This window comes from Aulonocara sp. 'chitande type north' Nkhata Bay, linkage group LG5, assembly GCF_057382095.1.
Source record: "Aulonocara sp. 'chitande type north' Nkhata Bay isolate Kocher_YH1m ecotype deep benthic linkage group LG5, A_spYH_male_GT1.1, whole genome shotgun sequence".
Lineage (NCBI taxonomy): Eukaryota > Metazoa > Chordata > Actinopteri > Cichliformes > Cichlidae > Aulonocara > Aulonocara sp. 'chitande type north' Nkhata Bay.
Window position 1 is genome coordinate 13,038,196 of NC_141348.1, and position 542,817 is coordinate 13,581,012.

Here is a 542,817-nt window from a genome sequence, read left to right on the forward strand (position 1 = left end):
AGCATTTGCTAACAATAAAAGGCTCCAGTCTCACTTTTAGCTCCAAAACTCATAACGGCAGATCTTAAAATGCTGACATTGATGTTTCAAACTGTCAACAACCAATGGGTTACATGACGGTGGTTATTCCAACATTTATATACAGTCTATGAGAATAACATATGCACTAAAGAGTAGTTATGAAAACCACAAAACCTATGAAAACTGCCATCTTCCTCTGTGGACAGCACCTGCCATTCATGAATCTCGGGTCAGATTAAAAATCATCTTGGGTCAAAGCTGTGTTTAATATTCCTCCGGATCTGGCATTTGTCTCCCTGGAGACTAGTCTTCAAAGCCCACCGTTTAATCAGAGCTGCACAGATTAATGCAGTCCGCTCTTTATTTCCTCTGTGAGCCTGGGTAAATTTCAGCAGTGAAGGCAGCGGCAAAAGATGATAATATGGACATACAGGCAGAAGCATCTCTTATTCTTATGGGTTTACCGAAGAAAGAGAGGTGAAAGGTCATCTTTATTTAAAAGTCAAAGGTTTACTCCTTTTTATATTTCCATTGTAGCCATAGGCCCAGAAATGCTTGTGAGCTTTAACAGAAAACATGTCTTTAATATCTCCAAAGTCAAACAGATCATGTTTTTTTCCTCTTTTATGTAAAATGAAAAATTCCATCCATTTTTTAACATCATTATCCAATTCAGCGTTACAGTGGGGGCAGGAGTCTGTCCCTGCTCTCACAGGGCAAAGAGGAAGGGTACACCTGTGAACAGAAAACATGATTCTTGTACTTGGCCTATGAGGAACCTAACAGAACTACAAACTACACTTCGTACACCATGTGCGCATGATGGCATCAAAGCTGGACATTAAAGTCGACCGCTGCGCATGTAACGGAGGAATAAACCTAACAAAGCAACTGCTGGAGGAACAGAACAGCTGCATTTCATTACAGGCTGTTGTCATGCAGGCTACGTGGCACGTTTTACCTCGGCTCATAAAAGGATTAGAAGCTCTGTTAAAGTTCTTAGCACCAGCTGTTTTTCATGATCCCAGCATGTTATTGCATGTGCAGCCTGTGTTGAGGCTGAATTGCATCAGTCAACATGCAATAATGGGAACAGAGTTGTGTCACAATGCAGGGTAAACAACAATTTTGATTTTTTTCTTCTCGTTTGTTCTGATGAATTTACATAAGTTATCATTACATGACTATCTTTAATACTAAGTAGTGCTGTGTAATACTTTAGTTAGTATTGATCTGATACAAAGTAAATACAGGGCCAGTATTGCAGCTTATGTAGAGAGAGTGTGCTGTGATTTATGAATTTGACTTTCCTCAATAATTAGTTAACGCAACAAAACACACCTTTCAGCTTTCCACATATTTTGAAAACTGGGTTCTGATCCAAAGCAGTTTGCATCATTGTGTTGTTTAAATGTGATATAGGCTATAAATAAAATAAGAGGACAGAACGAAAGTATCGATCTGATACAAATACCACCGTTGGAACCAACTATCAACATCTGGACTGATCCACCTACCTTTAGTGTTAGAACTATGGTATGCCATTGTGTGTGTGATGCAGAATTAGAGTACAGCAGAACTTTGTATGGCTAGGAAAAACCAGGGTACGAAAATTATTTCCAAATCAGAAACTACTGTAAAACCAGGCATCCATGTGCATCACTCATTTTAGTTCGAGGGCCACACGTCTGATCAAGTGTTTTTATATTATGTATAAAAACAATTGTTTTGTTTTTTGATCTTAAGTATAAACACATTCTGAACAACAATTGCCTCAAGGCACTTTATATTGTAGGGAAAAGACCCTACAGCAGGGGTGGGGGAGCTCCAGGCCTCAAGGGCCGGTGTCCTGCAGAGTTTAGATCTCACCATGGATCAAGACACCGGAATCAGATGATTAGCTCATTACCAGGCTTATGGTGAACTTCAAAACATGTTGAAGAGTTAATTTAGCCATTTAAATCTGCTGTGTTGGATCAGGGACATATCTAAAACCTGCAGGACACCGGCCCTTGAGGCCCGAGTTCCCCCACCCCTGACCTACAGTATTGGAAAGGAAAATCAGCAATCACATGACTACACTTGGTGACAGTGGGAAGGAAAAACTCCCTTTTACCAGGAAGAAATGTCCAGTAAAACTAGGCTTGGGAAAAAAAAAAAAAAAAAAAAAAAACCCAAGTGGAAATGTGCCAGGATTTGCTTAACCAACTTATCACCAACACTCTGTGGCAATCTAAGCCATAGGTAGCAACTTCATTATTAAAAGGGCTGTAAAGCCGACAAGGATTCAGACAGAAATAATATACGGACAGTGTTAAGTCCAAATATTACACAACCATTTAGTGGGCTGGACTTCCTGCTCATTCACAAATGAGCACGCACACACACCCAAACTGGACCCTGGAAAGAACTCGCCCCTAAATTAACTAAAGCCATCAAATATATGCTTGTTGTTCACATCATCTACATATTCCTAAATAATTAATGCACAACATGAATGGTTAAGTGAGCAAGACCACCAACCATAAAAATGTTAACATTTATTGCTGTTTCTGAATACCCCATTGAAAGCAAAAGCATTCAGAGTATACACAGAAATTGTACAATTAGATATGGTTTCACAAAGGCAGTGAACACATACTGTATTACAATCTACAAAAAAATCTACTTTACAGAAATTTAAAATTCTAAATATCAAAAAGTACAGCTGCAGAAACAAGTGTAGAACTGGAACCAGAAAACTGCTCTGGATATCGGTTGGTGAAACAACATGGTGACATCACAATACAAAGAAAGCATCTGATCTTTGTACTTACAGCTGGTATTTGGAAACTACAACTGGCAGACGAAACTAAACAAAAAACAAATATACGTCAAAATAACTCATTGAAATGATCATAAATTATGTTGGTTTTATGCATCCGAAATATCATTTTACAAAGGACGCCTCTACAAGGTAGACCGTCATAGTACTGTTCAGTAGGATTGGTAGTGTATCAATGTGGGGTGGGTTAAACAGGACACGGGGGGGGGGGGGGAAGATCTCACATCTCTGGTGGAACACACGTTGGTTAGTTGGTTGCCATAGTTTAGGTCAGGAACAGATTTGCTGGTTTGTTTAGCTTACATGTGAAATTCTTAAATAATGAAGATCTGATGCAGCTCTGTTCTGACCCTGGCAGTGTGCTACACTACGGTTAAAGACTACCAATCCTGTAATAATGTCAAAATGGCTGGAGTGAGTGGCATTAAACAACCAGACCACCACAGAACTCAAACAACCCCAGTGAAAGAGACAAAAACCAAAACACAGCTGCAGAAACCAACCCCTTTTAGGGGAAACTTAAAAGCAAACTTAAAAACAGAAGAGAGGAAGATCAATAAAATATTCCAGTTAAAAAGAAGGAAAAGAAAAAAAATTTTGGGATGCCCACATCAGTGCCAGGTAGCCATTTTGGAGGAGTGTCCAAAGCGTAACGAGGCGTTCTTCTTGTGTTTGAGGTGCTGTCCTCGTTCCCAGTGACAGTCAAGCTGGAGTCAAGGACAAGCTGGTTTATGGTCACACATGGCTGCAAAGGGAGGGGGAGGCTCTCAGTCTAGTCCTGCTCCATAGGCTCCTCGGTGTTCCCAGTGTTTAAGATGGCACTTCCCATATCGCCCTCTGTAGGAGGTTCACTTGTACTGCTGGAGGGAGTGAGAGCCACATCTTCACTGGCCGCTTCTGCTCTCTCCTCTATGCTACAGCTGCTATCGCTGCTGCTACTGCTGCTGATGACTGGGTCACTGTTGCTCTCCTCACTGTCTCTGCTGGTCTCAGGGCTTTCCAGGTCGCCTGTGGGTGCCTGCTGCTCTGTCTGATCCATGTCACTGCCCTCGTCCTCTGAGCCACACGGCACTTCCCTCTCGGCCTGCTCGGCCTCCTGGCCCGAGTCTGCACATGCATCGGCCGCCGTGCTGCTAGTTGGTTCTGTAAAAAGTGAAAAAGAGCAGAGGAAAAACTAAATCAAAAGTAGCTCCAGAGGGGGAGGGATGCACGCGATCCCAACATTACACTGGCGAGTACAGTATGAAGATATTTACAGAAAGAAAATTATATATTCTTGAGAATTCACTCTCACCTCCAATAATGCTTCTGCATTATAATAAATGAAATGTTACCTTTTGTATCAGTAAATGAACTCTTTATGTGGTTTACATCATTTAAAACTATCCTTTCGTGCCTACAAATAATTCCTTTTTACTTTACTTAACCATCTGTTCAGGTCTTGCTCTACGAGTACACATGCAGAGGTATTTGTAGGCCACTCTGGTCTAAACTACGTAATGCAAGAACCACAGCCACCACATTGTCATTGCAGTAAAAGGTACTGACAGCATCTTCAGGTATCAGCAGACCTGGCCTCTTAAACCTGGATTATATTGTGCTGAGAATACAGCTGGAGACCCAACGGCCAAGTGGTCATTCGTATTATACTCGTTTGATATCTGCTTGAAGTCCGATGCCTGGATTGTAATGCAAGTTCACCACAAAAAAAAACAACAACAACAACAACAACAACAGGCACAGAGACGTCTGCATGAATCCTTTTGCTAACTGCGTAATGACGACATTTACACCAGTGGAACTCGCAGACTTGCGGGTGCAGAGTAATCCCTGCTTCATCGTTAACAAATCCAGCACCACTCGGCCCTCAGCTCGGCTGTCCCTCTCTTCTGCCAGCTGCCCAAATTACACACACTGTGCATCAAATTATATGGTATTAATAGGACATGGGGTCAGTTTTATTTTCAACGCTATTCCTTAGTTAACTAGTTAAACTACAGCTTACATCAATGTAGCGACAATTTGTGAAACTGGACTGGAAACTGGTTACAATCTATATCAATTCCTCAGTCATGATGTTGAATATTGGGCAGTAAAGTCACACTTTACACAGAAAGTACTGCTTGAATTGTTCAACAACCAACAAGAGACACCAAAACATGTGTTTGTGAAAAGTACCCTTGAAAATCTAAAAGCCACAAGTTGTCCCTTTATTGAGATCAAAGAAAAAGTACCAGATGTTCACACCTTACGTGTTATAGTTATATATGTCAGAGTTTAAGCCAACTCTGACTTTGATGCTTCATGTTGCAGTGTAAAGTCAGAGCAAGCATGTCATTTGTAAGAAAGTGAGTAGTCTCGCTTTTCTTTTCTTAAAACATAAAAACAATTACTTTTTAACCAAAATAGTGACAAGCTGTTTTGCCGTACCACGACTTGTTCTCCAGGTTCCCTATGGTAAAGTTCTGAAGCATGTTTTTGAACAAGGTAAACTATCACAAAGCATCTGAGCTGTTTCTGTTTTTAAACTCTGCAATCTGATTGTTAACTGGGGTTGGTTTAGTACGCTAGAAACCTGAACAGCCAATACAGCCAGCACATTTGCACAATCGCTTGTATTTTTCATTATCTACGTTTGTAGAGTCAGCTCGACTTTGTAGCCTCAAACTGCTCAGTACTAAATTTATTGCCTTAACGTCCACAACCAATGAACAAACAGCACTGAAGAACACCTACCTTGGTCTTCAGTGGCAGCAGCACTGCTAGAGGCTTCATCCTCCTTATATGCAACCTTTTCTTCTTCTTCCTCTTCTTGGACCATGGCTTCTGCTTCTTTTGAGTGGCAGGTGGCATCTGAAGGCCTCAATGCATCCACCCCATGCTCCTCCTCTTCATCCTCCTCCTCATCTTCTTCCTCTTCATCCTTGCTGAACTTAAGTCTCTTCACCTCTTGCTGTTCAGCTTCCATGTCCTCTTCTGTTTCATCGTGTTTGTTCTTTACCGAGCTTCCCGGGGATCCGCCTGATGCCGAAACCTCACTAAAAATGAAATAAGAAACCAGAGATACACGTGAGACCAGCAGCTTTGATTGCGCTCCTGGTGTGTTAAGAATTCGGACATACCTGGAATCTTTGTCGCCATCTGGGTCCGTGTCAGTGTCTTTGTTGTCTGTGCTGTCTGGCAGACCATTAGCTGTTAGTGAGCTGGCCAGAGAAACTTTCGGTCTGTTCAGTGGTCGTGGAGTTCCTGGACCATTCACTTTCCTATCACAAAAGCAAACCAAAACAAATAAATAAATGAAAATACATATTTATTTTTTTAAATCAGGTCAATAATCTGTCCTCAACACAACCTCTCTGTAAACGCAGATGTGCTTCCAGGAGCCATTACTCCATTCATTCTATTCACAGCACTGCATCCATTTTTTCTGCAAAAGCATGAAAGAGAAAAAAATATTAATGCATTATTAAAACCCTCTGCATGGACACTGAATGCAGATAAATATTCTATTAAACTCTAAACTTGAACACATCACTTACTCTGAGATTGGATGGACACAGCTTACCACCATTACGTTCTAGAGAAGAAATAAAAATTTCTAAAGTTAATCACAGACATTATTAGTTGAAAAATACCTAACTTTTCTGTTCACGTCTTACCTTCTCCACCCCCCGAAGAAACTTATCTGTTCCTGTATAGTTCCTCTTAGGTTCTGTAAGTAGCTCACACAGGCGCTGGATCGTGAACGGGATTCTACAAATGGAAGCAGAGCAACAGATTCACCATACAGTGACCAGGACAAGTGTCCTTCAGAAGGTCCATGAATCTATTTTATGTGGTTCGTAAGTGGGAAGTCACCAGTTATAAAAATCAACAGGGAAGGACAGATAATATTGAGAAACACTGTTCTGAGCTCTAATAGTCTCCCTTTAAGAAATGAGATTCAACTCGGTGTTGATTGATATACCCCCAAATCACAACAGTCACCTCAAGGTGCTTCATACTGTAGAGTAAAGACCCTACACTAATACAGAGAAAACCCCAGCAATCAGGCAACCCCTTACGAGCAAGTTTTATGGCAACAGCGGGAAGGAAAAGCTCCCTTTAAACAGGAAGAAACCTGTGGCAGAACCAGGCTAAGAGAGGGTCCAGTTGGGCAACCAGTTGAAGAGGAGATGAAGAGAAACAAACTTAGTTGGGTACAGCTCTAGTTGAATCAGGTTTTGAACAATCTTTGTACTCTGCTAATTTAATCTAGTTTTACAGCATGGTTTTTCATCTAGAACTGGTCTTATGTGGTCTAGATGGTGCTGAAGGGTTGGAGGTGGGCTAAATCCCAACTCTGAAAGTAGGTTATAAGTAGTAGCATGGTTCCTTTAACTATAGGTTTAACAGCAAAATTGTGCAAATAACTGAACTAGTTGCTCAGTACACTCATTTATTTAAAGCTGCCAACCACAAATTAACTTGAAATGTATCCAAAATTGATGAATAAAAGTACTGTTGACACACATTATGCAAAATTCTGAAAGAAAGTGCAAACTGACTGGCCTGAAAAGACTTGGGCAATAGGAAATGCTTTCACAACAAGCAAAAAAACACGAAAGAAAGAAAAAGTGTATATGTGCACATATAACACACAGTGTAACCTTGCTTGGCTTCTCTATTGATACCACTTCTGCCTCACGTGTTCCACTTCAGCTCAGTACCCACCCATTGTATCCCTTCACAATCTTTAGAATTCTCTCTTTCATATCTTCAAATGGAACTGACTCCACATTGGGATTTGCAGGACCTCTTTGCTCAGGTGCTGAGGCTCTGAAGTCATCCATCACTTTCTCCAATTTAAACAGGAAGTAGTTCTTAAATTGAGACCATTGAACCCTAAAGGAAATACAGTGAATAATTAGAAACAGGTCAACACACTGGCAGAAGACATGTTAGAAGCTTAAAACAAGTCAAAGTTCAACATTTCCACCACTGTGACAAATGGCAGATAAATTAGAAACTGCAATGTTGTTAAAGTTAACAGACCTATGCTATATGAAAGAAATGGACCCTTCCACTGTATTTTTACAGTCTGAAATCTACCCCACACTTTTGTATTTTTGCGATTATCTAATAAGACCAGGTAATGTCAGATACCACAAATCATTTTGGAAATCAAATGCAATATTAAAAAAAGGGTCATCCATCCATTCGCTTCCGCTTATCCTTTTTCAGGGTCGCGGGGGGCGCTGGAGCCTATCCCAGCTGTCATAGGGCGAAAGGCGGGGTACACCCTGGACAGGTCGCCAGTCTGTCGCAGGGCTAACACATAGGGACAGACAACCATTCACACTCACATTCACTCGCACATTCACACCTAGTGGCAATTTGGATTATCCAATTAACCTATCCCCACAAGCTGCATGTCTTTGGACGGTGGGAGGAAGCCGGAGTACCCGGAGAGAACCCACGCAAACACGGGGAGAACATGCAAACTCCACACAGAAAGACCCCGGCCTGATGGTGGAATTGAACTCAGGACCTTCTTGCTGTGAGGCAACAGTGCTAACCACCGTGCCACCGTGCCGCCCAAAAAAGGCAAAAAAAAGGTCAAAAAAAAAAAAAAAAAAAAAGGGTCAAATAAACAATTTTTAAAAATGTTAAAAAAAAAACAAAACTTTATTGATTACTCTGTGAAAAGAGTAATTTTAACATGGCCTTAAAAACATGTCACCCCTAGACTGAATATGTGTTTATGTGTGTAGTACAATTTTTCCAAGGTTAGGTCTAGCTGCAAAAAAAAAAAAAAAAAAAAAAAAAAAAAAAAAGGCATTAGGCAAACACTGTGGTTGATGTTTATCTGTTGTGTCAAATCAGTTTGTACTAACTATAAATGTATGAAAGTTAGATACTCCAAAACATCTTTAGCTTGACACCAAAACTACAACCACACACACTGACTAGCTGCTTCAAATCCCTGCAGAGGGCCCTGGACATCTGACACCTCCGTTTGAAAAAGCTCTTACAACACTTACAAAAAGAAAGCTAGTGGTCATTTTGTGTACACCTCTTGTCATTTGCCACCGTTTCCTCCTGCTGGCTTGAGGGGCTGCTGTCTGCACCAGCATGTGGAATTTCTGGTAGCAGGTCAATGCTGACCCACCACAAACAAACTCACTTCCTATCCCCAAAATACAGGTGAATTCCCATCATAGGTCTTTGTTAGTACCTTAAACTTTTCTCATTACAATATTTTAATAATTGTTCTGTTTACCATTTCCTTTTTAATCACCCAACCCCACGTGTTTATTTGGCCCATTTTCTTTAATCTTATGCCTTATGTAAGAATAACTCACTTAGATTTCAACAGTACTTACTACAGGATACTGCAGTAAGAAACCCTTATGATTTTAAATGATCCAATTATAAAAACACATGTTAACTAATATAACAGCAAATTGAAATTACTTATAGTCATGAAAGCTTTGAGCCACACATACTTTAGGCTGTTATCTCAAGTCCAAAAAGTCTATAAAATGTCATCATACAGGGCCTATTTAAAATGATAACACGTGTGTATTTGTGTGTGTGTGTGTGTGTGTGTGTGTGTGTGTGTGTGTGTGTGTGTGTGTGTGTGTGTGTGAGAGAGAGAGAGAGAGAGAGAGAGAGAGAGAGAGAGAGAGAGAGAGAGAGAGAGAGAGAGAGAGAGCAAAGGGATACAATAAATAGGTCTGTAGTTTTCACCTACATGGCATCGCCAGTTTTGGCGATATGGCATAGAAACTGTTCCAGTAGAGGAGATGGCTCCTTCTTTCCTTTCTTGTCGAAATCTGTTAAGATGAAAAATAAAATAAAAAACCCTGAGTGGCTTAACATGACCATTTAACTAGTGGAGGTGCACAGGCTTTGATTTACCTCAGCTTTCCCAACAGTTTTGATAACTCTGCCAATAAACCTGGATATTTTGTTTACTTTCAGTTATAATCTACTCTAGCCGACACGTAAAAAGCTGGTACCAGATCCCTGAGGAGTCACCCTATCTCGTTAAAGTTATCTATTTACATAACCAGTGTTGCTAATTCGCTGGCTAGCCTAAGTTTAGCATGTTAAGTTAGCCAGAAGACCATAGCCGGCAAATAACTGTACAAAAAGCCGGTGACAGTCGTCATATACTTAATACATATCTGTGAGAATATTATCAGTTACTGAGGGCAAATACATAAGAACTTTACAGTAAATCCAAAGGAATAAGTTGTATTTTCTCGTCGTTCTTTCATGACTAAACCATTTCCGTGAAACCGCTTATAATGCTAGCCTTAGCTAACGCTAGCCTCGAGTATCAGCTAGCTAGCGCCATTAGCGTGAGAGATACAATCCGATCATTTGTTACAAAAGAGTAATCTGGGCCGGACACAAATATCGTGTGGTCTCGGCCGATGAAAGAACAAGAGGAATAAACTGAGTATAACCTCTGAGAGCTTCTTGAAGCGAATCAATTTCCATCACGTCGTTGCCCTCTGTCAGTCTTGTAGATGTAAAAAAAAAAAGCAGACTGGCGGCTAGCTGCGGCTGCTAAGCTACAACCTCACAGACAGGCAAAGAGGAGGAAGCATTTTAATATGGCGCCGTGAGGTCACTGCCTGTTCGCTGAAACACACGGGGGGAGACAAGCGCTCCACTTATGAATGGAGGTGGATTTACACAAACAGACGGAGAAAATGAGACAATGTTTTAAGGGGCGACATTCTTTTAACACAATATCGACTTAAAACAGAATTTATACCAAAACAAATTCATCTTAAACATAAAAAAGTATATCAGAAAAATGTGAACCAAACTTGTAATTTAAATGTCTTTATCAGCACAAGTTTTGGATTTATGCTATCCAATACAATGCATGTGCATTTCTTTTTATTCGTGAAAAAAGGCATGGTTGGCTGAATGCCAATCTATTTGCGTTATGTAACATTATGATATACACATTTAGACGTGGGAAATTCAAGCTCAGCTGTATAATTTTTTAATAACAAGTGAATCAGAATGATTTCTATAAAAGTACACTGAACATAAAAAGATGCTGCATGTGAAATATCGATACATTAAGATGCTATGCACAGATACAATCTGGGACTGAGAGGCACTCATCACCATTTGCATACAGAGAATATTTACAAAGATATTTTTCTGAATCATTAGTTATGATACCTGACAATTTAAAATGTCGATTCTAAATATAGATTTTGTATCTTAAGTTAAATTTAGACTAAATTTAGGAGGGGTGTCAAATTTAGGTTTACCCACTGTGAAGCTGTGAACACATGGACCAGATGTGTATATGTGAGTTTGACAGCTGACATTCTTTAATTAACACCATCCCTGCCAATGACAATATATTCCAGCAATATGTTTTGCATATTCTGGGAGGTCTTGGATGATTACTGATTCATAAGTCACTGGAAGGTTTGAAACAATACTCTGACTGAGAAAAAGTCCATAATTTAAGAAATCCTTGATAATATTGTTTATTGTCTCATATATTCTTCCTACATCCAATTGGTCTATGCACACAATGGCCTCTGTAAATAATTTTCAACATATTGCTTACCATTATATGATTTATTCAAGAATACCAGTTACCATTTACAAAGTATGGGAGGTAAAGAAATATATCCTCATGTAAAAACAAAATAATCTTTATTTCTTTACATATTTGTTAAGGGCCCAGACATGGCATCTCAACTCTTAAGAGAAACTGCCTTTTAAAAAAGAAAAGAAAAAAGATATTTCATCGTGTAGACGCTTGTTTACATATTCAATATAGCCTTCAAGTGTGAAAAAAGGCACATGATAAGCAACAAATCACAATCTACTTTTTTCAGGTTTCTGGAGCCCTGATAAGTGGGTTAAAAGGTCTCCGGGCCTTGAGTTTGACAGACACGATAGAGAGTTAGGTGAGTGTTAGCTTCACTTTCAAATCGCTAAGATTGGGCTGTATTATCATATTTGGATCAAAATATACTGACATCTGATACTTACTGATCTTGTTGAAACAAATCTTCAGTAACCATCGTCTGTACTCTCTCTGTCACCATTTAAAGAATATAATTCATCCCTGTTTATTGTTTCAAACATATTAAAACACAATTGATTATTATGCAGTCATGGTGAAAACAAACAAACACACACAAAAAAGCAACAACAAACATTTGTATTAGGACATAATTAAAACTATCTGGTCTTTAATAGGTCTTAAAATGAGATGAACAACAACACATGACATATTATTATACCGTGTTATTAACAAAAATAAGGCCAAAATGTAGACGCACTGTATAAAAACTAAGGACACCCTTACTGCTTTCTAGTGGCCAGGTGCTGCTAATGAAATGCATTTGATCATTGATCATCAGCAACCTATATATAAGTTTTGGCAGTTTGCTGGTCTGAGATCAGCAATGTTCTTATAGTAGCAATTGGTGCTCTCCATCAGTCTTGGAAGGGGCCATTTACAAATAATTGTAAGAAAGATTATTTACCAGTGGAAAACATTCATTACAAATACCAGTCTTCCACTGAGTGCACATCCCAAATTCACCCCAAAACAGAATGTGCAATGCTTGGAGGAAGTTAAAAAAACCCAAGCTGTATCTCTACAGGCCTCAGTTAGCATGTTAAATACTAAAGCTCATTGCAGTACAATTAGAAAAAAACACTTTAGTTTTTTTTTCTAATTTTTCTGCAATGAGTTTGTTTGGAATGATTGGCAGGAGAAAGTCTCCTCTCCATAATAAAAACCCCAAAGAAAAACAAGGCAGCACAGCTGATGTTTGGAAGATTGTATCTGAACAAACTATAAGACTTCTGGAACACTGTCTCTTAGACAGATGAGACCAAAGTGGAGGTTTTTGACCACAAGGTACAGCAAACACCAAACAAAGCACCTAATACCAGCTCTCAAGCATGGTGTTGGAGGGGTGATGATTTGGGGTTGTTTTGAAGTCCCAGTCATTGAGCAGACTGTTAACTCCTCTGCATACCAAAGTATTACAGAGTCAAGACCATCTCCAACAACTGAAGCTTAGCCTAAACTGGATCCTGGAACAGGATCAGAGAATGGCTGAAAGAGAAAATAATCAAGGTGTTTTAAATGCCAAGTCAAAGTTCAGACCTGAAACGTACTGAAATTAACAGAAGTGTGCAAACCTCTGAACTGAAGCAACACTAATGAAAACTGGGCCATAAGTCCTCCACAACGATGTCGGAGTCGCACAGGAAGTTATTACTGCTACTCAATTTTTTCCACACACGGCTTCTGCCTTTTGGCTTCATTTTTGTTAAATAAACAACACAGAGTGATATGTCACATGTTCCTGTCCTTACTTTAAGACCTGCTCAGAATTAGATACTTTTTTTTCCTTTTATGATGTTGTGATGTGTAAAAACCTCAGAACTGACAGATGCGGTACGTTCTTTTCACCAAGACTATATGAGCATAAATGAGGCTAAGGTAAACTCAGGACATTGCATTGTTTTATTAAGAAACACACGCTGAGTGTACAGCTATTCAGTTTCCAGGTTGAATGATTTGATACATTTGGCGCTTTATACCCCTTTAAAAGCAACTTTAAAATATACAGCCCATGCGTTCATCATTGATCACATGGTACGTACACCACACATCAGATTACAGGCTCGGAGACTCTCAAACACACAAATCTACAGCACTTATTTTCTTCTGCCAGGAAAGAAAACGTCAGACATGAATATTCATACGGTACATGATCTGCTGTGGTTTGACACCTTTTTTTTTTTCCTTCCTTTTTTCCCAAAATCTAGCACTTTTGGTTTTGATTTCAGTCGAGTCGTGTTGTATCTAATGGAGACATATGTGCAACAACAACAACCTTCCAGTCCTAATGTCAAAGTGCATTGTGACATTCAGTATTCAACACAAAAGTCTACATTTCTTCTGCTGTGCTGTGTGTAATACTGTCAGCGGCATTTGGCAACTGCAAAACAGACCACAAACTCATTTACACAGATTCACACTTCAAGTTATTTGCTGATAAAACATTCACAATTTTAGAGGAGTGGTTTATAAATCTACTACTTCAAGGTAGTAACGCTGTCCAAAGTTGACTCTGTGTAGCACATACACATCTCCCTAATGGTTAGGAGGAGAACTTCAAATGCTTGAGAAGAAAAGTAAAAAAAGACAAGACACCTTTGTACAAATCTTGACAAAAACACGGCTTAAATTTGTCTTACACACTTGAGATGAGCTGATACTTTCTAGTTTTCCAACATTCTTATACGTTACATCACTTGTGATGTCAAAATAAAGACGGTTATAAGGCAAACTTATTCGGCGACGTCACTGACCAGCACTGTATGCATAGGGTGATTACTAATTACCAGAGGCTCATAATGTTCATGAGACCCTTATTCCAGAAAGTGTCATGCGCTGAACACTGCAAATGCAGAGCCACCAGTTTCATCTGAGAATCCACAGGGACACCCACTTTCTCCATCAGTTATTTATGTGGCCTGACGTGGCGGACCACTTTGTCCTCAAACACCTTCCTCATTGTCTTTTCGATCTGCTTGAGGAAGACTTGGGGAATCCGACCACAGAGCGTGTTGACCGTCTCCAGGAACTTGGTCTGGATGGGGTAGAAGAGCGACTGGAACATGTTGTCCTCAAAGGGAAACTGCAGAGACGGAGACATCGGCCCATGTCAGTTCCAAACCCAAAGTTTTGTGCGTTTGCGCAGGTTTTTTTTGTTTGATCTAGAACATATCATAGGCTAAATGATATTTACACATTCGGTTGGCAGGGGTGGGGCGGGCCTCGGTATTAATCATAAATTACGACCCTGCTCGTCTTTAAGAGGCTTATCTCAGCAGAGCAGGGGGGGAACCGACTCTGCTGCCGGAGAAAACAAATTCTAATTTTAAACTGACCCAGATTGTTTCATGAGTGCAAGGGGAGAGAATTTGAAATCACAAAATAAATAGTCATAGCTGTTCTTTTTTTCTGAGCTAAACAATGCTGCTACAGAAACAGGTCTACACACACTTATATGTAGAATTGCTCCTTTAGCAGCTTGTTGGGACACATTTTCATTTGCATGACTTCCATTCTGTATTTTAGCAGCTTTATCAGAGCTAAGCAAGTATTCCTCCGATCATGACGCCAAGCTATGCTACAGCTTTCAGGCCTTATTGCAGCACAATGGAAATTTGTACTGAGCAAGTGCATCTACCTGAATGTGTGTTTTGCTCCAATGAATTTGAGGTATTTTCCAACAACTACCCACATGAGCCTGTGGTGGAAGTGCTATGACCTGTCATTGCTTCAGATCAGATTCAGCAACATTATGTGCCCCAAAAATGAGGTCAGCTGATTGCCTGCACATATTGACGGATCATGTGGTTAGCACCGTTGCCTCACAGCAAGAAGGTCCTGAGTTCAATTCCACCATCAGGCCGGGGTGGAGTTTGCATGGGTTCTTTCCTGGTACTCTGGCTTCCTCCCACAGTCCAAAGACATGTAGTTAGTGGCGATAGGTTAATTGGAAAGTGTAAATTGCCCAAAGGTGTAAATGTGAGTGCGAATGGTTGTCTGTGTCTATGTGTTAGCCCTGCGATTCACTATGTCCAGTTACTACTGGACATAGTGTTCCAACAGAGGGCACTGTGCATCACTGCCATACTGAGTCAGTAAAGCTTGATTTATATGTGTGAAATCAACATCCTAACTAATGTAGGAACTGGAAACTCCTTTTAATCCCCACACCACAACCTTCCATGCTATTCAAACCATTGTGGTATGCTGCAACCTGATGTGTAGCTACATTTCTCAGGAGGTGCACGTCAGGTTCCTTCAAAACACCAACATGTCCCAGTCCTACAAGACTGCTAAAAATTTTTTTTATTAGTTATCAGTTATTTATTAGTTATTAATCATCTCTGGCTCTCTTCCACAGTGTGTCTTTATTCCATTCCTCCCCTCACCCCAACCGGGCGCGGCAGATGGCCGCTCCTTCCTTAGCCAAATTCTGCTGGAGGTGTCTTCCTGTTAAAAGGGAGTTTTTTCTTCCCACTGTTGCTAAAGCTCTTGCTCACAGGGGGTCATTGTTGTTGTTGTTGATTGTTGTTTTTTATTTTTCTGGTTTTCTTTGTATTATTGTAGGGTGTTTACTGTATAATATAAAGCACCTTGAGGCAACTGCTGTTGCGATTTGGCACTATGTAAATAAAACTGAACTGATAACGTTACGTAAGAGGTTGTGGCGTAGGGATAAATGTAATTTAAGATTTCCCTCAGAAGCATAAGTCACACATAACTTTCAGATCCTCCTGGGATACTCACATTATGGATTGCATCATAGACTACTTTAAACGCTGGCTGCTTGTCATCATGATATACGCCACGGTTGCCATGGAGGATGGACACGCCTTCCTCTTCAGCCCCTTTGCAGTTACTACCGTACATACAGTGGTCAGGTCTGTAGTTCCACTGGCATGGAAAGATGAATAGACGCTCTGGAGGGGGGAAACGATGAAATGGTTTATTTCTTAATCAGGTAATTGCATCAATGTGTTTCTTGAAGGGAAAACTAAATATGCATCCAGACATACCAGAAGATTATAGAATAAACAGAGTTGGGAAAATAGATCGTTTTAATGTCAGCACAAAGAACAAAAAAACTGCTTCTGCTGTAATAGAGGAGCTGATCATTGAATTGCATGATAAAAATCAATAGAAAAAGAAACACAAATATTGATTAACTTATTTGTTCTGAACCCTCAATAGTGGTGCATTAGCTTAAAGAACATGAGGTCCTTGATTGGTATGTACGCTACTACCAGGAGAAAAAGTTTCCTCACCAAGAAAAACACAGATCAGAAAAACGCTGATGGACCAACATGAATATATGAATATACTCAGACAGCAGAGAACACAAAGCGCTTAATATACAAAAACAAGACACTCCATTTGGCTCTGAGCAAATGCGAATGATGCCAGCTCTGCTGACGGCTCTGAGCATTTGATGCCTACATCTGGCGGCTGCAGCTGGATCTCAGTCTGCTTTCGCCTGCAGCCACAGCCTTGGTGTTTACACAGCCAGATTCATGAAGCAGACTTTAGCAAAAGTGAAAATAAGATGCAATTTTTGGAAACATGTTGATGGTGAGAAGCTGTTGTTTGGGCTGTCTGCAGACTGGTATTTCAAAGTGCACTCATATGCATGGATAAGCAGTTTGGATTAGGCCTTAAACATAACGTAACATAGTGCAATTAATGCATTTCTTATGTATACAGACAAACACACACACACACTTGAAAAAGGAGCTTGTACCTGGGTTGTAGTGGAAGATGATATTGAGGAGGTCCTGATCTCCCCAGGTGATATGGTTCTTGTATTTCTGGTAGAGTGGATGAAGAAGATCCTCCCAAGACAGGCCAGTAGGGATCATACTGTTCTGAAATACAAGGATTAATAAAAAGAACAGCTTAAGAGGAGCATTAAAAAAAATAAATAAAAAAATCATCAAAGGCGGAGCACATTTACATTCCCGCTTCCATGTGCAATCTGCTGCCAGTATTAGAGCTGTTAAATTGAGTTCTGAGGGCAGAAGTCTGTGATGCTGTCATGGTAATCTGGAAAGCTTTAATCACAGCCCACTCATAGCACTCTGCCTGTCACTTGAGCTCAAGGAAACAGCCCTTCAGAATGCAAATAGGAAATTGCAGCCCACTTTAGCTTTCTACCGATCAGAGTGTGGGGAAATAGTACTGTTTTGACCTTACTTTGAACAGCGTGCTGCGGATCCGTGTGAGATTCATCAGCATGACACCAGAGTTGACGCCCGTGACTCCGTAGAAAGGGTGGCGGGCAAACCGGCTGTACCAGCCAATCTTGGGTACCTCGTGCTCTGGGGCCATCGCTGCCAGCTGCGTCCTGTTGAAGGACTTCAGTAGATTCCAGATATCATCCATAGGGCGCAGAAACAGCACATCAGTGTCCACATAGAGTAAAGAGTCCACGTCCTTCAAGATGACCTGGAAGTACAATTTTAGACGTAAATACAATATTTATGCCAGCGGTCCCCAACCTTTTTTGCACCAACGGACCAGTTTATGTTCGACAATATTTTCACGGACCGGCCTTTAAGGTGTCGCGGATAAATACAACAAAATAAAACCGAAAAAAAGATTTATTCATAACACACGGGAAAAGACCCAGGGAAACCGAGTTAACGATAAAAACGACGGAAAATTACAATAAAAACTGATAAAAACCCTGAAAACCATAAATGTCACACCTGAGCCTCAACTCTCGCGGCCCAGTACCAAACGACTCATGGACCAGTACCAGTCCATGGCCCAGGGGTTGAGGACCGCTGGTTTATGCCACACATTATCAATATGTACTAAAAAAGAATACAGGGAAAATTAACCCCCAAATTCAATTAAATTTTATTTATATAGTACCAAATGCTAACAGCAGTTGCCTCAAAGCACTTTATATTTTAAGTTACAGACCCTACAATAATACAGTTTGTTCGTTTGTCCAGTTGGGCTGGAGGAAAATTACTGTTAGAGCGGTTGCAAAAAGACTTCGGGTCCTTACAGGTACTCCGGTGCAGTGGTTTGTATCATGTATATCTAATAGTCTCCAATTTGTTTATGTAAATGGAGAGTCCTCTTCAAACACTGAAGTTAACTATGGAGTACCACAGGGTTCTGTGCTAGGACCACTTCTGTTTACATTATACAGGCTTCTCTTAGGCAGTATCATCAGACGGCACAGCACATATAAATGAATGTCAGTATTAATGAACCCCAACTATCCCAACCAACACGTGAAGATAGCTATTTCCTTCAAAACATACTGTAGTATCTGCTCTGTAGCAGCAAACCAGACTACTGCTTTATTTTTTCCTGGCTCAGCTGACAGGAAGATGCAGAGGAAGAACGCTAAATAACAAAGTGGAGGATGCAGTGCACAAGTTTTAGTTCTTCAAGAGGAAATCTGGGTTTCATTACACTGCTACAGGAATGTTGCGAAGTCAAGCAACGTTACTTGGAAAAACAATTAAACCAGCACCAATCCAATCTGTACAAACTAGAGTTTACATGGAAGGATAAATGAAACAAAACACAGAACCTGTAAATATTTTTTTTCCTTTAAATACCTCATCCATTTGGATACTGGTAAAGATATGTAGCTGCTTTGACTGACACATGTGCTTAAAGAAGATGCTGTAGTTGTGGTTAGACTTGAACCAGAGCTCTCCACAATGTTTTTTATGTTGCTGCCTTTTGAACCTTTTTGCACGGCGACCCTGAGCGGTCAAACGGACTGCAACTTAAGAAAATGTCCATAAAGAGAAAGATGCTAAAAAACTTCATCTTTTTCTCCCCAACAACATCAGTGAGTCCCCTGCTTATTCTAAGCATGTCACAGTGCCATCCTTCGTATGCCAAAATTGCTTCAATTGTGAGGTTTTTATATTGAACTTCCACTGTGCTTTTGAGTCCTTTTTTGCAGCCTTTTCTATTTGTTTTAATGCATTTGACCTCTCAGGGCCACTGTACATTTGAGCAGAATTAATTGACAAATAGTACAGTTTGCTGTGTGTTCCAGCAAACCCTACTAGAGGATTATACAGTGTTGGTGGGTGAAGTCCAGATATGGCAAGTTACGCCTTAACCCCCCCCAAACCTCCCAAAATACAGGAGACATGATGCGGTTATGTCCATACAGTCTGACTCTAGTAATGAGGGAGTTCTACAGCATTAACTGTAACATATATGGAAATATGTGATAACACTGAATCAAGAGGCATGTTCTATTTAATTCAGATTATTGACGAGGCAATAGAAAGGTGCTCAGTAGGTGTTCCTAATAAAGTGAATAGTGAATGTCTATTGATTGCCTTGCAGCAAGACAAAAAAAAAAAACACCTATTGATCTGCCACATGTTCATTACATGGTAAGAACGCTGACTGTTACTGCAATGAACCGTGTCAGAAAAAGGAAATCAATAGGCGGCATGAGCCTCACTTGATGGAATTACTGGATTTGTTCTCTGGGGAATTCTTATTTGTTACATAATTGCTGCTGAGAAGGTATGAAATCATCAATAAACAAGCCAGTATCTAGCTGTAATCATCCAGTGAAGAGGGTAATAAGATTGTTTAAGTAGAAAAGAGATGGATTAACATTTTTTCTTAACACCGGCTAATGACATTAAGCATGGTGGGGATATTAGGTGAGATAAGTGTGGCAGGCTTACGGGGAGGAAGAGTCTCTGAGCAGCGCAGGGCTTGAAGAGCTTCTTCCACTCGTCAGCGTTTCCCACCGAGAAGGAGATGGAGTAGATTCTGTACTGGAACTTGGCTGCGACAGAGCGAGGCCACTGGTTCAGCTGAAAGTAAAGCAACATGCGGTGTGTTACGCCAAAAAAAGCGTCTAACTGACTTTGAGTAAGGCAGGCTGCGTGAGAAAGAGTCAGGATAAACAACAATTAGACTGAAAGCTAATCTCCCTTTTGCTTTTTTCACAGACTTATCAGCTTGTGCAGGTGGCCATTTCAAACAATGAAGTCACGTCTCCGGCTGCTGATTGGCTCTTTTTGGTACGCGTGCAGCAACCAGCTGCTATTTTATTAAAACGCAATAATCTAAACAAGGGAAGGCACCATCTTAAAGCATGGCGAGGTTTGCTGAAGCTCGCGTTATCTGACCAGTTAGGCGTTAAATCTCTCCATAATCACCAGTTCAACAGTTTGGCCCTGGGAAGAGCGAGCGAGACAGAGAGAGCGCCACAAGCAGGAGGAGCATAAGAGATCAAGGGAGGTGAGACTAACCTTTCCTGTGGCTCCTTTCTGGCATATGTGTCACATTATTACAGGCCTCAGCTACCACGACTCCCCCCTCATGGGAATTTTCAACACATGGCAGTGATTCACCGCACACAGGAACGCTGGCTCACGGGGCTTTTAGGATTAAGATTTAAAGCTGTTTAAAGGTACTTCTGCTGATATTTGTGGCCCATCAATTGAAGCAATGTTAAAAGGCTGTTAGTTACAGTATCAGTGGAACTAATCAAAGTCACGCCAACGCACCTCCGTAAAGGTGACTTTGAGGCGGGGGGAGGCGGAATAACGCAGCGTGTCTCGGTGATATATTACGCCCCGGCCTTGAGATAAAAGGGTACAAGAGTGAGTCTAAGAGAGGCTCCGAGTTACAACTGCTGTGATCTCGGTGTCATCTATTACAAAGAAAGGAGGAGTGTTTAACATGTGCTGTGGTAGCTCAAAAATCAGAGTAAGATCCTGAACAGCAAAGCAGACAGCAAGGTGCATTGAAAATACAGGTTTTTGGCTCAAAACACATTACAGGGTTCTTACCCTTTCTTTAAACTGCAGGGCCAAGGGGTCCTCAGCAAAAATGTGAAACTTGATCTTCTTTAAGCTGAACAGGAGGGCTGACTTTACCATGGTGAGGGTCTCGTTCAGACGGTTCCCACAAGCCACCACGGCCAAATGCATGACGTCCTCCGCCTTGGTGCGCCTGGTTACAGGTCGGGCTACATTACTCCGTGGTTTACTAGAAAAGAGTAAATGTAGAAGATGAAGCACTGGCAGTCTTGTATAAAAGAAAAACAATAACACCTCAGTATAATGAAATTACTATATCGAGATCAAAAGCTGGCAGTAATTGCAACAAAAGATGTGCCGGATGTCGAGTTTTTCCTCCACCTAGCTGTCCGTTTTAGATTTCAATGGGCCAAGGCCACACGTTTGGGCGGGGTGGGGGTGTATGTGCTGACAATCACAAACCTTGTTCCCCTCACTCATCGCCAGCAAATTGGCCTGCAAGCTGCAGAGCCTGTGAAGAGCAATTTGTGCTCAACAGATGGACCACAGCACAGTGGAACCAAAACATACACAGAAAAATGAAATTACTGAAACGGACGCCATAATTTCAGACTTCCACAAGAGCTCCAACCCATATGGTCTTTGGAAAGCTGACACCTATATTTATATTTCTTGTAAGCCAACATAAACTGATGGCTTTTGGTTATAACTACACATATATCCCCATGAACACCATTTATGAAAATACCCCAAAATAATATTATACTTAAGCATGACACTTTTTACTTTTTACTTGGTGGGGAAGCCCATAAGTGAATAAACAGATAATAATTATTAAGATAATTCTACGTTTTTTTAACCTTATAAACCCTACGTAATTGTACTGCTAGAACATAGTTCATCACCAAGACAATTTGATGCTAGGTTTTTGTTCAGCAAGATAATATTCACATTTATGCCTTAAAGCAAACGTTGTTGTGATTTGGTGCTGTATAAATTAAAGTAAAAATGTTAAATTTTCAATGAAATATGCAAATGCCAGAAATAAAATGCTAACCTCGAGCTTTAGCGTCACCTCCACTTAGCTCCAGTGTTTAGCATGAAGGCTGCTTCAGCAGTTTGATTTAGCCACACTGGGCATTTAAAAATGTCCTTTATGTTATAGAAAAAAGCATTTTTTAAAATGTCTAAATATTCAGGGCACAATAGGGTCTGTTAACAACAGAGTGGTTTTCTAATATTTCACAAAGAAGATTTGCAAAACCCGACTTTAAAACAAATTTAAAAAAAACAACAACAACAAAACACTGCATATGTAAAATATCAACCCAATTTGAGATTTTTAGATTCATTCTGTCATTTATTTAGTCAGCAAAAGGTTTTTACTAAAGATATTACCGTTTATTTTCTACCAGACTCAATGGCTACCAAGCTAGCTGCACACAAACCACACCAAAAAAAAACAACTTGAGAGACCCACAGTCAAGTGAAAAACAGCGTTTTCAAAAGATGTACTGTGTAGTCCTGTTATAAAGAAAACTAAGTATACCCTCACTGCTTACATAGGAGTTGTTTACATTTGATTAGCAGGTGCTGCTAATCAAATACATAGCGCGGTGAGCGCCTCTATAAAAGCACAAGTTTTGACAATTTGCTGGGAGCAAACATTCAGATGTGTGTTAAAACAATGGCACAACCTTTCCAGGAGTCCACACTTCAGCAAATTCATCCCAGGCTCAGAGAAAATACAAAAAACCCCAACAAAAAAAACCCAAATTCAGACACTAAAGGCCTTGGTTAACATGTTAGCACATTTATCAAAAGACTGAACAAATCAAGGCAAATGTGAGGCCAACTATCTGACAGCTAAAGCTTGACTGAAATTGGGTCATGCAGTAGGCCGGTGACCCCAAGCACAGCAGCAAATCTACAACTGGCTGAAAAAGAAAAGAATCAAAGTGTTGCAATGTCCCAGTTAAAGTCCAGAGCTCAACCTGACAGACCTAGACTTTAAGAGAGCTGTGCATGAATTAATACCCACAAACTGAACTGAATCAATAATCAAAGCTTTAAAAAAGAAGCTAAGCAATAACATCACACCATATAACGTTTAAGCAAGGTTAGGTTCAGGTGAATGATGCAAGCGTATTGAGTAAAAGGTTGTGATTCCACTTTCCCTTCATTACAGCGTGTTTTGTTTCTATTCCTGCTGTTATCTTTTTAAAGTCGGTGCAAATCGTCTGGGTGATACTGGGAATAATTATATCTGTTAAAAAACAAATGCATTCAGCCTTAAGCTCTTTTTGCCACTTGTATGGATGTCAGTATTAATAGTACCGGCTTCTTACTTCAACAACAAAAACATCATTTGGGATTTATATGGATGACAACAGGAGGAAGTGAAGAATTTAAAAAAAATAACAAGCAGCCATCCTCCTATCGAAATGAAAGGTCAACTATTTTTCTCAGTCATGTTACATGTGCGCCTCAGTATATCATTTAACAAACACCTTCACACACGACTACCTCTGCGACTGGACTTTGCTCTTCCATGTTCAAAGGGAAGGGGGTTCTTTATCGGGTTTAAGCGCTCTCTCTGCAGAGCAGCGCGGCCTAGCCTGCTCTATGATAGGGAAACATTTATGTAATGGGGCAGCCTAAAGTTAAGGTCAACATCATCTATTTTTCTTTTGTGTAAGCACTACATGGGGCCGCTTGTGATAACAATACCTTCAACATGAATGTTGACCTAGCCAAAGAGGAAAAAGTCTGGCACGAATAAAAGAACAAAGAACCTTTTGTTTCAACATATAGCTTTTTTTGCTTGTTTTTTTCTTTGAGGAGGAGAGCTGGGGAAGGCAAAATGGAGAAGACAGTTGTAGAAGACATGCATTTCCTCTGCGTCTGAAACAAGCGGGAGCCTAGCATAAAATGGATAGGAAGGGAGAAGAGTGAAACTCGACAGGTGGGTTGCGGGGCAGTCCTCAAGCGTGACACTTCGTTTTCTGCATGGGTGCGGGACAATGATGAACTGCAGATTAGGATGAACGAGAAGGTGCTGAGAAATCTGTCCGCCACGCTTCAGGGGCTGATGTTCTGTCAAGGTTGTTGAACACACAACCCATTTCCCCACAGAAAAATGCAATCCCTATCCCCTGCAAGGATGCAATCGCGTTGCACTTAGTCATGCAAAATAAATAAAGGCTTTTTTGCATAAACCTGAATGACAAGACAAAAAAAACCCCACATAAAAAATACGTTAATAATGTGTTTGCCACATTAAGCATGGGCTGCTCACATAATGGTTTGTGTCATGGCACCGCTCCTCACATCTGGAAGCAGTCAAAAAGCACAGACGAGGTACAAAAGGACTTGAATTCCTTATCGGCTGCATAGCAGGCACAAGAGGAACCCTTCGCCTACAAAAGCACCACCACCGACCCTTTCAAAGCACGCAAGGAGAGGAAAAAGGCAGCGCCTCTAGAGATAAAAGAAAAATGTACAAGCGATGTCCCAGAGAACACCTTGAAGACATTTAATTAATCCGAATGTAACCCTGTTTGGTGGACTTCTGACCGATGTGTTCGCATTGGTTTGAAGAAGCCCGTCTCAAGTGGTTAAACAGAATTCAGCTGATTAAAGTTGAGACTATACGACAGAGAGTGCCAGAGCTACTTCTCGGGGCTGATCCGCTGGATTCTTTGCTTGAATGTTATTCAGCTGGGGCACAAGAGAAAACAGAAGAAAACCTCAGATCGCATGTGACCACTCATGAACAATCACTGACGCAGCTGCCACAAGAATCTGGTTTTATGTGTTCATTTCAGCTGCCCTCTCAGAACATTTGCATTCATCAGCATGCTGAGCCGAACGTGCTAAAATAAACATGCAACGTGTCAGCGCAGTTCTTAAACGACCAAAACGCGCTGACTCAGGCCGGAGATATTCACTTTCACAAACTCTAAAACCCAGTAAGAGATTCATCAGAGAGGCCGATGCAAAGAAACCCGAACAGAGAGCGGCACGCACGCACTGCTGCCATCATCATATCCTCTTTTCTGTGTCCACCACAAACCTTGACCAAGTTCTCTAAAGTTAAATTGCAAATGCAAATCAAAACTGAAGCCACCTCACAAATGTCTAATAACCAAAATGGCAAGATGGTTGCAAAAGGTGGTTGAAAAAGGACTTGGGATCCTCGGATTGATGTCTGTAAACAGTAAGTTGCTTATTTCATGCCATACTGAATCTTCTTCTTCATATTTTATGAACCACGTGTTTGATATAGCTAAGATTTTATGCCAAATGCACTCCATGACACAACCCTCTCCATTTATCTCTGCTTTGGACTGGTACTAAAAGTACACTGCCATTCTGCCTAATCATGTTTTATATACGCGCCTACATGCAGGTCAAATGCGTAGAACACCAAAGGCGGAAGAGAGCAGAACTTGTAGGCGTTTGTGTGCATGGAGGCAAGTTTTAATGCAAGCCTGCACCTTCAGACTCAAGATACGAAGGATCATACCAATGGTTTATCATCTGAAAATCAAAATGCAAAGGACAGAAACAACATGGCTGGCATCTGGATAAAACGTCACGCGCTTCCTCCTCACCTCAAGCCTCATCTCCTGAACTGAAGTCGGGGCTCACACGAAAACGACAGTTATTGTCAGCAGATTGGACATGTGACCGTTCCATCTCCGAGCAGCTGACGTTAAGTCGGCTAAATAACAAAAACAGCTTGATTACATTCTCATACTGTGTGAGTTCTTGAAGTTTCCAAGTCCAGCAATGTTAGACCCACTAACGCCAGCTAACAGCAGCTAACACTGACAAAAACACCAGCGCTTACTGACAGAAAACGTTGAGGATATCCTCAACATCAGTATATCTGTCAGTGCACAGAAGCGAGCTTCGCTGACTCCTCGACTCCTTTTACCTCCTCCAGACTAAAAGGGCTCACTAAAGAGTAATGGTGATCCTACTGTAGCTACGACTACGCTCTGTAATCTATGGACGTCTAATGGTGAGATTTTCCACACTGCACTAAACGTTGGAAATACACATCTTGTCCCTGGCCTATAGCTTCAGGAGATGAGGTGGTAGTGATAGATATGTCATGGGTATGCTGCTGCTTCCTTCAGCAGAGTGATACGGCTGATGGATGTTAGTGGAGAGTTTAGCAAATGAGTGTTTGGTGAGATCTTTACAGCAGGTATCTCCATCTCATATCAGAACATCCCAGATCTTTAAGCATATATGAAATGTTTATTTAACTTTTACCAGTAAGAGAAACCAGTGGTATATAAGAACCAAAAAAGCACCACGCAAACACCTCTTTTACAGTGATAACAACCATCAAACACCAGCATGGTAAGTTCCTATGCCATGACTGCCTGTGTATCATACACCCCTGCAGCTCAAAGACACTTTGGAAATGAAGTGAAAGTGGGAACTACCACAAAAATCCGTTTTTCTAACTTTGGCATGTGTAAATGCGATTAACAGCGTAGTCAGTCATGAAAATAAATGCAAATGCGGGGTTGACGTTAAAAGATAAAGGACTTTCTGTGAAAGCTGGAATGTGCACACGAAAACTTCCAAAAATGAGTTGAATACACCAATCACCACCTCCCTGAGCCCAAAGTGACATCTTCAAATAGCTTTATTGAGTTGTGTAAAGGTATAAAAGATTTTTCCCTATAATGTCAAGCTGCCAGAAACGAATACAAAGCAAACATCTGGCATCAGAGTCCTACTCATCCCAGTAGATCAAAGTTTTTGCAGCTTGGCTGATCAATGAATCAGCTTAGTGCTCAGTAAATGCTTCTATTATTAATCATTTATTATCTTTATTTTTGTTGTTGCTGTCAAGTTCAAAGCTATGACTTTCAAACCCAGCTCTTTACAGATGAGGGATTTTACCCAGCCCCACGCTATCTTTCTGCCTCAGAATGACTCATTTACTGGCAATTTAAAAGTGAGTTAGCCAAACTAAAAGAGAAGCAAAACTCCCTCCGATGAGGCTCACACAAGCACCCTCTCCAGCCACGTCGGCTGCACAGGCAAGCAGGGAGATTTCAAAAACCACTCCGAGCTGAGTGAGTGCTCAGTCATGCAAGATGACATTTTTATAGCTATGCATAATGCCACCGCGAGGCAGTGACTTCTTTACTGGGAAGAATGCTGCTTAGCTATATCTGAAGTGACAGGGCAGGGGATTTGTTTCGACACAGAGTATCAACACCAGTCTCACCCTGCAGATTCACGCTTTAACGCAGTGCAACAAAGCATCTGGAACACACGCTGACGGTAATGAAGACGTCAGAGTGACGGAACGGGAAAGTTACAGGTAAGGATCGTAAGTCACAGAGCCTGGACCTAAACCCTAATTCTGTTTTTAATTAAGCTGAGGGTGGGGAGCACATTAACCAATCACGCTCTGTTTAAAAAATCGTAAAAAAAAAAAGGGTGTGTGGACCTCGCAAGCGTTGGGCGTTTGAAGTGATAAAGACAACAACGCATTATAGCCTCCAGTACGTGTGGGTTGGGGCGACATAGAGGACGTTCTTCGCTATTTTTGGCCACAGGAAACGGTGTGATGTGTCAAGAGGAAATTATATGATTAGGAAAAAAAAAAGGCATGTTTGTCTAATAAGAAAGCTGCACAGGAAATCTGTTCAGCGGTTCAGACTCGCAAACAAAGGGAGAGATACAAGTTATGAAGCATGGATTGAACAGACAGTTGTAATAAAAGAGAGTGTTAACTTAACTCTCCGTTTGTGTCGTTATGATTCACTATCAGAGCTTTACAGTCTGCAAAGTGTGTCTGCAGACCTGAAAACGACTCCCAATTGTTCCCAGTCCTCTGGTCTGATACTCTCAGCTTGAGCAATGAGACAAAACAAAGTTGTTTTTTTAGAGGTTCTGGCAAAGATGCTCAGTGCTCTTCCCCTAATCGCAGCAGTCAGTCTTGAGCATTTTCCAACCTGTTCGTGTTTGTTTAATGGCCACCGGTGACCCCTTCCACCCCATCTTCCTTATCAGCGTGCAGCACACATGGAGGAGCGTGGTTTCTGCAAAGACGCAAAGGTCCTTTCACGGCGTAACGCCTTGATGGCGTTTATCTGCCGAACAGTGTCCCCAACCTTGAGTACGGCTATGGAGTGGAATACATATTACAGCAGCCTGCCAGCGTGGGTAATCTCCACGGCCACATAGTGGCCATTATGGCACAGCTGGCATGCAAGACAGGAGGAAATGCAAGGCTGAAATTAGAAAGCTGGAAGACAAAATGCCCTCAATCTTAAACACAAATAGCAGCTGCCGATATCTGAGATACTGCCACGGTGCTGATTTATTCAGGTCACCTGTCTTTGTGGCAGCTTCTTTGTAACGAACAAAAATAAAAATCACACCCGATAAGCTTTTCTGTAAATAGTTCTAGCAGACTACTTCCCATAATGTCTGACTCATGTTCAAGTGAAACCAAATGGGAGCCCGAGCTGCTCCGTACACAGTAGCAGCCTTTATGAAGTGCACTTTGTGTCTTTCAAGGTGACCTTTTACCCCCTTTAACACCAACAGAGGACTGAGACCATGCCCTGCTTTCACACATAATAAGGCACAAATGATCGAGATGTTGAGCTCACATGACAATTCATCACCCTGTTGTGCTTTGTGTTTGATCTCCTCTTTGCAAATACTGACAACACTTCCACCTAACCACATCAGTCAAGCTCTCTGGCCATATTTCAGCCACATACTTGAGAAACTCATGTTTGCAACAGCGAAAAGCAGCCCAGCAGATGCATGATGGGGTGTCCCTTAAAAGATCTGGCTTTTGTGAAGCCTGCGTCCTTGAGCACAACGTAGGCAGTTTGATAGATGAGGATAAGGCTCACTCAAAGCACGATTATAACCCGACACCCTCACTTTGAAACTTCCCAGAGGCTAGGAAAGATGGGGATGAGAAAGCGGAGACGTTCATTTAGGGAGAGCCTTGAGGAAATCGGCTCTTAAACGGAAACACCCCCCACCCCCCTCACTCCTCACCTCTTTGCATTCACGCTGGCCCCTCTACTAATTGGTCTCCCCTGTTTTCGTCCCTTAAGAGGCTCTTCCGGACGCACGCCGACTCCTGCGGGCGATTTCCTCCGAAACTTTGCAACAACGTTGTGCTCGAGCTGGGAGGGCGACTGGGAAGAGCTGCTGTCCTCCTCCGGCTCCTCTCCAACTTCTTTCAACAGCGGATCATCCGCGGCGTTGCCCCCCAAAAAGTACAAAAGTAAGAAAACTCCAAAACACACGGCGATCACAACTACTTTGCAGTGGATCCGCATGGTGAGAGCAACTTGTTGCGGTTGGAAGAGGCGGTCGGGACTGCGCTCATGTCTGCGGCGGAGGGAGGGCAGCGCGAGCTGACATTTTCTTACCGCTCCCCGCTCGCATTTTTCCGCAGATGATGATGGAGAGCGGAGTGCTGCTTCTCATCGTCCATAGAGGATTATACGGCGGAGGCGTGGCTTCCCCAGCCTTGCCGTAATGATTGAAGTAATAGCGCCACACGATAGTTCGACCAGACCGAAAGTATCTGAAATGTTTGTCTGTTTTATTACGCCACAGCTTACCTTCCTAAGGCAATGCTAATGTTTATGCTTAAATCTTAATGAATGCAATAGATTAACGATGGTGTCAGACTAGCTGCTGATTTGGCCATGGGAGTAATTTCATTCAGGGGATGCGAATTTTCAGCGAATTTAACTCGCTGTGCTACACTAGAACTGAGGTTTAAATATTCAATTTAAAGATTCGTGCTGCTCTCTTTCTTGTGTATGATCGGCAGAATCCTTGTCTTTGTGTTCGTTATTTATGTATTTATTTTACATAGACATTTAATGTAAAACCATTAATGAAAGTTAAATCAGCTCTGACTTTGGGTTTCACAGATCCTGTATTTAAAACCACGCTTAGCTAAAAGTGCTTCAGATGACTGGGGATAGAAGAGGACAAACAAAAATGATCTGCTAGAATACTTACAAGTTTGCATTGACAAGGGAGTGTTTCTCTTTGTGTCACACCACCTACAGTGGAGGCTTTCATCATGTCCAAAATTAAGGGAATGAAAAATAGATAAACATGTGCGTCACTTAATAATAATGTAACTGCTTATTATTATTATTTATTTTAATATTTGAAATAATAATATAAATTAAAGTATCAAGAGTGGCTAAATGTCCTCATTGTCCCCAATTTCAGCATATATCTACTAATATATAAGTTATAAGTTATAAATGATTTTAAATAAATTGATTATTATGTCATCTTCTGATAAAACCTTAGATTTTTCATTTCAACTGTTGACAGTAATGATTTTTTAAAATCAGCACTTTTTAACTGCCGTTTTCAACTCTGTATTACGGTAAAAGATGGACGCCACATCAAAGAGCTGCCAGCACTGCTTTTTGGGATAAGTCACAGTATTTGGGGTGAGTGTGGCTGCGTGTTAACTTTTTTTCAACATGCGTTGTATCAGCGATTTACTTGAACGTATTCGCAAGTCAATTTTCAATAAATACAGCAGATTAAAAGTCGTGTTGTAGCGGCTAGTACTGCTGCGTGCTACAGCAGCCCCAGACATGTGTTAGCTTGCTATACAGGCTAGTAGCATGCTAACCACGAGCGGAACTTCGTTTAAAAATTTGTCAAAATTGTTTGGCATAAAGATTATCAACACCGCACTCGCCTCTTTGACTACCACTTAATGTCGCGTAATTGTTATGGTGTGAGGTTAAATTCGGGCAGTTAGAAAGCTAATAAACAACAAGTTTTTGAATAAAAAAATGTTTATTGTTTATACACTGTATGTACATACCCAATTCATAATTTCGCTCTTAGACTGCGGTAATGTCACGTTAATGAATTGCTTACAGATGATTAAGAAATGAATTTCAGCTGTCACACCGGCGACAAGTTTTTCATTCCAGCTTCAAGAACATGATAAGGCAAAATGTAGAGATCTCACGTGTTTGCCAAAAAGCAGTACCAGTTTAAATGTCCAGATTTCTTTAACGTAGTTTGGTGTGATACTGCGTCTAGGCGACCGAAAACATGAAGGAGGACTTAAAAGCTAGCATTAAGCCACCATAAAGACCCCTTTTGTAAGTTACTAAAGATACAAGAAGCTGCCCGTTATGTTTGACGTGACCTGTGTTGACAGTTTTCACCGTCAGTGGGACGTACGTGGTCTGGTCACGTGGTCAGCAACATTTAATAGAGTTATCCACCAGGTGGCATGCTATAATCAGCTGCCCCGTGTTAACACGGTCGGGCATGCATTCCTATACAGTGAAATTGACGCTTATGTCATTTCTGTAATTTATGCTGCAGAGCAGTATTACATCATCATTCAAGATGATAACGCCTGCGTTTGACCTGAGCCAAGAGCCTGACCACCTGATCCTCAGCATCCGTGTGCCCTACACCAGAACGTCAGACTTTGACCTTTACATTGATGGAACAGATTTAAAGTTTTTTGCAAAGCCCTACTTTCTGAGGTGAGTTAAGCAATGTACAGTTAATTGTTTCAAATGGCACCACCTACACCGCGCCTAAATTAATATTCAGAGTGTTTGTTTGTTTTTTTTAATCGCAATGTTGAACTTAAAAGGGACGCAATATTTGATTTTCAGGCTAACTCTTCCTGGAAGAATTATAGAGGATGGAAGGGAAAAGGCAAAGTTCGACATAGATAAAGGTAGGTCGCACGGCATTAACAGTATGAGGCAAATCAAAAGCTTGCTTGGGTGTTTTAGCTGCTTTAATTGGGTACCAGAGGACCACCTCCCCCTTTGTAAAGTTCCTGCTTGTGAATGTCTCTCACTCTGCAATGAATAAAATATCAGCACTCGATGAGGCAAGAGGGGGAAAAAGCAACTGTTGTCTTTTCCATTGTTTAAAAAAAAAAAGCTTCTTGTTAAAAAAAAAACATGCAACATTTCTTTTCAGTATCAAACATCTAACCTGCTGATATTAACCACTGAATTATACCATAATTTCCAATAATCCAGAAACTGAATAGGAGCTGCGAGGAGGATTCGTAGACTGAATGACGATTCAGACACAAGACCTCTGGTATGAAACACAGTGTCCCTGTGTGGAGGGATACACAGAGTGTTTCAAGTACTTGGGAGAACCTGTCACTGTCCCGTTGCACATATTCACTTGTTATATGGCCCTGTTTTTCTTTTTGTAGGAGCCTGGCTGTGTGTTTGGGTGCTTTGTCAGGCTGCAGATTTTATTTGTGACCAATTAACTGCTTTCCAAGTTTAGCTGGGATAATGTTAGCTCATAACCAGCTGTTGTTGTTTAGCTGGCTTGTTGTCAGCTGTCTGGAGACAGGAGGGTCGCACGTCTAATCTGCTGACAATAAAAAAAAAAAAAAACTGCAGTAATATTGGGAATACATAAGCACGGTTTTATGTGTTTCAGCCCGACTTCCGTTCAGGACATGAGGCTTGAGGTGAGGAGGAAGAGGCTGTGGTAGAGATGAATGTGAGAGACATGATGAGAAAGAGATGATGAAAATATGCACAGATAGATGTTAAATGGTCATGTATAGCTTGAAATGGATACTTTTCATTTAAAGATCACAAATAACTTCTGAGTCATACTATGATTGTGGCCGGTGTATAGCTACATACATAAAATGCGATTAAATGGAACGGCGGTGTCCATCCTGCCCACTGTATGCGAGATGTTGGGGCTAGAGCAGGGCGATATGGCCAAAAATATTTATCACGATATATATTTGAAAATTTGCGATAACGATATAACCGACGATATAATTGATGCGAGACAAAATACAACTCCACAACATTACTAGTGCAAAAAGACAACCTTCCATTTATTTTCACATAAACAAGAAGCTGGTTTTTATGTACATTAAAGCTTTATAAAAATTTAACAGTGCAAATGCAAATTCCTTGCTGAAAGTTTAACCAAAAGGCATTTCCAGTAGAAATGGGCTGACATATCCTGAGCATAACCATGTATAATATCCATTGAAGTTAAAAAGAGGTGCTTTGCAACATTAAACTGCAGTGTGTGCAGTATGCATTTTTCGGACCATAAGGTGCACGGGATTATAAGGCACATTAAGCGAAACAAAGCAGTCAGATAAATCAAACTTTATTAAACTCATTCTTCTTGCTTCCTCCACTTCTGTACCATTGATTCATTAATGTTGAATTCTCTAGCAGCTGCTCTATTCCCATGTTGTTGCAGTATATTAATGACTAACCTCGTATTGTGGATGGATTATCTCAGTTGTTCTCCTGACTGAAGTTTGGTCCGTTTACAGTATCCTGCCATGCGATTGCATTTGTCTCTAACCATGAAGAACCTTCACGTTAACTTTTATAAGTGGAAAAGTGTTAGTGTTCGTCCTCCAGCTTCACTGTTTATGTTATGCTAACATAGCTGTGTCGCTAGCGATCACGTAGCACATCATTATATACCAACTAGCCCAACTTCAGTAACCCTACAAACGTCACTGCTGTTTAGTTTCCTGTCTTCATTTATGTTGGAAGTGATAGCAGAGCTGTACGTTTGAACTTTTTCAGAAATCTCTCAGTCAGAACATGCTATATCATGCTTAGGTAACTAGCGAAACTAGCGAGCTAACTTCCGCTAGCTTCCTGCTAACTTCTAACTCCGTTAAATGTAATAACTTTTGTTTTCATGGATGCCTGGAAGTTAAACTTTATAGTTACACCTGGTAAAGCAGCAATGCTGATCGTTTTATTAAAGATGAAAGAATTTAGACAGTTTTTAACTCTAAGTGATGCTGCAGTGTTGTTTGACCTGAAGAATACGGAGTTTAGGACCCAGATTACTCCCAGATTTAAGAGCATCTTAGTCCGACAAATATGACAATAACAACGGCCGCTTGCATGTTCTGCAAAAAAATGTGCTTTGTTGTGTATCTGACGGACAAACACCAAACCAGTTCCACATCACGGAAGTTGCACCATTTTTACAAACCAATTCTGGTTCATCTGTTTCACTCAACAATCGGCCATGTGCGTATGAAAACAAAGGCACCGCGCATGCGCGTTTTACTCCCATTCTATCGCGATATTTCATTTTCCTATCGTTGCCTAACATTATACCGGTATTACCGTGAACGGTATAATATGGCCCAGCCCTAGTTGGGGCAGCACGTTAGCTTTATGGATTCTTTCTAAGTTTATTAAAAGGCATCAGTTTGCTGGAAGATGTAATAATGCACGAATCAATGTATAAAAAAAACCAAGAAAAACTTACTGAACCTTTAAGATATTCACCATGGGGAATGAAATATCAAAGCAAAAATGTGGCAGCAGCATGCTATGAAATGTCTGTTTGAGGTGTCTATGTGAACACAACTTACAAGTGGTACTTTTGGTAAATGCTAAGGTTGTAGACTGTATTATGTATGTACATAGTTTACTACAGCCATGCTTTCTTTGCATTTACTGGCCTTACAGAGCCTTAGACCCTAATCAAGACTTGTGGAAATCTGAAATAAATTGAGGTGCACACATCCTGGTTGTCTGTGTGAGTTTTGTTTACCTTTGCAAAGGGGTCAGACAAAAGTACAGACAGCATGACAGCAGTCTGCATGTTTCTGACAAAGAGGGATTGTAGCCGTAGAATATTTGTAGACACAAGCTATCTGTCTGCCATGGTCACAGAATACATTCAGAACGTCGTGTACAAAAGATAACTTTTAGAAAATGTGTGATGTATCTGAAAGATAACATGGAGACAGAATAAGGCAGTATGGAGCTTTTCATTCAGCAAGGTCAGCTTGACACAGAAGTAGTGGTCTTACGATTTTTTTATTGGAGACATAGTTGGTAACACGACGTCTGTAGTTAATTCAGGATGTGATTTCTTTGTTTCTGCTTCAGAATGTGAGCGCACTTAAGGGGTTTTGACACATTGTTTGACCCTTCTGTCATGTATTTGCTTTACCCCTTTAGTGTGATTGTTTTTTAAGGATAACTCAGAAATTTGAGCAGAAGAAGAGGCTGGATTCAACATATAATCACAGACACAGTTCTAATTTAACATGGAAAACGTGGGAGTGATTGTCTTAATGTTCCCAGGAAAATGTTGTTTTGGTTTTATTGCTTGAGCAGTGGTGTTTCATGCATTAGAGCTCAGAAAGCCTCATTTAAACACGTTATGAATATGCAATTTTTCCTGTCAGCTGAGATCTAGATCACTTTTAGAACATGTGATTCTGTGACAATGTGGCACTTCCTGTAGATTTTAAACCGAACCTCTGTGTTCAGCACACGTTACCTTGTTAATCTTTTTAGGTGGAAAAAATGAGATTCACAGTATAAATGTTCTTGCTTTAAACCTGCTGGCTCTCTGGGGACTTTGCTGTGTGGAGTCTTCCTCCCACAGCCCAAAGACATGCATGCTAGTTTAGTCGGTGAGTCTAAAGTGGCTGTAGGTGTGGCCATGAGTCCGCCTCGCTGTGTTAGCCTTGTGATGACTGAGCAGACAGACCTCACATCTTGTGCTGTGACAGCTGGGATAGGCTCTGACCTTCTCCTCTCTGCATCTCCTTTTAATGACTCCAGATTGGGTGAAGAAGGGTGTTAAGTGGATATCAAAAATAACATTTTTTTCATACTTTAGAAAACCAATTTTGTTTATGTTTGATTGTATTTGGACTTCATGGCATATTGTGACAAAATTATTGCTGTGTTTGCTTCACATGATGTTGGTGATGATGTTGCACTGTCACAGTTCCAGTAGCAGTCACCGATTGTACCTCGGGGGCATCTCCCCTTTATGCTTCAGTCATTCGATAAATGGTAAATTAGCCTTAGCTGGTCATGTTATTTTATCCCATTTAAATGGATGCTGGAGCCATGTTTAATGTCATAATGATTACAGAGTGCAGGAAGCTCTGTTGCACTGACTGTGACAGCTCATGTGGGATTTTCTTTAACTCTTTAATGAGCAAATCATAATGCTTATGAGTGTGATGTTGACTACTTCCCATCGCTGTGGTCTGTCTTTGACGTTCCCTTGCCCATAATCAGTCATAATGAAGCCGTCTTTACGCAGACATCTGCCTTATGGACTCTGACACCTCGTTGCCTGTCTGTCAGCATGGCTCCAGTTAACACGCAGCGTCCAAATAAGCCTGTAACATCTGCTAATAAAGCTCCGCTAATGAGTGTCCTTGTTTAGACTTATAATGAGCAATCATTAAGATCCCTCTTCCGGGCTCTCCATTCTGCAAGGCCTGCAACTCGAGCAATTAGTCATCTCCCATTGTAAAGCACTTCAAAGCCCTAACGCTTGGGTGTATTGAAAGTTTATGAGGTCTTTAGGCAACCATCAGATTATCTCTGCGTCGTTGCCAAGCCGTTCAAATCATCAATCATGTGTTGCCTATTTAGTTTTAATAGCGGTTCTGTGAAGCAGCTCCTGGAGTATGAGGCACGGTGCGGACAGATGGCCTGGTTGATCAGCAATGGTTTGTTGTAGAAACATGCATGGAATCATTGACTTCAGTAATCCATGATTTGAGTTGGATTTGATGCTGTATGGTATCAGGTATTTGTCATGTTGTTATGTAGGACTTAAGATCTTCTCTGATATTTATTGTGGTGTCTCTTTTAAAATGTCTGTGATCTAAATTCTCATCTAAAAGTTACCCCAGCGCAGTGTGAAGTCTAAAAGCAGCTTTGTTTGGCTCATCAGCAGTCGCACACACTCAGTCTAAAATGTTATGAAATGCAGGAAAGCAAGTAAATACTCATTTGAGGAATGCTAATTATCTAGCTTTGCGGGTCAGCTAATCATAGCTACAATTTTAATCATTCCTTATTATGATTTATTTTTTTCCCCAAAGGAAACTGCAGGTTTTGAAAAATCTTAAAAAAACATTGAATTAAGGTACAGAACAGTCTCTCTCAGCCTGGGTAGGGAGTAGTGTCGGTTGGAAAACAGTTTTTGTGTCTGGCTGGAGGCTGTTTAGATGTTGTGTACTTCTTGTGATCTAAAGTATGGAGACATTGGACTGTGTGGGCAGTGGCTGCCTTTCCACTGCAGGGTGGGAAAAACAGTCTGCTTGCTGCGACTGTGGAGCCCTACTCAGTGAGTATTTCAGGCATGCTAACAAGTACATACCCCACAGTAGGTGCTTTTTCCTACAGCGGCGGTTCAAGCAGCTGAAACAAGCTACGTATTTCCTACCCCTTTCACACACTCTGCCAGATGCTGGGGGGGGGGTCTCTGCTCGCCAGGAGGGTCGTGAGGTCAATGTATGTGCAGGTGCATCTTTGCGTTTTGGGTATTGGGTGGTTCTTGGGTACCTGGAGCCCTTGGACCCTGATCTCTGTTCACACCAGGGAGGGAGGCCCCTAATGGAGTCGGCTGCACATTGCCTCTGGGACTAACACCTCTTGGCGCCCTTTTAGGTCCTCCCTCCTTCTCCTGGTGGGATGGGTGCACAGATATCGCAGAGATGTGTGGTCTTAGGTCTCCAGTCCTCTTGCATCATGGATGGTGCAGTCCTCTCAGATCTATTTCTGTCTGCCTCTGGCTCCTGGGGGGTGTTATTGCTGCTTCCCGCCTTCATTTTCAAGTACATTTCATGACAAAGACACACACAATACATTAAACATGTGATCTCTTACACGTGCTATGTTGCTATAGGTCTTTTCACTCTTTGGGTCCCTAAGGAGACACCGGGAGAGCACTTCGAAGGTCTTCAGATGCTAACAAGTCTCCTCGCCCCAAAGGGCTCCCGTTCAGCCAAACCATTGGTGGAAGAAGTGAGTACTGGTAAGTCATTTATTCATTTGCTTACCTCGCTTGTCCAGACAGTGTTCAGTTTGTGCACACGGGTGGAAAAGATGGCATACAATCTACAATGTGGTGGCTTTTTATCATTTCTAAAGAGTGCAGTGAAAGGGTGGGAGATAATGAAGACGAAGATGAAGAAGACTTTGATTGGCAAGTTGAGCAGGAGATTTACACGGAGAAGTCTGAGGAAGAGCTGAGAGCCCTGCAGAAATACGGCTTTGGCAATCAGAGGTGTGGAGTATTTGCCCGACTGCAGGTAAGATCCATGGATAGATGAAGGTGCGTTACAGATTTGGACTTTAACTCACCCGTGCTGTAAATGTTCTTCAGAAAGAGCTCAGTGACGTGATCGACATCAAGAACCCAGAAGGAACATCAGCAGCAGAGAGGAGGCAGGCTCGGCTGGAGGCAGAAGCATCAGCCTTCTCTACTGACCATTACCTGTAAGTTTAACAAGGCTAAAAACCTCTCAGGTAAAGCATCTTTAATCCTCTTCTGTTTTTACTCAGTTATAGCTGCGTGTAATTGCAGGGCTGATTGGTTTGAGGATGGTGAGATAAAGGGGCTGCTGAAGTTTAGGCCATGGTGGACAAAGCTGAGCCCTTCTTCAGAGCAAGAGGGCGAATCTGGTGAGTTTATGTCATCATCTAAATCTGTTTAATTACTGTTGTTGAGATAAGTCTCTGCTTTGGCTGTTTCTAAAAAGGAGACCTAAATTAATAAGATAAACGTGCTGTAATAAGAAGCATTGGGTGACAAAGTACTCATGTCAGCAAGTAAATCTCCTGCCTTTGAATCAAACTAAAGTAAAGGAACACGTGCATTACTCACTAAATGCACTTAAAAGTATTAAAGAAAGATGACTTGCTCTTGAGAACATGGCATGATACTGTTATGGAAAATGTTAAAATGTTCTTACTGATACATAAAGATGTGTCAGCAGCGGTTCAGGATTGTAGCTGGATGACACACAGTGTTTTTTGTCTACTGTAGAGAAAGTCCTGCCACACAGATTTGTTTACATTTGTCTTTTTAATGTTAGATTTATTGTAAAATATGACAAAACCAGAGTTTTTAGTTGGATCAGGATCAATAATCCCACTAACAAATCCTGCAGATCTGTTGTGATTGGCCCACATTGGACATTTTTCTGTGATTGGTCCAAAGTCACAAATTTCATTTTTACATGGTGTGAAAGGAAACGAAGTTGGAAAATAAACCAGTAAAAGTCCCAGTTTTGTCACTGTACGGAAGTTTAACTATATATTTAATACTTGAGATATCTTAAGGCAAGGAACAGAGGTGGAGTTTTAACAGTTTCTATCACTCAGCCATACGATGCTGATGGGGTATTGTCATCACCCTGCAGAGCGGGCGGACGCATAAGTTTGTGAATGCGATAACTCAAGAACGAGGAACATAGGAGTTTGAAACTGATACCATAGGTATGTTGACTAAAGGTCACAGACTGGTTTGAATCTCAGTGTGAGACCCCTGCTCTAGGAGATGTAGTAGAGTGGAAAGGTAAAAAAACATTAAACTGAAATACTCTGCATAGTAAAATCTGAGTACTTTAAAACTGAACCTGCATGTGCATTTTAAATAAGTACTGAAAGTATCATGTTAATGTTTTCAGTTACTTTCCATCACTGATCTAGAAACACTCAGACCTGATACCCAATGTTTTGTAGTAGTTTAGTGTGCTTTAATGTGTTTGCAAGGTAATCATGAGCAACTCACATCTGCATTTTTACATATGCAGTGCATGCTTTACCGCCCTCAGTCTGCATCCTTTATGTCCAATTACTTAAAACAATGTCACACACATTCTGTGACCTGAATGCGGATCATTCATCAAGCTATTGGAACAGCAGCAAAGTAATTACTGAATGCTACCAGGAGGTGGCATGACATTTCAAAAATAAAGAGAGCAATCGTGCATTGTTTATTATATAAGTTTAACCTCTCACTGATCATTTTCCCATTCGCTGTATTTTAAATCGTCTCCCCAGTACTTCTGCGGATTGAATCAGGGCGAAAAAGAGTGTTACTGCTGAGCTTGTCAGACACTGACAGTATATGAAATCCTAAAGGACGCACAAGTCTCTGCAGCGGGCCCTTCTAACAGAAGGACAGACCTCAGCTTGTGCTCCCTGCTAAAAGTGCCGCGGGGCACTTGAACAGGAAAGACACTTGTCATTATGAAGGATTGAACTTGGACTTTCCCTAATCTCTCCATCCGTCTGCTGCCTGCTGACTAATTTAAACTATCATTTTTTTTCTCCTTTCTCAACATTTCCCGTCTGCTTACATTAATAGTCTATGAATTTAGTTTGAGAAGAGTTGCTTGTTGTCCGGAGGGGTCCCGGTTTCCTCTCTTTGTTCAGCCACTTCCACGGGAGTGATAGCTTGTGAACCCTAGCACTCTGAGAGACCGTGTAATTGTGCCATCCAGCCTCACTAACAGTCTGCTAATTCCAGACCTTTCACTGCGGCTCACAGCTACAGCCTGTGTGCAGTGAATGGATGTTGTACGCTTAAGGGAGGATTTAGATTAAACAGATAGCAGCGTTGCTGGAGGGAGTGCTGCCGGCCGTGCTTTTACCAGCGCTGACGAGCAGCCATCAGTCAGCGCGGCAAAAGCCATTAGCCTCATCTTGGAGTTTAGCCTCTGACGAACATTACGGTTCACTGTAGCTCCGCCGGCTCCCTCTCCTCATTCTGCATTCTAAGACAGAGTGGCTCAGTCGGGAGCCTGGGCGTAGATAAATGGGCCAAATTAAACTTAATGGCTTGATTGACAGCTCGAATAGCATTAGCCTCAGCCGAGTGTGAAGAATGGCGTCAGTCAGGAGATTTAAGCAGCTTGCCGTCAAATCTTGAAAGCGTGCTCATGATTTTAACTGTTTGCCATATTTTTCAAACGGAGATCTCCAATTCCTCTATCTGGGTTTACTAGACACCCCCCCCCCCCCCCCCCCCCCCTCGCTTCTGCTAAGCCTGATATATATATATGTCACCTGACAGATGGATGTGGACCCAAGTGCTAATGAAGTAGAAAACAAGAAAACCGGCCCCTTTGTGCTCTCCAGTGTCAGGGCCAGCGCGCTGACAGGCCACAGCTGTCCACTGGAGGCCTGTATTAACGCACTGGTCCAGCTTAAATGCTCCTGACAGCTTGGCCTCTCTCTCTACCTGACACTCTTTGTGTCTTTGTTATGGCTAGATGTAGAAACCGGACCTGTGACCAGCTTAGATGGTCTTCTGCTGATTTAGGCCGCAACACTGCTCACGTCTGAACAGACTGATCATTAAATGTCCCTTTGATTCGATCTTTGACATCATCACAGTGTGAGTGCGCAAAATTAACCGACTCTCGTATGCACGGTCAAACTTTGACCTCTAGCATTTGTGTGATTCTGAGCATTTTCCAGCCCTCAGCAGTATTTTGACCAGGCATATTTGCTCCATGCCATCCGGCCATCTGGACCTGTAGAGAGCAGTGACGAGCCAGGCTTCCGTTCCAACAGGAGGATTTAGGTCAGAAATTAATTTGCAATCAGCAGAGGCCCTCATAGGCTGTGTGCTAATACCCACTAGAATCGACTGGCTCCGTAGTGGAGATGAATGAACGTGGCGGTGGGTAAATCGGGTACGCGGAGTTAATAGAAAATATATCAGCAGCATGAAGCTGCTGGGTCTGTGCTGAAGGAGAGAGAGGCTGCTTTGTTTTTCCTCAAGTGCTCACGCATCCTTGCATTTGCACGCACGCATGTGTTTGAGCGACACAGATGCGCATTCACTTAGATAGCTGTTACTTAAGCTAGTGAGTCACTTTGGTGTTTCATATTTATAGCTTCTCCCCTTATCTCGGTGCCTGTACGGTTACGTTAAAAGCGCACATGCACGCAGATCTTTGTGTCTGAGCTCTCCCTCTGCAGCTACACTGACGAGGGACTCGGGTAGTGTCTGCAGGGAGCTGAAACCTGACGTAATGCAGCAGGAATCTCCTTCGCAGCACAGCCAAGTTCCCACTGCAGCCAAGGAGATCACTCTGAAGCGCTGCCTGTGCGTGTGTGTCTGTGTGTGTTTGTGTGTGTCTGTGTATATCAAATGTGTTTGTGTGTGTGCATTTGCTCCAGCCAGCACACACCTTGCACACCAAGGGCTCGGAGCAGGGACTCTCTTTTTCTCATGCAGAGAGAGGGATTGCTTTCAGCTGTTTAATAAGCTGCTTGGTGGGGGGAGTTGGAGTTACAGCATGATGCCGCAGACATTCAGCATGCCTTTCAATACTGAATGATCGCAGATCGCTTAAAATGGGATTGAAGTCTGTTTGTGTCGCCCCATTAGGCTTGCCACAGATCCCCATTAAGCAGATGTCTCTTTCAAAAGACAACAGTTAGCGAATTTGCAGAGAGAAAGGAAGCTGAGGTTTGGAGATATTTTCATGTTACAGAGCTCCAATTTTTCTTAATGCAAAGCCACTTTGAAACACGCACAGTACTAATAACATCAGCTCTGCTAATTTAGCTTATTTAATATGGGGCTATTTGTCCTATTTTGCTTCTGCTTTTCAACACAGAATCTAATCAACAATCACGCCACAGCCATGGACTGGGCAACAGTCAAAATGTGTGTGTGAGAAAACAGCGTGCAAACCTTCAGTCTGGGTTTCATCCGAAGACACCGTCACAGATGACAGATTCTTTTTCTCTTGTATAACCTGTGCACAGTTATTAGGCATGTCGTATTTTGGGGGATTAATTTGATTATCAGCAACTACAGCGCTCGCGATCAATCCAAAACGTTACATAAAGTCAAACCTGATTATTTAAGACAGTAAAAGTTTTGGCTTTTGTAGAGAATATCTGTGTGTACGTGAATGTTGGGCAGTTATTGGTGTTTAGAATTATTGTGCAACTAAATTACATTTTACAACTACATTCCACAAAGAAAGGACATGAGATTTTGGATATGTTGGATGTGAAATTGTCATATAGCATTGCAATTTTGCGAAAAATGTATCCTCAGAAAATGCATGAGAAAAAAATGAAGTCGACATCAAGCCATCGTGAGCTGGTCCTGATGTTTCCGAAGGAAAAAAGGAAGAAATGGAGATTCTGGATTCATTTATTTGTCGCAAGAAAGCAGCAGCATGGAGAATTTCACCGTTTGATCCAGGAGTCGAAGCTTTCGTGCATATTTCAGGATGTCAGTCTGAGCTCTTGCTGGTAGAGTTGGGACCACATTTGTGGAAGTGGAGAAATGCGTTCGGAGAGAAAGAGATCGACCCGGAGCAGCGTCTAGCCATGTGCTTGAGGTAAAATAGTTATTTTACTGTGAAAAACGTGGTTGGTGTGAACGCCCGCGTTGACTCTAAACTCTAAATTTACAAATAAACATTTAAAACAACATCTGTGACCAGTATAGCACCCCTTTTTTTTCTGTTTTTTTCCAGTCATCAGCCTTCCATTCATAAAGCCTGTCAGTTCTCGATAGGATTTTAGGTGAGGTGAGGCAGGGGACTGTGTCATTATTCTTTCATCTTTTTGCGATGGAGCATTGTCCTCCATAAAAACCACTCTCTTCTTGACAGATTCAGATCTTTTCCTGCACCTGCTTGAAGACGGTGTCTTCTAAAAACTGGCAGTAGTTTGTGAGCTGATTTTGAGGCGATCTTTAATCCAAAAGGTCGATTTTAATGACACCAAGATGTACCAGTACCCTACCTCCACCTTGCTGGCATCTGGCGGAGCTCTGTGCCTGTTACTGATACTGATCTGGCCTTTCAAGAATGATTCTCATTTCTTCAGTCCATAAAACCCTTTACAAAAATCTGTCTTCAGATATTTCTTGGCGCAGTCTTGATATTTTAACTTAACTTGGTCAGTGGTGGGAAGGTTTCAGTCTTGGACATGAACTAGAGCTGACCAATTCACACCACGAGCCACTGCTGTTTATATTGTTAGGATTTGGAAGCTACACATTGAAACTGATGATATAGTCAAAATGCTTACTTGCCTTATAATTGTGCGCACAGCGTTTATGCAACGAGACATAACTGTATATCAGTTTGCGGTAGGAAGACTATGACGATCGTGGCTCAAGAGTTGGGAGTTCGCCTTGTAATCGGAAGGTTGCCGGTTCGAGCCCCGGCTTGGACAGTCTTGATCGTTGTGTCCTTGGGCAAGACACTTCACCCGTTGCCTACTGGTGGTGGTCAGAGGGCCCGGTGGCGCCAGTGTCCGGCAGCCTCGCCTCTGTCAGTGCGCCCCAGGGTGGCTGTGGCTACAATGTAGCTGCCATCACCAGTGTGTGAATGTGTGTGTGAATGGGTGGATGACTGGATATGTAGAGCGCTTTGGGGTCCTTAGGGACTAGTAAAGCGCTATATAAATACAGGCCATTTACCATTTACCATGACTTTTCTTGCCCTGACACAGTGGATGTAGTAAGACAGGGAGAGGAAAATCCATTTGATGCAGTCGTTTTGTTGTGTGGATTCTGGGATTTGAGGAGGTGGACAATGGTTCCTGCTTGTTAAGACTATCATTTGCTCTTGCTGTCCGATCTTATTGAGTGGCACACTACACTGTGATTTTTATTTTTATTTTTTTTTTTGGTTAATAAAAATGGAAATCTAATCCAGCATCATCTGAATAAGAATAAATAAGACGGGTGTTTTAGTTTTCATTGACATATTCTCACACACAGCTGGACTGTAATCTCCAGTATTTCGGCGACATGCTATGTCTATCACGGACGTGCGGTAGTGTGTGTATTTTATTTTCTCTTAAAATGCGTCAGGATTGGTCACAAATCTGTCCATATTTAACCCTACCTCACGTCTCATTGTAATTCAAAGGCTCTCTTTTGTGTGTTCAACACGACTACAACACGAGGTTAGCAAAATGGCACGCAGCTCATATTTATCCGGCTTAGTGTGGACATAATCTTAAAGACTTACTGCACTAAACCTATTTTTATTAAGCTGTTTATCCCTGCAGTGAGACTATGTGCCTCACCTCGATGCGTGCTGGTTTCGGTATGTATTTGATGTGAAAAATCGTTAATTTGCGTCTTTGACTTGTGGCCGAGGAGCTTTCTTAAATGATGTGTCTGTTGACTGTTTGTAAAGTCATTTACTGACAGTACGTTGCAGGGAGCTTACCTGTGAGAAGGAGCCTAACCACTGTGACCTCTTCTCACACCCACAGCTGGATTCTTTTTGTCTGCGCATTAAAAACTAGACTGCTTCGTGTGTTTTGACTGTCTAATCTTTGGTCTCGTGCAGCTGTACCGTTCACTGATGATGAGAAAGAGCAGCTGAGGAAATTCACCAACCGCTCCTACCTGCTGGACAAGGCGTCTCGTTACCAAGCGTGGCTAAGCCTCGTGGACATCCTGCTGGCTTACACCTACGAAGTGCGCTCGACGGAGGGGGAACACAATGTGAGTGTGTGTGTAGATATGTGTGAAGAGGAAACTCCTCCTGAGCAGCACTTATCCTTGGATAACAAAGCCCTCTATCCTCACATCCTTTAGACCGCCTTCCATTTTGTTCAGAGCCTTAAGAGATTACCAGCAGATCCTAAAGCTCAGTCCAGGTCTCCCTGTGTCACTTCACTAAAGGTAGCTGCTGCAGCAAGGCGAGAGGAACAAATCTGATTGCCTTGTTAAACCATGTGGTAAATATTTGATACAGCCTTAATGTTGAATTAAATCTCAGCTATGAAAACAAAATCTGTCATAGGTGAATATTTTAATTCCACTCGGTATTATAATGTGGAGCCTCCCCCCACTTTATTTCCAATGGTTCGTAGCCTGCTCTTTACAGAACTCTGAGCATCTGCTTCGCTGTGGTGCTTTCACTTTATTTCAGTGGATGTTCTTGTAGCGTTTCCTGTCTGTTATTGCACCGATGACAAGTTTCTCTCTTCTTCCCTGGAGGTGGAAACACCGTGGACTATCAGAAAACTCAGTGGGACTCTGTGCTGGCTGGAGGTGAGTGAATTATAACGCAGCAAGAAGCACTTCAAGAGCGCAAACCTTCACCAAGACAACTCACTCTCTGGCCTGTATTCATTTTTGAGGGAACAGTATTTATTTTGTATGTATTCATTTTATTTTCTTTGTTTGTTTGTTTTCTTTAAATGCACTTTAAGAAGTTTGCAGTGCAGTAAAAACCAGAGCAGGGCTTTTCTTATTTAGCCTGTTGAAACCCATTTCATATATTTGATGAAGTTGGCAGATGTGAAACGTTGAAAATGAGCTCAAAGGTTAATGTGATATGTAGAATCCCCGTATATCATTCTCTATATGCTCTCAATGCAAACAATGGCAGTAGGAATAGCTTTATATAGCTCTATGTAGCGTTATTATCACTTTGACCTTCAGATCACACCTTGACCTTGAAGGAGAGGTCAGAGGTCACGCTCTATATGTTGACGATACCACACCACACTTCTGATTTATAAGGCCTTTTGTCAATTTCCCACCAATAAATCATGAAGTTGACCTTGGAGACCTCGGTTGCTGTAAGCTAAATTTTGTTGGGTTGCTAACATGACTCCACTCTGCACCCCTACAAAGTTGCATCAGAGTTCATTCAAAACCTTTTGAGCTGTCGTGTTCACAGACAGAACGATTGGTTTTGAGATGTATGCGGTGCAACCTTCAACCGACCGCTGGACTCAACCCCAGTACTTTTTTGTTGTGCTAACCGCTGCGCCTCTATGCTACCCACACCCTCGAGAAGCACCGCATGCATTTGTTACACAACGACTGTCTGTAGCAGTAACAGTTGCTTCAAGGTGCTGTATGTTGTAAGTAAAGACCTGACAATAATACAGAGAAAACCCCAATCATCAGACCACCTAAAATGAGCAAGCACTTGGCGACAGTGGAAAGGAAAAACTCCCTTTTAACAGGAAGACACACTAGCAGAACCAGAAGAGGGGCCTGAAAGCTAAAGGCTCTGACTCCCATTCTACTTTAAAACTCAAGTAAGCCCACAGTCCAAGAACAAAGCGGCAGAAATCATGGCACAACTGTATTTCAGGTTAGGGCTGTTCGATATAACGATATATATTGGATGACGATATAAAAACGTCTATCGTTTCATTTTACGCTATCGTTTGTTTCGTGGTGTCGCAAAATAAACTATTTACAGCAATATTTTTTCATCGTTCTGATGGTCACTGTAGTGGCTATATTAATTTCTTAAAGTTCTTTCTTTCTCTTATATTTAATATAACCACACTACGGACGGACAAGCACCTGTTTTTATGCGTTGTCATTAGCAACAACGACGGTAACGCCATCGCGTGTCCGCTTGTTTATGTTCCATGTAAACCTTTCACAATAAAGCTCAAGATCCTGTTGAGACTTTTCAAAATAAACTGAATCACGTGAAAGAGCAGATTATTTACGGATGAGAATTAAAAAAAGAGCCGCCAGGTGCTAAAAAATAAACCTTAGACTCAAACGCTAGAACAGGCTTTTCCCCGCAGCACGCCGTGTAATAAATACTCACAAAGAAAACGGCGGCCTTTACAACTTATGTCTTAAAATGTATTGTTTCATGCATCTGTTAAAACACTCGACTCCAGGTACATGACGCGCACCTGGAAACACTTCCCGCAAGTCGAGCTGCCCGAGATTCACAGAATTTACAGAAAACGTTACATTTTTGTGATTTATATCGTTATCGGGACGATAGATGTCTTATATCGGGATATGAGATTTTGGTCATATCGCACAGCCCTATTTCAGCTGCTATTTGTAGCTGTGTCTTTGACCAGCGGTCCCCAACCTGCATTGGGCCATGGACCGGTTTAATGTCAGACAATATTTTCACAGACCGGTCCTTTAAGGTGTCGTGGATAAATACAGCAAAATAAAATGATACGACCAAGACAAAAACTGTGGTATTTGTAAATATAATAATAAACGTGAATTCACTGTGTAACCGGTCCATGGCACAATAAAGGTTGGGGACCGCTGGTAACTTTTATCAGCAGAGTCCTCCTGAAATGCACCAACCACATCCTCCTCTCTGCCCCATAATGCTCTCTGGTCGCTATGGTAACGCTATGGTAAGTTAATAATGGCATTGAAGTTTTCTTGCAAACCCTCCTCCTGGAAAGTCAAGTGTTAAGAAAAAAGAAGTGACAGGCCAACCTTGTCTGGCATTTTCTGCAGTCTTTGTAAAACGATTAAATAAATAAATAAAATGCTGTGCCTGTATTGAACCACAGGCTGTTGTTGAAACAACACAATTTGGATATAACTAAGAACGCCATAAATAAATATAAAAGTTTAGCTCCTCTTGTTATCCTCTCAGGCTTGTAGCTCCGCAGCAGCTACTGTCTGGCGGGTAGGCTGGATGTGGTAAAAAGTAATTAGACTCTTGAGGGGAATGTCAAATGCATCTGCGAGTCTGTTGCATATAAAGTTTCACTTTGTGTAAATATATTGATACCCTGGCTGATTTTTCTTTTCTTCTTCTTCTTTTTTTTTGCCTTTTCCGTTACTGATATTTGCACTGAAGTAAACAGAGCGGGCCCAGGCTCCATCTATCTGTCAAACCAGAGGCATTTACTACAGCAGCAACAGGCGCTCCCAGCTGAAATTCTGAGTGTGTGTGATCTGTCTTCTACTGTCTGCTCTCACAACCTGCCATGAGACCATCGCTTTAGTGTACAGAGGGTGTTTGAACAGCATCAGACACAGGAGTCTAAGTTGTCTAAATTGAAAATCTCCATCCAGTCTGTTGTTTTCTGACAAGTTTGCTCTTCACATTGACACCGCAAAACAGCAGTGAGTGCATGGCAGGGTTTTAATAGCTTTGCAATTTTCATTAGTTTTTATTTTTATTTAGTTTTGACTTCAGATTTTCAATTTTATATCAGTTTTAATTAGTTTTTACCAATTGTTTGCTAGTTTAGTTTGTATTTTTTTTGAAAATCCTTAGTTTCAGTTTAGTTTTGATTAGTTTCAGTTATAGTTTTAGTTGTTTGCAATAATTAAGTGTAACAAAATCCCAGTTTCATCATATCAGTCATTCTCTTCTGCTTATCCTTGGTATGTTGCTATTCCAGCTACCATACCCTGCACCCTGCACAGGTCGCCTGTCTGTCGCAGGGCTAACACGCAGAGACAGACAACTCACATTCCCACCTATGGGTTCTTTAAACAAATAAATAAATAAAGGCAGATGAACAACCATTGATACCAGGCAACTATAAAATGTATATCTTGGCCCCAATGAGACTATTAACTCTTGCAGCACCAGGTGTTTGTAATTTTGGTTCAAGTGAATTGATAAACTTTTTGAAGGCAATTGACTCACACAGTTATGTAGATATCCCCATCCTGTTGTCTCGGGATGCATCACGCTGCCTTGTTAGCGTCTGTTTCTGGGGATGAGGGTTGAGTGTGCTCCCTTACCTTCTCAAGGTAAGCTAGGTTAGCCTTCTTGTGCGAGCTTTTCAAGTGCACTTTAAGGTTTGTGGGATTTTTTTCCCTTTAGAAATGTCCCTCATAATTTGTCTCTTTCCACTACAAGACACTTGCTTTATCCAAAACACAGTCATATTCAAAGTAATCCCAAATTGGACTCTGGCGCTTTCTCCCGACTTTTCCTGACATGATTCTGCGCGTGGTCGGAGCAGCGACACAGACGACTCGACTAACGTACTGCCACCTGCTGGCATAATGAGACACGGCAAGAAAAAAAATCTGGAAACTAAACTTCATTTTCACTCTATTGTATGACACGCACACATCAATGAAAACTAAACACATTTTTGCTATAAATTCAGTTAATTTTAGTTAGTTTTGTGAACACTCATTACAGTTTTTGTTAGTTTTGCTTTTTTTATTTTATTTTTATTTCCGTTAACGAAAATGTTTTTTCACTTCTAGTTTTCGGTATTTCGTTAGTTTTCGTTAACGATAATAACCTTGGTGCATGGTCCCTGACAACCCAGCTCGGCCATGTTTGGGCAGAAATTCCATTTGCTGTATTTTGCGTCATGCAGTTACACCACAGTTAATTATGTTGCTTTCTGGGCTACATTATCATATAAAGTATTTCTGTGAAATTGTGCAAATTCTAGATGTCTTTGTCTGTGTGCAGTTTAGACTTCACAAGTATGATATAGTACAATACTCTGTTAACCACTGATTCTTGATCAGACTGATAAAGTCATTAGAGAAATGCAAAATGGTTTTGACTCATTTGGCTTGTTTAAAGGAACCGGTTCACTGAGAAGTGTGCATAGATTTGCTGAGTAAATCCTGACCTGAAACAGATATGCTTGCTTCAGAGCTTTCACATTTTACTCAGCACTGTTATCCAGATTACACATTAACGCCGCTTCTTGGAACAAGATCAAGTATTTTGTTGTGCAATATATTGTCAAATGGGAAGAGGTGGAAGTGACCAAAAAGCCTCTTCTGTGAGGAGTCATTTTGAAGGTATAGTTATGGGTGCACACAAGTTAGTGTACTCCTAGTGCCTGGATAAATAAGGGAGGTTGTTTCAGGAACGGCATTTGGTGTGAGATCTTTGCTGAATCAAGCATGTGGATCATCTGAAACGAGATTTCAATACCGGATTGGTTGAGGCTTGGTAGGTGCTGCTGGAAACTGTGCTACTGGATGTGGCTGAAGGCAGCCAAGAGGAAGAGGAAATGGGGAAGGCACAGCTAGTTTGGCTTTGACACCTTTTCATAAGTGACCCGCTTTTTCGAAATTTTAAGAAATGAAAGTCAAAAAGCATTTCAGGTCATATTAATAAACTGCTAGTACATACGCCTCCCATGATTATAGGACCAGTTTCTTGTCTGTGTGTTGAACTAGCTTTAGATTAGACACCAGTGCCACGTGAAGGAAGGCGCTTAACAATGACACAGAGAGACTGTGGACATACTTATATTGCTGCATGCAGCTACCTTGTTTCACCTCATCTCATTACTCAACGTGAGACTATTCCTTTGCAGTTTCAGTGATAGGTTTATTCATTCACTGAAATGCAAAGAAACCATTGTGCTGAGATGGCAGAGATCATTCCACGGAAAAGGGAAGTCTACTTACTCTTTTTTTCAGCGCACTTAACATTAGTGTGACTGCAAACAGGCGGCAAATCGTGGTTGTTTGGCTTAGATGTGGGCCGTGCTGAAGTTCATTTGTTTATTACAACATTATTACAACATCGCTAACACAAACCTTGAACTGGCTTCTTATTAACAACCAGCAACTATTTTACTAGTAGAGCCCGTTCAAGGAGACACTAACCAGTGTCTTTGCAGCTGCAGATATGCTTTAAATGCAGATACTCATAACATTACTGTGTTCCAAAGGGGACGTCTAGAAGGATGCACTGCTGTTTCTGAGACTGTTCCTGTTTAAAACATGGCTGTTGTGCATAACGAGAAGATTGCGGGTTGCAGCTTTCTTGCAACAGTTCTTCCAAATAACAGTGACTGAAGTCACTCGCCACAGGAAACTAGAGACAAAAAAAAAAGTAAAATGGAAACCTGTTCCGTTGACTTTACAAGAACCAGTTTGAATTTTTAGATCATCACAGCGATCAAGTTTTTGGAAAAAGTTGGAATTTTTTTTTTTTTTTTGCATCCGTTTAGGTGTGTTGTTTCAAACTTTGTATGGCTCAAAGTAGGGTTGGGTTTAAACGTTGTTATATGGGGGCGAGAGCTTCATCAGTCAGTGCCCTCAGAAAGACACTCTAGGGGAAATGCCCACTCTCACTCAGCAACACATGAGCCAAGTTTGAAGTAGATTGAATAAATGTTTGTCGAGACTGGTAAATTATTAGTTAGATTACCAACAGTTGTTATTGTGTTAGCTTTGTTTGGCATTTTGGTTTGAATAAAGCGATATCCATCCATCCATTCACTTCCATTTGTCCTTTTCAGGGTCGCGGGGGGGTGCTGGAGCCTATCCCAGCTGTCATAGAGCGAGAGGCGGGGGCACACCCACATTCACACCTATGGGCAATTTAGATTTTTCAATTAACCTATCCCCCGTAAAGTGATATCGATTCAGTAAATCCTGAATCGATTTTTTTTACAAATGTATTTTGCCAGAAACACCAGAATCTCAGGTTAAACTCACAAAAAGACATAAAAATGGACACAAAAAGCCCCACGGCATGTACATGGACATGCCGTCAGGGCTGAAAGGTTGTCTCTCTCCAACCAAAATTGACTGAACCAGCAGCAAAAGAAAATCAAAACTGCGCTTCACATTCGAGAAACATCTTCATTAGTTCCCTCTTACTTTTGCTGTTTTGTTTCCACCATGATAAAATCACACTTCCTGCACAGCTCTCTCGCTCTCTCTGTACGTCAAGAGCAGTTTCTAATCAAAAATCTGTTTTCTGCATTATTTGCTTATTACGCACCAGTCTACCGTTGTGTGCAGCTATGTTGGCCGCACCATTTTGTTTTTTTACAAAATTACTCCTTAAAAGAGAACTATTTCTGCTGTTCAATACTGAAGAAATTTAAACTTTTTAAAATTCTGCCAAATTACAAAACACTTGGCTGTGTCTCTAATAAACCTTTGTAACTTTGCTCTGCTCCATTTCAGCAGCATCAGGTAATGTTGATTCATGGTTTTTGATCTACTGCAGAATATTTTTAAGGTGGTTATCTGCTATAAAAAGCCAGGCCAGGAAAATCTCCTTCATGTTTTATCCTCAGTTACTTTGACACAAAGACATCTGCTGTGATGCTCACACCTCTGATGAAGTCTCACAGTGTCAGCTTTGTTTTTATACATAGATATAAAAATATGGATATGTAGTGAGAAATGATCAGAATTATTATATTTCTGACTGTCTGAGTCAAAACTGAAACGAATCAAATCGGGACCTTGTGAATCAGAATTGAGTTTTAGAAATCGGTGGTAATATCCAGCCTTACTAAATACCCACAAGCCACTTCTTATTGTTGCCACAGAGAGTAAATTTAAAAGTTTGTCATTACATTTGAGAACAAAACAACAACACCAAAGAGGTATATAATATAAGTTCTACACAGCCAGGTTTTCTTTGCATTAGCTGGTTTGACAAATCCTAAAACCCCAGGTGGAGATAAATGGTACCACAACAGTGGCTATCAATGTTAAGTCTGGCTCCTTGGTTCTGGCTCTGTGTGCACTCACATAAAAAAATAACTCTTCCTCTATATAAAAATGGTCCCTATAATTGCAGCCCACTCAGACAAGTTATGATGATGTATGATCATATGACAATGATAAGAAAATGGTGATTGAAAATCTCTAAAGAATGTAAAAAGTATAATGGAAAAATACACTGCAGTTCCAGCAGATTAGAGTACGTTTATGCTGTCCCACAACAATGTGACACTTCACTCAGTATTTTTTAGTAAGATATGGCTTAACAGCTTGCACATATAAAACACATTCCCCCTGCAGATAATCTGTAACACACTTAAAACCTGCTGTAAATAAAAGAATCAGTGACAACGGGATACTTTTAAGACGGTTTTAACTAAAACTCAGAACATAACCTGGTCCCGACCTGGTTATATCCTCACCGTGGTGATTTAACCAGATGAATAGAGAGCCATTCTATTAAAAGACTCAGCGTAGCTCACAAAAAACTTAATCTGACCTCACAGTACACCCCTCAGGGCAAAGTGAATAGCATATTTTAGTTTCTGTCCACCATTAACAGGACACATGACTAGATTTAAAGACGGGACTCTGTTTCTTGCTGAAACGTTGTTGAAGTCCACACTAAATTGTAGTTGGTTTGTACTTTGGATTAGAGGTGGGCGATATATCAAAAATACTCGATGTATCACAGGTTCTACCACATATGATGGTCAAAATGGCTTTACCGTAACCATCGAGTATAAATTGCCATGGCAGTATTAAGTAGAGATGGACCGATCCGATATTACGTATCGGTATCGGTCCGATACTGACCTAAATTACTGGATCGGATATCGGAGAAAAATAAAAAATGTAATCCGATCCATTAAATATCACGAAAGCACCTCACAAAACTTGCAACACGCCGTAACTCACCTCAGAACGTTAGCACGTCGGAGCAGTATGCATCACGTGATAGAGCGGCTGTGGCATGCGGGACCTGTCGGTGGTCTGGATAGCATTTGGAGCTTCGCTAGCAACCCGGCATTTCATCTCCGACAAAGTTATCCCGAGAGAAGTAAAGCAAGTGTGTAAGTCCATCTCTGAATGTTTGTAAAGCATTCCTGCGTTAAGCTTACCAAACGATATATGGAGCGACTGCCTCTTCTGGCTGCTACTTCAATCATGAAACTGCTTAATGATCAGCTGATCGGCTTTTCTGTCGCGAGTCCGTGTCTCTGGTTTGTTTTTGGCCCACTTTGCACCAGAAAGAGGAAACCAGCGGCTGAACAACAGCAGCACGTTTAAGCTTGATCAGCTGTTGTTAGAATTTATTTAATATAACTTTCTACTCGAGGATCTTTTTCTACGTAGCTGACGGCTGGTAACTGTGCAGGGGCGGATCTAGCAAAGTTTAGCCAGGGGGGCCGATAGGGCATGAACAGGGAAAAGGGGGCACAAAGACATACTTTTCTTTCTTATTCTCATTTAAAATATCTAGCTTTTAATAAATAATTATATATAGTAACTATTAAGTCTAATATACCCTAGTAAGCTATAGTACTTTTTCCTTTGGAAAGGTACCATCTGTGCAGTCTGCAATTTTGTTGAAGAAAGATGTTGAATCTATTTAATATTTCTTGAAAAATAATTGATTTCTGTGCATTTTTTTTTTTTCACACTGCATCAAATTAAGGTTGATTACGTTGATTAAGCATCATGAGGTGGAGCGTGAGGGGTGGTTCCCTATTTTTTATTTATTTATTTTTGTTGTTGCTGGGAGTTGGAACCCTATTAGTTAGGTTGCTTAATATTTATGCTAAGTACTCTTTAAAATACCAGAATAGGGAGGATGGTGTAGGTCTAAGTTTATTAGATTGATCAGTATTGCTGAACTATGAAATTTTTTTTTTTTGCATACAGGTATAACAGAATAGCTTTAGTGTAGTTGTTGTTTTAAACTTGAGTATGAACTTATACAAAATGCAGCAAGATATTTAAAAAACAGTTTTGTTGATTAAAAAAAACACTATATCGGATTCATATCGGTATCGGCAGATATCCAAATTTATGGTATCGGTATCGGACATAAAAAAAAGTGGTATCTGCCATCTCTAGTATTAAGCTGTCTCCATGTAATTCACTGTGAGGTTTTATTTTCTCCCACATTAATGCATCATTAATCACCCCCTCCCAACTGGAAAATTTCTACCTGGCACACTGCGCTGAGCATCTGTGTGTGTGTGTGTGTGTGTGTGTGTGTGTGTGTGTGTGTGTGTGTGTGTGTGTGTGTGTGTATACACACACACACACACACACACACACACACACACACACACACACACACACACACACACACACACACATTCATTGAAACTCTCCACTGCTGAGTGAGCTGAAGGAGCTGGAGCTTTTTTTTTTTTTTTGTCACACTCTCATTCTCTCCTCTACACACACACACACACACACACACACACACACACACACACACACACACACACACACACACACACACACACACACACACGACCAGATTGGGAGGTTATTTAAACATATTGTGATATATTTCGTGTATCGCGATATAGCCAAAAAAATATCATCATATTAGATTTTCCTCATATCGTCCAGCTGCTCTTTGGATTATTTTCTTTTGAGCTCTTAAAATTTTTCCACCACTAATCAACAATCAGAACTCCTAAATTGTCACTTACATTGCCAATGGAGGGAAGAAAAATGCAACTTTATTTTAAAGTTACAGAGTGGAAGGATGTTATCTCAGTTGTCCAACACTACAGAGATAAAGTCACATTTTTGAGGAGGTGCACATCTGCTCCACTGTTATCCCTTCACACACAGCTATAAATCAAGCTTAAACCTCGACTGACAGTTGCTGCTACACACCCCGAGAGCTGCTCAGTCATTGTTATTGCGCATAGGGCCTGTGGGTTGTTCTTGCCAGTTGTCTCGCACTTAGGGCAACATGCTTCTATCCTACATCTGCCAAAACAGATGATGCACTTGAATATACGATCCTTCATTAACGCTAGGGACACACGACACTGCACATGTGGTTAAAGGGTCCCAGAGGGCATTTGACTGTTTAGTGAGTGACGGGATCCCAGAGCGTCCTCATTAGGCTTCAGGCACGCACACATGATTACCACTTGTGATCAAAATGCAGTTCTAAACAAGTCTTGTGGGGGTTCTTGGAGGCGTTTGGGAGCCTAGACCTAGACCATGGTTTGAGAGGAAGTAGTTTCCCTGTTGTGCTGACAGGGAAGCACAGAACAGTCTTCACCTGCACGACAGCCCTTTGCTGCTCGTCAGTCAGTCAGTAGAGCTGTCAGCTCCCATTGAGGGGCCACCTCACTCAGTCTCCCCCTCCTCCACCACTTCCTCGCTCTGTTCTGCTCTACAATGGATTCCTCTCCGTCTCTGACTGCCTGTCTATCTGTGTGTCACTGCTGATACAGCTCTGCTGCCTCACTCCATTCTGCTGTCTGCTATCTTTTTTTAATGCTCTGACTTGACTCGCTCTCTCTTTCCTCGCTTATGCCAAACATTCCTCTTTCCCTGCCACCTTATCCCACCTCCCCACCCCCCATCTGCTGCCTGTTTATTTGTCCTCAGTCGACTGTGCTGGTGTGACTGTGAGTCCCCCCCCCCCCGCGGCTGCAGCAGACCTTATTTACACTCTTGCTAAACAAGCCCAAGGGAAAGCATGATCCCCAATGACATGCACTTGCAAGCTTGCAATACATCCTTAACAAGCCACAAAGAAAAAAACGAGGGAATTTGAGGGGGGGGGGGGTGATAAAAAATCTCTCGTTCTGTCTCCAGGCCATGTCCATTAGTGCAGAGAACATCAGAGAGTGATAGCAGTGATTAAAGAGAGGCAGCAATTAACAGTCCAGGGCTGTGGAGGTGTTTAAGAGTTGCAAGCCTCTATTTTGCCAGCTCTATAAATGAGTAGTTGTTAGGAGTAATTACAGAACCATCAACTGCAGTTCTCACCAACAAGGGCCAGTGTTCAGTCTAAGAATAAGAGGGGATGGAAAAACCTCAAGCCCTTTCAGCCAATTGCATCTTTGTTTCCCTTTCTGTGCTCTGGCTCTGTGCAGGATACTCTTACAAATGTCTTGTTCTCTTTCCTGCAGACTTACAGCTCCCTGCAAGAGGTCCTGGTGTCATTTGGACGGAGGGTTTTGTGCTACCCGCTCTACAGACACTTTTCGTTGGTCTCTCTTGCGATTCATGACACGGCTAAAATTCTGCATTCAGGTGAGACACGCTTACCAGACCTACACCGGCAACACGCACACATATGCACAAAAGCTCATAAAGACCATTATTACCTCTGCAGACTGGTAGTGACCCTTTGACATCTGCCACATGATCTGCAGTGTTCTTTGTGGGTTTTGTGGTTTTGAGTTAAAACTAGAAGCTAAATCAACTCTAATTTCTTTCCACTGTGAACACGGGATCTTGGATAATTAGTGTTAATTGATTCTGCCCACCCCGTGGTTTCTGCAGAGCAGCGCTTTCATATGTAAATGAGTTTTGGCGTGTGCAGTCAGAGTCTGCTGCGCGTCCGTAGCCTGTAGGATGCTGCTCGATCGAGAGTGCGTGCTGCTGAAAAGGCAGCCTGATAGCCAGCGTGCTTTGCATGGAGTATTGTTTAGCAGAAGCAGCCTGCCACTGATGGAAAGTAGCCCATGAGAAGACAGCAGCGAGTGTTTGAAAATGATATTCCTCCAGCTACGCGAGAGAGCGAGAGTGGCCGGGCTCCCACCCCCTCAGGGAGCGAAATGTGGATTAGAGGAAAACGGACTGTTGACTTTGATATCTCAAAGCTGCACGTAATCTTTAAATCAAAAGCCCCCGCAGACAGCTGAGAGTCAGCAGTGTAAACATACTCAGGATGTGTGAGGGCTAAGATTATCCAGCTTGTGATGATTTTAACACTAGCAAACGACAGAAAATTAAAGGCCTTTTAAGCCCCAGATTAGCATTTCCTCGCCTCATTAAGTAGGAAGATGAGTTGATCAGGAGAGCCAGGGAAACAGCAGTTAGACTCGCTCTTTCCTTTCTGTCTTTTACCTCAGGGCAGAGATTTCTCTTGTTGAGCCCAAACCTGGAAATTGTTCCATCTCCTTACACCTGAAAGAACATCTTATTCCAACTCCACTCTGTGCATAATAAGAAGCCAAAGCGTCTGTTTATTTGTTTAAATTTAGAGGGGGGAGGGATGGGACTTAATTTTTTAATATGCAATAATGTTCCCTCCCGGCTCATAACCTTCATTATTTACAAGAATTATGAAGAATAAGTAAAAGGGCTTCTCCTTAATCAACTGTAACACTACAGTAATTCGTTCTGTTGCATGTGTGAGGCTGCCTTTCCTCCCAGCATTACTTTAGACACTAATTAATTTGTCAGGATAAGGCGAATGGAAATGCACGTTCCATTTTCGAGGTACTTCATTTAACTGTCTGTACAAGCAAACATTCATATTAGCAAAACAAACCCATTAATGGCAGCGAGCAGATTAAGGCCTCAGAGGAAGTGTTATCCAGGGGTAAATATTTAAACAGCCTTCTGGCAGTTTGGTGAGCATTCTCAAGGAGCTCCTCCACCTGCTTCCTAAGAGGCTGTAGCTAAAGAGCCACCGGGCAGGTATAGAAGAGCAGAAAGCCAGTCGGAGTTAGGAAGTGTCGAGGTGGGCACCACTGTCGTGCTGCTGTCGTGATCAAACAGAAAGGGCGGTACAGGAAATGTCAGATGTGTCCGTCGATAAAGGTCCGCCATGTTCCTGTGTTGTTCATTCACAACAGCACCTTTACAGCCAACGTTTCTTTGGAATTTCTTGGGAAAGTTTTACATTTGTGGAAGTCAAGTTTTAGGTCGAGTAAGGCGCTCTGGTCTGAGTAATGAAATTTTACATTCAGGCCAGGGTGATATTTTATTGGATGAGATTCAGGCTATGTCCACACCAACGCATTGTTTTCTCTCCGTTTTGGCCTCCCGTCCACACTGAGACGGCGTTTTCCCCAAGGAAACACGCAGCGTTTTGAAAACGCTCTCAAAAACGAATACATTTCAAAACGGAGCTGTTCCATTGCAGTGCGGACACTCGAAAACGCAGACTTGCTAAAACGATGACGCATTTTAGTCATGTGATGCAGTCATGTGACCAAATAAACAAAGATAGCGGAGTGCATTATACAGCAGTTGTTTTGATTGCTCTCAATTTTGATGAATATCCGTTTGTACATGCTCCAGATAGCTTTTCTTCAAATTCTTTAATTCTCACTCGCTTTTGCGCACGGATGTTTCAATGTGGACGCACAACTCTGTAAAACCGACTGAAAACGCCAGTGTGGACACGGAGCGTAGTGTGGACGTAGCCACAAGAAGTGGATATCCACATGTGTCTGTGGGGGTGGGAGGAAAAGTGCCATCAGGGATGAATTGTCCCAGCACATTAGACCTGCCACAGGATGAAGCCTTTCAAGCATATCATCATTAGTGGTAAATCTGACAAAGGCAGAATGCTTCCGGCTGCTTTTGCTGCTTTTCCTGTTGCCTCTGCTCTTACTCTGAAAAGTTAAAAGCAAAAAAGATATAATTTAAATGTTATTGATATGAGCTAAAGAACCTTTAGTAGATTTCCTTTTCCCCCAAGTTATTCATGATGGCAGGTCTGTCAAACAGAGAAAGTATTTACCCCCTTCCTCATCATTATTATTATTATTTATTTATTTATCTTGTCACACTTGCATTTTTCATATAATTAAACAAATTTTCATATTTGACAAAGATTCCCTGAGTAATTACAAATGCAGTGTTTAAATGTTGACTTGATTCAGGGAAAAATTATTTGAACCCCTGCTGATTCTGTAAGTTTGCCCACTGACAAAGAAATGGTCATTCTATCATTTTAATGGTTGGTTTATTTGAACATTGAGAGACAGAACAATAACAAAAAAATCCAGAAAAATGCATTTCAGAAAGTTATAAATGAATTTGCATTTTCATCAATCAGACCTGGGGGCTAGAAGTCCTACTATCTTATACAGGCAACGAGCTGCGATTGGGAGCCTTCACAACTTGTTATGCGTATAAAAGAATGCTGCCCATTGGAGCAATTAATTTCTCCACCATGGCCAAGACCAAAGAGTTTTCCAAGGATATGAGGGACAAGATTGTGGACCTACACAAGGCTGGAATGGGCTACAAGACCATCACCAAGCAGCTGGGTGAGAAGGTGACAACAGTTGGTGCAATTTCTTTCATGAAAATGTGACTTAATTTATAACTTTCTGAAATGCGTTTTTCAGGATTTTTTTGTTATTGTTCTGTCTCTCACTGTTCAAACCCAAAAAACTTAAGCAAGTGTTAAAATGATTTTTTTCCTCTGACTGTATAAAGGGAAACCTATGTCCAAATCTACCTGGCTCTATTTAGGGAGCAAGTAATTACCTCCCTTGTTAAGTCATTTTACTTTTTCACAGCACAGTAAAATATCCACCTGCATAAGGGACCACTGGATGGCTTTTTAGTGTGAAAATTGCTGAGAAGGAGGGAATACTTGTTGGACTTTCCCAGCGGAAAATACACTGGGAACCATTGTGTTGCAAAGTTAAAATGTTTAATGTAATGAGTGTTTGTTCCAAGCCACAGGTCTGAGTCTTTCGACACAGTCTAGTTTTTCAACTTTCGTACTGGCTATGACATCCTCTGTAGCTGCCATACGACACCAGAGTAAGGTGGTTAAGCTAAGGTGCTGCACCAATTTGCCACTGACTTTTGACATTAGTGCTTCTTTATAATGCAAAAAAACAAAACAAAACTGAGACATGGTGCTGAAATTGCACTCATTTTCCTTTAGATATGAAGCTGCTTTGTTTTTAGTTGAAGACAAGGTGGCGAGGACCATTTTTAGGTTATCATGCAGTGGTTTTACTGGTCTTTGTGAAGTTTTACTCAACATGTTTTAAGCAATAAATTAAAAAAAAATGCTGTGGGCTGTCAGTGTCCTTCAAGATATTTGAAAATAAGAATACTTTAAATTCCTCATCAGAAAAGGCTGTGACAAAGATGGCTGAGGTTGTGTTTCTCACATACATCATTAAGTGTTTATGTAAAAAACTAAAAACTGTTTAAAAAAAAAAAGATTACTTTGCTGCTGCAGTGTCTAGAAAACACAGCAGGCTTTTGTTTTTGGTCCACTTCACACCCACCACCACACTGCATGCCTGCCCAGTCTGCAGCCATGAAGGAATTACTGCTCTACGTTTTGAATGCGTCCCCCTCCCCACTCATTGGATAACCCAATGATACCTAATTGAAATGCCTCGCTCACTTGTGCTAAACCCTTCACCAACAATCAGTATGTTAAACTCAACCTTTGCTCCAGTTTTCTCCAAACAACTTAGAAAGCTTCTCTCTGGAAAAAAAAAAATCAAATCTTGGAAGCAAGACCTTTTTTTTTTTTTTTTGCTTCACACAATCCAAGCCTTGATTGGAGCAAAGAAAAAAAAAAATTTATTTTATGTTTTTTCCTTAGGCCACAGTTCCCTGTATACAATGCCATGCTTTAAATGAGGACCAAATGTTTGTTCAAGGTTTTCCTCGCTGTGAGTACGCTGTTTATTTTGATTGGTCTGGAATGTCTCTGGACAACGCCAACAAGCTCTCTGGAGGTGGAGAGGAGCATTTTCTCTTGCCCTCAGCGGATTGTTGGCCACATCATATGGCTATTTATATGCCTGATTGAAGGATAAGTGCTGCAGCACTAGCTATGTGCTTCAGGAGAAAATTCCTTTCAGAATAACACACGTATTCAGTGTATCGTCTTGATGCATGCTCAATCATGCAGGTAATTAAATCCAAAAATTTGGTTCTGTTCATCTGGACGTTTTCAGTGGGAGAAACATTTCGTCACTCGTCCGTGCAACTTCTTCAGTCTCAGCTGACTGCAGGTTTCCCCAACCTTATAAACAGTATCTTTGCACAATGACTGAAACCAGTCCACTGAATAAACAATAGGCTGTGAGGTCAGGATCCAGGAGAGAAGGACAACTGCTGCCTAAGCGAAAACCCTTAGTGATTCCCTATGTGTCAGGAGTATCAGAACAGTTGAGACGCATTTTCTCCAAAGACTGCGTGGCTTTCAAACGCCAAAACACACTCCGCCAAAAATGGTCCATGCCAATGATCCCTTGACACAAACAGAGCAATGTAGGTACTGTTAAGTGCCAGGAGGATTGCCATGACTTATACATTGGGGAAACCAAACAACGTCTGGACACATCCTGGACAGGGAGGAACGCTGGTTTGAGCGGGGAGTCAAGGAGGCCATTTACGTGAAAAGGGAAAGACCGTCTCTGAATCGAGGAGGGGGCCTAAAGGTACGTCTTTTTCTATCAGCTCACTGTGGATGGTACTCATGGTCTTTGATCAGTGGTTGTTAATCAACGGCCATGGCAATTTGCAAAATAAGGAAGGAATCAAGGAACTGACCTCACATCCCATTGTTCCTTCAGTGGTGCTAGTTTCAGTCATTATGCAATGGACTGTTTGTAAGGTTGGGGAAACCTGCAGTCAGCTGAGACTGAAGAAGTCACTTGTTAGAGTGACGAAACGTTTCTCCCACTGAAAACTCTACGTCCAGATGAACCACTGTGGTTCTGTGTGTGATGCAGTTGGGGTGTTGAAAGAGGAAACGGTTTTTCTAAAACAATTTCAAAACACACTGTCAAAAATGTCAATAAGGACTGAACGTACAGATTCTTTAGTAGATAGTTTGACAGTAGACATTTTCTGTCACCATCTGTATGTTTTATCATTTGCATTAAATAAAGCACATGGTATCCTATTGGCTTAACATTAACAAATGAACACTTAAAAAGTTTATATTAAATTTAAATAACACGTTTAATGTGTTGTGGCAATAGTTATACAGTTAAGTGTATGAAGGCAAATAAAGAGCTATGAGGTGCTGCTATTCTTAGACATCAACTGCATATTGGGACTTTGCAGCTTACACAGCTCTGGTGGCTTCCTGGTGGATATTTCTGGTGGCTGTAAACATACATCTTCTGTGCTCTTGCTTTGATAGATGAGAGCAAACATTTTTCCAAAGCAGCCTCTTGGGATGAACTCTGCAGTCATAATGACACACAGTCCTTCTCTCCAACATTAAATCAATCACTTAAATCTCTCTCCTTGTTGCTGATTGGCTTATTGTTTGTGGGTACCTCAATCCAGTCACCTCCTCTTCTGTCTCCTCCCAAAATAAACCAAGAATATAAAAATCAGTATATTTACGCACAGAGAACAGCCACAATATTAAACTTTTTTACTGTGTGTTGCGGTGTCTGACCACATTAAACCATTAAAAATGCAGAGTTTGTGAAGCCGGCATGTTGCCCTGGATTCATGAACAGTGACCAAGATGGACTTTTATATATGTGGCTAGAGACCGGTCACATCCGTAATACATCAAAGGTGGAAAAGAAGAAAGTTAGGAGCCATTCACATGCTGTGGAGACGTGTTTTAATTTGTCTCTTCACCTTTAGACTGAAAACATGCCTTTTGTTATATCATCTGATTAGGGCTCCCCTTCACAAAGGCAAAAGGGCCAACACGACCGGCATCTGGATAAAACATCATGCTCTTCCTCACATCGAGCTTCATCTCCTAAACTGAAGTCAGAGCTCTAACTGTACAAAAACATACATAAACATTGTTGTTTATTAACAGTATTGTGACAGTTATTGTCAGCAGACTGGACGTGCGACCCTCCATCTCCGGACAGTTGACAGTGGCCAAATAACAATAACAGCTGGTTATAAGCTAACATTATGGCAGCTGATGAGATTTTTTTTTCCCCCCCTCAAATAACGAGAACATATGAGAGCTTATTAGCACTAAGCATCAGAGTCCAACAATATTAGGTCCACTTTTAAGACAGTTCTGCTTACAGCGGCTAACACGGGCAAAAACAACAGTTCATTCATTCTCACCAACTCACCTTTCATCAGACAGGAGCGAGCTTCACTGATTTATCGATGCATATTGGACTCCTTTTACAGAGTAAATAAACGTGGACACCAGCTGAGATAAACAGCACACTGGCAGCCTACACTCATTACAGATGAACGGCGTTTAGAGTTGTTTGTGCAACAACGACCACCATAGCTGGGATTACGGACTTGCATCTGGAATCTACTGGCATCACTGCAACTTTAATGTTGTTGCCGCTCAGTGTTAATGAAAGCACCACAAGTCATTAGTGCAAATAAATTATTTTTGTGCCTAATTTTAAAATCTAATTAAGCATAAGCTTTAGTGTCATATCTGTTTTTCAGTGACATTTCTAAAGTTTTGCAAAGACAGATTTTTATGAAAGAAATTAGGAGAGAAAAATAAGAAACAAACAGGATTAGAAGGAAATGAACGACCACATCTGCTGTGTGCATGAAGAGCTGCATAGACGCGACTCCAGTGTCTCCCCCTGCAACCCCGCCTCCCCCCAGGCCCTCGGGCTTGTTGTAGTTTTCAGTATGAGAAATGTCAGTTTTGGAAGTTATAGCATTTCTAAGGTTAGAAATGTAAATTAAACCAAATGTACTGCCAACTGCCAAAGAAAGACTTTGAGAAAGTGATCCTCCTCCTTTAGGACCAGGCAGGATTTCTTGGAAAGAAATAGTTTTTCGAGCGCTGTGGAGGAAAAAAGGGGGGAAAAATCAACACGATGCAGATTTCTAAAAAATTCAGCTTTTACATGCTACGTCTAATTAATTGATGTAACATCAAATCAGAAGCAAAATGGATACAGATAAGGATGCAGCGCAGTAGCAGAACAGGCAGGCTTAAGATTTATGTCAAGTGGAAAATCATCAGAAACATTCAGAGCTATTTTTGATAAATCAAGGCAAAGCAGTGTTTGACAGAGTTTGAGCAGAAACACTATTAATTTGACAGACTCCAGAAATAGAGTTGTCATCTTTGTCTCAGATGAACCACTTCTTTTTCCTAAAAAACAAAAAACCCATATGGATGAAATTACTCTGCTGCTCGCTGGGATTTCCCTCTGATCCTGTATCTTGGCTTTTATGTATGGAACAATAACTGCAAGCCTTAAGACACATGCTGCATCTGCCAGCAGCTGGAGTGCATTGTCATCCTTAATAGTGAGCACGAATAACACTGTTTTTCCATTTGCCTACCCCGGCTGTGTTGCCGTGCCCAGGGAAAGCCTGCGTCCTCAAATGCCTGCTGGATATTCACAGAGTCTTCAGAGAGAACGAGCCGGCATACATATTGAACGATCTGTACATCACAGACTACTGCATCTGGATCCAGAGAGTCAAGTAAGTCCACCAGCACACACAAATCCATTCACACACACATGCAGACACCTCAGAGGCCTCAATCTAGATAGAATTGCCTTCAGAGCCATGCACTGTGCCATTCAGACTGCCCCCTCCCGCGATGCTTCAGTGTCATTTTGTCACAGCAGGGCCAATTGCACGACCAAGCCTGCGAAAGATGCAGTTTATGTGGTCAAAGTACCATCAGTGGGTGTTAAAAGAGCCAGCTGCACTCAGCGGATTCACTCTGTACGAAACCTTTAGGAGCTCATGCGCGTCTGCGTGGGCTTCTCCAATCTATGGCGGATGCGACCTTTTCCTAGAACTGCAAGCCCAAAGATGCCAGATCTGCACTTTCTTCCCAAATGCCACAGGTCTGATGGCTCTCTCCTCCTCCTCCCCTCCCCCCGCCTAGTTCATATTTAACAATTAGTCACATTTTAAATGCGAGCCTGCGAGCACATTACAGAGTAATGAGCTCAGTTTTACTCCTGGCCAAGGTTCAGCAAAGTGGTGTGCTCGTCTGGAAAAAGCCCAGTTGAAAAATGCGCGCCTGATGTTGTAGGCTCAGTGCCCAGATGCAGACACGATAAAAGGTCTGCAGGGATTTAGCGGTCTCTACCTCCCTTCCTCGCATTCTCATTTCTGCATTTTTCCAGCACAAGTCTTGAATGCTGCTCTTTTAAAGAAATAGAAAATGCAGCGGATGCTGCGTTCGTAAAGGGTGGGAGGAATAAGGAGTCAGGTTCAGGGCTGTTTGAGACACAGAGCAGAGAGAAGACGCGCACTCGATCTTAGTCTGTAAGCGCACGGAGCTTCTGAAGCTCTTGTCAACTCACAGAGAAAGTCGATCAGTCTCTTCCGAGGCACACCGGAGCACTGCTCCTCCTCCCTTCCCTCCCTGCTCTACTTTGGAACTAAATGTCAGCTTGGCCAAACGTGCTGGCTGCCACTGCACCCTTCATCGATCATTAAACGGATTGGCCCCGTGATCTCTTAGCACTGACCTGTGATTGAATCATTACATTTCTCTTGTCTAAATAAAAGTGTACAGTATTTATTTTTTTTGTCATGATGTGAAAAAGACAGTAGAAGCACTTCTATCACCTCCTGCCACTTGAGAGAGCAACCAAGCGTGAACAGATTTTTGTTGTTGTCGTTCTTTATGTATGAGCGCGCTGGCTCACACTCAATAGAAACCTCATACAGTCTTCTCTCGCGGTTTATGAAACTATGTTCCCATGTTTGCAGTGTAATATTAAAAGGAGCCTGCAGTCAGAATGCAAAGCAGCAGCGCAGGAGAGCGAGGCGGCAGCGGTGATTTCCACAGACCAACCTCCTCTATCATACATGCGGTTTGTTGTGGCGGCCCCCTTTGTATCATCTGACAGGTTTGATGACAGATCGTGTAGGCATTGTTTTCCCACAGTGCGAGATATTCCCCCGCGCAGGATTTGTCATCCTCCGCTAAGTGAGTCGTCTCTGGGAGCCCAGGCGGTTAGATGAGATGCAATCTATATACCCCCCACCCCCCGGTGCAATCCCCGTATCCTGTCGCTCCCTCTCCGCTGCTGCTGCCGGGGCATATGCGATCAGCTATACGTGATGGACACGGCGATTAATGGATGTTTGCTGGCTGCAGGGGGGGTGGTTGATTTATTTAATCTCCTCACTGTGTCCCACATGCGTTTCTACTCCTAAAGTTCATCTGACTGCTGAGACATCGGTCTCAGATTTACAACCTCGTAAAGACTTCATCATGATTTAAGCCACGGGGCAGGCGCTCTCCTCTACGCTCTCAGACACTCGGAGCAGAACCCCTTTGCGCTGAGATCAAGCGTGCAACCTCAAAGCAAATTGCGCTTCCCGTTGTTTCATTAATGAGGAACTTTTTTTGTTTTGTTTTGGGCTATATTTTTTTTCCCCTCACTGGAGCGGTCACCATTTCACACAAACACACACAAACATCCTTTTGTTGGGTATGGTTTTTAATCCGCCCTCACACATCCGTCCAATCCTAATTATCTCTGAATTGTTAGCAGACAGTATTATTTCAAATGGAGCAGCAGCCTCTCCAGTCCATTAGTTTCACTGTATGCTTTTGAAGGTCTTCAGCTGCCAAAACCCCCGCAGAGTTGCTGGACTGCACAGGAAAAAAAAGAGGGGGGAAATAAGCGAGTCGCCTCACTTTCTTTCTCTTTGTTTTGCCTGCCTTTATCAAAAAGCTTGGAGACAGGCCAACACAGATCCACGGCAGCCAGCGCACACGAAGCTTTATAAGCCTGTTGTTGTGTTACAGTACCTCAGAGAATCAGAAGGGCCGCAGCTTCCTTTTACCACACAGGTTTCTCTCGCAGCCACCCACCCACCCTTATTAATTGGGTCAATTATAGTCTATAGCAGGACAAAAAAAAAGAAAAACGCGGAGAATACAGAATACAAGCGCTTCAGGGTTAGTCTGAGGAGAGGATGAAGTGATTAGCAAGAAAATTTAGTCTTTTTCTTTTGTGGAGCAAATGTGTGAATTGCCTCTGAGATGTGTGAAATGGACATTGACACATTGCTGCAAAAACTGGAAAATTGACAAGAAGCGGCTTAAGGATGGGCCGAGCCTCGCACCACAGCAGCTGAATGGACAGACTCAAATAATTGTGAATGGTAGGTGTGAAGTGAGCAGTCCTCAGAGACACAATGGGTGTTGTTTTCAACTGTAGAAAAGAGAGTGCATCACAGAAAAGCATGAAAAGCAACAACGGGCAACTGTCGAAAAATAAAGTTGTAGGCATTCTCTTTCCTCAGACCAGTCTTTTGTTTTTAGACAGCGGAGCAGCCCCTCGCTGGCTCTACGCGCTCGCAATGCCTCCCTCGCCCTGCCTCCCTCACCTTGTTCAACCTCAGCGTTGTGTCCTCGGCGGCGGCCGTCGGGGAGATTTGTCAGCAGCTCTGACAAAAGCTCCCCCGCGGGTGGGGTGGGGGAGTTTCTGGAGCTCTAACAACTGCAAGTGTCTCAGGGCAAGGAGGTCAAGCGTGGGGTCAGTGTGTCAGCTGAGGCGTGTGGGTCAAACACCTTGAAAGTGCCCTTGTGCTCAGTGTCAACACTTTCTCCCCACGCTGCCTAGGACGACTGGTGGTTTTTACCTCAGCGTAACTCTGTGTTATTGTAACACACAAGTCAAATACTACCCAGGTTTCCCCTTCAGCCTTTGGCCCTTACAGATGTTTTTGTTTCACTTGTGCTCAAAGCTTTTCTGTTCACATTAACACAGCTCACGTGTCAATCTCCCAGCTGATCTGACACCCAAATGTTTGTTGGGAAGGGACTTCCAGCAGACAGCACCACACAACTGTCAAACAGCTGTCCTGAAAGCTTTGAAACAGATAATGGAGCTGCTCTATCTGCCGTTAGCCGCATCACTGAACGAGATCCTTAGAGGCCCCACCGGGCAGAACAAAGACACCAATGTCTCCCAGCTAACAGGGATAAGTAGTACAGATTTCCTCTCAGCAGGAGTCCACTCCAGATTTTTGTCTTGAACACACAGCTCATCATAAACACAGAGTACTGTGTTTGCATAATTTCCTAAACCCTCGTGTGGAGTGTTCACTCCAGTTAATTCAATTGATTATTGTATTTTTTTTTTTCTACAGGCGTATCAGAAAAGGATGTCTAACACTGAATTGTGTCACATTGTGAGATACTAGAAAGAGATGTTAGCAGTGGGATATGAAGCAGACAGGCTGGAGAAGTAGAGGACTTGAACGTTTTTTGTGATTACACAAGTCAGATGGTAAGTGAGGAGACAGTAAAAGCAGAGAAAAAGTAAAGAGCTGAGCATTTGTAGTAAAGATCCCATAATCCCAAAAGTAGAGAGTAAATCCAACTGGAACATTCTGACAAAAAGTTTCAAAGTCAATCCTGAGGTCTTTAACTTCTTTGAGCTCAGACCAAACTAAAGCCTGCAATACTTGGAGCTTTTTTAAAAAATCCTCCTTTTAAACCTAAGTGATGATGTAGGAATAGAAACTTGTCACTTGAGACGCTTCTTTTTATCTGCCACCAAATCCACAAAGGACTAAGAAAGAGTAAGAGAATGCTTTTTCTAAATCTGCATCTTGTGATAGATTAATTCTTGAGATTTGGGAACATGACAACCCAGTGAGAATCCTTATGGATTCTAACTGGTTCCACTTTAAGAGTCACCACCATCTCTAAGCAGTAGATCACAGACAAATTAATTACATCCTGTGCGGTCTAATGTTTGTGCATGTTGATGCTATTTAACCTTTTCGTTGTGATCAGTTTTGGTGTCATTACTCAAAAAAAGTAATATTTAACACCATTTAACATGAGGCTACAGTCCGACACACCAACACAAATCCCTACCCAAGTGAGGACACACGATCTTTCCTTTAGTATTCCTGGACACAAAGCCAACAGTACAAGCAAAGATGCAAACCAGCACAAAGACTATTTAAAGTGATCGTCAGGGCGATTTCGACTTTAGAAACATGAACAGGCAGAAATGGAGGCTGCAGCCTGACTGTTACTCAGTTTGTTACCTGTTGAAGTTCAGGCTCTGGCTGCTGGATTTGGTCAGCATTCAGTCCACTTTGATGTCACTCTTGGGTCTTGGCTAGCTTAGCGTTAGCACGCTGTCCATCCAGGTGCTTGCAAAGAGCTGAAGTTTCTTTAGTAGTGTATTGTTTCTGCATCCTGTTCCTGGATGCAGTTTCTACTTTACCATTGTGCTGTCATCTTCTTGTGGAATAAAAATAGATGTAATGTCCATATCAGATGAAATCAGCTGATAGTAGTACAAGTGGAGCCAATAAGCTGGATTGATAGGTTAGCAGGCCAACAACTCCAAGGAATTCAACTACTGGGAACTGGTTCTCGATTGCCATCCCTAATGACAACCCCCAAAACCTTCACAAAATAGTTTCATCATTGGCTGATCTCCCTTTCAAGATGGAGTCTTTGTGCAGTACTACACCACTCCCAACGATCCTGCGTTTTTTGTTTTTTCGTTTTTTCGTTTTTTTTAAATCCCTTCCTGTGCTCTTGACCAAGTGGTCAGAACAGGAAATAATTTTCCAGCTGGATTTAGAACAGGATAGAATCTTTCCCACCTATCACGAATGTGTCAAACCAATGATTTTCCAATATGAATTTCAGTTTTGGGAACATGATGTAAATGGATTATTTGCACAGAATCTTCATTGATGTTGGAAAAGAAACTACAAGCATGCTTCTGATCACACTCGTGACCTGAGGGATGTGATGCACCACCTTCGGGCTCGGACGCTGGGGGCTCTCCCACTAATCGACTGATGTTTGGTCTCAGACTGTGACATGGAGACCAACCCTCGCAACCACGGTCGGTTAGAGGAAAAATGCGTATACCCTGACCAGCTGTTGAGTGGTTGCTGACTCACACTTGGTGAAATTGCCTCCTCTGTGACACCAACCATCAATACTTTCACATTCCTGGCAAGCATTCCTATTGTCCTCCTTGTGATTGCTTTAGTTGTTAGCAGATTGCTACAGTTGGCTGTAATTTGCATGGAAGATGCCAGCATGACTCTTGATGAGTAACATCTGAAAGACACAAACCAGAAACGGAGACCGCAAGTCAAAGTTCTGTCTTACCACTGACACCAACATGTTTCAGAAGGTGCAACTTTTACTTTGAAGGCAAACAGTCTCTTTTTCTGGTTTTTGCAGAAACGTTGGTGACTTTCCTACCAACTATGGGCAACTGTGGCAATCACAAAAGGGTTTTCAGGGCAGCAACTTATACCTGTTTGCAAGCAATTTGACATAGCAACCACAAGCAAGCAACCACTCGCCAACCAGCCATGAAATGCAGTGGAATAGTTACCAGGCAGTTGCAACCAGTGTTTAGGGTTGAAATTTTCTGTTCCCAGTTGATACAATTCGGTGGAACCTTTTTATGATGTCAGCATCTGTTGCTCTGCTCTTCTCACATCCTTGCAGTAAATATGTTGTCTTCATAAGCATTTTAAGCCATTATATGACCAAAGAGAAAGAAAAAGGCAAAAATAAAAATTAGAAAAAGTTCCTCCACACCTGTCTCAATTGTGTGAACCATCTACCAGTGTTTCAAGGGTCCTCAGGCAGCTGTAATTGGGGTCTCAAACACTGGTTCCCCGGATAAATACATCTGTGTTTCTCGTTTCTGGAACGGGAGAGGCTACAGCGCCTCGGACCGTTTCAGCATTCAGTCACACTGACGGATCGCGTCTCCCAGCGTCGGCTTTTATCCCCCCCTTCAGCCGGTGAATGATGCGTTTGCGAGTTACTCTGAGGAAATCTGGTGCTTATATTACCGTACACAGATTTCTGCGTCTGAGGACAAGCTTTATCTGAGATGTTTTCAGGAGCACAGACACGCTGAATGAGCTGCTCTTTCACTGAACACAAGCCTGATGAAAGAAATGTCAGATTGTAATTTAGCTCGGCTCTTTCACAGACAACGCACAGACACACACACACTCTCTCTCCCTTCACGTTCTCATCTAAAGACTTTGGCAGATGGAGGCGTCTTTGTCTCGCCAGAAGTTTTCCAACCTTGAAAAAAGGCACCCCTCCTCAGTTTAATGAAGGCAAGCCACAACAGCAGTATAGTAATGACTGGATTGTGTACAACATTATCCCTCCCCCCTCCTGGACAGGGCCTTTGTGTTCACTGCAGGCCGAGCTTCTCCCACCACAGAGCAAGGGAGGGGAGAGAAAACAAGCGCGCCTCTCCAACGCTAACGCAATAATGACTTCCCACGGGGGAAAGAGAATACAGGGCAGTCTTTGAAGTGGCTGTGCTGCAGGAGGCTTCTCTGCCACAGTCTCACTACAGGAAGCGCTCACGTGGGTTTTGCAGAACCTGGGACCCTGAACAGGCTCCATCATCATCATCATCATCATCATAATTATATGAGGTTACATTAAGTTATTTGTGATTGTTTAAAACAAAAACAGTGACTTTTAAACTCGGCTTTCCAAAGAATGCAGTGGTTGTCTGTGTTCACACATAAGCGACAGCTTCAGACAGCGTATACTTAGAGTGAGCAGTGCCCACAACAAACAGTTTCTGGTGCTCGTCTTGATTTTTTTTTCAATTTTCTAAACGCTTGCATGTATTTAGAAGCTCTTCTCGTGTGATGCGTTTATGTGCTACTGCCCAAACTGGAAAATCATCTTCAATTGCATTAACCAGACTTCAGTCAGACGCTTCACATTTGAAGTAATTTATTAGTTACAGCAGAAGAATACAGTTAAAGTTTGGCATGTTGGCTCCTAGCTCGTCACTTTTCTACGTGTCTGTGTCTGTAGATGGCAGCTTTAGTGAGTTAGACCCAATCAGCCTTGAAAGTTTGTTAAAATGGGTACTGAAGCATTTAATATGTTACAGGTGACATTTGTTTAGTAGGATCACTTCCTAGCTGGGGTTTTCTTTTCATGCAGCTTTCTTGACAGTGAAGATCATCACGCAGCTGTCTTGCGCTCGAGTTGCAATATCCGCATCCACAAGTGTTTTAGGTCTGAGTGACGGATTTCATCATCATCGGAGGGTGAACGCGAGGCTGTGTGTGGATGTCTGTAAACTCCAACTACACATGCTAACTCCAAGACGACAGGTGGTCATCCATGGTTTCCTTAAGCGATTTTTTTTTTAATTGCACCTGGATCTTGAAATTCCGGGGACTTTTATTAATGAACTAAAAAGACCCTTCTGATAGTTTGCCTGCGGCTCCTCGGTGCTGTGAAGATGAGGCGAGTTGAGACTACACAAAAACAAAACGATGGCATTACATCTGCCGTCTTGTCTCTCTGCTCTCTGTGGCAGAGCTGTGGGTCCGTGTGTCTGTCTGGTGGGTGGAGCTGAGACACATCTGGCAATGTGGTGCCTTCTCACAGAGATGTGGGGTGGTGTGGCTGTGTTTATTTGTGATTTGTGGATCTGAAATGACACTTATTGCCAACACCACTTCTATTCTTAAGCAGCCAAGTTCTGTTTATGAGAAGAGTCTCTCAGCATACGTTGGCAAACTGATTTTTGCGAGGTATTGCAGAGATGACCGTGAGACGAGCTGAAATGTTCAACCAGACTGTCACCTGGCGAAAGCCCCACTTGAATGTTCCTGAACTTTGACATTTGCTAACATGCTGGCACCAGCTGGGCATAATTGCTGGGCTCAAAGTTGGAGCCACTGACATTAATGACTCTGGGATGGGCTTCTGCAAGAAATCCACCAATGATCACAGCCCTCAGAGTCTGTCCACCATGATTTTCACTCCATTGAAATTAGAACAACTTCTGTTTTTAAACAATCAGTTTAAACGTTACCTAAGTGTGGACTGGGAAGGTGCAGCTGAGAACAAGTGGATCACTTATCCCACCAATCTGCAGTTGATTCTCTTCTGGCTGTCGTGGTGCCGAGAACGGGTGTCCTCATGCTACAGCACAACTATGAGATCTGTTAACATAGTTCCACCTGAGGTCCTAAATGAATGCAAAGCCCCTACATGCTTCCATAAACACTTTACTCACCAGAATGGGGAGCTCATTAGGAGTGCACGGTAATGAGGAGCCATCCTGGTGCTCAGCAGTGGGTTAATTGGGCCAGAGAGAGCAACAGCAGCCGTGTGTGAGAAAAAGAGTAGCCCCTCTAAACATACACACACACACGGTTTCTCCCACCCTGAATGGACATAGTCTGAATCGCAGTAACCCGCAGAGGTCAGCTCGTAATCACCATGGCAATGAGAGGAGGGACAGGGGATGGGGGCACACACGCCCTAACTGCACCGGGGAGCCCAATGGCAACCACTTAAGTTTTTGGCAGCATGGCATGCTTTCCCAGCGTGAATAATGTGCAGGCTGGGGCCTCCACACAATCGTATGCCTTTACACAAACGGGGCCTTGTAGGAGGACATTCATCAGCAATAAAAACGCGTCTTTCTTCAAGCAGTCGCAACTATAAAACTAAAGCGGCGGGATGGGAACTCTGTTAAATGTACTGCTTTATGAGGGCATTCTCTTCATCTTAATCTTTGGCGACATTTAGCTGTTTGGGCCTCAGCCTGCGCGCTCTCTCTATCCACGCTTTTATTGACTGTATTGCAGTGTGACTGGGAGCACAACTCCACCGTCTTTAGCCTCTTAGGGCTGATTTGCTTCCGCACAATGCACAAAGCGCTCGTGTTTATTCTGGTTTGTTCCAGCTGCAGCATTATTATTGGATGTTTCGGGGGGTTTTTTGTTGTTGTTTTTTCCTTTTCCTCTCCAGCATCGAAACACTCAGGATATATTGACCTCATCTCGACTAATCGTGCCATACGCAGCGGTTGACTTAGCCATTTCATATTTATAGGTGGAAGTGTGCATGTGATTTTTTTTGCATGCACGGACTGAGGTAGAGAAGGAGGAATAGGAGGGGTCTGCCTCCCTCTGTAATCCCTCTCGGTCTCTTATCACCTCTTGCAGAGAGCGCAGCAGTTGGGGGAGGGAGGAGAAGATCCCAAGGCTCGTGTATCAGCAGCGCTCATCTTCCTACATTATTAAACATCCATATTTCCATATTTCATTGAGCCCCCGTCGCCTCTGCAAATCGCGGTCTACTTAGCATTCATATGAGAATGGGCTTTGGTTAATGGGTATTAGATTTGTAGATGGTTATCCTGTGGCTATGTCTTTAGTACGCAGAGCCAGTCGATCAGTCAGTTGTCATGCCGCTCTCTCTCCCAGGTACCACTGATGAAGTGGTAGTTGGATCTCTCTCTTTTTTCCGTTCCCTTCCCTGTGTGTAAGTGTCGTATTGAGTTGAAACTTTCTGCCTTCCTAATTACTTTTTTTCCTCATCTTCACAGGTCCAAGAAGGTGGCAGACTTGGCAGCAACGTTGGAAAAAGCAACCCTGCAAAAAACCGACTTGGAGCTGGAAATCGACGAGTTAGAGGACGCTGCGAGGATCGTGGCGGTCGAAGAGGAGCAGCAAGCTTCCAAGAGGGCTCCCGTATCCAGCGACGACAGCAGCAGCTCTTCTGACAGCAGCAGCACTTCCAGTGACAGCAGCAGCGAGTCGTCTAGTGAGAGCGAGGAATCTGAGGCTGAAGAAGACTGCACCGAATCCAAGGAGGGAGGAGGAGGAGAGATGTTCAAGGACAACCCTCCAGAACCCCAACCCTCCGCCTCCGTCTCTCCCACCCCCCAGGCACCCACGAGCTTTTCAGCAGAAAAAAGGAGAGAGGATGCCCTTCCCTCAGCCTCAGAAGGCTTCAGACAGCTGATTCAGGTGCTGGGAGAACGGGTGGCGGAGGAGCTGAGAATCTCTCCAGACTCCAGCCACAAAGGAGCGAGACAGCCGAGCAGCGCTGCGACAGAGACTGAAGGCACGTCTGGGAGGAGCAGCGGCGGGACTTTGTTAGAGCCGAGTCCTTGTAGAAACCCTCTGCTCATTGTCCAAACACAGCAAGATCCCGATGATCTTGAAGGGGACTCTATCAGCTGATGGAAAGGAATTTGAAAGTTCCAGGATTTCATTTTAAACTCCTTGTCAGATGATTTCAGGAAGTGTTTTTGCTTTTAAGGATTTCTTTTCTGTTTTTGAAATTACTGCGTGTTGTTTTTGTCGTGTAATTTTAGGGTCTTAACCCTCTTAAAGGAATATTTTTGTACAGTGTTTGTTTTTTGTTAATGATAAAACTGCAAAGTCTCAATTCTTCTTTAACGCTGCAAACGTGCAAAATAATCTTGTTTTATTAGGATAGTTGCAGGCAGCCGAACCTACTTTTTATTTTGTTTGTTTTTTTGTTTTTGGCCTGTTATCTGTCTACTATCCAAGCGGCACACTTGCTATACAAATACATTCGTGCTCTCTGAACATAGTGTGTGATTTTTATATGAATAATTTCTGCTTCTTTTTAATTATTCATGGAATTTAACAGCGTCTGCGAGCTCAATTCAGTGCGCTGACATCTGCTAACAGTGGTCTCTATTAACCATGTATATTTACATATTTACACAGTCAATCTGCATATTCCTGTCGGGCTTGAATAAACAAAACACTGCAGGAAACTGACAAACTTTGTGTGTGTGTGTGTGTGTGTGTGTGTGTGTGTGTGTGTCAGTCAGCCAGAGCTGCTTTTTGAGATCTTTTCTTTTCCTAACAAATAGCAGGAAAAGCGCTAACCTCTTCCTAAACCCTCGGCATTGATTGAAGTGGAAAAGACTCTGCCTGCACTAAACAGGGCAGCGGAGCACGCCGGAGTGATTGATTCATCTGGTGTGAACGGAAGAGTGCCGTCGACACAGCTCAATATCATCGGCCGCGTCTAACAGGCGAGACAAAACAAACAGGGAAGCACATGTCATGCAGATAGATGAGGTCTGCGAGCGGGGCTGCGGCACAGGAGCTGTTTGTTTGAGAGATAACAGCACCCTGGGGCCAGAGGGAGCTGCAAGATAGAGGGGCAGAGGGCCAGCGGAGACTAACTGACGCTCCGGACTCTTAGCCCTGAAGATGTCCGCATGCGGTGTCCTCTCTGCTTTAGCGCTCTTTGTGTGGAAATAAATTTCCCTCGAGTGGGACTTGATTAGTTTAATTGCGGAAGAAAAAATGCAGGAATGACCCACGTTAGCAGAATTCATCAGGCTTTGTGATCCTTTCGGATTATAACTGAGCAGAGTGACTGATGTGGCACAGCTGCAGCGTTGCCCGAGGCGATTTCATGAGGAATCTCATCCAGTGTGATTGGAGGCAACTCTAGAGCCACCGGTGCTGGTGGCTCCTTTGGTTGGAGCTGTCTGTAGTATTATGTTACAGAGATGGATGCTGTTGTTAAGCACCTCCCAAGACGGCATCGCCTCCCTCGCAACCACCCCCTTGGGGACGAGCGCCATCATCACTGCGACTGAGATGAGTTACGGTGTGAAATTGGGCCCATTTTAAACACCCCATATCATTCTGGGGACATGAGACCTGGGACCGCGTGGCCCCTGCAGGCGGTGGTTTCCTTCTCCCCACTGGCTTTTTCATATTGATTAAGTGACACGGGGCTCTGTTGCCATTTTTCATCTTAAAGTGGCCTCCGTATTCCTCCATTAGTGCCGCCGTTCTGGAGCCTGACTGAGAGACCTGCGGCTGAGCTCGCAACTTCAGTTGGTTCTTTTTGCAATTAATACTCTCGGCCGACAGACATTTTTCAAGAGGCTAGGCCGCGGTTAAGTGAACGGATCTGATTAATTAAACAAGGCAATAATTAATGTGACACGTGTGCTTTATTTTGACTTGAATTTGATGAATCAGCCACTTACCAGTGTAGTAAGTGTGGCCCTTTGACTTGCAGGGCTCTAAAAAAACCTGCAAGACTAATTAGGATGGTCTGTGTAGAGCCAATTAGTAACATCCGATGACTAATAGTGAAGGTAACTCTATTAAAGCTAGTAGTATAAGTTTAAGTAAGAGGATCTTGCACAAGCACCATTTCTCATGCCCTTATCACTCGACTTATCTTTTTAAGTAAAAAAAAAAATCATCTGTTCACAGTCCAGACCTGCTAGGCTTTAAATTATTATCCCAACATGAACATGAGCAGTAAATGGGAGTGGGAGCTGATTCTAACACACAGATGTAGTCTTGAAGGAAGAGGTTGCTATTTCTGTTTATTCACTCTGTTTCTGAGCTTTAGAGGGTCACACTGACCTGTCCAGTGCTTCCCATCCAGTGATTGCGTTCATTGAGCCATCAATGAAAAGATTGAATGTCTTACTCGAGTACACCCTTCCTGTGCAATCATTGGGAATGACTCGTCCTTCACGTAGTCTAAGACGGATGGCAGATAACATCACGTTCCAGATACCTCAGGTGTTGGAACTTGGGAATAACAACACTCTGGTGTTAAATCCATCATCTTCTGGAGCCGGCTGCCTGGATTCACTTAGCTGGAGGTGTCAGGGGTGAGGCCTAGACTAGGAAGTATTTTCTGATTGCAAAACTCATGTAGCAGGGGCAAATATCAGTGTCTTCTTGCTGCAGCCTTCAGCAGGGGCAGGTACAGATGGAGCTTCCCAAAACCTCCATCTGATCTCCTGTTCCCAAGCTCATGGACTTTCTTCCCAGTAATCAAGTGCCTGTCTTAACTTGAACTTAAAAACATGCCTGCCTTTTTGACACACTCATCAGCTTAGTAGTTGTTCTCCCTGCTTCTAGTCTTTATGCTTAACCATCTCCTGGCGTTATATTTGGGGTAGCGTTATATTTAGTGGGCAGATATGATGTTGGACTGATCTTTCCAAGAGCAAGAAAGGAAATTGAAAGTTCTTCTCCAGAATACCCCTTAAGGATGAAGTCGCAAAGGTAGGTTTGGAGCTTAACTCCGATATATGTGGAACTTAAATGCACCATCGTGTACCTTAGTTCCTGCTCACATTGACATCATGCCTTGACATTTCATGAAAAGTGACGCAAAGGCTAACAGTAAGTGTGAGAACCCTAGGTGCCCTCTGTAGAAGACTAGAGCTAACACGTGAATTAATTTGCAGTTTAATCTGTGAAGATTAAACTAACCATGTGGCATTTTATATAAAGAAGCTCTAGAGCAGCTGGTCGTCAGTGACCCTGCTTGGCCTTACTGTGAATACAGATATAAAAATAATCTCACTAATGTGGTAGGGATTCCTTCCCTGCTTTTTGTTTTATGTGGGAAAGGCAGCGCCAAGGACAGTGTTGTCACTGGCCCCCCTCTCCCCGTGACACACTGCCTCTGGTTGATTGTAATAGAAAACTCAATCTCCACTCCTGCTCCTGAGAGGCAAAGCGATTCTGGTGCTTGAAAAGATTAATAGCCCTCTAGAAGAAATGAATCAGGTGCTCCTCAGGGTATGACTCCTCCAGTGGGCGTGCAAATAGAAACCCCTTTTGTGTACCGTCTCCTTTCTGTCTCGCCCGGCCCACCGCAGCTCTCCCGTTTGTGGCCTTCCATACTGACTGGTGTCGCTCCGAGGCTTGGCAGGCGACGAGAACGGGAACGGCGGTCGGACACTACCGCAAGAGAAGCATTTCCCCTTCGGCTGAGTCTTCCGGCTTTGTGCTCGGTCCTCTTAAAATGACTGGCGTATGGTAATGAGGGAATGAGTGCATGGGATGTGTCTCTCAGGCTGACAGTGCTGACAGGGAGGGATTATCTAAATGGGCTATTTTCATGCTCTTAATCACAAAAGAAACATTGAAACACCCCCCTTTCCGCAGTGTGTGGGAGCGTACGTGTGTGTGTGGCTGTGTGTTGACAGCGCCGGCATCCACTTGTCGTCAGTAGCGTTGCCTGGCTGATTCACTCTAATTGGTGTGAGCAATGTCCGTTAAATCACTCCCTAACTCTCAGTGGACATGTGCTATCAGGCAGCTTAATGCTGCAAATTGCCTCTACCACGCCAGAGCCGTGTTTGTGTATGTGTGTGTGTGAGAGAGAGCGAGAAAGCCTCTCATCGTTGTACCACCTTGTTAAGTGCGTTGGGGTTGCAGGGATGTTGTTAAGGTGTTAAGGTAGAGGAGAGTTATCTGGAAGAGTAGCCAGGCACGAGGCTCGACTCCGACCCGCTGATACACGAACATAAACGCTCGACTCCTCCGCTTATTGCATTACAATGCTCCCCCCAAGGACATGACAGCTGAGAGACAGTACAGCTTGTCATAATTTCACACTTGTAAACAACAGCACATTCCTAATGAGGCTGCTTCCACATTGTGCTGTCTCGAGCCTGCTCCTTCTTTTGTCCACAACAGTTGTTCCTTATCTGAGCCAGTCCACGCTCGTGCATATGTCTCTGCGCTTTCCAAAAAAAACAAGCTTCGGTCTTGTGTTTGTTTTCGGAGCTAAAACAGCTGTCAAACACGATTAATATTTCAGCGAGAGACTGTGCCTGAGGGAAAGTCTAAGTGCTAGGGGAGCTGGAAACAACAAACCAACACTGTTGCTTTCTGGTCTTCTCCCGCTTTGTCTGCTGTATGCGTTCGCCTTCGACCCCCTCCTCGGTTCGGCTTTCATGGAGTTGAGCAAGTCTTTCGTGACTCCCCGAAACGAAGAAGTGATGTGAAATCAGAATAAGCCAGGTGTATCACTTCATACGCTGTCGATTGAACGATCACAGGTGGAGGGTCTTTGATATTTCCTTCCAGAGATGAGGTAAAAAGAACTTCTGAGCTGAACCCCACCCCCACCGTCGAAACCCCTTCCACAAGACGGTGTTTGCTCTGTTCACAGGACGTGCCCTTTGGCCTCTCTGTGATGTCCGTGTTTCTTCCCCGTCCCGCTTTAGAGCGGAGCGAGCTAACAATGCCTCACGGATATAAGAACGCTGACAAACAGACGAGGAACAAAGATTTCTCATGATTGTACTCCGAGACAAGCTCCCCTGCTATTGCCTGCAACAACATCTTGACACAGATAAAAGCTTCTGCTTACATGTAAACACAGAAACACACTCAGGTACTTTTTTTTAAAAAGAAATTCCCCGTTGGTTCCAGTGCCTCTGCTAGCATGCACCAAGCGAACACGTGCATAGACTGTTTGGCCTGAAAAATGAATGATTCACAGTTCAGAATAATTGAATATTTAATATTGATCAAAATCTGATTTTTTTTGTTCACTCTACAAATAAAATGTGACAGCAAACGCACTCTAGTGTGAACCCTCAAAGCGGCCTGCATGCGCAAAAGAAGACGTCACACACAACGCGCTCTGTTTAGATCCAGACCAAACACTATTGTTTGACTGATGGCCCTTAATATAAAGACTTGTTTCAGACTTCACGTTTCCCAATTTTGCTTTAAGTTATAAAGTTATTTTGTTCTTTGCATATGGCCTAATAATGATCCTTATTGCTGTTTTAGAGGAGCGGTGCTTCAAAGGATAGTTACAGATTTCTGTCACAATCTGCAGATTATACAGTACAAATAAAATGTTCACATTCCTCCAACGTTGTCTTCCCAACAGTTTCACTAAAATCTACACTGGATGGCCAGGAAGCGTTCGCAATGTCTTCTCGGGCGCTGATAATTGGCGTCTGTCTTGTGTCAGTGACGTAAAAGACGGATTTAATGCGACATGATCGTTCAAACAGCAGTCGCTTTCTAAAACATCAGATATGTATCAGATTCGGTACCACATACGAAAGTGACCCGGGTCGGATTTGAAAATACCAGATTTGCGCTGTTCACACTGTCATAGCATGATCGGATATAGGTCGCACAGGGTCAAAAAAGTCGAATTTGATGCGCTTTCGCCTGCAGTGTGAAGCTGCTTTGACTTCTCTTTAAGTCCCTCCCACTGCGCGGTGGACGGGGCTTAAATTAGGAGTTCTCTCTCTAAACCCATCCCACTTCGTGGTGGGAGGGGCTTCTGGACTGACAGTTCACGTTGTGTAATCACTGCGTTAAGGACAGCGCCTCCTATTGACATCACACAGATGCAAGACAAGAAAAAAAAACTCGCTAAAGCCAAGTGACATTACCCGCACATGAATTTGACCCAAACTGTGACGTGTGACAAATGATCCATTTGAGCAGGAATAAAATAGCAAACAGGAATGAGCTGGCCGACCTCCCAGAATCCACACAGCAAGCACGATACACTGTCAGCTTTTGCCATAGGCTCCATGGCAGGTGGGTGTGGATGTCAGCAGAGACTCTCAAGTCAAGTCATATGACATCTACTTGCTTCACTGCTGAAAGTTACACAGTGAAATGGACCGTCACAGAAAAAGAGGCCATAGCGAAAGAGAGACTAAGGGTGTTTTCACGCCGGCTATGTTTAGTCCGTTTAAATCAAACTCATTTTCCACTCTGGTACGCATTGCAAGTTCGAGATAAACACCTTCCTGGTTTAAACACATATGCTTTGTATTCTGGGATGCTGCAGGGTACCGTAGATGTGCAAAGGTCAGTACAGACTAGCAACGAGCCGTGAAATAAGCGTAAATGTTCTCCATGTTCTTCAGTAGTCCAGAACACAGTGCCTTCTTCCTATTTATATTTTTTGCTCCATCCCAAGACTGGCCAATGAGCGGACTGGGCATTCTCACATGGTTTGTAGTGACGCACTTTGGTTTGCTTGGTGTTCACTTGGATTTTTCTCTTTGTGAAAAGCAACCAAACCACAGGATAAAACTCCAGACTTACAAAGCCTGAGTCAGTAACGGTAGTTAAAACAAGATGCTTATCTCCACTGCAATGATGTAGCATATGTTCGCTTTAATTAAAATGTTTTTGTGAAGTTGCTTTTTCTTTAGGCTTCTGCTTCATGCTCAGTCATGCTCATTTAAGCTTTGTGTGTCTTGTAGGCTATCCATGTTAGTCTAATAACTAATAAACAAAGTTTTTTTCCAGGTTCAACTACGGACTGGCGACCTTTCCAGCGTGTACCCTGGATGGATCAATAGCTAAAGCATACCTTGAAAATTCAGCATTCGTATAGGTTTCTTGGTCAGTCAAATTATTGTTTTATCATCAGGATAAGTTTCTTCTTACAAAACATTGCAGACAAAAGTATAGGTAGTCTTGCATCAACCTCAAGATTTTTTATATAACTACACATAACCATTGTTAGAGAAATGTGTTAAATCACTAAACATCTGTAACAGCCTTACAAATCTTATATTAGCCATGCTCTATTAACTAGTGAAGATTAGTGATTGATATTTCACAGTATAATACAGCTGTTTCCTATGGCGACATTAATTGTGTGGTAAAATCAATGCATAGATTTAGTTCTACTGAATTACCAGTCAGACTGGCTTTGCGTGGACTGCTTGAATTCCTGTTGCAGGTCCCTTCCCAGAGGGTTAACATTACCGTTTCCAATTTTTAATTATCATGAACACTGTGTTCAATTATTGCGCTTTTTAATAACTTGCGGTAAACACTACCCTAAGAGCTTGTCAGTAATATAAACTGAAGCCTTCATTGTTCCCGGCTCATAAAAACAGAACATCTCGGTCTGCTGCTGTATGCCTTAGCTGTCTGCAGGCTCTGCTCCCCCGTTAGCGCATCATAACACATTACGTAGTTTAGTCATTCTAACAGTATATTTTGTTCATTAAAAACTGGCGGTCTCAATTCAATTGGTTGCAAAAGTGTTTCACGCAGATAAACACGGCAGACTCCGGAACAAGACCCCTGTTAATATTGATTATATTAAATGTGCAGGGGATTATTTCATGTACTTAAATCCAGCCCATTAGGAGAAACAGAAAAGACTTGTAGTATATGTTTGTTTTCTATGATTGTCTCAAAACACTCATGTATCTAATACCACGATTCACTCATAAAAGTAGGCCCTCTTGCATTTTTCTCACTATAGCTGAAATGTGATGGACTTCATCTCTGCCTATGGCCTCCTTACTTATCCTCTCCCATCTTAAATTCGCTCTCGTTCCAAATATCTGTAACACTGATGTCAGGCGAAGCATGTGCAGTCCCACCCAGTTGTGCAGCACCTCTTCCTTTCACCGCTATCGCAATGACTTGGCCTCCCCCGGGATGTGTCGCATGAAAGCAGATACCCACATGTGCTGCTGTGCCGATCCTGTCAGCATGTCACGGATCGGCAGCCCGCCGCGTTTCTCTGGCACGGAGAGGTGTAGATTACATCGTCGTGGTATCGAGCCGTGCCTCCCAGTTGACACGCGGCATCAACGTAGGAAAAAAAGTGGGGGCTTAGGTGGGGGGGAAATCACTGTCGGGGTTGCACGCTTTAAAAAAGACATTCTTGCCTGCACTTTTCTTGGAGAGAAATTTTGCTGCTTCTCACAAACGATTTGATTTGAGGCTAAAACATTTCAGAAAGCATGTTAACAAAGAGCAGAGCATCACTAAAGTGTCATTAGGTTTGCAGACTGTGGCGCTTTGGCCCTGACGAGATTTCTACACTTGTGTGAGTGGCAGCTTGCTGGACTGTCCTGCGGTTGAGCTACAGAATATGCGTGTTGCACGTTAATGCTGTGTCAACTCTGGGAACAGCGTCTGATCAGATAAGAAATGATAATGTGGTTAAAATGACCTACAGGCTGAGTGATTCAGCACTTAAAAAAAGATAAAGGCTCCATTTACTTGGATCCATTTACTTGTACACTAGGAGGCTGTTGACCTTTGCACCCCGGCAGAGTGTCTGCTGTAAATGACCTTTAGCTAGTCCAAATGGCGTGGGATGATTATAGAGTACCTGTGTGTGTGCTGAGTGGGGACTTTGATCTCTCTGAAAGTGTGCTGAAAGATTTGATCTGATAGCAGCTGAGTGTTTTGCATTGGTTTTGTGGGAGTTTGAAATGAAGAATTATCTCCGTCTTTATTTTAAGAATTTCTAACAAAGAATATAAAAGCTAAGGTGATAGTATAAAACAATCGCTATCATGTTGGAAATCTTTAACTACATGCTCCAGCTGAAATTGCCCTCATTTCTTTCCAACGTTGGAATTAATGTTGAGATTGTGTGCGCCTGTTGAAGTGAAAAAGTAACCAGTAGTTGAGCTTCTCTGAAAAGCTCGTGTGTTTGATTCTTCACATTTTGTCACCTTTCGCCTGCACCCCCGAGGAGCAGCAGCACGAGGAATGGCTGAAAGTGTTCGAATGACTGCTTTGCCTCCATGGACGTATTAAAGAGAAGCAGAAACCAATTATGCTGTAATTTCTAATTCATTCAAATGGCTTGCTCGTGGGCACATACCCTAGAGTTTACAAAGCTTCCTACACGAGGCGCCTAGATGTTCAACACGCTTTGCAAATTTGGGCCGTAAAGCTCAAGCCCATGCATGACCAAGTCTGGCTGACTTCCCATTGGCTTCTTGCACACATGGATGGACTGGTATCAAATATCCATAAACGGTGTCATCATAAGGTTCTGAAAGACTCAAAACCTCCCTGATTTCAACTTGTCCAATGTTGCTCGGTGTTTCCCTTTTAAGATCATCTTCTCTCGCACCTCTAGACTGTTCCCAGTGCTGCTTGAAGACTGTTCTTTACTCTTCTTCATCACTGCAGACCTTAAACCTGTGAAGAAAACCGGTTTTGTGTCACACTGACCTGGTTTCCAGTTTCCAAGTTTCCAGTTGAATGTTCCAGATGTTTGTGGGGGCAGAGTTTACGGTTGTACCTCCGATGGCTCGTCTTCACTTCTCATTAAACTGTGGGGTTTACAGAGCTCAGAGAAATGCTCAGAGAAATGGATTCACCAGCTACACCTTCTTCTTCTATAAGTAATGAATGCAGATATAGATATAGTAACATGTTTTGGCCCATATGTTAATGCTACCACACAACCCTGCACTTTTTCTAATACCTCTATATACTGTTTGTTTTTTATTCTCATCTTTCTGCCTTTCCCACCATTTTTTCTTTTCTTTTTTTATTAGTCAGTCAGTATTTTCAGTTTATTTGCCTTTTACTGTTCATTATGTATCTCTGTCAGTTGTCTCTGGAAATCAAACTTGTTGCAATCAAGTTATCCAGTCACTAACTCAGTTTGAGTCCTTGTTATTTTCCTAGTTTATACCCTCAGTTTGTTCCTCACTCTCTTCTGACGATAACTTTTTGATGCGTTTTGCTAATCTGGACTTTTGGACAGTTTCTGGTTTTTGCCTCTTTGGCTGCCACGTTTGCCTCGCCGACTGTGTTTGATTGTGCCTTTGGCCAATAAAGTTTTTGATTTTGTATTTAATCTCCCTCTGGTGTGTTGTGTTTGGGGTCTCCTCTTTGAACCACTGCACACCTATCTGTGATGTTGAGCTCTTTGCACCACGTTCAAATGTGGGCATGTGGAGCAGCTACAAAACACGCATGTCTTTGATGAGACTACATACAAACGTACGCTTTTGAAGCATAATGAATGTCATACAGATGCACTGCCTCACATGCCAGAATTCTGCTTCAAAAGCAACATCATATTTTGTGTAAACCAAATTCTAACTGAAATTTCCACAGCAGCTGCACAATCTAGTTTACCCCCTTGTTTTTACTCCATTTTTATTATCATGGCAAAAGAGTGAATGAGAAAGCAAATGCAGCGAACATTAGTTTTCAGTAAGAACCAGACCAAAAGTTTCATGTCCCATTTGAAAACAGTCTTCCAGGTTAACAGTGGGGTTCATTGAGATGGTGCAAGTGGCTTTGCGTTACCCAGTCATCCATAACATCTATAGAAACCATGGCATATTAACAGGGCATTGACGACCAGGAAGCGCAAGCTGTTTAGATTCAACATGCGAAGCGTGTTAAACACACCACCATTCCTGTTTAGAAAAAAACTACTTACTAGGGCTCAGCGTAGGTCTAGTAAGGAAGAACTCCACGACCTAATTATTCACAACCACCATAAAGCAACATCCATGCAAGACAGAGTTAGAACTTTTCCCCATATATGATTTTACTGGCTGGTGCTCATCGGCTTTTCAATGACCATTTGCTAAATGAAGGTCATAAAATGAAAGGTCTGAACACTGCTAAGTAAAAGTGTAGTGTCCTAAGTAGCTGTGATAATATCTGTTTTGCACCCAAACAGGATGCGACTTGTTCAGCCAGCTTGCTACTTGTATCCAAATGTTATCACTTGAGAGTTCAAAAAACACCATGGCCATGTCAGTAACAATGAAAGTCCAGAAACCAGTGGGTGACATGACAACCAGCACTGGGGTTATTACCCAAAATAAGTATTTATTGCCTATATACTCCATGGGAAAGTAATTTATTACACTACTTGTCATATTACTTTATTGCCTAATATGACCTGAAATGCACTGTGACATAATTACCAATTGGCAATATAAACCCTGAGCTTCATAGTTTAAAAATAAGTTAAATTTTTTTATCATAATGAGGACACACAGATTTTTCTGTAAGTGTTTCAGTTTGAACACAAAGCCAACAACAACAACAACAACAACAACAACACAAAGTAAACAAATCAGCCCAAGGAAACAATCAACAGTACGATTCTACTGGAGAAACATTTACAGAAGAAATGGAGGCAACAGTGTTGCAAACCTGACTGCCTTTGTTACCTGTTGAAGTTCAGGCTCTGGCTGCCGTGCTGCGGTCAGCATACACTCTGCTTTATCTTCACTCAAAGCTGCTTTGTGTTAGCATGCTGTCTGTGCAGATGTTTGCAATTAACCAGTATTGTGTTAGCAGTATAATGCTGTTATCTCTTTCCTGGACAAAGTTGACACTTGACATGTTTAAAGTTTTTTCCCCTTTTTAATTGTCTAATTTCTCATTTCTTTCATAGTTGTAACCATAATGTGGCAACTGAATTGATTATTTGTTTACTTACTTGGATTAGAAAAAATGTAATGTGGTTAAGGGAATGTATTATTTTATGCAGTGTTACATCCAACACATATATATATATATACATACAACATATACAGTGGATGAGATCATGTCTATGTTTGTTTAACCTATTTTGTTACATTTACTCTTTGCAAAGGCCAGAGAGAACGCATCATGCCCAAAGGATCTCATTTTAAATGAGACACATGAGAATTCAACCCACATTTTCTAACATTAGCATTCACTATTTGATCAAAAGACTTCAAAAGTATATTTTTGGTAATCCATCTACTTGCAGCCTGGTCCAACCAGCCTCTGATGTCAGTGAACAGAGAGGAAGGCTGATGGGCGTGCAGGATTCAAACTAAAAGTATATGCCTTTTTTAATGCACCCCAGCCCTCGTGTGTAACGCTAACCTGCACTAATCTTACCAACAGAAAAATCAATGAGGCACCCGCCCACCATTCATCCCCGCTGTCAGCTCAGGAGACTCCAGCCTTCACGTATTGTGGGATGTTAGCGTCACTCGTGGATTTACTAGGATGCCAACAAACCATGCACTTTCATTCACACACCTCTCCCGAGCCTGGGGGTAATATCAGGACACACTGCATACTCTGCTGTGAATCTTATCAGAAGACAACAGGACCTCCCTCAAGAGCCCACAAATATGAGATAATATGTCACTTCCCCAAGTGGAACTAACGACAAATGCTGATTATTTAGAGCAAACCGCTGCTCTCTCTCATCCATGCAAATGCGTAGTGCGGCAGGGCGACCTTTTCTGCTATTGAGCAGAAGTAAAGGCACCGTGCGCTGCCAACTCCATGGCAGTAAAAACCAGCAAAATCACCACAACATAATGACTTATGCAAATGAAATCATTAAGCTGATGAATGACCTACTGATGAGCTAATATTACCTTGTCAACATACTTATCCTCATTTAATGGGTGAGGAATGGTTTGACACACGCTTGTTTTTATTGCTTTTCAGCGTTAGAGCCAGGAGGACTGGAACAGCTAGCCTGGCTTGCTTGCACCAAAGGTGTTTCTCAGAGGACGATACCCTTTAAGTGTTACTAAAACCGAAATTTCTCCCATCCACACCATTTTGGATCTTAAGACCTGTGTGACGTTCCTCTCTGTACATGCGGGGGAGTTCGATAAGTGCTCAGCGTTGAACTCGACCAGAAGCATTCCTTCACTCTGAAGGGTCAAGAGGCTGCGGTGAATAAACACGGGAGTGGATGATTCTCAGTATTTATCTGAGGGAAGGAAGGAGAAAGGTGGAGAACAACATATAGTGGGGAATCTACTGCTAGCACGATCGTTCTTGGAAACGTACGTCTTGACAAATTTATCCAGTATGCTGGAGGTTTCAGGATTGTGACAGAAGGCATCGTGACAGCCTCTAACTGAGAACAGACCCTGATTTTGGACAGTTTTGAGTGGAAAAAGAAAAAACGTCTTTTTGTCATTCAAACTGTGAGATTTCTATTTAGAGGCTGTTGGAGAAAGTGCGCTGTACTCGTGTCAGCTTGTTAGTGTTTGTTCAGCACGATTATTATCACAAAGCAGGTAGGCTGCTTGGCTTGTGGGCACTTCTTTATGAGCATATCGTGTGGCCACTGTGTTGGAGGTTCATTTCTCCTGACAGCATCACTTAGCAACAATATCGAGAAAAGCTGTTTCCTTTATGACTTGGCCATTTTAAAATTATGACTCAACCGTGTCAGCAGCGTGCAGTAAAACATAACACTCTCTGCAGACTTTGAACGGATGGTTTCTTCACCCATCCATCACTTTGATTTTATGTTTAGATGAAGTTGTTTAGCTGAAACTTGGTACATGATTAAAGGATTTCAGGGCACCAACAGGAGCTTGTCAGAGGCAACCAAGTACAGCAAAGGACATGTTTAAACAAGCCAATAGCCATCTAGAGCGGTTTGTAGGCACTGCGATACACTGAGCATGCCACAGTGTCACTGCAGTGTGTTCACCACCTGTTTGTTTGCTAACTTGCACTAAACACAATGCAAAGCTGATCTTACGTGTGGCAAACCATCAACCAGAACAACACATTCTCACTTATCTGTGAGAACGCTTCATAACCCCCTTTTTTCATGTTTTATTATACTTATTTCTTTCAGGTTAGTAAACCTTTAGCGTCACTTTTTGAAGATGTCAAATACCAACAGAGATGTCAGTGCAGATAGAACAACAACATGAACTCCCGCTGCTATTTTTACGCGTCCATTCTACTTCCATTTTTACTTTTGACTTGTCTGTTACTGTTTAGGCATCAGAAGCACACGGTTAGGCTCAACAAGTACTTGTTTTAGGCTCGGGCAAAAACAAAAAAGAGCACTACCTCACACCTTTAACCACGTGTTATAAGTTGAACATCTCTCATCTGCGACAAGCATCTTTGCCATTTCCTTGATTGTCAAAATTCTGTGACAGTGACAACAGCAGCAGTGCACTTTAGCTTACACTGTTAACATTGTATTATTGTATTACATTGTGAATCCTAACCAGGCATCAGTGTGTGACAGGTTTGTAGTGAGAACAGGCTGACCGTAGCTCAGTAGATCAAGTGAAAGTTAAGTTAAGTGAAAGCTTTGACCCATTTGTAACACTGGAGTAAAAGTCAAAGGATCAACATGTACATTTTATTTCATCCTCTGGACAGGAAGGATGTCAGAAGCACAGAATCTAAAACCTCATCCCAGTTGCATCATTCAGTTTTAGAAAGTGGGAGCATAGTGTCCGTACCTCTCTTTCTGTGCTGTAACACATGCAGCTCTCCTATTTGACAGAGCTTACAATGGATTTGTTGATAAGAAAGTCATCCTGCCAGATCGTAATCTTCACCCTAATGAACTCTAACCTGACATAAAGCCCTACTGGTGGATGCCTTCAGAGTAGTTGCTAGGAGATGTCTGATTTAACTTACATCAGTAAGGCAGTATATATATCTGTGCTTTCAAATGATCAAATGATTTTTCCTCATGTCATTGCATACTTTGCATCCAAATGACGATTGTGTCGTCTGCGGGACGAGCCACGCTTCGTGTGCTCGGCACAAGCTTCGCGGCGATAACGCAGAGATCTCGTTCCACCGTGAGACTGCGATTACATCTCAGCCACATGAGCCTCCACGCTTTACACTTACTCACAGGGCAGAAAAGTAGAAGCACCGTGGAGGATTTTATGTGTTACAGTCACATGGATGAGTGGAGCACACGCAGCATGCCCTGGGCCTGTTTCCACTGTGCTAACACTCGCTTCAGTGGACAAGGACAAGCTGCAACCTTCTCGTACACGAAAGCAGCGGGCAGCGTAAAAGTCTGATCTGACACAGCTGCTTGAATCTTAATGGTGCATTTCACATCGCGACAGCCCTTCACACAATGTTATGACCACAAATTGTTCGTGTTATGTGAGACCATTAGAGGGATGCACACATACTGTATGTGGAATTACCACAATGACCTCTCTGGTGATAAGCTATATGTTTTGTGCTATGTACAGAAATGTGCAAAAAGCTTATGGATGTCTTTCCCCTTGAAAAAAAACTCGAGAATCTATTCTGTGTGGGAATCCTTGTAGTCCAGTCTTTGATCTGGATGATGGAGGTTTTCTAGACTGTGAAGGTCCCATAAGATAGATTCTATCGCCTTATCTCTATCATCAATATGAGGCTGGCATTGATTGTGTTTGATTGTTGAGTGGAAAACCACTGAAATTCATCACTGGCTTTTTGTCCGTAGCCAAATGTTAAGCTACGATTAAGACACAGAAGGTTTAAAAGAAGGTATAAAAAGAAAAAAGTGGGAACTACTTTGAAACAGAGGACACCTCTTGTGACTGATGCTAGTCGTCAGCAATAAGCATACTCTGAATAACTCTCCTCTCTGACTCTACCAAGGACCATAATTTACAAAATGTATGTCATTTTTTCTTCATTATGACCTGGAGCAAGCAGTCAAAGCCATAAACTTATTAGGAAAATGTCTACAGCGGTCACAGTACAAGGGCGCCAAGGGCTGTTTTCCCAAAGGCTTCCATATAACCAGAAGTCTTGTTGCAATGTGGTGGTACTGGTTAGCTAGCTTGCTACTCTGAGCCTGTAAATTTAACATTTCTCATTTTCTTCCCCCCAAAATGAACTTCTCTAATAAAAACAAAACAAACAGAAGAAGAACAGAAGAAAAGTTATTTAGGTTTGACATAAATCTGTGACAAAGCCAATAACGCAAAGCTTCCTCTCACCGAGTCATTTCTTGTGTGATTTCAGGAGTCAAAATGTCAAGAAGCTGCCTCAGAAACCGAGTTACCAGTTTTGGTTTTTGGCCTTACAGTTTAGCTTTTTTAAAGGGTGTTCAGACTTCTCAAGTCTACTGCAAGTTGTCAACACTGGACGTTGACAACATGAAGCAATAACTCGAGAAAGAACAGCGAATCGAAGCTGAGCTGCCCAGTTCTTCAGTGAGGCTTCATCCAGTCATAACTTCCTTGGTCACAGGAGGTTTATGCCAACGGGAGACGTGTAGGCATGTGGATCCCACAGAGTAACTGAACAATGAGCCTTACTTGTTTAGAACGTAGTGAACACATGCTACATGGACAAATATACTGGTAAACACCACACCTTGTTATCTTTTAATTCAGTTTCTCTCAGTCCCATAGCCACAAGTGTAGAAAATCAAGCACCTAGCCATGAAATGTGACTTTATGAACATTTGTGAAAGATTGAATCGATCTTTAGAGCTTTGAATTCGAGCGTGGAAGTGTAATAGGATGAAATTTGTTGTAAAAAGTCAGTTATTCGACAATCCGCTGGAAGTTGTATTATTACAAAGTAGAAACATTTAGGAACTCAGATAAGAAGGCAGACCACGTAAAGTTACAGACTGTAAAAGAAGCCAATGCTCTGCTGACTCAAGTTTGTTCCAAACTGCCTCATTAAAATCAGCACATAAAACTGTGGACCAGAGACTTCACAGCACGGGTATCCACGGCTGAGAAGATCTTGTAGACGTCACGTGTAGGTGGCCCAGTATTTCTGTCTTGATCAGTTCTCTGAAACTGATTTAAAGTGCTTCTACTGTTGTTGTCAAAGAGATTGTTGAGCTAAAACTCCTAAAATGTGTATTATCTTGTAGTTTTTTATTAGTATTACCAATAAATACACCGGCAAGCGATTCAGAATAGCTTATAGTAGGCAAACAATTGAGTCGTTGAAGTAGTTGAAGAGGTCTGCTGCACGGCAGTGAACAGGTTTGTTTTAGCCTGGATTTGGTAAAATCGTATCATTTATTTAATGAGTGTGCACACATAAAGAAACGTGTATCAGTTCACATCAAACATTACTGTAAGATAGTTATTAGTTATTTTAATCTACAGCTAATATTAGTCTGACAAGGCAGAGCCAATTCCTAAAGGGCGGATAAGAACTCCGATGGGGATTGAAGCACTACAATCTTCTCTATATTGATTTGTTTTTGCCACTTGGCTTGTTAATGCCGTTAGTTTTATTTACATGCACAATTAACTCAAGCGCAGAGTGTTATCAGCAGCCTTTTAATTGAATCAAATCCACAGTAGCCACGTGGTGCACTCTCGACTACCTCTCCCCCCTGGCAGACAGCAAAGGGCAAACTGTCACCCTGGGCAAGGAAATCAGGTGTATTAACAAGTCAATGAGAAATTCATGTGTGTATAATTTCACAGTGAGCACATCTGACCTTTGTTAATGATGCCACTCAAAGCTGCAGGTGGTGTTTTTCAAATGAAGTCTCAGGGGAGCGGCGTGCACGGCTGCCGCACTAAAGCGGCTCATTGCTCCTGACTGGTAGGAAGGGATGGAGGAACACGCAGTCAATCAAAGGACAAAAAGTGAAACTATAGGGAAAGCACGGTCCAAATCATTTTACATCAAAACTCAGCGGGTGCTCCCTATTGATTTTTTTTGTTTGCGCCATCAAAATGGAGACCATGTCACCGAATTCCTGCGTGGCATGATAACATGTTTTCATTGGAGAGCGCTCATCTGTGCATATACCCCCACCAGCAGCACCACCTCCCACCAGCAGTAAAGACAGCTGAGAGGGGGAGGGGTGTGACTATACTTACCCTTTCATAGGCTGGCTTTCTTCTCCACCAGCTAGTGCGGAAACAGAGAAAGAGAGCGCCGGGCTTTTACACTCACAGTTGAAATCACTCATGTGCTTCCACTGTGATGTATCACTCTTGAGATCCCCCCCCCCTCCCCCTCTGAAAATTACCCTTATATTGTGTCTACTCCACGTGGAGTACTGTTGGTTTTTGAGGTAGCGCTCTTATTCAGGGGGGTTAGAAAGTCCTTGAAAAGCAATTTATCCTCCTCCGTTCACAGCCACCTTCCTACCTGCTCGCTCTCGCAGCTATTTTCAACCATCTCCTCCTCTCATCTCCTGGAGTCCTGTTACTCCATCTTAATTTTCTGCTCCTTTCATCACCTGCTGACTCACCCTTTCCACCTTACAATCCTTACCCTCCCCACCTTCTGTGCCTCCTATATTGCTCTTTCTCTCTTTCGCTGCATCGCACACTTATCACATCCAGTATCATAAGAATCAAATGTGAAGGCCGGCCACGCTTTTCCTGCTTAAATCTCCCCATAATGGAGCCCAAGGGTATCTGAAATTGAGTGTGAAGACTGCATCAAGGTCATTTACTCCACCCTATAACATAGTGATGGATGTCTTGTCTCATTGCTCGATTTGGCTGCCCTACTTGACGAAGGGGGAGCGTATCCCATTGCACTCTGGAGAGAGTGTTGCTTTTGCGTGGAAAAGTGGCTGAAAAGTCGTTCCAAAGAGGTGAGGAAAGAAAATCAAAGATGAAAAAAGGTGAGAGAGATGGAAGAGGTGTAACAGGAGGATGCAGGTACTGTAAACATCCAATAGGAGGCTGATGAGACAGATGTTCAGTGTCCAGATTCTTGAGAAAACAATTGAAGGGATTAAAATAAAACATATTGATTGCTGGATGGATGGCTCACCATCTGTCAATACACTAATCTGCCAAATTGACTTCACCTCCCAGAGCACTGTGCGCTTCCAAACAGCTGGAGTCAGTCATAGAAAACCATAAACACCAGCCATAGTCAGCTGAAACCTTTCCCAGGCGCCTGTGATTTATAATCCCTTGGATCATGCGTATGTGCACACTTGTGGGAATTACCATAGCCCGTGGTTGAACATGTAGGGCTCAACCCATGTGCTTGTATTGTAGGGGTATAAAGGGTCGTACACTCTGATAAGCTTGGTCAGAGAGTGGACTCAGTCATGTCTCTGCAATTTTTCTTGCTCCATCTACTTTCTCAAAGGCTGCACAGCAAAGCTAGAAGAAATGACCCATGAAGACCTTTTTATCCGATCAGTCATTTGTCAATTGTCGCCATCTTTTTGCATGACAATTATGAAGTCTTTTTCATTTGATTTACTTTTAATAGACTGCTGAATGGCATTTGGCTTTCAATCCTGAGTGTGTGGTGGCACATTTCAGGTTTAAAGTCTGTATTTTTTTTTACGGGCATATAAACAGTTTGTGAGGCAGCGCGGTGGAGCAGTGATTGGCGCCGTCGCCTCACAGCAGGAAACTTCCTGGTTCAAATCTGCCGGCCAGCTTGGTTGTTTCTGTGTAGAGTTTGCATGTTCTCCCAAAGACGTGCATGTGAGGTTAACTGGTAATTCTAAATTGGCCACAGTGAGCTTGCTGTGCTGCAGGCATCAGTGATTGTCTGAATCTCTGTAATTAACTGGTGACCTGCCCAGGGAGTTCCTAGCCTCTTGCCCAAAGCTCAAAAACTTCTTTGACTCTGAATTTGATTGGAATTTGGATGAATGGATGGATGGATGGACATATGGATGGATGGATGGATGGATGGATGGATGGATGAATGAAAATTCCTCAGATATCTAGCTCCTGCTTCTAGGTACTTCACCAGCTCCTGTGCTGATTCAGGTTTATATACAAAATACAAAGAATCAATAAAGCAAGACGTGTTATTATTGTTTAAGACTGGATTCACCAGGGAAAATTACAGAAAGTAATTAAAATTGTCCCCAAAGGCAGCTGCAGCATTAACGCTCATCCTTCCAACATATTTAACATGCAAGGACTGCAGTCCCCGGGGACACTAAGAATTAGCTACTGAAAAAAACACACAGCAAATAAAACTATATGCACACAGTAATAATCTGTTATTCTAAATACTTAAAATATCTTTAAAATAACAAAACACAGACTGCGAGTTAACATGTCACTTGTCAAATAAATACATTAGTAAAACAGAATAATAATATTTAATATATACCTTTATTTTCTTGCAGAAGCCCAATACATTACTAATTTTTAAGTTTATATTCAGTATTTTTTCTTTCAATCTAATTTGAAAAACAAATGTGAGGAGAAGGTTAAAATAGTGTAATAATTTAGAAGCTTTATCCTCAATGATAATTTCCATGTTGCTTTTACACATTTAGAAAAGCATTTCTTTAACCAAAAACTAGCACACAGGCAAGCAAGATGAAGTTACAGCAGACACGTCAAGGCAAAAGGACGGGGGGCATAGTTATTCTTTAATAGATAACTTCTTTATGAAAGATAATGTCTGCAAGTTAAGCACAAATCTTTTTCAGCCTTTAGTTATCAGAAGACTGAGACATGAACGCAATGCTGTAAAACTCATAAAAAGCTTTCAAGGGGATGCAGCGCAGCCGCCAGACGCCGTGTCCTCCAGTCTGAGGTGTTGAGCTGTCAGATTTTTAATCAACAGGCAGGTAATTGACAAGTGAGGTGTGACTGTCTTAGTCTTTATTCAGTGTTATGTTTGAGAGTTAACAAAGCGTGAGATTGGGCCGTGCCTCCACGCTGCACATTCTCAGCTTGCAGGCCTTTTGTTCTGCAGCCCTTTGTGGAGACTGCCCCGGATTCATTGAAACTCTCCACTGCTGAGTGAGCTGAAGGAGCTGGAGCTTTTTTTTTTGTCACACTCTCATTCTCTCCTCTACACACACACACACACACACACACACACACACACACACACACACACACACACACACACACACACACAAAGGCTGAAGCTCTGCCAGCATTTCGTGGGATAATCTACCTTCCTGAACGTTTGCTAAAGCACCCCTGCTTCCCTCCCTCCCTTCCCATCACAACCCCACTTCTTCTCTTCCTCCCCTCTTCTCTCCTTCTCCTCCTCCTCCTCCTCCTCCTCCTTATCGGCCCCAGTGTAAGCAGCATGTGGTTTCCTGCCAACTTCTGGGAGCTGTGAGCAGCCTCTCCAAACAGGAACATGAAGACATTCCACCACTGAGGGAAACAGTGTCCTCAACCGCAGCTCCCCTCTCACTCCCCTTTTTCCCCAGCCCCTCCCAACCAAGAGTCTTCCACACAACCCACACAGCCCCGCCGGGGCTTGACCATCTGACAATCAGCACACATAAACACACACAAACAAGCACAAAAACCACAAGAGCGGGCACAGACTACAACCATTCAGCACAGGCATGGAGATGGAAATGAAGAGGGCTGCAAGTCTGGGTGTGTGCATGCATCTGTGTGTGTGTGTGTGTGTGAGAGAGATAAACAGAAATTGTGGGAGACAGAGTATGTGCATAACTATGCATGAGAGGGGTGGGAGAGAGTATGTGCATGGGAATGTATGAGAAAGAGAGAGCATTAACCAGAAGGATTGAAGATTAATGTTGTAAAGAAATCTGTGATAAGCTTATTCCACATGATTTATCACCATGTGCTCACACATCAATTTTTTGGCTTGAGAGCAGGAGTCTCAACTTTTCTTTAGTGTGCTCATTCACCCCACTTGCGTGTAAGATGTTGGAGAGGTTCTTCCACTGTATGTGTTTTTCAAAATTTATTTCTTTTTTATTAGTAGTCCATGAAAGCGCTCGCAGAAAAGCAAGCATTACACTGAAGAGCGCTGAGAGAGCTGTTGGAGGGCTGTTATGCACCTGTTACAAGAGTAAATTTGTTTAACATCGCACGAGCGCTCTTTAAAACCAGACGGCAGATCTGGGTAAAAGCAGTAATAACAACGGCCGTGCTGCCGGTAATTTTGATAAATGGGGCGAGTTAAAGAGAGAACAATACAGAAGCAGAAACAAGACTCACCTGGGAACTGCCTGCAGGTGATGGGTCAACTACATGCAATCGTGGTAACATAGTGGAAATGGAACAGACACAACAGGAGTCCAAAAGCTGTTATGGCAAAGTGGGAAGAGGACTTGTGGTGATATCCATTAAGGAATCTGCACTAAAGGGAGGTGGGGAGCAGAAAGAAGGCTTTAAATCACTTAAATGATTATGTACTAGTGCAGAGCCTGTTTGGAGAGTTTACGTCTGCTTAATTTAGTATAGCCACAATTTACAGGTGCGCCCTAAACGCATCACGTGCAAAAAACGTGAAGTTAGTTTTTTGAAAAGAATACCGCCAGAAGCATACACTCACTGCATGCATGTTTGTACTTTTTCTAAGTGCGATCGTGCAGGAGATTGTGAACTGCAGGTTTCTCAAGAGCCTCTCGTCCAAACTTCATGACTGAACTAGAAAGTTGATTCTGGTCATCTGGATGTTCACAGGGAGCAAAGTTTCGTCACTCAGCTAAGTGGTTTCTTCAGTGTCGGACTGAGACTGGACTTTTTTCTTCTTCAGTTGCTTTGAAACGCTACGTCCAGATTACCAGAATCAATTTCCTGGGATTTCCTTCTCTTGAGCATGCATCGAGACTTTTAGCAGAGGAAACCAAGGATAAAAACAATTAAGCACAATCTAATAAAAACCTATATGTATTTTCTAAACCTATATTTTCACACCTCTTCAAAGACCCGTTTAAATGCTAAAACTGGCCACTCACTCTTTGCACCCTTGGCTCAATTTCCTCTTTTAAAAGGCTTAACGCAGCTTAAAAGTCATCCCGGTCAGACGGGTATAATTTTTATGTTTTGTGTCATTTGGCTCAGTTTGTGTGGTTCCACTCTGCTTTTTGGCATTGGCTGGTATTTGTTGTAAAACACTTTGTGACTTCCTTCCCCTTCAGAAGTGCTATGTAAAGAACCTCATTACTAAAGCTTGTATTGGATGTTATGAAATTAGAATTAGGTTTAGTTTAGGTTTAAAGAAAAGACAAAAGGCTTGAACTTCATTTAAGTGAACATCCTGCGATAGCTGAACACGTATGTGTGTATGTGGGCCCCTCCCCCACACAGAGAGTGGATCAGGCAGCAGTCACTGGTAACAGAGAACAACTTTTAGATAAGATTTCTTGAATTATGAGTAAAATAAAGTTCTCTTCAGGGATGCAAGGTGTGGATGACTGAAGGAATGTTAGTAGGGAATTCTGTGATAGATGATCATTAGTCACTTTTCTCCTTTATGTGAATGGAACAGTGCCAAAGCGAGAAAGAGAAGAGGTGTCCTTAATCTGCAGTCCCATGGCCTTTTTTTTTTATCAGCCATTTCTCCCACTTTGTCCCTCTATCTCAATCTTATCTTTTCTCCCACTTTCAAAATGTTCTCAAGGAATGAGTAAACAGAGTGAAATGGCCCATACAGAGATTTTCAGAAACTGATTTCTGGTGTGTTTTCCTGTGTGGCTGTGCTCACCAGCGTGCACGTCTTTCTGTGTGCCCACACATAAACGGTTCAGTGGCATATTGAAATTGCACAGTGGGCTCCTGTGGTGAAATTGCAGAGGAGTTTCTGATCCTCGATGCAAACCGAAGTGCTTGAGACAAAAGAAGGTTTATTTTTCACTAAGTGCAATTGCAGTTGTTGTGCGATGGTGTTTTACTGCTACTCAAGCTTTGGGCAGGTTTCCTGGAGACATCTGATTTGTTTTTGTCCTGTTAATAAAGGTGTAATCTTTCAGCTTAAATACACCGTGACATGCAGGATAGTCTAAGGATTCAGTGAACAGGACTTCATCTCCAATATTTCTTTTACAAGTGAGAACTTGTTCTGTTTTTCTCTCGTGCACTGATATCTTGTCCAGCCTTGAATTGACATGCAGAGCTCCAACCATTACATCATAGTACACATTCACCTTCACCCTAACGGTACCACTAACACACTTTGCAAAGCTGTGGATTACATTCGATTTCAACATGTTTTACTGCAGCCATGCCAGTTTGTTTTTTTATTCTCTCTATATGCAGTATCTGGCCACAGCAGCTACTATTTGGTGTCCCGTAGGCTTTCCTCTTGTGTTTGTTGGATAGCGGAACATCTGAGATCCCTGACCCCCGTTTTGGTGTTTGAACTGAAGCGTTTTTCACTTTTCAAATATCCAAATGGGCAGAATATTGTGAATGCCTATGAGGAGAAAAACCTTCTGACAGTTTATGCTTTTATCCCCGTTTAAATGCATATCATGTCTCACCACTCTCTCTGACAGCAGGGTTTTCACCCTGTTTTTGACTGTGAGCCATTTGGAACAGCTATAAACATCTTTTTCTTAAGATGCGGTCGGATGACACACTGTACAAAGTAGTTCACTTCAAACATGGAGAGACCTTTAGGGTTAAAGGAAAACTGTTGCATGATGATTAGATTAGAGCTAGGCAATCACAACACCGGGTTAAGGTCCGACTGTGGCGAGGGGGAAAAAAAGGACAAACGAGAACAGCAGGTTTGTGCAAACTAGAGTTTTCTGGATGAGTGTGTTTGGCAGTATGCTTCACGTGAGTGATGGCTGGTTGGACGAATAGCTTCTAAACCACACTCAAATCCACATTTTCAACAAGTCGGTTGGCTGCTATCTGATAGGTGAGAAAAGAGCCAGGATTCAGAGCTTTTTCCTTTTTTTTTGGTCATAATTGACACAACTGTTTCTTTCTTTTTCCATTTTTACAACCTCTTACACTGCTGTGAACAGCACAAGAGACATCTACTAAACAGAAGGTTGGTGGTTTGCTCCCTGGCTGCTCCAGTCTGCATGCCAAAGCATCCTTGAAGATACTGAACCCCAAGTTGCTCTCCGATGCTTTTGCTGGAGTGTGAATGCGTGTGAATGTTAGAAAGAAAGCACTTAGGTGTAGATAAAAGTGCTTGGGTGAATGAGGTGAATGAGTGAGTTGTATAAAATACTCTTGAGTGCTCAGGTGGAAAAGTGCTATATAAGAACCAGTCCATTTGCCCTTTGGATGGTCCAAAAATGTGCCCATTATCCATCCATCCGTTTTCTTAACCATTTATCCAGTTTAGGATCCTAGCAGGGCTCAAGCCTATCCAAGCTGTTATAGTGTAAAAGAGCGGGTACACCGTGGACAGGTCACTGCACTGTTAACCCTCTATCCCATGTCCTCATCTTTCTATCGTGGCTATTCAGTCCACTTTAAGGATGAGTATTTGCATCAAAAAAGTAGAACATCAAATCTTACAAGTGACTTTTTCATAACCTATCATTCCACCTTTTTACATAGAGAATACATTGATTTCAGCCATGGCATGAACTCTTAGTGTTAGAGGTAAACAAAGAGGTGTGGAATTCTTCAATATGGACATCGTTGTTTGGGGGTTTGGGCGTGTATGTGTCTTTGTGTATTGTGTCACAGAGCAATGATTTTTGATGAGCATGTTGGCTGCTGCAGAGACTGAACCCGTGATTCCTCCAAACACCCGACATTACTCAGATTTTACACATTCATGCCTAGAAGCAGTACAACCCCAATCTTTTACTCTCAGACGCTCTGCAGCTCTCTGGAGTTATTGGAATTCAAGGCTGCTTCACGCTTCAAACAAAGTGCTTGTTTGAGATGAGGGATGCAGTCAGATCGAGTCTCAACAGTTCTGAGTTGCAGGTAAACCAACAATCTGACAGCGATTCGCACTTTCTTCGAGCCTGGTGGAATTAGATTTCTTGCAGTTTTGCACCGGCGTGATTGGCATGACTGTCATCCTCCTCGGCATCATAAAATGCCTTCAAAGTTCTTTCTGCGTAGCTCACCCCTGATTTGTTTCACCACCTTAATGCCATGCTGTTCAAACTCGGCTCCTCACCTCTCATAAATAATGGATGAGGGCTAACTGTTTGTTTTGTGAAATCGTCTGCGAGTAATGCAAGCGCCTTGCTTAAGGTTGCAGTTGATGAGGGAAATTCAAATTCAAATTCAAATTCAAATTTTATTTGTCACGTACACAGTCATACACAGTACGATATGTAGTGAAATGCTTGGACAACTGCTCATGACCTAAAGAAAACAAAAAAAGGAAAGGCTATGAATAAGATAGGAAATAAATATGCAAAATTAAAAAGGGTAAATTTAACTAGGAAGGAATAAAATATAAATTAAGGTTAAAAATGAAATAACTGTACAACACAAATTAGAATGAAGGGTAAATTTAACTGGGAGAATAAGATAAAATATATAAATTAAAGTTGAAAATAAAATAACTGTACAACAAAATACACAATACACAATATAGAACTATATAAGAATGTATGAAGAAATCTAAATATAAATAAATATATACACAATAACAGCAGCTGTACAAGTATTAACTGGAAATGAAGAATATAGTGACCAGTGTTGTGCAAAAACAATGTCCAGAATGTCCAGTGTGTGTGTAAGAACCATATGTGTGGGTCAGTACTGTGTGGTGGTGTGATTGAGAGACCGTATCGCCTGCGGGAAGAAGCTCCATCTCAGTCTCTCTGTGTTGGTCTTCAGGGAGCGGAATCGCTTTCCTGACCTCAACAGAGAGAACAGTCTGTTGTTGGGATGGCTGAGGTCCTTCACGATCTTCCTGGCCTTGGTCCAGCACCGCCTGCTGTAGATTGAGTGCAGGTCAGGGAGCTCGGAGCGGATGGTGCGCTCAGCTGACCGCACAACCCTCTGTAGAGCTCGTCTGTCCTGCATGGTGCTGTTCCCGAACCAGGTTAAGATGTTTCCCGCCAGGATGCTCTCTATGGTGCACGAGTAAAAGTTCCTGAGCACCTTGGAGGGCAGTTGGAAGTCTCTCAAGCGTCTGAGGTGGTAGAGACGCTGTCGGGCCTTTTTCACCACGGTGTTGATGTGACAGGACCATGACAGGTCCTGCGTGATGTGAACTCCGAGGTATTTGAAGCTGTCCACTCTCTCCACTGGGCACTCGTTGATGACGGGGGTCTGGTAGTTCCTCTCCTGCTTAGTGCTGAAGTCCACTATCAGCTCCTTTGTCTTACTGACGTTTAGAAGGAGGTTGTTCCTCTGGCACCAGTTCTCCAGATTCCTAATCTCCTTCAGGTAGGGAGGGAAGAATCTGCATCATAAGAGCACTTCTCTCACCTTCAGGCCAGATGTTCTGTTCCTAAACACCTCCTTTAATATGCTCTTCATCTGTGTTGTATCAATAAATTAGCTGGGCCTGCACAAATGTTGTGGTCTTTCCCCCCCCCAAAAAAGAAAAACGTTGCTCCAAGGAATCATACAGTGAATACAAATGAACTCGACTCACTACACTCTGTGCGAGTGAGCGGTGTATAACTTGCAAGTTAAAACAAACAAACAAAAAAAACCCAGTTTTTTTCCAGGAACTCATTACAGAAGCAGCGAGGCAATGCGTAATGTTGTTTTGACTGAATTGTAGTTATCAGTAGGCCACCGTGATGAAGCTCAATTAGAGCAGCATGCTATGAGCTAAGCAGAGGTAATCACTGGGCGGAGGGCAAACTAACGTGGAGGAATGGATATTCACTCCAAACAGAAAAGGCGAGGGATTCACAATAGGACCTGGAGTCGTGGAGAGCAGCTAATGAGCCTACATGATTCACGCTTGGCCTCCCCCACAGAGAGCCTTGTCCTGGGCAGAGTGGAGGCGCGCAAGAGGTGCACTGCTTGCTCCAGCACATTCCAGGATGCAGCCTGTTAGAGCCGGGAGGGTACAGTGGATAAAAGTTTCTCTTGTATAAGGATTCTGTGTCTTTGTATAGTTTAGAATCAGTCAGGAGACCCAGAGAGTTACTTGTGCCTGCATGAGTAAACAGTAACTTTCCCACTTAGGCATTTTCTGATGAGGAGTAATACGGTCCATGAGACTGAATGATCAAATGTGGCTATTCACAGTGGATGTATTTTAAATGCAAGAGCATTGCTTTTTGTGACAAACAGTGCATATTTAAGTGGACATAATGTATGTGAAAACACTTTTTATAGAGTTTAAGTGTAGGGCTTAATTACGTGATGATGTTTGCGTGCCCATGGAGATTCACCTGCACGTACCTGGGCTTCTTCATTCAGATAACAGCAAGCAGTCCTGGTGAAGGTGAAAACTGATTGAAATGGAGCAAATATCAAATTGTTGACATGATTAAAGAAAAGAAAAAAGAAAAAACACACATTTGTCTATTTGGCAAACCTATGTCGTGTATATATATGTTTTTTTCTGTGAATAGCTTCAGTGTAACGTTTCTTTATTGTTTCCCTGTATTGTTTCTTTCCTCATTTAACTTCTGAAGCGCTTTTAATGCGCTTTACAAGTTCTGTGTATGTTTGTTTAATCACAAGAGTTGCAAAGCTGTATCAGCGCTGCAACGCTGCAATCTGTAGATATGTATGTGTGTGGGTAAAGGAGCGGTCTGTCAAATATCTGTAGTAGTTATTAAAATAGCTACTAAATATCCAAGCCAGACTTTTAAACCCATGGAAGATGTGATTGGCTGTTTGCTGGTCACGTGCTGAAGTGCAGTCAGTCGCTGTGCCGTGCCTCGAGCCAGCACTGAGTGGAGCCTGTCTGCCAACAGCTTCAACAGCGGCTCTACCAGGACCATACTACACTCACTGACAATTAAAGGAGGCCCTTTTTCTTCTTATTTTCGAGGACTGTTCTTCACCATGGGTGACAAAAAGAGCCCTACCAGGTAATGCGACCGCTCGCTGTCGATTTCGACTTGTTTTGCGCGTTTTGAGCTCGATATTTGGATGCGTTTCTCTCACACAGGGATCGTTTCTCCCTTTTTCAGTTGGTATGCCACAGCTAGCTAGAATAGTGCAGTCACTATGGCGGCTACTCGCTGCTTTACAGCCCAGTCAGTTAACAGACAAAGGGAATTTTTTCCGAGGATACGCCTGGCATTCCCTGAAACGCTCTTGCGTCTCGACGAAGCCTTTTGCAGGGTCAATGTCGAAATGGGCATTATTTGATATTGGTTTTGTTAGCCGACATGCTAAGCTTCGATGCCGAAATTTTTAGCAGTGCTTGCCTGCCCGCTAGCCTAGCTGGCGATTCAATCGGACGTTGTGGATAGTCGCTCGCTCCGCCGCTGTGGAGATTTATGAACCAAGGAGCTCTAACTGCCGGGACTCGAACCCAATATTAATGACAACACCACCATGCCCCGGGCTTTGCTGAGGAGCTCGTTTATTACACAACGCGCTCTGTTTGTCACAATCCCCTTTCTTGTTTATTCGTGAATTATATCTGTGGTATTTCAGAAACTAACTTGACCTTAACATTTGTGTCGTTTGTAAGGCCAAAAAGACAAGCCAAACAAACCGCTGATGACGGCTACTGGGACTGTAGCGTCTGTACCTTCAGGAACACCGCCGAGGCTTTCAAATGCAGCATCTGCGATGTGAGGAAGGGCACATCCACAAGGTAACGTAGCTCTCGTTCTCCCTCGCTCTCCCACTCGTCTGAGCGTCTCGTCTCCCCCTCCTCCCCCCCTTGCCTTGCCTTGCCTGGCTGCAGCAGCATTGCATCGCAATTTATGGGAATGACAACTTTGATCGACAGCCTATTTGTCCGTGAGTGAATGGGGACTTGTTGATGGACAGTCTTTGCAAACACATCCCGCTGCTGTCTGGATTATCTGTAGTTTCTCGTCTTATGCGTGCTAAACATTGTATTTCGCGTTTTTTTTAATGCATCCGTCTAGGTAGGCTGCGTGCTTCACTAGCCAAAGGAGGTGGGGTGGGGAAGAGGGACCGTCCTTGATGATAGCTGTACAGCTACGATGCATCCACAACATCGAAGGAGCTGTATTTTGTTTTTTTTCCCTTGTTAACCCCCCATCGAGTCAAACAAGGTGAATGTGTCTGCGCGCCTTTCACCTACCTGTAGGATTGCAGATTGTCATTTAACACTCATACAGTCGGATTTATTGAGCCTGAGACTGATGGGAAGTTTATTTTTGTGGTTATGATTGGCGTTTGGATGCAAACTAAACATGAATTTTTGGCATTTCAAAAGCCTTAACAGACTTTTTTTTACTGCCTGTGCCAAGTAGTTTAAGGCACTCTGATTTCAAAGCATGGCCTTGTGTCTTGAAAATCATATTTGTCAGTCTAAAACATGTAAATTATTAACCAGAAGTCAAACTTGTTTTATTTCTCCTTAATCTGCTCTCAGATATTGCTCTAGATGAATGTCAACATTTATAGTAACGGGTTTGTGTGACTGTTCCAGACATTTCCCCTAAGTTTAACTCAGAATAAAATCTGTGATGTCAGCAGAAGGCATTGTTTTATGGGAAACTGAGATGAAATCATTGTGTAACTTGAATTTCTTGACGGGATTCCCTTTCGTTTTTGTGTATACTCACGCCTACTCTTTCTGTTCTGGGGAATGTTTTTGGTGATAAGTTGCGTGTGCCGTGACCTGTGTTTGTGTGCTAATGTCACCAGTCGCATGGTGGTAATGGAGAGACAGATGAGTCATTTGTGGGTTTGTTGACAAGTTCCCTCGCATTCTAACCTTTACAGCTGTGGTTTACCATAAGCGGCTTGTCTGACACTCCTGGCACATATGGGGAGAAAACACTAGACTGGTTTGCTGAGAATCCAAAAGATTGAGCCCGATCTTAATTGTAAGTCTCCCCTCCCCCCTGATCTTTTTTTTCCCAGCAGCGTGTCGTTTAAGACCACAGCTGATGATGTAGGCTGAGCACGCTGTATGAAAGCAGGAAGCGGAGACGAGTGTGTCATAGCCTTCCTGTTCCATCCCCATTTACCAAGCTTTGGCAACAGTCCAGTTTTCTCTATTTGGTAAAGCGCATGACATCATCGGTGTGGTTGTCACACATTCCTGTTTGATCTGAATAGTTAACCTTTGATTAATGCAGCTGTGTAGTTGTGGGGCTGCCTCTTATTCTAATGAGTACTAATTAGCCATCTTTTTCTTCACTGTTTGATGTATTCCGGCAAAGCTCGGGACGAAGCAAAATGCTCTCAGCTAAATGATTTACACTTAAGGCTGTGTGTGGATGTTTGTCTTGCTGCTTTTATCTGGGGCTCTACTTTGGATGTGTGTTTATGCATGAGGACACACGTGTTTGCTAATTAGAGCTCCTCGCTGCTGAAGTTTGATTTGGATCGCCGGTTTGTGTTTGCTACAAGATGAGCGAAGCTGGGTATTGATTTATTCAGTCAGTGTGACATGATTGTGTTTTAAAGCAAGTTTGAAAAAGCTTGTTCTGCGCAGGGTGATTGTGCATAAGCTGGTTCTTTTCACTCCTTCCACGATATAGAGTTCCTTTTCTGTGTCCTGGCCATCAACATCTGGTCAGTCACAAAACTCTCTGTTATTGAATATGTTTGGGTACAACAGGTAGTAACCAGCTAACAAAGTATCTATTTCCTAGTTACGTATTGAGTCTGGGGGGTCTGGGAATCCAGTATCAGAAAAATTCATTCTGTTGAATTTGATGCATCCTATCCTCACAGTGTGCACGAAGCCAGACACCAGAGGGCTGTACTACAAAGCAGTATCGATGTTGGGAGTTTTCAGTGTCATGCACGTGTTTCTCCTTTTGCCTGCTTAGATCACCATAGCAACTTATGCTGAGCATGCAACCTGGTCCAATGCAGGTTATATTCAGAGTTTCAGTGTAAAATTCAGAGATAATATATGTGTTTACGTAGATTTTTAATTTGCTGCCAAGTCCATTTTACACTGCAGGAATTACAGCTCATAAAACACAGATTAGAAATGAATCAGTTTGTTTATAGGCTATTTATCAGCAGGATTTATAAATCACTTTAAATTATTTAGCTACGATCTGGCAAAAAAAAAAACCTTAGTGATTTCTACATCTCTTAACATTCAGCTATAAGACCGTGTTAGAGCTGAATGCACTGATGTTTAAATGTGTCAGTTTGAAAGTGTCAGAGCTCTAATGTGCAGCTGTCAAATCACAAATTAAAATCCAGCACTGACAGTGCACTGAGTGAAGATATAAATATATTTACGTATTAATATTTTTTTCTGCTCTGTTGCCTTCTTTCCTTACTTGCAGTACCAGTGTTGGCTTGGCTTTTGCCATTTTTTTGGGGGGGGGGGGGTGTAGGCTATTCATTATAAATCTGTTCAATACGCATAGTTGATCCATTTTGTGTTACTTCTGTGGACGAGTAAATGACGCATAAGACAGCCCCATTAATGTGAGCACCCACAGACAGTGAAGAAGAGTGCCTGGGTTAACAAAGTTATTAGTCACTGTTGTGATACATGTTATTGCACATGTGGTTTTACGGTTTCGTTGAACCGGCTAATACAAAAAATCCTGGCCGTGTCAATCATGTTTCGTTATACACCCCTCTGGTGTTGATGGGAGACACACAAGTGACATGGGTCTTGCAGATTTGGAGATGCTAATGGAGACAAAAATGTGCATTAACAAGAGCAAGACTGTGGCATCAGCATGCAGGAAGAGGCCCCGTCTTCCCCAGTCGAGTACTCGAACCTGTTGACCCAGTTCAGCTCAGTGTTGAAACATGATACCCAAGTAGGCTAAATGTACCCTCTGCCACTCTTGACTCTTAAACAAAAAGCACCCCTGCTTTTGCACCTGACCTTCTGCTAATCTACAAGTCCAAACAGCCCGGGTGTTCAGCCTCTGCATTCAGTGCCCGCTCCTTTGGTAATTGGAGTAGGTCTTGCATTAGCATCCCTTGTGGTGGCCGCTATCATATTTAAATGTTTCTGGCATCTGAACCTGATCACTGTGTGAATGTGACACTGTGTTGCTGTGCATCAGTTTGCTTTGTGGTTGTGTTTGGTATGAACCTCTGGCAGCCCCGGGGCCTAGAGAGAAACCATTAGGAGCCCTCTAAAGTTGATTGATGGTGGAGATCACAGGAAGTCTTGAGGTACCTCAGTCTCTGACTGCTGCGCTGTTATCTCCACTCTGTAGTCAACCATTTCAAGCAGCTTTCATCTCTGCTTTGTATAAAACAGGATAAATGGGTGTCTCTGACACGTAAGCAAAATGCAGTACTGCGTTTTGGTTTAAAAAAGCTTAAATGCAAATGTGCAGCTTATTTGATGCGTAGACTCAAGCAAGGCGGCAGAACCTGAACCTTTAAAAGTAGTTTTCAAAGGTCTTACAAGTTAATTCTCAAACTCTAATGAATCATTTTAAAAGAAAATATTCAACTTGGGTTAAGTCTAGTTAAAACGCAGCGACTGCAGATGGACAAGTTAAAGCATGAAAGTAAAGAAAGTATAGCACTGTAATTAAAAATTTCATCCTTTGTGATGCGTTCCAAGTAAAACATATCTTTGAGTCTAGTAGCCAGGTATTTAGCCTAAAATGTAAACTCTTTTGAACACTCCTGTTTTCTTTTAATTTGATTTAGCTAAAAATATGACACACCCCCACACACACATTTACAAGTGAGGCTCTAAGTGAAAACAAGCTAATTCTCTCCAGTCAGCTGCATTTCATGTTACCTCGTCTTGTGTCTTATGACTGCATGCTGCATTTAAGTCAAATGTTCTCAGTTATTGTCCTCAAGGAGATTCAGAGTGGCTGGAATATAAATGATATCTAGCTCTAAAATCTTAATATAGGGTTAAAAAATGAGGAAAGTCCATCAGTGTTTGTATATGTATATGTTATACACACATAGTATAATTATGTCAGTGCGTTTGCATGTGTCTCTGTGTGTGTTTTGTCTGTCTTATGCTATGACGAAATGGTTATTATAAAGCGTGGATTTTCGCACTGTCACATTAAGGCAGATTGTCTGGAATAATGGAATTACATAAGAGGGCGCTCAATTTATATCCGCACTCCCTCGCACAAGCCCCCACTGCAGCCCCCACTCAGAGGAAACTGCTTTTGCTTATCCAGCATTATCAGCATCTGCACCAAAGCCCTGAGCATGAGCGGGTAGCCCTAATCTTTACATGTTAATTGCCGGATTTAAAAGTTCTTAATTACTTCATGGGATTTGGCAGTGTGAGTGATTAAATACAATAGCCAATTTGGCAATCTGACAAAACGGAGAAATGTTGAGAGAGCTGTTGAATCCAGGGGCTCCTCCCATTCAGGAAAAAGACGAGGCACGCAAATGACTGTGACAGTGAGGGAGCGAGGAGTCCTCTGAAAATACAGGAATGAAAGCATGTGAGGACAAAGAGAGGGGGAGTTGTTAAGTGTAAGTAAGGAGAGGACAGGAGAGAAATGGACCAGTAAAGGGACAGAAGGGGAGCGTTATGTCTGGACATTTATGTGTGTGTATTAAGAGAGAGGGGGTTTGGCTGTAAGGGGGATGTGCTCACTGAGCCAAGAGTCTCCGGGGGATAAAGTAGAGTGAAGCGCATCATTTCCCATGGAGGGAAAGACTGGACAGCCTATTCCATTTCCACTAGCACCACTATTCATCCATGGGAAGAGAACAGCAAAATTTTACGAGTTTGAGAGCGAATTAGGAATCGACTGCCTTACTAGTGGTTTGATCTTGTTGATTGTTTGGTCTTGCCAAGCCACGGGTTATAGTGCATAATAAATCCTGCAGAAAGAGTCCTGGCTGCCGTGCTTGGCAGAACCTTTGCCCTCTTGATGTCGGGTTTCCCTCACATCTTGTTTTTGTTTGCTTGATAACTGTTGTTCCCTTTGTAGAACACAAGGAGAACACAAGCCTGCTGTGAAGGTGTTGTGTCCCCTTTGGCAGCGCAGTGATTTTTTTTTTCCTCAGGAAATTCCAAACCAGGCTGTGTTTTCTCTAAAGTGAATGGGTAAGAATATGATAGGACAGCAGTAATGATACAGTGATCCAGTTGACGGGTAACAGTCGTGGCAAAGCAACAGAAGAGAGGTGAGGTGAGGAAGAGACGTAGTTAAAGGCTGCAGGATTTATAGAGGATGGGAGGGGGATAATGGACGAGGAGAAAGTGACGAGGAAGTGGGGAAAAGAGCAAAGAGAGAATGATTGAGAGGTGGTGGAGAGGAAAACAAATGAGTGATACAGGGTAATGTGACAGTGCTGCTGATGGAGGAAGCTCATATGTGCTCAGTGCTTTTGTAATGTCTTGCTGTCAGTCTGCTTGATGCCTCGCTGTTCATAGCCTGAAAGGTCAGTCATGGAAAGGCTAGTTAAAGTGAAGATAAAGCATTATTTGCACATATTAGACTTCTGTGCTTTAAATTTGTCCATTATATTATCTTTTAAAACACACATAAAGGTATACAGACTCTCTTTGGGCTGTTGGGAGAAGCAGAAATGCCATGCCCACAGCAGTCAGCATGGTGCAAAACACTTGTTGGAGAAAAGTTGAGACATCTTGGAGTGATTTCAGTGAATTCTTCTCAGAATGTCATTTCTTGTTGTTCTATTGTTGTATGAGGATGAAGGTGTCAGTGCTTTCAAGAAACCCAATGTCTATATAGAACACCTAATAAAATTTGATAGAAACACAGTGGCAAATCCACAGAGGACCATGAGTAGATTATTTTTTTAATTCATAGAAACTAGGGGGGTAATGTCTGTGGTTCTGAAACTGAGACCAGACCCACAATAAAAGCATTCTTTGTTTCACTGTGTGTACACATATATATGTGTGTATATACACAGAAAACAGCAAATCTTCAGGTATTTATAGCAAAAGAAAATACAGGACACTTTTAAAGTTTTCAGTAAGGTGAGAAATCTGATTTTAATTTAAGCTATAGATTAAATTTAAAAGAAACTAGAAAAAAAACGCTGATCTGTTGCTCTGATTTTCCAAGTAACAGATTTTCTTCTTCTGCAAAGCTCTTTTGATTTTTTCCTTGTTATAAATCAAGTGCATGCCTTTCCTTCACAGAGGTGTACTTTGCCCCCTACTTAAAAGCCTAAACGTACTCTATTTACAGCTTGAGTCAGGCTGACTGAAAGTTAACAAGATGAGTCTAGAGGAAGTAAAACTCTCAGGGTTTCGTAGCTGAACCCGAGGAAGGATTTGTAGCTGCCTGCAGCTGTCTTTGTGTCTGGATCGCTCAGGGTCTCTCATGCAGTCCAGTTTAAGCGGTGCGCAGCAGTTGGCTGCCGGCTCATCTCTTTCTCTTGCCCCATGGCTACAGTGCAGGTCTCCTGAGGAACACAAGCCTTTTGTAGCCTGGGATTCTCATCATTCCTGTCTTTACCCTCAAGACTCCCCATAACAGAAGCAGATTGGGTGGGATAGGCAGTTGCCCTTAGGAGATGCTCTTTACTGTCAAAAAGACCTGCTAATCCAGGACTAAAGCTCTCTGCAACCATAATCCATTCATTTACTTTTCATTTTAATTATATTTAGAGAATTGTTTAAACATCAGTAACTGCCTGAATTTTAAGTTTATGAAAAATTGTGCTATATCATACCATTTATGTTTTTTTGCCAAAAACAGGCAGCCTTATTCTTAATGCATGTCTAATTGGGCTTTTGTGCTAATTTATCTCCTAGTTGTGAATCAGAGGCTTTTAAAATTTAGATTAATGGGTTGTGTAGAATTTGTTTGCAAAGTCTGTATGTTCCAGTTTAACTATCAATAATTAACATTTCATATCTACTGCTCTTCGTGTAATTTCAGATTGTAGCTGCAGGCTGTAAAATATCATTGCACTAGCTAAATAATGTTGGGCAGTTCTTTGTGTGTTCATGTTATTAACAGTTATCACAGTGTTCTGCAGGAACGTTTTATTCCTCCCTTTTTATTGTCTTCTCTGTGTTTATTTTTCTAATATAATCAAACAAAACTAGTTATGCTTTATGTGCCAACACAAAGTGTGAAATTTAAAAGTAGTTGAACTGAAAAGTAGTTTTAAGTAAACTGAATAAAAACAGGTATTCACTGTATTCAGTCATGTTCAAATCTGAACACTTGCTTGTGTACACACACACAAGCTAGAGTCAAGTCAAAGCTGACTGAAAAACAGGTGGGTTGTTGAATCAGAGTTCCTTGTGATTGTTTGCAGCCTGTAGTTTAACTGACATGATATGGCATTATATGGTAGCTACCACTGGGAAAAATACTATTTCTGGCTGCTTGCTTTTTCTTAAGATGTTTGTGGTAGAGACAAGAAGTGAAGAAGTGATTCGAACATTAAGCCCTCAAAATCCTGAGTGGAAGGAGCAGATGAAGGGCTGAATGCTTAATGCTTCTGGTGGGCAGTGAGAATGATTTGAGAAGTGCTATAGCCCCAGGCTCTTCTTGAGGTGCTTCGGCCTCTGCAGCACACTCACTTACACACATTACTTTACCCATGGATGGCTGGAGGTGACAGCACTGCTCCAGTCTCTTCAGGTGCAAAATTTCATCACTGGGAGCCTAAGCTCTGCACTTCAGTGGAATTTGTATATGTAATTTCTCAATTTAAATTCACATTAAATAAGGTACGTACTGTATTTGGGTCAGTTAAGGCCAGTGTTTCTCACACATTCTTTACCATGGTGGGCTATGAAGCTATATTAAAAGGAATCAAATTATATTCAGTGTCCCACTTTCACATATTTATGCAAGAGTGTCGTGAGCCGAAGGCATTATTTTTCAGGTTGCTGATCATTCTTGTCAATGCAATATCTCAGAAACGCCTTGAGAGAGGTGTTCTTGGCACCAAGGTTCACTTGTACTCGCAGGCAGGGAGGTGCCGCCCACTTCCAGTTTCTGCTGATAAATGATACTGTCATGTTTTTGATAAATCTGTAAGGTCAAAAGTCACGTTCTTTGTGAAACTTCACTGGAATAGCCTTCCAGGGATGCGTGATCCAACAGTTGGATTTACTACAGCAACTAAGGAAAACTACATATTTTGCAATTGGTGACAGATCTTGTGATTATTTAGACTGAAAATGCCATTTTTAGTGATTGCATAGATTTTCTGATCAGTGTTTAGTCAGCTGCCTCTTCAGTCGGTCTCCGTCTGGTTACTGAAAACTTCACTGCTTCAGAACCTCTGAAAGATTTGCTGTGAGTTGCAGTTCCCGTCTTAACCTGTAGCAGGTTGGGTTCTGGTTCATGTGGTACCATGCAGTGCTCAATGGGGGCAGCTGTGCGGAACAAGAACACTATAAAGCATGAGGTGACTTTAATAAGTGCTAAGCAGTGAACGTCTTTGGGTTTTGTTCTGACATCTGAAGCTGTCGCCCTGTACTTTTACTTATTTATTACACATTTTTGTAAATGTTTTTTTTTTTCTTTTTTGCCTGAAGGAATTATTTGCTAGTTAAAGTAAATTCTTTCCAGCCAAACAAAGTGACAGTTCATTAAAATAAAAAAAATCTTGCTGATAGATTTTATGTTTGAATTTGCTTTAACTTTCCTTAAATATAATGGTGGGATGTGCTATAGATGAATAACATGCAATCCACAGGAATTATGACTTTTTTTCACCTTATCACCTTAGACATGAAGATACCACTTTACGCATCATTTCAGAGAAAATCTTATTAGCAGTTAGACCAAACAGTTTAGTAGGCAGGTCCCATGAGCTGCTTGTCATAGAAAGTCTAGAGAGACTGACGAGCATTAAACAACAGACTGAGAAACTGTGCAGACAAATCACCATCTTATAGTAACCACATTCATGGCAGCACTGTCACCTCTTGGCCTGTGCTTACTCTAGTCAGGGGTGGCAAACACTGAGTCTACAGAAAGATCCAAGCATAAAGGAACTGCTGAGAAATATGTGTGCATGTAGAGCATCAGTAGGGCTATAATTTCCAGGTCTTGGGGTTGATTACTTGGCAGTATGCTGTCATAAGCTGTTATTAGTCAGACAGTTGTCCTTCTCATTTTCACAAGAATAAAATGGATGGAGCCTTGCAGGATGATTGTGTTACTTTTCATTTTGGGAGGAGCACAAGATTTTTTTTTTTCTCCTGTCAGTGTGGCTGCATTTTGTTAAAAGGGGTTGTCTAAAAAAAAAAAAAAAACTAATGAATAAAACTTTGCAAGCAATTTGCATGCTACAGTCATATCATCAGAAACCTGTATACTAACTCATCTACTTTGAGTGTGAACATCCTGTAATTTGCATATTTGAATATGCTTTGGCTGCAGCAGCTATCCTCAAACCATACTAGTTCGAAGCCTCCTCTCCCATCAAAACGCGAAGGTGATGTCACAGGATGATTATTGGAATTTGTTGCTCAGGACATGAAGCCTGTTGGTTATTACTCTGTGGTTATAGTGCTGGGATAACCAGTTGATGTAGTTTTTATTTTTATAAAAGCACATAAAGATGTGCATTCGACATCTTGTTAGTTCTGGGTGTATTATCATTTATGTATAAAATAACTAGAATAATATGATTTAACGTGTAGCAAATATCAGCCTCTTAATTGTGTTTGTGAATCATTTAGAATAATGAGGTTAACAGAGTGGGACAATCGATTACTTAAAAATAAGGTGTGATTTCCATTGATCGAGATGTTAAAAGCCCGTGACATTCTCAGATGCAGGATCTGAAACATGTGCTCCAGGCTGAGGCTCTCTAGTCTTTCAGCTGTGAGTGGAGAAACTCAGGTTGGCCATGAATGTATGCAGGATTCAAGTTGCAGAACAACTTTGTAGATCACTGAAGAAAAGGAAGCCCCCATTGTTGCTGCGCTGATATCTGAATGAGGGAGTGGGTGACGTTTAATAGCCTGGCTCTTTAGCGGGCTGGCCTTGGCCAAAGAACTCTGTTGTCTCTTAGTTGTCTCACTCTCTCTCTCCTCTTCGCTCAGCTGTCTGCCGCTGCTTTCACTCAGTTTGGCAGGAAATAATTGCTTGTCCTCCACAGCACTTCAAATAAAAGAGCTGTGTTAATGAGGGCTTTCCTCCTTCTCTCTCTCACTCTCTGTGTCCGTCTGTATATCGCACTCTCCATCGCTCATTCCCTCTCTTCATTAGTCTCTCTCTGTGAAGTGCTCAGGCTCACTGTTTTTAGTTTCTGTAGAAAGAGTTGCCTCTGAAATAGCAGCCTCAGCTTTTGCTCCTGGCTGGCAAGTATCGGCTGCTTCTGACCAGTGAGAGCACCAGCTGAGCAGAGGTGTGTCTGCCTCTGTGACAGTTCAGGCTGAGTGGAGCAGTCTAACTATGGGTGTCAGTCTGACTGAATTAGGAGCTTTTAAGCATGATGATAGTTATTTCAGGGCATCCCGTAGAGGGAGGCTCCCCATTCCTCCCTCCCCCCCGGTCTGTGGAATTTGGAGACAAGCATGGGAGGAGCTGTCAATCACAGCCTATTGTTGTGTGAAGGGGAGGTAATATGCTGTAAGCCCTCACAGTGGGAAATGATTCAACAGCAGGCTTTACACACTTGACACCTACGCACACACACACACACACACACACACACACACACACACACACACACACACACACACACACACACTTTACCAGGAATATATTGGCAGCAGTGGGAGGTTGGAGCAATTTCTGCAATTGGACCCTGGGGTTTACTTTTGGTCCTACTCCCAGTATCCATTTTCCTTTGTGCTATATAGATGCTTCTTATTTGATTTGGATATTCACTTGTAAAAGTAATTTTAGCGGTGTTGTAGTTTAATTAGTACACTCCCATGTTCAACAATGTGGAATAATTCAGTAATGAACCGTAATGGTTTTTAAGCAGGAGACTTTTTCAGGGCCTCTATTATTTCATGAAATCCAGTAGCACACACCGTAGTGTCATGCAGAGCGGCGTGTTAATGAGCCACAGAGCAGCAGTGTGCAAAGTCACGATGTATGGTCAGTGAATAAATAATGGGGTAAAGAGAGCAGTGGCTCTGTCATGCCAGCAACAGCTCATGGCTGACTTACAGCTGGCACTGAATCACCGGCTAACCAGCAGGACGGCTTCTGCTGCCACCAGTGCTGTCGACACAAATCTCAAGCTCTGACCAGGGCATCAATTCTGCAATGGGCTTATCAGTCACTCACTCATTCACCACCTCCTTGACTCACAGCACTGGCTGCCACAAAGAATGATCTCTGGTCCTGTTGGATCCTGTCTGTTTACTCGTGGCGGTGGGTTAAAGAAGTAGATTTAAAACCTTCAATACGTTCTCATATTTTGTTAGCTGTGCATATTTCCAGCATGATGATGATACTGAATGAGGTCCAGAGATCTGTTGAATTCCCATAGAGAGAACCATCGAGACAGGACAAGGAAAATCCTATGTCAGGAATTCATGTTAATGTCATCGAACATTACGCTTTATCTCCTTGGAGATGTGACACACAACATCCAGTCCATTACTGTAGTTACTAAATTCATCACTTTGTATTTAAAAGCTTTGCTGAGTTTAGTTTGGCTTTTCCAATTAGGACCTCTCATACTCAGCACAGGAAGTAATTACTCCAAATTAAAGTGGAATTGGGATCTCTTTGATGGGAATAGGATAGGGTTGGCAATTATAAAGATGAGATTTCTCCCAGCTTTAATTTTCACCCACAGAACACTCCCAAAACGAGGCCACACACAGGGGCAGCAGGTAGGAGGGGAAAGAAAACGGGCTCCAGAGAACCACAGCAGCTAATGGATCCTGGATCAACAGCCCAGGGCTCATCAGCATTCAGCACAGCTGCTGTATTGATTGAAATGTAGTGCAAGCATTACAACATGATGCTCTATTATACCCCAATTGATTGTCTTCTGATCAGCTGCGGGTCCCCACCCTCTCCTTCTCACTCTGTAATAGTTCACAGCAGGAGGAGAATAAACGAGCTTGATGGAGCAGTTGAGGATTGGGAGCGAATCAGCAGAAAAAAAACAGAAAAGATGGACACAGCTCTGAGTTTATAAGCAGCAGGCCACTAAAAGGTTGGGAGACTTGGAGAGCGGAGATTCAATTGTGAAAGATGTGCGAGGATTTAAGTGCAGAAACAAGAGTAACAGGAGTGGCAATATGATGTTGCTAAATTGAAACACTGAGGCCTGCCACTTAAGCTGCTGTCTGAAAACCACTCTCTACTGCAAGCCACTTAAAACAGTCTGACACACTACAGCTTCATTTTCCAGCAGTAACCCTTGTTTGTCTGGACTGATACTTGGACCAGCAGAGTTTCTACAACTTTCAAGCCTCACTCCGTGACCACAGGTTTACTAAAGCAGTCAGAGGTCAAGGGATGAGGGCTGCCTTCTGCTCTGCTGGAGTACTGTTGCAAAAAAAGAAGAAAGAAAGAAAGAAACTTCCTGCCAAGATTAGAAATGGTTTTGGAAAGGTTGGGTATACACATCTAACTAGTAGAACTTGTTCCTGTTGAAAGGGCCCCTGAGCAGCCATTAAGCTGTGCCCGGCTGTTTGTTTGCACGCTAAGCTTTTCGAGTGCATGTTTGTGTGTGTGTGATCGTACTTGTGGTTTACTCCTCACCACGCTTGCCCAGTGCTGGCTTGTGATTATCCATGTTGCTGGCTGCGGTTTGGTCTCTGCTGAGTCTCTGGAAGACTACAGGCATCTTTCCCTCTCCCCCGAGTGCCCCCCCCCCCCCCCTCCCCCAGATGCTGTCAGCTGATGTTCATCATGCAGCAGGTGTGTGTTTTGGCTCAGTCCCTCCGACTTTGGGTTACCTCACAACTTCCCTATTCAGCAGTTCTGTGGCGTGAGACCACAGAAAAGATGTTTTCAGGAACAAATTGTTTTATGTGAACCTCCCTCTCTGGTTAATTAGAAGTTGCTTGTGACATTTATCTTCCTTGCGTTTATTGTCTCTGCTGAATAAGAATGCTCAGTCAGATTGCGGTTTGTGATTATTTGTGTTTTCAAATGAGTTATAAAAAAAGGGCTCTGTGGTTGCTGGTGAGCTCACTGAGAGGGAGCAGCAATACCACGTCCAGCTGAATCTCAATCTGTGACAAATTGGGCCAACCCTACAGTAATCAGATTAGAGGACCTAAGTGACGTGCTGCAAATGTCCCACCTTGTGATCCTGTGCATTCATTTTATTATGACCGTGAGCTAATGAGATTAGTCCTAAAATAGAGCTGCTCCGCCAGGAAGCGGCTGCACAAACCTGCCTGTGCAGCAGCTGGGAGCAACAAGCCTTCCCCCCCGCTGACCTCCACGTTCAGTCGCTTCTCTTCGTCAGCTGTAGCATGACCACGTTGGTCTGTGGCCAAAGTCAGTTCACAGCTCTACTACAAGGCTAATCCATGTTTGTGCCTTGGATCTCCTCCACAGGAAACCCCGGATCAACTCCCAGCTGGTTGCCCAGCAGGTGGCTCAGCAATACCCGATGCCTCCCCCACCCAAGAAGGAGCGGAGAGAGAGGAGCGAGCGCATAGACAAGGAGCGCCCGGAGGGTGAAGGAGAGCGAGCCAACGGAGAAGGACGCCCACAGGTCGAACGTCCAGAGAGAGTGAGGCCAGAGGGAGACACTCCTGAGAAGGAAAAGAGCGACAAGGAGCAGCCAATCAAAGACAAACCCGACAGAGAGAAGGAGATCAGCCCAGCTCTGACGAAGAAGCCCAGCAGCAAAAAGACCAGGTCAGCGTACGAATCACAGCGCATGTTTCTGCATGCCTGCAGTGGTGCTGATATCAATCCTCACTTGTGTGCGTTTGTTTTCCTCCAGACCCAAATCTGACAGCCATCAGAGTTCACCCAGTGACAAACACAGCATACAGTCTGGCAAATCAGCAACCAAGACCAACAAGAACTCTCACATTTCCAGGTGCGTAGCCCACTCCCCTGCTCTGCATGTGTTTCACAGAGCACGTGGTTTAACTTGTATGACTATGCAGTAGTTCTGGTCAGAGAAACTCATCTAGCACAAGGTTAGTGGGAAAGCTCAGCTGATTCACAAATGATCTTTTACACTAAACGCCCACTCTTACTTTTGATGCACTTGTTCTGACTGTGCATGTGTCACCCGATGAATTGAGCAATTTAGTGTAACCACCCCCACAGTGCTGGAAGCCTCCCATTGTTGTTGCTGAGATGCACATGTTGTAGTTGGCAATTGTGACTACTAATATTTAGTTTTTCTCCTTCTCTTCTCCTCAGGCCCAAACTGAAGAACATTGACCGGAGTACTGCCCAGCAGTTGGCTATCACCGTAGGGAACGTCACGGTGATCATAACAGACTTTAAGGAGAAGACCCGCTCCTCCTCCACATCTTCATCCACCGTCACATCCAGCGCGGGCTCCGAACAGCAGCACCAGAGCTCCGGTTCCGAGAGCATGGACAAGGGCTCGTCACGCGCCTCCACCCCAAAAGGGGATCTCTCTGTGGGGCATGACGAATCGTTCTGAGGTCCCGCTGCCATCCTCCACCACCTATGACCCACCCTTGCACCGCTCCCCCCTTTCCCCATGTTTCTGGACACTATGGATCCCACAGGGGGAGGGATTTCACCTTTTCCCATTGCCGACCCGCCTTCATTCCACGATCTCCCCTGGATGCTAAGAGGAACAGTGAGGTGCCATCTTTTACGGAAAACAAGCGCCCCCCGCTTGGCGAATATCCCTCGTGGTTACACCTGTGGCACAGGCGAGGAGAGGTGGCCTACACGGAATAACACCCTCATTCCTTCCCCTCAGCCCCCTCCCCAGTAGCATCCAGACACTTGTATGTATTGTTTTATATTTGTACGTGGATGTGAGGCCAAGTCAACTTTTTTTTGTTTGTTTGTTTTGTTTTGTTTTTGTAAAGAAGAATTCTCCGCTGGGCACAATAACCACCACTTTTTTTAATAACTTTAAAACTATTATTACCTTTATTTATTACCTGTTGCACCTGTATACTTTGATATTCTCCTTTTTATGTTGAAGCTTTGCTGTGTAGCTCTGCAGATCGATCGTTCCTTCAGTGTTTTTACTACAGTCTGAAAACAATAGGACAACACACACACACGTCAGATACAACACACATATACACTCACACACATACACACACTGGTGCTAGATACACTGTGAAGCGGTTTTGCAGATCTGGGATTGCCCATTCGCTCAATGTGACAAAGTGCTGATGAATCAAATTCTCATTCACTTTTCTCAACAACACTGTCTCGCTGAACACTGTCGGGACCTCCAGGTCCGTCTACTTTTTCTGTACAGGTCATTGTGCATCAGAAGAAGGTCACCTAAAGTTCAGACACCTGACTTTTTCAACTAGATTGTCTATGATTTAGTATGCTATAGCAGATCTCTTATACAGTATCTTATGTCTTTAACTGTACAGTGTAGGCTGTTGTGTAAAACACTAAAAGCTGTCAATATTTTTCTGCATTTGGTACTTAAATATTGAGTTTTCTGGCTGCAGGCAGAGCTGTCCTCTCAGCTGGTGAGGAGCCAGAGCATTTTCTGTTGTGACTGAATGATGGTTAAAAGCAGTTCCACTTGGTAAAAACCATATCGAGCTGTAAAAATAGACCTGTTGTGTCAAGCTGTTGTGAGTCGATTTTATTTTATTTTTCCTCCTCCACCTTCTTTCTTTTCTTTTTTTGTGGTCCTGAAGTCCACCCAGAAAACAGAGTGCAGAGACGAGAACAATTTACAAAGACTGACAATTCAATTGACTTGTTTTTATTTGTATTAATTTAAGACTCCTGTCATTGAAGGCAAAACAATATTGCAGTAGTTAAATAGAAGACAATTGTTCTTTCAATTTTAATGCAGCAAGGCTTATTTAAGGGTTTTAATTCACGTTCACCTTAGCTGATACTAGACCAACATAATTTCCTTTTAACTGTATGAAATTGTATAAAGAATAAATGTGTATATGATATCTTAGTTTTATTTATTGAAGGACCAAAGGAATTTCATAATGACATGATACATAGACAGATGAATAACAATTTGAAATGCAATTATCTAATGTGTGAGATGAATAACAGTTTAAATAAAGACTAATATAATCCATGTAAATGGTGTTCTTATTGTCCACTCATCTTTGTGCGTGGCTAAATTGGGGCAGAGGTCATCATGCTGTGAGCGGAGTCGAGGGAAAACCACAGCTCCACACGCAGTGGTGGATGTTGCCTCGTCGTGCACACAGTGAGAAGCAGTGTGGGCGTGGGAAGAGCTCTGGGTCTTAAGACTTTGGCCTTAGCGAGCCCCTCTTCGCTCTGCTGGACTACCATTGTACATGCAGCTCCCCTAACGGAGGCCCCAGCTCACAAACTGAGCCGCTCCCAGAGCAACTAAAAGCCAGGTTACGAGAGGTAACCGTCCCCTCCTTTACCCCCCCCTCCACCCCAAAACTAAAAAACCCTCCTAGGAAGTGAGGGGCAGGATTTGATCTGTGTACACTCAAACGCTTTCCAGAGTCACACGTAGGGATGATAATCATGTGTGTTGTCAGTCCAGGAGATGTGTTTATTTTTTTCTGCTTCTGAGCGATGGTTAATATGTAATTATGTACTTTATTGCATTCAAATATGGAATCAGTGTTCAAAGTGAGGAAAAGCAATGTGAATAGAACTTTAAAAAAAAGTGGGACTGCTGGTCAGAGGGGAAATGTTTTGTCCAATTTTTACAGAGAATGAAACCCTGCTTTGTAATGCAATCGGTTAGAAATGGGCCTAAAAAGCCATCTTTTCACCTGCCTTATCTGCAACCACATTCACTTTGACTGAGTACTCCCAACAGAAAGGATTCATGGTTAAATTATTGACAAATGGGCCATTTGCTGAGTATATGAATTATTGCTTGTATATAGAATTTTAAAAAGGTGCAAAAGCAAACACTATGAATACTGGCATTGGAGCTGAAGTCTTTTTTTTGTTTCCTGTTTCCTTCCCGCGCAAGCAGTTCTGTTCTTGTGTGCGACCAGTAACCTTAATTTACTGTGTAAAGATGGTTACATTTTTTAGCTTTGTTTGTCAGACCCAAATATAGAATGCTTGTTTACTGACTGTATAAGCTTAACCGTGAATTCCACTTACGTGTATTATACAAACTCATTTCTTCCTATAACGATGTCTTGTACAATGCTTTTAAAGTTATTGCTCTGTTTAAAAGAAAAATTTTAAAAAAAAAAGTAGGGAGAGAACAATAATCCATTCTTTGTTTAATCCAGTTTTAGTTTTTTCTTTCTTCTTTTCTTTCTTTCTTTTCTTTTTTTTTAAACTTATAGCTGATGTGTCATTGTTTTCCCTTGTGAAATGGTCACATTATGTTCCTGGTGTGGAAATGTACTCAGCATTTTCAGCAGATCACAGCTCCTTGTCTAGCTTATAATGTTGAACTAATACATGTTTCTGGCATGTGCACGACTTTGCGCTTATAGGCTAACCCGATCATTTTCCTCTGCTTCAAATAGAAATGTCTATTTATGAATTTTGCTTGTAGTTTTTCACAAATAAAATTGTTAAAGTTATCTATTTTCTGGCTGTTCTGTGTCCTTTGTATAGTGTTCGGGGTTACAAAGCATTGTAGTCACGTTGCAGTGCTTATGTTACAGCAAATGCACGACATTGCTTTTCCTTAAGTCAGTAATCAGATTTCATTACATTACTTACTGATCTAGTGATTATTCAGTTTTTTTACTTACTGGACATTAAAAAAAAAACCTTTCATGCACGTTTGAGCAAACGTCAGCAGATCTTAGTTTGTTCACGTGACGGGAACAAAGCACTCTACAAACTCTGAAGAGTGGCAATATCGAGTTGATTGGAATTTCTTGAGAAAGGACAAAAAAACCATGTTGGCTCTTTGAACACATTTTTAAATGTGAGAAAAGCCTAAAAGTCATTAACCATACCAAACTTAAACATTGGCCAGTCTGCCATTAAAGATCATCGTTTTCAGTGCTGGTGCTATCTTTAGATGTGCCTGTGGAAAGCCAGCGTCTTCCTTGTTAACTTGTTCCTCTGCACTGTGTCGCCTCCGTTGCCTCAGAATCCTCCAGCTTCCTTTTATCTTCAAGAAGCAGACAAAGTTGCAGGGAGGCAAATCTGGCAAGTCCAGCAGGAGGAGAGCGAACGTAGCAGTGGTGTGGCCAAGAAACTCCAATGCACTCACACACTGCCTCAATGACGCGCACCCCATGTTCTTCCTTAAATGCTTCAGGACATTACAGCAGAAATCTGCTTGATAGTCTTGGCCTGAGGGATGATTTCATACAACACATACACGCAAATATTCTCCTGGTCTCCATCCTCACGTGATGGTGCTGCCTTCTGGCTTGGAAACTGAAAACTGCTCATGCGTAACTGGAGACCAGCGCTTCCATGAACTCCACATGAAACTCGAGTGGGTTTTAAGCACACACCTTATATTCCCTCTCTGTACAAGTTTGCAGTTTGTGGTGGTAAAACGGTTCTTCCAGGAAAAGACCTAAAAATAGCAGCGGTGCTGGAATTCGACTGGACGTGCCCATGAAGGTGACCCTGACTGTGAGACCGGGCCGATATATTTCAGTCTAGGTTCTTGATTTTTATGAAGATGATCCTAAAACGTTTTGATCGCACCTACTGCTTTGTCAAAAACATCAAATGATGTGATATTTGAAAAATAAAATACACCCTTGGCTTCAGAAGCTTGTAACTCTGCCCCAGTTCACAGCAGTAACTTGTAGGTGCCTCCCTACCAGTTGCGATATGTCTGACGATTTTCAAGCATGCACCGCTGTTTTCACTTCAAATCTGTTTTTTTTCTCAGTTTCTTTTCTGTGTTTTCTTTTTTAAGCGCACCTCTCATGTGGTTGAACTCTGTAAAAATATCTTTGTGACTGTAGATGAATCACCACCAAGATCAGCTGTAGGAGTTATCTGCAGATGCTCTAATGAGATTCTGGGATTGTTGCAGACTTCTTTTTATAGTCTGCGATTGGGCTAAATTTGTTGCGGCAACCAACCAGTCCTGAAAACGGTCACGCTTGTGAAATCTTGACCTCTAGTAGTTCCTTAAAGTTATTTATTTCAAAATATTCTGAGATCTTATAAAATCTCATGGGCATTTGCAGCCTTTTCTGAGGGCCTTAGAGAGCTCTTTGGATCTTGGCATGATCAGTATCTGCAGTGGATGTGAGAAGAATCCCGCTGAGTGTGAATATGAGCAAACCTGCTGGGCATGAAAACATCTCTGGCTGTGTACTAAAAACATGTGCCGATCAGCTAGCTGATGCTATTGCCGGCATCTCACCTGCCTCCAGGCAGTCACCATTATCCCTATACCTGGAAAGTCTGCAGTGTCTTGTCTAAATGAATACTGCACTGTGGCAATCACCTCAATTCGGATGAGTTGTTTTGACTGGCATCCCAGCCAGCCTGGACCCTCATCGCTTTGCATTTATAAACAATCGATCCGCAGAGGATCCAACTCCCGCTGCCCTCAAATCTATAGTCCTGCGCTTTGAAAATAACACCTATTTCTGAATACAGTGATTTGAGCCCAACATTCAATAGAATCTCCCTGAAGAAACTAATTGGCAAACTGAGTGCCACACTTCCTGGTGTGACAGTTGGCAGTCACACCTCCCCCACTGTGGTGCTCAAAACTGGAGCTCCCCAGTGTTGTGTGCTCAGTCCCCTCCTGTTCATGCTGCACACCAATCACCGCATCCACAGACATAGAGAGAACATCACAGTGATTTTTGCAACTGGATTGCAAACAGCGGTGAGAGCTCCCGGGAAAGAACAGTCTTGCTGAGGAAAACTTGCTGCTAAACGTGGAGAAAAGATAAGGAGCTGGTGGCTGATTTTGAGCAGGTGTACAACAAATTCCAAGCAGTCAGTATGACACAGAACATCTCATGGTTGTCACACTTCTTCGTAACGGCACAGCCACATGGCATTTCCACTTGATTGATCTAAACAGCCAAAAAGTCTTTCAAAAACAGCGTAGACATTTGTGCAGCTGTCTCGGGATCTCCTGGGAGCGTTACTATCAGTTATAGCCTACAGAACAATTTCAGGATCTGGCAACAGGGGACTATGGGCATCCAGCCTGGTCATCTTCTCTAAGCACCGTTTTTTAAGGCCTAACCTTAAACAGAGACTTTAGAAACTAACTCCAACCTGACAGCTTATCCTAACCACTAACCACAGGATCTCAACGCCTAATCTTAACGGTGGACATTTGGAGGACTACACCTGAGCATGTGGGTTCATTTGTTGACCCTCCCAGCATGACCTGTGGGCCTGCCCCAGGACAGTTATTATCCAGTGCTGAGGTTCGACCAGACAAATGCATTTAAACTGAAACGAGGATGAGTTTTAGTTATTTTACTTTACCAGGACAGCTTAGTTTAGACCGAGTTGAAGAGGAACGTTCATGCCTTTATCTCTCATGCAGGCCATGATTGACACGTGCTGGTCTGTGAATTATCTTTGGCCCTCTACTCGAAACCAATATCAGTTGATGAACTGGATTGCAGAGGGTCTTCCTGACAGTCTAAGCCTAAACTCTGTTATTTTTGGAAACTACAGCTCAGTTATGATGCTGCCAAATGTGGGTTTTATGGCAAATGCTACATAGGCCTGATATCACCCTAAATGCCATAACACCCCTGACATCTGGCCTACATTATGTAGATCTGTGGCAGAGTTGAGGCATCCAGCCTCTGAGCCAGCGCTGACAGTCATGGCCAGATGTGACCCATAGATAACTGCAGATGTCAGCCTCGTTCGCTGCCAATGTTGCTATCTGGTCTGATTCTAATTTCAGAGGTTTGGAGATGTTATTCGGGGATATTGCTGCTTCTTTTTTCGTGACGTACATCAGCTCTGTTTTATGTATTGAGAATTTGACTACTCTGTATTGTTTGTTTGACTATATCAATATTTATATGTAGACACTGTTCAGAGATGTCAAACAGTTTCTATGGGATGTACTTACCTGCTCACATGACTGCATTGTTTCATTGTTTGGACAGGGATTTCTGCTGACGTGTGGGTACCTGCATGTCGCAAATGCAGGGCAGAGTGTGCTAACAGAATACTGCATAAAGTAATACACACCTTTTTAAAAAAAAAAAAAAACTGCCCTGTGTTTACAGGTGCTTCTTAGTCCACGTCTTTAGTTGCGCTCTCTGCCAGATAATGGGACGTGTATATGGATCAGAGTTGGCTACTATTGATTGAGATGTCGCAGGGAGCGTGTGTTTGTAAGAGAGGAAGCAGCTCCCACTGTGTAGCGACACATGACTTGAGGGAGCCCTCATACTGACAACAGCTTTCAATCTCCATCTCCCTCCAGGGGCAGGTTAGCAGGCGTCTAATGTAGCATTTAAAAGCTCCAGCCCACAACTGCTTTCCTCTGTCACTGCTGGTGATCTGTACAGATAAGAAAGTCAGCTGAAGTGAATAGCTCACGTTTGTTTTAAGGGTAGATTCACTTTGGTGATGAGATTACCCATGAAGGGAACATGGCTCATTCCCTCTGGGTAATGCAGAGCAATGTTTGTCCAAAATCTCTTATTATTTTGTTATTACAATTTTTTGGGTTCCTTAATATTTCTTTGTTTAAAAAAAAAGTTACATTCAAAAACTTAATTTTCTCTTCATGAAATTTCATTTTTTATTACAATAGTTTGTTTTCATATAATACAAAAAATCTCTAGTGTTTCTACTGCTGTCCTGGGGTCAAATTGAATGTTCTGTTTGAGGGCTTACTGATCTGCATTATGCTGCAGTCACACTGGTGAAAACAATGGTTGGAGACTGCAATATGGAAAAAATGATTGCAACTGTTTCCCGTGAACTTACGATCTCATTGCCTTTGAAATGGTTGCTTCAAAGATGGGGCCCAGGTCTGGAACCATGCAGTCAGTTATCGTCTCCGAACAGTCTTTGGTGTGTGAAGACAGCAGTTAGCCAGAGCCAATCAGCTATCAGCTTACAATTAAATGGGATCACGTTGGCATCTCACATGTAGCGATGTAGTTGCTGAAAAACTGCGATTAACCTGCCACATGACATAAATGCTCTGAAATCGTGATGTTTATGGGAATATAACTAGAACACAACCAGTTGAGCAAAGTGAAGCGTTGCAGATGAGTTGCCCTCGTTAGTGTTGAATGGCTCAGTTTGAGTGCAACATGGTGGCAATCTGTCTGCACTTATAATTCACATGGCAGTTATTTACAGACTCCCTCAGTCTGTGGTTGAAAGTGGTTGTTCAGAGGCTGACGGTTTTGCATGCTCAACCTCGGAGCGATCACTTGGTTGCTACTGCTATTTGCAACAGTTTTGCCTAAAGTGAAAAAATGCAATACAGTCACCAGGCAACCACTGATTTCTTCTGCTCGCTGTCCTGCTATTACTCCAGTGTTATTAGGCAATGTTTAAAATGATTATATAATAAAGTGTTATCTAAGAAATCGTTAAGAACAACATGATGATACTAACACCCTCTCATTCTTTTTTTAAATTTAAATTTTTTACTTTCTTTGTTTTTTAATAATTGGACACCTCATTATAATAGACATGTTTCAGCTGCAGGCAGTTCAAATGAACAATGAAATTAGCAGCTGGTAAGTGTAATGGCACCCACAGACAAATAGAGCCAGTTACTGCATGCAGCAACAAATACCATAAATCATCGAGAGGCATCGTAGAGTAACATGACATTAGCAGATTTGAGAATCACAGTTTTCATGTGCTCCTGTCCCTTTAATCAAGACCACTTAAATTCTGAATATTATAACCTTTGTATGTAAAATCATCCTCGAGCCCCAGTGCCCAGAGGTGGGACCAAGTCATTGTTTTGCAAGTCTCAAGTAAGTCTCAAGTCTTTATCCTCAAGTCTCAAGTCAAGTCTCAAGTAATGTCAGGCAAGTCAGAGTCGAGTCTCAAGTCACTGGTGTAAAAGTCCGAGTCAAGTCACAAGTCTGAAACTTTGAATTTCAAGTCCTTTCGAGTCTTTAAAAAAAAAACGAAAAAATAATGTTGCAGTTATGCTAAATGTAAATATTAGACCATGTAATTTTTTAATCTGTGTTTTTCTCAACACATGACAAAATAGTGAACTTAGAAAATATACACAAATTGTGAAATTGCACCTCTTTAAAATGCAGCTCAATTAAACCTAGCTCCAAGAATAATTTTCACCGACAGTTCTGAGATAAGCTGCATGTTATTCTTGGATGCGGTTGTAGGACCGGCTTTAAAATCGCATGACAAAAATATCATACATATTAAAAAAAACTGCATCACCAACGTAGCCTGGAAAACATTTGCTAGTTAGATGAAGTCAGCTATCTCATCTTAGCATATTTATATGCATATTTATAATCATACGGTTCTTGGAGTGAGTGCATACACTCATGAAGTTTAGTAACTTCCGGTCACTGCAACAAGCCCAGGTACAGTTTACCGACGGATGGGTACAAGACCTTGAAATGCACCGTGTCGAACGAAAGACCATCGTACGTATCATAAGTTTACCAGTCTCACAAATCGTCGTCATAAATACACATTCGTTAACCGTTTATTAATAGGACCTTTGAGCTCAACGGTAATTAATTAGTAGTGGAAATAATTTCTGGTAGCATCACAGAAATGTAGCAGTGACAATAATATTGTATGCTGTAATCGCACTGGACAATTAGTGATACAAAAAACTGTTTTATCCTGTGAATAAAAGTATATGTTTTTGTCAATGTACCATAATAACAGAAGCGAAACGCAATATTGTGTCAGGACAATTCACTATTTATGCACAATAAATAAAGGAGCATAGCGCGACCATTTCTGTTCAGCGCCAGACTTGCTTGTAACCTATATCACCAATTATGTTAAGAAAAATGACGTATTAAGTACTAAAAGACACTGACCTTCGTGTAAATGCTTGGAGCAGACTAACCTGTGAGCTGGAGTGTTCTGGGACGTTATATTTGATCTTTGAATGGCTGCAATCCAGACCATCCGTCGCCTCTTTGTTACTTTGGAAACATGGCTCGAACAATTTCTCTTCAACGACATAATCCGATAACAACCGATCTCTTTACCCGTCGGCTTCCCGTGGCTGTCATGCGACCGGCTATTGCAGTTAATAATACAACAGCTTCTTGACATTTTTGTGTTTCTTTTTATCGCTGTGTGACTGATTTCAATTGAAAGCCTGCGTGCGCTAGTACCGCTTGCCACGAGTTCCCAGAATCCTTTGCGGTTCTACCCGTGAATGACGTCACATTTTCAATCTCTATATAATATGCATGTTAAATTTTATATTTGGGGTAAAATATCAAGTCTTTTCAAGTAAACCGGTTCAAGTCCAATTCAAGTCCCAAGTCATTGGTGTAAAAGTCCAAGTCAAGTCACAAGTCTTAGAACATTTTTTCAAGTCAAGTCTAAAGTCATAAAATTAATGACTCGAGTCTGACTCGAGTCCAAGTCATGTGACTCGAGTCCACACCTCTGCCAGTGCCTAAAGAGAGCTGTTTCTTCCTCACTAGTTTCTATGTTTCCAGTTTGTATGAAAATACTCCATTAGAAAGATTTTCTTAACAGAAAACCTCATTTTTGAAATATGCAGTCTGGACTAACAAGGGTGTTTCTTCTTTTAGGGTTTTTTGGACCTTTTTCCACAGAGCCACAAAAACAACTTCTCTCTTTGATCTTCCCATGAGCTATCATTCATACTGAGCTGTTTTCTCCACCTGTATCTCAGGCATTGTTTATCAGAAATTTGTTTATGCAGTAGTGGCATTTATTACTACACAGAGTGGAGAAGAGCTCAGTTAATGATGGAAGGTCTCCTGGGAGACCATGGCAACATAAATAAGGTGCGTGGTTCAGGATAACCTAATCCAACCGTAACTATAACCCAAAATGTAAAAGTACAGAGGGTGTTTAAGGCCAGACTGGAAGCTGGATGCACCAGGAGAAGTAGCTAGATAGCTTTTTATGACCTGATATTTTTTTAGTACCTCCTTCATGACCTGATTTTTTCAGCCTTTTCATGACAGTAAATTTCATGACATAAAATGTGATTAGAGTGTCAGTTCTTCAGCCAAGGCAGGATAGATTTTTGGTATTCTTTCCAATACCAAAAAGCTATATATACACGAGCTACATGTGCTCATCTATCCTTGAGCCTTGAGTCTTAACCTACCTGCTCCAGCGATGCTTAGGAAACAAGACTCCCTTGAGGGATAAATGGAGTATTTAATAAAAACATTGCTCTGAGGTCACTTCCCAAGCAGCAAGGGCAAAAAGTGAACATGGGATGTGCTTTATTTTGATGTTGCTTCAGAAGATTTTTCCCTCACATATTGCAAAATGTATCCAAACAGAGCAGACAGGATATTAATAATCCATTTGTGTATTCTCTGGAAAGCAAAAGAAGAAATATGAGGTGGAGAAATCTAGGTCTTAATTTTTTGGCTCTTATTTATCCCCCTCTGTCTTTCTTTCTTTCTTTCTTTCTTTCTTTCTTTCTTTCTTTCTTTCTTTCTTTCTTTCTTTCTTTCTTTCTTTCTTTCTTTCTTCTTTGCTTCAGATCAAAGACCTTCTTTCAAACTGTTTCCATTCAGGTCAAGGTCCAAGCAGACTTAAACCGGCTGCCAGCTCAAACTGCCATACTGTGACTAGATCCATATGTTGAGGAAGGGTTAAACATCTGCAGATAAGCAAACCACTTTTATGTGAAAAGGAAATCAAGACGCCTGGTGCAGAACACTGGCAATGTGTGAACCAGAAGGTGAAGCGAGCCATGTTTCCTCTCACACCACAGAATCTGAGATGTTTACAGTGGTTTCTGCGCTCACGCGCCGGAAATACTCAGGAAAATAGACGATGTAAATAACTGTGCAACATCATCGACGACTTCAGTGCACTGCTGTTTATTCTTATTGAGCCGCAGTCGGGAAGAGGAAAATTTGAATGACTCATTCAACCCACTTCTTACTCACTACGCTACTCTAGCTGTACACCACTGAACTGATATTGAAAAATTTCAAGAATCAGGTGTGGTACGGTTCTAGTTGTGCATTACACGGGAAAATTCGAACTACAATATTTCCAGGAAGATGGTAACCAGCACCAACAGCTGTCAAAGCTTGTGCTGGTGCATTTTTGTCAGGCAACACTAAGAAAGAGAAAAACGCGCAGTTCTGATCTTTGCTGCACTTTCATCTTTCAACCAAGCTGAACGAACAAATCAATATTTCCTGTGTTGAACTGTCAAAATCATCTGAGGAACAGCTGACAAAGCACCCATAAACTGTATATAAAAGATGGACATAATCACTCTGGCATGAGCTACTAGATTCAGGACTCCACAATTTAAAGCATCGACAGTGACATGTTGGCATTTCTTAAACCAGAAGTCACACTAGATGTACGGTTATCACATTTAGGCCAACAAGATTAGTAAACACGCTGCATATATAAACTGTATGGATGCCTGTTTTTAGTAAAAACTTACAAGCTAATACAGTACTTGAATTTCACTCACCAAAACTGGAGCAGAGACGCCTTGGATGGTCTGTACTGCACAGAAACTTGTGTTATTTTTCAAGTAATAACACTGTAGCCTAGCAGACAGCGATCAGCTACAGCTGCCTGTGGATGCACGTCCAAAATGTCCTCGCTACATGTGTTACAAATGGATAATTAGCTACAAAGACCCTAAAGATAAACCAGACTCTAAATGCGTTATTTTCATAGCTGAAGTGGAAGTGGGGATTTACGGCATTGTACAGCAGCTGTTTTGTTTACTCTCAATTTTGATGGCGCTATTAAAGATTAATATCCATTTGTAAATGCTCCAGATAGCTCCAAATAAACTCGGCGCTTTTCCTTAACATTTTGCCGCGACGTTTCAAAGAGCCGGAAAGTAAATAAACGGCAGCTGGAAATGACGCAGGTCGAATGGTCTTACGTTTCATGCATGCGCAGTACAGGAACGTGGAGTTTTCAGCGTGGATGAAAACAATTGAAAACGACAGAGCATTTTTAGACATTTTCAGATGTATCCGGATGGCTAACGCAGCAATGCAGAGTCAAATGAGAGCTTTAGCTAAGTTCCTATAAAATGTGCCGCACCTCCTTGTTCTTAGTCTGTGTTCTTTTTCTTCCACTGTATTCTGCGTTCACCTGCCTCTGTCATCATATTCAGTGTTAGTCTACTCGTGTCTGTTATTTCTTGCTGATTTAAATCGAACATTAGTGTTTTTCTATGTATTGTTTTGGTTTTACTCTTAGACTTTCTATCCCGCCCTCACTCTTTCACCTGTGGTTCATTGTTTCCAGCTGAACCAACTGTTTTGAACACTTCAGGGACTTCTCATTTGTGACACTTTGAAAGTTGAGCTTTACTACTGGTTCTAATCTCAGCTCCACTTGTTCACTTCTCCCAGTACTTTAGAAAACGTTAAACAGTCCTCGCACAGGTCCAGTCTGGGTTTGCTGGCAGATTGGCAAGATGTGACATTTATTGACGGAGGCTACGGAAACCTTGGCAACAAGTGGTGGTAAAAATGATGGTCGCTCTGTGGGCAGAGCCCTGTTCATGCAAATTTGCATGCACGTGGATAACCAGTCAGCGTGTGCGTTTTCAACACTGCAGGGTGTACCCTTGTGAAAGGGCAGCACTGACCCCTTTTTGTCAAAGCAAAACTAAACCAAAAAAGAAATAAATAAAAATGATAAAGCAGCTCACCTTGCTGTTTTTAGGCTTTTTTCCGATGCTGAAAGGAAAGGTTCCCTATCATTTACGCCGTCCGCGCCTTCCTTATCAGCGAGGTCCAGCTGTCCAGAAGTGCCACAGCAGATCCACCACTTACAGTCAAACAAAAGAGATCTATGTTAGTGATGAAGAAACGAATGATTCACTGCTGACACAGTGGAGTCTTCAAAAGTTTCAAATCTCCCGGTAAAATTTGTGTAAAGATATTGTGAAGTGGACACCGCTGCCCTGCCTCTGAGGGCGACGCTAACTTCTGAGTGGATGCTTTGGGTGTTGCCACAGCGTGTTTGTCAAGTAACCGCTGTTGTGCCTGATACTGAAGCATCTTAGCTGTATGCTTGCTCGCAGTTATGAAATACAAACACCCCAGGAATACTGTTAGGTAACAAAAACATTTGCAGACTTCTGTTGTGTTCCTTCTGTTGTTGAAATTGATTTTTCTTTCCTTTTTTGGGGGGATATTTCAGCAGGTAGCACCAGCCAGCCTGGCACTTCTCTCCTCTTTAAGTGCAATAAGTGTAGTAGTTTCTAAATAAAGCAGGGATGGGAAATAAACTAGTATTTTAAAAAGCCACATTAAAAGTTGGAGTTTTGTTCTATTTCACATAAACTAAACTTAAAGTTTAAGGACTTTGAATGTGCCATGGTTGTTGGTGCCAGTCAGGTTGGTCTGAGTATTTCAGAAACTACTGATCTACTGAGATTTTCCCCATACAATCATCTCTACAGTATCCGGAGAATGGTTCAAAGAAGTGAAAATTTCCTGTGAGCAGCAGTTCTCTGAGTGAAAGTGCCTTGTTGATGTCAGAGATCAACAGGATAATAGCCATACTGCTTCAAGCTTACAGGAAGGCAACAGTAACTCAAATAACCGCTTTTTACAAGCAGAGTATGCAGAAGAGCATCTCTGAGCACACAACACACGGAACATTGAAGCAGATGTGCTGCAGCAGCGGAAGACCTCACCTGGTGCCAGTGCTGTCAGCTAAGGCAAGGAAACTGAGGCTGCAGTTCACACAGACTAACCAGAATTAGATGATAAAAGACTGAAAAGGCAGAAGTGGACAAAACAACACATCCAGCCTTCTATCAACAGTCCAGGCTGCTCCTGGTGGTATGGGGGATTTAATTGTTACAAACTATCTGAATGTTGTTACATCTCCATCCCTTTATGCCCACCATGCACCATCTTCTAATGGTGGCTGTAGGATAACCTGCTCTGTCACAAAGCTCAAATCATCGGTTAATAATAGTTTTTTTTTTTTGCCTTCACTCCTCAGTGGATGTGGTGGAACGGGAGATTCACAATCTGGATGAAGCTAACAAATCTGCCGCACTGTCTGATGCTGTCGTGTTAATATAGACCAAATTCTCGGGGGAATGTTTACAGCTCCATGTTAGATTTGTGCAATGAAGAGGACCCAAATGCTGTGGAAGTACTAGCAAGGTGAATGTATTCATGTGTTGGGAATCTTTTGCAATTAACGTGAGCATAGATGATGATTCAAATAGGCACCCAAAGGCACTAAAGGGGGGCTTACTTGCAGATGGACTCTGATGCAGGTAAAGAGCAAAAAAGGATGACACTTGGAGATCACATCCATAATCACAGGTTATATATAATGGCTATATAAAATGGCTTTTCAAAAAGTACCTAAATTCATAACAATGATGGTTTGAAAGTGTTGATATCAGCTGGCTACTCCAGAAGCACCAATATCAGCCATTGTGCCCAGAGGAGCATCAGCAGACTTGCAGATGGGTTCCCAGATTAGTTATTCATAAACCCATTACTGAGTTTGTTCATACTACAGCAGACTTTTATTAAACAGGATATTACTTATTAGCAGCTGGGATGTGACCATATTTTCCTCTACCCTCGCAGCATCTGGCAGGTGTAAGTATATACTGAAAGCGAGGAACTCACTTGTGACGTGAAACCCATTTTTATTTGATAACGTGCACTCATTTAGCAGACACTCGGGTACCAGTCTAGGTCTAAACCTATGAAAAACTCAACACTTTGTACACATTAAAACCTGCCCACAGCCAACCCACCCACCTCCATAAGAGGGCCAGACCAAAACAAGCTAAAACATGTACTACTTTCCCCTCTCCCACTGCCAATCTTTTAATGTTTTATGATAAAAATAATAATAATAAAAGGTGGAGGAGCAGTGGATTCTTCATGTGAGGTGGCTATTGTGACCAGCAGCTTGTTAGACAAGCTTTATATGGTACTTAAAGGTCACATCAGTGTGTTTAAACCATTGAAATCAGCCCTTCTTTCTGTCATTGAGGATCAATGTTGTGATAAGCAGATTCCCAATAAAGATAAGCTGTAAAGATCACACATATAATCACTGCCATTGTTACCAGGCTCACACGAACCAGCTGATATAAAAAAGTGCATTGTGAGACATAAACCTCAGCTGTCCCTGTTTAACCTTTACAGCTGTAAACAATAGAGGGAAACACTTATTTGGCGTTCATCAATCAACGTGACATCGACCTTCATTCTGAGGGAACGGATCTCTCATTGCAAACAGCGCTGTGCAATTGTGGCTGAGCAGTGATGATAGCTCATCCCCGAGATGTCTATTTATGGGCAGACGTCTGACTAAAGAGCTCCGTGGTGTAATTCTATTGACGTTGTTATGACAAAGCCCGTGAACATGTCTCAATCAGTGACACACCGTGCCGCGCACCGGAGTCCAGGCGTTAAGTCGTGCGCTCACGGGGGTCCACGGGGAAGCTCCAGCTTCAGCCGTGATTGCTCACCGCATGAGTGAGCATCGCTCAGCCGTGAGTGTTAACCACACCGACACGATCAGAGTGGGCTGCCATGTACGATCGTGCGCCAGTACGCGCGCGAACGACGCAGTAGCAGAACAAAGAGAACAAAGTCAGACTTTTTTTGTCTGCTGAGATCAAATCTCACAATAAAAAGTGGACGATAAAGGATTTATTGAGCGGCAGCCCGATGCTCATAAAGTGGGACAGTAAATCTCCGCTGAAGAACTTTCCCTCTTGTGTTTTCCCCTTCAGCCTGTCCACGGGTGGACATCCCCCCCCCCCTTTTTTTTTTTACAGCTGCTACATATTTTCTTGCTGTTTAATGCCAAGAGCTAAACAGAAATGCTCATTGCAGGCAACTGTGCACATGAGGGAGTATTCAATATACCACCACCACACACACGCACAGGGACACACACCCCGCAAGCTTCACTGTAAACGCTCACAAGAGCGATCGGCCTGTTTGTTATTATCTGCGGTTTGTCAAGATGATACAAGATAATGAGGATCATTTTATAACCTCAGACCGATATTTATATGTGCGTATCCATAAGCGTCTGCGCGCACATATTGAAAGTGTGTGTGTGTGTGTGTGTGTGTGTGTGTGTGTGTGTGTGTGAGAGAGAGAGAGAGAGAGAGAGAGAGAGAGGGGGAGAGAGGGAGAGCACATAATGAGCACGCTTAAGGATAGTGTTAACATGACCGGCGGTGCAGTAAATTATTGATGAACCCCGGAGCTTTGGGAGGCTGGTAGAGACGCTTCACCTGGAGGTCAGAAATTCAGCTTCTGATATGTCACAGCTCGCCCTCAGGGCCTGCTCGCTGCTCTCTGACACCGTTTAGACATGATACTGAGGCGGGAAATACATTAAACATGACCGCTGTGAGTTTTATTTGGATTTGACTGTAGGGTTTGTTTTTCTTCCTAAGATCACATGACAAACTATGTATGCATCTGAGTGGAGTACGCTCAGATTTAAGCAAATAAACCCTTAAGCTGCACGGGCTGTTGTGGGTTCCTGTGCTTTTTTCCCCTTCTCCTGGATGCTCGATCTTCTCTCCCTTAATGGGGCTATATTACTTTATCATTTAGGCTAATTACTGCTGAACAAATGGTTTCTCGCTGCCTGTCAGCCTGCAGTGTGTAATCATTCTTGACCTACTCACTGAACTCTATGTTTTAAGTATGCGAACTGTATAATATTCGCCCTGCTTAATTATTAATAGGATCAAACAGCGTGGGATGCGCCATCCATTTAATCTGTGCTCCTAATAACTGCAGTTGCACAGCCCAGTGAATTCATGGGAGAGAGAGGGGGGGTGAATTGGAGCCAGGATGACGGAGAGCTGATCCAAGCAGGCTTCTGTAATGAAATATGATAGACAGAAACACACGGGCCAATGCAAAACAGTATGGAAAAAGAAACTCATTTCTGGTGGAGCATCTAGGTTTTCCACAAATAAAGGGACATTTTTATTCCTACCTGCAGTAAAAGGTCACATGCGGACAGGTTTCCAAACACCAGAGTGCTCCAGGAGAGCTTATAGGGAGTTCACCCCCACAAGTTTGTTGCCATATGCACGAAGAGTGGGGACGGCCATGTGGAAAATGTTCAGTATCACAAAAATGAAAACTACATGTTAGCTTAAGAGTGCAGAATTTATCTGCAGGAAATTAGGAATGTGGCCAGAAGGAGTTGCTTTAAACTGGGAATATTATCTGAATCAAATGTATGCTAAAAGTGATGCTTAATTGAGGTCTGATCAGAAAGTTCTGGGAGCACATCTCGAAAAACACAGTTTCAAATTTCTCATCTCCAATTCAAGGTAATCTTCTCAGGCATATCCAGGCAAAGTCCAGCATGCTCACTGTTTCTGCGTCACAAGTGTGTTTCTGTTTCAAGCTAGAGAGCTGGGCCTCCAGTTGTTTTAAAGAAGCCACTGGTTCCGAGCCCAAAAGGCAGCACATCAGCTAAGGAGCAGCCAGTGTCTGATTTTTCCAGGCTTCATTTAGCTGTTCACAGAGAATTATTCCCCCCGGGGTGAGACTGATTTCGTGGACTTCTGGGGAGTCCTGAGGAGTCTGGAGAGAACATTGAGCCAAAACAGGGTGAACTGTGGTGTGCAGCAAAGTCCTTTCAGGTGCCAGCTCAGGGGCTTTTGAAAATTCTTTGCTCACCACCTGGACCACATGCCTGATTTGCCTCCCTGCCACTTCTTCCACTTCTTGAAAATGAAATTCAAGTTGAAGGATAAGTGTTTTCCCTCATACAGCAGAGGCACGAGTCCGAAGGGACATAAATGGAATGATACAGAGGGACCTAAAAATAGCAGTGATGCTGAAAACACACCAGAGGCGAACAAGAATATGACCTTGAACTTGAGATCAGCCAAACTCATATCAGCTATGATGTTTGTTGGAAACAATTCCAACATTCAAATAAAAAATAATATATAAACATCAAAATATTGATGAGTATTTCCCTGTAGATCTCATAAATGTGGAACAGCTGCCTGGGCCCTGGACTTACGCTTTCATAGGAATTCTGAACATTTTGTGGGATAAACATTTTTTTCTCTGGGATTTTTCATGATCTTGCAAACAAAACTGTATGTTCTATTTTTGGATTTTTATGTGTTTTGAATATAGTAAAAATACCTCTCTGTAATTATTAGGGACTCACAGAAACAGCACGTTGCTGTGAATGTGCCATTTTGATTTCACGCATTAAATGAGCAGTTGTTGAGAGTTTGTAGCAGCAGCACCCTGGGAGCCACAGCCAGCTGCTGCTTATGCACACGCACGTTTCCACTGTGATTTAAATAGTAGCACTTTACATTGTTAGCTTCTATTAGGTTTTAACATATATAGTTGCTGCAATCAAATTGAGCACAATGAAGTTCATGTCAGAAATCCTTAACGGGCCACTCTTTCTCAACAGACTCTGTAAGAAAAAGAAGTTATTTAATATTGACAAGACTCACTGATGCACATGGGGAGTGAAGGCTGGCCTGTGTGGTCCGACCCATGCCAAAAAAGTTCATGCTGGTTCTGATAGAAAGGTGTCAGTGCATCACAGTTTGTTTTGGACTGTGTCCTCCAATGGGCACATCATCCAAACTTAAACATGGAGCAATGGAAGAAGGTGGCCTGGTTTAATGAATTGTGTTTTCTTTGCATCATGTACTCTGTGTGTGTGTCCGTCACTTACCTTGGGATCACCTGGCTTTAGGATGCACTATGGGGAGAAGGCAACTCAGAGGGGGACAGTGGAAGGCTTTGGGTAATGTTCTGCTGTGAACCCTTAGATCCTGTCATCCATGTGGATCTTACTTTGACGTATAGCACCTACCTAAGCACTGTTGCAGACCACAAGACTCTTACATGGAAACAGTATTCCCTGATGGCTTTGGCCTCTTTGAGCAGGATAATGCTCCCTGCCGCAAAGCAAAAATGGTTCAGGAATGGTTTCAGGAGCACAGCAACGAGGTGTTGACTTTGCCTCCAAATTTCCCAGATCTCAATCCAATTGAGCATCTGTCGGATGTGCTGGACTTCTGCCAGATTCCTGTACAAGATTAATTACCAGTTTATACAACTGCTTTTATCTGGATGGGTCATAATCTGTAGACACATATAAGCATGCCCATAGAAATAACAAAGGTTTGTCCTTGTTAAACTTTAACATCGCCACCCAAAAGTGTTTGTGGTTTACAGACTAATGAGACAACACTTTCATGCGATTCAAGGCAATGTTATGAACCCATTGTTGTCAAGAACCGTAGTTCTAACACGCAAGCTGGACCCAGAAGCAAAACACAATACGCAGGAATGCACGCAAAATAAACTTTATTTTTTAACTAAAGGTAACCTGGAATAACCAAAGAAAACACGCTATTTTAGTGTTACAAGAAGAGACCGGGAGATAAAGGATTCGGGGACGCTGTGATCAGGACCGTGGGAGGCTGCAGCAGAAAAGGGAGAGAATTACCGGGGAGCAGGGAGATAACAGCATACAACGGGGGTAGAGCTATTCTGAGAAACCATCCTACTCTGACAAAACATCCTACCCGTATTATAATTTGACGGTGACTTGCGACTAAACCTAACCCTACCCCCAACCTTACCCCTAACCATAACCCTAACCATAACCTTAAGAAGTATTCCGGATGGGTGAGAGAAAAAGTAGTTAATTTGGCGTTGGTGTTGTGCACATGCGCCGCATCTGCGCAGAAACATTGGGTAGGATGTTTTTCCAGGTAGGATGGATTCCCAGAACACCGGATCGTGGGAACAGGAGGGAGGGGTGAGTGTCCGCGGGAGAGGATTCCAGGGAGACGGAGAGGATGATGACGGGTGGTTTCTCTGAACTCCAGGCGGTAGTGATGTGTCGGTCGCGAACGAATCGGCTCTTAGAGCCGGGTCTTTGACGTGAACGACGCGAGCCGACTCCTCATTGCAAGCTGTGGGTTTGTTTTGTTTTCTTTCGCTCACCCTCTCTCTCTCGCACCTTTTTCCGCTTCACTCTGCATGAGAGCCTTGTGCTTTACGCTGGGATGAGGGGAAAGGGGCGGTAGTTACACTCAGTAGCACAGGAACAGAGCGGGAGGGAGAGACAGAGAAAGAGAGCCAGGGACAACAACGTCACATTAGAAAGGTCTAGTAATCATCCACAACTATTTTCAGTATTTTCAATAGTCCCCCTGATGATCGCCTGGGATGGGATGCAGGTGTGAAGACGACAGCCACACCGAAGGCGTGGGCATCCCAACCGCTCCTCAGACACCGAGCCGCAGACCATGACAGCTGTGATGGTTTTGTTTCCCCTTTTTTGTTCTCCACACAGTTTTTTTCTGCACGTAGCCAGAGCCTGCTACAAGTGGACTAAAAACAGGAATATGAAAGTTTCTGGTACCCAAAGACTGGTTCCTTGCCCAAACTTATCTGCAGCTTTAGTTTCACAGATCTGTTTTCATTGGTTACCCACTCGCTGTGCCTCAAAACCATTAGAATTCTCTCCAATTTTCTTTTTAAAGGGAAAATATATCTTCAATTGGTTCCCACAGATAGATGTGTTAATATCAGGAAATCACTTTTTGACACATCACTGCACACTGAGGTTTCACTTGTGTTTGGTGGTTTGTTTTCATATGTGAGTTAAGACTGCGGCTTCCTTTCTGCATAGTGATGCGCACGAGTGAAGATTTGTGTCTGTAAATGTCTGGATTGCATGATTGGACGATAAGATACATGTTCGGTTTTTGCAAATTAACCCAGACACAAGTATCACCACATGTAACTGGTATGCTCAGCACACCCAAAGCATGCTAGAAAACAAAGAAGCTTTTACACATCTGTGAAAACCTGCTGGAGCTCACACCAGTTGCCTCAATATTTGCTGCTTTGTGCAACTCCTTATTTTCTGGATTGGAGAAGCTCAGAGCAAAGTTAGCATGATCCATAGAACCAATGTTCCCTCTAATTTTTCATGTGTCTGAGCGAACACACAAACTCCCTGAGCGGTCCCTTGGACCACTGTGAGCAACAGCAGACGTGTGCACTGTGGTCACGCCAGCATCGAATCCATCCAAGTTACATGGTTTATTAAAGTAATCAAATTACAGCATTTATGTTAGACTACTTTTAATTAACCGCTTTAGCCCACTTACAATGAAAATTTAAAAAAAATCTTGTTCATGACCTGTGTAGCATGTTAACACTATTGGAAGTAAAAAAATAACTTGAACTCCAATTTTGAAAACACAACTTTATTTATTTATTTATTGCTCTGACTTGTATTATGAGTCTGTGGTCTGTGAGAGAGTCTGTAACTCTCTGTCTGCAAAATACAGTAAATAATGACCAATGTTGGGCAAGTAATCATATAGTTACTTCTTCAAAAAAGTAACTGAGTTTTGCAAACAACAAAGTTTTTTGCAGCTGTTTACCTAAAAATGCAGCCAAGGTGTTTTTTTAAATAAACATTTCAAACTATTTACAGAACAATCAGCTGTTCTGCATCAAATCTGATGCCACACAGATTATTTGTGCCACTCCAAAAATAATTTCTGTCCACTATGAGATAAAGGAGAACACAGCCTGATACCTGCAGGCCTGACAACAGGAGATGCATCACTCCTGTAACACCTGTAACATTCAGCAGTTGCCTCATTGTTCTGACACACACAACAAAACTATTGACTACACTACACACTAACTACACAAGATTTGTGCTAAATGTCGCAAATCTCTCACATCTTAAAACACCGCAGTCACTCCTAAAACTTCCCTCTTCCTAAACAACTAAATGCCATGTTGCCATGTCATTTTTTGATTGCTCCACATAGTACATTTTTCCACCAACAGGAAAGGCTGGGGGGCAGAGGTTTGCTCAGCGGAGAGCACTTTCGAGCGTTTTCCTTACAAAACGCCGTTTTTACCGTTTCTCCTGCAGTAAATATAAACAACGATAGTATTCAGGAAAAAAAAAAAACATTGCAGATATTTTTTATCATAAGTCTGGTTTTACATGGCCTATCAACACAATTTAAAAACTAAATTGTATAAAACTGAATTAAAATTGTATTTTTTATGTAGAAAATTGTATACTTTTTTTATACAATAAAAACTGTATAAAAACTGTTATAGTTTTTAAATTGTGGTATAAAGTCCACACTTTTTCCGTCAATTGTTCCGTCTGTCCTGCTCACATCTCCAGTGGTTGTACACGTTGTCATTAACGTGGCTTCACTCCACATCAGCCACGCCGCTTTGCTCGCTAAAACACCGGTGTCGACACATAAGGACGCTGTCATAGCCTGTCAACGACGTCGATCAGCTGCGTATATACGAATGTGAATCGCATTACTGGCTGGACTATGGGATAAGGTGGCATCGTTCTAATCCCATACTGGAGCAGCCAGTCACTTACTGACTAACACTGCAAAACAGTGTAATGTATTTAACGTATTTATTTTAATTTCAATTCAGGTTAGGTTTTTTTTTGTGCGCAACACAGATTTTCTGTGCGCAGACACCGTGCCAGCAGTGCACAATTGTGCACGCGCGCAGCTTAGAGGGAACTTTGCATAGAACCACAATAACCGCATGAAATAAACCAGAACTGTCCTTTTAAATCTGCCGCAGTTCAGTTTCAACTGCCTGGCTGAAACACACCTGCATCATCTATTATGCACCTGTCAGGAGAATGCTTTAAGTGTGAGGCAGGCATTTAACAAAAATATCTGCAAACTCACTTATGTTCTCCTATTGTGCATTTGTGACACATTTGAATGAGTGTTTGTGTGCGATCGGGCTGCTCTGAGTGATTAGTGCTTTCCTCATTTGAACACAAACTTTGTTCCACAGACAGCCCCCTCAGGGCCGCTCTACCCAAGCAGCCGACCATCATTCACGCTGCTGCTCATGCACCGGGCTGACAGTTTGGCATGACTCCAAACTTGTGTTTCCATTTGGGAGCCATCCAAACAAAACCTTGAGTGCTCAGCCAAGCTCCTAATGAGCGATCCAGGGAACTAGAGTTAGGCTAACATGAACTCATTCACTCGGGGCGTCCCTGGGCTTTGGTAGGTCTTTTTGCTTTTTTTTCCTGCTGGAATTCAAACATCACAGCAGAGGAAAAGAAATTCACTCTGAGGTCAAACTAGTTCCCCCAAAATGCATTCACATCACAGGATTGCTTAGCCCCGAAGAACACAGTTTGACAGCTTTGCCATTTGTGTTTGAGGTAGAGATGGAATAATGAAGCGCTCAACTCTCAAATCCTCCTCCAACTGGGGGAACCCTTTGCTGACAGTCTACATTTGCAACTACGTCTTTGCTGCTACTGCTCTTACACCTGTCAAATTAAATGCTTACAAACACCTAAAGTCTTCCTCCTTTACAGTAGTATCCCAGATTTCCCCAGTCACAATAAGAACAAGCTAACAGTGCAGAAGATTGTACGCTTAATGTGCGGAAAGCTGAGATTGTTTACAGGAGCAGCTATCACAGACTGACACATGAAGAGACCACTTCAAAAAAAAAAGAAAAAACACCACCTGATGTGCTGAAAAGAAGAGCACCCTTATCACCTCACAGATAACATAATCTGCAGCTTTGGCTGGTGGGGTTTACAGGGATTTCACCTGTCAGCGCCTGCAAAGTTGCTTGCGAAACTCTGATGTTTATCTGAGTTCTAGGTAGTGATTTCGGAGACTTGTGATCTTCTGATCTTCGCGACGGCGAACGCAGCAGAGGTGGCAGCAGCAAGCGCCACAGCTGCTGCCTGCGCTGCTGCAGCTGCGCCGACTGATAATGAAGAAGATGCAGGAGAAGAAGAAGAAGGAGAGGAATGAGAAGAGTTGGAGGAGGGGGATTAGAAATCTCGGGGGGGGGGGGGGGGGGCAAAATAAAGGGGCTTCTGCTGAGACATTTAATTCACAAGTGAGAGGTTGTCGTGTTCCGGGGTGATTGAAAAGTGCCTTAGCTGCTGCCTGATTATTTTCCGAGGCTTATGTGTAGCTGTGAAAAGCCCTCTTCTCTGCAGCAGAGAGCATAATGAGATGTTGAGAGGAGATAGAGCACAATATGTATGAGCCCCAGTCTTATTTCAGGCTCCGGTGAGGATGTCGTCTGGATTCAGGAACGGGGTGGAAGAATGAGGGGGGGAGGGGGGGCATATGGGATGCTACAATCCTGTTGAAGATGTCAGTACCTACAAGGGCTGCGAGCGGTGCCAGCCGACGGCTCCCCGTTGCCAACTGGCACGACCAGCGCTGCATATTGAGCGTCTCTCCTGCAGCGCCCACAGAGCATCGTGGGCCCCTCGGAGTCAGCGAGCCAGTGAATCATTTATGTTCTCGCTTCAACTTGCCAACGCTTGTATGACACACTTTTTGGGGGGAGGGGGGAGGATGTACTGTAAAGGGAATTTAGGTGTAAAACAAATATAACAGGAGAGAGGAAAAGCTGTGGCTCAGCTTTGTTTGCAGCAGTCATGAATCGCATTGGTTGTTTACACCCGTCTCGCTGTTCCCTCGCAGCCTCAGTCAGACTGATGTTTTCACAGTCTGATTGAGATGCAGGGGGACTACAGGCAGAAAAAAAAAAAGGAAAAATCAACCCACTCTCTCCACATCACCTCGCTAAACCTCACCACACCACCCCAACCAGCCAAGGCAGAATGAAGTGAAGGAGGTGTCTGTTGGCTTTAAGATAGAAATTGCCTCTGCTCCTCTCATATATTTCATCAGCATTGGAACTCACCTCCATTCTTAGGAATTAATGGCGAGGATTTCTATGAATGTGAAAGCAGGCTGCTGTGCCGTTATGCACCTCTGCTGCTTCATGTGCTGCCGTGGAAACAGGGAGGTAGCCAGCCAGCCACAGCAAATAGACCCTAACCAAAAATCATTAATGCGCTCCGTATTGTCTTAGTGAATCCAGAGTCACTCAATAATGCTTTATGTTGTTTACATTTACGGGTGCTCCTATACAATGAGCGTTCAATAGAGACGTGAAGTCTGTGTAGTGAGTTTTTTCCTCGTCTCCATGCTCCACAGACGCTGTTTATCAAAGCCCAGGGCTCTTTGTGTTAGACACTGGCTAGATGTTTACTTATCAACAGGTACCAGCATCATTTTCTTATCAGGACAAAGTGGGACGCTCTCTCCTGGGTGAACTCCAGCCGCTCAAGATTAGACGTAGTTGAGAATCAACCCGACGACGGCCGCTCTAGAGCTGTGACATTGTGTGTTACAGCTGAGCGGTGGCAGATTTTGATTTAACGTCAGGTTTTGATGAATCCTCTCTCTGCGTAGGAAATAATTACCAGTTAACATTAAAGAAATGAAGTTAATGCTCTGGTTTTGCCAGTCGTCATAGTGATCATGCTGCTGTTATGCTACAGATTCAGTAACTCTGAGGAAGGACCACAAACCGCTGAAGGCAACAAACCAGGATTCATTGATTATTGGTGAGTTAATAACCACTGACAGACAAGTCTAGCTGCACATGTTATGATAGCAGGCAGCATGAAGGATCTGAATCACAGATACTGCCTCAATGCATTAATTCAAACAACCATGTTCATCTGCAGGAACGTGCAGAAAGCACTTGATGATCACAGGCAATGACGATCCAGTGGTTTCTGCAGTATTATACTTTCACTTCATTGTAAAGTCATTAATCATCGATCATTGCGATGACTGCTAGTCATGAAGACATAACCTCATTAAAACTGCATGCACAGAATCACAATCAAAGCAGCATCTCTTTGAGGTCCTCCTGCACCTGCTCCTTCCTGCCGCCACACACGTTAAAGTGTTTTGAGCCTCAAGTGCGCTCTTGCATCAGAGCAACAAGACAATGACACTGATATGCTTCCAGGTTTAGACATTATGAGACAGATTCGTTTTTAGTAAAAGGAAGGGGAAGGATGTCAGTGTCACACAGCTGCTTTATTTCTGTGTTGGGATTTTCCCATAGATTTATACTCAGGAGGGGTTGATATAATAGTGCTAATGACGATGTAGTCATGTCATTACTTATTATACTTACTATATTTATATGTTACTATTATCTCAATAGCCGTACCTAAATTCTCATAGAAATGCGTTCTTCAGCTTTTCCACACTTTCCACAATGTGTCTTTTGTCTTGTTTCCCTGCCCTCAGCCTCCCCTCAACAGGTGGCGGCAGATGGACCCCCCTCCCCGAGACTGGTTTTGCTGGAGGTTTCTTCCTGTTAAAAGGGAGTTTTTCCTTCCCACTGTTGCTAAGCGCTTGCTCATAGGGGGTCATCTGATTGTTGGAGTTTTCTCTGTGTTAATTGTAGGGTCTTTACCTTATAATAAAGCACTTTGAGGTGACTGTGATTTGGTGCCATATGAATAAAACTGAATTGAACTAAATCCTATAGTAAGTGCTAGGATGAAGTTTAAAGAGGCAACCTGGTCATAACCCAGCTGGGAGAGTCAACATTTCTATTGGGATTTTCCTCTCCTGGCAGGTCTTGAAGCAATAACTTCAAAGGGTGACCTCTGAGGTGCCAGAACTCAGCAGCCAGTATAGCTATCCAGTGGCCAGTCCACATAAGCGCCCACATAGGTCTAATGTTATGCCTCTGAATGCGACACCAACAACCAATCACTGTTTTGTCAATACCAAAAGCTTGTGAACATTCAGTATGTCAAGGCAAAAACTAGGTCAAAGGTACCCTACAGTATCAATTATTAATGCCTAACAAGCCATTTTACAGTAACTATCCCCCAATCTCTTACCTAACCTGCACAGTCCCAACTTGTCATACTGTAACTTATATAAAAATTATATGATAATTGGTTTGATCCCAGAAAGCACAACAACACAACAGAACAGAAATGAGTCGATTTCATGGTTCCTTATATCATCAAAAATTATTTTCTTTCCTCTAACTTTCAGATAAAATCTGAAGCTTGGATTTTCTCTATCAGCACTTTGTAATGTTTTTCAAGGAGGCTTCAAGGAGTACAAAAAGTGCTGTCATTAAGGCAAAGAAATGTTCTGAAAATGTTCGTCCTGATTTTTATGTGTAATAATCTTTTAGCATAAGTAGAAAAAAAGCTTCAATTATTCTTGTATTTATATCAGGCTTAAATATAAACTGGGAAAACTGGTTTCAGTTCAGTGATTCACTGGTGCCTGTAAGCGCCTTTGTGTCTGCGATTTGGCCATTATTAAAGAGATGAACGTCTGCACACCCAAATACAATACCTGGCAGATGGTTTTCCTTGAACACGACTTCATTGGCAGGTCTCTTCCCATCAAGCTTCTAAGGAGGAAGCGAGGATGCGAAGAAAGGGCTCAGTCGATTAGATACCTTGTGTCTGTTCCACTGCCAGCTAGTGGAAATCCAGGCTCTTTCTGCACTGCTCAGCAGGAGATCTGGAAAACACACACTTAGGCGTAGTCTGCAATCAGAGCCAGACTGTCTAAGCATCAGTAAACAACACATTTAGATATATTAACAAAATGATTGCAGGTATTGTTTTTTCTAAGCTCTGAGACTGAGCTGATGCATGGATCTGACCTGTACTGCTGATTGCAGTGTAGATCTGCTGATCCTATAAACATCCACGGGTTTTAAAGTGTCATCTCTTCACTCTGCAGAGATTCATGTATGAAGAACTTTACGCTCTGAGATAAAACAAAGGTTACGAAACACCTCTGAAGAAAAGAGTGAGCAGCCTGGTATTTTTTTGAGTAGTCCGACTGTGCCATCTTGTGGTTGACATTGGGTTTTTTCCTTTAAGAAACTCCCCAAAACAAACCAAAAGAAAAAAGAGTTCTGGGGCTTTAAACCATTTCTGACTCTAAGAATAAATCAGCGGCCGACTATTCCCTGAGCGCTGGAACCTGTTGTGACAGCAGCCCTGGTCCCAGTCAATTAGGCCATTGATTGAGTTGTCAGGGGCGGAGGGGGAGCGATGATATGATGTGATCAGCGGTGACACCATGTGGTAATGTGTCGCTCCTGGTGCTTGATGCTCCATCCAGCTCATTTGGCCCCTGCGTCTCCCTCCACTTAATCAGATATGACAAGCTCCCCGGGTCTCCACTTACGCAACGATCACAGGCTACCCTTCTCACCCGAGACCGTCCTCTCGTTCAACGCTGGCCGTTAAGGAGGGGGTGATGCGCGCCTCTTAGCTCATTTGATCTCTCCTCTTCATTGTAAACACATTATTCTCAAGACAGCCTTGGAAACACAGCAGATGTCTAATTGGTGTGTTAATTATCATCATGCGCCACTTATGAGTCTGTCGACAGAACTCTGGCTTTAAACCGGAGCTGCCGTCAGATGGCATGTGAGCTTTTCCAGCACCAATTTCTGAGGCTGCCTAAACTCACTGATTAGATCCATAACTCATCATCAAAATATCATATCAAACAGGGGGCGAATATTCAAGAGTCTCCAGAGGGGAACTAGGGGTCTGTCTGGCTGTCATGGAGCAGCGCGTTAGGAGTCATGTCTCTGCTTTGGCACCAGCTGACCTGAATATTCACTCCACTCTGCAGGGCAGGGATGCAGAGCAGGCGTGTTGGTGGCAGGCCCTTCAGGCTCCTGTCTTTCCTTTCTTCCACCAGTAGAGGAAGTGTCATTTCACCTTCTCGCTCTTTGGGGCTTCTGTGAAATGGGCTTGCAGCAAACAAGCATAGCAGGACCCTCCCTGCTTTAGAAACGTTCCCAGTCTCAATCTTTCCACCCTGCCTTCGTTTACATATGCAGAGCTTCTCATTTTGCTGCGTGGAGCTTTGTTCGCCCACATGATATTCATTTATTTAATCACTTGATGATGGTGGAGGAGAGGACAATCTAACACCTCACCGTTATCACCAGTGAACATTAGCACAGTTCAAACCCTGTCCACTTTATTTTAAAGTTCCTAGAGATTCCAAAGTTTGTGATATCAAGGAGGATTCCTTAAAGCTGACAAAATGGCAAAGCTTTTATTTTAATTGGACCAAAGCAGCCTGTGTTTAAAACTGATCTCGTGCCTCACAATATCAACGAGTTCCTTTGCTTTTTATGTGAGTTCATCAAACGTGACGTCTTTCACATGTCACTGCTGCCATCTTTCAGTTGTCTTGTTTATTGTATAGTGCTGCTTGCTTTTGTCTTTCACTATGTGTCGTGATATTTTTGGCACTTTTTGATCTGTTCTGTGTGACATTCATGTTCTGCTCTGTGTTTAGTCCACCCCCCTAAGTAATCTGCTTTTCACTGTCTTACAAATCATATTGTAAACTTGTTGTTAATAGTGCTATAAACCCATCCATCCATCTTCTTATCCTATTCAGGTTTGCAGTTGGGATAAATTAAGTTTAATAATAACTTCCATCCATCCATCTTTCACTTATCCAATTCAGGGTCACTCTCAAAAGATGAGAAGCAGGGTATATCCTGGACAGGTCGTCAATATGTTGCAGGACTAATAGATGCCATAAAAATGAGGTTTATTAAAATTAATAATGTTAAAAAGTCTTTTCATTGTTCTTCTTGAGGTCTGTAGAGTATTCCCTCAGTAACTGGCTGCAGGCATGACATTTAGTACACACATGGTCCCTTCAGCATGGATTGTGTCGGCATGCTAACACGCTGAGCTGAGCTAACCAGCATGGCAAACATAACCCATAGCTGCTTAACTTCATGAAGTTAGACGCATCAGACTGAGCGTGCCAACATGCCATCGTTAGCTTTGGGCTAACATTCGCTGGTGTATTTATAGAGTGGTGTAAAAGTTGCCTGCTTTTTGTAGCTTTGTAACGCTTTTCATTGCATCGGTCCTCTTTTAAAATTCACTGAATTAATACACTATGGCCTTTCTAAAAATAACAGAGGAAAGCCTCTACTGTTTTAGCCTTAGATTTCCTAACTTAAATGCACTGAATTTTAAATGCAGGCTCTCAAAAAAACATTAGCTCTTGCAACAGATTAAAGACTGTAATTTCTTTCCTCCAACATGAAACAGTGGGTCTCTTCGGTCCGTGCAGCGCTCTTAAGACCCTCTGATGGGTATCTCCCCCTTTTAACAGACTGATATTTATAGGATAGCCATCTGAATAATTCATCTTGAGTTTGAAGGAGCAGGCCTTCGAAACTGCGTCACGAGGGCACAGAAAAAAAGCCCAATAGCGGCTCCGGATGGAGTTAGTGAAGCAGAAGTTTCTGACAAAGACGGACGAGGGAGAGCTGCACCGCTCCACTCTTTGCTCTTGAGCTGACATCTATTTGGAGCTGGTGGTTGGCGCCTTTCACTCTTCATTCTGCTCCTCTGTGTTTGCTAAAGGAAGCCGCTCGCTGTTCTGGAGCCTAATTTCATTTAACTGCATTATAACAAATGTTTTGAACTCTGCCACATCAGTATAAATTTGCATACATTTGCACATATTAAACTGATGCAGGGGGAATTCACACTGTAGAAAATGCAAACATGCAACTGTAGAGCGGGTACAGTATGCTGTGTGCGACGATACAAAAGCGAATCGTCTTCTTGTTTTATGGTAACAGAGTCTCTGGTGTTTGATTACTGCACACCACTGTTACAGCAACTTAACACTAGAGGTGGGCGAATCAATCTAAATATCAATAATATCGAAACCAATGCTGGTATTGGTATTGAATTCATACTAGAGTAGGCCTACAGGCTATAAATGTTGTTTTTTTCCAAAAACTAAAGAATTAATTTAACACAATCAGTGGAATACATACTGAACTCAGAGGACAACAACAACATCCTATTAGGCCTATTACATTTAAACAACAGACGCTGACCCAACGTGCTTTAGAGGCGGACACGTTTATACTTCAGGTCTCTAAAAAACACAGTTTTAAAATACATGAAAAGGTGTGTTTTGGTCTGTTAGCTGATTATTGTGGAAAGTAAAAATCGCAGTGATTTAGTGGTCGTTAAAATGCGTTCAGAATTTGGAAACTGGTGATAATTCATCTCATAAATCATGAAACGCTACTCTCCCCTACATAGGCTGCCTTTAGGATTTGAAAGCACTGGTATCAGTAATATTTATTTGGTATTGGCTTGATACCAAAATTTGAACAGCGCTACACAAGACTGGTGGCAACTTTCAGTTTTGTGCTAATAAGACCTTCCTCACCCCTTCATTTTTAATGAACATAAGCACCAAGGTTGTGTAATTGGTACACAACAGAGCACTTTCATCATATGCAGCAAGAAATTGAAAAATCATAAAAATGTCACATGAATATTCAGACGGCTCCACGCTGCCTGAGACGGACAACAACAGCTGTGCCCTTACATCTTTATCTTCATCCTTCCACATCATCCTAATTATGGGGATATGCTAATTGGGCATCTGTTGCCTGGAGTCAAACTCCTTTTTTTCACTCTCACTGCCTTCCTCCCTACCTCCCTCCTTCTGCTCGTCCCTGTTCTCTGCCTCTCTGACTGGCTGAGCTGCCTCCGAGGTGAAATCAGCTCCTCGGCCCGAGCACCCACCACTACCAGCATTTTAAACGGACACGCATATACATGCACACGTGCATGCATAGAAACTATAAGCAGCAGCCGCACATATATACTCATCTCATGCATGTTAACTCTTGCAGTTGCCAAGATGCCCAAACTCAGCATATGGAGGCAATGGCAATCTGGAACTGGAGCTGTGAGGCAAGCTGTGAAACCAAATCAATTAAGGAAACATTAAATATTTTAGGAAGTAAATATGCAGTGCACTGGTTGCTCTTATAAGGTTGCATGCTGCCATTTGGCAGATGATTTAAACAAAGTGCCTTGCAGTTTTGTGAGTTTCAAGTTCTTTTTTCCTTTTTTTCTGCGTGGAAACGAATCAAATGTTTAATCTGCGGTGGCAGTGCTGGCGCCAGGCGGGGGAACTACACTCTCTAGTAAAGGCCAGTGCAACAGAGGTTGCTTAAGGATCAGTTGGAGAGTAATGTCAGATGAAATTTCACAAAGAAGCTGAGTGCTGGCATGTCACTTTGTCATAAATGTTTAAAAGGCTCTTCAGTTTTCTGTCTTCCCATCATGTCTCGGGGTGGACGTATGGGATGCAGGTGTGTGCGGCAGGCTGAAGAGAGACTTCTCCCTCTCGTCCCCAGGAATGCCACGATGACATCATGAAAGCAAGCAAAAATAAACCTGAGGAATCAGCTAAAAGTAGCGATCACACACTGAAAACACAGAGAATTAGACTTTTTACTCCCCAAATCCCAAAAGCAATGGTATTGATTTACAAATTAGCGATCCAAGCAGTGGTAGAATGAATGAGATGCAATTGCAATGAACTAACCAACCAAAATAGGTTTCCTCAACAGGGTGGAGGGGCTCAGCCGTTGAGAAAAGAGTTAGGAAGTCAGACACTGGGCAGATGTTCAAAGTAGAGTTGATGCATGGATCAATCTGGGCTATCTCAAAATTACATTTCATTTTAATAAAATGCCTTTAAAATCAATAAAAGTGTTGCTAATGTCAGTGTGAGGCCATTTTTAACATAAAAATATATGTACATTAATAGATCAATGCTGATTTTACCTCAGTCACTTTGCCACAAATGATGTCTTAGAAAGAGGAGAACACACAAGGGTTTTAAATTCAAGTATTCGTGTCAACTTGAAAGATCAAATTGGAAGAAAAATACAGTTTCATTCAGAAACAGTGACATGGTTATTCACCTAAGTTTGAGCACAACTTTCAGAGCCATGAACAATTTTCAAACACACTCTTTCGAGCTTTTCACTGCCCGCTCTTCTGTTAGTCTCTATAGCACATGTTGTGCTATGGCCTTTTGCTCACCACACTATATTTGTGTGGTGAGCCAAATATTGACTATATTTGGCTCCCTGTGACTTTTTTGTAAAAATTCCAGTAGAAAAAATGCACCAAAGATCTATGGGGTGTTTTTCTGGATTAGGACAGCCTCCTAGGAAGCTCATACTTGCACAAAATAAACATTAAAGACAAATATATGTGCTTTTATTGCAGCTAGTGCAAGGCCAGCTAAGCTCATCTGCTTGATTCACATTTTCCCTTCAGAGAACCACCTTAGAAACCAATTCTTTTAAAGCATTTCTTTCTATAGTTGAACTACTCAAACTTCTAAATTTTCTTTTCCTCTGTTGCCCCTGGAGGCGGGACAGAGTCCATTTATGGGCAGCATTAGCACTCTCTAACGATACATCCCTGGCTCAATTAGCCGTGCTGACGCCAACGCCTCTCTGAAGATATCTTGGAGGCAGGAAAGATGAAGCGGCACAGGATCCTGGGAAGCCAGAGAACTATTTCGAGTGACTCACAGCTGTAGTCCATTGCCCACGCAGAGGTGTGCTCGAGGTGCAAGATGGAGTATGAGGAAAGAGTGATGCCCTCTTATTTGACAGCTCTGCCAGATAATAGGAGTCCTTGAGAAATCTCAACACACTGTTCACTGTGCTAGCTAACAACACAAAGGCTTTGCAAACATGTCCCTTTGTTCAGAGTCAGCTGGGTTAGAGAGTATTTCAAAGGTATTCTATTGAATATGTATTCAGATCCACTTACTGACCAATTTATGAGATAGATGTGTTCATCTGCTCAGTAGACATGGCAGCATTTTCAGAAAATGCTGATTTACTGGGATTTTGCATATTCATCTCTGGGATTCACAGAGAAAATATCAACTGTGCGGTAGTTGTGCTTCAAGCTGATGTTCTACCAAGGTACGGAAAGAGCAATTGTGTGTTGCACACACACATGCAACACCTTGAAGGGCTACAGCAGCAGAAGACTCGGTGTCAGTGCGGTCAGATACACACAGGAAACTGGCTGCAGTTTGCACAGACTCATCAAAATTGGACAACAGAAGATTGGAGAAACCTCGCCTGGTCTGATGAGTCTTGAGTTTCTTAGTTTGGAAGGTATGGGTGATCAAAATGTGGTATAAATAAGATGAAAACATGGCTCCATCCTGCTTTGTGTCAGTGGTTCAGGCTGATTGAAGAGCAATGGTGAGGAGGAAACACCACAGTCTACATGAGTGTTGTTGGTGACCATCCCTTTATGAACCCCAGTGCACCCATCCTCTGAGAGCTGCGTCCAGCAGAATAGTGTGTCACAAAACTCAGATCCTTTTAAACTGGGGTTTTGAACATGACAACGAGTTCCCTCCAATAAAGCACTTTTGTGATGAGATTCCCATCATGGATGTGCAGCCGACACATCTGCACCAACTGTGTGATGCTGTCATGACAGTTTAGACCAAAACCTCTGAGGAATATTTCCAATCAAGTCAGAGCTGAGGGAAACAGGCGGTTGATCCCAGTACACACAAAACAAAAACAAAAACAAAAAAGATTGAAAGACAATTCCTTACCAGCATTTTAAGGGTTTAAATGTACATTATTGAGCAGGGCTGTCAGTTCTTTGTTTTTTCTCTGTCAGTGCGATAAATCTGTATAAAAGGAAGATGGCAATACTGGAGACAGCTTATGTTTAAGCATTGGGAATGGTAGTCCAGATACATTTGTCTGTTAGCAGCAACTATGCTACATAAACAGACATTCTCTGCAGTAAAAAAAAAAAAAAGAGGAAAAAAACTTGGAAAATCATTTCTTTTGATAAAGTCTTCAGCACGGAAAGGCTGACTACTGATGGACATCAGGTCTCACAGCGAGCTTTTCCTTTATCTTGTGCTGTACTCACCACACACACACTCAAGCCTCCAGAGGATGCAGGGAATCTCTGCTCCACATCACCCCCACCACCACTCCTACCCCCCCATCTCTCTCTCGCAGTGAAATGTCTGGCCTTGATGTTGGATATCACAGTGCGCCGGTTTCTGGCACGGCACCAAACTGCGCGAGGGATCTTAGTTCCGCCTTCTGGTCATTTCTCTCAGTATCAACACCGCTTTGCTTTCCAGGAGGTGGGAATCAGCCAAGAACAATATTATGGAATGCTAAAGCAGGGGCAGCAGGGTGAGCCAATGCAAAGAAAATCATGCAGGAATATCCAAAGAAAAACACAACATTTGACATTAATGTGGAAGCTGTTAAATTAATGCTAATCTCTTTCACTAGAAAAAAAACTGTTTTGTAATATCCTTATATGTCCACTTCTTTCACGTTTGAGTGATTCAGGGAGGACAGGACGGATTAAATCAGAACTGAATTCCACAACAGCAAAGTTTGCTGTCAGCACCTTTTATTAATGACTTTTTCAGTATTACACAGGTATTGCAGTTAACAATCTAAACAGAAATAACTACATCTGCTGTGCTGTGTCACAATGTTGCATCACATCCAAGAGATGTTTTTGTTTATCTGCCCTTTTGTCTTCACGCACTGATTCTTCTGAGACGGTGGTCTTTTTTTTTACAAGTGAGCTCCGTCTATGAATAAATCACTAAAAATGAGTACCGAGACAAAAAAAAGGAACACATCTCCCAACAACAAAGCCAGAACAAACAGGCTGTGAAAAACACTAACAAAGCCCCACTGCAGACATAGAGAATAGCAGAGAGGCTGCAGTGGGGCTGGAAATGAACAGGAGGAAGAGTGGTACACACGGTGGTATACCTTCAAAATTTTGAAGAGCCAAAAACCGCAAAACTGGAATCAGAAGCGACATGATACTCATCTGAAAGGCTTAAATATTCCATCCAATTCAATTTGCAGTTCAAGTCACTTTAAGGCAGCTTGTTTTGTAAAGACCTACAATAATGCACAAACTACACAAAGATCAAAGACTATATGGCACATTACAGAGGGAAGCACTGTGTTTCTGGGCAGCGTGATTACCTGGTTTGGAACAGGTTTAGTAAAACATTAGAAGGAAACTACACAAACACGAGAAGCCATACAAAAATGACAAATAACCAAAGATTTAAAAGTAACAGAAATAAAACACAAAACTATGAAACAGACAGTTCAGTTCACTTTAATTAGGTTTTATTTATGTACAGGGAGTGCAGAATTATTAGGCAAGTTGTATTTTTGAGGAATAATTTTATTATTGAACAACAACCATGTTCTCAGTGAACCCACAAAACTCATTAATATCAAAGCTGAATGTTTTTGGAAGTAGTTTTTAGTTTGTTTTTAGTTTTAGCTATTTTAGGGGGATATCTGTGTGTGCAGGTGACTATTACTGTGCATAATTATTAGGCAACTTAACAAAAACAAATATATACCCATTTCAATTATTTATTTTTACCAGTGACACCAATATAACATCTCCACATTCACAAATATACATTTCTGACATTCAAAAACAAAACAAAAACAAATCAGCGACCAATATAGCCACCTTTCTTTGCAAGGACACTCAAAAGCCTGCCATCCATGGATTCTGTCAGTGTTTTGATCTGTTCACCATCAACATTGCGTGCAGCAGCAACCACAGCCTCCCAGACACTGTTCAGAGAGGTGTACTGTTTTCCCTCCTTGTAAATCTCACATTTGATGATGGACCACAGGTTCTCAATGGGGTTCAGATCAGGTGAACAAGGAGGCCATGTCATTAGTTTTTCTTCTTTTATACCCTTTCTTGCCAGCCACGCTGTGGAGTACTTGGACGCGTGTGATGGAGCATTGTCCTGCATGAAAATCATGTTTTTCTTGAAGGATGCAGACTTCTTCCTGTACCACTGCTTGAAGAAGGTGTCTTCCAGAAACTGGCAGTAGGACTGGGAGTTGAGCTTGACCCGAAAAGGCCCCACAAGCTCATCTTTGATGATACCAGCCCAAACCAGTACTCCACCTCCACCTTGCTGGCGTCTGAGTGGGACTGGAGCTCTCTGCCCTTTACCAATCCAGCCACGGGCCCATCCATCTGGCCCATCAAGACTCACTCTCATTTCATCAGTCCATAAAACCTTAGAAAAACCAGTCTTGAGATATTTCTTGGCCCAGTCTTGACGTTTCTGCTTGTGTGTCTTGTTCAGTGGTGGTCGTCTTTCAGCCTTTCTTACCTTGGCCATGTCTCTGAGTATTGCACACCTTGTGCTTTTGGGCACTCCAGTGATGTTGCAGCTCTGAAATATGGCCAAACTGGTGGCAAGTGGCATCTTGGCAGCTGCACGCTTGACTTTTCTCAGTTCAGCAGTTATTTTGCGCCTTGGTTTTTCCACACGCTTCTTGCGACCCTGTTGACTATTTTGAATGAAACGCTTGATTGTTCGATGATCACGCTTCAGAAGCTTTGCAATTTTGAGACTGCTGCATCCCTCTGCAAGATATCTCACTATTTTTGACTTTTCTGGGCCTGTCAAGTCCTCCTTTTGACCCATTTTACCAAAGGAAAGGACGTTGCCTAATAATTATGCACACCTGATATAGGGTGTTGATGTCATTAGACCACACCCCTTCTCATTACAGAGATGCACATCACCTAATATGCTTAATTGGTAGTAGGCTTTCGAGCCTATACAGCTTGGAGTGAGACAACATACATGAAGAGGATGATGTGGACAAAATACTCATTTGCCTAATAATTCTGCACTCCCTGTAGTGCCAAGACACAATAACAGTCACCACAAGGCGCTTTGTACTGCAAGGAAAATATCCTGCAATAACACGGAGAAACAAACTCCAACAATAAAACAACCCTGTACAGGCAAGGACTTGGTGAAAGTGGGAAGGAAAACTCTCTTTTAACAGGACAAAACCTCCAGCAGAACCAGCGAAGGGCACAAAGGACAAGGAAGAGAGCAAAGTCCACTGGTAAATGTGGCTCTTGTAGATAAAAACTATTTTAAATAAAAACTTTTGTTGGGCTTTTGTGTCATCAGGTCTGAGTATTTCTCTAGACTGTGGAAAAATGAGCTCTTTTGTACACAAAAACCATTTTTCATAAAGTACAACAGCTAAAGTTTAAACAGTGGAGTCTGTGAGTCTGTGCTGTCTCCCGAGGGATGATTCATGCTTTGAGTTGATTGATGCATCCTCAGTGGGCTGGTCCACTGTCATTTTCTCTCTCGCTTAATGCAGTCTCGGGAACACTGCTGCCATTTACCTTTTTCTCCATTAGGATTTCCACATTGATGTTCAAAGTGCTTCTCTAGTCTACGTGTTTGTTTATAGGACACATCCCATCGTAGGATAGTCTGTTTCTTCGATAGCACCCCCACTCCCCCCACCGCGACTCCTTTCAGAAATAAACAGTGATTATTAAATTAGTTGCAGTGTGGAGCCCGGCTCCGCTGTTGAAGTCGTCATTAAGCATTCCTTTGATTCCCATTGAGTCAGAGAGAGAAAAAGATCTCTCTTGCTCTGCGCCGTCTCCCGGCTTTGTAAAATCTCATTTTTGGCAGGAAATTGAAAACTTAAATTACGCTACACCTGCAACATCCCCCCCAGGCAACTCGGTGGGATGCCTCTATCCTTTTAATATGAAGGGTAAGAGGGGATTTTTAGAACAGTTTTTCCTTTCTCCCCACATTTTGCAAATTTGTTTCTCTGTTTAGCTCACTGTTTACATCATCCCTCTTCTAGAGCTTTAGAAGAATCTGTGCTTTCAGTGAAAGCCCATATTTTTATTTATTTATTATTATTTTTTATTTTTCCTGCCATGTGACATATCCCCCAGAGCTCTCGGTTGTGTGCCCTATTTTTAGCGGAGCACTCTGGCAATTTAGCTGAACAATGTGCTGGAGTCGCATCTTTGCTTCCACGTGATCTGGTGGGATGTTGACTACGTGCATCGCATATTTGCATTGTATGTGAATCTATAGTATTTCTTTTATAGACCTAAAAGGCTTCCTTGGATATTATTACATAAAGATACACTGCATTCACTATAGAAAAAATGTAGAAATGAGTCATTAATAATTCTGAAATGCTGCACATTTGAAAAAGTCATTTCTTAAAAAGTAGCTGTGATGATTTTAAGAGTTACCCTGCTGCCACGAATAGATGCATAAATGGATCTAGCTGCATAGGAAGCAACAGCGAGTGTCCTATCTGTCTGTGTTACTATATTAACAGTGCAGCTGGGTTAATTAAATGGAAGCCTTGTCATGTCCTATAATTCAATAGAACAAAGCTCAATTAACCACCAAATTAGAAGCAGAGCTTGCATGAAATATGTGAATTCACCTTGGGCCCAATCCAATTTATTGATTGATGCCCTCTGAAAGAGTCGCACTAAAATCCAATAAATTAACAGAGACACAAAGACGAGGTTATATGCGTGGATCTGAAGGACTAATATTGTGATTGCTTGGTTGAGACAAGTATGTTTGCCTTTGCCTCACATGCTCTTCTTTTTTGCTAGAACTTGTATCTTGTGGTCAATGTGCTCAGTTGTCCTGGAGTCCTGTTAGCAAGAGATGAATTCAGGACTGAGATGTCATCATCAGTGCATCACTTACCCCCGAAGTAATACTTGAAGTGCACCTTCCTGCAGTGAAACGTGAATAAAACTCAGTGGGCTCTTTCTAAAGGAGATGCCAGATATGAGGGTATGCAGGGGGAAACCGTTGGCAGATGGTGTACTCAGAGGAGTAGTACATGGGACGAAGGCAGCCTGACGAATGGGACGAGAGCCATTAAAGTGACATTGACAAAAAGGCAGGATGTCAGATTCTCATCCAGAGGGAAGGAAGTGTAATAAAGGTGATAGCCTTGCCCTGCAGTAGGTGAAATGCAGAGTCTGGGAGGAGTAAATGGCAGGTTGGGTCTTTAATCATCCTGCCTATGTGATCTGCTAGTTCAGAACAGGTGGGGAAAAAAGGAGTCAGGAACACCTCCTGTCTAATACTGGACTGTAAACACAACAATAAAACACAGTCCACTCACAGACATAATAACACTTATGATTAAGTCTGGTGATATTTTATTTTTCTTGGTATCAACAAAAAGAAAATGATTTTACTAAGGATTATTGTGCACATTTGAGTTTGGCTGCAGTTGTAACCATAACCATTCATGCTTGAAGCATGCTTTGCTGCAGTCGACTCCTAAAGGACGGGTACGGTTGCTCGTACAAGTTGAGAAGCTGAAACAACACCAAAGCGTGCCACCAAGTGCCAGGACAAAGCTTAGCATCAGCTGCTCATTGCAGTGCTCCTTTGTTTAAGTCTGTCATTCACATTTTTTAATATGGGCAGTTTTCTTTATTTTTTTAATCCTGGTTACATTTTCTACCAGGACTACACACTGGTGCAAAAACTCAGCAAATGCATTGCCTCCAATGGTAAAATAAAATAAAAAAAGGCTGACAACTAATTACGGTTTGGCCGATCTCCCTCTCAAAGTAGCCTCCTCGAGCTGTAGCGCTTTCAGAGTGGCTGTTTTCACACACATGTGAGAACATTCAAGTGGAGTGGACAATCACAAGGATATCACAATCACAAGTGCCTTGTGGCCTTTTGTGCTGAAAACCTCTGCGTGGTGTCTGCTTGTAGCTGGAAATCTGGATCTCATTAGCAGTCGCAAGGAGTTTTTTCCATTTCCATCCAGAATTTTACAATCTGTGGTGTGGACACACAAGTGCTTATAACAGCACTTTCACTGGTCATACAGGACGTGGTCCAGAGGTGCACAGTGAGGTGACCTTGAAGGGGACATTTTCAAAAATAAATCAGAATAATGGACCATGTTTTGGAACTTTATCTTATTTAAAAAATGAGCCTTTATAAAATAACTAGTAATGGTGATATATTTACAAAAAAAACAAATTATACTTTTAATAAATCTTCTTCTTTTTGTTGCTTCATTTTTATTTTCGACGAATTGGTGCTGCAGCTGCAGTGATCTGACGCTGTACCGGTCTATCGTGGTGAAGAGAGAGAAGAGAGTGTAAAAGCGAAGCAATCATGATGACTCACAATTTACCGGTCGATCTACGCCCCTACCCTCACCTATGGTCACGAGCTGTGGGTAGTGACCAAAAGAACAAGATCGCGGATACAAGCAGCAAAAATGAGCTTCCCCCGAAGGGTGGCTGGCCTCTCCCTTAGAGATAGGGTGAGAGGTTCAGCCATCTAAGAGGGGCTCAGAGTAGAGCCGCTACTCCTCCACATCGAAAGGAGCCAGTTGAGGTGGTTTTGGGCATCTGACAAAGATGCTTCCTGGGCGTCTCCTGGGTGAGGTGTTCCCAGCACATCCTGTCAGGAAGAGGCCCTGGGGCAGGCTGGAGAGATTATATCTCGCAGCTGGCCTGGGAATGCCTCGGTGTTCCCCTGGACAAACTGGAGGAGGTGGCTTCTCTACTTAGGCTGCTGCCCCAGTGATCTGGCCCCGGATAAGCAGAAGAAGATGGATGGATTTTTATTTTCCCAGTCTTTTGTTTGACTTGCATATTCACAGACATAGTTGTTTGAAGTGAGTGGGTAGTCTCCGTGGACTTTCACTTCTTTCTCTGAAAATATCTACATGAGTCTATAATGCTGCCTTTACCTGCGGGATACTGGGGTAAAAATTCTCTGTGGCTTCATAGATGACTCCATCTACAAATATATAAATTAATCTATTAAACATACAGCACGCTTTCTCTGATCACGTTTTAGCTTCTTTCTATTGAACTGCGACCATGCAGAGAACGCCGCCGCTTCCAATGAATGACACTAACGTCAACATTACAGGTGCGGCTGCTTATATTTAGCTTTGTCAAACAACTGTTTGCTTTCTGAGCACATTTTCCACACAATAAGCAGAGTGACAGATTGAAGGCTTTGGTTTGATATGTTTACAAGTGTCACATCACCTTAGCAGCAGACAGAAGTGCGTGTGTGTGCACGTTTGTGTTTGTGTGGGATTGTCATATGCTGCCATGTCAGATCCTGGGACATCTGTCATAAAAGATATAGCGCCGTTCCACTTCGTTCCATTTTAAACCAAAAAATCGTAAAGTGCAATTGTACCTTTAAGCGCAGACACAAAAATATAGAGAACTGTCACAACTTCCTCTTTGTAAAACTTCAGCTGTCTATATTCATATCCTGCCTGCCCGACTGGCACATCTGCCACGGAGGCTGCAGCTTCCGTCGGAGAATCAGGACAGTCAGTCAGCTGTTCCCCTGTAGACATGTACACATTTAGCTGTCTTTGACTTTTTCTGTCAGTGTTACACACAGAGCTGTGTGAGAAACAAGGACGTGCGATCCTTGGCCGATAGCCAGTGTCAATCCTGATGACTCACAACTCACACTGATCTCACAGCTCCTCAGTGGTACTTGGCAGGTACAGTATGAGCCCAGTTATATATACAACGAGAGAGAGAGCTCATCTGCCTTGATTCAATAATGAGATATTTAGGTGATATTTCCAAAAAAAAAAAAAAAATCCCATACTGAAATTAAGAAAATGATCAAAGCAATCAAGTAGGAAATATTCTGGGAATATAATAAAACATTTGGTAGCACATTTGGATGTAATTCCTCTGTAATTAAATGGAATTTTAACGTGTTTGACACCAATGACATGATATTTAGCGACACATTTTACTAGGGAAGATGAATGCACTCTATAATACGGCCTGTGCTCTCAGGAGTATACAGCGCATGTGCGGAGTAAGTAAATATCGTTTGTTTTCTCACTAAATTACCAAGAATTTACACAGTACCTAAAATTGTTTATTTAAAACTACTTACAGTATCATCTCTATCGCCTTTCCTGTAAAACACACAGAAGCTAGGCACTACTTACAATTATTTCTGCTCTGTTTAATTATTTCTTCTTTCTTGTAAAACACATTAAGTTGTGCAATATGTACAAATTATTACAAATTATTCTGTATAAGTAATTTGAAGTACTGTGTGCCTCCATTCCTGTAAAATACCTGAAGTTATGCAATACTTAAAATGACTTAATCGTTACTTAGTTACAGATTAAATTTACTTATATTACAATTATTCCTTTGTTTTTCTGTAAAAAACAAAAAAAAACTTATTCCAGTGTTCACAGCTTTAAGAATTTGTAGGTAAATATAATTGCATCATAATTTCAAAGAAAATGCATTAGAATTTCATTTAAATACAGTGGAATTTAGTTGCAGGCTGTATTTTAAATTCTTACTAAAATATATTTCTTTCTTTCTCTGTATCCACAATCTATCCACTGTGTGAGTGGATAGATTGTGAGGTCCTCTGAGGGTCCTAACCCATTTACCAGCTCTGCTGCATTACCGACTGACACATCTGCTCTTCATCATCTAATCGCTCACCTGCTGTTTTTCAGGACCGGCTCATCCACCCACTCACCAGCAGAACATTACAGCAGTAATAGTGGTAGCACTTTCAGAGGGTTTCATGCTCTGGCTCTCCCTTGTGTTCTGAATCTCTCGTGTCTGTCGGTCGGACCTGTCTCTCCAAGTCAACTCACCTGAAAACAAGGCTCTGTTTACCCTGGAATCTGCTCCTCAGTTAACTCTAAACGCCTGGGCCCTGTGCTTCGTACGTCGCTTACTACATCCAAGATCAAATCATCGCGCTAACTCTGAGCTCGCTATTCCGGTTCCCCGGACACACCTGTTGTTGACGATTAGTATAGCTGGATGAAGTAATGTGAGATCACTGGGTGGCCCAACAGGGGCTACGCATCGATAGTAGAAACATTGATCGGCAACCCTTTGATTGGTCGGCGAAAATGTCGACGGAGCGCGCTCGGCTCGGTATTTTTCGGCAGCAGAGCAAGAACTCTTGAGTGAGGGATTTCAGGAGTTTCAGAGTTTAATCAGAACGCAAGGGAACACTGCAAAGGCTGCAAAAGCAAGGAGAGAGGGCTGGCAGGAAGTTGCTGACAAATTAAACTCGTAAGTAATTTAATAATAACAATAATAATGGAGTGGATTGATATAGCGCTTTTCAAGGCATCCAAAGCGCTTTACAATGCCACTATTCATTCACTCTCACATTCACACACTGGTGGAGGCAGCTACGGTTGTAGCCACAGCTGCCCTGGGGCAGACTGACAGAAGCCAGGCTGCCATATCGCGCCATCGGCCCCTCTGGCCAACACCAGTAGGCGGTAGGGTAAATTTATCATATCACACCATATTATCCAATATTATATTACATTATATTATATTATAATATGTTATATTATATCCCCTTTCACATTAGAGCCACAACAGGACCCACTAGAACATGGGAACAAGTAAAAGTGAAATATAAGAATATTCTACAGAATGGTAATATTTATCACTTATATTGCTTGTCGTCTCTTGGAAAGAGACCCTGGAATACTCTGTTTGTTTGTTCATAACAGCAACCAAGAAAAGGGCAGAGCAAAAAAAAAAGACAGGTGGTGGTCCTGCACCCCCTCGTCAACAAGTTGGTTAAGTAAATAATACCCTCACGGGAAAATCGATATCTCTCTATGAGCACACTGTCGCGCTGAGCTAAAGGATCCTGTCTATCCCGCAATATACGCTGAATTCTGAGGACTCTCCTTATCAATCTTGCACCTTCCGCAATGGGTTGCTCGCGTAAACGGACAGGATATGACTGCGACAGACTTCCCAAATCCACCTTCGCTTTTATAGCCGTGGTCTCTCATCTTGATTACACGAAGTAATTTACAATTACTACTCTGAAATATGAATTACATCTGTAATAATCACATACATGTAATAGAATGTTAATAGTACATTTCCCTTTTTTAGGGAATGACCTGTATGTATCTGTGTGAAATCAATAAAAGGATCAAGTACTGCATTATCTTTGGTTACAGTGATGTTATTTATTTATGGTGAAACAGTGGTGGAATATCGCTGTTGCTTTCGTATGAATGACGCGGGCATACCTGCGTGGCCGCGATCTAATCCTGTTTACATAAAGTAAACCTGCTCCCCAGCAGGTTTACGCTTACGGCTCTGTTGCTATGACAGCAAGTCCCGGATGGGCTTCGGGGAACCGAACGATCCAGGATCACGCGAAATCGTCAACAATCTAATCCAGCTAACTCACTTAGCGCGGTACGAAGCACAGGCCCCTGCTCACTATTTTCACTTCAGGCCACTTGATTTCAAATTCTCTGACTCTGTCCCTTCGAGCTGGTCTTTGCTGTCTGCATCCTGTCTTTTTAAGTCCATGGTTTTCTGTGCTTTTCTGTGCTTACTGTTGGCGACAGCTGTTAAGTTCAAATTACAAACACCATGACTTTTTTAGGGCATTTTTGTGGCATTGTTATGTCATTAGTGCGCAAGAAAATTTGATATTTTCAGATATCTGATATCGGATCAATCCCTTTATGCATTTCATTTTCAAGTCTCTCTTTACACCAGAAAGGTGTGAGATTTTGTGTGCAGAAATACAAATTCATTTATAGTCTGAACTGTCAGCAGCTGGCAGGTTCAAATGATGTGAGAACTCTCAAAGACTTGACACTTCTTGTGGTGCAACTAGAGTGTGAAGGCTGCTCTGGAAAGCTTTCAGTGTTAGATTCCATGATGGAATTACATCATCAGCTTGACCACCTTGAACAAAAATGCATCTCTGTCTGAAGCTCTAATTGAGATACAATCAGTCAGAACAGATGAACAACAACGGTTTGTTTTTTTTCGCACAAAACATTTTCATCAGTGTACACGGTGAAAAGTCTGACTTCCTGGAAAAGAATAAGGTGAATAATCAAATTGGGTTGCAAAGATAAAAGATGAAAGGCAATGTACTATTCTGCGGCATCCTGCATAATATATGTGATGCCCTTCTACAGGGCGGAAATTGTCTTTCTAAAAATATTAACGGAATAAAGGGAAATTTGTTTGAATGGGCAGCTGAAAATGATTGCATGTCCCTAATAACCACAATGCTTTTTTTAATTATAGATTAAATAAAATTGTATATTATATTTATAACTGAACTGTTGTATAACAAACTATTTTAGAACTAACTTTTATAAGTGAGGTTTGAGAAAAATAGAACATAGTGTCTTGGGTTTGGTACATTTTATAATTCAAGGTTTATTCTCATGTATACACTGCAAAAAACGATTTTCAAGAAAGTAAAAAAACCCTTGTTTATGTGAGTGGGTAAGTAGCATTTGCTCAATACCACTCTGTGTTAATCATGAGTGATGTATCTTATCATCTTTTAATTTTTACCGTTTGTACCTGTTAGGAGCATGTTGCTAAAAAGCTAATGAAGAGACTCTCCAATGTCAAAAGTCCAAGGAAGGGCAAAAAACCTCCTGCGAAGAAGCCAAGAAAGGATGGGAATGAAAGCGTTGCAAAAAGTGACAGCAGTGGGGAGTCCAGTGCATCAACTATTATTCTAGATAAATCACCAGTTAGATCGATGGGCACCCCAGTGCACCACCAGGATGGCAGTGATGAAGAATGTAAGTATAATATAATGCACCCTCTTATTACAGCCTGAGTGTAAATGTGGTTTGGACGATACTTTTTGTTTTTTTGTTAAAAATTCTGCTAACAATGGAACACAACTACTTCACTGTTTATCTTGGAATCTTTGTGTTCCATTTAATAGTGACAACTTCACAGGATTAATGAACAATTTTAAGATAGGTGGTTAGTTAATTTGTTGATCTAATTTACAGAAATATTTTGGTATTTTTGTATTATTGTTTTGCACCAATAACAGATATATAAAGCCTTACTGTGGCAATAAATGATTTACACACCTCTGCTCTGTGTGTTTAGCTGGTTCAGCTGACTTCTTTGACAGCCAAAAAACCCAGGCAAGACACTACAAGACACTTCAAGAAATATACAAGACCAAAAAACCGAACAAAGCTGCTGTTACCCAACTGCTGAACCTGGAGTTTGAGTCTAGAAGACAATTCATTAACTCTGATGCTATAAAGGAGCAGGACAGAGCAGTGAAGATACTAGAGGCATATCCTTGTTTCAGAGAACTGGACCATGTAAGCAGCACTTATTTCTTTTAGCCATCCTGTTATTCCTTTGGGGACATTTTGATATGATTTTCAAATTTCTTAAATACTGGCCCTCATGTTTAAATTGTTATCACTTATTGTCAAGACCAGATACAGAGCTAGACAGATCTATCTCAGTTGGGTTTCTGTCTGTATTTTTCAGGTCCTTGATGAGCTGCGGAGAATTATTCAACCATCCAACTTGAAATACATTTCTGAGATGAAGGATAGATGGGAAATCTTCTACTCGAAGGTGCAGTTTTATGGTGTCATGAAGAAAGTTATGAAGCCGCCAAAAACTTTGGATGGAGGTAATGCTACAGTATCTTGATTTGTCTACATTTATGCTTTGCAGATTACATTATTTGCAATGCTTAATGGTGTTGCCCTGTCTTATTTTTCTTTTTTCAAACCAGTGGAACATGCAGCAGCTGTGTTCAGAGCCCTTCCCGTGCTTTTCCCTTCCAGCACAGTACCACCTAAGAAGCTGGGCATCTGTAGTGAGGCTTTTTTCCATGTCCTAAAGGTAAGGCTGCAATATTCTATGTGTATATATTGTTGAATTTTGCAGTTACTCATGTTTTCATTTTATATATTTTACTGTGGAGTCAGTCAAATATTCTTAAAGTTCAGATCCCCATAACATGTTGATGTTAATAAAACCTACAAAAAAAAGTTGATCTATTTTAAACTGTAATGCAACTCAAAAATTGTATTTCTTACGGTCTTGTTCTAATCCTCTTTTTTTCTGTCATGTAGACTTCAGAAGACCCTGAAGGCTACCTGCGTCAGCGACCCCTGGCTTGTCCAGTTCTGCTTGTCTCTGAAGGCAACTGCATGATAGCTGTTGGAACCACACCAGTGAGCACTTTTGACCGGAAGGATCTTAATGAGGGACTGCTCTATCTGATGGCATATTACTATGCCCTCCACCTCACATATCCAAAGTGCATTTCCATGCTGCTGTCTGTCTTGCAAACTGAAATACTCAAAGACTCCATCCATGACCGAGATTCAACCCCCTCTTACAGGAAGGCGCTTGGTGAGTGGAAGTCATTCATTGAGTGAGTCTCTCAGATGACAGACTCCATCTGCCTTGTTTATCAGACTCAGTGTTGGTCAGTGAGGTTGTTTTTTTTCTCTCTAGAAAAGTTGTTCAAATGTAAAACACATGTTTGTTTGTGTGGTCGTTAAACTTGTTCTTCTAAAATGTTATGTAATATAGGATTTGAAATAGTGATTGTTTTAAGCTTCAGCAAAATTTATTTTTGATACCAGCCATGAGTGTGTTATACTGTTATTATTCATGTTAAGAGTATCTGGAATATGCACTTCTTATATTGGCCATGTTACACAGTACCCTGCTGAAATGTATAATTTTAGGCATGATTCTCCTGGAACAGACCTCAGTGAGTTACTGACCCATTGCTGTGTCAATAAAAGCGCAAAATCTAAGAGTGCTTTTGCTGTCTTAATTTAAGATGAATTCCCTTATTTTTAGTAGCTTTTTGAAGAGATGGTGTCTTATTCTCAGGAATTTTTGCTGATTATTGTTCTCAGAGTCGAAACATAATTCTTATAGTTAGCTCAATCAAGAAAGAAACAATTCAGTTTTAAGAAAATTTGTCCTATAGTAAGGTGTTTTTTTTATGTGAAAAATCTAAATTAAGGTGTCGAATCTTAAAGTAAGCAAATAATTCTTGAAAACAGCTTGTTCAAGAAAGCATAATACTCAGTTTAGGTACAGATTTTCTAAATATCAAAGTATCTTTTACTTATAATAAGTCATATTTTCTTCAAATAAGCATACATTTTAGACAATTTTGTCTAGTTAAAAGGCATATGGCAGTTAGATTAATTTGCTAGTTTTAAGAATTCTAGTCAAGCAACTTTTGCTTACCCCATTGGCAGATTTTTTTGCTCAAAACAAGAAAATTTTGTCAGATTTAAGAATATTTGGCTTGTTTCAAGTATAGCTGTTTTTGCAGTGTAATACAGTGTTTTTGTATTGTTCTAAATACCTTTTTTTTTTTTACTCGTACATGTACTGTATGACCACAGTTTATCATTGGGAGATTGGTCATCAAGAAAGGGAGATGGTCAGCAACAATATCCCCCACACCATCACACCACCACCAACAGCGTGAACTGTCTACAAGGCAGGCTGGATCCACGCTTTTATGTTGTTTACACCAAATTCTGCCTACTATCCAACTTTCAACTATTATCAAATCTTGGTGAGCCTTTTATGAACTGTAGCCTTACGAGTGGCACCAGGTGCGGTCTTCTGCTGTTGTAACCCATCTGTTTCAAATGACTGAAAAAGCCAGCAAGTGATTATTTAAGTATTGCTTTCCTGTTAACTCAAAGCAGTCTGGTCATTGTTCTCTGACATCAAGATCTTCACACAGAGAACTGCAGCACAGTGGATATTTATTTTCCAGATTTTCCGTAAGCCCTTGAGATAGTTCCCAGAAAGTTGGTTCCGTTCATCTGGACGTAGCGTTCTCAGTGGGACAAACGTTTTGTCACTGATCCATGTGACTTCTTCAGTCTCAGCTGACTGCAGGTTTCACCAACCTTATAAACAGTACCTTTGCATCATGGCTGAAACTTACCCACCTAATGAACAATGGGCTGTGAGGTCAGTTCCTTGATCATTAATATGCAAATTGACCATTGATCAACAACCTCTGATCAATGGTCATGAGTACCATTCACTGAGAGTTGGGGAATGGCTGTAATCACAGTATTGTAAGATGGTGAAAGACGTACCCTTAGGCCCCCTCCTCGATTCAGAGATGGTCTTTCCATTTTCACGTAAATGGCCTCTTTGACTCCACGCTCAAACCAGCGTTCCTCCCTGCCCAGGATGTGTACATCCTCATCATTGAAAGAGTGTTCGCTGGCCTCTAGGTGTAAACAGAATGAGGAGTCCTGAGAAAAAAATATGCAGATCAGCCATGCTATGTTCAAAATAAACTTAAATCTCCTCTCTGAGATGAGAGGATGCTAGTTGTGGACCTTAGAAGGTAGTCTTGATGTTGTACACATGCTTAAATGTACTGAATTGCAGTTTTGTGATCGACTAATTAGATACTGGTGTTATTGTGCAGCTTAACAAGTGTAGCTAATGAAGTAGCTGGTAAGTATATTTGAAAAAGACATTTAAAAATGATCAGTTCTTTATATGTGTTTGAGATAAAGAGTGTATTTTAACAGAACACACAGACTGTATGTAAAGGAAGGACATAGCTACTGTGACATCCCACACTGGTTTGCAAACTCCTTTTTATTGATTCTTCATTTGAGCTCTGTGAATGTTGCCATGTTGTTTTTGTTGTTTTTAAATTTAGTGTCAGAAGTGACCAAATTAGTATGAGAAAATTATATTGTCAGCTATTGTTATCTAATGTGGCTAGCAGATTTCAAAGATTTAGATATCTTTTACTTAGTGCTAACTAAACACGTGGTCATTCATCTTACCTGTAAAATATTAAAAACACAACGGTGGATGAGTTCCAGTTCAGTGACTTAAATCAGCAAAAGTGAAGCCTAGCAGACAGCTAAAGGCTACAACAACCTGTGTCTGCACCCGTCTGTGGCTTAAACATGGGGACTTCAAGCTTTTATAGAACATAAATGGGTGCATTCGAAGGAAATCATTACCCAATAAAGTTAGTAATAAAGTTAGTAAGGAAAAATAAGTCTGGATACCACAACCTGTTTGGTGCCTCTAAACATATTTATTTCTCTAAAGTTGGGCATGTGAGAGTCTGTGGGGATTTACTCATTTTCACAGTAAGCCTATTGCAGCAATTACAGTTTCTATTATTGTGTGTTGCCTTTTTTTTTTTTTTTTACCAGTCCCAGAGCTGTTTTCAAACTGTTTCATTCGCAGGGAAGTTAAAAAATAAATAAAACTCAGGTGCAATATTGTGCTACAGAATTAACTGTGAGATTAAAACAGTCTCCTTGTTGTGAATTCCCACTCTTTCATTGTGTGATTCATTCAAAGGCACAAAGCCGAACAAATTATTTTCGCAAGCTGAGTTAGCTGGTGTTGTGTAGATTTATCTTTCACAGATACAGTTTCATGACACAATATTATTTGGAAGAACAGAGAAAGGATGTTTACCTTACATAGACTTGACCTCATACTGGCATGCTAAATGTAATGCAAAATCAGAAAGGAAATAGCTAAAGGGCTAAATCGAGGACACAGCAGAGTAACTGGATGATTTAAACCAGCTGGGCCATCGGCCTGGCAATTTCCCTGTGTCAACTCATTCAGAAACCTGAAAATATTAAAACTGTGTTAATGGACTCATGGCTACTGGAGGGCAGAAAATGTTATTACCCAAAATCATCCTTGTTAAAGTTAGCTAAAATTAGCCACCGAGCTACAGATGCTAGCAGCCTACAGCGTATCAGATGGATAAGGCATGTTCTCTGGTTTAAAAGGTTTTCTTTTGATTTGTGAATGCATTCTTCTTCACTGTTGCTGTTCTAAATGTAGTTCAGATGATGTTTCAAACTCTTGGCTATTTATTCAGTGTTTTTGCTTCAGTAATAACAATAATAATGGCGGCTACACTGGTTATTGTTAACCTATCAAAAGGCAAGAGAGACTACATTTACAAGGTGTCTCTTGTGACTTTCTGTGCTGCAGAAACAAATGAATAAATGAACTTCCAGATCCATTTTCCAGCATTTCCTGCTGTTTTTAGAATAATTCATCGTCTGCTGCAACACATGCTGCATTTTCCATGCTACAGTGTTACACGGATCGCTTCACAAACAACTTCAGTGATGTTTGCGTTTTCTTTATAATAAAAAAGCCAGACCTGGCTGCTGTAATTCTGTGCATGAATCATGTTACTCATTAACACCCAGCGGTGCTATCTATGGACAAGTCTGCATATTTATGCACAGTAACTGCTGCTCCAATTCTCCCCACAGACGCGGTGTGTTTACTCACAGAGGATGTTTGACATGCAGCACGACCCTTCAGGATAGAGCTGTGCTTCATGTTTTTATCCCTCCACAAACAAATGTGTTTGAGAAGGGATGAAAACATGTTGTATTAGGGGTCCGATCCCATTACCAGATACAACAGCAAGATAAAAAAAAAAAGTGGCTTCCAGATACCAGAGGAAGAAACACAGAATCACTGAATTATCACCCAGTCACAGCTTTAATGCTCTTTATCAGAGAGGCTGACCCTGTGGATGATAGAGGAGGAGGAGAGGGCTCTATCTTGACATACGAGGGGAGGAGAGAGTTTCCCAGAGGAGCACCTTGTTATCCTGGATTCATGCTGTTCATCTCTTACCCTGGAGCACATGTCTGAGGATGGAAGTGGTGGGGGAATCGGTGGGAAACGGAAAGCTTACAAAGGAAAAACATACACTAAGATTTGTGTGATTACTAAAAGCCCTAAAAAAAACTACAATTATACACAAACAAGGAAAATATCATGTCCCCTCTAATACAGGTGGAATAAATATGAAAACAAATTAAGCTTTGGCAATTCATATGATACAAATACACATGAAAAACATTTAAAAATACTTTTAAAAAACTGTGAAATATGGCTGACAGTTAAATAGCCGAGTGCTTAGTAACTGTAGCTGTTTTCCATCTGCTGTTGTCCAGAACTGAGATATTTGTCTTACATTAAATAATTAAAATTAATCACACCTTATTAAAGCAACCAACCAAAAATAGAAACATTTTTTAATAATAACGGTACATCTTATACACATTTGATCCATTTTCTTTCACTCAGCACTTTTACTTTTTATGATTTATATTTCTCATAGATGTACTAAAATAGCCACCAGTGCTGTACTTTTCTCTTTATTTTCCATGCAGAACTTTATTTTTAATCTGTAGTATTTAGGATGGCAGCAGCACGGTGGTGCAGTAGTAGCACTGTAACCACAAACAGCAGATGGGTTTTGAGTTTGAATCCACCAGGCAGCTGGTGTCCTCCCTGTGTCTGTGTGGGTCCTCTCTAGCTTCCCCCCACAGTCCAAAGACAGGCGTGTTAGGTTAAGTGTTATTCCAAATTGGCTGTAGGCATGTGACAGACTAGCGACCTGTCCAGGGTGTACTAGTGATGTGTCGGTCGCGAACAAAACAGCTCTTAGAGCCGGGTCTTTGACGTGAACGATGCGAGCCAGCTCCTCATCACGAGCCGTGGGTTTGTTTGTTTTTTCTTTCTCTCACCCTCTCTCTCGCACTTTTTTTCTGCTTCACTCCGCATGCGAGCCTTGTGCTTTATGCTGGGATGAGCGGAAAGGGGCGGTAGTTACACTCAGTAGCACAGAAACAGAGCAGGAGGGAGAGACAGAGAAAGAGAGCCAGGGACAACAACGTCACATTAGAAAGGTCTAGTAATCATTCACAACTATTTTCAGTTGCCGATGATAAAGGATTCAGAAAGTTTATTCATGCAGGTCCATATGACAGAGAACATGCATCTTCTTTTTGTTTTCATATTTTAATTTATATTTAATTGTGTTGTGGTTTGCAGTGTTTTGTGTTGTTTCACTTTAAATTTGTTTAAAAGGAAAAAGCTGAAAATTTAAATAGTTAAAAGTTGAAATGGGTTTGAATGAAATTGGTTTTTGTATTATATGATTTATTTATTACATTTTATGTGGAGTGAATAAATAAATGTCTATTTATGGTGGCCCCTAGAGACAAAGGACGTACAAACTTCAAAACACGTACAAACCCTGAAGCACGTAAAAACTCCTAAACATGTAAAAACTCCAAAACAGGTACAAAAGACAACAGAAGTGCTCCAGAATGCTGGGGGCAGTGTTGAGCTTTTGTTACCTAGTGGCTACACAAGCCAGCAAGTACCAACGACCGGATTTGGTGTGTGGTAGTAACAGGTAAATGAACATTTTTTTTAAATTATTTGAATATATATGAGTGCCTGTGTATAAATACACAAACAACAAGATAAGATAAGATAAAACTTTATTAATCCCTCGGGTGGGTTCCTCTGGGAAATTCGGTTTCCAAAAGCACAGCACCGACAGAAGTTACAGAGTTACAGAATATTATATATATATACACACACACACACACACATAAATAAATACAGAGACATATTTAAATAAAATATACAAAGGGGATAAATAGAATCAATAGGAATAAAAATAAAAATACAAGTGAATTGCACATTTCAAGTATTGAGGTCTATTGCATCATTGACTATTAACTATTAAGTATTGCACAAAAGGTATTGCACAGTGAAGTGAGGAGGCACTACAGCTTAGTTGTTCCCCCCTCCTTTGTCCTCCTGTTTCCCCTCCCTCTCCCCTCCAGAGAGGAGTTAAACAGTCTGATGGCGTGTGGGACAAAGGAGTTTTTACGTCTGTTAGTTCTTGTCTTGGAGAGAAGCAACCTGTCACTGAAAAGACTCTTCTGGTTGTTAATGGCCGTGTGCAGAGGATGCCCAGCATTGTTCATAATGTCCAGCAGTTTTTTAGTGTCCTTTTCTCTGCCACTGTCACCAGAGTGTCCAGCTTCATGCCGACCACAGAGCTAGCCTTCCTGATCAGTTTCTCCAGCCTGGATGAGTCCTTCTTTGCTGTGCTGCTCCCCCAGCACACCACAGCATAGAAAAGTACTCCAGCAACCACTGACTGGTAAAACATCCTCAGGAGCTTGCTGCAGATGTTAAAAGACCTCAGCCTCCTGAGGAAGTACAGTCGGCTTTGGGCTTTTTTATACAGGTGCTCTGTGTTGCATGACCAGTCCAGTTTATTGTCCACCCACAGCCCGAGGTACTTGTACTTGTTGACCACCTCCACCTCCTCCCCCTCTATCTGAACCGGCAGTGGACCTTCTCTGGACCTCCCGAAGTCCACAACCAGTTCCTTAGTCTTTGAGGTGTTGAGTTGCAGGTGGTTTGTGTGACTCCATGCGACAAAGTTCCTCACCAGACTTCTGTACTCCTCTTCCTGATCATCCCAGATACACCCCATGATGGCCGTGTCATCTGCAAACTTCTGAATATGGCATAGTTCAGAGTTGTAGCAGAAGTCAGAGGTGTACAGGGTGAAGAGAAGAGGGGACAGCACAGTTCCCTGTGGTGCTCCTGTGCTGCTGACCACTGTGTCAGACATGATGTCCTTCAGCCTGACGTACTGTGGCCTGTCGGTGAGGTAGTCGGAGATCCAAGCCACCAGGCAGGGGTCCACCTCCATCCTGTTCAGTTTTTCCTGAAGCATACAGGGCCGGATGGTATTAAAGGCACTGGAAAAGTCAAGAAACAGGATCCTGACCATGCCTTTTCCCCCATCCAGGTGTGAGTGGGCTCTGTGTAGGAGGTACAGGATGGCATCCTCCACTCCGACACCTGCCTTGTATGCAAACTGTAGTGGGTCCTGGGCATGTTGTACCTGTGGTCGGAGGAGGTTGAGGAAGAGCCGCTCTAGAGTCTTCATAAGATGTGACGTCAGTGCCACCGGTCGGAAGTCATTCAGCTCATTGGGCCGGTTCCTTTTGGGGGCCGGGACGATGCAGGATGTCTTCCAGAGGGCGGGCACTCTCCCCAGTCGCAGACTGAGATTGAAGACTCGTTGTAGCGGCTCCCCAAGTTCAGCAGCACACGCCTTTAGCATCCTAGGACACACCTTGTCTGGGCCTGCTGCCTTTCTGGGGCGAAGCTTCCTCAGTTGTCTCCTGAATACACATATGCTTTCAATTGTGTAATTTAGGTGATCTAGGTAGCTCTGTTTTGGAAGCTCAGTTAATGCTAGAAATGTGTTTTGGAGTTTGTACGCGTTTTGCCTCTAGGGGCCACCGCATATATTTATATATAAACATATATAAGTAAAACCACTTTTTTTTACATTAGTAATTCCTTTTGTGCATAATTTTATATTATTGTTAATAATTAATTAATTAAAGCAACAAAACAACCTGAAGAGCCGGTTCGGAGCCGAAAGAGCCGGTTCTCTAAAAAGAGACGGAAATCCCATCACTAGGGTGTACCCCACCTCTTGCCCTCTGTGATCCTAAACAGGCGGAGCAGTTTAAAAAATCGACGCCTTTAGCAACATAGTCCATTAAAAGAAAATCTTGGTCTACTGAATTTTTTCCATCTCTTTAACCAGGCAGCTGACACACAAACACCAGTGATCTGCTCACCCTAAAACAGGTTTGAATAAAGAGCTGTCTTCACTATGATTACATTGATTAAATCAGAGTTGGAGGTTACTGGAGTCTATACCAGCAGTCATGGGGGTGAGATGAGGGGTACGCCCTGGACGGGTCGACAAACAGGCAACCATTCACACTCACATTCACACATAGGCTAATATAGAATTACCAGTTAATCTTAGAGGAGCATGGACTGTAGGAAGACTCAGAGAGAGCCCGTGCAAGCACAGATGCAAACGCCACACACCTGGATTCAAATACAAATAACCAATACAGTCAACATCTCCCACTGTGATGCTGTTTTTTGTTTTCATGTGAGAGAAGACTTCACATTCAGCCCAGCCTGGGCCTGACTGCTGCTACTGACAAACACTGGAGTCATGAAAAGGTTTGCTGGATGTGGATAATTATAAAATCATTAAGAAACCAAACATATTGGCAGTGTGGTGGGTGTGGGTACAGCAGCTTAGACCTCATGAAAGTCAGAGCAGCAGTTTCCTTGCCATTGAGGATTCTGTGCGTTGAGAGCATATTAGCGAATATTTAAACAGTCAAACCTGAGACAAAAGTCACAGTATTTATACTTTTACTAAAGTAAAGGATCTTAATGCTTGAACCTGTGTGGTCTCCTTACATCGTAAAGGAAATTTACTTAGTAGCTTTGTAGTTGTATAATGAAACTTGGGGCTGTGGGGTTTACTGAAGAGTGCAGTACGGCTGAGTATCAAATAGCCAACAACCCAGGTATCAAACATGCATGTATTTCTATCCTTTAATGAAGTAAGATAAGATAAGATAAGATAAGATAAGATAAGATAAGATAAGATAACCTTTATTAGTCCCACACGTGGGAAATTTGTTTTGTCACAGCAGGAAGTGGACAGTGCAAAAGTTATGACGCAAAAATTAGAATACAATAAGAATAAATACAGTACACAGCTGTACAGAATAGAATAAAATAATATACTATATACAGTAGAATAAAATAGAATAAAAATATACAATAAGATAAAAATAGAATACGAATGCTATATACAACTGAGTAAAAATACAACGATGCCAGAAAAGATTATTGCACTTAGTGTTATTGCACATGTGTGGATGTGTGTGTTTGTTCAGTTAAAGTCTTTGTTGTGGAGTCTGACAGCAGTGGGGAGGAAAGACCTGCGAAATCTCTCCGTCCCACACCGTGGGTGCCGCAGTCTCCCACTGAAGGAGCTGCTCAGTGCTGTCACAGTCTGCTGCATGGGGTGGGAGACGTTGTCCAACAGGGATGACAGCTTAGCCGCCGTTCTCCTGTCACTCACCACCTCCACTGGGTCCAGAGGGCATCCTAGAACAGAGCTGGCCCTTCGGATCACCCTGTTCAGTCTCTTCCTGTCCCCAGCAGAGATGCTGCCGCCCCAGCAGACCACACCATAAAAGATAGCAGAAGCCACCACAGAGTCATAGAAGGTCTTCAGGAGTGGGCCCTCCACCCCAAACGACCTGAGTCTCCGCAGCAGGTACAGCCTGCTCTGCCCTTTCCTGTAGAGGGCGTCTGAGTTATGAGTCCAGTCCAGTCTATTGTTCAGATGAACACCAAGGTACCTGTAGCTGTCCACAGCCTCAATGTCCATACCTTGGATGTTCAGTGGTTGCAGTGGAGAATGCTTGTGCCTGCGGAAGTCTACCACCAGCTCCTTGGTTTTACTGGCGTTGATCTGGAGGTAGTTCAGCTGGCACCAGTCCACAAAGTCTTGAGTCAGTCCTCTGTACTCCTTGTCGTCCCCATCAGTGATGAGGCCGACTATTGCAGAGTCATCAGAGAACTTCTGCAGGAAGCACTGGGTGGAATTGTGGGAGAAGTCTGCAGTGTAGATGGTGAAGAGGAACGGAGCCAGAACCGTTCCCTGTGGGGCCCCCGTACTGCAGACGACCCTGTCCGACACACAGCCCTGAGTCCTCACATACTGTGGTCGGTCGGTGAGGTAGTCCAGGATCCAGGTAGTGAGGTGATGGTCCACTCCAGAGTTCTCCAGCTTGTCCTTCAGAACCGAGGGAAGAATAGTGTTGAAGGCACTGGAGAAATCAAAGAACATGATTCTCACAGTGCTTCCAGCGGTCTCCAGGTGAGCGAGGGAACGATGTAGGAGGTGAATGACGGCATCATCCGCTCCAATGCCAGGCTGGTAGGCAAACTGAAGTGGGTCCAGTGATGAGCTTGTTAGGCGCCGAAGCTGAGCCAGGACCAACCGCTCCAGGGTCTTCATCAGGTGGGATGTCAGAGCCACCGGCCTGTAGCTGTTGAGGTCCTTGCGGCGTGAAGTCTTTGGCACTGGTACAACACAGGAGGTTTTCCAGAGCTGTGGGACTCTTCCCAACCTCAGGCTCAGGTTGAAGAGGTGCTCCATCAGTAAACATCAAAGTAAAACTCCAAAGAGGAATTGAAACAGTTAAAAAGATGAAAGATAAATCAGGAGCTGGACCCCAATGTTCCCGGACATTGACAGGCGTTTAAGACCCTGATTGCCTTCTCTCAAATAAGTGAGTGACCCATATCTGCACTCTCGTTCTGTGTTTCACTGCTGGAGACACGCTGTGTGTGGTCTGCATCCTCAAATACTCTCCGTACTCTCTTTCTGCAGGCAAACTCAACCTCTTGTAATGAGACATTCTGTTTTTGTGTTAGTTTTGCCTCACAGTCTGTACTGAAATATATTTGAGGGTTTTTTGAAAAGATAAAACTTGTTTTTAAATGTTTTTAAATATGCAGGAAATGGAAAGTAATTTCTCTATGGCTTAAATGATGAAAGGAAAAGGATGGTGACGGTATCAGTTATTCCCGAGTTTGCAGAGATCCTGCATGTGCAAATCACAGATGTATCTGTGCTGCTACAGTGTACACCACATCTATAGCTTGCAAGCTATAGATGTGGTGTACTAGTCACTGAATAAGGTCATGAAGCCCCGGGCCATAATTAGTCTTCATTATAAATGCACAGTTCAGCTGTGACATCACTTAAAGCTTCCTTGGGCATTTGAACTCATGCACTTGTGTGTTAAGGGTTATTTCTAGAATGTGCACTGAGCCTAAACATTAGATATTTTTAAGTAAAGTGGAGCATACTGGTGATTAGTAATAGTCTCAACAACAAGTGTGTTTCCCTGAGGCTAAAAAATGTTTTTAATCAGTCACCAGAGAGCCACACTAAGGCCTCTGTGAAACCTGGAATATAGTTAGGACTGATCCACTATCACCACCCACTTACGTGGGCACTCAAATATCGTATCTCATGCAGTGAAGCGTCATCTCCAGAGGCCATTTGAGCTTATGTTAGCATCATAGTGCAGCAACAGAAATGTGTGTTTTTCGAAGAAGCTCCAGTGTGTGCCATGTCTTCACTGGTTTTCACTGGCATGCTTTGAATGAGATTTATGGGATGTAGTGCCATAAACTGGTTGTAGTAGGTTACTTTAAAAGGATGTGTTATAATTTTTCTTGTTTTCTGTTAAGATGACAGATGCTCGTATTAAGGTCAGTGTATATGCAAGTACTGAGCCAATAGCTCCGGCTTCAGATTGCTCTAAATGATTGATTTCGCACGCACAGTTACTTCTGCTCTTGGATTTGTATGATGTCAGTGAGAGCAGATATCCGTGTTTTTAGGAAGGGAGGAAACAGCTGAATGATGGGCTGCACCAGGACTCGGTGTAATATCAAACAGCAGTATTTTGAACTGTAAAACATGCAACGCTAAAAATATGTTTTAGTAGAAATCTGTTCGGTCCTGTGAAAACCTAAGAACACTGCATGATTCAGTAGCTTGTAGAACCACCTTTAGCAGCAATAACGTAAAGTAATCATTTTCTTTATGACTTCCTCAGACTCTCAAATCTGAAGGAAGTTCAGAAATTCCAAATGAAGGAATTTTGGCCCACTCTTCTTTACAACGTGGCTTCAGTTCGAGAGATTTGTGGAAAATGATTTATGCACAGCTCTCTTGAGGTGTCTCCACAGCATTTAGGTTGAGTTAAAGTCTGGACTTTGATTGGACCATTCCAACACCTTGATATTTTTTTCAGCCATTCTGTTGTAGATTTTGTTACCTGTTGGACATATGGCCTCACACCTGACAGTTTCCAGAATACTTTAATATAAAGAGGAGTTTATGGTTGGCTGTGATTGCAACACAAGCCCAAATCATGGGCTTGTGATTAACAGTTGGTATGAGGTGTTTGAGTTGACATGCTGTGATTGGATTTCTCCAAACGTGGTGCTGCACATTATGGCCAAACATCTCCACTTTAGTCTCATATGTTCAAAGGATATTGTTCCCTTCAGTGTTTTTTAAATTCCAATATAAACAGTAAGGAAGGGTTTATGATGACACATTAGGGTCCCTTTGACTGGAGCTAAGGGGCTGAGCCCAACTCCAGGAAAAAAAACACACCAAAATTTACACTTGGCAGTCAAGTAATGTTCTTCTGGCAGCCGCCAAACCCAGACAGCGTGATTCATCACTCCAGAGAACGCGTCTCCGCTGCTCTAGAGTGTGATGGTGCCGTGATTTACACCACTGCATATGATGCTTGTAGTGGTGATGTAAAGTAATTGAAACCATTCCATGAACGCTCTACACATTGTTCTTGAGCCAATCTGAAGGTCACATGAAGTTTGGAGATCTGTAACTATCGACCCTGCAGAAAGTTGACTTCCTCTACACACTGTGTCCCCCAGAATCTGCTGATCCTGCTCTGTGATTTTACATAGCATACCACTTCATGGCTGAGTTGCTTTTGTTCTCATTCGTTTTACACTACATTCAGTCATCCACACATTCACACACTGGTGATGGCAAGCTACAATGTAGCCACAGCCACCCTGGGGCGCACTGACAGTGAGGCTGCCAGACACTGGCGCCACCGGGCCCTCTGACCACCACCAGTAGGCAACGGTGAAGTGTCTCGCCCAAGGACACAACGACCGAGACTGTCGGAGCTGGGGCTCGAACCGGCAACCTTCCGATTACAAGACGAACTGCCAACTCTTGAGCCACGATCGCAGAAGCAGTCTGCATGCCCAGCTGCTTGGCTGTATACACCTGTGGTCCTGGAGGTCATTGGAGCACCTGAATTCAATTATTTGGATGGATGAGTTAATACTTTCAGCAATATAGTGTATGGCTGTAGTTAGAAATGAGAACAATAGATCTCTTTAAGAATTAGAACTCTTACCTTCAGCTTTTCTGAATCGCTTGACAATCCCTTGTCTTACCGTTGCAGCAGAGATGTTGTTCTCCACTGCTGGCGTTGCAGCATTAACACCAGCTGAATTAATGACATGGACTGGCATTACTGCATAATCTCCCACAGCTTTCTCTGTGTGTGAGTTAGCAAGACAAGGACCCTCATTAGAGTCAGTTAGGTTATCTGTCAGTTAAAGAGGACAAAGAGGTTTTTTTGTTGTTTAGTTTTACTGTTTATGAGTGGCTCATTTTTTAGCTGTAAAGTAAGAGCAATGGCTCTAATTAGGTACTCATTTAAAGCATGTCACAGTAACAGCGAATCAAGATATTTTATTTTTCCTTTTGCATTTTTTGACACTTTTGGATGCTTTGAGACTTTGACCCAACGGTCCCCGTGCACGAGATGCAACGAAGCTCGGCACCAACATCACCCCAGAGTCTCCGCTGGCAGCATTTTAAAAACATGTCAATGAAGTTGTTATGATAATGAGCATATATACTCTCTCTGTTTTGTTTTTTTGTTTTTTTAACTTAATGAGACACCTTGGGCTTGTTTACTGAGGATGACAAACACTAACAATCCTTTCATACTTGTGAACGGCATTAAAAACAACCTTTTATGTCCACAAGTTATGAGTCTACAGGGGAAGCGTTAGCATCCACCACAATGGTTGCACTGATCAAGCTCCTTAAGGTATATGCATGTGTGTATATTTAGCAAATGTGCTACCAAAGAGAGTTCATACAAAGAGCTTGACGGCTGGTATTTCCTCCGTGGATAGAGGTGTGTTTAATTTGGCATTATTCCTCGTTTGCTGTAGAGCCAAATCAACTGGTTCACCCAGGCTGCTAAAGTCTCGCTGGAACGTGGCGGCACCATTCACTCCATTTTCCCGCTGCAAAAATACATTAATCAGACAGACAGAGAAGATAATTGCATTCCCAGCAGCTCAAAGTGAATTTTGAATAGCAGCGCCTTTGGTGTAGATGATTCATGCACACTGAAAAGCTGCAAGTCCTTTGTACCGCTTCCCTCTGTTCTATTAGATGTAGACATGCAGACATGTAAATAGACTAGTAATATACACACTTTCTCATTTAATGTTTTTTTCTTTATTTTTACAACTTTCTACATTGTAGCTAGATACTGCTACGATGGTACTGGCTCACATGAGGACTGCCCCAGGAAAGGAGGACCAAGATCACCTCTGCTGCTGAGGATAAATTCATCTGAGTCATCAGGCTCAGAAATCACAAGTTAACCACATCTCAGATTAGAGCCCAGATAAATGCCACACAGAGTTCCAGTAGCAGACACATCACTACATCAACTGTTCTGTGGACACCGCACGATTCAGGCCTTTATGGTCAAATAGCTGCTAAGAAGCCACAACTAAGAAAAAGCACCAAGCAGAAGAGATTTGTTTGGGTCAAGAAACACAAGGAATGGACATTAGACCAGTGAAAATCTGTGCTTTGGTCTGATGAGTCCAAATCTGAGATCTTTGGTTCCACCTGCCGTGTTTTTGTGTGACACAGAAAAGGTGAAAGGATGGTCTCTACATGCATGGTTCCCACTGTGAAGCATGGAGGAGGTGTGATGGTGTGGGGATGCAACATGCATCTCATCCAGTTTGCATTTAGTTGGACCATCATTTAGTTTTCAACAGGACAATGACCCCAAACACACCTCCCGGCTGTTTAAGGGCTATTTAAGGAGAGTGATGGAGTGCTGCACCAAACAGCCTGGCCTCCACAGTCACCTGACCTAAACCCAACCGAGATAGTTTGGGATGAGACGGCTCGCAGAGTGAAGGCAAAAGGGCCAACAAGTGTTCAGCATCTCTGGGAACTCCTTCAAGGCTGTTGGAAAACAATTTCAGGTGACGACCTCATGAAGCTCATCGAGAGAATGCCGAGAGTGTGCAAAGCAGTAACCAAAGCAAAGGGTGGTTATTTTAAAGAATCTAAAATATAAAACATGTTTAGAGTTATTTCACACTTTTTTGTTTACTACATAATTCCATATGTGTTCATTCATAGTTTTGATGCCTTCAGTGAGAATCTACAATGTAAATGTAAAAATAAAAATAAAGAAAAACCATTTGATGGGAAGGTGTGTCCAAACTTTTTACTGGTAGTGTTCATTCATATAAATCATTTCAGAATGTCATTCTCCTAAAACATTACATCCTCTATATTCTGTGGTAAAGGACTTTCCATATATAGGCTGCATATTGTGAACATTTTTTTCCTATTTACTAATATTATATATTTCTCTCACCTTTAAATACATTTATACACTCTGGATGCAAATGAAGCCACATACCAAGACATGTTTTTAGTCACACTGTTGTAGAATATTATATTCTGCCAGCACCTCTTTCCACACTCTGAAAAACGTCTGAACAATACAAATTGAATTCACAAAACAGCAAAGCTGACCTCCAGCTGTCAAAGCTCGGACAGCACTGACTGCTGAGCCTCAGTAGAGTTTAATGTCAAGATATGTAATAATGTACTGTTGGCTGATCTAAAGTTCTAATGTTTTAACTCATTGAATTTCTTTTGAATGGTGTATAACACAGAAAAGCCACAACACTATTCTTTATCAGATAAAAACACGCAAACCCATGTTGTCACCTTTTATAGCACACATATTTGAGTGAAGACAAACATTCAAGAGAAATTTGGCCATTTTATTCAAAAATTGGATTCACAATTTATTCATATCTCTCCAAGTCAAGGAGCATTGATTTTGAATTGAACCATGGAAATACTTTCTTATCTTTTTAAAAAATCTTATTAAGAGTGAAAGCCTGTTATTCACATTACATTTAGCTGTTTCCTGCTGCAGGAATTAGAAGACAGCTTCAGGGCAGCATGCACTTTTCTGTGTGGTCTGAGTCCAAGAACCATCTCAACAGTATCTGCTTGAAGATTGTTGATCGGGACGATTAAAAAAAAAAGGGAAAAAAAGACACAAAACAGGGTTGCAACCATTGGCTGGAGTTTATTACTAAATGCTTACATGCAGAACAAAACTGCAAGAGAAGCAAATACAAAATCTTCTTCAAATGGCAATTTTTCATAAAACACAGCAAACAGCAGCACAGAACATTTTTTATCATCCAGGAGCCATTGTGGTTGTTTACAAAAGGATTTTGTTATCTTTTAAGTGAGGTGGATCCCTCTTGCAATGAATAACATTTCTGAGAGGGGTGGTTACATGTAAAGCATGTAAAGCGAAATATTTCAAGGCCAAGTCAGGAAAAACAAAGGGCCAGTATCAAAAGAATTTGAGTAAATTAGTATTCAATTAATAGAAACATTGTGCATCTCTAGTTCAAACACTGAAAAATAGTCTCATTGGCTGGAAGGGAAGTGTGGTGGAGATAGAGATTATCGAGAAAAGTCAATTTAGGAGCTCTTGAGAGATTCATAAGGAGTGGACTGGTCCTGGTGTCAGTGTATTATAAGCCACTACACACAAATGTCCTCAGGGAAGAGGCTACAGCTGTTGCATTCTTGACATCAAGCCACTCCTGAACTGGAAACAGTGTCAGAAGCGTGTCAGTGGGACTTCTGCTCATTGGTCCAAAGTTCTCTTTTCAGATGAGTCCTGAAGACTAGAGGAAGAGTGGAGAGATATAGAGTCCAATGTCTCTGAAGACCAGTATGAAGTTTCCACAGTCTCTGATAATTTGGGGTGACACTTCCTCTGCTGATGTTGGGCCACTTCTGCTTTACAAAGTCCAAAGTCAGCACAGCCATCTACCAGGAGATTTTAGAGCACATCATGCTTCCATCTGCTGATAGGCTTTAGGGAGACACAGATTTCCTTTTCCACCAGGATGTGCTCACACAAAAACTGCTTTACTGGTTATTACTGTGCTTCATTGGACACCCAACTCACCTGAGCTGAACCTCACAGGAAATCTATGAAGTACTGCCAAGAGAAGAAAGAAAAAAAAACACCAGACCAAAAAATACAGATCAGCTGAATGTCACACGCTGAAGATGTGAAAGTAAACCCAAATATAGCTTCAAGCCTAAGTCGCATGAACAAAAATTAACATTTATTTGGCAAAGGTGTAATCCAGCAACAGGCAAAAACAAAGTCCATACAGAAAGTGTGAAAAAACTCACAGGCAGAGCAGCAGGGAACAAATAGTATAACACACAAAAAACCCAAGTGAAGACTTACATATACATCAGAGGTAATTAGAGAGTGGGAACACAGCTGGGAAAAAGCAAAGCTGAACAGAATCAGACTAACGAGACGGGTGAGTAAAACCAGATACAAGGCACAAAGCAAAATGACTTTCAAAATAACACAGGAGGTAATGTAGCAAGGAACACCTACCACAGACAGGAAGGCTTCACAAAGAACACAAGAAATTGGAAATTATAGCCAAAGCTCTGAAGTCTCTGAACTGAGAGTATAACCCTGGACAGCAAAACTCAAAGCACCATACAAATGCAAAACCAGGAACCGAGAACTCAAAATAATTCAGAGGTTAGATAAAAAGGAAACAATAGCTACAAGTATCTGTAAAGCCACCAGCACAGAGAGTGGCCAGTCATGCGTCGAGCAAATCTTCACCCTCCGCATGATCATTGAACAAACGTTGGAATACCAAAGGAAGATTTCTATTAATTTCATTGACTTCGAGAAGGCTTTTGACAGCGTCCACCGGCCGACTCTATGGGCTATCCTACGCCACTATGGAGTCCCTCAGCAGTTTGTAGATGCCTTTCGTTGTCTCTACTCCAACTCCCGTTGCTGCGTCCGGACGGATGACGGCTGCACAGATTTCTTCAAGATCAATACTGGCGTCCGACAAGGATGCGTGCTATCCCCTTTCCTCTTCCTGTTGGTAATTGACTTCATCATGCGACGATCAGTTGACCAAGCTGGCATCGGTGTGCCCTGGCACGAAGCGCGTAATCTCACTGACTTGGACTTCGCAGGTGACATCGCCCTGCTGGGCTCGACTCAGGAAGACCTCCAAAAGTTGACCGCGGCCCTGCAGAGGGAGGCGACGAAAGTTGGATTAAGAATCAGCGTCAAAAAAAACCAAGGTACTCCGAGTTGGCTATGCACGTGCCCGCATTGCTGTCATGATCAACCAACAACGTGCTGAAGAGGTGGAGAATTTTACATATCTTGGCAGCATCATCTCGAATGACGGGGTCTCTGATCGGGATGTTGACGCCAGAGTAGGGAAGGCAGTTGGTGTCCTGCGACGTCTCCAACCTATTTGGAACTCGACCTCCCTGAATGTAAGGGTCAAGATCAGACTACTGAACTCTATCGTCTTCCCTACTGCACTTTACGCTAGTGAAACCTGGCGCTCAACAAGTGCAATTATTCAACACCTGAAAGTGCTTCAACAACATGGCCTGCGGCGAATCCTGAGAATTTCCTACCGGGACCGAATAACAAATGAGGAGGTCCTACGAAGAGCAGGCACCCGCCCATTAGCCGATGTTGTTGCAGAAAGGCGCTTCCGCTTTGCGGGCCATATTTTACGCCTACCCTCTCATCGCCCAGCTAAGATTGCCATGACATGGCGTCCACACACTGACAAGCGAAAGCAAGGCCGACCAAAGACCACATGGCGTCGAACATTCATGGACGATCTGAGAACTGTCGACATTGCCTGGGACGAAGCTGAAGCAGTCGCTGCTGACCGACATCGATGGAGATCACTAGCTGCCCGATGCGCCGCCCGGCGTAGGAGGAACTAAGTCTAAGTCTAAGACCAGCACAGAGAAATACAAAGAAAACACAACAGGGAAAAACGGTAGGTTCAGTACCCAGGACCACGACACTGATGCTCTATTTTCGCCTGTAAAGCAGGAGTGGGGTAGGCGGAGGTTTGCCCTGGTCAGTGTTGGGAAGGTTACTTTTAAAATGTATTCCATTACAGATTACAGAATACATGCCCCAAAATGTATTCTGTAACGTATTCTGTTACGTTACTCGACGATAGTAACGTATTCTGAATACTTTGGATTACTTAATATATTATCATGCTTTTCACAACTACGTGAATGTACTATTGCTGTGATTTATTACTATTACTGAAGGTCCGTGGCTCCGAACCCGTAGTAAAGGGACTTCTGACTAATACGGCGGGGTCCGTGTCGGGCTCGTAGCTGAAAACTAGCTTTACTTTGTTGTCTGGGTCAACTTTGCTTGCAACAGACAAAGAGAGGCGTTGAAAGGCTGCTCCAACGGAACTTATTGTTTCGGAGGAAAACAGGAACACAGCGTACAGTTGAGTCTTAACAGCTTACTTACAACTGGGCTCATCAGGCACTCTTCTTGGCTGCAGTGGTTATTATTATATTTACATGCTTCCATCTCCCGTTTTTGCTCGATGACAGCTCGTACTTTTCCACTCGCCTTTTTCTCCCTCCTCGCGCTCACAGCCACATAACGAGTATGGCAGTCCATTCTCCCTGCAGCACGGACTACACTGCCCATGAGGCTACATTCTTTAGAGCTGTAGCATTCTGCAGCTTAGCACAACAACAACAACAACAACAAAAAGGCGCTCCCTCACCCAGGAAACTCGCAGAGAGAGAGAGCGTCACCCTGAAACCACGGCAACCGTAACGCTGCCGCCTGGAACAACAGAACGTAGCTGTCAAACAAAACCCAAACAGTCCTGACCCGCCACAATATGAAACAGGAAAGTACCGCAGTGTAATCCATTTATTTCAACAAAGTAACTGTATTCTGAATACCACCTTTTTAAACGGTAACTGTAACGGAATACAGTTACTCATATTTTGTATTTTAAATACGTAACGGCGGTACATGTATTCCGTTACTCCCCAACACTGGCCCTGGTGCAGGTGTGCCGAATTACGTCGTAGCGCACTCCGTGCTTGCTTGGAAGTACGCACACCGGACACTAATGTTTTTGTCACTTTTTATGGAATCAAACTCAAAGTAAGGTCAGTACTTCCACGCTTTAAACGCTGCACGCTCATACTCTCTCCCGCACTCGATATATTATTCATTGTTGATCTGCACACAGCTGTTGTCACAAACGTTGCACTCGCTTACGTCACTGTCATGAGACATTCTCGCAAAAAAAACGCAGCGTTCCTACGGGCAAGTAACGGTAATCTAATTACCGTTTTTGCAATAGTAATCCCTTACTTTACTCGTTACTTGAAAAAAGTAATCAGATTACAGCCCATCTCTGATTACAAGAGTCACACACCATGTGTGCTTCCATGCCACACTGTGGTGATCTAGTACTGAGGGTATAATAAATGTGCTTTTCAGAAGCTCGACATTTCTGACTGTAAATCCAATTTTTGACTTTCATTGGAAACTGTCAACATGAAGTCATTTCTTTGCAACTTCTAAATAAACCTGTGTCATAGCTAACATAAGAAAAAGAAAATGTTAGCTTTCTAGTACATGAGTTGGAGAGTTGGAGAGAAGTATATTAACAACTACTGAACTGTTACACTGTGCTGCCTTATTGATGGTATACCAGGCCAATAGCGAGAATGCAATTGAAGTCAACTATCTCCTGCTACATGTTGCATTCGCCCAAAACTGCTTGAACTTCTATCATATTAGACTGTCACAAAGGTTTGAGGTGTGAGCCGGGTACCTTTTAGTGGGAGGAAAACGCAACCACATCCCTGAGAATAGATTTATTTTAACCTTGAGCGACAATGGAAGGCAACAGTGTTTTATTTATTTATCCTTTTATTTATTTTTTCATGAGAAATGAACATGTTTTTGAATGTATTCTGGACCCATGGACCAGTTACTCAAAAACAAGAAATGAAATCCAACAGAAGGGCTTTGTCTTTTATATGGTGACATTCTTGCCTCACATCTATTTTAATTAGAGAAGGTCAGAAGCAAATGAGGAGGTTCTAAAATGTTTTTCCATCATTTAGTTTAGAAGCGAACAAAGTATAAACTTGAACTTCACTACCTTGATAGAGTGATTCAGAGCAATTTTCCACGACACACTATCTGCAGCTGCGTGCATGCCCTTCAGTTTTTGTATGCTCAATTCTTTGCTGTTATTTTGATGGCCAAGGATAAATTCTACGCTCTGCCAGTTTACTACTGCATGAAAGAATGTGTGGGAACAAGGTGAGCTGCTGAGCTGCTTTGCCCGATTGTGAAATGATGATGACGATAAAAGCGTTAATTTGGTTTATATATATATATATATATATATATATATATATATATATTCACTGACCGAGTGCTCAGTGAATACCTCAGGCAGCAGAAACCCAAGAAAGAGGAGGGAGACGAGGAACCATCATGGAAGGACAGGCCCCTGCACGGTATGTACCACCGGCAGATAGAGGAGGTGGCTGATATCCAGAAATCCTACCAGTGGCTGGACAAAGCTGGACTGAAAGACAGCACAGAGGCACTAATCATGGCAGCACAAGAACAAGCTCTGAGTACAAGATCCATAGAGGCTGGGGTCTATCACACCAGGCAAGACCCCAGGTGCAGGCTGTGTAAAGATGCCCCAGAGACAATCCAGCACATAACAGCAGGGTGCAAGATGCTAGCAGGCAAGGCATACATGGAACGCCATAACCAAGTGGCCGGCATAGTGTACAGGAACATCTGTGCCGAGTATAACCTGGAAGTCCCGAGGTCAAAATGGGAGATGCCCCCAAGGGTGGTGGAGAATGACCGAGCTAAGATCCTGTGGGACTTCCAGATACAGACGGACAAAATGGTGGTGGCTAACCAACCGGACATAGTGGTGGTAGACAAACAGAAGAAGACGGCCGTAGTGATCGATGTAGCGGTTCCGAATGACAGCAATATCAGGAAGAAGGAACACGAGAAGCTGGAGAAATACCAAGGGCTCAGAGAAGAGCTCGAGAGGATGTGGAGGGTGAAGGTAACGGTGGTCCCCGTGGTAATCGGAGCACTAGGTGCGGTGACTCCCAAGCTAGGCGAGTGGCTCCAGCAGATCCCGGGAATAACATCGGAGATCTCTGTCCAGAAGAGCGCAGTCCTGGGAACAGCTAAGATACTGCGCAGGACCCTCAAGCTCCCAGGCCTCTGGTAGAGGACCCGAGCTTGAAGGATAAACTGCCCGCAGGGGCGCGCTGGGTGTTTTTTTTATATATATATATATATATATATATATATATATATATATATATATATATATATATATATATATATATATATATATATATATATATATATATATATATATATATATATATATATATAGTAGTTGACCTGCTTATTAACACTAATATCGAATCATGTATGTCTGGGGGTGAGTTTGATCGCATTATACTCTGCAGTAAATGCTAGTATATTAAAAATATATATATATATTATATTATATATTTAAAAAGTGAAAAGCCCACATGCTTATACTCCTGCCTAATCTGTTCAGTGGGACTGTCCCACTCACATTCGGCCAACATGAATCCCCGAACAAAAGGATCGTGTAATCTGGTGAAAAAATCCCCATCAGATTATGTGTGAATGAGGGATTCTGTCACGTGCGTGTTGTAAAATAAGAGGAGAGGCGTGCTGCGAGCATGGAGAAATAACAGCAGTAACATTATGTCATCCAAAGTACTGATCCTCTGATAGCATGCTCTGGCAGAAGGACTCGGGTGTTCGCATAAACCCCATAATCTTATGGCATGTGTCCTTTCTGCATGTCTATGTATGTAGGGAGATTGGAGATAACAAACAGAGTTAGAGGGTGACAGAAATCAGCAGCAACAACAACGGCTCTAGCTGTTCTGCAGCACGCAATATCCAACATGTCTGTGCATTTCCACTTGAGAACATCACGGTTTTCATGATTTATCCCACAGCTCTCTGCTGTGGGATAGCTGCCAAGGCAACTGTTTTTTATCAAGGATGTAAGCGCTCCGTCATGGCTCTCCTTCTTCATTAGATCATAACCATTAGTGTAAAAACAGACGCCGCAATAAGGAGTGGGGGTTTGGCCCCAACAGTCAATAATCTCTGCTGACACGATGAGAAGCTGAAGATGTCGAGCCTGCCTGTCAGGCTGCCAAATGCTCGTGTCTTGCTACCCTTTTAACCAAAGATACAAGCACTGATTTCATCCAGGACGCCGTCTTTGCATGACGTACTTCAGTGGTGTGAGTTTGCAAAGATATTCAGGAAGGATGTGGTAGCAAGGCAACCTTTATGATTATGGTTATGTTAGTTGCCACTTAAATTGATGCCATTTTAGGGGATCATACTTGAATTACTTGGAATGATCAGAAGCATATGAGACCAAGCAGATTAACAATGAATGAATAAATAAATAAAATTAAAAGAAAGATCAAATCATTCCATAATATCGAGACCAGATAAATGAATTTTATTCCTCTTTTGCCCTTGGCCCCTCTTGTGTATTCAACTTTTCCTTTTCTTTCAGAACAATATGTACGAAAACTGAATGAAGAAAAAAACAACTTTCCAAAGCAGAAAATGCTGCTATTCTGCAGCTATGAGAGCATAAATAGTTGTGACCTTTAACTGCTCTGTTCTTCATGTTCGCACTTTCTGGTATTTTATTTCCTTTTTGAGGAGCAAAAGCCTCCAGCCAGGCATTTATCTATGGAAGCGATCGGAGCAAATAAAGTGTATTTTCAAGGTTTTAAAATATGCACGTCAACTAATGGGTGCATTAAATTGTCATTCGAACTTGAATGTTTAAGAATAACGAACTGTGGAGTTTTGATTTCTCTGAAGAATAAGACTCTATACTTGTGGCTTTCTGTGTAAGTCTGGGGAAAAAAAACAAAAATGCAGATGAATGACAATCCCAGTGCTGTCGGAGATAACAGAAAGCTGTCCTCCTAACTTTGCTGTAACACACTTCACTGAGACGGAGTAGTTTTGGGTATAAAAGACTTTTTAGTCTCCAGTATTTCTTCATATTTATTCATTTTATCCATTTGGGCCCACAGCCTGTCAGCGTGGCTGCATATACCTGTGTTGGTTCTGTCTAACTACTTCTGGTTTCTCCAACAATCTAAAGACTTGTATAAAGATTGATGGGTGTTAGGTATTTTAGTACCATGGTAGCATTTACTGGATATTGTTTTATAGTGACATTATACAGGAAAACTCTGTCATTCAATAAGGCCCCTTTGTTTCAGTGTTTTTCTCTTTGACCCAAGAATTGATGTGTGAGAATCACAGGCTGGTACAAGGTTGAAATACCACAGAGATCACTCCCTCAGCTACATTAGTTTCTTAATCTTTTAGACGCCTGTTGAAGGCCAAATGGTTTGTTTCAGATTTCACTAATGAAAGAACTCTTCGTTTTGTGCCTTGAAAATATGTCGCTGAGATAATCACAATTGTAGCTGAACTAATAAACTACACAAAGGATGCTTCTTCACCCAAGGGCAGGAAGACGCTCCCTTATCTTGGTCTGTACTGGTTTAAACTGATAAATCTGCTGTCTCATGAATTTTACCCTCTATATAAACTGTCGTACTTGTGAATAAAGTTGAGTCACTTTGGGAAGACAATCTAAAGCAGTCTCTGTTTTCTTGTTCTCCCAAGCTGCTCCCGAGCTCGTACTAACACGCTGAATGGCATGCTTGAATATTACTTGAGAATATATTTGACTGTGTTACAGACTAAGGGACATTCTCTGCTGATAGGTGAAGGTACATTCTCTGCTGATAGACGTCCACGCCTCGGAGGAAGCCGATCCACGGAGTAGGCCCTGGAAACCGTTTCCTTCAATGGGTGATGCTAAGTTTGCTGTAAGTCCGGATGTGTGTATGTATGAATGGCTGGACAGATGGGTGGATGGGAACTGTTGTTTTTTATGCTATAAAACTAATCTGACTTAATGGGATTTGAATTGTTCATTGCAATGATTGTAACAGGAACAATAGATTTCTGGCACTTCGTTGCATGTCTACCAGTGTGAGTCAGTCATCAGTGTCAGTCTGCAGAGTTGTGATGAAGACAGATTTAGCTCGCCGAGCGTTGATTGGCCATGTCAGTCGGGTTCCTGTGCTCCGGTGACTTCAGGCGATTGCACACAGTCGTTTCTACCGTACACTAAACCAAGGCCTCCACAGGATGCCTGCCCGGTCCATCTGCACTTGTTTGAAATGCTGCTCCACATCAGCCTTCAAAATTTACTTTAGCCAATAATCAGCTTTTTCAAATGTCTTAACAATACAAACTGATTAAATAATTATGAAGTGAATATAGCTTCCAAAAGATTAAGTGCTATTATGGAGCACTTCAGTCAAAGCGTATTTCAGTTATTTATTAGCTGTCTGAGTGGCTGTTGTGTTGCAGTCTACAAGATCATAAAGTCAGAAGTTAACAGGTTTTCAGAACACAAGGTGTTGTTTTGTCACCATGTGTCTTAATTTGTCCCGAAAACAACACAAAGAATTAAAACTTTTTCAGTATAGACGCAGAGGACTTTTCTCATCACATTTTTTAAATTTCACATTATTTAAACCACACAGACGTTGTGGGATTGGTCAGGTTGATATTCGCATCAAGCTGAACTACTGGAATACAAGTACTTAATACATTTTAATGACACCTGTTATCCTTGTATTACTTCTGTAATAGAAATCGCAGTTTAAAATAATCTGCAAACTGTACAACTCCAGAGATTTTTTATTTCAGTATCTCAAAAATTCTCGTCCATGAACGACGGTGGCTTTTATTGTGAACTGCGTTGCGAGTTGGTTGAAAAGGACATTTTATAACTGTGGCCTTGCAATCTGAAAAGGAAAATTGTGAAGAACGTGACACAAAACTACAACAATGCTACTACGGTTTTGTATTGATTTCTGCCCAGCTTTAGCATGTACGAAGGCAACATAACCTGAGAATGTGAAATAATAATGCAGGCACAGAGCACCGTCAGAACAAATAAAGGAAGGGACATTCTTGGACAATTTATCTTTCTTTCTTTCTTTCTTTCTTTAAAAAAAAAGTCCTCCAAGGCAGTGCTGTGTGAGTGAGTCACGGAGTTTCTGAATGGCGGGCTGGGTTTATAAACCAATGCCAGCCCTCAACACACGGATTTGGAGGCCACTTGGCTTTGCAGTCTGTGACGGATGCACATGCAGGAAGGTCCATCAGCCTCAGCATCCTTACTTGTAACCCTGGCGGGCACAGGAACACAAAGACATCGCTTCATCATGAGGTCTTTCTTCTTACTGCTCTTCTCGCTGTTGTTTGTGTCCCACGGATCTTCAGCCGTAATCACAGGGGTAAGTACAGCCAAACAGGTACATACTTCATGGGTAAATAAAACGATTAGGCAGATGCTTTGTTTTTCTTTGATAGTTTTTCATGGACGCTGCTACAAATTAGCCTTGTAATAATGGGCAATATAGGGTTATCTATACATATCAAACTTCAAACACTTCAAATATCTTTATCTATATCTGTCTATCTACACACACATACACATGCACACAGGTAGATATAAAATACATAGTTCTTCATTGTGACATTTATCATTCACTTGTATTTTTTTTCATCTGACAATTCATCCCCATAGATAGATAGATAAGAAAAATCTGTTAATAGAATATGTAAATGTATGTTATATATACATTAATTTGCATTTTTAATACTGTAATAGAAAAAAAATCAAAGACAAAATATTCCTTGTATCTGACCACCCAGCAAAGCAAAGCATCCATATATAACAATAACAACACCTAAATGACCAATTACACATACTGTGTGTCATTTCAGATTCTGAAGCATGGCGGTTGATGACCAGTTTTTCCATTAATAAACTCATTTCATTTCTAAACTCCAATGCCTCTGCATCCTTTTTGATCATTTTGCTATCCGAGTCAAATCTTACATCCACACCCTTCCAATAAAACAGCCCTGTCTGTCACCACAGCCCTCTCTCTCTGTGTCGCTCATTGTGAATTGAGAGAGGAGCGCGCAGCCATGAAACAGAAAGTGATTTCCATCCGCATCTGTCACATGAAATCACTTCTGTTCCTCTTCATTGTGTTCCCTTCATCTCATCTAAAGCGAGAGCTGTCACTCAGCTTCTCAGCTCTACACTCCAAGCGGTAAAATCACCAGCAGTTCTAAAGCTTTTTTTTTGTTTTGCTGAGGTATGACTGCAAGTGTAATCACACGCTCAAAATACAGCACAATGCACTGCAGTGTGTAATCGCGCCTCAGCTGCTATCACATTTCTCGCCAGCCTTTTCCTGTTAACGCTACCATAATTCTGCTTGACTGCATTTTTTATGTGTGCATGCTATAATTACATAAAGTCAGTACATCTTTCCTTTGATTAGACTGGAGAAAACACTGATGGGTGTTTGCAGAACTTTTACACACCTGACAAAATCGAGCTGTCTTTTTCATACGTAGTACGTGTGTGTGTGTGTGTGTGTGTGTGTGTGTGTGTGTGTGTGTGTGTGTGTGTGTGTGTGTGTGTGTGTGTGTGTGTGTGTGTGTGTTTGTAGGCCTGTGAAAGGGACTCCCAGTGTGGAGGAGGGATGTGCTGTGCAGTGAGTTTGTGGATTCGCAGCCTGCGTATGTGTACGCCCATGGGACAGGAAGGAGAGGACTGTCATCCTCTGAGCCACAAGGTGAGAGTTTCTATAACAGCCTGACTGCTGGTGTCAGTGATGATGCAGGAGGGCATGAGAAGAGGCGGCAGAAATTCACACAGGAGGCCGTAAAACAACGCCTCTGCCTCTGTTTTCCAACCATCCATTATGGCTGACGAACCTGTAACCAGCACCTCATAATTCTCTCCCTCTAGGTTCCCTTCTTTGGCAAAAGGCTTCATCATACCTGCCCCTGTTTGCCGAACCTGTCATGTATTACCATCATGGAAGGCAAATCCAAATGTCTCTCACCCTACAAGTATCCTGACTTCTACCTCTGAGGACCTGCATTTACACTGTAAATATTTTATCTGCCTTTAAAAGCCTTTTTTATTTGGAATAAAGAGATATATTTAACAACGCGTCACCCTATTGGCTCAAATTAAACCATCCATTTAAAGGAAAACCCTCTTGTCCTTTTGGATCTTACGCTACCTAAAATACATTTTGACATTTCACTTTGAGATAAACCAAAAATAATACAAGTATAAATTCAGGGATTGATTTCTTTGATTAGTTTATTTTATTTAACAATATCGTCTATGAATAAAATGCCCAAAGGGACACGCCAGCATTGTTAAGACTCATACTTTAACATCGTTTAAGTTCTTGGTGAGCTTGCAGTTGCCCTTTTGGGAAGCATGAGAAGAAACACGTGTTATTGCAGCAGTAATGAAATGACATGCCTGCTGAGTGATGCTCACTGTGTGTTACAGTTTCATTATCCAGTCATAACTGAAACATAGAAGTGACTTTGTTTTTTTCATGCTTAATCACTTTTCCAACCACAAAATACCAAAACAAGAACCGTGGAGAACATTTTAATTGCTGCTAAAATACAAAGGTGCTTTTTTTAAAATTCACACTCACCACAACAGCAGCGTTTACACCACCAGGAAACACAGAGACTGCTATGAAATTAATCACTGTCAGGCTGTGATTTCTTCAAGGCTTAAGGCTAAAATTAGATTCGCCCAGTGTGTAAAGCAGTGACTCATATCTCCCATTTTTATAACAGATATTGGTCTTCTGTGGCTGTGAAGATCATTCAACCAACTTGAAACGCTCTCTTAGCTGCGCAACAACTTCAAAATATGACTTGACTGTCTAAAGCTTAAAAAAATATTAAAATCAGGGCTTCCAGGAAGTTTAAATGTCAAACATTACCAGGTTCTTGCCTCTTAAATGTGTTGGCTGCATTTCTGTGACTTGCAGTATATCAAAATTAACATCTACAGTTCTGAGGCAGCTGAGCTAACCGAGTCCAGAGATGATGACCAATGATGGAGTGAAAAAGTAAGTATGGAAGTAAGAAAAAACAATAATCACTAGAAGTCTTAAAGGGTTTACACATAAAGCTGAAAAAAGGTAGCAAGTGAAATCATGGTGTTACCTGAGCCAGCCTTAGGTGAAGCTGAAGACCACTCTGAAAATGAAAGATGTTCAAAGGTGGTGACCATACTCAGCCCTCCCTGTTAGCAGTAGCATCTGAATTGTGGGTAATGTAGTCACCAGGTGTTTAACAAGAAGGAGGAACAAGCTAAATCAATGAGGTGCTACAAGAATACTGATCGAATACTTGAATACTCAGTTGAGCGTACCATTTTGAAACAGCTATACCTCCATCTGTCCAAACAGTGTTTTTGTAAAACCCATTAAGGATGACAGAGGTCACTGTGGTTTGCTTAGGGGTTGGCTAGAATGAGAAGGTCACTAGCAAAGCCAGCAGGAAAATCCAGGTAGCAGGAATCATAATTCCCCAGCTTCACAATGCAGCCTGCGTGCCCTGAAGACAACATTGTGTACCTAAAAATACCCACCCTGTATCTGCATCGCATGAGAGCACGTGCAGGTGAGGATCTTCCTGCAGCTGTGGAGCCACAGAAACGATGCTGTGAGACCTCTGCACGCTGTCAGCAGAGCAGAACCAGCTGTCCTGAACAGTCATGCATGATGTGATGTTAATGGTTATAGATGCACTGAAGGCAGACAGTGTGTCGAGGAACCTGGTATACTGCTTTTGATAGAACGAAAAGGACTGAAGCTCAGAAAAAACTTCATAAAGCAAAGAGATGTCTTTATTATTATTATTATTCATCAAGGCCAATGCCAATTAGCAAAACAGCTATTGCTGAATCAATCAGGAGCTTGATTGAGTTTGATTAAAACACGGTTGGAAACTGTTTAACTGTTTAATGAGCAGTTAGTTGACACCGAGTCTGTCAGACTTTTTTAAAGGTTTAAATCAAACCTCTGGCCTTTAAACTAAACAGCTACGAGCAGTTTGTCATGTATACATGGTAACAATTTGCCGACACACTGACATTGTGACGTGAAACTGACGCGAGGTATTCCCGCCGGCTGTAATTAGCTCGACGGGAGATTTCTTCAATGATAGGCAAATTGGTGGTAAATGTCAGGGTCGGTGTCAGACTGTCAGAATCAAAGAGCAAAGGTGTCTCTTTATATTCTCCATTTAAACCTGATGTTCACCCGTGCACAGAGAAGGGAGGTGGGGAGTGTGGTTGTTATGCCGTCGTCTGCAAATGTGTGTGGAAGGAGGCATGCATGCCCTCAGATCTGAGTTATAATTGTACACATGAGTAAAACTCAATGTAATGTCTGTTGTGAAGATTTTACCTCAAATCACAAGCAAAGGCTACAAATTCAGATCAATTTACAGCTTAGAAAGCTAACTAACAGTTTCGACTCATAATTAAAGCACATTAACATTTATTTCTCACATATGCTAATCTTTATACATCCACGGATTTATTTATTTCTCGTTTCTTGTTGTTTCTTGTACGCATTCAAAAATGCACACAGGGACAGAGTTACAATTTTGCAACTCTCCACACACATTTACAGACACTCCTGGGGATTTGAATGGATCAAAAGACACAAGTTTATGTCTTCTCAACACCCCACTAGCCTTATTTTTTGTTTAATACTAGATAACATTAAAGAGATTTCATCAGAGATTCCAGTTGTAAACAGCTGTTTCACAGGCAACAAATTAAATTCAAATAGAGAGAAGCATTAAAGAGCGTTTTAAAATGGTAAAAGAATAAAGTATGAAGTGAGTCTTACTGGCACCCTCCTTCATGGTGTTAAAGCAGTTATATCCAATTGCTATACATAAGTCCAGTGTTGAATTTGGGTTGAGACAGAATAAAGAAAATGTGGTCTTAAATAAGTGGACATTTGGGCAGTGGAGGGATTGTCTAATAGCACTTTCACTCAGTTGCATTATGGTGAATATTGCATCTGAAAATGTGTCCTACAAAGCATCTCACTCTCTGTTGCTTGTAAGAACTCTCTGCATGAAGGTGCAATACCAAGTTGCTCACATGCCCCTTTATGAAACCTTAAAGATCAGAAAGAATTCACAGGGTCATGCATTCACTCAATTAGCAACCAGTTTGCCAAAATATACTATAAATGGTTTTATTCAGCTGGGATATTCTTCCTTTTAAAATCTGTAGCTGACTGCAGCAAGTTCACACCCATCATCGGGGCTGTCAGCAGCTATAAATATATAAACACCAATATGAACACTCAAATTAGCATGCCAATCAAAGTAGTTTACAAAAACTTAATTGAAACAAACATATACTGTTATACTAAACAGTGGGTCTGGTATGTGAGGGCTGATTTCTCTCTTAGGGAACGGCTTACCTTCAAGCCATTCAAGAATGGAGTGATACCGTTAAATGCAGATGACTGAGTCAAACAACTTATCATCCATTTCTTATTTATTTGCTAAGAAATACAAAGAATGACACTGTCCTTTTCAAAGCACCAAATTGTTCACATTTCTTCTCAGTGTTCCATCCATAGAAAACGAATGCTGCTTGTAATGTACTGTATGTTCTTTGGGGGAATGTAAATCGACCTGCTCAACACAGGAGATGATGGAGAAGAAGAATTTGCGAAATGCTTTTAAAGTGAGTTCAAACACCTCGTTCAACACAAAGAGTTCTGAGAGATTATGAACTATACAAGGATATATGGGTGTAAAAAAAAAGCTCGAGGAAGGGGTTAGCAGGGCTTTACAGTATTTACAAATGTGATATTGCCTTCATTAAAAACATACTGTGATCTGTGTCTTAGCTTTAGTATTTAAATGACTGATAAGTAAAGCGGATACAGATGTTGGATGGGGGTGGGGGTCTGATCAAGTGTAGTTCTGCATTGCTTTTTGTAGTTTTCCAGTGGGCCACAACATCAAATTGATTTGTTGGGATAATATTTCTTTCTTTTTTTTAATATCCAAAGAAAATAGGCAAAATGACATTCGTGTAAAATATGGAGATATGGAAAAAGGTCATTCATCAAAGGTAGGATTTAACAGGGCACATGTAAGTTGCATGTGCTACGTCTTACCTCTGGAATGAATAACACCTAAACACATGCAGAGGCAAAAATGAAGAGTGGTTTTCCCATGATACCCAGCTAGAGAGGCAAAAAACCCTCCAATACACTGCAGCCTATTTCTTTTTAATTAAATCATTACATATTATGCTTCATGTGAGTTAAATCAGTCCAGAAAGCAAAATATAGCAGGAATTTACACCATCAGTAAAGTTCTGTCAGATTAAAATAGCGTGTAAACCCTTTGCCACTGATAGAAATGTGGGTAAACTATTCCGTGTACATTCTGAAATCCTACACAAACGTGACTTTGGCAGTATTTGAGGGTCCCGCTGCGGTTCAGATGACACAGTACGGCTCCATGGGTGTCTGCGTTCCCAGGCAACAGGGGAAACACGCTCGGAGCCTCATCCGGAGCTCCTTGTTGAACAGAAAGCTGATGATGGGGTTCGCTCCCGCCTGGGCGAAGCTCATCCACACAGCAGCCGTCAGGTAAAGCTGCGGGACCGGGGCCCCTCGCACAAATATCCTCAGGTAACAGGCGCTTATGTAGGGCGCCCACAAAATGAGGAAGGTCAGCGTAATCATGTAGTACATCTTCCCGATGCGCTTCTCCATCTTAAACTCATCCAGCACCAGCAGTCTCCTGTTGCCCGGGTGCGAAGCCTGTCTGATCCCCACCAGCGTCGGGGGGGTCGGTCCGCGGCCGAAGCCGGCGATCCAGTTGGCGGCGGCTTGCCCGGTGGCCCCGGGGCCGTGGAAAGTCCAGTTCTGGCTGATAGCTGGCACCAGCTGAGCCGGCTTCATCTTGCGGTGGTCGTAAACGAAGCACAGCATCTTTATGTAAACCACATGAGTCGTCCCCACGATGACGGCCAGCATCAGCATGAAGCCCAGGGTGTCGTTCGCCTTCACGTAGCGGTGCTCGAAGATGCACTGCTCCTCCTCACGGATAAACTTATAGGTGCCCACGTCGAAAACCGGAGGAAAAGCCATCGCCACGGAGAGAGTCCACACCATGCAGATCACCGCCACGCACGTACACAGATTCATCCGCTTCGAGTAGAACCTGTGGTGGGCGATCGCCATGTACCGGGTGACGCTGACGCAGAAGAGCAGGAAGGCGACGTGGAAGCAGAAAAGCACCGACATGAAGGCGACGATCTTGCAGCTCAGGGGGCTGTACGGCCAGGCGGAGCCGCCGCCGATCGATGCCATCACGAAGGGGAAGCAGACAGCAGAGCGCACCACGTCCGCCAGGCACAGATCCAGCAGGAAATAGTAGGGCGCCTTATGCAGCGAGCTGTCCTTCAGCAGCAGCAGCGACAGCGACGCGTTGCCCAGCAGACTGATGCCCATGATCAGACCCAGCGAGGCCAGCTTGACCGCAGAGGCCGTGGACGCATAGTTCTGTAAGGACGGGCTGCTCTCTCCTAACTCGCTTGTGTTTGCCATCTATGCAGCCCAGGTAGCGCGTATTCCCACATCAATTCACCGACGAGCAGCAGCGGTATCCTTTCCCCCCTCTCTCTTCCAGGTCTGAATTTAGAACAAAATCAACACGATCCGCCGCCCCCTTCAGCTGAAAACTACTCAGGAATAAATCCCATCTGGACGCGCATTAATCCCCATCATAAACAAAACAGAACCAAACAAAACAAACAAAAAGAAAAATCATTTCACGTCTCTTTTTTTCTTCTTATCCTTCATCTCAAAGCGCGTCAGAAGCAGCCCTCTCTATGCTTCTGATCTCTGCTGGACAGAGGCGACCAGGGTTAGCTTCAGACACCATTTCGGAGAGCATCCGTTCAGACGAGCGGCTCAGAGAACACATCTCAGTTTTCACCGATGGCGGAGGTCTCCCGTTCCCGTCTTGAGGAATTAAAAAAAGCAGCTGTGCGGCAGCATGGCGCAACACTTACGTATCCACAGCCTCGTCAAAAGGACGCCGAATTATAGCTGTCACACGGAGACTGCAAATAGCACACAGCTGAGCGGAGGTCGAAGCTCACCGAGGTGGAAGCATCAGTAGGCTACGGGTCTGTGTCGGTGTGTGCAGCGTCTAGTCTATGCGACGCACGTCCGCCTGCATGTAGTGAGCAGGCCTGGGATCAGTCAGGAGTCTCAGCTCCTGCCAGCTATAGGTAGCACGTGTCTGCGCGCTCATGAGATGCAAATGCTTAGAGACAGATCGCCTTTATGACATTATGCAATGTTTTATATTTAGGATGTGAAGAAAAAAAGAACTTTGATCCTACATCTGCACTTGGAGATAATAAAAAAAAAAGATGATGTTTTACTGCGTGTTATATAATGATTATTATTGAGATCAAGAAATTGCACAGGGGTCAAGAGGTCCACAAGCACACTTGAATGGTCTGTAAAGTCAGTATGCAGGCTACTCATGCACAGGCCATAATGTAACGTTTCTTTGTGGCCATCTCTCTCATGTAAAACCATTTTTAAAATGTATGAAACACAGTAGCCTACACAGTCTACATTGTAACTTTTATTCAACTTTTTGCACCAAAAAGTTCATTAAGTTCATTTAAATGATCATTTCTGCTGCGCTAATCAATCCTGTTTTCATAGCATGGAAGTAAACATGTACAATGGATGTTTATTTCAGCCATGCAAATGCAAAGAATGTCTGTAATTTATATCAGTGCATTTAACCATTTATCCTAGTTTTGATGTTCAGGGAAGTATATTATCTGTACCATCTGCTGCTGTTACCATAAGTTACTATTTGCACATATATTCAGGAGTATGGTTGTAAAACATTTTTCATTTCATATTTTTTTACATGAATGTTTTAAAGTATGAAACACTTTTGCTGATACTTTCTTTTGTATACAAAAGAAAGTATCAGCAAAAGTGTTTCATACTTTATATACCCACCTGACTGGAGCGTGGAAATATTACACTGCAACGCACCAACTAAGTGTCCTTTTGACAAATTATAGATTGACAGGAATGATTATTGCTCTGTGGAGTGTGGAGCTGTCTGTGTTTAGATTTTCATTCTAGTGGATGTCTAATGTGGTTGCCAGTGTGCCTGTGTCCCCGGACATGGTAAAGCATTATAAGGTTGAGACTCTTATAGTAACTAATGGCTTCCTGTCATTGCCTGTGTTCAGGGTTATCATTAAAACCAGTGAAACCAGTGCTCCTGTAATTGTGCAATGTATGGGGCACAAAGATTTAGCAAAAACTGATAATATATTCATATATAATATAATGATTTGTATAATATTAACTTGGTGTTCCATTCATTAGGACATTTTGTGATTTATTTACTTTATGTTACTTGCCAGACATTTGCTTTTAAATTAAAGCTCTTTTACCTTGCTATGCTAAATTAACCGTTCAACCTAATCTCCTAAATCACTGCACAGTTTTTTTTTAACGAGCCAAGTATCACATTGACTAAGATTTCTATTTTTGTATTTTTTGCATCCTTCAAACAAATGTCATTTATTGCTTTTATAAATGACATTGACTTTAAATTGGTTGTATAGTAATCTTTTTAAGGAAATGAAAATGACTGTTTTAAATTCTGATGCGGGGCCAGAGGTTTCCCCGAAGTTGACACACATGCCACAAGTTAGAATGGCAAGTTCACTTACACTCAGTCTGATGAAGTTGGTGCATTTTTAAGCATTTCTAAAGGATGTGGTGGGTTTTTTATCCTGGAAAAAAATTAAAGATAAACACTTTGTTGCAACAGCACCATCTGGTGACCCTTCATGAAAAAGAAAGGCCAGCACAACCCTACTGAATGGCCATACTAAAATACGGGATAGTCAAATCCATCTCAGCAGGGGTTGTGTATTTTTAATTAAAGCTAACATGTGACTAGACTGCACCTGCTGCTCGTGCTGCAGTGATTTTCCAGCATGCCTTGCAACCAACTGGCTTGCATGCTGAGTTCAATGAGCATAAGAGCTCCAGCTTTTAAGCCCTCAAAGCTATCGTAAAGACAAATATTTGGTTTGTTAGGGGATTCATGCATTCAAGTCCAAAGGAATAATTAAAGAGGGATGTTCAGGCAAGCAATACAAATATTATAAATCCCATAAAAACCCCTGGAACATCCACATGGTTCCATCTCAATGGAATAAAGATACAATAAAGGTGGTAAATTTTTGAATTTTGATTAGATGTTATAGGATCATACAGATTGTAAAACAGTGAGAAAGTGCTAAGTTCATATTTGTAGAAGTAATTTTGTCCCTAAAACTGTTATATTTGGTTATTAGATTTGAGATGTCCAGGTTTAGCACTGGTTTGCTTTGGTGGAAAGTTTAAACTTAGCGATCTAGTGGCTGCTCAGCTGAGATCTGCTGAGTAAATGCCCAAAGTGGAAATAGTATAAAACCTTGGCAAAACAAAACAGCCTGTAATTATATATACATCTGTCTTGACCTCGTTTAAGTCTTTGCGCTGACATTTCTGAACTTGAATATTTCCCTAACCAAAGTGTCCTAAAAACAGGCAACAAGAGGTTTTGGACCAAAGATAGTGAAATAAAAAGATGCCTTACTTGAAAAATACAGAACAGATTTCATGGAATCACTGTTTCCTGTTCTAGTAGACACCCTTCATCAGTACTTGGTGCAACAATCCAATGTTTGTTATAAATAGATCCACTGCTCTGCACAATCAGCCTTTTAGACAGATTTATTTTCCTACTCTTGGCTCTGTATGATACCAATGAGTAGTGAAGTCCTTAATATATCTCAAGCACACAGTTTTGACTGTGAGCACTGAAGCCAGATTCAAATGTTCTGTTTGTGAGGGGCAGCCAATCAGAAAAAGAGTTGGCTCAAGGAGAGGGCTGGGTTATAAATGAGTGGAAAGGTTTGTTTTCGATGAAGTGAGAAGCTGTATTTTGGAATGTGAATCATGCAAAGCTATTGTAGAAAAATCCAACAACAAAAATATGGAACTGGAAATGAACATTAGTTGTGTGCAAATTTTGGTATTGAGACGACACCAAGTACATACAGCGCCAGTGTTGTTGATACCAATACTGATACTTTTAACCTATGAATGCAGCCTATGTAAGGAAGAGCAGATTATGATTTATGAGACAAATCATCATCAATTTGCACATTCTTAACATATTTTAATGACCACTAAATTACTGTGTCTTTGTCTTTCTACAATAATTAGCTAATATATAAAAATAAATATAGGTTTTGTTTTTAAACTGTTTTTTTTTTGGAGACCTAGAATGTAAATGTGCCTGTCTCTGAAGCACTTCTGTTGTTTAAATGTGCCGTAGGCTATAAATAAAATAGACGTGACAGTCAACACAAGTTCCGAAAATTTTCATAGTAGGCTACAGCACATGCCACATGATGTGACATTGCAAGGCTAGCATAAAAACACCTTTAGAGAATAGAAACAAAGTATCGATTCTATCGATCCAATACCAATCTGATACTAATACCATCAGTGCCGGATCTAGAAAATCATACATGGGGGAGGAGAAGGAGAGGGGCAAGAGGTCTAGACAGGGTGGCATATACATCTTTAGTGAAGTATGTGTAAAAATCACCTATATGTAAATGGAGCCAACAAAATAATAAAAAAAGAAGCAATCAGCTTTTACAAGTATTCTAAGAACATTAAAGTTGTGTGTTTGTTTTGGGGGGGGGGACGACAAGGGCCAGCGTCCTGCAGGTTTTAGATGTGTCCTTGGTCTAACACAGCTGATTTAAATGGATAAATGACCTCCTCAACATGTCTTGAAGTTCTCCAGAGGCCTGATAATAAAACTAATCATCCGGTGTGGTGACCAGAGATGTTAACAAGTAACGCGTTACTGTAATCCGATTACTTTTTTTGAGTAACGAGTAAAGTAAGGGATTACTATTGCAAAAACGGTAATTAGATTACTGTTACTTTCCCGTAAGCACGCTGCGTTACTAAAACCGTGATTTTCTTGCGAGAGTGTCTCATGACAATGACGTAAGCGAGTGCGACGTTCGTGGCAACAGCTGTGTGCAGATCAACAATGGATAATATGTCGAGTACGGGAAACAGTATGAGCATGCAGCGTTTAAAGCGTGGAAGTACTGACCTTACTTTGAGTTTGATTCCGTAAAAAGTGACAAAAACATTAGCGTCCGCTGCTCACTGCGTGGGAAGAAAACCCCTAAACTTCCGAGCAAGCACCGAGTGCGCTACCACGTAATGTGAAATTCACAGAGAAACTCACGGATTCTTCAACTGACCGCTGCGGCACACCTGCACCAGGGCAAACCTCCGCCTACGCCACTCCTGCTTTACAGGTGAAAATAGAGCAACAGGACCGCTAGTCTTTGATTTTATTTATTTTCTGCTGTGTTTCACTTGCATTTATTTGAAAGAGTGTAAACACAAAAAATATTTTATTTTATGTGCTGGAATGTGCAGAAAATAGGTTTAAATATTAAACAAATTTCTTCCAGTCAGAGAATGTTGCATATAATTTAATTTTTGCTTGATGCATAAAGTTAAAAGATTAAAACTAATAAAACAAGTTTACAAAATGAGACTTTTCCCTTTGATTACATTTTGTATGATGGATTATGCAGAAAAAGTAGAATTGGGCTGAAAGATCTATCACTTTATTACCTATTCAGGTTGTAAATCGTGTTTTTAAAAAGTAACTAAGTAATTAATTACTTTTGAAAATAAGTAATCAGTAAAGTAACGGGATTACCTTTTGGGGGAAGTAATCAGTAATTAGTTACTGATTACTTTTTTCAAGTAACTTGACCAACACTGGTGGTGACCCCCCCACACATGGTTGCACTGAGTAGGAGACTCTGTATGTCATTGTACATTGGTATAGTGACAATAAAGGTATTCTATTCTATTCTATATCTAAAACCATCAGGACACCGGCCCCTGAGGCCTGGAGTTCCCCAGTCCTGCACTACAGAAAGGAGGCAGTAGCCCCCCCGCCCCCCGTAGATCCGCCCCTGAATGCCAGCATCGGTATTTGATTGATCAACCCACTTCAAATGATCATAACAGGTAGGTTTAATACATGTACTGAGCATAGCCATGTCCCCTGTAGACAAAAATTGTAATTGTCCCTGTTCTACAATTATCGCAAAAATATATTTTGCCCCTTGTGATGCAAACTAATATTAGATTATTAATATGTCCCTTGTACTTCCGTGACTGCTATTTAGATATTTGGGCCACCCGAAAATGATGCCGAGTGAGCTCTCATCCTTTTTTCCCCTCATCTCCTGGGTGGACCAACGGCGACGTTTCTGCCCAGTGACGCAGAGACGTCAGCAGTCGGTGGGCGGAAAAGCGGTAGTGTGTTTCTGTAAGTGCAGATAAAGGCGAACCGGGTGTTTTTATCAAGTCCTTTCATACAGGGATAACGTACGACTTTAGTTCCGAGCCTGGTGAAATGGCGGTTCCTGCGGGTCAGACGGACGTCCAGATGGACCGCGGCGCCCTGAGCGGCCAGACGGTTTCCTCCGAAAACAACATAGACATCGACGAGAAAGAGTTGGAAAACATCACAAAGAAACACCGAGAAGAAGACACGGCGACGCTGCCTCTGCACTCGCCTTGGACGTTTTGGCTGGACAGGTAGTGATATTACTGCGTCTCCTTCCGCGTTGTCTTTGAGCTTTGAGCCCGGCACGAGCACAAAGAAAGAAAGAAAAGAGAAAAAAAGATGAAGAGCGGTGGTGGGGAGAGGGGTATCATTGTAAGGCCACAGCTTTCCCGGAGGCCTCCCGCAGCAAAATATAGCGGGAGAAGTGTTCGCATCTAACGCGACCTTGTTGTGTTCCCGGGTCCTGACAGTCACTCACAGTCCGCAGGACAAGTTCGCCTTGACAGGTTTTAGCCATTCAGACGTGCAGCAGAAGTTACTTTGATTAGCTTCTCTCAGCAGGGGGGAGCGCAGAAGGGAGGGTTTGGGGTGAAACTGATAGTTGTTGCACTTTTCTTTAAAACCTCGACGCCTTTAAAGAGCCCAGGCTCATCTCTCGTTGTTTTCACAAACGGCTAAGTGCAGCTAATCTGCGTCTTTTATTGCAAGGCTTTGCTACATAGGAACCCTTGCTCGGTGCAGTTTCGTCCTAAGCCGTCATTAAATGCAGCCCTAAACATCGCATGGCTTCTTTTTTATGAGGTCATGGGAATATCCCATGTTTATCATGGATACTCTGCTGGTTATTGTTGATTTATTTATTTTAATAATAACACTTTTAGCTTATGTATTTGCTGGCAGGAGTTTTATATAAAAAAATGAGGACTGAAAAACACCCAGATTATAGAAACAATACACACATACAATAGTTACCTGCTAAAATATACGTTTGTATGTTATCAACGTATATTTTAGCGGTTTTTGTTTTGGTTTTCATTTATCCTTTTTTTATGTTCTTTTTCTAACAAAGCTCTGTAACATGTTACTCAGTCTTCGTCTGTCTATAAAGTCAAGCAAGTGAAACTTATTCAGCAGTACTTTATAATAACAGCGGCTGCATCAAGCATATCTGGTGTCAGCTTTTTAAATATTACCATTATTTCCCTGTTAAACGCACTGCATTGTTTTTGGTGTGACATTAAGTCGTTTCCTGTGTTCCTGCAGGTCACTGCCCGGCACCACAGCAGCAGAATGTGAGTCCAACTTGAAGAAGATCTACACAGTGCAAACTGTTCAGGTGAGATCTGGCGCCAGCTTAAAGAGTTTTTTCATCTTAGGAGCAAAGAGATCAAGTGCGTGACTCGGCTAAGAGTCAGAGCCATTTGAGAAGAGTTTCTGTGATGTAAGGGAGCGAGCAGGTCAGAGCCACGGTGGGTGCAAAACATTAGAAGTGCAGTGCAAAGTTAACTGACAGCTTTTATGAAGTGCATTTCAGCCGTCTGTGTTATACTAAAGTTTTTTTTTTCTTTTTACTTGTATGTGCAAACTTATTGTTTATTAATATCACTAATGTGACTGACGGTAGCTACTGCTCATGCTCGTGTCGGTTACAGTGCTTTGATATGATGCTCTGAAGGCTTCTTTTGTAAATGAAGAGAAGACGCTGTGTTATTTTTATCAGGAATATCAGCGTGCAACGTGCTCTTAAACTTATTGTATGAGGCTTATTGATGATTTACACTTAAGTAAAGAATCTACGCCTTAAGTCATAACTGCAAACCCATCTGAAACCCTACAGCATAACCTGACATGTACCTCCTTATAGAAGATACACATCAGCGCAGCCCACAGCCACTGTTGGCCTGATCAAGGCTGTGGGTTGCCTTTTTAAATTTCTGGCAACTTTTTTGCTGCAGTTTTTCAGTAAGAGAAGTAACAGTCATTGTCTTAGTATAAAGAATAATAATCATAGTGTCAATATAAGCACTCATAAATGTCTGCAAATTTCCAGAGGGAGGCTGCTGAGACCATTGGAATGGGGCAGCTTGTGTAGATGACATCGAAGGCTCTACAAAGATTCCCCGCAGAAGTCTAAATCAGGCTTTACGATTGTATAGTTCAATGGAGTTTGAATCAAGCAGCTGGAAAAAGCAACAAAGTGTGATACAGCTGGGCTCATTCTGGAGTTTTGTGTGTGGAAATTCAAGCAGCGTGCAGAATGCGTTGCCATTAATTACAGCTGCAGTGGTGTGAAGCTTTGTTCGGGTGAATCAGATTTGTTTCTTAAATTAGATTTTTAGGACGGACTGTTTAGTTTTATTGTTTGAAATCACAGAGACACTCGCGATACACAAAAGCATTACGTTGCTCGTGCTAACGATGATACCACAGAACAGCACTTCTGCAACGCAGTGCAAGGCAATCTGTGACACAATGAGATCTCTGTGTAACTGAAGATGGAAAAGTTGACACATTAAAAAAAAAATTAAACTGAGAGCAAGGATTCTATTTTTACCACATTAGTGTTATCAGTGTCTGCCAGTATTAATATAATTATTATGATTATTGCTGCGCTGTTGTCTCATTTTTCCTATTGAGTTTTGTCTTCACTGCAAGTTTGTTAGCGTGTGCTTGTCCCTCTGTCGTTCACCACGAGGAGTCATGAAGTCGCAACTCAAGTTAGTTTGTTTGGCTTTGTGTCACATGAATCAGTTGTTCACCATCTACAAGCTGTGGCTGGTAACCCTGCAGCTCACTGGACCTCCAGAGCTAAAAAGCTGGTCTTACCGCAGCAACAACCTGGCCAGTAAGCCTCCAAATACATAGCAGATATTAGAATGCCTGGGCAGCCCACCCATTTAAAGAGGAAGAATTATATGAATTGCAATCAGTGTGCCTTTTCCATATTTGCAAGTGATCAGATCAAAATGTAAAGCCAGACGTCACAAACCTGTCTGCATAATTTGCCGTTCCAGTGTTGGCATTGGTGTCCATGTAGCTATGCTGGTGAAACAGCCTGATAAATTGTCTTGTTCCGGTTGGTTCCTCCAGCTTTGCCTCTTTAGAAGCCACTTCCAAAAGTGGCAGCAGATAAATTTATTTCAGTTTCTGTCTGCAGACTGTTGCCCTCTATGTTGTCCTCCACAGGGCTCTGTTGGTAGCAACGTGGATTCTGCTAAATATGTCTGTCACTCTGGATCTGCCGCTGTGCTTTGCATAGTGAGGGACTTGAAAGGCACTTTGAAACCCAATTTGGGCAGGCAGAGCAGGTGGACTGAAACATGTCTGTAGAAATCCAATTGGAATTGCTTGTCAAACTAAGACCTAATTTATTCCTCAAAGTCCCCCCACAAGCTGTGGAAAATGCAAATAAAAGCAGATTGCCATAAACTGTAAATCTCATAAACCCCCATTTTATTCACAAGACACCATAGAAAACATGTCAAATGTTTAAACTGAGAAAATTTACAATTTTATGTGTTGTTGTTTTTGTTTTTGTTTTGTTTTGTTTTTAAAGGTATCTAGGTTTAAGTTGAATGGCTGCCACGTGTCTCAGAATAAGGTGCGACAGTGTCATGTTTACCACTGTGTAGCATCCACTTTTCCTTTAGCAAGTGTTGGGAGAGGGTTTTGTCCCGTTCTACATTTTTCATTTTATTATTTATCAAATATTTTGGGTTGGTGAAAGGACTGGATTAGGACTGCGGCTATTGGTTATTTTAGTAATCAAGTTTTCTATCAATTATTCCATCTGTTAGGAGTAATCAGAAGAAATTTATGTCTTTGTCTTATTAATGAACAATAACAAATATCCACAAGGGAAACAAACAGGTCTTTTAAAATGATTTCATTGGTTTCCATTGTAGAAATCGTAACGTTCTTAATAGTTTAACTGCGTACATCTGCCAAAAATAAACTGTTTCATTGTATCTTCATGTCATATTAAAATCATATTTCTTTTGAAATGCCAAAATAAAGTATCACAAATACAGTAATGTAAATAAAATAAGATGGCTTCTCCTGGATGAGGCAAATTTGGTGCATTCATGTGTTTGTGTATATTTTATCAAATATTAATTAAAGCTGAAAAATAGTGTCACTAAGGCCTTGAAATAATGATGGTCTAGTACACGCTGTCATCTGTAATTGCTTCAGGTATCACTGTGATAGAAGGTGGGGCGGCTGTTGAAGAGTCGTGTCATGTTACTGTTGCAAAATGTTCCTCCAGCTGTTCCTTTTTAGCACCAGTTACTTTGTAATTACTTTTATTACCCTGGTTACATATTCTTTGAGATCTGTTGCTGCCATCAAATTAAAAATGAGCTAATATTTTTCATGAAACTGTAAAATGTCTCATTTTAGGGAGATCTGAGGACTTGGCGTCCCAACTTTTTGGAATTATTTTAGATTTGTTACCAGAATCACATTTTCTGAGCTTTCTTTCTTTTTCTCTTCTGTCCACACATTCAAAACATCAATATTGAAATCATGCAGCTCCATGTATAATGGCTAAAATGATAAACTGTAAATTACAGTGAAGTCATTAAAAAAAGAGAGCAAGAAATTGTTTTTGTAGCACTGCAGAAAGGTATTTTTTAGTTTAAGAAAAAAAATATATAAAGAAAGAAATGGGGATGTCACTATACCAGAAATGTAGTAGTTGATACCAATGTGTTTGTTTATTGAACACAATTTAATACCACACTAAAGAAAAATGGGGGGAAAGTAATGTATGAATGATGATGATGATGATAACAACTGTAATAATGATGGTAGTATTATATTTTATTGACATGACACTAATATGAGGTTTAACTGTTAATGTCATTCCATTAGCTTAAGCATTTATATAACATTAGACATTGCTAGCATTTAACCTTTGGTCTGAAGTTGATTTCACAATAACAGTGTCTGCTGTTTGAAACAAAATGGTAAAGAGTATTTTGGGATGACGCGAGAAGGATGACAATAACACTCTGTATGCTGTTAATATGAGCTGAAACTCCTTCAGCTTGGATTCTTTGAACAGATCTGGATGGCCATGTTTTAGGCTCTTTGCTAAATTGGAAGCGTTCCCAATGTGACTTTTACAAATCCGTTGTCACCCCTTTTTGAACCTTGTCAAGCACAAAGTACCAGCTTACCTGACTCTTATTGTATTTCTTATCAATGACATGCCTATAAAGAAATCAGCTCACCATATTTAAGCATTTACACTTTTCATTTTAATCAAAGGTAGCTAAATTTAAGTTTCCACCACCAGGGGCCAGGGTTTTCTTAGAAACCTTTAGTATATAAAATGCAACCTTTGTTACGATTTTTAGGTGGTGCAGTCCTTTTTTTTAATTAATGAAAAGCTACAACCTTTTTCTGATTTAAGTCGGTCTTATTGGAAAAATAAAAAAGAGAACAAATGGACAATAAAAGCAAACGTAGTTACTTAAAACAGATTTGCTGTTCAGCTGGCAACCGTCCATTTATGTTCACTCCATTTATGCCTGCTAAATCATTTATCCCTGTATGTGAGCACACTTCACTGTGACTCAGCTTTGTGGCTTTTACGCTGAGGTACTTTGTGCTGGGGTCCCTACAGCAGATGGATGTTTGATTTGACACCGGATGTATGTATCCAGGCTTCAGACCAGTTCTAGGAGTACACTAACTTGTGAGCCTCTGAGGCCGGGTTCGTGTCTCCTCTGATTCTTGAACCAGGGATGTTTCAATCGGTGTAGAGCCGGTGCCAGGTGCTGACACTGGTGCTAGCATTTATACCCATGTGTGGTGTGTCTTGGTTGCTCTGCAGCTTTCCCTCCAAAATATTAGTCGTGAGTTGATAATTTGCTTCTAGTTAATCATAAAAATTGTGCCAAAAAACAAAGTAGCTAGAAATGCAAGAGAGAAGTCAGCTGCACCAATCGCAGGCATTGCGCACTGCATTGATGTAGCATGCAGTTACATTTCTATGGAGGTGCATATTAGGCTACACATAAGTTGTGGTAAATGGTTTCAGAAGGGTTTGCAGTTACAACAACCCTACAGCACAGATTTAATATGGAAGTATAATCCCGCTGTAAGCCGCATGTATTAATCACTTGATGCTGAAAGTGGGATCTTTCTTTTTGTTTGCAAAGATGTATCAAGCAGCTACCTACAACTACGCACATATTCTGTATATTTGTACCACACCATTAGCTTAACAGCAAGTGCATAGCCTTACATTAATAAAGCGTAACATGACAGCATTTTATTGTTTTACTCTCCAAGAGCTGTCGCCAGCAGTGGGAGTCTGCTACAACTTTTTTGTTTTGTTTTTTTTCTTCCCCCTCTGGGAGTTTGTACTTGTCATGATATGGGTTGCCTTCCAGGTGCAGACATTGTTTGGTGTCCCACTGACATTTTACCCGTTTCTCGTGTTTCACGTTGGCCTGCGGATGCACTGAAAGCCACACTGACTCACTACACCGTCTTATGATAGAAGTTACTATTGCAATTCACGTCTGTTTCTGAATCCAGCTGATATCTATATAATACAAAACATAGATGCACCATCCATCCAATTCCTTCCACTTATCAAATTCAAAGTTGCACAGGGGGAGGAGCCCATCCCAGCTGTTACACAATGAGCGCACCCTGGACAGGCCACAGACGGACTGAGAAGGATGACAATTCATGCTCACATTAAGTCTAAGGCCAAATTCAAATCACCAACAATATGCATGTGCATAAACTGTGGGGCTACCCGCACTAGCACAGAGAGAACAGGGAGACTCCACAGATCTCAGCGTGCTGGTGGATTTAAACCCAGGATCTTGTTGCTTTGATGCGACACTGCTGACCACCACACAACTGTGCCATCCAGTCATTGGCATGTAGGCACGTGGCTCTCCAAGGCCCTGCCTCCGCTTTCCTCCCAGATCTACACTGGAACCTACTGGACTCACTGGTTTCCCTTTCTGTAACCAGTCCTCTTTTTAGATGCACGAAAATGTAAAATGCTACTAATGCTTTAAATCGACAGAGATGTTTTGGACATTAGGTCATAACAGTTGTTTCATCATTCTGCTGATAGCTGTAGTGAATAAATTTTGTATTAGATACTTTGTTTAAAGCCAGTTTCAATTTAAATACGACTTAGCTTGTCTAGCAGAGAACACTGACATTAAAAAGTCCTTCCATGTATATCATGATCAAATGTCCATTTCTGTGCCAGCCACAAAACTCCAATACAAGAGCAGCCATTATTGAGCTGCTTCTCTCTGTTTGCAGATGTTCTGGAGTGTATACAACAACATCCCTCCAGTCACAGCCCTGCCTTTGAGATGTAGCTATCACTTAATGCGCGGAGAGCGGAGGCCGCTGTGGTGAGTCTGTAACTGTCAATATTCCAGTATTCACGGGTGTGTAGAGATGAGCAAATGAAAAATCTCTCATGCAGCAGCTGCTGTATAATACTCCCTGATCTTGATTTTAAAAAGCCCTGTTATTTAATAGGCTGCACAGTAACGTGTTTTAATCTTTTACACAACAGGGAAGAAGAGAGTAATGCAAAGGGAGGCGTATGGAAGATGAAAATACCAAAAGAAAACACTGTATGTGCCGCCCTCTGATTATCTGCTGCCATCATGTAAACAAATCTGAATCATTCATGAGCTTTTCTGCCTTTTTCCTGTTTCAGTCTGCAGTTTGGAAAGAATTGTTACTCGCTACTATTGGAGAGCAGTTTGCAGATTACTGCGCCTCAGGTTTGTTTAGTTCTTAAAAAAAAAAAAAAAAAAAAGTAAATCGCATAAGTGGATTTACTGTTAACATCGCTTCTCTTTTTGACAGATGATGAGGTGGTTGGCGTCAGCGTTAGCGTCCGGGATCGGGAAGATGTTGTACAGGTGTGGAATAGCGATGCATCTCTCGCTAATGAAGCAAATATCTTGGGGAAAGTTTATGAGCTGCTCCCGTACATATCTTTTAAAGCTGTTTTTTATAAGTGTAAGTATGCCTGTTTTTTGTTTCACTTGTACTTTTGAATTCACGCTAAAGGTTTAAAGAGGGAAGCAGGTACTCTCTTTATGGTATGAGGTAGATGAGAGAATAAGAGTAAACTGTGCATACTTGAAGGACCTAACCAGAACATGTAAGCATGTCACAGAATGATTTAAGAAGGGTGCATGGCTGTAGGCTGATCAGGCAGCAAATTCCCCCCATATGCCTTCTTACTTGCTTCACATAACACATTGAGATGGGCTCTTTTTGTCTCTGCCTGTTACATATTTGTAGCCAAAAATGTAATGAGCTCCACTATTTAAGTGACAGTGTATAAGTTGTAGCTGAGTTCTGTTTCCTGCGTGTGTAGTGATCTAAATTTGTGTGTCTTTCAGCTCACATGGAGCATCATGCCTTTGAGGGAGGACGCTCAAGACATTAGATTCTACTGCCGCCCCACCCCCCTTTTTTTTAATTTTTTAAAATTTTTTTACCTGAACTCTGTTCCTGCCTTGGCGTGAAGGCGCTGTCCACAACCTAATCGAGGATATTATTTTGCTCTCAACAAGGAAATGTTATTAATCTATTTTTATAACTTTTAATGACTGATGCCTTGTTTCATTTAAATGTGGGTCCTAACAGCTCGAAACTCTCGAGAGAATGTTTATCCAGCGTAAATCTCACCCCGAGTTCGTTACTTCACGTCGATTTTTTTGCCTTTCCTGCTACATGAACTGCACTGCCACCATGGTCCCGTCATGTGCACAGACTGTGGACCTCGCAATTTTATTCCTGGTAGAGGTAGCAGCTACTTAACCTAGCTAGTTTCAGCTGTTGTGTATGTTAGACGTATGCATTCATGTCGTGTTTTAATCAAGTCTGCTTTTTCGGTGCCAAAGCACTTTCCTGCCATTTAAGGAGCTTGTATCTTAATGGTGAAGGTGTCGTTTGTATTCAGCTGGACATTTGCCACTTGGATGGAGGTGGATGTCCCAATTGGTTTCTTGAATCTTCATCAAGTGTACATCAAACTGAAATCAGGGTAACATTTCAAAGATATTGCACATAGCTGCCAGTTCCCATTATGATGTTATCTAGTTATAAAGCTGTCATATAGCACAGATGTGACATTCAGAGCCTGCATATTTGGCTTGTGATTTTATCTTTTCTTTTTTTTTTTTTAACAGCGTTATCCTGTAAGGTGCCTCTAACAACGCTCCTCTCCACACCCTGTTGGACATTTCTTTCAATATGCACGTTGAAAGACCCCACCCCCGCCCCGCTCTCTTAAACGGAGACATAGATTGTTTGGGGGAGATACGTGGCACATTTTTGTGCTCGGCTCTTTGGTGTTTGTCTCTACTTGTTTCTCCTACCAATAAATCTAGTAGTTTGCTTACTTGGACTGTGTCCATTAAAACACACACACACACACACAGAGGGAAAGGGGGCTGGATTATTGGCTTAGAAGAATGTTACTGAAGGTCCTGCTTTTCCCAGATTTAGCAATGTTTGTAAAAGGAAAAAATATGATTAAGCAAAAAAACCAGCAGATATGACAAGTTTCAGTTGTCACGACATCGATGAAAAAAAATTACTTATACTGTAGGTCATAATTCTGTCCCAGTCATACATTTTTATTTGTATTTTTAATTTTTTGTCACAAACCTTTTTTTCTGCGTCTCAAATCGGTTTCCTTCACTAACCCTGTTCCCGTGCCGTGGTTTTATTGCAGTGTAGGGCTTCAGTTACTGAAACGCTTCTGGTATGTCAGCACCACTTTTATAGTTCAACTTTGGACGGGTTGATGGTTACGAGAGGAGAATTTGTCCTTTGTAAACATATTGTGCAGCGATCCGGGCAAAGTAAATAAAATTGAGCCGAAAATGAAGTGCTCATCACGGCGTTTCATTTTGCACAATACAAACATCAATAACAGGCCCGTTAAAGGAAATTAATGTTATTTCATGGGGAATGTCTCGGTGTATTAAAAGCTTTTGCATATCCTCAGCCACTTTGTGCTAATTCATTCTGGCAGCGCATTGATTTTGGTCCTCACACACCTTGTAATCGTAAGATCTGATTTTAAATACTGACTGGTGGTGATTATATGACTGATAACCTCAGCTTTTCAGTCATGAATTTTTAGAGCTTCCATGAAGCAAGTTTGCTACTGGTAACATTAATACTGGCGTTAATTAGATGTGAAAGTTTAATCTGAAGAGAACAACTTGCTGTTGCTGTTTGGAAATAAGATGCAGGCCTCAAAATCACAAGAGGCTAAAGGATGCAAAGGATCATTACCACATATAATCTTTGTAATGTACCTCGTGGAGCTTTCAGTAAACTTTCTCAGAGACCAGAAAGGCTCAACCCATCTAAAATGACCTCATTCACAACACAAGTAGTTGCTGCAAAGTTCCTTGTAAGTTCACTGACCCCCTCAGTCTAAATATGTGTATGAAATGTTTTGGCAATAAACACTGCAACATTTCTCCGGTCTTTAGTGAGCACTGTACAACAAGCTGGAGCGAGCGACTGTGAAATTAGGATTTTGGGGCTCTGAACATGTCTAATACCCAAGATATGATGTAAATAGCCCCTGTGCAGCTCCTGGCCGTGCACAGATCCATTCCTAGATTTAGTTAAGTTACATACTGTCTGTTTTCCTACTGATCGTGCCTGTTATGAGCAGCCAGTTGAAATGGTTTATACAGTTGTTTGTAGCTGACCATTGGCCCAGTGTGGACATAAAGGGATGGACATGGTCGGCAACAATGCTCAGTTGGTACTAAGGTGCCCAAAGTGTGCCAAGAAGATATCCCTTTCACCGTTGCACCACCACCACAAACCTAAATTAGTTATACAAGGCAGGATGGATCCATGCTCTCACACCGTTTACATCAAATTGTAAACATGCACATGTCACAGCAGAAGTTTAGACTCATCAGATCATGCAATATTTTTCCAACCTGCTATTGTTCAATTTTATTGAGCTTGTGTAAACTGTAGGCTTCCTGACAGGACTGTCACCTGGTCTGGTCTTCGGCTGCTGCAGCCCATCTGTTTTAGGGTACTGTTTTATATAATCAGAGATTCTTCTGCATACCTTGGTCTATAACAGATTATTTTGCCCTACTGTTGTCTTCCTATCAAAATACCCACAAACTGGAAAACGCCAGTCAATCAGCAATTCTCGGATCAGCCCGTCTGGCACCAACAACCATGCTTTGTTCAAAATCACTCGACTCACCTTTCTTCCCCATTTTGGATCTTGACCGTACCGACATGGTTAAATGTACTGAGTTGACGCCATGTGATTGGCTGATTAGACATTTGCATTAAACGGTTAAACTAGTGTACCTAAGAAAGTGACTGGAGAGTGTATAATAAGTGTTGTTATTTTCCTGCTAAAATGTGAATTACTGACAAGAAGACTGCTTGTTAGCACTTCCTCTGGTAACAGTCACACCAAATGTCTTTGTTATCACACTGGCATTAAAAGAGCTGAAAGGAAGCTTTTGTGGGTTCATGATTGCATGTGTTTGGCAAAGATGTGTGATATGTTTCCAATTAATATGGACTGTAAATGAACAACAGTCCATGCAGCGCCTCTCGCCCTATGACAGCTGGGATAGGCTCCAGCACCCCAGTGACCCTGAAAGAGGACGGCTGTATATTCCAAATGCAACATTGTTTAGGTTAGCTTTAACAGTTTAAATAGAATTTAAATAGAGTTCAAGTACAACATGGCAAGATGTGTCAAGACGATACGTAACTATGAATGGTTAAAACTGAAGCCTGTGCAGTGCCTTAAATCTGCATTCTTTTAAATGACCAGCAGGCGGTGACTTACACTTGCAAAAAGAGGAAGCATTTTAAAGGGAAGTCAGGGGGAAAACAGCATTGGTCTCTCTTAATGTGTGGTTTCAGTAAACAGTTTCCTGATGTGTTTTAGTTTTCAGTCACTTAGTCTTACTTAATATCATTTAATATCACCAACCATTCCCATGTTATTACGGTGTATCCATATAAATGGCCCACCCCGTATATAGTAATGTCATGTGTGTGTATATATATGTCATTTTAACAGAGCATTATCTTACTAACTTTCTGGCTCACAAAATTTGGAAACATATAAGGCCTGTGCAGTCTTGCCATTCATATTTTCAGAGGCAGTCTTTGGTAACCTAACCCCTGCTTCTTCTTCTTCCTTTTATTCATTTAACAGTTCTTTATAGGTCATTATCTGTACACTTCCTCCTCAAGTCCTCTTCCTTTCATCACACTTTCAGTGCTACAGCCCACGGCAGCAAGGGGAAAAACACCATATGAAAGCCATCTGCCCCTCCCGTTTGAAATCAAGAGGAGCTCCTATTCATTTGCTTAATTACCTAATTAACAGAAAGCTAATTACTTTGTTGTGTGCACGCGTATGTGTAGAGAGGCTGTTACGTAACTGATAGTGATCCTCAATTAATTTGTAACTACACTCCATCAAGTCGGGGCCTTAATCCGCACGACACATCGCCAGCATGACACCAACAAAACAGGATAATAAATTCCGACACAGGCACATGGCTGCTGGGCTCTGCTGAGCTCATAGATACAGTATTGACATGCAGATCAAGCCCATGAAGGAATAGAAAGCTGGGATTGTGTGTTAGATTAACGCCATAAGACTTTATAGACATTTGGATTTTTATCTTTAATTACACCAGACAATCATGTTTACAACCTTATGTTAATCAAATGAAAAGCTGCAGAAAATACAACTCAGAGTAAAGTGCAACTCCTATAGGAATTTTGTGGTGATCATGTAGTTGCATCACAACGAGAGTGCAGACACATTCAAAAGCCAGATGTGCGTGTTTTGGGTGTCAAAGTTTGAGTCTGACAGTTTAGTATTTGAACTGAAATGCAGTGTAGGCTCACAGGAGGCTCTTCATTTTAGGGCCCACAGTGACTGATCTGTCTGTGAATGCTTATAGGCTACAACAGGTAGCGCACCACAGAGACGTATGCTCGCTTGTGTGAAATCTTATCTTTGGTTTTGGCCATTTGCCTGCATTTAATTGTTTTTATTTCTTCAGTTGTGAACACTTTGGTTTTAGAGGAAGGTCCCGACATTATAGTTAAACACATAAATCCTGCTAGTTTGGATTCAGGAGACACCCTCTCTGCTTTTAAGATTAGGCTTAAAGCTTTCCTTTTTGATAAATCATGTAGTTAGTCCTGCTTTCTTCCCCTCATCCCCAACCGTCATGGCAGATGGTTGCCCTTCCCTGAGCCTAGTTCTGCTGTTGTTTTTTTCCTGTTTAAAAGAGATTCTTCCAATTGCTTGCTCATAGGGGGTCATCTGATTGTTGGGGTTTTCTCTCTATCATTGTAGTGTCTCTGCCTCCGTGATTTGGTTCTATACCAATGAAACTGAATTAAAATGAATTGAAATAAACTGCTCAAAGGACAGCTGTCTTGTGCTCTGGCCTTCAAGGGCTGTAAATTTATACAACACCCACGAGCTACATGCTATAATACATACACTGTAAACAAAGCATTTTTAGAACATCATCTTTTTTCTATAACTTGCACTTGTACACTTTACTGATACAGTTTATTTAAAAAAAACTAAACACAAAACACAAACAAAATTGGGATCTTATTTTACTCTCTTTAACTCTTTTATTTTAAAAATGAAACCTGTTTGTTTTTCTTTTTTAATGTTTAAAGCCTTTACAGACCTAGTTTATGTGAAGCATTTCAAGAGACAACAGGAAGTAGTTGGTAATGCTGTATTTTACTGTTTGTTACTGTCACTATGAAGTAACAGGGACAATGTCAGCTCACTGTGACTTTTGGTGCACTGCTGATGGTGTCAGAGGTAACTGCAGCAGGGCAGAAGATCGCCTGACAGTCTCTCAGTAACATAAGAAATAAGAAATCTGACATTTAGGTGCAGAACTGTAGACAGCAGCCTCCTGCAGGCAACACAGAAATATTATTAGGATCATGACATAGTGTTTTTATTTGTGTGGAATAATCAGTGTTTGGTGCCAAGTCAGTGAGCAGTATATGTATTACGCTCAGTGACAGACACCAGACTCCAGTTGGTGAATCGCAGGAAAACTTACCAGGCAAAAAACATATATAAAAATCTTTATCATCATTAGTAATGGTATATTAAAGGTTTAAATGCTATATTATTTTAAATACCAGTGCAATGGGATGCTTCAAACTTACAAAGTTTATGCCAAGACTTAAATAACAAAACAAAAAAGCATATATTAATGGATTATGAATATCAGAGAAGCTTGTGGATATGAAATTGTGCATGTTTTGTTAGGGGGATTGATTATATGAAGTCAAATATCAATAACCTCAAAATGCGAGTGTTTGTTCAGTGGAAATATTAGAGTAATTCGTCTCATGACAGTGTGCTACCAGAGGGTGGCGCTCTCTACTAAGAAACAGTCTCTCATCAGAGGTCCATCAGCAGCGCTCAGCTCTGATGCGGCCATGATAAATGCAATGTCCTTTACAGTGAAGTGAGCTGTGCTTCTCCAATATTGATCAAGGCCAAAAAAGAGGAATGAATCAAAGAAATTCAGAGTATTTTCTGAGGGCACATTAATGCTGCCCTCAGCGTTAAGTGTCCAGCGTTAACTGGACACTTAAACCTTCCCAGTCTCTTCTCCAGGGCATTTGAGTTGTGGTTGCATTTGTATAATTGCTTTTGTGTAAGAGTGAGCAAAACTTTTAAACCAGAACAGTTACTCCAAACAGTGAAACAACTTTGCTGAAATGTAGGTGTGCTGACATTCCCTTTAAAACATCCAGAGGAGCTGGCTTACATGTTAGAAAATGATATGCAGCCCATACTGAAAAGAACCTGGACTTTGATTATCTATACTGTCTGTACTGCCCACCACCACCATCAATGCTTAAAATTCCTCAAAGCTGGAGATTAAAACATGTATGATGAGTATGTCAAAGCATTTATCTCTTTTTTATTAAGTGAGGCTTTGGAAGAGTTATGATGAACCATAGATCAGAAAAAATAATAGTAAAATAATAATTTTAAAAAAAGACAGGAGAGTTTTTCTGAAATAATAGAAGTTCATTCAGCCTCAGTTATAATTAGTGAGCTTAGAGATTTTAGCTTTTCTGACAGCCCCCTCTCTCCTGTCACATTTTCAGCTAAAACTAATGCATATCATTACATTTCCCCATAGAAAGGACCTACTAAGTGCTACTAAGTGCTACTGAAATGTACTTGTGACTATGATGTTAGGATCTGCAATGCAATGAACGTTGTTTACCTCAGGTGGATATGACGTCACGGATTTGGAAGATCAAAACAACAACATCCAAATCAGCGATTCTTCCTTTTTTTTTCCTCCTTCTTTTCACAGCGTGTTAAAATCTAATAAGAACATTAAGCAAGGAGCTCGTGCCTTTTCCTGCGAGAAAGACTGGCAGGCAGCGAGTGTGAAACTCCACATTTCGCTTTATTTCGACGCCCTCGGTAAGATTATCTTTTAAGTTACTTAGTTAGTTCCCCCCCTCCACCTCCCGGGCGGAGTAATATTCACTGTTTACTGTGTGATTTGTTGTTGCACGCATTCTCGGTACACAAGCTCGCGTGCACGGCTTCGTTATCTCATACTAGCGAATCGGTACCCTCCGCGTGCGCCCTGTTAGCTGCTGTAAAGCGTTTTTTTCCGTTCTGGTAAGTTTCACTACTATTCTAATGTTAACGTTAGCTTTGCTGTTTCGTGTCTAGATACCTGCTGCGGCTGCTGCAGCTGCACTCGGATACTCGCACCGAGTTTGTCTCGGTTTTGTCTTGCTGTTTGCCGAATTGTTACAAATAGCGAAATAAATATACACCTGTATTATTATAACGTAGGGCGATAGGTAGCGCCGTTTTAATGCAGCTGTACCGAGCGGCTTTTACAAGAATATCTTTACGACTCTATATTTACCCTCTGCTTTTTTGTTCTTTTTCTTTTTTGGGAAAAGTTGGGTTTCTAACTTAGTTGAGGCTACTCGTGAGACCCCGGGGGAAATGCACCTCTCGTCCAAAAAGTATTTTCAAAATGAATGCTACATGTTTATAACGTGCTGCTTAGCAATGGCCGCTAACAGACCGTAATTACTACGCTACATATTAAGGATGCGCTGTAAAAGTTTTTTTTTTTTTGTTAAACTTTACACGGTGAAGGGGAAGTTTTGAGTGCCGTGATTTCTTTGGAGTGAAACCAGGGATGGAGCTTTTCCCCCACGTGTTAGCTGTGCTCCAAACTCAGAAAGACCGGAGGAAGTCAGAAGTGTAGCAAGCCCTCAACTTTGAAAGTTATCATTACTTTTATTTAGCTGTCCATCAGTTGCGTTATTCAAGCGTGTTCTTTCGGTGTGGCTTCCCTGCTCAGCGGTAAGGCTGTGTACCCAACACAAGTAAAAGCGGATATTCATTTCGTAACGTTTCATTAACACAAAGGAATTACGGAGTTAATTCCTAATTATGGCTGTGGTAACGTAAAATAGCGCTTTGAAAGTGTTAAACGTTATATATTTCAACTTTTATAGTGGTTTGCACAGGATGTGAGACAATGGTTGTGTTGAATAAGATGTGCTGTGGGTTACAGTTGAACATTTTCATAAATGTAAATTGGCTGGAGCTGCGATCACTGTACGGAAAATGGAGATTGTTTTGTTTGTTAATTTAATATTTGCAGATCAAGTTGTTGCAATAGTGTAGTTAAACTTTTTTTTAAACTAATAGACAGTAACATTATTATTTGTGCAAAGGAATGTTGTACAGCACAGTAGCATTTAAGCTCACCTATTGCAAACACGTTAAAACATTTTCTTAAAATTATTTTAAAGTGTATTTTTAAAAGGGGTCTTACAGGCAAATAAGCACTATTTACAAATACAGTGGATAACTAATAAACAAATTATCTGATACACTCAGACTGTATTAATTTTTAATATTAGGCAGAATTAAAATAGTGCCAAAAATTATTATAGTTTTTTTTAATAACTAAAGTAAATAAATATAAATAAATAAAGTCTTGCCCTAATGTTTCATACAGTAAGATTGCAGCTGACAACTAAAATCTGAAATTTTACAAAAGGGAAACTGCAGCTTTAACAACTATTGCTGGCAGTGCTCCCTCCTTCTTGGTCTTTGGATTAGTCATTGTCTGAGGGGAAAAAAACACTTTTTTGTAGGAGAAGTAAAGTAAACAGCCTCCAACAAGCGAACCTTGACAACCCAGATTAAGGAAAACATTGGAGATCAAACAGTGCTGCTGCTGGGCTGTTGTCATGAGCTGCCTGAGAGAGAGCTGCAGACTATTTGAACAGGCACTGGGGTTTGTGTGCTCACTTATGCAGAAATGGACCTTCGCAAATGCTGACCCAGGTTTCCCAAAAAAAAGAAGAAAAAAGGAAAAACTCAGGATGAACTTTCTTTGCAACTTTTCCAGGGCCTGCTGTTTGACACGGCTATTACATACAGACGTTCAACCTTCTGCTGTTTCTGATGGGAACGACCTAAGTGTGTCCCCCACGCCTCCGTCTACAAATGAGAAAGACTGTACTTTCCTGCTCCGTACTGAAACTGAATAAATTGAGTTGGCAAGGGGGATTTTAAAAAAATAGCTTGAAATTTGAGGAAGAGCAGCTGTATGCATTGTAATGACGCAAGATGCTTAACACACCAATCTGTGATTTTGTATAATTTAGAAAGCCCTTGTTACTAGTTTGGCCTCTTCAGGCTTGGGTAAGGCTCTTCTTTGTAGAGAGCCGAGGTTCAACTGGTAAGAAAGTAATCAGTCACTCATGCATTCAGTGCGAGGACTCCCATCCCTGAGTGGAGCGGCCCTCTCTTTCATCTGACGGCTCAGTATTTGTGAACACACATTGAAATACCCTGTGCTGGGTACAGAGGGGCTGTAAACTGACTGTGCACCCGAGCTCGCAGCTGAATGATAAGGAGAGTTATTTTCGGGTCCAGTGTGGGAATAAGGTTCTGCTTTCACTATATTGTTTCCTTCAGATTTATTTGCCTGCTTCACCCCTCATTTGATTGCAGATTACAAGACGCCCTCAAAACCAGTTGCTCGAAACCTTTTTTTTTCTTCCACAAACCAAGACAAGTGACAGATGAATAAAAGGGAATTTTCTGGTAAATGAATTTGTCGTGTGATTTTTGCATGTTTGATTCACACGACACAAAAGGGGGAGAAGAGTACCGGCAATATGAATATGAGTGTAGCATGCTCATTAATGCCGTGTTACATGAATGGATAACAAAGGAAAGCAGAACAATATTTCCAGGGTAAAGGTTAGTGTGTCCCGGCCCCTGTGGCGCGGCCCCTGGCAGACTGTTCTCTGTGACAGCAAAGGCGATTGGTCAGAGAGTGGACAGCTTCAGGTGAGCTCTGCGCAGCTCCTCGGTCTCTATGGAGACTGCCAAAACGCTCAGGATGGCTATTAACTTGGGCAGCCATTAATTACTGTCTTCTACTGTCATCTGTCCTTAATAAAGGCAGGGATGCTGACAAAAAAATGTCATCCGCCTGCATGGGAGGAGAGAGAGCATGCAATTACAATCAATTAACTTGAGTTACAAAATGAATTTACTACTGGTGTTGTGTTTTAGGAATACAGTGCAACATTGGAGCACAGCCTGTTTATTGCTGGGAAATAAATTATGCTTGAGCTGTTTAAATATATAAGAATATTTACTTTATCCTCTATGGTGTTTTTACATTGGATTTCAAAATAAAATGTATTTATTTTAATCACATAAGAGAAAGCAAACAGGAACAAACAATTTAAGAGAAGGGACACTGGTGTTTTTAGGAGTGCAGCGGAACCCATCCACATCTATATATTTTTAGTAAATAATCAAAATATTCCAAATTTAGCTAGTTATAAATAAGTGAATAGACAGTGTTATGAATTGTTGCTGGTAGACTTATACGAATATCCAAACAGTTTAATATGATAATTGTGCTCTTATTCCTACGAGTCCATGTTTTTCTCTCGAGCTACAATGCAGTAGCTTAAAAATCAGAATTTCCTCTGTAATACAACACCACAGAAGGTTTGGGGAAGGATGCAGGTAAGCTACAAACATTTTGGTCCAGACATGAGGGGCTCAGGCATATGCTGCAAGCTGTGCTCAGCTGCCAGGCTGAACCTCAGCACCTGTTTCTATCAGCTGTCCAGTCTGTGTGTGTGTTTATGATGTTGCACGGTTGGGCTGATAATATCATTTTTTAGGGATTTTTCTCCAAAATGTATTGATAATCATTCACACAGATTAACTCACATTTTCGGCTGAATTTAATCAGGCTTTTTTTTGTGTCAATGAACCGTATTTCTGCAACATCCCGGTTTGTTTTGCTCACAGATTCACTCACACATTACTCAGAAGCTGTGACCTGAACATCAGTGTAACATTATGATAGAAATATGTTTATTATTAATATTTGCCAGTGTAATAACAACATAATAGCGTATTTGTTTTATACACTACCTAAAGATGTACCACATATGTGTGTGTTTTGAGTGTATATAGGTTGTTTACTGACCCCCTAGATAATAACGTGCTGTTCTGTTTGTCATTCCAGGACAACATGGACAGGAAGTGAAGCCAGCTCTGAGAATAATCTAAAGCCACTTGTGACAGTTTGTGACATCAGAACTGTAAGTGGTTCTCAACTCTGTTAAAACTTCCATAGTTTATGTAGACACTGACTTATGTTTGAAGCCTCTCTCTGTGTGTGATTTGTCTCGCAGATAAGTATTTTTTCCTTACAGTGTGAAGTGATGTAGACACTAACGTTTGTTGCTTTGCTTGTCACTGCAGAAAAAAAGATAAAACCGTAATCACAGATGAACTAATTTAATGTTTGGATAGAATATCAGGAAAATCCTGACGTCAAAACCTGACTCAACCATCAATGACAGCAATATGATCTAAGTTACTATGCCATATATCAGCAGCAGTGAATCAGGTGCAAGCAGAGAGCTAAAGTAGCATCGAAGAAGCTAACAGGAAAATCTCAGCAGTTTGGGGGGTTTTCACGCTAGTTATGTCAATAGATTTCATGGCTATGTTTGCCAAAATTTGAAGATAACCTGCAAACTGTGGTCAACTGAAAAACTGCAGTGATGCTTTCTTTCTCTTGGTCTCTCTCAGTGTTTTTATGTTTTGTGTTTACTGCACTTGTGGTAACATTAAGTGTTGTTGCCAGCTCTTTTAATATTTTTCACTTCATTCGTATCCTCTCTCCACTCCATGTAAACGTGTGTGTGTGTGTGTGTGTGTGAGGAACAGTAAAATAAAGTGCACTCAGACTGAGTGGAGGAAAGGTGAAACTACACTACTATACATGACCGTAAATAACAGCTGCCTACACTGAAGTGAGATTAAACTAGTGCAAATGAATTCGATGATTAAGATGAATACGATTTCTAAACTTTGTATTTGTTTTTTTCTCTTTAAAGTCGGTAAAATTGATGTATTTATTTGTTACTTTTTATTTTACCAGGTTTGGAAAGCAGTGTCTGAGTCAAGACCAATGTTGTCTTATACAGTCCCACTCTGTTTCTCACAGTGAGGAATGCATCTTATTTACACCTAACCACCAACGGTGTTAAATTAGGACATGGTATAATGGAAAAAAAGGTGATTGGGTGCATCCCTAATGGTTACTGTTGAGATAAAAGGGTCAGCTGTGTTGTAATTCCAGAGCTCATATGATGCAGGGTGTTAAAAAGTCAGCCTGTTTCACTGGTGTAGGAATTGTGATATTTATCTAACGTAGACGTGACTCAATACAATGTGAAAAATCATAATCCAAAAATTGTAATAAAAAAAGGCAAAAAAAAATGTTTTCAATATGTCAGTGGCAACTTGTGTGGTTTAGTATCTTTAAGCTGACTTCACTAGAATCCGTTTTCTAGTTGAGCCGTGTGGTTAGATCTGCGATGTAGTTTGTCTGTTCGTGAAGAGTTTGATTCTTGTGTTGCCACGCTGTAATTTTCACTTTTTATCTTTGGTGGCTTTTCATGCTATGGCACAGATTTCTCTGTTCATGCAGAAGAAAAGGAGACTTTACTTGAATCGCACTGTGTAAATCTTAAAACCTATCCAAAGCTGGATCTCTAGCACTTCAAAATAAAAGCTTTCAGGGCTTGCTTGTAGATTAGATCAATACTATGGTATGTGGGAATAAGAGTAGCAAAACTGACATTTATTGATAGGAAAATGTCACAGACTACTATTTAAGCCTCTGTAAGTATAGTAGGGATATGAAAAAATAAAATAATAAAAATATAAAATGAGGTTGCAGGAGAAATTTTTTTAGGGCCTCATCTTTGACTTCTTTGCTGTGTTTTCACTTGCCAGTCCAAGCATAATAAGAAACATAACATGGCAGAGCCTGCTCTTCCATCATCATTGCTGGGTGGAAAGTTGGTGTGCTTTGATCATGTCTTTTGGGCGCATCACTCCGGCTTAGCCTGCTGCTCGCTATGTGATAAGCCATCAGAGTACTCAGATCTGAGCCGGCAGCTCCGTGGGCTTGAGGAGAGACAGGAGAGAGTAATGGAGATGAGGAAAGAGCAGCAATGCAAATTTTGTTGACAGACTGTTGCTGCAGCTGTTCTCCTTGCCTTTGAATTCGACAATGTTACTGTCCCACTTCACTCATCTGTGAAGAAAAGGCCACATTTCATTTTTAAGTCCATTCTCAGTCAACAGCACCATCACAAGCTGTATTTTTTCACCCTGTTTGTAATTAAAAATACCTTTAATTAGAGTCTCATACTAGTTGTAAACACGTGTGATTTAATTATTTCACAAACTGCTATGCTCAGATGTACTGTAAGTGCAGTTAACAGATACAAGTTCACTTTGATGTTGAATGCTACCCCTTTCTCTCTGCTTTCCTCTGTTTCTGCATAAAACATCATTTTGTACCCCCATTATGAAACGGCGCTCCTAATTGACGGGTTGTTGCTTGTTTATTTGATATATATTTACCAGCTGGGAGGTAATTGGGAAGCAGTAATTACCCAAGATGCAGTGCAGCGCTTAAGCAAAGGTGCTACCATGCTGATGAGTCTGGAGCACAGATGAAAGTATGCAGGTTACTATTATCATCCTAGCAAGCTGTTTAAACACTTGACAGCTGAGAGCAGAGATGGCTAATTGGGCCTGTGTCCCTTATACAGCCTCATTGTTTACTATGATGATGTACAGTGTGAGATCAAACACACGATACTTTCATCTTTTTTTGTACAATTGTTAATGGCATACCTTAGGAGATAATAGCGACAATAAAAGGCCAGTGGACATAAGGGCCTTATGGATCCGTAGTCCATCGGGATGATGTAGCTCTCTCACTGATAATGGCCTTGTTAACTGAGATTCATTACTTCTTCATTCAGAGTCCCCTGGATATTGAGGAAGAGTGTTCTCAAACTATTGTTTTTGCTTCGGTGAAGTCATTCTGATGTGGTTTTGTGAGCTATTCATGGAAAGCGGTGACGGTATCTTCCCTGACTCCTGATGATTCAGTTGACCTGAGACTGGGGCGGCGCGGGTGGTATTTGACTTTTCTTTTGCTACTCAATTCCACTTTCACACCGAGTCTCGCTTTCTCTCTCTGTCAAACACACAGACTTTCTTTCAGTCTCCAGTTCACTCCCTCTGACAGTTCGAAACTCTCACCTTGTTTGTGTGCAGGCTGCTGTTGTTTGGTAGCCCGCTCTCCCAGTAGATCCTCAGATGTTGTTGTTGTTTGCCTGTATTGGTTGGAGTGTGTGACTTGCATTTGCCTGGCCTCCTTGGAGGGAGTTTGTTTTTGTTCTCAGTGTTGTAAACAGGGTGGGGCTCCATTCCCAAACCACTCAGTTGGAGATGGTTATTTTCACAGGAGTTATTTCTTTAATCATTTTGGTCAATAGATTAGCCAGGGCTGGAATTATGTGTTGAAGCAGATAATGTGGATAGCCATTTGCTGCATGTGCTGACTAGATAAACACTGTTGTTTTTGTGATTAAAGTAGTTTTGTTGATATCGCTAACTTTGGTAGTACTGGATGATATTTTTTTATGCATCATTCCTTTTTTTTTTTGTAAACAAAGCAAAGTTACACAAAGTTACATTTTACCACAGTATAGTGTCTTCAGATGATACTGTCACAAATGAATTTAGACAAACTGAATGAAGTCTACACCCAGTTTTTTAAAATAATGTTAATTGTAATAAAATAATTTACATTTAAATGACTAACATATGAATAGCAAGATAATAATGAAAAATTTAAAAGGAGATTGTGGGAAAACAGTGTATAATTTCCTATTTAATATTTCCATTGTGTGCGACAGTATTTGCCAGTTTCAAGTAGTTACTCGTTTTTTTTAATGTTTTTTTTAAACCAGAAAAAAGATTTACGTTATTTTCAGCTGTTGTTTCATTGAGGGTTTTTTCAATAATATTTTAAATACCAAAAAGCCACAATGAACTCAAGTCCCAGCCACGTCCACAAAGCAATTATTATTAATTTCATTGTAACCAATTGGCGAAACATGTCTGAGTTTGGCGTTTCTTCAAAATGCAAGTTTGCAATTTACACAAAGTTGCTGAATTGCGGCGGGAAACAAAAAACCAGACGTTGACACTCCTACAGCCACAGTTGTTTTGAAATAATTTTAGTCTCATATTTGACTTGTTCTAGACTCCCAGTCTGTATAATATTTCCGGGTTTGTGTTTATCAGGTGTAAAGTTGAGATCCACAGAGATCCTTGTCAGGTATGATACATTTGTGGCTTTCACAGAGCGGCTCAGCATCAGAGGTTGCAAACGTGTGTAAAGTCCCTTTTCGATGGGAGGCGGCAACCGCAGTGGCTGTCGGTTATCCTGCAAAAAGTAATCAAATGGCAGCAAACAAAGCAGTGCACTAACAACCTGTAATAGCGTTACACACGGCAAGTGGCACAGTAAAATGGAACGGAGGTGAACTTGGTCAAATCTGTACCCTGAAATCTGAATGCAGTGCTTTGTCACCCTGCAGTGTCAATACTGCACAGTTACTATCAGAGTTGTTAATCCTGAGACGAATGCTACAGTACTGTTATATCATCATATAAGTCTAAACATTTCGTTGATTTGTTTAGTATGTGGGGGTGACACTAATAGCGTTTCATGAAATTGGTGTCATGAAATTAGCTGTTGATCTATTCATATGCTTGTTTTATTTCCAGTTTGTTCAGGTATATAATTTATGGAACAGAGCTCTCTTAATAAAATTAAACAAAATATAGTATTGTAGTTTAAATAATGTACTTTTATTGTATCTTCAGTGCTGTCTGAATCGTGTAGAAGGTGCTGTAGCAGCATTTCAACGGCAGTATTTCTCTGTTTCCTAAGACCAGTCGGCTTTCTCTCTTGACAGTAAGCGTGCACGTGCACATTGTGCTCAGGTGACATAACAGCACGCTAGAACAACAGGCACATAGCTTATTTGTAAAACGTGACCTGTGAACAAAATGAGTGTTTACGGTGGCAAGAAAAAGACAGCAGCAAAAAGTAGTTGTAAAAAAAAGGCAGACCTTAGCGATCAGCTTCTGTACAAGATTTACATAAGCTCTTAAATATCTCTCATAAATGTGCAATTGCAGTTGATGTGAATGGGGACTTGGGTAATGCAGCTGGTCTAAAAAAAGATGGAGACAGAACAAGAGAATGAGTGGGTGAGTCACAGAGAGAAACTAAACTAGAACTGAAACCTATTTGTTGCTTATTTTGTTCCAGGTAGTAGAGTTAAAAGCATGAGAAAAAGTCTAATTGTGTACTTAAGGAGTGATGTGAACAGCACGTCACTTTCAGGTCGCAGTCTCTGCAAAAAGTGACGCTGGGAACGCCAAAGGCTGACTTTGTGTTTATAGTGACTTATGTACCGGTCAAGCTTACAACACATTGAAACAGTGTGCATAAAAAAAGCAACCAAATTCTTTTCCCATGCCAGGTTTCCTACCAGACAAACAAACAAAAACAAAACACACACACGTATGTATTATTCATTTCACTGTATATACCTTTAATACTTTTGATAGAATCACATAACGTATTTGGATAATTTCCTTAACTTTGGACTCGAGGCTGTAAATGACTGAATTTTGGAATTCAGAAACCAAAAGTCGAGGCCTCTCGAAACTAATGCCTCGTCATAACTCAAGAAGTCATATGCTGAGAATTTCACACACAGTTTTTAACTTGAATTGATGTCCTTTCAACTTCCCGTTCTGCAAAAACACTTTCTGGCAACTTTTTTTTCAACAGGAATAGAAGGGGGAATTGTAACCATAATTCACATCTGTTGTGCTACTAAAACCACCTACACAAGGTGGGCTTGTGATTGGTTTTGTTTCTCTATTTATTTGTTTTTCTATTTTTAGCGTGATTACTCAAAAGGCTATGGATTAGAGCTGGGCGATAGAACGATAACGATATGTATCGCGATATAACTTTTACTCGATAGAGAAATTAAGCTATCGCGATAGACCTCGCCGCTCTTGTCCTCTTAAAAAAAAAAAAAAAAAAAGATCAGCCAATCCAAATTAAGTAGCGCAGAGCCGAACCAATCACAGCCGCAGCGTCACGTCGCGTGACTTGTAACGTACAGCACAAGTGCCAAGCCGCACGTGTGTTTGTTTGGGAAGCAGCCAGCGGGTAATGGAGGAAATGAGTGTGCCGACTAGAAAAATCAACCGAGCGTGACCGAAGAGAAAACAGATGATGGTTCCAACGCCGGAGAGATTGTCGAACGGAAGAGCCATAGAAGTTCCGTAGTGTGAAGGTATTTCGGCTATTTCAAGTCTGACAAAAAACAGAGTAGCGTGCACTGTAAATTGTGCCGAAAGCAAGTCTGGAAATACAATGAACTGGTGCATGCGTCACACTGTGCGCCACGTTATTGTTTCGGTGAAATGAATTTCTACAATACTGTTACTGTTAATTCTACTCTCTGCAGTGTTTAAATGCTTACATATACACAGTTACTGTCCGTCCACACATACGACTCGGTTCTGCTTCTATGCCCCAGCTTTGTTTACTTTTTCCCACCGAGGCTTCTAGACTTCTGATTGGCCAATATTTCTGCACGGTTAGGAATCTAGCGCCACCTGCTGCTTTGGCATGTTCATAGCAGCGTTTTCCTTGATTTCTCTCTTTATGTGCGGACGGGATTATTTTTCAAAACGAAAACGGAAAATCTCCGATTTCAAAAATACCCGTGTACGTGTGGACGTAGCCTCAGTCTCTGACTGGAAGCGCTAATTCGTCATTCGGCTTTTGTCAGACTAAAGTAACTGTTAAAACTGTTTGAAAAGCTAAGCTATACAACAAGGAGAGATTGAGAATTTCCTTTTAGTTCTCAGTTTATTTGATATTGACAAAAGTTAGTCAGTTTTGTCTGTTCTTCTGTAACACAAACTAAGATTTATTTTTAGAATTAATATTTTGTTTTTAAGTGGAATTGACAATTTAGTAGTCTGTTTCGTTTGTTCTATTTTGAAACTTAAACGCTTTAGCGGCTGCCTTTTGTGTAGTTTGCAATATTTGCCTTTATTTATCTGAAAAAGTCTCATGTTCCTTAAGTACATCTACCCTGTTGAACTTATTATGGGAAATAAATATTTAAATAAAAACAAGCTGCTGATTATTTCACATTTTACTTGTGAGCAACGGCACATTTAAATCTTACAAATATAGTTATTTGGCTTATATCGTGATAGATATCGTTATCGCCTGAAATGAAAAAAACATATCGTGATATGAAAAAATCTCATATCGCCCAGCTCTACTATGGATGGATGTGAGCTTAACCTGACTGTAGCAGTGATTCTGTTTTGCATCCGTATCTGTACTCTTGATCATTTCATTTCATACTTTTTGAAACACTCGTCAAATCGAAATTAGAAAAGTAGGTGAAAATCATCTACATGTACTCTAGAAAATATTATAAAGGAATTCTAGATATTCTTTTGGGTCCAGGGTCTCACACAAGTCGTGCTTTTCTACAGTGTGTGAAAACTGACTAAAAGTCCAGACATTGTGAAATGTAAGACTAATAAGAGCGATACTGGCAAAAGACATCAAAGTACATTCAGTGTCATGCTCCATGGTTGCTTTCCCTCTAGCTCACGGCTGGTACAATTTACATTTTATAGTTTACAGCCTTTTGTCTAAAAATTTCTGCACCTGTTGTAAATGCTATAAATGTAACTTAAGCAATTAGCTGTTTTGAGTTATTGGATATTTTTCTGAAAGCCTTTTCATGTTGTGCATAAGGGGTGCATGATGTACAAGGTTTTAATGTGTTGACCGATCAATTTCTCACACTGAAAACAACTCATAGTGAGAAATGAGTAAATCAATCTTTTCATATCCTGCTACAGAGAGGAGCCGGGCCAGGCTTTTGAGTGCATTTCTGTGTACTTTATATGCAATTGTATGCCGAGATTGAAGGGCTAATTCAAAGAATTTTAATCACTCTGACAAACCCTCTTGCAGTGTCATCTTTTTTGCAAATGCCCTATAAAATGAATAGATGAGCAGTCTCTTTTTAGAGCATAATGGCTGCATTAGAATATGAGATGGATAGTAGATGAAAATTCTGAATCCTACATCTACGCTTTCTCTTTCACTCAGTCACTCTGATCTCTTTTATCAATAGTGATCCTGTTTAAAAGACCTTCCAGGGCACAGTGAAGTGTTTAGTTCAACCTCACATAGACAGAGCAATGGAAAAAGCAGAGGTGAGAACAATTTGAGCAATAAATTTTAGAATCACTGATGCAGGATTGACTGTTTCAGTACAGGATTAGCTAATGCATGATTTCATGCTCTAGAAGCAATAATAGATTTGTTTTGTTTTTGCCTTCAAATCCCTCCACCTTCATTGATTGCAACGCCACACCCTCCTACCAGTGACCATCATAGTGACAGCTTTTTTTCCACCAAGTGAGATCATGCCATTGGAGACTGTGAGTTGTTCTCATCAGGGTCAACCACATAATGCCAGTCAATATGTAAACAATGGTGGAGACAGTTTCTCATAGTCTAACTGACATTTTCTTGGCTGATGATTCATCTGAAGATGTCATCTCACAAAGTGTTTTCAGGGTGCTCTGTACTTAGAGAATGAATATTTCACTCCGTGATCTCTGTTCACCGCATTCACTGCCATATGCAGCGTATGTTAGTATCACAGGCTGTTCACGGCAATTGACTTCTTGTCTGGACTCTGGTCCACTGTATTCCTGACATCAGAACAGAAGTTCTTGTCTAAACAAACTATTATTGCTGACAGAATGGACCTATTTATTTTTATTTTTCATTTTTACTGTAAACTTTCCAGTCCCTAAAACACAAGCAAAACCCCTGAAGAAATGGAGTAAACATCAGAAGTGGCTCTGATCATGTCCAAACAAACCCTGAATCTCTAAAGATAACAGATAAAACGTTGTTTAATTTGTTCTCCACTGCTTTTTAAATACGATATTTCCTTCTCTAATTGGTGATATGCACAGATTTGAGCATTTAATTGCAATAGATGCACTATTTTCCTGTGACAGCCTACAGTAAAAAGAGTGAAAACACCCGTAAAATGAGTTTCAAAGCACTCCTGCAGCATCATCTAAAATGTTTATTCATACTGAATAGATATCAGCATGTGTCGTTGAATGTGTCAGCTGACAAATGATGAGAAACTTTAGTTTAGAGCTGCCAGAAATAAATATATTTCTATTTGATTTTTTTAAACACACAAATAAAACCACAAGGGTAAATGAGTATTCACCTCAAATTATTCAGTACAGGATGTTTTGGTTTGTGATGACACTTCCATTCGGTTTGCCCTGTGATTGATGTCAGAAGTCTTTCAAAACAATAATGTAGAATGCACCACCAGAATCCACCTGAACATTTTTGCAGTTAGCAAGTTGTTTTTGATCAGATGACAGATGGATGATTTTTATCAGATGGTGGCTACGTGCTACTATTGAGAGAACGATTAACAGGCGTTGTATTATTTACTAAACATTTTCGTTATCAGTATTGGGAAATAAGAAAACATATGCAGTGCTAATTCACTTACAGCCACAGAGTTGTTGTTGTTGTTGCTTCACCGGTAAACGTTTTAATATGCTAATGATGTTGTGTTGAGGACACCTCCACATAAGGAGTAAACATAGGCGCCTTGTATTTTATCCTCCTTTTGTTTGTTTTTTTGCTTCTTTAGATGGTGTCAGCTAAAGGCATGTTTCTGATATAAAGAGCCCTGTTACTGAAGTTACAGGAGGCAAAGGAGTTTCCTTGCTTTCATGTTGTGAGAGTGAAACCACAGATATTTTTCTGCTTTCTCCACTCGTGCTAATGTAAATGATTTGCATGGAGTTTGTCCCTGCTGATTAAGGCTGTTTGGACTGTTCTTCTTTGGAACCATGCCAATTGAATTTTCTGCCTTCTAACACGCTTGGAGAGTGGGGAATATGGTTCTCATTGGGGCCTGAGGCTTGATCTCCTTCTAGCCTCCCCCAGTCCTTTCACACAATTAGTAAGCTCGACCATTCCCAAATGACACACGTAATTAAAGAGTTGGCATTATAATTACAATATGCTTATTGTCTGTTTATGGGTTCTGTGAAGTGCATAATGCACTTGGAGATTTCTTTGGTGTAAATGGATTTAGGGCTCTTAATATACTTGGTGGCAAATGTGATTTCATGTGGTTAACATCTTGAAAAACCTCCTTTATCAGCCCGCTGACAGTTGCTCGGTTTGTCACGCATAAAACACAGTTTTGGCTGAAAGAAAAAGGTGGCACCAGAAAAAAAAAAATTTAGTCATGGGCTTTTAACAGGTACAACAGTAAATGCATGTTAAGTAAATGATGCAATTTATTTCCTTTTTCTCATTGCCAGATTGGCTGCCACGGGACCTCTGCCAGCTTTAAATAAGTGGTACACAGATGGTATTCACATGGTGCCCACTTGGTTACAAAACGGTCCCAGGGAATAAAGCCCTGCCACAACAACCATTAGGTCAGCTGGTGAGCCTGTTGCTTTTGCACTTTGTGTGTACAAATGGGTTAATGTTGTGTCATTGGGCCGAATTCTTTGGTTAGCACGGCTCGTTCTCCGGGCTCCAAAGTGAATTGAAGATGCACTGGTGAAGGCTGGGATAGAGAAGTAGGAGAGAGATCCTCTCCTCTCCTCTCCTCTCACTCTGCAGCTGTGCAGGTCTCCAGGCTCGCTGGCTTTTTGGAGAAGTGGTGAACTGTGTCATCTCCAGTCACTAACAACTAACAGCTGCAGCGCCAGCCGCTGCTGCAGATCGAGGGACAATGTGGAACCGATTTTCTAACATAGAGAAATAAATAAACAAACCCTGTGGAAAAAAAGAAACAATACCACAAACAACACACAGCTTATGCAAATGCGGGGAAATGTGTTCGGGAATCGATAAGCCCTATTTGTGTGCAAAGAGACTATAGGACAAGAGTGACCATTTTACCAGAGATCCACATAACCTGTGTGCGCTATTTTATTTGCAAGTGATACCTCAGAATATGTGTTTTTTTCTCCGTTACAGTATATGTCAAAGCTGCACATTATTAGTGTATTTGCTAGTGCGTGTACTCGTAACATACCAGATGTTTGAACTAAAGTTGAAGCAAAGTTTTAGTCACTTGTGGTGAGAAAGGAGTCAAACTTTTAGTGGGCTAAAGGTTGAATATCATAACAAACTGCACACTCACATAGTTAATTAGAGATATTTTTCAGGAAATAGTAAATCTATGTCAGCATCTTAAGCCCTTTTACTTTTGGTCTCATTTGCTGCTCTTATAAATTTGGGCATTCTGAGTGTGGCAAGAAAAATGAAAACTTAACATTGTTTAGCTTTTAATCCCAGTCACCTTGTAATTGTTTCTTTGTCATAAGCAGCTATTAGTATTGCTAGAAAATGGTAATGCTTTGAGAGACTCATCTCTTCCAGAGAATGGCTCTCTATCACACTCTCACATTCTTTTAAAAGGGAAAAGGAAGATGAATTTTGTCCATAAAGGCTGTATCACAAGGGCTTTTTATCCTAAATGGCTCTGGGGATTGTTATCTGTGGGAAGTGTGTCCTGCCTCCGTCGTGTTCAATCAAGTGTCCACTTAGCTGTGACTGGGAGTAATTGTTCCCAAGTGGGCCACACACTGACCTGTTAATGTCTGTGTTGACCCTGTAACCTTGTCAGCACGTCTTAGGGAGGAGTTTAAATCATGTGGATCTCCTCGGTGTCTTTACGCTACCGGGTCAAGTGGGCGTTGGTCCTGAAACACCACTCTCTTGTAATGGTCCCCGGTAGCATGGGTCAGCTAGGGGTGTTCCCAAAGATCGCCTCTTATTAAATGAGGTGCTGGGAGTGCTGTGACTTAATGGGTCAGGCCATTGATCCGATTCACCGCCAGTGTCCCAGTCTCTGCTCTGCGGCCCAGTCGGTGACTTGACTCTAGCTGATTTTAAGTTACACTAAACCAGAGAGCCATCTCACTTTGAATGTATCTTACTGAACCCTTCCCTTGAATTTCAGACTTTACACAGTACACATTCAAGGCAGCAGTGATGTTCACACATGGGCCTCTGCCCAGTCAGAAGATTTAAATAGTCCTGGGTGACAGAGCAAGCTTGAGTGTACGTCTAGAGGAGGATGAAATATAACTTTTAGTTGTTTACTCATAAAGTTGCTTACTCAGTTACATTCATAGAAAGCTATTTCTGATATTTTTGTATGATATATGGATGCACTGATATATAGTCTGATTATGAATTTAGGTCAGTTTTGGCACTGCCGACTAGTATTAGCATATAGATAAATAACCAGAAATTACTAGGATATTGTGGTCGAGTAGTATGTTATTTCTCGAAAAGGAGATGTCCTTGTTTACCAGGAACAAAGAGATAACTAAATAGATACAAAATAAAAAGACTGGAAAATATCATTATTAGCTATTGGCCAAATAGTTTTTTAAACATCAAATCATAAGAGCGCTTGAGAGCTCATGAAATCCCAGTCTATTTGGATCTTCTCATGAAGTCTGAGTGCTGTACTTTTGATGTGGCAAACTTGGCAGCAATCCTTGGCCGAAGTCACAGACTGCCCTCTGTCGTCAAACTTGAAGTTAGGGGACCGTCTGAAAGCAAGTGCTTCAATTGAAGGGCATGGGGACACAATAGAGGAGCCATCAATCCATGAGGGGGGCTGTCTGTTGGGATCAACATTTTTTTGTGAGTAATGACAGGCATGCAACAGAGTAATAAGTAGGGTCTTATCTTGGGCCAATGGTAGGCCCAGGAATGTGGACGGCCTGTGGAAACAGCAGTCGCACTAATGGGGTTAGTTGAATTCCATACTGGTGAATTATGAAGAGCTGGGATGTTTGGGCTGTGGTTTGTTGTGTCTGGTTGGAAAGCTACACCGCTCCACACACAGAGTTATAGATTTGGTTTTTAACACACTTTCTCATAGAGCAGGCCAATTAACTGGGAGCTGCACTGCTTTGCTGTGTTGCTAGAGACACAGCCACATTAAACAGCAAACATGTACACACATATATCATGGGCCAACAAGCCACACATGCAGCCGTGACTCCTGTGACAGGGACAAAACCAGATGTAATCTGTTATGCAGCCTCATTTGCATGATCTGAGTTGTATATGGAAGTCATTAGCCTCTTTCCACTTGTTTATCTGGCTACAGATGAATGCTTTTGAGCTAAACAGGTTTTTAAATAAACTACATGCGTGTCGTGTTACAAGCTATTTTGGAATGTACAAGTGCTGTGACATTTATGTCAAAGACTATACAGTAATATAAAATATGTTACTCATGTTTCTGTTTTACACTCATCAAACCACTCAGAGTTGTGGCATTTTTCTTGTCATATCACGACGGTGATTAACGCCTATTACACAACCTTAATTATCCTTTTGTGTCACCTTGCTTATTTTGTTGTGCGATTTGGTCATGTTCTTTGCTGTTTTTCTTTTTTACATTTACATATTATAAAGTACACGCTGTATAAAATCAATTCAGCGTATTGTTATGTTGATATTGCAAATACTCAAAGGGAATATTGTAACATCTTTACTGGTTTAGGGTGAGACATAAACCACAGATACAAACACTTTTGATATTTTTCATTGTGTACCTGTCATAGTTTCTTATGTGCATGTTCTGATATGAAAGGAAGATAACTTGGTATGCATATAGGCCAAGAGATGCCAACAGGAATCAGTGTGTCATAACTTAACAAATACCTGTGGCTGAAGACCATCACGTTTACTTTTGACATTCCTTATGTCATTTCTGTACGCGTGGGCTTCGCGGACCGGGGTAGGGGCTTTCCCCACCTTTCACTTCCTGTTTGTAATCTTTGTATCTTTCCCCTTCCTTTTCTCTCTCTCTCTCTCTGTTTGTGTCCTCTGTGTGAAACCCCCGTGGTCCTGCCTTCAAGACCGTAAGCTGAAGTCTGATTGGAGGAATGGCGTGCCAGTCGACCCTGCACCAGTGATCAGGGTATGTGTCAGTCCTCCCACTATAACTCTTCTCTTACTGCATACAGTAATGTGCCTGCTGTTTGTCTGTGAAGTGTCTTCAAAGCACTGTAAGATGTGACTTTTCGGCTTACGTGTTTCAAGCCATAATTTGTTTGAAACACATCCCAACAGAATATCGTCAGTTTTTTAGCAGTTTCACTGTTAGGCTTCACTGGCTACTAAGCACAGATGTGAATAATAGAGACACAAATAGTCCCAGAGAGAGTTTACTGTTTTGGGGAAAATATCTAATTTTAGTGACCATTATTGCAATTATTTTAAATAAATAAACTTCAGCTCTGCATCTGTGAGGACTGGTCCCAGGCTTCTAAACTGCTGCCCCACTTGTCCAGATTTTGCCAGCAGTTTAAAAAAGGCTGCTCTTGTAAGTGGCTGTTTTCCCAGATGGAGAATCAGGACAGTCAATCAGGGGTACTTCACTACCCCCTATTCCTGGAGGTCCCAATTCAGACCTTTTAAATGGAAACTCTTAAAACAATGATATGATATTGTTCGATTCAAGTATGAAGGATAATAATACAAAAGTTTAACCATGATTTGGGTAACATTTTGAGGGTGAAGTTGTAATTCTAGCTGTTCTGGCCATTACAACCATTTAAAATGTCCTTATATTATCTTCTTGAAACAGTGAGGTGATTAACTGAATAATAATAGTTGACACCTGATTTTTGGATGAATTCAGAAAGAGTATAAAAGCATAAAAATTCACAGCTTCCTAAATATTTGCTGGTTTTCAGAGTCTTCTGTGAAAGTAGCTTAAATCTTTGTATCTTTGGGTTTTGGATTGCTGGTCAGACAAAACATGACACGTCCTTGAGCATCAGAACTTGATAATGGGAATTGTTTGCATTTTGTTAGAGATAATAAAATTAGCTGTTTCTCTGCTAGTCTGAAAGAATAACACAAATGACTGCTTTAATATATAAAAAAAAAAGCCTTTTCTTCTTCCAGAAAAATCCATACTTTTTGTTTTCGTGAATGTTATGTCCAGAAGTTTTTAGTGCCCCATTATAACAACAGTCTAAAATCAATAAATTGTTTAATATCTGTTAATGCAGCACGTCACGCGCCGTTTAAACGTTGCACCATCTGCTGCTTTCTGTTTGTGACTCTCCTTTGTTTTTTAATATCTTTGGTGTGAAGTAGTCTTTCCATCCCTCTTCTCACCTCTGTCTGCCCCGGGAGCCCTGATTGGCTGAACACTTTCTGCACTATAGTCTGGCTGCTTGCCAGCCATACTGCCAGTGGCTGCCGTGCCCCCTGATCAGAAGAGAATGTGACATTTGTGCAGAGGTAATGGAATCTGCGTGCAATTAAATCTCTGACTGTGAAGAGGAGTCTATCTCCTCCTGCTCCCCCCATCTCCTGCCATTCCCAGCAGCAGGGGGGGTCAGGCACGATGATGAAACCATCCCAGCAGGCCCCTTCGCTGCACTCTGTTTCCCAATCTCCATGTCAGGTTGTATTTTTTAACTTTGCCGCACTAGACCTGCCTCTATCTGGCAATTAATTGCAGAAAATGTCAGTTAGGAATCTCTCCAAATATTGTATAAAAATTAATATTCAATTAGAAAGATTACGTTACACGGCGGTAACATTACCAGCGTTGTGGTGAATACTGCTGCAGGTGACAGTTGTTATTTAGTCGTGAGCGTTGTTGGGTAGTTAAGCATGGTTGGATGTGTTCTTTTCTTAGACGACTGGCACAGAGCGAGAAAGAGAGGCAGAGGGCAGATTCATGCATGGATGAGAAAAGGGTCATATCTCTCTGCTCCTCTTTCTCTACTGGCCTGCCACTACACTTAACGCCTCATTTGTGGGCTTTGTGGCCAATGGCTTGAGTCTGCTATCCGTTGCCATAAAAGGCAGTTTTTTCCTCTCTGCTGATGGGGCACTTGCTTGTGGGTTAATACCAGACCCCCACTACAGGCAGACTCATATCTAATGGATAATGGATATGCATATCCCCATCAGGACTGCTCATAAACATAAAACTCGCTGCTGCCATTGTATTGGTGGCGCTAGCTGAGAAGAACAGAGCAGCACCATGTGAGCATTTCCCTTGAACTTGTGTAGGAGTAGTTCATATCTGTGTTCCTTGTCCTCACAGGGTGGACCGAGATGCAGGATATCCAGGTCAAGGTTTGGCTAAATCCTCCCTTGTTGTTCACACCCTGTGTAGGTCTGTCCTAAAGGCACAATCTAAGGCTATACCTCCCTGCAGATCGGCCACTCGATCAACTACATAATGTGATTATTGAAATGGGAATTCATCTTCCTGTTCCTTCGAACAATGAAAGATTACAGTTTATTTTTTCACGTTCTGCTGCTGAGTGTCAGAGCCCAGCTTTAATGTGACTGGTTTCCTGTCACAGTTGACTCTTCTTTTCACGTTCAGCTTTCTCTGGTAATGTATTTTGTCATGATGAATTATTAATATCAGCGCTGGTTGAAGGGAGTGTTGTCTCAGAAAATATGAGAGTCACTCTGTTTCTTTGTATTCCTGCAACCAAGGGTTAATTTACACCAACAATCAAATGAACCTTCCCGTTTCCTTGCTGCCGTATGGATCGTGCTGAAAAGCTGCTGGTCTTAACTTTATTCGCTAACATCCTGCTAAACATCAGAGAGAGCCATTCCTGTTTTCCTCTGTTACAGATGGCTTTGGTGTGTTTTGCGATAAAGAGAAAAAGGCTTTGCTCGGAGAAGGAGACAGAAGAGGCTTACGCCATTAGTGTCATTCGAATGGTGAATTAGATCAGACTGACAGATAGATGCGGAAAATTGTTTTAATTGTATAATTATCTCTGGTTAGCCACTTATGCGGAAAAGTGCTGTGATGTGGGTGAAGGCCAGGGAAGAGCACATTTTGGCCTTTATGTGCTTATTTTGTCTTTGCACAGCAAATGAACAACAATTGGGGGTCCTAAGGATAAAACATAAACACACCCAAACGCACAGACACTCACACTCCCCCTGGGCAGGTTGAGACGTGTTCATTGAAATGCTGCCCTTTAAAGTAATGTGTCTGGCCAGTGAGCCTTCTCCTCAGGCAAAGAGGAAGGCGCCTATAACTGTCTGCTGAAGATGGCACAGCTTAGCACAAGTGTAACAGCTATGCACAACATTCGGAGGAGAAGGAGAGGCTGAATATATTTGTGGCATGCCTAACCGCATTCAGCTGATTTCTGATCGGATGCAAAATAGTAGACTACGCGCAGATGGCAGTAAATATGTGGCTTAATAACTGCCGCCTGCTTTGTGCATTTTTTTCTTTTGTAAAACATTCCCATGAAAGAGTTTGCATGAAGCTCCTATCTTCAACTGCCAATTTGGTTGGAAAATATTGCTGTTTTAAACAGTGACGACTTACTGTTGCAACATGTGCTGCTGCGTAGCGTCCGATTTATTAACGTAGTCCTAATTTGTTAATTCTTTTTCACTTAGATCATTATTTTAATAGTTTTGGACAGAAGCAATCTACCATTCCATCCTTTGGGCAAACATTGTCATTACTGTTGAAGTGCCAGCTGCTTTTACTGAATACTGCTGCTGTTTTAAAGCTTCTGTAGAGGTCTTGGGTTCAGATTTAAAGAAAATGTCCTGATCTTAATTCCAGCAGACTTTATCATTGAAAGAATTTGATGCAGTTTTCTAAAATACCTAATGCTCTGTTTGGTGTCCTCTAAATGTACAATTTTTATTACATTTTCATAGAGATAAAAGCATCCTGGCTGTAGCATATAGTCTTATTTTGACAGATCAGTTTCTGAGTGATTTTTTTTCTAGCCCGGTGGGCAAAGCTAAGCCCGGGCCAAACACTGATGCGCTGCAGTCAGCAGCTGCATGCCATTTTCAGCTCAGCTCATTCAAGTGTAATAAAACAATGCAAGAAGTGCTGGAGGATTGCGGCCCTGGATGCTCTCGCTCTTGAAATAGGACCACCTTTCGGGCAACCGTATAAACAGTAAGGGGAGCTGCTATCCTGTGAGTTTCTGTCGTTCATTTAATTCATCGGGCGTTCCTGTTCCTGCTGTGTCCCCGATCAGAAATATTTGATTATGTAACAGGCCTGGTGGTTTGTAATCGTATCAAGAAAGACCTTCAATAGTTAATCAAAAAATGAATGTTTGCACACTGCACCAGTCTCGAAATCCACAGCGATTCATGGACTGCGAGCTTGTCATGTCTCAGTTGTTACCTTCGTCATGCTCCGTTGTTCAGTTGCATCTCCTGTTATAATGCACAGGGGATTAGCAGGTAACAAGGCAGCAGCACTCCTCTGAGGATGTTGCGCGTGGCTTTGAATGTCTCACACAATACAACATAAATGAGGCGGGGGGTGGGTGTCCCACCAAATGGTGATTTCCCAGCTACACAGGGAGCCTCCTCCTGGATAATGTGGTAATGAAAGGTGACAGGAAGGACTCAGGGTCTGGAACGAAGCCGGGGCAGCTGGTCAGAGCAGGAGTATAGGAAGTAGTGCGCACCCGGGCTAAAGTGCAGCGAGAAGCAAATTAAAGCTCATATCTGCCATCTCCCTCGCCTCCCTGCACTTTCCTGTTTGGACTTGAAGGTGATTGGGAGCCAAGGCGGTGACAGTTGACGGAAGCTGCGCGGAGGAGAGAGTATTTATTTACAGTGAGATGCAGCGATGCTTGTTCAGGATGCGGTTTCACGCAGGATGTGCACCCCCTTCTCCACCACCACCACCACACACACAGACACACACCTCCTCCCATCTTTCTCATCTCCACCCTTACACTACAATCCCCAGGTTTGATCAAGAATGGGAAGTGGGTTATTGGAGAGGAGGGGCTGGCCTGCTGCAAGCCAGGCAGCCTGCATTGTGTAAGAGGCTGGGTCTGGATCCAGCCAGCAGAGAGCTCACTCAGCATGTCTTCCTGCCTAACCCAGGAGGTGGTACCAAAGTCAACATGGGTCACTGAAAAAAAGGAGTGTGTGAAGCACTAAGATTGTATTGTGTGACAGAGATTTTCTTGAGGTGTTACATAATCTAATTAAAAATAAAAAAAAAGGCAGTGAACAAAACGGAGCCTGTGAGAAAAGCTTACATTTAAAAGAGTGTGTGTTTTAAGAAAGTTCAAATGAGTGTGTCAGGTTCCCTTCCAGGAATTCTACCTTGTAAAGCAGGGGTGGGCAGGTAAGGGTGGGGGTGGGGGTGTAAATCCCAATAATTACACTGTACACTGGTTGAAGTGCAATTACCATTGTTGTCACCCTATAATACACTATTCACTATTTTAGTAAACTGCTCATTTTAAAACATGCAAGTGTGTGCAACATCCTTTCATACCACCCAGGAGGAAATATCCTGAAACTATTAGTTGATTAGTCAGATAAAAGTGAACCTGCTGCAGGCACACCTTTTTTGCTTTTTCATTAGATTCCAACTTCGGCTTTCGTCTGGTAGGATATCAGATGGTAAGCATGTGAGTGTGTTGAAAAGGTGAGCCGTTCTGATCTCTGCTCACTAGCTGTCATGTCGGCATTAATCCGTCCAAAGTTTCAAAGGCAGGTTTTATGACCCGCCTTACGGCCTCATCTGTGTGGACAGCAGCATCTAAACTCTGGAGAACCTGCCACATAAAATCCACATCTGTTAAAGCCTAAATTGTAAAACAGCCCCCACATGTCCAGGCAGTGTTGAGTTAATAATATACTTAAAGTACAGCTCCCTGCAGCAACGGCAGCCATTGTCTTACATTCGCTTCTTTGGGCAAGACTTACAGCTTTTTGAATGCCTTTTTGGACCTTCACAGACTATTTGTTTTTTTTTTTTTTTTAATGTTTTTGACAAGTAAAGTTTAGTAGTCAGTCTTGTAGATTTATCAAAATTGAATTTGTAACAACCAAGTGCTGAAACCAACTGAATCTACTTTTACTTGTAGTGTAGTTAAAGATCAATATGAAAACGACAGACAATTTTTATTAAATCAGAAGTAGGATTAGAAAGCAAAAGCAAGTATTATTCTCAGTCTTGAGGTTTGCCACCACTGTCCAATATATAAAGGATGATTAACACATCTGTGGGTGATGCAATTTAAACAGCAGTTGTCATTACAGATACACAGTTGCTACACACACGTTTGTCGTCACAGTCTCTAAAAGAGGAAGTATTGCTTCTCCTCGCTGGTGAATTCAATCATTGCTTCCATCAGTGCTCTCAGAAGTCAAATGTACTGCGCGTTAACAAGTGCTTTCTGTGCTTCTTTTATCCCTTTTAGTTAGCCGTGTGCTAGTCATTTCTGTCGTGGGACACATCTTCAAATCTGTGAAGGTAGCTATTGACCTGACAGGAGCAGCATGTGGATGTGACTCACATATACAACAACATAAATTTCAGTACTGATTTGAGGTTTCTTCAAAGGCATCTGGCAAATAACCTAAGGGAGAACCACAGTGCGGCAGTCGAGGGGGAAAGATACATTTAGAATAACCATGAAAAGCAGACATTGTTGGTGGGAGGGCAGATGAGTAATGTAAGATAACCAGTTACCACATAGTTCTTTTTTAGGTGTCTCGTGTCAATGACTTCAGAACGTTGAGGATTTATTTAAATTAACAAGGTACAATTGACAGAAAATACATTTTAAATGTTATGTGACTCAGTAGCTAGAGCTATTGTGTATTCTACATGTGTTTGATAAATTGGTTTCACACAGTGAAGTAAGTGTAGGCACAAGTAAAAAGCTAAAAAAGTTTGGTGTCAGAAAGCTTTTTATTGTTATTTTTACTTTTGGCTCTGTGTGATGTCAGGTAGAGGGGATATTTTTGATATTGTCTTCTAACAAAGTACAACTGTGGCTATTACTACAGGTCCACCCACCCGCTATTTATGACAGTTGGGGGGAGGGGTACATGAAGATTATTTTGAAGTGTACAAAAACTGTTTTACTAGAGAATAAGAACAAAAAATATGCAGCTCAAAATGAGCAGAATTGTGAATTAATTAAAATTAGTGAATTAAAATTCACTAATGCATTACAGCACAAGTGATTTGATCTAAAAGTCTTGACATAAATAGGCAATGGCTGAAAGTCTAGGACTTTCTGTCTGTGCTTTTGTAATATCTGTATTTATGGGGGTAAAAAGAATTTGCAATAGCAATATACTGAAAAGTTTATTTCCATTCACAAACCAAACATTCCCTCTTTAAAAAAGTGTATTTTAGCAACATTAGGAAGTTCAAATAGTCATATAGTATTGTTAAATGCTTTTATCGGGTCGGCAGACTCAGCAACAACACTTGTAACTGCTCTAGACGCAGAGGGAGCAGTCTTAAAGTGTTTTTATTCATCTATGGCAGTGTATGTAATAGATGATGACAGCCTGGTCACCTCTTCCTTCAATTGGTTTGGATTTTCTATTTACTGCTATACACAATGCTGTGTATAGTTGGGTCTTAGACTAATTGATGTTTTGGAAGATGAGTCCAATTGGATGAGTCATTAGGCCTATTACCAGAGTTTTATTAAATGCCCCCACCCAAAAGGGGGGAAAAAGTCCGCTCTGGAATATTTCCTTCCTAGAATAACAGGCGCTTGGATTGGTAAAAGGCAGATAATATATGTGTGAGATTGATCAGTGAGTAGCGACCCCATTATCTCCTGAGATGTTAATTACACTGTGCTCAGCTTGCATGTCAAAAGGCAGATAATTGAAGAAGGTAAAAGATGTGCCACACTTTATTTATGCTTTCACTTGCTGGTAGAGGATTTGCTCTCTCTTGTATGTCCTCTTCCCGCCTCATCTTTCTTCTCTCCCTTTTTTGTCTGCAGTGTATTTATTCTTCGGTAATATCACATTGTCATATAGCTGATACATTTTTGGAGTTATTATTCACAGTCCTCACTGTGACAGATGTTCTGTCCTGTCTCTATGTCACAGCTGTCTGCAGGGGCTGTAAAAATCCTAAAATGATTTAAATGAAATTACCTGAATTCAAGACCTTTAAAGGTTCTTGTATTTAGATGTTAGATAAATAGTTTTTTTGGACCTCCTGAAGATCTCTGTGCTGCATTCCCCCCCCCCCCCCCCCCAATTTTTTATGTGTCACTTATGCATGTGGACACATTGATAATTGCAATCTGTTTCTCAAATCAGCAAAGTGGAGTACAACCTCTTACAGGCCATCAAACTGAGGGAAGCTGCAACTTCTTAAACCTTATTAAATGTCTTAAACGTCATTGCCAGTTCTAGCTGTTTAGTCTTGGATTGTGATTCATGGAAAGTAGCTTTGCATGATTCACAGTTCAGAATATTTTCTTATGCATCATTTTGGAGCCCACCAGTTTTCTTTTAAGCAAACTCTCATCTGATCGGTTACCCTGAGATAACCATATTAATTCTCTCATTGGCTTCGTACAGGTCAGTGAGCAGAAAATAGCTGAAAGTGAGTTTAAACCAGTGGTTTGCAGTTATTGCTCAATTCTTTGACCTGATTTCATGAAAACCTGGTCATGGTTACTAGGAACATTCACCACACCATCAGTGTACATTTGTTAGAAAATAAATAAAGACATTACAAGTCCTGTTTAAAATTAGCTGTGATTTACTGTACTAGGATAATGCTGTGTAAAAATACACATGAACCATATATATATATGCTTGGGCTGCAGTGGCTACAGCTGTTAAAGCATGAGCCAGAATGACAGACGAGTAAAAGAATGATGATGGAAACATTTTTGGGTGAGTTTTAGTACTTTAATCCGGCACTGGAATTACAGCATCTGTCCAGCGCAGTCTTCCCAGGTGTACATTGAGATGAGTCTGTGAGAAGCAACAGAAACTTATTTGCAAAAATACTGTTGCTATTGTCTTTTTGTTCTTTCTTTTCTTTTCTTTTTTTTTTAAAACATTGTTTGTGTCTTCAGCGTAGTTCCCCCCACATCTGAGCACACGGTGTCTGTAAACTTCCTATTGACATTGTATAAGCCATAGGGGACATTTTGTATTTAAAAGAAAGGAAAAAAAAGTCTTGTTTGTTTTTCGCGTGCTTATAGAGATAGCGTTTCCTGTGGTTTCCTGTGGTATCTCTGTGTGCTGCAATTTACAAGTGCACGTGAATGCCGTCTGCACTCCCAAAAGTGAGAAAGTGCACATACATACACACACATATACGCAGCTATACATACACTCTGATGTTCTTTTCTTCTTTCTGTGTTGTCATCTTTGCTTGGGGCGGAGCCTCAAGCAAGTGGTCAGGCTGTGGTCATCTGTCTTTAGGGCTGATGGACAGCAGCATGATTTAGTGCATCACCTGGTGGACACTGTTAAAAATGAGCCCCTTAGATGACATAGTTAGACATGTATTTTCAGCTGTTGTCTACTTTTATGCACTTTTTCCCCCCTTGCCTTACGTGGGTGAAATTCATTTAATCTTTGAATCAGAGTTTACAGTGACATCATCGGTGCAGAGAATAAGCAGCTGCACTGACGGGAAAAGAAGGAAAATTCACCCCTTTATGAAATTGTGTTCGAAGGCAAAGTTGAAGGTCAAGAGGGAGTTTATAGTAGGACTTTTTTTTTTTTTGGAAGTGTTGAAATAAGAGAGCTGCTTAAAAGCCCACCCCTTCCTAACAGGAAACCCAGTGCAGAGATGAAGCCGTGGGGTGTAGCGCAGTTTCACCTTTGCTTTGACATCTTCTGGCTTTTCTTTACTTTGTCTGACCAATATCTGAAATCCATTAGCATCTTCCTACTTGTTTATGTGTAGGCCAGGAGGCTCCAGGAGGCAGACGGTGAACTTCATTGAATTTAAGGTTTTTATGGTATTAAGTTGAAGTGTCTTTTTCTCATTTTGACCACTTTTTGTGTGCCAGAGAAAGACCTCTGATCTCTCAGATGCTAGCAAGCTGTATTTTGCTGTGGCAGTGCAGCCTTATCTGCGCTTGAGGTCTGTACTTTAATGGGCTTTATTGATCTAAACAACATCAGGGGTTGCGGTGATGTTATTAAGGCAGAGATAACTTCTGTGTAATTCCACTCCAACAATATATTAGCCTTTTATTGGTCTAAATAACTTTGCCTTTTAGACAGTAATGCACCAGTAAGTCACAGCAGCTCTTCATGTCGGCAGGATCTTAATAAAGCATTTCCTCTGGACATCCTGCTGCAGAGAGAGTGAAAAACGACAGGTTAAAAGGCATGCTGGGAAGTTTCCATGCCATCACTGTAAATTATCTCTTTTGAATACATAAATAAAACTAGAAGCGAGCTGTGAACAGGAAGGGGTGGAGGTGGGATGGATTGGTGAAAGTTAATACAAATATCTTCCAACACTCTCTGTTTCACACATGGAGGTGCTATAAGGAAAAACATAGGATGTTCCAAAAGAAGCCAAACTGGAATACGTGCAACGTCATGTAGGCAGTAGCCGATCAGTGTTGTGTGCATGTGTCTGGTTTTTCTTTTTTTTCTTTTTTTTAAGAATGCTTCTATGTAATTTTTGAGGACAAGTGTAATTTAGATTTATCTACATTTGTGTTTTCATTTGAAATTTTGAGAGAAAATATATACATAACATTACAATTGTGGTCATTATTGTAGTAACAGTAAAAAAATACAGTCTAACTCAGTCATTCTGCTTAACAGAATTGATTTAGATGCAATTAATTTATAAAACAAATGCACGGTTTGATTAAAAAAAACAGAGTAGGGTTTTTTTGTGGCTGCTACAGGTTTGGAAAACTGTTTATTTCTTTATGTATTTTTGAATAGTTATTGACGCGTTGCCCATGGTGCATTGTGTGTATGCAAACTTATTTAATGGACAGTTGCAATATTTTTTTCCTTTCAAGGGCAGAATGCTGTATATCTAATATTTATATGAAATAACGAAGCCATTTATCTAGAAGTGTATTTTCCAGGGGTTGGGGGTAGGGCTCCATAATTTGCAGCTATTTAAAGCCTTGGTTTTGGTAATGAATTATTTTGTCATCTCGGCTGTGATGAGATTCATCTTTAATAACTGTAACAATTATTTTATTAAAAAGAGAAGCCATGCATTATGGCTATCTCGCCAAGGTCTCAAGCTGGAAGGAATTCTCATTAAGAGCATTATATTACCCCGGTGTGCTTTCAGCTGGATGTCCCGCTGAAATTACATTAGGTGTCAACAATGTTTGTGTTAGAAGTAAGCAGTCATATTTACAGAGGCTAGCTTTTTTCATTTGCTGCCTGACACTGGGAGATGTATTAAAAAAGATACTAATGCTCCATATCTGATTAAGTCACGTACAGTGAAACTCCTTTAAAGTGTTGACTTTTAATATAAAGCAAGCACTGTTCTGTCATCAGCAAAGACGTACATCTTTATTCAGAACTTTTGATTGCTTGAGCTTTTTTATTTATTAATTTTTTTGTGATTTATTTAGCTGGCACACACGACTGTAATCACCCCTCATTCCCTCCATTTATAGCTCCCAAACTATAAGCATCAGGTTGTTTGTGTCATGATTGATTTATCAGTGATTTTCATCTACATCCTGTGTTCCTTCTGATGGTTAGCGTGGTGTGCAACATTGTATTTTGTTAATGGTCCCAGGCCCAGGGTTGCTGCTAATGACATGGTTGTAATTGTTTGTCAGTGTGATAATGTGTGATTTCCTATTTCCATGTGAAGTTGGACATTTGATGAAGGAGGGATCTTGTCAGGAAGACAAAGTGCTGTCATTTGTCACCAGCTAAATGAGCTTCTCACCAGACATCCTCTCAGTTTTCAATGGCAATATCATATTCACGGATCCCCTTTTGGGCCATTGCCATGATTTCCACATTATCCAGTGCATGGTATTAAAGAAATGAATTAAGCTTGTTCTGGCTTCCTTCAACACGAAGCACAGAAATCCAGATGAAGGCAGAGATGTATTAAAATCACCTGATTTTGATGCAAAGGTCAGACATTGTAAAACTGAGATTTGAACTAAATCAACTATGAGAAACATGGTTTCGCTCTCTTAGTTTGTGCTCTTTGCTGACATATAGAAATATGTTAACTGTATTTCCAGAAAGACAGAAGTGAAATTACCGAGTTTGGTAATCTTTTATTCTTAGTGTTTGCAAGCAGTCATCACTTCCTTAAATTTAACATTTTTAAATGGAGAAACGGTTTCATCATCTTCACAGGAAAGACTTTGTCAGTTCATGTCACCGTGTACCTTTTTTCAGGGGCAAAATATAGAGTCAAGTTAAGTTGAATAAATATGATTTTTGATTTGGGAAAATGAAAGTTGGGAGTTTGCTGTTGCTGCCGTGCTAAACATTATTTTTACCGAAATTTGGATCATTTCTTATAGTTGCCAATTGATTAAAAATAGCTGCGAGTGATGCATGAACTGGGTTTGGGTGGTGAAATGGGGCATGCCAGAAAAAGTTGGGGTCAGTAGTTGTCGTAGAACATGAACATGACAACTTTCATTGTTTGCCTGAACATTGTATATTTGTCCATTTCACATCTCCTGTAACATTAGAAACTTATGGGGCACATGATTGCAGCACTTGAAGGTCTTTGAAGTAGTTGTTCCCTTAACACACTGCCTTTGTTTCTGATTCAGCTTGTTCCATATTGTGGGGTTGGGGGGCAGATTCTTCCTAGTTAACAATCTAATGAGCCAAACAAGACAAACAAAAGAGAGGTGCACCGAATAGGCCTCCTGAGGTCGGGGGAGCTGCCTCATGTCACAAATGCTCTTCTGTCTTCCTTTTCCACTCAATATCGATTCATGTCTTCAGTGGTTATGCGCTGTCCGCTGTACACGGGTGGTGTAATCAGCTAAATGTAGCCTCTGCTTTCTTATTATTACCTGGGTGCTTAACACTGGTGGGGTTTTTTTTCTCTTCAAGGACAAATGGTGTAGGAGAAGGCAGATCCCGTGTGAAGTCCCTGAGCCCTCGCCGAGCGGCAGATCTCTTTTCAGCGCCAGCTGTTCTCTCAGATACACCAGGCCGTGCTGAAATTCTCTTAATATAATTCTAGGGGCTCAGGAGAATAGTGCAAAACAAGCGTGCCAACGAGGAGAACGTTGAATTTTTCATCAGCGGGCTTCAACTAGCTGAGTTAGTGGGCAGCGCTCTCATTCATGAGCAGATGTTCAGTGCAGTTACACTCTGCAGTTAATGTGAACTTACTGGCCTCTCTGCCATTGGCTGCAAGGACGTTGGCAGCAATCTGGCATCTGAGAATTACTCCCAGTAAAAGGCGCAGTCCTGGAAAGCGTTGCCCCGGCCTTTTTTAGCCACTTCCCAGCCCAGGAGCTGGATTGTGGACAGGGGAAGGCACTGACAGCTCATCCGTCTTCAGTCCGACAGTGATGAAACACTCGCCACTGTTTGCCGGGGGAATAGCACTGAAATTCCTGCAGATAATTTTCACATTTTACGTTCACTTCTAGTGACTGGATAGATGTGAACCAACGGCACTCAGCAGGTGAAATATATTTCAGGTGTGTCTGAAAAAGAAGTACTTAAAGATACCTGCCTCAGTTGTTACAGTGAAAGAGTACATACAGATGTATTATTCCAGTACCCCTGAAAGAGGAAACTCAGAGAAGAGGCACCTGTAAGGGGGAGCAGTTTGGCTCTGGTACGTCTGTAGCTGTAACCAGCTGGTGCTGTGGTCAGCCTGGTGGGCTGTATCCTCTCCCAGCCTGGTGCTTCAGACATCTGCATGCCCAGGCTGCCTAGCTTGAATTTGATGTGGTCGTACAGATCTGTAATAGTTTCATCCAACTAGGCAAAAGGCTGTTTGACTGGTGTGTGTGTGTATGCGACATCAAATTTAGTAGGTGGCATGCCAATCATCTCGAGCTTGTGTGAAAGTCATCACAGTAAAGTTGTGCATATGGGACTTAAACAGTGCAAATGACAAGCTCTTGTTTCTCTGCATGTCTCATTTTCACTTTCTAATTGGTCGTTTTCAGGTTGGCTTTACGAGAGCAAAACTAATTAGTGTTTCTAAATTCAGCAGAAAAAAAGGCAGTTGGGTTGATTGTTCTGGTTTCCTCTCCTGTGTCAGGCGCTCAACAAGAAAATAAGACTAATCATTTTCAAATTGCTCGTATTTTTAAACCCCAGAGCTGAATGTCATTCCTGGTCTCTTGGCATTTTGTTTGGCAAGATCAGGGAACCGTGGTTGCCCTCTCGCCTGTGTGCTGTCTTTGTGATTCGTGGGAAGTTTGGACTTGGGGCCAGTGGAAAAAAACAATGTGTTGTGTTTTAGGTGGGGTTGTTTCTGCTTTGATTGGGAATGTCCTGCTGACAGGAGCAGCCTCGCAAGTTTACAGTAGCTGTGACATTGGCGTTACCTTTATTCAAAGTCCTCCAGCTGCATTGAGCCCTCAGGAAGCCCAGCGCAGGCCCACATGGGCGGCTGACGGCCCAGAGAGAGGAGAATGAGCCCTGTTTGAGTTGGCAGACGCTCCCCTCTTGGGGAACTTTTGCTGCCTTTGCAGAAAGGCCAGTGGCGGCAGCTCTGGCGGGGCGGCGGTGATTCTTGGGGCAGGATGGGCTTTTTCCACCTCTCCTCCCATTCAGGAAACACATTTCGCCGTCTCTTCCCTGCGTGTTTGCAAACGGAGGGAAAGAGTTAAGGCGAAGGGGCATGGGGCAGTAGAGCTGAATGACAGAGCACGGCTGTAAGAGGCTGAGTGCTAATGTGTGGCAATTTGAAAAGGGCGAACAAGCTATTTCAGAAAGCACGAGTGTTGTGAGAAGTCAGTGCAGTGGAGCTTTATTTATACCGAACAAAAACATTTACATTTTAGTGTTCTGTAAAACATGCTCTATTTTTATTTTTCCACCGCCACTGCGGGGATTCATTCTTCAGAAGGCAGTAATTAAAACGCGGTTGATCTTAGGTTAGGGAGGAGGAGTGCTTAAATGCAATTAGAGCAATGTTCAAATTAATTTGGACTCAGTTACAGTTGTTGGAATTTGTCATTATTTGTTTAATCAAGGGAGTTCTTGTTTGAGAGACTAAATCTAGATCCACTGATATGTAAACGGTCCACTGAGAAGCCTGTTCAAACCTATTATCTGCCTGACATGAATATTAATTTGAAAGTGACCTTTTTTGTGACCTTTCAGTTTTGAACTCACACTTAACTGAGAGGTGCATGTGGTTGCGTGTTGTGACAGCATGGTTATTATTGAAAAAGCTGATTGTGGAAAAATAAGTATGTTCTTGCTTTTGTCACCTTCACGTTTGAAATAATTTCCACTGTTTCTCTTCTTTTTTCCATTCTGCCACCCCCACCCCTTAACTTTCCTTTACTACCTCCTCTCTTCTTCTCTCCTCCTCTTCTGCTGACTGCTTGCCGATCCAGCCAGGACACTCCAGTGGTGACATCCTGTGGAGCCATAGATTAAAGTAAGTACCTCACAGAAACATCAGTAGACACCATCATTTGGTTAAGAAACACGACTCGTGCACCAGCTTTTGGTGCATTCTTCCTAATGTCTTCTCAAAGAAGGGCATTATATGGTAATAGTTGTGAGTTTGAATGCCACAGGATGATAAGAAAGGTTTTGCATAGTAACCGATTTCCTCTTTTCCTGATGCCGTTGCATGTTGACATGAGTTTGAATGCTTAAATGCGTGCAAGGGGCCAGGTCAGTGAGTCGTGCTGGTGTTCAGAGTTAACTGTGAACCTGAAAAGTAAAGAAAATTGCAGATAGTGTGCTGGCTCATGTCTGCATCCCCAGACTATCCTAGAAGTCATTACTCCTTGTGTGGTGTATAAACACGTCAAAAACAAACAATGACCCTGGGCAGACTCCACACTGCAAAACAATTTCAAAGCCTGCAGTGTAGTGTAAACACAAAACATGGCTAACCTTCACGCAGGGAAGACTTCACCTTAAACCCGGTGTTTGTTTTATAGTCCCTGTCGACCTTGGTCAGATATAGTTTACATCTCTTTGGTTCTTTCAGGTCGATGTAGCTTGGGTTCTGTGCTGACATTTACGGTTGAAGCTTTTCAGTAAACAACATGTGGCTCGGAAACAGACTATTAATGGAGATCTTATTAGTCAGGTGTTCACATTAAAAAAAGATAGAGATGAACTTTGCTCACAGTGGTGATTGTGACATGACTGATATTCAGTGTTGTTGTAAACCAAGTGTAAACACTGCCTCGCGGGGTGTAGATTTCCCATACAGACACTCTATGTATCGAGCAATGAATATTCATTTTCTCCTCTCGTAGACTCTTCTGCCTCTGTGAGCTCTTTCACACTGAGCCGGGGGTGACTGTAAGGCGAGGTGAACCCATATTTTTAATAAAGCCCAGCTGCTGAATGATCAAATAGAGTCTCTAATTAAAGCCTGAGTGTACACCCATGTAAAATTCTCTCTGGAATGCTAACAACCTGTGATATTTCCAGAGGAATTTGCTGTGAAGGTCTCAGAGAAGGAAAGGGATTCAAGTGTTTGGGGTTCAGAGGGAGGAGGGGCAGTGTTCGTGTGGCAAGGCAACATGTTGTTCACATCCGTGTCAGATTGAGGCTAATGAAGGCCAGGCTGATCCTTGGATGCAAGCCTTAAGTAAATGATCCCTCTTTGAATATATTAGCGCTCCGTAGCAGCGTTGTGCCTCCCTGCCGTGCCAGCGCTGCTACGTGTTGTCTCGTGGTCTGACGAGGCCAGTCGAAATGGCAGTCACGGTGTTCGATCACGCCGTGTGCCGTTGAGTGTGATTTCAGTTTGTTTTACAGCAGTGATGTTACATTGACTTGGTGGTGAGGAAGTACTCTGGCTGATCATTTCCAGGTTAGTGTGTCTGCAAAACAGTTTGATAGTAAATGGAAAGTATGAGTGTTGTGTCATTTGGCAATGTAAATGAGCCATCTCAAATTTTTCCCCACCCTCTTAAGAGGGATTGCATTTACATAGCAGGCAAGGGTTTGATACTCAAGCAGATGGTTCGTGTAGACAAAAGCTGAATTTACTGTTATTTTTAGTGTAGTTTTGAATTTAGTCATTTCTGTTCATTTTTGTCTTTTTCGATTAATTTATTCAACAATAATCGGAAAAAAAACACAGTTTTAAATTCAGTGAACAAACATTGCTATCAGAACTGTTTCCACTGCAATTTATGGTCACAGCAGCACTTAACATGGAAATGAATCCTAAGCTAGTAATTATAAAGCACTTTGGATTATTAATTGGAAAGACAAGGACATAGAAATGAAACAATTGTGAATGCACCCCTTCTAAGCTGCTGTAGCATCTCATTAATAAATACCTTTCTGGTTCTTTAGTGCTGTGCCCGCCTTGCTGATTGAAACAATGTCATTTGATTTTCGCTGATAAAGCATCTGTGCTTCATAGATGGATGGATTGGATGGATCCAATTAGCCATAGTCATCGCTCATGTATTTAAGCTGACAGTGGAAGTCTTGCGTAGAATATCCTTGATTTTGGTAGTTTTGTGAGGCGCTCATGCAGAGTACTTTGAAAGCCCATAAAGAGCGGACTGTGAAGAATGCTCCCTTGATGCAGCTTTGATTTACAGCAAATTTTTTCAATTAGACGTGGGAGGGAAGTAATTGATTTTCAGTAGGTAGTGTACAATGATTGGAAATTCTTAAAGGATGAGAAAGTGACCAAGATCCATAACTTTTTTCCTTTCACTGTGTATTATATACAATCAGCGCCGCAATTACTTGGGGCTTTTACTTAACATTTCATACAGGTTTTATTAGTAGGTAATGCATCTTTTTATACAGAGCACTCACATTCTACAACCTACACATTTACAGCAGGTTATGAGGATTGATGGCTTGTAGTAGCAGCTGCACAGGTGCACCTAGTGTCTCATAAGGCATTCTGACCTTCTGCACAGCACATACCATGCTGGCCTGTTTGTAAACGCCAGCCCTGTTTGTAAACACGAACAGAGAGATGAGAAGCAGATTTGCCCCGGTCGCGCTCACAAGACAGGCACAACACAACGTGACAAGCAACAGATGTGTCACACAGGCTGAAATCAAAACAGCCGTCCAGCATGGAGTTGTGCACACCATCAGACATGGATGCTGTGATGAGGCGGGGAGGCAGCGAGCACTGCTGGCAGATGAGACAAGGCAGCGCCTCTGCTGCTCCCAGCTTCCTGTCTAGAAGAGGACAGGCCTGTTTGTAGGCTGCTTTGACACTCCTAGTCACTTTGTCATCTGGGGTGCTCACTGCAGCTCTGATCACATGTACACATTGCATTCAAAGAGCGTCATATCAGCCGTGTGACAGGTAGGCTCCCAATGAGACAACAGCCAAAGGGGATGTCCTTTTCAATACACTGTGCGAGCACAAATGCACAGTGCGCCAAGGCAAAATAACATCATATGACATCATTCGGAATGCTCTTATGCTGTCTTCTCTGTTTGGAAAGATGGTGCGGGTTTGGTTCTGCCCTGCCTAATAACAGAAAGGTCTTTATGGAGATGCATGTCCACTCCGTGCAAACCGACAGTTTGACAGCAGCAGTAAAAGTGCAGCTTCACACAGGCAGCACACTAATAATATTCTATCATATAATCTGCCTTTTGCCACTGCCCCATAAGCAAACAACACGGCTTCACTTTGAGCCATGGGAAGAGAAACAGGAATCCGTCATCAGAACAAGTGCATGAATGAAGGTGCGGCAACAGCTGCTTGACTGAGCACATACAACAGACTGTCACCCCACATCTGTTTACCACTTTGACAACCACATGAGTGTTTATATCCATGAGTGTAATTGAGCTATTTTCCCGAGGGCAGCTGTAACCCACACTAAGTTATAGCCCAACTTTCCATTAAAGCGTGGGGGGAAGTTTTACTGATAGCAATCACGCTCAGCAACACTGCTATGTAAATACAGCTTATCAGCTTTGCCAATTTGGTTAAGTGGCATGTACGTGGGTGATTCAAACATCTAGCTCTGTGGCTGTGACACTGGCCACATACTGGAGACATTTAATAAACATTGGTAACTTGCATTATTAACAAGTATATATGCAGCAAGAACATAATAATGAAAATGATGGCATGTCAAACCAATATTGTGCGGAAAAGATGCAAATAAACTGAAAAAATATTCAGGCTGCCATGTGGTCAAACTTAACTGTCTGCATGCAGCATGTACAGTATATGGAAATTGAAATGGGAATATCTAGATCTAAAACGTGCCATTTAAATATTCAAATGTTAACACCAAACAATATAATGCATTATGGCTTTTAGTATTTGCATACAACTCTGTTTGCTGCTGTAAGCTGGGGGTAATACAAGGAAGAGAGAGGGAGAAAGATAGTGAGGGAGAAACACTGAGCGGATATGGAGCACACAAACAAAGCCTTTGTGTGCCAGTAATAGGAAAATGACATTTGATTACTGTGTGAATTTTTATGGTAGCTTAATTTAACAGTTAATGGTTATTTTGTATATCTTTAAGTCTTTACTGTTTTAGGGAAACTACAACTTCCATCACACACTGAACCTGTGCTAATTTGTAGATGGCTCTGTCTTGATGCATGCTCAGTCATCCAGGTAAGTAAATTCCAAAAGGTTGATTCTGTTCATCTGGACGTAACGTTTTCAGTGGGAGAAACGTTTCGTCACTCACAACAATGGGCTGTGACCTCACAGTTCCCCATTGTTCAGTCTGTGGTGCTAGTTTCAGGCACTGTTTGTAAGGTTGGGGAAACCTGCAGTCAGCTGAGACTGAAGAAGTCACTTGGACGAGTGACGAAACGTTTCTCCCACCGAAAACGTTACGTCCAGATGAACAGAATCAACCTTTTGGGATGTAGACGGATATTTTTTAAAACAATGTAAATCAGACGTTAGCTGAAACTACCATTTATTCTTGTTTGATGGAGGTCATGTTGATACATGTTTTTTCTACACTTTCCATTTTTGTAAAATGTATTCCCAGTTGCAGCGTCTCATTTTCAAGTGAAGTTCATTCAAGATGTTCAGAATTTGGCCATTATTGAAAAGCTATTGCACCTGTTAAGGTTGGGGAAAATGTTAAAATTATCTGTACTGTCTTGGTTTGCAAGTTAATCATTTCCCAAATTGAATTCACATAGGGGCAGGCCAGTAAGCGAGGTCAACCACTCACTGACAGCCAATATACAGTATTTGTCCAGTCGACTTGCCCAAACACAGGAGAAGTGCTTCTGTAAAAGTAGAAACCTTTAGCTCTTGAGAACTGTGTCAGATTTATTTATTTCCTTGTTCTTAATCATTCATTTACGGTTACAAATAAACTGCTGTATTTGTTACTGAAGAAAATGCTTGTTTAAGGAAATGAATGTATTTATTTATTGTAGCACCTGTGACTTGCTAGGTGGCAGGATCAGATATCACATAGCTACAGACAAATGAAGCAGTCGTTTGACCACAGGAACAGTGGCTTAGTTTCACAAAAATACATTTCAAATATAAAAAACATCATCCACAGATAAAAAAAACAAGGTCAGTGTACAGTGTTGATGAGAATGTAACACAGTAAGGGGAATTGTTGAAAAGAATATATCAATGGGCCAATAGGCTCGACTATAGGAGCACAGGGGTATGTTCAAATGAGACACAGAGACAAGAATGTAACTCAAAAGAACCAGCCAACTTTAGTGACATAAACCATAAGGTTGACAAGCACAGGTTAAAGACACTTTACAATGGTAGAAAGGAAACTTACAAAAATTAAAAGAAAAGTAAAACACAAACTACTAAAGCAATGACTTGGCCAAGTGTTATTTTTGGTTTTCAATGTTCGGGTTTCAATGCTCGGGTGCACCCTAGTAACCTGACTCCTTAACTCTTATAGAAACAGATTACACAAATCCAATGTACATTCAAATGAAAATCTCACACTCTTTTCACATGTGGAGAATGCTCTACACAACAGCTCATTATTTAAAGTCCCAAATAAAAAATGTCCAAGGGGTAAAGTCCAAAAAATTCCTAGGGTGTGAAAGAAAATAGGGATGAAAGAATGTCAGTCAGTGGTCTTATGTATAACCAGCTGTGCGTGAAAGTGTGAGTGATACAGTCCTACCACACTGCAAGGTGCAGCAGATCATCAAGTAGAAAAGAAGCGAATCTCAGTCTCTCTAAGTCCAGGTGGGAAGGCTCGCCATCTATTTCACCGGAGGAATCCACCTCAGGAACAATTCAGCATACAAAAAAAACCTGACCTGTCAACAGACAGGGTCAGAAGAGCAATTCAAATATTAATTATGCTGTTCTAGCTATAATTCACAACTTAGGATTTTGTTTAAATCACATTCAACATAAATTTGCAATAAAAATACTCAATTTTGCAAAAATAAAACATCTCTCTTACATAAACTATGCATTAAACCAAGTAAAGTCAGTGCATATGCATATATGTCGCATATGCGACAATTATTAATCAAACAATTGAGATTAATTCAGTTTCTCAACGATAAAATGTGAAACAGACATGAACTAACTGAGACATACAACATGTGCTCACCGATCTCAGCGCATCACGGCCGAAGACAATGGCATAGTGTCTCTCGGTCGGAAAATGCAGGGCTCTAAATAACGTAACAGGACATGTTTTCTCTTTAATAACCGTAATACGACATGAAGGAAAAATAAACATAAGTTGCGCTTCAAGTGTTACCTTGCTTCTGGAAGCAGATTGAGATGAACTTCCAGGCAGTTGATAGCAACCAGAGCTAACAAAGGCTAACAGTTTACCTCCACGTGGTACTTTCTAAAGTCACCAGAAAAATGCAGCATTTGCCTGTTTACTCACTGCGGCTACTTCTAACATGAAAGTTAGCTGATAACCAGTGAACTTATGTGCAACACAGTTGGTTGCAACTTATATCTAATACTTTTTTTCCAGCTCAAAAGCTTCAGTCTCTCTTTTCTCCTGCCAGCACGCGACTACCTCCACACATAGCAGCAAACACAGAGCACGTAGGTGGGACATACAGCGGCAGACTGCTCTCCCATTGGTCAAAACATACTGGGACCTGTGCATTTCGATTGGTTGGGCAGGCTGTCCATCTCTCCTCATATCAGTCCTTAAAGTGGTACCCCCATTTTATGTGGGTTACACCCTCCCCTCTTGATGGTATGCCCGTCCCTGGGCATCTGCAGGGTGGCACTGAGTTACACTGCTTTGACCTTTCCAACATAATTACTAGTTGGATCTTCAAATCCATTTAAAGAGCTAGTCAATGCCTCACTTAGGCCTTGAAAAAGAGAATTCACCACCGTTATCAGAGGATTCCCAAGTGTCACATAATGCAGTCTCTTGGGCTTTGCTTGCAATCTGTTAGAACGACGAAGAGATGGCTCAGTATCTTGAAGTCCATTATTCTGGATCATCACAGGTTCAGGCTGTTCAGTAACAGGTCTGTTCACATCACTTAATCCTTCTTCACATGCTGCATCAGAGCTCGTCCCATCATCTTGAGGAGCTTCCTCAGACTGCTGCAATTCTGAACTTTGAGGAAGTCCTTTGGCTGAGTCAAGCCCATGCAATATGTTTGCTTCAGGTGAGTTGTCACGTTCAGGTGAGTTGTCACGTTCAGGTGAGTTGTCACGGTCAGGTACATCCTGAATCATTCCTTCACCTTCCTCTACAAGGGATTTAGTGGCAGGAGGATCAGGTGGAAGTGAAACTGTAGGCACCTCTGGTTCTGCTGATTGTCTGACCACACAAGGAGGTTTACTCAACTTGTGAGTTTCATGTACTGGGACATATACGTCGGACTTTGATGTAATGAGAGGGCGAAATGTCCAATCAGATACATCATCCATATCAGAGGGAATTTCATCTTCCCCCTCGACAACAGAACACTGCCTTGTTCTGGGTCTCCTGTTTGGATGGGTTTTGACTGTCTCGGGTTCTGCAGCTGCTGACAGAAATCCACATGGGAGAAGCAAGTCACGATGTAGAGTCCGCACAGGTCCATCTTTACCCTCAGGTTTAACTGTGTAGACCGGCATTTCTCCAGCTCGCTTAAGGACAATGTAAACATCCGTTTCCCACTTATCTGCCAGCTTATGTTTTCCACGCAGCTTCACATTTCGTACAAGAACTCTGTCTCCACTCTGCAATGTTGATTCAACCACTCGTCGGTCAAATCTGGCTTTGTTGCGACCTGCATTCTTTTGTGCATTATTTGTGGCAATCCGGTAGCTTTCTTCCAAGCGAGATTTTAGGTTACCGACGTACTGGGAATGAGTCTGCTTAGTAGCATTAGTGGGCAACCTAAAGATTAAGTCAATGGGCAGTCTTGGTTGCCTCCCAAACATCAATTCATAGGGGGAAAATCCAGTCACGTCACTCTTCGTACAATTATAAGCATGTACCAGAGACTTGACGAAGTCTCTCCAGTGGAGTTTATCTGACCGATCCAGTGTCCCAAGCATCTGGAGAAGAGTGCGGTTGAATCTCTCAACCGGATTCCCTCTAGGGTGGTAGGGGGTTGTACGCACTTTCTTCATGCCAGTAAGTTCACAGAGTTCCTTGATGGTCTTTGATTCAAAGTCAGGACCCTGATCACTAAGAAGCTTTTCGGGAAAACCATAATGGACAATGAAGTTGTCCCAGAGACACTTTGCTACAGTCTGTGCTCGTTGATTTGGAGTTGGCACTGCCACAGCATACTTTGTGAAATGGTCAGTTATGACCAATACATCTTTCGTGTTTGAGCGATCTGGCTCTATTGATAAAAAGTCCATGCACACTAGTTCGAGAGGTCTGCAGGTCTTAATGTTTATCAATGGAGCAGCTTTCTCTGGAGGTGTTTTTCGACGAATACATCGCTCACAAGATTTGACCATTTTTTCTATGGTCATGTGCATTTTCGGCCAATAAAATCTGGCCCTTGCCAAGTCTACTGTTCGTTCGACTCCAAGATGGCCCATATCATGATGAAGGCTTGTAAGTGCTGTGGCTCTTAGCTCCTCAGGGAGCACAAGCTGATATGAGGTGTTGGGACCATCTTGCCGCTTACGGTAGAGCACCCCGTTCTGTATTTCAAGCCAATTTAACTCTCTGAGTAACAGGGGAAGTTCTGGTAGCTCTAACCTAAGGCTGGGAGGTGGAGTTTCGCCAGTCTCCAAGAGTACAATCACTGCATTGATAGCAGGGTCCAATGTCTGCTTTTGCCTCAACTCCTTCTCAGAAATTGAGTGGACAATGGGAAGCCCATCCACTTGCTCCTGTTGGAAGCAGTCGGGAATAGCTGTGGACTGGTGAGTGAGGGATTCAACTAAGGTCAACCCAGAAGTGGTGGATCCAACATTAGCTACGGCTGAGGTGACCATATGGCGCTCACAAATAGCCTGAATTACATCCAAGGGAACAGTCTCTGGACTCTCAGGGTTGCTCAGATGGTACAGTGTGAACTGCCGGATTCTCTCACTCTCCTTCTTAGATGCATAATCATCCTCTGGTGGACTGTGAGGACGACGCGAGAGCGTATCAGCATCCATATTTTGTTTTCCCGCTCTGTACTGAAGACTAAATGAATAGGTGGAAAGACTGGACAGCCACCTATACCCTGTTGCATCAAGCTTTGCAGAGGTCAAGATGTATGTAAGAGGGTTGCTGTCAGTCACTACTACAAAGTCTGTACCATATAGGTAGTCAGAGAATTTTTCCGTGACTGCCCACTTAAGGGCCAAAAACTCCAGCTTATGGGCTGGGTACTTCCTCTCACTCTTTGAAAGACCACGACTTGCAAAAGCTATGACCCTGGACTGTCCATCTTGTACCTGATATAAGGCAGCACCAAGGCCAATGGTACTGGCGTCCGTATGTAAAACATATGGAAGCTGGGGGTCTGCAAATCCCAAGATTGGAGCGGAGGTTAGCTTTGCTATTATTTGGTCAAAGGCCTCCTGACATTGAGGTGTCCAACGCTGACCAAAGGGTTCCTTTGGGTTGCGATACTCTGAATTTGCGTGTGTCCTTGGCTTGTTGTTCCGCTTCCTAATTGGTGGGTAGCCCGAGGTTAGTTCGTTAAGTGGTCTGACAATGACAGAGTACCCCTGAATAAACCTTCGATAATATCCAGCAAATCCTAAAAAGGACTGAAGTTCCTTAAGATTTGTGGGGATGGGCCAGGTCTTTAAGGCCTCAACTTTGTCAGGGTCAGTCTCTACTCCTCTTGCGGAAACAATGTGACCAAGGTATTTTACCGAGGTCTGAAAGAATTTGCACTTTTCTGGTGCCAGTTTCAAGCCATATGACATCAGTCGTTGCAGGACATGTTTCAAACGCTGTTCATGTTCCTCCAGGGATGATGAGAAGACAATCAGGTCATCAATGAACACCAGAACCTCTTTGAGATTCACATCTCCTACACACTTCTCCATCAATCTCTGGAACGTCGAAGGCGCATTTGTGATCCCCTGGGGCATCCTATTAAATTCCCAAAATCCAAGTGGGCAAACAAATGCGGTCTTATTCTTGTCTGCTTCCTCCATCTCAACCTGGTAGTATCCAGACTTGAGGTCTAGGACCGAAAACCACTTAGAACCCGCAAGAGCACTGAATGCATCTTCCAATTTTGGAAGGGCATAAGCATCTTTGATGGTCTGCAGGTTCAGCTTTCTGTAGTCTACACACAGACGAACAGAGCCATTCTTTTTACGAACGACAACAATGGGGGAAGCAAACGGGGACTCAGATTCTCGTATAACACCAGAATCAAGGAGTTCCTGTAGATGTTGTCTCACAGCATCCACATCATTGGGGTGTATGGGACGTGCTCTTTGTTTAAAGGGTGTCTCATCACTGAGTTTGATATGGTGTTTGACTTTGTCAGTGTGTCCAAAGTCCAATTCGTTCTGAGAGAAGACATTTGGCATGTCGTTTAACATGTTTGTAACTCGTTCCTTCCATTCAGTGGGTAAGGGCGAATCTCCAAAATCAAAGCTGAGTTCTGAGGAAGACTTAGCTTGAAATTTAGAGCAGTCTGGTTCTCTGACAGTTTGCTCTTTGTGTAGCACTTGCAAGATAGCATTAACATCTGCCAAAGGTGTTTTGGGGGGTATGACAATGTCATGGTTGGTTTCATTTCTCACTACGACAGGGAGAAGACACTGACGTTTGCGTGGTAAAGTGACTGCAATTGCTGAAACTAGCAAGCCATTTGGTAGTGAAGAAGCTGAAGGATGTTCAAGGACAGCATCTCTTTGCATGTTCACGGGATTTACATTGACAGAGGCCTCCAGGACAACAGTCTGTCCTGCAGGAACGACTGCAGGCATCTTACCTGTCAGTTTTGCACAACCAAGGCTACCAGAGTTAAAGTTTCTTTGTCGCATCTCAAGTATTTGGAGAACTGCTTGATACCCATTAAACAAAGGCTGAAAGGGTGAAAGCTTCTGGTAATTAGCATAGAGGGCATCAAGGGTGTTTGTGCCTATGAGTACCTGCTCATGGGCTGTAGAGCGGAGATGGGGGATAACCAAGGCCAGAGTGTGAACATCAATATCAGAGCCTACAAACTCTTTAGGAAAGGTGATGGTAAGCTCAACATATCCTAAGTAAGGGACAGACTGGCCATTGGCACCCTCCACTTCAAGCAACTCATTTAAGGGATGAATGGTCAGATCTGCAAGATGTTCTTCATAAAAAGACTGGGGTACAGTTGTGACTTGTGAACCCGTGTCCAAAAGACAGTTTGTGTCTCTTCCTGCAATAGTTACTTGAGCTGTGGTCTTAGTTCCTACAAGGCCATGTGGAAATTTTGATCCTTCCACTTTAACGTTTTTAATGGCAGGTTTCAGGATTTTGGGACTGACATTGCAAGACTCCACTCCCATATGTCCCTCTATGGGAGTAGGCTTCAGTTTAAATGTGCCTCACTTCGAGAAGCATTAGAGGCTTCCCAAGCAGCCTGTTTTTCTTTCAGCTGTCTTTTCTTAGCTGCTACAAGGGAAGGGTTTGGCGCTTTATCACAAACTGAGACGACATGGCCATCCTCCCCACACTGGAAACAGTACCATGGACGTGGTCTACTGTTAGCTTTAAATGTGGAGGGATGCTGACTGGCCACTTTTGGTTTCACACCGTGGGTGTCAGGTGTGACGGACCTCGCTTTTTGCTGCTTAGGTTGTTTCGTCTTATGATTCTCAGATACAAGACTGTTAAGCTGAATGCTGAGGTCAGCAACTTGTTGCTTTAGCGTCTCAAGATCAGATTTGTCCACCAGATTATTGGTGGTGTGTGCGAGTTGCACGTGTGATGTGGCGTGCTGCTTTCTAGAGTTTTGGGCAGACTTAGCATGACTAAAATGCTGCCTCATGCGGCTCAGTTTTGCAGCCTGTTTATCTTCTTCTGTCCTAAGAAGAAGCAGCAGCTCTGCAAAGGAAGGTGGGTTTTCTTTTTTTTGTTCTAGCTGAAGATCGATTATTAGTGCATTCTCCCAACAACCTCGAATGAACTGCTTTAAGAGCTGTTGGTTAAAATCATGAGCGGACACACCACCACGTCTCATGGCTCTACTTAATGCAGTGTGCAGCCTCTGCAGGAAAACAGAAGCTCTCTCTCCATCATTTTGAAATGTGCTCATGAACCTAGCATGCAGCTCATCACCATCTTCGACTGTTCCGTAGGCAGAGTCAAGCAACTCAAGATAAGCAGAGGGTCTAGACTGTGGACTCAGATGTTTAATCATCTCGGAAGCAGGAGGAAGCAGACTGTCAAGTATACGATGTGTGCAGTGCAGATCAGACACAGAAGGATCTCTAATAAGGATTTCAACACTAGCTCGCCACGTATCATAATCTGCCTCATGGCTAGGACGTGGGCTCTTGCCCGAATAAGCCCTGAGTCTACCAGATGATGCGAACTGGGGTGAGCTCTCATTGCTGCGCACTACATGCTCAACAACTACTCGCTGAACAGCAGTTGGATTAACATCAATTATGGGGCTAGAAGCGGCCCCAGAAGAAGCTGGAAGAGTCTGTGAGGGGCTGAAATCAGTCAGGTTTTCACTGAAATTGGGAGAGGTAAGAGATTTACTTGCGTTATTTGGTGATGTCAAAACTGTGGAGTCTAGAGGTACACCTGATTGAGGGTCCTCAGAAAATGAAACGTCTCCCTTGCTGGTTAAGTCTTTCTGTGGAAGTGGGCTCTGTACAGTTGAGGATTCTGGACCAGTTTGAGATGACTGGGAAATAGCACTTCCTGCCGATGAAACCAGATTTTTAAGTTCTTCCTTTAACATCTCCTCTAATGAATTTCCACTCAGTTTGGCAATTTCACGGAGCTGTTCCATGTACATTTTAGTGGCTTTGTTTCTGGCATCAAGGGAGTAAACACTTCCTAAGGCCTTTAACTCATACACGATGCCTGCTTGGGTTGTACTTGGAAGCCGCAGAGGTAACAGTGGCTCCAATGTGTGCATGGCAGTCTCATGTGTAAACTCGATGATCATGTGCTTATGGTAATCTGACTCAGGATCGTCTAGACGAAAGTAACGGTTGATGGAACCATATTTTTGGAGGAAAGTGGACACTTCCTCATCAGTCTCTGATCCTGTGATCCCACTAACAACTACAGAATTGGGAATTCTGACGGATTCACTTAGCACAACATCCATTTTCTCTCTAGAAGTTATAGCTCAGATTAAGCACTTTTAAACACCACACACAAATTGTCTAGCACTTAAACACACACAACCATGCTCCTGGCTGGCTCGCCAAAGCTCTCACTGTAACACAGTAAGGGGAATTGTTGAAAAGAATATATCAATGGGCCAATAGGCTCGACTATAGGAGCACAGGGGTGTGTTCAAATGAGACACAGAGACAAGAATGTAACTCAAAAGAACCAGCCAACTTTAGTGACATAAACCATAAGGTTGACAAGCACAGGTTAAAGACACTTTACAATGGTAGAAAGGAAACTTACAACAATTAAAAGAAAAGTAAAACACAAACTACTAAAGCAATGACTTGGCCAAGTGTTATTTTTGGTTTTCAATGTTCGGGTTTCAATGCTCGGGTGCACCCTAGTAACCTGACTCCTTAACTCTTATAGAAACAGATTACACAAATCCAATGTACATTCAAATGAAAATCTCACACTCTTTTCACATGTGGAGAATGCTCTACACAACAGCTCATTATTTAAAGTCCCAAATAAAAAATGTCCAAGGGGTAAAGTCCAAAAAATTCCTAGGGTGTGAAAGAAAATAGGGATGAAAGAATGTCAGTCAGTGGTCTTATGTATAACCAGCTGTGCGTGAAAGTGTGAGTGATACAGTCCTACCACACCGCAAGGTGCAGCAGATCATCAAGTGGAAAAGAAGCGAATCTCAGTCTCTCTAAGTCCAGGTGGGAAGGCTCGCCATCTATTTCACCGGAGGAATCCACCTCAGGAACAATTCAGCATACAAAAAAAACCTGACCGATCTCAGCGCATCACGGCCGAAGACAATGGCATAGTGTCTCTCGGTCGGAAAATGCAGGGCTCTAAATAACGTAACAGGACATGTTTTCTCTTTAATAACCGTAATACGACATGAAGGAAAAATAAACATAAGTTGCGCTTCAAGTGTTACCTTACTTCTGGAAGCAGATTGAGATGAACTCCCAGGCAGTTGATAGCAACCAGAGCTAACAAAGGCTAACAGTTTAGCTCCACGCGGTACTTTTTAAAGTCACCAGAAAAATGCAGCATTTGCCTGCTTACTCACTGTGGCTACTTTTAACATGAAAGGTAGCTGATAACCAGTGAACTTATGTGCAACACAGTTGGTTGCAACTTATATCTAATACTTTTTTTCCAGCTCAAAAGCTTCAGTCTCTCTTTTCTCCTGCCAGCACGCGACTACCTCCACACATAGCAGCAAACACAGAGCACGTAGGTGGGACATACAGCGGCAGACTGCTCTCCCATTGGTCAAAACATACTGGGACCTGTGCATTTCGATTGGTTGGGCAGGCTGTCCATCTCTCCTCATATCAGTCCTTAAAGTGGTACCCCCATTTTATGTGGGTTACAAGAAGGTCGTACAAAGTCTGAAATTTAACTTGCTTATAGCTGTAGATACCCTGATAATGAGGTTGTTGACTGTTAACTGATGCTTTACCATGAGGACACTTCTTCACTCTGCACCACTGTCTGCTCAGCTGTGATGCGCCTCTGCTGCATGTGCCGTTGACAGTACTGCAAAGATGTGAACGGCAGAGTCAGTGCTGCCCTGCAGGACAGACTATAGGACCACAACATTTATAAATACCCCCCCCCCCCCATCTTTTTCTGCTTTTTGTTCTTGTAATAAAATTTTGTTATTAAGTTTCAAATCTGTGCATATCAAACAACAGATTTGCAAATATGCAGCACACTGGTTTGGAAGAAAAGGGCCGTGAGGAATAGATTTCACTTGAGATAATTTTAGATATGTTATTAACATATTTCTCTTATATTAGAAATATACAGCACACAGATACAGAGGGATGGTGAAAAGAAGACAGCAGGACAGGAGTCGACCGTGGTCACTGTCTGACAGGGTTAAACTTAGTGAAGGATTGCCAGTCCAAACTGTGACATCTGTAGCCACCATCAACACGTACTGTAATTAAGTGGAATCTGTGAGCTTTAATTCTATTTGCTGTCCAATAACAGCTCCCTGTAATGAATAATTTAAGGAATAAGGGAGGCTGTTACTTGACGCCTTTTCACTTTGCGTTTAAATTTAGCTGGTGTCATTGTCCGGCAGTGTGATTAATAGTTTATCAGTCTCGACTATACATCTCCATGAAATATCTCTTTCCATCTGTCATTGAACTGCACATGGAAATTGGTTAGATTTTTAATCAGGCACAGCTTAGGCCAGCTGAAAAAGGAAAATTACCAAAGGAACCTGCTCTCACAATGCACTCACATGCAGGTAAGACACTGGATGTCGTTTGTGGAATAAGTCTTTCTGCCTCTGTGCCTCTGCTCACAGTTCATCTCTTTTTTTTTTGTCTTTTTCGTATGATAATTACATTGAGACCTCATACAGGCTAGAGTGTGCAGCCTAAATGTGGTTTTAAATAAGCCTGAGGTGTGTAACAGTGAAAGTGAGTTGTGAAAGAGGCGCCTGCCACAAGGGGGTTGACCAGTGAGCCAGAGATTGGCTTCCCTGTCAAATAAAGATTAGGTCTTTATTTCACAGTCTAATCCCTGCAAATCTCTTATTGAAGAACTTGGATGGTGCAGCGCTTCTAATGGCACAGAGACTTCACTGTCTGCGTTTCTTCTTTATCTCTGAATGTACACAAGTGGATACAGCAACCTCTGGTCCCGGGTTAGTCAGTCTATTTAATCTGGATTACAACTCATATTAAGTTGACCAAGGTTACCTTAGTTCCTGCTAACAAGCTGCATTGCATTAAAGCTGCTCGTGGCTTTTTACATTCTGCTGCTACGCTGTAGCCAAGTTGGGGCTGTATTGCGACTTTTCTAGTTATTGAATATCTTCATTTTTCCCCTCTCAACTATGCAGAACATTCTTTTTATTGAATTATTAATGTGAATTTTGAATTATTGAAGGAAGATAATTTCTGATCAGATTAATATTAACTCCCTGTGAAATATTAATGACTAATGTTAAAAACGATGAACTTACAGAACCATTAATATAATCATAAACAGACATAGTAGTGGTGACACAGAGCCAAATGTGCCAGGGCCGCTCCAGCCTCTTTTAATGCAGCTTCCCTTGAGGTTGGGGAATGTGAAATATTGCAGGAGTCTACTTTGTACTCAGAAGCTTGGCTAATGTCATTGGCCAGCCCTGCCCCCGGGGCTGGCGGCGGTGTCACGGGGGGAAGTTCACCAGCATTTGTCTCCAGGTTACCTTTGTGACCTTGTCCACAGATGACCTGAACTATGGCCAGGGGAAAAGTCACAAAGATGTTTTGTTGTTAACATTAAGCTGGTCCCCTTATCACCTCCACTGATTGGCAGCGCTCCACTGACAGCTCGAGTTATTCTGCTCCACCCCCAACTTTTGCTCCGAAGCCTGGTGGCTAAATACGACCGACCATTCTTTATCTGTTTTTCACAAAGAGTGGCACAAAGTGAGTTTCATCATGCAAGCCTTGAGCAGGTTAAATCTAGTCTTTTGTCAGTTTTGATTAAAACTCTCTTTAGATTAATGATATTCAGCAAAGATTTGATCTATCATTTGCCATTCTTTGGGTTTGTTATTACGATCGTCCCATTGTATTTATAAAATATGGAAATCAGACAAAAATAAACCATTATTCTAACATAATGGTAAGCACCTCGAAAATATGGTTACATTAATTATGTTTTAAATGCTAATGCTAGTGAAGAACATAATAACGAAGACATGAAAGACTCCCTATTCAAAATCTGATAGCCAGGGAGAAGCAAATTATTTCAAATATTTGATATTTAAATTATTTTCAAATGAACTGAGACATGAGTAGAGTAGAGGCGAGTAGTTTCCCCTGGTGATCCTTCAGGGTCCTTTGTTTCCGTGGTGTGTCTCCAGCTCATTAATGTTCTAAGCATGTGAGGGAACCAGACCATACCCCATAACCCATAGCCGGATGACACCTCAGGCCCAACACACATGCAGTGCATGCGCATACATTCACACGCATGCACACACGTACACAAAAATCCCTCAGCTGTTTAAAGTCCACTGGCTCTTTCAGGAAGTGATGGCCGCCGTGCTGTCCTGATTAAAATGACAATAGTCTAATTAACTCGACCCCAGTGTCAGTGCACTAAACGGCTGATGGCCCGCCAGTTCCTGTTTGAAAACCCTTTGTCTCCTCATCATCCAAAAATATGACTTTTTTTTTCTTTTTTTTACAGCAAAATGCCTCAACCCCATTTGACGGGATTTGCTAATGGCAATTATTTCTCATGAGCTAATTAAATCTAGGCAAAGTTTTCCATTCTTTTTTTCTTCCTGCTGCAGAAATCCGTCTATACAATCCTCCTGGGATTTTTCATTCACGGTATAATATCACAAGCAGCTTCAAGCAATGCTAGTCATTTAGATTATATACAATTGTAAAGAGGTGTTTTGGTGTTCAGACTGATTATATTTGCTTTTTTTTCTACCACTTTTAATCGAATCGTTTATTGATCCAACATCGTGATCCTTTCAGAGCCAACCCAAAGCCCCTGCTGGTCAACAGGTCAAACCGCCTGATAAAAAGGAGCCAAAGATGACGCATTCAAGCAAATCGGCCAAAATCTTTTAACCTCCTTAACTAACAGTTTTTGAAAATGAGACTTTAATCCAGCCCCCATTAATCTTTTGCATTGTTTGATGGACTCGTCTAAAGTGCGGAGGAAAGGAAAAAAGAACAACAACATTAAAAAAAACTTTAATGACTGAAGAAGAAACTGCCTTTTGTTCTATTATCCTTCTGCTGGTGATTAAGGTCTGCAGGGAGATAATTACGCTTTAGTCTGGAGTTAATGAAATGAAAACTTCTCTTTTCTTGTGGAAAGGAAGGGCAGATCTTTTGTACTGCTATCTGCAGACATCTCCCACCCTTGACAGGACACACAGAGAATTGGTTTTGTTTTAAGGTTGCAAGCCCCCTCCGCTGCCTGTCAGTCCATGGATGATATGAGGGATCTGTGAATGAAGCCAGAGTCAATGAGGTCTGCCTCCGCTGCACTAGTGAAGCTTTCTGTTCTTCCTGTGAACATAAAATATGCTGTAAAACATCAAATGACAACATCACAGGAGGTCATCAGAGTGAAAGAAAAATAAATAAATAAAATGCATGTTCATTCTGTGTATTACATGCTTTATTGTTGTTACAGCAACAAGCATGTGTTCACCAACAAATGACCCCGCTTTGTTGAGCACCAAAGGAATGCACAGATTTGAATTTATCACATGGCAACACGGGGGCCATATGTGTCATCTGACTTCAGATGCCCCTTTTGAACACGTGGTGCTGTTGACTAAACTATTGTACGGTACAAATGGTGGCCAGAGAGCACATATTATGCTGTCCTTGTAGAAGTTCACATCTGGTGTGAGGAGCTGTGTGTCACTTTATGTGTGTGTGTGTGTGTGTGTGTGTGTGTGTGTGTGTGTGTGTGTAGGGCAGCAGCACCTCCCCACCCCTCCTGTCCCTCTTGCCCCTCCAACAGCACTCTCACATTTCATCATCTGTTCTCCAGCGCTACGGTGCTCCGGCACAAGTTGGCCGCTCTGGATCCATCTGTTGTTATTATTTTCTACTGATAATTGGCTTGAACAATGGAATGCCTGTGTCCCCCTTGCCTTTGAAACCCAACACCCTGTTTATTTTCCCGAGGTCTCATTTTTGCTCTTTTTCCCTCTATCCTACCCTCTCTCACCCCTCAATTTCTCTCTCTCGCTCCTCTCCTGTCAACTTGTGTCACCTCACCCCTAGCCCCTCCTTTTCCCCTGATCCATTTGAGAGGGTTTCACATGAAAATTGCATCTTTGACTGGCCACATCAGTATGTGTCACTCAGCATCTGATGCTTCTCTCTAGACTTTCTGGAGGGGCTCAGCTTCCATTCTTTTTGTTTTGTTTTTACTAAGATAGGATTTTCTTTTCTCTCGCTTTTTTCAGGAGCTTCCCACTTACAGCACAAACTTCTGCATTCCTGGCCCAAGAAACAGATGAAGCAAATAAGAAGGTGTGGGGGAGGGATCAGGGGTGTAGAGAGGAGAGTGGGAACAGCAGTGTCTTTAGGAAGAAAGGCATTGGACGATGGATGTTCGTAAAAATCACTTTTTCCTCCCTGCTAAAATTCAGGTTTTCCACCAGGGGGTGGGAAGAAGAGAAGCATATGTAAGGAAGAACAAGAAGATCACAAGGTGTACTTTCATTTTAATCGAGGACATCATTTAATGAAAGCCCACACCAAAAAATGACCTACTTACATTAATTAAATTTGATATTTAAAAATTTAATTAGTATTTTAGGTTGTAATTAAGTAGTTTCATGTTGAAGACTTCATGCTCTGGTGACATTTTTAGACTGGTACATTTTATTTAGTCAGAATTTTATCCTCAGCCTTGCAGAGTGCCTATTGATGAAGTAATTAGCTGTGTGGATGTAAAAGTAAAATGCTCATGTATGGTGTTTGACAAAGTGTAGAGAAAGTCAAGTGCCTTCTGTGTAACTGTTGGGAAATCCTCTGTTCGTGTCATCAGAGGCATGAGGAAGTTTTTTTTTTTTTTTTTTGTTTTTCCTGTTCTGTTTTTTTGACCTCGCTGATGTTCATTTGTTCTGTATGCTCTTGTCTAATTAAAAGAGGCTAGGACAGGTAGGGCTCCCAGCAGGCGTCTGCTCCGTGCTAGTTCTTCATTTGCTGAGTGTTTGTGTTTATGCAAACGGGCCTCTTCCTGCATGTTTAATTTAGAGCACGGCGCCGACTTTTGTTGTGTTTTGACCACATACCTTTAGTACCTCTCAGCTCTTCCGTCTGGCCAGGCTAGTTCTCTCTCTCTCTCTTTCACTCTCTCTTATACACACATGCAAACTCACTTGACTACCTCATTACTACTTAGACTACTTTCACCGCCAGCTTTCTCCTCTTCTTCCGAAGTGGATTTCAAACACTCAGTGCTTGGAGGAAATATGAATGAATATACAGTTTTGTAAACATGATGAAAGTCTGTTTAACTGTTGGAAGGTAAGTCTGTGAAGATTATATTATCTTTACACTGTTTTCTCCTCCTCGTCATTCCTTTTATGGCACAGTGCTCCATGACTGCGAGTCTGTACGAGCGTCTTTGTAGGTGTGTTCTGTAAGTGATTGACAGATTTTATGTATAGGGTGTAGATGGCAATGCCTTTCTCTATTGGTCATAATACAATGCTACTCAACATGTATAATAATTGCCGTACAGTGTAAGATTGCAAAAGGGTGAATTCAGTGAAGTATTCGAGTGTTTAGAGAGTTTTCTAAAGAGATGAAACAAGCAATGAATCATTTTGTTAATTTGTTCATTTCTGCTCATGCTCTGGCAAACAGAATTAAATCTAAATTCTTTAAGATAGACGTGCAAAACAAACAAACAAACAAACAAACAAAAAAAGACTCAAGGAAACCTCAAGGAACGTTAGCTGCAGCAGTACTGAGGGGTGTGTGTTGTGCTGTCCCAGTTAAAAACAGCCACAAATGATTGGAAAATATATGACCTATTAGTTAAAGTTGACATTGTCCGGCTTTACATGTGCAAAATATTCCTTTTGTTCAGTGCAGCAGGGTTGGAGGTGAGAGTGACTACTAACCCCACGATGCGTAAGGGTATTAGTTCCTCCCCTCACTCATCGCATCTTGTTCTCCCTTTGTCTTTGTCTGGGGAAATGGAATCTGCAGCTTATTGATATTAATAGCGCACAGGATCTGTGGTTGGAGAGGAGCTGGGACCTGGGCGAGAGTGGTAACTTGATATGGCTGGGTAGAATTGACAGTCCTCCTGCTTGACAGGGTGGAAAGGGGTTTGTTGTAAAAATGGGATTGCATAATGTTCTGGCCGTGTGTGCTGTGCTGTACATTGCTGTACATACAGGAGCGGGGTTAAACATTTCGACCGGCCTGATCTGATTTTGCATGTTAAGTGTGAAACCTTTCTTGACCGTGGATGCTGAACTGCACTGGCTGTGACTTCTCTGCTGACAGAATAATAAACAAAGTGCGATTCTCTGATGGATCAGTAAACAGCGGCATGCATTCAGTGGTCGATGAGACATTTTATATTCAGTGGGCACATTTGAATAGTGTAAAGAAATGTTTGTCCTTGCTTGTTTTGGGTCCACTTCGTTAATATTAAGACAGCAAAGCACTCCATGGAGAAAAGCTGCGCTCTGTGTACTTTGTTCTTAGCTCAGCAAAACGTGAGGGCAGGTCCAAAGAATCTGGGGGATCAGACAGGCCTGACATTCACCAGACTGCACTGTTGCCTTTTAAGCTTAGAAAAAGAGAATCTGAAAATAAGCACCCAGAATAAGGGCTGGCTGGATTGAAGTTGGGTTTAATTGGTGGGTTTTGAGTCTGTTTGCGTGTCAGAAAGTGCTGTTGTTTACAGTCTGTGTGGGTGTTACAATATAACGCCCTGATCCTGCCAATCACATTAAAAAGAAAAAAACACAACAATGCATTTTTCTCCACTTTTTTTAAAATGCTGACTTTTTAGACTTTATGAGACTTAGCCATGGTTTTCATTTAATCAGTCCTTCTTAATAAAAGCCCAGAAGAAAAGAGGGGGAAAATAGTGTGCAGTCAGCCCTTTTGGCAGATCAGATCATACAGTAAGCAGCTGCGTTTGTTGAGAAGTGAGTCATGCTTTAGATTTTCCTGTGTTTCATTGCACAGACAGTGACTAGGAAAATCTCCTGCACACACCCTAAAAACAAATACCAGTGACCCTGCATATCAGTGACTCTACACAACTACAACTCTTCTACACACTATTTTATTTACACAATGCTTTTAGCTACGTTAAACCAGTATCTCAACTTTTTTTGTTTAGATTCAAACAGACTATTATAGCCTGGCATGATAAATAGATGCTGTAGAATTATTCAGATGCTGATGCTAAGTGGACCAAACATGCAGGATGGGCTGTAAAGAACCACGAGACAACTCTGGCAGCCTCCTATTGACAACCATTGAGTTGAGCATTAATTAATATGGTAATGATATGTGAAGGTTCATTAACAAGCCGCCACAGAAGTAGCCACAGATATAGTATTAAGCGTGCTTAGAGTAATTAATGGAATAACTTTACTTAGTGGTAAATATTCATGGGCCCTCATCTTTTTGTCTGCACGGTGTGAAGAGAGAGGAGAGCCTGTCCATTAGAGGAGCTGAAGAGCTGTCCACAGTGAATGCAGGCCTTTTGTTGGGATTGGGTGCGTTTCAGTGGAGGGGTATTAATTCATATTTTGAACATGCAATCTTACAACAAAGCCAAAGGCACTGATAACATACCTGTGACTAGAGAGCATATTGTGAAGCCGTGACCCCTTCAAAAAATAGGAAAGTCCACTTCACAGGTTTGTGGACAGAATAAAATGAGTCTTTGTTCACACTCACATGTAACCACAGCCGTTCATTACCATAGCAAAAAACCCTTCTGATTGTTCCATTTCCTCTGAAAATAAGGTGTTTGCATGTTTTTCCCACCATGACTACAATGAAGCCCTGTGGTATTTGCATACAAAATGGAAACATTTTTATGGATCACCTGAAAGCTATCGGGCTAATAAAAAGGTCTCGTAGCGGCACAAATAAAAATTTCATGCATAATTAACTTAAAAATGTAATGTTCATTTTTGTATCATTTCATTATGTATATCTTACATTGTAGTCTTTGTACATACTAGTAGCCAGTTTTTAAAATTTCTCAGGCTACTTCAAGTGGCATCCAGTAACAGAAGTAACACTATCAGTATTCCACTACCTCTTCAATGAAAACATAGTGGAATACATATTTCAATTAAGTGTATATAATTAATGAAAGTCAAAGCTTCCTGCTCATTATCTTTTACTTTTAAGCAATCGCTGCTGAGATATGTGAGTCATTTTTGACAGAAATCAGCAAGACATCAAGTCTTGTTTTGCTTTATACCTCTTTCCAGGAGTTGTCATCAATCCAGCAACCCACCCAGGTAAAGAAAACACAATCCGAGTGACTGTACTGGAAAGATAATATGGAGAAAATACACAGAGCAACTAATTATGACAGAACATGCGTTTTTTTAGTAGCTTTGCTACTACAAGCCTGGAACATGCCCCCTTGGGAAAGTCCAAGATTAATGGCTAACTGCAGGCTATAACTGACAAACAGGTATTTTTCTATTGAGTTTGTATCCAGCAGATTATTGGAATTGTGTGCTCACCAAGATGTTGTTTGTTGCACGAGTTTAGCTGAAAGGTTTAGGTGGAACAAAGTGCTGTTTTGTTTGTATCACTGGTGTAACTCTGTGCAGTTAGTATCAGTTTTACGTGTCACTGCACTGTGAGATTTCCATGTCAAAAGTACTTTGTTGTCCTATGTGCCGTTGTGTTGGTTTTTTTTTTTTTTTTTTTTTAACCAAATGGCACGGCAGATATGCAACAGCCAGCCAAGACTTTGCATGAGAACCTTAGAAAATGCTTCTTAGTTTCCTTTGTCTTTTAAAATTGTTGCATTTAGATTCATTTTCTTAGATTTGGCCTCTTACTGAGCATGCACATAACCCACCTTGGTGGGTAATTATCTCAACCAGGAGTTGTTCTATTCCCTAAAATCTCAATGTGGGAGTGTGTGATGGGTTCCCTTTTCCCAACCGGGCTAAGCAGCATGTGCTTGTTTATCCTCACCCTACGATCTGTGCACCCCCACTGTTCTAAATGGCAATATTACAACCCTGTGCTGTTTGAAATGGAGACAATTATCTGTTTAGGTATTACAAGATGGGCTTTATATTACAAGGAGAAAAGGCGTACAGCTGCTATCAGGATCCCGTTGTTGCCTTTTCTCTCCAGTACAAATTTTCCATCATTAAAATGATGGAACATTTATCTAAATGGATGTTATGCATTGGGTAAACTCATTTAGCTCCCGGGGCTCTTTCAGGTGATGGGAATTAATGATGTTTAGTAGTTTGAAACTGAAAATATCTGTCATTTGTCACCACTCACCATTGATTTACGATTCCATTGATGATATGTTAATTGAAGTGTAATGAATCACAATAATAGGGTAGTTGTGTGGGAATGGTCCATTTTCAATGATTGTTCAACCCTCGGTAGAGTTCAGAGCGAGCTGCATGTTGACTCACGTTTTCAACAAGGGCGTTTAACTCATAATTAACGCTGAAACTGGGCACGTTGGTCCGGGTTGTTTTTATCTGCGTTCGGCATGCTTTAGATATACACTTTCACAAATGCCCGGCCACATTTTTGACTGCCAAATGTAAACGGCAAAAAAGAACAGCGGGAGAGGGAGTTGGAGCCTTTTTTTCATATTTGGATATGCTTTAATGCTTTTATTCAAATTCACCTGAGATATTGGTCCACAGTCACTTCTCAGTTTACCATAAAAATAAGATTTTGTTTCCTTCTTTCTTTTTTCATCTTTCTTCGCCTGGGTTGAGTGCTCACTTAGGAAAGCCGTGAATTCAGATCAGGTCCACCCAGGGGAGTAGAGCGAGGGCAGAGCAGGTATAGATGAGGTGTGTTCACCAGCAGGGGGTGCCAAGAAGGGCATCTTCTGTCAGTAATATGAAAAGTTTTTGTCTTGCAAATAAACCATTCACTCACAGACAGCCCCATTGTTCACTTGTTATCATCAGTGGGTGTAGTTGTAGTTAACAGGCAGATGGAAATGCGAGGATGTGTCGGACGGTGACAATAGTAGGCTACAGGAAGATAAAGGAAAGGTGCCTCCTGCCCCGCTCTGAGCTGAAATGGTTGCTTTTACGTTCCTAGCAGCTGAGGAAGGTACACTGACTGCTTGTACAGCTTCATACAAACAAGGGGAGGCAAACAGCACAGGAATGTAGAGAATTGATTTCTTTCTGATGGTTTCTCAGAACATATAAGACTGTTTGTGCCGGTTATCAATTCCAATCGATAGCAACTGGTGGAAGCCGCTGGCTCGTTGCCGGCTGCTTGTAGTTTACACCTGTGTACCTCGTGTTTCTTTTTTTTGTAATTTGGCTCGAGGGTGCTGATGACGAACATTGCAGCGGTAATTATTTCAGAATTCTAAATAATTCTCCCGTTTTGTGTCTGCAGGGCGAGGAGGCTGTTTCACCACCGCTGGAACTGAAGATTGCTTTAAATAAGCAAGTCCTCGTGGAAGGTAAACACACAATCATTTACCAGACTCCAGACCCAGCATGTGTGTGCGAATGCTCTATTGAAAGGGCTTAATAAGTAACTGAATGCAGGGTGGTTTTCTTGTTTGTGTACTGTATTTTTGTGTGTGCATGTAGGGCCAAGAGGGTGGGCCGGGGACTTGACAGGTGCACTCTGTTAGTGTTTAGAGAAGCTGCTGATCAGAAACTAGAACCGTGGCTAGTTAAGAAAGTTAGTGGTTTGATTTTAAAAAGGTTTTTAGTGTTGAAGGACTAATTGGACGCAGGGGCGTACGGACAGTAACTAGATTTTTAGGAAGGTTTTAGCTAAAATAAGGTAATGCTGTGTTTACCAAACAAGACAAGGGAGTTGGAGTACACACACAGCTGCTATGGTTGGCATATCACCCGTATCTCAGGTTTGCTTCTCACACCCGTGTCTCTGTCTGAGAGAGTCTGAGGCCCCCTGGATGTGAACTTCTGGATGGAGCGATTGGGTGAGGCTTAGTAGGACTTTGGAGAAGTGCTTTGCATGCGGGGGGTGGGGGGTGATAACACTTCAGGAGCTCAGGGCTTCAGAGGAGGAGTGCGTCTGTTTTCTGTCTCGTACAACTTAAAGCTCACCTCATCTCCCTCTCTTTGCCATATTTTCTTTCATCTCTCTTTGTATTATTTCTTTTCTGTCTCTCACTCACTAGCTCCCCCCCAAAAACATGCTGTGACTTGTGAGTGGATATGTTGGACATGGGTAGCAGTGCTTTCATTGTAGGTAGCTTTTTAAATGGCAACAAAGCTATTCTGAGTAATGTAACTCATGTTTGTTTGGTTTTGTTTAGTTGATTTGATAAATATTAAAATGAATAGTTGTGTGATCAGTAAAAAAAAAAGAGATTGTACTCTTTGTACTCTTGAACCGAGAGAGACTTTGCAAGTGTTTTTCTTTGAATATATTTCTTCAAGTGGCATGTTAAAAATGTCATATTGGATTGCTAATAAAAAACACCTGCCTGTAGACAAATCCTGTCTTAAATATTAACAGCTGCAGCTTCTCCGTACATTCTGAAAACAAATATCTAAGTGTTGTTACAGTTGCACTGTAGGACTCTCTCTTCTCTGCAATGTAACAATGTATCAGTAAGCCTTTGGTCTTCTTTTTTGGGATTCAGTCACTACCACGTTTACAAGATTCAGCCTTGGGAAAAAAATGGAAGCAGAGGACTCATGTTGAGAGTTTATCTGGAGTGCATTCTCCGCATACTCAGGTCCACTCCACCAGAGCCCTCAGCTGCCTGCTCCAGATGTAAGATCAGCACTGAAATCTTCCAAATGGTTGTGTAATTAATGTTAATGTGGCAAGATCAGCTTAATTGTTGACACAAGCTTCCAATGTGATTTTGATTGCATCACTAATGCAGAAATCCCCGTGGCAGCTTATGGGATTAATATGTCTTGGTGTTTAAAGCTCTTTTAAAGTGCAATCGAGTCAAAGAGGACGAAAAAGCATGTATGGTGCTCATTTTTCTCTCCATTTGGACCGAACGCACTTTTAAAAATATTTATTTTAAAAGCATGCACTTTAGAGTATGACATATACTTGAGGTGCAGGCTACTGACAAAAGTTTTGATTTGGATATCTGGAATATTTATCATCATACGGGCATATTTCTGTGATAGGGCTGCTTCTGATGTGTGCCGTGTGTTTGCCTCCTTTTTGGCCAATTTATTCAGACCTGATGACATCCAGCTTTCCAACCCAATAAAAAAAAAAAAAAAAGACAATCCTCAGATGCCCAAAACATGTTCCCCTGTTTTGAGGTCTTTCAAAGTCTTATCCTCTCATGTTGGATGTCATTTGAATTTCATGAATCCATGTAAGGGAGAGAAGAACACAATGTGCAAAGAGGCACGTCTTGTAATTCTTGCTTTGCTGTGAATGCTTATATTGCTTTCATTTAGCTGTTGAAGTTGCTTTGTTTAATCTACTTTTTATGGAAGCGTTAAGAATAAACAAGTGGATTCATGAGTTGGACCCGCAGAAAGGTCGTGTTGAGATTTATGCCGGGATGAAAATAGGGCCTCTGTAATCGTTCCCTTGACTGCATTTATTGCTTACTTTAAAAAAGTAATTTCTTTATATCAGCATCAAGCTGAAAATTGCCATGTATTAGTATTAGGCTCGGTAAGCTTCTAATTCTGTGGCATTTACAGCCGGCTGTGTTTCCATGCATTTATAACACTTTGATTCTTAAGAGCTCCTTTAATCGCTTATGCCTAGCTTGGAACATAATAAACAACTCGCTGTAGCGAAAGTGCCACATGGGGGAGATTTCTAGCAAGAAAGTAAAACGCTTCTGTCATTTGCAGTTTTGTTGCTGTGTTTTTCATGCACTGTAAGTACCGTAATCTACTCTCTGAGCTTATCTGCTGCAGCTAAAAACAGTGACAGGCAGAATAGATGCAAGGCAGCGTGAAAATGAAAAATTATCGTCACTACAAAGGCGTCACAATACAGACCAGCGCAGAGACATACAGCGACCGTATGCCTCTGCCTTTTCCTGTTGATTGAGATCGCAGGATGTGTCAAAGCATTCTAAACACCCTCACCTGGCCACTGTCTGCGTTCCCTATCTGATGCTCTGCTCCCATGGGTGCATCAGCTGCTATCGGTACACACTCTGGCAGATCGTCTGCCTTCGTATTGTCTGACTAAACAGGTTGCACAGTTAAATTCGCGCCTTATGTTCAGTACCGTATGTTACACAATGGGGCGAGATTCTTTCCGTGCAACTCTCTGAATAGGAATTATCTGTAGTCGTGAGGTAGGTGGAATCCTACTTATAATGTCATCACAGATGTGCGATCTTGAAGCTACTTAAAATATCTTTTTTTGTAGAAAAGCGCATTTGACAAGTTTCAATCTATTTTTCTATCAGCATCAGACAGCCATGTCTTCTCTTGGTCTGGAACATATTGATGGATGTGTACTCTCTGGTCTGCCTCGGCGAGTGAGCAGCTTTGATAATGTCAGTCGGCTACCAGGTGCAGACGGCTAACGTGACAGAGCCCTCGTGTGAGATTGACTGAGGTGACAGAAGTAAGCAAATTCCATCTGCAGATGAGTTGTCTTATAGCGAGATGAAAAGAAAATCACAAAAGTGAGAGGAAAAGTGCCAGAGCTCTCTTTCTCAGTCTTGGCCTTGTGTCTCAGCTTCAGAAAAGATGAAATAGAGCTAATAAATGGGATTGATTTGTTGTCTTCTGAGCAAAATGACTACACAGGGTTTTTTGTGGTAACCTAGGGAAGCATCTGTCAGACTGCCTTTACAGCAAAGCAGTGGTGCTGAGACGGATGGAATATCTTATGTACATACACCCTCACCACCTAAAGCACAGCAGTACATTTATATATTGCACACATTCTACAGATTCCTGTTTGTTTCCACTACATGAATGTTTGTGGCTATGTATGAAAATTCCATAATTTGAAGCCTCAGTGCCTCTTATTTAGATAGTTTGACTTTGTTGCGCTCACTTCATGTCATGGTAGATATCACTTTGGCAGTCCTTTGCTTTCTCCGTTTATTTTAGAAAAACAAATCCCTTTTAGGGATAAAGCACCTGGTGGGGCTACTTAATGGAATGGTTTCAGACCTACGCAAATAAACAGCTTGCATTTTTGGTGTGAGATTAGGAATGAGGCTGAGATGGAGCGAGAGCTGAAGAGAGGCGGGTAAAAACCAAACAAAGAAAGTCAACATGTGGAGAGCACAGAAGTGGAGGAGTTGCATGTCTGCTTCTGCTTCCTATAGTTGACTGTATGTACTTGGTGCCTAAAGTAATACTCATGTGAACCTGGACTAAGACTTTCCTTTAATAACTTCAGGCCGAGGTAAAGCCCTTTTTTTGAATAGCTGACCAATGACTCAGCAGTAGTTATTCAAAGGGCTGGAAAATATCAGAGTCTTTGTTTTTCCCTACACACACACACAAACATGCGGTTATATCTTAACCCCGAAAAGATAGCGAGGGAGTGGACAAGGAGAAGAGCAAGTGACCAGTGAAACATAAAGCAGAGTGAGGGCTACATTTGTTTTTAAATAGCTCATAATGGATGTTGAAATTAACAACAAATTGGGCCTTTGAACCCAGACACATTTAATAATATCTCCCTGTTTTTATTCAATCCAGAGTTTGGCACGGGTCTCCATTTCACACCATATACTGTTCCCACTCATTAGCTTATTTGATTTTCTGGAGAGTGTCAAAAACTTTTGACTACTGAGTCATAATTAAAGCTGGAGCTCAAGTACAAAATTTGTCCACACTAGTGATTTACTCAGCCTTAGTACTGACTGAATGGCAACTAAAACATGGCTGTAGAAAGTACCTGCTAAAATTAGCAATTAAGAGTTATTCTCATGAGCTAACATTTTGAAAACTGAGACACTTGGTCTCACCTGAAAGTGCCAATGCGCTTTCTCAGGGCATGCAAATGTAGGTTCTTGGTTGCTGGTGCGATACCATCAAGGCTCTTCAGCAAAATAGTTGGTAAATACTGCAGAATGTGCTAGCACACTAGACACTTGTGTTTGCTGTTTACTGTTTTTTACCACGCACGCCCTTCTGACTGGGTTTTATTAAAGGGATGATAGATTTCAAATTTTAGTCAACAAGCTAGTTAAAAAGAATGCTAAATGTACACTGTTTGTTTCAAAGGCACACTTCTACCATCAGCTTCCTTTTCATAACCATCTGCAGCCCTGTCTCTTTTGTAGAGCAGAGTAGGATTTATTAAAGTGAATAATGTGACACAGTTAATGAGCTTTGATAGCTTCCTCCATTGTGAACTATTCTGCTTTTGGCCCTTTAAAGGTCAGTATTGTCAAGATATTTGGTATTGGCCTGTAGTGTTCATATAATTTAAAGTTGATTTTAAGAATTCAGATTTAGATTTACTTCCTGTGACTTGGTCCCTTTGAATGGATGGGATCATTGGCGTAGGTCTGATCTGATTCTGTTGTAATGTTGTTAGGACTGCTTTTAGTTTCAAGCTGTTAGTTTTATTTGACCTCTGCTGTGAATTTGTGTTCAGACATCTGCATCTTATTTTCCTTTATGATATTATTTCTATGTCAGTGAATGTAACCACAGTAGTATATTGAAACAGTTTCATGAGCTTGTTGTTTCTTGTTGGAATTGTCCACATGTTCACCGTTGCAGTCCCTGTGCGCTTTGGCCTTTCGTCTACATGCAGACACAGGATCTCGGACAGCTTTACTAATTCCAAGATGAAAATATTGGAAATACCTTGGGTTAAGGCTTGTTGTGTACGTGTAGTACGAGTGGAGACTTTTCATCAGTGACACCTCGAGACACTACGAGACACTGTACCTTTTGCTGATTGGCAACTGAAAAGAAAGCTCCTCTGCTTCCTGTTTGCATGGGTTCATGCAAGCCCAGTGTAGGTAATGGTCATGCTATATGTTATATATAGAATAAAAATGTAATACGGTATATATAGCGATAGACAGCTGAAATATTGATGTTACCAGCTGCTGCGGGGAGAAGCAGAGAGGTGTTTTCAGACTTAGCCGCTATTGTGTGAACATGGCCTGAAAGGGAGAGAAAAACTGAAAAGCTATTTCTAACCAAATGTGGGTTTATTTATGTAATCAAATGAAAAAGGTAGAGACATTTTTTAAAGTAACATTTATTTACAGTCTTCCCCCCTCACTCTTTTTTTTAATACTGTGGTTTTAGCCTTGGCTCCTGCCTTGTTTTCATAAACAAAGTCTCTTTGGCCAGCTAGAAAAAACATAGGCCTGTTCAGTGCACTGAAAACAGGAATGACAAACACCATTAGCTGAAAAATTTCCATCTCATTGCAACTATGTTATTGTTTACTTTACCATACACGTCCTAATATGGTTACCTCCCTGTCAAAGCGGGCCAGAGCAAAGCCGAGGGGCCCTCGCAGGGAGATGCTTTCAGCTGCCACTTAGACAATAAGAAACAAATGTCACAGCTCGGCAAAATAGCCTGGCTTTCACAGTCTTACAGTACTTGGCCTTCGACGCTGCTTGGCTCAGGCTCCTGTGTGATATTTAACTACTCTGTAGTGTTAGATGCCCTCACAGTGTACCCCCACATCTCTTCGTCGCTGTGCCCTCTTTTCTCGCCTTCCTTTTGTCTTTCTTTATTTGTCTGTATCTCCCCATCGATCTCTGTCCCCGTCGCGGTGTTAGCTATGTGTGGGCTGACTGATGGGCCTCTGTTTGCTGTGTTAGGTTATTTATCGGGGTGGTGGGAGGGAGAAGGGGGTGCGGTGATGTGTTTGGAGCGGCTGTTGCCCTCCTCCCTGTGGCCGAGCGGAGGCCAGTTCAGCTGCAGGTCACGCCCTGGCCCGAAGCCGACGCCGCGTTTGAACTGGAAACGTCTTGGCGAGACTTAGAGGCTCTTTATGATACTTGGATGGAATCACAACCGCACAACCTCCAGAAAGCCTGGGATACTGCAGAGGAAATGTAGCGTTCTGGTGGCTGTGGCTTTTTTTACTCTAATTTTTTGTAGTTTGCTGAAATATGGGTTGTTGTAACTACCAGTTTAGTTGATTGTATTGCAGAAGTGCAAATTAATGCTGTTACAGATAGAAAAACCCAGGAAAACTGTCATTAAAATGGGAAAAAACACACGATACTCAAATTGGCATTCATCTGAGGTCGGCATTGAGGCTTTTTAGGTATTAGGGTCAGGTAACTTCACCACAGGTTAGTCTGGCAGTAGTTGGAAATGGGGTTCTTTCAGATGCATGGGCTTTCTTTTCCCCAGTTGGTAGAGGATGATGGCGGCCTCACCTCAATCCTAAAATCCTCACGTTTATGATATTTGCCCAGTATTATCTGTGCCTGTGGATGAATGGGAGGACAGAGCATGAGGAATGTAGAAGGTCAGACTGCGTGATTTACACAGTACAGAGCCATAGAATCCTTGGGAAAATACTTGGGCTCGGATCAAACAGACGTCATGTGATATGTTCTTAACACTGACCTTTAAAGTCATGCTTTTTACGGATGCACTAAATGTAAAGTAATTTCTGTGTGTTCACCTCAAAACACAAATGGATTTTTTCTTTTACTAATTATGGCGGTGTGAGGTTTGTTTGTTTTTTTAAGATTACACCGCAGAATAATACAACTTTAAACCACATCTTTTTCTTCCTAAAAAAATCTTTTGCATTGCATTTTTTTAATCTGATTTTCACAGTTGCTCTTATTGAATACCTAAATGAGTCACGGTGACCTTAAAACAACATGACACATACACAGAGGAAGATGCAAAGAATTTATCAAATCATTACCCACCAGTTCACATTTTTACCTGGCAATGAATGATTAATAGACCTTTTTTCACGTTTATTTTGAACCATAGTTAAGACTCACATCCTGCTCATTATTTCATCAGTATTTGTTCAGGCCTAACTATAATTTCCACTCCATTGCAGTTATATTTTCTTGATAAGCTAATGGCGCTGACCTTTTCTTTATTTTGTTTTTCATCTAAGGGAAAAAGACTATACCCTCTTTGACGTTAATGAACTTTGTGAAGAGGTTTGTTTACTGGCTTCAAGGTCAGTTTCTGAGAAAGGCACCGGGTTTTCTTGTAAACATATTTACAGCCAAAGATGTGTAAACATTGTAAATGCGTACATGTGCAGCAGGGGCAATGCTGGCATATTTTCCCTTTTTTTTTTTCTTTCTTTGTTTTTTCATGACCTTTCCCCTGTGACACACGCATAAAGGCTATGTGTGCATAAGTGTTTATCTCTGGAAGCACTTTAAAGCAAAATGTGCACTAACAAAAAGCAGCAAACAAAAAAAGAAAAGAAAAAAAAATACTCTTAGAAAGCGTAATGATGTGCTTACTCACAATATAAAGCTGATAGAGGCGAGAAAAGGTAGAGTAGAGGCAGGCAGCATGGCTAACGCAGGACTGGTGAGGGTATTAAAATATGAATTAATGGAATGTTGCTCAGGCACATCTCTGGGTGTAGTGTAGTGTTAAAAAATAAAATTTATGTTGCCGGCTAGTAGCCGTGAAGGTGCATTTGGACTTAGTATCCTTTAATTAGAAGTGAGATATTAGCATTTCATAGGGCTTTATGCTGGGTGAGGGGATCGGCCGGCCACCGCGCCTTCATTAGCCAGCTTCTCTGTGTAATGAGTGCCGTCATTAGCTGATGGAGTGGATTTGCCCCAGCTCTACCTTGAAAGGCACATCTTTTACATACTTGCAAGGAATAAGGCCTTTTAATGGATTTCTTAATGAATAAAATAAGATGCCACTTCTTTAAAATTTGACGAGTGCATTTCTGATAATGCACACCACTAGCTGCCACTTTTTTGGTGCGTTATTAGCAGAGGTGGAAAAAGAAATGCTGTTGTTGGGGAAACAAAGGTAGTCGTTGGGCTTTTTATTGTGCAAAATTTGAAAAATGTCTATAATGTGTAGCTGATGAAAGTGCCAGATCATTAATATGCGTTTGAAATAAGGAGTATGTGATTTCTGTCAGGGTCTGAGGCTCTATGCTAACACTCGCCATGTTTGTAAGGTAAAGCGGCAGGACAGCTATTGGATAAAACCTGACTGCAAATTATATGTGCGGCTGTTGATGAAGCGTGTGCGCACGCTCAACAACAGTCAAGACAGTCAGAGGAGAGGTGTTTTTTTGCGATATGGAAGTCTCCCTAAGCCTTTGGCTGCGGCTCCACTCTCAGAATCAGCCGTGAAGTGATTAGTATTTTATTGATGAGCTCCTGAAGTGGCAAGTGTGGGAAATTGGATCTTTGATCTCCTGGAGTTTGGGAAATATATCCTGAGCGTGTGGAGCTCTCCAGGTAAAACACCCCCAGCCCCCACCCCCCACCCCAGCACCAGCAGCACTGTGATGCACACAGACGCACATGTATACATACGGGCATGTCGTTTGTGGGGGCTATTCCTCCCCTTCTCCAAAACACATATTTGTTTTGGATGTTTTCACTGAGAGTCTACACGGTGATTACAGATGTTCATTAACAAAATTGGGTATTTGTTTTAAACTTTAACCAATCACTTTGATATGCTAATTACAGTGTAATTTAATTTGAGCCCTGTAATGATGATGCTGTTATTATGGACATAAATGATGCAGTTAAGCTGAGAGTAATCTCATTTGCATACTGTACATGCCAGTAAATTAAGCCCTTTCCTGCGTTGCTTCAGCTTTAATTTTCCACTCCTTTTCACACAGCATCCCTCAGCCCCTGTGCCTAATAGCAAGCCGGCTTGTTTGATGTGGAGAGCCGCTTCCTCACAGTAAATCTAGTCACAATATGTTATACATAAAGGCTCTCATTATAACTCTAAGTGCCCTTTTAAGAAGTTGGTATTAATAAGCAGGCTGGCTTTTCATGCTTTGTAGTGATACACAAAAACAGTTTTGTCCCTCACCATAATCATCTTCAGGATTCTTTAATCTGCATCTGAGAAATAAAAGCTATCATGCTTGTAATAATGATGTGCCCAGGAATACTTAAAGAGCCCTAATCAGATTGTATATGTCCTCCACTATGTGCTGATCAGACATATCTTCAAATAGGTGATTTTATTTTGATATTCCTACTTTGAAAAAAAAAAAAAAGGAAAGATGAAGGGCGTTTGGATGTGTTTCTATCCTTGCATAAAAAACTAATTGACAAATATTGCCCTGTTGTATGTTTAGCACAAATAATTTGGATTCATTTCTTTGTACAAATGTTATTTGATGTCTGTATGAAAGAGCCACATTTGTGACAGAGGGACGCGGCCGGCCTTGATAAAAGCTCCTGTGTCTTCATTAGAGAAGCAGCACCTCATGGTGTCTGATTGTCTGATGTTTGCAGGGAGAAGGTAAACATGTTTGTCATACGGCGCTTTATTTATGCTGCTCAAACATGCGAGGTAGGCCGCGGTGAATGTTAAGGACTTTGGCTCGGCGCACGTCTGAACGTCTCAGTGAAACGTGCAGCCTCACAATGGTCTGAACTTGCCCTGCTTGCAAACAATAGTCCAGCTCCCCCTTTTTTTGCGTTTGGAAGGAGGGTTAGAAGGCTGTTTTATGGACTTCAACACTGACAACACAATTGCCCTTCACTGAGAATGCGCCTCCATTTTGTGCCATAAAGAATATTATTTTTCTGCCAGCCAATTTTCTCTGTTAGTCTCTAATTGGCTACATAAATCTCGGCCGTTGAGGGTGAGAAATGTTGCGGTGTCACACAGTGTAATCTTCACCCTTATTTACCAATTCATTAAGATTCATTGATGCAGGATCGGTGAGAGGAAATGACAACATAAATCAGGCCTCCAACATAATGACCCTAATCAGTTGGGAATTGCAGAAAATGTCATGATGAACTATGTCCTTGTATTAGTGCCACTGTACATTGTCATTGTGCTGCTTTATGAGTGGGACGCATCATCCTGACATGGGCTGTATTTAACAAAAAAGAGTTGTTAAAACCTGATTCTATTAAAAGGAAGAAATTCATGTAGGGTCTTCTGCTATTTAGCCGTTTGCCCTTTATCTTCAATTTAACTGCTTGATGGAGCTCCCTTCCTTTTTAACCCTTGCTGTCCTCTCTCTGGGAAGCCATAACATGCTTCTTAGGCTTAAATGACCCCTGTCGTGGCACGTTGAGGAAGAACGTCTCCATGAGGAGGAGTGGGGGGACTCAGTGGGTAAGGCCACACCCATAATAACGACAGCCAATCACACGTCAAAGAGCCGACTGCGTACGTTTCATGAACAGAGAACTTGGTCAATTTTAAGCAGCGGTTGAAGGAATGACAGTTGTGAGTAACTATTTAAACAAAATAGTCACTCCATTACCGTGCCATTATTTGTGTGTAAAGGTTAATGACTGTCTGGGAAATCAATAGCTTAACTTAATCTCTTTGTGAGTAACTCTAAACAAGAGAGGTTGGAGACATGCACCCGCTGTGCGTTTTTGTCTGCAGAGGAACATTTAACACCGTCAAGATTTTTTTAAATAGCAGGGGTTTGACCAGACTAGGGCTGCCACAAACGATTATTTTGATAGTCGACTAGTCACCGATTATTTATGCGATTAGTCGACTAATCAGATCATCATCCACTGGACATAAAACTACAGCTTATTGCACCAGCAGCATCTGCTCTTATATAACTATCATTAGCTTACAGCTTTAAGCTTTTAAGGTGCTAACTAAAAATAAAGACAAGATGATAGTTTATTCAATTTTAATGAAATTTGCAGATTGTTTCTCCTTGCTATCTAAAATATAACAGGACACCGGAGTATATTCTCCAGCATCTCACACTTCTGATAATCAGCTGTCGTTTATTCAGCTGTGTAAAAACTATAACTTTAATCTCAGCCAAACCGATTTACTCAGGAACAAATAAAATACTAAAAAAAAAGCCAAACAATAACATTTTTAATTTATCTAAGTGACTCATATATATTTAACCTGAGTCGCGAAAGACGTCGGTGGGTTTGAAAACAATTTGCTGGGAGTCCGGTGTTCTCACGGCGCTAGTGACCTAGCCCCCGGCTAGCTATCGAGCTAGTGGGTAACAGACGTCTCCGAAAACGTCGGAGCGCTTTTGAAAATATGTGGTGTCCTGATAAACTGAGCAGATATTTGAGGTTTACACAGCTACATTCTCGCCTGAAAATATGTTAAACGTTTATTTTGTGACCCAGAAAGAATAATAAGAGTAATATTAAAACTAACTAGCTACCGCCATTGTTGGAAACTAAGCTGGGCCGCGCTATGAATTCTGGGACACAGCTGCTTCTTCTTCTTCGGGGTTTAACGGCAGCTGGCATCCTTGTACATGCTGTGCTGCCATCTTCTGTTTCAGTCCGTTATTACACTCTTAAATCCTGCTATTATTCCTGCGTCTTTTGCGATCTTACAAAGCTTCAAACGACGCGTCGACTATTAAATCAGTCGTCGACGATTTTGATAGTCGACGTAATCGTGACTAGTCGACAAATCGTGGCAGCCCTAGACCAGACCATGCTTTCTTCCACTTATCGTGCATGGTACTGAGAGTGGAAATGTAATAAATGGATGTAGCACAGCTGATGACTTACTCAGTGGTAATTAGCAGCTTACTTTGTCTTTAGAGCTGTGGTTTACCACAGGTCTGTGTTTGCGATTTCACAGAACTGCAAAGCTTTTACCAAAAAATGATTAAGCTCATGTTGTCAGACGACAAAGGAAGCGTGCACTTTGATGAGTTGACACCTGCCACTCCCAAAAGGCAGCAATGCTAATAATATTTTCCTTTCTTTGCATAGGCACACAATATTAATTAGACAAGTTCGTTAAGGCTAACCTCAGTTTTCCCAGGAAAATCTATGTGACACATTTGGGAGCAGCACATTGGGAGCAGCCCTTACATGGATTCTAGTAAAAATGATTAAAAATGTATGACACACTTTAAGTAATGTTAAAACAATAAGTGCTTTTGCAACTCCCGTAGGACGCTGATAGATTCGTGTTTTTCTTTGGGTTTTTTTGTGTTTGACACATCTAATTGGTAAGACGAGCTTGAGGGCAGCAGTGCTTGCTTTTTGTTCCCCCTTCCATTGAGCCCGTGGTCAGAAAAAGCAGCCCCTCGTCTCCTGGTGTCTGTCCTCTCGCTGTAGTGTTAATGGGCATAAGCCACATGTGAGCGAGATTATCAAAGTCAAATGAAGGAGAGTCGCTGAGAAAATGTGTGGCGTACCACTCCTAAAAGAGGCTCCACATCCCAGAATTACTATTCCATTCATGCACAACCAGATTTAAACTCATTAGATTTCTCTATTTACTTAGTCTCCATCGGCCCTAGTTGCACTAAAAATATCATGGCCTGCCTTACTTTGGCACATTCCGTCATTGTCTGTGCACAGCAGGCCGTTGCACAGAGGTGTTTCTCACATGGCTCCATGCAAAGGAGACAAACGGCTTTGTGTGTTTTCTGAAATTGCGGATCTACTCAGTTTCGCTACTGGAATCTGCCTTTTTGCGCCCTGCTTGTTGTTAATTTATCTGCACTTGTAGCGTGTTAATACTCGGGTGTTCGCGTGAATCATCCTAGTCACCTCTGCTTGCGGTGTAGTAATAGGTTTGGATCTAAACTTTCATGCTTGAGAATCCTATTGTAGTCATCCCGAGGTGATATAAATATGTGTTTTGATCATATTTTATGGCTTCCTCTCATGGGGCTAGCAGTTTTTTAGGGGGACTAAATTATATCAGTAGGGGAAGTGCAGGGGGAAAAGACACCAGGGGATCCTGGGTGAGGAAGCCTTGTTGGATGGCTTCATCTCAACAGATGGCAAGTTGTTGTATGCATGAAAAATTAATGGTCAAGGTGATGTGCTGCTTGAAAGTCCCCGCTATACATTATCTACTGTGTATAATCACTTATTTGTGGGCAATTACATTTTTGATGTAGCAGGCAGACTAAGTCATAATCTTACTATTCAAGTCACACATAAATCAAGTAATCAAAACCAGGCGCTGTGATTTATGAAGGATAACATCTTTTCTTGCTCAGTTCCACCTAATTCCTTCTTTGTTGTTTTTCTCTCCATGCCCTGGTGTAGTGAGTGCCATCTCTGGGAGCCCTCAGACTTCCTTTGTTATTTCCACAAACCCGGTTACTGAATAATTGAATGAGGTAAATGTTTAACATGTTTTTACAAGTTCCTCGCTGTGCTGTTGTGAAGCGCCACTGTTTGTTGGGCCTGGAAGAAACACACGATTGCTTTGCTTGACAATGATGTGTTTCCATAGGAGACCACCCCCATGGCTGCCCACCCCGCCCGTCACCCCCATCTTGTTCTCATTCACGGTGGCTTGCGAGCAGCTGCAACACGCCAGCCTAATGCGTCTCGAAATGTCAGAAGAATGACTTTTTGTTTATCTTGACTTTTGCCTCGCTGTTTATTCTAGTCAAAGCTGCGTTTGCATCGACCTTGATTCCCTAAAGCCTCGCCCCTCCTTCTCCCCTCCTAGAACCTGTTTACACTCTGCCTGCCCCTAGTGTCACCTAGGAAATTGGCTGATCATTTCACCTGGTTAATATTAAATGGCTCCTGCAAGGAGATGTGTTTGTTCATAAACACAAACCCCTGCTCCTCGTGTTTACTGTAGCCATGGCAGCAATCACTTATTAAACAAACAGCTGCTTTGTTTGCTGGTGTCAGTGGCCTGCTTATACCCTGTACAAGGTCTGGGAAGAACTTCTGTGTCTCTTGTGGAGCAGAAATCTAGGATTTGCAATGGGGGTATTATTTGCAGAAGGGTGGGTGCAGCGTGTTTTACTTCTATATTGTCAGAGAGGTCTGGAGATATGCTTTGCTTATCTGTGACTTGGTTGAAGTGGCTGACAAGATTACACGGTTGTTTGGTCTGACTGTGAAGTCTCCTTTGGCAGAATGTCACCACGGCCGTTCGTTTCTCTCAGAAGAGGAGCGGCAACTGGATCCACCTTCAGGCTTTGTGACTGAGGTGGTTCTGCTGTGTGGAGATGATATGTATGAGGGAGTGGGAGTGCAGTTTGTAAAGCTTGTTGGAATTTAGCCCAATTTCTCCGTGTTGTGTTGTCCAGTGGAATATTTTCAAGAGATACTCAGAGTAGTTTGTTATCAGTGATGAGGGCTGCGATAATGGATTATTTAACATGCAGCTTGTGTTTGTCTTTCGACTTTTCCCTCACATCAGGAGCCAAAATACAGCAAAACACAAGCCTGTTCAGCAACCTTCAGAAGCATTCTGTTGTTGCACCTTTGGTGCACGCCGATGTGTTGTCTAGTCTGGCAACCAAGCTGAACCTAAACAGCTCTAAAGTGAACTTCTCCCTATTGTGTCCTCCTTTGTATGTCATTATCTCCCACCCAAGAAATGTTGTGCTTTTGTTGTGTGCTTCTGTAAACAACGTCTGTGTGAGAACTTGGCGAATCGAAGCAGGTGGCTGCCGAGGCTTTGCTGTCATGAGCATTAGAGAAAAACAGAACACGGAGAAGGGTCAGAGCACAGCTGCGCGGACCAGCCCTACCTTGAATCCACCGCTGACTCGTTTGAGCTGTTGAATTCCGGGCAGGCATGACAGGGGGACAGGCATTGGATTTCCATTGTGGTGATGAGCTCTGGCCCGCTGGCTGTTCTTAACCTTCAACCTGTCTGGTCAGGTGGGAGACCCATGTGACTCTTGTTTGTACTGTACTCCCTATGCCATTTGAAGCAGGGAAAACAAAACAAACTGTAAACAAACAGGAACTCTGACCTTTTTTTATTATCCAGTGTTTGTTCCAAACACTTGTTTTATTTTGCAAGCAACTCCCCCCTAAAGACCAGGCAGGCATCTAATAATCAACAGCACAGCTAGTTCTCTTTGTACAAACTGTTGTTGCCTTGTTTTGATCTCCTGGAATTTCCATTATTTTCATTCTCTTTTGTTTTTTTAAACTTTTTTTCCAGCTCCGAAAAAACTGACATGCTCCATTAATAATAAGAGAGCTTTTCTTTTTCTTTTTTTCCCCTCACGTCTCCTTTTGTGTATTTTATTATGTTGAAATGTTTGTGTTTGGACCACGAATGCATATGTTCTTAAACCGAGTAACTACACCCCATTTAGCATGATGCTTGACCCATAATTACAGTTGAATTTGCACGTGGTGTATAAATGGAACAAATGGAAAAACTCGGAGCTTTTCGAGTCATCGTCATCATCATCGCAGACACACACACACACACACACACACACACACACACACACACACACACACACACACACAAGGCTTTCCCCAGAGCAAAGTGAAAATAAATACATAGATAAACAAACTCAGGGCCGAGTCACGTGGCCAAGTTGCCCGGGCCTCAGCTGATGATGATGGTGCCTCAGTGCTTCACAGATTAACATTGTTATCAGCACAACTCTCTAATAAGGCTCTTTCCTATCTGCTTGATATTTATGATGGATAATGCCCATTTTCCATTTTCTTTTTTCCCTCCAATTTTTTCACTCATGATATTGCAGCTTTGAATTATTCTGTGCTAAAATTAATGAGAAACTAGATTTATGGGTTTCATTTGTTTGTCAATTCGAAAATTAATTGGGTGTTAATTTTAGCCATCCCCTCATCAGTGCCGGTCGCAAGCATGCGCGCATTACTTTGCATTCATTGTAGCCTTCCTCTCCTTTATTGTGGGTCACTAGTTTTGCATACATTAAAATAGCCCCGCGGCTCATTCTCTTGATTACTTTTGGAGATGCTGTGCATTTGGAAATTTACGCCTTTCCGTTACAATTATGAAAATTTTTGCATGGAATGACAGTGCATGTATAATAGCCATTACCCCCCCCCCCCCCCCCCTCCCCCCCTTATGTAGCTTTAGAGAGGGGGAAAAAAAGAAAAAGACAGCTCTTTTTTTCCCGCAAGTGGAAAATATCTTTTATTTGAAAAATAAGTGGGGGTGAATAACGTCAGCACATGGTTTATTTCAAATGGCATTTAATTTCGCCTGAGAATGTGTGTTTCTAATTGGTGTCTCAGAAGGGGAGTTGGTGCAGGCAGGGGCCTGTAGATGGAGTTGTGGCTGGCTGGGTCCCATCCCACAGTATTCCTCTTGCTCACTCCTTGTTTAGAAAATCCCATTATGGAGGGAGGCTGTGCCAGACTGGAAGGGTGAGCCGGGTCAACATCTGTCTGGAGGGAGAGGGGGGCCAGCTCAAGCTCCAGCCCAAAGAACAGGCCCTGTAGGCCGGGCCCAAGCTGCTCAGACAGGCCCCTGAGTGTGGGGGCGTTGTGACACACAACTGAACCGGCACAGGCCACAGTGTCAGATGACTCATTCAGTCATGCTTCTTGCGAGGAGGGCTGAGAGGAAATGTAAACTATAATGCTCTTTGGAGTTTGCTTTGTGTTCTGGTACAGTTTTAGCTCCTCTTAGCCCCAAACTGCTGCTGATGATAGTGAGCTATGAGCCTGTCCCTAAAAAAAACTGATTTTGAAAGCGCAGTTCTCCTCACACCACTGTTTATTTTTTTAAATAATCCCATTTCTAGATTATTATCTCACCTCTGCTCTGTAAATATTCTTTTGTGACAAGTTGTCAACCCCAATTTCCTGTCTGTCAGCCTGAGTGTGTGTCCCCTTGGGTGTGTGTCTGCATCTTGTTTAGATGGGATCTCTGGAGACGCTGTGCATGTGTACCTGAGCACATATAAACTCAGACTGGCCTTCCTATTACATGCGTTAAATGCAACACCATAAATCTGCATTTAGTTCCACTTTCACATTCTTTCATGATGAGGCCCAGTGTTTTAAAGGCATTTATTCTGCTTCATATAAATAATTAATCAGCCAAGTTAATTTGCTTCTGCCTGACTTGGTCAGCTTCATTAACTGCCCTGGAATTGGGGGGATAGATGCATTGCAGCAATGAAGCCTGTGACCAGCACACAATAGCTGTAAATCATTCCACTGATTTGAGGAATTCAGGCACAGATATGCACCAGTGTCACTGGCACTTATCCCCAGAGAGACAGAGGGGGTGTGCTGGGATAGATGGCATGTCTGTCTGGCTTTTGTGTATCCAAAAACAAAACTGAGGACATATCTTGTAAGCAAATAGCTGTGTATTCACTGATTGCTGCTGCCATAATTTTACATAAAGCGTGCAGTGGTGCTTAAAACGACTGCCAGTGTTTGTATTTTACCCTTTTCAGTTAGATTAAGTTATGAAAGTCAACATTTTTTTCCAATGCAAAAGGATTTATTTATATTCAGACCTGTGTTTTGGTGTTAATTGAGCACCCCTCAAGGATTTGACTGTTTTCGTTCAGCCTCAGATTGGATGTTTCTCATGGAGATCCTTTGGCAGGCCTCACACAGTCGCTCTGTTTCCCATTAAAAAGCCATTCTGCCGTGGTTCTTCAGGGAGCCATGCAAGTAAATATATCCATTTCCATAGAAAGTGTTTTGTTTTGGAGGTCCAGTGTTTTCTTGGGCTCCTCTGCTCTCACTCAACGCAGGTTGGGTTCCTCTACATGTGTGCCGAACCCCAACCCCTCCACCATGCCCCCCCCAGCGCTCTCCATATACCCTATACTGAAGGATACAAACAAAACCCACTTGCTTTTCTCCTGCCCGGTATGGACTTGTCATCTGTAAAGGATCTGCACTGGAAAAGACAAAACAAAGGAGCTGTTCATTACTGTGTTTAGAGGCAGCCTGTGAATGCGTGTGTGTGTGTGTTTGCCTCATTGCATATGCTACACGCAAACAAACAAGACACGGGGAAGCACAAACCAACAGGGAAACCTGCAACAAAAGTGAAATTGTGTGGGAAGAATATGACAGATGTTTATAGTTTGGCCCACAGTTGAAATGCGACCTCATTGCAGTGTGTTTTAACAGCTGCTTCTCTCTGTCTCTGTCCCTGTTTTCTCTTCTTCTGCGCCTTCTCTCAGGTTTTTAAGTCATGATGCAAGAATCTGGGACGGAGGCGACGAGCAACGGCCCAGCCAATGAGAATGGAGGAGCGAGCGTGGAGGGAGTACCCAGAGAGGGGCGACCAAAAAGTGCCGCGCCGTCAGTGGAAGTGACTGCAGCAGATTTCCTGCATCTCCAGCAGCACCAGGTAGACCATTCACACCTGTCTTCACTTTATTAAGCCATGTCAACAGCAGGCCGATCCGCCTCTTAAAGTGCCTCTTAATATTTAATTCCTCCTCAAAGTACATCTAGTTCATAAACACATTATTATTATTATTTATGTATACTGAGGCCCTTTTTGAATATTTAAAAGACGAGGAGTGCTCTTTCTGTGTGATTGTTTGGTTGCAAACGTGTTTATCGTAGCATGCAGCATCTGCATTTCCATCAAATATTTATTATGATGTTCTGACATATTTTAAGTATGTAGGTGCCACAGGATTTTGTAGACAGTTAAGGAACTGTGACATCCAATTGGATGACAGCGTTTTCCTCCGGCTCATTGTAAACACACCTCACACTCACAACTAATGCCACACTCTGCTGTACTAACCAATGAGGTGAGGAGACAGACGCCGGCGTTATCGTCAGTGAAGCCGAAACATTTTCACCATCTCAGACTTGAGGCAAACAGACAAGCTCTTTCTGTTGGTGTCAGCGTTATGTGTGGCACACGACACTGCGTTTAAAGAAACAACACTGAAAAGATCAGTGTGTCTTCTACTATCTTGGTCTTTGCGACAGCACAACTAGGGTTGTTGTCAGGAGCTGTTTGGTGATGATGCACGGCTCTGTGCCGCTGTCTGTTGTCACAGCGCATCCATCAGCATTTTTACAGGGAGGCAAACAAAGCTGTAGCATGGAACAAGAGGGAAATGGCATTGTAACACATAGAGCTGAGCAATAACTCAGTATTATCATTTATCATCTTTGAACACAATCATCACGGTGTTCTGATGCTGTGATATTTGGCTACTGATGAACAGTTCTGTTTTTCGGAAATGATGGGAACATTTTGATAATAGGACAAAATAGCTTAGCCGTTTAAAGAGTCATTGCTTGGCATTTTAGGTGACGTTTAGACATAACATAAATTTTATTGTGAAATTTCAGATGTGTAGCTCAGGTTTCACTTCAGCAGTAAGATGACCAGGGCTTTTGCCAGGAACTTTGTAACACCAGCTATATGCACTTATAGCACTTTCCCCTCGCTATAATGCTAATTGCTGATCATGTGCTAGCACAGGCAGAACAGCAGGGGTACCAGTCTGTAGCTCTGCACACAGGAGAACAGAGATACTGGAGGATTTATTTCCCAGTACCACCGCGAAAGGGGAACTACCATGTATTGATATATCAGAAGGGATGTTTTAATCCATGTAAGCATTGAACAGGTCAAATTAAATGAAGTCATAACGTTTGCATGATTCTTTACTACAAATTTTAACTTGTTTAGCATTTATTTATCTGTAAAATCAGGAACAATAAGTCACTAATTTTACAGGAGCTTTTGGGCTTTGGACTGGCACAACCCTGTAAGGTCACTATTTGTCAGTAGTCATGTTTTTGAATTGTTTAAAAAAAAGTTTGTTTTTTCCCTTTTTATTGTCGAGTATGGGTGTATGTAAATATAATTAATTGGTCAAACATACACTCAAAGCAAAACAATGCTTTAGGTGTCGTCATCTTATAAGTGTGGTGCTTGTTTTGGTGCAAGATGCCCCTGTTAATTCCATTTCCTCTTTGTAAGTGGCAGAAGAAGTGTTGATTGTTCAGTAAGTACAAAGGATGAGTCAGTGTGTGTTCTGATTCTCAGCCTTAGTCTGTGAAGCCTTTAGGCCTCTCCAGATCATCCCCACTACCCCAGCTAGACCCCAGGCCCCACCTCCCACCCATCTTTTTTCCAGCTCCGAACGAGCATGTCGTCAGTGAGAAAATCACAGCCATACTGAATTCATTACTGCAGTAGTCACACAAAACCATGGATAAAATTTCAATAACTGCAGGCCACAGTTGAGTAAACAGTTGCAGTGAAACTTAATTCCTGTTGACTTTTCCTTCATTCTTTGCCAGGGGCACATTCTGATTCGCTCTGCAAAGACAACAGGGTTACAACTTTGATAAATGCGAGGCAGGGGAGAGGGAGAGAACGGGCGAGAAAAATGTCATGGATGTGCACTTGACACCAACAAGGGATGGAAATAAAGCCTTCCCACTAGAATAGAGCCAGTCGTCCAAGCATGCTCCCTGTTTTCAAGTCGTCCAAAAAGAACTATTGCTCTCCAGCATCTGCCCTGGCATTTAAAGAAAGGAGAAACCAGCAACTCTCTCCATCCTGCTTCCATATATTGCGGAAACATTCGCTCTACTGTAGCAAATGCGGAAATAATTCCTGGTTCATGCCGTTTGAACAAATCCAGTGGTTAATTTGTGTGGCCCGCATGCAGGGAGGTGTATTAATTGTTGCCTGTGATAAATGACGCGCGGATGGGAACGAAGGACGAGATGTCTCACTCTCAGCTCCTGGCACTGGACTTTGATAGGCTACTTACCATGGTAGTGTTACTGGCAAGACAGGCAGGCAGTCTTTTTATTCTCCCATTAGCCTAGCCGAGGATTTTCCCTCACGCACCATGAACCATGTTAATTGTCCCCGGGGCATTACGATCTTCACTCAGTTACTCGATAACTTTTTACTTTTGTGACATTTCACAGTCGTTCTTTTAAGTTTTATTTGTGGCTTGCACTAATATGCCTCTAACTGACACACTGAGAGTTTTTTTTCCTGCGCTCTTTGTTCTCCACAACACATGCAAGGTGCCATTACCCCTTTAGGTGACGCAAAAATCAATCTAAAATGTTTTCAGACTCAAAGTGCAAATGTCTGAGAGTCCCTCGAGTGAGCCGGAACAACAAACCTGGCAGTGGCATATCATTTATTCTTATTAGGGAACATAACTATGAAAGACAGTCCTCATTAATAAAGATGGGGGATGAAATAATTGTAATCTGTTTGATCATCTTGATTCTGACAGGGGAATTCATCTTGTTGACTAGTCAGATTTGGGGGAAGTGGACCATAAGCTTGAATTAAGCATGTCTATTAGTAAGTCAAATATTTTTTTAGGGTGAAAAAGGTGTTGCGTTTCTTCTCTTTTTTCCCCAAGATGCTGTTGAAATTCAGCAGATTTCTCTATAGGAGGAACTCAATGTCCTGTCTGTTGTGTTGTAATAGTTAGACAACTGGGTGCCCTTGTAAACATTTGTTGTGCATCTTGTTGCTGTGCTCGTTGTGTTCACTGTTACCCATGTATTATTAATAAATGTCTCTATTATAGCATGTGCAGTTTTTTTCTTTTCATAGCACACGTGTCTGCACCCCTGAACCACACTGTTTATTTGCTTTCTGTTTTTGTTTGTGTTGCAGAAGTTGTGGTTTTAACGTTATCCACATGAGGAAGTGAAGATACTGCAGGGGCGAAAATAAAACAAAAGCAATAGTATGAAAAAGTTTTGCAATAACCTGTTATGTGATTTGTGATTTAAATGATTTTGCAACAGGAAACGGTGTTGTGCAGCTGTAGTTGTCACATAAATGCACGGTGACAGTAATATTCTCAAGGACACCCTGTTAGCTCTAGAGCTGCTGTCTTCACGATATTCACATTTCCTGTGATGTGTGGTCATTTTCAGCAAAGCATCTTACCTGTTTAAACACACGAGTTACTCTTTCGCTCTAAATTTGGTTCGTGTGATGCAACTGTAGAGCATTAAATATTAATATCCTGTCCTTTACAAGAGTCCTTTTAATAAACTTAGGCTGGTGTTCACACGAGAGAAAATACCTAAAACAATTATTAATAACTGCTTTTCTTTTATTGCATGCACATCCATCTAACATACCCTGTCCAACAAGTGCTTTTAAAGATTTTCTACATATTGAAAGATAAGACCGGCTAGCTACTTCTTTCGTTTTCCTCCTCTCTGCCTGTGTGGTTGAGGTGTCTTTCGTGAGGTTGACGGCCATAACAGTGGCCACAGAAAGAGCTGAGTGGGCACACATCCTCTGCTTGCATAATTCAAATCATACACTGTCCCTTGTGGGGGCTTGTGAAGGTGGAACTGCAAATCTTAACTGTTCTCTGATGGCCAAGTGATCCATGATTAGCCTTGCTCTCCCAGTACGCACACACAGACGTGAATAGTATATATATGCTCACGTAGAATGGAGTTGCAAAGGTCAGGCCTTTAAGTGTAGGACCTGCTGGTTTTGGGCGTCCAGTCCACATTATGGGCTAGTGGTCAGACTGAGAGAGTTAACAGCACCAGGTCAGAGAGGAGACCAGAGAGCATTTTCTGCCTCAGATCTCTGCTAATCGCATGCACTCTGCAGCAGAGCTGAGGGCAAAGAGAGAGCGTGCTATGCCCAGATTGAAATACATACACTGTTACACAAGAAGAACGCACCCTTATCGCTGCGCCTTTGAATTGAATTCCTGCCAGTATCTCTGTATTTGCTCTACAGCAGAATAAGATAGACGTGTGCAGTGCAATGCTGAATATTTCACATGAATGACAAAGCCGTCCTCTGTGTGTGTGTGTGTGCTTTTTGACCAATCGCTTCGCTGCAGTATAGTGGCTTCGTGGTGTAGCGGTTTGTGCATCACACTGAAAGGACACTCCAGCATCTCTAGCAGCTCTCACGTATCTTCATGTATACTGTTCATACTGTCACAGGAGGCCAAGCAAAGGCTCGGGCTTATTGGAAAATCTGGCAGAGAGGATAACATCAGTGTTATGACACTGCATATTGCCCTAAATTGCTTATTGGTAAAATGATAGTGCTCGTCCAATTTGAATAATTTTATGGAATCCCTCACAGAACAGTTTAATTATGTTATCACACAACTGGCAACATCTGTCTTTATACCACAGCACATGACAGTTTTATTACAGGCTGAATTTCTTTGCTGGTTCTGGCAATTGATGTGTGATCTGATTAATAATCACACAGATGGAGGTGAAAATTGAACAGCAAAGCGTTGCTATGTGGAAAAAAAGGGGAAATAATTATTAAAGGAAAAAAAGCAAACTCTCTGTCTCTGAAAATATCCTGACCATTTTTACAAACGCTCGCACCCTCAGTGGAAGCATCTCTTTTTTTTAAACGCTTTTACACACATTTATAAATCTGAAAACAAAATGTGTTTAGTCTAGGTGCAACTTTTCATATCCTCTTGTCACCCAGGTTTTGTTAGTGAGCTTTCAAGAGGTAAACCACCCAGCACCTCATTTTTGGCTTGTGGATGCTTTCCAAAGCAGCCTATGAACTCATCCATTTTGTTGAGTCTACCTCCAGCTGCTGCTGTCCGACTGACAAGAGATGAAGCGCAGGTTACATGTGTGCTGAAACCCAGAGTTTAAAATAGTTGACTGTTGCTTGGGTCGACATCCTGTTTACACACCCTGCCTATGTGGGCAGCAGGAGGGGGATTACAGGAGTTGTTTGACATTGTGGTAATCAGAATGGCCACACTTAGAAGCGCACACATTCAAACACACTCACTCGTCTTTCCCTGTAGCTCAGAGGTTTGAGGTTGTTTTTTTTTCTTTTTACACCCACATAAAATAAAACATGTTAATGGAGCCATGTCAAAAGTTGATTCATGGTAAATAATTAAATTTTCACAAAGTTTTTTTGCATATGTTGGACCTTTAAAATTGCTATTAGAAAAGAAAAAGACAAAGAATTAAAAATATATATATAAACTTAAAAAAATAAATGACATACACTGAAAAAAATGTTACTTTGAATCAAATTACTCTAATGTGTTACAATTAAATGTATTAGTTTTACTCAGACTATAATTCTGATTTAATAAAAACTGTAACTGTGTATTTAAAATAAGCCAAATATATTTATTTTTCCAGAATCATAAATGTACATTGAAACAAACTAAAAAGATCATTTTCTGAGTACATTTGTTCTGTGGACTCTTCGGACACTGTAATTTTGTTACATGCAATTTTATTAAGTTCTTTCACATTTTTAGTCAGTCTAATAAAATAGAGTTTCTACTGATACATAATTAAAAATTGGTTTCTTATGTCCTTGTTCAAAATGTTACTTATTTTTATTTTTACTCCACAGAATTCACTATAAAACAAAAGCGAGAGCTGATTTCTCTAAAGTAAAACCAAGGTTTTGTCACAATCAACTTGCTAGAAATACAAATAAATTCTTCTTTGAAGGACCAGATTTATTATGGTATGTTTAAAAAAAAAAAAAATTTATGTGCAAAAAAAAAAATACAATAAAAATTACAAAATAAAGCAATGAAGACTTCAGTTCTATTTACACAACAGCTGATAAAGAGAAAGAAAAACAAAAAACAAAAACAGACCAGATGAAATGAAGCAAAACTGATTTCCCTACGCAGCCTCCACCCACCCTCACCAAACCCCTCTTTTTAAAACCTTTTCACCTTTAAAACATGAGATAGGTAATGCAACAGCCATTAACATTAACAATGTTTCTAACACTGTGCAAACAGTGGCTACTTAAATAAAATGAATATGACAGACAGAAAAATCAGATACTGTGGTTCTAATTTCTAATTTCTCTCATATTAAAGTCTGTTCCTTCCCAATACAATCTAACAGAAATTCCTTACACTTCCCTGGAGTGCATCTGAATACAAATGAGCTATAAAAGACAAACAAAAAAACACAGAGTCCACTTGTCTCTTTGGCTGATCTGATGCTTAGAGCTTGACACTGACACTACAGACTACAGCCTTTTTGTTGATTTTTTTCCCATGGTAAGTGATTTTTAATTTAGTTAACGTGAAATAAACACCTTCAACCCAGAAATCCCAGTTTTCTGTTGCAACAATGTAAAGCTTCAGTTCAACTAAATGACACAGAAGCTTCACTTTTCTCAGTGTTGACAAGAGAACCAGTTTCTCTTATCACTGGTATTCTTATACATTTAGTAATTTAATGGTGAAGATATTCATCCATGCCATAAAAAGAAAGCCTTTTTATACTTTTCCAGATTTTATAGGTAAGAGCTGGTGTTAGTACAGGCTGTTTTCTAAACATTTTTCCTATAATTCATCAGGTTTTGTGTTTGCATCTGTACAAGGAAGACAGGGTTGGGATTAATTAATCAGCAAACCTCTCTAAACTGAATGACCAAATAGGTTTCTTTTTTATAACATGTTAGCAAGATAATGTTGAAAGTGTCTGATTCAGAAGTGTTAGCGGTGTTACTGACAAGCTGGATGTAAACCCGGGTTTTGGACTAAACAGATGGCCGAATAGTATCACGATCCTAACCAGATTTATGATATTAATTGGGTGCATCCTCAGTCTTTAGTTGAAACACACTGTTTGTCCTAGTGGAAAAATTGTGGAATGTTGTCAAGGAAGTGTGGACGTACAAATGCCTCCCATCTAAATGATGCAAGTGTATGCTGGTATCATTAGGAAGAGTGAAGTGGCTCTCATTGTGTGGTGCCCGGATCATCTTTGATGGCCATGGTGTGCGTGTTTGTGCTGAAGTGGGCAACTCTAAACTTTGAGCAGGTGTCTGAAGCAGCTGGCTGGAGGCAGACAGGGAAACACGTCTGCATAGGTTCAGTATTAAATGGCTTAGAGAGAGAGAGAGGCCTCGGCTAGCCAGAGGACTAATGCATCCTCAATGTTTTATTTAAAGTAGTGCCAGCAACAGCTTCTGAATGCTCCACATCAACATGCACACACAAATCATTGCACACGGAAACACGTGCACACACACACACACACACACACACACACACACACACACACACACACACACACACACACATTCAGGCAAACAGAGTAATTTAGCACTGTTTAGCTGAACAACTTGTGTGTTTAGTGTTGTAAATAAGTAACCGTTTTAACAGGGCCTCAGGAGGCTGTGGTTGGGAAAGTACACGCTCAGACATGACTAGCTTTAATGGCCATTGTCAAAACACAGTTTAAACAAAACCCTTTCTTCACCCGATTGCAATGTTTACATTTAGTTGAATAATAATCCCGTTTTAAGGAGATGCTGTTCTTTAAGGATATCCAATCTGACCCAATTTATTAGGGATAGACTTAAGGATGCACAATTCCTCATGGGAAAACATTCAAGCGCAGTGCCTATTCATTTTTAATGAGAGCACTACTTTAAAAACTTCATAGAATTAATATGTATCAGTGAAGTCTTTCCTGTGCAGAAAACTTCAGGGTAATTAATATTCATAGCCTGTGCTTGTTAACACCCCCAATGCTTGTGCAATGTAGATCCAATTAACATAGAATGGACCCTAAGGATTTGGGCAGATAAGGGTTAAATGAGCTATTGAAATTGAAACCGGGACTCTCCCCTTTTAAAACACTTATTTGTTCCAATAATCCTTGTTGCAGATTAAGGCATTTTTGGGTGTGCAAAAGATGTCTCTACAAAGGTAGAGTTGCCTCAGATAGAGTCTGTATGTGCATGAAAAATATTGATGCACGTGCATGTATGGATGCATGTTTAAGTGCATGTGCATGTGGAGGTGTGTGCACGACACTTGCAAGCACGTGCACTTGCTTGTATACATGTATGCATAGGGGGCATCCCCTTACACAGCCGGGCTAATGTGAAAAGCCTGTAGTGAGCCTGACTTTTATATCTTATTCATAATCTCTTGGCACAGTGCGGGTAATAGACAGCAGTGTTCACCCTTGGCATCTGGCTTCAAGTCCTGGTTATGCTGGGTGACAGAGGAGGAAGTCCTAGAGTTCTAACAGTAGCTAGGTGATTGCACAGTAGCAAAATGCCACCTGCTGCCATTTGTTGGCACACAGACTGCAGATATTGCTCCCTGGAGTACCCTGAAACAACTGTGCTTCCCAAGGACTCAGTATTTAAGACCAAGTCTAAGCTAAATGATAGGAGGTAAGAAGGATATTCATGGCTTAAAAAGAAGTGAGCGCAGAGACCGTTCATTACGTTAACCTCTTAAAGTTTTGCTTTATTTTCACCAAAGTTAATATGACGACCTGAAAAAATCATGCCAGGGAAAAATTATCAGTGAAGCAGAACGAGCACAGATGTGTTTACATTGAGGAAAAGAAACTCAACTACAACTATAATCTGCTTTTAACTACATGAAGTTAAGCTAGGAGATTTGTTTCTTTTAACTGGACAAGATATTTTGGCTTTAAATCTGTAGCGTGGTTTGGGACCCAGAACCCTAATGATGACATGATCAAGGTTGATTCGTCAGATGTTTGGAACGTTGCCGTCAGAGCCACGATCCAACTGTTTTCACAGGTTGTGATATAGTCATCATGACAAGAAGACTGACCTTTATAATAGATAGATAGATAGATAGATAGATAGATAGATAGATAGATAGATAGATAGATAGATAGATAGATAGATAGATAGATAGATAGATAGATAGATGGATGGATGTAACCTTTCAGTCAGTACAGCACCAGTGCACAGTGTATACTCCTTGTTTCTGTTATATGTTAAAAAAGTTGACAGCCATGTTTTTTGCACGGAGGGTAAAATATGATAAACTACCAGTTCTGATGATCAAATGAGCCTTCATTGAAGCAAATATCTATGGACAGCCACACCATGCATAGGTCTCTTGGAGTAAATTTGATTGTTTGACATGTATTCACCCATCAAAGTGTGTATGAGTGATTAATAACAACCCCCTGTGCACGTTCAGCGGTGACATGGCCTCTATTTGAGAGAAAAATGGTACAGGCCGGTATTCACTGGTGAATAGCTGTGTACCATTTAGAGAATGAAATGGCATGATGGGATGTCTTGTCATAAATAAAAGTGATGGCACCTCGGCATCCTGTGAATGACATGTGCCATAAATACTTAGCCAGGCCAGAGACAATGGTTCAAATAAATCCTCGCACAGACCTTTTCTCTCTATAAAGAAAGATATATATTATTTAAGTGAACTATGAAAACAAATGTTTTTTCCCTCCCTAGCTGGTGACAGAGAGACCTCCAGGACAATGGGTGCTGCACCCTCTCTGTGGTCTCTGATACGCTGTTGTTATTTGCTTGTTTACAATCTTTGACATGATGTAATGGGATGGCTGTGAAAGTACTAGCCAGTAAATGGCACAGAAAATAAGACAGTCCTTTATGTCTCCCTCCTCTGCTTTTTTTCTTTGCTCCCTCCCTTTCCCCCCCCCCCCCTTGTTTTTCCCTGCAAACGGGAAATATGTTCTGCATTTGACTGAAGGAACATGAGCCTTGAATATAAGTGACTGTTTTTTGCATTAGGTACTCCCTGGAGGTAGGGGGGGGAAATATCATGTCCCTGCGTGAAATGTGAATGTGAAATCTAGCAGAAAGAAATATTTATGACCATTTTCTGCTTGATTAGAGCTGGATGACATGCCTTGGGAGACAGTGAGTGGACAAAAGGCAGCAGCACTGCTTCTGGGCAGATGTTAAAGAAAGAGTTGTTTAAGGAGGACACCGTTCTGTCCGTGGACTGTCTGTGGGTGGGATGGGGGGTTTCGGTTGAAGCATGGCAGGGGAAATTGAGTAAGGCCAACAGGAGCGTACTGAGAAGCCCATGATCCATCACGGGTCTTGTTCTCACTGACACGAGGAACACAAGTAATTTCTCTCAGATGGCCAAGCTAAGTGTAAAACCTAAAACAATAGTGTAACTGTGGTTCATTGAGAAACAGAACTAAACACGAGCATGATTTAGATGGCTTGGCACCCATGCACGCTTTAATGTGTCAGTTACACATTTAACTCCTGGCAACAATTTATTAATCCATTTAGGTGAGCTGGGATTTAGTCCAAGGCACACTCAACTGTTTGACATTACTGCCGTGTTAGACAGACATGTGAGTTTGGTTTTACTGCTACTGTCCAATTCTTTAAATCAGAATGCCTGAAACTAGTAACCTTTACTCAGGTCTCAGTGCGTGTTGTGCACTAAAACTCTGATCTGGATTCTGTACTCTTAAACACCGAAGCTGTTTTAATTCACGGATTCACATGTAAAACCCCCCTGTTATTTAAAAATATGTATTTTTAACCAGGTTAACTTGTAACATTGACATATTTGGAAGTCTTGATCAAAACTGCACTTCTTTTCATTTAAAGTAAATAAAAATCTATTTAGCCACTAGGGCTGTGCGATATGACCAAAATCTCATATCCCGATATAAGAATTCTGTCGTCCCGATAACGATATAAATCACAAAAATGTAACATTTTCTGTAAATTCTGTGAATCTCGGGCAGCTCGACTTGCGGGAAGTGTTTCCAGCTGCGTGTCATGTACCTGGAGTCGAGTGTTTTAACAGATGCATGAAACGATACATTTTTAGACATAAGTTGTAACGGCCGCCGTTTTCTTTGTGAGTATTTATTACACATGGTGCTGCGGGTAAAAGCCTGTTCTAACATTTGAGTCTAAGGTTTATTTTTTAGCACCTGGCGGCTCTTTTTTTAATTCTCATCCGTAAATAATCTGCTCTTTCACGTGATTCAGTTTATTTTGAAAAGTCTCAACAGGATCTTGAGCTTTATTGTGAAAGGTTTATGTGGAACATAAACAAGCGGACACGCGATGCTGTTACCGTCGCTGTTGCTAACGACAACGCATAAAAACAGGCGCTTGTCCGTCTGTAGTGTGGTTATATTAAATATAAGAGAAAGAGAGAACTTTAAGAAATTAATATAGTCACTACAGTGACCATTAAAACGATGAAAAAATATTACCGTAAACAGTTTATTTTGCGACACCACGAAACAAATGATAGCGTAAAATGAAACGATAGACGTTTTTATATCGTCATCCGATATATATCATTATATCGAACAGCCCTACTAGCCACTGATGGAGCCCCCACAAGTTCCATTTGTTTCATCTGTAAATATCAAAAACAACCACTCACAAAATAAAAAGATGTATTTGGGAGAATTTTAAAGAGGGCCTTCTTCACCAAGGGTCACATGGCCTGACAGGCTTCCAGCATGTTGTTTGATGCAGTTGGTTACGGCGCTTTTGTAGATCATATGTCAGTTGTTACTCCAAACAGAAATAAGAGATATTTTTTAAATCGCATGTGTGCTGTAGTTGATTTGAAATTTAAACACACAGTGAAAGGACTGTACATCAAAAGCAGTCTTTTATGGGAAACCTTAGGCAGTAGTGAAATTTTAGCTATCGTTATTTTGCATATTACATTATTTTATTCTGTTTGTTCCTTTTCAAAAGCTAAAGTGCCACTTAAAAACTTTGTATTGTGTGGGAATATATCAAATAATGTGGTTTTGTCTGCACAGTGGCATATTTTATATTCAGTACATTATATTAGCATGCAAGATCTCAAGATCTTACAGCAAGATTTCTGGATATTTTGTTAAATATAAAAAAACCTCAGTGCTCCTCCTTTATGACACTTTAAGTAGTTTGATTGTGTGTTAGCATGTGTCATCAAACAAAAGGTGGCCAATATATGACACAACTTCCTGGGTGATAAAGGCTGACAGAGTTGTGTAATGTTTTTGGTAATTACCCCACACACTCAGTATTTCTGTTCCAGGAAAGAGAGAGAAGCATTTCTGTTTGGCAGCGCATCAGGATAAGTGCCAACATATAAATAATCAGTTAATTACAGTATTGACGCAATTGTCTTGGTTGCACAAGCAACTCATCTCTGGCAGCATATTGATTGTGTTTAGATGAAGCCCGTGACAGGGGAGATGCTTCCCCCTCTTAAAGCCATTTCCAATGGATCACAGAAGTACAAAATTGAGAGTATGATTAATTTTTCAATTTCTCTCTGCGGATATCTAATAATTGTGCCCATAGATAGCCAAGGGCTCTTATTAAACATTAACATGCAAAAGAAAAGTTAGAATCAGAAAGATGGTATTTTGGATTGAATAATGTAAAATATCTGTAGGGCAACAGAGAAAGAAGCAAACTATTCCAGGTTTATTCTTCAAATGTTTTCCACCACTGCAATGCCTCCTCCTAATTACTGAGCTCTTATCTGCACACTCGACACTATATTTATTTTTTCCTCATTGCTAAATGCAAATTTCTTTAACCTTTTAATAACATGTACATGTCAGTAATTTTTAAAAGCTATCATTAGAAATGTCATTTGGACTCGGCTAGGATTGTGTTTTTAATTGGTATGTAACTCCACTGGACAGACAAGTTTTTATTTTTAATTCAAGTTTCTGATAATTAATGCAAGACTTTCCCCAACATATTAAATGTTTGGCTCTTTGATCTGCTAAAGGGAGTGTTGGTGAGGCGCGCGGCATCTTATTAGAATACATCAGCATGTTATCTCCTTGCTTTGCAGCAGAGAGACACTTTGCCTTTAAGAAGTGGCACCTTACAGGAGGTTCCACCTTCAGGTCTCGCTCTGTCTCCTTCTGTCTCTCTGTGTTTCTCCCCGTGCTGTCTCCATCACTTTGCTCACTTCCAAATAATATCATCATCATCTCAGATAGCTGTGGCACAGGAGAACTGCATTTGTTGATCAGATCTGGCTCGGCTGACGCCTCCTCTCCTCAAGTACGGGGATGTGCGTGTAATGCTTGCCTGAACCCGGCCGTCGGCGGCTGATTGAGTGATTCTGCCTGTCAAAGAACAAGATAACCGCATCAGTAAATACTCTCCACTCCGCGGCCCCTCACCAACGTCCCACCACTAGCGGGAACAGAGGTTCTCTTCACACACATTTCCAGCTTGTTGTTATACATGTATACACTGTCCTTGAGTTCATCCACTCATTGTCTAAGGCTACGTTCACACTGCAGGCGAAAGCGCATCAAATCCGATTTTCTTGACCCATATCCGATCATGGTATGACAGTGTGAACGGCACAAATCCGATATTTTCAAATCCGATCTGGGTCACTTTCGTATGTGGTCCTGAATCCGATACATATCCGATGTTTTAGAAAGCGACTGATGTTTAAACGGTCATGTCGCATTAAATGCGTCTTTTACGTCACTGACACAAGACAGACGGCAATTATCAGCGCCGGAGAAGACATCGCGAACGCTTCCTGGCCATCCAGTGTAGATGTCAGTGACACTGTTGGGAAGACAACGTTGGAGAAACGTGAACATGTTATTTGTACTGTATAATCTGCAGATTCTGACAGAAATCTGTAACTATCCTTTGAAGCACCGCTCCTCTAAAACAGCAATGAGGATCAGTATTAGGTTATTTACATTATTATGTAAATAACAAAATAACTTAAAGCAAAAATTGGGAAACGTACAGTCCGAAGTCTTTATATTAAGGGCCATCAGTCAAACAATATTGTTTGCTCTGGGTCTAAACAGAGCGCGTTGTGTGTGGCATCTTCTTTTGCGCATGCGGGCCGCTTTGAGGGTTCACACTAGAGCGCGTTTGCTGTCGCATTTTATTTGTAGAGTGAACAAAAAAAATCAGATTTGATCAAAAAATCTGAATTGAGCATTAAGACCTGCAGTGTGAACGTAGCCTAATAGAGCTTTGAAGGAGTCACACAAAAGAGAATTTCCTATTTTAACACATAAACAGATTATTGCAGCCCTCTGCCTCTCCAAGGGGACTTCTAACTCAGGTTACAGTTAGTTTTTCTTGTCATTTTGATGAGGTCTCTAGCCAGTATCACACCACCAGATTCCGGTTTCACAGTGTGATCTTTTGATAGCCCCCCTCTCTTCAAAGCATCACCAGCATTGAAGATGGATTGAATTAGTGATTTGTGGTGCATTTATCTCGATCTGAGAGTAATTTAGTGCTCTCTGTCTTAGCACTCAAGCTCAATGAAAACAATAAATGGTGTCCTTATCTTCCAGAGTGAAATCAAGATAGGCACAGGAGGCTGTGAGTTATTTGTGGTTGATTTGGAAAGAAAGGAAGGACAGGAAATGGACACCCCTCTCACATTACCTCTCGCCATAGAGCAGGAGAGAGGTAGAGAGACGCTTTTTAATCAGCAGAAAGCTGTGCTTCTAATGTAAAAGTGTCAAAGATGTGCCTTAGCCCTGCAATGAGTGAAATCTGGTCAAGCCTTGTGTTAAATTGAAAACGGGGCCGCTGGGATTTGAAGGTGAGGGGACAGGGGACTCCATGGTAGCAGCATCCTGGTCAATTATCACAATCTCCTATGCTCTGTTCCACTCTTGAGGCCTTCGCTCCTTTATTTGGCTCCACTACACAACCAGGATCACAAAGAAATATAGTAAAAAAACAAAAACTAAACAGCTACAGAGTACATTATTGATCAGAAGTGGCTGTTTTTTAACATTACATTACTCAACTCCCAGATTATAGCCCATTTTTGGCATTGCATTGCATTTCAGCTGCAGGTGAGTCCAAGTCCTGGTTGGCTCATAATGGGAGAAAAAAGTTGCTGTTTGTACCTGTAACAGCCCGTGCCTTGCCTGTCAGAGCATCACGCTTAATACTCTCTACAGCTGCAGGTCCAGGCATATCCCAGCAGCCTCTCTGGCTGGAGAGAAGAAGGTTCACTTCCTGGCAGCTTCTGCCTTTTCGCTGACTTGCCACAAGTAAAAGAAAAGAAAAGAAAATTTAGCTAGAGAAGGAAAAAATGTACCACCGCTCTGTTTATACGTGCATGTGTGCAGTCTATTTTAACCACCTGAGCAGGAGCCAGAAAGCCAGCACTTGCCCCATATTTTCACCAGATGTTGAGGAGGGGAAGGAAAGCCTCGAAAGAGTCTTGCAATCAAAATAATTATCTTTATGGGTGGATGTTTACAAAGTGTTAATGTGATATTCTGCAGGCAGGCTAAACTGAGCCTGCTCTTTGATGAATGCCCTTGTCTATTAAAAGACCAACACTTCTGCTTTATATAGGCGCAGTGCAGTTTATAAATGTCTTTACAGCTTTCTTTTAGAAGAAGGGGAGAATATCTAAAGTGAGCCATGATTCTCCTCCTCTGTCTCACCTCCCCCCTTCCTCCTGCTGTGAATCATAGCAGACGGTACAGACATGAGTGGATGCGGCCTCCTTGATAGACAGTCAAAGAAGCAGCTGCAATGATTTGTAGCCACGGGGCAACAGTACTGCTGTAACCTGTCCTCTCGCAGCACATATGACATGGAGGCATACTGTAAGTAGAAGCGCCTCAGCAGATTTTCATCATAATTCATATTCCACAAGATCAAATTGTGATTTCTAATTTGATTCTTTTTTTAAACCCTTTATTTATCACCTGATTGGGCAAAGAAAATTGAAATTTACACTATGTAGGCTGACATCTAATAGAATTCCCACATTTTGCTTCGGGGGAGTTTGTTTTTAGAGCATATTAGCTTTGCCGCATTGTAGCTTGACAGACGTTTTCTCTCAGGAGTCGATGTTTAATTTGAATAATCACAAAAAGTGTGTTCGTTTGGTTTGCAGGGACATCAGTGTCCCAGATGAATAAAGAGGTAAATGAGGGGAAGAAAACAGGTAATTATGCTGAACCAGTAAATGAATGACCCACTGACCCTCAATCCTAATTGATTTTGTACAGACAAATTGTTTTCTTTAATTTTTTTTCTCTATCACCCATTTTGATATGTTTTTGTTAGCTGTCTTTTAGTTAGCTTTATTTAGATGTAATTAATTGGGTATGTGAATCAAGACTCAAATACTAGAAACAGGGAGGGAGGGAAGCTGTGTCTCCTCCATTTACCAGCAGGGCAATTATACTTGGCAGCTCGTACTTTGTGAAATGATGTCATATCTTGGAAGAAGCGCAAAGACTTCACCTCCCTCCAGAGTCGTTTTTCCCGCAATGTTATTTGTTTGTTTACTGTTTAAAAATCATACGTGCATAACATTAACATACAGTTGGCTATGTGATGGAATAGTGCGACTTCTAGATACACAAATTATGCAAATTACAAAGTGGAGGGGGGGAAAAACAAAGAAGTGTGCAGCAGATGTGTATATTTCAGAAATCGCTCTGTTCTGAGAGCGCCTGCCCTGGGTCAGGCCATCAGCCTCACAATCCCTCGCAAATATGTGGCGGTCATTGAGTGTACGCCAAGTTACAGTGTAACAATACAGGCACAAGTGGACCGTCTGGGTGATGACATGTGCTACTTTGCATGTAAATTCTTTAGTGATTCACCTCCAAGTGAACCCACTGAGAGCGATTCTGGCGCTGGCTTAAAGACAGAGGTGTGTTTTTATGACTAGGTGAGGCATGTCCTCTCCAAGGCCCTCAAGCACTGTATCCCTCTACCCTCCCCTTTAATCACTGTAGCAACTGCTCTCATAAACTCCATGAGCTGTGTATTAGTGTGCATGTTTGGAAGCCTGTTTGTGTGCGCGCGCGTGTGTCTGAATGTCCTGTGTATGTGTCCGTGAGCATGTGCCCTTCCTTGTTACCCCATTTTTAAACTTAATCAGCAAAAATAAAGCCATTGTAAGCTAGCTCATATTAAAGAGGTGATTATTGGTAATAAATACTTTTTATACATACTTATTACAGAGGCAGTTTTCTTCTTGCGCTTAATGAGAGTAATTTGATTTGCTTGAGAGATTACAGTTTCCTAGAATTAATGCGGCAGTCCCCATTCCAAGATAGAGTGAGATCTAAGATTCTTCACAGGTCGTGTGCTGCTAGATGCACCCCTCTCACATAGCAGCTAATGGAGTTGAACAGCAGTCTGTCATCCCCCCGCCCACCACCCCAGCAGCTCTATAGCCCACATGCCCTTGGTTCCTGCAGTGCTTGTTGTTTTGGCTACTTCTGCCTCCTGCTTTTTACTTCTTATGCATGCCAGCCACTACTAAGTAGCTCTCTCTAAAAAACAGGAGGCTAGTGATTTATTGTATATATGCAATGCTCACTCATCAATGAAAATCCAACATCTGGCAAAAATTATTCACCCAATTGCACTAATTCAAATGATGCTCCAGTTGCATCAAGAAGCTTTTTTTTTTAAACCCATAGTTTTTCTCCTCGTCTGTTTCCTCAGTTTGACTTTGTTTAATATTTCCATCACATGTTTATGTAAGCCCTTAAAGCTTAGTGCATAACTTAATTTGAGTTTTGATCATCTTCTCTTGCGACATTTATTGAAGCCAGCAGCCTGCAGGTTTCAGCGCCTAAGGCTGAAGGTGGCTCAGGCAGATTGAGGGCGACCAATTCTGTCACCACATTGCACTCTGCATGTTAATTAAGTTTAAGATGGTTGAGGAAAGTGCTTACACTGAAAGCAATGAAATGACTTGTTAGTCCATAAACACTCCAAAAAACGATCACGTGAAAGAGAATTTGTAAACCAGAGTTGTGAGCTGGGAACTAGATGCTCCTTTGGCCAGCATGGGTGATCAGTCTTATCTTTAGTGATACACAAGTGCATCTAAGATTTGTAGATTCAAATTAAAATCACCAGAGGTTAGTTGTTACCTTAAAGGTGAAGGAAACTCTAAACCCTCATTTAATTAAGCAAAGAAAAAGAAGAGAAAGAAATGTTGGTGCTGTAGAGCTTGCCAACTTTTGAAATAGCACCAAACATTCTGTAATTTCCTGGTTTAAATGCTCGGCCCTGAAGAATTGTCAGTTGTTTTCTCTCAGTTCTGAATAGATAGCTCTACTGGGTTTCAGTATAGTTATATGACCTCCAGGATCATTAATCAGCTAGTTTACATTGGAAGGTTGCAGGCAGATACTTTTAGGTCCTGCGGTTAATGCGGACGGGCCTCTGTGAATCAGTTTTGTTCCAGCTCATCCCGCAGACGCGCAATCAGTTTGGGATCTGTTGAGTGTAGAGGCTCGGTTCATGCCTTGATTTTTCTTTGTCATGTTCCTCAAGCTGTTCCTGATGGCAGCTGCCTACAGCACATTATTCTTCTGGGGTAGGCTCCAGCCATGAGGGGAAATGCTGTTTGGTTGGCAACAGCGTTAAGGTGAGTGGTATATGTCAAAGTGACAACCACGTGAGTAACAGCTTATGGTTTCCCAGCATAGCATTGTAGTCTAACAGGCTGATTAACGTTTCACTTCACTCGGTAGCGGTATTAATGATGTGGCTGTTCGGTGTTCATCAGCAAGGAGTCTACCAAGACGAGAGAGTGAGGCACCAGAACTGGCAAACTTTTGTTTCTTTCATTCCATTTACCTTCCATATCTTCCCACCAAGTCAATGAAGGTTAATAATTTCTAGAATAAGAGAAAACCACTGAAAAAAGTGAGGCTCACCATGTGTCACATCATCTGCCTGTGAGACTGAAATACATTACAGTCCAGTGTGACGGGTGATGTGTCTGGACACTGCTGGAGATTACTCCTCTTTATGGCCGGGGCAATCAGATTTTTTTCCCTGCTTTTCTCTTCCCTTCCTTTATTCCTGGCGGCATAGGATCATATTACCCATCTTGGAATGACTTCAACAGAGACACTGCTATTCCCAGGGAGCTGTCTCTCCCCGCTGCAACTAAATCCATAGCCAATTGGACTGGCCTGTGATTTATAGAAAATCTTCTCCTTCGGAGGAACTTTCGTTCAACACACACACACACACTGGGAATTCTCCCTAGGCAGCTCATGATGTGTTGGGTCTCAGGTCAGAGCAGTTCAAGGCAGTGAGTGCCAATGGGAAAACATGTACAGTCAGAAACTAGAGAAATACTATAAAGGCTGTAGTATGGTTGTTTAAAGCAAGATACATAAAAGCTTATTTACTTCATGAAGACAGATTGTAGTTCTAGTTTCTTAATCAAATCAACAGGATGCTCGCCTGCTCTTTGGCCGCTTGACATTTCCAATCCATCTTCAAGGGAAGAGTTAAAAATTTGCTGTAGGGAGTGTCACGCTTGTTGTCTGCTTTACTGATTAGTGGGATTATTCATCTACATGAGTTGCTTTTGCATCTATTCTGAGTTAATCAACATGCCTCGTGGTCTCGGGCCCACAGAGTGGTCAGCAGTCAGCACGGGCCGTCGGTTCAGGCCCCGAGCGCTGTGACCTTCCATGACTGTAGCAACTCATTCTTCCCCTCCTCAAACTCCTTCTTGTACTTGTGTGCAGAATACATTCATCTATATTCACCACAACTAAATTGGAAGATTTAGGGGTTTTACTGGTCGTATCTCGCGAGTCTCGAGTGTATCGATAATGTTGAGTCCTCCGTCTATGAGACCAGGGCAGATAGAGCTTCCCATTCTAAACAATATCATTCGCGCATGATAAAATCTGCTCACAGTATTCTAGGTCTCACGCTGGGTTTTGGAAGCACCCATTTTCCCAAGCACAACACTCCTTGCTACAAAGTGATGCAACACTTCCAACAAAGATGCAATCGGCAGGAGTGTGTGTTTTCTAACAGTCCATCTAAAGTACCCAGCACAGTTGGCACGCCTCTGCTCTTTTCCTCTCACTTTATCAACTCGGGGGATATTATTGCCGATTCAGTGGTGGGCATCCTGAGGCATCATATGCTCAGAACACAAAGCTAAGGTCAGGGGGAGAGGAAGTGCTGAGATCTGCCCGTTGCATTGTTCCCAGGTCGTTTGCGCTTTTGCCTTCTCTTTTTCTTTACTCTTTTTAGCTTTGATGATATCGACTTCTCACTCTCGTACTCCTTCTCTGTTTCCCTCCATCTGCTCCTAAATGACACCTAAGCACAGGCTCTTCCTCCAACTGATGTCCCCATGTGTGACCTCACTCCTTTGGAAAAGCCATTCGCAGTCAGTGCTGAAGTAGAATGCCGAGCTCTTGGTGGGTACACATAACAGAGACTGTGACACGCGGCTGTGCGCTGATAGACTTTCCACTGGAGTGGATTAAATCAGCATCAGGCTAGTGGAGCTGATTACCTCAATATGAAAATGCAGTATCTTAATGGTACATATTTTCATGAGGCAGCCCAGTTGCCTTTCATTTTGCGGCTAATATGTCTATTCTTATGAGTCATTTACTTCTTTAATTACCTTTAGCAGCAGATGCACAATGGTGTATTAATGTGAATGATTTTTACTGCCACTTTATCATACTGAGCCTGTGAAGTTGAAAGGCGTAATTGAGGTGGAAGAGCGACTCATGAGAGAAACAATATTTAGTTGACAGTTGCTCTTGTACTCTGGGAGGGTGTTTATGAGTTTACACCACACTAAAGCTGTAATAAACGCGGTATTCGTTTAATAATGGCAGGGGACAGAAATGCTTTCACTAAGATGTGTTCAGTTATTGAATCATTCCAGGAAGTTGTTTGGTATAATCAGACAACACTGTGCATGCATATGCGGTCACTTGTTGTCGTTACATATGTCTCCACATTGAGTCTTTGCGTGTGTTTTGTGGCGGCGAAATAACTGTTTGCTGCGAGCAAAAACCTTATTTACTCTTCTCCTGTTTGCAGCATGTGCAACTCTGACAATCCATGTAATTTGCATGTGCGTGCTTGCGGTGTGTCTATGTGTTTTGTCTCCAGCTTGTGTGCTTTTCTTGGTGTGATTTTCTGATTCAGACCTCTCTGAATAGAGGCCTTCTTTAGCCATCTGTTGTTAAGCTGCTGGCTAAGCAAGGCTGGGGAATCCAAACAAATGCAGAGCACACAGCAAACGGAAGCTGTCAGGCCTGCATAGCTTAGCTGACCTCGCCGGGTTAGGGAGAGTAGGGGGAGGGTGAGGTGACCCCCTCTGTACCAGGCTCCAAGTGCCCGAACTGCCTGGTTGGGGCACTGTTTACCCTTCGCTCTGCACCTCCTGCAACCTCTGCCTCCTCTCTCTTACATTCTCTTCTTTCCCTCTCTTTCTATCTCCCATACCCCCCTCCAGCTTCTCACTCTTCTCTTCCTCCATCTGTCACCCCCCCCCCCCCCCACAGCCTTTTTTTTTCACTCCATCATCAGTCCTGCTTCACAGCCCCCCTCTCTTCTATCTTCACTCACAGTTAATAACTTTGCTTTAGTCATGTTTTTCTTAGTCATTCTTTTTTTCTTCCTTTTTGCTCAGAAAATATTTTCCAGGCACTGTATTACCTGTTATGGAGAGAGAGGGGTGTGTGTTCAAGGGGGAGGTGTGTTGGATAAACAAAATGGGGTTTTTATTGAAGTCGGATTTAGTCTTATGTAAGTGCACGCACTGCCTTATTGTTTAAACGTGGATATTCAGAATGTTTAATGTTGTCATAAATATTAATAGATTAGTTGAAAAGTGCAGCGAAGGAAGGGAATCTAATGGTTTGAAGTGGGTATAAAACGTTGATTTATTTATGTATTCTACATGAATTAGTTTGGAAATCTAAACACAGACTGGAGAGTGTTGTTGCGAGAGCCCCGTAATGCGCAAGGTTTGAGCATCAGGGCCTGTTTTCCATGTGGAGTGGCTTTTTGGAAATGGCATTAATTATATACTTACTGGGAAACCAGACTTTCCCTGCTTTGCATTGCAGATAAACGTCTGTATTACTGAGGAAAAAGAGAAAGGGGAAAAAATGCAATTAATATAAATAGACATGATCCTCACTGCTTATTCGCTTACATGTTTAAAAAGAATCACCCCACGTGCATTTCAATTAAAATGACAAGTATTCCAAGTGAATTCAATTTCAGTTTGTTTGCATTGTCAATGCTTATCTAACGTAATAGTTATCAGTAATATAGGATCGGTTAGACTCCGACTTTACAAAATTTGTTGCCACGAGCTGCAACAGCCCTTCCAGTTTATGAACTGACTGGATACCGCTGGATTCTTCAGTAGCCCATAGAAGAAGATTATTTCAGGAAATCTGGCAGCGACTTGCATGGGAAAGCTGGCGAGAAATGATGCTGGCCTCTTGGCTTGGTTACCGCTGAGAAGCAGAGGGCCTCGTCTTTGAAAAGAAAACAGCAGAAGTGATAAATGTCAGGTGAGTTGAGATGCGCAACCAGTCAGAAAGTCAAGCAGATAACCTTGACATTTAGGCCGCTGGTGTTGAAGCCCCGCAGAGGGTGCGGAGCGGGACCAGAGGGCCCAGTGTCTTCTGAGCTGGACTACATTAAGAGCTAACCTATTAGTCGTGTTGTTACTGCCTGTCTCTGAGCCGCGCTCTCCTGCCTAATAAAGCCTGGCGAAACGTGGCCGCTCAGTAAATATACTGCTGCACTCACACAAGTGCAGAAGCACACAAACAGATGCACATCTCGTTCTTTCTCCTTTTTTTTTTTCTCGAGTGGCCGCAGGGATCTGGTTACACCTGCTTGCACATCTTCTAGCAATTAGGGGCAATCTGCTTGAAACCATTTCACGTTCAAGGTCTTCCCCAGCCATGGAGAGAGGAGCCCAACATATATTGAGCAATAGAAAGGTCTTTCTTTTGATTGGCCTGAACAAACAACACTTTTCCTGTCATTTTCCACTGTCAGATTCTTAATGGACACACCTTGAATAGTTTTTCCTCAGCATTTATCCAGATCATATCTATTTTTTATACTTTTACCAGGCTTCTTGTCTGCTTGACAGCCGTAGGACTTAATTTGTCTATGATGCATCCGTCACATCTAACGCAACTTGAGTGATTGGTGTAATCTGGTCCTTATTTTGGGGTTGTTTGTGCACCATTTGAATGTTGCATGAAAGTTGTATAAAGAGGAAACAGAGAAACCTGTCTGAATTATGTCTGGGTTTTGTTTGTAGTGGGAAAAGGTGCAGCAAGGGATTCAACAGAGAGCAGACTTGACTGTGTGGCAATGCTCTGAGCTGGGATTTGTAAGACACCCAGAGCTGGCTTTAGCAGCAGGAAACCCCAAAGCCTGTAAATAATCCACATGTGCAGACTGCACATAAAGACATCCAGTACTTAGCAGTTCCCTTATCACAGCGTGATAGCCCAGGGACATGAGAGACGCTCCTGCCTCTATTCACTAATATGCTGTGAAAGTAGATGCAGATAAAACGCCTGTTGTTTATTGAGGAAGTTGTGTTAACATGGGGAAGAGGATGTGAACTTTGAACACATTTGAAATGTGGAAAATAAAAGAGGATTTCAAATGACAAGGATACCAAATTGCAATGTCTTTGTTGCTGATAAAATGTTGTTATGTGCTGGAGGGTGTTTTCTAATCAAAAGCACCTAGAGGGTTCACTCCCTTTACGGTTTGTGTGTGTGTATTTGTCTTCATGTTAACTCACAAACAATGAATGTATGTTTGGTGTATGAATGTAGGCGTCTGTCTTTGCAGTTGTGTCCTTATTCCCGTAACAAGCTCACCTGACAAAGAACCTCAGTTTGAGATTATGATAGGACTACTGTAGTCTTGTTTGTTTAAGCAGAAACTGATTCAACATACACACTGTTTTCCCCTCACTTTTTTCTCTTTACATACATGGGATATATAACATTTCTGGCTCCATAGTGAGCAAAGACATATGAGTGATATTTGCAGTCATAGTCTTCTGTGGCCGTGTGCAGTGCAGACTCAAAATGGCATTTATATAGTTCTTTTCCAGTTCACTGCCCACTCAAAGTGCATTTTGCCCGCTTGTGCCATGCTGAAAATGCAGACCTTATATTAATACTTTCATACAAAGGCACTGCACATCCCCAAATTACACTGTGATCATTTATGCCACCACAAAGGCATGAGCCATGTTTAATCGCCACAGTCGATCTTTTAAGATTTAAGATTTTGGATTCAGATTGCATTACATTAGACCAGGGGTGCCCAACTCCAGTCCTCAAGGGCTGGTGTCCTGCAGGTTTTAGATGTGTCCTTGGTCCAACACAGCTGATTTGAAAGGCTAAATGACCTCCTCAACATGTGTTGAAGTTCTCCAGAGGCCTGGTAAGGCCTGGAGTTGGACACCCCTGCATTAGGCCATAGTACAAATAAAAGCTCAGTAATACGCAGGTCCTTGTTTACTGGTTTTAGATCAATATAGCTGCGGCCTGTGGAGATGTCATCACAACCAATGGCAACATTTGCCACATTAGTCGGATAACTTACAAACTTTGAGAATCTTTCTGTTGTTTTAGTGAACCTGCCATCAGTAGTCTTTAATAACTGATGGCTGGAGGTCATGAAGACATTTGTGTGCTATTGTAGCCAACAATACAACATGTAGTCTGCTTTGCTTGTGACACTGAAGTGACTGAAGTGAATATTGCTTGGTATATTCTTCTTTTGACAAAGTAGCCAATAGGCATTAAAAATCAAACTCTACATATAATGGACTCTTCAAGTGTAAGTATAAAATAGATTTTTTTAATTAGTTTTGTCGCCAACCATGATTGTGTTTGAAGTTGCTCAGTCATTGACTATCTGTGATCTCTTGTCACCATATCGCTGTTAGTGGCTGTGTGTGTCGATTCCCCTTCAGTTTTGTTGTTTATCAGTTGTTTGTCAGAGTACAAGTTTTAAGTCACACATATGTCATGGTTCAATCCACAAAACCAGCTGAACTTCACCTGTAAGACAAAATGGGCTTATTAAATTAGTTTCCACATTAAAGAATAACAAATCATCACGGAATCAAAATCTTGGAGATACGTAGCGGGGTTTTGAGAAATCCTGTTTTGTGAGTCAGCTGGTGCGAAGCGGTAGTGTGAACTGTCGATCAGAGTGACGTCTTTAAGATCCAAAGTCCAAAGATGTTCGCTTTATTGCTGTGTGGCAAAGACAAGCAGGGATTATTTCGCTGCTTAACAGCTGTACACCATAAGAGAAGTCATGTCTTGTTTATAAAACCAAAAATATAACAACATTATTTCAGAATTTTTCTCTCTTGTTTTTACAAAAGAGAGAACTAGCCTAAACACTTTTTTAGCTCACTCATTTAGCCCTTATCGACAAAATAAGATGTTTCACTTCACCATGATTCAGAGTCTGCGTGCTAGTTTCCAGTTTATCACATTTTGTCTGGGGCAGCTCTTGCATGTGTATGATGCATCCAGTTCCTTTGAATGTGAGATCAAAAGAAGATAAACTCCAGAGGTGGAGGGGAAGGGAATGAGACCTCTGAAACAGAGGAGTTGGTGGTGTGTAAACATTGCAATGACGGTACACAATACATTTTTTTAAACCCAGTATTAGGCCTCTCAAAGACATGCCACCTCCAGCAGGTTTTCTAAAATGAGCTGAAAACAACATTCCTAACCCCGATGCTGACCTCACAACACAGCATCTCAGCTTGCTCACCTTTTAGTCTCTTTATGCCAACATGTGTTTACTGTTGTTGCAGCTCTGACCGTCAAAAGTAAGATTCTCATTACGCCGACGTATTTGCTGTCGGGCTGCAATGTGATTTCAGTTAATTTGCCTATGTCAAGATGATCATCGACTGTGTTTTCAAGGGCACGATCACATAATTATTGCCCTTACTTTAATTGGAAGTATAATTTGATGAAGCTGTTGACGTGAAAAGTGGAAGGCTGTGTTGGTAATTTTCTCGTTTCATGCAATGTGGCAGAATGCTGTTATTGTTTAAACTGCCTGTGACTCCTTTGCTTTAAGCTGAGGCACCTTAATGCAGTCATAATAGTCATATTATTACTATTTATGTGTGATACACACAACTAAACAGCCTTGGGTTAATTTGGCATGCATGGAATGCACTGAGTAAGATATAAATATATACTTATATTCTAAAATATAAAGATTTTATTTTCATTGTCACAAGTCTTATCTACTTTTCCCTAAAAGACCCTTTTCTTTCTGCGCTTTTCTTTTCTTTATACTCTGATGACAGTGAGGAAAGACTTCCCAGAAATGTATCTTTTCATCCATTACTGTCTGAACTTCCTATCATATCCTGTTGACTCAACTCTCTTTGTTCCAACACCCTCGGTTGTAAACCCAGACTCACACACCACACACACATTTCACTGCATGTGTCATCAGTTACAAGGAAAAAGAAAACAGCACACTTTGTTTATTCTTCAATGTGCCCGTAATACCACGTCTTGGGCGTAGTGAATGATTTTGTTACTGCTTCTTTGCTTTTTTTTTTAATTTCATTTTGAATTTCCTTATCACATATCGGTATTACAGCGCAAGTACATCTTGAAGTCACATTTGAATGTCTAGTCCTAAAGTATGTAGTGCTAACAGAAAACCTGGAGATTATGAGAGCTACCACACTGAAGATAACACCACCGTTTCCTAAATATATTTAAGGTATCAATATTGTTTTAGAAGCTTTTGACTTTGGTAACTGGCATAGGAAATTGACGTGAAATATCAGATTTTTAGCTTCTTATATAATTTAAACAAAATTTTTTCAACCACTAAAATCTTAAGATGGAAAAAAATAAAATAATCTTTAATAAACTAATCAAACAAAAAGCCTTTGGGATTCCATGAATTCCCAAAAGCAATTCTCACTATTTTATTAATATTTATTTTTCTTTTTTACAGTCTGCGTGACAAGAAGAGACAATATTATTATTCATTTGTATTTTTCCGATCTCCTCCGAGTGTCAATTAAGTTCACGTCCTTGCGATTTGAAGTTGCAATTGTGAGTTGCTTTGGAGTAAAAAAGTTGATGCCTAAAATGTAAATATTGCCGTCATGTGTGGGAGTGAATCTTGCTCACATTGTTCTTAGTTTGAATTTCGACACTCTCTTTATGAGTGTGATTGTTTTGAGGGGGTTCCCCTTCTCAATTTTCAAAGCAAAAAACAATTAGGCATGCAGACTGAGATATGTTGGTCTCATTTATCTTTACGTGACAGAAGGACACAGATAGGCTGAGAGAAGGAGAATTTTTCTCCTTTAAAAGTCGAGCACGGTGACATGCCAGCAGTGTGGCCTCTTTGTTGCCTGCGGTCATATTTATGACTCATGATGTCATTGGACAGCCGTGTTTTTGGGAGGGTCAGCGCGTACGCCCACACACAAACGGTCACACAGCTGTTCTCTTCATACCCCTAGCTGTCTCTCCCCTTTCGGACTTAAAGTACCGTCTGACTTGTCTGGCATTAGGACTTTACTGGCACGTCTTTTCTTCTGTCTACACACAGCTTTCTGTTTGCTCGTTCCCTGTTTGATATCTTACTTTCACACAGTCCTTCACAAGTTTCACTCACTTTTTCACACATGACTATAACGTTTTTCTCTTCTGTTTTTCTACTCCCTCTCTTATACCGTTTGTAACCTTTTGCAGGTTACAAACTTCTCAAGAAATTGACAGAAGAACTAATAGGTTGCCCGTATATGAGATGAGTTTGGATGCGCCCCCTAACTGTTTGTTTAATTGTGGGAGCAATCGTCTGAGGAACATGGAAAGAATGAGGCCAGTTATTTACCCAGATGGTTTACTGGTGGAGGTGTGAGGCTGGCCAGCTCACTGTGGGAACACAACGCTTGCTTTTCTTGGTATCGCTGACCGTTTTCAAGACCACTGTGTTTTTTTCCCCCTAGCTTTCTCCAGCTTTGTTTGCTCTGGATGGCATGTTTGATTATTTATCGTAAGGGAAAAGGGAGTAGCTGGAGCAATAAACATGTGACTGCACTGTATTTTGTTTTCCACTGAGAAGGCCGTGTCCTTTAACAGATATTTGAGGCCTCTATAAAGTCTTTTATTTGCTTTCTGAAGGGGAGTTTGACCGAGCTAAAGGAGGATCTAAAGAACTGATTTGTGTCTTTGACAATTTGTGTTTTCTGTAAGTGTGAGTTATCAACAGATAAATATTTCTTCTGGATTGCTGAACTTGTTTTGGTCTTCTCTGTCTGTGAATTTGTTTTGACATCTAAGCATTGTTTATGCCAGTCTTAGCTTTATGACACCGAACAGGATAACATGAAAGGAGGTCTGTGGTTTTTGTTGTCTTTCATACGGCAATGAGAATATTGCTCTAAGGGTTACGTCTGCACTGATAATAGGCATCAAAGTGTTCTCCGGGGACGTAACTTTTCTTTTTTAATTTCTCTTCTAGGCTCTTCAAATGGCTCGGCAAATACTTCTTCAGCAACAGCAGCAATCCCAGCCACAGCAACTGCAGTCTCAGCAAAATACTGGTCGCAAATCCCCCAAAGCCAACGACAAGCAGCAAAGCCTGCAGGTATTGTTGTCGTTCTCAGATGTTCTCTCATATTTTAACTCAGGGTTATCTGATGGCTTGGTTATTTAACTTTGTGGTTATTCAGATAATAAAAAAAAATGAAGTGAACTTGTGCAACTCTTGCTAGAACATAGTGTGCGAGAAAAAGTACAGCAGTAGTCTAAGTTCACAAACAGGAAATTAATATTGGCAGTGCAACATTTGCAGTTATGTATGCTCACGCATTATGTGTGATTTAGCGGCACACACGCTCAACCCTGTGTCATCCAGGTAGCACTGGAGGTGGTAGCACTACGCAGAAAGGGGTTCTGTTTAGAGGCCAGACACACAGAAAAATCTCATTGTGGCCGGTTGAGATCACATGAGCTCATCCAGTATTATCTGGATTATCACTGTTTGAGATTACCGCAGTAGACAGGATTGTCCTTATTGGCTGCATTTTGTTTAGGAAGTTTGTAAGCAGGAGAAAGTGTGGAAAAGAGGAAAAGCTAGAAGAGAAAGAGCTCAGTTCCTCCCGCTAAAGGGAGTTTGGCTTTGTTCTTTCCTTGCTTTCTTTTCATCACACTCATGCATACAGCAGAAATAAAAGAAGAGGCTAGTCTATACCTCTGGCAGCAGGAGGTGCTCTAGAGCAGACCGCAAGTGGGGTGTGTGTTCCAGGTGGAGGGTTTAAAGCTGGAACAGAGAGACATGAGCACGGGGTGGGAGAATGCAAAGGTATTAAGAGGTAAACAGGTGGTGGGACACTTATTTGAACTGCCTTTGTAATGCAAAGGGAAAAAAACAGCGGGGGAAAAATCGGGGGGTTTTTGTTTTGTTTTTTCATCTTGCTTTTAAGATCGACAGTGCTGTATTTCTGATGCAACATTTGCCTCAGAGATGTATATCTTTGTTTGAACAAGGAGCGGTTGTTTGTGTCAGTGTGAAATTGCAAACGACTTCAGGGCATATTTGGTAATTAATACGGAGGCCCTGTTCTCTCTGTGTGTATATATATATAATATTTAATACCCTTACTATCCCATTGGGGGCCCTTTTTAATGAGCTATTGTAGCAGCTAGGTCTAATGTCAGGTTGTGGAAAAGCCTCTTTGTTGTGCAGATGTCTTCGGAATAGCTCCAGAGGATGAAATATGACTATGATGACCTTTCAGTTGTGTGCATATTTGTCAGGATTCAAATAAGTTGAAAGGATCAAACTAAACAGTTTCCCCAGCCTGCCAGGGAATTGTGCTGCAGAGGTCAACAGAGGGGACCACAACGGCAGATTCCAGCATACAGCCAGTTGTTGGTACATAGTAAAGTACTAAACCATCTCCTGCAGACAAAGACAAAATTAAAATTCTAATTTATTAATGTATACAGAGAGCTTGGCCAAGCTGTCACTCAGCTATTGAAAAGAGAGTCGGGCCCTTTCCCCCTGCCCCCCCCTCTCTTACTCCCCTCTTCTGCCCAGTTCTTGTGAAGAGAGCTCAGGCTCACTGTAGTATCTAACTAACGCTGTAAATTGCCTGCTCTCTAATGTCCTATGCTACATTTTGCTGAGTTGAAACTGCCATTATGAAAAAACCACAAGTCCAGACGAGTGTTTGTTTATCTCCAAATTACATATTCTACTAATTAAACCCAGCCCAACCACTAGCAGTGCACACACAAGGATAAGTATTCAGGCGTAGACATCACTGGGCCATTCTGTGCAAGTGTGCATTGCATTTAGTTTAACGTTTTCAGTTGGTGGCATTTCTGTTATGTTCCATATTGCAAACATTGTTTTTTTTCAAACACCAGATAGTCATTTTCTCTTTTAAGAACAAACCCTGTGCTTAGAGGAGCCTCCTTCACACAGAACATTCACTATCTCCATCACACAGCCTGGATAATGATTCTCTGTTGAGCTGGACTGGGTCATCAAAAGACATGATCCAACAATTATGGGACTGTGTAGTAAGCTGACACCTCATAAAAGCACCTGATCTGCAGACGAGACTCCATTCATCTCAGTGTTCTTCCTATTAGGCACGAGGAGATGTGCAGAGAGACTTTTACTCATTTGGAGATGTGACTCACTTTCCAATTCATTCAAGTCAAAAATAATGAAGCACTGTATATATGAAACATCCAGGAAAAAAACTGACCTGCACAGAGCACTAAAGGGAAAAAAAATATGAGTCAAACAAGCCTCAGAATCCTTGATCAGCATTAAATGGCTCTTTGGTTTTATATCTTCAGCAGGGGTGCCCCCGAAGCCCCCTCACCCCTGTACCGCCCACCCCTGCCGTTGGATAAAGATGCCTGCGCTGTATACTCAGCAGCCTAGAGGCCTTTTAATCATGCTAGATATACAAACAGCTGCTATGCATGCTGGAAAGCAGCTAAACATACTTGACTGGTCAAAAAGCCAGTAAATTACATTGACAGAATGACACATGTAATTAAAAGAATCCATGCCGCTTTTACCTTTTGCGCTTCACACCTACAGTGGCACAACGACGAGAGCCGGCAACTCCCACCCCGCTAATTACCATTATCAGTGAAATGGTAGGGTTTGACTCATTAGTTCCATGTGCATTTAATTAGAGGCAGGCTGAAATTGGATTTAACTTATTACTTTTTCATGGATCACTTTCTTGTCATCACTTCAAATTGGATTGCAGCCCCAGGTAACTAATTATGCCAGCCGCAGGATCAGGAGTGGAGAAATAGGTAATTAGGAACAACACTGTCGGACCCTCGCTGATAGTCCACCAGCACCGAGGTGGGGGGAGGGGGGGAATTGATGCTCGTTTGTGGCAATGCACACGAGACCGGCTGGTTAACTACACCTCATTCCAAGGGAACCTGTGCACGCATCCACCTACTACAGGGGATTATGTGGCACCCGGGCAGGAGATGTTGTGTCAATATGGTGTCTATGCTCTGAGTGTAATATCCAGATTATGCTTGTTTCCCATCCAGGATTGTGTTTAAGATCAGCATTCAGTATGGTGAGGTACATGGCCAGCAGCCAGTTTCCTGCATCTACTGCTGAATGACAGCGACTGATTTCTGTCAGTCTGTGCTGATTGTAATGAGAATACATGAACGGCTGCTTTGAAGAGAGGCAGGTGCATAATGTAGCGTGTTAACAATTCAGGCTTTTAGCAGAGGTAGTTTGCTTGTGGAGAGGGAAAGTGATTGCTTTACTGAGAGCTTTGTTGTCCATATTAAAGTAAAGATCATCTTCTACCCTAAAAGTTTTTGCACTTATTGTAATTATGTGTTGGCCTTCTATTTTAAATGAGAAACACTATTCACAATTCACTGATAAATATTTCGCTGAACATTTTCATAATGTCAAAGGTGCATCACTTGTTATTCTTCAGACAGAGAAACTACAGATAATGTTTAAAAACCAGACAATTTCCTTATCTACACTATTACCAGCTGAAGCCTCGATCCTCTCTTCTTTCCCTTTTCTTTTCTCTCTTTCGTTCTCCTTTGCTCACTCTGTTCTCACACCATAGTGTACAGCCTCGCGGAGGGCATCTCCAGGTCAAAAGATAATGTCTTTTCAGTTTACAGGATGAAAGCCTTTTAAGTTAGAGAGCTCCCCTCCAATGCCCCTCCTCCTCCCCGCATTTGCTTTTCACATCCTTCATTTGTGGTCTGTTGGGGGGAAGCGTGATGTGACACAATCCAGGGGCCAAGCCTCTGTCTGACAGGACAGGGAGAAGCCGGCGGCTTTCCCTCCCTCTCCTACTGTTTTTGCAGTAGGCCCATGGCATTGTCCTGACACATGTATACCACAGAGCTCCAATCTGTAAGTCATTAGAGCACTAGGCCAAAGCCTGTCAGCTGGAGCTCAGCCAGTGCTGCAGGCTGATCTGAGGCAGCACTTCGAGGTGCCTCCGCAGTCTGGCCGGCCAGTGGCCCAAAGTGGCACAGCAGCGATCGCCCAGTGGCGAGGTGACAATAGGCAGGACTCTAGATTCATGTCATGGGTCGGTTATTGTGTGAAAAAAAAATCTCTGTGCATTTAGATTTAGTTTAGAGTGACATATAAATATATTTAAAGCATTATAGACCAGAAATATGAAGAAAAAGAAGTGCTGAGCATAGTGATAGAAGGAATAGTCGTTGATAATGCCGTTTGTAGCCTGATTTCACTCCGCTGTTACTGAAGTGAGTCATTCTTAGGGAAGTCGTTAAACATTTTAGCAGAGATATGCCCATTCACAAGAAAGTCACTTCATAAAATCATAGCAACAACAATGCAGTGTGTTATTCAGTTAGGGGCTGTCTCAAGGTGATTCTGTAATGAAATCTCATTCTGATGTGTGCATTGCTTTGAGGTGATAAATACTGTCAGGAAAGATCAGCACAAAGCCAAGACCGGTGCCGGGGAATAGGCCGTCTCTATGGTCGCTTGTTTTGCTTGTCATATTGTAAAAATGTATTATGTGTACTGTATATATTAGAACCAGGTTTGGGATAATCCTGTCAGAATGAAGTCATCTGTCCTGATTCCACATAGCCAAGTGGGAGGGAGGGGGGTGGTGGCGGTGGGAGCTCTCGCCCGGCCAAGTTGATGACTGTCGAATTGACTCCAGTCACAGAGCTGGGAGCCACTCTGCTGTTTGCAGGACCCTCTGTATTCATTGGAGGCCTGATGTTTCCCTTCAAGCAGTCAGCCTTCGCAACACTCCACCCCACTCAGTCATCCCCACGGATACACAAACATATACACTTCCCCTGAAATTTGTCGTATCTTTATGTCATCCTCTGGCGTTACGTCTTGATTTTAATGCTTGTCGTTTTTTTTGGAGTGATTCACACGCCCTTTGGAGAGCGGTAGAAGGATGGATGGGTGCACAGTCAGCCATAGCATTTATAAACACTAACAGCTATGCAAGGTGCAGTCAAGTCAGCATCAGCTCACAATGCAGTTTCTCTTTGGGTGTCAATGCACACTTTTGACAGCTTGGCAATTCTCTTATTCCATTTTCACTTTTGGTTAAGACTCGAATAAAGTAAACTGTTACTGCTTAGACAGCAGAAGAGTGATACAGATATACAGGTCGACACGAGGGCTTTATTTGGAGCATTTTATATTTGTGTTGGATGTTTAACAGCAGACCATAATTGTGCTTAACCGCTTTATCCATATAGTGTGCAGAAAAAGCCAAAGTAATGTAGTTCGTGATTAGACTCCTCTTTAGTCTTTAAAAAGCGATGACAGGAGCCACCCAAAGGCAGACAGGTTTCTACTCAAATCTGATAACTAACTGTAAATTTTATGCATAGCTCATCGCCCATGATAATGCATTATTTTGGTACATAGCAGAACCCAAATATCAAATGTCGCTCAGTAACTTATTTGCAGCTTTAGGTTTACTTGTGACGCTCTTTTAACCCTGGCAGCCACCGCAGAATCATTGTTATTGCTTAGTAAAAAGAACTGGGTTTCTTTGTATTAATATGGTTTTCGTTTTAAATCAAAGATGAATCAATCGCCAAAAAAGACAAGACAAAAATTCCCCCACCTCCCTAAATCGATGTTGCTCAAACCCAAAAGTGTTTTTGTTTTGACTAAGTGAAAAACCACACTAGTGCGCACTGGAAGCTCCGTTATATACTAGCTGGCATATCATCTCAGGAAATATTTTGCAAATACAGACTTCACATGTGCTGACTAAACAATGTGCTCCTGGTTGTCAAAATTAAAAGTAAATAACCAAAGCCATATATAATAGACCACGAGGAACATGGTGAGTCAGGCGTGACTTGCTGTAAGTCCTCTCTGCTCCGGGTGATAACCTCATTCGCTCAGAATGTGACTTACTCCTTCAGTAGTGTGCAGATATTTAAAGGCGGACTCGCTGTCTTTTATTTTTGATTGACTTAATAAACAGTAACAATATGCAAGAGTTTTATGCGAGAGAGGAACAAGGGCACAGAAGTGTAGAAAAAAATAATAACACGATAAATAAAAGATGCGATCGGTTTTGGTTTGGCTCTGAATAGAAACTCTCCACCTCTTCAAAAGTTGTTTGTGCTATTGTTTTACTGCTGCAGAAATGACATAGCGCTCTCCCGTGCGGCGTCAGTGCAAGTGAGTGGGTCACCAAATAACAGTTTTTTTTCCCCTTAAATCAAAAGTCACTTCTTTCTGAACTTTGCAAAGTGTGAAGTTTTGCTGTAGCTCGGAAAACACACTTTGTTCGATTTACAATTGTTTCTTAAAAGCTTTGTACTTTTGAAATAACATTTGAAATGGAAATAACAGGGAAAAAATATGTTATGTAGGTTATATTAAATAGAGCAGCTGTTATTTATATAGGTCCCACACCTGCCCTGCTGAGTCTCTGCCAGTAAACAATAAAATACTCCAAACACACAAGAGGAGAGGAAAAAAGGGTGTGTTTGTTTTCTCATGACAATGGTCCAGGTCACCAGCGCTTTTCAAGAAAAGCAATGAGAATGAATTTGTTCTCCGCTTCCACTCCATTTCCCTACTTGTCTTAATGTAGTAGCAGTAAGACACTGGTTGGCATGCCGGTGCAGCTTATTCACTGGCTGCGTTAGTGTTTTGGGAAGGCTTTGTAATTGGAGCCGAGTCGTTATCTTCAGCCATAGCTCAGGCCAGACATTAACTCATACTTTCACTCTAACTCGAGCAGGAAATGGGAGTATTTTATAATGTCATCCACTCTGTCATGAACACAATCGCTCAGTACTCTCGGTAAACTATCACAAGGGACGGGTTCAAGGCTCAAGGCTCAAGAATATTGATGTTTCTGTGTGCACAGGAACAAAAAAAAATCCACATAGGGTGTGTATCACATCGACACATATGTGTAATTATTTTACATGGCGCAGGCACAGAGGCAATGGATTAGAAAGACAGTATGTGAGAGGAGAAGCTTGAACTGTGTGTCTGCTAAATTTATCATGAGGCCTTTGGGAGCGTTGAAATGAGAACAGTGGCCTATTACTGCTAAGAAGGTGTTTTATTGAGAATACGCCGACATGCCACCCCAGGGAGAGTGCCGGGGGAGAATAGCGTGGCCGTAGCCTAAACCACTTTGTGCGTGTTTGCGTGTGCATGCGTGTAGTTGCAAGCACATGGCTGCGTGTCACTCTCTTTTTGTGTGAGGCGTCTTGAGGGTGTCAGATAGAAAATAAAAGCCCCTTTTCTTCCACTTAATTATTCACTATGATACGTATTGGAATTGTCACTTTTGACACTTGAGGTGTCCCAGTCAATAATTTATATAGGTCAGGCCAGCTTAGCAGAGCTCATTGTTAGTTATTAGCAGATGAGAGCAGTGGCTTGTTATGCAGGCGCTCTGTTTATTTTACCAGTGTGTTTGCGGACTGGAATGTATCCCATGAACATTCCTTCATCCTTGGCCAAGGGTTTATAGCTGTTGATATGAGCTGTGTTTTAGAGCTCTGTTATTCAGCTCTGTGTTTATTGTCATGATAATTAACAAAGTGAGGTGTTAATCTTTCCTCGTGCTTTTGTCTAATTCTTTTAAGTGGGTTGCACAACTTAGTAACCCTGATTTTAATGTTGTTACAGAAGTGGGACTGATTAAGAACTCATTCCATTTTCTCATGTTTAGATGTGCTACAGAGTGGAATGTAATTAAATGTTTATAAATATTGTTCAGGAGTAGGTAGCTCAATTGAAAGATAAGACATATAGGTTGTCAGCAGTCAGGGCTTTCGCCCTACTGTCTCTCCCTGGGAGTTCAGTAAGATCTCCAGTAGGTGGCAGGGTCCTGTTTTCTTCTTCTGTCTTTTCCACTTGCTGAGTGCACACGGGTGTTAAAGAGTGTGATGATATCATGACAGCTAATTGCTCTCATTGGGATGGAGTTGGATGGATTGCCTGGTAGCTGGTGTAATGTTAGCTGTTAATGTAAGTGGTTTTAGCTTGTCTGAGGCCAAATTGAGGGATAAGTGTTTAAAAACTGGTTTGAAATTTTTTTTATGCTGCTGTGGTTGATTTTATGGCTGAATACTCGCAAACTTGGTTTTGCATATTATTACTGGTTGATTCCTATAGTAAACTCTGTAAGTACAAACTATAAAAAGATTGGCATTAGTACAGAAAATACAAAGCTACCCTAATCTCATAATTATATTATTTTAGGCTAAAATAGAATTTGTTTTTCTTGGGAAATTTTAAAGGAAGAAAATAGCTACAAAGCCTTGTGAATTGTTTGTGCGCATTTAGTGTTTTCAGCATGTAAAATGAGTTGTGCCTTTGTTCCAGCACTGTAAACAATTCCATTTAGCAGAACAATAAAGAGGCTGATAGCAAGGCCAGTTTTCTTTCTTTCCGCTAGATAGCTGTGTTTACTTATCTGTTGTTTAATTAAAGGGCCTCTTTTCTTTAAGTTCCCATTGTTTCAATTGCACGGCCCGAGTCCCGGCAGGGGTCAAAGGGTTAACAGCCGTCAACTGTGCCTTTTTTTCTCTGCCTCTCCCTCTCTCTCTCTCTTTCTCTTTCTCCTTTTTTTTTAAAGGGGCCCCCACACAAAGGCACAGTTTCACCTGCAGCCCAGCCCGCGGCTTCCTATTGTGTGGCCCCATTTGAATTGATTATGTTTAGAAGGCTGGTTGTGATTGGTGGAGAAGGGCGTGGTTGATTGGATAGTTTTGTATCTTGTCAGCCAGGGAGCAACCTTGTGCGTGCAATCTGTCTGTATCCTGAGGAAGGTTGGAGACTCCACAGCACAGCAGCGCTTGTTCTCAGCCTCTCTGCCTGCCAGCCTGCGCGCCCCTACCTCTCTCTCTCTCTCTTACTTACTCACACTCGCTCTCTCTCTCCCTCCCTCTCTCTCTTCCCCTCGCTGCTCGACTCTCCGCTCTGCTTCACTCCACACCGCGTGGCCCGGCACTCTGTTTACCCTGCCAGCTAAATGGAGTTTGTCAGGTTTGTCAATATGATTGATTTCTGTGATTTTGCCAGCTTTCTTGTATGAAAAAACTTGACAATTTAATTTGAAGAGGGAAAAGGAGAAAAGGAGTTTTATTGTCTGTCCATTGTTGACGTTCTGTCATTGTAGCTGGTTAATTTTGTCATGCTTCTTCCTATGGGAAGAGTAGTTATCCAGGGTTTACTTTGTTGTTAAGATGCTGTCAGTTTGCATGCTTGCTGTGTTAAGAGAGATATATAAAGTCATGTATGTTAGATTTATTGTCTCTAAATGTGTTGCCTTTCAGAGCAAGACTGTATGGAGATGATGTCTCTGTTTGTCTGTGCTGTTAGTTGTTTTCAGGAATTTGGCTTTTTACTGTAAGCTTGTGCAACAGTTTCCTCTGCCTTGCCTAACCACATACATGAAGTTTCTCACTGACACTTTACAGTGTTTGTTTAGTTTTGTTGACTTTGCTGATAGTGAGCTAACCAGTTAAGCAGGATCTAATACTGTACACGTTCAAATTATGGAAAGTTCTAGGAAAAACAGGAGACAGGTTTGCCAGCTCTTTTACTTTCATTTGTGTGTGTTTTTGTATTTTGCTCTTTTTTTTTTTTTTTTTTTTAGAAAATACTTGTTAAGCTTCATTGTTTACATCCTTGAATTAAGGGTGTGCGAGTACTTGTTTTCTCCAAATTATGTTTTGCTAGTTGTGTATTTTGTGACTTGTTCCCCAGAGTTAATGAGTGCTGGTCAGACTTTGCTTGCTCTAATGGCCTGGACTAATCCTCAGTCTCCTCATGGTGTCACAGTGAATTAAGACAGTGGCTGGCACAGCTCTATATTTGACACCGTCACCACAAACCACGTTGGAGACACGCTGTCACTCTAAATGTCATCGCTCATGTCTTTCTGAAAAGTTAGTGTGCGAATGTTGGTGCGGGCCTATGCGTGTGTGTCGGCACTTGCAATAAAAGGATTGCAAAATACATTTAAGGGGGAAAGTTGTGGTCAATTTGCTCCATTTTTCTACTGTCAAGTTTGAATCCTCCTTGACAGTTTTGAGGTTTTACACAGAAGACAGTTATTGACTTTCTGTTGTTTAATGACCTCAAGTATTTTTACTGCAGTCATTTAAGTAATACGCTCATATAGCAACAGAAGAACTTGTGTTTTTTTTCCCTTTTTTGAAGTGTTTTTGTTGTATTTCTCAGCATTTCTGAAACTTTTTTTCCCCTTTGGTACAGTCTTTCAACTCTCACAGCTAAGAAAGTGGACAGGAGGAGAGATGGAGCAGATTATCAGATAGTTGAGAAGCAGGACAGCGAAGCCTAAACAGGGCAGTGTTCGCCGTAATGTTGTGCAGCTGTGCAGCCGAGACTCGCAGTTTGGGAGAGCTGGAGTGCGAGCTGATTGGGTTGACAGTTTGTAATCAAAGTTGATTTATTGTTCATTAGTAGTGCATTAGCCCTTTCAGGCTGGGGCGTTATTTGTGCAGTGGCCTGTCAAGGCGAGGGGCTGCCAGCACCTGTCATTTCTAAACCATGACATAGGCAACCAGATATTAGCTGTGTACCCGGAGAGGGGGGCACACGGGGGTAGCCTGCAGAGCCCCACGGCTCACTGGGATATCCTTTACAGGGACGGTCTTTGCTTTGTACTGGAGCAGGCAGGCAAGACAGAGAGGAGAGACGGGGGAATAGTTTAGCAGTGATATAGTGAGCCACCAGCTGCTCTCTGCTGTTATTCTCTGGCTTTCCCGACTAAAACATGTTTTTACTTGAAAAAGGCTTGCAATCGTTTTTCCTTTTTTTTTTTTTCTTTTTTTTGCCCGTTGCTATTTGGAGAATGTGCATCTCTGTTTCAAACGGGGAAGATTAACATTACACTTGAGATGCCATGTGTTTCAAAAGGTTGAGATGGTAGGATAATGATGAGATTACATGGTGTAGAGTGTTTTATGGCAGAAGGTCTTTTTAACCATTCATCTAAGTCCCAGCCTATATATTTCTAAAGTATTAAAGGGAGCCTATTGTCATGTTGCATCTAGAAAATAAGGGTGGATTATTGGGACTGAAACACTTCTTCTTCTTTTTTTCTCCATATACTGGTTTTTACTTAATTCCAAAAACATGCTGCTGTCAGTGTGAATTTATTTCAATATAATTTATATAATTTAATTATTTGGCTGTTCACTTAAAAACAGCATTAAGAGTGTCAAGAAGCAACATAATTTGTGTCCCTCTTGTCTGCCGTCATGGAAACAAGGATTAGCTTTGCCTTGCTGGTGTGCAGAGAATAGAAACAATCTGTACGAGGATGTGTCAGCCATTGTCTTTTGACTACACTTTCATTTGAAAGGGATTTCAGAGGCTGTGATCTTAATTAAATCTCAACTGACTCGAATAATGCATCTGAAAACACGCAGCGTTGCGTAACCGTGTAAAGCTGGTGAACTAAAGATCACGGGCGCACAGTTTATATGAACAGCGGTCGTAAGATGTTTCCGGGAAAGGTGCAAACATCGAACAGTTGTGTGTAGGACATCACTCACCGAGAATTTGGTTTGCTTGGTTTCAGAACTCAAAATACCTTGTAAAATACATACTTGGAGGTGTGGCTTGAAAAGGTCAGAAAGAATGACAGGACAGTGAGTCACACACCAAAATGTATGATACACTCCTTTCTTTTAATTTTTTTGTAAGCAAAAGAAACAAAGAATTGTATCAGAAGTATTTGAACCACCTTTAATATAATATTTTAACACAATTTTCATTTTTTTTATAAAATCCAAGTCAAATCTTCTTTTTTTTTTAATACAAAAGTGAACATTTTAAATACCAAAGTGTGATCGTGATGCGGCACAAGTGTGTGCGTTTGAGGGGGAAGAGGGAGGGCGACCTATGTGCGCTCCCTCAGCGGTGGTCACCTGCAGTGGCGGCTCCCTCCAGTGTGGGAAACGGCGTCCAGGTCGCAGCTCGGCTGTTATTGCTGGGGCGAGAGCTTGCTCACGTTGCCGTGCAGTTTGTTTGTTTAAACCCGATGCTGGGTCGAGCTCCGGCGAAAACCTGTTTGTTTGTAGTCGTCGAGTTAATTAAAACGCAATCTTAACTTTTGTTTTTACAGTTGTTGCAAATAATTTGAGTCTCGCTCCCCCTCACACATCTCCGCCCCGAACTCAGAAGATATAGTGCATGGTAAATGTGGCTGTGATTATCCTGTTTATCTGAGCTGTAAATATTTTTAAAACAGCTTGATTGTGGATGACAAGAAAGGAATTATGGTGGTCTAACATATGTTGGGATTATTTAGTACTTGTGTCCTACTTTTTACATTTAAATTCTGCTGCATAATTCACATTGTGTTGTTTTCCCAATAATGACAACCACAAACAAAATATAAATCAAGATATTCTGATTATTACTATTATTATTATTATTATTATTATTATTATTATTACAATAATCATTATTATTATTGTTGTTGTTACAATTATTATTAGGGGGAAAGGTTATTGGTGTGAATCTATTTTTTAGGGGAAATTCTCTCCACTCCAAAGATTTCAATCAACCTGAATGGCTAATGTGGAATTAGTCTTTCCAGTCTTGTCGACGACTAATTATGTTCACACATCACTTAAGTACAATAGCTCCCGTGAAATCCTCATTTCGGCGACATTTTCATGCAGGAGATCATAGTCGGGATGGGAAGTCGTTTCCTTGCGCCACAGCAGGCCAAGGTAAAACAACAGCATCAAACGGACTGGGGCTGGTATTTCTTCTTTACTTCTCCATTCCATTTGATGCCCCCACAAAACAACACGACCCCAGGGAATACAAATGAAAATTTGATAATTCTCTCTGCTTTTCTTTCTTTCTCCCCCTTTTTTTTCTGCGTCTTCGTATCTTTCAGTGAAACGTCTTTGTCGGGCTCACTGACATTCACCTCCTCGTCCCTCATTGCTGCTCCTCTTAATTGCCTTAGTGTGAAAAAAGGCGCTATCGTGCAGCCTCATTCACCTTACTCCTCTTCGCCGTGCTTTGACCTCTGACTTGTGATAGGAGGGGGATCTTCATTAACTCTGAATCAGTGACTCTAAAATGTTTTCAGATCTGGGGTGTGTTCCCTCATTAGATTATCGCATTTTGCACTCTTCTCTTGTTAGTTTCTCACAGACAGACGTTGTCCCACCGTAGGTGTCCCTTTATGACAAATGTTTCCTGTACTGTGTGCTGGCGCTTTTTCAGAAGTGGAGCAGTAAACAAGAGGAATATTTTAATAATTTTTTAGTTTTTTCAAATTGAGGAAAACACTTTTTAAAAAAAATAATTTTATCATGTTAAGTATTAACATTTAAATTCCTTTTTAAATGTTTTTTTTATAGTATGACATTTTTATACTCAATGTGCCGTGCATGTTTCTTTTTGTGCATGTGAAAAATGTGGTTTTGCTCTTTATATACAATGTATTATGGGCTGCACGTGTGCCTGTATGTACTTGTGGCAGTTAACATGCCACAGTTCTGTGCATGGGTGTGTTTGTCTGCGTCTGTGTGTTTGGCCAGCAGGCCTGTGCTGGTACAGTATATTGCCTCCAGTCACTGTGCAGCTGTGTGAGAATGTTCCAGGTTTGAATGTTTATGTATGGGAGGCACCTGGAGAGCACCACACCTTCATGAAATTCATAAACGTCAGCTATTTCTGGCATCCTCAGAATGTCCTCTTTTTCACACTCTCATATTGGTGGAGTAGATTAGAGCTGGGCTCAGTGGATCCCTCCAGTTATTAGCCCAGTACGGGTCTCCTTTTAGACTATCTTTAGATGGTGATATATTTTTGTGGATCATTTGGAGTCATGATGTTATCCAAGAGATAAGGGAGTGCACCATATGGGAGTGCTCTAAATGGCGACTGGCGTCCTGTGTTTGCGTTAAATGGGCACGATACAGCGGCCAAGGCAATATTTTTCAGTTAAAGTGCTCCTCCCGCCCTTCCACTCAATAGGATCCAGTCTTAGGCAGATTTTCACTCCTTCAGCACAGGATTAAATGGTAGTAGTTACATTGATCAATAGGTTAAGAAGCATACAATCCCTCTTGCTGCTAATGACCTCAGTAGTAATGGGTAATAAAATGGGGGTCTGTAATAGCCTCTTGCTGGGGCTGTTCACGGAGGAGGCTGCTCTAACTGTAGTTACTGAGAGCCAGATGCTCTTGACAAGGCGAAGTGTGAAACCGTGATGAGATACACACCTCAGGTGTAAAGAATTAAGACAGTTACACTGAAGGAAATCTCTGTGTAATTTGTAATGAAATCGACAGTTATTGAGATCTGGTTAAGTGTATAAAACCTCTGTGTTAACTCGAAGTTTGCTCTCCCCTTTTCCACATCACACTGTGTAATATGGCATGACAAAATGATTATACATTTGAAACGAAGACAAAATTTGCAGCCTTTACACGCTGGTAAAAAATAGAGCGTGACTAATATGGAGTAGATTTTTTACGCATGTAGTAAAAGTGAAGTTTGTGGAGAAAAAAAAGGGGGGGGGGGGGGGGGGGGCATTTTTATTTATCCTCTTTTGGAGGGGGTAAATGCCACATTTCGACGTGCACTGCATATCACATCATGTACGGGTTTGCATGTCAGCAAGACCAGGCTGCTTGGTTGACCTTCAGAATAGTTCATCAAAATTAGTGATGCCCAGAAAAAAGGACTTCGCTGGATAATGACTGTGAAATTAGGAAATGGGAGGCCGAGGCTATGCAAATGACAGGACAAGTCATGTGCAAAAGTCAAGATGAACTGCATATTAAGACATAATACAGGGGGGAATTAATATTGCATTTTCCTCCTCGCACCCCTTGCGCCTCCTGCTGAAAATAAGAAATGTGAAGTGTGTGTTGGTCCTGGGTGGGGCTGACCCTCCTTCATTCTCTTGGGTTTGGAAGAACATATCCCAGTGTAGTCTGGCACGGCTCAATAAAGTTAACAGAGAGCATCAAAGCTGCTCCGTTCTGTTTGACATCACTGCCCTTTCCTCTGCATTTTCACTACAAGCTGTTCATTATGGCAGTGCTTTGTTTTTGTTTTATGCTACAATGGGGAGAGTGAATAAGGTGATATGGATGCAGGGCGTGTGTCAAGAAAAGCCCCTTCGTTACCGGACGAGATTTTAAACAGCTAAATTGCATTCAGAAAAGCATGAAAAATTCAGAGGGGTGTCATTAGCTTTAAGGTGACCACACAATTTGGGTAACCTTGGTGAAGACAGTCTGTCACCGGTTATGTCTGCTCTATCGGCTGCTGACATCAGCCTGAAAGAGTACATTTTAATACTCGCTTATGCACACACAGATACTAATGTATTCGTGCACAAAAAGAACCACAGCCGCAACATGTTAACAACTGCAAAGACGCCGCAGTATACAAGCATATCTCCATCGCTGTTTGTCATCCAAATGTCAGGGAAAGGAGCTTTTAATGGTATTGCACATCATAGCAGTGAGTGGCAGCATCCAGACACACTCCAAGTCCCCTATGTCGCTGGAGCAATTAAGGCACCCTGACAACTGTGGGGGCTCTTTCGGTGTCACAACAAATCACTTGTTTTGAGGAGTCATGCACTCACACCTTTCTGCAGGGAGTTAGTTAGGGGCCCGTGTGTTCTTCACCATGGCTCCTCCTCCAGGCGCTCTATATCTTCACAATAATAGATCGCTGTTGACAGCATCTCTAATGAAATGTTCTCACATGACATGTCGTGCATGCGCGACAAGCGAACCACAGCATTTTTGGAGGCAATCTTTCACGTCTTCAGGTATGACACATTTGCCGCGTCGTGCAAACGGCGATGCTTATTGGAGCTTCGCCGTTTGTAAATGCAGATCATATCGGGTTTTGTGGAGGGGGTATGTGCGAGAGAGGGGAAGGTGGAAGGATGGAAGTCGGGGTGGACGTGTTGACCCACGCCTGGCTCTCTTGTGTCCTTTAGCCTGTCTCAGTCTGGTGTGGTGTCATAATGGTTAGAGGGGCGAAATGTGTGTGTTAGATGTTTGCTGGAGGTCATGTGCAGATTGCAACACTTCAAGATGACACTTGAGATGAATTCCTAGAATGCATCAAAGCCTCTTATAGTCTATTATGTTTGTCTAATGTGTGTCTTTGTTTTTTGTTGAGCTACATTTTTTTACCCTACCTTGCTTGTAGGCTGTAGCACACATGTGACAGTAAACAAGAAGGAGCCAGTGTTGAGGATGGATTGCTTTTTGCTTCCTGCACTAATTAACAGCTATCTGCTTGTTGTGTGTGCAGGTTCCAGTGTCAGTGGCTATGATGACACCTCAAGTGATAACTCCACAGCAAATGCAGCAGATTCTTCAGCAACAAGTCCTGAGCCCTCAGCAGCTCCAGGTTCTTCTCCAGCAGCAACAGGCCCTCATGTTACAACAGGTAACGTACATTCATGCTACCAGTAATCTTCTTCAGACGGGGCCATCAAGTTTCAGATGGTGAATGTCTCAGCTTGAAATGAAAATCTTCTTATGTATAGACCATGTTTCACAAAGATAAATTCACTTTGAACTGCTATTCTCCTTTCTTTTCTAAGCCTCAAAGACAGCATCCCTCAAAGTGTTGAAAATTCTCACAAAATCCACTGCCAGGTTTGCATGACTGATAGACTTTGCTTCACATGTCACCCTCCCGTCTCTTCTGCAGCAGCAACTCCAAGAATTCTACAAGAAGCAGCAGGAACAACTCCACCTCCAGCTCCTCCAGCAGCAGCAGCAACAGCAGCAACATGCAGGCAGCAAGCAGAGTAAAGAGGTAAGCTGACATCACTCCAGCCGCCTGCCATTACCAAACATTGGCCAGACAGAGTACGGAAGGCATGCGTGCTCCCTCCCTCAACTCCATCTGCTTTCAGCCTGTGGTTAAAGCAGAGACGGGGGGAGAATCAAGTGCACTCATGCTTCTGATTAGCATGTCAGACTGGCTGGATAAATGGTAACAACTGACTTATACTGTGCTAAGAATCCAGTGTCTCTTTTTTGGACCTGTCTCCACATTAAATGTATAATATGTTACAGAAAAGACTCAGGCCATTGTTGTAGTTTTTTTTCTAGTAAACAAGTGTCCTAAGCAACAAAGAGATGACCGTTCCTCTGAGCCTTGTGTAGGACATAATGAAAGGCAGAAGGGAGAAAGGCAGAAACACAGAGCATATAAATCTGAGAGGCTTTTCTCGGTAATTAACATGGAAATGGCAGAGGAAAAGAAGGCATGTAATTGTGAGATATCAGTGCAGAGAGCGCTTCCAGCTTTGTTGCCCATGTTGAGTTTTTTTTCACCATTTTTCTTTCTTGCTTTCCCTCCTTCGCTCCCCGTAGTGCAGCGAGGCTTGCTCATAGGCAGCGGCTTAATGCGTGTTAATGACAGGCGGATACAGGCATCACTGTGGACGAAGCAAATTATTATTGTGCGGTCAGAAGAAGTTCAAAGACGATCTGGGAATTTTCACTCTTGTCCCCGTTGAGTTCCAATGTTTGGAGAGTAAAGGAAACACAGAAAATTAAGCCCGGCGTTAAAAGCGGACCCACGCTCATCCACGCATGCTCACTCCCGCACACGTCCGCGTGCTGTCGAAGCACCCAACTTCAAAGTCGTAGCTCCCTAATTAATGAACTGCGGGCTTCAGTTTGGACAAGTTGTGGCGTGATGCTCCCATAAATCAACATGACAGCAGAGCTCCTCGGCCTCAGATAGGGCCTGTCACCAAGTCGCATCTGATGTAAACACTAGAGGAGCAAGGGAGAAAAAGAGGGGGAGGCGAGGGGGGCAGACAAGGAGGTGCAATTGATCAGTTGAATGGAGCATGAGAATAAAAGAAAAAACTACTTTTGAAGCATATTATGTATGATCACAGGAAATGGATGCAGCCTCGAGAGGCTCTCCCCTTCTGCCGATGTTTTCTTTCTCTTCCCCATCGCACTCGCTCTCTCTCTCTCTTTCAGTCGCATTTCTAGCAGCCATCAAAAGACAGAATAAGAATTATGCAGTGAATCCCCTGTGGCTGCCAGACAATAACCCCCTGTTGTTGCTTTGTGCCTCTTTTATTTTAAAGACATCAAAATTTAGTTTTTCAAAGATCTTTAACTTTATATTTGAAGCTTGACAATAAAGGGCTGCCAGTGCCACTCTTTATCATTTGTCAGGGACTGTATTTTTCTCTCCCTCGTGCCACTTCTTGTTAACCTCTTATTTGGTCTATTGGGTCTGGGGGTTTTTAATGTGTCTGCATGCTGAGAGTGCACAGGAGCCGCTGTCAGCTGACGGGACTAGAGGAAAAATATGAAGGGGAGAGAGTTAAATTCATTTGCAGCACTCCATTTTCTTTCTTCCTTTTTTTTCCTCAAAAGCCACCCCTCTATTTATTTAGCCTATTTACTTAGCGTTTTGATGAAAGACATTGTTCCTTCTAAGCCCCCCTCCCCCTCCCATAGCACTATTATCTTTATCTGTCAGGGAGGAGCTGCTGAACAGAGAAAAACTCAAGACAAGAGAAACTTCTCTCACACTGATGAAAGGAGAAAAAGAGCCAACCATCGTTCATAAACAGAACACATCAGAGAGGATCACAGGCCACCTGCATCCTGAATGTGATCTTTATCGAGTCGCTCTTTTTTTCTCTGTCTCACTTTCTTCCCTCACATTTTGGGTTAGATCACACATGAGCCTGAGACTGAATGTAGTTACTCTTCAATTATGACCCTCCGTTACCACTGACAAAGTGCCTTCTTCCTCTGATTGATCCAATGAGACGACACCGCTTGCTGTAATGGGCCAGCGCTGCCCAGAGCGTTATTTTTAGTCAGCCAGTGCAGAAGCAGCAGGCTGGGTGCAGGGCAGGAGGGAGGTAGAGGAAGAGAAAGGAAGGCCGCTCGACCCTTTTGACAAGCCCGGCAGGGGTGGGCGGAGGGGACCCGTTTTATCTGGCTGTTTCAGTGGTTTCAGAGCCGCCAGCCAGTGACCTGACTGCCGCATTGCACAGAGACCTTTTTTGTATGCACTCAATTGTGAGAAGTAAACAAAGTGGTGTATCCTGTGTTTGGTAAAAGGGTGCGGTGCACGGCGCTGCTTTTAGTGCCCCTACCTCTCCTTCCACCCGCTTGACAAACTGGTCTTGTATACTCATAAACAGACCTAGTGTCCTGTTGGGTCTCAGACGTGTTTGTTATGTCCTTAACTGTTAGAAAATACAGAAGGTGTACAGCTAGGTCCTGTTTAATCAGCAACAACACTTTGTTGAGCTGACTGTGGATTATTAAGAACGTCGGTTGATGAACGGGTTAAAAGTCATCTCTCTCCTCTGTGTCCCTGTTATCTAAATTCCATCTCTCATTTGTTTTGACTCATGGCGGATTGGGGATATTAGCAAATTTCCTTCTATTTATTATTCTGACTTTGTCTTTTTCCTTTCCATTTTCTTCTGTGCCCTTATTTCACTTTTTCATCCCATCAAAGTTCACGTTTCACTTTTCAGAGCCAGATTTTTTTTTCATCTCCCTGACTTTAAAATCAAGTGAAGACGCGCGACTGTTTCATTAACTGTTTCTTCACGAAGCGGTCTTAACACAGTAAGACGAACAAAACAGCTATCACATAGACCGTCCACAGCATGCGATTGAACGCAGCTTGCCACGCTGGTTGGGGGAAGACTGAATCCCTGAGCTCAGCGCCATGCCTGGGAGAGTTGTGAGAGTTGCTAGGGTGGTTATTAAGCACTTTGATTTAGTCACACGTTGTTTGCTGAATTATGAATGGCTGTAATTAAATTCCTGTGGCTCTTATTATGAATGATTAACTATGTTGTTTCATTGTTTGTCATTTGCCTTGCGACTCCTCGTTAATTAAGAGAGAGAGAGATGTATAGCGTACCTGTCTTAAGTGGGCTCTGACAAAACCAAACTAAAGGCAAAAAATAAAAAAAGGAAAATTAGGCTTCGTGGTAGCACGCGTTAAATCCATTAACCTTGTTTTTTATGAATGAACATGTTGTTCTAAAGTGCTTCATTTTACAACCCTAACTGTGAACTCTGTCACCTTGATGTTAAAACGGGTTTTTTAAATGGTGTATGCAAAGGAACCTGAAATTCAAATGTACGTGTTTGCACTGGCTGTTGTGCTTTTACATACGGTTTGTATGTGTTTGCTGATGGTGTGCCTCTTTGTGTCTCTGTGTGCCTCCAGCAGCAGGTGTCAGCACAGCAGTTGGCTTTCCAGCAGCAGCTCCTGCAGGTCCAGCAGGTCCAGCAGCAGCACCTGCTCAACCTTCAGAGGCAAGGACTGCTCAGCATCCAGCCTGGACAGACTGGCCTGCCACTGCACTCCCTCACTCAGGGTTAGTACCTCATATGTGACTGCAGCACAGCAATCTTCCTGTCCACCAGCTTTAACATTTCATCCACAATGAAGCAGTTATGATGACCTATCATGTGGCTGTATGTAAAGCACAGCAACTGAAGAACACTCGAATCACTATAAAAACACATATTTTAAGAGCCTTTAATTTGGGGGCTAGGTTTAGGTGGAATAAAATGTTGATTTTTCCATACTGAAATAGTCCTATTAATATAAATGCTTCACTGTAAAAATAGATATTTTCTTCCTGTGGATCAGCTATGTCACTCCAACAACAAAGATATATGTCTGGAGTTTAAGTTTGATCTTGCACGTCTTTCTTCAGGGTCTCTAAACAGGACTATCCTGTCTCTGCACCTTTTGTATTGCTCAACCAGTTTCACTATAAGCTTGTTTATGTTATTGTTACAGGAAGCGTTCTATTGTCTTAGATAGTGAGAGTTGGGAATGAAACCGATGCCTATTATTTTGTATTTGATATTCTTACCTACTTGCTTGGTCTTGTCATGCCTGAGCTGCTTAGTTATGTGTTGTACTTGAAAAATTACACAAATAAACTCTTTAAAAAACACTTAACAACACCAGCTGAACACAAACACACCGAATAGTCGTAGAGCTCGACCAAGAATGTAACACTAGAAGTATCTAACCACATACTGACTCGACGTCCGCTTTATATCTTCAGCGATCGCTTCTCCACTTTACTAAATGGGATCTAACTCCTTTACGCCAAAACATGTTTGCTGCACGATTTCAGTTTGGAACACTGAACTAACTCAAGTAACACATCCCACTGCTCAGAAGCAGAGATCCACACTTTGTCCTTCAGCTCATTGTCCTGTTCCTGTGATTGGCATTCTGGTGTCAGTCTCCTTTAGCCTGGAGGAAGACTGGATCTATTGTTCAGAAACCGCCAGTAAACTTGTCACTGTAAAAGCGCCTGTAACCTGATAGGAAGTCAATACTTGCTGTTTGGCCAGGAAGTTTATTTCTTCATTTATTCCTTAATGTTATGTTAAGGAGCGGTCCCCCTGTGACAAAGACGCCATCATAAGGGTTTTAGAACATGACATTGACTATTCATTCACAGCTAAGACAAACAGTTTTGAAATAATAAGATAAAAATGGGAGGGGATGGGAGAGTGCTTAGGTAATAGGCAAACACAAACATGGTTTGTACAGTGCTGTTATTGTTTGGACTGGGTATGGAATAACTCATCCGCTCATAGACGATCGCCGTGGGCACAGGCGTGGAGCACTGCTGTGTTCTGTGTTGCGCTTTGCTGAATTGCTCTGTGTCAGATGTCTGGCAAACACTCACACACCCCTTGAGTAAAGCATTGTGTGAGTGATATGGCTAGGCACTGAACTTTTGATAGATTTCACAACAGGCTTAGAACATCCTGTTTATTTTGTGTCATCATCACATACCTCTGAGGCATCTCATCTTATCAGAGAGCGGGGGCACTAAGTTTATCTCCTTCATATGCTACCTTTTCAGTTTTCGCTTATGCTTTGTTGGGGCTACGTGGTACTGAAATAGTGATTTCAGTCGTGTGTCACTGTGTCACAGACGCCATATAAAATGACAGAATTTATGTTCTAAGAGAAAATCTGACTTTTAACTCCGTGCAAATATATTTTCATGCCGAACGGCAGATTAAAATAAGTTACACTCGTAGTTAAAGGGAAAATTTAACTAGGCTATTGTTCGCATAAACATCGAAATAAGGAACTGAATCTTCCCACATACAATTAGCGGTCTGTTTCACTTTTGTTGCAACCAGTCAAACCTGGTTAGTTTGCCCTCGTGGTTAACTCTGTGTCTGCGACAGCTGTTACAACACTTAGGCTAGTGCTCCAGGCCCCCAGTTTGTCTTCTTATTCTACATTTTCTGCTTGACTGTTTGAAGTTATTGATGACCTTTCTGTTTTCCACATCACTAAACTCTTTCACGCATCAGCGGGCCAGGCCTATGGTACTCAGATCTAATCTGCAATATTCAGCTAGCACTGCATCGGAAGCAGTGAGTTGATCTTCTCTGTTTGGGTCCCAGTGATTATGGATTCAAACTTGGGGGCAGTAAATTGCGGTGACTTTCTAACTGATGATTTTTATTTCTTTCATTTAAACATGAAGATATCGATATAATTATTTTAAAATCCCATTATTATAGCAGACGGTCCTCTGTCTCCATTTTTCATGTACAGAGAGAATGAAAACGCTAAAGGTTAGCAAATAATAGGCCACTGAAACAGAATAATTAAAGAAAGTGTCCTTTTGGGTACTGCAGTGCAGTTTAAACCTCAGTCATATATCACTCTTCTGTCTGGTACAGTACATTGTTGGCTGAGACAGATTACAGTCATTGTTCTGGACTGAAGGAATGCATCTGAATTAGCTTTTCAAAAAATTGATAGCACTAATTAAGTATAAACTTGTAGATAGCACTTTTGAGTGAAAAACAATTTCTCACATTATCTTGAGCGTAATTTGTTTCTCTTGTCGTAAATTCTTTTGACATTAATGTCCAAAGTCTTGGAAGCGGCCAGGCGCTATCTGTTATAAATTACAAAAATGTGTTTGGGGAGGATATAACTCTCATAAATATAAATTTGATCCAACCAACACCCCCACCTGCCTCACAAAAAGCCTGTCCTCTTGACCTGATAAGTGAGTCAGTGGTTGCTCAGGCTCGCGTTGCTAAGGTGTTTGCATGTTTTTTGCACATGTGGCTGTGTGTGTGTGTCACAAAGGTGGCCGGTGTTTGTGTACATCCCGAATAAAATGGACCTTCACCCTGTGAGGTTGCTCTGCGAGAGAGCGAGTTCCTCTAGCTGCACAACATCATTTAAGCTGTCTAAGAGAGGCCAGTGGGACAGTGACAAGACAAATTTGTCGGTAATATGAAAGCAAAGAATGTGGCGAGCCATGAAGTGCTCACAGAACAGCAGCACATCAGGGACAGCGGCGGGTAATGCAGCCGACCTGTCAGTGATTGATACATCCAGCAGTGGGCTACTGGTAATAGTTCCAGCAGCATTAGGACAGGACATATTTCAGGCCAAAGGGGTGCATATCAGCAGGCCGGTGATTACGGCAACATAAACAGGGGTGCAGTAAAGGTCCCAGTCTGACGGAACAATAAACTAATAGCGATGTCACTGTCCCCCCATGGCACCGGCACTGTGTGAGAAGTAGCAGCACGGTTTAAAGAGCTCGGAGCACTAGGGGCCATTTTTTATTTGGGGGATGATGGCCTGCAACTGATGTCATTATGAACCTTAAATCAACTTTCTGCTTGCTTGAACATGGTCACCTGGGTGCAGGAGGACAAGGACAGGAAAAGGTTGAAGAGCTAGGCCTGTCTTGGTGCCAGAGCTACCTGCGGAGGTAAAATTGAGTTGGGAGGCCGGTGATCAATCAACTGTCCCAACAACATACATTTTTTAAAGTGCTTGTCCGTATTTCCCGCTCGTAATGAGTGGAAGACTTGTGTTGAAAAATGGAAACAGGAAAGATAAACCAATCTGGCGTTTAAAAGATGGACAAACTGGGTACCAAAGAAAGAAGGACTTACAGATCAATGTCATTATGTGTCCCACAGTAATCAGATGGAGAGAAACTCGATGCATTTTTGTCCCAACACAAAATATAATACCCACGGAGACTTTTGTGTAATGATATTTTATTGGCATTTATGTGGAATCATGAGCCATAGCTGTTGCAGAGTTTGAAGAGGTTGGGGTAGGAGAGGGAAGTGGCGAACGGAGAGCAATAAAACTGCAGACTAGATCCAGAAAGAGACAGGTTGGTCCCACTCCGTTACCTCTCTCATCAGACCGGTCTATGTGCTGTGGTTTCATCTGAGTAAACAGTGGTGTTGGGGTCACCAGGACTGCTGGGTAATTGAGCCAGTGTGGGCTGCCCTGTCAAGCACATCGGCTAAAAATACATCGCCCACTGTCACCGGGCACCAAGTGGGGGGAAAATGATTGTTCCCTCTGTCAGAGCGCAGGACACTCACATCACCAGTGACCTTCCTCTTCTAAACCAGCTATCACAGGAAAAAAAAAGAAGGAAAAACAAACTTTTGCTCCAAAGTCCAAAACAACAATGCAGCCTTTGATAATGAAACTGGAAATCAACAAGCGCCGGATTAGCATGCTATAACATGGAGCGCGAAATAAAGCATGTTTAGCCTGTCATGAATGCGCACTTCGATTAGGGCACATCAAGGCAATGAGGAGAATAAGGGAGAATACAGGCAGACAGAATAGAGCGAGTGTGCTGAAATATCCGAATGAGGGAAGACGCTCCTTGGAACGTGGAAAGGTTATTGATTTGTCCTGCAATCATTTCCTGCTCTTTGATATGCAAACGATCTAGTGTGAATTTACAGCAATCCTATCAGACTCATTTCACAGTTCTTAGCCCCTGCATCTCTCTGGAGTCCTCCGCCTCATTAGGCCAATGTTCTCCATTACCAGCATAATTAAAATCTTTAGTAGCTTATCAAATTAAAAATATTTTTGCTGATCGTATTGAGATCTTCACCTCACAGTTATTTTCCACAACAGGAATAAATTAAGACTAAGCATTTTGCACACAATGTATTACAATCTGGTGCTTGAAAGGAGCACTTCTGGTATCTATAGAGCTGGTGATGAGAAACAGGGAGGAGTGGGGGGGGGGAGATCCGGAGAATATAAACCCGAGTAGATAAGCATGTGCAAATCATCTTTCATTTGCCAGTGCTCATTTTGAGAATGGATTTAATTAATTGTAATGTTAAACGAGTGGTCTTGCCCATTTGCTCTGTGGTTAAACTCACCACATATCCAAGGGGCTTCTTCCGCCATGCTTAAAACATGTGGCTTATTTAAGCACAGACTTGAATCCCCATTACAAATGCACATATATTTTGATATTAGATTTTCCAGCGCTATTAAAATCGGGCTTGCCCGCACGCACCGTGTTTTGACTGAAAACACTCGTAGCCACAGATTTTCGCCCATGAGGTTTAATCTTATTTTACATATCAGCTTTGTCCTCATTTGTGTCAAGTGAAAGCAGACTTCTCAGACACACCATAGATGGACACATACGTATTGTGTGCCAACAAAGACTCTCTGCTGTGAGACACGGAAAGTAGGGTTCACAAGCACTGCATTATCCTTCTTCATCCCGAGTCTGGCCCTGAGTGTCGGGATCGCTGTCACTCATTTGCTGAAAAAACACACACGCTCTGCAGATGTGTTTTCAGCACGCAGAAAAATGTCTTCTGTCTTCAAGGGATTTTTTCCCCCTTTTTTTTCAAAGGGCTGTGTGAGCTGCAGTGTGCTTGACTTGTTAAATGAGGTTTAAGTCTTCTGTGTCAATTGGAGGCGGTGCAGAGCTTTAAGTATTTTGCACATTAATGTGCTTTTGAGAATATTACCCCAGGGTCCTGTTTCTCAAGGAAACAGGGGTGGGATGTTTTCTAGCGTCGCTATTGTAAACTTTTTGTTGTGTGTGTTCTGCACATCTCTGTTGTTGGGAGAAAATGATGGTGATTATTCAGATTTCATGCCTTGTCTGGATGTTAATTATTTACTCTGGGCATGAAATTTGCGTGAATGCCAGGGATTTGTGTATACAAACACGCTTCAGATCACAGAAAATGGGAGGGAGAGAAGAGAGGAGCGAGGGAGCTCTCAGTGCATTACCCTGTAGTGGAATATTTTCTAATTAATACTCGGCTTTGTTTACAGACGCTTTGATTTAATTAAGTGATGAAGAAGAGAGTTGGATTAGCTGTTAATTGATTTAATTATCCAATTTGTTTGTCTCAGGCATGATTCCGACAGAGCTGCAACAACTGTGGAAAGAGGTGACAAACGCTCACGTAAAGGAGGAGCACAACAACAGCAGCAGTAACAACGGCCACCGGGGCCTCGACCTGTCCTCCCCGGCACCGCCAAAGAACCCACTCCTCAACCAGCATGCCTCCACCAACGGCCAGTACATGAGTCACAAGAGAGAAGGGTAAGTCTCATCTGCAGGGTGTTGTCGGGTCGTTGTTGTTGTTTTCTTTTATTTGCATGTGACTTGCAGTGCTTGTGTGATCTCACGATACTGCTACAGGGAAGAGGTTTTTATAAAACTGTGACCTCGGGAAACATCATCTCGCTTTAAAGAAAAACTCGTTTTGCTTTATATGCCACTTTAAATTACCCTTTTTTTCCACATGGATTGAGTTGATGGAGAAATCCCTCTAGACTTGAACAGATTACTGTTTTAATTTATAGTTTGTAAGTATTCCTGAAGACCAGCACAGTTACCTTTCTGTGCCACTGAGTACACCTGGGGATTACATAGAAACATCAGGGAGAAATGTGCGTATAGTTGAAATTAGATCTCGGTAAAATTATCAGGGGGGGATCACCGTGTTTTTTTTATTGTTTTTACTAAGTTGTATAGGGAGAATAGCTGAATTATGATTTTCCGCTGCACTTCCTTGAGAACATTTTGATCACCAGGAAGTAAAAACATTCCTTTGTGAATGGGGAACTTAAAGAATCATAAATGTCTGTTTGTTTTGTTTATTTACTGTGTTACAGAATAAATAAACAAAACAAAAACAACAAGCATGTTAGGAGAAGCAAACACTGGGTGATATTTTCCAAACCACCATAAATCATCCCTGAAAGGCATGTGCTCTCTTAGCTGTGTGTATGTGTCTTTAAGGAAGGAATTAATTTGGCATCTTACACATTTGCTTGTTTTCTTGCACCAAAGCCTGATCTTTGAACTGCTAGTGAGGAGCCTCCAGGCACCATGAGCTCACTGCCTAACATCTGACTTGTGTTTCAGTGATCAAAACCTACGCGTCATTATGAAAGCAATGCAGATGAAAACATGTTTAGCACAGTAAACTAAGCAGGTCTTCAGAGGTGAAGAGGGGCTGCTTATGGGGAGGGATGTGGAGGATGGGTTACAGAGAGGATCTGAGTGACACCAAGGGAGTATATCATGATGTGCTGATAGAGAACAGTTATGTCTTTTCAAGTAGAGCTTTTGTTTCTATATAGATTAATGGCATACTACCTGCACAGACTCATCCTCTTTAGTGTCTTTCAAAGTTATCTCCTGCCGCGGTGCAGGGGAAAAAAAGCGGGCATAAATTGTTCCTGCAGTTGACAGTATTCACAGGCTTCCAGTGCTCCATCCAGCGTCTGGCTGAGTGTCTGGTTTCTGTGTAGTTAAAGACAAATCACAGGGGAGGCTATCGACTCGTTGCTCACTCCACCGCGTATTGTCGCAAGTGGAGCAAACAAGGTGAGCGTCGATGGCAGAAAAAGGCAAGAACCAGCTTCAGCTGAGGGCTCCATGAAACATCGGGGAAGACATAACGCAAGAGCTGGCAGCTCCTCTGCCTCGCGCTGACTGTCAGAGATTAAAGAAGTTGTCAGCAGCAGTTTAACACAAGCTTAAGTGAAGAAGGCAGCCTCGGTCTGAATATTCTCACCGTATCTTAGATCTGTCAGAAAACCAGGCAGGTGATTTTCATCCACCCCATCTGTTGGAGAAAGTGGATTACCTACCCAGAGTTTTAACTGCACAATTACTAAAAAAGATGACTGATAGCAAGCGAACACAAAACATTCCTTATTAAATGCTGAATGATGCTAATTTAGATTCACACAACCAATAATCCTTTCTTGTGTTAATTTTAAATCGCACAACTATCAAGAGCGTTATGCCTCTCTTTTGATGATGCAGCCTCAATTCTAATCAGACTCCATGGGAAGAAAAATGAAATATTATTAAGTATGATTATTCTAAGCAAGGCTCTGAGAAAACGTCTGTGTTATAATCCAGGGATTTGAATAATCAGGTTGAAGATAATGGGCTGGGCCGGCCCAGGCGTAAATAGAGAGCATCCACTCATCCTCCCAGTGCTGAACTTAATGAACTTTTAATTGATGCGGTTTTGCAAGTCCTTTTGTCATGCAACAGAAACAAGCCTCTCTGCTGATGGGCCTGTTTTCCCGACTGGCTTCAGATTGGTTTACAGCAGGCCCTAAGTACCATGTAGTTAGTTTCATGTGTCATATAAAATCTGCCTAGGCACAACGACGCCTGCAACTAAAACCTTAAGTGCATCCACAGGAATCACTCACCGGCTTTGCACTTCCGTCTTAAGGAAGGAGGAGAAATTCAATCACTGCTGGCTTGACACACCGAAGATGAGGCACGTGTTCCTGCTTTTAGTTGTTTGAAAGAACACTCTGGCAAGGCAGGCTGGGATTTTTGTTTGTCTGAATAACATCCCTGATATGACCAGATCCTGAGTCACTCAATCTGTCAGCCCGTGTTGTTTCCCAGCCCACGAACTGTTATGCACAGATAGAGATATACCCCTGTGAGTCAGGTCATCTTTATTCAATGATTTGCTTATTCAAATCAAATGTGCATGATCTGTATCTGACACAAATTCCCAACACATTGCTGCATCAGCTTTATAAAGTGGGAGGGGGTTGGGAGCATCCTCACAAAGCACTTGGCCCACTTTACTTCCCAACAACCATCAGTAACCACAGCTCTGGGACTGTAACACAGCAATCTGTTAAGGAGATAAATAATCAGATTTGGCACAGCACTCCCATCTCTCTCTTGCCTTTCATTTGTCTTACATCAGAAGAAACTGATAATTAAATCATTTAGGTTAAAGCATGCAGTGGCACCGAGAAGACAGAAGGAAAGGATCCTGGAAAGTGAAAAGAGGGGAGGAGGGTAGCGGGTGTGAATCAGGGATGGACACAAGGCGATAGGCTAAAGTCGGCGCTAGTGCCGAGGATGGATGTAGTGATTGGCTTCAGACGCTGCCATCTAGCATGGTGGATATCAATCTTCCCACGTTTGCTGAGGTATTGAGTCCACCAGGACAGAATCTCAACCGTGGATCTCCACTTGTTTATGGCCCAAAGCATCTCATCAAAATAAGTGAGCTGGAAAACAGCTGGCTAGCAGCTGTCAAAACCACCTTTCTGTGCACTTGTGCCTGTCTGTCTACACATAAACAGAGTGCAACACCTGGAAGGTTAACGCACTGTCTGGCCGGGTCTGTAGGCACTTTAATGTTCCTTCTCCTCTAAAGAAGCTGATGACATGGTTTTCCTCATCGCTCTTAAGAGATCATTAGAGTGTTCTTCCCCCCCCGGCTGGCTGACAATAATAACATCCTGACAAACCTGTCGTGGGTGCGAGTCAAATTTAACGCAACATGGGAAGCTGCATTTTCCCCCCCCCTCCTCTGAACATGTTCTCAAATGGGAGAAAACCCCATGAATACTGCACTCTTCTCCTATTACACTAATGTAGCTCATTTGGTGTAAATTCTGTCATTTACTAGTGTTTAGCCATCCACCGTTTAAAAGGGCTCTTCTGCCGCCAGCCCCTCATAGCGCTTTGTGCTCACTGATTCCCAGTGCACTCTACATTTCAATATCTTGTTAATACAGAATTAACCAACAAGCCTCCTGCAAAGAATTAAAAAAGGATCCCTTTAAATTAAAAGCCAGTGTTACCTTCACCAGTCCGCACATTTCCTTGTTAAAAACTCATTATAATAGGTCTTCCGTCATCTATTTATTAGCTGTATCAAAACATAGGTCTTAATGTGAATGCATAATTCATAATTGAATAAAAAAATTCAGACTTTTGAAAGAGGGAGGAGGAAAAAAAGCTGCTAACCACATTCATGAATGCTTGACTGCTCCCTAATTGCAATGCAATTATCACATGTTATGAACAATGTGAACTCTTAAGCAAGTAATTATAACACAAGGAAACCTGCGACGACCTTTAAAATTTCCTACTCGAGGTACAGTTTTACTAACATTGATACAAATGAGATTTTAATCCGAACATCAGATTTTTTTTAATCCTGCAAAATTGATTTCTTTTCACTCGTTCGTTTTATGTACATTTTGAAATCAGCGCTGATCGATCGTTGCCAAGAAATGCAAAACATTATTAATGTCAGTGCATTTATTTTTCCATTCCTGTCCCTAAAAGAACCCTGTAAAGTTGAAGAGTTAGACATTATTATCTCTGATGGAAATTGTGTACGTGAATGGAGTTACTCCCGTGTGACAGCACAACAGTCTAGTGCAGTGACTCTCCTGATCCATCTTGTTGTCTTAGAGAGCGAGGCTCACACTAGAGGAGGAGAAGCAGCAGCATTGTGCTCATGAGCCGCCAGAAGCACAGGTGGTAGCGATATAGGCCAGTCCCCCAGGCTCTTGTAGCTGAAAGTTGTGTGTCTTGTATAGTGCCTGTGTCCATATGGCTGCCTGTCTTGCTCTCTTAGCAGACACTGCCTCCATACAGACCGCTTTCTCTTAGCGCTGACTGTGGTTAGCTGTGCTTCCGTGCCTCTCACCATATGGAAGATGTTTCAGAGTTTGTTTTTCAGGGATGTTCCTGCTATTTAGACTGATTGTACCATGCCATACGCTCCCCATAGATGCGTGCTTGTCAGCCCCTGGTGACACAGATTGGTCAGTAGATAAATTGATACCAGGCGGGGTTGTTTACAATACGTGCATGGTGTGAAAGTAGGGGTTTTAATATCATGGTACAGGCTCCTCCAGGTGGGCTCTATGACATGATGCAGCAGGCGGCACAGGAAAAACAGCAACTCAGGGAGCCCCCTAGCAGTCTAGATCAAAGTGAACCACAGCATGGCTCTGTGAAACTGAATAAATACACACTGATTTGATTGTGATTTCACAACAAGAGTCCCTTCCTTTAAGAGCAGAGCAAGCCAGATCACACAGGTACAGTGATTCCACAAAGCCCAAGGGTCACAGATTAAGTAGAAGTCAACGTTTTCATGCGGAAACAAGATACAGTACAAACAAGAAAGCAGTAACCGGACTTCGTCTGAAATGGAGAAAACGGGTTCTTTGGCCTGTCGTTAAGTTACGTGACTGCAGGACTGTCTTTACTAAAAACGTTTTCTCTGAATCTCTTTCCCAGATCCACGCTAGAAGAGCCTTCCCCCCACAGTCACCCTCTGTACGGCCATGGCGTTTGCAAGTGGCCCGGTTGCGAGGCAGTGTTTGATGATTTCCAGTCATTCCTCAAGTAAGTAAAAGTCATAGTCGGAGGTGCTTTTCTATCACAGTTTGTTTGTCCTCTTGTTGGGTCGATTACACTTTTCTTTTCCTGACCCCCAGCGACTCAAAAGCACTGCAGGTGCAGCTGGTTGTTATTCTCGAGTCTGGGTTGGGCCTCTCTTGACAAGGGTACCGTGGGGTCTCCTTCTGGGAACGGCATGGGCCTCTAATTCCTGTGATAAGCGCAGTTCCCATGGTGACAGGGGCCATTTTTCCCAAACAAACAACGGGAGGATGTTTATCTGTGGCAGCTCACACTTTGGGCGCTCTGCATGTTTGCCCTTGTCACCGGACAGGAGAATTGGTGTATATGTCTTAGACTGCCTTGCTCAGCTTTTTCTGTCCTTCTCCTAGGAGTCTGTTTGTTTTCTCTCCTGCCTCCTGTTTTACTTCTGTGGCTTTTTGGTTTACATTGTTGTTTAGTTCAACAAAGCCCAAGTCTCACCTCCGTGTTAAATTTAACCATGTGTAGAGTAATTAAAGAGCCCCAGCTAAGTGTTTAGCATTTTTCTAATGTGCGCTCTATGACAGGTTTGACTCTGTCCAGCCTGACACGGGAATTGTTTTGCTCCCCGATGCCCGATTTGAGTCAGACCCCTGGTTTACTAATCAACGCTGTGTGCAGTGCGCTCTAGGTAATCCAACACATAACAGTGCCATGGTTACAGAGGGGATGAAAACATCTGCGTTGTGGCAGCAGATCAATGGCTCACTGTCACCCCGGATTAGTCGCACTTTAAACAAGATATGACACAATTCCATTATCCTAAAACAAGCACTCAGCGAACACACACTTTCCCGAGAGATGCAGGAGAGAAAGGTGCTGCGTAGGACCGCCTCGCAGGTCTGCTGAAAGTTTTGACTCTCTTTGTCAACATTTTGAATCCTCTTTTGATTGTTTACGTGAATCCGCTTTGAGCTAGCGTGCGTTTGAAAGGCTCATCGCGCCACATTGTATGTTACAGTTTCTGTGTGTCTAAAAAGAGGCAGTTATGTAGTTTTAGTTCAATTTAGAAAAACATCCTGGGACAGGCAATTATTAAACCAAGTATTACACACACACTTTCACACACTTTCACACATGCACTTGCATATTTCAGCTTTGGGAGTGCCCGCTTAAATCCATCACTATTTATTGTATTCTGACATTGCCTCACCCTTTGTTTATAGAACAGAGGAGAATTAAATTCAGTGCGCCCGGTAGAGCTCTGCCTTAAAAAGTCTCTAAGTGCACTCAGCTATGTTTTTACAAGTGTTTTTATCATGGCAACATCTTGTTTACTTTAGTTGCCTGCTCAAACTGCTTGGAACACGTTAAAAAAACATTTGGGGAGAGTCTCCACAAAGCTGCCTTTGTTTAACAGCAGGCAAGAGTGTGAGCAGCTCACCAAGGTGTTAACTCTCAAACCCTTAAGCACTTCCACATGAAACCCAGCAACTGATACTGCAGGCCTCCGAGAGGAATCAAAAATAAAAACAAAGAATACTTCGGGCATTAGAGAAGAAGGAGTCATCTCTGTAGGTTGAAAATATATGTGAGGAGAGATGTGTGTCTGTCTGCGAGTGTGCAGTCAGCAGAACACAGTGTACTGTGCACCAGAGAGAAAGAAAGGTGAGGAGGACTCTAACGTCCACCAGATTTCAGCTCCACATGCCAACAGTAACAACTAACACGGGACTGAAATGTTGTTTTAAACTCTGTGTATTTATTTTATCTTTTAAAGAAAACATTACATACCTACACGCACTATCTCGATAAATACAAAACACCCAAATCCCTGTTCCTGTTTTCGAGATCAGCACGCAGAAGGGTGGGGTTGGGGTTTAAGCAGAGCCTGATGTTTTTACAAGGGTCAGGACCCTTCTTTTCAGTGTCCAGTCAGAGGTCAGAGCCAGCGAAACACTCCAGTGCCCTCTAGTGCTGCACTGTCTGTCTGCTCAGACCTCAAAATCTCCTGCACGTCGCCACGATGTAGTGACTGCTTTATAAGTTATGTGGCCTTGCAGCTCTGCAAACATCCATCCATCCATTCGCTTCCGCTTCTCCTTTTCAGGGTCGCGGGGGCTCTGCAAACATATGAAACATATAATATAGAGTAAAATACCTTCTCTAAATAAAAAGTAGTAAAGCTATTATTTTTTTAAAAATCAAAAAATCTAAGCTTTTTAAATGTAATTGTTACTGTACAGATGTGTGCTTGTAAATTAAATTCCACCCAGCGGTGGAGAAGATAAACCTTCCTCAGCTGCGGCTCCAGTCTATATAATTAGAAACTGTAACCGAAAAATAAATAAATAAAAAATAAAATCAGGGAAACTAACTGATATATAAAACCGACTGGGAATATCCATTTAACTTGTTTTATTGTGGCAATTTACATTAGTCTCTGTCATCCTGCCAGAGAGCTTTTTAAAAGCGGCTTCATTTGAAGTCCAGAAAGTGACACATGCCAACGTTCATAGTCTCTCTCGATGTCAATTCCCCCGTATCCCCTGCTCCCGTGTCCAGACACTCCTCTCAAGGCTGCATTAGGGCCATTTGAATATTTCATTTCCTATTAATTATGCACTGTGACTCTCCATGTCATTAGAAGAAATAAAGTGGAATGTAACAAAGGATGAAAAGAAGCAGGGCACATGTCTCCTATGAACACAGAAATTCCAAAGCTGCTCACGTAGGCCAGTCTTCATTGAAAATTCAGCCTGTGCCAGTTAAATTGGAGTTGAAACGTCTTTACCTATTATTTTCTCCTTTGAAATTTAGTAAGATGTCCTGAAATGTTTACCAGTTTCATTTTCTGACGTACTTAATTAAATTGGCATTTATTTGACTCAAACAAATGGAAAGCCCAGAGAGGCCTGAATTGTGAAAAAGGGTGTTATTGCCCACCCTTTTTTAAAAATATGGCTTTTTAATTTCTTTTTCTTTTTTTCTTTTTTTTGCCACAATAATTAACTTCAAGTGCTAAATGTATATATCGGAGTCATTCTTCAAAAATAAATTATCAGAACACAATAGGAAGATGTGAGTGTGGTGGAAGGAGCCTGGGTTGCCTGGGAAGATATAAATCATTCACCTCAAGGTTGAAAACACCACGGCAGAACAGAAGCAGGGCCCTATCAATTTTACCTTCCTTTTACATGTCTGTTTTGTGAGTGTAAATGTGCTGTTTTATGCACAAATGTGTTGTCTATACACGAAGCAGGGGCATCACTGCAATTTACCGGGCTGTCGTACCGTGCTGTGCCGTCACAGGTTGATTCTGGCTATTTTTGATTTGCAGTAAATGACAGAAAAAGTGCATATGAAAAGGCAGGCGCACCTTTCTCCCATCTGCCGGCGCCACTTTGTGCACACGCAGACACGCCTGGTGACAGTGACCTACATGGTCACTGAAAATGTGATATAATTTATGATATATATAATATATTGGATCCATTAGCGAGCATAATGAAGTAGTGAAATGAAAGGGTATTTGTGAAATCAGTTCAAACATCCTGCTTGGATTATGATTAAATGATTAATGAAATGCCCCTGCATAAGCATTTTCAAACAGTAATTCATGCGGCAGCTGATAAAATTCCTCCAATCATATTTCCTTCACTCATGAACCTTATCTCCACCATTTTATATAAATCACGGAAAAAACCCTGTCTGCTACCCGGCGAGCTACTTATTTAGATTAGTTATAAACGTACAGGAAAAGAGAACATCTTCCCCTGTATAAAATAATCACGCATAATTATATCCATAATTCAACTTTGTGACAGATCCCATCTCCTTGTCCTGTCCTCTGCATTTGGTCTGGCTCTGTTTTTTTCTTCTTCTTTCTTTTTTTGAATTCTCTTAATTTTAATGGTATAATTAACAGTCAAAACACCAAAAAGGACAAAATCATCCAGGCAAGGGAAAGCTGCAGTGAGAAGAAATGGCATTAGGGCACTGGTGCATAATTTAGCAAAGGAATCCAACCTGAAATTCTTCAATCATCCCTCTTATCTGTAAGCTGTAGTTAGAGGAGACATGACCGTCATGAAATATTGAGAGTCATTCTTCTATGTTAAAAGAACTATTTCTTTTTGTTCTGCAGGTGGAATCATTACAGTACGCAGTTAGTTTTATGAGTAATTTTTTTTAATGTTATCACATGGTCTATATACATTGTGCTTTGCCCAGTGATCAGATTGCAGTATTAAACCACGCACTGCAGGACTGTGAATCTGACTTTACCTTCTTTCTGGTGTCTGTGTTTTCATTTTTTGTTGTTTCTGTTTTGCAGACATCTTAACAATGAGCACGCCCTGGATGACAGGAGCACAGCCCAGTGTCGGGTGCAAATGCAGGTCGTACAACAGCTGGAGCTGCAGGTATTGTCCCACTGAATGTTTTGAACCAAATATTTATGTGTCTTCTTCTGCTGACACTTCCTCAGTGTCTGTCCAAACGCCTCCCTGTCTGACTGATATCAGCCATGGGGTCACTCATAGAGGGATGGGGGTGGTGGTGGTAGTGGTGCAGCAGATTAAATAATTTTGTACATTTGCTACTAACCAGTCATTAAAAATGTGTTATGTATGCATGACAGCCAGGAAAAGATATATGGAGGGCCCCGGGCTAAGTAGAGAAGATAATTACATTTTGAATTTTACTGGGTTTTAAAGTTATTTATGACTTTTAACTGTTTGGCACCAACAATAAAACATAGCATAATGTGGATAGGCGCTCAGTGTTGAGTGGAACAGAAAGGTTATTGAAGCTCAGTGCAGAAAACTGTTGATACAGTAATCAGTATCTTTAATACCGCGTCGCTCATGAACGGGCTTTAATGTTCTTTAAAAAATATGCATGCGCATTAAGACTGTGCTCAGGGAAAAAGACGCAGTTTACAGTCATTGTATTGAGGGGGCTTGGAGTGTCCAATGAGCCGTGTGTGTGTGTGTGTGTGTGTGTGTGTGTGTGTGTGTGTGTGTGTGTGTGTGTGTGTGTGTGTGTGTGTGTGTGTGTAACAGTGTTTGACTAAATGGTGACCACTGAACTAATGTATAATAAAGATATTTATTAGTGTTTCAGGAAAAAAATAACTATGTTTTGTACAAGTTTTTCTGCTGTAGCAAATACAAAGATATTCATGCTGTTTGCAGTTTTGGGTCACGTATTAGTCAAATATAATACCACCAAAATGACTAACGACAAACAGTTGTGGTTTATTTTAAATTGCAAAAGGCTAACTTCAACAACCAACAGTGCGATGTTAGTTGCACCATGCCAATGTCCTGTTATTTCCGCTCAGCTGGTGTATTATCCAGAGATGGAGTGAAGGTTTATCAGACACAGACTTCCTCTGCATGCAGCCTGTCACCATAATTTAGGCTGGCAGCTAAGACAGTGCAGAGTTTCAGACAGGTAGAAAGGCCCTGAGCTTGTTATTGGCGATGATTCGCAGTGGATTTTAACCTTGACTTGGAGAGTGTAGTTAGACTGTATGATGTGCAGGCTTGTTGACAGCTTCCAAAAACAAAAAACAAAAAAATAAATAATTAAATAATGGTCTGAAGAAGAATAAGGGTGTTCACGCTCTAAAAGATGCCTTCACTATACAGGGATGTATATAATTAAAACATGGGCAAATATAGATTTTTATTGTGTATGTTCATTAAAACTTCACCGCTCTCCTTTCTTCTCATTACAGCTAGCAAAAGACAAAGAGCGTCTGCAGGCTATGATGACGCACCTTCATGTCAAGTCCACGGAGCCCAAAGCCACCCCACAGCCGGTGAGCAGCAACCCCGTCATACATATCTCTCTTGTCCCCCGCTATCCTTTTGTTTGTCTTAATTGGCACACATGTATTCATTAATCCTTTCCTCCATCTTATTTATCTGCTAAATAAAAACAGCTGTTCTCTTGAGGCAGGCAGTAAATATAGTTTGGAGCACATCTGCTGACATCCAGGATTCAATTTGGTGTCTGTGATGAACTGGATGCACACTCTGTAATGGCCCCTTTTCTCAGCTTCAAAGAACAAGTGGCTGCTTGGGTACAGAGAGAAGATGAGAAAGCAGAGAAAAATAGAAAAAAATAATACATATTATATTTAATCAACTGAATGTGATGTGGCATGTATTCTTAGTGCTTTAACAGCAAAATTAGTGTTTTTTTGACAGAGGATATAAATGTTATGAGAATCATAGAGTCACGCCAATGTGTGTTTGAAGAAAAAACAAGAATAAGATAGCATGAACAAATATAAAGATAATAATAATTTATTGATTTTCAATAAACTGGAAGCTAGCTGATGTCACCTCAAAGTAAATGTGTTAGTAGCAACTTTTATTTTAACCTCCTAACTAATTCTTCCCTGACTGTATTCACATAAATTAGCCTTAAAATAATGATACTAATTACTAATCTCTAATCTGTCCATGAGATCAAAAAGAATCAAATCACTAGCATCTCTTATTTATCAGGAAGCTTTAGATTCAACTTTAATTTTATTTTAAAAGACCTTGAAAGTTACTTCCACATTTGACCCTGTTTCATTTTATTTGACTTAAAGCTAATTTTAAAATATTTATATTTCTATGAAAAAGATACAACAGAAATGATTTCATTCCATTTATTAAAAAATTTGTAAGGGGGAAAAATGAAAATGTGAGTAAATGCAATTGCAGATCATTATTTTTATCTCCTTGGCACATTCCCAACATTTTACCTTCTGTATCACTCTCAATGTGTTTTATGCCGTAAAGCCTTGTGCTTAATCCCTATCCTATAGGGGCAAAGGCTTAACATATGGCATTTAAGTGTCTCTATTTTGTCATGCTTAAGAGGGGGGCTCAGCAACATATTTCAGTCTGTATGACAGTTAATTCAGAGAGCCCAATGAGCAAAGATCATTTTACTGCAGGGCGTGAGTGTGAAATCATGCACACACGAGCACACAGATGCACAATATACATGCAGGAGTGCCGTCCCTCGGCAGCCTCACAGCTTGGATCATTTATTTACAGTCAGCGAGGTAGCTATTGACATCCAGAGGCAGCGTGTGCGCTCTACAAAGCGCAGCCCGTCAACATAAAGCGCGCAGAGATGTTGAATGACAATAAGCTGTCTGTAAAGCTGCGCCTGTGTCACGCGCTCTGATTGTGTAGATTAGAGTGGAAAACGAGGCCTCTGACATGGGGACATTTGTATATGAAAAGTGGTAGGGTCTGCAGATAGCATCTCGAGTTTGCTACCTCTCCTCTCTCCCCGGGGCCCAGCAGAATGGCTGTGTCAGAGCTCAGCGTTAACACTCTCGAGGGGGCGAGCTGGGTTTTTATTCAAATAAATAGACTCCCAGCTCCAATGCCACTTCGCCCGCTGTGAGCTGCTGTGAAAAGCTTGGATAAATATACGTGACTTTAGCTGGGCAAGTGGCGGACTTACACAGGTCAGGGCCAAAGGTTCCGCCGAGGTTTTAAGTGTAGATTGCAGCATCAGATGCATCCACAGAGAAGACGCAGAATGAAAGCATTCTTAGAGCTGAGTGGAAGCAGAGCTTCTCTGAAGAAACAACGGTATCTGCTTCCAGTAATTGCTAGTTTTGCTTTTCTGCTGCTCTGGACTGTTGAATATAAAAATGGCATGTGTAAGTAGCCTACTGTCACAGCAAAGTAGCTCAGATGAACTCGCTGGTTTACATTTAGTTATAATTAAAGACAAACAAACTGATGCTGTGCATTCGCAGCGACAAATGAATGGGATTCATTTTATTCTTGTGAGGTGGACGAGGGTGGGGGTAAGATCAAAACAAAATGTGCCACATTAGCAATGCGTGTGTCTGCCTGTGTGTGTGTTTGTATTTGCCTCTGCATGTGTGGGTGGGTGTCTGCACACGGTGTCACTAAGCATTCTTGTCAGAAATCTGACCTTTTACGCCATACATAATTAAGGAGGGACTTTTTGTTTATTTTCTTTAGCAGCTTGCCGAGTCAAAGCCAGTATAATTAGATCACCAATTACCATTTAATTAATTTCAGTCTGAAGTCTCATTTTGTCTAGGCACTGGAGTGAGCCCAAATGGTGAGGCAAACAAAGGCAAGGCTATTACCAGCCTGTCTGGCCTATTGTTGAAGCCTCTCTGTGTTTATGGCCAGGGAATATGGATGAAACATGAAACAAAGCCTGCTAATCCACAGGAAGAGAAGTCAACACCGCAGCCCCGTTCTATTGATAGCATTGTGTCAGAAACACGCAAACCCAAGTGTAATTTATTTTGTTCATGATTTAGAATAACACGTCTTCAGCTTCTGTTGGTGAGGATGTAGTCCACATTCATGCATCCATCCAGAAATCCAAATTATTTGGGCAGACTGCCAAAAAGGCAGAGTTCAGCCTTGCAAACATAAATACACATTGTGAGGATGTGGGCACAAGTCTGTTAAAATAGGAGATTTGCACTACACAAATGTCACTGGTTTTGTTTGGAGCAGTTTGCAACTTAATAATGAGAGGGGTGTGTGTGTGTGTGTGTGTGTGTGTGTAAAACAAGTTGTAATTTAAAATGAAATCAAAGGAACAGTGCCGAGTTCTGGGGATAGAGAGTTAAAAATGTGATTGGTAATTGGGCAGCTGAACAGAATTTACGCGTTTGCATAGAGTCAGATGTTAGAAACCATCATCACCTTGTCAACATTACGAGCAGAAATCACACATTTGATCCCTCGTAATCAACATGTGATGTCACAGATGAGATATTTCCAGCCCCACTGTCCTTTCTCCAGCTCTTTAGCTCTCTTTCTCCATTTTCTCTCTTCATTTTTCTTCTTCTCACAGTCTGAAGTCATGTTTAATTTGGAAAGTGGCCTCCTTCGGCAAATTAGCAATTAGAACAATTTTGCAGGAATATGTATATGTGTCATTAGTTTTCCTGCCAATTAATAGCTGGAGCAGGGGGTCAGGCTAGAATTTTCCACTTGACTGCTGTATGGAGGTTTGGCAGTTGGTTCGGAGCTGCCACAGCTGCTGGAAGCCATGCTATACCTTTGGAGCACTCGCTGTAATTAGTTTACCTTGTAGCCATTATTACTTAAATACCTCCTTCGCCCTAACCCACACATCCCATCCACAGACACAGACCTCAGTGATGAAACCAAGTATTCTCTACAGAAGGCTATGTGTGAAATACCATGTGTCCGTCTTTACCATTGGCCATCATGGCCCTCATAATGGAGGTCAGTCAGATACAGTAGTTAATCATCAGATCACCTCCATAAGCAGCTCCTAATTAGAGTCTTCACAATACAATTTCAGCTTATAATTAGCCCAGATTGGCTTCTTCCTCTGGCTGCCTTATTAGCGGGGCTGCTCAGCAGTAGGTGAGAATCACACTGTCATTTTTCAGAGCTGTACAGGCTGCCCTTCTTCCCTCCACAACTCAAAACTCATGGGTTACCATGCTGGAGACCCTCAGCGGGTAGATGAAGTGGAGGGGGGTGTTTGTCCAAATGGGACAAAAGCTCCAACAAAGGCGATGAAACAGAGAGCTGGGAGAAGGCCTGACATGGCAGCAAGAGAGGGAGGGAGGAGAGGTTTGAAGAGTGGGGGCGGTGCAGGAGCGGGGCTCCAGGGTTGTTTTCCAAACATTTAGCAACCGTTCATGGATCATCTCAGGGCCCAATTACAATTAAAGAGGAGGTATGCATAGTCAATGAGGCGGCTAAGACACGGGGGTAATTAGGAGACTAACTGAGCTCTGTCTGTCTGTCTGTTCTTCTAGCTCAACCTAGTGTCCAACGTCACGTTGTCCAAGTCGGCCCCAGAGGCCTCTCCTCCTCTGAGCCTTCCCCAGACCCCCACCACACCAACAGCACCGCTTACACCCCTCTCCCAGACCCATTCTGTCATCACAGCCACAAGCCTCCACAGCATGGGCCCTATGCGACGGCGATATTCAGACAAGTACAACATGCCCATCTCTCCAGGTACTGCAGAATGCTCACACATAGTACTATATATACATGAAGCTGTCATCTGTTCTGCTAAATAACTGACGTGTTTGTTTTGTTACGTTAGGCTGTAACTTGTGTTATCGACGGCTGATAGGACACGAATGTTGACAATTGCACTTGTGTTTGCTCTCTGTGTACAGATATCAGTCAGAACAAAGAGTTTTACATGAATACAGACGTAAGACCACCATTCACGTATGCCTCACTAATAAGACAGGTAAGGAACTCTCACTGATTTCTTCTTTGTGATTTAGTGAATAAAAACTTTCAACTCCTCCGTCCGGCTGAAACTTTTGTCTACACACTCAGCAGTTAAGAAAAAAATGTTCATGTTTTGCTACATGTGAACACAATTTAGACAGAAGAATAGATAAATCATCTCGAAACGACTGCAAGAATGCATTCAGGATTCAAAACACAGTCGCACATGACAAAAATGTTTGATTAAGCATTTCAGTGACTGTAATTATTACCAAATTCATTTCACACAACAGTGGGGATGAACCTGTTTTAAGATGGCCAGTCAATTATCGCTCGACTGCAGTAATCTGGGATCTCAGGAATTAATCTGAGCGGTCCATAATTGCTGCCCTGTAATCTGCCTGAGAAATGTTTTCACTTGCCCTTCATTTACACCCGCAAAAGAAAATATATTCAAATCTGCCGTTTCGAATAAAAAGTGCATTACACTTCTAGGAACACTTTACATAGACGGGTTCTCGTTTGGTTTTTTTACGGGGGTTTCTTCAGGAGAACGCACACAAACCTGCATGCCTTTTGTGAATTATTAAATGTATTGTGAAGGGAGCAAAGCTGAAAATGTTTGTTTCTGTCATCCAGGCAATCCTCGAATCTCCAGAAAAGCAGCTAACACTAAACGAAATCTACAACTGGTTCACACGAATGTTTGCATATTTTAGGCGCAACGCAGCAACGTGGAAGGTAATTTTTTTTCTTTCTTTAATTCCTCCTAATGTCTTTAAACCAACACGGGAGAATAAAGAGTCATTGTGTAGATGTTAGGTGGACTTAAATGATAGTTGTGCATAATAAAATGTAAAAACAAAACTTAATCCAAATACATAACAATAGCCTACTTATTCGATTCAAATGAACCACCCTTTAAACAAACATGTGAACCAGACAGAGCAGGCCAGGGGAGGAATATATGCATTTGTGTAAAAAAATTAAAAAAAAATTTTTCAAAACAGTCACCCTGTAATGTGTGTGGATATTCTGATGGTGGGTGGCATTAGTTTAACATAGCAGTGCTCTGCCAATGACTCCTGGCTGAGCCCCTCACACTCACTTCAGAAGGGAACACTCTGTTTTCCACCAGGCCGCAAGCACACGTTCACACAGACACACACAAAACAACAGAACAGTAATGACTGGAGACAGAGAACGTGAGATTTGAATGAGAAAGGCAGTGATGAAGCAATGAAAGCCTTTTCTGAGCCACAGAGCAGCTCACACACACACCACCATGCTGCTGCACTCCCGTCCCCCATCACCTTCCACACATACTGACAGCCTTTCCATAGGAGCACATTGGTGTTATAAACACTGGATTCCTCTCCGCACACACATTTAGAACATACACATGCACTCAGCATAGCTCCTGTAAAAAGGTCGACTTTCTGAATAATTTGGACTGAACCCTCGATTTATGTTCGAAAAGCCCTTTTTTTTCTTTCTCACTTTGTAATGGGAAATGCCGACGCAGAATGAGCCTAACGTTTTCTCATCAGTAACAAAGTAGTGATTAAAATGTTCAGTTTCTATATTTTGTTGGTGTAATTTGTTCTGATTGATCAGAAGAGGCAGCTTTAAAAAGATAAGGGAAAAAAGGGGATGTCTTAAGAGTATCGCCATGGAAATGAGTAAATATTTATGTGCTGTTTAAGTCATTTGAAACTTCAGACCATTTACTGCCCGTAACCCTCTGCTTTATTTATTGTTTTCATTCAAGTTTCATCCAGAGCCTGTCACAATATTTCTACTATGAAATGAATTTTTTCTTCCCATGCAGCCATGTTTACTGTACTGATAGAAACCCTTTTTTTCTCTCTTTGTTTTTACATCAACTGCAGAATGCAGTCCGGCATAATCTTAGTCTTCACAAGTGTTTTGTGCGGGTAGAAAACGTAAAAGGGGCTGTGTGGACAGTGGACGAAATAGAGTTCCAAAAGAGACGGCCTCAAAAGATCAGTGGGTAGGTTTGGCCCTGTTGAGCCCTGCCTAGCGTCTGTCTCAGCGCTGACTGATGGGAAGAGTCTGCTGCTGCTGCTGCTGCTGCTCCATCTCCATTGTCTGTGTGCCATACCATCCAAAGTCCCTGCTTGCTTTGGCGTGCCTCCCCTTCATGCTTTTAGAAGCCTTTTGGTGATGCCTCATAACCCACAATGGCTTATTTTCATTTTGATCCTCACCCTCTCCCCTCCTCCCTGTGTCTGTGTGTCTGTCCGTCCGCTGTCTTTCCTGTCGATCACTGCATCTGCATCTGGCTGTCGCCTCCCTCCTCCCGCTGGTTTGCTTTCCCAGGGTGCCATTCGCACCAACCTCTCCCTGCATAAGTGCTTTGTGAGAGTAGAGGATGAGTTTGGGTCCTTTTGGACTGTTGATGATGAGGAGTTTAAGCGCGGTCGCCACATACAGCGAGGCCGCCCTCGGAAATACGCCGTTGATGAGAACTTTGACGAGCTGCTCGTACAGTAAGCACTTCCGCCTGCCCTGCAAACTCCAGTGGTCCCCGCCCCACTTGCATGCCTCCATCCCTCCCCCTCCCCCCACCTCCCCTCAGTGTTGCCATCATGCTTTTTGTGTTAAGCTCGTCATCCATCATGCTTCCACAAGATCTGCCTCCATCAATCTGTTCTTCCTTCCCATGACATGCAAAGTGTTAGAGATAGTTGTGTGGTATTGTCAAGTGATTGAACGTCTTAGAACTGTAGCCTTAATATCCACATTACTACAGCAGTAAATTTGTTAAGTTCTTATACAAAGTGCATTGATTTCTTTTTATGAAATAAGATACTGTATCTGAGGAATGCATGCTAGCTGAGACACGAGTCTGTGGTTGTAATTGAATTTTTCTGTTTGCAGAAGTCCAGCCTTAGTGAAGAACATTCAGACCAGCTTGGGCTATGGTCCGACCCTCTCTGCTGCCTTCCAGGTAAAAAAGAAGTGACTTCATCTCAAGCTGCCTCGCTCAGAACTTTGAAAGGCAGGAAGGAATAAGCGTTTCACTGTGTCACATGCACGTAGTCTTTGTCTTTAGGATGATGTACTCGCATAAAAGAGTGATGGGAAACTGAGAAAGTGCTGACAACTGGCTTCCGTTTCACATTTAATGCTTCGGGCTTTGTTTTCAGGCTTCAATGGCAGAAAACAACATACCTCTATACACTACTGCTTCCATTGGAAGTCCCACCCTCAATTCCCTGGCCAACGCCATCCGTGAGGAGATGAATGGAGCAATGGACCATGGAAACAGCAACGGCAGTGACAGCAGCCCGGGACGCTCGCCCCTGCCAGCTATGTGAGTGGCACACGCGCTTTCTATCTTCACCGCAGTCTGTGTAAGAAAAGTGAAGAGAGAGGAAAATTTTTTTGAGCTGCTTATTCCACTGAGACCAAAACTCTTCAAATAGACAAAAAGTAGTGCCAGTGCCCACCCAAAAGGCTCTAAAGTGACCTAATGCATGGCAATAGATCAAACAGAAGGGATTGCCAGAGGTACAATAAATAAAGTGGAGAGGGGGATATTGGGGTGGCGTGTGGGGTCACGGCCAGTGCTGTGGCAGGCCTCCCTGCCGAAAAGGAAACTCCACCTTTTCAAAGCTTCCATCACCAGAGCGGCCGGGAAGAGAAGACCGGAGCCCCTCTGTTATTTTAACAGCGAGTTTATGAACTCTCCTTTATGCGTCCTGCTGTCTGTCTGAGCCCCGCCATCATCGGCCCTTTCACTTTGTTAAAATATTTACAAAATGCCAGCACGCAGAGTGACACAGCTGCTGGCTCCGACAGTGCAACATGAGCCGCAACACATCTAGAAACGCCTCTGAAAGAAAAACAACACAAAAAGCATAATTAGTCTGGAGGACATCATCCAAGATTCTCATGTAGGAAAGTTGTGGTCGGCCTGGAAACCGCAGCTCCCCGTTCACTTGTTGTATGGGAGTGTCTGCTAAGTTGTTTGAAGCCTAAAATAATACAGCACACGCTGCATCGTTTCCAGATGTGGGGGCAGACCACCGATGTGCAGCAGGGGTAGACTCAGGGATGGCCTCCTGAAATGTCTGAGCTTGGGGGAAATTCTACCTAAAAACAAAAAAAAGGTGCAGTAATAAGCTCCTGGCCAAATGGAGGAAAGTGCCATCCTTAATCACTGTGAACATAGCTCTGAGCATGGCTCTGGAACAGGAAAGGCAGAGACAGGATGGGTGTGCTGGCCTAAAGGCAGCCTGCTCTCCCTCTACCCCTCTGCTTCTATCTTTAGGCTGACAAAGCTCACGACTCCTTCTTCGTAATTATGTCTATAAGCTTTGTGCAAGTACAAAACGAGTTAAAACTGTGTTCTTTTGCTTTTAAAGAACTTTATTCTCTTATTAACAAAACACACCTGGCTCTTTACGTCTCTTTACGTCTCTTTATGTCTGTGGATGGAGCATTTAATGCTGCGGTTAATTCAGTCCCTGGTTTTCTATACTGCTCTGACTTACCCTGTCCGAATGCGAGTCCATCACCGCTGTGTAGTAACATGTGCTGTCCACATGTGCCAGGGAGCTGCTGGTTGACAGGACACAGCTTTTTTACCACAGTGAAGAAACCAGAGCACTTCTCTTAAACAGCCAGATGAGAGTCAGGCATCCAGAGAAGGCTAATTATAAGCAAAGTGTGGAATCAGCATGCAGTTCAATGGCATAATAATAACAATTTCATGTCTGCCCCGCAGCCATAGAGTCAGACCTGAGGCAACAGCACTTGTGGAGTTACTTTGATGTGAAAATGATAGAAAAGCTGACTTTACTTTTCCCCCCTTTTTTATAATTTACACCAAAATATATCAGCTCATTAGCATACGAGTGCTTCCATCACAATAGCTGCAAATCACACAAGACGTCCTGGTGTGAATAAATCAAATGTGGGCCGTGGTGATGAAGAATGTGCCAGTTGTCCCTTGTTGTTGTAGTAAATGAGCCCGGCGCCTCATCCTGACATCGCTCTACCTCCGCTACAGCAGCCTGGCACCGCAGGTTAGAGCGGCAAGTCCCCTGCAGCTGCTCATAATGTTTTTTTTTCCCTCTCTCTCTGCCACAGCCAGGCCTCCTCTCCCCCTGTGCTTTCTTCCTGCTCTGTTTCTGTAATGAGAAATTTGGCAGATCTCATCTCTTTAGTGGCTCTTTTGCCCAGGCTGTGAGCTGGAGGGGCGGGCGCTCATGTTTTTGCCTTGTTTACAAGTGACAGCGTTATTATTCTCATAAGGGCTCTGTTTCTTATCACGGTGTTGTGCCGAGTGCGCCGGTGCCGCTCTCCCCGCACGCCTTTCCTGCCAGCGCTTTTCTTCCCTTATTGACACTTGCTTGAAAATATGCATTAATTCTGGAGTTTAAAGCATGTATGGTGGTGTCTGGTCGCTGTGTTTGCTTGAAGTTGATTAATGATAGAAGCCGGCTCGGGGTCGTCCTCTGGAGACCCGCCTCGCAGGTTGTGCATGTTAACGAGCAGGAAGAGGAACACACAGCGCGCCGCTGATCCTCCGCCACCAGGAGGCTGACAACGGCAGCCTCACTCGCTCCGCAGAGTCCATTCTCTCCTCTGCTCGTCTCACGTTGTTAATCTTCCTCATTTATCAATTCTAAGTGAATACCCTGTTGTCGGTTGCCATGAAAATAAAAAGCCTGCAGCTTTGCCGGGATTGGAATACCTCAAAAGAAAGCTGAAATTATCAACAGTGCCAGTGAGGCTCCCACTCACAGCCTCGCTGAAGCCAGACATTTGTTTTTGTTCCCCTGCCTCTTCCTTTCTAAACAGAATCGGCACAGCTCGTATCACCCTGGGCCCGATTGTGTGAAAGGTTGGAAAAGAATACGGAGGAAAGTTAAGGATAGCGGACTGTAAGTTTTTCTCCTCTTCTCCTTCTCCTCCAGGCATCACATCAGCGTTAAGGAGGAACCACTGGACCCCGAAGACCACGACGGGCCCCTCTCCCTGGTAACGACTGCCAATCACAGTCCGGATTTCGATCACCACAGAGATTACGATGACGAGCAGGGCCACGACGACATGCTGTAAGGCTAGCGCCGCCCACCTCCCTCCCCAGCCTCAGAGGCCGAGGCAGTCCGGGTCATTCGGGAGACAGAAACGCTCTGCAGATAACAAACACTGAACTGCAGTCTCAGCCACTGATGACAGCTCGCAAATGTCTCCAAGTTGACTTTTTTTTAGTGCCATTAAAATACATAGCAAGAACACACATGAGAAAACACAGATGCTGCCCCCACATGAGGGCTCTTTTTTCCCTCTGATTCCTTTCTACTTTTGATTTAAGTAGCGCTTAAAACGTGAAAACAAACTTTGTTTCTACTCATCTGTCGGACAGACTGTATTTTTTTTTTTTTTGGTACGGGAGGGGGGGGTGTGACGTGTCCGTGCTATGGGATAACCCTTGCCACGCAGCCAGGACGGACTGCACTCAACGGACTGCAGAAGAGGAGGGGGGAGGTGTTTGTCTCCCTCTCCACCCTCCCCCCCCCCCCCCCCCCCCCCCCCCAATTCCCTCTCTCAGACACACATCTGACCAGAAACTGAAAAGAGAGAGAGGGAGAATGACTGACGTTTAATTTACACCGTGTGTATGTGTGTACGTGCGAGAGAGAGCGCGAGTGCGGACTTCTGTTCATTGTCACTGCCTTCAACACTTCTCATTGGTTTAATCCCTTCTACGGCGGGAGGGTTGTTTTTGTGCTTTTGGTTTGTGTTTTTTTGGGGAGGGGAGGGGGGGTTTAAAAAGTTATGAAATATAACATAATGTGTCTTCTCCATCATTCAGTGCTGTTCTAGATGTCTTTTTGTTTTTGTTATTGTTTCTTTGAACTGATCAGACCTCATGCCCATGCTGTGGAGATTCTGTGTGGTCAGCACTTAATGATGAATGTTTATCATTTCTTTAAACACACTCACATGAAGCAGAATGTCGCATACCAACTAGTATTTTTCTGTCATTTATTCCTCAATCTTGCCACACACAAAAAAAACCACCACTCTGATGTGTAGCCCGCCCCCCACTCCACCCCACCCCAACCAGACCCCCCTCCTGCTCATGAAGTCCATTGGCAATGCACTACTCATAATGAAGGCTCTCTCCACGCATCAATGAAGTTTAATTTAAGATGCGAATGAATGACAGAGAAATCATGCAGGTTATGATTTATCCTTATGAAATTATACTTTAAAACAGCCCCTCACGGCCGAGCATGCTGAGCTGCAACAGAATTTCTGATCACTTACAAGCTCCGGGTTTTTTAAAGCAAAATGAAAATGTCAGGTGTGCACCAGCGAGATAATGATTTAGACCAACTAATTGTGATTCCTGAACACAACTGTCATTGTTAATCAAACGTGTCTGCTTTTCCCCCCTTTTTTTCCAAGCTGTAATTTCATTCAGGGCTCGGAGATAAACGTGCATTCCCTGTAGTTTTATTTGTATCACGCGCATGACTAGTTTTAAGTTTCGAGTGTTAATAATTGCACACCGGACGAACGGCTCATTTTCTTTCATTAAGGGAACAAATCCCCAAGACCTGCAATAAGCGTTGCACATTCCAGCATTTGACAGTCATCGTAAAAGGGCCCAAACATACAGCACATACCATTTTATGCGAAGGTGGATGCTTCGACGTTCGGTGTCGCCCAACAAAAGTCTGTTGGGAATCCACGGGAAAAACTTCCAGCTTTGCTGAGAAGTTACATTTTAGACATGCTGAATTTCAAGACTGCAATCAACCACTTTTAATCTTTTTATTTATTATTAGTTTTGGTATTATTTGATGTTTATTTGGCTTTTTACTTTTGTTAATGTTGTTGTTGATTTGTATTAATATCATTCTGTGCCTACCAAAGATAAACTACAAAGTGAGTGATGTGTTTTCCATGCAATAGCAGATCAGGCCAAATATCTCTCCTCCGTTCTTTCGGTAGCGGCGGTGTAGCCGGCGGCAGATTGAATCGAAGGGGGGGGAGGAAAAAAAACGCTCCTCGCACTGGTGTTTTCATTCATTGTTATTAAAAAAACAGCAAACAAACAAAAAAACCAAAGGGGTGGAGCTGCATCGAGGTTTTGCAGTGACCAAATCTGAACGGGAGGCACCGACAGTCTGACTACACGATGACCAAACTAGGGAAACTTCTTATCTTTGGGCCAGTGAGCTGGGAAAAGGGAGCAGATGACACATGCAACATTAGAGCGTATGTAGATAAAACATATACCGGTTAAATGGGAAAAGCTTTGCAGAGAACAATGTGAAATGGATTCTGTGCTTCAACTGGACCACACAAATGATTCAGTGTTTCTCTTCTTTTATTCCTTTACCTGTGTGTATCATTTAAAATGATTGTATGCCACTTTTTTTTTTTTTTTAGGGATTTTTGTTGAGATTGGCAAGACTTCATGATTGTGTTTAGTTTCTGTCAACTTATTACTTTTTATATTAAAAAACACTCCTGTCAACTAATAAGCTGGGTACAAGGTACTTTATGGCAGTTATTGTTATTGTTATTATAATTTTTTTTCCTCTAACTTCACCGCTCATTAGCTAAAAAGGAAAAAGGGCAATCTGTGGCTTCCAGAAAATGTATTTAATATCCAGGCAGCTGTGGGATGGGTCAGTTACATCCAGGCTCAGGACCGTGAGAACAGGGGCCGAGCTCATCCACAACCCCCCACCCCCCAGTCAACCGGCTGGTTTGTTTGGTATTCAGAAAGGAGGGAAAAGTGCCGGTCGGTTAGATCATTCTCAGCATGTGTAGCTTGACATTACTAAAGATAACAGCATGAGAAAACCGTTAGGATGCATACCTCAGTTCAAACCTATAGGGAATGATTCAATTAAATGAGAAAAAATAAACATTTCACTCAGTTGCACTTAGTTGTGTGTCTTGCATGTGTAGTCTGATACTGTAGAGAGAAAATGACAAAAAAATAGAAAATGAAATTAGAGCTTGTTTATCTTAAAGGTTTCATCCTTTTTTTTCCTTTTTTTTTAAAGCCAAACCAATCCAAACCTCAGGCCTTTTGTTCATGGAAATGTCACTCGGCTGTGTGTGAGTGTGTGTGTGTGTGTGTGTGTGAGTGTGTGTGTGGCACCGTTCATCCTGTCAAAGTTTGTTCTCTGATGTACTGATGGGTTGTTTTAAGGGCGTTCCAACATTAGGTTGTACATACATGTCGGTATAGCCTTTGCCCCCCCCGCCCCAACACACCTTTTTTTAAGATCAAAAAATACATTTGTGTTATGTTTGCTTTATCGCTTTGTATTAACTATGAAATAGCTATGAGAAAAAAAACTGCTGTATGTATTGGAATAGCAAACTGTGCTGCAAATGTATTTTACTTAGTAATCCTTGCTTTAAAAAAAACAAAAAAGGAAAAAAAAAGACAAAAAAAAGGAGTCACACAATCCATGCAGACGTCTGGGTGAGCTGGGCATGGCCAGGCTGGGGCACGGGGGATAATCTCAGATTTTGGATTACAAACTGTAATATAGAAAACAGACTTTTTCTCTGTTATCACTGACCTAAGCATTTTGTACAGATTCTTTTTTCCCTCTTTGTGTTAAGCTGTTTTTTGATACTTCCCTTTGACGGTCCAGCCGCTGCCTCGCGAGGCTGCGCGCTAAAGAAATACCTGCTCGAGTAAAATGGGGAAAAAACCCGACACTGGGCAGGACTGGTATATTTCCTCTACGAGACGGAGATATCTTGCATGACTAATCCCAGGGTCACGGAGATTTTAGGGGGGAGGGTGGGAGGGGTGGTTTAAGTGGTCAGTAGTAATATAAGGGTGTATCAATTTAATGATATTTTATATGAAATGAATAGGAAAAAAAGAAAAATATGCAGTGCCAAGATGTAAAGAATATTGTTAAATGCTGTCTTTTTTTTCTTTTTCTTTTTTTTTTTGGAGATTCATTTCACTCGCTCATTAAAAGATGTCCTTTCATGTCATGTAGGTTAAACACACACACACTCTTTGGTTAGCATCAAGATATTTATATTTTTTATCTCAAGTGGTCATTGTAAATGAGTTGAACCAAGCACAGCAGGCAGGTCAAAGGTCAGATGCTGCTGAAGACTCGGACCCTGCAAAATCCAGCTGCGTGGCATCAGACCTCCCCCCCACTCACACACACACACACAGCCAAAGTATATCACACACACTCACACACACTGGCACCCGAGCTAAAATGCCATTGTTTCATCCATCACCAACCATCCAGCCCGCTGTCATTCCGTCCCCCCCACCCCAACCCGTCTCTTTCTCCCACTCTCGCATCACACTTTGTTTCTTTCCAGATGGAGGGGGGGAGGGGGGTGCGCAGCCCAGGAGCTGTCACGGTGCTCTCATCCTGCGGCATCTTCTCTTTTTCTTTATCTTTCTTGGGGTTTTTTTTCTCTCGCTCCTTTTCTTTGAAGATGTACTCTGTAGTTTTCTTTTTCCTGTTTTGTTTTTTTGAAGAGAAATATTATTGCTCATCACTTCCATCAGTCTGTAACCTCCTCATCATTCCTCGTCTGTCTGATGCAGACCACTCTGTTGTAGTCGGTGGCGATGACTGACATGAGCATTCTAAACATGCAATAAAATGCTGGTTGTTCCGACCGTTTCTTCCAAGTCTCTCGTTGTGTCTGTCCGAGTGAGGGCTTTTATTTTTTTTACTGCAACGCATGCAGTTAAACTCACAGGAGCTAAAATGCAGAATCCAGCATCGCGAGCTCGCTCGAGACTGATTTTCGCACAACGTGAGCCACTGCATCAAATGAGAGAGTTTTTTTTTTACCGACACACATTCATGAAATATTTCCCCACTGCAGTTTTTGTCGCCCTCAGTACCTCTTTCCTCATTACTTCGGCCTGCAGGACAGTCCCACACAGACCCTGTTTGTGTCGTCTGCTGCAGGACTCTCATCCCAGCCTAAAACATTAAATTATCTCGTAATTAAAAAGAGACAGTTAAACTGTCTTTTTCCCAACAGCAATTTAGGTAACTGCATTTGATAAGCTATAAATTGCAACCGCATTAAAAAATCCCAGAAATAATAGCGATATGGATTTGGTGACAGGAGCTAATGCTGATGACCAAGACTCCTGGTCCTGGTGTTTTTACGACAGAGGTTGCGGGGCATGTTGGCCACTAAACAGGGGACAGAGATCAAGTCTAAGCACTTTTAATCTTGTGAAACAAGCAATTACAAATAGTTGCATTGATTTGTTAAAAAGCTTTAGGTGACATAAATCGTTTCTTGCTTAGCTTATTGCTGGAAATCATAAACGTCAAGTGCATTATTAATTAAGGCCTTTGAAAGACAAGATTTAATGGAAATGATATAAAATCACAAGCAACGTTTCTGCAGGTTGTATTTCACCCAAACGCGTCTGTGTTGTTTCCCCTCACGCTCATCGCAAGCGTTCAGATAACATAAAGTGATCACAAAGGTATCAAAAGTATTTGTGTTTAAAAAAACCCCACTTAACTTATAGAGGGGCATTAACATATGATATAATTATAGTCCATAAAGTCTGATGAAACACGGGGTGAGATATACTGCACTGTCACACCCATAAATCTGAATTTCTCTGTAGGCCGCTGGTAGACCACCGGCCCAGCGTTCACGTTTGAAGCCGTAAAATGAGCCTATGAGCACAGCGTTGTCTCAGTCACTCAAAGCCCTGGAGATCATTTGTGGTTTTATTTACCCAACAACAGGGATAGGAATGGAAATTTAACGACACAAACACAATGTGCTTCGTATTAAAAGACCAGAAAAAAGTCGTAATAAACATTAGAAAAATGCAGAAGATGTGACTACACGCTGGATATAAACACGCACAGTGATTAGCTGTGAAACCGTCAGGACAGGAGTGCTTTCAGCTTCCATTTGAATGTGGAAAAAAACACTTGTGATGAATCTCAAGTCAGCAGGCAATATGTGTCTCCAGGCAGGGTTGGGCAATACCACAAAATTTGTTTTTGATCCAATACCAACTAATAGCAGGAACAGATTCACATATATTGATACCACAGTGCGGTATTGTGTGGAGAGCAGAGCCATGTGTCATGTTCTAGAAAATTTCAGATTGCATTTTCACCACCGTTAAACATTTCCTTTCACTGGTAATAAATTGGTTAAGTGTGAAACCTCTGAACTGCACATTCATATCTTCAGCGCAGGGGTGATGGAACGTGGCTTTTCCTTTTGGTGGCTGCTGCACGAAGTTATGAGTTTGTTTTGTGCACACTTGCGTGTGTGTGTGTGTGTGTGTGCGCGCGCGCTCACGGCAACGAGACACTGAAAATGATTCAGAAAATTTGCAGAAAGGATGTCGGGCCTGGCGTTATTAGAACAGGTGGACTGTAGCAGCAGATTTTGTTAAGATGTTTGAAGTGACGTAGCTGGATTGTAGAAACACGATTGTCACACACCCGGGACTAATCAAGACTGGATGGCGCTGCTTAAAAAGCTCAAATATGTGTGAAGTGGTGCTAGAGAAACATGAACAGCTGAAACTTTGTTTGACAAATTAATAACTAAAAACTATTAACTAAATTCAAATATAATACTTGAATCTCCTTTTGTTGACCCGCTTAAACCCTAACCATCTTCACCATCTTCACCATCATCTTCCATCTCTTTGTTCTGCTCCTTGGGAGGTTTCTATCAAAACTTGGGCAAAAAACTATCTCGATCCCAAGTGAGGTAAGTCAGAAAATGACTCAAACTTCATTAACAGATTACTGTTAATTTCTCTCATTAATCACAAATGATGCTATTTAACCCCACAGACATGCTCTGTTGCTCTATCCTGCCCTACAGACAGAAGACAGATCAGTCACATTGTTTAGCCCGGTTAGATTGCGAAAAAACAAACGCGGATGGCTGCTGTTCACTTTATTCTAATTACAGCGCGGCACTGCCTCAAATAGTCAAAGCTGGCACACTCCCAACATTGCAGTGAGGCAATTAGCAGTCCTGCAGTGTTTGTTATTCATGGTTTGATGTAAAAAATTTGTTTATTAAGATGGGCTGCAGGCGCTGGTGTGCAATAGACCTGCTTGTAATTAGATTCCAATTATTTGTCTGTTTCTGATATTGTAAACTGGCACTTACCACATCAGTTAAATTGACACACTGCACTGCTTGGTTTACTCGGTAATTAAAATGTGTTCTGTTAATTAGATGATGACCACTTTATTCCAGGGCTCTTGTGTTTGGGCTCCTCGGCGGCTCACTGTTTGGATCATGAGTTGCCAGACGCTTCCCTAATCAGCCCTTGTTTTGTTTCAATTACCACCTGCTGTTCAAAAGGCATGCCTCGCTGCCCCCCACCCCTACACGCACACACCCAGCATGCACGCACACAAACACAACAATACCACCAGGCTTGCTTCGCTACCAGCTCCAACACAACAAACAGCAATTCGCAGCTGGGCCTGCTTTCTTCTTTATTAGAAGGCACAGCTAGGTTTCAAAGAGAGTTTGAGCAATTAAAACGGAACTAAAGGAAGATGAAAGTATAAAGGTTATCACATCAGTTAGCGGGCCTCGTGCGAGTAGCCAATGGTAATTACACTCATTGGGTAAATAGCTTGGATGCTCAGATGTCTCCTTCTCTTGGTAACAGAAGGTTAAGGGTGGGGGAGCTGTTATATCCACTGAAGGCTTTGCTAACTGGAGATGACCACCACTGTAATTCAGGTGCTGTGATGATCGTGGATGCACTGAATGTAGGGGCACTGCTGGTTAAAGATACGGATGCTGATGTTGTTATAGCAACCTCAATCCCCCCCCGAACAACATCTTTTCTTTGAAGCTGTGGACTGCATTGACCCTCCACTCTTAGTAAAATTGTTTGTTAAGTGTTATTATCACAGCACAAGTTAAAAACTGTAGTGCTGCTACAGCAGTGGATGCTAATATATATGAGATCTGAATATTAGCGAGTACTACCCAGACTCCTTTTTTTTTACTCTTCGGTCTGTGTGATGTCAGTGATGTGTGTGATACTACGCTTAATGTGGACACAGCTCTGGCTGTGAGCGCTGAAGCTCCGCCCACCTGTTGTTCATCGTGGTGTCTGAACAGCCAGTCAGGAGAAAGCTGGATTAAGAGGAGGGGGTGATGTATTAACAGGGCTTGTTAGAAACAAAACTGAGGGGCTTCTTCAAGGCCAAGTATAAAATTAATAAGGCTTAACTAATGATGCAAAGCTACTCTAGCAGAATCCAAGAATAAAACACACAGAGCTGAAAATGAGCCTAATAGTTCCAATTTAATGCGAAACTCTAGTAATGTGTTCCATTTTTATTTTAGATTTTTTTCTTCTTCAAATTGCAGAAAATACCAAACTTATCAATAAAGCAATTGTGCAAACAGTCACTGTCCACACATCCAAAGCCTGATAAACCCATATTTGAAGTACAGACTGCATATCATTGACGTAGCTGTAAAATAAGGTTTGGTTGGGGTGGATGTAGCTCAGGAGGTAGAGCAGATCATCTACTAATTAGAAGGTTGGTGGTTCAATCAAATCTTTGTCATGACTGTTATGCATTGACAACTAGACACATTATGAGTGTGTCCTCAGTTCAGATCCACCCTGTGCACAAGTCTGGGCTTCAAAACTGGACTTGCCAAGTCAGTGCATTGAGGTGGTTCCCAAACTTCTTCTAGCATGGACTCACTTCAAAAGCAACAAAAGGAGTACCCTCTGTCTTCACCAACTGTATATAAATCCTCAGCTGAAAGAAGTCCCAAACAAAACTGGCCTTCAATCCAGTCTCTGTAATGTTTGCAGAATGTTTACAGCGCCGTGCCGGTTGGGGAAATTACTCAGCGTTTCTTTTTTTAACCATATGTTTGTGTGTTACTTGATTAACAACTTCAGTGGGAACCAATGGACTGGAGGCTGTGTGCCACATAGAGAGCAGGGCAGCGAGAGACTGCTCTCCCGTGAAATCTGTTTACATTAAAGAGGGAAAAAAACTCAGAGTCTGGAGTTATTATTATAGATGGAAATTAGAAAGCGAGGTGATATTGTTAGAGCCGCACAGTTCACATGAAGAAAAATGCGGGGTGGATGGATAGGTCCACAAAACACCGAACTTAAACAAAAGAGGCCACTCTGCGTTCAATAAAAGCTTTAATGGATATTTATTTTTAATCACAACTGATGAAAGTGCATCAATTATCATAATCGTGTTGATAAAAATGCTTTCTTCTCTGAAGCTAATAAAAATGTTCCCCATTTTATAAAGTTTCCTAACCTCTTAACATCCACCGATGACCCATCTAGGGTTAGGGTTAAGTTTTGTTTTCACTAAGGCTAAATATATTGTGGCATTGGTGACTTCCCCTAAAAAGATTTTCTATTTGGTTCTTCAAGAAAGGTGAAAATATTAGAAAAGCAGGCAGATATCACCAAACCCTACACTTAACCCTGATCTTAGATGGGTGCCAATGATCTGGTGAATGTTAAGAGCTCTAAGGACTTTTACAGAACGCCAAATTTTCAAGCTTTTACACTGTGCAGATCCTCCTTGCTCCACCAATCATAATTTGGCTGCAAGTCTTGTTTCCAGTTTAAGAGTATTAAGTGTCTGGCTAGCAGCTCCTTGTTAAGTGGGATACCAAAAACAGGAAGAAAAAAAATAGATCTAAAGCCATCAGTACCTTGTATTTTTGTACTGTATCAAATATTTGAGCTTAAAAGTTTATCATTTTGGGGTCTGATTGCTACTTATAGTTGACCAATTCTCTTAAAATCACAAAATAATATATTTCAGACAGTCTAGTGTTATTAGAGTGCATTTCATTAGATTTGCTTAGTTCTTGGAAGAATGAAAACTTCAGGTCAACATTTATCATCATTCCATTTTTAATTTTTTGAGGTGAAATTGAGTCAGCAAGCGTGTCTGTGTGTTTAGACTGGACTCCAGCGTAGTAATTGAACACTCCACCCCGGCGATGTGGAGCAGCTGCAGAGTGCAGAGCCTCAGGTTTATCCTCATGTGCTGTAAACAAAGTAACTGCAGTGATGAACTGCACTGCGGGTTCACCCTCAGCTCCAGTCTCGACCGTCTGACCTGCGCTCGCGTCCCAGCGTCCGGCCTTATTGGAACAAATGTTTTGTTTAAATAATTGAAGGGATGCAAAATAACATGAATAATTACTTGCCTGCACAATTTGTGTCACAGCGTATTAGCGGAGATGCGCCCGTGCTTGATTTGCTGGAGCTTGAAACCAAAAAAACAGAGCTTTGACTGTTTGTTTGGTTTGTTTGCAGGCTATGTTGGAGCTAAGCTTTCTAGGGTGCAGAACAAATGTTTCGGATTTGGGGGATAAATGCTGTCATCGAATAGTTGCTCGAACAACACATCCTTCAACTAAACACTCGTATTGTTTGTTTTTTCATATTGTTTGACATGAGTGAGAGACGAGTGCTGCTGAGATATCATGCAAGACGTTTTCTATTTCAAAAGGAGAAAAAGAGGTTGGAGGTAAGTGGAGGGTGGAGAAAGCGTACACGTGTAGGTCAAGTTTCACCTTATTCCTTTCCAATATTAAACACATTTAAAAAAAGGAACATTTTCTAGGTCATCTACGACATAACAACGGTGATAGTTCAGTTATATAGTGTAGGGAAATTGAATTCTCTTCGTATTTTTAGAAAACGGATGAAAAAAGTTAAGTGCAGTGCTAACAAGGAAGCTAGCAACAGCAACTGTTAGCTTAGCACAATATCTGAAAATAGGTAGAAAAACGTATTTTTAGATATCGGAAGGATTCGAGATCCTTGTTCCTTCGTTCAGAAGCTGCTGCTTTGCCCTGTTTCCTGTGTTTGTGCTAAACAATGCTAAGCTACCCTAAGCTACATCATTGCTTCCATGGGCTCGGCGTCAGTCTGCCCATATAACTTTGCAACATCGAGGATAAGTTGCATTAGTTTAAAGTAGCTTGCTAATGTAGCGATGTAGCTTGCCATCGCCAGTGTGTGAATGTGTGTGTGAAGGGAGGAAGACTGAATGTAGTGTAAAGCGCTTTGGGGTCCCTAGGAACTAAGTAAAGCGCTATACAAATACAGGCCATTTACCATTTTTTACCATTTTATTTATTTTTAAATGACAAACTGCCAACATGCCATGTCATCTCTGGCTGCCACATCCTGATCCTGGATCTGCCGTAGGCTTCTTCCTGCTAAAAGGGAGTTTTTCGTTCCCACTGTCAGAAGTCCCAAAAATTCAGAGAAAACAGGTTTTACATTGCCCAAACACTCCCACCGTGACAACTTTGAATCCAGATCCCAAATCCTAGCAAACTATCGAATCCAAGTCCCACCCTCCAACACACCTGGCAAGTATAAGTGCCAGAAACCGAATGTCCTCAGAGGTCCTAACTGCATTCTGCTGGTCTGCTGACAGATTTAGTTGAAGAGCAGTGTATTATTGCAGACAGTAGACCGACTGCATTTGGCCTCATTCTGTATTTCTATTCACTTCCATCTTGCTGTGATTCCAGTATGGGTTTATGCTCTCCTCCTCCTGTGGATTTTATTGCTTTTTTCCCTCCATTTCTTTAAAAAAAAAGCTATCATTTAAACATGTCATGGGCAGTGTTTACCTGCAGTGAACCTTGATTGAGGAAGCCTGTGACTTTACACTGATGCCCTTCTAATCTCTATGACTGGCATGCTAATTTCTCTGACGCTGCCATTCAAAACACAAACATGAAATGTTGGTTTTAGAACTGGGAGACCTGGTAGAGTGAATTTCAAGTGCTTATTCAAATATTTCATTAAAATGTAAATTTTTACAACACCGTACGTCTGGCTGTGCACAAGGCATGACTTAAGAAGTTATGAAGTTATAGCAGCATTTCTCTCTCTGATGCCAATTAACTGCGTATGGGGTGGGGGGTCTGATGGGAGGGAACCGGGGCTTAATGTCCTTACCTTGTTTTATCGCCGCATAACAGCGCGCCAGCAAACGCATCGCATGCAACAGGATTTTCAGATATTGACAGCTGAGATTGGAGGCCTGGACGGAAAAACGAAAGAGTGCATCAAACAGGAAGCCTCCTGAAGATTGGTGGTTAATCAATTCTCTTATCTCTCTCAAAGTGCAAATGAAGTGATTAAAATTAAGTTTAGTTCAGGCCACACAGCCAGCTGCTGGACGTGCAGCTTTATCTCTCCGTCAAGGCTGGAAAACATCTCTGAGGTTCAGTCGGGGTGATACGTGGATCTTTATTGTATGTTGGAATGCATATACTCAAATATCTTCCTTTAAAAACCAAAGAGTAAACTCTTCTCACACATTTGTTTATTTATTTCACAACACACGTAGTGGGCTTATTGAAGAATAAAATCATTTGGCCTTACTGGACGAGTTCAGTAGATCTTCAGTAATCCATCAGCTGGCTCTTTTAACTTTAAGTTAATTCTTATAATCAGATGAATTACTGAACCAGGCATTTTGATAAATAATGTTCATGTTTAACCTCCTGCACCAAGAAATAAGGATTTCTCCACAGCCTTTTCAAATGTACTTTTTTTTTAATTCACAAAACTTAATTTGTCAGAAAAAAAACTTTAAGTGAAGTGTCAACTTTCCATAAGTGCTCTTTCATCTTTAAGGCAGTTATGCTTTTAGTGACGGATGTGTGCTCCTCACGCACTCATGCTAATTGAAATTTTATTGACTAAAGTAAATTATATATGTTGTATGCACATCACCGTACGTATACTTCTTCGATCCTGTTATGTCTGCAGTCAGCTCCTCAAACTCAACCCTGTATTTTAACATACAACAAACAACCTACAAAGCTAATAATCAGTGACGTGGGATTAAGCGTTGGGGTATTCATCATCAGCGGCCATGACTTGGAGTGTGCAGCTGAAACTGTTATGAAGACCATAACTGAGGAGCTAGCGATGGGCTCAGACACTCAGCATGAAGATAATAAAGAGTTAAAATATATAGCTGGGCAGGTTTAAGTTTGTTTTGAAACATGCTTCACACGCATAAAGCCATTTTCCTCATCAATCACTTATTCATCATCTTTAAGTGTGCGCCTGTCACAAGATGAATCAATGAATAAACAGTGGCATGTTGACATTTAGAGTGTCTATGTAGCTTATACTTTGTAGCCCCCCACACACACACACCTACTGCATCAGACGCCGAAACTTCAGCGAGGAGCACCTCCGGGCTCGTATCGCTTGAGGTTCTTCGCTCTCTCCCCTTTTATTTCTTTATTTATTCTCTCATTTTTTAACTTGCAGGGTGGGTGGAGGGGAGTGGGGTGGAGACAAAACGGTTGCAGGTGGTGATGAAAATAAGAGCCATCCATCATTATTTATTAGGCATGAAAAAGATACACAATAATGTAATTTAATCTCTCAGCAGACAATTATTTCCACATATTGATAACGCAATGCGAAAAGTGCCATGAATCCTAATATGATGTTTGCTTTTATTGGTGTATGATACAACCAGAACAAATAATGTAATTGTATCAGCCAGAAAATGTGATTATTTGCACATGCTAACATTATAATACCAATCTGCCTCAGACAATGGTATCATATTATTTTGCTGTGCTTAACTAGTTACAATTTGCATTAAGTTATTATGTCTGGGTGGCAATAAAGACGGCTCTGTCTCCCTCCGGTCGCCGCTTTTCTTAGTTTCTCATTACAGCTTGGTGACGATTTTTAGAAGCTTTCGACTCCAACAGCCGGCGTGATTTTCTGATTTAAAGGGGGGGAACTTTCACATGGTGTTTAAATGCGATTGTTTATACACATCTATATAGCTACTCCCACCCCCATGTGAGCAGCAGCACTCTTTATCTATTTTTTTTGCATGCTGCTTCAAGCACAGGTGACTCTCCAGTGCTCATCCAGCCTGATCTGAGGTTAAAGAAAGTGGCACAATAGACACAATTACTATGCAAATGATGGGTGCCCGAAACAAAAAAACACCTTTTGCATTAAAAAGTAAAATGCTTTAAATATTTGCATATAGGTGCCTCGATTTGGTTATTCGCATCAACATCAAGACGATTAACATTAATGAAGGAGCGGCTTGATGCACCGACTGTCAGGCCACATCAGGCCACCTCTGCAACCTCCTCTGTGTTTTGCATGGCGAGGCATTCACGCCATAGTGAACTAATGACCAAGTCGGCCTGTGTAAAATTAGACCGTGCGTCTACACAAGTGTCTCTCTGACATTAGGAGAATGTTTTATTGATGAGTCATTATTAGCAGTCCAGCAGTGAGGTGAGCTTGATCCATGCCGAAGATGCAAAGTGTTATAATAAAAAATGCCTGCTTAATTATTAATACTCAAAACCTAATCCATCTCTGCACAAAGAATATGTACATATTTTAGTGTCTCATTTGAATTTTTGCAACAAACACACACCTAAAAACCATTAGATGGCCGTGGTAATGACAGGTTTAAATGGGCTGTTTTTTAAGAATTAATGTGTTACTGCCAGTGCACGGCCTGAGCTGAAAGAAAGAGGTCTTCCTGTTTATTCTGTTGCAGAGCGCGCAGCGTCCCACTGCAACGTCCCCGTAGAGAGGCGAGGCGAGCGCACACTGTGTGAAGGCGTCATTCTGCACCGGAGGGTAGAGGAGTGTTTGCAAGTCATTAGTGGTTTGTAAATGATATTTGTTCCCATGTGACATATCATTTGAAATGGTTTCCTAATAATAACACCCACTGATAATAAAATAAGAGGGCCCTCATGTTGTGATTATGCTTTTCATAAATTTGGACTGGAAAGAAAAAGCACAGGGAGACATTTCAATATGAAAAAGAGCTCGAGATATTGATATTGACGCGAGCTCGGATGATACCCTGAATGGCAGCTCAGCTTCGGTTTGACCGGCCGGTGGAAGCTGGAAGAATTTTCAAAATAAAACCTTTTTGTTTTAGCCTGGCTCGGCTTTGCTGTGAATAGAGAGCATCTTTACGCTAAAGCTCTCTGTTCTGTGAGGAAAAAAGGAAAAAAAAAAGCTTGAACCGTTGCCTCCTTTCTTAATGACTCCTGACAAATACCCTGTCTTCCTGCGGTGCGTTTCCTGTTCGCCACAGCACAGAGCCGAGACAACTTGGCACGGGACGCAGCGCGCCTGGTGAATAGGGAGCCACGCTGTCGCTCCAACACCGTTCGCCTTGTATTTTATGAAATGAACGAGTGGCTCGGAGATCAATAGGCCCCTGCGGTGAATGCGAACAACGCCGCTGGGTCCTTATCAGGGCCCCGCTGCCAATCTGTGGCAAGCGAAGCCTGCACCTTCCCTGGATACACCATTGGTCTTTGAAATTAAAGTTGACGCCTGTAATCCAGGGAAATGGTCCCTCTACTCTCGCTTAACACCGGTTTAGTTTCACCCCAGCTGATGATAAAGCATGACAGAAATACAGAGCACTATCTTCTTGCTAGGGGTTGATAGGTTCTGCCAGCTTATCAGGAAACAGGCAGCTAACCTTCTTGTGTCTGGCCCGTGGACAAAACTGAGGAGTCAATTTACAAAAGAAACCACAGTGGGTGGCTTGTAAATAAAACCATTCTTTCTGCGTGGAAGACAAAAAGAAAAACTGAGGAGAAAATAACCAATTTTACAACCCACCCAAAAGTGAGTGAATGTATAACACAGGAGGCTAAGCGCTAGTGATAGAGTGTATTCATGTAAATCCTCCCAAGCACAGCTGCAGGAAATTGACAGGGATCTACTGGAGCGCTTTGCCTGTAAAGGGTGGGATTTACATGCCTAACTAGGGCTTAACCACCCTCCCTCGAGTTTACCTGTTACTCTCTGGCCTCTGAGCACGCGTCTGGATGTGCTAAGGTTGCACTGCTTATACTTAATGCCTTTTCATCCCCCCTCATATCTGTCAGTCTCAGAAATAAACTCATAAACTCCACCGGGCCTGCTCCGTATCGAAAATTGGTTTGGCGTGACGGCACATCGGAGGTTTTGTTTGTTTCCTGTTCCCTCGAGGCCTCAGAAGTTTCCAAAGCAGCCACAAGATCAGCTCAAGCTAAAAACAAGAAAATACGTGCATACGGCAGGATGTGGTGGACGGCGAATTAGGCCGCGAGGTGCGAGTCCTGCTCCAGGACTGCTTTGTGGGTAATTGAGATCACATTAATTCATGTGTTCCTCCTGAGGAGAAAGTGCAAGTCTTTTCCTTTTGGACAGGATGTGGCTTTGGGCAGTTCGGGACGGTGGGCGTTGCTCCTGGGCTCCACAGCCCCTCAGCTGAATCTCGGTCCCTGCAGGCAGATTCGGCAGACCGCTGACGGCAGTTTAGACTAAGCAGAAAAATTGTTTGGCTTTCTCTTTTTTTTTTGTTCCGCTTTCTTTTTCGTGAAACTTACATCTGTACACGTACGGCACGAAACCCCAATGCCAAAACAGTCTCAACAAAAACATCGAAAGGTTTTCTCATTTGTTTTTTCCTCTCAAGCTAAGATCCTTGCAAATGATTAAACACACACACACACACACACACACACACACACACACACACACACACACACACACAAATAGTTAACACTAATTCTATTAATGCTGTCGTCCTATCACACAGGAACCAAACACAGATGCAAAGTGTTCCTTTTTGCCTTGTGTGTTTTGTATTTCCCTCCTCTTCTAAACAATGATTTTCAGAACTGGAGCCGCCGCCAATAAAATTAATGGGAGACTTGCTGAGTCCATACAGGAAGTGGGCTTTTTAAATAAACACATTGTTTCCAAACTAATCCACACCCCATTGTTTACAGACTGGGCTGGGTGCAGACTGGGCCGGTCCACCTCGATTAACCCCCCTGTCAAGGCCACTCCATTTCTAAACAGAGGAGGAAAAAGATAAAACTGTCAAACAGGAGTTCGCTTTGATGTTATTTTAGGGCAGCATTGCAATCTGTTTATCTTTTGTACAGTGGGGCCTACCTGACTTTATAACATGAATGTATACAAGGCCAGGCTACGGTTGCCCAAGTAACAGCTCACGTGCCATCTTTAAATGAGATGTTAGAGTAAAATAACAAAATATATATATATATTAACATTTTGCCGTTGCGATGATGAATAAAGTCAAATCTAATGAAACTGCTACATTATCCAAACCTTTGATAGGTATGCCTCTTGGGCTAATTCAGACTTGAAAATACTGATGATGCATGAGATTGTAATACCCTACAAAAGCAGAGAGAAACCCCAACAATCAAATGATCCTCTATGAGCAAGGACTTGACAACAGTGGGAAGGACAAACTAAATTTCGGGAGGAGACCTCCAGCAGGATCAGGCTCCAAGAAGGGCAGCCATTGTAGTTGGTTGGGCTTTTCTAAGTGGAGCTTGGTTCTTTCTGGTTCTGTGCAGGTTTGTCCTTCCACAGTGATGCCTGTTGGGTTAACTGGTAATTCTAAACTGGCAGTATCTGTAGCTATCAGTGCCGTTTTGATGGACTATGTCAGCTTTGACATCCTTAGTTGGAATAAGAGTTGAAAAAATGGATGGATAGATGGATAAGCAAAACTAGCTTACTGCTTATAGCTAGCTTGTACTTGTAATATTACATCGGTCCTCCTTTTGCTGCCAAAACAGCAAACAACAGAATAAATAGCTGTATTCTCACACTTTTTTTGTCAGAACCAGCATTGGCTTTTTCAGCAGTTTGACCTACAGTAGCTCCTCTGTAGGATCGGACCACAGAAACCAGCCTTTGCTCCCCACGTGTATCAATGAGCCTTGCTTGCCACTGACCCTGTTGATGGTTCATCACTGTTCTTTACTTGGATCGCTTGTGATAGATGCTGACCACTGCAGACTGGGAACACCCCCACAGCTGCAGTTTCCAGTCTAGCAATCACAGGTTGACCTTGTCAAACTCGTCCTTACAAATTTTGCCTCCTCTGAGGACAAAATGTTCACTTGCTCTCTCATATGTCCTACCCACTAACAGGTGCCATGATGAAGAGATAATCAGCCGGATTCACTTCACCTGTCAGCAGTCAGAATATTCTGACTGATCGATGTGTGAACAATCAAGGTAGCCACCATTCTGCTCTTGCAGTCTTGGTGTTTTGAAACCAGATGTGAGGAATGAGGGGTACCAAAGGACACTGATACGGTACTCATACTCAGTGACTGTCAATCTTCATTTTTGACTCCAGTGGAAATGACAGTTTACAAAATGAATATTATTTGATTTATTAATAATTAAGATCAAGTGAGGAGTAGGATAATTTTTTACATAGACTTTTTTTATGGAACCAGACACGCTGCCCCTCGCTGGTCATCAGAAGTAATGCAGGTTTAAGGCATTCATGAACCGGCTTTATAGAGAGAGAAAACACTGAGGTGGGGCAGACAAGGAAAACACACATTAAAAAGTAGCCTCATGATAGTAGTGTCACATACCTATTCCATACAAAAATTCAAATAAGTAGGATTTCTTTAAGAAAAGACTTCACATCTGATCCACGGAGCACCTGCCATATACCCCATGAAATCTCTGAGTCATGACTTTTGAGCCACAAATATGTGCTAACTGGGTTGAAAGTTAGCACATGACTGAAATGATTAGACTTACTGAACTGACAACAAAGTAACGGCTATTTTAAATTCTGCCATACCCAAGAAATTTGGATTTAAAAAGCTGTGAACATTCTTATTCTTAATTGTGACAATAAAAACATGTTTTAGAAAAAGCACAGCCACAAAGCTCCAAAGCCAGGCTTGTTAATATAGATATATACTGAGACAAGTGGTTTTTTTCTAGAACAAGTGGAAGAGAAGTTCTTGATCCACCAGTTCAAAGTGTTAAACAAACAGGAAAACAGAAGAAAAGCCGGTGTCTCTACATTACATCCCACCCAATATGTTGCTATTTAGTTGAATTAGTAACTAAATACAGATTTGAAACAAATATATCCAAATAAAAATACACTGGCAGGCCATGTCAGAGCCAACCCAAGTATCCTGTTGAGAAATAAATATTTGTAATTCCAAAATATTTAAATATTTTACCTTACAGACTAGTAGCTGTGATGTTCCTTCAGAGTCAGCAGCCCAGCTGAGTGCAAAGGAAAGCGCAGAGGAAGGGTAAGCATATCTGTATTGATCTCTGTGGGGAAACTCATTGCCTGCATTTAACCCCAACCTCAGTATTAGGAACAGAGTAGTGTCTGGGGATCAACTCCTGCCATGAGCCAGTGCCCTTATTGAGGGTGCCGTGACAGGAAAACTAAAGCAGCATGTTTGTGAAGAAAACTAGTGCTTCAACTGCAACGCACGAACTAAAGAGAGGAAACAGTTGCATACAACTGAAGTTTCATTTCATCAAGTACATTTGGAGGTAGGGGATGTGTTGTGATGTGGGGGAAGATCAACTTGGCTCACATGTAAGTTAGCTAGTTAGCATGAGCAGCTACAGTATGCACTTCACAGTGCAGGCTAACGATAACATTAGCTAAGTAGAAACCTGGAGAATTGTGACCTGACTCACTGACTCAATAATTCAAAATGCATTTTGAAAACAGAGCAGTTTGGGGGAGACTGTTTTGCTAGTCAAGGTTTATGTTACATAAATGCAACATATCTGCTAAAAAATAAGTGTCAGGTAAAATAATCAGTAGTAAAAAGGATGGGATATGATATTCCTGCTTCCTAAACTTTGTGCTCTGTGAACAATCATGGGCTGGATGCATAAAACTGTAGATTTATAGCTGCGTCTATGTCCAAAGTCATATTTGCATACACTCTCTTTTGTCATATTTATAAAGCTGCGTATTGCTAGAGTCTGTTTCAGAGGCCTGTCACAGTCTTTTCCAGTCTCTGCATTAACGTCTGACTGAAACTATTTTTTTTTCCCCACGCTTTTTATATAAGAAAAAAAAAGAATGACATAAAAGCCATTATGCAAAAAACTTCTCAACTTTTCAAAAGTGGATAAAACCATTTTTAACATAATTGTAGAAACGACATCTCAGCATCCAGCCCCCGGTTGGCCCCGGCGGCATTTAAGACCAGTCACACTCGAGCTGTGATGGGGACTTGTACACTAAAGCACCTAACGCTACAGCCTGAGAAACATTGCATTATAACAGCACCGATGGAACTGTACCTGCATTTTTTTTGCAACTTTTAAGCAAACCTCTGCTCTCTGAAATCAAATGCACCATTTATGGCAGAACCAGCCACAGACGTTCAGCTCGTCCATAGTTGGCCTCTCAAGTTAAGATGCTTAACCTTATGTGCTCAAGGTTTTGTGGCGTTTGTACAAAAATAAAAAAATAAGTATTTTCCAAGAAATATCAGCATGTTCACTAGAAACTGTTTTGTGTCAGGTTTTCTTACTTCTTACTTTCTTTCTTCCAGAATGAAGCTGGAAGTCTAATTTTCCATAACCAAATATTCACAGAAGTAAAAACACAGCAAGAATACAAACATCCAATGATTTCACATAAAAAACTTTAATAGGACTGTAAAAAAAACTTTTTCCTCATGTAAATATTAACTTTATAAAACACAGAATGTCTTCTATTAGCATGCAGGGGCCCTTATGTAATGAATATACTTTGCATGATCAAATTATAAGCCCGAAATTCAAAATATGTGCAGATAACCAGAACCACTCTGTCAACCCCTCTCACTTATCGCCTCCTGCATCGTTTTTTTTTTTGTTTCAAATCCTACCAGTCACTTATACTTCCATTTACATAATGTCCGATGAGAAAAATTTGTCAGAGGGATTGCAATTCATATCTCCGCTCCGTGCGCTCGCTGGCCCTAATACTTCAGTTAGCTACCTCACATTTACATTTCAATCAGTGATTATAGCCTCTCCTCCTCTCACCCCGCGGAAAGTAAATACAGGACTTCAAAATATTGGTCTGAGCTGCATTTTGCAGGGACCAGAGGGACGGCATGAATATTCTGTTTAGTGTCCGGCGCACTCACTATTTACACTGATCACTCTGTTCTGTTTGTTCAGGCACAGATTCAAAGCTACTGCCTTATGTCTTCACACCCTGGGGTTTGTCTCTCGGTACGTTTCTGAAAATGACACTCCAGCGCACGAGCGCACTTCCTGCGTGTTTTCATACAGCTGCAGCGATTAAACACATCGGCGTGGAAAAGGTCAAGCGAGTGGAAAATGTGTGTTTTGTTGGTTTACTGTTAACCGCGACTGTGAGATGAGCGTTTGACATGTTTGTTCCTTGGTGTTTTCGCGTAGATGGCTCTGTTTAAAATAAAGGAACAAAATGCTGTGTGTGGTGTGTGTGTGTTTTTCAAAAGCTGACACCCACACAGGCAGCTGCTGATGACAAATGCTGGGCTCCCTGCAGTTGCACTGAAGCCTCGCACAGAAAGCAGGTTATATCTTCACTGTGCTGGAAGCCACAGTAGGAAAGTCTGCTACATTTGGAAAAGCTCACTTCCATGTCCTCCACCACTGGACGCCTGCTGTCTGTTGACTTCTCTGTCAGTGGTAACCCAATATCCAACCTAATGGGGAAAAGTCTGTCAGTTGATGAGTCATGGAGAAGCTCACGATCATTACTTTTTAATTGCTCTCCGAGTGGAGTTTTCTTCGCGTCGGGCCCGGCACTATAAGGTGAGCAGGGAACTGTGAAGCACGGAGGAGAATTGTTTGTGTGTTTTCTTGTTTGCTTGTTTTGGAACGGCTCTGCGACTCATCTATCACGGAGCGAGTAGAAAAAAAGAAAAAAAAGAGACAGATCATAATAATCACACTTTGCCACAAACTGCTCTCCGCGGCCCTCTGTTTTCCAAGTCTGGTTACACACATGTTGGCTCTGCAGAATATTCAATAGACATTTATAGGAAATAAATTAGGAGATGAATGCAAACCATATGGCATTCAGAGGTTTATTTGTAAAGCCCCTGCATCAAAGCTTTTTCCAGATCACACCATATTAGCTATGTTTTTCCAGTCCAGCAAAATCAGGAAGGTAACCACAGACTTCCCTGATGGGAAACATATGAGCGGCAGTTCGCCGAGACGAGGAGCCTCATACATGGACGAGGCATCATCAGGGAGCATCAGTAAAAACAATTATTCCCTGCATGTCTGGATGTCATATGTCACCCCGGGTTGACTTTTATAGGAGGGGAGAGCGGTGGAGCTGCGTCACTTCTTGGAGAAAACCTTTGTAGCCTCACAGTGCCGCCACCCCCCCGCTAGATTAACACTTCTTTGCATGTGAGGCAGCCTGGATGCCTGTGTGGGGTGTGGGCTTGAAGACAGACAGGGAAACAAGCCAAGAGGAAACGCCAGTGCCCAGGGTATACACTTCCACCCCTGCATGAGGGCAACCCCCCCGACTTCCCACCCAAGCATTTCATATAGGCCAGACGAATTTACGGTTTCATGCATTTCAGTGTGACAGCAGCAGCCCTCCTGTGTGTGACGGCTCCAACAAGCAGCGGTCTGCTGACACCCGGGGTGGTTTCTCCTTCTTCGCTGTTGATCTTGGGCTCGCGCTGCACACGCTCAGAGGGCCTGCCAATGTCAGACATGGAGCTCCACACCGCCGAGAGTCCACAGCTCTTTACCAGGGAGGTATCATTTCTGCTGTGGAGGCGCAAGATGTCAAGAGTGAGCTTGGTTTGCGGTTGCTTTTCCAGAGCTTCAAAGTCTAGAGTCTGCATTCGATGCAGACTGTGGTAGGATCCGGTTCTTGTCAGCATAGCGTGGGGTCAGTCTCTCTTTCTGCATTGCGCACACACATAAGCTCCCTATGTGCTCAAAGTGATCAGAGCCTGCTGAGGGCCATCGGGGAGTTTACCTCGGGACAGACAGAAAAGCACTTCCAGGAAAAGAAAAGCCGGGGATTCCTGCTGAGGGAAAATGCATCAAAGCGCCTGACTTAAGGCTATAATTAGCCGCCGCGGTGTTTGAAATGTGGATGAAGTCTTTGGAGAAACTGAATTGTTTATTTATTTGTTGTTGTCGTCATTTTTTTTCCCTCCAAATGAGTAAATTCACAGGGTTTGAGCGCGCTCAGGTTTGGCAGCAGTGCTGGGCGCAGTTGGTGTTCATTAGACGATTAAGACAAACATTAGAGGTGCCATGTCACAGAAAATTACTTAGTTTGCGGGAAGAAAGTGTTTAATTTTTCCCTTAGTTCTGTCTTTCAGGTTACGTAAGCGATTCAGTCCACTTTCTGATGATGTATGATATCCTAAACTAATACAAATGTCTCCTGTCTAGTAGTCCAGCCCCGCCAGCGCCCACGCTGCTGGCTTTCTTAAAAACCACGGCCTTCAGAAAAAACTTGGTGTTGTCCTCCCTTGAGAGAGAACAGAGGAAAAAAATCCTCTGTTCTGCTGACAGCTCTCCGCTTCACCAGCTTTTTTTGAATAAAACGATTTATAGATATTTAAAAATTTATTGATGTTTTCATGCTCCGTATGTGTGTGCGGAGATTTTATAATAAGGCACATTCGACAGCATGTTCCCCATTGTAAAATAATCTCCGGTGCCACGGATTTCATGAAAAGGAAAACATTACTAACAGCATGAACATTTTTTTTAAGTATGAATGATATTTGCACAAGTCAAACTGTTTCACAGCTCCGGTTTAATGTGGAACCGTGTTCCAACTAAGCACTGCTGTCAGAGCGCGCAGGGACCGCAACCATCGGCTCACATGGAAGTGCTTCGGCTCCGAGCAATCACGGCTCAGTTTACCTTGGCTACTCTATACGTTGCACCTTTGCAGCACCTCATCAACACAACGAGAAACAGAGAAAGTCGTTTCTTGGCAGCCGAGGAGCCGCCTCTCAATCGGTGGAAGCACGGCTGCCGTCGCTGTGTGGGAAACATGCGACGTCCCCCGTCGAGTTAGCTTTATCAAATCTTTACGCTGCCATGTTTCTCGACACAGGATCAAATAACATTTAACTCTTATTTTTTTTCTAGCAGATGAAGTCAGTATGCAAAAGCTTAAGAAAAGCCACCTCACCACATGGGAGAAACTAAAGATAACTCTGACAGATTTAAATGTGAAACAGGTATTTGCGTGCTGTCGAAACCAGAAGAAGTGCTTATAAATATTCTCGGAGTGATTGGATCCATAAGGTGGGTAAATTTGTTTCTGTTTTTTCATCTACAAAGGCAGAAGGCAGTAGCAACTGGTTGCTTAGAGAGGCCTGCCAAGTCCAATGATATTCTTGGGCTTAGATCAAGTTTCCCTAAATATGGACAACAGATTCGTGCTTTTAAAAATAACACATTTATATTGTGCCACAATGAAAGGAAGGATATTTGGAAATCATAACATGTTAACACTAAAAAATCCACAAAAAGGACTCCAGATGACAAGAAATCCGTTGAGTTTGTTACTGTGTGCGTCTCATCGTAGCTTCGTGTGTTCATAATAATCGGCAACGACCCACGGGAGAATTGACTTTAGCAAGGAGACGTACTGGCAATTTAACACCAATTTATTTAGCGTTTGTGACACCTAAACAATAACTTCATGTCAGCTACATGATAAATTCATGAATACTGATTCAGTCCTTATGTCAGCTTTCATTAGCCGCGCGTGCGAGCTCGCTATCACTTCTGGTATGAAGCTGTGAAAAAATGCATTTGCACAACGTACAATTGTCGCGGAGAAAAAACCAAGATAAATGTTTTGCTTTTAGTGATGTCATGCCTGTGAATGCATCTGCAACTCAGATGCATTTAAACATTCTTGGCACTTAAGAGTTCTCTATTGGACGTGAGACGCATGAATTTGATCAAATGTGAGGGAAAAGGCAGCTTATCACAACTGATACTTGAATTTTGCTCCACCAGTGTCCTTTTTCATGGCCTCTTCCCGTGGAATTGACACTCTCAAGTGTTGATGTTGCTTTGCTGAAGGAAGCAGCAGGATGAATATGGAGCTTTACAGGATTATTCAGTGTGATCTGATTTCACCAAATGCAATAAAAAAAAATTGGACCACATTTCATTATTCAGCAGAACAACTCTCCCAAACACAGAGCCAAAGCAAACAGAAAGCTTTTCATGGAGAAGAGGTGGGATATTCTGGCCAAGTCATTCACATGATTTTGATCTGACTGAGCTGCATTCCAAGTGAAAACCAAAGTAAATGAGCTAAGAGTGACTCGGAGCGCATCTTCAGGGAGAATACAAGCATCCGCTGGTCTTTGTGGGTAAAATGTTTAATGAAGTCACTGACTGAAAAGCAATGTTCTGGGAACAGATTTTATTAAATGCCTAAATTTCAAGTAGATTTAGATCTGAAACATCTGGGAAATGTAGCCTTTCTAAACAAACACCGCTCAAATTAAAGCTAAAGTTAAACAGCTCAACAGTTGACATACTTACACTCTGGACTGTATCTTCAAAGCAAGATGCTATATAAAAAATATATATATATTTAAATCACAACAGCTGGCTCAAAGTGCTTTATATTGTAAGGTAAAGATCCTACAATAGCAGAGAGAAAGCCCCATCAGACAATCTCCTATAAACAAGCATTTGGCAGTAGTGGGAAGGAAAAACTCCCTTTTAACAGGAAGAAACCTCAGCAGGTAGGGGCGGCCATCTGCTGCGAGAAGAAGCACTCAGTGCATCATAGGAAAATCGCCAGCAGCCTAGATATATCTGAATAACTCAGGGAGGTTTCAGGGTCACCTGATCCAGCCCTAACTACAAGTTTTATCAAAAGGGAAAGTTTTAAGCCTAATCCTAAAAGTAGGGACAGCGTCTGTCTCCTGAATCCAAACTGGGAGCTGGTTCCAAAGAGGAGGGGCCTGAAAGCTAAAGGCCCTGCCTCCCAGTCTACTTAAAGTTGCTCCACATCATCGCCTCTGTTTGGTTTCCTGCGTGTGAACTGAGTTACGTTTGAACCATCGATTTCTTTTTTCACTGAATAATGTGACGCTGAGTGTCCCTTGAATTTCCCTTGATATTGTCTCGCTTATTTGCTCTTCCATTCGACTCCACTTGAACATCCTTTCTCCCCAAATAACAAGCACAAAAAGCACTGATCCTCATCCTTACTTAAACCCCTCTCACATTAATCATCAGTTCATCAGATCACTTGTCTTTGTGTTTGCCTCTCACGACAGATGAGAGTCACCTCCAAATAACGTCTTCATCGCACAAGTGCCGAGCGCAGAAAGTCTCACAGTTACCCGTTTCTTTAACCAATGTCACCATCTGACAGCCTTTCAAAGTCAAACGTAGCGTCTGCTTCAATAATTGAAGCTGTTTGTATTTCAAATAGAATATTTCATTTACAAAAAAAAAGAAGAAGAAGAAGTCATATGTAGAGCAATACCGCTGGATAGACGGCTTTACATTAATGATAGAAAAGAGTTACTGCAGCAGGCGCACCCCCCACCTTTGAAACTGATTATATTTTATGATTAAAAGAATAAAACTAACTGAATAACCCTGAAAAACTCCAGTTTTTATTGACATTTTTTTTTAACCACAGTGGATTTTGGCTTGCAAATAACACGGGCGATTCTGTTATTGTTGTATTCTTTAGATCAAAGGAGGCTTTAATAAGGCCATTATAAATACATCTGAAAATTCACTCTGATATTCAGCAAACAAATCAATACAGGATGTGCACCATTCATTGGTCTTTTATTGCAGCACTGTAGGCCGTCTCTGAGGTACCACGGAATAATGAAGAAAAACCACGCAGGGCTTCTGTGCCCCCGCTGTGTTCAAAGTCAGTCATATCCATACTTTATAATTGAAATAAAGGTAATTTCTCCATCCATTTGAGCTGCGCCTTGCATTCTTCTGGTGTTGAATAAAATAAACATGCAATCATCAGGTGGCGTTTCTTAAAGAATAAAGAGACAATTTGTGGTCATTTCATTAGACAGTGGCAGGCTTCGCTGTCCCTCCGTGCTCTGCTGCTGAACCCAGAGGTGAAGCTGCCCTGGACTCACTCAAACTGACTGGCTGACATTTCAGCCATGAAACTATGAATCAGCATGATACACCGTATTGATCTCTTTTACTACCAGTACATTTATTGAAGCCATGGCTCAGGTGGTGCTTGACCAGCACTCTGAGTCCTGGGTGCCTCCACCTGCCGATGTGCCCTCCAGAGTGACCCTGGACCCCAACTTTCTTGTCGACGAAAGCTTAGCTACAGTTAAAAACGGTAATATATTGGTGCAGACCAACACCATATCCTCATCATTTATTAAACAGCCATAGCAAAGCATGTCCCTTAACCTGTAACCTCTGTTACTACTGAAGCACGATGATGGCTGATCTGGCCTCAACGCCCCAGTCCCTCACCACACTTTATTCCTTTGCAATATTGATGAGCTTGTAGCCCCCTTAGTATAGGAGCATGGCCTAAAAGCCCCCTCTCCTGGACCCGAGACCAGTGTAAGAGGGAAGGTGAGTCCTGTGGGCACCATGGGTATCTGTGGGTTATAGTTGGCGGTAAGAGGAAGGAGAAAAATGTGAAACAAGCTTGATATTCCATGAACACCTGCATGAAAACAGCAGGATGGCATGAGACTAGAATCTGTTTGTTAAATTTGATCAATGGAACTCAAACATGGAGACATGGAAACCAGAAGCTCTTTCTTTATTATTCCTGATATATTATGAAACTTCATTTGTAAATTTGAATAAATAACATGAAGTATTTGTCATTTCTTGTGTTTGTCAAGCATCAAATTGACTTACACAACTTGAAATTACTCCCCTTTGTTTTGCTTCCAGTCTCAGTTCCTGCTTTCTGTGATTACCATGTCATTTTGGTTCCCTGGATTTTATTTTTGGACTTTACTCTGGCTAATCTTGTCTTTGGTTACACCAACCCCCCTACAGACCACCATCACATATGGGAGGCTATAGCTGCTATGATGATGATTTTATTCTCATCAACTGATGACACCAACATAACACTAGATTAGATTAGATTAGATTAGATAGAACTTTATTAATCCCTCGGGTGGGTTCCTCTGGGAAATTCGATTTCCAAAAAAGCACAGCACCGACAGAAGTTACAGAGTTACAGAATATTATATATATATATATATAATACACACACACACACACACACACACACACACATATATATATATATATATATATATATATATATAAATACAGAGACAATATAAATAAAATATACGAAGGGGATAAATAGAATAAATAGGAATAAAAATAAAAATACAAGTGAATTGCACATTTCAAGTATTGAGTCTATTGCACCGTTGACTATTTGCAAAAGTATTGCACAAGGTATTGCACAGTGAGGTGAAGAGGCACTACAGCTTAGTTGTTCCCCCCTCCTTTGTCCTCCTGTTTCCCCTCCCTCTCCCCTCCAGGGAGGAGTTAAACAGTCTGATGGCGTGTGGGACAAAGGAGTTTTTACGTCTGTTAGTTCTTGTCTTTGGGAGAAGCAACCTGTCACTGAACAGACTCTTCTGATTGTTTATGGCCGTGTGCAGAGGATGTCTGGCATTGTCCATAATGTCCATCAGTTTCTTTAATGTCCTTTTCTCTGCCACTGTCACCAGAGTGTCCAGCTTCATGCCGACCACAGAGCTAGCCCTCCTGATCAGTTTCTCCAGCCTGGATGAGTCCTTCTTTGCTGTGCTGCTCCCCCAGCACACCACAGCATAGAAAAGTACTCCAGCAACCACTGACTGGTAAAACATCCTCAGGAGCTTCCTGCAGATGTTAAAAGACCTCAGCCTCCTGAGGAAGTACAGTCGGCTTTGGGCTTTTTTATACAGGTGCTCTGTGTTGCATGACCAGTCCAGTTTATTGTCCACCCACAGCCCGAGGTACTTGTACTTGTTGACCACCTCCACCTCCTCCCCCTCTATCTGAACCGGCAGTGGACCTGCTCTAGACCTCCCGAAGTCCACAACCAGTTCCTTAGTCTTTGAGGTGTTGAGTTGCAGGTGGTTTGTGTGACTCCATGCGACAAAGTTCCTCACCAGACTTCTGTACTCCTCTTCCTGATCATCCCAGATACACCCCATGATGGCTGTGTCGTCTGCAAACTTCTGAATGTGGCATAATTCAGAGTTGTAGCAGAAGTCAGAGGTGTACAGGGTGAAGAGAAGAGGGGACAGCACAGTTCCCTGTGGTGCTCCTGTGCTGCTGACCACTGTGTCAGACGTGATGTCCTTCAGCCTGACGTACTGTGGTCTGTCGGTGAGGTAGTCGGAGATCCAAGCCACCAGGCAGGGGTCCACCTCCATCCTGTTCAGTTTTTCTTGAAGCATACAGGGCCGGATGGTATTAAAGGCACTGGAAAAGTCAAGAAACAGGATCCTGACCGTGCCTTTTCCCCCATCCAGGTGTGAGTGGGCTCTATGCAGGAGGTACAGGATGGCATCCTCCACTCCGACATCCGCCTTGTATGCAAACTGTAGTGGGTCCTGGGCATGTTGTACCTGTGGTCGGAGGAGGTTGAGGAAGAGCCGCTCTAGAGTCTTCATAAGATGTGACGTCAGTGCCACCGGTCGGAAGTCATTCAGCTCATTGGGCCGGTTCCTTTTGGGGGCCGGGACGATGCAGGATGTCTTCCAGAGGGCGGGCACTCTCCCCAGTCGCAGACTGAGGTTGAAGACTCGTTGTAGCGGCTCCCCACTACAATCAAATGAAAGGCCTTCCTCTAAAGTACAGTCTTAGACTTAAAGTAGTGGTGTCATTTATCTGGGGAAGGTAGCCATCTGCTGGACTATGTTCTGCTGAGAATCACTGAACCCTTCATGTAGATGAGCCTTTCATTCATATCACCTGCCTAAATATTGTTGCAGACATCTTTACATGCCTCCTTGGCATGTAGAGCTGTGCGTGTCCTCTTTCAGTGGGATAATGTGGCCTCTCACATGTAGTTGTTTTGGGAATCTAACACAAGTTCAATCTGTCTTGCAGTCAACCTTTCCAGCAAGTTCTTGTGACCATGCCAACATGGTCACCAACCTTATTTTCTTAACTTCCTATTCGATGTGGGGTCACAGTGGGGCTGGAGTCTATTGCAGCTGTCATATTGTGAAGAGATAGCCAGGCTATTGCAGGGCTTCGGGCTTGTCATGGTCCCGGGTCTTCTATTCACTTCAATTTTCTTTATACAGCGCCAAATCACAACAGTCAGTCAGTCAGTCACAACAACAGGAGCGTTATATTTTAAGGTAGACCCTACTTTAATACATATAGAGAAAAACCCAACAATCACATGACCTCCTATGAGCAAGCACTTTGGCGACAGTGGGAAGGAAAAACTGCTTTTTAACAGGAAGAAACCTCCGGCAGAACCAGGCTCAGGGAGGGGCGGGGCCATCTGCTGCGGCTGGTTGGGGCGAGACTCTGGCTCAGTGTTTATGGTTTTTGAGTATTTCTATTCTTTGTTTCAGTTTATTTCTGGTTATACTTTAGTGTTTTTGAGATCTTAGGTTTTGCACTGTGTCTCCTGTATGTTCCACGTGTCACGTCGAGTTAAGTTGTGTTTTCTTGTCTACGTTTGTGTCTCTCCCCAGTCAGTTGTGTCTCGATGTCGATGTTTGTCACTCTGGCCTCTGTGCTCCATGTTAGCTCTGTTTTTCCTGTCAGCCGTATCCCCTTGTCAAATCCGCGTCTCTGTGTTTTGCTTCCTGTTTTACTTTGACAGTCTGTGTCCTATGTCAGTGTATTCTGCTTTATTTCCTTCGTCTCGTTATGTCAGATTAGCCCCAGCTATGCTTCCCTCCTGTTTTCCATTCCCCCGTATTTAAGCCCTGTGTTTTCCTCTGTCCATTGTTGTGTCGTACCATTACAATGCTGTGTGTTTCCTGCTGTTCCTGTGTGTTTTCTTGTTTCTAGTTTAGTTTTTCAAGTGAGTTATTTACAGCCAAAAGAAAGCTGCCTCTTCTAGTTCGCCCTTTCTTTTATGAGTCCAGCGTTTGGGTCCTACATCCTGCCTGCCACATAGCAAATCCATGACAAGGCTAACAGAGAGGCAAACAACCATTCACCCTCACTCCCAGTTTCAGATCTCCAACTCACCCAACATGCATGTATTTGATCTGTGAAAAGAAGCTAGAGTACCCAGAGAAAACATTTGCATGTACAGGGACAACCTGCAAACTTCACAAAAAAAGGCCCCAGCCGGCAGATCCAGCCATTGCTACCTACTGCACCACCGTGCCTTGCCAACCTGCAAGACTCAAAGGATCTGCTGCTAATGTCTTTGTGCTTGATACCACACCTTCAAAAGTTTTGATATCTCTGTGGGTCAGAGCTGAGCTAAAGGATCATGGTGTGGTTTTAATGATGCATTTTGTTAATGTAAAAAATCATTCATTCCTACTTAAATCTTTTGTGGGGTATAGAGTTAGTTCAGTGGATAGTTCCTGGATAAGTACAGATTTAGATACACATTAATATTATATAAAAGGAAACAGAACTTGATGGCTATAATGAAACTAATCGTGTCACTTAGGAGATTTATGAGTGATCTACAGATCTTTGGGCCCATACTGATAATAATCAAAGCTGCGCTGTGATCCTGTTTGCAAGTTTTAAAGTGTATTATTTCAGCTATATTATATTAATATCAATAACAGCATTCACCCAGACACATTTTTTCTGTAGTATGTCTGAATCCTTACACTCCACAACCCCAGACAACACTGATTACAGTATCAGCTTCCTCCCTAACCTACAGCACATGACCGCTACACTCCTCACCTCACTATTGTGCGCTGCAGTGTATAATAAACCTTGTTTGAAGTACATTAACCTGCCTCACAACAATGGTAATGTGCACCCTGAGGGGGATACAGGCGTTATTGACTTCCTGGTCCTGGAATGTTTTTCTCCTCACTGTTAACTGAATTCACTTTTAGTTTGCAGGCACGTGCGTGTGAAGTGGATGTATGAAGGATCCCATTCTTTAAATGTATCAGCAAGGCCTGGCTGCTGATTGCAGTTAGGCCTGGAGTACATTCGGACCTATGAGGCGTTAGATAGCTGCAGTCCTCCAGCTTGAAAAACTTCCTGATTGAATAAACTGATGTTAAAAAAAAGGAATTTAATTTTATTGTCAAAATGTTACAAATATCAATCAACTTCAGTGGAATCTCAGAAAAGTCCAAATTTCAGTGGCTGAGAGGGAACAAAATGTTTTGATTCTGCTAATCAGCTGAGGATTTATGTTGTATTCACAGTGGCACCGTTTTACACAGCGTGAGTTATGTAAAATCAATGATACTGCATTGATCAAACTTTCTTGCCTTTACAAATCAATTTCAATTGTCCAAGAGGGAGTAGGGTTATGAGCCGAAGCTCCTTCTGCACAGGCGCTATCTCCAGCATGTTACACTTGTTAGTTGGATGATTTTGTACTTGATTCAGCTAAAAAATAAATAAAATAAAAGCAGCAGATGGACATGCAGCTATTCAAAGCACAGGTAGATTTGTAAAAATAAGCCTCCTGTCTGAGTGCTGTGATATATACTGGAGATATAGACATATTAGACATTTTTGTATAATGACGCTTCTTTGTGATTTGTGCAATAAACTAAAACTGTACAAATCTAATTACTAAATTTAAGCTTTATATCCCCTCTATGAGCAGCATGTTAGCACAGGCTGGTTGGATGCTTAGACACAGATGTTTCCACTGCCAACTAATTATTCCACTGCTCGGACTGAAGGACGCTCCAGCTACGTGAGGCCAGCGGACTCCATGAACAGCAAGAATGACGAAGGTGTGACTTGACAGGTGCAGCAGGGTCAACGAGACGGCAGGCCGCGCAAACACACGCTGCTCTCGCCGGTCACATTAAGTGGAAACACCTGAGTTACTTCGGAAGATCTCGAGAGTTCAAAATGAAACCAACATATCGAATAAAAACAAACAAAGCGTGGCAGGAAAAGTTGATAATTAACATCGTGATATAATCCTATAAAATTTTAAGTCAGCTCACAAGCATCCAGAATTACTTTAACCTGCATCTTTTTCTCATTTCAAAATGTCTACAGCTTGTGTTTTCTATTATAAAACGTCTATTTTTCCTTTTTTATCTCATGCCAATTTTGTCTCTTAATCAAGACAGGCTGGGCACGGCCAGGTGTGTGATTAGCTGGTGTTCTGAGTGAATGAGGCGTTATTTGTGCAGCATGAGGTCACGGACTGGTTGTCCTCCAGGAGACAGAAATCTCTCGTCTTCTCTACGGTAGTTGCTCAGCACTAAACAGCAAACAGCTTCAGCAAACTTGCTTATTGTCTGAGTTTCATTTGCTGTTGTGTTACGCACAAAAACAGTTTTGTTAGGATAAAACAAAGACATGGTTTAGGTTAGAAAATACACGTTCACAAGCCTCTATTTTGAAAAATAGCACAAAGGGATCCTGCCCAAGTGAACTGGCAGTGAGACTGCCCCCAGCTTTGCACGTGGCTGTTGTTGCAGATGTGGTATAGGTATTTAAAAATGATCTGCACACCATTAATTGTGAGGATTTAAGACGATTTCTCCTTTGGGGTGATGCAGTTCACGATACTGAATTCTGATTTGGCTCTAACGGGGATGGTGAGTATCCAGTCGTTAAGTCTGACGTCACTAGCCGTGTCTGGACCTAAACTCCGCTGCAGGTCCATATATCAAACGATCACTGTGGCATTACTGAGAGTTGAAAAACTGTCTAAAGTCTTTCATCTTTAATAAAATGATCAGCTTTCTGCTCTACCAGGTGTAACAATTGAGTTTAACATCCAGGCATCCATGAAAACGGAATTTATGACATTTAACGGAGTTAGAAGTTAGCAGGGAGTTAGCTCGCTAGCTTCTATCTAAATACAATATAGCATGTCCTGACTGCGGGGTTTTGGAAACAAATTAAAACGTACAGCTCTGTTATCACTTCCAACATAAATAAATACAGAAAACTAAACAGCAGTGACGTTTGTAGGGTTACTGAAGTTTGGCTAGCTGGTATATAATGATGTGCTACGTGACCGCTAGCGACACAGCTATGTTAGCTTTATATAAACAAGCTAACTTTTTTTCCACTCGATAAAAGTTAACGTGAGTGTTCTCGGTGGTCAGGAACAAATGTAATCGCATGGCAGGATGCTGTAAAAGGACCAAACTTCAGCCAGGAGAACAATTGAGATAATCCATCCACAATACGAGGTTAGTCATTCATATGCTGCTGCATGGGCTGGGCTGTAGTTACATCCTAAGGTTTTAAAAACTGAGCTTAAATAAATGATTAGCGGTAATAAAAGCCGAGGGAGGTCAACAGTGATCACTGACTGTTTTAGGAGCTTTTTGAGATTAAATAGAAGAAAATACAAAACATTAAATATGTTAACAACACAAAAGCCATATTAAACGCAGACTACTTTAGACCCGGAAGTAGGATTCGTCACGTCATCACTTAACGACCGGATTGTGGTTACAAAGAAACTCTGTTTATGGCTCACATAGAAACCCCTAAGAGAAACCTTTCAAGGTACCGAAGCTGAACTTTTCTCTCCAAAAGTCAACTGCTACCCATATTTTCTTCGTTTGGGTTCGGACTCTATTATCACCGTTTTATCATCTGTCTGTTGTGCTTTTCACAGTCCAGAGCCATTCACTGCACGCTCCTACTGTGCAGACACAAACCGTAGCCTCTATAAAGTCATCGGCATTACATCACGTTAGAGTCAAGCTGTTATGTTCATCAGCTTCTTGTCATCGTCCTTTTCTCTTTGATTTTTGGATGTCATTTAAATAAAAACCAAAAACCACTGTCTTTTTTCCCCAGATGTTTGAAAATTAATTCCAAAAGCTCTTTGTGGAGTGATATAATTTCTAACAGCTTCAGCAGATCTTTCCTTGAAGCAAATAATCCAAATCTGCACAACATTTGGTTAATGTTTTTTTCCCCTTCTGATGGTTGTCTTCACTTATTTTCACTATTTCTATGGGTTTCAAGTCACCTTAAGGATAAAAAGCACATATTTATCCCTTTCACATCAGCATACTTTATTAAAAAAAACACCCTGTTGTTGTAAAAATGTCATTATGCTCTGAAAAGCATTAAAGATTCATGAACCTTCCAACAGAATGCAGTGCATTTGTGGAAAAACTATGAAGTACAATGCAGCTGCGCCACTGTGGAAAGTAAACTTTTGAATCAATTCACGCTTTTAGAGCAAACACACGAGGACAAGCTTCTGAACAGGTTAAATCCACAGAGCTGTTTATCAAAATAAGCAGCCAGTCCAGAGTGGTCAGCCTATTGATTTTCCTGCCAAATATAATCTGTTTCACCATCATAAATCTGTGTCTGACATCTGCACAAAGCCCCATTTTAGCCAAACACTGCCAAGTAAGGCTGTTTATTCACCGATGGCCTGATAGTCTCCATGACAACGCTCACTACAATTAGACAACTGTAATCCCGCCTTCAAACATGCACACAGTTAATTATTTCAGCACAAAGTGAGAGGCAAAACGCGTAGAGGGGAGATAGAGGCAACTGTGGAATCCTGGCCGGCTGCTGTCACTCCTCCTCTACAGTGTGTGTGTGTGAGTGTGGGTGTGTGTATACACAGCATAGCCAGCCTTTAATGAGGACTGAACCAAAACTAAATAATAGGAAATGAAGGATGAGAATGAGAAACAAAAACAAAAGTGTACAGAGAAGTCTTTGTTTTCAGTATGCGTCTACTGAATACACAAAATACCAGAGTGTCAGTTCACACAAATCACACACACAAGAAAACATTATTAATCAACTACCTCTATCAGCCATGCAGAAAGTTTTGGTTTCATGTGTTTCATGCTTTTACCACAAACAAAGGAATGGAATTCCACTTGTGGTGCTGTGTGAAAAAATAAAAAACCCCGCAGCAATCCGACAACAGCCATTTCTCTCTGGGGAACAAAACCAGGACCGGTTTCTGTGGATAATGCACAAACACACTGTTTATGATTTCTGAAAGGAAAAGTTTTCTGTCTAATTTCGGATTGTTTCAGGACAATACTGCACTGTTATTATTATAGGTTATCATCTCATATATTTTGAAAAATTTTTTAAAAATCTGAAGACTTAATGATTCGCCTTGTTTGAAATTTGAGTACTGCAAAGTACTATGAAGAGAACTGTGTGCCTCAGCACTGGTTGAGGTCCATCATTTGTTGAACACAGACAAGATTTTTGTAGTGCAGACTTCCAGCTGTAAGCTTTGCATTAGCTGTTGAGAAATTACACCTGCTTTCATACAAACACCCCCATTTTCAGAAGTTCGAATGTAATTGGACAAACTGACTTTACTGCAGTTACAGCTTCCACTACAGCTGCTTTAATATAAAATGTTAATATAACATAAAGCAGTTTTTAAACATGTTGTTTTTCTGCTGCAAAGTCGCATATATTAACATTTGAGTCTGTGGGAACTGATTCACTGCTGGAACTACCCCCAAGTGGCCATTTGAGGAACTGCAGTTTTTAGCACTTTATTCTTCATTTTTGATTGGATGTCAATAATAATTGTTCCATCAACAACTGACAGGAAGGTTGTAAGAGTGTAATTTTACAAAGCTAACAAATGAAATATGAGATAAATGTTAATGAATGATTAAGACTGTAATAATTCGGAGAGGATATTTCTCTTCCAGCAGTTTCTTAATATTAGCTAATATTGAGAAATTCCCATAATTCTTATCACAAGCCTGCTGAGGATTTCTATCAGCACTGTAGTGTCTCTTTCATGACTTTCAAGCATGTTAGAAAGTGGAAAACTAGAAAACAACAACATTATTGTTTCTGTCAGCTGTTGATAGATATTTCTGCTACTTTTTAACCTTAATATACTGCTTCAGCTGTAGTATCCGAAAGCACTTTGAAATCCTTACACACTATTCTTTCAATACTTACTTTATATTTATATGGAAAGATATTTGTAGATATATGTAAGGAAAGAGGCATTTTACTGGGATTTGATCATTTTGTTTACATTACACCAGTCTATGAATAAAAAAAAATCACTTGTAGCTTGGTTAAGGATTTGAAATGATGAATTAACGTTCATCATTGTGGTCTGTTCTGTCAGCCTGTGTTTTCTCAGTTGTTACCTGTGCATGCACTCCTGTTTTTCCACAGGATGCAGCGCCACATGCTTTCTTTCTTCTCCAACTTACTTCAAATGTTGACTCAGACAGCGCCCCGTATTCCCCGGAAGCCCTCAACAAGCACCATTTTCTCCCGCTCGTACCGTGTTAACAGAAAAAACTCATTTGCCATGTATTGTTAAAATTTTTATTAATAGCAATTTATGTCACTCAGACAGGGCCTCTGCAGAGAAAGAAAACATTTGGGCCTTGTACGAATCTATCACTCAAGTTGTAATAAAAATTTGTTCTCATGCAATATAAATAGGCCTCGAGTCTTTGGGTAGAGAGATGGGATCTGTTTCTGTGAAGGCGATGGGCTGGCTGTTTAGAGACTCCCCGTAAAACAGGTCATGCTGTTCACATCATGAAGCCTCAATCACAAACAAATGTTTTATTTAAAGGGCCAAAACGTTGTTTACTCCAGTCTGCTTACTCTCCTTCCCGTCTCTTCCTCTCCCGCCTGGGTGCGCTCTGTGTGTTCAGCACATTTGAATGCTGGAAGCATACTAAGAGGAAACAAAAACACTCCTGACAGGAAGCTCTACCCTGTCATGTAAAGGAACAAATAGGTGGGCATGTAGCTAAGTGAACAAATTGCACTGACGCAGTTTACTAAATGAAGTATTCAGGGAGTACAAATGTGTTAACCGTTGCAGAACTCGGGACTGCTGTAAATAACCTCGGCAGCACATGTTTGCTGAGTGGACAATGCGAGTAAAGTACAAGAGAAGTATCTACTTCCGCTGCATTTGGGATACGGGATGTTAATGTGGCGCTGCAGCCTGTTGGACTGTCAACATTTGTCGGGTTATTGTGAGCATGGTGAAAAAATATGCCTCGTCACAATCCTGCCTCTTGTCCTATTGACAACATCTGTGACCAAAAGCCAATTTTATTGACAAATCTGTTCAGGAGGCGCCTGCTGCCAGTGTTAAACTATTCATATGGTTCCATAATTCATCAGCGTTGCTGTCTCTGAAAAGAGACTTGCACTTGCAGACTTTGGGCAACATATATGGTTTAAAAGCAATGCTACTGCATTTAGATATATTATTTTAAAGAATTTATTTTGTATTTGATCTAATCCACACAGGGTCAGAAGTATACATACAGGCTCAGGTTTATGCATACACTTCCACCAATATTTGGTTAAATGTCCCTTAAGAAGTTTCCCCTCAACCAGATGCTTTTGGTATTTGCTTGGTTCTGGCATCATTCTGTCTGGATATCTGACCAATCTAATTCACAGAGTTGCAGTATACATTTAAATTGATTGGTTTCCTGGCATGGATCCAGCTCTTTGTCTGGCCATAAAACATGTTGGTAACTGCAAATTTAAGCATGCTTGAAGGTGTTAACCCTAGAGCAGGGGCTTCTTCCTTGATTGGCACCCTCTTGGTCAGTGATGAGGTAAAACTGGCTTCACTGGCTAAGTGATGCTCCAACAGTTTCCAGTTCATGGCAAGTTTGAGCCTTGGTGGTTCCTGGGTTGTTCCTGAACAACCTAACCAATTTCCTCTCATCTGAACATGAGAGTTTGGGTCTTCTATGGACTTTGGAAGTTGAGGGCTTTAGTCAGTCATAATCACTGACTGACTACAAGTTAATAGGCCTCGCCAAGTGAAAGGACATTGTACTTATTAAAATGTTTAACACTCTGTATGTATATATTTGAGCTTGTATGTAGACCTTTAACAATGTGTGGATTAGTGTGAATTCAAACTTGGGCACGCAGTTCTTGTTGTTTTAAAGTCATTAAAGATGAATGCTCTACGATCATTCCACCCTGGAAAAAGAAAAATTCAAAGCCCAAATGACCATGATATTCAAGCCCATGACACGTGGCTGTAGACTTCTCATCGCAGTTGTATATATATCGCTCTCATAGCAGTTATTTTAAAATACAGCTACTAGCATGAAGAGCCTCTTACCAGGCAACCAAAAAAGGACTAGCAAGTAATAATGTCAAGCACTTACCTGCCAGAACATTATGTCATTTTTACAGCTACAATTTGGACAAAGCCAAATTAGCTGTTTGTCTAAGTGAAGCTAAAACATTTAAACTAATACTTAAATGAAATTTTAAAGCAATTTTGGAAAGCTATGGGCTAGACTCTTGAATTAGCATCTAGGGGCAGTCGTTTTTGGGGGCTTCACCGACCTGTTGTGACTCCCAAGTTGTTATATACTGATTCTCAGTCAGAAGTCATAGGCTTCAACTTGTAAGACAATGTAGGTTATATGGTTAAAAGTTATAATTGAACTCAAAACTATGATGTTTCCCATAATGAACTTCCATCCTCGGCCTCACCTGCAATCTATTTCTGCCATTTGTAAGTTTTTGTCCACGTGACGGTCAGCACCACAGCAGAGAGAGCCAAAACTTGGACTGTACATGTGCTTATGTTCCACTTTACTTTGATGACATTCGCTTTCAAACACAAAATCTTCCCATCTTCAGCAAACGACATGCTACTCAGAAGCACATTAGAAGCGAGTGTTTCATTAGTGCGGCTGTTGTTGTTGTTCACACTGGAAGGCTGCTGTTTTGCATATGATGAGATGATTGTGTGTGAGGGAACGAGTGGTGCTTAATGTGGTGGACAGTGATCAGCGGCGGCCCCCTCCCCCACCCTCCTCACACCCCCTCTCAGGACCGCGGGCCATCTCATTTAACAACCCCCCCACACACACATTTTTTGGACAGATCGCTGCAGCTCTACAGTAAATGTGTCCTGCCTGCAACACTCACCCAACGCACAGGAGCATGTGTGCTACTGAGGAGTACTTCTAACAGGTTAAAACATCTAAAAAAAATCTTTTTTTTGTTGTTTTTTTGCTTATTTTGTTTGTTTGTTTGTTTGTTTGGATCCCCGTCAGCTTCCGCTGCAGCAGTTGCTAGTCGTCCTGGGGGTTATTCTCATGACTAATTCATGAGATGCTGAATTATGGCTGACAAACAAGAGAAATTTAAATATGACAAGCAATAAGCCATAAAGGTTTGTACTTCAGTGCAAACTGCAGAATGATTGGGGGGAAGACGGGAAGCCTTCGGTTCTTTGGCGCCATGTGAAAATCTGACAACAGCAAGTGACCACGTCAAATACAGCTATACACTCTGTTCCTTGAGGCTTTTGATGTGTTTGTTTCCCCCCCCCTCACCACCACCACCGCCACCCTGCCCCCACTCTAACAGAGAAAATATGTGTTCATAGCTGCAGGCCAGCAAGATGGAGTGAAAGCGACTGAAGGGGTGGGAGGGTGAAAACCCAGGCAGGGGTGCCATTCTGCTGGCCAGAGTCTGGCTCTTCACATGTCCTCCTCCAGCACTCACAGCAGCACCACACAGTGAGACAAAAGGTGAAGGGTAGGCAGGTCATCTCACACACACACACACACAACACTTTGCTGCGGAGAAAAAAACCCACCTTTTTTCTCCATCTCCCTCTTCATCTGCCTCTCTCCTCACTTCAACCCCATTCACCGACAGCAGCGCCAAACCAACCTGCGTTCACTCTCGAGCAAACGACGTGAAGGTTAACGGGCCTCTTATCCCGCCTGAAACAACAACAAAAGAAACGTGGAGTGATAGTGGCGCTTTTGAATAGTTCAAAAGATGTCGGCGTGCATAAACCCCATGTCTGTCTTGATCACAAAGGAGGGTGACATGAGGGAAAATAGCACTTCAAATGATGCAACAAGACAGTGGCGACAATTTGCGGGGAGTTGCTGCAAACTGTGATCACATGTGTGAAACAAAGACCCCTTGACATTTGAAATAGATGGTTTGTTTGAGCTAAGATCAATGCTGTTGGCGAAGAAGAAAGAGGATACAACACTAAAGATTTTCTTTTTACTGTTTTTTTAAACAACTTCTTTCTGCCTGATATGTACCTGCTAAGCAAACACAGCTTAACTGGATTTTTTCCCTATTACACTTCTTATTCTGCAAGCAGTTCCTCTACAGGCTTTGAGCAGAGCTTCTCTCGGGGCACGAAACATCAGCATTATTGTTTGACTTCCTTTCCTCCCATTTTCCACGATTTCAAAGGAGTTGTGTTTATATGATGGATCTACAGTATTGACTGAATGATTTCTATATAGCGTGAATATGCAAATATCTTCTCAAACGGTAGAAAATACATGTCCTACGTGCAATTATGTAAATTGTCTTTGGTTATTCATTCAGTTATTCACACTTGTATTCGCTCATGCATTCATTTGCTATATTAGGGGCTGGCAGTGATGCCCTGAAAACGGCAGGCTCTCTCCGCAGGCTCTGTGGACAGACAATAGGCAGGGAGAAAATCCCCCTCTCCAGAGTTGTGCTGCAAGTTGACCCGCTTATGGCACGCAACGCCATATGGAGAGCGATTGCTTTGAAGAGGCCTGCACGGCCCTGCTCACCGATACACGACAAGGAGCGCACGCGCGTTCCTGCGCACGAGTACACACCCTTGACCTCACGCACACGTGTGCGCTACAGTTCCACTTTTCTTGTCTCCTGCTGAAAGTCGCACACTGGGATGCTGTTGCTCTGCTACGAATGCAGTCTTATGTTTCGGATCTTTTCAGGAAACAAATGGCACTCTGAATCAAAAGTGTCATCAAATCTCTGCTGCTTAGCAAGAAGAGAAATTAGGTTTTGACAAGCAATATTGGACAATGAGGAAAGCAATCTTCATGAGAAACACTGATGCGGTGAAAGATGGAGGAAAGACATGCAACTCCAAAGCAGATCAAAACAAAGTTTAATCGTCGAACGGTTCTGTTTCCTGCACGAGGAACAAGTAAACTCATAAATATGCTTTCTGGGCCCACATGGGTGGGTCATTGAAAGGATTGATTTCCACGAGGACTGACGTGAAAAATGTACGCATAATGTTCACGACACATGGTTCTGATCAGACTTTTGACCTCCACGTAACCTGCAATCACTAATATGGAGCTTGCTTCCATATGGGGAATGAGTGCTGTATTAAAGGTGACATGCAAAGAAAGAAGGCGAGCTTAGAAAAATAAGGCGCTGAACTGTACTGTGTCATAACTGGCCAGTCACACTGAGATATTTCCATTCCTGAATAGCTTCACTGTATAATGTAATGCACGCTCTGGTGCTGATATTGTGAGTGTGTGTGCGTGTGTGTGCCTTAAGAAGGTTATTTTGCCATTTCTCCCACCTCTACCCTTCTCTCCTGTATCCACTTTAATTCATTAAAACTCGTGCATTAAGGTGGTATTGATTAGTAAAAGCATGAAAAGCAAAGGGGCATACGTAAGCGTCTTGACGAATATAGCAAAGCCTGTGCTTACCAGCTCTAAAAACCATGAAACAAAACAAAGCCCACAAAGTGATAGTGCTGTAGTGCAGCACTACACAGCATACACTGAGGCAACAGTCTAGTATAAAGCATTGCTGGAGGGTGAGAGCACGTCCCGTTGCGATACCCAGGGTGACTTAGAGATATGTTGAGCAGAGGAACAAAGAACAGGAAGGAAATGCAGACGGCACACGGAGCAAGGAAAACATTTTCAAACACGACAGCAAAACACAGCCTCCAACAGTCGTCTGGATTTACAGAAGAAGTTGATGAGTTCAGCTTGTTATTGGTCACCCGGTTTCATCCCTGGGTGCAGCATGTCTCATATGGGAAAACATTACAATGTTTAATTTGTAGTTTAAGTCCATGTTACGCATTAGTTACGCATACATTTTCTTCATATAAAACCACTGCTGGAGATCAGTATCTATCAAATCTGAAACCATTTTTTAATAAGGTAAACACTCTGTCAGCTGGTAATTTGGTAAACTAAAAAAGTAGAACTCAATGGCGCCTAAGTCATTTTAAAGAGCATACTATCAAATCATATGTTGACATCCACAATGTCAGAAAATAAAGTACTGTTTTGTATCTTTATTGGTACTCTCTATGGTATAGCTGTTGTACTATGATTACTTTTTTATGCCTTTGTTATTGATGGGCATGAAGCTAGAACCTTAAAGATGTAATGCAGCAGCTCATTGTAAATGTGATGCGCACAGAGATTTCTCCAGATTCTCAGAATCTTTGGACACGATTATGTTCTGTAGATGATCCTTCATGATTCATTTAGAGATTTAACACTGACCAACGTTATTTTGGAACTGGTCACAGTTTGTACATGCAGATTTTTGCAGACTGGTAAAGCTCTTTAATTCAGAGAAACTCTCTAACGCGCTCTTTTTAAACACAGTCATGTTTCTGACCCTTTTCTAATGAACATAATTAGCAACAAAATATTCCAGCCTTTTCTTTTAAGGTCTACTTACTTTTCTTGCTTTTTGTGCCCCCTCCCAGTCCCCACCTTTTTTGAGACATGGTGCTACCCTCAAAATCAAAATGAGCTAATATTTTTTGTGAGACAGTAAAATCTCTTAATTTAAACATTTCATATACCGTATTTTTCGGAGCATAAGGTGCACTGTCGATTTTTGAGAATATTAAAGGATTTTAAGTGCAACTTATATTCCGATAAATACGGTATATCTTCTATGTTCTATTGTGAATAAAATATGGGTTTATCGTTGCATTCTTTGTTTCATTTACATTTTCCACTGCAGGTCAGCTTTTTCGAAACTGCAGGTTGTAAGAGTGCAATTAATATTTTCCTAATTTGTTTTTTATATGTCCAACACAGAATATCTCCTGATGATCCACCTTTGAAATTCAGACGAAACATTGAAAACATTGAAAACATGGACCGTTTCATGGACATTAATTAATATATGAATAATTTAAATACTTTAAATACTCCCTCCACTATTGTGTAACAGTTTACCAGAGACATGTAAATGATCAATAAATGTTTTCTTTATTATCTTCCACGTATCAGAAGGATTGCTTTAGGAGCTCCTAAACACAAAGTGAGGGACATTTAGTGCAGGTTTAACCAGCTGATGTCAAGATCTTCAGTTTGAAGCATATTCAAACTTAAGTTTCTTTTTTTTTCTTTTTCTCACATGACCTATTGACATGTTGATATCGTCCATGTTCAAATGAATGAAGCATTACTTTTTAGTTTCACATTTCTCAAAACACACAAGGAGTGCTCGACTACTTCTAAATATCCGAGCTACACCTGTTAAATGATAATATCCACATCTTTCTTCAGTTCTTCACTTTGTTTGTGTTTGTGTAAGTCACTGTAGAGGGTTAAGCTAATATGAGCACAAACACTCCTTTCACTTGAAACTTGAAGCCATCTTTTGAAGAAAGCCTTTTTTTTTGTTTTGTTTTTTCTCCCTCAATAAGTGCAAGTTGTCCCCATGAGCCACACGCAGGGCCTGAAATGCTCCACGCTCCATGTTTGGGTAAACTGCGTAACAAATTGGAGAAAAAGGCTGAAGCTGGGGAGACAGAGTAAACTCCCTCTTGGACAATAGCATGCTGTATTATTAATACAACAGCATAGGTCCCGGCATTGTAACCTGCTAAGATGGGGAAACATGCTCATCGATGATATCAAGGTGACTGAACACACACGGAGCAGCAGGCCAGCTGCTGTTCAGGCTGCACGGTGGGGTTCACGCTGCGGACTAGGTGCCTGGCTTCATAATTGGGAATTATTAAACAAGGCTCTAGCAGCGAGGTGATCATGAAATTGTATTTCCAGTCTTGAGGGATGAAAGCAAGAAGTGAAATGTTGGCGTTTGTTAGGAAGCGAGGAAAAAAAATTGAAGAGTCTTGTCCTAAACCTCCCATGATTCAATTTCTTTTAAGAAACAAAGGAAATGCATTTGGACAAGCAGGGAGATGGATGATACAGACTGCTGTTGTAAATTGTACAATGTTGTAAATTGTAATCTGGATAAATATTTCAGCAGCAACCGTACCAGCATGATGAAATGCGTGTTGAGATGTTGTCCATTTTTCTAAAAGCGAAACAAGCTAGCACAGACAAACTCAGAGTCAGCTGAGAGAAAGACCCAACGCGTGCGATGACAAACGACTCGATCAGTAACCGTGACGCTGACCGTTTGTGCACTTTTATTTTTTATTATCAACATTTATATTTATCATTCTGGCTAATAAACCTGATGTTTTAAAGTCATTAAAATAAAAATCATGCATTTTTTAAAAAAGCTGTATTTTTTAATGCAGGCCCATGTTTGACTACCTTTACTAATTAAATATTGTTAGAAGCCAGAAGCAAAGAGAAGGGTGTAAGGTAAGGCATAAAATAAAATATCAAGATGATATGTGGTCCCTCAACAAAGTCTTTACTCATTTGTTTTATTTCCAGAACTCTAAAATTTCCTTGTGATGGAAATGATAATGTGAGCCATACTAGCGGGCGACATGGAATTAAAAAAACAAACAACAACAAAGAGTATTGCATAAAACTTCATTTACATGTAAAGCTGATCCTGTGCGAGTGGAAACATGAACCTCCTGCCTGGGCAGAGCCAACCAGAGCTCACGTGGCTGCTGAAACAACACAAAGAGTACAGAGGAGACGAGAGTGTGTTTTACACGTCGTGCATCACATGCATTTCTACTTGCAGCATAATTGTTAATAATAAACATGTATCAAAAATGATATAAATAAATAAATTAGAAAGGGGCCACGTGGCAAATCCCTTTCTTTCCACGTTCCAGCAAGTGGAAAATTATTCAAAAAGTGTGTTCAACCTACATATATAAGTACCTTTTACACCAATCTAAGGTGACTGTGACAGTGAAAGCATCTCAAACTGACCCTGATGTAAGTGCTTTACATTTTTAAAGCTTTGTCTTCAATGACTTTATAAACAGTTAAGTCTGGCTCAGAATAAAAACTGTCTTTGGGTGAGTATAAAGTAAAGTAAAGGCAATAAGTGTGTGTGTCACCTACCTTGATCTCTTTTGTCTCTCACCATTCGATAAACAAAAAAATCTTTTTATGCCTGATGAAAGGAAACCCCAGTTAACTAAAATGGTTGAAATAAATACTTTCATAAACAGAAATAATTTTCCTTGAGCTTTTATGGGGTGTATTGTTGGGTTCACAGGGTGTCAATTTGTCCCTGACATATAAATATAAGAAAATTGGGTACATTCATTTTATAAAGGAGACTGTAGGATCGCACTTCAAATACAGGCATCACGGCACACGGTGGCAATATAAAAATAAGCAAATAAATAAATAAAACAACCAACAACCTTGCTGTGTTTAACTAAATATTAAGTTAAACTTTCTAAGGGGAGCAAATCAGAAAAGTGTGACAGCCGACACGCGTCTCTGAAATGAGTTCATCTCACTGGAATCATTACTTTGGAGCTGCGAGCCGAACATTTTCCTCCATTGCAGCAGTTTCAAATCACAATGCAATAATATTTTCCAGCATAATCTGAAATGATGTTGGGGGTGGGGGTGGTGGTGGAGGGGGTGGCTTGATGTGGCAAAGGAGCAGTGGATGTTAGTGATTGTCCTATATTGCTCATGCTTTCATGGATTACTTAATTATCAGCCCGTGCCGACGTTCTGCTCTGTTAATGGTAGGCAATATGGCCCTTACCTCACTTAAGGAATAAATTGCATTGCTTCATCTCGCTCCATCTTGTAACGAACACACCCTCCCACACGTATAAACATCCCTTCCTTCCTCTCTTCACTGCTCACGTAGATCATTTAAGCCGGAATGGAATAGTTACTAAAGCAAATTCCCAATGAGATCTGGCGTTTTCTCACAATAACAATTCCTTTAATTGGACACTTCTACCTATTTCCCCACAACCTGTTTTATTCATCTTTGCAGAAATCGGGGATAAGATCCACATCAACACACGCTGGGTTTATGATTTTGAATCATGAAGAGTGAAACTTCTTAGAGAAATTGCTATTGCCTCAGTGGGAAGCATTGTTGTGAGCAGAGGTTTAGAAGATTAAAAACTATATATATCAAGTTAATCATGAACTCAGTTAGTCAGAGAGTCGTAAGGCGCGGCGTGAAGAGAAAGGCACATCTGAAGGAAGGGGACTGAGAGACAGGCGATACTGTGGGAAAGTGACATCAAGATGTGAGTGTCATTATCAGAGGACATGGTGGCCTTTAAAATGACAAGGAAGAAACAGAAGCAGACCACCCTGCTGTAACAAAAGTACATTCTTTATATTTGCTGATGGCGCTCAGAGCGCTGTCACATCTTTCAGCGTAAAGATGTCTTTTCCCATCCTAGATGTACAGTCGGCATCAAGCGTTCGTGTATGCACGCATTCGGCAGACAGAGCGATACGTTAGCGTTCACTTGTATGAATACAAACAGTGAAGCCGAATACCCTCCCTCCACTTGTAAGTAGTGGTACGAGTACTACTGTCAGCGTCAACACCTGAGAGCTGCGCAGGTAGTGTGCAGATGGTTTACGAGGCCGTGTTTAGCTGAAACCTGCTGCTCGCTGCTGCCAGATCTGAGAGCACACTAAATCAAAACAATCAGCTGGAAGACACTAAAATGCTCCGTAGATTTGAAGCTTTGGGCGTTGTGTCTCTGCGGGTTCATCACTAAAAGTGATTTCTTCCACTTTATGCACAGGCATTTGATTCATTCTTATTGTGATCAAACCGATTAAAGCAGCTCCAAGCAAATATAGAAAAGAATCACGTACAAAAAGATTCCCCTAAGTGAGAGGCATATTATTTAACTTTAACATTTTTTTTTATTACTGGTGCATTTGTATATGCAGCATGCTAGTGTTGCTGGTTTAGCTTTTTTTTACCTTTTTATGGGCAACTTTATAATTTAACGGATAAAAATGTATTATATTTGGCAAAATAATGCATACACATTATGCATATGTGTGTAAAATCTGCAACGCTTCTACAGGTGGTAGGGTTTTATTCAGTAAAAAAAGCAAATGCTTGGTTACATCCCATCACTGGTTAATTCAGGAAATATAATATTTTAATGGACACTCACAGTGAAGGAAAATGAAAGTTGATGTTAAAGGGATAAAATGTCCCCTTAGAGAATGCGCATATTTACAGTTTGTTACAGTAAAGTGTAATTACGCAGCATGCCCGTAAAGACAGCGGAGATGTGTGTCTGCAGAAGGTGGCAACGCACATGCACCTACAGCACAGCGAGAACAGTGAGAGTCTGACACCTCTCTAAAGAGTCCCGTCGACCTCATTGTGAGCTGCAGTCTCAACAGGAAGTCTCCTCTGTTTTACACTTTGACTCTCGTAAGATTGTGACTCGCAGCAAGGCAGCACAAACAGGCTCCTAAACCCTCTTAATACTTGTTGTCCAGGTCCGTGTGTTTTCCCCGCGCGGGCCTGTTTGGAGTAAATATCCACACTCGGATCCTTTGCCAGAGGATTATTGAACATTAATTACATTAGCATTTTCTCTCTGACAACAAGGTAGCGTCTTATCTGTGATCTTCAAACTGCGACTGGGAACTATTGATCTGGGCCATGTTGTCATTCAGATGATAATTAGGTGCAGGTGAGGGGTCAGCCTCCAATCCGTTTGAACATCTGGATGAGAGTTCCTCAAGGACAATGGGAGCCACGGGGTGCCGCCACTCTTTCGAGCCCCACGTGTCTTCATGTGCCTAAGTCCATTATACAAATTGTCTAATTAATTCCCACATTCCAGCAGTGTGGCCCAACAATCAATGCAGACAAAAGCACTGGGAAAGAGAGCCGTGCCAGAGCCCAGTGTACAGTTACAGTCCAAGCTAGAGGGGATGCACCTGCTGCAAGCTCTCGTCCTGACCTTTTTAATAGGAGAACACACGCATATACACACATATAGAGTTTAAATTAAGATCGTCCAGGAGAAAATGTACATCCACTTTATTTTAGCAATTATTTCACCTGTAATGGTGCAGAAACTGTATGATCAGGTATGACTGCACATATTATTTTGTGACTTTGCCTCTCTTTTTTTGACAATCTTATCTTCTTAAAGAGGGAAAACCATTAACATTAATCTGTAGAGATTCTGGGCTAACAACATACTGTGAGCGTGCCATAGCTGTAGAGGTGGTGCTATCACAGGTTACTCTTATCTATAATTAAAACTGTATTTTAAGGGACATGCAAATGGGAATATTAGCAGCCCTAATATATAACCTTCTCAGTGTGGTGGGGACAGAGTTGAAAAGAACCGTTTTACAGAGATCCCACTCCCCCCCAAAAAAAGTAGTTCACCTATTCTTTTTTTCATAAGTAAATAAATGTAATCTCCACGGGTGCATTAAATTCTGTCGCCGCTGCATTTATGTTATCATTAATGAGATGAATAATTCCGTTTGCACACTGCAGAAGTGCTTACAGCAGAACTTTGGAAGAATCAACTGAACAAATTGTGTTAGAAATTCCTAAATGATCTTGTTCGGAGTGTTTAAGAGTGGGAAAGATCTCCTGCCTCACAGCACTGTGTACCAAGCCTTGCATGCTTGACCACTTTGAATAACAGTTTGTTAATCCACAGTTCAAAGGAACCCAGGGCAGAGCAGGACAGCATCTGTTGTTCTGGAGAATTTTTCCCCCCGAAAGTATATATAAGCACAGGATATAAAAGAGAAAGGGTTCTTTTAGTCTGTAAATGATTATTGCCTCTAAATTATAACACAAAGAGCCCGTGGCCCTGTTAGCGAGACTGTGTGAGCAGTTGTCGCTACAGGAAACAGCTTATCGTGGTTTCTGTTAACATGTTGCAATGTAAATGAACAGCTAAACTGTACTTGATCCAAATGTGCAAATGCAAAACATAAATGTAAATCAGTGTGTGTGTGTGTGTGTGTGTGCGCGCCTGGGGCAGGATGCAGACAAACAATGCAAATATTGCCCCCTTGTGGTTCATGAGCACTCAAGGGTGTTCCAGCCAGCTGGGACAGCAGAGCCACAGTACCTGTTACAGTCAGATTACAGGAGCTTAAAATAAAGGAAGGTGCTTTCTTAACATGCAGTGGAAAGAGTGACAAGAGGTGTGTGTGTGTGTGTGTGTGTGTGTGTGTGTGTGTGTGTGTGTGTGTGGCTTTTTAGCTTTTGCATGAAAATTAAAATAAATATTTTCTTTCTGCAACCAAACCTGCATTTTAGGTCCCCCCCCCCCTTTTTTTTTCATATCTCCACGCGTGTCCCTCTTTGCTCCGCTCGCTCCCTCTCTTTCTCTCATTAGAGCCGAGTAAATTTCAATGTCACTTAAAGTCACGGCTGTAATTTATTGGCTCCTTAATACTGACGGACAAAGGTCACGAGGAGCGCTGTGAGGCGTTCTATCAGGTTTATCTGTGCGGGTCATTAACCTTGACCTGGTGTAAATGCACTCCAGTCCAGGAAGGTCCCCCCACCCCCGTTCCACCCATTGCTACACATGCACGTTTCTCCATGCCCCCAAGAAGTTCCAGTCTGCGACAGTCACTCACTCCACTGCCCCGTTAGCTCAAGTGCTTTAAACTTGCCTTAATTGTCATATGGCAGCCAACGCAGCTTTCTTAATTGATCTGACCTTTCACAGCGCTTTCTAATTTCCAATCCCGCTTTCATTGTTCCATCTGGCACTTTTAAAGCGACATCTGGTTGACTGTACTTTTACCCGGTGATCTCTGCACAGATATTTTTAAACTTAATGTATGCTTCAACAGATGTTAGTTTTTATAGGTGAGCGAGGCGCTACGCTGCAACCTCCAACACCGACCCGTGCCCATAACACTTCCTCTCAACAATTCAAATATTGACAGCAGAAATTACAAGCCCAGGTCTCCGGCAAACTCTGTGTTATTAAGTCAGGCTCCTTGTTTTGCTTCCCCATTAGTCAGACAACAATTCAGCCCAGTCTTCTCTAATAACTGGCCATAAATAAAACATCAGCTTTCAGTTTATGAACAAATAAACAAGTCGGTGTCCACACAGGGTTTGTCTTTTGAGTGAGAAGGCAGGAATATTTGTTTAATAAATAATAAGGAGAATGCAGGCATTGGTCAGCGTGGACACTCTGAGGAAAGCAGCCGACTCTGTTGTACTGCACTGTCGGCTCCTCATATCTCCCATCAGAAAAAAGAGTTTCCTTCATAGCTAAGACCCCAGTTGCTTCTTTTTTTACTCTTTTCTTTTTTTTTTAAAAAACTGTGTGATTAAAATGCCTCGCTGCAGAAATGTTATTTTGTAGATCCCGTCTACCATGGGGGATCTCCTGCCCATTTCCACTTCGTCTCCACACGATATCAATAACTCCAAGCTGAAATCTTTCCTACTCGTACATAATCTTGTTTTAACCCTTTCCCTCATTACTATCTTGCAGTGTAACAGACATGTTGTGGACTTCTACATCCCTCTCTTTGAAAACTTCATTTCCTGCTCTGATATTTTTCCAAAAGATAAATTTCCTACAGCCTGTATTTTCATGGGGAAGTGCTCGGAGATGGCTTCACTCGCAGGCTGTTAAATTAGCGCCATATAATCGACTGATTAAACGCTTATTGATTGCAGAGATCTGGATGATGGAGGCAGAGGATATGGATCCTCTCGCCCTTGTATTTCACTCTGTCCTCTGTTCGCGAGGAAGGATAGCACACAGTAAGTGAAAGAGAAGCCGAATCCATGGTTTCTTAAAAAAAACAAACCCTGACTGGTGCTACATTTTGAGGACTGACTTGGTTGAACTTTTGTCAATATTACTGAGCACTCGTCGGGATTATAACCAGCCGCTTTAATGGATGCAGATCTGCGATTAAACGGATTTTGTTTTTACAATTTTCCGTCTATCTGATGTCCAAGCATGCGCAAAATAGAATACAGGGATTGACACGCTGCAGGCTCAAGGTCAGAGTCTGCCGCTCCCCTGAAAGCCTCCAGCCACTGATAGACACGTCTTCCCTCGTGAGCCGTGCTGGAGCGAACACACCACAGAACATCTGTTCGCAAACAGCCCTGATGGAGCCGTACTGACACTGAACGCGCACCCGCCACCCACACCTCACCACCTAATTCCCCAGCTGGGGCCAGATGGCAGGCCGTACCGCTGCTCCCTTCTCTCCTCATCCAGGACAAATCATGAGGAAGAATGGCCTGCAGGTACCGCCCCAGGCGCGGCTGTGCCACTCACCGCTGACCACCCTCTGGTGGCTTCCAATGTTCCCTCCTGTCAAAAGACAAATTGTCCAACAGACTGCTCTTTTATGAATTCACCCTGCGGTCCATTTCTCAAAAGAGGTTAAGGAAAATCCTTGGCCTGAGCTGCTCAACTTTGAGACAGAACTCTATTCTCTGAAAAGTTAAGAGGCCTGGAGACAGAGCAAAGCGAGAGGTCCAGGAACAGGGGGCTATTCTTGAGTTTCTTCACAATGGCTGTCTGTTATACCGAGCCAAACTGGCAACGACGCCTCGCTACGGTCACCGTATGAGGCGCTTGACCTCTGAATTATGCACTTTGCTGCCATCATAAATACAATCGTAGGTGAGCACGAAGAGAGCGCGTTAAATTAAACATATACTTCTAACATTACCAGGCCAGTTTAAAATAGCAAAGCTAATTAATGGAAAGCAAAATAAAGAAAGACTCTTCCCATCTCCTTGCGAGTGTTTATTTAGAGTCAGTATGGGGAAGTTGAACCTAAAATTTGAAAATTTCAAGCACAAATGACTGAGGTTAACCGCTAACACTGCTTCAATTTCTTCTACTGTGCAATAACAAACACACGGTCATGGACACAGACACAAGCATCAATCATCAGGAAAACAACCAGTATCATCTTATCGTCATAAAAACCAGTTGTTCTGTTGTGTGATCCAGCAGCTGTTCATGTGCTCTCTCTGGTTTCCTTCACATGACTGTGGGCTGTTTCCTCTTGCTGGAGAGGGACGGACTATTCCAGCTCTCTAAAGTCATCTTTTTACAGGTGACCCGGTTAGGAATGTCATCACAGATCAGGGATAAGTGTGATTAATCGCCTCTGACACTCTTATGGCACCTTTTACACAGCATTTCATCTTAAGGCTGCACAGGAGAGATGTGTGGGAAACAATATATCTCTGATGACAGTAAAAATCTGCCTCACGGATAACTGCAATATCTGCTCATTTAGCCTTAGTGCTATTTTTGGGGTTACCTCAGGTTTGCTCTAGTTATAGTCATGCGGGGTTATTTTGTGAGAGCTCCAGAACAATAGATTTCCTTTCATCATTGTATCGCAGTGCAAATAAAGTTTCACAAGCAAATGTTTAGAGTGTAATATATAATGTCTGACATGGTATCTGCAGAGACAGCTGTACTAGAAGAGAGACAGTGAAAAAATGGCCACCTCCATGTTTTTGTTTGCTTGTCTGTTTTTAGTGTTAGTGATCACATCTGTACGAGGGACTTAAACAATAAGTTATCAATGAATGCTATGAAGCCCAGTTAGAAAAATGCACCTGCAGACAATATGATACAGATGCATACAAAGAAAAATAGATGCAACAATTTGCTGAAACATGTGCGAATGTAGTATATAAGGTAAAAACAGAGTTTGCAAAAGTCTAACAAGCTTTAAAGTCAATATGTGGTATGAACACCTTTATTCTTCAACACAACCTGAGCTCTCTTAGACAAGCTTTCTTGTAATTTCTTTGAGGGGTCTTCAGGAATAGTTCTCCAGGCTTCTTGGAGGACATTCAAAGCTTTTCTTTGGATGTTGGCTGCCTTGTTTTTCTGTTTTCTGCCAAGATGATCCAGCACTGCTTCAATACTCTTGAGGTTCAATCTCTGGTGAGACCAATCCATGACTGACAGTCTTCCATTGTGTGTTTTTCTATCTAGGCATGCTTTTACTGCAGTATATCTGGAACCATCCTCACCAATTAAATGTGCGATTAAATTGAAATTGAATTTATTATTTCATCAATTCTGATAAGATTCCCAACACCACTGGCTGAAATGCAGCCCTAAACCATGACGCAGCCTCCAGCGTGTCTTACAGACAGCTGTAGACTCACTGTTGTACCTTTCCCACATATTGATGAGTAATTTAATCAAAAATGTCAAATTTGGGTTAATCACTCTATATAAGGCCGTTTGTCACTGATTTCCATCCAGCTTGTTGATTTGGCATACCCAATTCTTTTTCTCAGTTTCCCTTGCTTAAGAATGGCTTCATGACAGCCAACCTTCCAGTGGGATCATTACTAATGAGGCTTTGGTGAGCAACAGATGAATCAGATGAAGGCCAAATGCATCTCTCAGGTTCTGTTATGGACATAACTGCTTATCTGCTGTAGATAGTTTTTAGGACTGCCACGTCTTCTTTTCTATTTCCTCAGCTTTCTTTAAGCACACACTGCACACCATGAGATATACCAGTATTTCAGCAAAACACTAAAATGGACTAAAACACTTTAAAAAGTACTACTTACGCCTGTCAAACTGTTTGCTATGCCATAGTTTTACCTCATTCCATTGAAGGAATTAAAGGTGTGTTTTGTGCCAGGTTGCTAGTGACAAAATCATTAAAAAGGTTTAAGTGGCTAAAAAAAGGAGCTACTTAATAATGTTCTCTGAAAATAATCAGGTACAAGGACTGGAATGAAAATGAGTGAAAAAGCAGCCAATGCCCAAAGAAACAGAAGCACCATCGAGACCAGTATCTAAAATACATAAAAAGCCCAGAGCAGCCAGTCTTTTTCAGCAAACATCCCTCCCGCATTTTCAGGGCTTACTTAAGACTGTATTAATGTAGCATCTCAGTGTGCGGGATCAGGGCACAACACGCAGTTCTTTGGCCGATAGCGGGGTCGTGTAGCTACAGTATATCAGGCTTTGGATACATTTCCAATAATGGCTGCAAGAATTATTTTATTTTAATTTTTATCGGTTAGCTGACATTAGAAAAAACAAGACAAACGTAATGGTTTAACAGTGAGGCATTAGCAAGTTCAAATAAGCAGAAATAAACAGTCTGTTCCTGCAGTAGTTCTAGAGGTTCTCTGTGCTAATTCATTTGGAGATTCATCATAAGTGAATATTCTCAGTATGTTTATAAAACATGTCAGCATCTTGACCAAACCAAACATCTCGATAAGCCTCGTTGCCAAAATCAGAATTCGAACGTTATTGAATCATTGTTGTATATTTCGTGCCGATGCCAGCACACGCATGTGGAAAAAAGCTCAGCAGCTGGTTAAATGAATCATCTCAGCCGTACTGAGCTCTGGCTCTGATTTTAGCTCAGCGACACATGCATTCAGACGGTCAGCTGGCCTGCTCCAAAAAGCCACATGATCAAACTGCCTGTACATGATCAAACACGGCTCTCTCAGCTCTCTCCAGACCAAAGTCTCTTGACCCACACCAGCTGTCTGGAAACATTTGGACTAATATTTACACCAATTAAGAACTTCCATAAACATCAACTTTCAAGTAAAGCAGTACAAAAAAAAAGAAAAAAGACTCACGAGTTATCTTAATGAGGCGATATGACCAAATACGGTCAGCTGTGGCAAGTTTTGGACAGCTTCTATTTAGATGTGAAACCGCTCTCAACACTTTAAGTGTGTTTACAGCACAAAAATCAGGGCGCAAAGGCGCACTTGACCACGTGGTGCGCTCTTTGAGAAAGAGGTAAAAAACATCTTGAACTAAGCAGGTCCCTGCAGGCGTACGATCTTCACAAATTGCGGTGCAGTTATTTATTGAGATTGCACTAATTAAAGCCGTGCATCGTGGAAGACGAGATGGAGAGGTTGGGGAGGGTGGGCGCATTTCTTCAAGCGCTCACAAGCTTAATGGTGCAAAGAAATTTCTACCTGACGAAGGCATTCCTACCACAGGTCAAACCTGCCAGCACCACCACCAGCAATTTAGCACTCTACTACAAGTGTTTACAATGCACTTTGGCACACTGACTTTTTTAATGTACCTCGTTGCTTTTTGTTTTGTTTTTTAATATTCAGCATGTATTTACATTTAGAGGGAGACACTAAGCCTGCGTGGCTTCAGACTGAGTTCTCAGGGCCACAGTGTGAGTTTGCCCCTGCAGAGCTGTGGCTGAAGCCCACTCACTGTCAGAGTGGAGCCAGCTGGCACTACAGGGAGGGGAGGGATGAAGCAAGGGTGGAGGGCCCGGAGGAGGGGGCTACTCCTCTGCCTTCAATCCCACATGATCTCACTGGTCCTGGAGAGTATATCAGGCAAAAGCAGCGTCATCATTAAAAGCCCATGCTGCAAATCTTTTTAATTATTCTCCTTCCTCCCTAGCCTTTTAATGAGAGGAGTATCCACAGATAATGCGGGTAATTGGACAATGGGATTCACTCATTCAATTACTGACCACTGAATCTGCTCCGGAGTTCATGGGTAATTCTCTTTCTCAGCTCTGGCTTCGGGGCTCAACGTTCTGCATCCTTGTAAAAAACAAAGAACACGGCTGGATACTATGTCGTTTAAATACATTTGCTGGACCCTGTCCAAAAAGCATATTACATTATAATTTGTTTGAACCATGAAAGGGCTGGGATCTAAATACTGTGTGGCAGGCCTATCCATAAAATCTTGCAAAGTAACCTCTGGTATGCAATACTGGCCTTTGCACTTAAACCACATTTTGGCGTTTTCAGTGGGAGACGTACACGTTGAGCGATCGGCTTTTGTTTGAAAGCTATTGAAATCTGAGATGAGTGTACTAGTCAATTTAATGGCCCGCTCTGAGTCTGGCAAAGCAATTTAGCTACAGTCAGAATGCCCAGTGGAATGACATTAGAGTTTCATAACGAAAGGTGGTGGTCATCAAAGAAATAATTCAACGTTCTAGTGAGCTCAGCTTCTCATAAAGACTGGAAACGAGGGGAAACCGCTAACCTGCTTCGCTCCAAACCTAACAAAATGTGTATATACCAGCACTTCCTCTAAGTTCACTAATTAACAAGTAATGTTTTCTGTGCTGGGCCAAATATTATAGTCCATTTAGAGCCTGGACTGTGGCTCTCTCTGACAAATAAATTTATATAAATGGAACAATTAATTTATCTAAAAAGCAAAGCCCATGCAAACTGCTTTAAATCTGCGTTATATCCAACAGCCAGCAGAGGGCGGCTCTTCGGGTTCCAACAAGAAGTCTGTTTGGTTTGAAATCCCTCTGCTATCTTAATATTAGACCTTTCGATCCCTGTTTAAGGTTTCAACCACTAATTTGAAGCCTTATTAAATGGCATTCATGCATGTCATCGATGACATTCATATTATACGCATTGGTATGCAAATAACTACTGTAAAGGCAGGCGGTGTTTGTTGGTTTCTCAGTCATATACACTGCGGTCTCCAGCCTTTTTTGCGCCACGGACCGGTTTATGTCTGACAATATTTTCACGGAAAGGCCTTTGAGGTGTCGCGGATAAATAGAACAAAATAAAACCAGTACCGGTACCTAAAAAAGAAGATTTATTCATAACACACGGGTAAAGACCCAGGGAAACTGAGTTAACGATAAATTGAAAAACTAACGATAAAAACCCAGAAAACCATAAATTTCACACTCGAGCCTCAACTCACGCGGCCCGGTACCAAACGAACCAGTCCGTGGCCCGGGGTTTGGGGACCGCTGATATACATCACTCACGTTTGGCTTTAAAACACTAAGATGGCAACTGCTCTAATGCTCAGTTTGAGGGTTCAAAATGGGACCTTATTAATAATAAATTAGCGTGTCTACAGTCCACGTTTGTGGCCAGCTTGTAGCCATGGTTCAAACACTCTATACTTTGGCTGCCTGGGCGAACGAACCCGGGCTGCACAAACCATCAAATTTGTGGACGAAAATCGAGCAAGGCTAGCTGTTTCCTTATGCTAAGCTAAGCTAACCTGCATGACTGGACTCAGTCTTCTCACCTGACTCTCAAGAAGAAACGGCAACTATACTTCCCAAAATACAACTTTATAGATCTTCAAGGTAAATTATCTTCCTGCTGAACAACTCGGATCTCACGCACAGCCCACAGTGACTTCTTTAGACAGATATTTATGGTTTTCCTAGCTGACATGGGACTACAAGTAGAGTAAACACTATTTCCTGGCTAAAAAGGGCATCTGCTTCCCCCCATCTGGACCCAGACTTAATGCTCAATTGAAAAAAGAAGAAGAAAAAAAACCTCTGGATAAAGGACAGCTAACTGAGTGAATTTCAAACCTGAAGGCAAAATCTACAAACCACAGCGAAAACACCAGAGAGTGGGAGAATTCCCCCACTGATCATCCAATTTGGTTGATAGCAGTGTGTGTGTGTCTGTGTAGGGGGGAGAAAAAAAAAGGGAAAACAGGGAAAAGGAGGAGAAGAAAAAAAATCTCACAGGAATCTTCCATCACCCTGCTTCTTTGCAACGTCCCACATTGATCCAGCACATTAATCATGAGCAGACAAACAGCGTGTTGTGTCTGTTGGTAATTGTGACTCTCAACCATACTTAGCCTATAGCTACTCTCAACATGAGCTGATAAACCACTCTATTACTGCAGCACAATGTAGGACACGTTCCGTCAGTGGCAGCTTGAGAGCAAAGAGCTTCCTGCAGCAATATCACAAAAGGCAGATTATCTGCGCTCGGTAATGGAATAAAACACATCCTACCGAGGAGAAGCTAAGATATTTTCTCAGTGGCATTGCTCTATTAGAAGAAAGTGGTCGAACGCAAAGTGTACGAGGCTGCCACTGCTAGCTTTCCTGCATGACGCTCGTGTTAACAACCCCCACCCTTCCCTTGTGAAATTCACACCTCCAGCTAGAGTCATTATCATAATTGTTACCAAATACTGTAACTCCCAAGTTTTTAATTGCTATACCATTAATTTCCAATCTGAACGCTTCTCTTGCACAGTCAATTTCATTTCTAAATTGACATCCCCACTCAAATGATTTCATATAAACACACTGATAAAAAATAAAAAAAAATATCTCAAGGGCCAAATATGCAGACAGAAGGTGTGTGTTTTTGTGTGTGTGTATCTGTGTGTGTGTGTGTGTGGGGGGGGGGGTACAGTCGGGCAAACTATATCAAGAAATAGTCACTACCCCGAGGCTTTAAAACAAACGCCCTCCACATCATGCATTATCTTCTCTTCTGCACCACAAATAAACCGAGCTTTGCCTCGTTTCGTCTCAAGATAAAAGACCAGTCGTCGGGGTATGACGGTGAGGGCCAACAAAATGAAATAATAAACCATTCATTAAATCAAGCGCACAAGTGTTAACTTTTATAATAAAAGATTCTGGAAGTTTAATTAATAGCAGTCGTTAGCGCTCGTTTAGAACTTATCGATTTAAACATAACAATATGTTAAAATAATGTATCCTGCAACAGTCATCGCCCTCCCTCGACAGGGGCCTCTGCACACACCACATTGTAATCAACAGATTGTTAGACATGCATTTTCTCGGCCAATGACAAAGGCTGATCTATAGGGGTCGGAGGGAGCGTTGGTAATCCATCCATTGCTGCAATTTATTATCTTATTTTAATTGTATACACAAACATTGAGGTGATTTAGGTGACACTGTGGAAAGATGAAATCCGTTTATATTAAAAGGGTTGCTCACCCCTGGAGCCCGCTGCCAGCAACACCTTTCAATGGCTGCTTTTAACAACATGGTTATTGTTTTATTGATCAGGGTTTTATTACAAATTTGACACCCATGTTATGTGTTAATCGAACCGCATATAATTTTTTTGACACATATTTTACGAGATTATGACTGCAATTAATTTAATAACTATTATTTTTTCGGTGATTTCAGTCTTAACGAGGTTTGTGGGAGAGTGCTCCATCCGTCTTGGCCGTGTTGTCACTCACGCACGGCGGCGCAGTGCTTGACCTTAATGGAAGCCACGGAAATGGCCAATCGAGCCGGCATCCGGCACTCCCCCCCAGCTCATCGCTGCAGCCACCTTCTTTTGTTCTAGGAAGTGATATCACTATTAAGGAAGCCATTCACAGCCATATAATTTCTCCTTTCTACACTTAAAGGCTCCCAGCTTATGGGAAAATTATACAACTCACCTTTTGCTCAACAGTACTTTGAGGATGTGTCATTTTTCAGGCGGTGTACGTTTAACCTGGGAGGAGGGGGGGAAAAAATAACCATTTTCCACAAAGTGAAGAAGGATTGATATCTTTTCTTGAAACACAAATTATGCAACATTGGCTTTGCGCACAGTAAATCAGGGCAACACGGACGGCTGCTGATGGTACGTGGGCAGTTAAAGCAGAACGGGGGGACGGGGAACATAACAACACGTCAAGCTGAGATAAAGCTCGCACTTCTATAAAGGCAGACCCAAAAAAGGGGGCCGCTGTTGGTCAATAGGCTCCATCTGTGCCTCCTCTCATCTCACAGAAGTGCACATCTGCTGAACATGGCACAATTTATCTATCAGAAGAATTATTAATTAATAGTTCATCTCATCCGGTATAATTGAGGACAGATCTGGAATGCCATTAGCTGTGATAATAAAGGGAGCGATACCTCCCGCCCACCTGAGCACACGGGGAAAGCCTCCTCTCTGCTTCGGCTCTTTGTGGCCTTGTCAGCAAATGTATTCTTTTGCGCTGAGCAGTAGTTAACAACTTATAGGTTTGTCAAACCAATTTCATTCTTTTTAAATCTTCATAGCAATTATCTTTTTGCATAATCAGTTTCAGGACCTTGGGGGTCTACTGGGTCTTGTAACGTCTTTAAAATAATTGTTCAGATAGTAATTTGAAGTTTTGTGGAAATTGCTTAATAATCAGATACTAAAGTCAATATTTGGCTGAGGAACTAAGTTGTAGATGGAAAAGACTTCATGGGGCTCCGGCAGGGAAAAAGGAGGACCGGCTAAAAATAAAAAGACATCACAAGTTGGAGCCAATTCAACATAAAAGGCTGTATGTGTGCATGCTAGAGCGTTCCAGAACACGTGTGTGTGTCAGTGGGTGTCCGTGTGCATTCTCATTACATTGTAGCCATGTGTAAGCCATGCAAGAGTTTGGCCCGAACAGGTGCACTTTCAGGATTCTGGAGGCACGGCGCAGATAAAACAGCCCCATTTGAACTCACATTAATTCTCCATTTTAACACGCCATCAAAAGAAACACCAAGATATCAGTGGGAATAAAGCTGCATTATCACAAAACATTAACAGCTGTTGCGGACCTAACATGGCGGTTATCTACTTCGAGCGTTTGAAAGATATCCAAGTCAAAGGAGGGGAGGCCTTGATTTTATGTTTGTCCCAATTCCCTTGTAATGAGATGCATCTGAGTCTGTAGTACTGACAGTAATGAGAAAGATAAAATGACAATGCGTAAAAACAGAGCCGGCATATCAATGACTTGCCAGACGGAGCTCTCTCTTTCTGATGTATGGCGGGACAAAGCAAGCACGAGATCCATGAGCCAAAACAGCAAGGACAAATAAAAGAAAATACAGGTCTAACGCAGTGCACCCCTTGACTCCTAAAGTATATATGAATCACTCCCCTTATTATCACTCTGACACAGCGAGGAGCTTTGCTTTATGAATGCTACTTAAGGAGCATCTCATAACGTGCACTGACTAAACCCAATCATAATCTGTCTTGCCCAATAACAACAAGACAATGCTTTACAGAAAACATCTGATGTCATATCATCATTACACTAATAGCAATAGCAAGGACCCGGGCTTCTCTTAGCCCCACCCAATTATTCATTTTAAACGGCTTATTGGTGAGAAAGCGTCAATGATCAATTCAAGCATTTAGCCTGTGGAGCGGGGCTTGAGTCGGTGCCAACATTGATTATCTGGGGGAGCAAATTGGTCCGTAATAATGGGTATTTCTCATGACGCATGTGTGAAGCAGCAAAGAGTGTTCATTTTATTTGTTCAGTGTCAGCGTGTACTTAAAGCTCAGGTTAATCATCATTTATGCCAGAATGAATGTGATTATTTTCTGTTTCGTTATTACCTTCGTAACCGAGCGAGACGGGTTGTACTTGTGAGGCTAACTTAGGAACCTTTGGTACCACTACAACAAAGACCTGCATCACTGGGTGAAGAGTTGGCTAACATTTATGAACAGACGCACAGCCTTACAAGCAAACACACTAACGATGAATAATTCGAAGAAGTCTCAAAGCGTAGCGTCATGCCTGAAATTGAAATTTGTAGCACAGTGGGCAGCTCGTGATCCAAAAACTTGCCGGCATAAGTGGATTTCCCTGATTTTGGATGGCGTTAAATAGCAATACAGTGTCATCAAAGTCATTTACCTCCAGGTTCATTACATAAAGCTGCCCTTATTGTATTTTTCTCTTTAGTTTGGTAGTTGCTTTTATTTCTTTTTGGAACAGGGCAGGACATTTTATGTAATGGTACCATAAGTAGTTTAATTTAGGTTTAAGTATCCAGTTGTTTCCTGGCATATAAAGAACATGTTAGATCTAATTTTATGTAATCTCAATATAGTCTTATTAGTGCACCATAAAGTGCAACCCTATTTTCCTTCTACCCAAAAAACCCCCACATTCACGAACAAAAGGAAGCACCTGCGATGAATGTTTCCATGTATCACATAGATACAGATGATAGGTGAAATTCAGTAAATCTGAAAAATGGTGGATTTTTATTTTTTAGTGCTAAAGACATTTATATTCTCATATTATTATTGTTATTTATATTATTGTGATAAACGTGTTTGATATGAATAAAAGCAGTCTGTTTACCTTTGTTAGCATCCTTGTTGGTATCCATTGTGATCAAACCAAAGCTATGCAAATTAAATACAGAATATTGCCTGAGTAAAATGAAATAGATTGCCTGAAACCAGTATAGAAGCCCTGAAATCAGAGCAATACGGCCTAAATGTTAATAGAAAAAAAATCTATTTAGCCTTTTAGTGGGTTGAATAACTTCCAGGCTTTTTACGAACACCCCATGGATCATCAGGAGGTCCCAGGTGGTTCCGTTGCCTTAGGAAATGCTCAATTCCTCCACTGTGGTGAGAATCCCCAGTTGGTTTAAGTCATATACTGTTAGACGCCAAGGAATCCAATTTACCCCGTTCCCATATTTCTTTGATTTCCTTTACTTTGTAAGGTCATTTATCTGAAATCTTAATTTGGAAACTGATTTCTTCCCTCTGTGACGAGCAGCAGGAGTTCCTCCCCCCTCACTCTCGACTGTCATAAAGGTAGGCAGGTGTCCTTAAAGATGTTGAAAGAATTGAATATAACAGACGTGTTCAATTAGAGCAAAACGATCTCGAAAATGAATTATTGTGCTCTTAATGGGCTGAGGAGAAAACACTCCCGGGAGAACACAAGGTGAGATCTGCTTTAAGGTACATCTCTTTAAGTGGTTCAGAACAAACTGAATATTTTAGGTAAAAAAAGGTGACAATCCACGAGCAAATTTAGACAGGTGGTCATCTATAAACAAGCTATTTTTACAGCATCTTTGGCTAATAGGTAATAATATATTACAGCATGTTAAATATGTGCAACATTAACACACCTCAGTCAGTTTTTTCTTAAAAAATATATCAATATCTATATATTAATAATATAATAATATAATAATATCCTTATATTATTATCTGATATGCATTCAAACAAAAACACCCATTGTCTCGTCACACAGCATAAACCAAGCACCCCAACTGTTTGTTTTTTCATCTGTCATCGCTTATATTTGCACCTTTTATCTCTGGGAGGACAGTGACATCTGCCCATAAGAGTAATCCCAGCACACCAGGATTACCCACTTTAAAATGGAGAGAGGGAATATGACATCAAGTGTCTTCTTTCCTTTGTGTTAGCCAAGCCTCAAGGTGACATGGGAGTCTGCTCTCATCACCAGAGCCAACTATGACACTTACTCTCCATGGGACTCATTAAGGGGCAAAGGGGACCTCTGCACTGGCAGCATGTTCAACAAAATAAAGACATTTAACTAAAACCGGAATAAAGAGAGAGAGGACAAAAAAATCAAGTCTTGATACAATTCCATGAAACACCTGGCGGAGCCACACACAAGCACGGAGGAAATGTTGCACTGCCCTTACAAGGTGATCTGGGTGAGATGGAATTAGAGCAAAAATGCTTCCCATGTGGCTGAATCACACTGCAGTAAGGTACCACCAACCAGTGATCAGGTACTTATGACATATTGGAAATCAAGAGATCAATATCATTAGAAAAAAGAAAGATTTTCTAACAAAAACTGCATTTACACATTTTTCAATAACATTTGAATTCAGTTTTATTTATAAAGCACTAACTCACATCAACAGTCGCCTATTATAAAGGCGCTTTAACAGAGAAAACCCCAACAATCAGACAAACTCTACGAGCAACCACCTGGCAACAGTGGGGAGAAAACTTCCGTTTTAACAGAACCAGGCTCACGGAGGGGGAAGCCATCTGCCGTGACCGGTTGGGGGTGAGGATAGGAAGACCGGACAAAAGATACACTGTGAAAAAGAGCCAAGGTTTAATAATGACAATGATTAAAAGTTGTGTGTATAGATTAGGCTTAAAATGTATTTTAAACATAATCTTAAAAGTAGAAAGGGCGTCTGTCTCCCAAAACTGGGAGCTGAAAGCTGAAGGCTCTGGCTCCCATCCTACTTTTAAATATCCTGGGAACCACAAGTAAACCTGCAGTCTGAGGACAAAGTAGTTTAATGGGGTGATGCAGTACTATAAGGTCTTGAAGATAAGATAGGGCCTGATCATTCAAAGCCTTGTATGTGAGAAGGATTTTTAAAATTTGGTTCTGGATTTAACAGAGAGCCAATCAAGAGAAGCCAATATGGGGGAAATACGTGTTCTCTTTTTAGTCCCTGCAGTATTTTAAATCAACTGAAGACTTTTGAGGGTATTTTTAGGACAAACCACTAATAACGAATTTCAATAGTAATTAATAAATGCATGGACTAGTTTTCAGTATCACTCTGAGACAGGTTGTTTCTAGTTTTAGATTTCTCAAAGTGTTACTGGAGGCCGAGGTAAAGCCATTCAGAGTGACTGGTTAGACACTGTGTTTCTCCAAGGTTTTTAGGGCTGAGTACAATAACCACAGTTTGTTTATTAAAGTTGCAACAATTCATTCCAGCTCTCAGAACCACTGTGACGCTAGCTGTTAGGCTGTAATTAGACACTAATGGCATACTGGCTAGTTCTTAAGCATTAACGTGATAGATATTTTTGTTTTGACTGGGTCAATTTTAAGGTTCATCTACTCTAACCTAAATCAATCTGTTTGTTTTAAGTTGTGTTGATTTGTCCCAACTACCCAGTGACTAAAAGGAAGTTAATAAGAAGGAATTGTTGGTTACCTGACTCATGTACCAGAGCTCATGTTCCTTACCACAGCGGCCTGGGTTCATCTCTGCCAAAACCCCTCTCTCTCCAATTTCCTGTCTACTCTACTCTGAATAAACACCTAAAATTCCCCCAAAGCATCAGCGCTTGTAATGAAGACTTTGTTACCATTTGAGGGTACTTTTTCCCCTAACTGTCTCCTTAAGAAAAGTCTTATTTATAGCATAATTTCCCTGTTTACCACTTAACAACTCAACCACTGGTAAACCACAAACAGCATATACACCAGTCAGCCACTGGTAAAGTGGTAATTTATGAGCTTGCAATGTTCTGTTATTACACTATGAGGCACCTATGGTAGCAAATATTGTATGTGGAGGTTACTTTCAAGTGCTGCCAAGTTACCTAACCAGTTACCTCTGCTACTATTGCTCCAAACCAAGCACCAAACTGGCAAAAACTCAGTGGCATAACAACGAATCCACCCAATTGACGTCTGCCACACCCCCCTTATTCCAGTCCTTTCAGGCATCAGGGGGGTGTGGAGGAACAGGTGATCTCACCAAACATCCCACAGCACACATAGGATCCAAGGCAGCATCCCAATACCTGAAACTACAAGACAACTAAAGATGTCCCAGAGCAGTTTGGTGGCACGAAAGGGAACTATAACAATGCTTTAATGCCATGGCTTATGAGTATAAACACAGTAACAATGAATCTACGTCAAGAAGGTGTGGGTGAGTATTGGTTCTACAAACTTTAGCAACTGTAAATAATGGAGTAGACTTTAAGTGCAGCAAATGAGGTCAGAAAGATGTCACTTGGACATAACAAATTTGTACCTGAACCTGATCGCACACTGTCACTGGGCTCAGCATTAGGGAAGGCTCTAATAGGGTGGGGTGTCAGCTACAGTGGCTTCTCTGCAGATGCAGGGCAGAGCAGCTCATTTCACAGAGAGCACATTTCAATGGGAGTCAAATTAACCACGTAACCCCTGGAACCTCTCTGACTGCATGATTGACGTTGACCAGCGAAACAAAACCTGCCGCGTCACCGAGAAACAACAAGCCCAAAGAGTGGAAGTATGGTGTTGTCACACTGTCACTGTGTGCTTTTTGAAGAGCACAAGAGCACAATCTCGATTAGTCTTTTGTCTGTCACATCGTATCATCGTCACAGCACAAAGCAAACGAGAGGTGGAAGAAGAAAGAAGGCACTAGAAAACTCTTCAGGAGTTATATTTGCACTGAGTGCAGCATAGTGGGAGCTCGGTAGACAAATACTCTCACATCTTAATTTTTCAATTAGCATGACTCTTGTTCTCTAAACATATGCAAACACAGCGGGGCGTCTATTAAAATGCAACTCTAGTGTTGAGCCTAATTAGACTAAATTGGTTGGCTTGTATTCGGAGAAATTTGAATGCAGCTTCTTATCCATGCTTTACCACATGTTTTGCCCCAACAACAAACAAAACAGAACTCGCTGCCTCATGCATATGTGCCCAGCTTCGAAGGAGGGACTGAGTTAGCCTGTCTTGCCATTCTGTTCTAATGTAGCTGGGGTTTTTTTTTCTCTCACATTATTACTATAACATTATAAAATCTCTTTATTGTGTGTCCTGATTGCTTAATAATGCATTTGAATGGGGAATTATAGTTTTAATGTGATATTTCCTTTGATTATGTGATCCTCTGCACTTGCATTTTGCTTCATTATCACTTTGTAGAGGGAAATAACTCAAACTAATAAAATGTTGCTGACTTTGTACCAGTGATGTTTTGATAGGAGCAGATCTCCAGTGGGTTTTTTTTGCCAGCGTCACTGGAATATTGGAGAGCCTTACAGCACAGCAGGCAGCAGGCCAAATGGACGCTGTGCATTGCAAAAGGGATGATCTGTCTTGGGTGCGCTACGCTTTGCCGATGTAAACAGCTGCCTCCACATCCTGGACAAGAAGACTATGTTGCAGCTGGCCGCGTGACGACCCAATCCCAAGAGCGGACCAGCGCACGAAGACGGTGAGTTGCGGTAACACTGTGTTAGACATTAAGCCACGTTAGCCTCCGTTGTGTGCAGCCACATATTTTTGGCTTGAGATAATCAGGTTTGTCATACTAAATGCATTTTTTATCTGTGATGCAATGGACCAGATGGCAGATGAAACAACGCTGAGAGCTGATGCAAAACGCAAAGGGAGTGTAAACGGTGGTGAGGAGAGCTCCACATGGGTTAAAGGAGGTGAGTTGTAGATTAGGTTTGTAGAAAAACAGCTCAGTGTCACTTTGGAGTTGTCACGTCTCTTAGAAATCTCTCTTGTGATGATCTGAGATAGCCAGTGCCATCCTTACTGTTCCATCACTTTGCTTGCCTTGTGCAGTTATTTGACTTTAGTGACTGTGAACAGCCCTACAGTTTGAGAATGATTTCCCCAACAAACCCCCTGTTTTCAAATCATCTACTGTTCTTTGTTAGTTGCTTGCTTACATGCATTCTTTATAGTCTGTAGGTGATTTTTTGTTGTATACTTCCAGTTTGCATTTAGATTTTAAACATGAAGTAAAATTATCTTCAGACCCACCGCTCGGAGCAACTGTGGTGTCTAATGAGTGAGCGCGGCTCAGTGAAACACTGGAACAAAACCTGAAAAATGCATAGTATGCCCCCAGGCCTTATTTCTCTATCAGTTAATGGTCATGGGCATAGACCAGCTGCACTTCTTACTTAATTCATTTGATAACCCGAGAGCATCATGCTCATTCTCAGCTCAAACAAGTTTATTTTAACTTGTACTTCAAATAGCAATCCTTGCCTTCTTCACTTCTCATTCAATCACGGAGACATGACATGTAAAAACACAAACAATTCTAATGAGACATAAAAGAGTCTCGCATGCTGACAAAAGGTGATAACACGAGACACCATGTTTAACTCTGTTATTTGATGGGAGCAGTTGTTTTTTAAACTAATAAAATCTTAAAAATGGACAATGCGGCCCTGAGCAATGTCCATTTTTATCTCTTCTTCAAGAATTTAGGGAAAACAAATACATTTTATTCACTCTCAAAAATTAATAAATCATCGGGCATTAAATCTTAAGTAAAACACAGAAAGGAGTGGTGAATATTTCATTCGGAATAGGTGGTGAAAAAGTAAACAGTCTGCTGCCAGCAGAGTAATTCATTATTATCTGTATTAATTAACGTATTAATTAACAATAACAACCCCTTCATTCCAGAAATTCCACACTTTTCTGGGAACTACCAGCACAGGCTAGATATGTTTTTATCTTTTCATTGTGTCAGCTGTCAGAATGGGATATGGCCAGCAGCGTTTCGTTTTTCATTTCCAGTTATGTTTATCACTTATTTACTATCTTGCTGAGAGTTCAATGCAAGAGTTGATCCACAAAGATGCGTGGTAACTTTCTATTATTGAAATGTACTGAAGTCATTTACAAATCTCCCAATTACTGGATTTCCAAAAATACACAGTTTACACAACATCAGTAATGTCTTTACTTGTGCTTATCAGGATGCAGATTTTCTGTGACTGATGGCATATATATATATATATATATATATATATATATATTTATTTATTTATTAGGGGTGCAACGATGCACAAAATTCACGGTTCGGTTCGATACTTTGGTGTCACAGTTCGATATTTTTTCGATACAAAAAAATGTTCAAGCCTCTTTAATTTGTCATTTATTAAAATTATAAATGTATATTTTAACTCAAAAGTACGGTTTTTAAATGTAATGTTGCTGAAACAACAAAATAAAAAAAATAAAAAAATCTATCTGTTCGAGAAATCACTCATCTTTGGAAAAGAGAGTTTATTACAGAGAAATGGTTCTTTCCAAAATAAAAGCTATACTATCCGCTTCTTCTGGGCTATATTCTCAGCAGCATATTAAACATATCAGGTCCCCATAAATGGTAAATGGCCTGTATTTATATAGCTCTTTACTAGTCCCTAAGAACCCCAAAGCGCTTTACATATCCAGTCATCCACCCATTCACACACACATTCACACACTGGTGATGGCAAGCTACATTGTAGCCACAGCCACCCTGGGGCGCACTGACAGAGGCGAGGCTGCCGGACACTGGCGCCACCGGGCCCTCTGACCACCACCAGTAGGCAAGGGGTGAAGTGTCTTGCCCATGGACACAACGACCGAGACTGTTCAAGCCGGGGCTCAAACCGGCAACCTTCCGATTACAAGGCGAACTCCCAACTCTTGAGCCACGATCGCCCCGGAGAATCATGTGCTAACGGCTGTCTAAATGACTCTGGTAAAGTTTGTAGCATGCTTGCTTGTTGTTTTTGTCTGCTTCCACTTGTCTTTGCACTAGGATGATGTCGGAGTAAATGTGCAGTGATATTCGTTGTGTTCCCACTAGTGCTGTCAGCGTTAATCTCGTTAAAATGACATTAACGCCATAACGCAGCAAATCTCCGTTAACAAGTTACCATGGATCGCCCCATGCGTGGGGCTGGACAGCGTCAACACGTTAACAAGCTAACTGCGCTAACGCACTAGTTCCCACCAGTTGAGCATTGCGTGGCACATCTGACATACTGTTTTACTTTAGTCCATGACGCACTTACCATCAGGGTCATGCTTCACATGAAAACCAAGATAGTTCCAAACGTCAGATCTGAATGAGGATGGGGGAGGTTCAATTTCGTCTAGTGTTGAGGCGGTTGTCATATTGCAACGAGCTTAGCTTCTGTCTTGCTAGCTTGCGCTGCGCTCAGTGGATCTGCATTCGACAGTGCAGCCTAGGCGGAGTAGTCGAACGCCCGATTCACTGAGCGCTCAACACAGACAGCATCGTCAGAAGAAAAGTTGATAAAATAAATAAAAAATGTTGTATTGTTCGATACATACTCATTATGACACCTATGTCCAAATTATAACTACAGCAGACTTAAGAGCATTAATGAAATCAAAAACAGAAGCCTACATGCATATATACTAAGCATCTGACTGTTTTGGTTTAAGGTGGCTGCTCTTTTAGAATTTTCTGCTCCTTGTTTGATGTTTAAAATGCGGCAAAATACTGTGACATCCCTAACACTAGACCATATAAACTATATCTCTTAGCTTAACTTCTTGATCCCCTTGAAAAAGTAGTAAAACTTGCCACTTACTTCTGCAGCATTACATTTTTATGGCTCCAGCTCCACGTCTGTTCACTCTTGGCTATTCTGTGACCATAACTACAAAGGTCCAGAAGAACATCTCCCCAATTTTTTAATTCTCATTCTAGTCTTACATCTGTATGCTAATTTTTAGCTAGCTCTGCACAGAAAAAGAAAATATTGTGGAAATAGCCTGCTAGTTCTGAAGGCCAAACTGATAGGCCAAAATCTCTACAAAAAGGAAAAATAAATGTGATAGTGAGAAGTTGTAGGTTTTACAAGGATTTAGGTGCTTTGTTTTAAAGTTTGTGTGTGTAGGGAAAGGATGGGGCAAATGAGCTAACCCTGCTAAAGCTAACCTACGCTAAAAGTTTCCTGTATCACCATTCACGATTAGTGTATGGACTTTAGGCAGCACGGTGGTTAGCAAGAAGATCCCGAGTTCAATTCCACCATCAGGCCGGGGTCTTTCTGTGTGCAGTTTGCATGTTCTCCCCGTGTTTGCGTGGGTTCCCTCCGGGTACTCCGGCTTCCTCCCACAGTCCAATAACATGCAGTTTGTGGGGATAGGTTAATTGGAAACTCTAAATTGTCCATAGGTGTGAATGTGAGTGCAAATGGTTGTCTGTGTCTATATGTTAGCCCTGCGACAGCTGGGCGACAGCTGGGCGACAGCCCCCCCCCCCCCCCCCACAACCCTGAAAAGGATGAGCGGTTGACAATGGATCGATGGATGGACATTAGAGTGATGCCCCTACTGTTCACCACCCTAAAGTACTATGAGCAGCTTTACACAAGATTACCTGCAAACCAGTGGAACCAGTTACCTCTGCTCTCTGTACTCTTGCACATATACTTGATTTTGGGACATCTCCAGTACTCCAGTACTTATTTCAAAGACTACAGTAGATGTTGTTTGTTGATTCTTTACTGTAGGATTCATTTGTTTAACATTTCATCTATTCGACAGAAAGAATCGAAAGTGAGGTTCAAGTCAGCAGCTGGAGACTTGATACCTCTACAGAAATGGAGCCTGGGGAGACAAGCAGAGACACCAAGGCTAAGCTGCCTAGAGAGCGTGACGCCTCCGCTGCCCCTCTTTTCTCTTTGAAAATGTACCTAAGGAGATCCTCCTCTGCAGAAACGTACAGCATAGACTCTCTTTCCTCCTCGCAGCAAAGCAACACAGGAGGTAAATGACACCAGTACTTCACTCTACTGTTTAAGTCTGTCTTCAGTGCCACTTCTTTTCTCGAGACGTCATTAAAATTGTTTTGAAATTAACTTTTTATCCAAATACAGCTTTTCTGCTGTTGAAATAAATGATTAATATGCAGGATAATTATGAAAATGACAAATTGCAAGCTTTATGTCTTACTATGCTGTGAGAATGCTTAAATATAGTTAATACAATCAATTATGAAAATGTCTGAATAATTTAGAAACTCAAACTGCAGCAAAAAAGAGAAATATTAATGCAAAAAAGGCCACAAGTATCACTACTTCAGATCCAGATGCATAACTGATTACAACACAGACTGTTTATGTTCTGATGCAATTCTTTTAAACTAAAAAAATTAAATAAAACTGTAATGTTGTAACAATAACCACTGTCTTAAATATGGTTTAATATGCAAGGAAATAGAAGTATGTCTTTTTATTTATTGACAATGAGAAAAGATGTGGCTCTTGTCTTGTAGACGCAGACACACTAGAGTAAACGTCTCACAAGTGATTACAAGCAGTCGAGATGACCAACTGGTCGCCCAGAGGATGAACGTTCAACACCTTCAACCTCTGGATGATCACTTTCAATCTCAGGGCAATTGCACATGTCACCTGGCGAGAGGCAACTTGTCTCCATTCAATTGCAGTCTGTCTCGGATGATTGCAATCACTTTCCGTCAGGCCGACAAAGACCGTGCACATCAAGAGATCGTGTGCAAGCTTCAAGTGTCACAGAAAAATAATTGTTTGCGTGTAATGTTTGATGAAGCACTCCGAAGAAATACGCAAATGCTTAAAGAGAAGGAACAACAGGAGGCAGCACAGATGCAGCGCAAACTCCAAGACCCAGAGAAAGAAATGGAAGCATTGCAAGAATTTATAAACACAGACAGATTGCCAACATGTTGCAAATAAGTGTGAATTAGCCAATGAGCACAGCTCATCTGCAACACATCTAAACTGTACTCAGGTTACATTCCTCTATAAAAGCCTGCCGAGCGCCTTTATCATTTTGTAATTAAACTGCCATCCTGCTGCAACTACATTGCTATGTGTGGAGCAATTATGAACTTTAGCCTCAAATCTATGAGGTTATGGCTGGACTCTGAAAGTAGTGCCCATGAATTTCTGTTTAATTTTGTGATTTGTGGTCTTTGCTGAGTTAAAAATTACAAAGTTATCACAGTTAATCACCATATTATTGATTATAGATACCAGCTTGACCCCATTCAGTTGCATGCTGACAGCAACTGACCACAGTTACAAAGCTGTAGCACTACATACAGAGATATAACTTGGACTCATTTCTACTTCCTACCATATTAAAAGGATATGATGATGAAATACATGTAGTTTGCTCATATGTTGCATCTTATCCATTCACGAGAGTTGTTGTCATTTAGGTTGACACGAGGTTGTTTGTTGTAAAGCTGTATTGTATTGTATGGGTCCATATGCTTGACAGTGGCTGAAATATAGATGTAGACTAAATAAGCTAATGTAGGCGATTCACAGACATAATGAAACTAGCAGCAACAACAGTGGGCACCCACGATTAGTGTCACCAGTTCAGTATGAGATTAAAAGTACAATGTCTTTTTCTCTTCCCGAGTTTTGATGTTCAATATTGATTAAGCAAAAAAGTCTATATCAGCGATCCCCAACCCCCGGGCCATGGACCGGTACCGGTCCGTCAGTCGTTTGGTACCGGGCCGCAAGAGTTGAGGGTCGGGTGTGAAATTTATGGTTTTCAGGGTTTTGATTGTTATTTTTTAAATCGCTTTTATCATTAACACGGTTTCCCTGCGTCTTTGCTCGTGTGTTCTGAATAAATCTTCTTTTTTTGCACCAGTACTAGTTTTATTTTGTTGTATTTATCCACAACACCTTAAAGGCCAGTCCGTGAAAATATTGTCGAACATAAACCGGTCTGTGGCGCAAAAAAGGTTGGGGACCGCTGGTCTATATTATATATTGCCAAAGCAGAGTTGCTCTTTCACCTCTTTGATATAAAATATCCCTTCATCATTTTATCTTTTTAGATTTGTGTCATTAGTGTAACAAGTCAAATTTTGAACTATAACCAGATTTTGTGAATTCTGAGTCCAAATTTGAAGAAATGACATTAAGAATCAGTTCACAGGAATGAGACTGACCCACAACCTGTCTTCTCCAACATGTACTTGAACTAAGATCAGATTGAAACCTCCACATATTTATATAAAAGCTTAGGAGAACAGTGAAGCCTTGCAGAGGGTATACCTTCTCTGAATTCTCTGCAGTGCAAGTCATAAGGTCGTTCCTATGACACTCTTCAGTGAGTAACTGTCTGCTCATGGTCAGTGTCATTTGATGATCTCACACTTCATAGCACCCATGGGGGAACCATTTGGCAAAGCATGCTGGAAAGACACATAGCATTGTCTCACTGTAACCACAACACACGTTGGAAGTGCTCCTGGCAAAGTATACAAGAGAGACTTCTGGTAATTGATTATGTCTCCAAACAGCTTTCCTGCTTGTCTCTCTGTGAGGGAGCGAGGCATGATTTCTTAAATTATGCATGTGTAAAGGAAGGAAAGGGGGCTTTTAAAATCTTATAAGATACAAGTGAAGCCCAGCTCTTATAGGAGCAGGGATGATTTATGTCCCGAGATATAATTTAAACGCTATCTATCACTCATTATTTCAAATAGGTCATTGTAAAAGTGTGAAGGGGTTGCAGCCCTTTATGAAGACAAAAAAATGTATATTGATTTAAAAGAAGAAAAAACACACTACTGAGTACATTATTTTCCTGATCATGTGTGTCTCTCTCAGTTGACTGTGCAGGAATTGTCTTGAACTGTCTCTTCTGTCGGTTCTACGATATGATCCACATGCTACCTGACTCCTGCAAGGGACTCGCCAATCACTGCTGCCCCAGCTACAAACACGTCATTACCACAGCGGAGTCTGCATCCAGCAGTGATGATGACTCATACATAGATTTGGATTGTGGTGTGTTTGGGTCCTGTCATGATGCAAGTGACTGCCTGGAGCTGGCTATGGAGGTTTCGGAAATTTGTTATCACTAGTAGGAAACTCATAATATTCACCAGTAAAAGCAGAAACTTACCATTAAACATGTGACAGTTCAGTGTGACGTGGAGGATTTCTAAGGGCTAAAACACAAATAAATACCAGTGTGATATTACAATGATAATAAACATGCATTATTTATCTGTGTATGCTTGTGTTTATGTCTCCTAAATATATGACAAGACCTGTGTACAATGGAGACTGCCTGTTCCACTTCTTTAAATATTTAAGTATTAGATAAGGTCTACTATCCAGTCAGGTACATAAGTACTTGGGAAAAGATATACTTTTTGACATTTTACCTCTTTACACTACTACAGTGGATTTAAATAGAAAAAAGGCAGACTTTCACCTTTATTTCATTTTATTTAACAATAGTACTTCAATAACTCTTCAGCAATTACATCCTTTTTTCTTTCTTAGTGTCCTGTTATCCAATTCTGAGAAAAAACGGAAGCAGATGCTTGATTTTATGCACCTGTGACAGGGGAAGTGACTGGAACACTTGAATATAATGATTGGCATGGTTCAACTATTTAGCTAAACCACATTATTATTATTAATATTATTATTTTTGAACTCTTCTTGCCAGTTGTTATAAAACCTTACATTATAGCAGTAAAAATCACCACCTACTCTAGATACTGTGTGAGTGAATGCCTTAACAGTATGAGTAATTTAGTGTTCTGCATTTCAGTTTTACAGTATATTCACTATGCAGCAAGACGGCAGCGGCATCGCAAACAATTCAACGGCTTTGAGGCCAGCAAATTCCACTGCAGCTGTGTTGATACACACTCTAACACACCAACAAGCACTCCAACTTCAACACGATAGTCTTTCTGAAGTATGGGAAAAAAAAATCTTGAAGCCTGTCCCCTGTTGAGCGTGCCTATTTCAGTTCAAGTGCCACTGGAAACACAGGAGCTGTTAGATATGGCATTTGTAGAACACTTGTCCTTGTCACTCCCCTCAACCTCTGTTCTCAAAGACAGTTCTCTCAAGTGGTAGATTACTGTTTGGATCTCTTCAGTCTGAAATATGTCCTTGTCACATTATGGGAAATGGACACAGGAGCAACGCTGCTATGCCAGTGAGAGCGGTATACAGGACAACATTGTTCTTAAGCATCATCTAAGCATCATCATCTATCCCGGAGAGGTCAGCGTGAGTGCACGGAGACAACACCGTGTTACTGGATTATGTTCAATTACTGCACCAAACATTTGTTTTCTCCCATTACATATAAAGACAGAGTAATCTCACTCTGCTAACGAGAAGACCATTGTAGAGCACTCCTGTTTTGCTGCTGCACACCATGGTAATGGTACTATATTGGTACAGTGCTGAGACTGACTCTTTGAAAGACCTTTCATTGTCATGTTTGCAGTTGTTGCACCCTGATCACTGTACAGAACGTGTCCCAGAAGTCAACTTCAGACAGTGTTTATGAGTCTAAACATCATAGCTGAAGGACAGAGTCATGTACCAGGTAATGTCTTAGTCAGCTAACCATACAGTATTAAAGCTGCTTGGTTACGGCTTCATGGCAAATTTTCTTTGTATCAATTTCACTTGAATATTGTTTTTGTTCCCAAAGTGATTTTTTTATACATCTTACTTTACTGAAAACATGTTTGAATTTAATAAAGTGGTTGATGTAAATGGTCAAAATAACCATGAATTGTAAACTGTAAAGTTAATTGTACAGTTGCAGCCTGTTCTCACTCCTGAGGCGTAATATGCTGATGGGTTGTCAAGTCCCGAGGCGTTCCTGAGGAACGCGAAAGGTCACCTTTTGCGTTCTTATGCTACGTGCCGGGTTATGGATGAAATCCAGTAGAATAACGCTCCCACGGTAATACACGTTCGAGCCATGTAGTCCAGCCCTAACCGGAACCTGTAACCTTAATCAGCACTTTAATGACGTTAGTAGTGTTTTCCAAAGCAATTTAAGTAAAACAAATCTACATGTGTAGATTCATTCCAAACGGTTCCCATGTTCACTCATTTTTCCGATGTTGTAATATAGGGACGTGTTAGGTGCCCGGAAGCGTAATATACCGACGATTTGTCACCTAGCGTAAAATGTTACGCTTTGGGAGTGAGAACGTGTTGACAGTTGCTTGAGATGCTGTAGGTAACCAAATGCATGTGGTACTTTCTGACCTTGAAGAGCTTTCTAGTTACGAGCATTAAAAACAGCAACTCATGACCTTAACTTTGAGATGAACACTTACATAGTTAACTTTAGCTTAGTTTGGACACAAGAATCACCTGATGAGTGCTACTTAAACATTACAAACAGCAGTTTAGCAACGATGACTGAATGATACGGGTGTGAACAGTGTTTACGTCACTCATCACATCGCTGTTAACTCACATGATGCTGGGCATTACGAGCACTATTTTGAGTATTTTCTGGCAACCTGACAGAGTGGATTTCAAAAGAGCCTTCTCTGTAACTGCATCTGCAAAAGAAAAAAAATAACCTCAATGTGACATTTGGTAAAGCCTGAATACCAAAAGCATGAGCTAAACAGATAAAGTCACACAAAACCCACAGAGGACACATAACATGGCGACAAAATTCAATAAACTCCTGTCTGAAGAGAACTTACACGTTCACTCACATTAAAAGCAATGCAGACAAGGACACAAAGACTTGAATCCCCTGATCCTTGAACATTAGCATATTCCAGCACTGATTTCTCCATTCTACAATCTGTGTTACTAATGCTTACCACACTACTACTACCATGGAAATTATACCGGTTGATTTCATTTCAGATAAAAGTTCAAGTTTTCATGACTCACAGCTTAATAAGAGACAGCAGCACAAGGAGATTACTTTTAAAGGCAAAATATAAAATGTTGCAGTGCATTTATCAGCAACTCTTCTGCATGAATTAAAGCTGTACCCATGACATTGCTAACGATGTGTTAGGTACAGTATTGGTCAATAAGATTAAAGTAGCATAGGAACACTACTCTTCATAGAAGCCAAGACTTGATTGACTGGTAATATTAAAACCAGGTCAGAGAAACTACACAGATAATAACACAAATCCTCCAGATTTCTTTTTTTTAATATGATAGTTTAATTGTTTTGCTGAAAGTTGTTCTTTAGTCGCAGAGTACAAACAAGGATTAGTGTGCATTCATCCGCAAATCATCTGCACCTCCGGGAGGCTGTTTTATGTTTGCAAAACCAGACTGAAACACTTTGAAAATGTTCCAGAAATTTTTTATTTCATTTTTTATTTTTTGGAATTGAATGCTAAGACATGACGAAAAGGAGCTTTTTTTTTTTTTTTTTTTTTTTAAAGAAAAGGGAATTAAATGTTGCTCCTTTATTTACATGATACTGCTTGCATTTATATTCCTGTGCCACAAATCTAAAAAAAAAGAAGAAAAACTTTTCATCACCCGTTTCATGCGCTCTCCTTGTAAGGTTTTGTTTAAAGCTCAAATGTGTTGTATTTTTAGATAGAATAAGTCCTCTGATGAGAATTAGGCTCTAAACCATGTGACTATGTTTGACCTCCTAAAAGCTGCGCAGGGCCTCAGACGGCACCGCGCAGACAAATAAAAGTAGATACTGCACATGCTGTGCAAAATTGCATGTTGCGGGTTACATCTACAGGGAGCACTGCTTGTGACCAATTTTCTCATTACCTGGTGCAGCACAATTACAGAGCTGAGTGCTCTAGCTCATACTGCTCCATAAAACCTATTGGAGGTCCTTTGTGGCTTTTCTAACATAAAGCGCGTCTGCATAAACAGATGCCAGTTTTAAAGCGAAAACATCTGCACATCTTAAACTCACTGGATCTCTTTCAAATTACCTGATGGCTCTGGGAGTTGTGCGGGCTTTAGGAACTCTAATGTTTTTTAATAACATCCAAATGGCCTGTCCTTTACTGGCCAGGTTCAAATGCCGTCCCATCCCGGCCGAGCGGATGTGGACAAGGTCAGGTGGTTTTCACTGCTGCGCAACACATGCGTGCACCTTAATGGTCACTCAGAGGATACTGTTAACCCATTAGCTTGCATAGTGCTCCTCTAGTTCCTGGCTTAAATCAAAACAGCTGGGAAGAGGTTCAAAAAGAAACAGAAATGCTGAAATGATTAAATGTGAAATGGGTTGTTGCTAACAAAACACTTCAAACGCCGCGTGCCGCTCTGCTGTTGTGTTTAGTGACACAAGACTCGCATTAGCAAAGTGATCTAATCGCGTGCTGCTTCGCCATGTTTACATGCATCTCTGCTCACTAATCGGATATGAGGTTTCTTCGCAGAGTTCGGGCCCTGATCGCTTCATTAGTGTGAAGCTGCTCTTCCTCCTGAGCACACAGCACTAATACCATCTCCCTTCAGACACAGCGCTGCAGCCCAGAGTGGCCTCCTGAGGAAGCAGCACCATTAAATATTAATGCCATGTGTTTAGAGGGTTTTTATTTCAAACAGCGGGTTTGTCAGCATCTTATGTGGCGTTCTTCAAGATTAAGTCCATGTGGAAAACGGGGGTCCCGATGCTTTCTGCAGCATTGTGCCTTCAGAATAATTTAGATCTGTTTTTCTAATGGTCTTTCTGTGTTAATATCGCCAACATTTTCCATGATTTTCTTAAGCAAATGGAGCATTTTTAAGTGGGCGAGAGTACTGCCTTCTGTACCTTACAGTGTGCTGTGTAGCTGTCATGAGGTGAAGAATGTTTGGGTTCATTTAAGTTGACATCACTGCAGAAATGTGTTTTTTATAAGCCTCTTTTTCAGTTCCACCCATGATGCAGAAAAATACCATAATGCCCAAGAAAATAACTTTTGAGCGTCTATGAATTACGACGCTGGAAGACAATCTCGAAACATAATCAAGTTCATACATTTCCTTTCTTTGTTGGACTGCTCTGATAAAATAGCGCGAGCTCGTCTAAACGTAATAAAAATCAATCAAAGAATTTGTCATCTGTCCTCATTTGTTCTATTGTCCTAGTTTACATGCCAATTTCACAATTACCCCCTCGAATGAACCTGACCTCGCTTGCATATAGGGAAGTGGCGTATGTGAGCATCCTCCTCAATTAGGTCAGGGGCGTTAATAGTACAGCAGAAAACGAACACTCCCCACAACATCCTCCAGGAATTGCGCCTGACACTACTGACTGCCTTGAATCTATATTTGGGCCAAGCGTGTGGATGTGTGTCACCCAAGACTACCCGCCTAATCTCCGCCACAGAAAGTAAAGTGAGTTGTGGGCCCATGGGCGGAGATCGTCAAGACACAAAGGAATCTCCCAGCAGGCACAGCAAAAACCAGGCCCTGGGCAGGCTTTTATGATACCTTTCAATCAGTGGATGATTCCCAGCTGAAATGACAGGTGATTTGACTCAGCCTGCAATTAATGACCTCATTTTAACAATTAAGAGCAGGGGAGGAAGAGGAAAGCCCCCGAAAAAGACAACGAGTTGAGCCGGGGGGCGAGTTTTGATGCCTCGATAGTGCAAGACGGTAATGTCTCCGCGTGTCAAACGTGACTGGAGCTTGTTGTCGCGGCTCAGGTGACCTCCTCCTCTTTTAAGCAGGTGGAATCCTGCAGGGAGAGCACACAGTGATGAGGAGCAGGCATGGGGAGGGGGAGGCTGTGGCAAGGATAGGGCGAAGAGGTGACTGGAGGGTGGCAAGGGAATGATGGAGTGCATCAAGCTGTGTGCCCACCCCCCCAACCTTCTCCTCCACCTTCTCTTACCCCCACCCCCCACAGCATAGAGGAAATTAAAGAGCTGTGTAGCAGGAGGAGAAGAGGAGAGGAGGGTGGTGATTTAGAGCGTGGCACAGGGGGATGGGGACCCGGCGCATTGGAGTTAATTACTGAATAATGAGGAACAATTTATTGTGTTCTTGTTAGAGACATCAAAATGCTGCTGGATACTGCCTATAGAGAGGAGCATGCCTCTCTCACTCCTTGTGCATCGGTTAAAATGTGGCGTTTAACTCAAAGTCATTAAAAAGCCCCCACCTTGCTTTGCCTTGCCTTATAAAGTGGCGGTGTTGCAGGTCTCCTGGGAAGATGAGGGGTCTTAACACATTGCCCTAAAATACTTCCACTTTCCTCCAGGCCTTCTGAGTGTACACTAAAACCTAATGACATTACCTGAGATGGGCTTCTTCTTGTTTTCATGGCATGCCACAAATCGTCCTGATTTTTAGACACAGCTACAGATTAGTTAGCTTCCTAACAAGGGACGCTATCAGCTCCTAAGCTAGCTAATTAAGACACTGCTATAAAATCTCCATAAGTAAAAAGAAAAACGGTCTCCTTTTGATCTTCTAAATGTTTGAAAAGGACTCATTAACACAACCACCTTTTGCATTTCTAACATTACTAGAGAACGACTGCTAGAAGAAGGAATACCATCCCTGATGTCACACTCTGTCAGGTAGCATGGGCTGAGGTTAGCGTAAATTTTCTTCCCTTCCTTTATTAAACCTGTAATCCAATTTGTTTTATAAATTATATGCCACTTCTAATCCTAGAATACAGTGTTTGCTTATTGTTTTAGTAGTTAACTGGACTTGCCAACAATTGCAGCTTGCGTTAGTGTTGTTTCCTTACATCTGTTTTTTTGCCAACTTAACTTCAAGGCTGTCATCCACACTAAGTCTCATTCAGATCTCCACTGATATTTGTAATGTATAATTTGAAATTGTAGATCAGGAATAATGGTGTATCTGAGTCACATGGTAGCTCACAGGCTAGCTAAATGCTATATCATACCCTGCTTTATAGTCTGAACTAAAAATGACCAGTACTGTTTAAGACCATGAACTCTTTACGAAAGCATTTACTGAAGAAATAAAACAATTGAGAAGTAAGTTAATTTTGTCATAACCTTCCATACAAGTCAAAGCAGTTGCCCCCTGCTGGCCCTTAAGGCCAATTCTATTAAGGAAACATGGAGTTGTAGCTACCTCAGTCATGTCTAAACTAGCAGTGGGGAAAAGAGGCATGAGCAGTATAATCATGTGCATTCCTGTGTGCCTTGGATGGCCCCAAGTTGGGAAGTTGTTCCTCTTACTTGGTGGTCATGTGCTTTTGAATTTTTGAATAGAAATATGTAAAAAAGCCATGAGCATAACAAAGATGTATTTTATACTTAAACAATGTGTCTACTGCAGTTTTCAGTACATAATAAATCATTACAGACTTACCTCTCTACCTTTGTATCACAGTTAGCTACTGCTACTACTTCTAACTAGTCTAGGTAACTGTGGTAGCTCTACAAGACAAAGGTTAGGACCTAACACCATATTAAAATTCAATTTTATCAAGCAATTAAAAGAAAATGCCACATATTTGTACTGTTAATTAAAAATGGCCAGCTATCAGCCAAACTGTTACTTTCACCTGCCAAATTTCTACTCATATGATGTCAACAAGTCAGCACTTCATACAAAATTTTTGCAGACAGAATTTTTACATGAATATTCTCATTCAGGAAACCATTTGTACCCTCAATTCAATGACACAGGAATGCACAGTAGCTATATATATTGATGTGGTTGTAATTTTGTTTGTGTTCACAAAGCACATTATTAGCCAATACACTATATTATTATTAAACTATATACTGGCAAAAATGGAATCCATTGGAGGTCCAGGGAGAAAACCACTGCTGACCAAAAACAACACAGAGGCTTGTCTCACATCTGCCAAAAACCATCTTGATAATCCCTAAGACTTTTGGAAATATATTCTGTGGACTGATCAGACAAAAATTTGAACCTTTTGGAAGGTTTGAATCCCGTTAAAACGAACACAGGATTTAAAAAAAACAACAACAACAACAGTTAAACGGTCTATGGTTGCTTTGGTGCTTCAGGACCTGGACAATTTGACTGAGAGAACCATGAATTCTGCTCTCTACTAGAAAATTGTAAAAGAGATTTTGTGGTCTTGGGTTTGTGCCCTGAAGCTTGAGCACACCTGGGTTACGCAGGAGAACAACGATATGAGCCACACCAGCAAGTCCACCTTTGAATGCCTTGAGTGAGTTATGGCTATTCACATTCAAAAACCAACCAACGTTGCTCAATTAAAATGATTTTGCAAAGAAGGAATGTGAAAGACTGCTTGTCAATTATCGCAAACCTTTAATTGCAGTTCTTGCTTCCAAAGGTGGCACAACCAGTAATTAGGTATAGGGAGGAAAATACTAGCACAGTAGCCTACACAAAGAACATGATAAACGTTAACGCAAAAGGTAGCAGCTAGTCTGAATATATATTAAAAGAAAACAGCCATTCCAATAGCTCGTTCATACTAGCTTTATGTGTTGACGAAGTTACTTCCTTTTTTGGAGCAGTGTTTGGCAAACCACCAGTCTTTCCCTTTGTCGTAGTCCTAGTGTTAAAACTCATCTATGTGCAAAGTCATTCATATCATACAGGCTTACAGATTACTCATGCAAGAGACTTGTAAATAGCTTTCATGCTGCAGAAGTTTCATGCCAATATTCTTTCATTATCGCTGTAAACACGACTCTTCACACCTCGATGATGCTTACTGCGTTCCTCGTAAAAATTGGCTGCGTATAACTTAATTTATCAGGTAAGAAAGTGAAAAAAGGAACGCTGAATGCAACTTGACTTTATTCTCCACCAGAGAAAGACCAAGGCTCTCCTTTCTTAGCAGCAACGTGTCAGACCTGCTATCGGTCCTTAGCAGAGTGTGAAGTATCCCAACTCTTTGATGTGTTAAATATGAAATCTGACCATAGAACAAAGCAGCTGTCAGCAACCAGCACGTGTCAAGAGCAATCCACGCCAATTATTATTGAATTTCTGTCATGCATGCGTCTGCCGTGCAGACACTGAGGTGTGTTACTGTATCGCAGTGCTAACAAAGACTTCAGACAGTCTTCAAAAATAAACATCACAGGCTTCAGTTGTCTATATCAAAAGGTTGCTGATGATCGTCTGCAAATACAAGCCAAGGCTCACCTTTTGTCCAGGCTTCATCGAGAAAGGGTTAAATAATTTGCTGCAAAACAGTCAGAAGCGTTGCACACACTGTACTGTGACCTCGAGAATATGGCTTTAACTTTGTCAAAGGGTCCCATATTAACAGCAACACAATCACTGGATCACAAATCACACAATGTAAGTTATGAGAGCTACATGCTGTGTCTCTGGTGACATTGAGGGAGAACGTGAGAAGGTGCTTGCTGAGTGTGTAGCCATGCTGTGTTGCCCAAATAGATACGTTCCATCTGAGAGTGATGCAGCCTTCGGAATGATCCCGCTAGACAGATGAGTGCTACTTGAATGTTAATGAGGGCTCCTTTAGACACGCATAAATTAAATGATTAGATGTCTGCAATCATGCAAGGTCCTTAGGTGTCCCCTATTTATGGCATTTGAAATGTAGCTGCCTTTATTTACGACATGTCTCCCCTGCACAGGCTTCGCCACCTGAGCAGCCCAATGCTTTCAAAAGACGGGTTTTTTTTAATGACCTGTAAATGAATCACTCTGGCAGAATCGTAAGAGAAGCGGAGCCCTGCCTCTTTTTCAAAACAAAAAGGGAAAGTGTGCTGTCCTCTGAAAGAAAAAAAAAGAAAAAGCTCGCAGATGTTTTGAATAAAAGCCGCACTCCAGACAGGGAAAGATGCAGTAAAACATTTGTTTCCTATACGCCGCTAACAGAAAGATACACTGTCGAGCCTCAGAGAGGGGCCTCAGAGGACTGGCACAGTCTCTGAACGCGGTCGCCTAACAATGAATCTTCCTCCTCTCCAGTTCACACGCTCTTCATTGTCGTTTTCTAGATGCAACAACAGCTATTTTCATCTTCATGATTGCATTAATTACAGCATAACTCACGTCTCTTGGCTCCAGTACTGTTTTCCCTGTAGAAAACAGCATGTCAATGCTTCAACAAAGGAAGGGAACAGTACATATACTCAGCTGGCACTTCATTAATCAACATAAGAAATCAGCATGGCTTGTCACTTATCTAGCTGAGTCTGCTACTGAAGTTGTATTATATTCTCTTTAAATGATTCATTCGAGTTGGGAAGATTTTAATGAGATTTAGACTGCATTCATATTACCGTAATACAGCCAGATACAGTACATGCAAACACCTCAATATGTAGACATAAAGCCTTGCGATGGACAGGCAGTGAGCGGCTGCTTCACTGTTGAATCATCTTAAAGACTCTTCACTGTCCCAGGAAGACTCTGGGGTGCACAAGCAGCAATAATAGGAAGCACCTAAGTTACAGCCATCTGCTCTCAAGCCAAAGCCGAGGTTTTTTTGTGTGTGTGTTTTTGTGGCAGCAGAGAGAAGGGGCTAGAGAAATTTCTTTTAAGATTCTTGCTTTTTTCCCCCTCTATTTATTAGGATAATGAATTTCCGACTGCAGTGCCAGTTCCACTGAGCCTGCTTCTCGGCCTAATTCTCTGTAACATTTCCTCATTGCCGCTGGGGAACATTATATGAAGGCAGGGCTTACAATACCATCAATATGCCCAAGACGACAATCGGACGTCTCATAGATATTAATGGAAGTGCAAATTAAATCAAAGTTGGAGTGCAGCTATCGGGGCTATGATCAATGCCTTTTGCACAGTCAGATTTAATATGGGGTTTGTAATTTGAGTATCCAAACAAAATGTGCATCTTAATGGGAAAGATGAAAGTAATCCCACATGGGGAGAAAATAATACATTAGCTGCATTGTAATTAGAGAACTCAGAGTGCAATGTTTCCCCAGTATTAATGTTGAATAAAAGCCTGATATATTTACGATGTGGAGACAGGATGTGGACGTTTTGAATTGTTTTTAGACACCTCGAGTCGTCTTAGGAAGCATCTTTAAAAAAACAAAAAAGACTATAACGATGTTGGGTAAATGCATGCGTAGGAAACAAATACAAATGATGAAATAAACTGTCAAATGTTAGAGCAAAAAAGCAGACTTGTTTTTGTTAAAGCAGTGGGAGCACATCTGTGTTATCACAGTCATAATGAAAGAAAAACACCTCAGGTATGTTTTGATTTACGTAATTATGAAATACTTGATCTGAATATGAAAAATCCCATGTTTTTTAAGCCAAGCTGCTACAACCAAACAGAACAGAAGTATGTGAAACATGATTTTGGTAAAAGGTTCTTAATAAATAGTGATTGAGCAAGTCTCCCCGCAAGCATTCAAATGAAATACGATATAATAATGCCTCACTTTTATTTATTGGCAATCCTTCTGAGTACACACACAGCAGCCAGTTAAAGTGACCCCATGTGAAGTCGGCAGGTAGCATGCAGAGAGCAAACAGCAAAACAGCTTTTCAATGAATAACACATGAGCCAACAAACGTTGCTAGACAATGATCCAGTGCGTTCAGCGAGTCAAGTGCAACACACACAATCACGAGAGAACACAAAGAGCTAATCAAACTTGATGCAACCCTTCGTGATCAAAATGAAACAGCAGCTACTAGTAGGCGCCCATGCTTTTGTAAAAGAAAGTTAACTTAATTAAAAAGATATGAGCTTTGTAATAATCTAGTTTTTTTTCTTCGTTGTAATTTTTGTTTTGAATAGAAACACTCTGACAGTTTGAGGAAAGTGCTTTCGCTTCTTGGCAGACACTTATACGAGAAGGTCAAAAGCACTCCCATGCGTGTATGCTAAATAGCGCTAGTAAGCCACAGACTATATAAAAGATAATTTTCAGGTCTAAAAAGTGAAGCCAATGTGGAATTGCCTTAAAACTGCATTCTTTCTCTCCTGGCGAACACAAGGTGTCTTCTGTGGTGGCAATAAAAGTCCAGTTGAATCAAACTCTAACCTGGCTCACTTGCTTTATGATCTTAGCAAAAACCTAACATCAAAAATCTCAATAAATGTTTTGTTGATAAGATTATGGTCTCATTTACTAGCTTCAAGTGAACTGAATACAATATGGTGTTTATTTCATAAATTATGATTCCTATTATGTGAAAATAGAACAGTAAAGCAAGGTATGGTTTTGGGTCAGTGTACTGGGCTTAAGTCACTCCAGTCAGGCAGCTCACATGCTTAGGTGTCTTTTTTCTTCTTTTCTTGTCTGATTTCTATTTTCTACATGCTAAGATGGCAGTGGCAATCAGCTTGAAAAACAAAATTTCTACAGAAAAAATAGGAACTTCACAACAAGATCACTGTGGCTTCAACTTTTTACGAGCAGTTTATGCTAGCAGACAGTTAGCTTTGCGCTTCACAAAGATAGCTTTAGCTTTGTCTGCTGAATATACTAAATATTTGCTGAAAATTTACAATAGGGACCCACTCTTCAGTGTAATGGTACCAATGGTTCACCTTTTACTAACAGTTTATGCTAGCAGACAATTAGCTTTGCACTTCACAAAGATAGCTTTAGCTTTGTCTGGACCTAACAAAACGCCCAACAGTATCACACTACTTATTTTATCAGTGTTATATTTTGTTTGCTAAATGATTAAAAATAAATAAATGTAAATATGATAAGTGGTTGTGTAAAACTGAAGTTAACTAATGCTAATTACCAATTTCTAAAGAAAATCTTTCTTACAGATATGGAAGGTACTGTGTCTACTTCATTTACAACTGAAGACATTTTCTCAACTTTATACTTAAAAACTGAGTGTCATTTATATAGCATTTCAAGTGTTAATAAGAACCACAAAATTTTAATTTTCACATGTATTTTGAATCAGAATTGCTGAATATTTTGACTGCAGTAAGCATTAGCACCTTCCATCATTTAATCAGTCCAATTAAATTGTTAGGGGTCATTAAGTTTAAAGTTTGCACAGCACTCCTAGCCTTTATAACGAGATAAATGTTGACTTTTTTTGTTGCACAGTCCTATCTCTGATAAAAGCATCAGGGGGGAGAACAACTCAATTTATAAGGGGTAACATTTCATCTTTGAACACTTCACTGAGTGGGTATGTAACAGGACGCTATAATCCATCAATAAAACTGTATTGATATTGTCGAATGTTAATATGTCATCCATAAACCCTTGGGCCCTCTTGTCACCAGGACACAGTCTGCTCAGCAACTCATACTGCCTCATGGTGTTGTTCAAGATCGACCCAGGTCTCCCACTGAACGGCTGCCGCTGTAAAATGTTGCATGCCGTGACAGAGCGGAGCATTAATCAAAGTTGATTTGAAGTGCGAGAGCGCAAGTGCCTTTTTTGTTGCTGGAGAAGTGTTTAGCACAACAGTGCTGTGTACAATGGGGTCCCACTCTTCAGTGTAATGGTACCAAAAGGAGGTCATAAATAATGGATTCAAGATCACTTACACCTCATGAAGCAGGCTATGGCATTCAAAGGGATCATGTTTTGCTGCTCAAATTATGGATTTAGCTCTTTTGGCTGCAATTGTAAAGGAAAACAAGACCTCTCCAAGAGGACTCTGAAACAGTTTAATGTGGTGCAAAACATGACGGAAAAACAACAGTTTATACACTGCCACTAAATGATGACAGAGACTGGCTGGAAAAAGCAGATTATTTTTGCTTTCTGGTGGGATGTTTTGATTTAAAATTCTCCTGGAATATGTCTCATCTTCAACTTTAGTTAACTTGAAAAAAAAAAACCAAGCTAAAACTTGAGATTTTTAAATTCAATCTTGCTTGTGTTAAGTAAAGATTTGCAGATGCAAACAGATACTGCACCTTCCAACCGTTTTGTTCTATCGCCTTTCCACTTCACGTAACTTGTAACAATTATCTGAATCTCTCAACAGCTGGACATGATTACATTTTTAATGCATTTGAAATGTAACCGTCCACTATCACACCACATTTAATTAAAGATATATGAGTATTTATTCAGTTTTTCTTTGACTGTCACATTGAGCTGTTTGCATACTAGAATTGGAGAGGTCTTCTTGCAATAATCTGCCCACATACATGTAGCAGCTCGCTGTTATTATCTTTAGATGATAGCAAATAATGTGATAACCCCTTGTTGTAAGTTTTTGTCCTTGCATCAGTGCTGCACCTGACTCTATGCTGCCCCTCAGTGGCAAAACAGTGAAACAGTCCTACAAAGGACAAACTCGTGAACAAATTCTACAAAGTCTCACCTCCAGATGCTGAGCCAAAGTTTGATATTTCACCAGAAAATACGAGGATAAGAATCCCAATAATTTCCAATGTGCCAATGCAGCTGGAGATAAATACAGAAGAGAGAGGAGATGATCAGATCTCACTCCATATCTTAATGGGATCCTCTCACGAGCCATTCCGATTAATGACCAATCTCACAATTATGGAAATCAGAGATTGGTCACTAACAGTGAGAACTTGAAGTTGCTCACACAAACAGCAACAGTGTCACATTGCAGAGAGCGCTAATTGGCCACTACTTTTCATGTAATTGCGGCAACCAGGGTCACCTCCTCTGCTAACCTCTCCTTTAAGTATTGTTTTTCAGCACACAAACAGTTAATGGAGCAATTAAGATGGTTCTCACAAGTACCACTTCTGGGGACCATTTGGCAAGAAAGAGGTAGAGAGAAGCGGACTGGTGACTGCTCGGTCCATCATGCTGGGTGCACGAGTCCTAGGCGAAATAGAGCGAGGTGCAAGACGTGCAAGAACACTCCCACACTGGTGTGACTGGTCACCGATGAAGCAAACATTGTGTAGGAGCAAATTTCTGGAGTTTTTAAGAATTCACAAAATATATCAGTTTACTGGTGCTGTCGGCAAAAACATCAAAACTACCTGTTATGCAGGTCTTCTTTGTCATACCAAACAGCGCACCAGGGCATGTGGCTTTGGGTGCCAGGGTGGTGGCAGCTGATCCTTTGGGTCTTTAAGGTAGCAGCCTCTGTGGATCAAGCTTGTTCCTATTTGCCTAATAGACAAATAGGTCAGGTCAGCGCCTTAGGAGTTTTTGTCACATTCTTGTCCCTGAACAATTTTTGCGTTGTGGCACATCTATGGGGAAGAGCCAGCCGCGTTCAGGGACACCAGGATGCCGGCAAACACATGATCAATATTATTCATTTCACATGTCAGTGGTTTTAATATTGGGACTAATTGTTGTACACAGCACTCAACAGCAGCTAATGAGAGGGAAAAAAAACAGTCACACACAGTCTTTCACTTTAACATGCAAGGATAACTTCCCCCAGTTCATTACAATACAAAACCTTTTTACTTTTTATTACCCATTTGTATTTTTGACAGCATTTATCTGTGTTTGTGTTGGAGCAGATACAATAAAGTGTTACAGTCACAGTCATCAGTATGTTTAAGCAGCATCCAGGGAATAAAACACTGTAACAAAAAAGAAACTGTGATAATTTGGTCTCAATTGAAAGTAACGCTTGGTACTTTCCTGCTAAAAGAATTGGTAATAAAAAAAATGTTTATAACTCTTTCCTGTATTTAACATTGTTGCTTTATTTTCCTTTCAGTAAAACATTTTCTGCTGTTGTACCACACCGGACATTGAACTAAGCCTACAGTCTGCACAGAGAAAAAAAAACCCAAACTCCCAAAACTGATCTCACCTGTCCAGAAACTGCAGTTTCATTTAAACTGATATTACTGTTCAAGTCTCAAAGGGACATAATATGAATGCCACCTATTTTTAATCCCTGGAGAATGAAGAAGAGGGGGGAGGAAAGTTTTCATCTCTTCATCTAACCCTTCTACCACAGACTTTGCCCACCTTCTATGACTAAGTTATGCCCTGTCATGTAGTCAGAGGCATCAGATGCCAAGTAGACCACTGCAGCTTGCAGGTCTGTCACTTGAGCCAGTCTACCAGCAGGAATATCTGACAGCCAGCGCTGCACCAGAGGCCTCAGACTCTCCGAGTGGATGAGAGGGGTGTCAACAATCCCCCTGAAAAGAGAAGCAGACAAAGTGAGAGAGCGAAAGAGGAGGGAAAAGCACACACACACAGACACACACAATGAAATCAGAAGACATCACAGTTCAGAGCCAGGAGTGACAGCGTTGTTTCAGAGCCACCACTTTGGTGACAAAAATAAACCCAATTATCCTTTGCAGAAAGGGCATGGCATGGCATCTCTGATGATATTTACTGTGGGACGGGTGGCACTTTAATGACTGGCACATCTCTGGAAGAGCCCATGGGTACGAGGGGACGTGTGGTATAATTTGCACATAGCCTTTGGTTAAATACTTATTATATTTCCCCATTGAAATGTGCTACTTTGATGCCGAGACAGTATTTAGGCGAAGTTTATCAGAAAACCGCTGCTTTTAGTTTGCTGGTTGCACACTGGCATCTAATAGCGCCGTGTCACAACAAATGCCATTCTCTCCACTCCTCTACAGTCAAATATCACAGAGCTTACATTTGAATAAATATGTCAACATGCCCGCCTGCGCCTAATACGAGACGACTTCTGACTTTCCCCACAATCGCTGTGACAGTGACTAAAAGCCATGAGGCCTGAATCATTGTTCGATGTATCCTGGTGCCTTGATATGGAATTCCAACATTTGGCTAAATTAGCACTTCCAAGGAGCGTGTGACACCTTGGTTAACATATTCCACCTCAATTATATTTCTCTTCAGCTGCCCTGTTATCTGGAACCTTTCCTGGCAATCAGAGGTACTGTTTTCCCTCAGCCAATTTTCTAGATAATGCAGCTTATCACCGCTGCGGCTAAAGTTGCCAATGGAATCAGGCTCCAGTCAACCTCGTGAGCGCTAATTGTGTCCCTTTTTTATGCATATTTACCGACTGTCACTTCAAAGAAATCAGCGGCCCATTGAGACACCCGGTTAGCGAGGGTGGGGGGGGAAGCGAATTGCTTCTTTGCAAATGAAAATTAGCAAACAAGCTGCCGATAAATAAAGCTGAGCGTGGCGCGTGTGTGAGGGCTTTGTTCTGGGGCTGTGACTGGGCCCGGCTCGCCCGGTGCCACCGGACGGATTTGCTCAGGGATGGCTGGGGCTAAGAGATGCTTCACTTAACACCCCCCCGCCCCCTCAACCACCACCCCTACCTCCCCTCCCGACACACATTCAAACAGCCCCCTTCCTGTGTTCTCCTCCTTTTTCTTCCTACTGCTCAGCTTCACAGACAAATAGATACAAACAAGGGCGCTATTGTTGCGCCGACACTTGGAGTGAGGTTGCAAATTTGATTCCCTAATTGAACAGAACAATTAGAGCAAGTGTTTGGTTGATTCATCCCTCAAGACGTCATCTAATTAAGCACTGATGCATTGTTTGAGGACTTAAATTAGTGCATCCCCCTCAAACGGGAGCTCTTCATATGAAAGCAAAACGGCGCTAATCACTGCCTCCTTTCGCAGCTTGCTATAATCAAAAGGTGGGCCGCTGTGTTTTGGAGGAAGACGAGGAAGGCCAAAAATAGGCAGTACTTACGGCGAGATGCAGTTGACGCGCACTCCTCTGTCGGCCCATTCAGTGCCCAGAGTCTGAGTCAGTTTGACCACACCGGCCTTGGATGTGTTGTATGAAAGCTGCTTCTGAGGATGGGGGACTGGACAGTGAAGGGTGGAAAGAAAATGAGTTACTGAAAAAAGTCACTGCTGTCCATTTCGGGAAGTGGCACGTGCCATTTAAGAAGGCAACAATTACAGCATCATTAATAGTGGTATGCACTTTTCACATTCTTATTAAAGCCTCTTGTTGTTTTATCATTTGCCTTAACTGAAGAGTTTCCTTCTTACAGCGGGCCAATAGCTTCTACGGTGCACATTCCAGTTCCTGTGGTTTCTTGTGCACACTACATAAAAGCTCTTCCATTAGCTGCTGGGGACTCTGTGGATGATGCTAGGTAAAATTAATTGCTTATAATGTCCAGTTATGCTCTGTCCTCAGCAACAAAGGGAGGGAGCCATTTGTTTGCCTTGACCATCACAGATGCTGCACACTGCATGGGATGCCGGGACAGGGGCTCATTTTCTCCTGGTTGATTAATCATCACAAGGAAGGCTCCAAGTTACATACAACTTTAGTAGTTAACCTCATCACCCGCCGATCTGACTGCCAAATGGCTTCAGTGTGAGACCGGGGATGATAAATACCAGCCAGCTGCGGAGAGACAGAGAGTGGTCCTGAGGAGAAAAGGGCTGGAGCATCCTGCATGCAATTTAGGGATGTTGGAAAAAAGAAGACAAAGAGGAATAAAATTTGCAGTGTAGGGGTAAAAGCTGGGATGTGTTGAAGAAATAACAAGTAAAGGGTGGGACAGGAGGATGGTAGCCATGAGCAGGGTTCAGCGACGAGATTGCAGAGGAAGGTAAGGTTGGGTTGGGCTGGGCTGGATAAGGGTAGGCTGGGACCTCAGAGGAGCAGGCGAGGATGAGCCGAGCCCAGGGCTTACACGCAGATTGAAGGTGAAATCCGACTTATCAGGACAGGAAACACAGCTCAAAATGCCTAACAGCACTAATCCTTGCTCAAGACCTGATGATACGGCCGCAAAATACCATTCAGAAAATGCCTTCATCCTTTAAATAAACCTGCATTGATGTTTTTCGCCGTCTTAAAGAGCAGTAATCCCCAGAGAAGCGAAAAAGAAGTAGAAGGAGAGCATTTTCCAAAGCCCTCTTTAACATTCACCCTACTTATTGCCCGTTGCAAGTGGGAGAAAACATGCTCTTTATCAGGCACGCCTTTTAAATTTTGAATTCTTCTGAGCAGATAAGGAGTTCAAATGATGTACTCTTTTCCCAGCTGCTGTTGTTATGTCCATTTCTATGCAGGGCAGATCTGCAGGTATGAGTGCGAGAGTCACAAATCCCTCAAGTAAGGTCAAAACCAAAAAAGAAAAGAAAAAAAAAAAATCAAGATAGATATTTCCTGTCCGGGTGTCTTTGAGCTGCTGGCCGTCATTCAGAAAAAAATAGTTGTTGATGTTCAGAGAGTGTCTGTGTGTGTGTGTCGAGGGGGTGTTTGCAGGCCCACGAGCACATTCCATTCAGCAGATGGACAAAAAGCTGTCATTGTGCATTTTAATTGGACATTTACGGCTGCTTTTTGGTCGTCCACTTGGCTAGAACAGGTCCCATCTGATTACACATTATGACAATATTATAACAGATGTCCAGACCAATAAAGTAAATTCCTGAAGGACTGAGCGTAATGCGAGTAATTGATCATTTTCTTTATGCCGGCCTCTATTTACCAGCATGTTCCTGTTTTACAGATTGCCCCTGCAGTCGGGACTGGGGTCCATATGGCACGGCGCTTTACTGGCGATTTGACTATACTGCTGATGAAGTGTTGCAGTTCCTCTGGAGAAACCTGTTGGAGGAGGAACATTACACCGGTGCAGCGAATTACAAGGCTTTTACTAGGCTCCCACTAAACTCTAAAAGTGTCTTCCGCTGTTCAAACAAGGCCGTTGGCACAGGCTGGGGTTTTGCCGCGGCACAGGAACCCTCCCCTCCCAAGTTGGACCTCAGGTTGCCTTCCACATCCTCCAGACAGCTCCGCGGAGAGGGGATGTTTATTATGATGCAAAAATGCCTCGGCGAGATGCAATCACAACACTGCTACTGTATGCAGGGGTGGATCCATCTCTATAGAACTGTTTAACTGGGCTAAAAGTTGCCTAATCCTGTTTTAAAAGTGAAGGCTCACCTTAAGTTTCTCATAAACGAAGAAAACTGCTAAAAAAAAGACTTTGTTTGAAGATGAAAATCTAATGCGATGTGCACTCACCCACATAGCTGTACAGCACAAATGTATTTAACTCTCCCTTCCTCCCCCTCCTTCACTCTGCCCAACTCTCCACGCCAAATGGAGAGATTAAAAGCAGACATGGAGGGGCTCCAGAGAGAAAGTGGGGAAATAGAATCATCACTCACCTATTAGACTGGCCATGGAAGCTGTGTTGATAATCTTGCCGTACCCTTGCTTCAACATCACTCGACCTGCTGCCTAAGGCAAGGATTCGGAGGGGCGAGAGACACGTTAAACACCTTATTATTAAGGCCCTGATATGCCATGCCCAAAGCTGAGCACAGATCAACACAAAAACATGCAGTTTATCGTCGGAGACGGGAAAACGTTTGGTGTGGATTTGAAAGCGGCACAAAAAAAAGGGTGGGCGTGGGGGGGGGTTGTAGGTTGTACATATAGATGTCTCGCAGCAACTCGATAATTTAGGACTAAATTTAGTTTCTACAAAGGAGCTCAAGCTGGTTGGACCATTAATTAGGTCACAGTCTTAACTAGTTTGGACAGAAATAGAGTGCTGAAGGAATACGTCACCGAGAATCTGTTTGGCTCTTTTTTACTCATATTTAACTGGGAATAATTTGTAAATATATTAAACTGATGGATGCATTTTTCATTTTAACAGAAAATAACGTTTCAGCTATGGGGTGTTTGCATGAACTGTACTCGTTGTGTGTGCAGAATCAGGATTTTTTCCTTCTTAAGCTTCGAAAACAGCAAGAAAACATGACCCGTCACAAAAGGACAGATAATGTGATTTATGTATGTCAAGTCTTCAGCTGCTATAGAGGCAGCTCTGTTTTAGATTTGCTTCAGTAAACATGTTCATTCAAACACTTTCCTATTAGTGAATCTGACTGATCAATAAGTGCACGATTCATTTTGAATTTGTCTCTGTTTATAGATTAGTTTTTAATTTGTAATGGAAATAAACCAACTCTATAAAATTAGTGCAGTGAGATGAGCGAAAGCTACAGTGGTTAAGTACATTTTCTGGCAGTTCTGGTAAACATAAAACCCGTGTGTATGCTACAAAACGTCTTCCTACCCAGTGTTTATCAAAGCAGAGGTGTATGTGAGTGAATCTCTTACAAAACTAATTAGGACCAAATCACTTGGAAAAATACTTGATAATATTTACTGCTATTGCACTACCCTCGCACAGGATGGGAGGTGACACACACCTGACAGCACATGAAGGTCCCCCTGAGGTTCACATTAAAGGTTTTGTCCCACTCCTCTAGACTGGTGTCTTCGCTGGCTGAGTTCATGTTGATGCCAGCATTGTTACAACCAATGTGGATCACTCCCCATTTGGAAACGATGGCGTCGATCATCCTCTGGACGTCATCTGACTTGCTGATGTCAGCTGTTATCGAAATGGCATTGATACCTGTTTGAAAGTAACACAGGGGTGTACTGTGAGAAAATTCGGCATTTTAGATTCTTTGACACAAAAAGTAATGCCCTAAGTAATGTGGATATAGTGAGATCACGTTTGATCAAACATTTTATCCTTTAGTATGCTGCCATCTGCTGGTCAAGACACAAACTAATGACAAAATTCACAATGTGAAACTCATTTTGAATGAATAAACGCAGGGCATGCTTGTTTTCTCACAAATAAAGCCCGGTTTGAAGCGTGCTATTCAACAGTGATGCTGTCATAGCAGATTTTCCAGTTTAAGGCCAGCTTCACCACTTTGAGGCCAACATATTGTTGTGACTCTTACAGGTTTTCATTTTAATTTCTGGCTGTCATCGATGTCTTTGAACTTATTGCTCTGCACCGCAAGCAATCTTAAGACATCTGCAGTATTTCGGCTATTGCAGCGAACAAAAGCAGGGAGACTCCAGGCTGTTCAGCATCACATTCCTTTGGACTTCTTTAACAATTGAGTCACAGCAGGGTGAACAGTCCGAAAAAAAAGGAGCAAGTTATGTTAAATCAGGGTTGTAATGTAGTTCTTCTTATTAACTTTAAGGAAAGTTTTAAGGAAAGGAACAACTTAAGAACAACAACCATAACAACAATCAAGTGAGTAAAGAAAGGAAAGTAACCAGTAACTTTTTTTCCTTAATTACTGATTACAGAATAAAACTGAACCACACTGTTTTAGGAGTTGTGGATTAAAGCCATCCTAGTAAGTGGACTTCATCCCATATTTAGTGGCGACTCTATCCCTAAATTCTGTCCCAGATATAAATTTTGTTGACCTTGAAGTTACGTGAGTGACGTCCATTCAATGAAACAAACACAAATGGAGAATGTAAAATCACAAGTGCGGGGGGGAGATGATGAAATTAACTTAATGTATACAAAATATATATATATATATATATATATATATACAATATATACAGAAATTCAAAGAATTTAGATTTGTAATAAAAGTATTTTCAGAAACCTGTACATGTTAATAATCACTGTCTATGTAACAATGTTCGTGTAAAGTCTCACATTGATTGGCTCACCAGTTAAGAAGGAGACATACAGACATATGCCATGATCCTTACAGTATGAACACTGACCATTCAGTCCTAGCCTATATAACAACCATAGCTTCATAATGATTACAGAACATCAGACTACTTGTTCTTATTGCTTAAAAATGCAGAATTATCATATAGAAATAAAAAACCTGAAGTTGTGCGCTATTTGAACACGTTGCCTGCCTGCAGCACTAAAGGACTCCGTGAGAGACGTCTGTCTCGCCCTAGCAGCACCTCTCCTCCCCTTCAATTTGCCTCAACATAAGCTCATCATATTCTGTGACATGATTTACTCTGAGGTGTTTGACGAGGTTAGTGATGTTGCCACAACACCTCACTGTCTGCCACAGTTATCGCAAACCGCGTCTCGGCTGTTTGTGGAGGTAAAATACGTCCACACATGACTCCAGTTACGCTCAGCCATTGTTGTGAGTGTGCACGTCAAGGGGCTGCGACACATTCATACAGCCATATTTCGCACATGACTATGAAAGGCGGAAGAGGAAGTAGTTCCGCTGTGTTCCTGTTAATGGTAAACTACATATTTACCCCAAATTACTAAAATATTGATATTTTAATTTGAGAATCAATTCTAGAACATAAATAACTGGTATCGGAGGAATCGGTATGTCAATATCGATCCGCACACCACTACTTCACAGGGCCAACCTGCAGTACCTTAATAGCCCACCAGGAGGCTGCAGACCACTTTGGGAATCCATTCTCTAAACTAGGATGGGCTGTGAAAAAAAGGGCATTCAAGTCAGTCCTTGTATGTTTTTTGTTACCTTTAAGGAAGAGCTCCTCAACGACTGTCTCAGCTTTTGCTCCATCCAGGTCTACCACAGCCACCTTTGCACCAGCTTCACCCAGAGCGTGAGCGAATGCTCGGCCTATGCCTTGTCCAGCGCCTGTCACATAGGCCACCTTACCGTCAAGACGCATTCGATCCAGGATGAAACGCCCTGTGACCCCACGGAAAACCTCATCATCTGTAATTTTACACTAATGAACGAGAATAAACAGGCAGATGTGATCAGTAAGTATGATGATGCCTGGAGAAACTCGTCACATCAATCATTACATGCTGTAAATAAAACGTAGTCAGAACTACAAAGTGGTAATCCATAAATCAATAGGATTTTGCAGGGAAGCCACAGATAGAATCAATAATGGCACAGTGAAAGAAGGAGTACAAGTAAGCAGATACAAATCAACATAGAAAAGCTCCTGCTAACAAGTGCTAACAGGTATATTTTAAAATAGGATTTAACTTTTCACCGTATGAAAAAACCTCAACACAGACCTTTTAGATCATCTGTAAGTAAAATTAACCACACTGAATAAGTGCCCCAAACATTTCATTTCATTCATTCATTTGTGTCATGATGAGGGAGATGAATTGTTTATATGGTAAACTCTTTCTTTTGATGGGGTCATGAAAAGAATTAAATCACTACTTGGTAGGTGAGATAAACTTGGATCCCGCTTATCCCTGAGTTGTGAGGTGTTTATATCTAGCATTTAATGTTATAGTATTGCTGATACTGTGAATAGTGAAGGCACGTATATCAGCTGTGACTGAGGGAGGTTAACAGTACCTGATGCCGAAAGCACTCAGCAGCCGGAGGTACCCGACGGATAAGAGTGAGGCCGTCTCTTAAAGGGACTATGACCTTTCAAACAAGGAGGCATTATTAGAATAAAGGTTAACCAACAAACAACTGACTGCAACACGAAAACATCTGAAACTCACCTGCTCTACTCGGGGGTCATTAGACACAAACTGGTTGAACTCGCGAAGGGCCAGTCCATTGCTATCTGTGGTTTCATTAAGATAAACCCTGGCTTTGAACAGCGAGTTATCGATACATATGACCCCTCGCAATCTGAGCATGTTGTTGTCCATGATAAATTTGTAGTAGTTGATGTAGTTGTTTTTGTCTGCATCGATGAAAACCATGTCGAACTGTTCACCGGCGGTGGCTAATTCCTGGAACAGAGACAACGTTATTACAAAACTGACCCCATGACCCACAGTTTGTTCACTTATTGACAAAAAGGGTCAGCGTTAGCCTTGGACTGTTCTGATTATGGAACGCATGTGACACGCAGTGAAGGCTAAGTGTTACCTAAATGTATTTTTAGTTTGCAAAACAGTTCATTGGACCTTCAAAAGGATCCAAAGTTGATCGATTTTTATTCACCTTTAGTGTCTCCATGGCATTTCCAGTCTTGACGTTAATCTTTTTACCATGTGGAGACTTATCAAAAATGGGCTGAGCAAACTCTTTAAGGTATGGCTCCAACTCGCAGGCCACTAAGCACCCGTCCTCTGGTAGGGCTTCAGCCATCGACAGAGCTCCATAGCCAGTGAACATCCCGATCTCTAGGACCCTTTTTGCTTGACTCATGTGGATCAGCATCTTCAGCGTTTGACCTGCCAAAAACAGATCAGAGATCATGTTATCACAATATGACTAAACCAGTAAAAAAGAAAATGGTATAGTGTAAGCAGCACATGTATGAAAGTCCCACCTTCAACGTGTCCAGTGATACATTCCTTGGGAAGCTTGAACATAGTCTTGCCCTCCTTGTGCACTTGATCCCAGTCATGAGAAAAAGTCTTTCTACAATGGAGTGTAATCGAATATGTTAATGCTTATTTCACACAGCAAATGCTTGCTGTGCTTTATGATTATAAGTGAGGACTTACTTAAAAAGTTCTGCAAGCTGTTCACTTTCCTGTGTGGTCATTTTCTCCAGGTAGTCATCCAGGCCACTGGCGATGTCCAGAGCCTTCTGCAAGTGGCTTGTCAACTCTTCTGGAACATTCCCACAGGATGCAGCTATGTCCTGGGCTTTAGTTAAAAGGTCCACAATGACTTCCACTGGGGTGTCAGGAACTGGGGAGGATGTCATATGTAATGTTACTTAATGATGTCTCCATTCTAGTTTTATTGTCATTTCCTGCTCCAGTAAAATGATGCATCTCAGAAGCTCTGAGTCGATGTTTAATATCAAGTAAATTATTCAGCTGGTTTTAAGAATATCAGAAAATTGAGGTAATGACTAATATGCATTATTCATGCATTATCCTTACAGAAACGTTTTTTTCACTTTCAGCATTTTGTGTTAGAAAAATAATAAATATAACTAAAGAAAAATCAGATAGATCAGAAATACTTTATTGATCTCCAAAAATCTGCAAATTATAGAAAGCATTATATTGTGTATACTTACTGCACAGTAAAGTCAATAAATTGAATAGTTTTTAGTGCTAAGTCACAGTTTCTTGCCTATAATGAGTCAGCTGATATCTGCACTCATCAGCCACTTTGGTAAGAACACCTGGTCAACTGCTTATTAATGCAGATATCTAATGAGCCAATTATAGGGCAGCACCTCAGTGCATTAGGGCATGTAGACATGGTCAAGATGATGAAGAACATTTGAATGGGGAAGAAAGGTGAACATGGCATGGTTGCTGATTCCAGATGGGCTGATTTGAGTATCTTAAAAACTGCAGATCTGCTGGGATTTTCTCATACAGCCAACTGTGGGGTTCACAGACAAGGCGCAGGAAAATAGAACACATCTGGTGAGCAGCAGTTCTCTGAGAGAAAATCTCTTGTTAATGTCAGAGGTTAGATGAGAATGACCAGACTGCTCAAAGTGGACACTAACTCAAACAACCACTTGTTTACAACTAACTAAGGCATGCAGAAGAGCATCTCTGAGTGGGATGCGCTGTAACGCCCCACAATAATCTTAATAAAGTGTCGCCTAAGTGTCAAAAGAACTACCTGAATTATTCAAATTATTAAAAAGTTTTAACAGGGACCTCCCAATAAAAGTAAGCAGTTTACTTAAACCTAAAGCACTCTACTCGAAATAAGTACTTTCACTTTTATACTTTAATACTGCACGTGTTAATATTTCAGGAAAATATTCCACCTTTTATTCAACTGCCTTATGCACATAAAGTTAACATAACGTTGAGAATTAAAATTGTGCATATGACACCAGCACACTAACGCATTATAGCGTAGTTTAATACACAAGTAATACAAATATGCACCGTTTATAGAACTGTCCTGCCACATATACGTTGTTCACGTGTCTGTGTTAATATATCTTTTAGAATCGAAAAACTTACAGTACCGTTAAGAATTGAGATATCGATTTATCAGAACGGGAGTAAAAAAAATGGCAATAGTCTTACCTTTTTCGGTTGACATGCTTCCGTTTTATGGGCGTGACGCTTTTACCGAGTAGAGGACGCTAATCTGTACCTGCGGAGGTAACTGAAGTTTCAGTTATACCACCAAAACTAGCTAATTGTTAGGTAAGGCGGAGAGACTGGCTTACACAACAACGACTCTTCATTATTCAACTGGTTCTGGCACGTGACAGCGGCTCCTGCCTGCCTCCGACCAGTGTCTGAACGCTGGTTATCAAACAGCTTTCCCAGCTCAGGGTGTCGCTCTTTCTGAGAAGAAGCTGGGTAGTGAGTGGGTGGGTGGAAAAGGGGGGGGGGGGGGGGGGCGTCAGTGAGCCAGTTTGTGGGAGGGCCTGAAATGTCTGAAGTTCCTGAAATGATTTTGGCTATTTACGGCTGACTGCGATCCAAGAAGAGAGCAAAACTCCAACCAGTACCATTAGCCACACGTGTGTGTGAGATATAGATAAATAAATAGATACTTGATCCCGCAAGGGAAATTACTTCATTACAGCTGCAGCAAAAAGAATACTAATTGTGTAATCTACAATAGAAAAAGCATTGTAAAAAGTACCACAGGACCATACTGAATGCCTTATTATGTGGAATTCTATATGGAAGCGTTATAAAATAAGCTAATACCATACAATACTAAGTTTAAAGCACTTTAAAACAGCTACATCAGATACAGAAAAGTGAATAAATACATTGAAAACTATTTTTTTAAAAAGTTGATACAAAAACAACATTAAATGCAGCTATACCACAATGAAAACAAACAGTCACAATGTTATAAAAACAAATAAGATCAATGTTTCGTACTGGGTCGAATGCAAGGGAGTTTAAGTTTGCTTTTAAGTGTTGGTGATTGTCTAATGTGCAGATAAAGCAGATATAGTGAAAAAAGCAATGTCCCTAAAACTTAAGTAACTCTACACTTAAGAGTAGGGGAGACCGGGGATAGTTGTAACGTGGGTCAGTTGTAACACTTCCAATTTCTCCAATCAGGGCTAAATTTCAAATGATGTGACTCATCCTCTGCATGCCCAATTCAGTTCTGCTATCACATGTGAAAAATCAGCACATTTTGTCAAACACAGACAATTTAACATGAAAAAAAGTAATTTGTATGCCAAAAAGTAAGTTTTTCTACTTTATTTCAATGTTTAATAGCATTATCTGCTTTGCAGTTAAACTCATCAAATTTAAATTATGTTATTTGTATGTCTATGGGGATATATTCTGTCTAGGTCTTTAGTGCTAATGTTTTAGCCGTTGGCTGTAATGTTAGCTAGTTCATGGCTATAGGAGTCTGGGTCAGTTGTAACAGCAACAGTCTGGGTTAGTTGTAACAATAATGCAGATGTTACAACTTACCACACTATTACTTTAACTTATATTAAACAAGTTGGGGCAACGACATCAGCAGAGAGAGGTTCACTGGTCGCTTTTGTATATGCGGTTAATGCCATTGGCAACACAATTCCTCCACTGTTTGTGTTCCCCACACATACATTATGCAGACCACTGTGTCAGAGATGGACCAGTAGGAAGTACTGGTAGTGGAAATAAATCAGGATGGGTGCAAGAAACAGATTTCCTCATCTTTCTGAAGCACTTTGCAAACCACACCAAGGTAAGCCATGATAAAAAGTAATGGAATTGCGATGCTGGTGAACAACTACATTTTTTCAGCTTCATTGTTATGTTCAAAATTGGTGCAAGAGTTGTAGGTTATAATGCCCACTGAGCCAATGAGGCCAAACTCAAGGAAGACCAACCAAAATTAATTAAATATTCAGTTGCAGAAATTTCCATAATTTGTCTTTTTGGGGGGGTTGGAATATGTTCAAAAGCTAGATTTCTGCATTCTGTCACACACACACATAATTACATAAATGGCTCTAAGTGCATTCATGTGTTGAATAAACAAAGATTACATGTTAATGTTTTGTTAGTACCCTTATTTCATTGTGTTACATTTTACCCCAGGATATGTTACAACTAACCCAGACTATGGGGTTAATTGTAACATTTCACTCTTCGTGTTTGAGACCATACCATGCAATGGGTAATTGTGCTGCAGAGAAAATAGCTGCACTATTTAATAGCAGAGACATGTAAATACTTTGCATTACATTTTGAATCCACTACCTTAAACGAGCTCCAATTTACAGACAGAAATGTCAAAAATGTTACAACTATCCCCGGTCTCCCCTACCTATGTTAGCTTACACTAATGCAGAAAGTGGTTTTGAAACACATCCATGATTTTTTTTTCCCGTGGTCTTTAGCCTGAGGTAAACCAGGTGCTGTGTTTCTGAGAACTGTCTGCAGTTTGTCAGATCATCACCTGGGGCGGGTGTGGCACCTTTGAAATGCAAATAAAAAGCCTCACTAGTTTTTTTTTCGCTCTAGATTTGCTCCGTTAGCTCAGACATGAGAAATATTTAAGCCGTTTGAAAAATAAAAGATGAGTTGTCAAGATCAGCCTTTACACAAAGTCTTTTACACGTTTCAACCACTTGACACAAGTGATGATATAAGGCCGACATATGTTCCTCTTCTAGGTTTCGTAATGTTCCACTCTGTTACAGCAGCAGTGCAAATAATGCTTATATGTTTATAATGTTTAAAAGGAAAGAAGCTGTATTGATAAAGTTTATCTTCAAGGATCTGCACACAGCCTTTTGTTGGAGCAGTTTGACTACAAGTGCAACAAGTTAAGCCCTGGTGAAGTGAGTTTAGGTTAAGTGCAGTGTAAATGTTGGGGGCCAACTGTGAACACACATTCTGCCTTTCATTAGCTGGTTTGTAAAAAATGTAAAACCCTAGTCAGAGATAAGGCATATAAAGATTTTCTTTTTGCATATTTGCCACACATGTTACAGATCATCAAACGACTTTTAATAATAGACAAAAAATAACATGATTAAATACTAAAGTTTTATTTATTAAGGGGGAAAAAGCTATCCAAACCTACCTGACTCTGTGTGAAAGAGCACCCTGTAATCAACCATTAGTGATACCTGGCGCAGAGTCTTGCACATTGCTGTGGATGACTGTTTTAAACGAGAATGGTGTGTTTAAGGTCACGCCAAAGCATCTCAATTTGAATTTAGACCTCATTGCATGAACTGAATCTCCTTCAGGACTTTCTGGTAGAGAGCAGAATTAATGGCTCCGTCAATTACAGCAAGTTGATAAAGTCCTGAAGCTGCAAATCAGCCCCAGACCACTTTTTCCGAATAGTTTTGTCATCAGGATGCTTTTAAGATGTATTTATATTTGGTTATAAGCTTTTGCTAATACTCTTGTACAATGTTGAAATTGCAAGTATACATCCGTAGATTATAAAAGTGATCAGGCTTTTTTATCGTCAACAATACCCGTCCAATCAGTGAAACTGATGGGGGGGTTTTCTAATCTGGTGACAAACGAAGGCGATTTCTACATATCCTTTACTAGACAATACAGCAGTAACCTGTAGTGTTTAAATGTAAGCACTCTAACTGTATGCAGATGTAAATAAAGTTGCGCTTTGCATTTAGCTACCACAACAGAACAGGAGCAAATATAAATGCAAAGAGCAAAGTGGCATGTAATAATTTGAAACGAAACTTTTAAAACAGCTCAAAATATCATCAAACAACAGTGTATCTGTGAGCTAAATGTACAGTTGCTGTAGTTCCCACTAAGTGGAAAAAATGTTATTGTGTGGCCCCCAACAGAAGGAGAAAGATATAAGATGGGTACAGGACAGAAGAGGAAGAAGTGAGATCATCTTCAAAGGTAAGGACTGCTCAGCAAGAGGAATAAAATAATCTGTAAACGTAAATCCTACTTATAACATTCTAAGTCATTTCAAACCTTTTAAACCAGATATCAGATCGATTCATGATGTATTGCCAAATTATGTTTTTGTGAAGGGTTTTGCGAAACAAACAGAAGTACACGGATGTCGTGTTGTTCAAAGGTTGCATGAAAATGCTATACAAAGCAGTTTAGTACACTTCATTGACCATGAACACGCCAGTGTCATTTTAGGTCAATGTTCATGGTCAGTGTTCAGTTACATTAAGGGTAGCAGACATTAATGTATCTTTAAAGTGATGATTTAGAATTTATTTACTCACAAAGGCACTTTTTCATACTAACTTTATAGTGTCCATGAGTTGGAAATCAGCTATATAGCTTATGTAACATCTTATATGCTGATATGTTGAAGTTAGTTGGCTAAATACATAAAGAGCAGGAAACCTCAAAGCAGCAGCAGCAGCACAGGTCAGCTGATCAGAGCCAGGGAAAATCTTGCAGAACTCCCTCCTGCTTCATTTCCCACGTGCCAAATTACAATTTAAACCCTTAGTATACCCTTCTCCTCCTGACTAAGTCACGTGTTCGGCATATATTGGTGAAAAAAGGGCCACCTCCATCACACAGAAAACTCTGATTTTAAGCTCAACAGCTAATTAACACCTATTAATCTCCCTGAGCAATAAAATGATCTTTTTGAAGAAGTATTGATTGAGGCTCTGTGTGATATTTAAACCTGATATTTCTCTATCAGTAGTGAAACCTTGAAAGCCATAAAAGCAAATGGTTAAACCACAGAATGATGTTCGTATTTTTTAAATACAAAAACGTTTAATCAGATTTTGTTTTGCCCATGTTCTAAAGTGTCCTACCTTTCCATTTGTTTCCTCTTACTTCATCTTTCTGTTATCTGCGGGGATCCACTCATTTCACAGTTACTTCCTGTTGTTTTTGGATGTTAGATATTTTCTTACTCTCACGAGTGCATTTTCCTTTCTCTATTATTTCTCGCCCTGGTGTGTATTTAGTCTGTGTCAGGGCTGGACTGGGACAAAAAATCAGCCCGGGCATTTTGACTAGAGACCGGCCCACCAGGTATTATAGGAAAAACCATAAAGCCTTTGAATGAAAACAAACGTCGTTGTGACAGTGATGTACACTGTCTTGTTGGTACATATGTATCAATCTAATAAACTTAAACCTACACCATCCTCCCTATTCTGGTATTCTAAACAGTACTTAGCCGAAACCCAAAGACTGCTTGGTTGAGTTAACTTCCTGAACTATCTACAACATATGGTGGAAACCTGAAATTAAGACAGAAAAGACTAGAGGTGAGACATGACCATTACTGAATATTAAAAATAATAAATGACAGATTTAGTGATATTTTCATAAACTATTTATTTACCACATCAATAAACAGCATGGCAGGGCAAAATATTTTTTCTAACATGGCAACCTTTTAAAAGTGAAAGGAGACAGAAAGACAGGTGAGAAAGAATAAAAATTTAACTGACTTTTTGATGGCATTTTACACAAAGTACTAGTACAGTATCTAGAAAATGTGGGAAAATACTGGCATCTGAAGAAATTATGTCGGGACCCTGAAAAAAACTTACTATGTACAATAATGGATTTCTATAAATTTGACATCAGATGAAAACTTTGGTTGTAAGATTCGGATAATTATTTGTTAAAAGCTAGAAATTTTAATTGAGAATAAGAAAGAAAAGTATTTCTTTGTGCCCCCCTTTCCCTGTTAATGCCCTACATGCCCCCCTGGCAAAACTTTGCTAGACCCGCCCCTGCACAGTTACCAGCTGTCAGCTACATAGAAAAGGATCCTGGTGTAAGTTGTCTCTCAGAAACAGTTCATGGCTTTCCTTCAACCCATTCATGTCACCTGAAAGGTAAACCTGTTTCTCCATCACCTGTTCAGCTCTGATGATTCAGTAAGGACATCTCCTGGTTTCATCTTCATGTTTCCCTCTCACCAGATAACCAAACCGATCTCATGACCAGCAGCTTTTACAGCTGTGGCTCCAACAAACATCAGCTGATACTAGAAAGTAATATTAAATAAATTCTAACAACAGCTGATCAAGTTTAAAGGCGCTTCTGCTGTTTAACGCGACCTCCGCTAGTTTCCTCTTTCTGGCGCAAAGCGGGAGATAAACAAGCAAGAGAGACGGGACTTGTGGCAGAAACGCAGATCAGCTGATCACTGATCAGTTTCATGATTGAAGTAACAGCAGGAGAGGGAGGGGGGAGAATGAGAGAAGAAGAGGCAGCTGACAGCGTAAAGACACAGAATAACTCCAGCTTTGTGCCTTTTTTTATTGTAGCTGAAGTACGGGACAAATCGCTTTTATTTTCAGCTCAATGTGAAACGTGTAATATTAACTCTGAATACCAGAGGATTCCGTTTTTTATGGCACGGTTGGCAACTCTACTAACTAACCATATGAATAAAATAAAGTTCACCAGTAACATCATAGCACCCACCCAACTGTATAGAAACTCCGTCATGCTAGCTAGTACACAGTACGAGTTATTGTAACTGACTGTAGCACAACGTTAGCACAACGAAAATAAACTACACCTAAACTTGGTTTGACCCAGATAGACTGCAGGTCATAACTTCTTACCTGAAGCTCATTTCACCTGACAGTCGGACTGGCGGCCGCCTTGGGTCTCTCCACCTCCGCCACCCCTTTCCCCCATCCACCTGCTGGCCTCCACCACTTGCTAATTTTACTGAATCTGTGAAAGCTCCACCATAGCCACTACCAAACAATTGAGTTATTTTTACACGTCTGCCAGCATCTGTCCAATCCGCCACCTTTCACTGTTTACACGGTTACGAAAAAAAGACAACAACAACAAAACATTGGCCCATTTAAAACGAAAAATTACCATCGGCCCACTGGCAAATGCCCGGTATGCCCGATGGCCAGTCCAGCTATGGTCTGTGTCTGTTCCCTCATCGCCCCTTTTGCTTTATTTGGTTAGTTCACTGCCTTTTTCTGCATGCTCTTCTTGTTCAGCTCATATTGTCACAAGATATTTTAGTACCTACTTTGAGTCTCACCTTGAGTCCACCTCTGAGCTTTGTAACCAATGCCAAAGAAAGAAAATTACCATGTCAAGTGAAACCATTTCAATTCTGCAAAATGAACTATATCTATTTAACCTCCTAGGACCTGGCGTCCACATATGTGGACATCACATTTTGGGTTATTTAGACCAAAATACTCAATTTTGCTCTACATGGGCCTGATATCCACTTACGAGGACATTATACTGCTACTGTTCTATCAAAACTTTAAACAAATATCCTCATATGTGGCTCTTATTTTTCTTAAAAACAAAAATAAGGTTAAAAAAAATCTGGTAATTCTTTGTTTTTACGTTCATCAGGCCCCAATATGCCCAAATATCAAAGACAAATTAAAAATGCATGTCGTGGAAGAGTTCGGGTCTTAGGCACTGCAAAAACCCACTTCCTTAATACTAGATAAATACACTTATTTTTGGTGAAGATTTGCTTAAAACGAGTGAAATTATCTGCCAGTGGGGTAGGTTTTTTTTCTTACTAAGATTTCTTGAAATAAGAACAATATCTAGATTTAAATAAAGCTAAAAAATAAGACTTTTACACTTATTCCAGGTAACAAATCAGAACAATTGAAACTTAAAATAAGATTTAACCACTTATAGGCAACAAATAAGATTTTTTTTTTTTTTTTTTTTGTGACACATTACTTGGTATCGGATCGGAAAGAAAATCAGTGGTATCGCACATCACTACTGCTCCCTCATGTCCTTCACTCCGATTCAAACAGTGAGATAATGGACAGAGCCACTTGAGGGCAGCCAGGGGGGAGGTAGTGTTACACATTTTCGTCTGTGTAAAGCTTGTAAAACGTGAACATAACATGCATAATGAACTGGCATTAGAAAAACAAATTTTAACAAATAACCCATCAATTACTATGACTGTTGTAGTCGTCTTTACAATTGCATTACTACACAAGTTAAATGCAGACTTGGTATAAACCACCCCTTCAAACTTGGTATTGACCTCTACTATTCTGCCCGCCAAGAACTTCTTTCAGGTCTTTTTCCCAAACAAGATGGCCTGTTGGAGGTGTGGGATTTGTTTTGTTTTTGTTGCCTTAGCATTAAAGTCTCTTTTGAGACATATTATTACAATTCATAGCTGTAGTCCAGACTTTCATGTGATATGTGGGATTGATGGTTTTACGGAGGAATACAGGAACCTAACCTAGTGCTAATACATTATAGACTATGTGCACATTAGCATATGCTACTTCCGGTGCGGAAACTCCTGTGGGGAGCTTTGTTTCCGGTGTCCTATTCGCGCCCTGTTTACGGTCCAAAACAAGTTAAGCAAATGAATGAATCAAGCGGCGATTTACATTTCTATAGATGTCTTGGGCATTTACCCAATATATCTGTAAATGATGTTCATCGACTTGTCGATATTTTTTCCCCCGTGCCTCAGAGCAAAACAGAAAATGGATTCAAATGTTATATTTCTCAGTATCTGTAAACAGCGGTCTCTCGTTTATCGCGGGTGTTATGTTCTAAAAATAACCAGCGATAGGTGAAATCAAGTAGCCAAATTTATTTTTTGACGGTGCAAAAGTTTCGTGGACATCGTGGACATACAGTACTGCACTTCAGAGTCACACTGCCAGCGATGGATGCAGCGATTCTGTACTGTACAGGAGAGATGTCACGGAGGAGATCGTCTGCAGCGATCAGGACGCAGGACACAATGTGACGTAAAAAAAAAGCATGCAAACTTGCACTAAAAAAATCTGCGAAACAGCGAGGTGAAAGGTGAACCGCGTTATAGCGAGGGACCACTGTAATTTTGAAGGTAAGTCACAACTAGGGCTGCCACAAACGATTATTTTGATAGTCGACTAGTCACCGATTATTTTTGCGATTAGTCGACTAATCAGATCATCATCCATTGGACGTACAGCGTACAGCTTATTGCACCAGCAGCATCTGGTCTTATATAACTATCATTAGCTTACAGCTTGAAGTGTTTGTGCTAACTAAAAATAAAGACAAGATGGTAGTTTATTAATTTTTAATGAAATTTGCAGATTGTTTCGGTGAAGTTTAATAAACTCCTTGCTTTCTAAAATATAACAGGACACCGGAGTATATTCTCCAGCGTCTCACACTTCTGATAATCAGCTGTCTGCTTGACAGTTTTAGCTGTGCAAAAAACTATAACTTTAATCTCAGCCAAACCGATTTACTCAGGAACAAATAAAATACTAAAGAAAGCCAAACAATAACATTTTTAAGTTATCTAAGTGACTTATATATATGTTTAACCTGACTAGCGAAAGACGGCGGTGGGTTTGAAAACGATTTGCCGGGAGTCCGGTGTTCTCACGGCTCTAGTTAGCCTTGCCCCCGCCTAGCTAACGAGCTAGTGGGTAACAGACGTCTCCGAAAACGTCGGAGCGCTTTTGAAAATATGTGGTGTCTTGATAAACTGAGCAGATATTTGAGGTTTACACAGCTACATTCTCGCCTGAAAATATGTTAAACGTTTATTTTGTGACCCGGAAAGAATAATAAGAGTAAAGTTAAAACTAACTAGCTGCCGCCATTGTTGACAGCTGCGCTATGAATTCTGGGACAAGGCTTCTTCTTCTTCGGGGTTTAACGGCAGCTGGCATCCTTGTACATGCAGTGCTGCCATCTTCTGTTTCAGTCTGTTATTACACTCTTAAATCCTACTACTCATTCCTGCGTCCTTTGTGATCTTACAAAGCTTCAAACGATGCGTCGACTATTAAATTAGTCGTCGACGATTTTAATAGTCGACATAATCGTGACTAGTCGACTAATCGTGGCAGCCCTAGTCACAACATACCCTTCGTAAATACTAATGTATAGAAACCGTTACCAGTAATCATTCATTTTTTGTGTGGCTTTTTTCACGGTTTGTTAACATGCTGTGTAGGTGTGTACTTGACTAGCTGATATCGACATAATGGGGGAAACATCTGGTTTGACTATTCTTCACCTGTAGTTTGAATGCTGAACATTTGCCTGTTTAAATCATAAGACCAGTCACTATACAGAGATGTGCTTCTGAATGTGGACGATGTGTCTTCTGATTCTGTAATGCAGTTCTGCTTGTGTTGAGTGATGTAAACAACTGATCGATTTAAACTCTTTAAACGTCAAAATTGATCATTAGATTTTTTATGACACAACAGTGGTGAGTGTTCCCACCTTCTCCTCTTTGTAACTTAACGCAATCTTTCCGTTTTCGAGTTTTGGACATGATTTTGGAGTATATCTTCGCAGTAGCGATTGACGGCAAAGTAAAGCTACCGGAAATGTACAACCCCACATGCGGTCTCAAACCAGAAAGTTAGCATTTTCTCGTGCACAGGGTCTATTTAACTTTTTAATATGAACTAGACTATGGAACACCAAAGTGTTAAAATGTGTCATTTAATTTTTATTTTACATTGTATATTTTCTATAATATTTTATTAAATATTTATTTCACTACGATTTTTTTTTTTGTAATAATAGAGACACTTTAATTTTAAGCACCTGTTTAAGCAGCAGCCAATGAGCGTTCAGGTCCCACCCACTGACCCTGATTGCTTGAATTAGAAATTCAGTTGTTAAATGACCTTCTGAAATAAATACACCAATTTGAAAAACCCATTATGAAACAAAAACAGACTTTGGGAAAAAGAGATTTTGGAATATAAACTCAATGAATTTAATAAAATGTCTCAAAAAATGCTCTATAATTCATAAAAAAAATTTAATGTTACTTTAGCTTCAAGTGACAACAGACTAAAACAATCCTCTGGACAAATGCTTATATTGATCAAGATTTTGCCCTTCTTATCCCTTTATCCAGTTTATTTTGGATTTGATTGAAATTGTTAAAATACTTTTTGCCCCAGTTGTGTCTTTACAAACTGAGTCCAAACTAAAAAAAAATGATAGAAGATTACATGCTGCATCTTCCCTCTCAGATTATTGCCCTGGGACCTGTAATACGTCATACATGTATGAAATTCGAGTCTAAACACAGTGTTTTTTAAACAATGGTCAGCCAAATTAAACTTTAAGAATGTGTGCAAGTCTCTTGTAAACCACAATCAGCTGCTGGAGTGTTGTCAAAGTGAAGCAGGAAACGAGCATCCGATATTTGTAAATGAGAAATGACTAGGTCCTGTTTCAGAGGTTGCTAATATGGAGCATTTGCAATCAAATGTTGTGGATTTTTTGGTGATTGAAGATGCTATACATCATGCCGTTAGAGTAAAGTGGCTTATTTTACATGGTAACAAATACATCTGTGACAGGTTTCAGAAATAAATATACCTTCCAATGATTGACTTTCTTATTTCAAGGAAAAAGGTGAATGTTTCTTATTTTGAGATAATTTTTTGTTTTACACTCTATCTAAAAGCTATTTTTGCTAGAAATAAATGTAAAATGGTTCATTTTTAGATTTACAGACTAAATAAGAAAAAAAGTAATATATACTTGAAACAAGTCTGATCATCTAACACATGAGACTGGAAACTAGCTTGTAATGTTCAAAACAAGATGGACAGGATAATCTGGCTAAATTTAAGACAATAAATCTTGTTAAGCTACAAGAAATATGCAGTGGGAGGTTAATAGCAATAAATAGTCTGGATTTAAAAGTCTGTTTCTTAAACAAATGTTATTCTATGGGCATAAAGTCACATATTACAACACAGAGCCCTGTCAGTCCTGTCAACAGACTAGAAACAGATCTCAACAGATCTCATTGCTAAACTTCTACTGTTGTCTTTCATACCTTGCAAGTTGCCCTGGGGCTGTGAAACTCTATGAACTCAAAGTCCATGGAACCTGTTTTGTAAAATGGCTTGGTTAGACAGTTACAAAATATGACATTTTAAAGAAAAAATAACCCATCAGCATTTCTCTCTGCGATTAATCTTCCTGGACATAAAGCCAGGATTCTGGAGCTGTATTTACTGGAGCTAAAGCCTATCTATTACTGTACCAGAGAATAAAGATGCAACAAGTTAAGGCTGAATTTGTTTTACAACATCTGTATAGCTTCAGTAACACTCATAAAAGATGTGTTGGTAGATACTGATAAAGTCTTCAACAGGTAGAGAAGAGTTCAGCAAAAGAAGTTTCTCATGGAAAGTTCAACGTGAGGATGCCTCGGGCATTTCGTAAAAGATTGAATTTGGCCTGCAGGTCTCAGTGCCTGCTTTAAAACTGATTTGTAAAGGAAACACTGAAGGAATTTAAAGGCCGGTCAGATAAAAGCAATAGACAAGTTAGAGGAAAAAAATGTAAGCCTCTCCAATGACCTTTCACCAGTTCCCAGAATCCAGCTGAGCACCTGAGCTCCAAACACACAAATGAAAGAGCGCAGAAGCTGTTCTGCCCAACATTTCACTTAATGCTGCTTTGTCCTTTATTTGTAATCTGTCTATTATTCTAGGGTCTATACCAGGGGTGTCGAACTCCAGGCCTCAAGGGCCGGTGTCCTGCAGGTTTTAGGTCTAACCCTGGGTCAACACACCTGAATCAAATGATCAGTTCATTACCAGGCTTCTGGAGAACTTCAAGACATGTTGAAGATGTAATTTAGTCATTTAAATCAGCTGTGTTGGATCAAGGACACATCTAAAACCTACAGGATACCGGCCCTCGAGGCCTGGAGTTCGACACCAGTGGTTTATACCTTTTAATATTAAGTAACTTGAGGCAACTGTTGTTGTGATCTGTTGCTATATAAAGGAAGGGTTCCAACACAAGGACGAGGGGACAGAAATGTTTAAAAAAAAAACAAACATTTTTAACAGGTTTTAACAAAAACTTTGCTTTATAAATATGGGGCAGTCTGGGCCAGAGGTCAGCAATCTGCGGCTCGCCACATTTCTTTAGTCGCATGCAGCTTGCGAGCCATGGGTTAGAATTAGAGTTAACAGTAACCCTATTAATACATTTACTACATGTGTTCATTTATCCTCTTCCGTTTATATCTGCCACCCTTCCCCATCACCTGCGTGTCCTGCTCTTTATCTCTTCTTATCTGGTAGGAGGAGCTATAATGGCTCTTTTTCATGTTGTGGTTTGCCAACATCGGATCTGGGCAGTGACCTACCAGACCTTCATGTAGAAAAACTGAGACGTGCTGCTGTAATTGCATTTCTTTACGTAATATTAAGATATGTCAAGGATTGAATGTGTAAATAAAGTAAAAAGTAAAAAGTAAAAGTAACCCTTACTACCCAGACCCAGGTAGTGTTACCCTTTTCCCTGGGGTGGGGAGAAGCAGTCCGCCCCGTCTCCGCAACAGCAGGGAGACCCCACATTCCAGACCCCAGTCGGATGGCCAACTCCTCCTCCTAGCCCCTCCCCCGCTCCAGCAGGCCGCAGAGAAGGGGGTGTGTGAAGACTCCAAACCTCCCTCCACCCGCTCATTGTAATGTTGATGCATGTGTGTTCTAAGGTGCATTTAAAACCCAGGAGGGCATGGAGCTACCTGACAGAGAGCGGCAGGTAAGCGCATAGCCCCTCCTGATAGCCCTCAATGTCTACATGTATTTAATATTGAGAGGTAGGCAACGACGCCAGGGGTGAGGTTGTACACCCTGATGGTCTTTTGGATACCGTGTAGCGTGCCCACCCCCAAGATCCTATATGTATGTGTAATGAGAGTGTGAGTAATGTGAATGTCTAAGTTGTGGGATAAAATTGAGGCACAGGCAGCCAAAAGGGGACGGGGGGGGGGGGGGGGGGGGGGTAGCCTCCCTTGCACCCTGGTGACACACCTTTACCCCAAGGCCCTGCATGTGTGGGTGATTGTGGTGGAGCGGGAAAAGGGAGGCAGCTGGAGATGGGGAGGGAAGGAAGGGAGGGGCAAGTGACCCCTCCCTGGGGCCAGCTCCCCCGCTGACCCCAGTAGGCACCCCCATACTCCGCAACCCGCCAGGGAAAGGGGGTCCAGGCCCCTCCGGAGCGGGGCCTAGTTCGGCATCGCCACCTGGCCCCACAGAGCCCGGGACAGCCCACCCGACCCCACCACAGAGAAAACTGCACCCACCCCGTCATCCACTCATCTTCCAGACTACACAAGACAATAGACGCTCAGGCTGAGATCTTCCTCTACCTCTCCTGTATCTCCCCCTCCTGCAGAGAGAGTTCCTGAAGAGAGGAGACCTCCTGCAAGATGTGACAATCTCCCCCACTAGTTGAAGAGCCCCCCAGGTGGCTCGATGAACCGGCGGAACCCTACGCCAGGGCTGGGCCCCCCATACACCCACCCGCCCACAACCCCGGCAACACACCAACCGGGACCCAAGCCACCGAGGCCCAGCCAGGGCCCCAGCCCAGAGACGGAGCGACCCCAGAACCTCACACCCGTCCCGGACCCACCCAGGGGCAGCCAGGCTACCAGGTCAGTAACCCACATCCGTCAGCACAGACCCTCCCCTAGCCCCGCTGCACGCAGCCACAAGGAAACCGTCACCTAAGAGCCAACAGAGCTCTTAATAGGCCATGACCGCTACCCCGGGTTGAGCCCCCCAAGGAAGATGCTCCTGGGGAACCCCCTGACGCCCTAAGCTTGTCCCTACCCCCACACAAATCACATCAGCAAAGATGGGACCAAACTATAACCCCCCCACCCCCATTAGGTGATGGAGCTGATCAATGGAGCCCAGAGCAATTGATCTGATGTGGTGGCAGAGGCTGTATCAAGACTAATGTAATCTAATAGATAATTTCTATTTGGTTAGAATTAAGATTATTTTTCTTTTTCCAGTTCATGAGGACTGTTGTCTTGGCTATGCATAGGGCAGTGAAAACCATATGGGCGATATTCTTTTCTGTAGTGACATTATCTAAGCTGCCCAACAAACACACTAAAGGGGAAGTTGGAATGTTACTTTTGGCAGTGTGAGCAGTTGTTGGTAGACGTAAAGCCCATCTTGAACATCCGATGACTTGTATAGTGCACTCTATGTAGTATTTTGTATTGAATTAATTGAAGACTGGGATTTCTAATTAGATGAAAGGTTTTTAAGCAAATTTGAGACCAGAAGTTTTGGTCTAAGTTAACTGATAAATCCGCTTCCCATTTTGTAATAGGAAGTGATGTTGATTCATCTGTTTTAGAAAGCATTCTGTAAATTTTGGAAAGTAGTTCAACTTGACCCAGTTTGAATTTCTTTTTTACTATGAATTTAATTTGTTGATATTCTAAAAATCTTTTCTTGTTGATCCCATATTGTGTAACTAGTCTGTCAAATGGAATAAATTCTGTTCCTTCTATTATATGTTCTAAGTATTTGATTCCTTTACCACTCCAATCTGGAAAGTTTATCATATTATTGTTTTGTAATATGTCAGGGTTGTTCCAGATAGGTGTACGTTTGCATGGGATTAATGAAGACGCCGTCAATTTTAGAAACTCCCACCATGCTGTCAGAGAAGAGCTGATGCTGACGCTTTTGAAGCATTCATGTCATTGGATATTTGAGCTGATAAATGGTAGGTCTGAAATCTCTAGATTATTGCAAAGTGCTTGTTCTACATCTAGCCAAGGTTCATCTAAGAAGGTATGTTTTAGCCATCCTGAGATAAACTGAAGCCTGTTGGCTAAGAAGTAGTGCTGAAAGTTAGGTAGTTCTAATCCTCCTTTATCCTTGGTCTTTTGTAGTGTTTTTAAGCTTATATGTGGTGGTTTCTCTTTCCAAAGGAATTTGGACATGTATGAATCTAGAGATTGGAACCAATCTTATGGCGGTTTAGTTGGGATCATTGAGAATAAATAATTTATTTTTGGTAAGACCATCTGTCACGTCCGGTGTCTCCCTGCATCTGAAATCACTCACATAAGACGCAGACCTTCACAATAAAACAGGAACTTACACATGCAAGGACACAGACTAAGAAACGCGGACCTGATACAGGAACACACGGGCAGAACAGAGTAAACACTAAACAGAGGAAGAACAGAACCAACAATCACACTAATAGAAAACACAAAACGCTGGGTCAAAAGGACCCAGGACCATGACACCATCATTTAGTGGCAACCCTTCCCCCTTCCCATGAGTGATATGGGTAGACATTTCCATCTAGCCAGATCGCCTTCTACCTTCTTTAAAAGTGGCATATGGTTTAATTTAGTTAGATCTGCAAACTTGGGAGAAACATTAATACCTAAATATTTTATATTTCCCGATTGCAGTGGTGAAGAAGAAGAATTATAGAAGGAGCAATTAATTGGGAGGACTGTAGATTTTGACCAGTTAATTGAGTAATCTGATATTCTTGCAAAAGAGTTTATCAATTCAATCACCCCAGAGATATTGGTTTGTGAGTTTTGGAGAAAAGGTAGCACATCACGTTATGTGTCATGTTATGTTCCACATTTTTGCATTTTATGCCCTTAATTACTGAATTCTGTCTAATTGCTGCTGCTAGTGGTTCAATAAAAACTGCAAACACTGAAGGGGAGAGTGGGCATCCCTGCCTGGTGCCCCTCAGGAGACAGAAGCTGGAGGACGTTTGGTCATTTGTTTTGACACAAGCTGTTGAGGAATTGTATAATATTTTTAACCAGTTAATGAAAGAGGATCCAAAACCAAATTTGTGTAAAGTTCCAAATAGAAATTTCCAGTTAACTCTGTCATATGCTTTTTCTGCATCTAAAGAAAATATTGTAGTTTCAATGTTTTTACTGTATGAGTAGTCTATCAAATTAAGTAATCTATGTGTATTTGTTGATGAGTGCCTACCTTTTATGAAACCAGTTTGGTCAGGATGAATTAAGAGGGGGGTTATTTTCTCTAATCTCTTTGAGAGAGCTTTGCAGATTATTTTGAGGTCTACATTTATAAGGGATATTGGACGATAGCTTGAGGGATATACAGGGTCTTTGCCTGGTTTTAGCAGGAGATTAATGTGGTGAATCCAGTTCCATTGCTTGAGTGTCTAATAATTTTGGAAGAGCTATGTTGTCTAAAAACTGATCAATTTCCTTTTTAGATGGATTTATTTGTGGTGAATACAACGTTTTATAGAAATCCCTGAAAATGTTGTTTATTTGTTTCGGGTCATATACTGTGTTCCCAGATGAATCTTGAACAGCACATATAGTTGCTTTTTATTTATTTATTTTTAGCTGGTTTGCTAGAAATTGACCGGATTTATTACCATGTTCATAATTCTGTAAGCGTGGTCTTTGTACTAAGAATTTTTTTTTTTTTTATCAATTATCTCATTTAATTCTAGTTTTCTTTTGCGTATTTTGTTCAATGTTTCCTGATCTTGGTGGGACGCGTAGGCTTCTTCTAGAGATTTGATGGTTTTTTCTAATTCCTGAATATTTTTGTTTTCTTCTTTCTTTTTATGTGATGAGAAAGAGATAATTTTACCTCTCATCACAGCTTTCCCTGCTTCCCATAGAACAGAAGCTGATGTTCCGGGAGTGTCATTATAATCTAAATATGACGTCCATTCTTTTTTAAAATATTTAATAAAGTCTTCATCTTTAAGAGTGATGTATTAAATCTCCAGTTTTTACTTGGCGTAGTATTATTCTTGTGCATTAGTGTTAAAGATACAGGACCATGATCGCTGACAGCTATAGGGTGAATCTCAGTGTCTGAAATGTCGCTCAGCAGTGAGCTGCTGACCAAAAAATAATCCAGACAAGAGTAAGAGTGATGGACATGTGAGAAAAAAGTATATTCCTTACTGGTGGGGTGAAGTGAGCGCCGTGCATCGCAAAGACCAAAATCGCTCATATACTGTTTGATTATATTTGTGGACTGCCAATTACGCTGAGTTCCCGCTGTATTGACCCTAACCATTTCTTCATTTAGTCCAAGGTTGAGGTCGCCTCCACGAACAAGTGTGCCATCTAAGTGTTCAGAGAGTGCACTGAAAAAACCGTGAAAGAATGAGGGATCATCAACATTTGGACCATATACACTTACAATACATAGCTTTTTTTTTTTTTTATCAAGTATAGATAGTTTAATGATTAAGAATCTGCCCTCTGGATCTATAACTGTATTGAGTACTGTGAAATTAATTTCTTTATGTATTAAAATTGCTACTCCCCTTTGTCTAGAATTATAACAAGCTGAGAACACATTAGGAAACTCAGGTGTTTTAAGTTCAATCGAACCTCTAAGAGGTCTGTGGGTCTCTAGTAAAAGGACAACATCTGCCTGTAGTTTTTTGAGTTGGTTAAATATTTTTAACCTCTTTTCTCTGGAGCCAGCTCCATTTACATTCCATGTAACAAACCTTAGTGCGCCCATAGATGTCTGTGTATAACTAGGGGTGTATGCTGTGTGTGTCGCTTCAACAGGTGGAGAGAATACGTCACTTGTTCGTAAATAAAGAGAAGGAGAGAGAGAAAAAATGTGTGGCTAGATGCTCCCTGAGTCTGACTATGTGTGTGCATACAGTATTTACTAATATGAATAGGCTTGGCTTAAGTGTGTGTATCCTGTACGTCTGTGTGCGCTGTCTGACTGATGTAAATGTGCTGCCGTTGAGCGCATGATTGTGCGTGATCGTGCTGTGCGTATAATGTCAAAATAAAGGATGTTGTTTGTGGATGAGTCTGGAAGCAGGTGATCGAAGCAGTGAAAGAAAATAAAAAAGAAAGAAACCAAGGACAAGGGTGAGCAGCATAAAAACAAGAGGGGGAAAATGAGAAGATGCGATATAATACTGGTAAGTTAAACAGATGTTAATGCAAGTTAGTCTGAGTGGATATGAAAAGAGTGTAGCGGATTCTTATCTGGTGTGAAGTTAATACAGCCACGGAGTGATGTTGGGGTCGCGGTAAAGCTGTCCATCCACGTACAGCCGGTCCACAGCGATGACAGTGCGGGAGCCCTTCTGGATGAAGCCGGGTCAGATTGGGAAGAGGACCCTGCGTCGTTCCAGGATCTCTTTTGGGAACTGGTTTTGTTATACTTTTTAATACAATGGAAATCTATGACTGCTGCATTCTTCTTGCGAGGTACTTCCTTTCAGTTTTTTTGTTCTAATTTATTTTTTTTTAAATTTGCTGGTTATGGGTGCTTTTTGAGAAAGAGCACTACAATACCAATAAATAGCAAAACACATTCATTATTGCAGTGGATCCAAGTCAACTGGTTTTATTCATGGCGCTGCCCACACCCAGTGATGAAGGGCTGTACTTCGGAATCACACTGCTGTGAAAGTACTATTTGTATAAATATGGATCACAACAGGTAGTGCATACCCCAACAAATACTACACACAGTTGCACATTTAAGCAAAAGCTTTTACATGCATTTCTACATGTGTGCATATATACAAGCAGAGGAGAGAATAGTGTTCTGTAGTAATGCTATAAACTCTAACCATGGTTGCCTCTGCATTTAAAATAAGAAACCACAGAAGGCCCACATCCTATGATCAAATAGGTCAACTGCTGAATAAAGTCTCAGATATCATCGCATGCTTTTCCTAGTGAAAAGTGAGTTCTAGCAATCCAGGGGTGAGAAATTTTAATTGTAATAAAACTTTTAAGCAACTCAGTGCCAGCAAAAGTGTGATACGTGAGTTTCCTGTTGCTAAAAGCATCAAAGTAAAATATCTCTCTCACAGGTTTTTAGCATTGCATACACTTAAAAACACCAAAGAGTAAGTGTATCTTTTATTTTCAACAATGCTTATCTTGCCTTTGTACCGATTTTATTTAGATTTAGACTGCTCTGAGCTTTTTGTTTGTTTGATTATAGTGGCCATGGAGCACCTGTTTCGAAAGCCACAGATACACAGCAGATAAGACTGAAGCCATCTTAAAATGAACGATAATCTTTTAAACAAGAGTGCATAGTTAAAATAACCCTCTACTGCATAGCGTTGCCCTGAGGCAACAAACCACATTTTCATGCCTTATGGTGGCCCTTCAAAAAAAACCAAAACTTTTTTTTCAAACAATTGGGGGGGGGGCTTTCTGCAAGCTGCACTACATGAGAGACATCTCCATTAGGAGGCAAGATAAAGATCACTATTTTACATGTTTATAGTGAAATAAATGTATATTAAAAAATACTTGTATGTGCATGAATATGTTAAGAGGCATATTTGATTGTTTGTTCTACTTTTTTAAATTTATTTATACAGTAAAACTGTTAATTTTCATTCGTTGCCTCAAGGCAACACTGCGCAGTTAGCCCAATTTTTTTCAGGCAATATAATGCATTTGGATATGTGTGTAGAGATGTGTTTGTGTGCATTTATATGATCATAGTCAATGTTTTTTACTTTACAATCTACTCATAATTACAGGAAATGGATGTAAAAACTTTTTATGCAAGGAAACCAAGGGAATGTGCACTTTCTGTCCTCAGAAAGTGAGGACAGTGAGCTTTCAGGGAGTGACAGTGAAGTAGAGGAGTGGATCCCTGAATGAGGTTTGAGGGACACTTAGGAGCTCAGGGGTCAGTTGGTAAAGTAACTGTGTCTGTGTGTGTGTTAGTGCCCACATAGCAAGCAGGTCTGGCCAGGATCTGGTATCAAGCCGGCACTTTGAGTAATCTGGGAGAGTAGAAAAGCGCTACATAAAAATCAGTCCATTCACTGTCTGAACAGAGTTTCGGCATGTTACTTTTGCACTGTTTTGCATGTTCTGGCACACGTTGTTATTGCATGGCTTGATTAAGGTACACATAATGCTGACATCTGGGGCCAGAGCTGAAACCGTTCTGGGCCAGCACAGGGCCAGCAGTGTGTCTACAACTGGCCCGTGGCTGCACACCACCTACAGATAGCCCACATACCGCAATGAATGACAGCCCTTTGGTGGCCCAGATCAGGTTTGCCAGAGGTAATCCACACATGGGCCAGCACAGGACGACCAGGGTGTCTGAAACTGGCCTTGTGCTGGCCCATGTGTGGGCCACCTCTGGCAAACCAGGTCTGGGCCACCAAAGGGCCATCATTCTTTGCGGTATGTGGGCCATGTGTAAGCACATTGTGTGGGCCTGATCCCTGCCATACCAATATTGCTGTGTGGGTGTCAGTGTGTGTGGTCATGTATTACTTATTGTTGTGGGGACACATATTTGTTTACACACTCATATTGTGAGGTCTCGCCTACTTTATGGGGACAAATTGCAAGGTAAATCATTCAATTTTAGGGTGAAGGCTTGAGTCAGGATTAGGGTAAGGTTCAGGCAGGGACTTGTGATGGGTAGAGTCAGGATAAGTCTCCAGGAAACCCCATGCACACGCGCGCGCGCATGTGTATGGGGTTAGGGTCAAATGTTGGATGTATTTTGGTGTTTTATTGTTTTGTGAAATGTTTACATTGTTTATTTGTTGTTTATTTATTTGTTCATCCTTGTTGTACTAATACAACTTATTATAGAATAACTTGGCATTTTACTACCCTTGTTGCACAGTGTTGCCTTGAAGCAACAAACCAATATCTGTTTGGGGGTGGACAGGGTGTCAAATTTATGATTGATATATTATTAGAGACCCTAAAGCTCCCCCAAAATAGGGAGAAATATTTTTTTCCCCCAAAATTAAAAAGTCATGCAGTAGAGGGTTAAAAGAAGTGTAAAAAAACAACTGATTGCAGCTTAAAAACATATCTTCTCAACTCATGGATCATTAGAGATAAACTGGTTGAACTCATAAAGCCCTATTCTAAGATAAATAGTTATCTATACTAGAGATGGACCGATCCGATATTACGTATCGGTATCGGTCCGATACTGACCTAAATTACTGGATCGGATATCGGAGAAAAATAAAAAATGTAATCCGATCCATTAAATATCACGAAAGCACCTCACAAAACTTGCAACACGCTGTAACTCACCTCAGAACGTTAGCACGTCGGAGCAGTGGCTGTGGCATGCGGGACCTGTCGTGGTCTGGATAGCATGTGGAGCTTCGCTAGCAACCTGGCATTTCATCTCCGACAAAGTTATCCCCGAGAGAAGTAAAGCAAGTGTGTAAGTCCATCTCTGAATGTTTGTAAAGCATTCCTGCGTTAAGCTTAACAAGCGACTGCCTCTCGCTCTCCGGCTGCTACTTCAATCGTGAAACTGATCAGCTGATCGGCTTTTCTGTCGCGAGTCCGTCTCTCTTGTTTGTTTTTGGTCCACTTTGCACCAGAAAGAGGAAACCAGCGGCTGAACAACAGCAGAACGTTTAAGCTTGATAAGCTGTTGTTAGAATTTATTTAATATTACTTTCTACACCAGGATCTTTTTCTACGTAGCTGACGCTGGTAACTGTGCAGGGGCGGATCTAGCAAAGTTTAGCCAGGGGGGCCGATAGGGCATGAACAGGGAAAAGGGGGCACAAAGACATACTTTTCTTTCTTATTCTCATTTAAAATGTCGAGCTTTTAATAAATAATTATCTGACACCCAAAGTTTTAATTTGATGTAAAATGAATAGAAGTCAATTACTGTATATAGTGACTATTAAGTCTAATATATATACCCTAGTAAGCTATAGTACTTTTTACTTTGGGAAGGTACCATCTGTGCAGTCTGCAATTTTGTTGAAGAAAGATGTTGAATCTATTTAATATTTCTTGAAAAATAATTGATTTCTGTGCATTTTTTTTTCACACTGCATCAAATTAAGGTTGATTACGTCGATTAAGCATCATGAGGTGGCGCGTGAGGGGTGGTTCCCTATTTTTTATTTATTTATTTTTGTTGTTGCTGGGAGTTGGAACCCTATTAGTTAGGTTGCTTAATATTTACGCTAAGTACTCTTTAAAATACCAGAATAGGGAGGATGGTGTAGGTCTAAGTTTATTAGATTGATCAGTATTGCTGAACTATGAAATATTTTTTTTGTATACAGGTATAACAGAATAGCTTTAGTGTAGTTGTTGTTTTAAACTTGAGTATGAACTTGCAGACTTGCAAAATGCAGCAAGATATTTTAAAAAACAGTTTTGTTGATTAAAAAACACTATATCGGATTCATATCGGTATCGGCAGATATCCAAATTTATGATATCGGTATCGGTATCGGACATAAAAAAGTGGTATCGTGCCATCTCTAATCTATACATATAACCTGCATAATCACAGAAAATTGTTGTTGCTGATTAGTCTCTTCTTCGTGATATTCTTTTCAGGCCTCATCAAACTGCTCATCTGCAACAGCTTGAAAGGGATTATTACAAAACTGACCACGTGACCCAGTTATTCACTTATTGAAAAAAAATGTCAGTGTTAACTTGACATGTCTTTGTAAACCAGTGTTTACAAATATGAGCCTGTTCTGATTGTGGAAAGGATGAGACCCATCACAAAGGTATTCTTAATATCCAAAAAGGACCCAATGCATCTTCAGAGTACATCAAATTCTCTGATTTTAACTCACCTTTAGCACCTTGATTGCATTTTCAGTCTTGACAGCGATTTTTTTTCCATGTGGAGAGCCATGGCCAGAGCTCTATAACCAGTGAACATCCCCATCTCTAGGACCCTCTGTGCTTGACTCAGGTGGATTAGCATCTTCAGTTTTTGACCTGCCAAAAGCACACGAAAGATCACAGCAAAATGTTGAGTCTGTTCATGGACATAGCATTTTCTTTGTCAGTCTCACTGAAGACTGAGAAGTCACTTGGATGAGTGACAAAATGTTTCTCTTACTGAAAACGCTCCAAACAGATCAACAGAATCAACAGTGTGGGATCACTGAGCATACATCACGTCTTAGCCTTGCTTTACTTGATCCAGTCAAATTAAAATCGAAAAGAACTTTAAGTGGTTAAGTGGTCAAGCCATTTATTATCAAGGAAACCATTGGGTTTACATGACTACAGTTAGTCAAGCCTCTCAGTTTAATGGGGGTAGGGAAGTTTTAGTTGCAAGATTGACTAGTGTATGTGTCAAGGTACTGTACATCAAATGCAGTCTTTTTTGGTTCACTCACTCAGTTGTGTGTTTCCTGTTCTGCTGCTTGAAAGGTTGACATGGACATTAAAGGTGTTCAACAATAACATGAACTATAAAATGTAACAACAGTCCTGTGAAATAGAATTTTCAAATATAGCTCAAATAATATCGCACTAGGAAGTGCCAGGTTTTTTTTTTTTGGAATCCAATACACAGATTTCTGTCATGCAGCAACATGTTGGGGTTAGAAAGTCAAGTTTCACATGCTGAATATTAGTTCCCTTATTTGCTGTTGAGCAGTTGTGTTTATAAAGGATTTCCTTGAAGTGCATGTAGCACTTGCTGTATTCATTTTGTCCTGGTGTATTGTCAAAATATCTAACATGGCTGTGAGCTTACGCTATTCTTACTCCATGTTAAGTTGCAAAGCAATGCCTCTTTCCAGGACTTCTTTCTCCATTTTAACCATCAGATACATAGAATATTCCTGACAGGAAGAAGATTAGAACTGAGCGAGTTTTGGTGAGCTTGTAAATCCTTCCAATCTCAACGTTTTGGATTCTTTTCTCGTTGTATTTGTACTTCTGTGTATCCTGTAATTAGTGTTTACAGAATAAGTCAGGTTGTGTTTTACAATGTTGTTAATTAGATTAAGAAAAAAACATTAATACTTAATCAGTGTTCTCAGTCTAACATATTCAATGCCAGTGCCATGTTGTTTGATGCCTTAAAACTTAACCTTGAAGTCAGTCAAACCTGTTTTGAAAAATGTCCTTGTTACCACATGACTGTTTTTATATAAAAACCCAACAAAAACTGCACCTTCATCAACAGGAGCAAAAAAGTGTGCATATTCCAAAACTGTTCAACTGCTGTATGTATTTATTGTGGTTAAACTGTTATACATACAGTTAAGTAATGTCATACTTTATTCAAAAAGCAGGTGTTACCTCAGAGTTACGCAAAATGCGTGCATTGACATGTGAAGCATCTCAAAAAGCTCCTCCCTTGTCCTAAGGGCATTCTCTAAACACTGCTATATGTAAAGGCTCCTAAGGCAGGATGAACTTGTCATTTGCTTTGTTCACACCTGTAACTTACAGCCTACAAGAATGGGAAAAGTTCAACCAGAGGAAAAAGATGTCAAAGAAAAGACAACTGAGTTTAGTTTAGTGCGGGTCAAAAGTACATGGAAGGGCCAACTGGGAAAAAAGATCAATAAGGACAGAGTGGACAGTGTCTCGGCTGCAAAAATGTGAGTACACACACCGTAGTCTAATTTACAGAAATCACAGGGAAAACTGTGATAAACCTTTAATCGTATTTTACGACTGACCTCTTTTTGTTTGCAAATTTCTTTCATTTTCTTCAGTCTAATGCTCTTCTCAGTAAATTCTACACTGCAAATTATCACTTAGTTAGTTTGATAGTAGTAATCTGATATTTGCAAATATTGCCGAGTTAAATTATAATTTCTGCATTATTTAGTCTTTTCTAATGGCAGAAAGTGCCACTGGTATTTTTCAGGAAGTGGGATTTAGCCAGAGGTTTGTGGCTAAATTCCACTTCCTGAAAAATACCAGTGGCTGCTTTTGGCTGCAATTCAAAAAACCCATTTTTCTTTGCTTTAAGTCACACATCAGTTTGAAATGTAACACTACAGTCTTTTTCTGTAATAATGCATTACATATGATTACATAACACAGTTTTTTTTTATTGATAAGTACAACATCAAGCATTTTGAAGACGAGCGTTTTAGTGCTTTAAACTGTTTGTATCCTGACATAATAAGATTCCTGCTTGGAGATAAGAAAGAAAGAATGCTGTAAATGAGGCTCAGATGACACCTCTGTCTAATAAAGAAGCTATTTATTGTTTTTAATCTTGCATAATTGTGAGGTTAGACCAAGATGATGGACAGGTAGATGACGTCTCTGTTCAGAAATACTTTAATTGTTACTGTTAACTGTTATTAACTTACAGTCTTTTTAATCTCAGCCCAAATACAGACTAAAGGTCATCGTAGTGTCCTGTGATTATAATAAATACTTTTTTGTGTCTTGTCTGGCAGCTGTGAAAATGTCACAGAGAAGGGTACAACCTGGACAGTTATCAGTCCCATTGTCTTTACTTACAAGGTAACTGAAACTCAGGGCTTGCTGGACCCAGGCAACGACACCCTCCTTCTGGGCCACATCAATGACCCTCAGCAGCTAGAGGACATTAAAAAATCAAACAAGCCAATCAGACGCTTTGTAGTGGTTGACCAGGCAGTCTTTCAAATCTATGGCTCCAAGCTAACTGAATACTTAGAGGCCAACAATGTCTCTTACAAGATCTTGGCTCTACCCACCACTGAGGAGAACAAATCTATGGAGACGGCCCTGAAGATCTTAGATGAGGTCAACAACTTCTCTCTTGACCGACGAACAGAGCCCATCATTGCCATTGGTGGAGGCGTGTGCCTTGACATAGTGGGCTTTGCTGCCTCACTCTACAGGAGGCGCACTCCTTACATCAGAGTCCCAACCACACTGCTCTCCTACATCGATGCCAGCGTAGGGGCAAAGACAGGGGTTAACTTTGCAAACTGCAAGAATAAGCTGGGTGCCTACATTCCACCTGCTGCCACCTTCCTTGATCTATCATTCATACAGACTGTTTCCCGACGACATATCTCCAATGGGCTGGCAGAGATTTTAAAGGTAAGGCAAATTTAATTTATGATAAAGTCTGTACGTTGAAAAAAACCCAGCAACTTGTGCTAATCTCATGGGCCATAAAGGTCAAGTACTACAGTCACACATGTGCCATTTATAGCAGAGAAACTAGTCCAGAGGTCACTAAAGATGAGTGACCCCGACAGCAGAAGTAACTCCATGCAATTTTTGTCGGTTTTTTGCAGATGGCTATGATGAAGCACGGCGGCCTCTTCGAACTTCTCGAGAAACATGGCTCTATGCTATTGAACACTAAATTCCAAACTGATAACAGTGTATATGGGTGCAGCACCCTAAAGGCTGCATCACAGGCAACTCGCATAGCTATTATGACTATGTTGGAGGAGCTTGCCCCAAACCTTTGGGAGGATGACCTCGACAGACTTGTGGACTTTGGCCATCTTATCAGTCCAGCATTAGAGATGGTAATGATCACTAATGGCAAATACAGCGGAACCCTTTGTATCTTTTGCTGATAAAGTTTATGGAGTATGTGCAAAATATACATTAACGCTATGTAGAGCTTTAAACACTTTTGAGATTATATATATATATATATATATATATATACACACACACACAGATATCTTAAAAGTGTAGGGTTTCACATTTTCATTCAGGTTGCAAATGATATCATCTCACCTTTCTCTTCCCCGTCCAGAAAGTTCTCCCGTCTCTGCTTCACGGTGAGGCAGTGAACATAGATATGTCCTATATGGTTTATGTGTCCAAAGAGAGAGGTCTATTGACAGAAGAGGAGAAGCAGAGGATCATCAGCTGCATGGTGAGCCTGGAGCTTCCTGTCTGGCATCAAGAGTTTACTATGGAGCTCATACAAAATTCTCTGCAGGACAGGCTGAAACATTCTGGCGGCCTGGTCAGAATGCCTCTCCCTGTAGGTCTCGGGGAAGCAGGTACGGATCCTGTTGCTTGATTTAAATGTACTTGTCACTGCTACAAAACACGTTTTTTCCTTCCAGAAAGAAGTAGAAGTCATTGCTTATGTATTTGCAACAAAGGCGGAACTGGAAGTTTCACATTTTTGCTGCTGAATTAACTGTTTGAGTTGGTCTTTTGTACTAAATATTTAAAAATTTTGCTTTGCTCTTCTTTTTATTGCAGAAATTTTTAATAACACATCATATGAGATCCTGCACAGAGCTTACGAAAAATGGTGCAAGGAACTGAGCACCGCTTCTGAGAGCAACTGTGACCCTTAATAGTGTCATCCTACAACCCCCTCAATACTGTTTTTTTTTAATGTTTTGTTTTTACATTTTTAAGTGTGTAGTATTATGTACTGTACTTTTAAATGTTTCGTACTGGTAGGAGAAACTGGTTTATAGCATTGGTCTGCTGCATTTTCAGAAACAGTCACATTGTGAGATAACTATTTTTGTATTGATAATCTTAAAGCCTGTAGAAATGGCCTATAACTGTCAGAATTATTGTTAGTGTGTGTTCCTATTGTTATTATTGTCCTAAGTGTTCTCATTGTTGTGTGATACAGTCAAAAATAATTTTTCACATAAGGGCAGCAACAGCTAGCAAATAATATAAGATCCACAGAAATATAAGAAGCCGCTTACAGCTTGTGTTCGTTGCTTGTTATGTCTGTCAAATATATAAGCGCCATTAAAGATTTTTAATTGGTTATCAGTGGAGTTTGTGTTTGTAACAGTTCACTCGTGTTTTACCCTTAAAACTTTTTTAATAGCATTATTTCAACTTTAAAATTGATTTAACATTTATTAAAAAAAATTAAATGTTAAGTGTATTTATTTGCTTATTTCATAGCAAACCTGATATGCTAAAAACGTCAACATCAAGGCAAATGTAGAAACAGCATCACACAATCTTACCACACGTATTTGTTTTTTTTAAATGAATGATTAAAAAACAAACGAATAAAAACACAAAATGCAGTTTCAATCCTGATACTGTTCCTGATCCTTTCTTCTGGGAAAAAAAAGGTGCAGTTGGAAATATATGATTTGGAAAGTGGGGGAAATTGCATTTTTGTCAACATCAAAATGCAACACAAAAATCTATAAAATGCACATTATTGATTAATTTCCTCTTCCTCTGTATGTCCCACATTTCCTGATATATCCTAATACTCCAACTGCCACATCCTTACACCAGCACCCTGGCATTAAGTTTTGTTTATGATAGTATGACTACTTATCTTCTTTAAATTTCTCATTTTGGCTGAAGATGCAATTACAGGTTTTACTTAAACAATTTATGGATGGATGGATAGGTTAACGTAAAATATAAACTGACTAAATATTCAATTCAATTTTAATTATACAGATGCTTAATAATGTAAGGCACAGACCCTTCAATAAATAACATTGCAGTGATAAATACGTAACCATGGGTGCTTTTTGACAGAGGAGTTGTTTAAATGGCCAGTAGTTCTAAAGAAATAAAGTAAAGCTTGAGGGAGAGATACAGACCAGCCCGTGTTTATTCGCCAACACTGAATGATGTTAACTGGCATCCTTCTACAGGCTGCTACTTCTGCTATTGACCCCCAAGCCATGCCATTGTATCATCAACTATTATGTAATTACTTCCTCACTTAGCCTACAAGCTATATATAAAATAAAAGTCTATCCTGATTCCTCATTCATTTTTTGTAACAAGTATTTTTCTTTCATTCTTAACAGTAGTAGTTTCTTTATTTAAGTTCAGTTCTTAATTTTAATGGAAAATTCTATTTTTGTAGCTTTTAAACAAGTTTATAACTTTATAAAAGAAATCAATGAGTGTGAAAGTTTAGAAGTGAATGGTTTTCTGTTATTAGCAGGGATTCATGTTAGGTTCATGGGTGATTCAAGATAAGCCAGGTGTGAGTGTGAGCACAAATGGTTGTCTCTGTGTTTTAGCCCTGTTATGGATGGGCTAAAAACACAGAACAATCAGGTGTTGCAATAAGATGCAACACAAACCGAGGAGCACATTGCAGGCCTGACAGCAGGAGGTCCATCACTCCTCCGAGACATCATTTACATTGCAATCTGCATTCATAACTGTACATTCCAAACACACAAATCTCTCACATCTGAAATCCAGGCTGCATCTTGCTGCTATACATCATCGTTCATGTGATCTGGACACCCCAGAGGCTTAAATATTCCCTTAGCAAGTGGCACACAACCAGATGCTTTTAGCAGCCGCCAAAAACCTTCTGGTATAAGTCTAGCTGGATATCTGACCACTGTTCCTGAGAGATTTGGCAGAGCTCATTCATAGGACACTGAGAAAAAGTTTACACAGGTTTATTTACAGGTTGCTAAAAGTGCAGAGAAAAAAACTGTCTGAAATGCAGTGGCTTCTAGGCTGCATATAAGTCTGTGTACACACACACACACAGTCACATTTACTGGAGGTGAGGTCTGCAGAGAAACAGAGATTAGAGCAAACTGACAGGAAGCATTAACAGCAGGGATGGCAAAACAAGGCTTATGAAGCTCTGATCCCTTTTTCTACAACTGTGTTAAAAACTGGCCAACTACCCCAAGCTTCATTCATTGCACTCATGGTGGACATCTACTGGCAACAGTGGTTGTTGCACAGCCAAATCTGACTTCATTTGATAGGTCGTTGTTGTTTATACCCAGCACTAAAGACATCTGGCTGAGTAATTCCATCTATAAAATAATAATAAAAAACATAAAAAATATAGTGAAATGGGTTTGTCATTGATTGTAAATTACATAATTGACATGGAGGATATTACATAATGCAATGAGGCAGTACGTATGACTATGTTGTGATGTGTTTATATACAAACCCTGCCCTGATGTCGTCAGTTCATTGTTTTCACCCACATTCCTTTATCTCATTTCCCAATATTCATCTCACCATCTTCCCATATTTATTTCCCAGTGAGTAGGAAGGCAACTCTTGAATAATATGCCACCATGAGTATATTATATTTGAATAAATATGGAGAATAAACTAATTCTGTAGCACCAACTGTAAATATTCCCACACTTGGGAACGTTTCATCAATGGCTCTATTATTGAAAAGTCCAAAATACACCAAAGCAAAAGCTATTAGTAACGCTCAGTGCGCGTAGCACAAGATGTGAAACAGTGAATCAGTCATCTTAAGTACACCGAGTGTAGCTCTGGCCCACTGCTTCACAATAAACAAATTAAAAGCTCCATGGTGCTGAAGGTCAAAAACTCTACTGGGAACTTCTGATTGGAAAAGGGAGGAAAACTTTCATTGATTTTTATTCACATATTAGACACACAGGCTGTGTGTGCTGACTGCACAGGCTCAGGCTGAAGCAGTGCAGCGCCTGGCCCTTTTTCAGGTACCACTAAAGTTACAATGTCACTATTAGATGCCAGTAGATTGCAGTCAACTGAATTCAATTCTCTTAACCCTCCTAACTCCTGTAAATCCTGCATTTGTAACTCTGCAAAAAGCTGACAAACTGAGAATAGACTTAAGTAACAATGAGTAATATTTAATTTCTTTGACAGGTGTTGTTCAACACACCTATTTACAACGTGGCTGTGAAGATCTGCTGGCATCTTCCGGTGAGTTACTGTGACACCTACAGACCATCCACCTCACACCTAAAAACCTGTTTGTGATGAAGTGTAAATACTTTGAGAAAGCCTCTCTTTTGCTTTGCTTTGAAGGCTTTGGGAATTTGAATTCCCAAAAGATTTAGAAGAAAAAGAAGCCAAACCTTTTCTGAAACTGGAAATTTATTTTATTCATTATGTTCACATAACCTCTAACTGAGGCTACGTCCACACGTACCCGGGTATTTTTGAAAACAGATTTCTCTGTGCGTTTGCACCTTTCGTCCACACGTAAACGGCGTTTTTGGTCACTGAAAACGGAGATTTTTAAAAAATCCGGCCAGGGTGGATATTTTTGAAAACTCCGTTTTTGCATTTACGTGTGGACTAGAAAAACGGAGAAAATGCAGCATCAAAGGTGTGCGCATTTTTTGACGTCACACTGCGTTATTGTTTCGGTGAAATGAATTTCTACGATACTGTTACTGTTAATTGTACTCTCTGCAGTGTTTAAATGCTTACATATACACACAGTTACTGTCCCTCCACACATACGACTCGGTTCTGCTTCTATGCCCCAGCTTTGTTTACTTTTTCCCACCGAGGCTTCTAGACTTCTGATTGGCCAACATTTCTGCACGGTTAGGAATATATCGCCACCTGTTGCTTTGGCATGTTCCTAGCAGCGTTTTCCTTCATTTCTGTTTACGTATGGACAGGATTATTTTTTAAAACGAAAACGGAAAATCTCCGTCTTCAAAAATACCCGTGTACGTGTGGACGTAGCCTGAAACTGTACCGATGTGGGCATTAAACATAATTAATAAAATGAGGGACAGAGTTTCAAGCCTGAATCCTGCTTAAGTTTCCAGAGGCCATACCTCCTAAATTTCAGTGATTCGCAATTATTAACAGTCCAGCTACAGTGTTTCAATATTTCTGTGATTCTTTAAATAGCTTTAAAAGATAATTCTTCTAACTTTATTTTACCTAAACTCCTCAGCAATGCCAGAAATGACATCCAAACCCTTAAAGAGAAGCAGCAGGAAGCATAAAGCTCCAAACTGCTCACAGCACATGAAGTGGTAATAGAGGTAGTTCCCCCGTGTCCTTCTGGGAGCTTCCTCCTTGCCCCCTTTTGAACATGGCCTCCCAGAACCTCAGCATACTCTCCAGCATTGTCACAAAAGCCACTTTGGCTCAAGTCTCCAAAACCCTCAGAGACATGGAAAGCCAGGACATCTTCTCCTTTTCCATCAGAGATGACATGGTCCAGACTGTCCTGAGGGAGATCAGAAAGAAATATCCAGAAGAAATTCTACTCAACAAAATTGCAAACTTTGCACCAGAGCTTCTCAGAACAATTGTGGACGTAGCAAAGAACACCATATGCAAGATCTTCAAGCCCCCTTTTGGAAGTCCACCAGTGTCTGATGTTATTCCAAATGAAGAACCTTCTTCTAAAGGTCTGCCAATGTCTAATGTTCTTTACACTGAAGAACCTCCTTTTGAAACTGAGTCAGAATTTTAAAGGGTCCTTAAGGGTTAACTTCACTAAATCCTACAAGGACTAAAAACATTTGTTATGCACTGGCTGAGCATTTTATGTAGGCTAAAAAATCATGCAAAATATATTCAAATAGTTGAAATCATCTAAACTATCACACCCCAACATATAGCATAAGTGAAAAAGTGAAAAGCAACTATAATTGCTATAGACAATTATAGCTTGGAGTGTATGAAGTTGTAGAATTCCATTTGCAGAGATAGGCATTATTGCTAAACGTTCAAGGATGCATAAACCATCACAATCAGAAGCACATATTCCACGTTTGTTTTTTGTCCTTTTTACTAATATTCAAAAGAATATTCTTGCTAACTTTGGTTTCCAATTAAATGTAATTTGGTGTAAACAATGAAAAACTAAAAGGGAAAACACGTTTCCAAAAGTTGAAGAGAGCACTGAAAAAACGATTTTACAAAAAGAAAATCGCCACTTCAGAGGGACCTGACAATGAGAGTGAAAGGCAATTATATGCCTCTTCGTAGTCAATGCTAACTGACAATGAGGTTGTGCAGGATGCTGCCATTATGTACACTTGGGTTTTAAGGGGTATTTATTATTTTCTTCTTTTTTTTTGGGTTGTATGGAAGCCCCAAACGCAATTTCATTGTTCTTGACAATGACAATAAATAAATAAATACTAAATATACTAAATGAAAGATCAGCTGTCACTACCAGTGATGTCAGAGAGCCCCCTTGACACGACAAAGAAAACGTCTAGTCAGAAATTATTGGATGAGAAACTTGAAGACTTGGCAATAGGACACCACGAACATGACGAGATAAAGGCTGGTCATCCGATCACTGATAGCGTGTTGTCAACAAATATCTGTGAGAGAGACACGGAGGATGATGTGGTGTTAAAATGCTCAATCAACAATCTCTTTATTCCATACGACACTTTGAGCATTACGTCCGGATGGGAGATTTGCATAGGAGGGTGTCCAGCCAATCTCGAAGTGTCTGACCGTTTCTCACATTCTTATAGTTTCAGCCCCCTCCAAACTAAGCATGCACATTATTTCTCTCTCTCAGTGAGGCTAAGTTACGACCTTGGCTGTCTGTGCAGTATGTTTTGTTCTTTCTAATCAGACAAATAAAGCCATGATTCTCTGCAAACAGTATTTCTTATACATCAGCAGTATAATGCATCATAAAACAGTGTATCATCCCATTCCTGTTTTTTTCCTCAGAACAAACAATTAATTAAATCAAACAATCAATCTGCTGGTCCCTCTCTAGTTTAAACAACAGTGTTTTCAGTAGCTTTCCACTAGAAGATGGTCCCCTGTTATCTACTTACTCCCAGGCAAGCGTGAGCGAGAGTCTACAGCAGTCTTCAACTAACTTTAAACATCTATGAAATAGATAAATGTATTTTCATGAATAACAGGATATTTATTCCATGGTTTTTTTTGTAGTTATTAACAAATATGACATGACACAGCTTACCTTTCTCGTTGACTCTTCTGCACCTGACAATGGGAGAGCAGATTGTCACTTGTAACCAGCGTGATTTAGATGCTACAAAATGAATCTTGGGAGCTGAGTTTGTATACTCATAACTGTTCTTAGCTAAGAGATTCTTGTATAAAGTAAAATTAAAAATACTTAAAATACAACCCTGAACATTTGAAAAATATCAAATTGTAGAATTTCTATCACAAAGCTATTTATAATTGCTAAAGGTTCAAGGATGTATAAGCCATCACAACCAGAAGCATATACCACACGTTTCTTTTTTGGTGCATTTGTAACAGAGTCAGAAAATAGCTTAATGAATTTCCTCAAAATTGATGTGCTTTGTGAATAGTTGGAGCCACCTGGTGGACAAATACCGCAACTGCAACTGTTAAGGTTCCAAATTGCATGCACAGCACATGCAAAGGAAAATACTCCCAAGCTGGTGGTAGGTGCTTGTGAGCAATGCTGTTGTCAATTTTGTATGTGTATTGATGAAGACATTCTCATAGTGGCAATTGTCAACAAATGTATTTTGATTTTTAAGCAGTACTAGCATGTATCCTGAAAGTTACAGGCATTTTGATGCATGGGTAGTAATTTTATTCACGAGTAGCATTTTTAGTTAGCATGCTAAGCTAATACTCGTTAGCTAGTTGGGTGCTTTTTGACTTGCATTCAGCTCTAATTTTTCTCTATGAGATTGTAATTGTTCTAATTCTTGTTAACAGAACTGAACGTTACAGTTGCTTTTCACACTGTTGACGACTGTGTGCTGTTTTTTTTGTACCAGGTAGGCGCTGTTAAGTACAAGTTTTAGTTGATGCTGTTGTATAGAAAGAAAATGATGAACAATGATGTTTGTTTTATTATAGAAGAGCTGTTTTTATATGTTATTGTTGTTGTAGGTTAGGAAAAAGGAGATATGATGTCTCTCATCTCTCAGTTACCATAGGGAGAGAGGTAGATAAATAATACTGCCACTATATAATCACAGGTTTGGTTTCAGCTAGAGCTGGGCGATATGAGATTTTTTCATATCACGATATGTTTTTTTCATTTCAGGCGATAACGATATATATCACAATATAAGCCAAATAACTATATTTGTAAGATTTAAATGTGCCGTTGCTCACAAGTAAAATGTGAAATAATCAGCAGTTTGTTTTTATTTAAATATTTATTTCCCATAATAAGTTCAACAGGGTAGATGTACTTAAGGAACATGAGACTTTTTCAGATAAATAAAGGCAAATATTACAAACTACACAAAAGGCAGCCGCTAAAGCGTTTAAGTTTCAAAATAGAACAAACGAAACAGACTACTAAATTGTCAATTCCACTTAGAAACAAAATATTGTAACGTTCACAAGAACCAGACGGTTGGGTCTCAGTTTGTCCGTTTATTCGCCACATAAGCAAGCGGGTTGCTAACTCCGGGGAGAGCGCCCTCGTGCTACCCCTCTCCTCAGCCTGGCACCCACACAACACAGAACCCAGGTCCCCCCTCCCCTTCCTCCACACCACCCTCCCTACTTCCTGCAGCACAACCAAACATGAATCTTAAAAGAACAACAACAGTGTGCAAAGATAACCAACATGTACAATAACACTTAACCATCGTTACACTGCCCCCCCAGCAATAAGTTCCTCGTCCCCGAGGGAACGACACAGTCTCTGAGGCGGGGTGGTAGCCTACGTTCCCTCCTTGACCTCCTGAGCCCCTGAGGTGGGCGCGGAGCGTCGGGGCTTTGGGGTGAAGAGTCCGAGGGAGGGGAACGCAGCCCCGGTCGGGGGCCCCTCTGAGCAGGGTCATGGACGCTCTGTACACGTCCCTCTGGAAAGGAGGGGAGGGACTGCCCTCTGTAGGGGGCCATCCGGTCTCTGTGCAGCGCTACTATCCTCCCCCTAGGAGGCAACTGCACCCTGTAAACAACCTCCCCCACTCGCTCTAGGACGCTGCAAGGCCCCACCCAGCTGCTATCCAGTTTAGGACACCGTCCCTTCTTTCTCTTTGGGCTGTAGACCCACACCAGCTCCCCAGCACGGAAGTGCCTCCCCTTAGTGGTGATGTCATAATTCCTCTTTTGGCGCAGGCCTGCCTTCGCCAGCTGCTCCCGGGCGTAGGAATGTGCAGAATCCAGCCGGTCCTGCAGCTTCCTTGCGTAGTCCCGGCCTGGTGGTGCTTCTGGCGCGTCCGGGGGCTTCCCAAAAGCCAACTCTGCAGGAGTTCTCAGCTCTCTCCCTAACATGAGCAGGGCAGGCGTACATTGGGTGGAGTCTTGCACTGCCGACCTGTAGGCCATGAGGATAAGGGGAAGATGGTAGTCCCAGTCCCGTTGGTGTTCTGAGGTAAGGATGGCTAGCTGCTGGGCCAGCGTCCTGTTAAACCTTTCCACCAGTCCATCGCTTTGGGGGTGAAGTGGGGTGGTGCGGGTCTTCTTGATCCCAAGGCGTTCACACATGGCAGCAAATACCTTGGACTCAAAGTTACGCCCCTGGTCACTGTGGAGGGTCTCTGCTGTTCCAAAGCGGCTGAACATCCCCTCCACTAATACATCAGCGACAGTCTCAGCCTCCTGATCTGGGATGGCGTATGCTTCCGGCCACTTGGTAAAATAGTCCATGGCCACAAGAACATAGCGGTTTCCTCTGTCTGTGCGAGGAAATGGGCCCATGACGTCCACAGCTACTCGCTCCATTGGAGCCCCTGCTGGTTGCTGCTGAAGCTGAGCCCGGGACTGGTCCTGTGGCCCTTTGTGTGAGGAACATGCATCACAGCTCCGGCAAAAGTCCTCCACATCCCTCCGCTGTTGACCCCAGTAATAGCCCTGGCGGAGGCGGCGGAGAGTCTTAGAGACCCCAAAGTGGCCGGAGCCAGTGCTCCCATGGCAGGCTTCCAGCACCGCTGACCTCAGCGACCTTGGCACCACAACCTGCCACCTCTCCTCCCCCGTGGCAGGATCCTTCCAGGCACGCTCCAACACCCCCTCCTTCAGCCTGAGAGCTGCAAACTTGGCCCATAGCCCCCTGGTACAGATGGAAAACCCAGTGACCTCATCCCAAAGGGGTTGCTCCCCCTTCTCCAGCCACTGCAGGACCGGCAGCAGGTCTGTGTCTTGTTCCTGCCGTGCCCTCCACTCCGCTGCATCCACCACCAGAAGAGCCCTGCAGGCGAGCTGTGCTGCTCCGTCTATTGTCGTGAGTTCCCGCTCTATTTCCTCTCGCTTCTCACAGTAACGGCAGCCAGCTGCAGCACATGGGCGGCGAGAGAGGGCGTCTGCGTTAGAATGGTGCGTCCCTGCTCTGTGCTCCACAGTGAAATTGAAGGCTTGGAGCTCCTCCAGCCAGCGAGCCACCTGTCCCTCTGGCTCCCTGAAAGACATCAGCCACTGAAGGGCAGCATGATCAGTTCTGATAACAAATGCTGTGCCGCACAGGTAGTACTTAAAGTGTCTCACCCCTGCCACCACAGCCAGCAGCTCTCGTCGTGTGACACAGTAGCGCTGCTCACTCCTGTTCAGGACCCGACTGAAGTACGCCACCACCTTCTCACCTTCCGGCCCAACCTGCGACAACACAGCTCCCAGCCCCACATTACTTGCGTCAGTGTCCAGGACAAAAGGCAGGGTGGGGTCAGGGGGGGCGAGGACTGGGGACTCTGTCAGCGATTTGCGGAGGGTGTTGAACGCCTGCTGACAGTCCTGGGTCCAGATGAAGTCACGGTCCTTCTGCAGCAGGTGGAAGAGTGGTGCGGCTATGGAGGAAAAGCCCTTCACAAACCTCCTGTAATAAGACGCCAGTCCTAGGAAGCTTTTGAGCTGTTTCTGGTCTGCTGGTGTGGGCCACTCGGTAATGGTGTGAATTTTTTCCTCCAAAGTGCTGATGCCCTCACAACCCAGCTTGTGGCCCAGAAACTCCACCTCCCTCCTCATGAAGTGGCACTTGTCGGGATGCAGCTTCAGGCCTGCAGCCGCCACCCTCTCCAACACTTGTCTCAGGGCATCCAGGGCAGCATCAAAGGAGCTCCCGTGCACTAGAAGATCATCCAGGTAAACCAGACACCATTGCCGTGGGACGCCAGCCAGCACACTGTCCATAAGCCTCTCGAAGGTCGCAGGAGCGTTGCAAAGACCAAAGCTCAGGACTTTGAACTGCCATAGTCCCCTGTTAGTGCAGAAGGCTGTCTTCGGTCTGGATTCCGGGGACAGTGGCACCTGCCAGTAGCCACTCCGCAGGTCCAGGGTGGAGAACCAGGAGGACCCGGCTACTAAGTCGAGAGACTCATCAATCCTGGGAAGGGGGTAAGAGTCCTTCTTCGTCACTTTGTTGAGTGGTCTGTAGTCCACACAGAAACGCATCCTAGGACTTTTTTTCTTAGGCACCATCACCACCGCGGAGGCCCACGGGCTATCAGATGGCTCTATGATGCCCGCCTTCATCATTTCACACAACTCTCTGTCTGCAGCCTCCTGATGAGCCAGGGGCAGGCGGCGGGGGCGCACTTTAATAGGCTGGGCATCCCCGGTCTCAATGACGTGCTCTACCAAGTGTGTCAAGCCAACATCACTTTCTTTCAGGGCAAAAATGTCACTAAACTCTTTTAGTACCTGCCATAGACTCTCTTGCTGCTGTGGAGTCAGCCCCTCACAGTTCTTTGACCAGATACTCCTCACTGCTGAGAGCCTCTCCTCCTCCTCCGCTCGCTGTTCTGCTGGCGGGTCTGCAGGGGTCTCTGCGGTGGAGGTGGACGCCGCGGCAGATGCTGTGCAGACCGGGGGGGGAATAAGCGGCACCTTCTTCCCATCAGGGAGTGCGAGGAAGCCTTTGCCTAAGTCCAGTACACCACCAATGGCTCGTAAAAAATCCAGCCCAAGGATGCAGGCGTCCTGCACGTCAGCCACCCAGGCAGCATAAGACACACCGAGGTCCCCCACCTTGAACTGGAACACTCCCCTCCCTCTCATTGGGGCCAGATCACCGGTCACAGTCTTAAGTTGCACATTAGTCGGTTGCACAGCAGCTCCGGGTGGGACAACATCAGGTCGGACCAGCGTTGCATTGGACCCCGTGTCCAGCAGGGCCGTACAGGACACCCCCGCAATCGTCACTGGAACATGGCAAAAGCCGCCAACCTGGGTCCAGCCCACAGCGATGGCCGCACCAGGTGGGGGTGGCGGTGGAGTGGGGATGTCGTTCTCCCAGGCCCGTGTACTCCCGCCTACACGGGCCCATGGGCGTTTCCCTGAACCGCTGCAAGCTTGGGGCACTGCCTGATGAGGTGTCCGACTTGTCCACATCCCCAGCAGCTCTGCGGTCGGCGGTGTGGGCCAGCCCGAGGGGAAGGCGACTGCAGCGAAGCCGCCTGCACCAAACTGCACAGGCCCGCTGGCGTCTCCGTCTGTTCCACAGGTGCTGACACAGCCCTCACCACGTGTGCGTCATCAGCGCCCCCAGAGGATCCCGCAAGCATCTCCCTCTCCAACGCTAGCTCCAGGGCTGCACTGAGTGTGGCCGGACGAGCAAGCTGAGTTTGCATACGGAGCTCTTTAGGGCTCAGGGCCTGCAGGAACTGGTCCCGAGCTAACTCCGCCTGCACTGACGGTGGCATGCTGTCATACGCCCTCCGGCAAAGGCACTCGACTTCATGGGCCAAAATGCGGAGGGGCTCACCTGGCAATCTGCGTCTGTTGTGGAACTCCGACCTCAGCAGCACTGGTTGGTTATACTGCCCGAAGCGCCTCTGAAGTGCTCCGACCAGAGCATTATAATCTCCCCTCTGCTCCTCGGTTAGCAGCAGCAGGCATGCAGCTGCATCCTCACACAGGCACAAAGCCAACTGGAGAGCTTTATGTTCCTCAGACCAGCCAGCTGCAACAGCTAACAGCTCGAACTGTGCGATAAACACTTCCCATGGCGTCTTGCCGCTGAACTTAGGCGTTTTTATATGCGCTGCAGCTTGCTGGGCGCCGCCATGTTTGTTTACATCACGTGACGGCGCGCCAAGCGAGGTCGACTCCTTCCCGCCGGAATCGCGGCCGCTGTGCGAACAGTTCCCGAGCCTAGTCAAACCTGGAGAAAATCCAGCCTCGGCAGACAGCCGCAGCGCCGTTTCCCTCACTCCATGGGCGGGCGAGCGCGGACGAACCTCCCTCTCCTCCGTCTCCTTCTTAATCCTGCCCGGCAACATCCTCGTCTCGTAACGGCAAGCGTCGCCAGCAACAGGGTGTCGGGCGTTCTGGGGTTCTTTTTTCTTTCTTCACTTCTGACACCAATGTAACGTTCACAAGAACCAGACGGTTGGGTCTCAGTTTGTCCGTTTATTCGCCACATAAGCAAGCGGGTTGCTAACTCCGGGGAGAGCGCCCTCGTGCTACCCCTCTCCTCAGCCTGGCACCCACACAACACAGAACCCAGGTCCCCCCTCCCCTTCCTCCACACCACCCTCCCTACTTCCTGCAGCACAACCAAACATGAATCTTAAAAGAACAACAACAGTGTGCAAAGATAACCAACATGTACAATAACACTTAACCATCGTTACAATATTAATTCTAAAAATATGTTTTACAGAAGAACAGGCAAAACTGACTAACTTTTGTCAATATCAAATAAACTGAGAACTAAAAGGAAATTCTCAATCTCTCCTTGTTGTATAGCTGATGTTAAGATTCAAGAATTGAGAAAGGGTACAAGAGGTGATCGAAAAATAACCACACTGGTCCGGCCGGGTGAAGTCAAACGAAGATTTTAATTCACATGTGGGAAGATCACTGAACACAGCAATTGATCTTCGACTTACTAAAGCACAAACAATTATTTTATAACATCAGGGTTTGTTTACTGACGCCCCTTCATGCGTCACCGGTACATTTTATACATAGATCAGATCAACATCATCATGACTTTTCACCTAGAAAATCATCTTCTATTTTCATGGCTAGCCCTTCCTGTCTACCTTTCAGTTCTTGTCTTGTTCCTCTTTCTTGCCGAGACACCAAGAAACGGTTCCTCTTTTACCAAGACAATTTTGCAGTTACAGCCAAACATAACTAACCTCTCCTCTAAATAAATCTAATTTAAAGTGTGTGTGTGTGTGTGTGTGTGTTGACCTCACATGCTCTTTGTGTCACCTCTTCACCTACTGTCTGTGTCTCGTCCTCAAATGCTCTTTCTCAATTCACCTGTTGCACTTCTGACCTTTTACCAGACCAGAAGCTCACTGAGACTATGTGTATGTCTTCTACTAAATAAATGTTTTAACCAAGAACCTCTACTAAAACCTTAATACAAGAATATGAACATATAAAAGATAATAAAATAAACTGATATAAGTGTTTTGTAAGCATGTATTGCAATTCCTTCTATGTTCTAGTTTTCCCTCAGCATGTATCACCTGAACAGTCACGTCAGTGAGGCTTACGACCTTTAAAGAACCTGAACATCAACTCAAATAAGCACAGATATGCAATATGTATAAAATGGTTATAACTGCACCTGAAATACAAAGTTAGCATCATCATAAACATCTTAAGGCCATCTTAAAGCTATCTATTACATTGTTAAAGCAATGATCATACTGCAGATTATATTATGCTGGTAAAATACTTTTTGTTCATCCCCACAATTCCCCCTTACGACCTCTGGCACACCAGAGGTCGATACACAGGTTGTTGTTCACTCCTCAGTCCACTCGGCTACCTCCAGATCCATCATCGGCATCATGGACATAGGGGCCACCGCCCCAGGGTCCACTGCCTTTACAATCACTTTCTCTACCAACCTTCGGGCACAAGGAATGAGACAACAACCACAGGTCACCAAAATACCCACCAATACAGATAGAGACAACATAATTGACAGAACAAGCCCCTTCCACTTTCCCTTTTTTACTCTTTTTATTTAAACCACCCCTTTTCAAACTCTCAATTTGTTACCACTCCTTTCTGTAGGCGCGGCGATCTCCTCCTAGGCTGCTCTTCTTTCTTCGGCCTTCCAGGTAGACTACTGGTCGGCCCGTTACACAGGTGAAGAGGTTTATTCTGCCTCTGTTCCTTGACACCTGCGTTCCTTGAAGACGAATTTTCCTCCACCAAGCTCTCGTGTGCGGGTGCACACTGCGACCAGTGGTACCAGGTGTCGCCTTTCCCTTTCAGCTGGACTGCTGTAGCCGTCCGGGCGGTCACCTCATACGGACCAGTCCAGCGGGGCTCCTTCCACTTTCGCTTAATGACCTTCAGCCACACTGCCTTTGCGTCCGGGACCTCTCCGTTCCCCGTGGGTCCCTCACAAGTGACCTGTTTTGTAAAGCTGGACACAAGAGCTTTCAACTCATTAAAATATTCTGCATGAGACCTGTTGCTTGTCCTGGGCTGCTCCACCGGGACCACTGTCCAGGGTGCTGGAAACTGTCTCCCAGTCAGCAGCTCATAAGGGGTGAAACCTGTGGATTGGTTAACAGAACATCTTATGGTCATCAAAGCAATGGGCAGGGCTGCGACCCAATTTAGCCCTGTCTGCGCACAAATTTTAGCCAACTTGTTTTTCAAATTTAGGTTCATCCTCTCTACCTTTCCTTGAGATTGAGGATGATAGACCGTCCCGAACTTATGTTGCACTCCCAACATCCTCTCTACCTCTTGCAAATCTTTATTCTTGAAGTGAGTACCATTGTCTGATCTAATTCTCTTGGGAAACCCATGCCTTGGAATGTAATGATTGATTAAGCACTTAATCACACTTTTCGCATCTTCACATTTGGTCGCCCATGCTTCGGGCCATCCAGTCAGAACATCCACACACACCAACAAATACCTCACCCCACCTGGGCCTGTATCAATCATGTCGGTATAATCAATCACGACCTCTTCTCCTGGCCTTTCTGGCATGAGAAACTTACCAGCTTCAGGTTTTACTGCTGGCTTTGGGTTGTGTGCCCCACAAATTAGGCACGTTCTGGCCTTTTCCAGTATCATCCTTCTCAAATCAGGATGCCACCATCGGCACAAATTTCTCTCCATCTGTTTCACTCCCACGTGACCAAGCCCGTGAGCCTCATTCACCTTTTGTTCCGCCATTTTGGCCGTTACAGCGGGACGCCCATCTGGCCCCCTCCACAAACCGCCATCTTGCCAGGCTCCTTTGTTTTCCCACACCCCCTTTTCCTCTGGGGATGTCTCCTCCTGAGCCTTTCTAACTTCTTCCATGCTGTTAGTGCTAACCTCCTCTTCTGGGGTTACCTGCACCAGTTGTCTCTGTCCTTTGTAGCCCGCTGCTTCCTTTGCGGCTTCGTCAGCTTTCTGATTTCCTCTTGCCACCATACTGTCTGCTTGTGAGTGGCCTTTGCATTTTATAATACTTACCTCGTCTGGGTCCTCCAGGGCCTTTTCCAGTTCCTCCATTTCCTTTTTGTGACAGATGGGTGCATTAGTGGCCGTCCTGAACCCGGCTCTCTTCCACTGAACCAGTTCCACATGAGCTGCTCCAAACGCATATGCTGAGTCAGTGTAGATGTTCACTCTCATGTTTTTAGCCAGCCTCAGGGCTCGAGTTAGGGCTATCACTTCAGCTCTCTGGGCCGACTGTTGTCCCTCAATTTTTCCTGCTTCTTTCACCTGAAACTCAGTTCCTCCTCTACAGACTACTGCATAGCCCGCTTTCAATCCTTCTTCATCTCTGTGGCAGCATCCATCTGTGAACCAATCCTCAGCTCCGTATATAGGCTCTGCCTTCAGGTCTTCCCTGATTTTTCCTTCAACCTGGGCTTTCTTAATACAGTCATGTGGTTCTCCTGACCCCATTAGGTCTGCCATATTTATTCCTTCATGTGTGAATATCAAATTTGGCGCCTCTAAAATTTTGCTCAACCTTTGTTGCGTCAGTGGAGTCATTGTGAATGCCTGTGAGTTCACATAGGCCACTACACTGTGTGTGGTGAGCACTTTCAGTGGGTGTTCCCTCACTATATGTGCTGTTTTCTGAATTATCTTTGCTACTCCTGCTGCGTGTTGTGTGCATGTGGGATGCCTTGCTTCTGTTGAATTTAATCTTATGCTGACATACATAAGTACATCCCTACCTCCCCCTTTTTTCTGAAACAACACACCATTCACAACTCCCTTTGTTTCTGAAACATCAAGATAAAATGCCTCATCATAGTTAGGTGTGGCCAGATCTGTGGCTCTTGACAAATCCTGTTTTAGCGAAATGAACGCTGTCTCTGTGTCCGGCGTCCAAGGCAATTCAGCCTTCAGATTTCGAACACCAACTTTCTTGATCATGTCCCTTAAAGGGGCCGTTTTACCCGCATAGTTCGGAATGAACTGCCTGCTGTAACCTGTCAAGCCAAGAAAGGAAAGCAACTCCTTCACAGTTCTTGGTTTTGGATGTGTCAGAATTTGGTCTCTGTGTGTGTTCATTAGCCCCACTGATCTGTGTGCGATCACCCGGCCCAGGAATGTTACCTCTGGCCGGACCAACTGCAGTTTTTCTTTGCTCACTTTGAAGCCACACTCCGCCAATCTGTTCAACACCACGAGCGATGCTGCCGTACAGGCCGCTGCTGACGGGGCTGCAATAAGAAGATCATCAACATACTGTATTAATGTACAGCCCCCTGGCAGTTGACATGGGGACAATGCCTCTTTCAACACCTGATTAAAAATTCCTGGTGAGAGTGCAAAGCCTTGTGGTAGGCGTGTGTACCTAAATTTGCGGCCTCTGTATGTGAATGAGAAAATGTCTCTGAGTGACTCGTGCAGTGGGAGACAAAAGAATGCATTCGCTAGGTCAATACATGTGAACCACTCTTGGTCTTCAGTTTTGTGCTTCTATTATGGTCTGTTAAATGGTATGTCAGACTTCAGCTGGAACAGGACAGGCGAACAGTTAGCTAGACCCACATCTGTGGGCCCTGCGGACCACAAAGTACCAGGCAATTTTGAGAGCTTAGCTACTGCATCAGGATGATCCATTCTTTCCCTGCCATGTATTCTGGAGATTTCTTTATGTTCTAAGATCACTGCATCGTTGGACAAACAAGTTATGCGATATATTTTACATTTTGGTGCATACCAGACATTTGGAATTTGGGTGCTTTGCCAGCATGCGTTGTCCAGCGCCCGCTTGACCATTGGTCCCAGATCTCTTGGCCCATGACCCTCGTGGACCGCCAATGTAATGTGAGGGGCTGAATCCTCTCCCACATTGTACCAAGGCAGTTGTTCATCAGTAAATTTCACAGCCGCGGCCACACCTTCTGGTCCAACATAAATGTTATGTGTTTGCACATTCCACGTCTGTCCCTCAAGATCAGACTGGAACTGTTCCCGATAGATATCGTTATCTTCCCTATCATAAAAGAGTGTAACGTGGAAAGGATCTCGCGAGGGGGAATAGACGGCCAGGCTCATTATCCAGGGTTTCCACAGCTGATAATGTCTCAGAATGCCTTCTTCCACTAGCCTCCCCCAGTAGATTTCGGCAGTGGGTTGTTCAGAGTTCTGGACTAGATATTGAGTCTTTGAAGGTGATCCCAGTTTCACAAGCAGGTCCCTGCCCATGAGATTTTTCAGGCACCTGTGAGGACTCCACATATTGGTGCTTCAAAGTCTGTTTTCCCAGCTGTGTCAATGCTGGATCTGTCAATGGCAGTGTCATTGGAATCCCGGAAAAGCCTACCACATTAACTGTGTGACAGGAGAGTGTTGCACTGTCTGGTGTGTCTTTCAATGTTGAGTATGTTGCTCCAGTATCCACCAGGAAGGGCAATTCAGTACCTTCCACGGTCATCGACAGCATGGGTTCTGCCGTTCCCACGCTGTTCGGTTTCTCCGGGCTCCGTCAGTATTGCTCCCTCTCCCAGCCCCAGTCAGCTACTGGGTACTGGGCGGCTGGTGCTGCATTCGGGTTTGGAGCTTGATGTGCTCCCCTGTAAGCAGCTCTTTGTCTTGGGCCTCCTCGTGCCTGGGATTGATAGCCTCGCCCCTGATAGTTCTGCGGCGGTTCAGGGCAATCTCGGGCCCAGTGTCCTTCTGCTCCACATCTCAGACACGCAGTCCAAGACACCCTGCCAGGATTCCCCGGATTCCGAGCCCTTTGTCCTCCCCTCACGGATCCACCACGCCCTCTCTGCGGTCCACCGGTCCCCCAATTCCCTACTGGTTGACGCTGCCTTGGTGCATTGACGGGCCAACGGTCATCAGGGTAGAGACCCGGATCCTGATCTGGCCAGTCAGGCACAGGATCGGGCTGAGGCCTTGCCACCATTATTTTCCTTGCGCTCTCTTTATCCTCTTTCTTTCTGTCTCCTGCTTTGTTTTTTGCTTCTGCCAGCTGCAACTTGACCAGCCACGCCTGGGCTTCCTCCAACTCTTTCTTTTGTTTGTTTGCCAAATCCTGTTCCTGCTGAAGTCTGTGGGTCACATGTCTGTCCCACTGCACCGAGTCTGCAACGGCAAAATCTGGGTTCTTTTCCAAGTCAACTGCAACCTGGTTGGGCAGCCCTGCCAGCACTGCCGAACGAAAGCACGCTCTACTTTCACCCTCCTTCCCCGGATGTATTCCTGTTCCTAACAACCATTGTTCCTTTGCTTTAGCTAAACACTCTCTGGGTGTGTTTTTGGGATCCCAAATAATTTTTGGAATGGCTCCAGAGTTAGGAGTTGGGTCCTTCTCCCGGACTGCATCTGCTAAGTCATTCTGCACCTCATAATATTTCAGGTCATTTGCATATCTGGTTGTTTGAGCTATCTGCTCTACATCTACTAACCCACCACCCAGCATACAACGTCCGGCCAAAGCGCGAAAGTCGCCCAGCGCTAATTCTTCTCCTTCCCAATGTTCTCCCTTGGTTATTGGTGGAAGTTGTTTAACCAATGCTTCCAAATCTCTCACCTTATAGGCGCGATAAACTGGTTCGTTCTTTGGACCTGCTATTAGAGGCAGATTTAAACCAGGGTCAGGAGCTCCTTGTTCAAAACTCACTTTTCTACTCTTCCTCGACTTTCCTTTTCCCTTTGAGCACCTAAATATGGGCTGTCTCTGTGCTTGGTCTCTCTTCACACTTCTTTTCCTCAAAATTAGGCTTGTACTTGGTTGGGGCTCAGGTCCTCCATCTTCGTCCTCCTCATCGTCCTCTTCTTCTGATGACGTCGCACGGTCTTCATTCTCCTCTTCTGGCCCTCCCTGCATTACTCTCTGCTTTATAACCTCCAATGCCGTTAATGCCTCTATGGACGCACGTAGGGCCTCATGCATTTGTCCGTACACTTCTCCTTCAGTTTTTAACACCAAGCTCAGAGGTATTTTATCACCCAGCCCTTTCTGTTGGGATGTAATAAGTTTACTTACCTCAACCTCCATCGCTTGGCACTCTTTCTCTGCTGCTTTTAATGCTCCAGGTGAAGCCAAACGAATAGCTTTCTTAAGCTGTTCAAGCTGATCCTTCAGAGGTTTGCATCCCCTTTTCCCACTAGGTGTCGCACCCAAGCTGTCAGCCATTCTCTGAAACACAGACTTACCTCTTCCAATGGCGTTGGTCGACTCCACCTTCTTGGTCTAGGTCACCCAGACACGCTTAACTTTCGGTTTCAGTCTTCGTCTCGCTGTTCTCGCAACCACTGACTCCTCTTCCCCTGCTCGGTGACACACAAAGTTTAACCCAGCACTTTAGACGCTGTCCTCGCGTACTCAAGCGTTGACACTCAATCAAAATTATTCGCCCTCAAAGTGTTAATATATGACACCAGCAACCCTTATGCGCAACGCGCTCACCTCCGTATACTTACCTCTCCAATAGTTCCTCGGATTAGTGTTTTTTCATTTATTTTAAACCCATTAACGGCGCTGCGCGTCCCTTATATACTTTACAGCAACACACCCTCAAGGGTCCCTCAACTTGTCCCGTACTAATAAGTCTAAAACCAAGAAATCACCTTTATGACATTATGTCAAAGCTTTCTCCATGTTGCACAGCCTGCCACAGGTTTAACAAAAAATCGCTGCCCGAGAAGGCTCCCACATATCAAACGCACACGCACACATACAATTTCAACCACGCACTCTCAAGCACACATTTGTCTCCTTTAAATCTACTAATCGCTTGGAGACATCTCCACAGATAATTACATTATTTCCCAAGCAAGCATATCAGAATCAAAACCGTCTAGTACCGACTCTACCATAACCTGGGCAAAGTGGGCAGCCTCTGTGGGCTCCCAATTTGGATCATTTTCATGCTCAGTCATCTCCTTTAAGCCTTGAAATAGAAATAGACAACGTTGTATATAGGCATTTAGCTCATGCAGCTCAATCTCGGACCACACTGTCATCTCATAAGGTGAAACACCTTCCTCAGTCACTATGTGACATTTGCAGGTCACCTCTAGTCGACCCTCTTCCTCTGCAATTTGTATGTTACAGATTGCAAAATAAAGCACAGGCATGTTTGCTTATTCTATTTAAACAACGATTTTACAGTATTAAATGGGACTGTTTAGTGCATGGGACACAATATAATCATTTATTGTTAAAGCGACAAATGTCAAACAGGTTCTAACAGGTCCACTTTATTGCGTGCTCATTGAGCTACTCCTATCAAAGCTATTTAACAAGTTCAATTTACACATACTCATTAATTTGTCACGCTTATTAGTGGCTCATGGTTGCTTAAAGCCTATGTCTGACTTGACCACAGAGTTAGAGCATCATTCAATCCTCTCAGGATGACCACTCCACTTACTCTGCATCCAGTCAGCTCATGAATTAACAACCCTTGCAGACTGTAACCCTTTTATTTTTTGTTTATGCCTTCAAATCCACCTTAAATCTTCTTTACCTAAACGTTGGTTTTAAACACAAACAATTCTTATATTCTATTTTGAAACGCTATCACCATTCATATATTTACAATGTTATTATTTACTAAGCCAGCATTTTAATTGCAGACATTTATCCACATTTGCAAACAATAGTTATAGAGCTGAATGACACACAAAACCGAAAGCATAGTCCTCTCATGCGCTCTGCATCTGCTGCCTCATTTGCATGCACACACACTCTTCATCTAAGAATAGCAGCAGGCAGTCAGTGCATTGCTGACTCGACCCACAGAAATCTTTTTTATTACAGAGACGTCTTATATTTACAACTGCACAGATTTTAAACCTTTTAACACCTATCGAATTTCGACAAATTTAACATAACAGTTTAACCGATAAACTCCCTGAGTTTTTTACGATCAATTAACCAGTATCTGTCCAACAGTTTCTGGCCTCATCTCTAAACTCCCTAACTCAATTTAAAAGTGTCCAACACCCAAGGTCCAACCTTTGCTGCCCAAAAAAGCGCAGATACCGTTCCAAACGGTAAGGAGACTCTATCTCCTAGCTTAATTCCGGGATGCCCTGTACCCCACAGCTAAACCACACTGAACTAACCCTCTTCGCCGAGAGGTCAATGTCGCGCGTCCACGACAAGGAGGGAGCGTAACCTCCGGGCTCTGCGCTTCCTACCAGTCCAACTGGCGTTCTTGAGTAATTTATAATACTTTGGAACAACAGTAAAACACCCAACCAAGTGTAAGACTGAAGCAGGTCCAACCTTATAACCAAAAAATAACCAAATTCCCTAACCTACTAAACGGTCCAACCGCATTCAATCATTACCAGCAGTCCAACTGCTTTAAATCCTCAGATTCTTATCAAAATCAAAACAGACATGCACCAGTAACTTCAGTGAGTAGACTTAAATTTTATCATGTCCAATTTGGCACACTTTGGAAATAATTCAACAGGTAGTGCCTTACCTTTTGGATAAGCCGGCTTATGCCCACTCACTTCAACCACTGGAATTCATGTCTGCCCGTCTGACCACCTCGGACCACCGCTCACACCTCCACTTTTTCCCTTACTCAACCACCGGACGAAGCCCCCAAATGTTAAGATTCAAGAATTGAGAAAGGGTACAAGAGGTGATCGAAAAATAACCACACTGGTCCGGCCGGGTGAAGTCAAACGAAGATTTTAATTCACATGTGGGAAGATCACTGAACACAGCAATTGATCTTCGACTTACTAAAGCACAAACAATTATTTTATAACATCAGGGTTTGTTTACTGACGCCCCTTCATGCGTCACCGGTACATTTTATACATAGATCAGATCAACATCATCATGACTTTTCACCTAGAAAATCATCTTCTATTTTCATGGCTAGCCCTTCCTGTCTACCTTTCAGTTCTTGTCTTGTTCCTCTTTCTTGCCGAGACACCAAGAAACGGTTCCTCTTTTACCAAGACAATTTTGCAGTTACAGCCAAACATAACTAACCTCTCCTCTAAATAAATCTAATTTAAAGTGTGTGTGTGTGTGTGTGTGTGTTGACCTCACATGCTCTTTGTGTCACCTCTTCACCTACTGTCTGTGTCTCGTCCTCAAATGCTCTTTCTCAATTCACCTGTTGCACTTCTGACCTTTTACCAGACCAGAAGCTCACTGAGACTATGTGTATGTCTTCTACTAAATAAATGTTTTAACCAAGAACCTCTACTAAAACCTTAATACAAGAATATGAACATATAAAAGATAATAAAATAAACTGATATAAGTGTTTTGTAAGCATGTATTGCAATTCCTTCTATGTTCTAGTTTTCCCTCAGCATGTATCACCTGAACAGTCACGTCAGTGAGGCTTACGACCTTTAAAGAACCTGAACATCAACTCAAATAAGCACAGATATGCAATATGTATAAAATGGTTATAACTGCACCTGAAATACAAAGTTAGCATCATCATAAACATCTTAAGGCCATCTTAAAGCTATCTATTACATTGTTAAAGCAATGATCATACTGCAGATTATATTATGCTGGTAAAATACTTTTTGTTCATCCCCACACTGAGCTTTTCAAACAGTTTTAACAGTTACTTTAGTCTGACAAAAGCCGAATGACGAATTAGCGCTTTCAGTCAGAGACTGAGGCTACGTCCACACGTACACGGGTATTTTTGAAAACGGAGATTTTCCGTTTTAAAAAATAATCCCGTCCACACATAAAGGGAGAAATGAAGGAAAACGCTGCTATGAACATGCCAAAGCAGCAGGTGGCGCTAGATTCCTAACCGTGCAGAAATGTTGGCCAATCAGAAGTCTAGAAGCCTCGGTGGGAAAAAGTAAACAAAGCTGGGGCACAGAAGCAGAACCGAGTCGTATGTGTGGAGGGACAGTAACTGTGTGTATATGTAAGCATTTAAACACTGCAGAGAGTAGAATTAACAGTATTGTAGAAATTCATTTCACCGAAACAATAACGTGGCGCAGTGTGACGCATGCACCAGTTTATTGTATTTCCAGACTTGCTTTCGGCACAATTTACAGTGCATGCTACTCTGTTTTTTGTCAGACTTGAAATAGCCGAAATACCTTCACACTACGGAACTTCTATGGCTCTTCCGTTCGACAATCTCTCCGGCGTTGGAACCATCATCTGTTTTCTCTTCGGTCACGCTCGGTTGATTTTTCTAGTCGGCACACTCATTTCCTCGATTACGCGCTGCTTCCCAAACAAACACACGTGCGGCTTGGCACTTGTGCTGTACGTAACAAGTCACGCGACGTGACGCTGCGGCTGTGATTGGTTCGGCTCTGCGCTACTTAATTTGGATTGGCTGACTTTTTTTTTTTTTTTTAAGAGGACAAGAGCGGCGAGGTCTATCGCGATAGTTTAATTTCTCTATCGAGTAAAAGTTATATCGCGATACATATCGTTATCGTTCTATCGCCCAGCTCTAGTTTCAGCTAGAACTTTTAAAGAAAGACTTTGTTGATGTTGTGTTGTATAAATATATATTCATCTTTTGTTAAGTGTTATGTTTCGATAAAAAAGGAAAATACTCCCAAGCTGATGAACTGAATGTTGCAGTTGCTTTTCACACTGTTGATGACGACTGTGTGCTGTTTTCTTTGTACCAGCTGCCAGAATAAAGAGGGAGCCCAGAGTAAGGGCAAGTCCAGTTTCGCAGTGCCATCCTTTCTACATGGGCATATGACACCACATGCACCATAGACTCACAGAACAGCAATAGTTACACATTTTATTTATAGGCAATATATATATTTATATACATATACACATAGATATATATATAAATTATTGCTGTTAGTGTTTATTAGTATTAACAAGATTAACACTCCTTCTTCCTAGCAGTTCATATCTCGCGATGCAGGGTCTGCTGTTTTGCATGTCTTCCTCCACTTCTTCCTATCCATGGCGTCTTCTGGTGTAACATTCGCAGCCTTCATATCATCTTTTGATTCGGTCCATCCAGTGATTTTTTGGTCTTCCTCGTGGCCTGTTGCCACTGTCTAATTGCTGGGCTGTCTTTGCGATAGAGTTTTTATCACTACGGGCAACATGGCCGTACCATTGGAGCCTCGCCTCCCGCATCTTGTCTGTGATCGGTGTCACTCCCCATCGTTTCCTGACATCTTCGTTTCTCGCTCGGTCTAGTCGTATGAGACCCAGAGGCCACCTCAGCATCTTCATCTCCATGGTGTGAAGGGCTTGTTCGTGCTTAGTCATCGCTGGCCAGCACTCTGACTTACAGTTTTGTTCCTCAAGATCCAATTGGTGATTTAAGTGTTCCAGAAATTTTTTGAGCAGTGTGTTTTGCTGATTTCTTTACATTGACACAGAAAGGTGGTAAGGAGAATGGTATTTTGTTAATGTGCTAGATGGAAGTTTGACTGGGAGGCTAAGGTTATGGAAGAATCACAGATGTACTGCAGCACATCAACTTCCACGAATTGTTTCTTTATATCTTTAATGTCAATTTCTTCATTCAGACTAATTTTTATCATTCTCTGCAAGTCCTTCTGCCTCTTTCCTATTTGATATCAAAGGGTTTTCAGTAGATTGGTCACTTGCCTTCATCATTCTTTGGTCTTAATGACCAGTGGGCAAGTGTTGAACTATCTGAATCTATCTGAATTGAAGAGCCACCTCCACAGGACAAGACTCAGCAGTCCATCTGCATCTTAAGGATAAAGGACACTCTTTCGAGGATGACAATGTTCACATTTTGGACAGAGAGGACAGATGGTTTGAAAGAGGAGTGAAAGAAGCCATCTATGTCCACTGTGAGCGACCATCTTTGAACAGAGGTGGTGGTTTACAACACCAACTGTCTGCCATCTATAATCCAGTTTTGAGTTCCCTCCCCAGACGCCTTAACGCCCACTCACATCCTGGGCCATCTGACCTCAGGAAATCGCATGATAAGGTGGGGCCAGGTTTCACAATGAGCTCACCCGAAACCCTGGCTGATTGGGACCCACACCCATTTTTACACCTTGGCTCAGGCGATTAGAGGATCATCAGGGGGTCCTTTTGTCCCTCTGTGAGGGGATTCTCCCACTAGGTTTAAATCTGGGACTCCCCACCATTTGACCTTAGAACTGAAGAAGCTTCTCGGATGAGAGGTGAAACGTCTTCAAGCAACTTAAAGAAGTCCAGACGCTTTTTTTTTGCAAGCTCCTTTGACAACTATCTGAATCAAGTAATTCTGATTTGATGTTTCCTTCAGCAAGATGTCTGACAGCACTGGCTCTGTGATGGTTGCACCATCATGAATCAGAGCTGATTCAGGAGGGGGATCTAATAACCCATCTTCAGGTGCGTCTGAAGCAATGACTGTAGAAACATGGACGACGCGACAGCTCCCCAAAGATGACGGCAAAACGTCTCTATCGTCCCCTGGTGCCTGGCTGCAGTATAGGTCATAAACCCCGCCTTCTTCTGGATGAATAATCTCAGTTCTCCTGACTGAAGTTTGTATAGCATCTTGCTATGCGATTGCATTTGTCCCTGACCACCAGAATCCCTCACGTTAATTTTTATCGAGTGGAAAAAAAGTTGGCGTTCATCCTCCAGCTTCACTCTGTTAATGTTATGCTAACATAGCTGTGTCGCTAGCAATCACGTAGCACAACATTATATACCAGGTAGTCCAACTTCAATAACCCTGCAAACGCCACTGCTGTTTAGTTTTCTGTCTTCATTTATGTTGGAAGTGGTAACAGAGCTGTACGTTTTAATTAGTTTCAAAAATCTCTCAGTCAGAACATGGTATGTCATGTTTAGGTGGAAACTAGCGAGCTAACTTCCTGTTAACTTGTAACTCCGTTAAATTTAATAAATTTTGTTTTCATGGATGCCTGGATGTTAAACTTAATTGTTACACCTGGTAAAGCAGCAACGCTGATCATTTTATTAAAGATGAAATAATTTAGATCATTTTTAACTCTCAGTGTTCTTTGACTTTGGGGCCTGAAGTGGACGGAGTTTTGGACCCAGATTACTCCGCGAAGCTCCTCACTATGGCAGCCGTAATGCTCTGACAATCCATCAAGCAGTGCGGCTTACCAAAGTTGTACTAAAACATTTTTTAACAGATTTCTGCACGCCCAAATCGGTTCGAGGTCAGTAAGCACAACCAGAATTCATACATAAGGCACACTCTCGATTTTTGAGAAAATTAAAGGATTTTCAGTGTGCCTTATAGTGTGGAAAATACGTTATACAGAAGAAAATAATATATCGCGATATATATCGTTACTGCACGTGCTTCAAATTACCGTACTTTCTGGACTATAAGCCGCTACTTTTTTCCTAGGTTTTGAGCCATGAGGCTTATACAAAGGTGTGGCTATTCTGTGGATTTTTCTTCCACCACTAGGGGGACTCTAACCAGAATTAGAATAAAAAACAAGATAGATGAAAAATCAATGCAAAGAAGAATACCCTACTTTTTCTTTAGCAGATAGAACACGCACAACAAATTACCAACTGGTAACCATTTTCAAATCCTCGCCCCTTCATCATGGAAACCACACGAAGAAGTTCGTATGATGCAAGTTTTAAGTTGAAGGCCATCGATCTTGCTATCCAGGAGGGAAACCGCGCTGCTGCACGCAAGCTTAGCGTCAATGAGTCTATGGTGAGACGTTGGAGGCGACAGCGGGAAGAGCTCATGCAATGCTAAAAGTCGAGAAAAGCTTTCAGAGGACATAAAAGCAGGTGGACTGAACTTGAAAATGTCCTGGAGGAATGGGTGAACACACAGAGAGCAGGTGGCCGAGGTGTATCCACTGTACAGATCTGACTGAAAGCCAAAACAATCGCCCGCGAAATGAATATTAAAGATTTCAAAGGTGGGCCGTCATGGTGTTTCAGATTTATGAAACGTAAAAACCTGTCCATCAGGGCACGGACCACTCTCCGTCAGCAACTCCCCCCGGACTATCAGGAAAAAGTAGAAAACTTCCACAAATTCATTGAAAAAAAGATACAAGAAAACTCCATCGGACCAGACGATATAATCTGCCTCTGACTAGGACCGTTAACAAGACAGGTGCATCATCCATGTTGTTGAAAACAACAGGCCATGAGAGGACGCACTTCACCTGCGTTCTGGCATGCACGGCATCCGGACAAAAACTTCCACCAATGGTGATTTTTAAGCGCATAACTATGCCGAAAGAACAACTCCTGAAAGGCATAGTGGTCAAAGTTAACACCAAAGGGTGGATGATAGAAGGTCTAATGAAGGAATGGTTAACGGAGTGCTATGGGAAGCGCCCGGGAGGATTTTTTCACTGGAAAAAAGCACTGCTTGTTTTGGATAGCATGAGGGCCCACATCACAGATTCTGTGAAAGCAGCGATCAAGAAAACAAACTCCATTCCAGCTGTGATTCCTGGAGGTACAACAAAGTTTTTGCAGCCACTTGACATCAGTGTAAATCGGGCATTTAAAGCTGCACTACGGGTTGAGTGGGAGACTTGGATGACAAGCGGTGAAAAGTCATTCACAAAAACTGGCCGCATGCGAAAAGTATCCTTTTCTGATGTCTGTCAGTGGATTCTAACAGCGTGGAGTGCTGTGAAAGAATCCACCATCACCAATGGGTTCCGAAAGGCTGGACTGCTGCGCGAAGAGAGCGGCGCACCTTCAGAGCCAACTTCACCGGAGGATGACAGTGACACGGAGAGCGAGACTGATGGAGACAGATGTGATGAAGCGCTTCTGAGCCTGTTCAACTCCGACACTGAAGAAGACGACTTCATGGGTTTCAGCGAAGATGATTAAAGTGACTTGTGGTTTCAAATACAGGAAAAATGGAGGTAAATAAATAGCGGTTATTTTCTCTTGGTTCTGTTCCGTTTTAATAAGCAAAGTTGCTGCCGTGTTAAAAGGCATTGTTTGGAAAGAATCTGTTCAGGTACATTCTAGAGATGGCACGATACCACTTTTTTATGTCCGATACCGATATCATAAATTTGGATATCTGCCGATACCGATATGAATCCGATATAGTGTTTTTTAATCAACAAAACTGTTTTTTTTTTAAATATCTTGCTGCATTTTGTATAAGTTCATACTCAAGCTTAAAACAACAACTACACTAAAGCTATTCTGTTATACCTATATGCAAAAAAAAAAAAAATTTCATAGTTCAGCAATACTGATCAATCTAATAAACTTAAACCTACACCATCCTCCCTATTCTGGTATTTTAAAGAGTACTTAGCGTAAATATTAAGCAACCTAACTAATAGGGTTCCAACTCCCAGCAACAACAAAAATAAATAAATAAAAAACAGGGAACCACCCCTCACACTCCACCTCATGATGCTTAATCAACGTAATCAACCTTAATTTGATGCAGTGTGAAAAAAAAAATGCACAGAAATCAATTATTTTTCAAGAAATATTAAATAGATTCAACATCTTTCTTCAACAAAATTGCAGACTGCACAGATGGTACCTTCCCAAAGGAAAAAGTACTATAGCTTACTAGGGTATATATATTAGACTTAATAGTCACTATATACAGTAATTGACTTCTATTCATTTTACATCAGATTAAAACTTTGGGTGTAAGATTCGGATAATTATTTATTAAAAGCTAGACATTTTAAATGAGAATAAGAAAGAAAAGTATGTCTTTGTGCCCCCTTTTCCTTGTTAATGCTCTATCGGCCCCCCTGGCTAAACTTTGCTAGATCCGTCCCTGCACAGTTACCAGCGTCAGCTACGTAGAAAAAGATCCTCGAGTAGAAAGTAATAATAAATAAATTCTAACAACAGCTGATCAAGCTTAAACGTGCTGCTGTTGTTCAGCCGCTGGTTTCCTCTTTCTGGTGCAAAGCGGGCCAAAAACAAACCAGAGAGACGGACTCGCGACAGAAAAGCCGATCAGCTGATCATTAAGCAGTTTCATGATTGAAGTAGCAGCCAGAAGAGGCAGTCGCTCCATATATCGTTTGGTAAGCTTAACGCAGGAATGCTTTACAAACATTCAGAGATGGACTTACACACTTGCTTTACTTCTCTCGGGATAACTTTGTCGGAGATGAAATGCCGGGTTGCTAGCGAAGCTCCACATGCTATCCAGACCACCGACAGGTCCTGCATGCCACAGCCGCTCTATCACGTGATGCATACTGCTCCGACGTGCTAACGTTCTGAGGTGAGTTACGGCGTGTTGCAAGTTTTGTGAGGTGCTTTCGTGATATTTAATGGATCGGATTACATTTTTTATTTTTCTCCGATATCCGATCCAGTAATTTAGGTCAGTATCGGACCAATACCGATACGTAATATCGGATCGGTCCATCTCTAGTACATACATGTACATTTGCAGTGCAAGATTGTTCTGTACATGCAGTAGATATCTATTTTTTCATCATAGATATCTGCGGCTTATAGCCGGGTGCGGCTTGTATATCTTTTTTTTTTTTAAATTTTTAAAAATAGAGCGGATGCGGCTTATATACAGGTGCGCTCTATTGTGCAGAAAAAATTAGGGCCAAAAAGAAACAAGCCCTTCAGGCAGACGCTGCCAAATGTGTAAAAATAACTGAAGTGTTTGGCGGTAGCTATGGCATAGCTTCCACAGATTTAGCAACATCAGCAAGTGGTGGAGGCCAGCAGGTGGATAAGGGAAAGGGGAGGCAAGAGGAGGAGAGACCCGAGGCGGCCGCCGGTCATAGTGGCAGAGGAACTGAAGTTATGACCTGCTGTCTATCTGTGTCAGATATAAATAGAGCAGGGCGATATGGCCAAAAATATTTATCACGATATATATTTGAAAATTTGCGATAACGATATAACCGACGATATAATTGATGTGAGACAAAATACAACTCCACAACATTACTAGCGCAAAAAGACAACCTTCCATTTATTTTCACTTAAACAAGAAGCTGGTTTTTATGTACATTAAAGCTTTATAAAAATGTAACAGTGCAAATGCAAATTCCTTGCTGAAAGTTTAACCAAAAGGCATTTCCAGTAGAAATGGGCTGACATATCCTGAGCATAACCATGTATAATATCCATTGAAGTTAAAAAGAGGTGCTTTGCAACATTAAACTGCAGTGTGCAGTACGTATTTTTCGGACCATAAGGTGCACGGGATTATAAGGCACATTAAGCGAAACAAAGCAGTCAGATAAATCAAACTTTATTAAACTCATTCTTCTTGCTTCCTCCACTTCTGTACCATTGATTCATTAATGTTGAATTCTCTGGCAGCTGTTCTATTCCCATGTTGTTGCAGTATAGTAATGACTAACCTTGTATTGTTGATGGATTATCTCAGTTGTTCTCCTGACTGAAGTTTGGTCCGTTTACAGCATCCTGCCATGCGATTGCATTTGTCTCTAACCATGAGGAGCCTTCACGTTAACTTTTATAAGTGGAAAAGTGTTAGTGTTCGTCCTCCAGCTTCACTGTTTATGTTATGCTAACATAGCTGTGTCGCTAGCAATCACGTAGCACATCATTATATACCAACTAGCCCAACTTCAGTAACCCTACAAACGTCACTGCTGTTTAGTTTCCTGTCTTCATTTATGTTGGAAGTGATAGCAGAGCTGTACGTTTGAACTTTTTCAGAAATCTCTCAGTCAGAACATGCTTTATCATGTTTAGGTAACTAGCGAAACTAGCGAGCTAACTTCCGCTAGCTTCCTGCTAACTTCTAACTCCGTTAAATGTAATACATTTTGTTTTCATGGATGCCTGGAAGTTAAACTTTATAGTTACACCTGGTAAAGCAGCAATGCTGATCGTTTTATTAAAGATGAAAGAATTTAGACAGTTTTTAACTCTCAGTGATGCTGCAGTGTTTGTTTGACCTGAAGCATACGGAGTTTAGGACCCAGATTACTCCCAGATTTAAGAGCATTTTAGTCTGACAAATACGACGGCCGCTTGCATGTTCTGCAAAAAAATGTTCTTTGTCGTGTATCTGACGGACAAACACCAAACCAGTTCCACATCACTGAAGTTGCACCATTTTTACAAACCAATTCTGGTTCATTTGTTTCACTCAACAATCGGCCATGTGCGTATGAAAACAAAGGCACTGCGCATGAGCGTTTTACTCATATTCTATCGCGATATTTCATTTTCCTATCGTTGCCTAACATTATACCGGTATTACCGTGAACGGTATAATATGGCCCAGCCCTAGATATACACCAAGTTTAGTTGTAGTTTGTTTTCGTTGTGCTGACTTTTTACAGTCGCTTAGAATAACTGGTACTGCGTACTAGCTAGCATGACGGAGTTTATATACTGCTGGGTGGGTGCTATGAAGTTACTGATAGTAAATTTTATTTTATGCTTAAGGTTAGTTTCTCAAACTCCTCAAAATCTTAACAAATTGTGCCAATCCTTACATGTTGCACCAGGCTGATTTATCATCAAAAGTGGAGAAGTCTGTGACAGAGGAGACAGAAGAGCAGCAGAGAGAGATGGAGCCAGAGAAAAGAGCAGGAGAGAGAGATGGAGAGATGACTTTATGTCATCCATGAGGGATGCATTTGACATATGTTTCACATATTATAGCCCAACAATTTACTTATAGCAATTTAAATCCGAGCAATCAGTTTTTGGCAAATACCGTAAATCACTTTTTGGCACAACACCGGCTATTGCAGTTAATAATACAACAGCTTCTTGCCATTTTTTGTGTTTCTTTTTATCGCTGTGTAACTGAGTTCAATTGAAAGCCTGCATGCGCTAGTACCTCTTGCCACAAGTTCCCAGAATCCTTTGCGGTTTTACCCCTGAATGACGTCACATTTTTGGTCGGCCGGTCTCTAGTCAAAATGCCCGGGCCGATTTTTTGTCCCAGTCCAGCCCTGACCACGTTGATGTTAAATTGGGGTGTAACGTCATCATAGCGGCTTTGACTGGCAGCTGCAGTCACGGAGAAACTTGCGTATCTCTGTTTGGGAATAGCAGTTAGAGCGTAGGCTCTGAGAGGAGGGCCAGCGTTCATGCTACGAAAATACGATCGACTGTTTTAACCTGACAGCCTGAGGTGTTCTTCAGTAAACTGGACTACCCGACAGAAGGACCTGAGGCCCCGCTGCACTTTTTCGGTAAGTTAAACGTGTTTATAAGCTAATCCGTTACTACCGTCCTTAGCTAGGTCCTGAGACCTAGTCTGCAATTACCGTTACTGTACTTTTATTACAAGTATTATACTGTAAAAGCAACAGGCTGCACTCTGCTTCAGCTCCTATGAAGAGCTGATTATTAAATATGTGCAAACAGCAGCATGTTTTCTTTCTCTTGCCACATCTGTAAAGACAGTAACACCAAATTTTAAAAAAGAAGAAGCTTGTACTTCAGTAACTCCTCATTAATCAGTAACGATGGATTAAACAGTGGAACTGAAAAAATGTAAGACAAGAACTTCAGATCCTGAGTGTGTGGGACAGAGAAGGATCAGCTTTATTTCAGATTTGAGAAATAAACTTTATATTTCAGTTTGTGATGATTCTGTTCTCTTTGACTTAATTTTGACTTATTAACTCAACATTTTGAGAAAAGTAACTTGAAATTTCGAGTTAACGCTGCCAATCAGTAATCTACGTGAATGATGTCATTTCCTTGTTACCTGGAAGCTGAATTAAGCCCTCAGGTACAAATGCTATAGCTAAGTGATGAAATCACTATAAGCTAAAATGATGAAATCCTTGTGTTATTAGCTGAATCACATGGCGTTACTATCAGCAAACGTACCCACAAAAGCGCCAATTTGTTGCGATCCGGTTTTGAGTGCACGTTACTTTGGGGTAACAAGAAAGTGACTTTATTCATGTAATTACTGATTGGCAGAGGTGACTCGAAATTTTGCCTTTTGAGAAAAGTAACTCAAATTTCGAGTTATTAACTCGAAATTTGTTAATAACTATTAACAAATTATTTCCATGAAATAATTTGTTAATAGTTTCGAGTTATTAACTCGAAATTTGGAGAAACATAAGTCGAAATTTCATGGAAATAACTTGAAATTTCGAGTTATTGATACTTGGGTTTTTTTGGGGTTTTTTAGTGGCGGAAACGGGCTTCCATACATGAATGAATTGAAGGAAAGTTATGAACTGCTTCTGAGAGACAAATAACACCAGGATCCTTTTCTACGTAGCTGACAGCTGGTATCTGTGCAGGGGCGGGTCTAGCAAAGTTTTGCCAGGGGGGCAGGGAGGGCATTAAGTAACGCGTTAGTGTAACTACATTATTATTGTTGTAATGAGCACGGTAACTAGTTATTATGCCAAAATCAGGAACGCATATATTGTTACTGGGATTTAGATAAGGTCATTATTCGTTACTTCGTGTGTTGCATTCGACTTACCTCGTAAATCTTAACATGGACCTGGGAATGATGTCACACTCTGGTTAGCCTTGTCAGAGAAGTCGGGATTCCAATATGGCGATGCCTTTGAAAATGGTTGTTTTGCTAGCCCTCTACAAGAACAAATTACTACTAAACACATATGCAACTCATCTGCAGTCTGGAGTTACCTACATCTTACTACTCGGATGGCAGAATTTTGCGATCAAAAGCACCACGACTGCAGTTTCCGTGTTGGATGTAAAAAGCGCACATGACGCTGTGACATATGCTAGAATCATCCCGGCCGGAAATGACGGTCCAGGATTGGGGTTTCTCTCGTGGAAATATGCACATTATTTTTCCTTTCTGTTGGTAAAAGACAAGAATATTGTGGTGAACTGTACTCTTTGTGGAGGTTCTATAACTCTTTCAACATCAAAGACCAAGTTAGTTGAAAAAGAACCTGAAGGTAACGTCGGTGACTCTAGCTCTGCTGAGCTATTCCAGCAAAACAACGAAAGCTTGATTTCACACAGCCTGCTGCACAGTCCATCACCCAGCCACAGCTACACAGGCTGATTGGCAGGTATGTTGTGGAAGACATGAAACCCATCTCAATGGTTGAGTCCCATGCTTTCAGACAACTAATTAGTCATATACCTGGGCGAGGGAGAGGTGGGAAGGCACCATGCAGAAAGTCATTTTCCAGTTACCTAGACCAAGAATATGCCAACATGGAGTCAGAGCTCAAAAATACACTTGACAAGGTAGACTATATCCCCACATCAGCAGACATGTGGACTGTGCATAATACTTTTTTTTCTTGGTGTGACCACGCATTGGATAAATGCACAAAACATGAAAAGTGAGAAAGCAGCGCTGGCATGCAGGCGAGTCATAAGTATGACAGTATTGCATCTGAGCTGAACAACATTAATTCATCTCATGGCCTATCATTTAA

At 41.8% G+C, this 542,817-nt stretch overlaps 15 protein-coding genes across 33 annotated transcripts; 8 read left to right on the forward strand and 7 right to left on the reverse strand.

Moving 5' to 3' along the window:
- Window positions 1–2,522: 2,522 nt before the first annotated feature.
- On the reverse strand, window positions 2,523–10,470 carry ppp4r2b (protein phosphatase 4, regulatory subunit 2b). Its single transcript, XM_086291374.1, has 9 exons — window positions 10,303–10,470; window positions 9,582–9,663; window positions 7,559–7,729; window positions 6,505–6,598; window positions 6,385–6,422; window positions 6,198–6,272; window positions 5,968–6,108; window positions 5,582–5,883; window positions 2,523–3,988 (listed from the first exon to the last, which is right to left on the reverse strand). Exons 1-9 carry the CDS (start codon window positions 10,334–10,336, stop codon window positions 3,618–3,620), a joined length of 1,308 nt encoding a protein of 435 aa, XP_086147500.1. The 5' UTR covers window positions 10,337–10,470; the 3' UTR covers window positions 2,523–3,617.
- Window positions 10,471–11,510: 1,040 nt separating this feature from the next.
- Window positions 11,511–29,736, reverse strand: gxylt2 (glucoside xylosyltransferase 2). Its single transcript, XM_086291383.1, has 7 exons — window positions 29,288–29,736; window positions 21,260–21,458; window positions 20,144–20,275; window positions 17,652–17,903; window positions 17,200–17,323; window positions 16,209–16,381; window positions 11,511–14,544 (listed from the first exon to the last, which is right to left on the reverse strand). The coding sequence occupies exons 1-7, from the start codon at window positions 29,572–29,574 to the stop codon at window positions 14,368–14,370; spliced, it is 1,344 nt and encodes a 447-aa protein (XP_086147509.1). The 5' UTR covers window positions 29,575–29,736; the 3' UTR covers window positions 11,511–14,367.
- On the forward strand, window positions 29,310–76,753 carry shq1 (SHQ1, H/ACA ribonucleoprotein assembly factor). 7 transcript variants are annotated; one of them, XM_086291377.1, is made up of 13 exons: window positions 29,310–29,519; window positions 31,622–31,788; window positions 31,924–31,988; window positions 37,964–38,092; window positions 38,209–38,369; window positions 38,444–38,556; window positions 38,645–38,742; window positions 45,411–45,568; window positions 45,662–45,748; window positions 46,067–46,120; window positions 57,421–57,544; window positions 65,524–65,644; window positions 75,535–76,752. In XM_086291377.1, exons 2-13 carry the CDS (start codon window positions 31,646–31,648, stop codon window positions 76,172–76,174), a joined length of 1,893 nt encoding a protein of 630 aa, XP_086147503.1. In that variant the 5' UTR covers window positions 29,310–29,519; window positions 31,622–31,645; the 3' UTR covers window positions 76,175–76,752. The 7 variants fall into 7 exon arrangements, with proteins under 7 accessions (XP_086147503.1, XP_086147502.1, XP_086147504.1 ...); XM_086291376.1 differs by lacking the exon at window positions 29,310–29,519 and adding an exon at window positions 30,652–30,720; XM_086291378.1 differs by lacking the exon at window positions 29,310–29,519 and adding an exon at window positions 30,669–30,720 and having other exon boundaries at window positions 31,627–31,788.
- A 27,993-nt stretch (window positions 76,754–104,746) lies between these two features.
- rybpb (RING1 and YY1 binding protein b) lies at window positions 104,747–123,538 on the forward strand. Its single transcript, XM_086291384.1, has 5 exons — window positions 104,747–104,906; window positions 105,518–105,643; window positions 119,397–119,702; window positions 119,791–119,889; window positions 120,222–123,538. The coding sequence occupies exons 1-5, from the start codon at window positions 104,881–104,883 to the stop codon at window positions 120,469–120,471; spliced, it is 807 nt and encodes a 268-aa protein (XP_086147510.1). The 5' UTR covers window positions 104,747–104,880; the 3' UTR covers window positions 120,472–123,538.
- Window positions 123,539–167,171: 43,633 nt separating this feature from the next.
- LOC147329944 (uncharacterized) lies at window positions 167,172–169,584 on the forward strand. Its single transcript, XM_086294159.1, has 5 exons — window positions 167,172–167,386; window positions 167,709–167,932; window positions 168,108–168,255; window positions 168,361–168,470; window positions 168,704–169,584. The coding sequence occupies exons 1-5, from the start codon at window positions 167,188–167,190 to the stop codon at window positions 169,010–169,012; spliced, it is 990 nt and encodes a 329-aa protein (XP_086150285.1). The 5' UTR covers window positions 167,172–167,187; the 3' UTR covers window positions 169,013–169,584.
- A 23,916-nt stretch (window positions 169,585–193,500) lies between these two features.
- Window positions 193,501–197,376, forward strand: prok2 (prokineticin 2). The gene is made up of 4 exons (XM_086291385.1): window positions 193,501–194,151; window positions 195,358–195,636; window positions 196,870–196,995; window positions 197,172–197,376. The coding sequence occupies exons 2-4, from the start codon at window positions 195,481–195,483 to the stop codon at window positions 197,295–197,297; spliced, it is 408 nt and encodes a 135-aa protein (XP_086147511.1). The 5' UTR covers window positions 193,501–194,151; window positions 195,358–195,480; the 3' UTR covers window positions 197,298–197,376.
- Window positions 197,377–200,184: 2,808 nt separating this feature from the next.
- gpr27 (G protein-coupled receptor 27) lies at window positions 200,185–203,741 on the reverse strand. Its single transcript, XM_086291386.1, has one exon. The coding sequence runs from the start codon at window positions 202,843–202,845 to the stop codon at window positions 201,730–201,732; it is 1,116 nt and encodes a 371-aa protein (XP_086147512.1). The 5' UTR covers window positions 202,846–203,741; the 3' UTR covers window positions 200,185–201,729.
- A 4,937-nt stretch (window positions 203,742–208,678) lies between these two features.
- Window positions 208,679–218,163, forward strand: LOC147329947 (eukaryotic translation initiation factor 4E type 3-like). 2 transcript variants are annotated; one of them, XR_015129052.1, is made up of 8 exons: window positions 208,679–208,998; window positions 210,011–210,083; window positions 216,053–216,147; window positions 216,315–216,375; window positions 216,462–216,528; window positions 216,614–216,769; window positions 217,159–217,805; window positions 217,951–218,163. XR_015129052.1 is itself a non-coding variant. In XM_086291387.1 (7 exons), the coding sequence occupies exons 1-7, from the start codon at window positions 208,814–208,816 to the stop codon at window positions 217,203–217,205; spliced, it is 684 nt and encodes a 227-aa protein (XP_086147513.1). In that variant the 5' UTR covers window positions 208,679–208,813; the 3' UTR covers window positions 217,206–218,163. The 2 variants fall into 2 exon arrangements, 1 of the variants encoding a protein (XP_086147513.1); XM_086291387.1 differs by having other exon boundaries at window positions 217,159–218,163.
- Window positions 218,164–224,153: 5,990 nt separating this feature from the next.
- On the forward strand, window positions 224,154–379,109 carry foxp1b (forkhead box P1b). 12 transcript variants are annotated; one of them, XM_086291392.1, is made up of 22 exons: window positions 224,354–224,492; window positions 228,412–228,487; window positions 242,361–242,422; window positions 257,811–257,854; window positions 283,241–283,307; window positions 296,967–297,040; window positions 301,838–302,007; window positions 330,775–330,900; window positions 347,125–347,262; window positions 347,530–347,637; window positions 351,061–351,211; window positions 357,067–357,259; window positions 362,261–362,368; window positions 366,681–366,768; window positions 368,091–368,174; window positions 372,162–372,366; window positions 372,534–372,610; window positions 373,234–373,335; window positions 374,487–374,608; window positions 375,499–375,568; window positions 375,768–375,934; window positions 378,546–379,109. In XM_086291392.1, exons 7-22 carry the CDS (start codon window positions 301,849–301,851, stop codon window positions 378,688–378,690), a joined length of 2,043 nt encoding a protein of 680 aa, XP_086147518.1. In that variant the 5' UTR covers window positions 224,354–224,492; window positions 228,412–228,487; window positions 242,361–242,422; window positions 257,811–257,854; window positions 283,241–283,307; window positions 296,967–297,040; window positions 301,838–301,848; the 3' UTR covers window positions 378,691–379,109. The 12 variants fall into 12 exon arrangements, with proteins under 12 accessions (XP_086147516.1, XP_086147520.1, XP_086147527.1 ...); XM_086291390.1 differs by lacking the exons at window positions 224,354–224,492; window positions 296,967–297,040 and adding an exon at window positions 224,154–224,288; XM_086291401.1 differs by lacking the exons at window positions 296,967–297,040; window positions 374,487–374,608 and adding an exon at window positions 374,938–375,107 and having other exon boundaries at window positions 224,353–224,492.
- On the reverse strand, window positions 269,320–272,477 carry LOC147329949 (uncharacterized). Its single transcript, XM_086291100.1, has 2 exons — window positions 272,041–272,477; window positions 269,320–271,951 (listed from the first exon to the last, which is right to left on the reverse strand). Exon 2 carries the CDS (start codon window positions 271,075–271,077, stop codon window positions 269,320–269,322), a length of 1,758 nt encoding a protein of 585 aa, XP_086147226.1. The 5' UTR covers window positions 271,078–271,951; window positions 272,041–272,477.
- A 33,053-nt stretch (window positions 379,110–412,162) lies between the features above and the next one.
- mdfic2 (MyoD family inhibitor domain containing 2) lies at window positions 412,163–453,758 on the forward strand. The gene is made up of 5 exons (XM_086291402.1): window positions 412,163–412,254; window positions 445,888–446,134; window positions 446,267–446,354; window positions 450,244–450,465; window positions 453,321–453,758. Exons 3-5 carry the CDS (start codon window positions 446,267–446,269, stop codon window positions 453,575–453,577), a joined length of 567 nt encoding a protein of 188 aa, XP_086147528.1. The 5' UTR covers window positions 412,163–412,254; window positions 445,888–446,134; the 3' UTR covers window positions 453,578–453,758.
- Window positions 453,759–468,767: 15,009 nt separating this feature from the next.
- On the reverse strand, window positions 468,768–480,342 carry LOC147329951 (uncharacterized). The gene is made up of 12 exons (XM_086291403.1): window positions 480,197–480,342; window positions 480,051–480,120; window positions 478,542–478,731; window positions 478,364–478,455; window positions 478,033–478,265; window positions 477,582–477,818; window positions 477,427–477,501; window positions 476,614–476,830; window positions 474,517–474,725; window positions 473,461–473,533; window positions 471,008–471,125; window positions 468,768–469,485 (listed from the first exon to the last, which is right to left on the reverse strand). Exons 2-12 carry the CDS (start codon window positions 480,064–480,066, stop codon window positions 469,290–469,292), a joined length of 1,656 nt encoding a protein of 551 aa, XP_086147529.1. The 5' UTR covers window positions 480,067–480,120; window positions 480,197–480,342; the 3' UTR covers window positions 468,768–469,289.
- Window positions 480,343–504,956: 24,614 nt separating this feature from the next.
- eevs (2-epi-5-epi-valiolone synthase) lies at window positions 504,957–508,202 on the forward strand. The gene is made up of 5 exons (XM_086294160.1): window positions 504,957–505,109; window positions 505,926–506,559; window positions 506,760–506,999; window positions 507,236–507,488; window positions 507,697–508,202. The coding sequence occupies exons 1-5, from the start codon at window positions 504,967–504,969 to the stop codon at window positions 507,792–507,794; spliced, it is 1,368 nt and encodes a 455-aa protein (XP_086150286.1). The 5' UTR covers window positions 504,957–504,966; the 3' UTR covers window positions 507,795–508,202.
- A 13,825-nt stretch (window positions 508,203–522,027) lies between these two features.
- Window positions 522,028–523,562, reverse strand: LOC147329953 (uncharacterized). Its single transcript, XM_086294161.1, has 2 exons — window positions 523,053–523,562; window positions 522,028–522,596 (listed from the first exon to the last, which is right to left on the reverse strand). The coding sequence occupies exons 1-2, from the start codon at window positions 523,552–523,554 to the stop codon at window positions 522,079–522,081; spliced, it is 1,020 nt and encodes a 339-aa protein (XP_086150287.1). The 5' UTR covers window positions 523,555–523,562; the 3' UTR covers window positions 522,028–522,078.
- A 2,432-nt stretch (window positions 523,563–525,994) lies between these two features.
- Window positions 525,995–527,653, reverse strand: LOC147329954 (uncharacterized). Its single transcript, XM_086294162.1, has one exon. It carries the CDS (start codon window positions 527,651–527,653, stop codon window positions 525,995–525,997), a length of 1,659 nt encoding a protein of 552 aa, XP_086150288.1.
- Between the last annotated feature and the right edge of the window lie 15,164 nt (window positions 527,654–542,817).

Excerpts from the sequence above, each read along its gene's own strand:
- LOC147329944 (XM_086294159.1), top strand. The coding sequence starts at position 167,188 with ATGAAGAGACTCTCCAATGTCAAAAGTCCAAGGAAGGGCAAAAAACCT. Across the intron at positions 167,933-168,107 it reads GTTTCAGAGAACTGGACCAT|GTCCTTGATGAGCTGCGGAG; the intron begins GTAAGCAGCACT and ends TGTATTTTTCAG. Across the intron at positions 168,471-168,703 it reads CTTTTTTCCATGTCCTAAAG|ACTTCAGAAGACCCTGAAGG; the intron begins GTAAGGCTGCAA and ends TCTGTCATGTAG.
- rybpb (XM_086291384.1), top strand. The coding sequence starts at position 104,881 with ATGGGTGACAAAAAGAGCCCTACCAG. Across the intron at positions 105,644-119,396 it reads AGGAAGGGCACATCCACAAG|GAAACCCCGGATCAACTCCC; the intron begins GTAACGTAGCTC and ends TCTCCTCCACAG. Across the intron at positions 119,890-120,221 it reads AAGAACTCTCACATTTCCAG|GCCCAAACTGAAGAACATTG; the intron begins GTGCGTAGCCCA and ends TCTTCTCCTCAG.
- prok2 (XM_086291385.1), top strand. The coding sequence starts at position 195,481 with ATGCACATGCAGGAAGGTCCATCAGCCTCAGCATCCTTACTTGTAACC. Across the intron at positions 195,637-196,869 it reads CTTCAGCCGTAATCACAGGG|GCCTGTGAAAGGGACTCCCA; the intron begins GTAAGTACAGCC and ends GTGTGTTTGTAG. Across the intron at positions 196,996-197,171 it reads GTCATCCTCTGAGCCACAAG|GTTCCCTTCTTTGGCAAAAG; the intron begins GTGAGAGTTTCT and ends CTCTCCCTCTAG.
- shq1 (XM_086291375.1), top strand. The coding sequence starts at position 31,613 with ATGCTGCAGAGCAGTATTACATCATCATTCAAGATGATAACGCCTGCG. Across the intron at positions 31,789-31,923 it reads GCAAAGCCCTACTTTCTGAG|GCTAACTCTTCCTGGAAGAA; the intron begins GTGAGTTAAGCA and ends TTTGATTTTCAG. Across the intron at positions 31,989-37,963 it reads AAAGTTCGACATAGATAAAG|GTCTTTTCACTCTTTGGGTC; the intron begins GTAGGTCGCACG and ends ATGTTGCTATAG.
- foxp1b (XM_086291401.1), top strand. The coding sequence starts at position 301,849 with ATGATGCAAGAATCTGGGACGGAGGCGACGAGCAACGGCCCAGCCAAT. Across the intron at positions 347,263-347,529 it reads AGGCCCTCATGTTACAACAG|CAGCAACTCCAAGAATTCTA; the intron begins GTAACGTACATT and ends TCTCTTCTGCAG. Across the intron at positions 375,108-375,498 it reads TTTGACGAGCTGCTCGTACA|AAGTCCAGCCTTAGTGAAGA; the intron begins GTAAGCACTTCC and ends TTCTGTTTGCAG.
- eevs (XM_086294160.1), top strand. The coding sequence starts at position 504,967 with ATGGGAAAAGTTCAACCAGAGGAAAAAGATGTCAAAGAAAAGACAACT. Across the intron at positions 505,110-505,925 it reads AGTGTCTCGGCTGCAAAAAT|CTGTGAAAATGTCACAGAGA; the intron begins GTGAGTACACAC and ends CTTGTCTGGCAG. Across the intron at positions 507,000-507,235 it reads TCAGTCCAGCATTAGAGATG|AAAGTTCTCCCGTCTCTGCT; the intron begins GTAATGATCACT and ends TTCCCCGTCCAG.
- LOC147329953 (XM_086294161.1), bottom strand. The coding sequence starts at position 523,554 with ATGGAGGAACTGGAAAAGGCCCTGGAGGACCCAGACGAGGTAAGTATT. Across the intron at positions 522,597-523,052 it reads AGCAGTAAAACCTGAAGCTG|GTTTCACCCCTTATGAGCTG; the intron begins GTAAGTTTCTCA and ends ACCAATCCACAG.
- LOC147329947 (XM_086291387.1), top strand. The coding sequence starts at position 208,814 with ATGGCGGTTCCTGCGGGTCAGACGGACGTCCAGATGGACCGCGGCGCC. Across the intron at positions 208,999-210,010 it reads TGGACGTTTTGGCTGGACAG|GTCACTGCCCGGCACCACAG; the intron begins GTAGTGATATTA and ends GTGTTCCTGCAG. Across the intron at positions 210,084-216,052 it reads ACACAGTGCAAACTGTTCAG|ATGTTCTGGAGTGTATACAA; the intron begins GTGAGATCTGGC and ends CTCTGTTTGCAG.
- LOC147329954 (XM_086294162.1), bottom strand. The coding sequence starts at position 527,653 with ATGGCTGACAGCTTGGGTGCGACACCTAGTGGGAAAAGGGGATGCAAA.
- gxylt2 (XM_086291383.1), bottom strand. The coding sequence starts at position 29,574 with ATGCGGATCCACTGCAAAGTAGTTGTGATCGCCGTGTGTTTTGGAGTT. Across the intron at positions 17,904-20,143 it reads CTCAGAGACTCTTCCTCCCC|GTCATCTTGAAGGACGTGGA; the intron begins GTAAGCCTGCCA and ends TTGTACTTCCAG. Across the intron at positions 17,324-17,651 it reads TCCGCAGCACGCTGTTCAAA|AACAGTATGATCCCTACTGG; the intron begins GTAAGGTCAAAA and ends CTTGTATTTCAG.
- LOC147329951 (XM_086291403.1), bottom strand. Across the intron at positions 478,266-478,363 it reads TATCACTGGACACGTTGAAG|GTCAAACGCTGAAGATGCTG; the intron begins GTGGGACTTTCA and ends TGTTTTTGGCAG. Across the intron at positions 474,726-476,613 it reads TGAGGAGCTCTTCCTTAAAG|GTATCAATGCCATTTCGATA; the intron begins GTAACAAAAAAC and ends ACTTTCAAACAG.
- LOC147329949 (XM_086291100.1), bottom strand. The coding sequence starts at position 271,077 with ATGGATGTTGTGCTAAGTGAATCCGTCAGAATTCCCAATTCTGTAGTT.
- gpr27 (XM_086291386.1), bottom strand. The coding sequence starts at position 202,845 with ATGGCAAACACAAGCGAGTTAGGAGAGAGCAGCCCGTCCTTACAGAAC.
- mdfic2 (XM_086291402.1), top strand. The coding sequence starts at position 446,267 with ATGGCAGATGAAACAACGCTGAGAGCTGATGCAAAACGCAAAGGGAGT. Across the intron at positions 446,355-450,243 it reads CTCCACATGGGTTAAAGGAG|AAAGAATCGAAAGTGAGGTT; the intron begins GTGAGTTGTAGA and ends TCTATTCGACAG. Across the intron at positions 450,466-453,320 it reads GCAGCAAAGCAACACAGGAG|TTGACTGTGCAGGAATTGTC; the intron begins GTAAATGACACC and ends TGTCTCTCTCAG.
- ppp4r2b (XM_086291374.1), bottom strand. The coding sequence starts at position 10,336 with ATGGAAATTGATTCGCTTCAAGAAGCTCTCAGAG. Across the intron at positions 9,664-10,302 it reads GCTTCAAGAAGCTCTCAGAG|ATTTCGACAAGAAAGGAAAG; the intron begins GTTATACTCAGT and ends TCATCTTAACAG. Across the intron at positions 6,109-6,197 it reads ACATCTGCGTTTACAGAGAG|GAAAGTGAATGGTCCAGGAA; the intron begins GTTGTGTTGAGG and ends CTTTTGTGATAG.